The following is a 422,579-nucleotide window of genomic DNA, read 5'->3' on the forward strand; positions in this document are numbered from 1 at the left end:
AAAAAATTTAAAAAAATCTTTCCACCAAACACAAGGAGATTCCAAGCATGGCAGGGAGCAGAAGGGTGAGGGGAGGTGGTGAAACAGGTGACACAGCTCCAGCAAGGGACCATAGCTTTGACGTTTTATGCTTTGGCTTGAAATTGTGTGCAAACTTAGTAGCTTCAGGTTTAGCTGCACTTGCCCCTCTGAGGCTGGACCAGGAGTGGGAATGGCATGTGTCCTGATTGCCTCATGGGAGACATGCTCCTCGATTTGGTGGGCAAGGGTGGGGCCTCAGAGTCGGGGAGGAAGGTCTCAGAGGTCCACTTACAGCCCAGCAGCCTCTCCCCAGATGTCCCTAAACCAGACCAGTCCCTGGCAGAGTCCTCACAGGTCCTGTCCACTCCCGCTTCTCTGTGCCTGGAATGCTCTCCTCCATCCTCCTCCAGGCTGGCCCGTGTGGCTACACTGCAGGGCTCAGCACACAGCCCTCTCATTCCAGGAAGACCCCTACCACTACCTAGGCACTCAGTCCTCTCCCTTCACTGAGCTCCCAACACTTAGTTCTTGTCCATGTTAAGTGCTCCAAGGCACCTGTCATTGCTACATTTCAGTCCCTCATCATTTGTAAAGAGCAGGCTTTGGGCCAGATGGTTGCCAAGGTCTCCGCTGCTTGCTGCAAGATGTTCTGAACTCTAGTTCATAAGAACAAGGCTTATCTCCCCCAGTCAGGTCTGCCCTTAATGTGTGTAGGGCTTTTGGCAAATTTGTGTGTGTGGGACCCATGTCTATATTATCAATTTGATTTTAAAATATAATATAAAACTCTTGGCCTATATAAGGTATTGTGATTTATTGATGAAGATGTAGAATGATGGATAGAGAATAGGTACTAACATATTTGTTTATGGTCCAATCAGTGTATGTGAAGATTCTTTATAGGGTCCAAGAACTATCTTTTCCTATTGGGGTCCAGGAACCATCTCATATGTCACTCCTGGTTAATTTCTTCTCTCCCAAGATGAGAAAAAGGTGACAGCGCTGTTTTTATGCATAATGCCATGGCTCTTAGGAACCTGTCTGCATTGAAACAATGTGGATCCTCTTGCCCCTGCACTTCCATGCTGCAGTTTACTGAATGCTAGTTACATCATTCCTTGTGACCTCGTGTCTCCCATTGTGTCTCCCATGAATACTGGATTCCAACGACTCTCAAAGCGTCTTCATCTGCTTCATTGATGACGACCATAAATGCGAGTCTTACCCAATGTATAGGAGACTGAGAAGGATCATTTGTTTTCTGGTCGTAAATTGACCTTTCAGAAGGTCAGAGTGTAAAGGACAGACCCTTGAGGCCATAGATGACCGAAATGGGGTGGAGTGATGCCCTGGGTGCTCATGGAGGTTGGCACCAGGGTAAAGGATGCTTGTTCCTATCCCTGCCACTTTTGGTGCTATAAGCCAGAGGTGGCATAGATGGGCAAGACCACCACACATACCCTGGACTGATGGTAGCCCAGAGGCTTGAACTTGTCCCGAGTCTGATGTGGGAATTACTCAAAATCAGCATGTCAATCCCATTGTAGTGGCCTATTCTCTCATACTCTAGATATTGCAAAAGCAATATGGCACCAGCCAGACTGTGGGAACAACCTGCTCACTAGACCACCTTCTTGGAACCGGGGCCTAGCCACGGGACACTAGGACAGTGCTCCAAGTGAGAGTCCTAGAAGTCCTGGGGGCGTTATCTAGCCAACCCCATGCCTGAGGTAAAGGTTAGCGAGGACCCAAAGGAGAGAAATGGGGGACCGAGGACCAGGCAGGGTCCAGGGCAGGCACCTTGCACAGGTGGCCCCAACTGGTCTCAGGTACTGGAAGGGAACTTAAAAAGTTTTGAAGGGGGCACTCCACTGTAGGGACCCCTGAAAGTGTAATCAATTTGTCCTCTGGCAGACCTTTGTCTTCTTGGGAAGGACTTTGCTTTGTACTTCTTTCCATCCCTCTCTGCCTTGGCCTTCTGTGCTCAACAATTATTTGTCGGTTGGCTGAGCCAGGTAAAGGCTAGCTTGAGAGTCTCTTCCTGTAAAACATGCTATAAGGCAGGGCTTCTCAAACTTTAATGAATCCCCTGGGCATCTTGTTAAACATGCCGATTCTGATTCCGTAGGTCTGGGGCTGGACTAACACTGCATCACTAAAAGCTCTCGGGTGTGGCTGCTGCTCTGTGGACCACACTGTGAGCAGTAAAGCTCCCCCAGGGCTGGCTTTACCCGAGACTGACAACACCTGCTTTTAAAGACAGCAGTGAAGGTGGTTTGGGTGATGGAGAGAATGCTGGGTTGGGAGTCAGAGGACCTGAACCTCACTCACTTATCAGCCATGTGAGTTTGTATGAGAGTCCCCCCATTATTGGTCTGGGAAGGCTGTTACAGGAGGGGCCTGCAGCTGGACTATGTGGCCTAGACCCTTTCCCCAAAAATCTCACCTTCCCCATGGGAAGGCTGTCTCCCTCCCATTACTGCTACTTCCCCCAGGATAATAACAATTATATGATTCATGTGACAAATATTTAACAGGCACCTACTCTCTCCCAGTCACTGCTGGGAGCTGGGGATACAGATGGAAACAAGGCCAAGTCCTTGCTCCTCTGTAAGCTTTTGTTCTATGGGTACAGCGGAGAGACACTGAGCAATGTAATTATTAAGGAAAGACATATCAGGGGTGCTAAGTAGGATGCAAGACAAGGGGTAAAGGGAGTAGGGACGGGGCATTTCTGGGATTGGTCAGGGGAGGCATATTAATAGAGTGACACTGGGGTAGAGCCTGGGAGGCCAGGACAGGAGTCCGGCTGGTATCCTGGGACGAGTTGCTCAGACAGAGGGAGGGAGGAGCCTGAATATCCTGGTATGGAGGCCGGTGTGTCTGGGCAAATGGGAGAGAAGGGATCGTCAGGAGTTTACAAAGAAGCCAGTAAATGTTCTTGGGGCGCTCTTTTGTGGATGTTTACCATCAGATCTCTCTCCACAGCCTGGGGCATAGTTTTAGATGTCAATCATCCATTACCTCCTCTTCCTCTCCCTCCCATCTTCCTTCCACAAAGGACAAAATCCTGCCAGGGACCCCTTGAGGTGGGAAAATTGATGTTTTCTGCCATCATCAGAAGTGGGGACCCCAAGATCAAGAATTAAAAGGTGACCAGTTCCAGGAGTCTTCCCTGCACTGGGTGCTTTAGGGCCATTGTTTTAACCTGTCTTCACCACAGCCCTAGAGGAGGCTGATCTCCATTTTACAGATGAGGAAATTAAGGCTCAGAGAAATTGGAGCCCAAGGTCACCCCAAGAGGCAGTGATCGAGACAAGATTGGATTGGCCTGGCTCCACCCGGGCTCTTTCTGTTGCACCACATGGAGCTCTGCTTGGACACAGATTCTCTCCCTTCTAAGACTTACTCTGAGTCTCTGCAGCATAGCTGACACAGGTGTGGCTACCAGGTCTTCATGGAACCCCAGGGGAGAACAGAAAGAGCGCTTGAAAGCAACCCTAGTTTCCTACTTGGGGTTCCCTAGGCCCTCTGACCAGCTCACCTTTGTGGCCACTTTGCTTGTTCCCAAAATCTTCGCCCCTGGTCTTGTGTCAATGTGAGGACACCAGCTAGGAGTCACCACCCAGAAGCTTTCCCCAACGTCTTACAGTTTCATGATCAAGACTTACCATAGCTGCTACTCATTCTATGGGGCCTGATACCAAATCCAGACAAAGACATCACGAGAAAACTCCAGACCAATGTCCCTTATGCCTGCCTATACATGGTCTAATTCTAAATCATTGCTGCATTACATGCAGGCACTTCACATGTCACGTCTCCTTTGATCTTCCCAACAACCCCGTGAAGTTGTACTTGTTTTTCAGAGAGAAAACTAAGGCTTGGAGGCTACGTGACTTGAATGTAGTCACATAGCTAGTGAGTGGCAGAGCTAGGATTTAGACTCATTTCTAACTCCAAGCCCCGCTCCTCCTGCCACACCACCCAGCCATCTACAGAGGAAAAGAGAAACAGCTGACCCTGCAGATTTTCTTCTTCGTTCCAGTATCACCTCTGCAAGGCTACTTGCTCAGGTGACTCACCTGAGTAACCTCTCCCTGCAGGTGAGACCCTTCCCTAAGCCTGCTGGGAAGGGCACAGACCCCACTGGAAAATGACTCCTTAGCCAAAGAACACACATCAGTGAGAGTTATATGTGTGTAGGAAAAAGTTGGAGTGAGAGGGCATCCTGCCTCTGCCTGGGCAAAGCTTTTACTTCTCTGCACCTCAGTCTCCTCATCAGCAAAATGGGGGCAAAACTCCAGAACACTGACACCACCAAATGCCGGCAAAAATGAGGAGCAACAGGAAGTCTCATTCATTGTCAGTGAGAATGCAAAATAATACAGTTTCTTTGAAGGAGGGTTTGGCAGTTTCCTACAAAACTAAACACACTCACCATACAATCCACCAATTGCACTCCTTGGTATTCACCCAAAGGAGTTGGAAACTTACATCCACACAAAAGCCTACAAATGGATGTTAATAGCAGTAGGCAGTTTTATTCATATTTGCCAAAACTTGGAAGTAACTAAGATGTCCTTCAGAAGGTGAATGGATAAGTCAACGGTAGTACATCCAAACAATGGACTATTATTCAACACTAAAGAGAAATGAGCTATCAAGCCATGAAAAGATGTGGAGGAAATTAAATGCATAGTATGAAGTGAAAGAAGCCAATGTGGAAAGGTTACATACTGTAGGACTCCAACTATATAACATTCTGGAAAAGGCAAAACTATGGAGACAGTGAAAAGATCAGTGGTTGCCAGAGGTTGTGGGGAGGGAAAGATGAGTAGGCAGAGCACTGAGGATTTTTAGGGCAGTGAAACTCTTGTGTATGATACTGTAATGGTGGATACATGTCATTATACATTTGTCAAAACCCATGGAATATACAACAGCAAGAGTGAACCCTAATGGAAACAATGGACTTTGGGTCATTATGATGTGTAGGTTCATGGATTGTAACACTCTGGTAGGGAAGTTGATTGTGGGGGAGGCTGTGTCTGTATAGGGGCCGGGGTACATGGGAACTCTGTATTTTCTGCTCAATTTTGCTGTGAACTTAAAACTGATCTAAAAAATAAAACTCTGTTTTAAAAATTGGGGGCAAAATCTCCCAGGTCTCAGGCTGGGATAAACAAGCTAATGCCCATGGAAACTGTTTTAGAGGGCAAGCTGGTTTATTGCTATCAGGGATTGGTGCTATTATGTTTTTAAATCCCAGCTGTGCCAGAAATCTGCTGCGGGAGTGCAGGCCGGTCATTTCGACTTTTTGAGTCCTTAGCTACAAACCAAGACAATAATACTTGTTCTTTGTTCCCATCCCTATGACAACCTCTCAGAGAGTAAGTGGCAAGTAGTGATAATGATGATGATAGCCACCATTTATGTCTAGGCACTGTGTTAAGCACTCTATGTACATTATTTCACTTAATCCTTAAGACTGATTTTACAGATGAAGCGTGGGGTTGGGGGAAGTGGGGGGAAAGGAGGTGGGGTGGGAGACAGGCAACTTGCCTTCGTCACACAGCTGGTCAGTGGCAAAGTAGGTTCTGGAAGACTCGATGCTTGTACTTTACCTCCAGCTTTACCACTATGCCTCCCAGGCTGACCCTTAAAACCCGGGGTCGGCCCCGTTGCCCAGTCACTGAGGACTGACTTCATAATAACAAATGGTGATCATTGCAGTATTTCTATAGGACTTACTGTGAGCCAGGAAGTGCGGGGCTCAGCTGCTCTGAGTCCTTTATGGGACATTCTGCCTTCCCGAGTGGCCTTAGGCCCTCCAGCCTGCAGGTGTGTGTGTGTGTGTGTGTGTGTGTGTAATGCATGCTGTACTATGCTGTTTCTGCAAAGCTTCCTTTTGGGAGCCACCAGATCAATAGTCGAGAGAGGCCACACCTGGGCCTCCAGAGCCCTGTTTCCTGCTGCATTCACCCCAGGAGTACCTGGTGGTGCAGGCTTCTTTCCCCACCTGGAATGACTTTTTGTCCCCACAGCCAGGCCTGGAAAGGAAAGTCAGGAGCATGGAGCTAATCTACCCCTTAACCACAGAGAAGGCCTATGGAATAGGAATGGGCCATAGTGGGGGCAGGGGGCAGGCAGTCACCCAGGGAAGCAAAGCATCTAGGGCCAGGAGGCAAGTCCATTCAGCGTCCTGATTCCCAGCAGGTGTCACCCCAGGCTGGAAGGGAGGGGAGGGACCTGCATCTTTGCAGGCATCTCCTCTTGATCCCACAGGACTAGAGACCCCATTTTAAGTGGCAGCCCCTCAGAGAGGACGTTTTGTGTGGTGATCAGGAACATAAGGCTTTAGAATCAGCCAAATCTGAGTCCAAATCCTGTCTCTGCTACTCCTTGGCTGTGTGACCTTGTTTGAATGCTACCTTTGCATCTCTGGGCCCTAGTTTCCCCCTCTATCAAATAGGGATAATGACAGCAGCCACCTCATAGGGCAAAGTCTGTACCTGGCTTGGGTCAGGGACAGGCGCAGAGTAAGAACTCAGAACACATTAGCTACTTCTCCGTTGTAAAATGGGATTTCTATTAGTACCTGCCATGTTATGAAGGTTAAATGAGCAACATACATAAAAAGTGCTTAGGAAGGATCCTGGCCCAGAGAAAGTGCTGACTTACTATTAACATCTTCTTCCTTCCTACCTCTTCTCCAGTCCAGGCAGGGCACCTAGGGCCTGGGAAGGACGCTGCTTGACTTTAGGATGCAAAGTGCAAAGCTGGCATTGTTCTCAGCTGCCTGCCAACAGCGGTGGAGGAAAGATGGGGAATTCGTTAGCACAAATGAACACGTGAGTCTCCTTCTGCTCTCAGCCTGGTCTGCCTCCCTGCTGGCTGGGGACCTGGAACCACATGGCTGAGGAAGCAGCCAGGTTGGGGGAGAGGCAGATACTGCAGAACCATCAGCTAAGGCTGGGGTAACCCAGCAGAGCCCAAGCAGGTACTATTTTTAGCTGTATAGGAAGGTTCCAGAAAGGAGTGAGGCAGGCATGCAGCATGGGTGGGCCTGTTTCCTAGGGCCATAGACAAATGCTTCTCTTAGTGGTCCTCCCAGTGCATCTGACACCCAGAGTGGGGGTCATCCTGCCCCCCATACAATAAACACTTTCAGTTATAATCTTGCAATGAAAGAAATCTTTAAAATGGCTAGAAAAGAAATGCAGTGAAAATATTTTTTTGATCTTCATATATATATTCATGCCAATAAAGTTTTCAAATAAAAATACAAAAAAGGAACTAGTACTGTACTAATACTCTTTAATTATGTTAATGTGTTTTTGAAAACATGGAAAACATTACTATATTAGTCTGTCACGGTAGAAAATAATAACATTATAGTTTCTGCAAATCTGTGAATTGACCTTCTCAAATTCTTGTTCAATTGACTGTAAAGCCATATTTGTCCATCTATCTTTGCTCATAATTCATTAAAAATACTCTTTTATTAATTTTAACTTTGAAAACTTAACTTTCACATAAAGCAACAGATAAATAGGAAAAATCTTAAATATAAGGGTATAATTCTACAAATTCCATTTCACACAAAAATTCCAGAAAGTGCAATACTGTTTATATTATATCTTTCTTCAGTATTGATTACAGATTTCTTGCAGTAAAAAATTTCCAGTAAAATACCTTCACCAGAAATTTTTTTCACTCAATTTGCTAAAAACTTCTGAAGTTTTTTTCCTCCAAAAATCAGAGAAAATGGCTGAAGGATAAAGACTATTGACATGACTTGACCCATTGTTCTAGAAGATGACAGACTTGAGCAACTCAGGTTCTACTTCATTTTTACAATGACTTTGTAATCATTGATAATTTTGAATCTACTGACACACAAACTATGCCAGAAGAAGGTTTGAAAGATTTCACTATAATTAAATTGGTCAAGGCCCACTGTAAAATTGGGAGTTCTTCAAATTGACTCACATGTTGAAAACAATGTTTATTAAAGGGTAAGTAATAAAACATGCTAACTTACAATACACGCCTCATCCCCCACACACCTTAGACAATAAATATAGCAATTATTTAGTACTCAGACCATCTAATGTTCACAAGGGATATTGGCTTGTAGTTTTCTTGTAACATCTTCATCTGAATTTGGTATGAGGGTGACGCTGACTTCATAGAATGAGGTAGGAAGTGTTCCTTCCTCTTCTATTTTTCGGAAGAATTTGAGATAGATTGTTGTTGATTCTTCTTTAAATGATTAAAATTCAACAGTGAAGCCATCTGGTCCTGGGCTTTTCTTTTTTGGGAGGTTTTTCACTATTGATTCAATCTCTTAATCTCTTATAGGTCTGTTCAGATTCTTTATTTCTTCTTGAGTCAGTTTTGGTAGTTTGTGTCTTCCTAGAAATTTGTCCATTTTATTTAGGTTATCCAGGTTTTTGACATACAATTGTTCATATCCAGTTTTGTAAATCTTTTCAAAGAACCAACTTTTGGTTTCATTGATTTCTCTATTATTTTTCTATTCTCTATTTTGTTTATATGTGCTCTAATCTTTATTATTTTTTTCTGCTGGCTTTGTTTCAGTTTACTCATCTTATTCTAGTTCATAAGGTTTAAATTTAGGTTACTGATTTGAGATCTTTCTTCTTTTATAATGCAGACATTTATAGCTATAAATTGCCCTCTAAGCATGGCTTTGGCTGAATTCTAGAAGTTTTGTTATGCTGTGTTTTGTTTTCATTGTCTCAAAGAATTTTCTAATTTTGTCTTTTTTTCTTTGACCCATTGCTTGTTTAAAAGTGTGTTGTTTAATTGCCATACATTTGTGAATTTTCCAGTTGTACTTCTGTTATTGGTTTTCAGTTGTATTCCATTGTGGGCAGATACTTTGGATGATTTCAATTTTTTAATTAATTGAGACTTGTCTTATGGCCTAATACATGGTCTATCTTGGTGAATGTTCCATGTGAACTCAAGAATAACGTGTATTCTGTTGTGTGAGTGTTCTGTATATGCCTGTCAGGTCAATCTGTTCAAATCCTCTATTTTCTTACTGATCTTCTTTCTAGTTGTTCTATGCATTATTGAAAGTGGGGTATTAAAATCTCTATTATTGTGGAAGTGGTATTTCTCCCTTCAATTCTGTCTTTATATATTTTGGAACCCTGTTGTAAGGTGCATATTTATAATTGTTATATCTTCTTGATGGACTGTCCCTTTTATGAATATATAATATCCTTCTTTGTCTTCGTAACAATTTTTGACTTAAAATCTATTTTATCTTATCTTAGTACCATGTTTCCCTGAAAATAGACTGGGTCTTATATTAATTTTCCCTCCAAAAGATGCATTAGGGCTTACGTTCAGGGGACATCATCCTGAAAAATCATGCTAGGGCTTATTTTCCGGTTAGGTCTTATCTTTGGGGAAACATTGTATAGCCACCCCAGCTCTATTTTGGTTTACTATTTGCATGGAATATCTTTTTCTGTCCTTTAACTTTCAACCCATTAGTGTCTTCGGGGAGGCTTCCAGTATAAGATTGCTGGATTTAGCAAATAAAAATATAGGATGCCCAGTTAAATTTCAATTTCAAGACACAATGAGTAATTTTTAAGTATAAGCATATTCCATGCAATTTTTAAGATGTATTTATACTTAAAAAACTATTCCCTTTTATTCAAAATTACTCAAATTTAACTGGGCATCTTGAATTTTATCTGGGAACTTAATTCCAATATGAATGTAAAGATATGTACCCTGAGAACTTCTAGTCTAAGGGTGAAAATCAGGGCCTACCCTGGAGAGGCTCCTAGTTTAAGAGGGAAATACAGTCCTTGCACAGGGAGCTTACAATCTGAGGAGAAGGGGAAGGGGGAGAGGTGGCACAATCTTACCATGAAGGCAAGGGGGTTTTTCAGTCTTTTCCGGAAGGGCCTCTTCTTGGATCTCCCAAGGTTTCCCCCTACACATCTCATTGTTCACCCAGTGTCCAGCACCAAAAGTCGACTTTTTCAACCAGTGGGTAGCAGCTGGGGAGTCCCAGTCAGCCTGCTTTGGGGTCAAGGTCTGTGGGAAAACAGGACATTCAACCCTCCCCCCACTACTTGTCCACATTTATATGCACGTGCACAAACTCACAACACACACTCATGTCATGCTCACAGGCACACTTACTAGATACACATTCCCATGCATTACTATACACACAGCACACTAAACACACAGGCCCACCAAGCACACTAGCACGATAAACATGGTCTTGTACACTCAGACCCACTGCAACGTGCTCCACTCACATACACACATGGCCCTGCACACACTGGTATACTTGTTTATACTCTCTCAACCCTGTAACCAATAATCAATCACAGTCACAACAAGTCTTATATATTCTGCCTGTCCTTTCTCAGGTTCTAGATGTGTCTGTGTATGTGTGTGTGTGTGTGTGTGTGGGGGGCATTTCTGCTGTTGTCTCTAGCTGGATATCTGTCCATTGTCCACTCTCCCATCCCAGCCACATGCCTTCCTCCTTGCAGGAAGATTGAGGGAGGTTGGGCAGGCCTGGTCTCCATGACAACCAAGGATTCTCTACCCTAGAAAGAGAAGGTGCTGGGAGGCAGTGCTGGCTTTTGCCCAGGCCCTTGCTCCGAGTGGAACTGGGATGAGGGCAGTGGGGAGAGTGGGGGGAGGAAGGGATGGGATGACCATCTGGACCTGGGAGAATGGAGCTGCAGGCATGGCACAAATACTCCAAAATGGCAGATGGGCATCAGGGTGCCTGAGAGGAACTGGGAGGAGGGGGGCAGCCCAGTGTGGCATATGCAGGAAACCCCCACTCCACCCCCCACCTTATCTCCCTGAGCACTCTCAGATCAAACTGATTCTGGAAAAACCCTCTCAAAGCTCCCTTTGCTGGAACCCAACCAGTACTGAGAGGTGGAGTTGTGTTGGGGGTGTGGGAGGGGGATAAACCCTTGAAACCCTCCAGCTCTTGTATCTTGTGTGTGCCATTCCCTTGGGAATGTGAGCCTTCCTACACTCTCATTTTGGATCCTATCCCTGAGGATTTGGTGTGCCCCTGGAAATCCAGAAGAATGGGTGCTAATTTGTGCAAACCCCGCAATAGGGTGAGCAGGGCTGAGCTTGGGTTCCTTGGGGTGCCTCGGGCGGTCCGGGCTCTTCCCTTACACTGAAACCATTAGTATAAGAGCTGCTTATGCCAGGCGTCTGCCCTCCAGGTCCTGAGAGCTGGACCTGAAAGGGAGGGGTTTCGGGAGGGCAGCTAGAGAGAAATCCCAACCGGCAAAGAGTAGAGAGGAGGAAAAGAGCCTGTTTGTGGAGGACCGAGCTTTGAGCGACAAGGGGCTGCATGCTGCTCCAATCTTCCTCAAGAAAAAACTTGCAGATCAGTCTCGGGGCAGTTAGCGGACAGCCTTCAGCACCATGGAATCTGAAGCCCCATCTTCCCAAGCATCCCTCCACCAATGACTGAGCACAGCAAGTTTCAAGGGCCTTCTGGTTTCAGCCCATCGCGGGACTCTCTCGGCAGACAGTCTGGGCTCCAGAGCTCCCTGTTCGGTGGGGGTTGGTTGGGACTTTGTCAGAACTGCATCTGATCTGAGGTTCCCCCTGCCAATCGTGTTGCCTTCCTCCTTATCTTTCACAAATTTAAATCTCAACGTGCACTACTAACTCAGTCTGCTTACCAGAGGACTCACACTAACAGTTGCCAAGAAGTGGTGTGTGTGTGTGTGTGTGTGTGTGTGTGTGTGTGTGTGTGATGAGTTAGCAGAGGGTTCCTCTGAGCCCTCGAGTTCCTAAAAAGGATGTGGGCTGCCCCCCTCTGGTGGACACTCCTTGGAACTACACCTCCGAAAGGGGAGGCCTGTGGGAACATGGAAAGGTCTCATTGCCGCCTCAGCTCGACTGTTCCCTATAAGAATTTCAGGGATCACTGTACCAATGGAGAAATTGAAGGCCAGAGGGGGAAAGGATTAAACAGAGAAAAAGTCTTGGGGAACATTTTCTCACCACTAAGGCTGCTTCCTCTGCACCCCCTGTCTTATCCCTTCAGCTATTCTTAAGGGCCCCATACTATCAGCTTTGGCCTTTCTTCTACCTGAGTAGCCAATCCCATCCACGCATCCTTTCTTACTCTGGCCTTCATCCCCACACCTTAGGAGCACTGTGACTGCCTCCCCACACATCCCTTTTGATACAGGAGAGTTAGCGTGTCCCTAGGTAGACAGGGAGGTCCCTGGTGGAATAAACAAAGACAGACATATCCTAAAACTCCAGGTTTTGAAATTACTCCTTCACTCCAGGACATAATGTAACAAGGCCTTGAGGTTAATCATAAAATTCCTTTTGGCCTGACAAATGGAGCAGATCTGATAGATAAAGAGTGGGTTACTTTGCTAATTCCTTTAGGATGGGCAAGCAGAACAAACCTGGTAGATGAATTTCATTAGAAGGCGCCAGTTCCCTTCTTCAAACAAGTTCCCTTCTTCATACAGCTCCCCTTCCCCAAGCAGGCAAGGGAAGGTATAAAAGTAAGAGCTTTTGCTTCAGTCATGGGGCACCCCCATTCGGGACCCCCTACCGCTCGGGAGCTGCAACCTCTTTTCCTGCCTCTAATAAACTATCACTTTTAAAAAACTTTTTGCCTCTCCCTGGTCCATGTTTCCATTCTTTGGCTTCACGAGACAAGATCCCGGCCTGCACTCAGAAACTGCCGGCAGATCCAACATCACCTACATCACTTTGGTCCATCCACCTCTCTGCAGCCAGGTGCCCTTCCTGAAGCACAAGTCAGACCCGATACCTTTCCAGCCTAAGGCTGGCCATGGCAGCCCAGCCTGCGAGGCCCTCTGCACGGCCTCTCTGCAGGCTCATCCTCACCCTCACCCAGTTGTCACCGAGCAATGAGACCTGCAGAAGTCTCATGTTCGCCAGCCCAGCTGGGGCTGTTTCTTCCACATGGAATGAGTTTGCTGCACCCCACAGCCCACCTATCTCAGTGTCTGCCGAACACCCCTCCTTCTCTTCCCCTCTCCTTGACCATTGTGTACTGGCCTTCATCCCACATGGCAGGTGTAATCACTTCTTGTTGCTGCCTTAACAAATTACCACACACCTAGTGGCTTAACAACAATACAAGTTCATTATCTTCCAGTTCTGGAGGTCAGAAGTCCAAACTCAGGCTCACTGGGCTAACATCAAGGTGCCAGCAGGCCTGCTTCCTTCTGGAGGCCCGTGATTTAAACTACCAATTCAGGCCACCATTTGGTAAGTAAGCTTCAATCCATGCTTTCACAGAGTAAGAAAGGGCACAGGTATTTATTTTCCTATGCCACAATCACCTTTACCAAGGCATTCCAATGTGCGTTATTTTATTTCACACCACCAAGAGATTCTCCAGTTCTCAGCGGACACTGACCAGATATCCTACAAATTCAACTCAATTCTGACATTATCTGCCTGGAGATACTACAGCTCCTATAGATTAAGGGCTCAGTCCTACACGACTGCCCCTTGCCCTTCAGACACCAATTATAAGTCCCGGGTTGTCACCTGAGCAGCTAGGCCACTGGCTATAGATTGGAGGTTCCCACTACCTCCTCTTCAGGTTTGATCAATTTGCTAGACCAGCTCGCGGAACTCAGAGAAACATGTACTGACATTTACCAGTTTATTTTAAAAAGATGTAGCTTAGGAATGGACAGATGGAAGAGATGCATACTGCAAAGTAGGGAAAGGGCTCAGAGCTTCCATGCCCTCTCTGAGCGTGCCACTCTCCTCTAATTTCCGCGTGTTTACAACCCAGAAGCTCATCCTCTCATGTTGTTCGAAGATTTTTATAGAGCTTAATCTGTAGCACCCCTTCCCAGAGCTCAGTGGGTGTGTCTGAACGTTCCCACCCTCTATCACTTGGTCTTTCTGGTGACCAGCCCCATCCTGAGGCTATCCAGGGGCGTACCCTAAATCACCTCATTAGCCTACAGTCAGGTGTGCTCAAAAGGGGCTCCTAATGAACGACAAGACATTCCTAATACTCAAATTTCCAAGGATTTTAGGAGCTCTGTGCCAGAAAGCAGAACACAGACCGTATATATTTCTTTTTACACCACAGGCACTCACCAAAATTGACAAAGCACTTCCTCCCAAACACCACAAAACTCGATCAAGTAAAGCGAAGCTCATTTGACATCTTGCAGTACGAAGCATCCACCTCAACAGACTCTCAGCCGTGTCCAAATGGGGACATCAGGCAGCGGTACCCATAGGATTTGAGGGCTTGAGCTTGCTTAAAGCAGGCAGGGAGCTGGTTGGGTTTGGGGAAATGGACGGCTTGGGATTGGAGGGCACAGGGATGTGAGCATCTTGATGATTTGGTTGTCAGTAAACTGTTTAATTAGTTCAGTCTTATTCCTGGAGCAAGTAACTAAATCATTTTTCAACTTAGTCGTTTTAAACAATGTTTTAAAGTCTCTCTGGAGACCTGGGAATTATCTTAGTTTGATTTCTCACTTCACAAAGAACTTCAGCTGCATAATAAGGTCACTGCCTGGTGCCGCCCCTGCCTCCCTGCTGGGCACGCCACCCCTCCCCCCAGGGGCAGCAGGGAGTGGAGACAGCCCTCCCAGGCATGGTCCACTGCTGGGATCTTCCCCAGCTGTGAGACCTCCAGGGCTCACGGAGGCTAGCCCTCTGGGGCCCTGTGGGGCCTGGCCTCCGACCTCCCCAGGCAGGGCCACTACCCACTTCAGCCCTCAATGCTTACGATGCCAATCCCATATTTTGGGCAACCCAGCCCAGTCCTGCCAGTGGCCTAGCAGGGACTCTCAGACCCTAATGCTCTAAATCTTGTGGGCAGCTTGCTAAAATGCAGATTCCTGGGTCCTGTCCTCAGAAATACTGCTTCAGCAGAGAAGGAGTGGGGGCCAGGAATCTGCTTAAATAAGTGCTTCGAATCATTCAGATCCGGGGTGGGTTTTCTGACTATACTTTGAGAAAGATGGACCAGAACTTCTGCAATGAACACATGTGTAGAAGTTCATCAGAGGATCTTTTTTTTTTTAAGGAGGGCCCAGCTCACAGTGGCCCATGCAGGGATCGAAATGGCACCCTTAGTGTTATCAGCACCATGCTCTAACCAACTGAGCTAACCGGCCACCCCCCATCAAAGGCTTTTCATCCCCCCTGGGCAAGGGAGCCACACACTCCTCCAAAGGCTGCCAATCCTCCTGCAAGGGGCAGGGGACATTTACCCATTTATCATTTTTTCTTATGCAAATGCTCTGGGCAAAACAAAACACAGGGTAATTTCTACATTAAAGTAGTAATAAAACACACTGCCACTTTTAACTAGCAGGGATGTCACTGAATTATAATTGTCCCTTTGTCCCTCTGGTAAAGCACGGTCATATCTCATACTCATCTGCTACCCACCCCCTCCTTCTTAGCAAATAGAATGGCGTCCAGTACATCATCCATTCTCAGTAAATATTGACTGAATAAAACTGAAGGTCACACAACAGCAAAAGAAAAACATGCGCACTCCCACATGGCCTGCACAGGTCCCTACCTTATCATTACCTCATGTTATTCCTCCCAACTTCTTCTTGGGGTGAGTATACCAGGACCTGGAGGTGAGGGAACCGAGGCTCAGAGAGGGGAATTAACTTGTCCAATGTCACACAACAAGTCAAGGCAGAGCCGGGATTTGCTCTAAGATCCATCTGGCTCCTTGCAGCTCTCAGGTAGCCACTGACAGGGAGATAGGAAGGAGGCTGATGGACAGATATCCTCCTCCCCTTTTTATCTTGTAGACCACATCCTGTCTGGAGTCCAGGGGAAGGGAGTTTGCTTCCTTCTCCCCACCCCCGTCCTCCCAGCCATCCAGAGCTTCAGCAGGATCCCTGGGCCTGGCAGGCAGTGGCAGCAGGAGACAGCTTCCCAAAGAGGTTGGGTTTAGCCCAGAGATGCATTATGCGTGGGGTCCCCACTGAGCCTCACAATGTATCCCACAGAGGGTGGGGAGCCAGCCTCACCCAGCAGCTGCTCCTCATCTGCCCTCCCCAGGCCTTTGCTGGCCCCAGCTCACTGACCCGCCCCTGCAGAAGCCCCTGTGTCCACACTGCTGTCCCTACCATGCCATTCAGGGAGGTGCCCACAAGTACCTGCCTGGCTGCCCTACTTGTCAGTGGGTTAAGGCATCCCTCAATCGCCAGCATACCCCCCAAAGGTGCCCAAATGCCCACCACTGGATGTATGTTTTCAGGGCCTTCCAGAGACGTGTTGAGTATAACTGGACAGAGGTAATACATTACCTGGGAGATGTGTAATGCAACAGATACATCGATCATTCACTGCACCCCTATCCTTGCTTAACTCCTGAAACACCATGACTCAGGCCTGTGGAGTCCTGGTTAGCAGTGTAGACTCTAAGGTCAGACTGCCTGGGTTCCAGTCCTGGCTTTGCTACCCACCAGCTCCGTGACCTGAGGCACTTACTTAACCTCTCTCTGCCTCAAAGCAATCATGAAAATCATGGCACCTACCTTACAGGAGTACCTGCCAAGCACTCAGACCAGTGCCTTGACTGTAATAAGCCCTCAGAGATGATGCTCTTTTGGCTAAGATGTTGCACAACTTTTGCAAAGCTCAGCATGACCTGGGTTCCCTTCCCTGCACCGCCATTTCCCAGATGTACTGTACGACCTTGGGTAGATTACCAACCCCAGCTTCCTTTTCTGCAACGCTCCCAGGGTTTTGTTCAGAATTAAACAAAAGGAGTGTGCCAGCAAGAGCCACACCTATCTTCTGGATTTTGTTTCCAAAAGATGCAAGTCTGTTAGAGGCAGTGGTTATGCCATGAGTCCTTGAAAACAGTCTGCAGGGGACAGGTTCTGACAGGAAGGGACAAGGGGAGAAGATTTGCATGAGTCCCCTCATCACAAAGAGGGGAGAAGGGGCCCATGGGTTCCATGGGAGGGGTCAAGGCTGACTCTGCATGTGGTTTAACAGGGAATTTAGAATAAAGGGGAGTTAAGAGGGGGGTTTAGCCAGGAACTAAACCAAATGCTCTAGGCTGAGCAATGGCAGTCACAGGATTTTAGAACTGGTACACTTTTTCTGCTAGGTCTGCCAAGAGGAAGGGCCCAGGGATGGAGGGCTGCCTGAGGGAGGAGGTAAAGATCTGTTCAGGCCTTAGCAGCCACAGATTCTCTGAGTGGGGCTCCCTGGTTTCCAGATAGCCATCTCTTGAGGGTTTTGCTTGGGGTCATCGGCAGAGCTCACATGGGGTTTCTGCTCAGGATTACACCCTCCTGCTCCAAGTTCTGCAGCCGGAACCTCTGCACGGTCTTTCCAGTGCCCTGGACCTCCTCCAGCTGCTCACCCCAGCTTCCCAAACTTGACCGATGGCACCACCTAGTGGCAAAGCCCAACTCTCTATGGTATTTGACACTTCTGCCTCCTTCCCCCACTATCCCAATAGTGAGTGCCAGGTCCTTCTGCCATCTCTGCTTCGCCAGCCCGTCACTACCACGCTCACCTTCCCGCTGGACTACTGCCCGGCCTCCAACTTGGTTTCCCCACATCTTTCTTGTCCCCTATAGTCTTTTCTCCTTTCGGAAGCCAGAGTGACCTTCTAGGATTTGAATGAGATCCAACCACCCCCTGCTTCTAAGCCTCAGTGGCTTCCCATTGCTCTTAGGGAGATGCCCAAACTCCTTTCCATGGCTTGTAAGGTCCTGCATGGTCTTGCTCGTGCCCTGGCCTCCCTCCTCATCTCTGACAGCTTCTCCCTATCACCCCACGTCCCCAAATCCTCCCTGAACCACACATAAGGCACAAAAGTGCCAGGAGCTCTTTTTCTGGCCTTTGCCCAGGAGAATTCCTCTGTCCCTTTGCTGGACTCACTTCTACTAACTCTTCAAAACTCTGCTAGACATCACCTCCTCCAAGAGACCTTCATATTCCTATTAGTTTCCTGCAGCTGCTATAACAAATTATCACAACTCAGTGGTTTAAAACAACACAGATTTACTCTCTTACAGATCTGGAGGCCAGAAGTCTAAAATGGATGTTATGGGGCTAAAATTGAGGTGTTGGCAGGGCCTTATTCCTTCTTGAGAGTTAGGGGGAGAATCTGATCTTTGCCTTTTTCAGTTTCATGGCCTCTTTCTCACATCATTCTAACCTCTTGCTTCTGTCATCATCTCTCTCTCTGACCCTCCTATGAGGACCCTGTGATTACATTGGGCCCACCCAGATAATCCAGGATAATCTTCTCCTCTCAAGATCTTTAACTTAATCACATCTGTAAAGTCCCTTTTGCAACATAAGGTAATGTTCCCAGGTCCTGGGAATGCGGATGTGGACGTCTTTGGGGGCTGTTATTCAGCCAACCACACCCCTCTCTCCCCAGGGATGAGATGCCTCTCTTCCATGTTTACACAGCTCCCCAAGCTCTCTCTTTATTGGAGCACATCCACCATCACGTAACCCTTGGCTTCCTTGTTTGATGCCCCTGCTAGGCTGAGCCGCAGGGACTGGGTTGTCCTATGCACCCCTGTGTTCCCAGGGTCACAATGCCTGACAGGTAAGCAATGCTCACTGAATGTTTGTTGAATGAATGGAAAGACACTCAAAAGCCAACAGCAGGAAGCCCAGCTTTGGGGCTACCTCTGCAAAAACCACACACCCTGGTTGGGTGGCAGGCCTCCCTTTTCCCTAGGAGGCAGTAACCCAGCAAGCCACTAGGTTGAGAGAACTTCTTGAGCAAAGGTCTGGAGGCAATATCACGTATATTGTCATTGGACAAGCTATGAGGAGGAATGGGGGAGAAGGCTGGAATGAGGCAGCAAGGATCCCAACCATGTTTGGGGGCCTCTACAGTGTGCAGGAGGCAGTCTGCAGTACGTGTGTGGGGGCGTGTGGCTCCAGTCAGCTGGTGCTGAAAAGACTGGAGACTCATAGGCACACACTCTGCACACAACCTCCCTCCGATGGGGCTGTCAGGGAGGCAACAGATGAGCCTCGTTGCCCAGCAACAAGGCCCTGCCTCCCCTATTGCTCCTCTGGCCATTTCTGCCCCTTGGGAACTTTACGTTTTTCCTAGATTGCTTCAGTGTGTACTAGATGGAACCAGATTCCCTCTGTGTCCAAATACCAAGAGTAGTCATGCAGGGTCTCTGCCCTGCACCCCACAAAAGAACGCAGGATATGGTGAGACCAAAAAGGAACACCCATGGAGCCATAGGTAGGGGAGTCATACCACTATATTCTCGCTGGCGGCTGGGTTGGAGACACAGGAAGCAGGAGCCGCATGATGTACAACCTGCCGTCTGCTTCTCTGCTAACTGACCTCCTAGTGTAGTGGCTAATGGCTAACTGGTAACAGCTGATGGCCAACTAGTCACAGCTGATGGCCATCTACTACCCCAGCCAGCACCTTTCCACGTGAGGCTGAGAGCCTGGAAACTGCTCTCTGGGACTCTGTCCCCACACTAGGCTTCCCGGAGACCTCAAGGGACCATCAGAGGGAGTGAGGTGGCCAGTCAAGTCCCAATTCTCTGTGGGGGGGGGAGAGGAGGAGAGTAGAGGGGAAAGTGTTGAGGTGAAAAAGAGGCTGGGGAGGCAGAGCTGGGGAAGGTGCATGTCTTTACTCCCTCTACTCTTGGGAATAAGAGTCTTGAGTGACACTGCCTTGTACACAGCCCATGAGGGGACCTGGGGCTAAGGATCTCCAAGATGAGATGAGCACATCTAGTGCCAGGCTGCAGGGAGAACCCCTGGGGCTCACACACTGTATCTCCTAATCCCCAGGCCCCTGAGAGTAAGGAACCTGGGTGGCTTGGGCTGGCATCAGACACAACTCAGAATGAGTCTTTGAGAGCATCCTGGCTCTGTGTCTTCTGAGCTGCCTCTTTCAGGTCATGACTTAGGCTCTCCCAGCTGCACCTTATCCACCCACTGTGGCAGATAACAATTGGGGAAGGCTGAGTGGGGAACTCCGTTCAGGGTTATTTAAACAGCCTGGGTCCCTTTGCCCTTGGTCGGTCAGGAACCCTCTCTCTACCCAGACACACACCCAGCAGGCTCTGCCCACCCAACAGCCCACACCCATGGGGGTGGGTAGCCCACAAGTGGGAGGGAGACTGGAGGTGTGGGGAGAGTACAGCGTTTCCCCTTGGGAGGCATGTGGTCTGGGTTCCGGCACTGGCTCTGTCATGACTGCATGCTCTCTTTAGTCCCCAGGCAGCCTTCTGGAAAATGAGGGAGCTAGATTCTCCAGAGCCCCTTCCACCTCAGATGTATTCTGGCTCCAAAGGGACCTCCCTGCCTTCTGGAGGAAACCTTCACAAAACCTGCTGGGAGATTTGCTCTGAGACAGCACCACCTGCTGGCTATTTTAGAGAACGACGCCCATCCTTTCTCAGGGGACTCCAGAATTCCAGAACTCAGCCGTAATGGAAACAGTGGTTGCAAAATGTTCTTGTTGACCCTTACTTTGCACCAAGATCATTTCATTAAAATTTACAATAAAGTATATGAGATAGGTGCCATTGTGTTATAATTTTACAGATTATAAAACAGCTTCAGAGAGGTTCAATAACCTGCTTCGGTTGGTGAGGTTTGGAGCTGAAATTCCATGCTGCCATTCTGACTCCACAGCCCCTCACATCACTAACTAGCCCCCTGAAAGGGAGTTTTCAGAAGGAGTCCTGCGCCCAGGCTGAGTGATTTGCTAAGGCCACATGGGAAGTCATAACAAAGTTGGGAAAGAACCTAACCTAAACCACCTGTAATAGAAAGAGCATTACATCCCAGCAGGCTTCTCCAAGCTTGCTTTGGGGGCTTGAGTGAATAAGTGCATTTTCATGCTGGCTAGAAAGAAGCAGCTTCAAATCTGCATCAGGCAAGCAGGCTTCTTCCTAGAGAACCCTCAGCTTCAAGCCCACTTGGGGCTTGGCATCTCCCCTGTCCATCTCTTGGCAGACTCTACATTTTCCCAGGTCTGCAAACCGACCAAGTGCAATTTGCACCCTCCGGGAAGCAGGAAGCAAGGAGCTCACCAAGTCTGAGAGGAGCTAAGTGACTTGCTCATACTCAGCAGCAGTTTCAGGGAGGAGCTGGGACTAGAATGGAGTGACTCGGTTGCCAGCCCATTTCATCCTCCCTGTGGCCCCTTCACCCTGCCTTGCAGAAGGCCTGAGCTGGTTCAGCCAGAGGCCAGAGCAGGAGGAGGAGTGAAGGGGCTGGAAGTCCTCGCTCAAGACAGCAGGAGGGGTTTTGCTGCGTCTGCTGTGAGGATGAAGACCATTCTCAGCAATCAGACTGGACATCCCAGAAAACGTGGACATCACTGTGAAGGGACCACAGTTACTGGGAAGCGCCCCAGAGGCACCCCGCGAATGGACTTCAATTACATCCATGTAGAGCTCAGTCTCCTTGGGAGGAAAAAGAAGAGGCTCCGGGTTGACAAACGGAGGAGACATGGAAAGGAGCTGGCTCCTGTTCACATTCTCTGTAGTCACGCACCGAACGTGATCAAGGGTGTTACACCGGGCGTCCGATACAAGCTGAGGTCTGCGCGTGCTCACTTCCCCATCAGCGTCGTTCTTCAGGAGAATGGTTGCTGAAATCCGAAATTTCTTGGGTGAAAAATACATCCACAGGGTTCAGATGAGGTCAGGCGTTGCTTGTTCAGTATCTCAAGCCCAGAAAGATGAGTTAATTCTTGAAGGAAATGACACTGAACTTGTGTCAAATTCAACTGTGTTGATTCAACAAGCCTCAACAGTTAAAAACAGAAATTTTTCTCTACTTAGACAGAACTCCCTGCAGGTTCCTGGAACCCTTAGAAGTCCTTGGGGTAGCTGAGTCAGGATCCAATTTACTGAAACGCATTCCACACACCCGAATCGGTACATAGTATTGGAAAGGTGAGGAAACAGAAAAAAATGCAGTGGGATGGCAGGATCTTAAACCACATCCTGGGAGGTCTTGGAGGAAATCCCTCAATGTCTCTGAGCTGGGTTTCCTTATCTGCAAGGTGAACATGACAATTCTTTGTCTGGTCATCCCCCTGGCAGGAAATGTGAGGACGGAAAGGCCTGGAACATAATGGACAATCATCAAGAGAGCAGTAGAGCCTTGAGTCCATTTTCTGCCCAAAGACTGGAGGGTGGCAAGCACAACTCACTGCTGGCATTTTGCCCCAAATGTGTGACATGAGCTGGCAAAAGAAGGAGAGCAGAGTGGGGTGAGGTCTGGGGGTTTAGGAGATCCCATGTTGAGGAAATGAGACCTTTCTGGAGGAAACGCCAACTCTCTGGGTGGCCACTGGCTCTGACAGGCATTCTGGGCCCTGGCACAGCTGTGTGCCACTTTCCTAACCATAACCTTGGGGCTGGGGACAGGAGGCGACCTCAGCTCCTGTCAACTCCATGGGGGTGCCCCAGCCTCCCAGATAGGCCGCCTTTACCCTGGCTCTTCACCTCCACTGAATGGGATGATGGGACTTTTCCCCCCTTCAGAAAGGAACGTTTCTGCCAGGACCTAAGAAAGGGGAAGTCTTTTTGGCTCCTTCAAATGCCACACCGGCTGCTGCTCTGTTCCCCTACCTCAGTATTACCACCCGTTCTTCCTGTTCCAGGTAGGGCTCCAATGGGAGGAGGGTCTGAACGCTGAGCCTTCCCTCAGGGAGCTTCTGGGGTGGTGGAAAAGGCCACTGGGGAAGCCCCATTCTTGATCCCAACAACTTTAAAATGTGGAGAGCTGCCACACCCACACAAGAGATGTACCGTGTTTCCCCGAAAATAAGACCTAGCCAGACAATCAGCTCTAATGCGTCTTTTGGAACAAAAATTAATATAAGACCCGGTCATATTTTAATATAATATAAGACTGGGTCTTTAATATAATACAATATAATATAATATCGAGTCTTATATTAATTTTTGCTCCAAAAGACGCATTAGAGCTGATTGTCCGGCTAGGTCTTATTTCTAGGGAAACACAGTAACTCATTTCATGCATTCATTCATAGTAATGACTTTACCACTGAATGTTCTCCAGGGACCGGGATTGAATAGGATAGGAAGGCCGCAAACTTTGGAGCCAGATAAACCTGAGACCTAACATTTGTAACAGCAAATGCCTTTCCATATCAATACTACAAAAAGTGAAAATAACTGAATTAAATACCCAGATTGAAAAATTAGGGGAAAAACCATGAAGGCTCAGAGGCGGGGTTTTTATTTACTGGTGCCTTCCTCACTTACGGAGTACTCCATATATGCCAGGCATCCTAACTTTTATTTGTCATAACTCCTTCAATTCTCACAACCCCATGAAGAAGCAACTGTTAGATCCATCATTTTATAGATGCAGAAAATGAGGCACAGAACAGTTACAAAACTAGTAGGTCACTTAACCTCTCTGTGCTCATCACCTTAAGGAACGTTGCTCAGCCCCGGAAGGGTGCAGAGCCGTGAGCCCGGCACTAGAGGGAGCAAGATATCTCTATGAAGTCATTCCTGTTCTTCGAGGGTTTAGGGTTAAGTTGGGGTGTGGTGCCCTCTGCCTTGTCCATCGTGGGAGTCCAACTCAGGTGTTTTCACCCACGCAGGAGAGCTCCATGTTCTCGGCTCCCACTGCACGGACACAGTTCTGTACATGCATGTCACAGTGTCCAGGTTTTATTTACCTGGCACTCACCCCTACTTAAAGGAGGGCACGAACTCAGTCCTAAGCATCTCTGTGTCACGTGCAACTAGTACAGAGCCTAGCAGATATGAGGGGCTCTGCAATGTGCACCAACAGGTGGATTAAGTGATGCCTAGTGCCACAGGTCACTAGTCTCTCTTTCTCTCTCTCTCTCTCTCTCTCTCTCTCTCTCTCTCTCTCACACACACACACACACACACACACACACTCTGCATATTGTTACATGCTGTCACTTAGTTACTCCTCCCAGTAACCTTCTGAGGAAGGTACCATCATTTTCTCCCTTTCACAATTGGGGAAACTGAGCCGCAGAGAGAGCGCGCCACCTGCTCACGTAGAGCCAGGGTATGGACCCCACAGTCTAGTGCTCTGTTCTCAAACACTCCCCGACACAGTTGTCTGTCTACAACGGGGGCCAGAGCTTGGGGTGGGCTGGTTTGGTCACCAGGGTGGGGCCTGAGATGCCCCTTCAACAATCAGAGAAAGGGATGGGGAGCTATTCTGGGAGGAAAGCTTGTGACTTGTCCAGCAGAACATCTGTTCTGACTAGAGAGTGGGGACAGGTAAGGGCTGCAGTGGGGCCCTCACCTGGGCAGCCATTGGAGGCTGCTGGGCAGGAGACCATGAAGGCAAAGCCGGGAAGACCAGACTGGTACTCATGAGAAAGATTGGGGCAGGAGCAGACAGGAGATTTCTATAGTTGTCTTGGGGGGAGGAGTGGATGCCCTGAGCTCAGAGACAGGCATGGGAGCTGGAAAGAGGCAAAAATTCAAGAGTCCTTCCAAAGGAAGGGTCCTGGGAAGCAAACGGTAGGGTCTCTATGGGAACTCTATTGACTCTGCCGCTGGGAAGTTGGCCTCGCTGGCCTTACAGTCGCATTTTAGTCATTCCCACAAGCTCCTGGGATGATAGAGGAAGAAGTGGAAATGTGGGGGTGGGGACCCACTAGCCCCTCAGATGCTTTTAGTCTCTGTGTGTCTGCAAAGTCAGGAATCGGCTCAGACACCAAGATAAACAATTTGTTGACCTGGCACAGGCCTGAGAATGATGCTGATAGTGAGTGTGAATCAGCCCCAGGCTCTGATCCAGGAGAGACATTTCCCAGCCAGGGGACGGGAACAAGCCAGCCACTGTTCTGGAAATTTCCACTCACACTGTCCCCCTTTTAGAGGGGAGAAAGCAGCTAAGGGCTACAAAGGGGACATGACTTGGTCAATGTCATTTGGCAGTGGCAGATCCAGTGTTGGAGAACACATCGTGGGTCCCTGGGAGTGTAGTGTGGGCATCCTTGGCTCCCAATGCTGCCCCCTGCTGGAAGCCTTCCTGAGTTATCTCCTCCCTCCAACCTGATAGTTTTTGGATTTGCACTGCCTTGGTAGTTAAGAATTTCCTTTGTTCAACAATAAACTCTGACAACCCAGAAGTCTGGAACAAGGCATTTTTGTTAAATATGCCAGATAGCAGAGCATTACTCAACAAATCAATATTGACTACTGATTACCAAGTAGGCATTAGGGCTAGTTGAAAATCTCATTTCCCACCTTCAGGGCACATCGGCTATGAGCAAGAGTGTACTTCTCTGCTCTCTTTGGAAGTTAACTGAAGCCATATGACTTTCCCTGACCTATGAAATGTGAGCAGAGTATGACCTTTTGGGGAATCTTTAAGAGCTAGTGTACAATTTTGGTCATATCCTCTTGTTGCTTAGCAAACTGAAAACAGGCATTGAGATGGAACCTAGTTACCAGAGGGTAAAGGGGGATGGGGTAGTAGATGAGGGTACGTGAGATCACATATATAGTTATGGAAGGAGAACTGGGTGGTAAACACACAATGTGATATATAGATGGTGTATTACAGAACTGTACACTTGAAAACCTATGTAACTTTACTAGCCATTGTCACCTCAATAAACTTTAATTAAAAAAAAAAGAAGAGATGGAACTTCTGATGGCCTGGTTGCTGAATGACTACGATAAGTGAGGTCATCTTTCTTCTGTCCCCACTGGACATGTAGTGTGAGCCAGAAACAAACTTGTTTATGTGGGTGTTGTTGTCAGCATAGCTTACTTAGTCTTTCCTATTCTGACTGACACAGAAATTTGCTTTTGGAAGTGGGATGATGTTGAAACAAACAAACAATGAAAAGATGTGGCATTCTCTTAGAGGCTCAGGGGCAGGCAGTGAGGAGACTGATGTTGGAGGCTGGAAAGATGGTGGTCCATGCAGGGGAGGAGCAGTTGGTAAAACTATTGCCTGCGGTTCCTTGGAATGTACTCTAGGGAAAGAAGTTTGAAGACAGAAACTTAATAGTATGATTCGTTCAGTGGCTGCATTTGGGAAGGCACTACAAAAAAGTGATGAGCTCAGAAATTATGTGGTTAAGGATGGGTCGGCCTGATTCATGGATGAACGTGGTAGGATGAGATCTGGAACACTTGGGGTCTTCCAATTCTAGCCAAGAAAAGTAGGGTACTGGATTGACTGGCCTACCTGAAACAACTGAAAATATGAACTGATGGTTTTGAAGATACTGGACCCCAGTCAACAAAGAGCAGTGATCCTTGAGACACAACACATGAGACAAGTTATATGATTACCCCATTCTTCTGCTTTGAGAGAGTTTCCAGCCACAGTGCAGGGAGAAGAAACACAGGAAGATCCCAGCAGAATCTCTGAGTTGAGAAGACAGACTTGAATCTAGGGAGATCCAGGCAGCTACAATTCACAGGACACAGTCCTGGAGAAGAGAGAGCCACACAGAGCAAGAACGCCAAAGATCCATGGAGGGTCCCTCCAGGCCTTCAGCAGAGGACTGAGACACACGTGCATGTGAAGGAGCTACATGAGCCAGGGGACAAACCGTCTGACAGGATCAGAGGAAACAGTCACAGAAGCTCACACTTGGTCAGGAATAATGTTTGTTCTCCAGCCAGCTTGAACTACGTCATAATTCACAGGGCATTGGGCAAAGCACTCAAAGGGTCTTGCTTCAGTAGTGGGGAATAATTGACCCTAAATTATGTTATTTTGATGAAACTAAATCACCACTGGGACCATGATTACGGTACTGACTGGGATGGTATAGATTCCTTTGGGTGCAGCATATTATTATCTTGTGTAATGATCCAACTCTCCCATCACTTTTTCCTCTATCTAAACTATTACAAAATCTTTGTTCACATTATTTGACTATCACTTGGTATGAACTATGTGGCATGCCTCCGCCTACTTTCACTAGCCTTTAAAAATAAACTATTACCACTTGGTGCCAACACAACTCCATGCAAATGAAAATTAGGGCCCTGGAATCACATGATGGTAGTTACTTATAAAATGTTTAAATAGATCCACAATTTTCAAAGTGTTGGCCCCAGAACCCTGGAGGTTCCTGAGATCTTTCGGGGAGTCCACAAAGTCAATTCGGGGAGTCCACAAAGTCAAAACTATTTTCATAATACTAATAAGATTATTGTCCTATGATGAAATTTGCACTGAGGGTACAAAAGCAAAGGAGGGTAAAACTGCTGGTGCTTTAGCATGAATTGGGGTGTCAGCTGTACCAGTAGTCATGATTGTGTTTTTCACCACCAAGCACTTGCAGTAAAAGAAAGAAAGAAAGAAAGAAAGAAAGAAAGAAAGAAAGAAAGAAAGAAAGAAAGAAAGAAAGAAAGAAAGAAAGAAAGAAAGAGAAAGTCAGTTTGGCTTAAGAATGTCCTTGATGAAGCCATAAAAATTATTCATTTTATTAAATATTGAAACTTGAGGACATGACTTTTTAATATTCTGATTCTGTGTGACAAATGGGGAGTAAAGCAGTTCTGCTCCACACACATGAGGGTTGTCTAGAGGACAGGGATTTGTGTGACTGATTGAGTTGTGAACTAACCTAGGCTTTTTTCCATGGAACATCATTTTTACTTCAAAGATAGACTACGTATAATTATTCAGATTTGGGTATTTGGCAGACATAATTTTGAAAATGAATGAAATCAGCTTACTATTCATTTCAAGGAAAAAATAACTGACAATAATTGTGGCCAAGTATAAAATTCAAGCTTTCAAATGCAAATCAGAATTTTGGAAAACTTGTATTTGCCACTGTGATGTTGACAATTTCCTGATACATTGTGATTGGTGGTGATACGTATTATGGAATGTTATTTTTCTTTTATTGTATAATGAAATGTATTAACATTTGGAAGCTCTACATAACTCAGTGAATCAATATTTTCCAAATGACCAGTGCATGATGTTTTGGGATCACGCATAGGCAAAAGATCCACGTAAAGTGCAAGGTTGACAAAGGGATTTTGATGTAACAGTACAAAAAGTTCACTGATACGATTTCAGATTCCTCATTGCAACTAACTTGTAAGAAATCACCGCTTGTTGAGCTTTGGTGCACTGTTAAAGAGCAATAGTCACAATCATCTTTAAAAACTATTAAAATCCTCCTCCCTTTTCCAAGTACATAGCTGTGTGAAACCAGATTTTCATTAAAAAAACCTTTTAAAAACATCTTTACTGAGATATCATTGACATATAAAAATTGTATATATTTAGAGTACATAATTTGATGTTTTGATATACATATTCATTGTGAAAAGATCACCGCAATCAATCTAATTAACATAGCCATCACCTCGCAGTTACAATTGTGTGTGCGTGTGTATGTGTGTGTGTAGAGAAGCAGATTTTCTTCATGTACTTCAACCAAAACAACATATCACAATAGACTGACTGAAGAAGCAGATAGGTGAATCTAGCTGTCTTCTATTAAGTCCAACACCAAAGAGATCTCCAAAAATGTAAAATAATGCTACTCTTTTCATTAATTTTATGTGTTTCGGGAAACAGTTATTTTCATAAAAATGTATTCTGTTAATACCTAACAGGTTTATTGCTGTTATTTTTAAATGAATGAATTAATAAATATTTCAAAACTTTCTCATTTTTTCTAGTGAGGTAATTATGAATAGATACACAGTTATCAATTTATTGATTCTCAGTTCTTCACTGCCTGCTCTGCAAAAATGTTTTTTCAGAGCCCTTTAAGTATTTTTGCTTTGCCAGGTGGCACAATGCTAAGCTTTGTCAGTAGAGGGTTCTAGAGACATCACAGGAGGAAGGGGTTTTCCTTTCTGGTTCAGCGTGCTCTCTTGGCAGACCCCTGCAGCTTGGGCTTCTGTGGTTCCCAGTTCTGTTACATCGTACCTGAACTTTCCCTTTGGTCCCTGAACTGCCTCCTATGTTGTAGAAGCCTAAGAATGTTAAATAGCATAATACAATACAAATATAATGCAAACATTTGAATTTAGGCACAAAAACTGGAACATAAGAGTGTGATTGTCATCCTTGATATAGTCACCTTAAAGGATTAATAGTCTTCTAAACCATCAATGCCTCAGGACTTCAGTTAGCTCGTCTAAATGAAATGAGGACTCCCAGCCCTCTCTCTGATGAGACAGGTCTGTGGGAACCTGCAGGCTGCTGTAATGACACTAGACCCCTCCTTAGGGAACTCAGTGCCCTGCCCAGAGTGCAAGACGTCCTAATGCGTCCAGGAATTCTCTTCTTCTCTTCCACTGGGCCTAGGGAGGTTGGGAGATGACAATGAAGCTGCCTTTTTGTTGTTGTATTCATAAACTTGTGAGTTTCCTTTCTCTAGGTAAAAGACCTATTCATTTAGAGTGAACTTGAAGCCTAAGCTTTCATTAAAATAACAGATAACAAGAACCAAAGTGGGGCCAAATCAACTGGGGAGATGAGGACTCTGACCATGCAGAAGAAAAGGGAGCACTCTCCTGAGTTATGCTCGCATGGCAACCACAGACTCCAGCGGTGGATGTCAGGGCCACACCCAGGCCCTTCACAGGCACCGTCCCATGGGCACTCAGGGCCAGCCCCTCAGCATCTGAAGTCAGCACTTCCAGAGGACAATGCCTGAATCCAACGACCCATCTCTCCTCCAACTGCCATACCCCATACATTTTTACCTAATGAAAGCAAGTATTGCTTTAACAAGACTAAATTATTTTAGGGAATTAAAAATCATTGGGTAGATTAAATTGTAATGCTCTTGCCTCTGTTACCCAATGGATGGTGACTTGAAAGAGATCAGATCAATCATTGGGGAAGAAAAATAAAAGTTTATATTTCTCTGAATGTCTGAAGGTGACATAAGTAAGTTTGAGATCTGCTACTGGGTATACTTTATTGTTCCCCCTAAATAATACCCACTCTATGAATAAGACTCTCCCCTGCCCCCACACCAGACATCTGATACTCAATACATACTTATTAAATTGAAGTTACTGAACCCCAACCATGTACTCTATAGTGGGAATTGGCAAACATTTTCTGTACTGGGCCAAATAGCAGATACTTTAGGCTTTGCAGGCCACATACGTTCCCTGTATTAACTACTCAACTCTGCTGTTGTAGTGTAAAAGTAGCCATAGACAATATGTAAACATAGCTGTGTTCCAATAAAACTTTGTTTACAAAAACAAGCAGTGGGCCAGATTGGCCATGGGCTATAGTCTGCTAAGTCTGCCCCTGCTATTGCCCATTACTATTTCTGGAGACTAATGGCTTCTCTTCTTCCACTTTCCAAATCTCACATGAGTACCCCTCACAAACTAACTCTAATCCAGAACCACACTGAAGAGAATTCTGGGAAATGTTGTTTTTGGCTTTTCCAATTCAAAAGGGCGGCAGTGATGCATAGCAGGGCAACAGATAATCCAGCACACCAAGGTGTCTGAATCACAGAAGGTTCACAGGCCCTGAGACCAGAATGACACACCTCATCTTCAGAATCACCTATTGTTCTTTGGCTTAAAACAATGGATTCAGCTTGCTTAAACGAGGCAGTTGAATTCTCTTTCATATCACAGCACTCTCAATGTCAGGAACGCAGGCTCCTTCTATCTCAATGCTCCATAAGTCATGGCTTCTCTGCCAAGGTCATTTTATGGTTCAAGGTGACTGCTGGAGCCACGTCCACATTCCAGCCACAGGAAGGAGGTGGGTGGAAGAAGGATATAGCCCCTCTGTATACTTTATTGTTTCTCCTAAATAACACCCATTCTATGAATGGATTTTCTAGAACGTGTGTATGCCACTTCTGTTTACATGTCATTGGCTAGAGCTGAGTCATGAGGATAAACCTAGAGGCCAGACAGGATGAGAATTTAGTTATTATTTCAGGTGGCCATGTGCCCAGCTGAAAATCAGGTGGTCTATAACCAAGGGAAAAAGGAAGAAGAGATACTGAAAGACAAGCAGTGATTTTTGACACACCAGGGTTTCACAGTCACACCCGATAAAGACTGATGCTCTGAAACTACACCATGTTGTTACAGGCCGATTACATAGTCACACCACATTCTTACTGGCCAAAGTTCTGAAGTGCTGTGCTATTAGGTGCCGGGATTCTGAATCACATAAGATTCTCATGGGCAAGTTTCTAGAATTAGATAAGATTCCTTCAGGTCAGAATTCGAAATCCACATAAAAAAAATCTCACAAGCCAAGAGTCACAATCACAAAGTCCAATAAATCAACCTTCCCAAATCACATGAGATTCTTTTGACAAAGCATCCAGAATTATATGATATTCCTACAGAACAAGCTTTCAGACTCATGCAAGATTCATATAGGCCAAGGTATATAGAGAGCAAAATTCCAGGATTACCTTAAATTTCTTATAGCTAGGATTCCAGATTACGTAATATTTTTGTAGAATAAATTTCTGAAATAACACGGTGTTATTATATAATATTCTGATAGCCAAGATCCTAGAATCAAGCATATTTCTTTCTGGCCAAGTTTTCAGAATCACATGATGTTTTAATCAATCAAGTTACTGGAATCATGTAGGTTTATTACAGGTCAAGTTCCAGAAGCACACAAGGTTATGAAATAGCATAACATTATTATATACTAAAATTGCAAATCATATAACCTTCTTACAGGCTAATGTTTCAGAATCACTCAAAGTTTCTTTTAAGTCATTAGATCTAGAATCACGCAGCATTCCTACAGCCTGATGTTCCGTAAACCCATACAATTCTCAAAGACCAAGTTTCCAGAATCATACAGTGTTCTTAAACAACCTGAGTTATAGAATCCCAAACAATTCTTGTAGATGGCATGTCTGGTCTCTGGTTTCTAAATCTCCCACTGAGCTGGCATTGAAGTTGACTATGTCTGCTCCCAAGTTTGGATTCACAAAACATTACCCCCTCCAATGCCAATGGCAGGCACTCTTCCTCTCGCTAGTCACCTCCAACTGTTGCATAACCCCTAACAGATTTTAGAAGTATTTACATATTTGGGAGAGTAGGAGGACCACAGAGGTGGTATCATCAGTGTATGGAGGATTAATATTGTAATAACAATTAGAACAACATTTACTGAATGCATACTATGTGCATCATACTAGTTCTTGCCATGCTTCATCTCATTTAATCACTCCAGCAGCTCTGTGATTGTTACCATTATAATTATCATCAATACCTTCATTTTTTAGATGATCAAGCTCAATCTCAGAAAAGTGAAGTAACTTATTTAAGGTCATACAACTATGAAATGGTAGATTTAAAATTATAAGCCTGGCTGTTGGCTGTAGGGCTACAGGGAGATGCCTCCAGCTTTGGGGCAGAACATAAGGAAAAGACCATCCCAACCTTGAAATCAAAATTACTAAATTTCATCAGGAAAATGATAAAAGGAGCTATCTTCAGAAATAATCCTTCCTAAGAATAAGTAGACTGTGAGGAGCCAAGGAAACTTGGGGAGACATAAATCTAAATAAGATGGCCAAGGTGAAGCCTTGAGTACATTCCCACGTAACTAGGAACCAAGTAACAAGACTCACTTTGCTGGCACATGTAGAAAGAACAGATGTATTGGCAAACGGACTGTAACTGTCAGTGAGTTTTCAAAGGGTAATTTAGCAGTCTTTAATCAGCAGTGAGTAGGGAAAAAGGATGCCTGGATTGGCTGACATGGGTATTCTGGTCTATTTGGCAGATACGTTTCGAAGGTGGAAGTGAGTACATCATTCAGCAGTCATTTGTTAAGCTTCTATCATGTTCCTTGGTCTGGAGATAAAATACTCTAAAAATGTGCAAGGCAAAAATCTTTATCTTTAAGAAGTTCCATTTTAACAGGAGGAACAGGTGAATAAAGATCAAACATGAGTGCAGTTGTGGGAGGCCTGCATCGTGTGTGTGTGTGTGTGTGTGTGTGTGTTTGTGAGTGTGTGTGCGCGCGGACAGAGAGGTGAGCGGAGAAGAAGGCCTCAGAGATAGAGATGGAGATGCTGACCTGGCTCCATACGGACAAGATAGGAAATGTCCGCTAGGTAGGAACTGGCAGAAGCAGTAGGAGGCCTTCCCATCCAGAGGTCCCACCAGACACATAGGTCCCCCAGGGGAAACGACACCTATGTGAATGGAGAACCATGAGGAACTCTGCCTGCTATGGACATGGAACTCATGTTTGGAAGCTTAGGGAGCAGGGAGATTAGAGCCAGATGGGGCCTTGTTTGGATCTATTAATGGCTACAGAAAGCTATTGAATGTGAGAATCTAAGATGGGGGGGTCTGTACAAGCATGTGTGGGATGTGGTTGGAAAATGATCATAATAAGGTCCCTACCCTTTGATGACCTTCTCTAGGCTCTCATATTTTGGGTACAGATATTTCAACGGAGTATTTCACATTGCTTACCCTAACACATTATTATTATTTTAATGACTGTCATGTCAAATGTAACCTTTGAAAATGTTGAAAAGACGCTGCTTTTTGAGACAGTGCTTGGGGAGACATGGCTGCTCACCTCCCTGATCTCATCCCCTCATGGTCCCTGCCAGGAGGACCAGCTCAGGTTTGACTTCTCTCTTCTTCCCACAAAAGAGTGGCAGTTATCACTAGTCAGTGGCTACCCAGTGATCCAGCCCCACTGGCTCTAGTGCCATAGTCTATCTACTCTATTGGTAAGTCTGCTCCAGGTTCCTCATGATTAGGGTTATCTGTTTATTTATTCATGCTTTCACCAATATTTTCATATACATATTATACGCCTGTTTGATCTGCAAACTTGTTAATCCACCTCTCCTTCCCCTAACCTAGTTGAGAGTTTCTGAATTAAAATTCAGCACACAGGATTTCTACATCTGACCATGATAGACTAACAGAATTCATACTTACCTTTCCACCATAATAAACGAGAAAACTGATCAAAATATATTAAACCACTATTTTCAGACACTGGCGAACAGGCAGCATGGGAGTATGATCCATGAGAGAAGGAAAACAAATAAAATGAGCCAACTGATTCCTATGGACTTGTGTTGAGAGGCACATTCTGGACTGTGATACAGGGAGGAAATCTCAAATAGAGCACAGGGGCCTCATTGAGTTGAAGAGACAGAGATTAACTTTCAGAGATGTTGAAGTAGTTGGAAACGTGGCTGGAGTTCTAGAGAGGAGGTAACTATGCAGAGAAAGAAATCCAAAAAAATTGCATGGGGGTGCCCTTGAATTCTGAATTATAAGCAATGCACATGGAGGCTGAAAGTCCATGACTTCACCCAAAGAACAACCATTGATTTGTAAGTTGAAATTTCCCAGTGTACGTACAGGTGAGGAGATGTCTAGGCTTCAACCAACCAGAGTAAATGGTTCTCATTGATTACCCAGGACATTCAGCTCCAGACCTGCCCTAACAAAGGTATAAACAAGCCTTAAAAGGAACAAGCTAATCCTTTGGTAATTTAATCTCCTGATATAAAAATCCCAACAGTCTTTACAGGAAGACAACAAAGTACTGAATAGCATAATATTCACAATTAAATAAAAACTTAATTAAAAATTATTAGACATGCTAAGAAGCAGGATAATGTGACCGAAAACCAGAAAAAAAAATCAAGTCAATAGAAGCAGAAACAGAAATTACAGAGATGACAAAACTAGCAAACAAGATCTTTAAAACAGCTATTATAAATATACTCATGTTCAATGACTTAAAGAAAAAGATGAACATAATAATGAAAAATAGAGATACAAAAAACGTTTTTTAAAAACATGGAATTTGTAGAGGCAAAAATACAACACATGAAATTAAAAATTTACTGGATGGGGCAAGAGCAGATCAGAAGAAAACATCAGTGAATTTGAAGACATAACAATAGAAACTCTCTAAACTGAAGCATAGAAATAAAAAAGGCTGAACAATAAATAAACAGAGCCACAATGACCTATAGGACAGCAGAAAGTGGATATATATATATATATATATATATATATATATATATATATATATATATATAGTCCCAGGGGAGAAGAGCATAGACAGAAAAGTATTTAAAGACTTTTTGGGAAAAACATTTTCCAAGTTGGATGAAAAATGTAGTTTTTCAAGTTTACAGATGAAAAATAGATCCAAGAACCTCAATAAATCCCAAGCAGAGCAAACACAAAGAAAACCAGGTGAAGCACATTATGAACAATTTGTTGAAAATCAATCATGAAACTATTAAAAGCATCTTGAGAAAAAAGACACCGTGTCATAGAATAAAAGATAACACCACAGACATTTTTTTGTCACAAACTATGCACACCAAGAAAGACATCTTTGAAGTGCTGAAAGGGAAAAAAATGCTTTGAAAAACTAAAATTCTATATTCAGAAAAAATATTCTTTAGAAATGAAGACAAACTACAAACTTTTTCAGGCAAACAAAATCTGATAGATTTCATTACAGTATAAGAAAGGTTAAAGAAAATTCTTCAGGAAGGACCAAAATGATACTAGGTGGAAACTGGACCTATGGAAAGGAATAAAGAGCATCAAAAATAGTAAATGTTACGTGTGTATGTGTGTGTACATACAGTAAAATGTACCCATTTAAAGTGTACAGCTCAAAGAGTTTTAACAAATGTATACAAACCCTGCAAAAGTCTCTGTCAAGAGTCAAGTTCATCTCATCTTGGTAACTCATAAAGCCTTGTTGAATCCTCCCACGACCCAGAAAGAGGGGATGCTAATCTTTTCCAAATTTTGACAAGCTCAGCAGTAATTTGCTTCAAACCATCTGTAGTCCTTCCTGACTTGTTCAGTAATGTTTCATAGACAGCTCCTCTTTTCTTTTTAAAATGCTTCAGGATTTACTTTGAAAATAAAGGTTGTGTTTCCCCCACCCCTGGAATTTTGAATGACTTATTTCAGAAATGGCTTCAATTTACATACCTGTCATTTTAGACCATAATAGGCCCCGTTAATGATTAAATGATGTCAGTTTGCTTTATTTTGGGGTTTGAGTGAGGGTTTTACTGGATTAAGTTGTCTGTCTGAGAGGGGCAGATTTGTCTGATTTAGTTATACCCAGATGTGCCTAAATATAAGACAAAGGAGAACAAATACTCAGTAAAAGTTTTAGTGAATTTATGTTGTATTTCTCATAAATTCCTGTGGGTTTTTCTTTTGGCACCAGAATTTAATTTGTTATTCTCAGTTCCTTATAAATAAAGTCTGATGCAATAGTTAAGGGCCCGTGTCAGGCTGGGGGCCTCCACCACTGATCAGCTGCTGTCATACAACACAAATCAATGCAGCAGGCATTTCTGGAGCAACCATTGTGCACTGAGACCTTTCGTGAGCCCAGTGGAATACTCAGAAGGTCTGACTTCAGGAAGCATACAACAGAAAAGAAGCATGAATGGTGGCTAGACTTAGAGCTTGAACAACTAAATTTTAGTCAGGATTACTCTATTTCATTAGTAGTACTCATTCAAGAATTCATTTAACTTCTTTGTTGAATGAATTTCAATGAGCTTCAGTGTCATGATTTTCAAAATAGGAAAATTATCTCTATTTACTCTATAGGATTGGGTGAGGTTCAAAGAAGATAATGCTTAGGATGTCAGTTTATAAAATATAAATGCAAAAAAATTGTAAAGTTCATTTATTAAACTATGATTGGGGAGATAAGCCTAAGAGGACTCAGCAAAAAATGCATGAAAGTATTTATGATTTATTTGTTTATGCCCTTATAGGACAGCAAAGAGGGATTAGGGAAAACAATAGTTTCAATTAACTTGAAAAATCATTAAAACAAGATTTAAAAGATGAAGATGTATAGTTCCACTTCTGGCTATGATAAAGGAGCTGGTGTCAGATAAAAAATTTCATGGAGATCAACCGAAAAAGTTAGATAAAATATATTTTTGTAATTCTTTAAAGAGTTATAGGACTCCCAAGGCAGCCACTGTTCAAGGAGCCAAGATTTTGGAGGGGAAAAAAGGAAGATGTTTTATCGATCCCAACATTTGGTCATCACTTTTCCCCTTGGGACTTTTGATATAGGGTGAGAGGCAGAGAGGCCTGGTGGAGGTTTCCACAAGGAGGTGGAGAAACCAGCAGAACTTCAGGCTATCTCACAGAGCAGAGAAACCAAAAGCACAGTTCTGGGATTCCAAGACAGCCAGGACTTGAGGAGTCAAGATCCAAGAGATAATGGAGGCCCAGAGAAGCGAGCCTGGCTGTCAGCACTTTTCTCCTTAAGGCATTTTCCAATTCTTAGCTATGCAGGATAAGAAGTTAAGAAGATGAGCAAAAGGTGGCTGAAAAAATTCCATGGTTTCTGGGAGACAAAAATTTGAATTGAATATATGCCAAGGATGAAAGGAACCAAGAATTACCCAGTTCTCAGCTGGGACCACTGGAGGGCCATTGTCTGGGAGGAGAGCTCATCCAGAGGAAGACCAAGCTTACAAAGGCTGAAACCAGGCCTCAAGTCAATGATTGAAGGAGGTGGACAGACAGCCCTACTCTAGCTGCTTATCAGAGGTAAGGGGGATCCTCTACGGAAGACATCATGCAAAACCTCCACATGTTTTAATGTAAGCTCTCCAGTATTCAATAAAAAATACTAGGTGTACCAAGTCACAGGACCAAGAGATAAAAGAAACAAAAACAGACAGGAAAAACAAACACACAGATAATTTAGATATTAAGGTGATCAGACACTAATTTTAAAATAACGGTGATGAAGTTTCATAAAAAGATATAACAAGATGGAGAATTTTACTTGAGACCTGTAATCTATAAAGAAAAGAATCAAATAGAAATTCTAAAGCTGAGAAAGAAAGTAATTCATAAAACTGAGAATTCAATAGATGGCTCAATAGCAGATTGGAATGGCAGAAGAGGATTAGTTAAGTCATAGAAAATATCCAGTCCAAATTCCAAAACTGAAAACCAAACCAAAACAAAACAAAAAAATCCAAACAACAGAAAAGGGGATAAGACACATATGGGATGTGATGGAAGTTTAAATATACATTTAAATATACATATAATTGAAGAGAGAATAGAGAAGTGGTGTTTAAAGAAATAATGACCAAGAATGAGAAGACATCAAGCTAAAGATTCAAGAAGTGCTACGAAGTCCAAACAGGATAAATATGAAGAAAATCTCACTTAGGAACATTACAGTGAATCTTTGAACACTAAAGATAAAGAGAATATTCTTAAAACTGTTCAGGATAAAAAGATGTATACCTTTAAAAGCACAATAATAAGATGAAAGCCAGAAGAAAATGGATTAACACCGTGTTTCCCCGAAAATAAGATCTAACTGGACAATCAGCTCTAATGTGTCTTTTGGAGCAAAAATTAATATAAGACCCGGTCTTATTTTACTATAATATAAGACTGGGCCTATAATATAATATAATATAATATAATATAATATAATATAATATAATATAATATAATATAATATAATATAATATAATACCAGGTCTTATATTAATTTTTGCTCCAAAAGACGCATTAGAGCTGATTGTCCAGCTAGGTCTTATTTTCAGGGAAACACTGTATCTTCAGATTGCTAAAATAATAATAATAATAGTCAACCTATAAAGCAACAATAATAATAGTCAATCTAGAATTCTATACCCAGTGAAAAAAATCTTCCAAAAGTATAGGCAAGATAGTTATTTCCAGACAGACAAGAACCAAGAGAATTCAGCACCAGTAGCCCAGCACTAAAAATAACACAAAAAGTGAGTTCTTCAGGCAGAAGTAAAATGACCCTAAAAGGAAAAAAAAAAAAAAAAAAAAAAAAGACATGTAGGAAGGAATGAAGAACAACAGTAAGGGTAAATGTGTGGATGTGAGTGTGAGTAAGTCTAAATGAATATTGACTTTACAACATAATGAAATATGAAGTTTCAAATATATATAGGATTGAAATGCGTGGCAATAACCAAAAAAAAAAAAAAAAAAAAGAAAAAAAAAGAAGAAGAAGAGGAGGAGTAAATGGAGTTAAAGTGTTCCAAACTTCTAGTGTTATCTTAGAACTTACAAAAGCACTATCTTATATTAGACTCTAATAAGTCAAGTAATTGAGGGTGATGTCTAGTATAATAGTAAAAGAATGTAAAACTAATAAGCTAATGGAGTAGATGGAATAAATAATGAGAAATATTTTATTAATGCAAAAGAATGCAAGAAAAGAAAAAGGAACATAAATCAGGTAGAAAAATTAGAATACAAATAGTAAAGATAGATATAAAACCAAATGTGTCAGCCAAGGAACTATATACTCTAAATAAATGTAAAAAAAGAAAATACTGAGAAGTAAAAGACATATGGGACATAGAATATATACTTCATTTAAAAGACAAAGATTTACAGATGAGATTTTATATATATTAATATTACACATAAAAATACACATTAAAATTACAACTAAATATATATTTTTATATATATATATATATATATATATATATATATATATATATATATATATATATCTAGTTAGTTAATTTTCTGTTGCTTACAAGAGACACTTTAAATATTAAGTTGAACCACATGAAAGTGCCTATATTCAATCATTTTTGATTTACAAAAATGGTAGTTTCATATGATTCAACTGAAAATGATGGCACAGGGAAGCTTAAGGTAAAGGGATAGAAAGAATATACTATGCAAACAGCAATCAAGAAAAAGTAGAGTTTAAGGCAAGAAGAATTACTAGGATCAAAGAGAGACATTTCTTTTTTTTCTTTTTTTAAGATTTTATTGGGGGAAGGGAAACAGGACTTTATTGGGGAACAGTGTGTACTTCCAGGACTTTTTTCCAAGTCAAGTTGTTGTCCTTTCAATATTAGTTGTGGAGGGGGCTGTTCAGCTTCAAGTTGTTGTCTTTTCAGTGTTAGTTGTGGAGGGTGCAGGTCAGCTCCAGGTCCAGATGCCGTTGCTAGTTGCAGGGAGCACAGCCCACCATCCCTTGCAGGAGTAGAACCAGCAACCTTGTGGTTGAGAGGACGCACTCCAACCAACTGAGCCATCTGGGAGGCAGCTCAGCTCAAGGTGCCGTGTTCAATCTTAGTTGCAGGGGGCGCTGTCCACCATCCCTTGCAGGACTCAAGGAATCGAACTGGCAACTTTGTGGTTGAGAGCCCACTGTTCCATGTGGGAATCGAACCAGCAGCTTCTGCTTGCCTCCTTCCATGAACATATTAAAATTACAACTAAACTATAGAACAATCAAGCTGAAGAACCATCTGAAATCTGGCTGAACAGAAGTTTTATAACTAAGGATATAAAGAAGAAGCCACTTCGAGACTGGTAGGAGGAGCATAGATGCAAAACATGCTGGCCTCAAACCTCCATGTGGCAGTTGAGAATCAGAATGTATATCTCAGTCACAGAGGTTCCCCCCAAGGAGCAAGGGACCCCAGCCCCACATTGGCCTCCCCAGCCCAGAGTACTGGTGCTGGGAAGAGGAGCCCCCACAACATCTGGCTGTGAAAAACAATAGGGATTCCAACCATCCCTATTGAGGATGGAAGGCAGCAGAAAATCCAGGCATCTTCTTAAATGGTCCTCACACAGACTCTCTCATTTGCAGGTACTCACCTTCGGCTCTGGCAGAGGGACAGTAACTGGGGAGATATTGGAGACATACGGAGGACATGAAACTGAGGTGTATGGCTTCAGGCGAGAGCTGGAGAACAGTTGCCATTTTCCCTGTGTGGGGTCCTTCTCCTGTGCAGCCAGCAGAGCAGGTTGACACCATCTTTCCTGTGCTGCTCCCTGACCCCACAGGCCAAATCTGAATCTGATTGGCCTGGTGAGCTCTGCAGCTCCACTCTGCTGACTCCCTGAGACCCTGCCCCACCCAATTTACCCAACACCAGAGGAACTTTCTCAGTGAGCAGCCAGCCCCACCCACATTGCGTGCCTTCTTGGAAAACTATTGGAGTCTGTGGGGCTCAGGCAGGTGGCGACCAGCCTTGTTGTACTTTGAGACTTTTGCTGAGTAGCTCCAGGCTCAGCACTAGCACCAAACCAGAATCTACATTAACCTTGTGACCACAATTCTTCCCAATCTAGTGACTCCCTGACACCCTGCCTCACCCAACTCGCTTACCACACATGGCTTTATGGGTGACTGAATCTAAAGGGAGCCAGCAGGTGGCAGCAGATCTCTGCATGTCCTGGCATTTTGTGGAACTACCCCAGGTCTGGTACTGGTGGCAGCTACCCTCAGTTCACAGCATGGCCTCTCCCACACGCCTCCAGGGTTAGCACAGGCAGCGAACAACCACAGATCACTTTGTAGCTCCTACCAGGTAGTCCCTGGCGGGTCATAGGTAGTGGGTGACCTGGACCTGTACTGATCTCTTGCAAGAAGCCCCAGAACTAACATACTTGGAGGTTGGCTTCAGACCACGGTAGAACACTGCCCAGTTAGCCCCACAAATGGCACACCCAATGGGTGGTCTCAACAGGCACCAGAGCCCACTGGAGTGAATCCCACTCAGTGGGATAAGCCCCACACACAGCAGCCTATAAGCTGTAGATGTGGCCAAACACTACAGCCAATCAGCCTGAGGCTCAGTCCCACCCACTGATATGCCAATAGCAATCAAGGCTCAACTATAACAGGAGGGCACACAAAACCCACACAAGGGACACTCCTGCAGCACCTGGTGCAGGTGACCAGGGAGACTGTGCCACTGGGCCCTACAAGATACCTACTACATAAGGCCACTGGGCCAAGACTGGGAGACATAGCAGATCTACCTAGTACATAGAAACAGAGAAGCAGCCAAAATGAGGAAAAAAAGAAATACATCCCAAATGAAAGAACAGGAGAAAGCTCCAGAAAAAGAACTAAACAAAACAGAGGCAAGCAACCTACCAGATACAGAGTTCAAAACAATGGTTATAAGGATGCTCAAGGAATTCAGTGAGAACTTCAACAAAGAGATAGTAAGCATAAAAAAGACATAGAAAGCATAAAAAAAGAACCAGTATGAAGTGAAGAATACAAAAACTGAAATGAAGAATGAACTAGAAGGAATCACCAGCAGACTAGATGAAGCAGAGGATCAAATCAGCGATTTGGAAGAGAATGTAGCAGAAAACACCCAATCAGACTAGCAAAAAGAAAACAGAATTTTTTAAAATGAGGATAGTTTAAAAGACCCCTGGGACAACATCAAACGTAACAACATTCACATCATGGGGTATCTGAAGGAGAAGAGAGAAAGGAAGGGATTGAGAACCTATTTGAAGAAATAATGACTGAAAACTTTCCTAACCTGGCAAAGGAAATAGATATACGAGTCCAGGAAGTGTAGAGAGTCTCAAGCAAGATGAACCCAAAGAGGCCCACACCAAGACACATTATAATTAGAATGGCAAAGATTAAAGACAAAGAGAGAATCCTAAAAGCAGCAAGAGAAAGGCAACTAGTAACTTATAAGGGTGCTCCCATAAGACTTCAGCTGATTTCTCAACAGAAATTTTGCAGGCCAGAAGGGATTGGCACAAAATATTCAATGTGATGAAAAGCAAGGACTTACAACCAAGACTATTTTACCCAGCAAAGCTATCATTTAGAATCGAAGGACAGAAAAAGAGTTTCCCAGATAAGAAAAAGCAAAAGGAGTTCATCACCACCAATCCAGAATTACAAGGAACGTTAGAGGGACTGCTGTAAGATGGAAAAAAAAAAAAATCAAAATTTGAATAATGAAACCACAATAGTTACATATCTATCATCAATTACTTTCAATGTAAATGGATTAAATTCTCCAATCAAAAGACATAAGAGGGCTGAATAAATAAATACACAAAACCCTTACATATGCTGCCTACCCACTTCAGATCAAAAGACACACACAGACAGAAAGTAAAGGGAGGAAAAAAGATATCTCATGAAAATGGAAACAAACAACAAAAAAAAGCTGGGGTAGTAATACTTATTCCAGACAAAATAGACTTTAAAACAAAGGTTATAACAAGAGACAAAGAAGGACCCAGTAATCCCACTCCTGGGCATTTATCTGAAGAAACCTGAACGCTACTTCGAGAGGACATGTGCACCCACATGTTCATCACAGCATTGTTTACAATGGTCAAGATGTGGCGGCAGCCTGGGTGTCCATTGATTGATAAATAGATAAAGAAGAGGTGATACACACACACACACACACACACACACACACACACACACACACACACACACACAATGGAGCTGGACAGCCGGACGTGTTATCTAAAATCTGACTGGAGAGCAGAGGCCCCACCCAGGCTCCTTGTCCTGGACTTGAGGTCATTTCAGGGCACTGAACCAAGGGTCTGGAGAGCCAGTGTCTGAGGAGTCGAGCACATCTGTCTTACTCTGTGTCTATAAAGGCTCCTTGACCTCTCAGTGTTTACAGCTATTAGGAGAAGGCCTCTCTTTACTCCAGCCAATCCCCCAATCCCCATCAGAAAAGAGCAGGACAAATAATCAGAGGGTTAGCAGGGAGCCCCTGGGAAGCCCTAGGGTGGGGACCAGTTTGCAGTGTGTTTCCAGCTGCAGCTGAACTGCATGCCCAGATGGTCCCCATTCTAGCAGTAAGACTGCACAGGGATAAAGGGACTCGAGGCTGCTTCCTGGGAGCAAGGGCAGGATAGCTCCAAGGCAGAAGAGAGAGAAAGGGAGAAGAAAGACTGGCTAGAAAATTGGGAGGGAGTAGAAAATGGGGGTGAGAGTGGGCAAGGCAGAGGTGAGGGAATGAGGCCACGGGCAGAGAAAAGCAGAGAGGAAGCAGAAGAGAAACAGAGGAGAGAAGCCTTTTCCTAGTCACTCGCTGCCACCCATAGTCACTCGCTGCCACCCACACCATTCACATGCTGGCTGAAAAGGATTTGTGTGTTGCCAGAGTTAGTGTCTCCCATCCTAACTCAGGAAGAACTGAAGGTGGGATTTCAGGCTCAGGGCTCTCAAATGCCCAAGACTCCACTCAGTCTCGGAGACCTTTAATTCCCTACCTCGGATTAGGATTCATCCCAGGAAGCTGGAGCCTAACCCTGGCGACTCAGCTGGAATGGGAGAACCTTTACTTGTGTGTTTTTAAAAAGCCTCTGCTCTTTCAAAATAACTTGTTTTCAGTGAGGAACTTGAAAACCAGAATCACTCTCAAAGAATAAAACTGCTCCCTCCAGCCAGTGTTCTAGCTCATAGAAGCTGCTCTCTCACCCTGGGACTGTGTGCTCAGACTCCCTGTGGACTTGTGAGGACACAGGCAGTGTGAAAAATATCATTTCAAAGCCAGATGGCCAAATCGATAATAAATCACCATCACCATGTATGGTTTGGCTCGGTGGCCCTTCTGGGAAAGGGGATTCAAGGCAAAGGAATCCACCCTAATGGTTTTTCCAAAGGCCCAGTCCTGTGCTTTTGTACTTATGGCTGTTGGAGGCCCTCTTTACCTCTGCCTGGCTCTTAGCCAGGACCATCTCCTTTCTGGGCCCTCCAACTCTGGACCTGAAAACTGCTTGTGGCCTGAGAGGCCGGCCCTCAGCTGTCTGAGAGATGGATGGAGAAGACAGACCACTCAGTTAGGAGGGAGGAGGAACAGTGCTACCAGCTGCAAAACAGTACCCCAAGCCAGGACACCGCTGGCAGGGGAGGTGGCTTTCCAAGTGGAAAGCTGTAAGAAATATGTTGGAATCCGCATCCAGAGTCATGAAATATTTTTTTAATGTCCTTTTCAAACACATACTTTGAAAAAATATTTAAAGGCAGGGGAAATTAATTAAGGCCCTTTATGCTGGAATCTTCTTCCCAGAGCTCCTCTAGCAAGAAGAGTAAAAATAGAACCTGTGAGGGGTTGAAAATGCACTGCACACAAAAATCAAATTAAGAGCCCAAGTAGACATGACTGTCTGTCCAAATAGGAAGAAAGGAGCTAATTATTTCCATCTCCGTGAAGGGAAACGGTGGTAGTGTTCTCAGGGTCATTGAAAACAGCCTGAAAACTGGAAAACCCCCAGGAGGCTGGGAGGAGAGGCCTTTCCAAGGGACAGACCCCGATTATGTCCCCCACATAATCATCAGTTTTGTCCTAACTGTCACTGAAGAGGACTGAGGAAATCAGGAAGGAGAAGTGGAGAAAAGGAAGGAGTTTGGAGGGTATTTAAAAAGTTCATCCACTTATGCAACAATTTGGCCTTTTAACTATATTCTTCCACTCATTTGACCCTCAAGTACTCCCCAGGAGGAAGGCCTGGTGGGAGTTCTCATTTTCTCCAAATGAGAATGCTAGACGAGGCCAAAGTGACGCAAAGGTGTCATTGGCGGGCCACATATGGTCCAGAATGTCCGACTCCCGGCCTGGCCATGATTCAGTAAAACACAGGTGCGGTGAGTGTGGGCTTCGAAGCCAGAGAGGCCAGGGACAGAGTCTCTGTTCAGCCCCTATTGGCAAGGCACTCCCACTCTCTGAGCCTCAGTTTCCTCATCTGTAACATTTTCTCTTGGGCTCTTTGGACCTAAATAGACCCCACTTTTCAAGATTGTCATGAGGATGAAAGGAAATGAGGTGTCTACATTCTTAGCACAATGCTTGACAAACAGCAAGCACTTGACCAATCGTTGCTGTCATCTTTGTCATTGTGCTGTGATACAGAGGACAGGAGAAAGTGCTGGAGAAGGGAAGGATGAAGCAGCCATGAGAAACACTCCACACTGAGGCAGGTGGTGTCATGGCACAAGTCCTAAAATAGGAGTCAAAGATCCTGAGTCATGTGACCTTGGGTAAATCACGTAATCTTTAAATCTCAGTATTTTCATCTGTAAAATGGAATAATCAGTAATATCTTCTGTGGCTGAAACAATGCTGTGTGCTCACCATACATGTCCTCTTTCCAGTTCACAGTAGAACTACATTTCCCAGCTCCCTTGCAGTTAGATCAAGGGTCCTGTGACCAAGTTCTTCCCAGTGGAGTATAAGTGGAAGTAAGGTAAGCTATTCCAGTCCTGGGCCTTAAAAAACATCCACATGGTCCCATAGCCCTATTTTCTCCCTCTGAAGAGATGGTGATGGCATAGTTACAGGATGGAGAAGACCTGGGTTCCTGAGTCATGACACAGAGCAAAGCCACACAACCTGCACTAAACTCTGATGTAAGGGAGAAGAAAGCCTTTGCTGTGCAGTCATTGAGATTAGGGGGGTGTATTGTTGTCTCAGCATATCTAGCTTTTCCCGGCTACCTGGCCTCCCAGTAGGGAGAGGCCCTGAGGATCACATGAAATTTTGTGTATGGGGGGCTTTGTTATATGTGGATGGCTACTCTTCCAGTTTCAGGACAGAGTGTTTGGTCATAGATTCAGTACCACAAACACTTGGGTCCCACGGACATTTCTCTTGGGACTTTTAAGCTTAAATACTAACAATGACGAAAGCTGCCATTTAGTGAGCATGTACTATGTGCCAGATACTGGGTGAGGAGACTTTTCTTTTCACATACCTGTTAGTATTTTGCTTTTATTTGTGATTTGATTTAAATAAATAAAAAGGTTCACAACAGTTAATAATAAGACAGAAGTGTTTGCTAAATGGCTTCGAAACAACATGCTCTCCTGGTATATACTGATGGCGGCATCAGATAACACCACGGGGGTCCTCTTCTTCCTTCTCACTCCTTGGGCCAGTCCCAGCCAGTGCTTCACCTGCCTACTGCCCCTTTTGTATCCACGTTAGCACTAATCCTCAGGGTGACCCAGTGATGGAGGTAGAGCGGAACCACAAGCAAGGACTCGGGCCACCCGCCCAGCATGTGACTCCTCACTCTGCTCTAACTGTGTGACTCTGAACAGTTTATTTGACCTCTTCATGCCTCAGTTTCCTCATCAGCACAATGTTATGGAGATTTAAATGAGTTGTTCCATGTAAAGCACTTAGCACATAATAATTACTCCTAAAATGCTGGCCATCCTGAGCCCTTCCCTTTACAGAAGATGAGGCTCAGAGAGGTAACGTGCTTTGCCCGTAGACACATGCCTAGTAAGAAGTCAAGCCTGGACTTGAAGAGTGTGTGACTCCAAAGCTAGTGCTCATCTCTCTATATTTGCAGTAGCTTCACCAGGAGACCCCAAGAGAATAAACAGTTACCACCCTCCATCGTTGTCATCATCATCATCGTCACCACCATCCCCGACTTTGTAATAGCACTTTATAGTTTAACTGTAATTTTCAACATTCTATCTCATTTCCTTCTCACAGAAATTCTGATTCCCATTTTACAAATAAGAAAATGGAAGTTCAGATGACTTATTCAATGACTTACTCAAGATTGCTCACTCCATGGTTGGACAAATGAGACTTGAGCCCAGGACCCTTTCTCCACACATCAGTGCCACTGGGTAGCACGGTAAGCACATTGCCTTAAGCAACCACATTTTGCTTCATGGTCTGTTCTTCTCTTTCTAGGTTAGCCGCCAGCTTCTCTGAAAAGTGAGGCCAGAGGAGCCTGGCTTTGGGGGTACAGGGCAATGCCATCTCACAGCAGTGCTACCTGGCCATGTTGGAAGCAGAGTAATAGGCCATCAGGTTGCGTGGACAGCTGTGAGGGGGCAGGGCCAAGGGTTGCTGTGGCCCAGATTGCTAAGAAGGATCTGGCCAGAGCACACACTGCATAGATGCCCAGAGCAGAGGTTGTTTGGCCAAAGGGACCAAGTCTGGCGCTCTGTGCAGTGCATGGGGCAGTGAGAGCTGCTCACGGGGCCAACACAGGCACCACAGGGCTGCTCTCTGGTCCATGGCTGAGCCACACACTAACTTCTCACACTCGGCGGGACTGACCTCAACCCTGGCCACATATAGACCCCTGAAAACATACATACACTGGCTCCAAACCTCAGTCACAGGCTGACCATGAACCCAGCCACAGTTACCTTACCTAGAGATGGACTCTGAGCATGAATCATATTTGAATAGTAACCCAAACCCTCAAGGGTTGCTCCTAACTGTATGAACCAGCCACATACTGACCACAAGCTGACCCCTAACCCCAGCTCCAGGCTGAACTATTGCACTCTGGCCAGCCTAGAACAGCCAGATCTAAAGCATGTGTCATTGGTCATACAAGTATGAGAGGCAGGCGGGTCCATCCAGCACATCTGCACTTAAACCTCCATAAGGTTGTGGGGGGGAGGGGTGACAGGGTTAGCTCTATAAACACAAATGTAACCAGTATTCTCTGGAAAAACCTTGATTTGAGGAAAACACATGGTGAGATTGTCTCAGCCACGTCCTCCATGCCTGGGCAGGCCTGGAGTCCACCCTAATAGAAATCCAAACAGAAAAGAGAGCGACCTGCCTAATTTTTTTATGACGCCACTATAACATTGCTTTCAAAACTTGATAAGAACAGGACAAAAACAAAAAAGAAAAGAAAATCAGACTATTTCACTTATTGCTGGAGTTGTAATTCTTCAGAAAACATTAGCAAATTATTTTAAAAATAGCACATTATGACTAAGAAGTCTTTATCCCAGGAATGTAAGGATGATCCCGTATCAGGAAATCTATCCATGTATTTCACCACATTAATAAACTAAGGGATAAAAAAAAATCACATGATGTCTCAACAGATGCATAAAAAGTATTTAAAAGTTTATCATCTCTTAATGACAAAGATTCTTAGAGACCAAAGATAGAAGGGAATTTCTTTAACTTTAGAAAGGTTCTCTACTAAAATCCTACAGCAAATACACTTACAAAATTTTTTTCTAAATTTAGATGCATTCTTCTTATGTTGAGATACAAGACAGGGATGTCCACCATTACTGCTATTGTTCAGTACAGTACTGGAGATTCTGGTCAATGTAGTAAAATAAGAGATAGAAATGCAGATTGGAATTCATATAATTATTGTAATGGAAGAGACGAAACAATCAATTATACATAATATGATTATCTTCAAATAAAACCTAACACTTAGCAAACAAACTAATAGAACTAAAACAAATAGTTGTTCAAGATGGCTGGATACAAGATCAACCTATAAAATTCATTAGCGTTCCTCTAAAACACCAATGATCAATTAGAAGATAAGGTAGAAAATAAACTTCTATTTACAATAGCAGCAAATTTACAAATTATCTGGGGATAAACCAAGTGAAAAATTAATAAGAAATTTGTGGATCAAATTATAAAAATTTATAAAAAAGGTATAAACACCAAGCTGGATGTAAAAAGTAAATCTAAAAAAACATATAGAACACATATTAGAAGAACACCTTTCATCTGGGAGTGAGGAATGATTTCTTATGCAAGGCCCTAAATGTACAAACCTCAAAAGGGAAAAATAATGATTAGTGTTCATCAAAATTAACAATTTTTGTTCAGTAAAGAACACAGTGTATGGAGTTAAAACAAATGATAACCTGGGAGGAAACATTTTCAGTGATTAAAATGGAGTATGCATGTAGAAAGATACGTAAGGAACTGTTGCAAATCAATAAGTTAAGATAGCACAATGGCAATTGATAAATTGGCAAAAAAGAGAAGCAAGCTATTCACAGAAGAAAAATGTCAATGGCTAAGAAATATATGAAGGATATGCAAGCTCATAGCGCTCAGAGAAATGCACGTTCAGACAATTATGACATGCCCCATCACACCCATAATTTTGGCAAAAATCAAAAGTTGGATAACATCAGACATTGTTGGAGAAGTGAGGAGCAGGCGCCATACTTAGTGAATAAATGTCGTGCAGTACTCATGAGCCAACAATCCCTCCACTGGGTATACAATCCAGAGAAATGCTCTCACAGGTCCGTGAAGAAGACACGTGAGGATGTTCACCCCAGAAATGCTGGTGGCAGCAGAGCATTGGCAGAAACCTTAGTGTTCTAAGTCAGTTCTTGTTGCTGTGTATTGTGGAACCCACGTAACAGGGAGGTGCTCACACTGCTAATACACATAGCAATAAGCATAGGGTTTTGGTTTCCTTAAAGTATAATTTATTATTATTATTATTATTATTATTTTTATTTTTAAGGAGGGCGCAGCTCACAGTGGCCCATGCAGGGATCAAAGTGGCAACCTTGGTGTTACTAGCACCACGCTCTAACCAACTGAGCTAACCAGCCACCCCAGCATAGGGTTTTAAACATTTAGCAATGACAGAAAAAATGTAAGGAAGTGTGAGACTAAAGCACAATAACATTTACGTGAATTAAAAACATATACACAGAAAAGAGCCCTGTACATTTCCCCAAGATACACACATATCTAATGACATATAATACATACATTGAAGGAGGTGCCAGTGTGAGCGTGGGGAGCTAGACTAGTTTGGGGGGGTAAAAGCAAAAAATAAAACAAAACAAGACAGGGGTTGTATTGGTTTCCTATTGCTGGTAACACGTTTTGACAAATCTAGCTACTAAAAACAACACAAATTTATTCTCTTACAGCTCTGGAGGTGGGAAGTCCAAAATCAGCCTCACAGGGCTAACGTCATGATGCCAGCAGGGCTGGATTATTCTAGAAGCCCTAGGGGGAAACCTGTTTTCTTTTCTTCTAGAGACCACCTGCATTCCTTGGTTCATGGCTCCTTCCTCCACATTTTAAGCCAGCAGTGTAGTATCTTTATATCTCATTCACTGACTCTGCTTCAATCATCACATCCCTTTCTCTGACTCTGACCCTTGTGACTACATTGAGCCCACCCAGATAATCCAGGACAATCTGTCTCAAGATCCTTATCTTAAGTCCATCTGCAAAGTCTGTTTCTCCATGTAAAGTGACCTATCACAGGTTCCTGGGACTAGGGCGCAGACATCTTTGGGAGGCCATTATTCTGCCTACCACAGGGAGCAGGGGACGTTGCACGGGTAGCTGATATTGGAATCCCATGAATCAAAGAGAATATTTTTCTCAACTCTCTGTAATTCAGGTTTTATAGAAAAGTGCTTGGAAGGAGAAGTGTGGATTGTTGAGAGAGCTTATGTTGCTGGTACTGTGTCCCTTCTTGGAAGGTTTTGGTGGTTTTCCTAAAGATGTGGCATTTGAGCAGCTCTCTGAAGGACATTCAGCAGGGCCAAGAAGGTGAGAAAGAGGCAGGTCTGGAGGATGCTGGCATGGAGCCTCTTTCAGGACCTCTGTACTCCTGCAGCCCTCTGTCCCCGCTGCCGGGCTGTGGCCCCTTACCGGAAGAGCTGCCTCATTCACCTTTCATCCCCTGGTCCCCTGTGGACTTCAGCATCTGTGGGCTCTGGGTCCCATCCCCTCTCCCCTTCTTTGTTTATACCTCTCTCCTGTTCTCAACCCCTCCTCTCTATTCTGTTGGGGATGCAACATGTTCACATTATTCCCATATGAGAGACAGGAAACAAACACATTTCCTTCAATTTCTCATTCTTCACCCCATCTAAGAACTCTCTCTCCTTCCCTCTCTAGCCCGATTTCTGCAGAGTTGTCTACAAACTCAGTGCTTGCCTCCTCACTCCCCACTGCCATCTGGCTTTTGCCCCCACCTCTCATAATGAAACCACTTTTGCCAAGAGTACTAATAACCTCCTCATCAAGAAATGATATATTTCTTTTCTCACTTTCTTGGCTTTGAGACAGCATTTGACATTACTGGCCATTTCCACCTTGTCGAATCCCCTGTGTGGCTTTCATGAAACCTCTCCTGTGTGTTCTCTCCTCCCTCTCCAGCCACTGCTTCCCAGTCGTCTCTGCAGATTTCTTTCCTTTAATCATTACAGTTAGATGCTTCGCAGGGTTCTCTCTAAGGCCGTGTTTTCATTTCCCTCTGTGCATAGGCTCCCTGGGAGCCACGGTTTCCATTACTCTTTCTAGACGAAAGACTTCAGACAGGTGATGTGCCTGCATTAGTTTCCTAGGGCTGCTATAACAAAGTACCACAACTGAGTGACTTGAGAGAGCAGAAATGTATTGTCTCACAGTTCTGGAGGCTTGAAGTCCAAAATCAAAGTGTCAGCAGAGTCACACTTCCTCTGAAGGCCCTGGGGAAAATCTATCCATGCCTTTCTCTTAGCTTCTGGTGTTGCCAGCGATTCTTGGTTTGTAGAAGCATCACTGCTCTGCTCCTCCCTCAACACATGGCATCCTCCCTGAATGTCTCTGTGTCTGTATCTCTTCCCTTCTTACAAGGACATCAGTCGTAATCGATTAGGGCCCACCCTAATGACCTCACCTCTACTTGATTATAACTGCAAACGCCCTATTCCCAAATAAGGTCACATTCACAGGCACCAGGGGTTAGGACTTCAACATATCTTTTGGGGGGGACACAGTTCAACCCACAGCAGTGTCTCTGTCCCACAGCACGGCAGCACTTGTCACACTGTATTGCAATTGCTGGTCAGCCTGCCTGCTCCCCTCCCAAAATGCGAGCTCCTTGAAACCAAGGCCATAACAGTCATACTCACCATGACATCCCAGAACGGCACATAGTGCATAAAAGGATTTTGAATGGCTGAGTGCTGATGTAATGAGTAAATGGATCCCTGTACCTACTGTACCTGCTTGCTCCTTCTTGCCTTACTGGCTTTCCTGGATCTGGTTGTATCTGCCAGACTACACCCATTTAGCACCACAGAGGAGTCTTAGTTTGAAAAGAGTGGACAGCAGGGGTCACAGAGCCCCTCCTGTGACTTCAAATCAGTCCTGCCTGACGGCAACCCGGGCAGAAGGTGCACGCACAGCCCCAAATTGGCCCACCTATAAATTCACTTAGAGGCTGCAGCCAGTGCTACTGGCCCAGCCCCAATGATCCCAGCTGCACAGGCTCACCTTTCAGAGGGGAGGGGAAATGCTGCACAGACAGCACCCCAAAACAGTCATCTGATCCCTTATCTGAGATCTTCCCCATGATCAGAGGTGGGGTGGGCAGGAGGCGGTGAAGGGAAAAGTGGGGAAAAGCAAATCACATTGACCTGGTTCTCATTTAGAAACCATGAGCCACTCTCATTGTCACCTGTGAGGAGTGCAAGGTACATTCAGAACAAGGGAGAAGCCAGCTGGGCCCCACATTAACTTGCTACATGGGTTTGCAGGAGGGGATTTGGGACTCTGCCATGGCACTGCAAATGTCAGTGCAGATAACCCCTTTTGATCTAGAAGCATCACTCCCTTTAAATTACTTGGTTGGAGGTGCTGAGGGAGTGGTGTCAACTGAATTATGTACAAAGTAAAAAACAGATCACGGGGAACCTCAGATAAAAAGCACAAACTCCTACAAATAGTTGGGGCAGCAGCGTCTGACACTTAGAGTTAGGTAATCTCATCAGTTCATTTGCTCAGTGGCCTTGGGAGGTGGGAGGGTAGGAATCGTGGGAAAGAGAACGCTGGCCATGCCAGAGATCAGGGCAGAGTCTGGGCTGCACTTGCTGGGCCCTGAGCCTGGGCCCCTAGTATCTCCTGACTGGAGGCCTAGTTTGTAATAATTGGATTCTGTCCCATCCAGTAAGACCCCAGGCTTTGGAAGTCTCAGGGAGGGTAGAGAAGGCTTCAGGGAGCCTGGCTTGGGAATTCTGGGACGCAAAGTGATGGTGGTCAGGGGGCAGAGCGCCGCCATGTACAGGAGCTGGAAGGTAGGCCTTGGGGCCTGCAAATATCATTACCCCGAAGAGACGTGTCTGGCTGTCCAGAGCTTTCAAGTCTTTTGATGAAAACCAACCTGTTAACGCTTCAGGAATTTGTTGCTGGCTCTGGAGCAGCCCATTCCCCCTGCCTCCTCAGGGATGGAGTTTCCAGCAGAACCAGGCCAGATGTGGGCTGGTTGAATGAACATGAGGGGTGGTGAGAACGTGGTTCAAGGAGAGTGAGCTGGATGGGGGTTGGGGAGAAACCTCTGAGGTCTGGACAGGCTCCAGGGGCTCAGAGGAGACAACATCTACCTGAAAAAGATCAGTGAAAACCCTTTGCTGACTCTGTTTGACAGACCTTCCCTCCTTGAAGGCACTACTCAAAATCTCCCACTGCGAAACGAGACCCGTCTTCTCTTCGGACCCTCCCTGTGACCACTGTGTGGGTCACGGCTTGAGCAAACAGACAGCCCACAGCTCTGTGCCAAGTCCAGGAAACACCTGTTCAGCCCAACAAGCAGTCTCAAATCCACTTTACTCTCAAATCTACATGTGCTGGTTTGGTCAAATCCCAAACACTCCATCTGCTCAGAGCAGAATCACACTCTTCATCCTGTTCCTGCCCAAATGTCAGCCCCATTCAAGGGACTCTGGGATCCAATCCGGTTATTAAAATCTAAGTCTCTTGGTTGAGTAGCTAGTCAAATTGAAGTACTGCCGTCACCATTCACAGTTTTAACTTCTCTTTAATTCTGAATTGTACTCTTCTCCTGCCCCCCTTTCCTGACTCCAAGCCCTCCTGGGGGGCTGTGGTCACTTCCCTCCAAGATGGCCCTCATGGCCCATCTCCTGGTGTTCTCATCCTCCCTGGGTGGTCTCCATCACTTGGTGCCATGTTGGTCTGTGTGAACAATAGAATATGGAGGAAATGAGGGTGTGACACTTCCAAGATTCAGTTGTAAAAGACACTACAGCTTCTGTCTTAGAGGCCTCTCTCTCTCTCTCTCTCTCTCTCTCTCTCTCTCTCTCTCTCATCACTCACTCTGGGGGAAGACAGCTGCTGTATTACGAGCAGCTCTAAGGAACTGAGGCCTCCTTCCAACAGCCACATGAGTGAAACTGGAAGCAGGTCCCCCTGTCCCAGACAAGCATTCAGATGTCTGCAGCCCTCGCTGACAGTTTGACTGTAACCTCAGGAGAGGCCCTGAGCAGAGCCACGCAGCTAAGCTGCTCCCAGATTCCCGTCCCTTGGAAACTGTGAGACAATAAATGTTTGTTGTTTTAAGCTGCTAAACTTTGGGGTAATTTGTTATATAGCCATAGATAGCTAATAAGGGGGCTCTTGAGTGGGATGGGGAGCTCAGGCTCAGTCGCTGCCAGCAGCCAAGCAGCCAGCCGGGCAGCAGGGAGGGAGGGGAGATTTTGCTCCCGGGACTGGAGGCATAGCTGGGAGAAAAGAGCCCCGGTCTGCGCCTGCTCCTGTCTAAGTGCAGCTGCCTCTGTAAATGGAGAGCCCCAGCTGAGAGTGCCCATCCCTCCGTGGTCAAAGAACCCTTATCCCATGTTTAGCAAATGGTGGCTGTGCTGTAACTGACAGTCCCATGCTCTTGGCATTGTCCCCACTGGGGATTTCCTTTGCTAAGGTAAGGTACTAGGTTTCTGCAAATTCCGGAATGTCCAAGTGTCTGGAGCAAACCTAATGTGCACTGACAGAGTCCATGGCTGGGGACGTGGCTGCCACAGGCTGAGCAGGGCAGCTGCACAGGGCCCTGCAGGGACAGCCAGGCCAGGGAGTGAGTGGCCTGTCTTCTCAGTGAGACCAGTGAGTCAGGGAAGAAAGGAGCTGTGGCCTGGTCAATGGGCACACAAGGCTCGCCAGACCCCTGAACTTCCAGGGTGGCTCGCTCCAGCCATCACCCAGTGGGGATGAGGGTCCCAGAGGACACACTGCCTGGTGTGAAGTGACTCACATTATGGGGGAGGGACCCGAGGGGCTGTGGCCAAGCAGAGATGGGATTGCTAGCCAGAGTATCCAGCCTGTGGACAAGTCTGTCACGGCGGGGCCAATTGGCCAGCCTTCCTCCAAAGGGCAAGGGTTCCTTGACCCCAGAGGGATGGCCACTCAGCTGGGGCTCTCCATTTGCTACCATCAGACCCAAACAAGCCCAGACCTGGGGCTCTTTTCTCCCTGCCTTAGAAAACATTCCCAACCATGGCACCAAGAAGCAGGGAGGACTCTGAGCTGCTAGGCAAAAAGAAACCCAGCTCGATACTGATAACCAACCCTTACCTAGAGCTTGCATTTGCTTTATGTATATTAACTCATGTAATCCTCCTCACGAACTGGACGTAAGTGTTCTCATCCCCATTTACAGATGAGGAATATGAGGTCGAGGGTGGGCTCTCCCTAGGTCCTTCAGCTGGCAAGTGGTAGAGCCAAGGTTTGGCTCAGGCAGGCTGGCTGCAAAGCCCGTGTCCTTAACCCCCACCGAGAGGAAAGTCCCAGGAGAGATCCCCCCTCGGGTTTCCCTGCATCTAGAAGCTCAGACAATTTCACCAGTACCCTGCTCTCCTCGCCGTCTCTCCCCCGGCTCTTGGTGTTGACTTCAGTTTCCGGCCTCTACCTGAGGCTACCAGCAGCCCGAGGCGGACACGGTCCCCAGCTGTTCAAACGAAAGTCCCAGAAATGAGTCTCACTGGACACCTGGGGTCATATGCTCATGTCCCAGTCACCCTCTGTGGCCCAGGGCATCTGATGCTCTAAAAAGCCAGGGTTGGGTCAAAGGCCCCACCTGGAATCAGTACCCCAGAACCCCTTGGCCTGAGAGTCAGAAGAGAAGACATTTACCCAGAAGACAGGAGAGCAACAGCTGCACAAGCAAACACACCAAATGTGTCTGAAACAACATTAGTTACTTCCGGTGTTTTCTAATGGGGGGTGAGGGGCTGTAACAACACCACTAAAGAATGTTCAGGAAACACACACACACCTGTCTATGCCTACCTAACACAACAATTCTTTTCATTCTCGCTTATCACCCCCAGGCCTTGTCCTTACACAGATATCTTTTGAGCAAGCAGTTACAGCTGACAGTACAATTCTCCTATCCCCTGTCTCCAACAGTTAACCTGGAGCTGGCATGGCTGATTCCTCTCGTAAAACACATAAAGGAATCTTGTCACTCTGGCTTCTGACCGCAACCCTATTGTATCCAGGGTGTTTGGTTGGTTGGGTGGGTGGTTGGTTAGTTTTCTGATGTTGGAGTTTTGCCCTTGTACCTCTGTGAGAATGAGGGAGGGTTGTTTGTGGGGTGCTGGGATGGGTAAGACTGGGAGGGGCCGGTGGTAGCACTGGCCCTGACCTCCCCTCTCCCCACACCACAGACAGGCCTCGCCGGGGTCCTTGACATGGGTGGCCCTTACCCTTGGACTCACCCCATGTGAGTCCCTCACCAGTCAGTGCCTGAGCCTGCAAGTGACAGCCAGGATCATTGTTTAAGCCAAGTGGTGACAGCAGGAACAGCAAGCATAGAGCACTTTTGAGCATGCTCTCTCTATACCACGTGCTGTGCAAAGACTTTTCGCACACGCTCTTTCACTGAACTTTCATAACAACACTGTGATATAGGTACTATTGTTGTTCCTGTTTCACACATGGGGTTACATAAGTGCCCTCGTCAAAGTCACACAGGTAGAGAAGGTGGAGCCCTGATTCAAACCCACCAATCAGACCCCATGTTCACATCCACTTCGAGAGGGGAAGTGAAAGGTTAAAGTGCACAGATTCTAGACCTAAACTGTAAAGAATTAAATCCAGGCTTTACTACTTACTGGCTGTGTGACTCTGAGCAGGTTACTCAACATCTCTGTGCCTTAGCTTCCTCATCTGTAAAATGGGGTAATTGTAGTACCTGCTTCATAGGGCTCTTACAGGGTACATGATAATTACATAAAATACTTAGACTTTAGCCAGTCACAGAGTAGATCTTAGTAAATGCTAGCTACTGGTATTATACTGATGCAAATTCTTGAAAAAGAGTCAGTTTTTGACAAGGGTGCTGAGTACACAGTTCATATGGGACACTGTGCTTGGTACTGGACAGGGGTACAGAAAGGAGGGATAGACCCAAGATATGTAGGTGGGATAACAGACGTGTACCAGACATGTACCCTAAATCAAGGCAGACTATGATTTGTTCTAACATACCTTACAGATGCGTGGTCACAGACAGAGGGAAATTGTTCAATTCTGGATAGAAATCTGGAAAAGCTTCAAGGAAGTGGCGGCTTTGGACTTAGACCTTGATAGAAACCCAGAGCCAAACAGACAGATGAGGAAGAGACATTTTAAAAAGCAGCCAGGAGGTAACAAGGGTGTGGGGTCCTGGCATGTGACTGCAGAGTCAGCGCTGGGCCGAAAGGAGGCAGGGCGGTACGCATGCGCATGCGGAAGGAGGTGTGGACATGAGGGAGGACGCGTGTAGGGGCCCACGGGAACTTGGAAGTGTTGCTCACGGATGTGTAGCAGAACAGGGGTGTTTATGACAAAGCCCTACAGCCTGGGCCATGCTCCCCGCCACCCCGTCTCTATGAGTTCAGGGCCCATGGCGGTCACAGCCGGGTCCATCGCCACCTGGGTGGGCTGTGCCGCTTGGCACAGGATCACTGGTGTCCGGCTCACACAGACCCCAGGAGGGAAAGCAATCACTCCGCTCAGACTCAGTACCTCTCCCAGGGCCCAGCCCTGAACAAAGCAGTATTTACAGCTCAATGCTCTGGGGTAGGGTTACCCCGGCTGTTTATAACTTGGGATAGAGGATTTTCCTGGAAAGCAGACGCCCCTTTCTGTCCTATTTGAAAGGCATTTGGGCTTTTGGAAGGGGTCTGGGTGATGGCATTTTGCCCTTGAAAATACGGTGAAGACCAGAAACTGGAAAGAATTCTGATGAAGTCATTCCCACTTCTAGAGACCTGCTTAGGCCCTGATGGGACTCCCAGGTTTCAGAAATTTAGGAAGCCCTCAGAGAGTGGCAATTTCAGCCAGAAAGAGCCTTTTCAGGATGGGGGACCCATGGTAACCAGCACCAGGCCAGCTTGCTGGAAACAGGGAGAAGACCTCCAGGGCCTTGCCCATATGTCTGGGCTAGGTGCTCTAACTGCGGAAGGAGATGGGGCCAGTGGGCCAGCTGAGCTCTAACGTCCTGTGTTGATATTGTGCCCTCTGCTGAAACCCCTTCAGGCCAGCAAAGGGTGGGGGCACGGGGAAGAGTTTCAAGCTGCTTCCACCCTCCTTACTGAGAACCATGGCTGGCCCTTTGATGCACAGGCCCAGACTTAAGGCAATCACTCATCTCATGTCCCTATGGGCTGCCCACGAATCCAGGCCACGCAGAAAGATGGGTGATCTCTAACACCCTGGGGGCATGCCCCCAAATTGGCCCCACTTCTTCCTGCTCTGTGTGTTTGAGACACTCCACAAAACCTCTTTCCTTCCCTCAGGTGGTTCTTCCAACCCCTGCCATGGGCCTGCTCTGGGACCCAGGCAATTCCACAGTCAAATTCACAACATGGGGTCCAGGTATTATGTCTCCAGAAGGCACCCCTTCCAAGTAGAAATCACATGCCAGGAAAAGGAAGGGTGAATTAGGGACAGGGAACTGAGCAAAGGAGACAGAGCCTGGGAGGATTTGGCAAATTCAGGAAAGAGAAGGGGTTTGGAGAAACTTTTTGACCAAAGTTTAAAATCTGGCAGGATGATGAGAAGTAAAGAAGAGGGGAGTGAGAGTAAGAAAGGGAGCAGGAAGGAAGGGATGGAGAAGTTAGGGGAAAGAAGGAAAAAAAGCTAGAGGGGCTGAGAACAAGAAAGGGGGGGAAGTGAAAAGGAGGGGAGGGAATGTGGGGTGGGAGCGACGGAAGGGAGAATGAAAGGGGATGGGGAGGAAGAGACAGAAAGAACATGAGGAGGGCAGATCTTTAGGACCTGGGCCTACCCTCTGTCCTGAGTGTCCTACTGGTAGGACATAGGGGCAGCCAATGCTTCCTAGTGGGGGCTTCTCCTCCGGGTTCCTGAGCCAGAGGTGGTCCTCACCTGCTGTTTGACCTTGGGCTCCTGGGAGCTTTTTATCTCCCCCCTCTACCCACCAGTTTATGACCTGCAATTAGCCTCTCTTGCCATTCTGAGGGAAACAGGATATAAGTATTCCCAGGAAAGCTCATTAACTCTGTGGCAGACCCTTGGTTACTTATCCAATGGACACACACACACATATACATGCACGCACACACCCACACACAAGTATGTATGCACACTCACATACACTTGTAGACCTGCTGAGCCCAAAATGGTAGGCATACTATTCTGTATGGTACAGCACAGATACAGAATATTTCCATCGTTGCAGAAAGTTCTACTGAACAGCACTGCTCTAGGTTTTTGCCTGGGCCCTGATTCTGATTAGCTGTTCATATTTTCACCCGGGGTGGGTGTTGATTAACCTAAGCCTCTCTTCGTAATTCCCCATTCCTTGCCAAGGATGGGTTTAGTCTGGGCCTGTGATACAGCCCAGGCCAATGAGATATAAGGGGAATTCTCCTTGGAAGGAAGGATAGCTTCTGGAAAATCTTCCTCACTAATAAGCAGGAAACACCCCTCTCCTTCCCTGCACTCCATCCTGCTTGTGTGAATCCCCTGGAATGGCCATATCTATCCTGCCACTCACTGGTGGTGACATTGAGCCCTGAATTCACCAGCTCTAGGGTTGCTGGACTGCTGGCTATGTGATGTCATATATTTTTCTTGTGTTTTAGTTATGAGTTGTTACTTGCAGCCAAAAGCATCCTAATACACATAACAGTTTTTAGTGAAAGAATTGATTAGCTACTCCCTGAAAGCTGAGACATGTGGACTGACCCAGGCACAAGATGGGTATTTATTTACCTAGGGAGGCAAATAGTGGACTTGTGGCAAGTGAAAAACATTAACCTTGGAATGAGCAGAGCTAAGATCCAGACCTGAAACTTCTACCCTGGACAAGTCAAATACTGTCTCTGCATGGTAGGATTCTTATCTGTGATGTGGGAAGAAGGACACATCCTTCATAAAAAGGTGTGGGATCTAAGGCAGTTATGATTAATGCTGAAATTAATAATCTCTTTCTTTCCTTTGTACAGTTGATAAATCATTTTGGTTGTCTGATCTATAAAACTCTATTAGATCAGAATTCTTGCCTTCATTTCAGAGTAGAGGACACTGAGGCCCAGAATGCCTTAAGGTTTGCCCAAGGCCACAGTTGGGGAGATACAGACCTGGGATTTGTATATAACACAAATCCTAGACTCTCTACTTTGACCTGGGAGGGGCTGTGTGGCATTCATTCACCCTTTAGAGTGAGTTAGCTTCAGACTGTCCAGCTGGTGGTAGTAGCTGAAACTCAGGCCCTAGGAAAGAGGCTAAGGTTGGGGTGGGGCCCAACCCTTGAGAGGCTTGGAGACCTGGCTCCACTAAGGCAGGCAGGCAGGCGAGCTAGCCCAGGTGCTGTGCCATAATGAGGGTACATGGGCTACCTACCACATTGGGGCTGGGAGCTGGCACCTTCCAAGGTGTCTGGTGTTGGGTGGAGGTCTGGCTAAGGCCTCAGGAGACCTGGGTTCAATTCCCAACCCTGCCCTTTCTAGCTGTGTTATCATGGGCAAGTCCCTTCGCCTCTCTGAGCCTCACTTTCCCCACCTATAAAATGGAAACAAATCCTTGCCCATCCCATATTGATATCACATAGGTCCACTGTGGTGCTTTATGAACTATAAAGCATTAGAGAAATCTAAGCGATTGCTTTCTGTAGGAAAAGAACATTGAGAAAGAAGACCTATATATATTGACAGACAAAGCACAAGACCGCGTGTATGATAGGGTCTGCGTTCTGCTCTGGGGTCACTGGGGACTTGTCCCAGCACCAGGAGAAACAGCAGTTGGCCTGGAAAATGTTGACAAAGAGCCAGAGCAGGCTGAAGGGCAGCTTGTTAAAAACCAACCTGGTGAGGCTCAGCCCATTAACGAGGTGTGATCCTGAAAGTGCAAGACCTGGGTGGATTCTACACAAAGTCTGTTGGCTTTGATCCCCCTTTTCCTATAAAATGTTATTTCTGCTCTCGGCCCCTCAAATTCCTAGACGGACGATTCAGTCTGGGCTGCCCATGGAATTTGAAAAGAGTAAGTTTTCAAAAAACCACACTTGGGAACAATGGTTACCAGAAGTGTCTGGGTCTCAGAGGAAAACCAACCACCCTAGCCCCTGCTTGCAAGTGTTTCCCAAACGTCCTTCCCCCATGCCTCCACCTCACATGAGGCCTGTGTTTAATGAGGAGCTAGTTCACCCTGTGGTTCTGAGGCACAAAAATAAAACGTGACCAGATGCACCAGCTGTGTCCTAGAGATCCCCCTGGCTCCCTTCCTGGGAGAGGCCGGAGGGCTGAGGGCTGCTTTCTCCGGGCTGTCTCCCCAGAAGAGCAGTGTAGAAGCCAGGGAGCTGCCACACTCAACTTGTCTCTTAGCGACCTTTACAATTTTAACTGAAGTTTTAATTCTTGTGAAGCAATGTATGTGCTTAGTTTCCAAAAGCCGTTCATACCATACAATGTATAACAAAAACAGCAGTACCCTGATTTTGAAAATGAGGCAACCATTTTCAACACTTTTTGGAGTACCTGCATATTTCTATATAACAAGCTTATAATTCTGATTCTTTATTTTTCAGTTTTAGACAATAGCCACTAACTGTCAAAGATAACAACTTAGTTCTCTTACACCACTTTCCCAACACACACACACACACTCACATAAACATATACAAATACATATACACACTTCCCCAACTCCCATCCTTTCAATGCATAGTTATCACAGTTTTTACTTAAATCTCTATTCAGTATTGACATAATTATTGGCGCACACACAGTGTGCTGTGATTACATTTTCTTTCCTTTGACTGGCTTTTGGTTGTTGTTTTTCACCCCCTGAGAGTTAATAATGGCTTTTCCCCTTCATGTGTTGACTTTCCATTAACCTAGGATTAATTCTGACCCTAATTCTCAGTCAGAACTGTAAACGTTTCTCCAGCGAGTTCAATCCGCCTTAGTCAGCTTAGGCCCGACTCCTTCCTGAGCCACCCCTCGCCAAGCCTCTGTCCTCCTGCTCCAATCTGAACAGGTTGCTCACTGAGCCTGGGTGGCTCTGTCATCCTGGGCAACGAGAGCAACTGGGGTGAACAGGTTGGAGAAAGACCGCCTTGGTCAGCGGCCTCTGCACTGGTGGGAGCAGCGCGCGAGGCCGACGAGACAGCAGCCTACAGTGGTGTGCGCTGCTCTAATGAGTGTGTGTCCGTCTGGGAAGAGAGAGCAGTAGGAATTCATTCTAATGGTGGACATCAGACAAGGCTTCCGAGAGGAGGTGGCATGTGAGCTGGGCCTTGGGAGATTAATAAGATTTCAATATCCTAAAGAACGGAAAATCCCAAAATGACTTGGGACAGAAGAAACAGTACAAGGAAGCGAGTAGAGACCTGAAAGTGCATTGGAAGGAGTGGTCGTGTGTTGCCAGAGTAAGAAACGTGCGGAAAGGGTGTGCTGGGAATGAGGCTGGAAGGGTAGGAGCCAGCCCAGGTACGGTGCAGAGGGTGAAGGAGAAATGTGCCCACCTGGGCGCCAAGGAGTGAGTGTGCAGTAGTCACACACGAGTCTAATTTATGGCCTTGCACACTCTGACGGGGACTATGCACTTTACCCTTTGCTGAAACGGAGCCACCAAATGTCACAGTTTTGAGCAAGAGAGTGTCCCTCTGCTGTGGGACAGGACGAGCAGAAGCCAGAGAGAACTCAGCGGCTGGGAGGATCGTCGCCGGGAACTGGAGGAGACAGTCTTACTCTTTGAAATGGAATGTGCGGGAAATATGCTGTTATTTTCTTAAAGTCTGTCTTATTTACCACTGTATTCCCAGAACCGAGATACGTGCATGTACACAGCGGGTTTTGGTGAATGTTTGATGAATGAATGGATGCATCTCCCTAGGCCCATAGTTCAGCCGTTGTCCCAGGAAATGAACCCTGGGTCCCCTGCTGCACACCAACCTCTAGCCCCTTTCCCAAAGGCTGGGAATCTCCACCGTCTGTTGCCACCTCGACTGCCCCAGAGTCACTGCCTGTCCCCTTTTCTGGCTACCATCTCCTCCATAAGCTTAGGCTTTCTCAGAAGCCTCAAAAAGAGATTGTTTTAAAGCCACTTCTCTTTCCTTCCTGCAAACATTCCTGAGGAGAGGGCACCCAAAAGCTCAGCTTCGTTCTCAGAATGGGAAAAAACTCGGTGTGAAAAATAAAAACCCAAAGAAAGCTCATCCTCCTGATTCTCCCACAGAACCAAAGTAAACACAAATGAGCATCTCTGCACTTAGTTCCTGGTATGTGAGGGTGCTCCAGCCTTCCCGTTATTATTACAGCTGCTACCGAGTGCTACCCAGGGTCACTAAAGGGGCCGTCCTCGGGTGAGATGCTGTGGGACCCTCCCTCCCCAGCACGTGGACAGCAGAGCCCTGGGAACAACGCTGGTCAAGGTCACGCTCCCGGAGGCCTTGGCAAGGTCACTGCTGGCTTTGAGCTCTCTGCACACTCCACTGCCAGGCCCTGGGGAGATGGGCAGAGACGTCACCTCTGGCAAAGAGGCTCCCTTCCACATCCTCCTCTTATGAAGTAAAAGCAACCCGTGATTCGGCCTCCAGAGAAGAGGAGCATTAAAAACAACCTGAAGGGCATGAGGAAAAGAGGTCTGGGGACAGGGCTGACAGGAGTGGGGACACTGCTTTTAGAGCCAGACTAACTCCCTGCTCTCTGCAACCTACTAGTAGTTGTGTGTGAGCTTGGACAGGTTACAACCCTCCCCATGTCTCAGTTTGTTCATCTGTAAATCTCTAACTCTTGGGCAGTTGTGCGGTTTCCAGCAGACAGTGCCCATCCATAAACTGTGTTTTTATTGGTCTGCAGTGAGATACAAATAGAAACAAAGGGTAAGTGTTCAGAAACGTTTATAGTGCTTTGAAATTGCCTGACATCCAAGCAGAAGACCAGGGGACTTGGCTCACTGAACAGGGTGTAGACCAAAATATTGATCTTTATTGAACTGGAAATATGAGTACACTTAAAAAATCAAAAACAAAAAGCCCAAGTACCTGATCCTGAACCACCAATCACTGCTATGAAGAGTCTCGCTGCAAGCACTCCCCTCACCACAATCAGCACAGAGCAGCATGGGGGCTGCTGCTCTTCCCTGTCCCAGCTGCCCAGGCTGGTCTACCGCAAACTCACCCCTCTTCTTCTTAGCTCTCCTCCGTGCCAGGCACCCAGTTCGGGGCTGGACTGTCACCTTGGACTCGTGCCTTCAGCTCAGCCCTCACTTCCAACCAGTTGGCAAGTCCTGTCTCACCCACTGCCTGTGTGGCTCTCATTTCTGTCCCCTTCCCTCTGGTCCCTCTTTGTGCCACGGGGAGGAGGCTGGAGCCCACTTAACTGCATTCTCCACATTGCTACAGAAGGAGTTGTTTTAAATATATTTAAATAACCTTTTTTTTTTTGAGAATAGTTTTAGATTTACAGAAAAGTTGCAGAGTTCCTATATACCATTCACCCAGTTTCCTTTATTGTCAACATCTTAGGATATATCTGTCACAACTAAAGAACCAACACTGGCAGATTACTATTCACTCCATCCCCATGTGGGTGTCATTACTTTCTCCCTAATGTCCTTTTTCTGTTCCAGGTGCCCATTCAGGGTGACTCATTGCATTTAGGTATCATATCTCCTTAGCCGGCTCTGGTCTATGACAGTTTCTCCGCAGAGAGTATTTTAAAACAGATTTCATGAGATCTCACTCTGCAAAAACCTTCAGTGGCTCTCCATTGCCAAATTCCATGGTCTTCCATGATGCACCCTCTTCCGTCTATTGCATTTTCCAGCCATCCCAATGCCAACCAACCGGCAGCTCTGGGTGTGGCCTGGCAATCCAGATCCGAAGGCCTGAGGACTAGGAAAGTCAGTGGTGTAAGTCTCAGTCTGAGGGTACGACACCGACAGCTTAGCAGGTAGAGTGGTTTGGCAATTCTACAACGCTTTATTGTCCTGTTTTCCTTCTATGAAAATCCTTCTTAACCTTTAAGAACCAGCTGGAATAAAATCTCCTTCGCCTTTCTCATCACCCACGTGTGGCTCACTCTTTATGCCTCTATCTACCATTGATTCTGCTCAACTTCCATGTCTTTCTCCCCACTGCCTAGAACCACTCCACACACAAACAGGGTGGTTTGTATTGTAGCAGTTAAACAAGCAGTATGACCCTTTAATATAAGTGTCTTAGCCTCTCTGTGACTCAGTTCCCCTATCTGTAAACGAGGCCCAAAATTCATCTTCACAGGATTGGGGTGAGAGCTGAAGTAAACAACACATGCAGAGCCTGTCATATAGTAAATAATAAACAGTAGTTATGTTAACGTCACTATTATTCACTTGGTATCTACCCCAGCCCTAACCCCCATACAGAGGCCAGCAACCATGAATTGAATTTTAGTTAAAAGCTCTATCACTCTGCCAAGATTTCTAATGTTTATAAAAAGGACCCAGATGCACACACAGAACAATGGTGAACCCAATGGAATAAATCACAAATGGTGGAATTCCAGGCACCAGCAGAAGAGGTGTTTAGGAAGAGACATTTCTTGCCTGTGCTTCTGGAGTCACACCATCTTACTATGAAGCCTGGCCACAGAGTCCTGAAGTCCTGGTGCTGGAGAATCCTCATCCCCTCCACCACAATGCTGCTGGATCCGATTCCCATACTAACCGTGTGAGTAATTGTCTCTGGAACCAAAGCACCCAGCCAACCCAGAAATCAGCTTTGGGGACGGACACACAGGCCCCTTTTGGGCCGATATGGCAAAGCAGTGTTTCCGACCACGTAGGCATGCTGCTGTCACATTAGTCAACAGATGTCGGTAGTGAAGGAGCTCTTACACAGCGTCTTAGTGGACAGATGGGGAAACTGAGGCCCAGAGAAAAGAAGTGGTTTGTCTGCTGTCAGTCATCATTCATTCATTCACTTGTTCATTCATTCATTCAATAAACATTTGAGGAACATCTTCTCTAAACCAGATCCCATGTTGTAGGAGACAAAGTGATGAATGTGATTCCACAGGTTGAAGAAAAAAAAAGCCCAGGCTCAGTGGTGCAGGGACACCCCCAGAATATTTCCAGGCAGCTGCATGCACCACGGTGGAGGCAGGGTAACTCGCTGTGCTGTGGAATCCTCCTGAATAGCTCTGGCCAATCTGTATGGAGCCTGAAACCCCACCAAGCATCATTCATTCCAGTTCAATCTGTGTCTCTGTGAGCCTCAGATTCCTACTTTGCTCACAAGAGCAAATGAAACAGCACTTTATAAAACAGCTGGTTCTTCATGTGTCTGCCACACAAAGGATAATCAAATAAAACAATTGGGTTATGTTTGTCTTTTGTGGTTTCGTTTGTTCTGATATAAGTGGGCGCCTGGATATTAGGGAAGGAGAATAGGGGCAGGAAATAGACTCCAAATAGGGGCTCACTGAAAAGTCACTGGTGTCGTCATCCACTGAGATTTTAGGATTGTTTGTTACCACAGCATTACCTACTCTATCCTGACTCATACAGGAAGGACCCCTTTGGGAATCTGATAAAAGCTTGGACCACGGGAAAACTGCACATTCATGTAAAATTAAGAAACTTTCAACTTTAATGTCATGAGATTTTCTCAGTGTTTCTAAGATCCTCAATGCCACATGGCCTCCTCTTCTCACCCTTGAAATCTGGGGCACCTAGGTGAAAATAACAATGGGTCAGGGGTCACCATGGAGTAATACCTAGGGTTGTACAAATGAGTCAGGAGCTGGAGAGAGAGCTTGAGCCCGAGCTTGATTTTTTTGGATGTTTCTTGAGTCTGAGCTTGTTTTCCAGATGCTTTCATGAGCTTAAATTTGTTTTTTGGACACCTTTTACTGCCAGCTACTTTCTAGCCCCTCCTAATGTGACGGCATCTTGCTATCAAAGGGCTGAGGCAGAGGGGTGCTTGTTGCTATTGTGAGCAAACACTGCATAAACAACCAGCTCACATTGTCCCAGAGCATGTGACCGATGGCCTGGCAGCAGTGGAGGGAGGGGCATTTTGAGGTCCAGGAAGCCTCATCTGGGGAACACCTCCATAGGTGGGAACAGAGAGTCATTGCCAAGGCCACACACCCAGGGCAGTAGGTCACGACTGCCAGATGGAGCTTTGAACAGGAGGGGCTTCAGCACCCTTAAGAGTCCACACTGTCAGCTTGAGTCACACTTGGATCCTCTCCTGGGTCACGCATTCCCCTTTGGCTGAAAGATAAAGCTGTTCCAGGGCCAGCTGGTGAGTTCAGATGGCCACCGAGGCATGTCTCTGGCCACTCAAGGGCGTGCACTTGAGAGTGAACAGTAGGAGGTAAAAGAAGGACATGGCCTGGGGGTCAGGACACTCGGTTTAAACCCCGGCCTCACCATAGGGCTCCTGAGTGATGGGGCTAGGTCACCCTCTCTGGGCTGTCCAGGTACCGAAGGTGTTCTTTCCAGCTTGGAAGGAAGGGCCTCACTCAGAGGTTTCTGCCAGCTCAGGGTCAGGGCTGGCTTCTTAGGATTTGGCAAGTGGCCAATTGGTGGACCTGGACCATCTATCTCATCCTGTCAGATGTTCACAGCTCCGTCCCTGAGCAGAGGCACAAGAAGCCTCCATCCTTCCAGTATCTCCCCACTGGTTATTGTTATTATTATTCAATGTAGGACCAGGAGACCACTCACCTACAATTGCAAAAGCAACAAAAGACCTGAGGTTCCAGCTTTAGAACTTCACATTCTTAGGATGATTCAATGTTTCCTATTAAAATGCAGATGCCCCCAGGCAGAGGTAACTCCTGAAGCTGTTACCAGTTGTGTACACCTTAGTATTAACTGATTAATAGGCCTTCTCAAGAACCAGCTGGCAGGGAACAGATTTGGATAGAAGGGAGGAAGGAAACGGGTGCCTAGAGGATGGGAACGAATTTGTGTGGGAGCATGGTAATAATATGGGTAGTGGCAAACACTATACATGATGTATTTTGTGCCAGGCACCATTCTCCGCAATAGATATAGATATATAGACGTATTCCTTTAATTCTGATAATTGTCCCACGGCGCGTTATCATCATCACCAGTTTACAAATGAGGGAACTGAGGCACAGAAAGGCCATGTGTGCTGGCCTTTGCCCCTGCAGATTCACCCTCCACCTTTCTTCCTGCGGCTCTGTGCCTCAAGAGGCTGATCTACAGTGAGCTTCCCTCTCCCGTGTCTTCTGGCTTCTAGTGGGATTCCACCAATAGGGGCACTGGCAGGAGGAGAGGCGGTCAGAGCATTTACCTGGCCTCCTGCTGGCCACGGTTTCCTCTTCTGGCCACAGCTCCCATCCTCAACCCCTCTCCCAGGGCTACAGCTCTCACCAGTTTCCATCCCTGTCCTGGCCCCTTCTGTCCTAGAAGTAGAACACCCTCCTCTGTAGGAGTCCCTGGGCCTCCCCACCCTTTGTGATTTCCCTTAACCCTGTGCGCACCCTGTAAATAGGCCCTTCTCTGACCTCTGCTCAGTTAAACCCTGGGAGGAGCTGTCTGTGTCCTGCGGGACCCTCCTCTGCATCACTCATCTAGTCACAGGCAGAGCCAGGATTCAAACCCTGGCAGTCTGTCTGCAGGCTACCAGGAGCCTCCCGTCTATAAGGTCAGCTTCCCATGGACCTTCTGCACAACAGGGTCTGTAGCAGGGGTGTCCAAGGGCCATATGCAGTAAAATACACAAACAGCTGGGCCACTCACTCAAGGTGAAGTACATATTGCCTCACGTGGTTTATTTAAGTAAACTAAATATATTTTTGGAATTTGCTGCGGGCCAATTAAACATGGATTGTGGGCCGCAGCTGGCCTGCGGGCCGCAGTTTGGACACCCCTGGTCTGTAGGATGGAATCCCACAGGCCTCGCCCTGAACATGGTACGGCAGGGAAGCCCGGCTTAGCAGGATGCTCTCACCAGGTGAGGTTCGCAGCCACGAGACTGACTGAGGGTTTAGAACATTCCTGCCACTCATCTTGCGTGCAGTCCTGAGTGTTCTGAGTGAAATAACAGCCACAATCACCCACGCCCACTTAAATTCTCTCCCATCACCAGTAGCTGGAGCATCCGTGATTTAATCCTTGGAAGTTATGAAGCCCTGTTCTATCAGAAAAGGTGTGTGCGGATGTAGCAAGGTGGTGCAGACCCAGGGGAGAAGGAACATTACGACTAAGCAGGCCTTCAAGTCATGGGTGGGGCAGTTCTGTGAAGGTCGTCTGGTCCATCCCCTACACCTGGGTACCCTTTCCCCAACCAGCCCAAGCAGGTGGTCACCCATCTGATTCTTCAAGCTTGAAACCACCTCAAGAAGCCTCCCTGGCCAACCCAGCTGGGTCCAAAGGTTGTGTAATCTTCCTCCTCCAAACTCACAGGATAGATGGATTTTTCACCCAAAGTTCCACCCATTTTTTTTTGAATGGGAGCCCCTGTCAGAATGCAGCATCCTCTCTATAGTCCGTTGACAAAAGAATACACCCCTAAAACCTAACATAATTGTCTAAGCACCACGGAGGACACTGCTATAGCGCCCCCTGCTGTGCTTCCCACACTGAAGCACAGCAGACCATATAGAAGCCCATGGGCCTTAAGACCATTCAGTCCAGCCCCCCTCACTTGCAGAGAGGGAAACTGAGGCCTGGAAAGGGGTGAAACTTGCTCCAATTCTCCTGGCTCCCCATCCACTGGTCTCTCTCTGGCACCCAGCTGCCAGATGGGGCATTTGGCTCTGGGCAGGCAGGCTGATGATTTCCACTGGAAAGAGCCAAACGTGAGGTTGGCAGGAGGGATCGGAGTTCAGCATCCTTGCCACCACCAACATTCCAAGGTTCCTCTGTCGGAAGCTTTCTTTGGAGCCTAAAAGCTGGTAATTGGGAGAAGTCGGTGTGACTCATGTACCAAACGCTGTTTTTGTTTTTCTTCTTTCTTAAAAATCTTAACTATTGGCTATTTTTGTTTCAGGGACAGATTTGATCTCATCAGTTTCTTTCTCCTTTCCTGGGATTCTTTGCTCCGTTGCCATGGAAACGCTGGTCCCCCTCCTAAGCTGTCACGTAGGTGCTTGACAGTCAGGAAGATGACAGAGGGGCTCACAGGCCACCGCAGCAGCCACAGCCAGGGCAAGAGCGAGCTTCCACGCCCCACGCCTCACTCCCAGGCCAGCCCACGATGCCTGCCTTGCCTGCCTTGTGCTCTTGTCCTCAACTGACCCCTCGGCTCTCTAACACTTGCGACTTCTGGGGACCCAGATCTACAGCTCGTCACTCAGGTCCCACCTGGCACCTCCACAGGCCTTGTCCTGTGTCCCACCCACCAGGCCTCTCCAGGCCTCCCCCGGCCTCCCTGCTTCTGTGTCCACACCTGTGTCCATCCTCCACAGACCTATAAAAACTGTCTTTTAGTTTTTAATTTGCATCTAGTCAAAGTACCACATATACATTATTTTTCTTAAATAGAGCTAAAAATCTATGAAAAACTGTAGTCCTCTGCCCCCTACCCTTGGCTCCTCTCCTTGGTGGCACCAACTTTCAATTCTTTAAGCTCTTTTTTTCCGGTTTTGACTTTCATATTTTTAAAAAGAAATATGTATGTGTTTACACTGCTGTTTCTTGAGTTGTTTGGCCTTAGCAGAATCTCTTGGCTTCCTGTCATGGTAGTTTTGGATTTAACCCTTTTTCCTATGACTCTCCCACTTCTTTTACTTCCAGATTTCCAAAAGCACAGGGTTTAGTTAAATCAGCAAGCAGTGTTCACAGGCCCTGTTCTAGGTACCGGGATACAGAAGTAAACAAAACAGATGCTGCCCCGCCCTGTGGCATTGACACGTTCATGAAAAGCAAGCACAGGCTCTGAGTTCATGGCTGGCTAGAAAGCCATTGCCCAGCTTTCCCTGAAGATTGAGAAACAAACAAGGACTCCGTCTGGATACCAGGTGGGCCTGGGATCTAAATCGCAGCTGCCTGCTTAGCTGTGAGACGTAGGCAAAGCTATGTTACCTCTGAGCTTGTATCCCTGTTCATAGAAATGGTGTTGATAATTCCACCTCACAGTGCCATAATGAGGCTAAAGTGGAACAATCTGGAAAAGTGTGCAACACAGTGTCTGGGCCTAGGAGTGGCTCTGTTTCACAAGAGTTAGTTTCTTTCCCTTCCCCACTTTGAGGCCTCAATTTTCTCATCTTTATAACGACCAGTTCAGGCCAGGTGATCTATTATACTTGCAAAGGTTCTTCTTACACCTATAACATTTTGTGATGCCAAAAATCCAAAAAGGCAGGGCCAGTGGGAGGCTTGTATATTATTCTTTGCAGTAAATCAGCCCTTGTATGAAGTCACCTCGCCTCCCTGGCAGGCGTTTGTCAGGTTTTCCCTTTATGTGCCGAGAGGTTTGGGACCTGCCAATCCCCCGAAGCCACACTGGCTGCTTCTGAGTGTAAATGGCTTTACCATCGCTGAGCAGCTTAACCATCCCCCTGCAATCCCGCAGGGAGAAAAACAGCCCCTTCTTATGCAACCCTGTCTGGAGAGACAGACAGCAAATGAGCATGGCTAAAAATATTTCATTTTCACGTGTGTGGTGGGGGGCTGTGAGGGAGGAGCTGTGGGAAGGTGGGTCACATTCCCAAATGCTCTGGATTTTATTCTGTGATTGCTGGGAATACAAGAAATAAGAACATGAGAGTGGCAACTCTGGACACATTGAATCCATCCCCTGGTGCTTTCAGTCCTGGATTCTGAAATGTCCTCCTCCTTTTTCTTTCCTGGATCATACACCCCCCCAGACTCAAGGTGCTATCCCAGGTCTCAGAACTGGACATGTTGATGCCCCAGATTCTCTCAGCTCCCATCCTCTAGCTTCCTGGTGCTTTGTTGCTAGTGGCTAGCACCCATGACCTTCAGCACCTTGCTTTTGGACATAGAACAGCCTCACTGCAGTGAGGCTAGATGTGGCAGGAGTTAATCTCCACACTCTACCCCATAGCCAACGACTGACTAGTATGGGAGTCCCGAGGTGTAATTCATACTCAGATCTCCCCTGAGATCAGGCTGAGTGGAGGACTTCACCTGTAGCTATGCCCTGCTTGGCTTCTCTCCCAGGCGTATCCTGCTTCACCCATCCCCTTACCCGTTTTCAGTGGGAGCCCACCCTTCACCAGCCCATTGCACTTGATGGTTTGCCTCCAGGTCTGCTTCTAGGAGAACCCCACCTACGAAGCCCTTCTCCCAGGAGCCCATCCTGACTCCAGACCAGCTGCCCTTTCTGCACTTTCCTAATGAACTCTTCTCTGGTTGCCAGCAGCAAGTCTGGAAGTGCTCCCTTTCCACAGGCTCTTGTCCTTTTCTCTAGTCATTAGTGCAGTGATACTCAGAGTATGATTGCTTAGCCTGCCATGCTCCCAGGTTATCTTACACACACTGTATCTTCCTAGAGGATTCTTGGAGTGTACCTTAGCTCTGTTGCCAGACCACAAGTTCCTTGTAAGATAACAGCTATTTTCTTATATTTTGTGCAAAATGCTTTGATATGCATCAAGCCATTTGATCCTCCCAACCATACTATGTGCTCACGAAAAAATAAAAAAACAACAGCTTTTATCCTCAAGAAAGTTAAGTGGAAGTGAAGAAAAGATTGAAGCGAGAGAAACAACCAAGATGGTGCAGTAGGTAAATGCTGCATTTACCTTTTCTCACAATCACATCAAAATGACAACTAATAGACAAAACCACCATTGTTGAGAATCACCTAAAATCAAGCTGAACTGAAGCCTTTCAACTAAGGACGCGCAGAAAAAGCCACCTCCAGACTGGTAGGAAGGTCAGAGACGCGGAATGGGCTGGTCCCACGCCCATGTGTGAGCATTAAAGATCAAAGATCGGGAGGGCTATTCCAGCTTTGGGGGTCCCCCAGCCCCTAAATGAGTGAAAGATACTAGCCCCACCCCAGCCCAGGGTTCCAGTGCTGGGGAAAGAAGTTTCCATAATTTTTGGTTGTGAAAAACAGCGGAGATTGTGACTGAGTGAGACAGTGCGGCTGTACTCACAGGTGCTCCTCTTAAAGAAACTGCGCATGGACTTACCCACCAGTGGAATCACTTGCTCTGAGTTCCAGCGCTGGGGCAGCAGCTGGAAAGGAGGCAGGGACAAATAGTGGGGAATTGAGTTGTCTGGCTTGGGACAGAGGCTGGAGAGGCAGCTTTTTCCTGGACAGAGGAGCTGGCGGAAGCCACAGTTTCTTTGCTGAGACTTTTCCCTTCCTGGCATGTGAACACAAGGCGGCCACCATTTCTGAGTTTCTGCTGCTCGTCTGCCCCACCATGGTGATTTGAGACCTGGCCCCGCCCAACTTTCAGGCACACACAGGCTGCTTTCAGTGTCTTTCTCATGCAGACCGCCTGCCTTGGTTCAAGCTGCATTTTCCTAGGGTCTCTCAAAGGTTGGCAGAACCCAGACAAGCAGCATCTGGCTTGACCATGTCCTGTACCTCTGGCTGAGCAGCGCTAAGCCGGCACTAGTGGCAGCCGGCCTTGGTTCGCGGCTTGGCCTCTCAAAGTCGCTTCTAAGCACAGCACAGGCAGCAGACATCAAAATGAGCTGGAGCGTGAGTCACCTAGCCATCTCCAAGTACGACACCCAAGGGGCAAGTTGGGCAGGCACCAGAGTCCTGCAGAGGCAGATCCTGCTCTGTAGGGTCAGCCCCTGCACAGCAACCCTTCCACTGCAGTCAAGGCCAGTCCTCACAACCAGTGAGCCCAAGAGTCAGTCCCTCACATTGATGTGCAATTATCAACCAAGGCTCAAATACAAGAGGAGGGCACACACAACCCACACAAGGGACACACCTGGAGCGTGTGGCTCAGGTGACCAGAAAGACGGCGCCACTGAACCCCACAGCACACCTACTACGTAAGGCCACTCTACTAAGAACGGAAGACACAGCAGCCCTACCTAATACATAGAAACAAACACAGGGAGGCAGCCAAAATGGGGAGACAAAGAAACATGTCCCAAGTGAAAGAACAGAACAAAGCTCCAGAAAAAGAACTAATGAAATGGAGATAAGCAATTTATCAGACATAGAGTTCCAAATACTGGTTATAAGAATGCTCAATGATCTCATAAAAATAGAGATGGAAACCATGAAAAAGAACCAGTCAGAAATAAAGGATACAATAATGGAAACAAAGAATATGTTACAGGGAATCAACAGTTGATTAGATGAAGCAGAAGATCCAACCAGCGATGTAGAAGATAAGGTAGCAGAAAACACCCAACCATAACAGCAAAAAGAAAAAAGAATCCAAAAAATTTAGGAGAGTTTAAGGGGCCTCGGGGACAATATCAGGCATACCAACATTCGCATTATAGGGGTACCAGAAGGAGAAGAGAGAGAACAGGAATTGAAAACCTATTTGAAGAAACAATGACAGAAAATTTCCCTAACTTGGTGAAGGAAATGGAAGCACAGAGAGTCCCAAATAAGATGAACCCAAAGAGTCCCACCAAGACACATCATAATTAAAATGCCAAAGGTTAAATACAAAGAGAGAATCTTAAAAGCAGCAAGAGAAAAGCAGTTAGTGACATACAAAGGAGCCCCCATAAGACTGTCAGCTGATTTCTCAACAGAAACTTTGCAGGCAAGAAGGGAGTGGCAGGAAATATTCCAAGTGATGAAAAGCAACAACATACAACCAAGATTGCTCTACCCAGCAAGGCTATCATTTAGAATTGAAGGACAGATAAGGAGCTTCCCAGACAAGAAAAAGCTGAAGGAGTTCATCACCACCAAACCAGTATTACAAGGACTCTTAGAGGGACTTCTTTAAGATGGGAGGGGGGTTAAGGACAAGTGAAAGGGGAAGGGATTAAGAAGAACAAATTGGGTGTTATACAGTAGTCGTGGGGATGTAGGTTATAGCATAAGGAATATAGTCAACAATATTGTAATAACTAGGTATGGTGCCAGGTAGGTACTAGATCTATCAGCGTGATAGATGGGAATGGGGTTGGGGTCAGGGTGAAAAAGGGGAAGGCATTAATACAAATTGAGAGCTAATACAGTATGGGGAATATAATCAACAATGTTGTAAAGATCATGTAATGTACCGGATGGGCACTGGACTTATCAGGGGGATCATATCATAGACTGTGTGGATGCCTGACCAATGTGCTATACACCTGAAGAGCTGAAGGAGAATAATATTGAATGTTAACTATAACTAAATATATAGGCATATGTAGTCACGGGATGTGGAGTACAACATAGGGAAGACAGTTGCTGGTATTGTAACAGCTATATACAATGTCAGAGGGGTAGTAGCCTGGGGGTTGGGTTATCACTATATGAGGATTTTAAATGTCTAACTATTATGTTGCTTTGTACACTGAAACTGATAAAAATTCATTAAAAAAAAGATTGAAGTATTAGATGGGTAGTTTAGATGACCTTTACGGCCCCTCCAACTATGACCTTTCTGCTTTACAATTCTCTGTGACTCTACCCAAATTAATCAACTGTTTAGGGGTGGAAGAAAGAAACAAAGATTTACGTGCATCTATTTAAGTACAGATCTATTTAAATACAACACCCCAATTAGATTGTTATTGCATCTATTTGTATAATAAATAGATAAAGAAGTATATTTATCTATAGATAGATAATAAAACAGACTCAGAGTGGTCCTTTTTAAAGTGCCAGTGACAGAAACCTTGCTCAAATTAGTATAAGTAGAAAAATATACTTATTTCGGTAGCTGGTTTCAGGCATGGCTGGACCTAGAGATTCTAACAATATCAAGTTATTGCTTCTTCCACGTGGCTGGGGAAGAAGCTCCCAAGCAGTTCCTATGTCGTTCTTAGAGTCATGGTCCCAGAGGAAAAGAGAGTGCCCTTTTTGATAGCTCTTGGGGAATAAGGAGGAGGAGGAAGAGAAGAAAATGAAGGCTTAGCGGAGACTCTCATTGGCCCTGCCCGATCACAGCCTAATACCAGAACCATTCATTTTGGCTCAATTGATGAGTCCTTGAATGGCCAGACCTCAGCACTCTGCCCACACCTGGCCAGCAAGGACAGGTCAGCCCCATCCGAACCATAGGGAGCAGAGGATCAGGGCAGACCAAGGGACTGAGCCACAAATGACTTGCCAAAGGTCAAGGACTTAGTAAGTGGTAAAGTTGAGATTTGAACTCAGGTCTTGTGCCTTGATGCTGAGGTGGGTTCCTTGATACCACCGCTGTGATCCAAAGTTCTTAGCCAGTACCAGAAGCACCACCATGGTCAACATCAGCAGCCCTGAAGCTGTTAAATCCACAGAGTACCTTTAACTTTTCAAATTACGTTGACCAACACTTCCTTTCCCCCCATCCCCAGAAAACTGTGAGATGTGTAGATTAATTGTAGATTCACATGCAGTTGTTAGACAGAAAGATAATTCAGTCTTCCCCTGGGTTATCAGAATGTGTTTGTGGTGTTGATAGTTTGGAACAGTAGGCTTTATAGCTTCCCCTGAAGTTTCTTGTTCAGCTGGTAATTTATGCCCAGGGGTCATGCCCAGGCATCTGGCCCAGCTCAGCCCAGCCATCAGCGTCACCCCTACCTGCCAGACAGGTACCTAAGGAGCTGGGTGATGGCAAAGCCTGGATCATAGTGGTGTCACCTTCAGATTCTTCTCCATGGGCTTTAAAAGCAGGGCTCACACCCCCAATGATATTCCCCAGGGGGCGTGTGTTGGGGAGCTCTATGAACGTGGGGTGATGCTGGCACCACCAGGGCACCAGTTAAGAGACATCCTGCACTCCCAGCAGAGAATGCTAAGACTTGGAAGGGCCCATGTTAGAGCGTGATTCTGTGGCTTCATTAGCTCCATTGTCTATCACCTCTGGAATCACAAGTTGTGAGTAATCCATTCTGCCCCCTGAGGACACTATACTGAGAACCCTCGAGCACTGAACCAGTGGAGGTTGCTGCACCTCTCCAGAGCTTCCTCTGGAGGGGAAACTACAGCTTGGTCATATAACCCAGAGCACAAGAGAGAGGCAAGACCAATGGCGTCTCCCATGGTTACTGCCCGGCTGTATTTAGTCATTTGCTTAACAAATATTTAGTAAGTATCTACTGTGTGCGAGGCTCTGTATTAGGCACGGTTACCACCATGGACCTGCCCTGGGGGAGCTTCCTTACAGAAATGGCAGCAGTTTAAGTCTGGGCACATCTCCCTCTCAGAGTTAAGTGTCCCCGACCTTAGGCCTCCTTGGGCCTCTGCTCTTACTCCATCAAACCATCATGTATCTGTTTCATACACACTAGGCACATTGGTTCATCTGTGTCTGTGTCCACACAGCTGGAGTCAGTACGGAATGGAGCTGGGTGAGCAGAAAACCTCAGGGCAGGTAGACCAGGAGGCCATGTTCTGAAGGAGCCTGGTGAGGGAATCAGGACTGGAACTTTAGCACCAAACTTAGACACATACTCAGACTGGTGTGACTTTGGTTTCTGAGGCTCCGCAGGAAGTTGGCCACACTAAAGTGGATCTCTCTCCGCTCTACCTCCAGCAAAATGGGGGATTACAGTGGGGAAGCAGGGAGAACTTTCCTGAGGAGAGAGGGCGCGTGAAGAAAGACTGTCGATTGGTCTTTGGGAGAAGACAGTGCCAGACTGGGAGCTCTGCTCCACTGCTTACCCTTCAGCAGCCTGGGGGCCTCCCTGACCTCTGCACACTCATGACCTCGTTCTCTGTGGGTGATGACAGCTTGGGCCCAGCAGCATCTCCCGGGAGGCTAAGAGGGAAGGCTGCCCATCCAGAAAGTCCCCATCCAGTATGGATTCCAGCCCTTCCAGTCACCAAAAAGCCTCTCACTCCCCAGGCCTGAGCTCATGCCTGAGCATAAGCTGCAGGAGGGCTGGGCTGATCCTTCTTCCCACTGGGCATCTAGGACAGTGCCTGGGGCATAGTGGGGCAAGATAAATATTTATCAAAAGGATGGAGGGAAAGATTATACTGTGGAAATATAATGAGCATACATTTGTACTGTCAAAATGACACATCACTAGGCTAGTTGCTTTGGTTAAAAGGACTTCCCAACTATAAAAAAATCTGACCTCAAAAATGTGTTTTCTACTCTTCAGGAAGACAAACACCAATTCGGTGCTATTTGAAGAGCCCTCTCCTTTGTTGATGCTAGTATTACTAACTCACTGTGAAAAGTTGGATTGCAGGCTAGAAGTGGAGAGCTAGACCGGACTGAAACTATTATAGGTCTCTGCTCGGATGTCAGAAAGCAGCACGTCCTCTTCCCTCCTTTAACCTCTATGCTTCAGATGTCCCAACCAACCCACAGAAGCCTTTGTAGCTCTGACCTAATCCCCACCTCGTACTTAATCTCAGTGTAACAAAGGAAGGAGGCTGACTGTGTGTGTGTATATGTGTGAATATGTGTGTGCATGTATGTGTATGTGTGACGTCCCTGTCCCCTGTCAGATGTTCAGAATACATGTTTCAGTTGTGCCTCTGGTGAACCCTGAAGGTAGGCCCTCCACTCTGTCATATCTTTTTTGTCAGGAGAGGAGCTAGCGTACCATGTTCAATATGGAACCACATAAGGATGAGCCAAACCTACAAATTATCTGCTCAGAGGCGCCCCAACCCTGTCTAAGTTGTCTAGACCCACACTGAAAAACCTATCTCCCTGCACACCCAGCTGTGTAGCCCACTTTCCTAAATACTGTAAGTCTCACACCTCCTCCCCTTGACAATCACTTCCGTTTCTAGCTCCCCCTAGCAGCAACTACAGCTACTCCCTGTCTATAGGCCGTCAGTCTATTGTACAGGTCCTCGCTGCCCCTTGTCTGACGTAAGACCCAGTCTCATCTTGGCCCAGTACCTAATCACCTTCAGAGTCCCCCCACTTTCCTCATCCATTCTCTAGCCTTGGGCATCTCCTTTATGACCAGCACATGAGTGACCTCTATCTGTTATGCCCCAACCTCACATCTCATTGCATTTTATTCCCGTAAAGGAGAGCTCACATCACTCCCCCTACTTTTGTTTTCTTCCTTCTTTGTTCCTATGGGCTTATTTCTTTTCCACTAGAAAGTAGGCTCTATGAGGGCAGGACGTCTGTCTGTTTTGCTCACCAAAGTATCCCCAGTGCCAGGCACAAGGTAGACACTTCATAAATATTACTGAACACACATAAATGCATGGTTAAGTAACTGGCCAGTGGATTTGGAACTAGCTCAATTCATCAGCTTATGGAAACCTTAGCAGCTCCAGAAATGATTGTACTAAAGCCCAGGAAAGGAACATGGTAAGCAAGCTCCTCTCATCGAAAAACAAAAACTAAAAAAAAAACACAGAACACTTCTCTCCTCCCCACCACCAACTCCATCAAGAATTTCATCATGTTGTAGACAAATCCACTTTAGGAAGTAAGAGCAATAGAATTGCAAGGGGTCCCATTTTACTAGGTCTAGCTCAGGTTTCCTTAGAGCTGTGGTTTGCCATTTTAACCGTGCATCCTAATTCTTGGGGAGATTGTTTAAAACACCCTTCCCAGACCCTATCTCCAGAGGCTTGGTTTTAGTAGGTCTAGGATAAAGCGCAGAATCTGCATTTTTAATAATCTCCCTAGACAATTTAGAGGCAAGTGGCTCTCACGTCTCATTTTGAGAGACTGTATCTTAGAGGTATTAGATTAAATGAAAATTCAGCTGAATATAGTCAGATAGGACCTGATGCGAAGGAGGTTAAGAGGCGTTGTTTGATAAACCTAATATGGTTGCTTCACACACCCTATGAGCCACCACTGGAAAAGGACATATACGAAAGCTGAAAGGACACACAGACGCACAACCAAGAAAAAATGCACAAGCATGATGTGGAATTCTTGACAAGGCTGAAGACCAGAATAAACAGGGATGTTTCTTAATAAAAATTGATGTGAGTAATTGAGAATTTGTCCTGTGAGTATGGACGAAGCTGCTCCAGAGAGAAGTTATAGGGAGACAGATTTCAGCTGAGCATAATAAAGAACTTTATCACAGACCCACCCTGCAGTGGAATGAGCTCAATGAATTGCTTAAAAATTGGAGAAAATTGTATTTTCCATAATTTCTTTTTAGAGCAAACACTCTAGAAAGCTAGAAAGAGGAATGAAAACCAGCAGCTGGGCTTGAGAGTAGAATAAACCCCCATGGGGAAAACGTCCATTGCAAAATGTGATCACCGCTGTTAAATCACTGCTAAGGAAGGCAGGTCTGGAAACCAGTGGACTTTTATTTTCCTTCATGGTGAATGCAATGTGGGCCAGACCTGAGCTGCTACACAGAGTAATCAAGAGCTGTGCGGAGAAAGGGTGGAGGAAGAGCAGCACTGCAGCTTGGGGGGAGGGGTAAACTTGGGGAGAGCCAATCTGATGAGAGGGATGCCTGGGGGCTTTTATTGCTCTGCTGTGGAGTGTAACATATGAGCCCCGTCTCATCCTTCCTCAAAATCTTCAATGAGCTTTATGGTTTTCAGGAGCGCTCTGGGCAATTAATTTGCCTTGAAGGACATGAAAAAGTCTTGATTCCTGGTCAACAACAACCTGGGACAAAACCAAAGCTTGCTCATAGAAGACCCAAATATAAGTCTTAATGACGTCGATAGCTGTGAGTTATTATGTACTTACTGTGTGCCAAGCACTGTACTAAGTACATTAAATGCAATACTACATTTAATTTTCACCATAATCCCAGAAGGTAGAAATCATCATCTCTGTCTGTCAAGGAAGGAAACTGAGGCTCCAAAATGTTAAATGGCCTGTTTAGTGATGAAGCTGGGATTCCAACCCTGGCCTGTCTAACCTCAGAGTCGTTGTTTTTAAATACTGCTTCGCCCTGTCACTGGAATGTCCAATCTGAGGAGGGACTTATGCACGAACAGAAGTTTGAGCCATGGAATTATGCCTGCACGTAACTACATTGGATATGAACACACACACACTCTCACACACACACACACACACACACACACACACACACACACTTTCTAAGCACGCACATATCTATCTTTCCCATACTGAACCATCCACAGCCCACAGCTCTGCCATGTCTTTTTCTCTGTGCCTTGTGAGGTCTCCATCGGGAGCTCCTGGGTCATGGGAGTTTGACACCAGGAATATTCAGCATTTGCTTCTCCCATTCTACAGATATCAACTTGGCACTTGCCCTGCGCCAAGCATCATACAAGGCACTGAGAATACAGGTGTGAGCAAAAGCAGACAAGGCCCCTGCTCTCAGGGAGGAGACAGACATGAACCAAATAACCACAAAGACAAATGTGCGATGGCATCACGACTCTGCTATGATGGGGAGGTCTGTGGTGCTGTGAGGGGGGGCCCTGGAGGACTGAGACTGAGCGGGGCTGGGGAACACATGGACTGAGATCTGAGGATAGCGGGTGTCATCAGGTAACAGATGGAGAGAAGCACTCCAGGCAGAAGAAACAGCACGTATACAAGGCCCAGTGGTGGGAAAGAGTGTGGCCTTGGGGGACTGAAGGCAGACTGCTGCTGCCTGGGCAGCAATGGAGGGGAAATGAGGCCCAAGAGCAACTGGAAAGTAAGCAGGTAGACCAGGCAGAACTTTGGAGGCATGAAAGAGAGAGTTCCCGAAAGCAGGGAGGAGCTGCTGATGTGCTTTAAAGAGGGAGCACAGAGCAGTCATAACACATTTACATTTCAGACAGGAGACTCTGGCTTCCTTGTGGGAAGGAGAGGGAGGGGGCTCGCAGGGAGGCCGCCTGTCCTGATCGGAGGCGATTGCTTGATCTAGAGCCATCACCATCAGAAGATGGTGACAGATGCTAAGGTCTTTTAGGAGTGAATACTGGGCCTTCCCCAGCTCCAGAGTCCTCAGCCCCTTCTGCAGGGCTTTGGGGTCCAGGAAGGGATGGTCAACTTGTTCGCCCACCTGAGAACAAAAGAAGTCCCTGCTTTGTCCTCCTAAGAACCATCTCCTCTTGGCTTAGCCCAGGCATTTTGTTAAATGGTGGAGGAGTAGGGGAGGGTGAAGAAGGAAGGCTCTCTAATTTCTGGGCCATTTTCCCATTTTTTGTGGGAAAGTGCCCTGCAGTTATCTGATTGTCAGATTGTCTGGCAGAGACCCCAGCTGGGGCCCTTTGGGGAGAAGAAACGCATGATTCATCCAGTGGGATGAAGCCAGAAAGGTTTGCAATTGATGAAGGAGGGTAAGGGGTGAGGACTAAGAGGTATAGAGTCCTCCCGGCAAGAGAGCTCTGGAGAGCAGCGCAGCAGCAGCGAGGAGGCAAGAAGGAAGCCTGCCAGTGCCCCAGGCACACCAAACAGAAGGCAGGCTGTATGCACCACTTCCTGGAGGTAAAGCTGTTAGCCAGGGAGCCAAGAAATAATAAGATAGGTCTGATTGAGTGACTGATTCAGCAGCGGGGTTGCTCTTGGTCCAGACCCAGCTTGGAAATTACAGGCCTGGATTGTAGCTTCCCGGACAGCTACTGGAATCAGGGGCCTGCTGGTGATTGTGGTCGACGGCCACATGGCCCTGCCCCCCTTCCTGGGCCCTGGTCATCTATTGGGGGAGGAGCTCTGATTCCTGACCCAGGCTGAAGAGCTACAAGCATGAAGGCCTCCTAGCAGCGCAGATGTCAGACAGTGCTTCATCCGCTACCCACTGGAAAGAGTCTCCAGGCCTCACCTGGGGTGACAAGGCAAGGATCGTGAATTCAGTCTCTATTCAAAGTGGTTATGCAAATGCAGGTTTAGTGGGTGCCCTCATGATACAAAGGAAGACAGGAAGTGACTTTCTAATCCTAGCACTGCCATTGATTGCTACGTGGCTTTGCAAAAGCCATGTCCCGTTTCTGAGCCTCAGTTCCCCAACCTGAAAATGGAGGCGATAGTACCTGCTTTGGTTCACAAAACTGCTGTGATGGCAAAAGTTAAACACTTGGAAGGAAAACAAGGCAAGAATGTAATAACTGTGATGACATCGCGTCTGCTCTTCCCCTCGTGACAAAAGGACCCTGAGCCCTGTATTAGGGATGAGAAAGTGGGAGCGCAGGGGGGTATGTATCTGACTGAGATCCGTGGATGGTGAGCGTCGGAGCCAGCACTCCAGCCACATCGACTGACCCGAAAACCAAGGCTTCCTCCACCACCCCAGCGCTGCCTGTGGGTTCATTGGGAGCCAACTTGCGTTTAAAGAGGTTTTTTTTTAAGGAAATATTAGTCCTGAAACTCAGAACCAGAGACAACGGTTGCCATGTTCATTTTCAGGCTAAAAAGTAAGCAAGACTGCGAGGGTCAGATCATGGCAACCTCTCTGTGAACTCCAACCAAAGAAAGTATCTGGAGATTTGTCCCCCCGCAATCTTTGAAATAAGCATAACAAGGATAGAGTTAGGTGGGGGGTGTTTTGCAGAGATCACAAAGTGGCAGGATTGTTAGAGATCAGGTATTTCCCCCACCCCCACCCGACAGAACAGGAAATCGAAGCCGTAAGAGGGGGGGCCAGCACCATGTGGTCACTTGTCCAGTTAGAGGCAGAACTAGGACGAGAACTGGAGCGCTCCTTATTCTCCTTATGACGATCTTTCCAAAATAGCAGCTGCTTTGTGAAGTCAGTGCCGGTGACCGGGTGATCTCAGGAAGTGAGGGGTGGCACTTGGAAGGAGCCCTTCGGCAGGTCACAGGGGTCCTTGCCTCTGCCACGGTGCTAAGACCCTGGTAGACTGAGGTTCAAGGCCCATGCTCACCCCTGTCAGGCCCCAGCACTCCTTCCTCATCCCTCGAGACTCCCCAGCTCCATCTTTGCTCTAGCCTGGAGGGCTCCTTCCTGCCAGCTGCCACCTGCACCCACTCCGCCCTACTCCCTGTGGCTGTTTCCCCCACTGCTGCCATCCGGGCCATGTATCCACTCTTCACTCCTCTTTTAAAGGAGTCATTCTGCCTACTCCGTGAAGCTTATCTGTGTTTCTCCAGCCTTCTCTCCCTTCCCTCAATAATAATAATAAATATAGGATATTATTATATGCTCAGGCATATAACATAGGATATTATATTATTATTATTATAGTAACTAATGTTTATTGAGGTTTAGGACATGCCAGGTGCTGTGCTAAGTGATCATGTAAATCCTAGGTGCATTATCTCTTCCCAGTGGGTAGTATGTTTATCCTCATTTTGAAGGGAAGGAGGATACAGGGATCCAGAGAGCTGAAGGAACTTGTTGAAGGTTACACTGCTTGTCATGAGCGCAGAGCTGGATCTGAGGCCAGGGCTGGCTGTCTGAGGCAGGAGCCTTGCTCTACCCGTTGGGCTGCACTATGTCTGGGGATGGGGCCGGCAGCTCATTTAGTCCCCACCACCCCTCCTGGCAGCTTCTCATTGGTGTCCATATCCCGTGGTTAGTCCTATCTGACCGGCTACACTGACCTCTCCAGGGAAGTACAGGTAAATACCTGCTCATTTCACTCTCCTTGGTTCCTGGAGAAATAGGCAGAGTTGTCTCTCAGAAAAGACCATTCTTATCTCCCCTTCCAGAGAGGGACTCCATGCTGCTGAGAAACAGGCAGATGTAGGTCTGCCTGGCCCCTCCACTAGATGGTTTCCTGCATTCCTGGAAGACAAAGGTCTCTTTTCATAGTAGCAGAGTAAGTGGGCTCCTTCCATCCAGTGCTGTAAAAGTTTCCTTGGTCGACTGCCTGCAGAATTCCCTCCTTTCCTTTCCTCCCTCCTTGCCTTCCCACTCTCTGATCACCTCTGAGTATTTCCAAGGACCTCACCCCGGCTGTCTTCACTGCAGATTGACACCTTCTCAATGCGCATAGCCCAGGATCTTTCTGGACGGCACTCAGGACATGCTCAGGCCTGCTATGTAAAGGAAGTGGCATCTTTCAGCTCCCTGAGCATTTCCCCTGATGGGATGTGATCAGCTTCTCACTGCCAAATGACCACCAGGGCTGCTCTGTGACAGCCACATGAGAAGTGTTGTGGGTGCTGGTGGCCTCAAGGATGTGCTCTCCAGGAACTTAGATCAGGGCAGTAATAAGTAAAGCTACCTTCAGAGACAGTAAGACTGAGCCACATCCGAGTGGAAAGTTCTAAAGAAACAACGTGTAGGTCAGATGGGGAAGGGCCAATCACAAAAGAGTACAGAAAGATGACGTGTCCAGACCAACACGGATAGTGCCTGGAAATACAGGGAGAGGCGGACCTGGTCTATGGGCCGGCAGCATTTCCGTTCATAGAACAAATCCATTTCATTCAGTCTCTAGTCATTCGCTCATTCATCAAACACATCTTTGCCAGTCACTCCTCTAGGGTATGGGATTTGTTGGTGAATAGATGAGTTTCCACTGCATTGATCATAATTTGCAACTTTATTTTTAGCTGTGTGATTAGTTGGTTATGTCCTGCCTCCACAGTTAGGCTGTAGGCTCTGTTCTGTTCAATGCTGTATTCCTAGTGCCCACCATGGGACCTGGTTCATAGGAGCACTTGATAAATATGGGTTGGTTCAATGCAGGATCTCTGGGAGGACTGACTATTAAGTTCGTAAACTCATCCTAGAAAAAGGCTACATACGTAATTGCTGAATATCACTATGGTCACCTTTGAAGTACTCCCCTTGGGAAGCTATGCACCGACACCAGAGCCTGGTCCACCCTTCCAAGCAATTTTGGAACTCTTTTTCTGGAATGTCTATCAGAGCTGTCATTGTATTACACTCGATGTGCTGAATGTCATCAAAATGTCTTCTTTTCAATATTTCCTTTATCTTTGGGTAAAGAAAGAAGTAATTGGGGACCAGATCAGGTGAGTAGGGAGGGTGTTCCAATACAGTTATTTGTTTACTGGCTAAAAACTCCCTCACAGACAGTGCCGTGTGAGCTGGTGCATTGTCGTGATGCAAGAGCCATGAATTGTTGGTGAAAAGGTCAGGTTGTTTACATCTAACTTTTTCACGCAGCCTTTTCAGCACTTCCAAATAGTAAACTTGGTTGACTGTTTTGTCCAGTTGGTACAAATTCATAATGAATATTCCCTCTGATATCAAAAAAGTTTAGCAACATCATTTTGACTTTTGATTTGGACTGATGGAAATTTTTGGTTGTGGAGAATTGGCTGACTTCCATTGTGCACTTTGATGTTTTGTTTCAGGGTCATATTGGTACACCCACGTTTCATCACCATTGATAACACAGCCCAGAACATCGTCTTTTTTCTCCAAAAGGTCTTGGCAAAGTTTGACTCTCCTTTGCTTTTGTTCACCAGTGAGCTCCTTTGGGACCATTTTTGCACACACCTTTCTCATGCCAAGACTTTCAGTTAAGATTTTCCTAACTCTTTCTCTGTGGATGTTTACTAGGTCTGCTATGTTTCTCACAATCAGCTAATGATTTTGATGCATAATTCAATGAATTCTTGCAACGTTTTCATCAGTTCTGCTTGTTACTGGCTGCTCTGACCTCTCTTCATCAGTGACACATTCTCTCCCCTCAGAAAAACGTTTAATCCATTTGTACACTGCCTTTTTCTTCATGGCATTATCCCCATAAACTTGGACTAACATGTCCCTGATTTTACTTCCACTCTTGACAAGTTTAACAAGAAATGTAATGTTTTTTGTTGCTCTAATTCAAGCTCAGACATTCTCACAATGGCACACAACAACACACAACAACAATAATGAACGCCACTCAACAAGACACCACCACGAACACAGCTGTGAGACACTGATACAAGGTTATGAAACCTTACCGAGCTGTTTGTACAGTGTTGTCAATGTAAGCACACGGTGGCAAGTTCGCAAACTTAATTGTCAGACCTGGTATGTCATCACTGCTGAGACAAGAGATGCAAGAAATTGTATCAATAGACCATGTGGATTCCAGCCTCACTAGCAAGGCCATCTAAATGTGAGAGGGATAGTCCTCCTGTCCTCAGGAGATGAGATTCCCCATACAGCCCCCTTCAGGAAGAGAATCGGGTCACACCACATGAGTACTGAGTTCTACTTGCAAAAGAAGAATGTAGATGGCCAGCCTCACAGTCAGCCTGGGAGACCCGCTTTCCATTGGAATGTCCACACCAAGGACAGGCGCATGATCACTCCCCAGCCTGAGTCCCGTCACTTCTGAGCATCAGCACTGCTTCTACTCCTCTGCTACTTCCCCCGGCCTGGGAACCATCTGGGCAAAGAGGACTCTCGGAGGCTATCTAATCCATCTCCCTCATTTGATTATCTTTACTTATTGTGACATAAATCACACATAGAGGAGTGCACAAGAGATGGGTTTAGTTTACAGAATCATAAAAATGAACGCTGTGTACACATGCAAATTAAGAAAAGAAACAACACCAGTACATCAGCACTGTCCATCCGCATCTCCACCCCCAAAACGTACGCACTGGCGGTAATCATCACGAGAGGTAATCATGTCTTGATTTGGAGTTAACTAGTCTTTACTTTTGAAAGTAGTTTTACCACTGAACATGTATTTTAAAAATTTTTGAGTTATAATTATATACCATAAGATTTACCTTCTTAAAGTTCACAATATAGTGCTTTCGGGTATACTTACATGGTTATACAACCATCACCATCATCTAATTGAAGAACATTTTTATCACCCCCCACAAGGAAACTCCATACCTATTAGCAGTCACTCCCCATAGGTTTCTGTCTCTATGGATTTACCTATTCTGGAGGCTTCATATAAATGGAATCATACAATAAGTAATGTTTTATGACTGGCTTCTGTCACTAAGCATAATGTTTTCGAGGCTCAGCCATGGTGTAGTTCTTCATTTCTTTTTATGGCCAAATAATATTCCAGTGAATTTTGTTTATCTGTCCATCAGATGGTGATGGATACTTGTGTTGTTTCTACTTTATGGCTATTATGAATAATGAATGCTGCTATAAACATTCATCTACCAATTTTTGTGTGAACAGATGTTTTCAATTCTCTTTATATACACCTAGGAGTGGAATTTCTGGGTCATATGGTAACTCTATGTTTAATCATTTGAGGAACTGCCGAACTATCTTTCAAAGAACCTGCATCATTTTACCACCAACATTCTAGGTGTTCCAATTTCTCTGCATCCTCTCTAATACTTGTGATTGTCTGTCTTTTTCATTAGAGCCATACTGTGGGTATGACATGGTATCTCATGATGGTTTTGACTTTCATTTCCCTAATAACTAATGATGTTGAACATCTTTGCACGCACTTATTGGCCATTTGTGTGTCTTCTTTGGAGAAATGTCTATTCAAATCCTGTGCTCATTTTGTAATTGGACAATATATTTTTAAGAAATGAATTTCTACATGCAAAAGAATGAAGGTTGATCCCTGCCTCACACCATCTGCAAAAATTAACTCAAAATGGACCATGTATTTTCAAAAAGAAAACATGTATGTTTTCTTCATGGCTTTGGATTAGAAAATAACTTCTTAGATATGACACCAGAAGTCATATCTAGAGACTTAGAGTCGACAAGAGACTCTAAGTCACTTAGAGACGACAAAAGAAAAATAAACTGAACACAATCAAAAGTAAAACTTTCTGTGCTTCATAGGATACCATCAAGAAAGTGAAAAGACAACCTACACATGGGAGGAAAGTTTTGCAAATTATGTATTTGACAAAGAACTTGTATCTAGAATATATAAAGAACTATCATAATTCCATAATAAAAAGACAACCAATTAAAAATAGGCAAAGGATCTGAACCTTCTATTGATAGACATTGAATTGTTTGCAGCTTGGGGCTATTACAAAGAGTTCTGCTATGAACATTTTTTAAAGTGTTCCTCAGCGCACATGTGCAAAAATGCTTTTATGTTAGAGTGGAATTTGAGTTTTAAGCTTTGTGCATGTTCAATACTACTAGGCAATACTAAGCTGTTTTCCAAATAGTTTCATCAATATACAGTCCCACCAGCAGTGGAAGAGAGTTTCCTCGCTCCATATCTTTACCAAGACTTGGCATTGTCAGACTGTTTGCCTATCTCATGAGTGTGTAACTGTATGTCATTTTAACTTTCATTTTCCTAACTACTAATGAGGTCAAGCCTCTTTTCCTACAGCAATGAACCATTTATGTTTTTTCATCTATGATATCCCTGTTCACTTTTTTTTTTTTTTTTTTTGCCTGTTTTTCAACTGTTTGTCATTTTCTTATTGACTCATATTCTGGATGCTATTCAACCCTGTGTTAATGCTATGTGTTGCAATTAACCTTCTGCCCATTCGTGGTTTGTCTTTTTATTTTCAGTTCTTTTATTTTTCAATTGGCAATCCACTCGATTCTGTTTCAAATCTATTTATTTCTCGCTTATATTTATAACATGTTTTTTATTTCTTTATTAAATCTAGCTTTTCTGTCTGTTAATTCCAGAACGTGAAGTCATTGTGTTTCTGCTTCTGCTGTTTGATGTTTATGCTGACCTTACTTTTTGGTGCCTTATTTCCTTGTGTGTTTTGGTCCATTTTGTTTTTACTGTGAGCGGCTCATTTTCCTTGGAAGTTTATTTGTGGGAATTCTTTGAGGGATGAGCTTAAGTTTGGTTTCTCCAAAGATTATTTATATTTGTTTCTTCCGACATAGGACCACTTAAAGTTAAATTCTCCATTTGAGGTTTTTGGGCCATACTGATAGTATGAATTTGGACTGCAAACTCAAAGATTGCTTATAGTTTTAAATTTTCAGAGATTTTTTCCCCCCTCTCCATACACAATTTAAAAAAAAAGCAAAGGCTAGTTTCCTTGCTTTATTCTCTTTGCAACGTTCACTTATTCAATTACAGTGAAAATAAAGCCTTTTAGAGATGTCCTGGCTTTATTCAAAGAGATCTCCTATTAGATTTTCCACCTTTGGTGGCCCCTAGGCTTACTATTGTGTTTCCTGATTCTGTAAAACCGTAAAACAGAAGCTCAAGATCCCCACATTTTGACAGAAACCTACAATTTAAAAGAGAGCTTTGGTATCAATTTACATCCAAGGATTTCTGGTTTTACCTCATTTGTGATTCCTTCCCCTTATGCCAGCTCAGTGGTACAATTAGAAATATTTTTTTCTTCTCTATACAGCACTGTCTACTATTTCATCTGGTAGAGTCTTTCACGGTATCTAGTCTGCCATCATGCAAGAAAAAGAAGCCTCTATCACTTTGCAAAAGAGGAGACTAAGTTCTAGAGAGAAGAAGCCAGCTTATAGCCACACAGATGCTGACTGTCTCAGCAGTGATATGAGTCCACTGAGAGTATTGCTCATAGAAGGACCTCTGGGGCCAGGGCTGACCTGGCAGGTGGTTTTCCATGGCCACTGCGGGGCAGCATGGCCAGGAGAACTCTCTGATTTATGGTCAAGGAGGGTCTAGTGTCGCCCCAGCACCTTCTATCATTCCAAACCTCCTCTTCCCCTCCCATACTCATGCCGCACTGCGCATGCCATCACCTTCCACTTCACAAGAGGATGGCATGGAACACAACAGGACTACAAGGCCAGTCTAGTTAAAGGTGGAATCATGAGCTTCTTCCCAGTTATGGTCCACTTCAGAAAATGCTCTTTGCCTCTTCTCCTAGCATCCACTGGCACGTACTGGGTTTCAGCTAGCCTCTCTTGGCTCCCTGCCTCACACTCAGCCACAGTCACCTAATGTCTTGTCTCTGGCCCTCTGGTGGCCCCCTACGTATTGGCTTGGGTGCCTAGGGAGGAAATACCAGCCTTGGGGAGTTAAGAGCTACATTTAGCTCCTAAACACCTCCCTGCATTTGCTTTCCGGTCTCTGCTGAGGAAGATCAAGTAGAAGAAAACTGAGTACAGCTGAGCACTCAGACTCATTACCCTCATTGTCTCGAGAGCTCATAAATCATAACTTATTTACTGAATGCTTCCTTTACATAAGGCCTGCGCTACACTCTCCCATGCACTAATTCATCTAATTCTCAAGCCAACCCTGTTATCAACAAAAGCATCCCCTATTGGTAAGTGGTGCTGGGATTCAAACTAGGTCTATCTGATTCCAGAGATGATGCTCCAACCCCTTCATAGTACTTCATAACCTGAAGTGACCTTTTGGATAATCTAATAGAATCCTTCCCTTTTGCAAAGGAGGAAACTGAGTCTCAGAGAGGTAAAGCAATTATACCAAGGTCACACAGCTTGTCAGTGGCAGTGCCAGGCTTACATGATTTTCCTCTTGATGCCCTAGGTTTGAAAGCAGAACTTGGATGCTTTTGTTGATAACAGGCTAGGGGAGAGTCCCACAACATTGCCTCCGAAAGCCCTGACCCAGCCAGAGTCCAGACACATAGGATCAAGAGAGCCCTGTTGGAGGAGGAGGCAAATTTCCCACCTTATTCTCTGGGTCCTCTCCCAGCTGCCAACCCAGCTGTCTGCCTGCCACCTACTCCCAGGGCTGTGGGCAGGCCAGCCTGGGAAATATCCGATGCTGCTGGATTGCCCTAGCCCTGTCCAGACTTGGGAGGCCCCCTCCCAGATCTTTGAGCAACAAGCGGATTTGAAGAAAACTGCCAAGTTGGCTCTTTTCTGAAATCCTGTAGCACACTAAGCATGGAAGAAAAAATAAATCCACCAAGCCATGGCACAGTCTAATTTAAGATGAGAGCTCCATCTGAGGACAAGTCAAGTTGCCCAAATAAATGAAGTGTGCAAACCTTTGAAGACAGTCCAAGGGGCAAGCAATAACCTTTTCTTTTTCCTGGGTTTTGTTGTTTGTTACTATTATTTCATATTACTATTTTCCATAGAGGTTGGAAATCTGCAGTTGGGAATGTAAAAATACTGTTTTCCATCATGGTTAGTTGAATCCATGGATGTGAAAACTACTCATAGGAAGGGCTGACTACATTTATTGAAAAAATTCCATGCATAAGTTCAAACCTGTGTTTTGAACTGTACTTTCCTCCTGAAAGCAGTTATGTGAAGAAGCCAGTCATTGGTCCAGAGGAGCGTGTGGTGTGGACACGAGGATGCGTGTAGCATTTATATGGGACAGGGGAGAACAAGGAGGGGCTAGTTCAGGGGACAGCGGTGGCTCCATGGAGGAGGGGTCTCATGAGACACGGTGTTTAAAAACATATCCTCAGGTAGAGCTGGAGGGAACTTTCCAGACCACTTAGCCCAATACTCTTGTTCTACAAATGAAGAAACTGAGGCCCAGAGAGGGAAAGAGGAAAATCATGTAAGCCTGGCACTGCCACTGACAAGCTGTGTGACCTTGGAATAATTGCTTTACCTCTCTGAGTCTCAGTTTCCTCCTTTGCAAAAGGGAAGCATTGTATTAGATCATCCAAAAGGTCACTTCACGTTATGAAGTACAGAGATCACACCACCTGTGGGTGGTAGCTACACTTTAGGAGTCAGAAAGAGTGTCCTCATCCTCAGGGAGTTTTGGCGTACTCGAACTCACATTGCCTCATTAAAAACTCACAAATAACCAATTAATTAAGCACTACTATTCCTGTTTTACACATGCAGAAACATAGTACAACAAGGTTAAGAAACAGTCACATAAGGCCTAAAATTAAAGTTCAATAATACATACTCCCTGGATATCTGATGAAATTAGAAGGGGCCCAAATGGCCCAACAGCCAATTCTCCTTTCTACTCTGCTCTCATGGGAAAGGTTCTGTAGCTAAATAACTATTCTTCTTAGATGGGCCTGGTGCAGTTCTTGCTTATCCCTAAATAGCAGGTTACAGTTCCCTGCCAGCACGCAGAATTATTCGAACAGGTCAATCACATCTTCCTGCAGAAACCAGAAGGCACCACAGCCTCTTGATACTACAGAGCCTGCCTTCCACAACCCCCTGTTGTTCACTCTGTTCCCAAGTGAAACCCCCAGGTAGCCCTGCAAGGTGTGTGGTGTCCTCCTCCCGGCCTGGGTATAGGTGACTGATAAAATACTGTTTTCTCATCTCTCTGGTGCAGAGTGTTGTGTGTTCAATCATCCCCATCATGCTAGAGTGGTAATCTCTCCCTCAGCAATGGTGTGAAGAGGACGTGATCAAAATGGAGACTTGCCCAAGGTCACACAGCCAGCTGGGGCTTGAACCATAGCATCTGATGCCAGAGCCTACAGCCTTTACTTCTGTGCCAAATCACTCACAGGAAACATGCAATAATCACTATCCCATTAGTCTGTAAGCATCATAATAAGATCGAGGGCAGTGTCTTGTTCAGAATTGCATCCCTTGAGTCTAGCATAGCACTGAGAGCATTAAAGAACTCCAGAAAGTTTTGTTAAGTGAATAAGTAGATGAATGAATCTCACGTTTCTGAACCTCAGTTTCTTCCTCTGAATCAGTAGAATAATCTCCATTTACCTTGCTAGAGATCATTTATCAAAATGGGTAAAAATATTAGCTTTGGAACCAGATGACCTGGGTTTAAATCTAGGTTCCACCAACCATATAACCTTGGACAAGCTCCTCCACACTCTGTGACTCAGTTTTGCCATTATAATAGGACCAACTTCACCGGGCTGTCGTAAGGTCTAAACGAGTTTACATATACGAACATTCAATAATGTTAATTATTTATATTGGTTTAGGAGGTTATTGTGAAGAACGTGTTAGAATGCATGTGTAAAAGACTCTAGAGGAATTGTGGAATGAATGGTTTGTCTTTGGTGACATCCCACCGCTACTACCAACCCCTGTGGTGGACACTGCTGGTGATTTGCTCAACAATCATTCTGCTCTTTCCATCTTCTGTCCTAATAGAACCCCAATTTTGTTGAGGAATTGACCCTTCTCCTATACATGACTCAAGGGAAGATGGCCCCATTCCCAGCCAGGAACAGATTGTGACTAGTCTAGTCCATTGTGGTAATTTTATTCCCTTTGTCAGTGATTCGTATAGGAGAGGGCATGTGACCTAATCCTTCCCAATGAAAAATGAGGAGAGGTGTTCTAAATGGCTTCCTGTTTTTCCTCTGGATGAGACAATTAGAACTTCATCTTCTATCAGCCTGAGGACAATATAAAAGGGAAGAAGCCGAGGAGCAATCAGAGTCATGATGACCTCTAAGGTCCCTCCACCTCTAGACTTACTAGTGTGTAAAGGATAATATAGTCAGTTGGTCATTACTGAAGCCCACTTGGGTCCAGTTTTCTGGGGCTTGCAGTCAAAGCATCACAACTGATGTATTCTTCCTGTACTTGGCATCCTCATCCAGTTTCTAGTTCAATCAATTGTTCTCAGTCAATTTTCCTCTCAATCTCTTGTCACATTCGAGTGTAGCTATGTCTTTGTTATTTGTCCATACTTTTCTCTGTCTCTAGACTTTAAACTTTGAGAGACCGGGAAAATGTCTGCTTTGCTTACCATAATATTTCCAGAGCCTAGATCAATGCCTGGAACATAGAAGACACTCAATATTTGTTGAATAAATAAATGAACTAATCTCCTAGTCCTTGGGTTGTTAAAAGACTGGATAAAATCACCATCCCAGAAGTACTTGCTATTGAATAGGAAATTCTAGAAGGTTCATCAGGAAATTCTTGCTGAGGTGTAGGAGATATTATTAAAGGTCATCTTGAGAAAATGACATTGTCATGTTTTGTATTACATTTCCAATTTTGGCAGACTGAGTAATGTAGACAAATTTTTCCTCTAAGGACAACTCAAAAAACTGGACAAAATATTTTCCAAAAATCAGCTTAAAAGCATGGAAAAGCTATCAAGGTAGTAAAGAAAAGTACTGGACTAAGGTGTGGAAGAGGAAGGAAGCCCAGAGTGGGGAGCTTGACATTTGGGGCTCCCTGGCCCTGGAGGCATTTGCAAACCCAGAAGATGCAGCTGGGAAACAGAAACATTTGTGACAATGTTTGTGGATAGGGAAAAAAGTTGTATTTCAGGGTCTACAAAAGTGGGGATCATGGTAAACATCTAACACTTTTATACCCTAAGAGTAATGGTGAACAGTCAGTAAACCAGCCCTTACATAGATAGCAACCCAACTCCTAGACATCTGGGCACCCAAGAAAGTCTCAATCCCCAAACATTATTAACAGCATTCAAGTGATCTAACTGGCTTCAGAACCTAGCAGGAGCAAATAATCCTCTTTGGAAGATAAAATTCAAGCTCTCAATTTATTTTTACAAGCAATTTTAAAGTACAATGACCTATGCACAATCAAAGATAACCAGTCCAATGAGGAGATGCAACGTCATACGTGAGGATCATAAAAAATAATATATAGTAGAAACAAACCATAGTAACTCCAGTCGATCAGACCCAGACTTTAAAATAATGATATTTCTTGTGATCGAGGAGACAAAAGAGAAGATTTAAAATTTTAACAGAGAATTTATAAAGAACCAAGTAGAAATTCTCAAAGTTAAAAATTAAATAACCAAGATTAAGAATTTAAAGAATACGCTTGAGTCAGCTGGGGAAAGACTGAATAAATTGGAAGATAAGGCAGAAAACAATATCCAGAATGAACCATAGGAAGAAAAAAATAATTGAAAAATGCAAAGAGAGGATAAAAGGGATAAAGAGTATTGTCTTAGTCCATTCAGGCTATTAATTATATGGTATAACAAAAATATCATAGACTAGGCTTAAGCAGCAAAAATTTATTTCTCACAGTTCTGGAAGCTAAGAAGACAATATCAAGGCACCAGCAGATTTGGTGTCTGGTGAAGGCCCACTTCCTGGTTCAGAGACGGTCATCTTCTCACTATATCTTCATGTAGTGGAAGGGGTGGGAGAACTCTCTAAGATCACTAGTGCCATTCATGAGGGCGCCACAGTCGTGATATAATCACCTCCCGAAGGCCCCTTAATGTCAACACCTGGGGGTTAGGATCTCAACATATGAATTCTTTTTGGTGGGTGACACAAATATTCAATCTATATCAGATACAGTGATAAATTCTAATTAATGTTTGCTGGAGTCCCAATGGTAGAGGAGAAAGAAAATTGGACAGACACAATGTTTGAAGAGGTAATGGCTAAAACTGATGAAAGGCTTAAATTCACAGGTAAGAGAAGCCAAATTAATCTTAGGAGGATAAATAAAAATAAACCTACATCATAGTAAAACCTCTTAAAGCAAAACTGAAAAAGAAAAATTGGACAGTTTACCTTCAAAGAAGCAATGATTAAACTGACAATTGACTTCTCATCAGAACAAGAATCAGAAGACTATGGAATGATCATTTCAATGTAATGAAAGAAAAAACTAATGCCCAGAGAAAATGTCCTTCAGAAATAAAAATGAAATGATATCATTTTTATACAAATAAGAATGGAAGGAATTTGATACCAGAAAATCCAGTCCTAAAGGAAATACTAAAAGGTATTCTTCTGGTAGAAGAAAAATGATTCCCTATGGAAAGTCAAAGACGCAGGAAAAGCAACAAAAATGGTAAGTATGTGGATAAATCTAAATATTGATTGGCTGTAAGAAAATATTAAAGTCTCATGGTGTTCAAAATATAGAGAGAATTTAAATAGAAACAATTGTATGTAAATTAGGTGGGTAGCAACTGCAGTGCAAATGTTTTGAGTTCCCTCCATTTTCTGAGAGAAGATAAAAGCACTTCTTAATATAAGACTTTTATAAATCAAAGATCCATTCTGGAAACTCTAGGGAATCTTTAATGAACAGGAAATAACTGTATTACTTCCCACCTAACAGAGGGCGAATTAGAATAATTACAAATAATCTATCCCAAACAAAGCAAGAAAAGAGAAAAAAAGAAATGTAAATCAGACAGGACAAATAGAAAGAAAATATTAAGATAATAGATTTAAACTCAAATATAGCAATTAAATTAAATGTAAAAGGACTAAGTGCTCCAATTTAGAAACGGTTTAATAGATTAAATTTCAAAACAACTAAATGCTCCTTACATGAGAAAGATCTGAAACACAAAGATACAGAAAAGTTGAAAGCAAAATAATTGAAAATGATATTCCATGCAAACACTAACCAAAAGAAAGCCAGTGTTAACTATGTTCTATCAGACAAAATAGTTTTAAGGCAAAAAGCATTACTAAAGACAAAAGCATTTTATAACAATGGAAGATTCAAATCAGTAGGAAGATGCCACAATTCAAAATTTGGATACACCTGACAACTTAGCCTCAACATCTATAAAGCAAAAATAGACAGAACTACAAGAAGAGATATGTGATTCCACAATCTTCATGGAAGATTATTTTTGTATAAGCAAATAGCACTTACTATGTGCCAGGCACTTTACAAATACTTTATACATATTAGTTTATGTTATCTTCACAATAGTTACATCCGTGTGGTAGGTATTCTCAATAGGTGAGAATTCAGAAACACCAAGGTCTTAAGTAACTTGCCCAAAGTCACAGAATTAGTAAGCGTCAGGGCTGATATTTCAAACCAAGCATTCTAGCTCCAAAGTCTTACTGAAACTAGTGGGCGGCATTAACACTACTCTCTCAGTAACTGGAGAAACTCAACAAGAGTAGGAGATTTTGTTTTGTTTTTGTTGTTTTGTTTTGTTTTCTAAGAGTAGGGAGATTACTGTATGATTCTCCATTACAGTAGCTCTCCTCAGCCCAACTTTTATGGCACAATTATGTTCAGTAGTAGATTGTTGGGAGGTTGAAATGAGATCACACGTGTTTATAAACTGGAGGATGTACAAATGTTAGTTCTATTGTTTGACTCTTCCTCTTTTATGTTTATTTTTTATTTTTTGGTGATTTTATAGGTTTCTAGTATCTGCTTTTATTGTAAGCCCTAGTATAAAAAGGTAGAGTACAAAAAAATTAACAAAGTGCTATTATTGTATCACAGTTTATACAGTTGAGTATAAAAATGTTTGAGTAAATAGGACCTGAATTAAACATACTACAGGAGCACATGCTGATGGTTCCTTGGCTTTTTTTTCCCCAGCCCACCTGGTACGTAATTCAGGCTCTGGGATGTCAATTCAGGCTTGCTAAAGGATGGTGTGTATGAGACATTATGCAAGCACTGACATTTGGGTCTCCATGTCCTCGTTCATCCAATAATCATGCCTGCTCCAAACTGCCCCACTGCCCTCACAGAGCTTCGGGGAGGGTTATAGGAGACATAATTGGGAAAGCCCTTTGGGTTATATACAGGGCTAAACAAATGTCAGGCATTGTTAAGAATCTCATATGGTGCAGATAACTCAGCTAGTCTGTTTTACACCATTTCATATGTTGTTAATAATAAAAGTTAACATTTATTGAGAGCTTGCCATATGCCAGGCACTGTGCCAAACCCTTTATAGGCTGTATTTTATCTGTTCCTTACATCAATCCAAGAGGCAGACTGGTTGACGGTGCTGTGGCCAGATTCCCTGAGGTAATCTCTGGGCTGCACCACTTACCAGCTGAGTGTCTTGAGCAAGTTATGGCCCCCTTTGTGCCTCGATTTCCTATGCTATAAAATGAGAATAATGATAGCAGCAACTTCATAGAACTATTATGATCCTTCAGTGAGTTAATACATGCCGAGTGCTTAGAACTGTGTCTGGCACTTGGTAAGTGGTCAGTAGGAACTTGTTTTATCATTTTCATTTTATAGGTGGTAAAATGTTTGTAAGTGGCAAGTCACCCAGCTGATGAGGGACCAGGCTGGGGCTCTAATCCAGGTCTCTCTAGCCTAGAGCCCATGTGTTTCACTACACTCCCTACGCCCACAGCCCTATGAGCAACTTCTGGGGCCACCAGCCTTTTGCACAGCCTGTTTTGAAGCTCTGCAAAGACCAAGAAAGTTGCCGTCTCCAGTTCCCTTGCAGTAATCCTCCACGTGATGCTGAATTGTTGGCCTTTACTGAGGAGGAAGTCCTTAAGAAGACTTAAGCCCAGCAGTTGCATCCACATTTTTCTCACTAATGCTCAGAGAGAAAACAAAATGCTCACAGAAGCATTTGTTACCCAAATATCAACTAAAACGTCTACACTCCCTATACCTCTCCCCCCGTCCCCAACCACCACCACTTGGCCTCTGCCCCCAGCTGCAAATTGCTGATGTGCTTGAGGATGAGATATTTCTGAGATATGCTTGAGGATGAGAAGCAACAGCTAGAGCAGTCTGGAGACAGCCGTCCCTGGCAGAGCAGGAGGTTGGTCCTCTTTGCAGAAGTAAGCGTAGACAAGCAAAGTTTCCAAGCAAGCACCCATTGGTGGCTGCCCACAACTGGTAGGTGTTTGATCACAGAGACAAGCCCAGCTCTTCAAGCCTGTGGCAGGAGGGGAGCTAGAGAGAGGTAGCACCCTTTTCAAATTCTAGACACTGGATTTAGCGAGTCTGGCTGGAAGAGGAGATTGGTTAGTGGGCTTCAGCATGGGTCTTACTGTCACAAATGTTCTTTATGGTTTGTCTTGGGCCGAGTGCTCCTGTATCCCTCTTCTTCAACTTCCAAACTCGGGTATGCAACTTGTGATGCTCGTTTAATCTCTCAGCATGCAGACGGTCTTTCTATTCTCACTGAACGGACAGTGCTGCAGTCACTGTCAATATTCTAACATATTCTCTTGGCACTCACCATTCCTTTGAGTGCCAGACCCACAGCTTCCAACTACAAGCTGGAAAGTGTTCTCTGGCTCCTGGAGCCCTGTCAGCAATCTAAGAGTGCTGAGGAATTAGTGGGAGCAGTCCTCAACCAATGCCTGATGGGAGCTAGGGGAGAAATGCCCCTTACTATGGACTAATGTTTATGCCCCCCCCCCCAATTCATATGTTGAATCCTAACCCCTAAGGTGATGATATTAGGAGGTGGAGCCTTGGAAGGTGATCAGAACATGAATGGGATTAGTGTCCTTATGAACGAGGCCCCAAAGAGCTCCCTGGCCTTCTCCACCTTGTGAGGACACAGCTACAAGATGCTGTCTACGGACCAGGAAGCCGGCCCTCACCAGGCACCAAATCTGCCTGTGCCTTCATCTTGGGCTTCCAGCCTCCAGAACTGTGAGAAATATGTTTCTGTTGTTTATCAGCCATCCAGTCTGTGGTGTTTTTGTTATAGCAGCCTCAACCGACTAAGACATCCCCCCGAGACAATTCCAAGGTATGTTCTACAGTCTCCTGGCGCTGCCCAGTGTAATTGAGCCACAGTTACCCACAGTGGCCACCTGCTCACTACGGCTTCCTTCCCTTCTCTGTCTTACTTCCTCATTCCTTTGACAGTGCTTCCTGGGATCCCCCCTGACCCCCAAAATAAATAAATAAATAACAAAAAATAAGCACTTAAATCCTTGTATCAGGGTCTGCTTCCTGGGGAACCAGGACAGGTAGATGGTTTAGAGAGCTGAAGGAACTTGCCCCAAGTGTCATAGCTGGAAAGCGGCCGAGTCAGGATTTGAACCCTGGGAATGTGGGTGGACCATGGATAGTGCCTCCAAACCATACTGATTATACTGCCTCCAGACTTTCTCATCTCTGTCCAAACACCTGAAATGTCTGAGGATGCCAGAAATTTTGCCTTTTTACTTTCTGGCTCCAGGTACACTCTTTGAAAAAGAAAAAAAAACATCCCCTTGGGAAGTACAGTAACCTATCAGGTACTATCAGCCATTCACCCATCTCATGAGCTTTTCACCACATCACCTTCTCCCCCAAGATCCTTATACCGAGTAGGAGCTTTAACAGGGAAGAGAAAGGGATCTGAGTTTGCAGGGGGTGTGGCTCAGGGGCACTAGCCCTTGTGCAGCTGGACGGCCCCGGAGGAGCAAGCAGCTCCTCAGAAAGGCAGCCGAGAGGGTGATGAAATGAGCATGTCCTGTTTCCTGTTTAGCTGACAGCCAGTCCCAGCCCCCGGGGCTGATGTCCTCAGCCTGGAAGGACATGCAGGGATTTCTAAGCCTCACAAGTTACATAACAGTATCTAGTCCATGGTCAGTGATGGTCAGTGATGGTTGTTGGTCCTATTATTGTTCCAAGAATGCTGTGTACAAGTCAAACGTGGTTTGTTTTAGAGAGAGGTAGGAAAAGAAAAACAAGGGATGCAGGGGTAAGTCCGTTACACAGGGCTTCAAAGCGCAGGCAGGTCATGGATTTGACCCAGTGGGCAGCAAGCCTAGTGGGCATGCAGGGCTCTATGGTAAGCAGAGGAAACATGACCAGCCAAGGCCAAGGGGGGAAAGACAGCATCATTCAGAAGCTCAAGCAATGCATAATAAGAAAGCACACAATGTCTTAGGGGAGCTTGAGGGGTGTCTAAAATGTGATCCACGAAGCATTGGCGTTTCCTCCACAGATCCTCCCTGAACTGGCCAGAGCCACAGGCTTCTGTCCTACTGACTCGTTTGAACACAAACCTCCCCTCCCTCCCTGCATCTCACTCAAAACCTGCTGAAGCCTTCTCATTACCTATCCAATGAAGGCCGTTTAAAAAATCCCCCACAATTGGACCAAAATTATATTTTCACCCTTCTCTCTTAACCACCACTCCCACACCTCCCATCCAGATAAAACAATTAGGACATGCCTCCTTGGAATTTGATCTGCCCCCAGTATAAAGAAAAAGATGAAAATGTAAAAGCTTTATCTGGGCCTTTTTATAGCCAAGGAGCAACCTTCTGGGGCTCTGTGCCTGGCATTTGAGACATGGATGCAATGACTCAGAGCCCTTAGGCTTTCTCTGAAAGCGGAAGAAAGAGTCATGAGGAACCAACACTGCTCTGAGAAATGCCACCTTCACAACGCACAGGGTAATCTGCACATTGGAAGTTTACCTGGAGGAATGTTTTTCTCCCTTAACTTGGATTTGGATTGTGCTGGATCAGAAGAGTATTATTTATTGTTGGTACAAATGTGCATGCATGTACGTGACTGTGTGTCTGGCCCAATCACACCCACTAGAAGCCCACAGGGAGCGTGTATATCTGCACATCACCTCCTCTGCTGACAGAGAAAATTGAACTTGACCAGATTCTGAACAAAGAAGTGGTTCCCAAGGGGCTAATTCAGGAGCAGACACGAGACACACTCCTCCTTCCCAAATACACCAGAGGGAGCTGATCCTTGAAGGGACAGAAATTTGAAAGTTAGGTTTCCTCTTTTCTTATACTTCTGCCACCTCTGATTGCCCACCATTCCCTGGGACGGCCTGAACTCTTGCTCTTTTGCACAGACCTGTGCACGTGTGCAGCTTTCTCTACTTAGAATGCCCTTCCCCACTTCCCCTCTGAAAAACTGCTGCTTCCAAGACCTGGCTCAGATGTTACCCCCTTCCCTGATCCTCTTCTGTGCCTCCCAGACACTTGGTCACAAATGCTATGATCGCATTTCCATCATCACAGTCCTGTTCCCAGCCAGCTCCGCAAAACAATGAACCCAAGGAGTTAGAAGCATGGAATCTGGGATCAGGCAAGACCGGGTTCCAATCCTAGGTTTGCCTTTTACAAGTTCTGGGACTTTACCTCTCTGAACCTCAATTTCTTCCTCTGTAAAATGCAGACAGAAATTATACTACTGCCTAGGATTGTCATGGGGATGAAAGGAAATGACATAAAGAAAGTGTAGAGCGCAGTAAGTGGGTGGAAAGTGGGCGCTGTCATTTTGATTCTTGCTGTACATGTTTGCCTCCTTTCCTAGATTAGGAGCTTCATGGAAAGGCACGACCTGAATCTGGTGTGTCCCTCTGTCCCCAGTGGAGTGCTCAGTAGTACACTTACTGAATGGCTCAGCGTCTGGTCCCTTGACCCTGCCCATGCGCACTGTGGAATCCCTTTCTCTGCCCCATGTCTTTGTTTAATGTCATGATTGCTTCCCCGGGGGCTCACCGTAAGCCCATCCTGATGCTTGTGCACTCCATCCAGACAGACCTCGGACTCTCATGGCTTCTCCCTGCCATCTCAGCCCAGCCAGGGCCAGGATGAAAGTCCTGGACAACCCCCGGGGCTGCGCTGATGACTAAAGGAAATAATGTAGAAGTGGCATTTAGTCCATATTAAGTGCTCAGTTGAAGACAGTTCACACTGTTGTCGCTGTGACGGTTATTTCTGATGTGGCTCTTCCCGTCTGGTTCAATGTCAAGAGTTTAGCTCAGCTAAGCTTCATCAGAAATGGCCTCTCAACTAGGATGTTGACGGCTACCTCTAGATTTTTAAGGCAATTTGCTCTCTTTCACACCCTTTGACACACTTTCCTCAAAGGGATGTTTCTTTATCCATCCTGCATGTTTGTGCTGTGGCCATGCTCCTTCCTTTTGAATTCTTTATTGCAAATGCTGTACATACTTGTGGCTTGAGAAATAGAGATCAGAAAATAACTTCCTGGATTTGGCACAGGTTGTGCACAGGGCTAGATCCTAGTAGAAACCCCAGTCACTGACCCTCAGCAGCCGAACTGAGATTGGGGCTCACGTACAGCATTTAGGAGGAGGTGGCACCCTCCGGCTCCAACATTTTGGACTGTGCTTTCTACTTCGAGTCGAACATGGCTGGGGCCAACATAAGCTACTTGTGTAAACGCATTTATGTCAGGCTAATGTCCTTCACTCGGTTGGCAGGGATGAGACCAGACATGACACAGAAACCAAGGAACGCCTTCCAAGCCCCTTTGGGGGTGGCAAATGCAGTCACACCCTATCATCCACATTATTGGCCCAGAACAGTGGCACAAGTCACTCAAATAGCAGGTAACAAAAGCAATCTTGTAACTTTCTTTTCTACTTTTTTTTCTTGGCTTTGGAATTTATTATATCATTTTTGGCAGAAAATGTGCCTTCCCAGTAACTGTAAGTTTGCTTAAGTTTATCTCAAAAAAAAAAAAAGTTTGCATTTCCTGAGCATAGACCAACAGACAAGGCATAGGGCAGAGGCCAGATCTGGGGGGGGGGGGGCTTGTGGGGACAGAAAGGAGCCCAGGAGCCAGGGCACACCTCAGTGAGGACACCCCCGCCCCCCATGCTGACATGGACAGAGGCTGCTGTAGGGGCTCTGGTGGGAGTGTTGCTGCTGCTCCTTGAGTCACCATTCTGCCATTCACTCACTCTCTCTGTCCTCATCTGGGCCTGGGGGTCCTGAATCCTGTGTGTGTGCCTTGGTGTAACCTGAGAAGGTGGGGGGGGGGGAAGCCATGTGTCCTCACTTATTCTTTCAACAATTATTTGAGTGCTCACTGTGCACCCCCCCACACCCACACACAAGTCACAGGAGAGAAGCCTGCACTTGAGGAACCAGTGATAGGGCTGAGAAGAGACACAACCTCACATTTATTGGCATTGTCATTACTTATTATTTAATTATTCATTCAAATCATTTATTATGTAATGATTTTAAAACACTATTTAAATCACACAAGGCAGCCGCATATGGCTGACAAATGGATGATGCACGTTCAGTCTGGAGAAGCTCAGACAAGGGCTTTATGAAAGCTGGGATTTGAATGGAGCAGTAATAATCAGTAATAATAATAATAATACTAGGAGGTCAAGAGAAAGAACCAGCTAGTGGGAGAAAGACAGGGGATGCGGAGGGGAGGAGGTTGGAGAAGAAACTGAGGGAGAAGGTCCAGGACAGACAGAGATGGGGGGTAAGGGGACCAATCTGCCCCGATTGTCCAGGGATTGTCCCAGTTTTGACAAAGAAAGTCCAGCAACCCAGGAAACCCTTCAGACCCAAGTAAACCAGGACAGTTGGTTACCTTACGTCACAGAGGTGCAAATGCCAAGAAAGTATGGAAAGAGAAAAGTACCCTCTAAAATGAAAGCAGATCGGGCCACCTCCAGTACGTTTCTGGAAGAAGAGTGTGCTAGTCAGAAGAACCAGGCTTCTGTCATCAGTGCCCAGAAACAGCTGCGTTCCTTTGGAGGTGGTGGCCTCTCACCCACCTTTCCTTCCTCGAGAAGTCACGTACTCCCCAGAGGAGGGCTCTCAGACCCAAAGCTTGAGAGCCAGAGGAGCCGCGCACAGGACTCGCAGGCTCACCGTGCTCATGCAGTCCTGGCCGGAAACACCTGCTTCCCTCCTCCAGCTGGGGTGCGGTGACGAGTTCTGAACCTGCTGTCAGAACACCTGAATTCTAACCCCAGTTCTGCCACATGCATGCTATGGGATCTTGGGTGAGTCCCTTGCTGCTTGAAGCTTAGATTTCTCACATGGACTTAGCAACTATGGATTTCGTCTGTCGAAGGGATACTTTGTCATCCCCTTTTCCTGTTTTCCTTTAAGGAATTCCTGTCCTATAATATGTGGTGTTGATGGGGCTGTCAGTCATAATGCCCTTCTCCTCCCAACTGCTCGGGGCTGCGTTTGTGCCTCAGACTGGGCCAATTATAGCACCGTATTCTCCAGATACTGATTGACTCCGGGGTGGGCATGAATCAAATCCCGGGACTTTTCTGCTGGATCTAGGAGCGAAGGCTCTCTTTTCCCTTTAGAATAATAAAGTATAAGCTTGGGACTGCTGGCTACATCTTTCTAGCAGACAGAGAAATCCTGTCTGCTGCAGGAAAGGAATGCAGATTGAAGTAAAACTAAGAGAAGACAGAGAGAAAAAAGATGAGTCTCACGTGAGAGTCTTGATCCAGCCATACCTGCAGCAACGCAACTTTGCACTTCTTACCGTGTTTCCCAGAAAATAAGACCTAGCCAGACAATCAGCTCTAACGTGTCTTTTGGAGCAAAAATTAATATAAGACCTGGTATTATATTATATTATATTATATTATATTATATTATATTATATTATATTATATTATATTAAGACCCGGTCTTATATTATAGTAAAATAAGACCGGGTCTTATATTAATTTTTGCTCCAAAAGATGCATTAGAGCTGATTGTTCGGCTAGGTCTTATTTTCGGGGAAACATGGTAGTTACGTAAGCTGCTACATTCCCTTCTGATTTACTCAGTTTGTGTCAAGTTTCTGTTACTTGTAATTGAAAGAATCCTCACCAATACAATCAATACAATCTCTTTATCTATAAAAATGAATATAATTCCTTGCAGGACTCTTGTGAGTATTAAATAATATCATAAGTGTGAATGGGATTTCAAAATTACTAAAACACCACTTGCAGCCCTCATACGTTGCTGGTGGGAATGTAAAATGGGACAGCCACCGTGAAAACAGTCTGACAGTTCCTCAAATAATTAAACATAGAGTTACCCTATAACCCAGAAATTCTACTCTTAGGTATAGACCCAAGAGAACTGAAAACATGTTCACACAAAATCTTGTACACAAATGTTTATAGCAGCATTATTCAAAACAGCCAAAAAGTGGGAGCAATCCAATATCCATCACCTATTGAATGGATAAACTAAATTTAATATATCCATATAATTGAGTGTTACTTGAAAATAAAAATGAATGATATACTGATACATTAGATGAACCTTGAAAACAATGTACTAAGTGAAAGAAGCAAGACACAAAAGGCCATATACCCTATGATTTCATTTACATGAAATGTTCAGAATAGATAAATCCATAGAGACAGTAAGTAGATTAGTGGTTGCTATGGGCTGGGGTGAGGGAATTGGGAGTGGCTGCTAATGGTTACAGAGTTTCTTTCTGGAGTAATAAAAATATCCTGAAATTAGTGGTAATAGTTGCACAACCGTATGAGCATACCAAAAGTTGCAGAATTGCATGACAAATTTTATGGTATGTGAATGTGGTATCTCAATAAAAAATAAATACTCTATGCACATGTAAAGGAGTATTATTATTATTATTACTAATTATTACTGCTCCATTCAAATCCCAGCTTTCATAAAGCCCTTGTGTGAGCTTCTCCAGACTGAACATGGATCATCCATTTGTCACCCATATGCGGCTGCCTTGTGTGATTTAAACAGTGTTTTAAAATCATTACATAATAAATGATTTGAATGAATAATTAAATAATAAGTAATGACAATGCCAATAAATGTGAGGTTGTGTCTCTTCTCAGCCCTATCACTGGTTCCTCAAGTGCAGGCTTCTCTCCTGTGACTTGTGTGTGGGTGTGGGGGGGTGCACAGTGAGCACTCAAATAATTGTTGAAAGAATAAGTGAGGACACATGGCTTCTCTCCCCCCCCCCCCAACCTTCTCAGGTTACACCAAGGCACACACACAGGATTCAGGACCCCCAGGCCCAGATGAGGACAGAGTGAGTGAGTGAATGGCAGAATGGTGACTCAAGGAGCAGCAGCAACACTCCCACCAGAGCCCCTACAGCCAGCAGTGTGCAGTCTCAGACTATGGTCTTCAGCCCCCTACACAGCAGAGTGCCTGTGTCCCACCAGGATTCCCTGATCTTCGGGGACTTTGCATTCTTTACAGGTGCTCCAGGCACCTGGAGTTTGGGAACTTCTTGGGAGGGCACGCATTTGTGAGAGGCAGGGAAGTGGTTTGCATCTCATAGGAATGCTGTTATCAGGATGCTGTGGGTTCAAAGCACCCTGACTCAAACATGCTTAAACAATAAAGGGGACTTAACAGTCACATAATTGCAAAGCCCTCAGGGGAGCAGGCTGAGGGGATGGCTTGGTTCAGAGGCTCAATGACACCTTCCTGGCACTTGGTTTCTCCATCCAGCATCTGCCTCATCCCAAGGCCAGATCTCCCTTCCCTACCTAGACCTCTATCAATTTCTGGGCCTGCATGATTCTTTGTCCCAGCCTGGGAGGGGTGTGAGGGCAGGAGAGGGGAGGTGCAAAAGTTAATTAGTTAGTTAGTTAATTCATTCTAGGAGCTCTTTTAGAAAAGCAAAAAATGCTTACTTCCCAGAAAATCTTCTTCCTTTGTCATGTTGCCCTTTCTTAAACAAGGGCCAGGGGATGGCAATACACTAATTCACTTCTGCCTAAACCACATGCTTCCCCACCCCACACTCCCCCCACCCAAGGATGGGATCAGCTTCCCCCAAAGTCTATGGCTGAGAAGGAGATGTGAAGATACCAAAATAAAAACCAGGGTAGCTACCAAGAAAAGAGCAGTGTTGGGGAGGCAGGCGCAAGGCCTACTAACTATACTAACGCGAACCTGGGCTTTCTCAAAACCCACCTCATTCTCCGCCATCCAGCATGAATAGCACCTCCTCTGGCAAGCCCATCCAATCCCCTCCACCCTCTGTGCACCCACACACCCCTGCACTCACTCACCCACCCATCCATCCACCCACCTACTATGTTCCTGGTACAGGGGCTGAGTACTCAGTTGTGAACTAGAGTTTTCTACCCAAATGGTGTTTTCAGTCTGGACAAGGAGAGAAAAGTTAATCAAATGATTGCACTAATTAATGTGTAGTCTCTACTAAGCACAATGGAGAGAGAGACAGACAGACAGAGAAAGAGAGAGAGAGAGAGAGAGAGAGAGAGAGAGAGACAGAGAGACAGAGAGAGACAGAGAGAGACAGAGAGAGACAGAGAGAGACAGAGAGAGAGACAGAGAGAGAGAGACACAGAGAGAGAGAATGACATGTATTTGGGGATGAGACCTGGAGAGCATAGGGGGAGAGGGGAGGGAAGACCTTTTCCTGAGAAAGTGATGAAGGGCCCCTGCTACAACTTTTACCATGCTTGCAACCCTCATCTCTGCCTCAGCTCTCTCCCCTGCTGGAAAGCCCAGCCTCCACACCCATGCGTTGTAGTCCAAGGCCTGATTTTAAAGCTTGTGCAACAACTGTGCATTGAATTTAGTTGTCAGTGGTTAGCAGAACTGGGAAGGAAGGTGGCTAGACTCCAAAGCTGGCTTCACTGTTATGGTGAAAGTGGGCAGAGTCCTCCTGGAGGCTTTGGAAAGCCTCAGGTGTGAGGGCTAGGGAGAGTGGAGGTGGAGTGGGTCTGCATTTATTCCAGGGTCAGAAGAAGCACTGTGCCTTTACATTCATTCCAAGCCCTGTGAAGGGAGGCAGGGGAGTGTCTCAGAATAGACTTTTGAGGGACATCCACTCCCCTTGGCTAAGGGAGACCAGAGTCCCTGAGTTACCTTAGGAACCCCCTCTCAGCTTCGTGAAGCTCTTTCCTTTGGGAAGTGGGAATATAACTTTCCTGAACAGACTCTGAATTGGGAGGTGGTGGTGTAGAGGAAGGTGCTACACTGGCGAGGTGATTCCCAGGAGCGGGTCTCTGGGGTTTTCTCCTAAGGCAGATGTGGGGTGGGGGGAGAAGAGATCTGGAGATGGCGTAGAGGTGCCAATATACTAGTGCCTGCCCAGGTAGCAACCAGAGCCAGAGTGGTGTCCGCGCCCCTCCCCGCCTCTGGAGCCCTCCCACTTCCTCTGAACGAGCCGGCTGTCAGGGAGCCGCGCGCGGCGCGCAGTGCAAGCCCAGGCGCCGCGCCCGGGAGGCTGCCGCTCTGGCTCGCCGCCCCTCGCCGCCGCTCTGCACCGGGCATCCGCCGCTGTGCCGCGGGCCATGGACCTGCCCAGGGGCCTCCTAGTGGCCTGGGCGCTCAGCCTGTGGCCAGGTACGTGCCCCTCTTGCCTCCCCCTTGCCTCCGGAAGCCCCTCCTTGGCCCGCGAGGGCCTGGGGTCCAGCTGCCAGGAGCGGGACGCGGTGCGCCTCCCAGGGTCCAAACTTGGCTACTCTTGGGGACGTGGGTCCCCCGGGAACTGGCTGCAGCCTAGTGGCTCCGCCAAGTTCCGCAAAAGAAAGGCGCGCAGAAGCGATTTGGAGCTGGGAGTTTGGTGTGTTTGGGAAGAGTTGAAGAGGCTCGAGCTGAAAAGCGCAGAGGGCTGGCGGTCCCACTGGACTCCCTGGCTACCTCCAAGGGCATGCTGGGGTTCCCGGTCCGCCGCCCCCGAGGGCACTTGGGCATCGCTGGAGCTCCGAGGGCGCGCGGCCGGGGCTGGGAAGGGGATGGGATGCGCGGAGAGAGCGCTGCCTCGCTGCCCTCCTGCCCGGTGCGGAGGGCGCATCCTGCAGTACGGAGAGCCGGGTACCGCGGCCCCGGAGGCCTGGGGAGACCGGGGAGCCGAGAGGCGCCAGACTGCCCCCGGCCCGGGACTGAGCGAACCCCAGGGCGGTCAGCCCCAGGGCGTTGGCGAGCCGTGGCCGGCCGGGCCAAAGGGGGATGGGCGCAGCTCCGCAGCCCAGGGTCCCGGGAAACGTTACATGACACTCGGGGTAGGGACGGGGCATCGCCCCCACCCCGCGCTCGGAATTATGCAATTATCCAATAATCCAGGGAAACCGCCATCGCCGAGATGCGCGTCGCCTCCTAATGCACCCCAGGTGTCGGGGCACTGGGGGGAACTTGGGCCGACGGGGCGTGCGGCCGGGAGCAAGAGGCCAGCCCCGGGCTCTCCGCACTGGGACACCCGGCCTGGGCTTCCCCACGCAGTGCACCGCGGCCTGAACCGCCACGCGGGGGCAGCGGCCAGCAATGCAGTTCTCTGGATAGCGAAAGCTTTCGGGGCCCCTCCACAGCGTGGAGATCAGCGCCTGCCTCCGGGACTGGCTGCCAGTCCTTGCCTCCCCTTCTGCGTGTGCTCCAGGCTGGGGCTGCAGCCGGTACTGGGGGTCAGATGCGGTGGCAGCGGCGGGAGAGGCCCCCTCAGGGAGTACAGGTGGAGACTACCCTCTCCCAGCCCATGCTCATTCACCCCAGTTCTGGGGTGCACCCTTCTATAGATTAGTCTATAGCAGAACTTCTGGCAGGGGCTGTAGTTCTTGAAATGGCTTCTGGCTGGTGCGGTTTAATTTAGATCCTAGAGACACAGTTGAAAACAAACATTGTTTTAAGTTGTTGGGGGTGAGGAGAGTTGAATAGGGCAAGGGAAGGCTGTGACCAGGCCACCATACATCTAGAAACCAGCTTCAGGAGGAGATGAAGCGCGTTCTGGGTGGTTTAGTCAGGAGGGGAGACAGTTCCAGGAACTGTCTTCAAATCACTAGGAGATCCAGCCATAGGAAAAGGGAGTGCATCCCACATAGGTGGAACCACCCCACCAGACTGAGATGGAGAGGCTGCCTTAGGGGTTAGGGACAGTCCCCACCTCAGGAAACTAAGAGCAAAGTCTTTGAAATCAGACCTGGCTTCCAGTCTTGGCTCTGGTGCCCACTAGCTGTACAACCTTGGGCAGGTTATGAAATCTCTGCAACAGGTTTCTTCCTTTGTGGAATAGAGATAGAAATTCTGAGTTCATAATGCTGTCAGGATGATTAAGTCCTTAACTTTTTGGTGCACAGTAGGGCTGAAGCAATAGTTGTTAATGTTACTCACGCAGGGGTGGAGAGTGGGTAGGGAAGTAGGGTGAAGGATGGGATCTGTGACTCAGAGCTCCCTTTATATGGAGAAAACCGCCCCTGAGTTATGTCTGGTCAGTTTGGGTTTTTAAAATATGGGATTCATTAAACATATCAATCAATGTTGGAACGACATCTGCTTGCAAGGAGCTGGGGCAGGGGCCCAAGCATGTGTGCAATCTGGGCCCTGCCCAGAGCCGAGAACAAGGCAAGACCAGGGAAAGCTAAGTAGAGGCCTAGGCAGTGAACTGCACAGAGAAAGTAAGGGCTGTGGTTCAAAGCAAAGAAGGCTTCCTGGAGGTGGAGTTACCATTTGAATTAGGCCTTGAAATAGTGTGTAGAGTGTGGACAGGCCATAAAGTGGGAGTATTCATACATTAGAGTTATTTCCTGGGACTAGTTCAAGAACAAAAAGGTGAATATTTTAAAACTGCAAGGATGACTGGTCAGTCTGGACTCTGAAGATTGGCGTTGTAACTGGGGTCGCTGGGTCCACTCCCCTGGCTCTAGGCAGGATTGGTGTTGATTTCTCATCGTACATCACATGCATTCCTTGTGGGGATCACAGGAAGCTTCACTACTGGCGACGGCACAGTTTAGTCCTCATTGAGGCCATTATGAGTTGAGAGCCTCTATCTTCCGGGAGCTCCTGCTGCAGGCTGGGCAGGGTGATGGGGTAGGCCAAACTGTCACAAAAGCCAGAAGCAAAGTAGACAAGTCTGAAGACTTTTCCAGCTGACATTCAGAGAGAGCAGATCCATTGACCAGAACTTCAATACCATAGTGCATCTGTCGGAAGGGTTGATGAGGTGATGATTATTTAAAAACTCAGTCTTTACTGAGCACCTGTTATCTGCCAGGCCCCATGAAGACACACAGGGTGATTAGATACAGTGTGGGGCTGAAGGCCCTGGGGTCTCACTGCCTGGGATGGGTGTGGGCTCTATCAGTTAGAACTCTGTGCCCTTGGCAAGTTATTAAATGGCTCTTTGCCTCAGTTTTCTCACCTGCAAAATGGGGATGATAATAATAGCCCTTACAATGTTATCCAAAGATTAAGTGAGCAAATGTATAGAAAGTGCTTGGAAAGTTCCAGGCACATATTAAGCACTCAAGGAGGATAAGTTTCTTCTCCAACATCAGCAGCGGCGGCAGCGGTGTTCAAGGTACTGACCATTGAGTAAGGGACCTAAGGGTGTACAGAGATGTAACTTTCAAACTCAGGTCCATGAGAGAAGACTGGAGGAAGTGCCGGGATACTGGGGGCTCAGAGGGCACCTACACGAAATGGCATTAAATAAACCTAAACTCTCCTAGCCCCTCCCCGCAAAGACCTAACGCAAAGTCTTGATCATCATGGGCATTCAGATATTTTCTTTTGGGTTTTTTTTTTCCTTTTGCTCTTGAGGCTGTCTTGAAGCCAATACGATTTTAGTGTGAGTGCTTTGTAGTGTTGGAGAGAAGAAACATGCCCTTCCGCAGGGCTCGTGTGTGTCCTTGTGGGTGGGGGTCTTATTTAGCAGAAAAGCCTTGTAGGGAAAAAGCACAGTACTAGGCACCATGGTGTGCAAAGCCTGGAAAGATACAAGCCCTGCTCTCCAGCTTTGGAAGAGCAGGGAGCGAGATAGTTTGTCACTTTGCTGCCCCACTGCCCACCCTGCTGGGAGCTGCTCAGCCAAGCCTCTCAGCTACCATCAGCTAAGGAGCTCCTGGACTCTTCCACATCAGGCCCTGGGGGCCCTAAAGAGATTCAAGTGGAGTGTCACCCTTTTTCTGCTTACTCACCGTGCCCCCACATCTCTCCCACCATAGACCCCCCCCACCTCCAGAGATGGCATATCTATCTCCTGGCCATTCTCACTGTTCCAAGCCCATCCGCATAGAGCTGTGGACCCTCAAGAAACTCAGACCGCAGCTTATTCTCATTTTGCCCTCTTTGAACATCTTTCTCTCCCTTTCTGTAGCGGAAACTCCAGTAGCAGGGAACTTCCCTTCTGTCCTCTCCCCTCATTACTTAGGACAAAACTATGTTCTGAGCTGGCCTGACTTGGCTCTTGTATGTAGAAGGGTTTAACAAATTCAAAAAGCCCTCTCTTCTTTCCATAATACCTGATTTTAGAGACTATCTCACTATAGGATCCAAAATCTTACTTTGGGAGTCAAAATTGAGCAATGTTCTACCAAAGTTGTGAAAAGAAAGGGTCCATCATAATCTTCCCCAATCAGTGGCAGCCTCTGGCTAACTTAGGGAGGGTCAGCTAAAAACAAGCTTTAACCATGCACTAACACTTTAAAACTGGCACCTCTGCTATTCCTCACCACTTAATGCCCCCACCCCACCAGTAGCAAACCGTGGGCTACCTTCAAGGATTCATAGCCATTTGAAACTATTTTCCGCAAAACAATTGTGAGCTCCAAAGACACCCACATGCCCTCAGAATGGAGGGCTTGTATAGGGAGCTGTGACCCAGGCAGGGACCATCCCCAGCCCCCATCGTGTTAAATCCTAACTGTATGAATTCTTTTTTTTTTTTTTTTTTAACTGTATGACTTCTTAGTTGAAGCCCCAGACGTTTGTAACCAGTGAGGGGAGAAGGGGAAGAGACAGACTGGAGTTGGTCGTCTTATAAACCTAAAATAAATAAGCTCTCCAAAAATTCCCTGAAGGGTTTTCATACTGTGTACTTATGACCTGAGTCACAAGATGAATAAAATCACACCTGGAGGGAACAGTCAGTGTGGTCCAACCCCTTCCCTGCCTCTGTCTCTCAGTCCCCCTCCCCCCACACGCTTACTGCACGATAGTAATAATGAGCATGCCTGGTCTGGGAGCCCAACTGCCTGGATTCAAATGTTTTCCACGTGGATGACCCTGGATAAGCCCTCTGGGCCTCATTTTCCTCAACTGTAAAATGGGGAGATTAATGACTTCACAGGCTGATGTGTATGTTAAATGGTCTTACGTTGTTCATTCATATTAAGTGCTTAGAACAGCATCTGGCACCCAGTAAACCCTCAATTAACAGTGGCAGTTATTGCCCTTCCTGTCATTTATTATTTGGTTGCTGCCAGCCGCTGCATCAAGCGCTTTCTCACATCTCAGTTCGGCCTCTCAACAGCTGCATGAAGTCACTACTGAAATCCAGGTTACACATGAGAAGTTAAATGGCTAGTCCAAGGTCGTGATGACTGAGTAAGAGATGGTGTTGGGATTTGTCTGACCACAAACCTACTGCTGTTAATTGATGCATAATATCTCTTTAGGAACTGGGCCTGGAGGGTATTGAAAGACCAGTAAGATGCCCTTGCTGAAGGAAGTGTCTTCAGGGAAAAAGAGATCTCGGCCATCTTCACAGGGGTACCGGCCCAGGGGCGGCAGATAGACAATGGTTTTACAGTCAGGATGCTGGCTGGGTGAGAAGTGGTCCTCACGTGGTACCTCCTAACATGCAAGCCTCTTTCTTTCACTTGCCTCCCAGCTCAGGGCCAAGTGGGGTTCTACCATCTGCCGCCAGTGCCCAGTACCCTGGGCCACTCTGACACAGGACTCCCTCTCCAGATGCCCCCCCCCCCCCCCAGATCCAGGCTGGGCATGCGTCTCCTCCCTTTCTACCTCTGCTCCCATCCCCCTAATTAAAGCCTGCTCTGAGCTCCAGGCCTAGTGAATTCATTCATGCTGAAGATCGATATTCAGTGATGACATCTTCAGGTGTCCTGCCTGAAGGGATTTGCATTTTAACTGTGTTGTGCTTGACCCAAAGGAATAAAGGGCTAACAGTAGAACTTCAGGCACCAGGACCAGCCAGTAGACTAAATAATTAAGGTGGGGGGACCTGCTGGCACAGCTCAACTGTACAGCCCACTGCCATTGCTGGTCAGGTGTGTCCTACCCTGGACCTTGTGGATGATGGCAGTCTCTTCTTCTGACATAGAAGCCAGTCTGTGGCTTGGGTAACGCAGTTCTAAAGCAGGCAGAGGTTTTTCCACGTGGCATGTGGGGCGAGTTAGGCAACTTGCTATAGCAACGTGCTCTGAGATTCCAAACAGGATGACACAGAGAAGGGGTTCCTGCCTCTGCAACTGAGGCTGACAGCTTTCTTCCCCCAGTAGCATCACCCACATGGGCTAGACTGCCAGAAATCCTTACCCTGAAGATTTCCAGGGCCTGTTTCTTTGTGGAACAGGAGGACCGGACCTCAGGAAGGCCACGAAAAATATCATGAAATGAGCAAGTGGGTGCAGCTTCTGACAGTCTGCAAACAGCTCTCCCATATGTTGTTCTATCAGTCAGGATAGGCCAGATGAGGCCAGAGGCCCTGCCAAAGATGGTATGGGCTTTAGGTAGATGGGGAAACTGAGGCTCTTAAAGGTTGAGTGAGTTCCTCAAGATCCTATGGGAACTCAGGGCAGGCCTTCTAGCCAAAGATGACATTAGAAACCTAATTTGCTACACCCATCAGAGGAACTTAAGGAGAAAGCAATGCTTCAGCTAAAGGAATGGAATTCTAATGGTATGTTTTCTACAAATGTGGCAGGCAGGTAGGACAAGATCATTGAACTCGTTCTCTGTAGGTCTCCACCATCCACCCTCTCAGCCTGGCCTATGCCCAGGCCCTCAGATCACTGCCGCTTCCTCCTGCAAGGAAGAAGCTAAGAAAGCAGTGTTCACCTGCCCTCCTTCTACTGGCACCGCTCTTTCCCTGGAGCTCATAGCCCCTCATATTCAGTGATTGCTGGCAATCGAAAAGTCCCATAAATTATTTGTAGACAGAGTTCTTCTCTGAGTTTATTCACATCACTTATCTCACCACACATGTAGGACCAGCTACATAATCTGTGGGACCCAGTGCAAAATAAAAATACAGGGCTCCTTGTTTAAAAACTTATCAAGACAGCCACAGAAGAGCATTAAACCAAGCGAGGGCCCTCCTGAGTGTGGGAACCTGAGCACGACTATGAAACTGGCCCTGCTCATGTGGGTCTCCCCACAGGCCTGTAGTTTGGCAAGGAGGTACCGTGATCCCACTTTACAGATGACGAAACTGAGTCTCTTGTCCATTTGGGCAACATGTACTGGACACCCACTAAACCCAAAGCACCTCCAGGTTCTGGGGATTCCAAACAAGATAAGGCATAGCCTCCTCCAGGAACATGGCAGGGTCAGGAGGGCACGGATCGCACACAGGCTGCAGGCCTCATGCAAAGTGCTGGGCGTCCGTGGAGCAGTTCCAAAGGCACACAGCCAGGGTTGTGGGATGAGTTTTAAGTCATAGAATGCAGGAGACGCTTCTGTCTCCAATTACTGTCCCAAGATCACTTCAAGAAACCTTTTGGGGGGAACTTCAAGCATTTGACACTGGGCTCTGGTGTAGTCAGCTTGGTGGACGCAAGAAGGCAAAGCCTGAAGATGCTGTCCTTTCTTCAGCCATAGGTATTCGTGCTGCTGTGGTCCCGCTGTGCTAACACTTTTACCTCAGGGGTCCCGCCTCAGGTTCTTTTACCTGCCACCTCAGCCTCCCCTCTTGGTCTAGCACTGCAGGACTTGCAGATGGTCAGCAAACCCAGTGTCCTCAAATGATGGATGAGCAAGAGAGTGAGGGTATAAAACAAAACCTCTGCCAGGCCCCACCCCAGAAAACCTCATCACTCTCCGTGGGAGCCCAGCACTGGTATCTTTTAAAGCTCCCCAAGAATTCTAATGGGCTACCACAGCTGAGAACCAGAAATGTCATCTAAACCTAATCCCCAAACAAGCAAAGAGAAAACATTGCCCAGGGAAGGGAAACGACTTGCTCAGGGTCACACAACAATCTGTGGCAAAGCCAAGGTTTCACCCGTTCTCCTGACAGTCCTTCCAATCCTCCTCCCCAGCCTGAAACTGCACGAGATCCGTAGCCAGGCTGGGCTGAGACACAACTTGGAGTCAGAGTTTGAGGCTGAGAGCAAGGTGGACTTTGGGGGGAGGAGTTGGTAGCTGAAGGTGACCCAGTCTGTGTCCCCCTGCAAGGCCATATAAACTTTGATGACAGGGTGGCCCCAAGCCCGAGACCCAGGAAACACCAGGGACGGATTTGGCAGAGGATCCTGGTCAGAATTGCCCCCAGACAGACGGAGTGGTACAGGAGTTTGTGGGGGAAGTGGGGAGAGTCTAGCAGGGGTTAGGTGAAGCTCCTTAGGGTCAGTCCAACCCTGAGATTCGGGGTCCTGCTGAAGCTGTTCTGAGTGTTCAGGCAAAGGAAACACCTGACTCAGGATGGGGACCAACAAACGGAAGCCCAGCCTGGCTGGGGCAGGGGTGCCCCATTATGGAGACAGAAGGCTGGCCTGGGGGCAGAGGAGGAGGGCCCTGGGACCTCCCTGAGGCCCAAGCCCAAATTCAGGTGTCATTCTGCCTCTTGCCCCCCTCCATCCAGACCTTTTTCAGTAGCAGCCAAAGTGAGGCTAAAACACAAACTGGGTTGTGTAGTCAGTCCCCTGCTTAAAACCCTCGATGACTGCTAATTGCCCGTAGGTTATGTCCAGTCTCTTTCATAGAGCTAACCAGACCCTAATGGCTGGCCTTGGCATGCACTTGGGGCTCACTGTTAGCAGCACCATGGGCACAGGCCCCTGCACACCCCTGCAGCACCCAAACCAGACTGAGCGTCTCAGCTTCTCAAACACACCAGCTCTCTCTGGCCTTCACTCGGTGTTCCCTATATCCTGTTCTGCCTCCTTCTTTCTCCTGTCTGCCTCCCACTTATTCCTCAGGTCTCCATGGTGGCACTACTTCTTCCTGAAAGCCTCACCTGACCCCCTCAACCAGACCTTGGAGCCCCACTTGTGTGATCTCAAGATACCCTGTTCTTCACCCACCAGAGGGTATTACAATTGCCTGAACATCTTCCCCCACTAGACTGAGAGCAAAGGCCACATCTACTGTCAATCTGTGTCGCCAGCCCTCACAGTGCCAGACATACTATAGCAGGTGCTCAATTAATATGTGTTGAATGAGTGTAAGAACTGCCTATACAAGTAGATGGAAAGATATTTAAGGGAAAGATAGATGTCTTAAATTTCTTTGCAGATGCACGCCCAGGGGGTCCCAATGCAGTGGCCTGAATGGGTCAGGCCCTGTGCTCTGGGGGATAAAAGATCAGAGATAAGTCCTGTCCTTCCAAGACTATGGTTTAGTAGGAGAGAGAAGATCCTTGGATAAATAACTTTAATACAAGGGCAGGGGGGATAATAAAGGCTGTAAGAGAACTACAGATAAGACTCTGGGATTTGAGAGATGAAAAAGAGATTATTTGCAAATGCAGGAAGGGTAGAGAGTATATCTGGGCAAACAGCCTGATGTTTGCTCGGCAGGATCCTGAGTACAGGCTGTGGGGAACTGCAAGAAGGAACAGTGGGCTGAAGCCACTGAGAAAGGACCCAGCTAAGGCATTTGGATTTAGCAGATGGGGAGCCACTGAAGGTTTTTGAGGGAGGGTAGTTCTAATCTGTGTTTGGAGAAGAGGGGTGGTGGTGGATACGACAGAACAACTGGGAGCAGGTAGGAAAAAGAAGGGCACTGAAGTGACCCAGACCAGAGGCAGAAGTGAAGGTGGCAGCTGAGAGAGAAGTGAACCTGAGGGGAGGATGGAACAGGGCCTGGTCACCAGGGAAGGGAAGGCGTCTGGGGGCCCAAAGGGCAGTGCCACTGACCTGAGGACAAGGGGGTTGGAGGAGGGAAGTTGAGTGAGCTCTGGACGTGATGACTTTGCATGGCTGGTGGGGCAGGTGGAGGTGGCCTTCAGGCAGTGGGAAGTGTTGGCAGGAGCTTGGAAGTAAGTCCAACTCCGAATGTTTGGACTGGGAATCTGTCACATACATGTGCCTTAGTGGCCCGTGGGCCTGAGTGAGAGGCAGCGCCTGCGGCGTGGGGCCTCTCGCCCCTGCATCCCCTTTCCAGGCCCAGAAGCAGTGATTCATGCCCCAAACTTAAAGAGAACCCAAGTTCTGATGTTAAAGGCCTTTCAGAGCATATGAAATCGACGAGAGGGCCAGTCCAGACCACAAGCCAAACGTCAGCTGTGGAATGTGCTTGCTGCTGAGTGAGGCCAGCCAGGGGCAGAGGTGCAGGCAGGCTCTGCCAGAGGCCCCACTGATGGTTCTGAATGTGTCGAAATTGTCACCAAGATCGTCCCTGCTCTTTCCTCTCTTTGTGCGGGTCTGCTGGTATTCTAGCACATCTTAAAACTAGCCCCTGCCCCCACGCACTTCCAGTCTGTCAGGTCCACTGGTCCCATACCATCCGCGGTGTGAAAGCTCTGGTCTGCCATCCATTTTCCCACCTCTCAGCCTGGAGTACTAGGACCAGAAGGCAGGCAGGGCTCTGGGGGCGACAGGGGGGAGTGCTCAGAAAGGCTCCTGTGGCTGGTGACAACAGTCACCCAACAGACTCTGAATCTGCCCTTGTCCCCTTGAGGCTTTTCCACCCAGTAGCCAGAGGGATCCTGGGAATGTAGGTCCAATCATGTCATGTTCTTCCTCTGCTCCAAACCCTCTAGGACTCTCCTTCCTAGAGGTCATGTGTGATTTGGCTCTCCTTGCTTTCCTGACCTCATCCTCTGCTCCTCCCCCACTTATTCATTCTGGTCCACCCACACAGTTTCCGGAATGTTCTTCAAACACACCAGCCACCTTGGACATTGCACTTGCTGTTTCTTCTGCCTGGAACATTCTTTACCAAAGAGCCTCTCTCACGTCTTTCGGGTCTTTACTCCAACATCACCATATCATGGAGGCCTTCCTGGCAACCCGAACTAAAATTCCAACCTCTGCCTGCTTCAGTCTCACTGTGGTATTTCTCCTTATCTAGCATTATTACCTATTTATTTATTCACCTTATTTCTTGGCTATCTCCTCCAACAGAATGTAATCATGAGAGCAATGCTTCTTGTATGTTGTGTTTACTTATGTATCCCAGGGTCCAGAACGATGCCAGCCAGAGTCGGCAAGTAAGAAACAGTTGTGGAATGAAGGAATTAATCAATGAAAATCTCACCCCAGCCTGAAATACCATTCATTAATGCCCTTCGAGATTAGCCTCACCCTCTCTCCAGCCACCTTTCTTGAGATGCCAGTCCCCTAGGTGGGCCCACATTCAGTCCTGTCCTGACCCTTCTGACTTTCTTTCCAGACAAGAAGAGGCTAGTGGGCAGGGCAAAGGGAGGGCTGCCAGGGGGAGGAGGGCTCTTGAAGGGAGGCCTTGAAAGGGGCAAATTGGTTCACAGCAGGCAGCCCAGGCTGGCCCTGCTGGCCCCATTCTGTTCAGTGTTATTTACTGTGACTCAGAAACACAAGGAGACATGGGGAAGGCCTTGGTTTTATACAGTGCAAACCTAGGTATGTAATAGGACTTCCCAGGAAACAAGAGGGGTAGAACAGAAGTTTAAAATGCCTCATTTCCCACAAAGGGTAATGATTCAGATATAGCCATTTACCAAAGAATGTGGCCAGGTCATTTAGTACCACAGAAAGATTTGGTGGTTTCCAGAGAATCTAGCAGGGGCTGAACAGTAGACCCCGGGTTATGACCCAATCCCTGGGTACCGCCACACCAGATTCTGGTGGTACCGCCCTGGTGGTTTGGGAGATGACATGAAACCCATTGTAGAGGTGGAGAAACTGAGTCGGAACCCAACAAGGTTCATGTGAAGGGCAGATTCCACTCATTTGGCATTTGAATCCCAGACCTGATCCTTATTCAGTGTGTGACCTTGGGCAGGTCACTGCCTTTCTCATAATGTCTAATTGAACTTATAACGTCTACCTTGTAGGATTAGTATGAAAAATTAGAAATAATACTGATGACCACACAAAATGTCTGGCAGGGATGAGGTGCTCAAGAAATGTTAATTTATTACATTTAGCAATGGTAACACTAACGTACTCTGAGGGCTTCCGTGCATCAGGCTTTGTTCTAAGCCCTCCATTTCTTGATAATCCTGTAAGAGGGTGCAATTTCCCCCACTTTAGAGATGAAGAAACTGAGGCATATAGAAGTTAAATAACTTACCCAAGATCATCCAGGTGATAAAGTCACAGTCTGGTATTTGAACCCAGGCAGTCTGACTCCAGCGACTGCAATTCCGAGAGGTTATGTGACTTGCCCAAGGTCACACAGCTGCCACCAAATGACAGACCCAGAATCCAAACCCAGGTTTGATCACCTTGAAAGCCTGCCTTCTGCCCTGCTCTTATGTACCACCCAGACAGCTTTTGACATATCTGTGTGACACACTGACTACTTTCACTTAATCATTTTCTTTAAATCAACTTTAAATCAACTCCGTCTTCGTACTTAACCTCATCCTAAGCAATAATTGCTGTGAAATCTAAGTTTTTATTTGCTTGTCATTTTTAAACACCCATTACATAAACACATGAGGAGTCAGGTTTTCACGTTCACTCTTGTGCCACCTAAACTCTTCCCACCCATTACACCCTGGGGGACACCGGGTTATACTGTGCGGCCCTCAGGAAGGACAGGTACTCTGTCCCTACTCACCCAGGACTGAAATGTGACAGGGCTCAGGTTAGACTGAGGACTTTTTATGAGACGGACTTGTGTGTGTGTGGCATGATTTCTCAGTGGCCCGGGCTCTCTTTCCTTGGAGGTTTGATCAAGGCCTTTTCAAGGGCCAGCTCCCCCTTGGCATTCACCAGAAGCTGTCTAGAGAAGCTGGCAAATGTCCAGGCAACAGCAGTGGCCATTTTCTCTCACACTCAGCCCTCCCCACGGTGAGGCCTACGAGCACTTTCCCGCCTCCTGCTAACCAAGTCCCTTGATATTTCTGCAGTGGTTTGGCTTGGCAGCGGTCCCACTAGATTAGTCTCATTGCTAATGGGGGCTGGCCAGGGAAGAGGGGTCTGTCCACTCATGAGGGCAGAGGGGGTTTTGTGTGGAACCAGAGGCCTAGATCAAAGCTTTGCTGAGCACGAGGCTGGCCTGGAGTTGGTGGGGTGGGGTTGGGAGGAACTGTTGGGGAGATCAGCCCAAATAAGTCTGCTGCCCCCACAAAAAAGAAGAAGAGGGAAAAGGAGAAGAAGAAGGAGAAGAAGAAGAAACTCCCAGTTCTCTCCCTGCTAAGTGTCCTTATTGGGTATAAGTTAAAATAGAGAGGAAACTTATTGCTTTCTCTGGGCCCTAGCAGCTCCAGAAAGGTCTTCTCTTCCAGGAAGCCCTCCTGGACCACCAAAAAGATGGTCATATTTCTGTGGGTTTCTCTATCTTATCAGCAGCACCCCACCTCTCCATAGGGCTGCTTGGCCCCTTGGGCAGTGGACACTGTTCACTTGCTTCCCTTTTATTTTCTTGTCCTCTGTGTAGCATCTCATCATCCTGCTCTACCTCCAACACACACCCCTTTTTAGGGTCTTGACGCTGCCTCACACAGTTCACGCCAGCCGGCAACCCCTCTCTTCAGAACCTGGCTCTGCTCAGCCTGCTGAACAGTAAAAATAACTATAAACTAATTCACACAGGGGCGTTCATGGCTGATAGAATATTAGACCAGCCCCTACTGATTTTTTAGGAATGACTTCTTGAAAGCAGCCATGACTTAGCCCAAAAGGACCAATCTGGGCCAATCCTGAAGTTACAAATGTGGAAAACAAAGCTTGGGGCTGGATTACATCTCCTACTAACTGGACCCTCCAAGCCTGGGGTAATGAAAAAGCCCTGGACTGCAGATGACAACCTCTGTGTCACGTTCAGACCCTAACGCCACATTGAAGTGAGCTATATACCTCCTTAAGACTTCCATTTAATCACTTCTAAAATAAATACTTGGCCTGCATGCTTTAAAAAGCTTTTCAGGGCTATACTTCCATGCTTCTGTGAACATTTCCTGAGCCAGAACCTTGATTCTGATGATAAAGCCATATGTGACTTGAGAAAGAAGTTGACAACAGGGACTCTATTTTAAAACAACTTCATCTAGTACATGGGTGGACCCAGTGGATGATCGGCCCTTCCTCATCCTCAGGTCCACTAGGCGTCCTGGGCTTCAGGGACCTCTTGAGAGGCCTCAGTACCAAGTATCTGCCTGGGGGGGAACTTGGAACCTGAACATCCTAGGCAAGGGGTCATCCTTGGCTTTCATCCTTCCAGTGACAGAGAGCTCACCACCTCACAAGGCAAGCCAGCAAAGGCAGGTGGAGTCATGAGCCCTTGACTCTTCTAAGGACCTAAAAGTGGCAGTAGGCATTTGGGATAGTTTTGAAACCACGAGTAACCGACATATACCAAAAACCAAAGAGCTTCTGCATAATCCTCAGGGAACCACACCACTTTCACTCTCCAGTATCCTCTGCCCTCCACCAAGCCTAGCCAATAGCATCCAGCTTAACTTGGGTTCTGGTGGATCTATGTTGAGCTCTGTGCAGCCAGAGAACTCTTCACATGGGTGTGGGTGTATCCACTGTAGGGTGGGCCCTGCAGGCTTGGAAGGGAAGGGCCCCCACAATTCCTTTTTTTAGTTTGCATTCAAAGACCATGGGCCGACAGGCACATCAGCTCTGCAGGGCCTCACTGCCCTACTTCCGCTCCTCCGAGGGAAAGCCCTGCCGCAAATTGCATGTCCTGAGCCTTGTCTTGCTCTTACTTTGCCCAGCGCTCCCTGGGTTGGGGCTAATCCCGGATGCACTAGGCTCTTGATCCACATACCCAGGACAAGCAGAAAATAATCTTAGGAGTTGGAAAACCAAAACCAAACTGTCTGAGCTCTTTGAGCTGGTTAGTATGTCAGGAAAGGGAGGGACTCACTGTCCAACTCGGCTCCGTTTGAAATGGCCAGTGGCCAGGATCAGAGTGGCAGAGCTGCCACGTACAGCTGTGCAGGCTGTGCACCACATACTCCGCCAGGTGCAATGTAAACAGCACCCTCTGCAGTGGTGCAGTGTCGTGCAGGGACCCCCAGAGTCGAGGTAAAGAAAGTGGTCACAGTGTACTTAAGAGGCTTTAGTAAATCTTACACAAGGACTTACTAGATAGCACATCTAGTCCAGCATGTGCCTTTTACAGTTAAGGGAACAGGGCCCAGAAGAGGAAAAAACTGATGCTAAGTCATAAAACAAGTTAGAAGCCATGCTGGGATTAGAACCAGGGCTTCTGAAGCCAAAGTCAGAATTCTGACTTCCTCTCTAAGTATCACATTCCCTTCAACTGCTCGTTGGCAGGTTAGTGTGTGAGGTTCCCAGAGGCCAGAATGCTTCTACTAGTTTTATCCCCCCCCCTTTTAAACAAATGCATATTGAGCACCTACTGTATGCTAGATGTTGTTCTAGATGCTGACGATAAAGTAGGGAGACAGACAGATACAGTCCCTTCCAGTGGAGTGCTGGTAAATGTTTAACAACCCATTCTGGCTGTTAGGATGGGATGGGGAGAGTCCTTATTTGTAGTGTTTGCCAGTTACCCTGGTATAAACCCTCCTACCGTCGTTAATTTGAAGCCACCACATGACATCACTAAATGGGAAGATTGCACACTGTTGACTCTGTGAGCAGAGTCCAGCCCCCCACTGGTCCCTTCCTTTAAGCTCCAGTGGGAGAGGAGACAGTGTGTCAGTGAGTGAATAGCTTATAACTATCTGTAATTACCTGTAATTGTAAAAAAAAAATAAAGATGGTTTGAGGGAGACTATTGGGTTCTCCATAGCACAGCCAGGGCTGTGACATTAAAACTGGAGGTTGAGAAGGAGCCGGCTGAGCAAAGGTCTTTGGGAAGAGTGTTCCAGGCAAAGGGAATAGCAAGCACAAAGGCCTTCAGGTGGGAAGAGCTTGGTGTGTTTGAGGAGGAGGGAAAGAGGCCGTGTGGCCGGAAGTAGGCAGTGATGAAGGCCCTGGCACAGAGCAGGCAGATCCTGTAGGACCTGGTGGGCCCTAGGGAAGGGCCTGGAATCTACTCTAAATGCAGTGGGAGGACCCCAGAGGGTTTTGATCAAGAAAGTTCCAGGAAGGAATTGGCATTTTTAAAAGATGACTGGCTGCTGTGAAGAGCATGACTCGGAGCTGAGCAAAAGCAGAACCGAGGGACCACTCAGAAGGCACTTGTAAAAGTCCAGGCGCACGAGGATGAGAAGGACTCGGTCTGGGAGATGTCAGAGGAAAGGGGGAAGGATGGACACGTGTGAGAGGAACTGAAGGAGTAGAACCTGCAGGATTTTCAGGACATGAAGGAAAATCCAGAAGAATGACTCCCACACTTCTAACTTGTACGATCAGCTGGGTGGTAATGCTAAGCCCTGAGATGGGGAGACTTGGGGAGAAGCCAGTGTGAAGGGAAAACCCAGGCACCTTTTTGGTCACATGAAGTGTGAGCTGACACGAGACATCCAAGTGGAAGAGTTCGATGGGCAGCTGGGCAGTGATCGTGGGGCTCAGAGGGCAGGTCCAGGCCGAGAGGGGGTGTGAGCGGGGTACAGGCGCCGGGGCTACTTGGAGGTGAGTGGAGGAAGACGCAGCCCAAGGCTCTGCGCACTGTAGATATGGGGTCACCTCTCTTGACTCCAGTTTTCCATGTAGTTTGGGGTCTGTGCTTGGGGGAGGGGGTGAGGTTTAGTTGAAGGAAACTTCATTACAAATTAAATGAACTTACAACAGAGACACAATATCGATACTGATGTATATATTCCATGGTAGCATTTGAAAGCTTAAGGGAAAAGGTCCATTTTGACCACTTTCCCTGCCTTGAAACGGACAAATGATATGAGGCGTAAAAATAACGCGCTTCCCTAAAACTGTGAGTCTTCTTCCTGGAGGAGGTGATCCATGTTTTCTGTGAAGGCGTGAGATGGCTGTCCAAGGCTGGGAGTGAAAGCAATGGTAACGACAGCAAATTGCAGTCTGCTGTTTGCTGTTTTCAATTTTTAGGCCTGTTTTCCATGAGCTTGACATCTCCTTAACCAGCACATTGGCAAACATCTGATTTCCTTAAGAAATTAAAAGGGCAGCCTTTACTTCTTTCCATCTCCCCTCTCGGGATGCTTATGCAAGTGTCGCCCTTTCCAGCTGGCATCCCCCCTGCCCCAGCATGGTTTGGGCTCCTCCACACCCCGCAGTGATGGGGCTCTCACTGCTCCATCAGGCGGCCCAGCCCAGGTCAGCTTGTTTCTGATTTGGAGAATTCTTCCTTATATAGGGCTGCAAATGCTTTGGAGAGTTGAGGGGACGTCGTGATAAGTCACTCATTAGCAAGCATTTGTTTAGCACAAAATAGGTCACCGAGGGAGCAGATAGTTTTTTGATGAGACAAGGGGACTGACGTGGGGAGAGAGGTACGCGGGCCGGGGCCTGGGGGCTCCAAGGTCATTGGCATCCAGCATGTGGCATGAGGGAATGGCAGAGCCTGGTGGAGAGAGCAGAGGGTGAATTGACAGCACTGTGTCATCAGCTTAGGTCCTTCTTGGGGGAACATCTGGTTAATTTGATGAGTTCATCCATGCGCATTCATTCACTCATGATTTTGTTCAGTCAGCATTGTGGAGAACGTGTTGTGTTCCAGACACTGTGCAGGGTGCAGGGCTGAGGAGGGCCATAACCTACTCAGTTTGGTTCATGTAGCCTCCCTTTTGGCACCAAAGATAAGGTTAGCAGAGGGTTTGCCATGCTTCCCCCGAAGGAAGCTTCGCAGACTGAGCTATTTCTTGTCCAGCTGGGGGGCACCATCTTTGGGCCTGTGGAGGGTGTCTGATCCACGCACACCAAGGAGAGCTCTCAGCTGCCCTGCCTGTCCTCTCCCAGGCACAGCTGGCCTGGAGGGGGCCCCCCCGAAAGCGCTATTGCCTGGAAGCAGAGAGGATGAGGCCTGGGCACCAGCATCTGGGCCACAGGAGAGTCAGTCTTGGAGCCTCACTTTCCCCTCTTGTTCATGGGGGTAAAAAGCCCTAATCATCTGGTAGAATGAAATGAAATACTGTACTCAGGCACCAGGCTCATCCCTGGCACTTGCTCTGAGAGTGACAGCTGAATCCCACCAGGAGACTCAGGAAAGGAGTGGCGTTAGCACGCTGCCCCGGGACTGAGGGGAGGGGCAGATCCCTGCTCTGACTATGCTCCACCAGCTGGAAAACCTTGGTCACCGCAGGTCACCTTCCGAAGCCTCCATTTCCCATCGGTGAAAGAGGTCCCTGCGCACCCCCTGTGCGTGTGTGTTTACTTCAGGTTTGTTGAGTGCCTACTGTTTGTAACACTAGGCACCACGGGATGCAGGTGCAGGACAGGGCATGGGTCCTGTCTCCTGGACTCGCCCTTCCCTGCACCCCAGGTGGGGAGGGGTGGGTCAGGAGGCAGGGCAGTCAGGGAGGAGCACAGGACGGGGTGGGCACAAGGTAGGCAGATAGACAGGGTACGTGCCTGCGACATGCATGGGGCCCCACTGAGGGGGGGGTGCAGAGTAGGGGCCGACAGAAAAGAAGGCAGACAGACAGAGGAAACTGAGAGCAAAGGCGTGGAGGTGAGAGCAGCCGTGTTCTTTCCGTGCAGACAGTGTGTTAGAGGCCGCGACTGTGAAAGCTCTTTCCCAGTTAACACCTCTGCACACATGTGAGGGCTTCCTCGAGGCTCGGTGCTCAAGTGGAACCTAGACTTCGTTTAGTGACAGCATCCTGCCCCCTCATCACACACACAGCGAAGCTTTCTGATTCTGATGTGTTCTTTTTCACACATTTAACATTAGCAGGACATAAAAGTTCACATTTTTCAGGGGCTCTTCCTGAGGAAGGTGGACATGTGGCTATAGCTACCCATGAAACAGCCGCTGGAGCGCTCAGAGCAGCTCGCTGCCAGAGGAGCAGTGGGTGTGGGCTGGGTCGTGCTGGTTCCCAGATGAGATCATTTCCCTGAGACATTCCCAAAGAAACAAGTGGTATGCTCGTGCCTTGGGGAGGGTGATGCCTTTCCATGGAAGTCTCCACACTAATTCCCTCTCCCTTCCCTCCTCTGTCCAGACTGGGGGTGGAGCTGGTCCTTCAGACGGAAGGCACCTCCATCCCCTAAACCCTCTCCTTTCTCAGGACTTTGCCTGTCATTACCCCCTCCCGACCTGTGCTCTCTGGCTAATCCCTTGGCTTTGCATGAGTGCACACACAGGCACACGCGTGCACACACACACACCTAGTAAGCCATGTTCTGCATGAGAAGGGGGGAGCCAAGGCTAGGAGACCCCATCCAGACACAAGGTTCTATCCAACAGAGGGAAGAAAAATGAAGGACAGTGGTCAGCTGGTGAGCTCAGTGGTTGGAGGAATGTGAAACAGGACGGACTCCATGGTGTTTCTCTCAGAGGAAAGGGCCGTGGGAAATGAGCATTAGCAGAGAGGCACGAAGTCACATCCAGAAGGGCAGTCATTTTGTAAAGAAGTAAGGTGCTGGTGAGTTGTTTAGAGGAGCTAGAAAACAGGGTGGTCTTTTGCAAGAGTGAAGAGGAGGGACTGCCCCTCTCCCGAGGAGCCCGGAGTTTGGGCAGGGTCTCCTAAAGCACAGGAGGGCATCAACCTGATGGCACGAACCGGCTCAGCGCCACTGGCCCTCCCTATGCACGGCCCCCAGTTCCAGCAGGGGCAGTTCCAGCTGAATGCTGAGCCTCGGGGGCAGATGGGAAGGTGTCGCAGTTCACTTTCCTAAGTGTCTTGAAGCTGAGGGGCACTGCGTTGGACCCCAGTGCTAGAGGGGATGGCCTCAGGCCGACGAGCCAATCTGATGGACTTGCAGGGGCAGTGGCCGTCTGTTTGTTCCTCCCCTCCCAAGGGAGATGGACTTGGAAAAGAATCCAGGGAAGAAGGGCACAGAGACCCAGAGCAGCCTAACTGTAAGGGTTTTTGCGCCACCTGGCCCAGCTGCCTCATTTTCTAAAGGGGAGACTGAGGCCCAGGGAGCAGACATATCTTGTTCAAAGTTCTGCCAGTCCTAATGGCAGAACCCAGGTCTCCTGACTCCCAGTGTAGTCCTACTTGCCATAGCAGTGCTCTCTCTTAGGAGGTGGACACGATATTCCCATGTCCCTTTTTCTGAGTCCTACCACCAGTTGTCCTAACGTCAGGAGCCCATCCTCTGGCCTTGGTAATGGTCCTCCAGCCATTTCTCCCCACAAATGGGATGATTAGTCCCATTCCTAGAGGATCCTAGGGAGAGAGAAGTCTCCATAATTCCAAGCCCACATAGCCATGTACTCAAGGAATCAGTTCACACAGCCTGGGGTCCATAATTTTTTAATAAAAAGGAACCATGGTGGTGCCCACGTGCTCTAAATCTCGCTGAGGTTTTAGCACCGTGGTCCATCTGCAGGGCAGGACCAGGCTTCCTTGGAAAGGTGACCACATTGCCTCACCGAGGCCTCCGTCCCTCTGACATCTGCGCGAGCCCAGAGCTGCAGCCAGGGAAGCAAGGCCCTGGGGCCAGGTCTCCATGGTTCAAGCAAAGACAGAGGATAACGCAGAGCATTTGATGATGGTTTTCTTCAGTTTTTCCCTTTGGCTCAGAAATGCAAACTATGATCATTGCTGCCTGGAGAGTTCTCTTCCTAAATGTGTTTGGCTCTGACCAACACTAAGATGAGTTTGCATTCCTCCACATGGCCTGGCCCCCAAGTCTAAATTGTTTGCAGAGACTCGAGACAGATGCTCGCGTGCTGACAACTAGAAGCTGGCTGTGAGTTTGCCCAAGAGAACCTCTCAGACGTGTGCCGCGGCAGGGCCTTGGGTGGCAGAGAGCTGATCCCTCTCGTTTTGCAGATGGGGAAACGGAGGCCCCATCTGGAGAGGCATCATGACTCTCCATGGCCACACGGCCAAGGTAGTGACAAAGCTAAGACCAGAACCCGGATCCGTCTGCCCTGGGGCAACCTTCTCTGGCTTCACGTCCGGCTCTGATGGCATGCAGTCATGTCACCCACACCAAGTGAGGGTGGGCTCTGAAGACCAGAAGTCATGTCTTATTCAACTGGGGGTCCCAATTGCCCAGCATGAAACCTGGAACTTCATAGACACAAATAGACATGTATGGCGTTGAAGGACTATAGAGGAGGGTCACAGAGGAGTGGTGGTGAGTAAAGATGGGCATGAAGAAAAGCTTGGACAAATCCCAGCCCCTCTCCTAGCCTTAGTTCTCTCACTTATAACAACAAAGGCCGTAAACCCAATCAAGTGGTTCTCAAACTGTGCTCCAGGACACCTAGTATTCCAAGGAAGTACCTTAGGTGTCGCTGGGGGTGGTGAGCTACTCTTTGTTCCCTATCCTTAACCCCACCTCAACTTCTTGTGTCTGCTTTTCATGTATAGATTTTGTTCAAGAAGGTGGGGTTCACTGCAGAAAAACAAAGTGTAGTGAAGACCACTAGACCATTTGATCTCTAAGATCCCTGCTTGCTCTTAAAAACAAAATCCTAGTAAGTTACCCCTCCTTAATAACCTATTTGCTACGCACTGTGTTTGACCCAGTGGTTAATGTCTGGGGCGAGGAAGGGGAGTTCAACTGTGAGGAGAAAAAATGAGGTACAGGAAGGTCGTCATGCTATGGAAGCTTTGTTGCTGCACAACGCCTGCTCTGGAGCCCAGAATCGATCCTGGGGGTCTGTCCGTATGTCTGTGCTATGTGTCTGCCATTCTATCTCCTGATGAGGCAGGACAGCCCAGCTCTGAGGCTCGGTGTGTGGTCCTGACCTGCTCACTGGGCCACACTGCTCCCTGGCAGGCTAGGTCCAGGCCGAGCCCTGCCTCTCACTGGACTTCCCCATGAGCTCCTGAGAAGAGAACGATTGGGTTACTACCCCAGAAACCATGAGTCCCTACAGATCCCCAGCCTCGCTTCTCCTTTTGTCCTTGCCTAAACACTGTGTGAAATCATTCCTCCTCCTCCCTGATGATCCATCCTTTAAGCACTAGACTGTATCAGTTACCAAATGCTATAATAATGCCATGTAACAAATAATCCTCCTAAATCTGAGTGACACGCAGTAATTATTTAGTTCAGGTATCTGAGGTCAGCTGGACAGCAGCTGACCTAAGTAAGCTAAGCTCAACTGAATGACTGCTGGTCTCATTCATCTGGGGGATGGCTGATCTCAGCAGGGTTTGCTAGGGCGACTGAGCTGGGGAAGTTCTGCTCCAAAAGTCTCATCCTTTTCCTGGGATTCATGGGCTAGCCTGAGCAAATACTTCTCATATTGATGGCAGAAGTCAGTGAGCAAGGCGTCCTAAGACCTCAGCTAGGAACTGGCACACTTTCATTTCTGCCTCCTTTGGCCCAGCCCAAAGCCAAGTAGGGGTGGGGGAGCTACTCTGCCCCTTTTGTGAGAGGAGCTGCGAAGTCACATGGCAAAGGGTGTGGGTAGAGAGGGGTGAAGCATCGGGGCTAACAATGCAATCTGGAGCGGGACCCTGTTTTCATATCCCAGCTCTGCCACCTACTAGATCGACAGATGATGTGGGGCAAGTCACAGAAGCTCTGCACCTCAGTTTCTTCACTTCAGAAATAGGGAACATGTTTATAACTATCTCATAGGATTGTTGTGAGGAATAAATGAGTTAATCCATGTAACTATCTCGTACATGATGCTTAACAGTGTTGTGAGTTGATGGTAAGCGGAGCTGAATTGGCTACTTTAATTCAACACATTTTGCTGAGCACCTACTGTGTCTCAAACCCTATAGAGGGAATGAAGAGATAACTGAAACCCAGTGCTGGTCCTTACATGCTCAGAGTCTTGGGATGGGGAGAAGATGTATGGAATTCACTCTGCTTGGTGTATAGGTTTAACCTCGACACTGAACAGGTATTCACTAAACCCTTTCACTAGTAGAGGTGCAGGCGGAGAAAAGCTCACCACACAGTGCAATTTCCCTGTTGCCCAAGCGTCTACTGGCAGGGAAGGGACTGCACATTTCCTCCACTCACCAAGGTTGGGGGGATGGTTCTTCCTGCACCCTCCTGTGGGTTTCCTGGAGCGCAGAGTTACTACGTCTCCTATGAGGGCAACAGGCCCCAAAGGGCAGGATGCTGCTTCTCCCAAGTCGGAGGCTCACTGAGCTAAGACCACCTCCTCTCCAGTAGAAGCATTCTTCCCTCATCTGGCTAGAAGCTTCTCTGATGAGGTGGGACCATGTTCTCCCCCACCCCAGCTCTTCTTTCATATATCACTAGTGCTTAAGACATGGGCCTCACCAGCAATGCCCCCAAACCTGCCATTAAAACAATGCCCACCTTTGAAACAAGGGCCTCAGGGAAGAAGGAAGAGATGCCTGGTGGCAGAGCAAGAACCACCACCTTTTGCAATTTACCCAGATAGAAGGGGCAGCAAGCAGACAATGCACCTAAAGCTCAGGCATCGAAAGCTCATTCTGTCTCACTTTGGAACGTTTGGGGTTTTTTCCTTTTTTCCCCCATAGCAACAGGAGGTCCACTCTGCCATTCCTGTTTACTTAGGTCAGTTTCAGGGTCTTTTCTCTATCCCACTCCACCCACATCTGTGATTTGCTTTTAGACATGAAGATTCTTGGGGTCCAAGTAAAACTGGGAAGAGGGAGATAATACCAGAGAGTTTGGGTAATATTTCAGCCTCCTTTGTCCCCATCCCAGTTCCCATCATCCAAGGAAAATGAAAGCTTTTGCTTACACAGGTGCGTCTGTAAGAGAAAGCTGAGCCCAGAGAATGAGCGAGGCCTGGGGGCAGCAGCAAGCTGCTGAGCCGTTCACGCGTAGGCTCGCCAGAGTGGCTTCTCGCTGTCAGCTCAAGTCTGGTGCCTCGTCCAGGTCCGACTCAGGCTGGTCCTTCTGGCAGACCTGGTCTCCTGAGGTGTCATCAGTTCTCTAGGGAGTGGGATGTGAAGATGTGGGACCCAGGGTGGGGGGCGGGGGGATGAGATCACCCCAGCAAGGAGCTCAAGTGGCAGCAAAGGGTGAAGGCTGACAGAGGAGAGGAAGGCTGGATGGTGGCAGGCAGCGCCGGGCAGGACAAATGAGGCTTCAGAGTCCATCCCTGCTGCTTCCTAACTGTGTGACCTTGGCCAGTTCCCTGCCTTCTTTGTGTCTCAGTTTCCTCACCTGTAAAATGAGAATAGTAATATACTTCAACAAGTAGTTGTGAGGGTTAAATAAATTTAGAACAGTGCTTGGTACATGGCGAGTACTATGTACATGTATGCTGTCATTTTAGGCATTACCTAAATGGTACCTTATCAGAGAGCTGAGAGGTAAACTAAGGCAGGAAGAAGCCAACAAGTACTGGTTCTGAGAACAGGCTCTCCGAAGGGTGAAATCCATCAGGCCAATCTCCCCGCATCTTTCTGGCATAAGGCGAGAGTCAAAAGATAAAAAAGCCACTCCTGGATGTTGGCCTGAATAAGAGAGCAACATAGATGTGTAAACTGCTGTAATCCAAGGCAGAAAGCAACAGAAGCTGTGAGCAACCCAGAAGGACCACATTGTAGCAGAGGTGTCATCAGAGCTGGGCCTTGATGTTTGAGAAGGAAAGGAAGGCCTTCCTGGCACCGTAAACAGGATGGGCAAAGGCACTAAAGCAGCTCAGAGAACAGGGAAACCTGATTCGGTTCAATTCGGCTGATATCTATTGAGTGCCTTTAGCATGCCAGGCACCACCACAGGCTCATTACTGCATTCAGTCTTGTCAACCACCCTTCAAGGTAAGTTTTATTGTACCCATTTTATAGATGAGTAAACTGAGAACCAGAAAAGAGAAGTAAATGGCCAGTGGCCCCCGTTAGTGAATGAAGGCTAAAGGCAGGCTTCTAACAAGTCCTTCCTGAACTTAAGTGCTCCCTCTCCCTGCCTGGCCTCACCCTCAGGGAGCCTGGCAGGAGAGCAGGAGGAGACCTCCATCCAGGCAGGTTGGTTTTTTCCCTCCTTTCCCTGGCCCCACATTAGCACTAGGGATTACTGACGACCACCTTTGGGCCACCTCACTGATTCCTACCATTGCCCTTCAAGGCCGGATCGCACCTCCACAAGCTCCCTGACATCCCGCCTGCAGCTGCCCCTCTCGTCTCTAACAGCCGTGGCACTCTGGTTACAGTGCTGCATTTTCTCTTCCCGCCGTTCCCACAGGCCGCTGACCCAAGCTGGTAGGGTCTCTACTCTCTTTTTGTCCTGCTCAGCTCTCGCCGGTGTTCGGAGCTAGGCCCCAGCTCAATGCTGGATCCAGCAATGAGTAAACAGACCCCGTCTTGCCCTCACGGAGTCACCATCCTGATGGGAAGATAGGAGTAATCAAATAATCACATCCTTTGTGTATAATTACTAACTGTGATAAGAAGAGGAGGAGGCACCTGTCACCTGGTAGGGAGGTATGACAGGCGATGAGATCTTTAGGCAAGACCAGGCCTAAAAGACCAGGTTCATAAATCTCTCAGGGGTCAGGGAAGCTTCCGAGGGGAAGGGGGAAGGATGTTCCATTTGTGCTGAGATTTGAAGGTGACGAGAAGTTCATCCCAAAGGCTCAGGCAGAGGGAACAGCATGTGCAAAGTCCCCAACGTGGGAAGAAGTCAGGTACATCTGGGGAGAATAAGGGGGGCCCTGGTACCTGGACCACAGGGATCCAGAGGAAAACTCACACAAGATGAGGCTGGGAGGCTCAGAGGGTGTTGGGGCTGCATGAGATTTTGGACTTTCTCCCAAGATCCCTGAAAGATAATTAGTTATTTGGCCTCTGGGCAGGGGGTAGGGGGTGTGCCCAGTGTGGACGCTCAGCAGACCCCACTTAAGCTAGAATGGAGCTGGGTGTTGACTGTAGCTGTAGACAAGCGCTGGCCAGTGTGCCGCGCATTTGGGATTTGACGCTCCCCCTGGTGACCTGGCGGAGGCCTCCACCTTAGCCCGTGTGATGGGTTTGCGAGCCACGCGCCCCACTGATGCTCACGCTCCATGTGATTTCAGTGCCTTCTTGGGACTCACTGATGCTTTTGAAAAAGACAAATAAGATTCTGAGAAAGGGAGTAGCAGCTGATACAACTTTGGCTACCGTCCATAGGAGAGCAGCCCAGGAACTGTGGTTTTTCTCCCCGTCTGTCATCAATATCAAGGGCAGAGAAGTGGCAAGCTGCCCAACGCGGCTCCAGTGTCACTGCAACTGGCCTGTTGGTTCCCGTCAAAAACAACTTTGTTTTGCTTTGTTGGTATTTGGGGTTCATAAATCTCTGAGCGGCATACATTCCCCAAGCATGAAAGCCAAGCACCAGCAGAGGAACAGCCAGAGATCAGGGCCGAGGTTAGGGAGACAGACTTGACATCACTTTTAGGAAATCCATTCTCTGGTTGGAAGCAAATGCCAACTGGGGGAAGAAACCAGAACTTTGTAACTTAGTGCCCCAGCCCTGAGGGGTTTTGTCCTCCTCCTTGTGGCCAGACTTCACGAATCCTGCCCCCAGGAGGTCGGGGTTGGGGGCGCTGGGGGAGACAGGACTGGTCCTCCACCTGGGAGAAGGCGCACACGGCTCTGCCTTCTCTCTCACTTGCTTCTCCCACTCAAACCCAAAGCAGAGGAGGGGGCACCGAAAGGCAGGAGGGAAGCCCTTCTCTGAAAAGGAGTTTCCCTCCCTCCTGGTGGGTCCTTTGTATGAAAGGCTGATCTCCCAGGGGTAGCACATCACCAGGGCCCAAGCTACTTGATCACGGACTTGCTCTAACTTCCTCCCAGCTGAGTGATTTGGGACAATTTATTTAACCTCCTGGAGGTGTGTGTGTGTGTGTGTGTGTGTGTAAATATACACATATCTCACAGGGTTGGTGTGAGGTTTAAATAATTAACATAAAATTAATGGTTAAATACCTAGAATAGTGCCTAGAATATGTCAGTGCTCAGTAAATATTGTTTTCTTTTTCCTCTTCCTCATGGATGGAAGAAAGCATCCCAGCCAAATGTGGGTCCTGGTCTCTAACCAGTCAATCAATCAATATCTATGACTACTAACTATGAGCGAGATCTTTATTTGAGGAACTAAGGATACAGTAAGGAGAGAGCAGCATGTCATGGCACTTAGAGAATGTACGAATATTCTAGAATATCAGCCATGTGAGAATAAACAGATAGACATGCACTATGTTTGTGATCATACCATGAGGAAAACTGAAAAATAAGGGGATAAGAGTGACAGGGGACCTGGTGATGGACAAGATGGCATTGAAACAGAGACCCTAATGACCTGAGGGAGTGAGCCATGCAGACACCTGGGGGAAGAATATTCCAGGCAGAGGAACAGCCAGGGCAAAGATGCTGATGAGAGAACAGGTCTGACATGATCTGGGAACAGCAGGGGAGCAGTGTGGCTGGAGCAGAGGGATGGAGGGGAGGGCAGGAAATGAGGGGCCGACTGGGTGGGCTCATGCAAGGCGTTGCAGGGAGGAGTCTGGCTTTCACTGTGCGTCTGGGGTGGGAAACTGACTGAGATGAGGAGTGATGGGAGCTGACAGGTCTTGGCAAAATCCTTCTGGCCGTGCTTGCTCAAGAAGCACTGGTAGTGGGAAGGCCGTGAAGACACAATTTACGGCCTCCTCTTCACTGGTTCTCACCACCTCGCAGGCTCGGGAGCAGGCGTGGGTCTGCATTTCCTGACTGTCAGCGCATTCCTTCCTCTGGTGCAGAGCTGCCTCCCTCTGCTGGAGTCAGATGCAGGAAGCGGAGGACTATGAACCATGGTGGGGGACATCTCCAGGGGGCGCCAGGGAGCCACATAAAGTGTTGCCCCAGAGTCAGGCATTGTGAGTGGCCTGTGCATGTGTGTGCATGTATGTGTCCACATGTGTGCATGCACTGTGTATTTCTGTGTGTGTGCATGCATGTGGGTATGTCCGTGTGTGTCTGTGTGTGTGTGTGTGTGTGTGTGTGTGTGTGTGTGTCCATTCCTGGGACAGAGTTGGAGACGGTGAGTCCCTTGTCTGCAACTGCGCTTCTTCGTCCACTCTCTGCCCACCTCCCAGCTCTGCACAGCTGACACTGGTGTCTCTCACCTCTGTGGCATGCCCTCACTGGCCAAAGACTTCTGCTCCTTCATCCCCCTGTCCTCACCTGACCAGGCTCCCCTTCCCCAAGGCTGCCTCCAGGCTGGTAAGTCCATTCATGGCCTGGACTTTGTAAATACGGCACTAATGGTCTAACATACTCTTCTCCCACTGCCACTTAGGGCCACGACACTAAATTCATGTGGCAGATTAAGAATCACGAAGACAGGGTTGGCAGCTATACAAGCACTTGCTACCACTGTCTCCTCCTGTATCCACAGCAGGCACTGCCATTGATCACACTAGTCTTGCCCACTGAGCCCAGACTTGACCTCAGAATCTTTCTTAAATCACTGCTCCCAGAAGCACTAATAATCAATTGACAAGGGTAAGTGAGACAGCACATAGCTAACATCCCTACGGTAAGGTGTTCTAGTTTTGCCTGTGGGGACTCTAATTCTATGGCTCTTATGATGGAACTTCTGGCCACTGTATCCATTTGCTGAGTAAAAAAAAAAAGTGTGGAAGAAACCACTCGTTTCCGTACAATAAGCCTTATTCAAGTAGGTGACCCAGGACATCACCCGCGACCACTCAGACCAGGGGTCAGTGCCCAGGGGTGGACCGTAGGACGCTCGCAGTACAAGCCTCAGATTCAGAGCCCTATCCTGCAGCCTCTGGGACCTTGGGCAGGTCACTTCAGCTCTCTGACCCTTGGCTTCCCCTTTGCTGCCCCCATCACAGGGTTGTCATGGAGATCAAATGATAGCATACATGTGAACAGTCTTTGACACTTATAAAGTGCCCTACACATGGAAGGGGCAACAACAATGATAAAATTCTATTCTGCTGATTGGTTTTCCGTGATCTGAAGGCTTTGGCTTGTGGTAGGAGTCCACCCAGTAAGCCCCGTGGGTCCCACGTTTGGTAGCCCTGTTAGTAGTAACAACTGGACAGAGGCATGGCTTAGATGTGTAACAGGCCAAACATGCCCTGAAAATGGAGGGGAGCAGCTGCAAAGTAGGCATCTGAGGTCCTCCCCAGTTCTCCTGCTACTGCTGACCTGTAGTGCAGCCCTGAACACCTCTGGACCTCACTGGGGCTAAACCTCCTCTGCCAAAGGCGGATGAGGCTTACTCACTCGCCCAAGTCCTGTGAGGGTCAGTGATGGCTGAAACCCAAGCTGCTACACAGATGTGAGTTGTTACTGTTTGTGATTTGGCACAAAGATGCCAAAGGGGCAAAGCATTTGGCTCAACACCAAGGCTTTCCATGAAGTGGAAGCTGCCATGTGATTTCACCGAACAGGAAGATTGGGGGGCTAGGGTAAGAGTTACGGGGCTGTCTCTCTGCTTTGCCTCAGCTGCCCCAGCCAAGCAGTGGCCCCTGCGGAAGCCAGAGCTTTGCAGGCTGCTTCAGCAGGAGGGGGTTAGCCGCAGTGCTGGGGCCATGGCCACTAGGACCCCAGGCTTGGCGGGGAGGTTGGAAGTCAGTTCCCTGACTCTTTAGGGGACAGAGATGAGAGAAGGGAGATGGAGAGGGAGGAGGGGTGAGAGAAGGAGGAGAGAGGAGGGAAAAGAGAGAAAAATAATAGCAGAGGAGACCAGCAGAAGCTGGAAGAAGCAGAGGTGGAGAAAAGAGTGATGGAGGAAAGGAGATATTTCTTCCCCATGAGACTGGAAATTCTCTAGGGAAGGGACTGGTCTCCCCAATTCAGACTGGGTCTCCCTAAAAATAGGTTGTATGCCTCCCCTATCAGACTATGGCCCCCACAAGGCAGGGGCTGGGAATCTTCCATCAGACTGTGGACTCTGCCAAGTAGGGACTATGTCAACCACCTCATATAGGGGCTCCCCAAGATAGGGGAACATACTTCCCCACAGCCAAGACTTTCCAAGGTAGGTGACCTGCCCGTGGGGCCCCCCATACTCCTGGGACCCAGACTGACTCCTCTCCTTTCCTCTTCTCCCCACCCCAGGCTTCACAGACACTTTCAACATGGACACCAGGAAGCCCCAGGTCATCTCTGGCTCCAGGGACGCCTTCTTTGGCTACACGGTACAGCAGCACGACATCGGCGGCAAGAAGTGGTGAGTGAGAGCTGTCACCCCCACTCCCGGCCCCCCATCCTGTCCCTGAGCCAAGCGGCTGCCAGACTGGCCCTCACATGTAGACATGCCCGTTTCCAGTGACTTGACTTCTTGTCCTGGCAGGTAGAGGCTACATAGACTCGGCTTCTGACTCTGAAAACTTGAGCATTCCATTTCAGAGGCCCTCAGTCTTCTCATCTGAGAAATGGGAATAAACTTCTCCTGGTTATGTGATAGCACAGTTAGCAGGCGCCCAGGAACCCATACTAGTTAGTTATACCCTTCCATCTCCTCTCAGGGCCTCAGTGTCTCATGAGTGGGGGCAGCACCTCTGGTCTTGGCTGCTTGCAGAGCTGTGGGCGGTGTCTGAGGAGATGGATGTGAATGTGCTCACAAGTTAAAACACAGGCAATGGTGGGGCCAAGGGAAGTGAGAGCGAGACAGAGTGGTGGGAGAGGGCCAGAAAGATCCCCAGGATGCCTCTGGGATGGGGGCAACCAAGAGGAGGGGAGGATTCACCTCCGACTTTTTAAAATAACTTTATTGGATTATATTTAACGTGTCGTAAAATTCACTCATTTCAAAGTGTACAATTCAATGATTTTTTAAGTAAATTGACCAAGTTGTGCAGCCATCACTACAAATCAGACTTAGAACATTTTCATCACCCCAAGAGGACCCCCCCATGCACATGTTAATCGCCATTCTCCTCCCTCTGACTGGTTTTCAGCTGACAGAAGGTAAGGCTTTCCTTCCTTCCGAAGCTAGAAAGGGCCAGGTCTCTGTTTGGCCCTCTCAGACGCCCTTGCCAAGTTCAGGGACCACACAAACACTGGCCATTAATGTCCTGTGCTGCCCTCTTCCCAATCTGGCCTCTGCCTGCCGTCCCCAACCTCTTCTCCTTCCACTTCCTCCTCCTTCTTTGTTGTGTTCAACACTCAACGCTAGTCAGGTTGCATTCTATCAGTTTTCCCAGTTCTCCAGACCTTTGTACATGCTGTTCGCGCCTCCCTTGGTATCCTCACCTACCTTCCACGCTCACCTCACCCCAATATTCAGATCAGGCTGGTTCTCTCAGAGATGATAGATAGATAGATAGATAGATAGATAGATAGATAGATAGATAGATAGATAGATAGAAAGATAGATAGACGGTAGATATTTTTTTGTAAAGGAGTATCTTACTTGGTATCTTTCTATTGAGGTATAATTAGATATAATATGCGTAGACATCTTAACTGCACAGCTCAGTGAATTTCTGCATATGTGTTTGCCTGTGTAGTCACCTCACAGAACACGACATAGAACATTTCCAGCTCCCCAGAAAGCGCCTCTGTGCCCCTCGCCCAGTCAGTGCCCCTCCAGGTGACCACTATTCAGTCTCCTATTGCCATGGATTCGTTTTGTCTGTTTTTGAACTTTATATAGATGACATCATACAGTAGATGCTCATCTGTACCTGAGCTGTTTTACTCGGCATGCTGTCTTTGAGGTTGAACATATTGACAAATGTGTTATACTTCATGCTTCTTCACTGCTGTGTAATGTTCCATGGTAGCAATCCAACACAATGTTTATCTTCATTCTACTAGTGATGGATATTTGAATTGTTTCCATTTTGGGCTATTACCATTCTTATACATGTCTGATGGACACATGCCCTCGTTTTTACTGGGAATAGACTGCTGCTCTCTTTGGACTCTAGTTACCTGTGCTCAGTAAGAAAAGTGCTCTCATAGGGAGAGAGTTTGGGTGAATGTGGGTTTAGCTCCTCTGCTTCTCTTTTCTAAAGTATTGAGCTTTGCATTGACTGCTGTCCAGTGCCTAAAAAGTTGTTTTATATATTTTGTCTGGCTTTCATCATTGTTTATGGCTGGAATTGAAAGTCTTCTTTCATATTCTCTAACCAACTTAGATATCACTTCTGAGAAAACAATCAAACTGGATTGTAATTGCCTGTTTCATTGTCTTTCTTCCTGAGATCAGGGGTATAATCCCTGGCATTTAGTGGATGCTAATAAGAACATACTATGAAAGACGAAATTAATTATTTGAAATTCTCTCAACCAGCCTGGACATAAAATACACAGCATCCATATTCTTTACATGGTATGAAGAGTTAAAGACTAAATGGAAATGGCTTTTCCAAGATAGAATTTGTTTTGACCAATATTTGTTTATTAAGCATCTGTTAATAAATTTCACTAGACTCTGCAAAATATTGATTTGAGTAAGACATGGTTTCACTCTCCAATAACTCACAGACCAGTTGAGGAAACAACACTAATACCCTTGAAATAATTTAAAAACAATACAAGACAAAATATGACCTGGTGTTAATTATGTTCATTGTGTAAGACCACTTTCTCTGTGAAGACTTTCTGGATCCCTCTCCTTGCCTACAATGGTCTTACCTTCCCCAAACCCTCTCTCTCATGGCGCACATGAGTTTTTACCTTGTGTTGGAATTGCTTTAGCCCATGGCCCAGACTCTTCCTGATGCCTGGGTGTGGAGCTGGCTTTCATTCCTTAAGGCAGAGCTGGCATGCCTTGGTCTGCATTTCGTGGGTCAACAGTGGGGCCAGGAAATCTGTATTTTTAAAATCTCCCCAAGCGACTCTAGCAGGGAGAATGGGGCTGCTGAGGACACCACCTGCACTGAGGCGGGGGAGATGCCCCTGGGAAACCATCACTCCCCTGCCCCTGCCCCAAAGTCCAGGTCCAAGCATTGCCCCAGAGCAAGACCTACCAGCTGTCTTCCACCGCACACAACCGTGGGGTCTGGCCCCCTACTTACCAAGCTGTGAGACTCCTTGAATGTCAAGGGCACAAGACTCTGACGTAAATGGCTAGAGGAGAGGTTACACACCTGATGGGCTGCCACTTTATTTTCTTACCCCTTTCGCTTCTGCCCACTGCATGCATCCCCAAGTCAGACCTCAAGCTACACAAAGCTGACTGTACCCCAGTGCTTCGCACATCTTGAACAGTTTTCCACATGCCTGGGTTTTAGCAACAATAACAACATTACAGACACACAAAAAGGAAAAGAGAAAACAAATTCCTCCTGGGCTGAGTGTTCCCTGCCCCTGCTTCTTACGCCCTTGTGTATTTTCAGAGAAATTTAATCCACATGACTTTAATGCATGTACATTGAAATCATTAAGTCAGCTGGCTTCTAAGACCATTTGATGTCCCAGAAGCTCTGGTATAGGGTTTGCAGAGGGCTTCTCCAAGCCTTTGGTCCCCTGGAGCAGGAAGCCTCCTGGTGCTGAGATAACACAGAGCTGGGCCCCGCAAGTTCCCAATTTGTCATTGAAGCTCTCACCCCTGGAGAGAGAAGCCTCAGCTGTTGGCAAGGCGGGCCATTTCGCCTCCTCCCCTTGAGGGCATTTGGGGAGCAGAGGCCTGACAACACGTAAGGGCTCCAAAAGGGGACCCCTTTGAAACTCAGTGGGCTTTAAGAGGCCATGGTAAACTCCCAGGAGGTGCAGGTGCAGGGGCACGAGCAACTTATAAGAGAAGTACGCGTGTCCTCAATTTTACAGGCAAGGCAACTGAGGTTCCGAAAGAGAGATGACATAATTAATAAGTGTTCAAGCTCAATCTGGAGCCCAGATCTTGGTAGGCCCAAGGGGGCACAGAACGGAAGCAGCCCCAGCCCTGAGGCTGGCCGGCAACCTTAGCCCTCCACGCCGTGCCCCTCCTACTGGCTACACTGCTGGTCCCACCAGAGCCAAGGCTGTGGTATCCCCAGGGCTCAACAATAGCAGATTCACATAAACACGTGTGGGAACAACGAGTGCTGAGCCCAGCCCGGAAAAGAGGGCGTATGCTCACAGAGCCCCAATTCTGGGTGATAATTACCAAGAGAGGGCACACCAAAAGGATTGTAGGAGTTCGTGTAGGGGAGAGTGAATCGCTAACTCAGCAGGACTAGGTGGCAGAGGGAATTGGGAGAGGGTTATGAAGGAGGGGACTTCCAGATAGGTGGGATTTCCATGTGCAGAATGGAGATGGGTGAGAAGAGTATAAGATGGAGGGAATAGCATGGGCAAGAGTACAGAGGTGGAGGGGCGGCCAGATGGCTCAGCTGGTTAGAGCGCGAGCTCTCAACAACAAGGTTGCCGGTTCAATTCCCGCATGGGATGGTGGGCTGCACCCCCGGCAACTAAGATTAAAAACGGCGACTGGACTTGGAGCTGAGCTGTGCCCTCCACAACTAGATTGAAGGACAATGACTTGGAGCTGCTGGGCCCTGGAGAAAAACAGTTCCCCAATAAAATTTTTAAAAAGTGCAGAGGTAGTACTTCTACAGAGTAGAAGAAGCCACATTTAGAGAGAGGACACTGTCCCACGCATGTGGAGAAGAAGGTGCAGAAAGCAGAGCAGTTAGAAAAAAGGCTGAAAGGAGGAGGATCGTACTTTGGAGATTCTTAACTACCAGGCAACAGGATTGTCTCTGGGAGGCAATGGGGAGCCACTGGAGGTTTTAGAGCAGGAGACTGGTTCACAAGAGTTTTTAGAGCAATCAACTTGGCTACCATTCGGAGACTAGAATTGACAGAGGAAGGGGTAGTCTGGTGGGAACACTATGGAAGTCTCGGTGAAGGGAGGGTCTAAGAGGTGGGGTCTTGATGAAGGGGCCTGCTTTATGAGCGTCCATTGTCCATTCATTTATCCCTGAGAATCCATGCTAAGTCCTGAGAATTCGATGGTAAACAAAACTGTAAAGTCCCTACCCTGATGGAGCTTTTCTTCTAGTAGGACAAACATATTACTAATTTGTTCATCATCGGTCAGATGGTGAGATGTGCAATGAAGAAGCATTAGGCAGGGTAAGGGGACTTGGGAGCGGTGGGTGGGGGTGCAGGCTGCTACCTTATACAGGCCGTCAAGGAAGGCCTCACTGCTAAGGTGACGACAGTCAGAGACCCAAAGGAAAGGGAGAATGTGAAACAATCATGGATACCTGAGAAAAGAGTATTCTAGGCAGAGGGAATGGCGAGTGCAAAGGCCCTGAGATGGGAAGAAGCTTAGAATATGCAAGGGATGAGTATGGCTAGAGTAGGCTGAGCTAGGGTCAGAATAGAAGGAGGCGGAATCAGAGACGAAACAAGAGGAGCATGACTGAGGATATGTTAGCTGGGAAGATAGTGAAAAGGCAGAAAAGCAAGATCCAGCAGCAGGGGACAGAGTCTGGGACAACAGAGGAGCTAAGCGTTGGTCCCACTGGTCTGAAGTATCTGAGGATCGTCTGGGTGGTGCAGGTGGCCAGCCCACAGCAGAGGACGGTGCCCTTCAGCGAGACAGAGACTCAGGTGTGTATTGGGAGAACTATATTCTCAGAGGAGCAGTTAGGAGAGACAGAAGAGGGGCTGGGCCAGAACCCTGCGTGCCTGTGGGCGTGAGGGGAAGAGGGAGAGAGATCAGAGGTACAGTAGAGGGTGTGTGTTGAGGGGAGAATTGTGAGAAAGAGGGGGAGGAGCTGCCTGTCCCCAACCAGGGGGTGGGGTGCAGCGCACCAGTGCTTCCCCCAGAAGTGGCTGCGGGGAGCTAACAACACTGTGCAAATTTCCACGGGCCCATAGCCCTTATGATATGATGAACTACTCCTGAGCACATCCATGCACACAGAATAGTCTAGAGATCTTACAACGACTCATTGCAACATATGTAAAGCATCTGCAATTACTGCTCTAAAGCAGTGGTTCTCAAACCACTGTGGCATGCTTCAGAATTCCCTGGGAGCTTTGTTAACGTAGATTACTGGGCCCCACCTCCAGAGATTCTGATTCAGTAGGTCCGGGTGGGGCCTGAGACTTTGTTTTTCTGACAAGTTCACAGGAGGTTGTGGTCCTGCTGGTCTGAGAACCACACACAGAACCACCAGCCTAGAGATTTCTGTTCCCAGTATCTTAAGCTGGTGACTACAGGCAGACACAAAATCCCCTGAACCAGTGTAGGTGGCCCCATGTGTGGGAAAATGAGTGCATTGGGAGCCCAGAGACAGCTGAGGGTGCAGATGGAGGCGGGACTGGGAGGAGGAAGAGCAGGGTATTTTTGAGGAGATTTGCTCATATCTCATTATTATCATTGACCCAAAGCCCCTCCCATCTTTCTTAGCCCTTCCTCTGCCTCCCCCTACTTTTCAATAACTTAACTCAAAGCTTATGTGCTTAGTGCGTGGGTGCCCTGTGTAGGGACCTTGAGGCAGTGGGGAAGAAAACCCAGAAATCTGTCAGGCTTGGAAGAAACCTTCCACCAGGGTTAAGTGCAGATCCTACCGGCACCCCCGCACCACACCCACCTCCTCCCAGAGGCTGGTGTCATAAGAGAACGGGCTCAGCCTTGAAGGCAGACCAAGTTGGAATGGCCTGGCCGGACACAGGTGGAAGCCATGTCTCCCAGAAACCTCTCTGCATATGTATGTCTTCTGCTGGACACAGAGGGGCTGTCTCCTTATCCTGAAGAAGAGGTCACCACTGCTGTCATCTTCAGTGGACCCCAATTCTCAGAGGTGGGTGGCTTGGGAAGGGACAGTGTCTGGGAGCAGGTTCAGGTGGCACAGACGGACAGTAAACATGGTGGAACTAGCCTTCTGGGCTACTACACCTTCTGGGACACCGCCCCCCACCCCGCCTGAGTGGGGTCTTAGAAATTGTTCACCCCAACCCCCTTATTTTACAGACAAGGAAACTGAGGCCCAGAGATACAGACTACATGAAGGTCACACAGCAAGTCAGTGGGAGCGCCAGGACTGAAACCCAAGTGTCCAATTCCCAATCCCATGCTTCCACTTCCTATGATATTTCCACCTGGAGCTGAGTTGAAAACTGCAAAGGGTTAGTTCACCCACCAGCCAGGGTCCCCTGTCTCAAGATTACTAGATGACTGTGGAGTGGATCACCTCACAGGAAACTTCTTTTGTTCTTTAAAAAAAATAAAAAAGATTACTAGGTGATATCTACCTAACGTAAATTCTAATTTGGATAAGGCATCCTTTTATAATATCTTATGTACTGACTTTTCCAGGTAACAAGTTTGCTTGGACAAGGTTCACTAGGACCTTCTATGGCTAAACCCAGAGGCCCACTGATGGTAGAATTTGAGGTTGACTGGAAAAGTAATCATGGAGGAATCAATCCACAAAAATTGGCTCTGAACCCTAGGCTGAGGGGTGAAGCTCCTTGCAGGGCCATTCCCTCCCCTCGCAGCCCCAAGGCTTCCCAGCCTCTCATTTGAGGCGCTTTTCTGCAGTGTTACAGCAGTGTCTCGGGAAGGGGGTGGCACAGATCTTCTGCCTCAGCAGGTAAATGAAAGCCCATCACAGTGGCTTCTTACTCAGGGAAGTTCCAGGCTTCAGAACCACACAAACTTAAGTCCCCACCTCTGTGAGGTCACTTTCCAAGCTGTGGGAATTTGAGCACATCACATCCACCTACGGGACCATAGTTTCTTCATCAATAAAATGGCCATGGAGATGAGAACCCCAAGGGGTTCTTATGAGGAAGAAACAGGAGAAGGTATGCGAAGTGTCTACCTTGTACAGCTGCTGGGTCAGTTAGCTCCCGATGGCGGCCTAGCCCCAAAGAAAGGAGAGGGTGTCTGGGGAGAGGTTTTGAGGAAAAGGGCCTCGGAAACTGCTGTTGGGACAGAATGACAGATCTTATCCAATTCTGTCCCTCCTCCTCGGTGACCATAGGGTTGTGAAGCCCGGGGCAGCCTCAGGCTTTATTGCCTGAGGAACATCCCCGAGGAGCATCCTCAGCTCATTCTTTTCCTGGCTCAGGCCCCCAATGCAGGCTCCCAACACCACAGCTCATAAATGCCCTCTGCTATTTTCTCTTGGAACAAATAAAATTCGGCACCATGACTCATTCTGGTTAAAGGATAAATCACTACAGAAGCAAAGCCCAGGATAGGATGAAACCACCCAACACACGAGAGAGACGGAAAAAGAGAGAGAAAAACTGTACTCGTGGGGAAATGTTGGCCCAGGGCCCCAAGCCAAGCCACCCAGCAGACCCTGGCAGGCTGCATGGACAAAAACAGTGTGCGCTGCAGAGGGCTGGAGGAGTGGAAATCCAGACAGTGGCCCTCACAGGCAGGAGCTGGGGCACCTTCAAGCCTTCCAAAAGACAAAGCAGCATGGAGAGCGGCCAAGAAGAACCTGTCAGCCCCAGAACACCCCGAGAATGCTGAGGCAGTGCGTGCATTTAAGATAAGGCTGGCAGAAGTCTCCCAAGCTATTTGTATCTCCAAGCAATTTTTTTTCTGGAACTTGAAGTGAGGGCCCAGGTAACCTCTGACACACACACAATGGTCAACTGGAGCCGGAGGTAAGGCCAGTCCGCAGGGACATAGAAGGGTTGAGGCAGGGGGCCAACTATTAGGGGTTTGGGGTATGAAACACACAATCTCGGTAGCGGAAATATTGAAAGGAAAGTCTCCTGGTTACTAACCTCCGCGAAAGAAAATAAATTTTATTTGGGCAGTTCAAGGAAGCCAGAAGAACTTGCCAACTCAGCATCTTCTCCACCCGCCGCCCCTCCCATCCCAGCAGGCTGTGGGCTCTTCTGCTCCCCTCCCTTCTCTGACGCCAACACTGTTGGTTTTGTGACCCCAATGTCCTTCCTAAGTCCAGGAAGGAGAAGGAAGGGGAGTTCCTCACACGAGGTAGAGAATAAACTAACACTGAAATTGACTCCATCTTGAGAATAACTTTTTATTTTTTTGAACAAAAAATTGTAACTGAATCACACTTGGAGAAGTGAGCAAATCATAAGTGACATACAATATACATGTAATAATCACATCCATCTCAATAGATGCTTACTAAGTGAACACACCCATATAACTGCCACCCTGATCAAGATACAGGCTTCAGCCAGGGCTCCAGAGGCCTCCCTTGTGCACCCTCATTATCAGTATCCCCTCCAAATCTAATCACTATTCTGACCAAGATCAAAATTGGTTAGTTTTGCCTATTTTTGAACGTTATATAAATGGAATCATGAAGTATAGTTGACATACAATGTTATGTTAGTTTCAGGTGTACACAGAGATTCAACATTTATATACCTTATGATGTTATCACCACAGTAAGTCTAGTAATCATCTGTCACCATACAAAGGTATTATGATATTATTGACTATATGGAAACCATCAACAAAACAAAAAGGCAACCTACTGAATAGGAGAAGATATTCATAAATGATACATCCAACAAAGGGTAATATCCAAAACATGGTATACAAAGAACTCATACAACTCACCATTAAAAAACAATCAATTAAAAAATAGACAGAGAACCTGAATAGACATTTCTCCAAAGACGAACAGAAGGCCTACAGACATATGAAATGTTGCTCAGCATCACTAATCATCAGGGAAACGCAAATGAAAACCACAATGAGATATCACCTCACATCTGTCAGAATGTCTATTCTCAAAAAGACAAGAAATGGACGTCATAAAAATGGCAGTGTGAGGTGAGCCTCTTGAAATCTCCCCTGGAATTTACAACTAATTGAACAACTATAACTCCACAAAGGATTCCCTGCACAGCAGACAGGCAAGACGAAGAGGCCCACTATTGAAATCATATAAAGTGGGCAAATTGAATGAGCAGGGGAGGAAGAAAAGGAGAAGTGCAGAAACGGGGCTGCACAGTCATAGGATGCAGACCTAGCTCAGTGCTCCGAGCTCGCTGCATCCCGGAACTACTACAGCTATGGCAGAGTGAAGAACTCGGACTGCTAGGGTTCTGTTTATGGCCCACAGTGCTGAAGGGACAGCATATAACATGGCTGAACCCAACGCTCACGGCAGAGACCTCGGAGCAAAGACTGAGGGAAGAAGGCTGAAACGGTGGTTTAAGCCCTCACGGCCAAGCAGAGAACGGAAGCCTTAGGCACTGAGACTAGCCGCCCCCTCCCTACCCTCCCATAGCTCACCCCGCCCCCAACTGCCTGGTGCTAGAAGTGGAACAGTAGCAGTGTCAGGTCAAAAGAACAGAATATTTGCTTCTGAGAACTGTGGTCCACAGACACGGACTCGCAGCCCAACTAGTTCCAGCAAAGAAGAGGGAGCTGTGGAAGCAGGACCGGCTGTGGTGGTGGTTGCCGCCATTGCTCTGGGCCACCTCTCACAACTCACCCCGCCCCTATCCCCACCTATCTGGGCAGATCCCTGCAGGAGTAAACAGAGCTGCTTAAACACACGGGCTCTGAATCTGGTGCAGGAAGAGCTTTGGAACTTCAGAAGCTCTCCACATCCCCCCATGGAGGCAGCGCCATATGACCCAGGCAAACTGTTAACAGAGGAGAAACCCACCTTCCAGGGAATCTCCCCATTGTGTGAGAAGGTGGAATAGTGCAGAGAAAACATAACACTACAGTGTGAGAGAGAAAAAGGGGCTGCAGTCTGAGAGAAAATAAAACATTCTACCAACACGTACTGGAAAACAAAAAAAAGACCTCTTTCTATCAACCTGTTTCAGAACCCAATCCTGCAGATGTCTAGGAAGAGAAATAATAAATCATGAATTGCCATGAATAACCAAGGTAACAAGACAGCTCAGAAAGAAAATGAAAAGTCTCCAGAAAATGAACTTAAAGACATGGAAATATGTGACTTAAGTGACAGAGAATTCAAGATGGCAGTTCTTAAAAAACTCAACAAGATGCAAGAAAACACAGATAGGCAGTTTAATGAACTCAGAAACACAATCAAAGAACAAAACGAACATTTTACCAAAGGGACTGAAATTTTAAAAAAAGAACCAAATAGAACTTTTGGAGATTAAGAACTCAATAAAAGAAATGAAGAATGAAATAGCCAGCTTAGGTAGTAGAGTTGACCAGATGGAGGAAGGAATCAGTGACATCGAAGATAGAAATCTGGAAATGACATGGATGGAAGAAGAAAGAGACTTGAGACTTAAAAGAAATGAAAGAACTCTACAAGAACTTTCTGACTCCACCAGAAAGAGCAATATAAGAATAATGGGCATACCAGAAGGAGAAGAAAGAGAGAGGGGAACAGAGACTGTATTTAAACAAATAGTTGAAGAGAACTTCCCAAACTTGTGGAAAGAACTAGATCCTTGAATCCAAGAAGCAAATAGAACACCTAATTACCTCAATCCCAACAGGCCTTCTCCAAGGCACATTCTATTGAAGCTGTCAAAAATTAACGACAAAGAAAGAATCCTCAAGGCAGCCAGGGAAAAGAAGATGATAACCTACAATGGAAAGCCCATTAGATTATCATCAGATTTTTCAGCAGAAACTCTACAAGCCAGGAGGGGGTGGAATCAAATATTCAAACTATTGAAAGAAAGAAATTATGAGCCAAGAATAATATATCCATCAAAGATATCCTTTAGATTTAAAGGAGGAATAAAGACCTTTCCAGGCATACAGAAGCTGAGGGACTTTTCTAACACACGACTTGCACTACAAGAAATACTGAAGGAGGTTATTTAACCAGCATAAATAGGGATAATTTGTGACAACCAAAACATAAAAGAGGGAAGAGTAAAGGCCTGAACTGGAATATGGGAATGGAGAAAGTAAGCATGCTGAAGAAAATGGAATACTCTAAATATGAAACTTTATTTTAGATAAACTTAATGGTAACCACTCAAAAAATATCCAGAACTGAAATATATAACGTAATAAAAGAAGAAACAGAGAGAAAAATCATAGAATACCACCACACAGAAATAATAGATAACAACAAAAAAGCAAAGAAACAATGGAGACACAGTCTTACCAGAAAACTAAAGATAGAATGACAGGAAATCCTCACATATCAATAATCACCCTAAATGTAAATGGACTGAACTCACCAATAAAAAGGCACAGAGTAGCAGATTGGATCAAAAAACTAAACCCAACCATATGCTGTCTCCAAGAGACACATCTCAGCTACAAGGACAAACATAGACTCAAAGTGAAAGGGTGGAAATTGACACTCCAAGCAAATGGTATCCAGAGAAAATCAGGTGTAGCCATACTGATATCAGATGAAACAGACTTCAGGATAAAAAAGGTAACAAGAGACAAAGATGGACATTTCATAATGGTAAAGGGGACTATACAACAAGAAGACATAACAGTCATCAATATTTATGCCCCCAATCAGGGAGCACCGAAATATACCAAGCAACTACTAACAGAACTAAAGGGAGAAATTGACCAAAACACAATTATACTAGGGGACTTAAATACATCATTGACAGCTATGGATAGATCATCCAAACAGAAAATAAATAACGAAATAGCAGCCCTAAATGACACATTAGATGAAATGGACATAATTGACATTTATAGAGCACTTCATCCTAAAACATCAGACTATACATTCTTTTCTAGTGTACATGGAACATTCTCAAGGATAGACCATATATTGGGACATAAAATCAGCCTCAGCAAATTTAAGAAGATTGAAATCATACCAAGCATATTCTCTGATCACAAGGCTTTGAAATTGGATATCAACTGCAAAAAGAAAGCAGGAAAAAACACAAATACATGGAGATTAAACAACATACTTTTAAAGAATGACCGGGTCAAAGAAGAAGTTAGAGGAGAGATCAAAAGATACATAGAAACAAATGACAATGAAAATACATCCTACCAAAATTTTTGGGATGCAGCGAAAGCAGTTTTAAGAGGGAAATTTATATCATTACAGGCCTATCTCAAGAAACAAGAAAATCCCAAATAAATAACCTCATGTTACACCTTAAAGAACTAGAAAAGAAGAACAAGTAAAACCCAAGGTCAGCAGAAGAAAGGAAATAACAAAAATCAGAGCAGAACTAAATGAAATAGAGAACAAAAAGACAATAGAAAAAATTAATGTGACAAAGAGCTGGTTCTTTGAAAAGATTAATAAAATTGACAAACTCTTGGCTAGACTCACTAAGAGAAAAAGAGAAAAGATACTAATAAACAAAATCAGAAATGAAAGAAGGGAAGTTATCACAGATGCCACAGAAATACAAAGGATCATCCAAGAATACTATGAAGGATTATATGCCACCAAATTCAATAACCTAGAAGAAATGGACAAGTTCTTAGAAACATATAGCCTTCCTAGGCTGAATCATGAAGCATTGGAAAATCTAAATAAACTGATCACCAGTAAGGAAATTGAATCAGTCATCCGAAACCTTTCCAAAAGCAAAAGTCCTGGACTAGATGGCTTCACTAGTGAATTCTACCAAACCTTCAAAGAGGATCTAATACCATCCTACTCAAACTCTTCCAAAAAATTGAAGAAGAGACAATACTCCCTAACTCATTTTATGAGGCCAACATTACTCTGATACCAAAACCTGGTAAGGATAACACAAAAAAAGCAAACTACAGACCAATATCTCTGATGAATACAGATGCAAAAATCCTAAACAAAATTCTAGCAAATCGAATGCAACAATGCATTATTCATCACGACTAAGTGGGATTCATCCCAGGGGTACAGGATGGCTCAACATACAAATCCATCAATGTGATACAGCACATAAACAAAATAAAGGACAAAAATCATATGATTATATCAATTGATGCAGAAAAATCATTTGACAAGATACAACATCCATTTATGATTAAAACACTTAATAAAATAGGCATAGAAGGAAAATGACATAGAAGGAAGATGACAAACCCTCAGCTAATATCATAATTAACAGTGAAAAACTGAAGCCCTTTGCTCTACGTTCGGGAACACGACAGGGCTGTCCCCTATCACCTCTGCTTTTCAACATAGTGTTGGAAGTCCTCGCCAGAGCAATCAGGCAAGAGAAAGAAACAAAAAGGCATCCAAATTGGGAATAAAGAAGTTAAATTGTCACTCTTTGCAAATGACATGATGCTATATATAGAAAACCCTAAAGACTCCACCAAAAAACTATTAGAAACAATAAACGAATACAGTAAAGTTGCCAGCTACAAAATCAACATACAAAAGTCCATTGCATTCCTATACACTAACAATAAAATCTCAGAAAAAGAAATTTTTAAAAATTCCTTTTGCAACCGCAACAAAAAGAATAAAATACCTAGGAATAAACTTAATGAAGGATGTGAAAGACCTATATGCTGAAAACTATAAGACATTTTTAAAAGAAATTGAAGAAGACACAAAGAAATGGAAAGATATTCCGTGCTCATGGATTGGAAGAATCAACATAGTTAAAATGGCTGTGTTACTCAAAGCAATATACAGATTTAATGTAATCCCCATCAAAATCCCAATGGCATTTTTTAAAGAAATAGAACAAAAAATCATCAGATTTGTATGGAACCACAAAAGACCCCAAATAGATGAAGCAAAGAAAAAGAACAATGCTGGAAGCATCACACTCCCTGACTTGAGTGTGTACTACAGAGCAACAATAATCAAAACAGCATGGTATTGGCAGAAAAACAGACCAATGGAATAGAATTGAGAATCCAGAAATAAGCCCACATAAATATGGACGGACAGTTTTTGACAAAGAAGCCAAAAACATACAATGGAGAAAAGACAGCCTCTTCAATAAATGGTGCCGGGAGAATTGAAAAGCCACGTGAAAAAGAATGAAACTAGACTGCTATCTGTCACCATGTACCAAAAGTAATTCAAAATGGATCAAAGACCTAAGCATAAGACCTGAAACAATAAATTGCATAGAAGAAAACATAGATACTAAACTTATGGACCTTGGAATCAAAGAGCATTTTATGAATTTGACTCCAAAGGCAAGGGAAGTAAAAGCTGAAATAAATGAATGGGACTATATCCAACTTAAAAGCTTCTGCACAGCAAAAGAAAACATCAACAAAATAAAGAGGCAACCAACTGAATGGGAGAAGATTTTTGCAAACAGCGCCTCTGATAAGGGGCTAATATCCAAAATATACAAGGAACTCATACAACTCAACAACAAAAAACAAACAACCCAATTGAAAAATGGGCAGAGGACCTGAAGAGACATTTCTCCAAAGAGGACATACAAATGGCAAATAGACATATGAAAAAATGCTCAACATCACTAATCATCAGAGAAATGCAAATAAAAACCACAATGAGATATCACCTCACCCCAGTTAGAATGGCTATCATCAACAAGACAAATAGTAACAAATGTTGGAGAGGCTGTGGAGAAAAAGGAACCCTCGTACACTGTTGGTGGGAATGCAGATTGGTGCAGCCACTATGGAAGGCAGTGTGGAGGTTCCTCAAAAAATTAAGAATTTGGCCGGCCCAGTGTCTCAGGCAGTTGGAGGTCCATGCTCCTAACACCAAAGGTTGCAGGTTCAACTCCGCAAGGGATGGTGGGCTGCACCCCCTGCAACTAACAATGGCAACTGGAACTGGAGCTGAGCTGTGCCCTCCACAACTGAGATTGAAAGGACAACAACTTGAGTTGGAAAAAGTCCTGGAAGTACACACTGTTTCCCAATAAAGTCCTGTTCCCCTTCACCAATAAAATCTTTTTTTAAAAAAATAAATTAAGAATAGAATTACCATATGACCCAGCAATCCCTCTCCTGGATATCTACCAAAAAAATCTGAAAACATCTATCTGTAAAGACATATGTGTTCTAATGTTCATTGCTGCTTTATTTACGTTGGCCAAGACATGGAAACAACCAAAATGTCCTTCGATAGATGAATGGATAAAGAAGTTGTGGTATATTTACACAATGGAATACTATTTGGCGATAAGAAAAGATGAAATAGTACCATTTGTGACAACATGGATGGATCTTGAGATTATAATGCTAAGCGAAATAAGTCAGACAGAAAAAATAGAGAACCATGTGATTTCACTGATATGTGGTATATAAAACTGAAAACAACAAAAGAACAAGACAAACAAATGAAGGAAAAAAAACTCATAGACACAGACAATAGCTTAGGGGTTACCAGAGGATAAGGGGGTGGGGGGCTCTAGAAGAGAATAAATGAGGTCTAATATATGGTGATGGCAAGAGAACTGACTCTGGGTGGTGAACACACAATGTGAGATATAGATAATGTATTACAGAATTGTACACCTGAAATCTATGTAACTTTACTAACAATTGTCACCCCAATAAACTTTCATTAATAAAAAAAGATAAGAAATAACAAGTGTTGGAGAGGATGTGGAGTAAAGAGAACCCTCATGCACTGTTGGTGGGATTGTAAATTGGTACAGATAATTTACTATGAAAAACAGTATGGAGGTTCCTTAAAAAAATTAAAAGTAAAACTACCTTATGACCCAGAAATTCCACTTCTGGATATTTATATGAAGAAAATGAACACACTTATTAGAAAAGATATATACACCCCTATGTTAATGGCAGCATTGTTTACAATAGCCAAGAGATGAAAACAACCTAGAGAACGACTTTCTATACTTTCATAGGTTTGAATTTTCAAAACTGGTACTCAGTTCTTAATTGCTCCTTACCACTTTACCTGCAGTGACATACCTGACACTAGGAAAAACAAGGCTGCCCAGTAATGGCTCCTTTTCTCCAATCACCTAAGTTTCCCATACATGTCACTGACTCAGGGCAGCATGCATTTCCATTCAGTTTGGCTATAAAATGTGAAAAACAGAGTCCTTATTGACAACCGCAATGTGGAATAAATGTGCTTTAGGGTTATATACAATCAGAGAAACAAATCAATGTGCTATAAATGCTTTTTCTTACTAATCTTAACTGTGATCAATGAGTACTTAACCTACCCTTTGTTTTCTCCAAGCTTGGATAGAAAACCGCCTTCTAACTTTCTCTGACTCCTTCATGAACAATCAAGGGCTTCTCAGGATTTCAAACCCTTTCAAACGGCCTTTATTCTCTTTCAGCAACTTCACTTTTGCACAGCTGCAACACTCAGATATATGTCCAGTGGCAAACGCTTGTTATTGACTGGAGATCATCTGACAAAGTTTGTGTCATTTTCTGTTAAATTCCTACATCCTTCCCCACTTGAATCATTTCTTCCTGGTTTAGCTGTAATGAGCCGCCATGAGTCAATAATGCAGAGAGACATGCAGAGAGAGCTGTAGAAAAAGCCAATTAAGAGAAATGGAAAATGAAATGGGGAAAAGGGAAGAGGAGAGAAGATGAAATGAAGGCTAAAGGGCTAAGGGAGATTAACGGGGGGCAAGGGGGTATCTTCAGTGATTGGCGCAGGCCCACAGAAGGAGAAGGAGAGAATGGTTCGAGAAATCTAGGTGTGACCTGAGCTAAATCTCAGCGAAGTCCAAAGCTGGACATTATTGTCATAAAGGGCCTGGGGACTATGGCCCCACATGGGAGAGGTTGAGATTTCCTGTCCTTGTCTTTCTCTGCAAAGGTTGGAGGGGCACGGCTGAAGCGAAGTCAGGCAGAGGGCAGGTGGGTGGCTGATGGTGGACTGCCCTGCGACAGCAGCTGCTCTCTGCACTGTCCTCTCTGTTCCTCCCCAACCACTGAGCCATTGAGTTTGTAACCCAAGAAGGAGGACATTTCCAAAAATGTAATGACAGACTTCACCCTCCCGTGGTTCAAGTGAGTCCACAGCCTGGGTATTTCTTTATGGCTTCTCAAAATAAGAATAATGTAAAAAGAGCCTTTACTCGCAATGCAGAAGGGAGAGGAGAGAAACCAAGCTGAGCTCTGAACCAGACGGAGAGAACCTCAAAGGATTCTGCACAGCTGATGATTTCCTAGTGTAACTCAGAGCTCCCAGATGGGACACGGGCTGGCTTCTGTGTACCCTGCTCTCCTACACCCAGAAACAGGGAGACGACCAGGCAGGAGAGTGAGGCAAAAAAGTGGGTGACAGGAGCATCACTTAGCTTCTCTATTGCAGTTTCCTCGGCCTCAGAGTGGGACTGCTGTCTCTCTCACAGGGTGGTGGTGAGGCTTAAATGCATCAGTGTCAGAAGAAGCACCCAGCCCAATCCCTGACACATAATAAACCCCCAAATATTCATTCATGCCTGCATTAATTTACTTCCTTGTTTATACAAAGAGCTTTGAAGGTAGATGAACACATGACCCAGTGTTTGTAAACTATTTCTTGATTGGGCATCCTGCCCTCAATTCCCATGTGACCTGTTTTCTATTATTTCAAAGCCTGATGACCACTTGATAATATAATCCACAGGTTACTAAAGCTGGCAGAACAGAATCACCAGTGAAGCTTTTTTAAAAAAGAATACAGATCCCTCAGCCCAATTCTAAACTTACAAAATCATAATCTCTAGAGGTAGGACCTGGGATTCTCTATTTTTAAACATTCCCAGGTACGTCTAGTGCCGAGCCAGGTTCTGGCTCCACTGACCTAGTCCTTTTTCAGGGGTCTATGTGTTCCCATGGACTCATAAGTTAACTCTTTTCCAGGCTTACATTGAGAGTGACCCTCGATGCCTAAATCCAAAAGGGTGACCAATAGTAGAGATTTAGAGACCCTAGAAAGCAGATGGGGGGTAACCTGATTAGGGGACAATGCAATGCCCGTGTAGGCATCTAACCATCTGCCTATATTTTGGGCTGCTTCAGATAGAATTCTCTGGACAAGTGAGGGGAGAAGGGAGGGGATTTGGAATGTCAGGGAGATGTAGGTGAGAAGAAGGGGGATGAATGGTGAGAGCCTAGGTTGAGACTGACTCCACCACAAGCTCTGTGAAAGCAGTGACATTGTCCCTCTGGCTCCATCCCAGGCCCCGTCTTCACCATGGAAGGTGCATTAGAATAACACACATAAGCACTGGCACCATCAAACTCAGCTGTCATTCCTCCCTGTGGGCCCCAGTATCTTTTCACCTGGCTGACACCTATTCACCTTGCAAGGCTCCATCTCGGAGTCACCTGCTCCAGGAAGGCTTCCCAGATGGCTGAACAAGTGCCCTTCCACCTTGTCCCCGCCACACCTGGGCACCGCATCTCATAGCCTTGCCCTACACAGTGAAATCATCAGGTGTCGGTCTCTCAGCCCCCAGCAGACAAAGGGTATGGACTATATTTCATTCACCTTTCAGTCCACAGTACCCAGCACAGGGTAAGCGCTCACTCACTCCTTCTCTGAACGGACCTTGTCCAAGCCTCTCCTTTTACAGATGAGGAAACTGAGGCCCAGAGAGGGCAGCTGTCTCACCTAGGTCAGTTAGTCCATCTGAGAGTAGATCAGAGCTAACCGTAAATGTGTCAATAGGTCCAAGACCGAAAAAGCATGTCTGTCCTTTTGCCTCTGGGCCTTCTCCTCTTTTTCTACATCATCTGAAGCCATGTGGCTAAAGCACTGAACAGTCAGAATAACAGGTGTGCCAGTTGTGCCTCAGCTTCTACCCAGAGGGTCCTGATATCCTCTGAGCCTTGCTTTTTTCTCCAGTCAAAGAGAATTGCTCCCCTGGCTGGTTACCTGCCCTAGCTATGAGTCTGATGCAATGAGCTGATGGGTGTGTATGCTAGTCACATACAAAGTATCACCATCTAATTACTATGAACTGAAGGAAACAGGCCCCGGATGGAGAGCAGGGAATGGCAAGGCCCCTTAACAGATGAGTAGCTGTCAGTTTGGTACATACTTAAAACTATACGAGGTGTGACAAGTTCGCAAACTTGTTGCAATGCTGTTGCTAGTCTTTTTTTGATATCAGAGGGATCATTCATTATGAATTTGTACCAACTGGACAAACAGTTAACCAAGTTTACTATTTGGAAGTGCTGAAAAGGCTGCGTGAAAAAGTTAGACCTAAACTTTTCGCCAACAATTCATGGTGCTTGCATCCCGACAATGCACCAGCTCACACGGCACTGTCTGTGAGGGAGTTTTTAGCCAGTAAATAAATAACTGTTTCGGAACACCCTCCCTACTCACCTGATCTGGCCCCCAATGACTTCTTTCTTTACCCGAAGGGAATATTGAAAGAAAGACATTTTGATGACATTCAGGACATAAAGGGTAATACGACCACAGCTCTGATGGCCATTCCAAAATTGCTTTGAAGGGTGGACTAGGTGCTGTCGTCAGCGCATAGCTTCCCAAGGGGAGTACTTCGAAGGTGACCGTAGTGATATTCAGCAATGAGGTATGTAGCACTTTTTCTAGGATGTGTTTGTGAACTTAATGTCTGACCTCATACATTCCATGAGAAACATCTGCCCAAACTGATGCTGTGTTTGTTTCATTTTCAGAGGAAAGAGTTGTTATAAAATTGGGCGGGGGGGGGGGGGGATTCTGAGCATCACTTAGAAAAACAAGCAAGGGTTTATCAGACATTTTGAAAAGAAAAGGGAAAATTTTTACACTGCAGACTCAGCCTCTCCGGGGAGATACCAGACTATAGCCACCTTCCTGGGGTGAGCTGGGCAAAGAGCACCCCAAGGTTTGTAGTCCATCTATAAATGGGACACACAACAGCTTAGTGCAGCTTTGCTCCCAGCTACACCCCAAGAAGCAGAGTGAAGATTCAGCTTCTCTTTGCAAAATGAGCTGCCTGCTCCATCTGTCCATCAGTTTATTCACTCAACAAACAAGTATTGAGCCTTGACTATGTTCAAGGTACTTTGACCAACACTGATCCGTATTTAAAGATGTATCAGGTTCTTTCTCAGGTAGCTAGAGGCAAATTATCTAACAAAGAGAAAAAAGCAGACAAGAGAGTTGTAGACAGAGCATCATGGGAATTGAGGGAGAGAGCTTTCAGCTGAGAAATCAAGAAGGGCTTCCTGGAAGAAGAGGCACTTGAGGGTAGATGGAAAGAGCCCGGTCCGTGTTTGGAATGAGGAAACTGCACATGCAGATGCAGGAAGGAGAGCACCAGGTGTAGTGAGAAAAGGGCATGTGGCCCCGAGGGGGGCATTGGTTGTGAAAAGGGGAGGGGCATTACACTAAACGGCACAACCTGGCTACTCTATTCTTCACAGTCAGTGGGTCAGGTCCTCATTTTCCCTTCAAATGGGTTGAGAATGTCCTTTGTGGTCACCTTCCCTTACCTTCCCCTCTTCTATTCTAAGTACTTTTGCAACTTAGGGGAGACAATGCTGTTCGGATGTAAGCTGAGGTGGCCCAGGAGTTTCCAGGAACAAAGCAGAGGGCCAAGCTTGTGAAATCCACAGCTGTGATGCCTGTCAGCAGGATCTGTGCCTGAGGCTGCAGGCCCAGCTGCAGGGCCAGCCTGCCCAGAAACATGGCCTTCGTACACACTATTTGCATTGCTCTGCATAGCTGCATGTGCACCGAGGCAACTTATTCATTAGTCTTGATAAAAGGCTGTGCAGAAAAATTTTAAAGCACCTCAATAGCTATCGATATGAAAAGGGATGAAACAATTTAGATACCCATCAATAGGAGAATGGTTACAGAGAAAAGTGTAACACGGTGCAACCAGTATGAAGGATGAGGCAGAGCTGTGTTATCCATCCACACCTGGTCCTGTTTGGGTCAAGAAAATAAATGGAGGATCTGGTCCATGGCCCAGCATCCTGTCTTCCCACCTACAGTTCCCTCTTGGTAACTGAGGGGTCTCACGGGTGTGGACACCACACCCTGTACATCCAAGCTCTGTCCATACCCCCTCAAGCAGCCCCTCCTGGACTATCCTTGGTGATCCACCACCAGAAAGTCACATCCAGGGAACAAGCCTGTCCCAGGCTGTCTGGGCAGGAGATTCCGGCGTCCTGGGTCATCAGAGTGGGGGACTGGGGGCTCTAGGGGGCCTGTCCCCTTGACCCCTAGGAATCTCCACCCCATACCAAGGGGCACAACCAGAGAAGGGTCAGAGTGGGACTCAGGGCAGGGGCCCTGGTGACAGTCTAAACGTGACATTGATATATATTAACATAGAAATCATATAAAATAATTAAGTGGGAAAAGCACACTACAGAAGCACATATGTAGAGGGATTCCATTTTGTAAATTCCCTACATAAATGCCTAGGGAGTGTCCTGCATCCCTGCTGCTAATGGTAGTTTTCCCTAGAGGACTGGGTTGAGAAGGGGAGGGAGAGGCTTTGAACTATTACACAACAACCACGTATTACATTTACAATCTAAAGAATTTTTAAACAAGTTAGTACTTTTTGCACCCGTTAAAATAGGCATTTCTTATGTGTTTTCTTGTGGCCAAAAGAAAAAAAAACAATTTAAAAATAAAACAAAACAATCCTGGACCACGTCTATACAACACCAAGGAGGTTGCTGTGGTTTTAATCCCCAGATACAGTGAAAATTCCTGGGACGCACATACTTTTCACGTGTCCAGAGGGCCTCATATCTGCTTCCTCAGCAGGCTCCCAATCCTGCCTGCACCTCGGGGAGCTTCTAAACATAGATTCCCAGGCCCTGTTCCCAACTGGCTGAATTAGAACCTTGTGAAGTTGGGGCCCAGAAACCTGCATTTATAGCTCCCCAGGTGATTCTGATGACCAGCAAGGTCTGGGACCCACCACCCTCAAAACCCTGGGTGGTAAGTAGCCTAGACATGTTTAGTCCCATTTGGTAGATGAAAACACTGAGGCCCAGGGCAGTTAACAACCTTGTCTCAAGCTATGACATGGAGTCTATTAGTTCCTCTGATAGAGCTTGTTCTACTCTCCCAGCGGGGGGTTAACAGGTGTTGGAAGACAAAAGGGGACCTGCAGTTGGTGGTCCCAAATTGCAGGCTGTCAGATAACAGTCATCCCACTAAGCCAGGTGATCAGTTAATTCATTTAACAACTATGTTTCAGGGACCTACTCTGTGCCAGTCACTGTTCTGGTTGCTGGCGTGTCTAGAACTGCAAACCTGACCAAAAAGGTACTAGCTTCCTTGCACTCGAATATTACTGGGAAGTAAGGACAGTTAGTAAATTGAAAAGACAGCATCAGAGAGCACAAAGTGTTATGAGAAAGATAAGGCAGGGTGGTGAGACGGGCAGTAACAGGCGGTCAGGAAAAGCCTTTCTGAGGAAGTGATATTGGAGCTAAGCCCTAAATGATGACCTGGCCGTACAGCATTCCCAGCAGCCCTGGTAAAAGTGGGGACAGGCAGGTGAGCACAGCCAGGTAACATAGAGCCTCGAAGGCATAGAGAAGAAGGTGGATTTCACTGGAATGGATTTGGGGCTTTGATCCCAGCAGGCATTGCAGGTCGCCATGCCTCTGCTTCCTCCACATAAACATTTCTCACACTGCGTTAGGATGCTTCTTAAACTAGAGCACACATCAGCCTCTCCTGGAGGGCTTGTTCAAACACAGATACTGCACCCCACCTTCAGTGCTGCTGGTCTAGGGAGGGCCCAAGACGTTGCATTTCTAACCGGCTCACAGGGGAGGCTGATGCTGCTGGGCTGAGAACTACGTTAAGACCCTCTGCTGGGTTGTGACGGCCTGTTGACCTGCCCATCTCCTCTCCTAGGCTGGAGCCTCCTGAAAACAGGGATGACATTCTGGTCACCCTCATGCCCCCAGTGCTTGGTGCATTAGTTGTGATTCAATGAATGAAGGAGGGCATGGATCTTTGACAACATGAAACAAGCCCTTAGAACATAACAAGCACTATGTAAATATATTAGTCAGGGTTCTCCAGAGAAATAAAACCAATAGGATGTACATACTCCTACCCAGATGCTCCTCAATTTACGATGAGATTACATTTCAATAATCCCACCAAAAATTGAAACTATCGCAAATCAAAAATACATGTAATCCACCTCACCTAACCCAAGCATAGAGCTTAGCCTAGTTTACCATAAAGATGCTCAGAACACTTCCATTATCCTACACTTTGGCCAAAGCATCAAACACAGTGACTACATGATTTACCCTCATGCTCTGGCACCTGTCTGCGAGCTGTGGGTCCCCGCAGCACCACAGGAGAGTACCGTATCATACCACGTATCTCTAGCCTGGGAAAAGATCAAAATTCGAAGGACAGTTTCTACTGAATGCATATCGTTTTCACACCACTGCAAAAATAAAAATAGTTATTAAGTCAAACCATTGTAAGTTGGAAACCATCTGTATGCAAAGAGATTTATTATACGGAGTTGGCTCACGTGGTTATGGAGGTTGGCAGGTCCCAAGATCTACAGGGTAAGTCAGAAAGCTAGAGACCAGGAAAGCCAATTACGTAGTTCTAGTCTGAAGGCCAGCAGGCTGGAGACCGAGAAAGAGCAGATGTTTCTATTGGAGTCCAAAGGTAAGAACAAGTCAATGCCCCATTCAAGGGCAGTCCGTCAGGAAGGATTCTCTCTTTTTCAGGGAAGGTCAGCCTTTTTGTGCTGTTTAGGCTTTCAATTGATTGGGCGGGCCCATCCACTTTGGGGGGGACAGTCTGCTTTACTCAGACTTCCAATAAAATGCTCATCTCACCCCAAAACACCCCCACGTACACGCCCAGAATAAATGTTTCACCAAATATCTGGCCACCCCATGGCCCCGTCAAGATGGCACATAAAATTAACCATCACAGTATTCGTGTTTTTCTTAAATACACACAAAGGATTCCCATCTCTGATGAGGATTTTACAGAGGTGGGGAGAGTAAAGGAAGTGCTGGCAAACAGAAGGGTCCTCATTTTCTTGGCTCCCAGGCGTCCAGGCCCTGCCAGGCGTCTGAGCCCCAGTGAACCACAAGCCCCTTCAACAAGACCAGAAAGATACAGAGGTGTCGTATCTCTCCTCAGGCAGGTCCCAGGTGGACTCTCTGTCCACACCTTGTCCTCAGCAGTGCAGCCCCAGGGTCCCCCTCGCTGCGGGTTTGCTGCACTCAGCACTTCCCCCGCCCCACGTTGAACACATTAGCCACCACACTCACACTGCTGGAGATTACATTTTCCATGGAGAGAGGGAGAAAAAAAGCCTCACTGAAGGAATAGTCTCTCCTTTGTTCCCTTGAGCTCTCTGCTGCTCAAGTGGAACCCCCTCCCTGATGCCCCTATCTGATTTCAGGAAAGGAAAATGAAGCCAGGAAAGAAATGAAACAAAGGGCCTGGAATGGGTTTGAGTGGCGGACCGGTGCAGGGAGAGAGGAAGAGGAACAGGTGAAGAAGGGAATGGGATGAGGGGGAGGGGACAAGAGGCCCCTAGGTGATAAGCCCAGCTGGTCCCAGGGAGGGCAGCCCTCTCCCATCTGGACAGTGCCCAGCCCCCAGAGCTAGGCCTTCTGAACTTTCTGGTCTTTGACAATATCTGAAAGAGCACTGGCTGTGGAGTCCCAGCTCTGAAAGTGACCAATGTTACTCCTCAGCTTGTCACATCCACCTTCTGAGCCTCATATACTAACTACCATTCCTCGCTCAAACCTGTCCTGGTGGTCAAAATCAAATGTAATTCAATTGCATCAAAAGTGATTCATTAATATGAAAAGAATAAGCGGTGATAATTGGATTTCCTGGGATGTGAGGTCCAGGTCTTGCAGAGAGGAGCAAAGAAACCAGCCAGGGTGGGTATTAAACCCACGTCGTGACACCCACGTCGTGACTTTCCTCAGCAGTCCACGCTGGCCTCTGGGCTCAGGACCTCCTCCAGGGGCAGGTCCATCATTTGGAGGTTTCTTCCTTCCTTCCTTCCCCAGCATCTGATAGCCTTTTTCTGCCCATGGCCCCTGCTCACCCCATCTGTTGGTGAGCTAAGCTATTCACACCTGCTTTCCCAGACACAGCCAGTAAAAGGCCAACCTGGGCCTAGAGCCCCAGCCGCTGCCTTCAGGCTTTGCACCCTCCGTGGCTTGGGGGAGCACTGCCCGGGGAGTCAGGACACCATGCACCAGTCCCGCTCTGGCACCCTCTGCTCTGAGACCCCAGACATAGCACTTCCCTGCTCTAGGTCTCCAATGCCACGTTGGTCCTCAGAGGTTGGCCCGAGGAATCTCCACATTTCCTCCCAGCTCTGAGGGTCTGCGACACCAGTTACCAGATAACCAGAAACTTCTGGAGAGTAGGGCTGCCTATCCAAGGGGCTGTTGTAAGTGGGATACACATAGAACAAAAGGATTTCTGTCCCACAAGGCTGGGCCAGGGCACAGTTTTCTGCATTCAGTTAAATAACCAGAGATAAATAGCATACATGGAGTCTGAGAGTACACCCACCACTCATACAGCAAGTATACGCCCCACAGGGAGCATGAGCTAGGGGATGTGAATCTGTCCTCTCCCATTCGTCTCGGGTCCCACGTTCCTCTTATAACACAGTAATATATGGCATTTCTAAGGACGATTTTAATTATATGGGCTTGTTTTGTTTTGTTGCCTTGTGACACTAGTTAGTGTATTTTCAGTTATAAATACTTGAAAACTCAACTCAAATGGACTTATACAGTAAAAAGTAGTTATTACTTATATTTTGGAAAATTTGGGGCTTCAGGTGTAGTTTGATCCAGGGATTCACAGTATCATCAGGACTTCAGGTCCTCCTCTTGGTGCTTCTCTCAGCCCCACCCCTACCCTACCCAGTGCATCAGCTCATGCCTCTCGTCGTCATGAGGAGGCCTCCAGCAGTCCCAGGCCTCGCACCTAGATACTGTGGTATCCAGAGGAAAGGGATCGCTTCTGCCCTGACTCCCAAGCAGAAGTCCTGAGATTCACTCTAATTGGGGTGACTTAAGTCATTTGCCCTCCCTGACTCCATAGCTACTGCCAGGAGAGGAAAATGGCCTGCCTAAGAGATGTGCTTTGTCCCTAGTACTGGGACTAGAGCCAGGTCGCCTGGATCCCCACACAGAAATGAGGACTGTTGAGAAGATAGAAGTGGAAATCAGGGAAGCAAGCAACATTGACTTTAAGTGGAAGCTGGGTCACTCCACTCAACTTCTCTGCACGGAAAATACTCACTTTCTCAGCAACCTTTTTTCTAGGCACTGAATCTGAGGGTTCCTCTTAGGCCTGAGGCAAAGCCAAATCTCCTAAAGCTGCTGCCGTTCTAGACTGTCAGACGAAAGGTCAGAGTAGCCAGTGGGTACCTCTTTCCAAGAGCCTTCCAGACTACCTTATGCTAGTTCAGCAGGACACACGAAGACTTCTGAGTCATGAAGGAAAGTTGACACTAAAACACTGGCTACAATAGGCAGCAGGGATTAGATGCTGGTTTACATGGGAAAGCCTGGGGTAATCAGGGAGGGCTTCCTGGAGTAGGTGGGAATTTGTGCTGGGTTTTAAAGGGATGGTTTTCAGGGTGGGGTGTACATACCACAGGGGATGTGCAAGGCAGTATACTGGGACACAGAAACAAAGTGATTCAAGTTCTATTTAGGTTTATATTTTATTTGAAAAAACATGATTACGGGTATCTAGTATACAGATTGACAGTTGTACACTGGTTTAACTAACATATAAATTAAACCCATTGGAGGTACATTTTTTTCTGATAGGAGTGTGTATTTTAAAAGATTCAGAGACTAAAATTACCCTGAAGGATGGAGCAGAGGATGAACAGAAGTCAGGATGTGTCCACAGGGCCTTGTTGGAAAGGGTGTAAGGTAGGGAGCCAGAAACCTCTTCTGTTAGCCTGTGTCCCCTGGGAGCCAAGGAGCCCGACACCCGGGCAGCACACCTTGCTTTCCTCAGGTGGCCAGCTCCACCCTGAGCCTCCTCACTTGGCAAGGCCCTGCTCAAAGGGTGGCGATCAGGGAGGGGTCCTACAGGCCTGTGGCCGAAGCCTGCCACCAAGCCTCCCATCCACAGGAGCTCTGCTCCCCGAGCCTCCACAGGAAAAATGCAGGGAGCCCACAGCTGGTGAGTCACGGCACACAGCCCATGGAAAGGGCCCGATGCTCGCCACGACCTTTGGGGTTTCTCATGCCGCGCTGGTGCCCACACTAGAGGGTATAGGGTGTCCAGTCCCTGAGAGGCACAGCAGAACCTGAGGCTGCAGATGGCTATATAAGGCTAAGGCCGCAGGAGATAGCAGGGTCTGCCAGACCCCAGGAACAATTTGGCTGGTCTTGGTGGTGACGCAAACATTTTCCCTGTGCTTCGGCAGTTCTCCCCTCACGGCGAAGACTGAATCATATCCTCAAAACCTCAAGCCCAGCGGGCACACATAATGCCGAGACTCAAGAATGGCAAGGAGGGCTGACCCAGGCCCTCCCTTGACAGCAAAGAAATATTTGGGGCAACAGAGAAAGCTGTTTCAGAATTAGTTCTACCTCTGCCATAAACAAACTGTGGGACCTGAGTCAGCTCCCCTCTTGGGACCTCAGTTTCTATATCTGCAATATGGGGACAGTAAGCCCTGTCCTGCTACCTCATGCAGTGCCAGGGACCCACAGAGAGATCGGGTCTGAGAGAATGGAGATGGGACGTACGGGTGGCCCATATTCTTAGAAAAGGACAAAGCCTGGTCTGGTAGCAAATTTGCGGTCACGATGGCTTGGTGGATTTACTGACAGACTGTCGCATGTTGGCCATTACCAGGACACCAACTTCTAGGAAGCCACCAGTCTCTATGTATAGCTTACTTTCCCTTCTGTTTCTCAGTGCCTTTTGACATCTGTGACTTCCCACAGTGCCCCTGGGAGGTAGACAGTACAAAAATTGCTAACCCCATTCCACAGCCAAACAAACCAAGGTCTAGAAAGCTCAATGACTTCTCAAGGCCACACCACAAGCTGATGACTGAACTAGGATGAAGACCCAGCCCCTGGATTCTTAGCCCCAAATTCTCACCCTGTGTTGGGGGCTCCTTCAAGCAGGCTGCGCGGTCTCAAGAGTCCTACTCTATAAAATGGGAAGAGTTATGGGGAGTCACCTGGTCAGGCTGCTGGGTGTTTTCTAGAAGATACATGGGGGTAGCTTTTCTAGAAGACAGCCATGGTTTTTCTAATCTAGAAACTACTGTGTCTGATTCTCCCAGAGGCACCCTGCAAGGTATTCCTCGAAGGTACACTTTCCAGAAAGCAGGCCTCTTCAGGCAGGGGTGTCCCAGAAGGAGCATTCCACAGGAAGACTTGGAGCCGAAGCCTCATCCACTGATCTCTCTCTCTCTCTCTCTCTCTCTCTCTCTTTCAGTGGCCTCGACCACACAATCTCTTGCAGAATTAAGTCACCAAAATTCACATCGTCTAGACAAACAGATTTTATGGGTCCAATTAATTCCTGCCAGTCTGAAATAGGCATGTTTAATAAGTGATATATTTAGAATCTGTCATTATCTGGTCCCCAGGGGGAGAAACTTCAGCTCGTATTTCATAGACTCTTAATTTCAAACAGAGCTCTATTAACTCCCATTTCAGACTTCTCTTTCCTGACAGCACAGAGAGGGTGGGAGTGGGGGGGAGAAGGCACTTTCACCACAAGAAGCCACCAAAATCCTGTGTAGCCTAAACCTCCAAGCCTGTCCCCTCTCAATCCTCTTACGTCAGAAAATGAGTGATTGCTGCTTCTTTGGGCCGTGTTGCCAGGAGGTAGGAAGCTGCTGGGAGAGCATGGCTGCAGAAAGGTCACCTTGCTCCCAATGTCACCTGTCCCTGTGCTCCAAGCTCCACCACATCTATTCTGTCCCACAGAGTTTGAGACCTCTAGGGCCGTGTGAGCTGTGGCACCTCCTGCCACTGCAGCGCAGCTGTCTCTGAGACGGTTTTTGAGTCACTATTAGCACTAGGACCTGAGCAGAGGAGACACTCGCTGAGAGCTGGACTGGCCCCCAAAGCCTAGAGGGTTCCAGATGTGCCATAGGCCAGCAGTGCTGACAGAGCGGGCAGGTGGGCACTGAAGGGAAACTCTGCCTGCCTTCAGGGTTTCACTTCACATCAGCACTGGTGTTTCAGCCAAAGATGAGGCATTCAAGGGGGCTTGGGGAAGCTCTAAGGAAAAGGCCTGGGGGCTGTCCAGGCTAAGGTGTGATTCTCTCTGACCTCGAGGGAGGTGGCACTGCCAGGCTTGGCCACGTCAGGAAGGAGTTGATGCTCATTATTTTCTAGAAGCATGTAAGCAAAGTGTATTAATTTCCAGTGAGTACATAAGAAATTAGCACAAAGTAGATGGCTTACCAAAAAACATTCTCTCCCAGTTGTGGAGACCAGATGTCCAAAATCAAGGTGTTGGCAGGGCTGTGCTCCCTCTAAAGGATTAGGAGAGAATCCTTCCTTGCCTCTTCCAGCTTCCAGTGGCCACAGGCATCCTTTGGCTTTTGGCAGCATCGCTCCTAGCTCTGCTTCTGTCTTCACATGGCTTTCTCTTCTCTCTCAGTCTCTCTTTCGTGTGTCTCTTATAAGGACATTTGTCATTGGCCGTAGGGCCCACCTGGGTAATCCAGGATGACCTCATCTCAAAACACTTAATTACAACTTCCAAATAAGCTCACAAAGGCATAGGCTCAAGGCAGAAGTCCCAGATGAGTGGCTGCTCCTGGCTACTTTTAAGCCTTGCTGACTGCCTGGCCCACCGTTTGCTCAGGGGACAGCCATGACCACTGAGCAACATGCCCCACACCTGAGTCACCAGCTGAAGACTGTCACATAACATGAGAAATGCAGCGCCCTGCAGGTAGTGACAGATGGCCAGGACTATGGCTCCAAAATCATTCCTCTGCCTGAATGACCACAATTACCACCCTCCTATCATTGGACAAACTCATATTCAACTGTTAACACCCAGCTCAACATCACCTCCTCCGTGATGTCTGCCCTGCCCTCTTCTCCCAGGAACTGCCTATATTTCATCTGTTACAGGGCTCATGTGGTCTTCATTTCCATATTCACCATATCCTGGCAGGGGCCTGGAGTAGGCCACAGGCCCCTTGACTTTATGCTGAAAGCCCAGTGTCCCTCCCCCAGGGAGTCTGAGTGTCTGCATGTGGCAGCTCCTCCAGGATTCCCTCCCCCTCCTCCCAACTTCCCCTCAACACTGCCTTCCAGGTTCCAGCCTTTACCAGGAAGGAGCACCTCCTCCAGCATTTTCACTTGTCTTCTCTTACTTCCCAGGCTGGTTGTGGGCGCTCCATTGGAAACCAACGGCCACCAGAAGACGGGAGATGTATACAAGTGTCCAGTGACCCATGGGAACTGCACCAAGCTCAACCTGGGTAACTTGGGCCACTGGTCTCTTCACAATGAGGCCAGCTAGGGTCTAGGGCAGGACAGGCTCTAAAGTACATCTGTGCCCATGGTCACACTGTCTCCTCACAGCTACCCCACAGGTGACCAGCTGATACCACTGCCCCATTTTACAGACGAGGAAGCTGAGATCAGAGAGAGGAAACAACTTTCCCACAGTAACACAGCTTGTCAGGGGCCAGCCAGGATTCAAACCCAGGTCTCCAGTGTCCCAGGTCATTGCTCTTTCTGATTCGTCTCAGCTCCTTGACGCAGAGTTCTCTCTCCCAGCAAGAGAAAAATACTTCCTGTCTTCTTTCTGATTTTGAAGTAATAACAACATCTAACATTCATATATCTTATATAATGTTCACCTCATGCCAGGCACTGTTTTAAGCACTTTTAGATATTTTGCCTCATTGAACCCCCACAACAACTATATGAGTTTTAATCATTTAACAAAGGAGGGACTGACCGTATGTGGAGATGAGGGATCTGCCCGGGCTCACCCAGCTAACAAGCACCAAGGCTGAAATTCCAATCCAGACAGTCTACAGCCACCATTAGTCACTGCACAGCACTGGCCTTCTGAAATGAAGGCTTCGTTCCTCACGGAGGAGCCTTCATAGGGAGATGCTGTGAGCAGCCTCTGGCCTTCCAGGCCCTTGTAAAGACCATGTGTGTACACACAGGCACCCACTAAAGCACACATACCAGTCCTCTAAAGCACTTCTACTCTGTCTGAAAGGTCAGAGAGGGGCCAGGCCATCACTTTGCTTACGGAAGGGAGCAGAAGTTCCATCTGGGCTGAGAAGCCACGATTCCAGGTCTTGCCCTAGAGGACTGGCCATCCCCAGGGCCAGGCCCCTCAGCCTCCCCCTCTTCCAGAAGGGGAGTCTCTACCCTAGAGCAGTGGGGTGGGGCTCCCTGGGGAGGTGGGAGGAGATCAGGGGCCTGGTAGAGGGAGATGGCAGAGTTTCAAGAGATAAGCCGATAGATGAAAAGGCCTGCATCAAAGGGAAAGCCCAAAGAACTCAGATTCTCGGGGCGGCTGGCTGTCCCCTCATGTGGTGCTGGGCACTCCAGCTGTCCCATCATGTGGTGCATCAGCGCCACGGGTGGGAAGTTCAAACCCCAGCACAGCCAAGCCCCATACTTCAGTGAGGAAACAGTTTAGAGGAGGTGGGGGCCTGGCTGGGGGCTTGTGGATCCCAGTCAGCAGCACTCTGAGAGCGCAGCTTCCGAAACAGACCACGCTGGGTTTCTCCTTCCAGCTATACAACCAGCTGTAGTTTCTTTGCTGTGTGTTCATAGGGAGCTCACCTCACCTCTCTGAGCCTCTGTGTACACCTGTGTAAAATGAGGAGGGTGAACTCAATGACCCTAGGATCCATTCCAGGTCTAATATGGAATTAGTGGTCACTTTAGTGAGTGTCTAGTCTGTGCCAAGCACTCTGCTAGTTACTGGGGATACAGCAGGGAGAAAGACCCCAAGGGACCAGCTGGGAGGGGACAGTAAGTGAGAAGACAAACTAGGAAGCAGGATAATCTCAGGTAGGGCTAAACGCTGTGAGATAAACCAAAGTGCTATAATAAGAGAGGCTGAATGTAGGAGTGGGGCACGTTCTACCTCAGCAGGTGGTCAGAAAGGCCTCTCTGAGCAAAGGTCTGATGGTGAACAGGAGTCAGGTGGGGCCAGAGCATTCCAGGCAGAGCAGGAGCAGGTGCAAAGGCCCTGAGGTGGCATGAGCTCACTCTGTTTGAGGACTGACCGAATGGCTGTATGGCTGGGGCAGAGGGAGCCAGGGGCGTGATGGGAGGCGTGGGCAAGGTCTCAGGGCGCGGGCCACCGAGAGAAGCTTCTGGTCCAGGAAGGGACACAGACACATGAACCAATCATTTAATTTCCTCTGTTGCTCCAGATTCCAATGTGGACTTAATTTCCCTCCAAAGAAAGAGGAGCCCCTGCAGGCAGTGAGAGGCAGGAAGCCATCAGACCCTGGAAAACATTCCTGAACTAGGGCATAAGCTGGGTAGGAAAGTGAGTCGGGGCAGAGGAAAAGTACTGCCAGGAAGCACTTCGTCTGAGGAGTGTTTTTTCCCCACCACTAAAGAGAAAATGCTCAGCAGGAAGACCATCTGTCAGTTTATACCCACAGTGGAAAATGCAAGGCAGGGAAACCTGAGTCCTGGGTTTTCCTATGGCCTTTCCAGGCTGTGAGCCCTGCCGAGCCAGGAATGTTCTTTCCTCTCTCTGGGGAAGGCTAAGTGGATGTCAGTCGTTCACACCTCAGTGCGACAGAGTCGACAGCTGGTGCTGTCTTCCTAACACCTGGATGAAGTCAGTAGTTGTAATGAGGGGCTGCAGGGAGGGGCTGTGATTCTGGAAGGCAGGCCCTGTGTGAGGAGGGGCTTATGTCCCTGGACCGTCACACAGACCCATTGAGAAAGGAATTAGAGCAGACGTTGGTGACTGCCCCAAATCCACGAGCCACAGAAGCCGCAGAAGCAGGACTTGAACCTGAGTCTTTCTTACTCCAATGCAAGGGTCTTCCCTACCAGTTTCACTGAGGACTTCCGTCATTGAGACAGGAAGAAAAAGGGGAGGGAGAGGGGAAGGGCTGCCCCATAAATAAATGGAGGGCAGGATTCTCCAAGCTACTGAGGGGCCGAGGCTGCCAGTCAGGGCGTGGAGCTTCCTCTCCGTTTCCTGTGACCATCCCACTGCAACCACAGCCCTGCCATAAGACAGAAAAGTCAGGATGTAACCTTGGGTATCCTGGGTTCAAGTCTCCACTCTATCATTTACCAGCAATTGACTTTATAGAAATCACTAACCCTCTATGCAACTTGCTTTTCTCATCTTTAAGATGGAAATGGTGACTCCTGAGCCTCCCAGAACCGAGGGGGTCCTAGGAGAGCACATGTGCACAATACTTTGTAAATGATGAAAAATGATTTAAAAAGCAGGGTTAGTGCTATGATTGTCTCGCGGGTTTATTTGGAGGACAAAGCAGAACACAATCCCAGTCACTCGCAACACAGCCAAGAGGGGCTGGATTTCAAAAGAAGCCTGGCTACAAAGAAGGGAACCTGAGGAGAAAGATAACAAACATAGCTGCCCCACCCCCAGCCCACAGCGCAGCCAGGGGCTGTAGTCCTGTCCTCTCCGCTAATGCCCGTCCCAGGCCCTGCTGGCCTGTGCCCCGAAGGCAGGCCAACTCCTCACCCTTCCAATCACAATACTAAATGCAGACCCTGCTCCACCCTCCACTCACTCCCCTCCCCCAGCTGAGAAGACACAGATCCTGCTCCCAGCAGATGAGGAGCCGTTGGCTCCGGGCTCAACAAAATGCCCAACTCTCTTCCCCCTAAACTTTCCCCTCCACGTGCCCATATACATGTGCGCTCACACACCAACACAAGTGGGGAATTCAAGCTCACTTCCTTCCCCTCAGTGACCTGACAGAATGATTTAGCAAAACCTTAACTGATACCATTTGGTTAGTAATTCTAACCTGCCACCACACTCTCTCAGTTAATAATCCTGTTCCTCAATGTCTCTCTTAGCAGCAAGCACAGAGAGACATTCTTGGGCAAGACCTTGTTCCTCTAGCAGGCTCTTGTTTAGTTGGCTATTTGCTACCTGTGAGAAAGAATCAGTTATCATACATCAGTTTATCAGATAGGCAAAGAACGGGGCCCTGAGAGAGCAGGGCAGGGGGCTGAGAAGTTGCAATGGCAGGTTGGCTTGAAGAAACCTGTGGACGAGACACTGCGCAGAGGAAGCCAGCCTGGGTGGGGTGCCCTGGTATGTGTGGGCTGGGACACAAGGGGAATTTTGGGGCCCATGAGAGGGCTGGAGGAAGAAAAGCTCCAGACCAGGAGATGGAAGATTCTGCCATGTGCTTCCTGTGTGACTTTGGTCAGGGTGCTTGTCCTCTCTGAGACTCGTTTTCCTCATCTCACAGGAAGTTGAGAGGCAATAATTAGACCATGTCTGGGCAAGGCCTTAGTAAACCGTGAAGGGCTACACCAACGCGCGGGGGAGAATGAGGGGGTTGTGCCTGGCACCGACCCTGCCACAGGCACCTCTGTTGGCCAGCGGCAGCAGCAGACTGGGCAGAAGGCGGGCAGAAGGGGGCTGCAGGCTGAGCTTCTCCTTCCCACCCCAGGAAGGGTCACCCTATCCAACGTTTCCGAACGGAAGGACAACATGCGCCTCGGCCTGAGCCTGGCCACCAACCCCAAGGACAACAGCTTCTTGGTAAGAGCCACCCGCCCCACCCTCTCTCCAAACCCCAGCCCTCCTGCCCCATGGACTCTCTGCTTGGGGTGCTGGATGTGTCATAACATACACACTCTGCACTCTACCCACCAGGCTGCCTGTCCGCACACTCCAGAGAGCAGCCCCTCCACTAGCCTCCTGCCTGCGGTGCCCTAAATTTCGAGGGGACAATCCAGGCAGGAAAAGGGATTGAGCCCTTTTGCACACACACACCCTGAGGGTGGGAGACAGACAGCCTGCAAAGGAACAGGAATAACTAAAGATGGCCAACAGTCCTGTGGAGGCCCGTCCCTTCCTTTGGGGAGCCAAATGTCCACGGCAGAGGTTGAATCTCTGCTCCAGGTTTGATCAAAGAAACAGAACACACCCTAAGAAGACTTTGAAAGGAAATCACAATGAGTAAGCACAGATTTACTACAACCAAGGGAAAGACTACAGAGTGACGGGCCACCTGGGTTGCACAGGACTAGATAGAAGGCTTCCCGGGGAGGTTTCTGTTTTGTTTTTAAAGAAGTCACGGGCCGTAGCAATGAAGAAAGAAAAGGGGGTACTTGTGCTGAGGTGGTATAGACATTCAATCATTTGAAACAACAATTATTTTGAGCACTCCCAAGGTACTGAGCCCAGTACCAGGCCCTGGGGATTCAGCAGTCACCAGCGCTCCTGCCCATTCTGATTGGTCTGGGGAGAGACAGTAAGCAAATGTGTACTGCACACATGATGTCGGGACAGAAAGGCAGCAGTGGACTACGCGTGGAGGTCTCTGCACCCTGCCCGGCGAGCACACGCAGGCTTTACACGCAGTGGGTGCGACAGAGGGGCGCTGCCTGCTCCCTGCCGCCATGTTCCAGTGAACCACCACGGCTTTGGATGAAGCTAGGGGTTCAAAATAGGATCCTTCTGGCACTTATGATTCCTAGAAACAGCTGCAAGGGAGGATTTCAGAAAAAAATTACCCCAGAAAGCCCAATAAAATGCACCACTCATGTTGGGATGGCTTTGTGTCACTCTTTGTTCATGTCCATCAGTCCATTTCTGGTGACAGATGAGACATCTGGGGTGCGGAGAATCAGACACTAGGGCAATGAGAGAACTGGGATGCTAGAGACGAGGAGAGCGTAGTGACTCTGCCGGCAAAAGACCCGAGGTGCTCGATGTGTGGCCAGCCCACAGCCCTCCATCATCCCCAGCCACGGGCAGACAGGACCGGGGCCCTCTTCACACATGTGCCTGTCAGGGACTTCGTTGCTACTATCTCTTCTCTCTGAGGCTCCTTGTCACATTCTTACTAACTTGATTTTACCTCCTTCACAAGGTGGGATGAAGGCCCAAGGATGATGTGATACACCCTTTGGGGCCTCTGTGAGTAGGTTAAGCCCCTGATATATCAATGGAAGCTTTTGTTAACTAATTCACTCATCATCTAGCCTCTCATCCGTCTACCCCCCAGCCAATAGTCCATCCTTCCATTCTTCTGTTCATTCACCTATCCATCTACGTATCCATCTACCCCCTCATCCTCCCATCTAATCATCCATCCATTCCTTCCTACATCCATCCATCATCTTTCTGCCACCCATCCATCAATCCATCATCTATCCATCCATCAGCCAGCCAGCCAGCCAGCCAGCCATCTATCCTTCCAGCCATCATCCATCATCTACCTTTCCATTTACTATTCACCCTCTACTTCCAAAAATAATTTACAGCAACTTCAACAAAGGACACCGATAAAAGAAAACCTTTAAAATCTGAGTAAAAATAGAAAGCTAATTAAATAAAAGGATTGGAGGTGGAATAATTATTCCTCCAAACCAAGGGAAACTACAGTACAAAATTTAGTCCTGGGTTTTCCGCAGCAGGAGAAAAATGGAAGCATGGAGCTGGGCTTCCATTTTTAATGGCCCTGACTCTGAGAGGAACGCAACACCCAGTCTTTATATAAGGGGTTGACATCAATATTTTTGGTTGCAAATTTCAGAGAAAGAGCAGAGACATTCTTTTTTCTTTCCCTAGTAAGAGCCATGGGTATGTTGTCAGGACACAATCCTGGAAGTTTGCCCAATAAGGACCTTCAGGTGACCTGTTCAGATAGAGGGGCTATTGTAGTGACCTTAAAGAGTCCATTCCTATAGATGGAAACGCTTTCCCAGATCCTGTGGGTTGGGTGGGGTGGGCAGGTGGGTGAAGAAGAATCAAAATCCTTGATGATAGGATAGAGAATGGGTCCCTTGAAAATACAACAAAGAAGGACTCTAACAGTAGTTTTTCTCCATTCTATTTGAAACCAAGGGAACTGGCACATATTGCCACAAGAAATAGTTCAGTGAGACTCAAATTAGACCCTTTAAATCCTGGGGATACCAACATTCAAATAGAGGATATCAGTCGGGTCATGGAGGTTGGGGCTGGGCCTAAGGTTATTGAGCCTGGACCCTCTCTAGGGCCCCCACTGACTGGGGATCTGCTCTGTGCTTCACAGGCCTGCAGCCCCCTCTGGTCTCATGAGTGTGGGAGCTCCTACTACACCACAGGGATGTGTTCGAGAGTCAACTCCAACTTTAGATTCTCCAAGACTGTGGCCCCAGCTCTCCAAAGTAAGTGGCTTCAAAACTGCAGTTCACATCAGGTGTGGGGTTCCGATCATCGCTATCCTGCAGCTATAAAGCGGCACTGAGGCTCTACCCTGCTCTGGTTCTCTGGGTAACCTGGGAAAACTCACTTGACCTCTCTGGGCCTCTGTGGGGTCCTTGTCTTGGTCCACCCTCCCCCACAGAGTGATGGTGGAGGGCAAACCGGCTAAGGTTATGAAGACAATGCTGGCAATCAGGGAGACTCACTGCAAACCACCTTGATAAGGAAGAAGTTACTGGCAAGCTTACACTGCCCAGTTCTGGGGACATTGCTCGCTTAGACTGCAGTGTGAATGGTGCCCTTTGATGGTGTGCAACGCGCTGTCCTATAGGTGGAGGATCAAGGAAAACAGAAATATCCCTGGTAATAGTCCCATCGAACCAGTGTTCCTGGGCCTCAGGAAGCTCTGCCCAGCTTGCCCAGAGCCTCGTGGAATACTGAACCTCCCACTCACTCCCCCCTCACCAAGAAAATCTGGGAAGTAATGTTCAGCCCTTGCCTCCTTCAAGCCCAGACTGCTTGGCTCTGAGCCTTACTATTTCCTCTGGGCTAAACACCATCTCCCCAGTGGCTACTGCCCATTTTATTGAGAAGGAGGGGATTAGCACCTCTGACTCCTGCAGCCTCCTCCAAACAACAAGGCCCCATCAGGGGTGGAAAGATGGTGCTCACAGGAGGGAGGGGGAAGCATCAGTCTAGCAGGGGCTAGAAAGGGGTCTCTTAGTGTGAGGAGGAGGCATTGGTTCTATTTTCACAAAATGGCAGAGGAAAAAGCAATCCCAAGGCTCAGAAGTGGGCCCGAGATCATGAGGTGTGTACAAGGGCACTCAGCCCCCCAAGGCTACTATTTCCTCTGGCCAAGGTGTGACCGTCTCAGCCTCCAGGACTTACTGTGTTGGAGGCCTCTCCACCCAGCTGACCAGCAGCAGGGCCCTAAGAGCCTATCAGCTACAGATCCCAGGGCACCCCCCAACCCCAGGGACGTTCTAAGTCAGCAGGTCTTAGATTAGCCCCAGGGTGGGTGGGTGTGCGTGTGTGTGCGTGCGTGCGTGTGTGTGTGTTTCAGTGGAGTGTTCAACCATGTTTAGGAACCATAGACCTAAAGCAAGATTCTTCCCAAGGTATCTTTTCTTTTTTAAATTTTTCAATTACAGTTGACATTCAATATTCTATTAGTTTCAGGTATACAACATAGTGGTTAGACATTTATATAACCTACAAAGCGATCCCCCCAACAAGTCTAGTACCCTTCTGACACCACACAGATATAATATTATTATTTATATTCCCTATACTGTCCTTTACATCCCTGTGATTATTTTGAAACTGCCAATTCGTACTTTTAACCCCTTTACTGTTTTCACCCAGCCCTTCAACCCCCAATTTGTTTGTTCTCTGTATCTGTGTTTGTTTCTGTTTTGTTTGTTTATTTTGTTTTTTAGATTCCACATATAAGTGAGCTCATATGGCATTTGTCTTTTTCTGTCTGACTCATTTTACTTAGCATAATTCCCGAGGTATCTTAAAAAGAAAAATTTGAAACTGTAAAAAAAAAAAAGGGCAACAAAATGGCAGAATAGATAAACACTGTGCCTACTTCCTTCTGGGAACAAATTTCAATTACAACTAAATCATAGAACAATCAACCTGGAGAACCATCCCAAGTTTGGCTGAACAGGAGTTTTATAAGTAAGGATAAAAAGAAGCCACATTGAGACTAGTAGGAAGGGTGGAGACGCAAAACTGACTAACCCCAAACCTCAGTGTTGCACTTGAGAACTGGGAGGGATATTTCAGACACGGAGGTTCCCCCCAGAGGAGTGAGGGACCCTAGCCCCACACAAGCCTCCCCAGCCCAGAGTACTGGTGCCGGGAAGAGGAGCACCTAAAACATCTGGCTGTGAAAAACAGTAGGGGTTCTGACCATCCAGATGGGATGGAAGGCGGTAGGAACCCCAGGGATCCTCTTAAAGGACCCACATGCAGACTCACTCATGGGCACTCACCTTGGGCTCCAGCGGAGGGACAGTTCCTCAGGGAGTATTGGAGACATATGGAGAGCAGACTGAGTTGTGTTCCTTCCCACAAGGGCTGGAGGACAGTTGGCATTTTCGCTGTGAGGAGTCCGCTTCCCATGCAGTGGGCAAGCTGGCACCATCTTTCCTGTATTGAGTCCGCCCCCTACGCTTACGGCCAGATCTGAATCTGATTGGTCTGACGAGCTCCGCAGCTCCACTGCTGACTCACTGGGACCCCGCCCTACCCAACTCCCGCAACACCTGAGGCACTTTCTCCAAGAGCAGCCAGCCCCACCTGCATTGCACTGTTTCTTGGAAAACTGTCAGAGTCCAACAGAACCCAGGCGGCAGCAACTGGCCTTGGTGTGCTCTGAGATGTTTGCTGAGTAGCTTCAGGCTTAAAACTGGCACCAAATGACCACAACTCTTCCCACTCTAGTGACTCCCTGACACCCTGCCTCACCCAACTTGCATATCACAATAGGCTTTATTAGTGGCTGAACCTCAAGGGAGCTGGCAGGTGGCAACAGGCCTCATGGTGTCCTAGCATCTTGCAGAGCTACCCTAGGCCTGGTACTAGTGGCAGCCATCCTCGGTTCACAGCGTGGCCTCTCCCATGTGCCTCCAGGGTTAGCGCAGGCAGCAAAAACCCTGCAGGTTGCTTTGTAGCTCCTACCGAGTAGTCCCCAGCTGGTCACAGGCAGCAGGTGATCTGGGCCTGCACTGGAGCCCCTCCCAAGAGGGTCCCAAACAAGATAAATCCAAACAGGCCCACACCAAGACACATTATAATTAGAATGGCAAAAGTTAAAGACAAAGAGAAAATCTTGAAAGCAGCAAGAGACAGGCAACTAGTTACTTAGAAGGGAGCTTTCACAAGTTTTGTCAGCTGATTTCTCAACAGAAACTTTGCAGGCCAGAAGGGATTGGTACAAAATATTTAACGTGATAAAAAAGGAAGGTCCTACAACCAAGATTACTCTACCCAACAAAGCTATCATTTAGAATCGAAGGACAGATAAAGAACTTCCCAGACAAGAAAAAGTGAAAGGAATTCATCATCACCAAACTAGTATTACAAGGAATGTTAGAGGGATTTCTTTAAGATGGAAAAAAAGATCAAAATTATGAATAATAAATTGGCAATAGCTACATATCTGTCAACAACTACTTTTAATGTAAATAGATTAAATACTTCACTCAAAAGACATAGGATGTCTGAATGGATAAGAAAACAAGACCTGTACATATGCTGCCTACAAGAGACTCACTTCAGATTGAAAGACACACACAGAGAGTGTAAAGGGATGGAAAATGGTATTTCATGAAAATGGAAATGAAAAAAAAAAAGCTGAGGTAGCAATACTTATAACAGACAAAACAGTTTACAACAAAGGCTATAACAAGAGACAAAGAAGGACCCAGTAATCCCACTTCTGGGTATTTATCTGAAGAAACCCAAAATGCTACTTCAAGGTAACATGTGCATCCATATGTTCATTGCAGCATTGTTTACAATGGCCAGGATATGGAGGCAGCCTGGCGTCAATGGAAGAAGGGATAGATAGGAGGTGGTACATATACACAGTGGAACATTGCTCGGCCAGGGAAGGGAATGGGTTCTTGCCATCTTCAGCAGCATGGATGGACCTGGAGGGCATCGTGCTGAGTGGAGTATGTCGGACAGAGAAAGGCAGATGCAATGTGATTTCACCTATACATGAAATCTAAAGAAAAATAAACAAAAAGAAGAGAAATAAACTTATAGATGCAGAGAACATTTTGGTGGTTACTAGATGGGATGGGGGTTGGGGATGAATGAAAAAGGGGAAGGGATTAAGAAGTACAAATTGGTTGTGACACAGTAATCATGGGGGTGTGGGGTATAGCATATGAAATATAGTCAATAATATTGTAATAACTATGTATGGTGTCAGATGGGTACTAGATTTGTTAGGATATAAAAAAGGAAGGGAGTAAAAAGTACAAAATGCTAGTTATAAAATAGTTGTGGGGATACAATGTACAGCATAGCAAATACAGTCAATCGTATTGTCATAACATAGTGTGGTGTGAGATGGTTGCTGGACTTATGGTGATCACTTCTTTAGGTGTATGAATGTTGAAAAACTGTGATGTTCACATGACACTAATATAATGTATGTTAGCTATGTTTTAATAAAAAAATCTTTAAAAAAGAAAGAAAGAGAGGGAGGGAGGGAGGGAGGAAGGGAGGGAGGGAGGGAGGGAAGAAACGAAAAGAAAGAAAGAAAGAAAGAAAGAAAGAAAGAAAGAAAGAAAGAAAGAAAGAAAGAAAGAAAGAAAGAAAGAAAGAAAAGAGTGATCTTGGGAAGACTGAGGGAAGCTCAGCAGACCAATTCTCTTCATGACAAGCCTGTGAAAGTGAAAATGAAGGATGTCCTGTGATGTAATATAACATGGTCAGAAAAAATATGCCCCCAAATTCCTAATCAACCCATAATTCATTGTTGTTCCTTTTAAAACTCAGTATCTAAGTGCAATTTTAACCAAATCCATGAGATAATATAAAAACATTTTCAAAATAAGAAAAAAGAAACAAAAATAAATCAGCAATAATAAATGCATGCTTAAAACATGCTTAAAAGTCAAAGAAAACTGGTCCCTACCCCTAGATTACAAACTCTTCCTAATGAAGGAGTTTCTGTCTGTGTCACATCGGTGGCCCCATCACACGGTGCTCCAGCACATGGCAGAAGCTCAGTCCACATGTGTTGAGCTAAACCAAACTGGGAAGGACAAAGCGACCAGGCGCTGTCAGCCTGGAAGTGTTGGGCCATCCCGTACACAGTGTGCAGATGGGACAAGAATGTCACAGCTTCTCCTAAAGGACAGGTGATGCTGAGCATCTGAATCACCCAAATGCTTCTAAGATGCTCCCCAAACACAAAGTGTGTGACAGGAACCTGGGCTCAAAGCCACCACCTTCCTCTCTCTGAGGAGCACTGCCTGGAACCTATGGCACCTTCATGATGCAGAAGTTGCTAGAAGGTTCACACACAAAACCTCCTACCGTACATATTGCTGTAAAGTAGATTTCATACCAGTGTAAAAATTTTCCAGTAAAAATAAGCAAACGCCCAATATTTCAGTATGATAATAATATAGTATAGTATAGATCATGGCATATCATATCATGTCTTATTTCAAAGTAACCCCAACCATTTGCTCACAGAAATAAATTCCTTAGATTTTAAAGAAGTTTTTTTACATGTATTATGGTACCCGTGTTTCATTAAGTTTTTTGTTGGTTTTAATTTGCTATTAATATTAAAAAATATAGAGAGAAATCTTTATGCTCAGAGTGGAGATACAGGCATGAGAACTAAACCTGATGATGTCACTGCCACACTAACAAAGTGGTTTGCTTTAAGGAAATAGGATTGGCTAAGATTTCTTGAGCACTTACTTTGTGCTCAGTCCTGTAGAAGCATCATCTCATTAATTCTCATGACAATCCTCTGTTATCATTATGCCTATTTTATAGAAAAGTGATACCAGGATGTTAAGTGATTTGCCCAAGGTTAAAGCCAAGAGTCAAACAGATTCCACACTTTTAACCATGACACAAACCACCCTCCTAAAAAGGGAAACCCATTCATCCAGGCTGACAGTGGTAAACGCCAGCCTGCACATTACAGCAAAACAAATGATAACAAGGTACTGCTGTGGGCATTGCTGACTTCCTCAGAAACACTGACCCACTGGTGGTGCTCGGTCCCTGAGGAGCAGAGGGGTCAGGTGTAATTCGAGCTTCATTCAGACAGCCAGCACGGAGTGGTGGCTCAGAGCCAGAAATGCCTGGGCGCGTCATTCACGTTGCCCAAATAAATGTCCCACCCCACACGGCGCCCCAGCCCAATGCACACATGTAATTACACACATGTAACAGGTCCTTCTTCTATTGTCCTTCGGACAATCATCCGGAGAATCAGAGCCTTGCAGACACTGGCTCCTTGGGTAGCTGTGACCGTGTCTCCAATTCCCAGGGTGCCAGACCTACATGGACATTGTCATTGTCCTGGATGGCTCCAACAGCATCTACCCCTGGGTGGAGGTTCAGCACTTTCTCATCAACATCCTGAAGAAGTTTTACATCGGCCCTGGGCAGATCCAGGTGAGCGTCTCTGGGACTCTTTCCTCCTCCGAGCAGGGCCCACAGCCATGGCAGATGCTTCCTGGGGATGTGGGGAGAGCACCTCTACATGTGCTAAGAAGGTGTAGGTGAAAGGGCAGCCATCTCTGCTGGATTCATCATGGGAGAGTTTGGGGGTGGGCGCCTCACTTTGAGGGTTAAACTATCAGGAAAGAGTTTGACCTGCTACAGAGTGAGAAGGAAGGTGGGAAAGGTCGAGTAGCATTAGAACCTTGCTGAGTGAGGCACCGGGAGAATTAGCCACATTGATCTTGGAGAAAAGACCGGGGAGGAGGTCATAGCTGCCAACACATATGTGAAACACTGCCTGGCCAAAGAGGGGGTAGATTTATTCATACTGTTTGGGTGGGCGAAACAAGGACCAATGAATAGAAGTTCCAAGGTGACAGATTTCAAATCTGTCTAAGAAATTATTTTGTAACAATTAGAGCTATTAAAAAGGGAGTAGATTTGTCATGAAGCAATGAGTTCCCCACAACTGGAAAATCATCTTTTAGGGTATCATGGGTGGAAGTCCAGCATTAGAAATGCTCTTGTACTAAATAAACTCTGAGCCCATCCAACCGTAACAATCTACTGTTCTAGTCTTACTGCAGGTCTTTAGAGGGTGTCTTGTTTGTTTGTTTATTTCGAGGCTATTAATATTGTCAATATTGTATCAACCTTGGAATAAAAGAAGCTCTTCCCTTCCAAGTTTTAAGGAACCTTAGTTCCAGAGTTTGGTGAACAATGCCATGGTCCTCCTCCCGTGCTGTAGACTTCAATTCTATGCTCAACTTTTGTCTTTTTAAGCAAGAAACTTAATCTGTTGAGCCATTCTTTACATCAGTCTCCTCTCTTGATATGCACCTGCTTCTTCTCTCACCAAGCCACACATTCATTCCCAGAACTTTGCAGAACCTGCTTCCCCTCCGATGAGTGACTCTCCCTTGGGAAGGTCCTTCGGCCCCCTCACTCCTGAACAGTCACAGACAGAATGATGACTCCAGGGAGGCTCGCCACCATAGGCCTAAGTGCCAGGGGTCAAGACGTTCTGTTGCCCTCTCCTCTAACTTGCAGGTTGGAGTCGTTCAGTATGGAGAAGACGTGGTACATGAATTTCACCTCAATGACTACAGGTCTGTAAAAGATGTGGTGGAAGCTGCCAGCCACATTGAGCAGAGAGGAGGGACAGAGACCCGGACAGCATTTGGCATCGAATTTGCTCGGTAAAAAAAAAAAAAAAAAGAAAAAAGAAAAAAAAAATTTTGTGTTAAATCTCAGATACCATTCTATTTCTATACTGCTACATAACAAACCACCACAAAATTTAATACCTTGAGACAATATTTATTAATCCCTCAAAGTTCTGTAGATTGGCTGGACTCGGCAGGTCAGCTCTCTCTTGGGTTCTCTCATGTGGTTGAATCTGGTGTCAGCTGGAGGTTCTACTGGACTGGACACCCAAAATGGCACACTAATCTGACTGGTAGTGATGCCAGCTGTTGGCTGGGAACTCAGCTGGGCTGGCAACCTGACCACCCACACGTGGCCATGTGGCTTGGTTTTCTCATGATGTGGCAGCTGGACTCTGAGTGGTAGCATCTCAAGAGCAAGCTTCCCAAGAGACCCATGACCTAGCTACAGAGGTCCAAAATATAACTTCTGCAATAATCTATTGATTGAGCATGTCACTAGGGCCAACCCAGATTCAAGGGGAAGAGCTTCTGTTTCTTGATGACGGAATGTCAATGTCACATTGCAGAATAGCAGTTGGGATAAGGATTATTGTTGCAGCCAACTTTGGGAAATGTGTTCTACCACAGTTTGGGACACTAGGAACAGACCAATAAACAAAACAGATGCTATCCTGCCCTCGTGGAGCTGACATTATAGAGGCGAGGCAGATAATACATACATACATAAACAAACAAACAAACAAACAAACAAATAAATAAAGTAGTATGCTAGAAGGAGATAAAAGCTAGGGGTGGTGGGGGAGCATGGTAAAGGCAGTCAAGTAATTTTGAGAGGGCAGGTTATTCAATCAGCATTAACAGAGTCATCAGAGAAGGCTTCATGAGAGCTGACATTTGAGTGGAGACTTGGAGGACATGCGGAAGTTGGCCAGGAACGTACCAAGGGGGAGCGTTCCAGGAGAGCTGGCCACTGGGACAAAGGTGCTAAGATAGAAGCCTGGTGGCTCCAGGATCAGCCAAGAGCCCAGTGTGGGTGGAGAGGAGAAGGCAGGAGGAGGCGCTCAGAGGGATCACGGGACCAGATCACAAAGGCTCTAGCGGGCCATTGTCAGGACCTGAGAGAAATGGGAGCCATTGCACATTTCGCCCAGGAAGCAGACATGACATGACCTACTTTTCCACAAGATCACCTTGTTTTCAGATTCAAGAAATCTGTTCTGATTATAAAGCTCTAACTGATCTCCTGGAACTTATAACACGACTTACAAAGGAACAAATACAAGTCCTGTGCACAATACGAAAATCACGATTTTAAATCTGATGACTCATACCAATATTTACCCTGTTACAGATTCATACAGATATCCACATTATTCCACTGTGTAAAAATATGGTCCTGAAATTGTCTTTGGCTCTATAGATAATTTAAAAAAAAAAAAAAAACACCCTGTTTTTCCCCTACGATTTTTGCATGGAGTTTTGTTCCTGAGCCTGGCCCTCTAATGAGGTCATCAAAGTATCTAGAGTCTCCTTTGAAGGACTAGCAGAGTTCTCCTTCCACTGGGTCAGAGTTAAGCCCAAAATCTGCTCCAGTCATGTCGAGTATGCCTCTGCCCTGCTTCAGTCCACAGCTCATAAGAAGGGTTTTTTGTTTAAGTCACCATATCCAGACTATCACAGAGCTGCAGGAGAATGGCAGATGGTCTATTTCTCTTAACTGGGAGCTTCAAGATGCTCTGACCTAATTTATTCCAAGTTTTGTGAATTCCTCAACATCTAAATCATGCACGTCAGCTCAACAGCTTGCTGTGTAACAAAAGATACCTCTGGTTACCAAAGTGTTGGGGTCTGGAGACCCCTGGCATTGTGGCTTGAACCTGCGGGTCAGACCCATGAGGAATCCTTGCAGAGTCTAAGGGTAACATTTACTTTTAGATCCATATTGGAAAATTCTACCTGCTGGGCCAGACTCGGGCCAGACCATGTCTGCCCTTCTCAGAACCTCACAGAAGGTTGGCCACAGAGGCACCAAGAGCCAGTGATGGTTCAGGAGCCAGTTTTCTGTGCTTCACAGATGGGTTGCCAGCTGCAAGAGCTTTACCACAGCATTGATGGTCAGAGTGCCAGTCCCCGCCCCCATCCCACCCCCTGGCTAGATTGCCCCACAGGCAGGCCAAGCGTCTGCTCCTGGCACTGAAAACAAAAAGCGAGAAAGAGGAATATTTGTCATAGAATTTGATATTTAATAGTTCCCAAAATAGAATCAAAGTTTTCCTGGTGGGAGAAATCAGAACTTTGTCAGGCTTCATTACACGGATTTTATGGATTAATGTTGTTTGGGTGTTAAATTACTCCGACACAGCAACTTTTCAGGACTTAGGGAAGTAGTTCTCAACTCTGGTGTTTATTAGAACTTTTGAAAAGTACTGGCGTCCAAGGCCCCACCCAGAGATTCTGATTTTATGAGTCTGGATGGGGTCTGAGCATCACTTTTGTTGTTGTTTTTTTAACTCCCCAGGTGATTCTAACGTGCAGCTGAGTTTTGAACCACTAACTTAGGGCCTCCGTCTGAGCCTGAGTTGTGCCCCCCCAGGCCCACCTCACCTCCTCTGCTTAGCCAAAATAGCATGGCCAGGACCCTCGAGGGACTTTTTAAAGTCACTTTTTAAAGATAAGCAGTTACAAGATCCGTGTGAGCAGTCATGGCATCTCGATCTGCTTGTTCTGTGGTTCAAGGTCCCAACACCTCTTGGGTTGCTGGACATGGGTGGTTTGGCCCAGTCTCTGGCTGCCCCATCCCAGCCGCCCTTGTGACGTCGCCCTGTGCTCGGGTTCTAGGTCAGAGGCTTTCCAGAAGGGCGGAAGGAAAGGGGCCAAGAAGGTGATGATCGTCATCACCGACGGGGAGTCCCATGACAGCCCAGACCTCGACAGGGTGATCCAGCAGAGCGAGAAGGACAACGTGACCAGATACGCCGTGGCCGTGAGTCCTGCCCGACTGCCCTGCTCCCCGCCCCCGCCCACATGCTGCCAGCTACCTTGGAGAGGCTCTGCCATCAAACCCCTGAGGACCCTAGGGGGCATTTTCTGGGCAGTGAACAAGCTATCCAAGCCCTCAGAGGGGCCTCTTGTGGTTTAATCTGCCCCTTAAGAGCACGTGGAGAATCTGTTTTCTGCTCTGCCCGGGACTATCCACAATACTTGTGGGTTTGTTTTTTCTTTTTCTCCGTTTCTAGGGAGGTTCTGAAACCTCCAAACTAGAAACCTCCAAAGCCTTCCAACCCCTGGAACCCTATCTTAGAACGGGCCTTATCTGGCCTCTACTAGAAAGTCCTCTACTAGAAATGCAAATGGGACTTCGAGGTCTACTCCCGGCTACCAAAGCAATGGTTGCAGCCAGCCCTGGGCCCAGGGTCAGGGGCGGGGGTGTGCGGGGAGGTCCATGCGATGTCTGGTATGTCGCCCTGCCTGTTCCCTGGCAGGTCCTGGGCTACTACAACCGCAGAGGGATCAATCCAGAAGCTTTTCTAAACGAAATCAAATCCATCGCCAGTGACCCTGACGACAAGCATTTCTTCAACGTGACCGACGAGGCAGCCCTGAAAGACATCGTGGACGCCCTGGGGGACAGGATCTTCAGCTTGGAAGGTGAGCGATGCACCGAGAGGGCTCCACGCTCCTGGGTTCACACCAGGCGCCGTTCCCCGTGAAAGCCAACCCCACAGAATGGAATGGTTTAGCAGGAGTCGTCCCTTCATGATAAATGCCAACACCTGAGTGTCACTGGGCTGGACATGAGGCTGTGCACCTTACAAACAGCCCCCTACCCCACCCGGAGGTGGTGGTGCTGATTGCCTGCTGCTCTTACCACCGAGGAAACTGAAGCTCGAAGGAGCTGAGTGAATGGCCAACGCACCCACAGCTTGGGAAGGAGTTGGGGTTTGAACGAGAATCACCAGATTTAGGAAATGTAAAATACAATATGTGTGGCAGCCGTCTACTAAAAAATGATTTGTCGGTTGTCTGAAATTCAATAACTGAGCGGCCTGTATTTTATCTGGCAACCCTAGTTTGAACCCTGCTGGACTGACTCCAACGTCTGAAACACTTAACCCCTGACTCCCACTCCACCAAAAGCGTTTTTAGCAGGGTCCCTTCAGATTGCCTCCCTCCACACAACTTCAACTCCGGTTTTGACTTGCTCAGATCTCATTTGCACTGTATATTGCTAGAGAGGGCCCTTTTCACTCTGGGCTTTGCCATCTGGGAGGATTGTCAAGAGGCAGAAAGCAGCATCCCAAAGCTGAGCAGTCTGCAGCACGTTGGAAATGACAAGCTGCAGACACACACATGAAAAGAGACAAAAACGGCCCTCACAAAAGAGGCTAAAGGAATAGAAAGTATGAACCTGAGTTTTGACACTCACACTAGAACTGAAATATCTAAATCAGTGTATTTCTTCTCAAAATGGTTGACTAGAATGACAAGAACATTGGCTCCGATGACAATGTCAGAGTGGCCTCCATGGGGAGGGGCTTTCAGCACACATGGGGTCTCTTATGTAATTCTCCCTCCTGAGGGTTGATTTGAAGTTTGAGAACCATCCAGAAGCATCTGGAACCCAACCTAGTGAATAATAAGAATGAACAAAGAAGGAAATCCCATTTCTTGCCAGAAACCATTTCTTTCCACACACTTCTCTTGATCTTTCCCCTATTTTGACCATCTTATGGTATATGCACCCTGTGGTATGTTGCCCAAGGCCTTTCCAGCAGGGAGAGAGCCACTAATGATAGACCCACATGATCACCTGGAAGGTGCTTGGTGCCCCCCTCACAGGCTTCCTGCCACAGGGGGCAGACTAGACTGAGCTTAGACTCATGGTCCGGCTCACCTTCCTGAAGATGCCCCCTGAGAAATGGGTGCTGTGGCTTGAGCTGCAGGTATGTGTGGCACTAAGCAATCAGGTATGGAGTTGATGTCTTTCTGTCCCTGTGTTTCAGGCACCAACAAGAACGAAACCTCCTTTGGGCTGGAGATGTCACAGACGGGCTTCTCCTCTCACGTGGTGGAGGTACGGACGGGTTTAGAGCCACCCTGCCACACACTGAACACTGTCAGTCATCACCCTGCCTTTCCTGGGCTGGCTCTTATCCCCTTTCTCTCTTTCTTGGGGTCTCTCTGCCTCCCGTTTTCTGTGGCTACAAGAGGGAAGTCAAGGTCTTCAACTTACAGTAATGTGTCTCACCCTCCCTGTGCAGGGTGCTGATAGCAATGTTTTCCCCAGGACCAAGGGTCCTGTTCAATTCACAAAGCCTTGTGCAAAATCTAGACCAACAGGGCAAAACCAATGGCATGTGCTCTGATAGTGTCCATGCATCACCAAGGGGACCTGTGCGTTCAGGACCACAGCCCTGCATCTGTTAGGAGGGTGTTCAGACATGTCAGGTGCTGTCTGGCAGGTAGCCCATGTAGGCCCCATCTCGATGTGAATCAACATCAGGTGGCAGAGGTCCCAGGTGGGCACACAGTGTCACATGCGTCATGTTGTGTCTGGGGCTCTGTGTCGCAGGCCCAAAGCCCTCAGGCTGTCACTCACCCGCGACACACTTCACCTGGTACTGATTCGCAAGCTGAGGCCAAAACCTCCCAGGATTGCCAGAGGGGCAGAGGAGTCGATACCTGTGAAAACATTTTATAACCTGTTCAGGTATAAGCCCAGCCTGGGAGGACCACATGCAAGGGAGTGACACGTGGGGGACGCCCGGACGTGTTGGTATTAGCACGCACCCTCGTGGAGGCTCTGGTCATGCTTTAAACAGACAGCTGCCCCAGTGTGTGAGAGTGTTCTGCCCAGGCTAGTGCCATGGGAACGTACTTATGCCTCCTAATTTTCCAGAAAAGTCCTGTTAGTCCTTCCCACTTACATATCACTTTCATTATCACACTGAGTTCTCCCAGCTCCTCTATGAGATGGATAGAGCAGGTCTCCTTGTTCTCAGATGCCACATAAACAAGTCACAGAAAGGTCGAGTGAACTGCGGAAGTGCTCTAAGTGAGAGAAATATTTGTCTCATGCTTTCCCCCCCACAGCAGCAGCTGCTCCATGAGACAGTATGGAATCTAAGGGGGTTTGAGTCAGAAATTCCAAATTGGAGAGGAGGGGGACACACGCACAGCATGCAGCAGGCAGATGGGCGGAAGCCTGACTCCTGCTTAGCTTTTCCTGAGCAGCATCTGGCTGGACAATCCTGTGCCAACTTGAAAACAGTCAGATGCATGTGTAACTGCCCTAGTATCCTAACAGTCGTGTTATATGTACAGAGCACTTTACATTTTTCCAGGAATTGGACATTCCTGTGCCTCATTCCATGCTCAGAAACAGCCCCACAAAATCAGCAGATGGTAATAGTTGTCCCATATTAAGTGGTCACATCTGCAAATTTTTCCAGTGCTTTCTCCTCATGCTGGACCCCTCCCAGGAGGTGCAGAGGTGAGAGCCCATCCCATAAGAAGCTTGCAGTCCAAGAATAAGGAGCTGGCATGAGGAGAGACGAGAGCATCCCACACACAGGCTGGGCGGCGAGTCATGTGCTCCTGCAATACTAACCTCGGTCTCCGGACTCTGGACTCAGGGCTGATTAGAAAATTGAACAAAGAAATCCAATTTAGTTAAATCCAACAAGCATGTGTAAAATACAACTAGGGACCAAAAGGAACCGGAAATTCATCTTGCCACCAGAAGTCGACTTGCAAACAACTCAGAACAGCAGGCCTCACGTTTGAGAGTAGGATAAAAGGAACTATAGCTTTCCCTTAGGTAAAAGTGTACAACTGCAGGCGCCCCCCTCCATGGAGCCCTAATGCTACTCCAGGTAGTGTGTGGTCAGGGTCTTACAGAAGGAAAGGCCCAGGCTGAGGGAGGGGCTGTCAGGGAAGGATCTGGGGAGGGACTGGCTCTTGGGCAGGGTCCCGAGGACAACGATTTCTGCAGCCATGGGTGGCAGTGAGTGGGGAAGGAGAAGAAGTTTATGTCCACCACTGGGGGAAATCGGAGCACACACTTGGGCCAGCCCTTATGTTGGAGACAATGAGAGAGTGTGAATGTCCCTTGTTTCCTTTGTGCATTCTACAATCGTTTTTTGTGTGTGTTTTTTTTAGAATCTCCCTGTGTATCAGGCTCTGTACCAGGCACTGGGGACGTATAAATAGATAGAGATTAAGGTAACATTTCAGCTGACAGCACCTCACAGTCTAGTTGGGGAGAAAGACTCTTAAATAATAAGTTCTGTCTCCTTCTTCTAATACCGTGGTCTGTGTATGCCCAGGAATTGGGGAACCTGATGAGAAGGGAGGTTAAGATCAGCTTCAGTACTCGGGGCCTCTTGAGCTGAGCCCTGAAAATGGCTTAAGCAGCTCAGTGTGTCAAGCAAGATGAGTCCTTGCAAGACCAATGGGTTCTCCAGCTGCAGGGAGGAGACCAGCAGCTCAGAGTCCCCAGCTTTTTATTTAGGTCAAGGTCACGCACTGCCCTGTGCAGCTTCCTCCACATGCCCAACTCTTTTTCTATCCCCAGGCGAAGAAACCAGGTGCCTGCTTCTCCTTATCCTGTAGGTACAGACTGATTTGTCTATCACCCTGAGTCTTGTTTTCAAGTGACAAGCATCTGAAAGATTTTATCTGATAGGACTTTGAAAGAGAAGATGATTGCATTTGAATTTGAGACTCCTTAATACTTCAAGAAAAAAGAATACCTTCTAAATCTGAAGGAATGGTGCAATGATGGTGGGTTGTCTGGTGCTATGACAGGCCATCGGGTCGTATTTTAGAGCACAGAAGTTTTTCAATGCCGGCCAGTGATGCCATTGTAATTGGCCACAGCCGTCCTGTCCCTGGGAGTCCAGCTCCATAGCTCTCGGGGTCAGTCAGACCTATCTGGAGATGGGATACAGGTGGGTCCATCCTTTTAGCTTTGCCCAGATCCTGAGTCCAAGTGAGTCCATCTCGTGGATAAGCCCCAGGCTCCATCTCACCCAGCAGTGCTCCACCGACAGCCTCAAACAACTACTTCCTATAAATGTGCTAAAGGAGCCTTCAGCTACCCCCGGCCTGTTTAGTTATGTCCGAGGAATGGTCTCTCTAGTCCTGGGGGAGGGACCCAGTAGAATGTTCTCAAATGACAGAGAAAAGGCCCAGAGGCTTATCACCTGCTTTGCTACCATCTGTCCAGCAAGGAAACCATCCTTTGAGTTAGGAAGGATAAAGCAGCAAGAGGAAGGAGGGACCACAGCCCAGGGTAGGAAAAGAGACCCTAAGATATCATGTGGCCACCCAAAAGCCCAAGGCTCCAGGCCACAGAAATTGCATCCCATGCTGATGGCTGAAGGTCAGAGCCCCTGGGGAAACTGAGAGAGCTGGAGCCAACCCAGGAAACTCTAGTCTTGATTTGCAAAAAGGAGAAAGAGAATATTCTGGAAATTACCATCAAGAAGACCATTTGATCTAATTACATTTGATCCTTGGTCAAATTCTAAAACAGACTTTTAAGCCAATGGTTCCATTAGCATTTGGAAATGCATGCAAAGGTCACTAATAGCTGGAATGGCTTCTATTAATGCTGGCTGTCTACTGAGGTTGTCAAACTGAGTAATCCACAAGCTATCAGAAAGCTTGCAGAAGGGACCCATACCTCAAGGGGGCATAGGCTCTAAGAGTCTATAATCCCAATGAGCCACAGGGGAAGGTGTAGAGACAGAAGAGGGCCGTAAATAATTGATGCCCTTTGGTGATAGACGGAACCGCTGGGGAGCTTCTCCTACACAGAAGCTCAACAGAGGAATTTCACATTGACTGAGCCACACTGCAGTCCATAAATCTCCCCCCACACCAAAAGTTGACAGAAGAAAGCAGTTTTATTAAGGTGGATCTGTCTACACAAAAACCTTGGTAACCCACCCAAGACACGAGGAGCTCATTTTTCCTGTAACCTACACGTGATGATTGAACACCCTCCTCCCTCTTCAGCCTGTACCCTTGCCACAGGCCCTCCTGGGATTGCGGACTGGATAGCTAAGGTTATTGGCTATTATCTAAGGTTCTTCGTTGTTAAAGCCTGAAAGCTGTAATCTTTCCTGAGAGTTTTGTATATGAACTAGTTTTGCATATCTGATTCAATCCAAAACGAAAGAAACTAACCCATATTGGTGAAATGAGAAGTGGAGACCTAGAGACTGGGAACCCCTCCCGAGCTCCCACAGCCCTAAACTGCGGACTCTTCCCCTGCCAGGGAGGGCAGGCAGTCAGGGCTATCCGTGGGCCCCTCCCGTGTGGGCCCCTCCATGAGGCCAGGATGTGGTAGCCAAGATCTGCCAGCATGCTGTTCCAGATCGTTTGCAAGTTGGCTCCTGACGGCAGGAATCATTTCCGGGTCACTAGGGTCCTCCTAAGTCCAACCCCACGTCCTCAGGCTGTGCCCTGTGTCCAGCATCCCACCCCTGGGACTCATTCCCAGGAACTGAGCAGAGTAACCTTGCTTCCAGCAGCCCACACACTGAAGGGCTCCTCTCCGCAGAAAGGTTGAGGGCCTGTGTCTGGGGTTTTTCTGCCCAACCCCATCTAAACGTCCTGGTTCTCATCCTTCCTCAGGCTCCACTTTGAGCTTTTTGAAAACAAATTTTCTAATGCCAGCCAGCATCCGACTAGTTAAATCCAACTAATTAATCCACCCTCTTACTGATACATTTGCCTTAGAAGGGGCTCTTGGGAATAGAGTCCTGCCCCTCACACAGGTACCAGGGAGCCACGGGGGAGCCTGGGGAGGAGGATGCCACTCAGTGCCCTCTCAGTGGCCTCCCTGCACACCAGCACGCAGGACCACCTGTGACCACCTCCACCCGCCCCTGCAGTCCTGCCTCTCCAGCACCAAGAAGAATGCTGGCATCTGGCATTCTAATTCCACTACTGCCGGGCAGTAGGAAAGTACTGCCTGGCTGTGTCACCTCAAATTATTTAACCTCTCGGAACCTGTCTTTGAGTAGATAGACGTCTGAAATATATTTGAGGAATTGAATCTTGAGGCTTGGAACTGAAGTGTACATTTTGAGACTTACTAATAAATCAAGTAAGGTTTTCTTAAAATCCTTTCCTAACTCCTCTATGCCCTCATCCCCTCCCTCAGTTGGTCACCCCTTCCAGTGAGCACCAAAATAGGTTGTCCTTGCCTCCATCAGGCACTTCTCAATAGTGGCTGTAAAGACTCATCTGTAGCACCAACCTGACTGTGAAATCTGAGTCTTTGACTACTGCCTCCCGGAAGTGCTTTACGGGTGAATTACAGAATGAGAAGAACTGCTGTGTACCAAGTCCTCAGCAGTAGCTAAGCACATTGCTAAGAATTAAAAATGCTAATTATCCCAACAAAGCAACTGAGGAACCTGAGGCTCAGAGAGAGAGAAACTTGCCCAAGGTCACAAAGCTAGACGCTTTAGAGGTGGACCTGGAACTCAGGAATGTCTGTCTCCAGAGCTCATGCTCTAACCACCAAGCCAGGGATTCTCAGCCTGGCCCTATTGATGATTCAGGCTGGATGCTTCTTTACTGTGGGGCCGTCCTGTGCACAGTAGGTGTTCAGCTGCATCCCTGGTCTCCACCCACCAGATGCCATAGCAACCCCCACACAGCCCCAGAGCTGTGACAACAAAAACTGTTCCCAGGCATTGCCAAATATTGCCTGGGAAGCTAAACAACCCCCAGTTGGGAACCACTGCCCTAGACTACATTGCTTCCAGTATGGGGATGGGGCCCAACCCTGGCCGGGACGTGGATGGGCTGGAACACAGGGCCCGGGGAGATATAGTCACAAGCCCAGAGAGCATTTAGCTCAGTGGGGAAGGCAAGAGTGCTGCAGAGGCCAGGTCAGAGGGCCGCTAAGAGCTGAGCTGGCAGGATCTGATGGTGGCTGCTATGCTCAGGTGAGTGTCAGCACAGGCTGTCCTCAGGGAGAGCACAGACTCAGCCTGACCTTCTGAGGGCTGGCCACCAGTCTGCGTCCTCACACAGAGCACCAGGAAGGTCAGCTCTGTCGAGGGCCCATGTGTGCACGGCCCCCCAGGCACACCCTGGTAGTATCTGGAGGGAACCCAGGGGGCCCGGCAGGAGAGGCCATACCTCAGGGAGCTGGTGGCAGGCCTGGAGCCTGGGACTCGGCTCTTCCCTGGAAGGCCCTGCTGCTTGTTCTCCAGCTGTGCTTGCATGCCTGGCTTCCTCTGCCAAGACTTGGGCCCCACCCCTCCAGATGTTTTCCAAACTCAAAACGTCTGGGCTCCCCCAGCTGGGAAAAGATTGTGACATGGGGAAGTTTGCTCTGGTGGCCTTCGCTTGCTCTCTCAGCCAGCCGTCTCCTCGTGGTGCACCCTGTCCTCAGTGGGGCTCTCCCTGGCCCCCAACAGACCCCTCTCAGCAAAGGGCCTCCCACCAGGATCACAGGCCTGCACAACTACCCCGGCGTAACATGGCCTAAGGTGACAGCCTGTGAGCCATCACCCAGCCCAACGCTGCCAAATCCAGAAGCCCCAGTGGAATTCCCCAGCCCCACACGTGCTGAGTCAGCATGGGGACACTGCAGCATCCCAGGCACCTGGGTTGAGCCAGCCCTTCTCATACATCACAGAGGCTTCCAGTCATCTGCAAAGCCAAAAACCCATCTTCAAAGGCCTCTCCGTTAAAAGAAAAAGCCTGGTCTGAGTTTGCGAACGTGAACTTAGCAGGCAGAGGGAGGAAAGGAAGAGAGAGCGGTGAAGCCCAAACCTTGCACTCCTCCCAGGAAGAGTCTCTGACGGAAAGTCAAAAGTGAAATTCAGAGGCTCTGGGAAGCAAATGGGTATTTTCTCCTCTCAACACATCTCCCTGTTCGAAGTCCCAGCCCTGCCTCTGACTTGCTGCGTGACCTCGGGCAAGTCCCTTTCCCTCTCTGAACCTTGGGTGTTCATTGGTCAAGTACAGAAAATGAGCTGGCCTCAGGCAAATGGGTGACTGGATGAGAAAGTGTTCTGCAAAGAATGGAGCACACCCCGTGTTCGAGAACGTTAGTGGTGACTTTGTGGGCAGAGAGTCCTTGAGGCTCTGGTCCCCATCCTGGCCCCGGCAGGTTGTCTGACTCTCGCAGGCTGAGGCTCAACCAGAGCAGAGGGAAGAAAGCTAATCAGAAAGCACGATGTTGAACACAACCAAGCACATCAGGCTCTCCCAAGAGCAACTTATTTACAGTCGTGAAAACACTACCTGAACAGTCAGTTCTACCTCTAGAACATTAGGATTTTTAACCATTTGGTAAGATCAACTTTACTCTCTAAAATGACATGTTGGAAATTAAAAAATGAAGCTTGGCTTAAGGCTTACAATCTTGCCCTCTCCACTGCCACCAAGGACACTAGCACAATGACCCTGTCTGTGTGTTTAGCTCGCTCTGATTGTCCCAAGGCCAGAATCATAGTTTTCTATCAGAACCATTGCTTTGGGGGCGAGGGGAGATTGAGTGCCTTGGGCCCCGACTGGTGGGAGAATCACAAATCCAGATAATCAGCTGAGTTTAGGAATGCTCAGTGGGAGAGAGAGGTGACATCACCAGCTAGTGCTTTAACAGCCCAAAGCTGGGATATAATCCGCTGCCCCACACTTCAGCTTGTAATAACCAAAGTAACCCAGGCGGGGGTTACTGCTTCCACCTCCCTCCTCATCCGTCATTGTCCGTACTCACTTCTCTTTCCCTTCTAAGTACTTGCTGTTTGTCTTCCTGTACCCACTAGTTACATGGATTGTTTAAGGAGGTGCAGTGGTGGTGGGTAGGATACGGGGGCAGCCAGAGAGTGAATGGACCCAGACTTCGAGAAACGACCCTGGAGTCGGTAACACTTCCTCCCTGGGAGCCAGAGCTTCCTGTCTTCCTGCCCAAGAATCGCAGCATCCACTTACCCTACAGCTCTGCCCTCGGGGGTTAGTTGTCATGGATGCAGCCCTGGCTCATCTGTCCAGACTCATCTTGAGCCGCTCTGCCCCGTCTCACTCCAGAGCCATCAAACAGTGTTCACGTCCTTGAAACCAAAGGCTCTAAACTCTCTCCAGCCTCAGGGCCTTTGTACAAGTTGTCGCCATCCCCTTCAAGTGTCTAGAAGTATCACTTATTCAAAAATGCTTTTCCTGACCCGCATCTCAATCTAAATTAAACTTCACAGTGGCATTTATCACATCCTTCATCACATTTATCAGTTTGCAATTATTATACATATTTGCATATTTGTTTAGGATCTTTGAGCTCCTTGAGGGCAGGGATAATACCCCTAGCACCAAACAGGTGTCTGGCACAAAGTAGATACTCAGTGAGTTTTTACTGAAAAAAATGAAGAAGTAGGATTTATACACAGGGAAGCAACTCAGACACTGCCAAGGAATGTGGAAGGAGGCCACGTGCAGGGGCATAGCTTAAAGAAGTGTCAGAAGGGAGAAGTAATGACAAGAGATTTCCTAGAGGGGTTCTGAAGCCCAAAGGGGAATGAAGGTTTGGTCCTGGATCTGGAGTTCCTTTCTAGAATATTACTTCTTTCCTAAGATCCTATCCTTGGGATCAGCTTGACCCATTCTGTGCTAAGGATGAGTAGGGGCAAGAAGGTCCTTGGCTCATTTAAAAGCCAAGAATCCTGGCTAGAAGTTAGGCTGTCAAATAATGAATTCAGGACAAGGTACCCAGAGTGACTGGCAGATGCTTCATGGTGCAGGAGCTGGTGTGGCTTCCGGGGAGAGGCACCTGGTGGGGTACAAGCTGATGTGTGTCCCCTCTCCAATGTCAGGACGGGATTCTGCTGGGAGCTGTTGGCGCCTATGACTGGAATGGAGCTGTGCTAAAGGAGACCGCTGGTGGGAAACTCATTCCTCTCCGAGAGTCCTACCTGAAGGAATTCCCTGAGGAACTCAAGAACCACGGCGCCTACCTGGGTGAGAGCCAAGCCAGGGCGGCTGATGGGAGGTGGGCAAGGAGGGGCCTCAGGAGAGCCAGAATCCACCCACACGCGATGCAAGGGGACTGTCTGTGAGCGTTCTGTGCTGATTCAGACACAGGTGAGGGCCATCACTTCTTCAGCCTGGAGTCCACCACGCCCCTGCCGGCGTGTGATAGGCTCTCAGTACGTGGGTAGCATAAGTGACAAGCCATGCACCCATACCTGCAATGTGCTCCAGTGGATGCTTCTAGACACTCCCCCTCCTCCCAGAAGACCCTGATGGGTACAGCCAGGCTGAAGGACCCTCATAAGACCCAACAGTCTGGCTTTAACCACAGTCACCACCTTGGGTGGAGGTCCCAAGGGAGTGCCTCTCCTCCTCCTCCTCCCTCTGGGGCTCATTCAGTGAGGGCAGTGTCTGGGATCTCTGGAAGATTCCTCCCTATGTGCCCCAAGGAAGAGAAGGGTTTGGGGAAGAAGACTGGGAGACTAGGCTGTCTGCCTCCACACTGAGGGAGCTGTATGGCTCTGGCCAAGGGTCCTCTTGTCAGGCCTTCAGGGAGGCTGGTCCAGCTTTCAGGGTGGCCCTGCCTGCAGATCAAAGAGCCACATGGGAGCTGAAGCCACAGCCAACAGACCGCCACAGCAGGAAGTTCTCAGTGCTGCTTAGAGCTTTGAGAGTCAGCTCATACATGGCCCCAGGGCATTTGGCTCCCAGGCATCTCCTACCACTAACGTCCCTCCTTCTGAGAAAGCCCGAAAGCTCAGAGCCTATTGAGAACGCTTCCAGTAGTATCACTGAGGGCTCAGCTCAAAAGAAATCTCTGCTCCACACCGGAAGGCTAATCGAAACCTAACCTCACATATTTATGGTTGTGCTAAATACACAAGCACGTTAGCCACCCCCATGCGGTGTCCAGGCCTTTACTGACCTGGCCAGTCCCATTTCCCAGAACTCACCTCCAAGAGTCAAAAATGTGTCTGGATCCACAGTAGGCAACCCTACTGCACCCTGGCCCCGGCCACTGAATCCGCTCATCTGTGCATCCTGCAGCCCGCCACTCTGGAAGCAACCCATGGGACCCAAGTGACAGTGGCGCGCGCGCCCACACACACACACACACACACACACACACACACACACACACACACGGAAAACAGAGATATCCATTCCCCAGAAACAGCCCGGGAACTGCCAACAGGTTTGACACCCATCTAAACACTGGGATCCAGTACCCAAGCTCGTCTGGCAGAAAGCAGAACTCCAGGCTGTGCACATCTGCCAGGGCCCCACTTTCAAAACAGTTGCCCAAAGATGCTCCATGTTCACCTCCCAGTTGCTGGGTGGGCAACTCAAGAGTCACAGTGACCGAGCAACACCATCCTGAGAACACAGATTGGCACCTTTCCAAATAGCCCCTGGATTTCCATGTCTTCCTCTTTTGCATGGCGTATGTGTGGACTGAGAAGAACTTGGGGGCCCCCTCCTCTGAGTCTGCAAAGCTTTGGAGCTGCAGGAATCCCTGAGATCCTTACACCTGCGCAGCCAACACTAGTTTTCATAAACCACTTAGAAGGGGTTTATGGTAATGAAAAGCATACTGATTGGTCCCCAAGAAAGACAACTGGTGGGGACAATATAAAATGAAATGTGGTTAGGGTCCGCCCTTCTCCTTCCTCCTATGGGTGAAGGAGAGGACGTATACATTCCAGGTCAGCTATGCTTTCTAGTGGTCCCACCTGGCTTCCTTTATGCCCTCCAGCCAGGGGTGGGGTACAGGCCTGGGACTGACTGCTTTGCGTCACCACGTCTGCCCGGCCTGCAACCGGCACAACTGAGCTGTTCCTCAGGCCCTGGCGAGGCCTGAGAGGATGTGGGGCCAAAGACCAGCCTCTTTCCTCCTGTGGCAGGGTACACAGTCACATCGGTGGTGTCCTCCAGGCAGGGGCGGGTGTACGTGGCGGGAGCCCCCCGGTTCAACCACACCGGCAAAGCCATCCTGTTCACCATGCACAACAACCGGAGTCTCACCATCCACCAGGCCCTGCGGGGCGAGCAGGTAGCTAAGGGGGAGGCTGGGAGGAGGGCGGCAGAGGGGGCAGGACAAAGGGAAAGGCTGGGCTGGAGGGGTCTCTGGAGCACATCTCTTCCCTCTCAGTAGCACTGTCCCCAGACCCACAAATGTCCTTCCTAGTTGGGGGGCATTACTTCCTTCACACCAGCCTTGGAGCTGGACAGTCCCATCCCCAGAGAGCCAGACCCTGGTCCCTGCTGCAGCAAAGACAAGCTGGAGAATTCGCTTCTCTCCATTTCATGGACCTGATGTCTCTGGTGCATTCACCCACCTTCTGCCCCTGAATGCCAGCTTCTGTCTGGTCGTGTCTAGAATTCTGAGCTAGAGGCAGCATCTAGGCTGTGGCTTCCCAGCCTGGGCTGCCAGGGTCCCTAGGGACCCTCAAGGGGCAGGCATGTTCCTCAAGCCACCTTCATGCTGCCAGAAGTGGGAAGAGTTGTGCATCCACCCACATGAGGCCCTTTGGTTCCTGAAGATGCCAATTTCTTTCCTTTTCCTGGAATGGTAACAATTCACAATGTACATTGACCAATGCCACTGCCCTCCTGGGATGTGGTGAGCAACCAGGCTGTGCTTGCTGCTAAGAGTCTCCTGGTGGATAGTCATGAATGCAAACTGGAAAGCTATGATAAGACTCATTGGTGGTAAAAAGATCAGAAAACAAGGGTCTGATCCTAAGCCAAGGAAAATCGTGGTCCGGAGAAGCAACATAGCTTTTCCAAGGTTATGGAATGGATTCGTGGCTGGGTCAGGTTCAGAATCCAGAACTCTTGGTGGGCATTCTGCGTTATGCTACCTCGTCATCCCTGACAATCCCAAACCCAGGCCTCAGCCCCTCCTGACTGGCAGCATCCAGCATCCATGGCACCCTGGGCCTGAGCTAGGCCCTGCCAAGGTCCTTCTTATTCCCAGCTCCCCCTCAGCACTCCAGGGCCTGGAGATAGTTCTGTCTCCTGCCTTGTCTACTGCCTTTGGTCTGTCCCCATGAGGACAAGCTCCTCACTGGGTGTAACCTAAACCCCTCCAGCTGCAGGAAGCCATCATTTCACCATCCCTCTTCCGTCTCAAGGGCACTGCCCTATCACCCAGTCTCCACTCTGCCCACCCACACTCCACCCAAGGCCAGCTCTTTGGGGAATTCAAGGCTAGACCTTGAGAGCTAGAGAGAATTTGCTGATTAATTTATGACATTTTTACTGCCTGGTTCCGCCTCCAACATCCGAATGAGAAACCGCAGTGCTGAAGGCAGCTAAATTAAGTGGATTCCAAATCACGGTGACCCACATAGCTGAGGCCACATATTTAGACAAATGTCTCCCTCCCTCCCCCCTTATTTGCTCTCTGTCTGCCTCTTCATCACTTTAGGTGGGCACAGCTCTTCCCTCCCCCACCCTGTGTTTATGATTTCCTTTTTCTCTCTTCTGTATTTTTATCTTTCTCCTCAATTAAAAGCTGTTCGTGCTTGAGGATAGATTTCTTCTGTAAGCACCCAAGCCAGGAGGTGGCTGGGGTAGGGGGAGTCACAGGCCCAGTTTGGCTGTGACAAGCCTAACCTTGGACACGTGACTCAGGTTCTCTGAGCTTCTGTCCCTGCCCTGTAAAATGAGGACTACAATCTCTCCTAAGGAGCGTGAGGCTCACACACACTAGCATGCGGCTGAAAAGGGTGTCACACAGGTTTGGTCTGTGGGAAGGGCTCCTTCCCTTTCCTAAGTGACCCACTGGTCCAATGAACACTTACTGAGAAGCTGCTGTGTGCCAGGCAGGATGCCCAGGCCTGGAGGGAACCCAGCAGGTGCAGTGCCCAGCCTCACAAGGCTCCTGTGGAGGGGGCAGATCCTGGTGGGAGCAGTATGGGGCTAGGGCAGCTTTAGGAAGGGCACTCGCTGAGGGATGGAGTGGGGCAGGGCAGGGATGCTTCTAACAGCAAGTGACCTCAGGGATGGTAGACATTCAAGGGGAGGGAGGAGGGGAGACAAGAGAAAAGTATGTGCAACCCAACCAGGGCAGGGGCTTCTGAGGAAGAGAAATCACTGGTCATGACAGCAAGAGGTGTGGGAGCTGGAAGGTGAGCGCAGAGGCTGGGGAGGGAGGGAGGCAGGGCCAGCAGGGCACACGGAAGAGTTTGGGCTTTTTCCCAGAAGCAAGGGAGTGGCGTGATCAGCTGCTCCAGCCACTTTGGTCACCCAGGGCGATGGATTAGAGGGGCTAGCCTGGAGGCAGGGGACCCGTTAGTTGGTGTCTGACCCAGGGAAGAAGCAGCAGAGGAGGGAAGTAGGTGGATTGGGGCCGTGTTTGGCAAGCACCAAACAGAACTTGCTGGAAGACTTGCAAGTGAGAGAGGTAGAGGGTGGAGCCAGGGTGGACCCCCTGATACTGGGTGGATGGTGTCCTCACTGAGGTCGGGAGCACAGCACTCAGGGTGGGAGAGGAACACAGTGAGTACTCAAATGCTGAAAAGAAATCATAATTTGCCATACAAGGTGCTAATCCCAGAATTACTTGTGACTTTAAAAATTGAAGCGAGCAAATTGTCCAACAATAGGGGACTGATGAAACACATGTGACACATGCATAATTTGAAATATTATGGAATCACCAATGATTGTGTTGTAGGAAAAAATAAAATTCTCATGATCCATTGTTTTATTAAAAAGATAAACTATATATATACATAGTATGATGCCAGATTGGAAAAATAAAGCCATATACACACACACAAACAAGGCATACACTCTAGAGAAAACAGACTAGAGAAAATACCCTAAAACGTTCATGGTAATTATAGCTAGATGTTTGGACTATGGGTGACTTTCATTTTCCTCTCTAGACTTCTTTTTTTATATTGCTTGTTTTTTGCCATGATAATGTATTGATTACAAACAGAATAAATAGCAATCGATAAAATTAAACAATGGAAAGAACAAAGAGCTGAGGTGTGGGTGGATAACAGGAGGAGGAAAGAGGGGAAGGAAGGACAGACTGACTAGGCGAGTCCACTCCACGGCAGGGGTAGGGAAGAGAGGGCATGAGATGGGTAGGACCCTTCTCGTTTGTTCACCCAAAATTCTGAGCCAAAGCCTGTCCTCGGTTCCCCTGCACCCGAGAGGCAAGGCCTCTTAGCAGCCCACCCCACTGCCCTCTCCCCGTCTCTGTGCCGCAGATAGGCTCTTACTATGGGAGTGAGATCACCTCGGTGGACATTGATGGTGACGGTGTGACCGATGTCCTGCTGGTGGGCGCACCCATGTACTTCAGTGAGGGCCGAGAGCGGGGCCGGGTGTACGTCTACAACCTGAGACAGGTACTGCTGCGTGGGGGCTGGCAGCCTCCCAGGGACAACTGCCTCCTGCCTTCACTCTAGTATCCACGTGGGGAACTGTGTCACCAGAGAGACCAGCGCCCGCCTACTGCACCAGGCCAGGGTGGATGGGAACCTCCTCTGTCACTGGAGTGGGAATGCTGGGGAAGGTGCTCTAGGCCAGAGCAGATTGGGACCCCAAGGCCCTTGCCAGTCCCCCTGAGCCTCTTCCTGCCCCTGGTTTTACAGAATAGGTTTGTTTATAACGGGACACTGAAGGATTCCCACAGTTACCAGAATGCCCGATTCGGGGCCTCCATCGCCTCAGTGCAGGACCTCAATCAAGATTCCTACAACGACGTGGTGGTGGGAGCCCCTTTGGAGGACAACCATGCAGGCGTCATCTACATCTTCCATGGCTTCCGAGGCCGCCTCCTAAAGACACCAAAGCAGGTAGCGCTGCCCCTGGTCAATGGATGGAGCTGGGACACGGAGACCTAGTAGCTCATGCTCGGCCATTGGATGCAGAGTTGTCTGCTGTGTCCTCACCCGGGGAAGGAGTCTGATCTGTCCTAGCTTGACTTACCTTGTGTCAAAATTGGGAAATGGGTGCATTTATCTTCAGGACCTTCCACATCACCCCCTTGGCACCCTCTCCCTGCTTAACTTTATCTCCCCAGCAACAAAAACAAAACCCCAGGGACCTGAACTTCACCCCCTCCACATGCTCTCATGCACTTGGCCGCAAATGGAGAACTCGTACCTGGGCTCACTATTCTCTAGAAATGCTTCACACTGGAAACCTTACTCACTTCAAAAGTGACCCATCCCCAGTCCCAAACCCTCAGGGTCATCAGTTTTGCTTGTGTATGTTATTATTAGGTTGGTGCAAAAGTAATTGTGGTTTTTGCAATTATTTTTATCCTTCTAAACCACAATTACTTTTACACCAACCTAATAGTAAGATAATCTAATATACCACAGTTAGAGACACTGATGAGTTACCTGCCAGGTAGCATGTTTTTACACTTAATGGAGAACTCTTTAAGACACAGTGTTTTAGTCCAAAAGAATGACTTAATGGTAGGAATCTCAGGTGCCAGCACAGACCAGGAGAAGAGATTGCTTTGGGCTGGGGCAGCGTCCTGATGATTTCTACCCCCTCGGGTGGCCCTGCTCCACCCTGTGCTAACGGTGCCCAGTCCCAGCTTTTTCTTTCCACTCCCTAGAGAATCACTGCCTCAGAGCTGGCTCCCGGCCTCCAGTATTTTGGCTGCAGCATCCATGGGCAACTGGACCTCAACGAGGACGGACTTGTTGACCTGGCAGTGGGCGCCCTTGGCAATGCTGTGATTTTGTGGTTAGTTCCCGCTTTTCTTGACTCTTGGGCTCTCCTGAGGGTCATGATGGATACAGGGTTTAAAAGATATGCTTCAGGATCTTTGTCCCTTGTCTTTAATCACTGTCAGCCAAACTCACCCTGTTCTTATCCCACAGCGATTACAAATCTTCTCCTTATGGAATGACTATAAGTTATTTTGAAGTCGCAGTCCCTCTTCTCAGTGGCGTTCTAAGGTTTTCAAGCAATTTAGTGTCAAAAAGCCCCTCACAATTTGCCCTAAAAGTTCTGGCGACTCAGGCATTTCTTCAACTTCAGCTTGTCAAGCTATTTAAAGGGGCAGGCTGAGCATATTCTTATCTGCTGGGAGGACCACACTTCTCCCCTAGAGTGAAAGAATGTTTATGTAACATGCAGATCTCTTTCCTCCAAACCCTTCTGTGTTCTCATTCCCTTTTCCAGGGCCTCGTTTCTGTACCAACCCATCAGATACTTGCTAAAGGTCTCTCCTTAGCAGTGGTCTTCAGCTTATAAACAGACAAAAGCTTTCTGAAAGTCTATATATTTTACCATGTCACATGTTGGCTACTTTTTGAGCCAAAAAGATTTTTTTTAATAAGAACTCTTTCATATATGTTGATGAGATTTCATCCTAAACAGAAGAACTTAAAGAAAATTTGTAAAATAAAAAGGTTAGCGTTTCATCACCTTAACATTACCACTATTCACATTTTGGCATATTTCTTTCCAACATTTTTCCACTTGCATATAATGTTATATAAACGCAATCACATTTTTTTCGTACAACTTATAAAAGGCATTAAACAGAGCTATCGTGTGACTTCACAGGGAGAACAAAGGAAGAGGGGATATGCTCTTGGGCCTCAAGAATATTACGATCCCACTGGGAAATTCCTTAGTCCAGGTTTTCTAGAAAACAGCTTATACGTTAATGCTTTTGGGGAGAAGGGGGCGGGGCCTGCAATCCCAGAAGCAGAAGTGAGGGCCAAAGGAAACTAAAGCAAGAAAGGAAAGAAGATACAAGAGGTGCATTGCTGAACTAGCCGGTCTCATGAGTGCAGCTTCTTGCTCAGTCTCTGCAGAGGGGGAATAGAACCTCTGCTTCCCAAAACAGCCCATCAAGGGGAGGAAGGGGTAGCAGAGTGTCTGCGGGCTCCTCATGTCCCCTGTTTGCCACGGCCAAAGCTTCAGCTGCCCCACCCCAGGTGGTATCCCTGGCACTCCAGGCAACACTGTGGGGAAGGGTCTCTAGGAATACAGGCCTGGCTCTCTTTGAAGATGTGCTCTGCATGTGGGGGCTCTTAGGTCTTTGGTCGTGGCGGCAGCAACAGCTTGGGTGGTAAAGGTATTTGCTGTGTTGGTTCCAGCCAGAAAGCAAGACAGGTGACCAAGACCCAGGGAGGGGGTGGACGTGGCCTAGCCAGTCCTTAGGGTGACACATAAACTAAGTCCTTTACAAGAAACAAGATACAGACACACGAGAACACACATACCAAGAGCATCCGTCTCGCAGAAAGGACTGAATCAACCTCTAGCTTCTGAGGTCTACACCAAAGTGCTGCCTGAGTAGTAATGAGCTTGTGGGCTCAAGCCCTCTGGGGAGACTTTACGGTCCAACCCCATGGATCTCACATGTGACTGCCCATTAAGATCACCTGGGGAATTTGTAAAACTCTCACAGCTCAGGCTTTGCCCAGACCACTCAAAGCAGAATTTCTGGGGGAGAGGCCAGGCAGCAGTAGTTTTTAAAAACTCCTAGGTATTTCTTTACAATGGGCACCAAGTTTGAGAACCACTGATGTGAGCTGTTACATTTACACAGCAGTCCACACTATCTCACTTACCTGCTATGATTCTCACAGTTCCGCTTAGGAGAGATCATGTGACCTGCCTAAAGTCTCATAAGGAACCAACAGAGCCGAGACTCAAATCCATCTTTTTCACTTCACAGCACAAAGGAGGCAGAACACACTTATGTTAAGAAGAGCAGGGTATTAGCACAGATGATTACGCTGAAAGTCTGAAGCATCTGAATCACACTACACTTATTTATTTTTATATAAATGCATGGTTTGGAAAGGCAATACATTTCGTTCCCTACCTATGTTTGACTTAGACCAATAGAAGAGTAAGTGCATTTCCCTGGCCGCCTGGATGAGCCGTGTGGGTGAATGGGTGGGGAGTCTCTGGGACAGGGCTGGTTCCCCACTGTGGCTGCACATTGGAGTCACCTGGGGAGCTGTAATGCCTGAGCTCTTCAAAGTGTGGTCAAGGGACCAATGGCATCAGTATCATTCTAGAGCTTGCTAGAAATGTAGCATCTGTGCAGACCTATCAGATCAGGATCTGTGTTTTCATGGGTCCCCAGGAGAGATGCAGACATATGAAAATCTGAGAAGCACTGCTTTCAGACATGTTGCTGCTGATTCTGATTTAATTTGACCAGGAGTGCAACTTGGGCACCAGAATTTTTTAAGCTCTCCAGATTATTCTAATGTACATGGGGGTTGGGAACCACTGATCTAAAAGTGATGAGGAGGCAAAAGGAAGTCAGTCTGGTCTGCATCGAGGAAAACAATGAGGGGCTGCCTGGAAGAGCTAGGAGGTGGCTGAGCCCGCCCCTCATCACCTGTGCACTTTTTTGCCCAAAGCTTTGATATCCGGAGCCTTTCTCTGCCCCACCCCCACCCCTGCACCCTACCTCACCCTCCAGTAGTGGTTTTGCAGATTCCATTCCCATCTGGTTCTCCACCTTTCCCCTAGGTCGCAGCAGGGCCACCTTGCACCCTGCCCCACCCCAGCTACCTGCCCTTCTCCTCCAGGTCCCGCCCTGTGGTTCAGATCAATGCCAGCCTCCACTTTGAGCCGTCCAAGATCAACATCTTTCACAGAGATTGCAAACGGAGCGGCAGAGATGCCACCTGCCTGGCCGCCTTCCTCTGCTTCACACCCGTCTTCCTGGCACCCCATTTCCAAACAACAACAGTTGGTAAACAAGGCCCCTACCTCTTCCAGCTCCAGTCTCCCCTACAGACTTTGGAATTGTTCTGTTTCAAAACCTGGGCTTTTGAGGAAGTGGGTTTTAAGTGCCAGGTCACACCTAGAGCCTCATTTGATGACTGCTAGATGCCCATTCGCTACTCTAATTCTGAGCAACAGATTGGGGATATCACCGCAGGGCAAGATGGCAGTGAGGAGTGGAGACCAACGAGGGAAAACCTGAGGAAGAAGGAAATGGTTGGGATGCAGAGTTTAGACCAGAACAGGGAACTGCAAGCAGTGGAACAAACTGGGGTTTGGAAACCATGATGTCAACCTGGATGCAAAGGAAGAGTCAGACCCGGGAGGGGGAGCTGGGAACCAGGGGCTCAGGTATATTAAGACCCCACTAGCAGTGGTCACTGCTCAGAGTGGGTGTGAGTCTGCAGCAGGGCCATTTCCTTCTGAGAATCCATCACCTCCAGCCAAGACTGGGGTCAGATACCGGCTTATGGCAGCTCTGGGTTCAGGCAACCCCAGAAAGTGATAGCTGCAGATTCGGGACCAGGATGGTCCCATGCAGGAAATGGGGACCACAGAGAGTTTCTCAGCCAAGGAGCAGAGCCAACCAGACAAAGAGGAAACGGGTGTCTAGGGAGAAAATGAGAACAAAGGCAGGCCTGGGTGGCTGTGCCCTTCTTTCGACTTCTATCTATGAAAGGCGAAAGATGCAAGAACCTGCTCTACCCAGAGGGTTGGCTGGGATACAGGAGAAGGGACTGAACTTTTCCTGGAATTAGCAAAAGATCAGTCTAGTTGGAGGGGAGAAGGCTGCTGGCCTTCAACCCCAGCACAGTCTTAAGTTTAAGGAGCTGGTGAGAAGCTGGTGGGAGCTGGCTTCCTGCAGAGGCTCTGACCCAGACATGATGGGATCCCAGCGCCAAGGGTGAGAGCTAGGAAGGGGAATGGGAAGAAAGACATGTGTTGACTCCAGGAGGGGTTCCAACGGGCATCACATCGCCCTGACCTCCTCCCCCACCCTTCATCCTGTCTCCTCTCCTCTTCTACCACATTTACTTTTCCCTCCATTTCTTCCTCTTTGTCTTTCCCTTCGCTATCAGCCCTGTCTTCCTTTCTCCTACTTCTGCTTCTCTCTTCTCTTCAGTTCCTTCCTTTTCTTCTTTCACTTGCTCTCTGCATGGGCATTTCCCACCCTGGTAAGGGGAGAGGAGCAGCTCTTCTCTGGTCAGCCTGGAGGGCTTCCGGGAGGAGGCCGACTTTCCAGAGGCTATTTTAAAACAGAGGCAAACAGTCTTGGATAGAAATATGTCTCCACCTTCATAGTCTTGCCCTCTGCTTCCTCCAGGCATCATGTACAATGCCACCATGGACGAAAGGCGGTACACACCACGGGCCCACCTGGATGAGGGCGGAGACCGATACACCAACAGGGCTGCCCTACTCTCCTCCAGCCAGGAACACTGTGAGCAGATCAACTTCCATGTCCTGGTAAGCCTGCTGCCCAGCATCCCCTCAGCAGGGCCCAAGTTCCTACAGGAATTGGACACAGAGCTGGAGGAGGTGCTGCCATAGGAGAGGCAGAGAGCTCAACTGGTGCCAGCAGACCCCAGGAAGCCAGGCAGCGGGCAGTGTCCTAGACCATGGCCACCCCAGACTCAGGCCCCAGAGAAAAGGCCACTGGGACACACTACCTACCACCTCATTATACCATCCTCCAAAATCCCTTCTTCCCCAGCTTTCATGTGCCCACTGTTTCTTTAGCAGGGGATGAAATGTGAGCACGCAGGGCCTTGGTGGGGTCTAGCGGAGAGAACAGGACCAGCTGGCAGGGACCATGGATGGAAAGGAGGGGATAAGCAGGCATCCACTAAAAATAAAGACCAAGTAAAGCAGGCCCGTGGTGTGGACAAGCTGGGAGGAGGGACAGAGATAAACCAGCCTGGCAGAGAAGGGAAATCAGTGGGAGCCTGGTGCCCCATTTTCTGCATAAAGAAGAGGATGAGAAGTTCACCTCATCCAGAAACTCCAGGCACCCAGGCCACAGCTCAACCAGGCCACAGCAGAGCCCAGGGTGCCTTCCTGGAGGCACACGCTTCAGCTGCGGTCCCCACTGGAAACGTCCTTCAGCCCATGACAGCTCCTCTAACTGGGACTCATACCGTGGACCGACAGGACACTGCCCTCCCAGCTTAGGGAAGTGAAGTCCTCTCTCAGTGGTCCTAGCCCAGAAACAGATACCCCCTCGGCACTGAGCCCATTCTCATCTCCTCCCTCCCAGGACACCGCTGACTACGTGAAGCCAGTGACATTCTCAGTTGAGTATTCCCTGGAGGACCCTGACCATGGCCCTATGCTGGACGATGGCTGGCCCACTAGCCTCAGAGTCTCGGTACGTCCTGGCACACAGGGCACAAGTCTGGTGCATACCCTACCCACGCCCACCCTTACCTCCTCCTAGAAGCCCAGAGCTGAGTGTGACAGGTGCAAAGGCATTCTTCCCTTAGCACACCTTCCCATCTACTACCCGGTAAACCTGCAACGTGGCTCATTCCCTTCTCCCTGTGGCCTGTACTGAACAATTTCTGGAGGGTAAGGACGAGGCCTTCTTCTGTTTAAGGGTCCCCCATATCCCCAGCACAGGGTGAGCACTGAGTGGGTCACAGAACCTGATGGGGTTTTGGGTCCCAATCTCCCACCTCCCTCATTTACAGATGAAGACACGGGAATGACTGATGAGCAGACAACCCTCCCACCCGTTCCTAAGTATTCCAAAAGTAGGGGCTGTTAGCCTCATCCTTGGCTCTGGCCCCATCTGCCACCACATTTTCTAATCCCTGCTCCAGGAACGTCAGAATTTTCTGGAATCTGACACTCAGATGCTCCCTGCATCAGCCACTCCATATACATCCCAGTTATCAATTCTGTCAGAGCCGTGCTGGGAGAGCAGGGACATTTGTAAAAATGGAATATCTCATACCTGAACCCTGAGGATTTAGGAAACAACTCTGAAATATACCACAGTGCTGTTAACACCATTACCTGTGAGGTCTGGTCACTGAGAATGTCTCTGAGAATCATTATACAGAATTCAGCCAGCAAACCACAATTTCAGAATTACTCTTACTTGTTCTTACTTGTATTTCTCCAACGTAAAAGGACTTCAACAGCAATGCTTCTGAAAATCCCCTCTCTGTTCCCATTCGCCCCTACTGACTCCGCTCCCCGCTCCCTTCCCTCCCTGCCCAGCATCCCCATTCCCAAACTTTCCACAATCTGCTGTCCAACCCTTGAACTTTACACCTTTACCCTTTCCTCCTGATTCTGTGTCACAAATGCATAAGAGAGGCTGCCTTAAAATGCAGTCCAAGGGAGGGAGAGGAACGGACTGGCACAGCTGGATCCGCGTGAGGGAGACAGGAGAGGGGAAATGCTGTGTGCACTAAGCCACTGATATTTTTCCCCATCACCGTAATTACAAAGTCACGAATGAATGAGTGTGTACGTGTCAGTCATTCTACCAGCATGTGGAAGCCCATGACTCGGATTAACGTGAAGGGGGTACTCACAGCTCTGACACTTGATCTCCATGCAAGGTGGTAACAAGGGTCATAGGCCAGGTTGAAGAACTGAGAGGAAGTGTAGTCAAGCAATCAGATGATAGGGCAGGGGGACTTCCTGGAGGAGGTGGCTTTCGACTGGACCCTAAAAGATAGACAGGATTCAGATATGCAGAAATGGGGAGGATGGGATTTTACTCCAGGAAAGCTGATAGTATAACCAAGGTACAGAAGTGGGAAAAAGTAAGGTGAAGGGGTGTGTAAAGAAAAGGTGAGAAATAGAGCTGAAAAAGACAGTTTGGGGCATATTCTTGAGGGTTTTGAATAGCAGCTAAATTTCTAGAAACCTTGTTCATCTGGATTTCTAGCCCCCAGCAAATTAGAAACATTCTTGCCATCATTCTTCTCCAAATTCTCATTTAGCATTTGCGAAATGCCCAGCACTGTTCTAGTACTGTAATGTCTCACCTCTTAGGGAAAGGAGCCATTCCATATTGAGTGGAACAGTTGCTTATCACATTAAATTATTCCTTTTAATGAACTGGAGAGAAATTTTCCCGAAGGTTATTATGTAGTTTTCACACTTCTCACAGTATACTCTGCAGGAGTGGGAGGTATCTTATAGGAGATTTAAAATTACCAAGATGACAGGGGTGCTAGAATACAGTGAAGCCCCTGAGAACTACGAAAGTGTCTTGAACTATGTCCCTTCATGGAATGGCCTCGCTTTGTGTGCCTTCGTAAAACTCTGCTGTCCTCTTCCCTGGCTGCTATTGCAGTGTGCCTGCCTCTAGTCTTGACTCCTCAAGTTTATCCCTCCATGGCAGCCAGAGGGAGCCTTCAACACACAGGTCTGTTAGGACCCTCCCTGCCAAAAGCAGTCAGTGGTTCCTATCCATTGCAAGGCACAACCCCAAGGCCCTTAAGGATTGGCGTCTGCCCACCTCTCCATCTCCTCTACCCCGAGCTCAGGACTGCTCTGCCTACAGCAACACTGAACTCCCTGCCATTTCCCCGACGTGCCATGCTACTTCACGCCTTAGGACCTCTGCACAGGCTTGCTCTTCCTCCCGGACTCCCCTCCCCCTCTGGCCCATCCAGCTAACTTGGTCACCCTTCAGAATTCTGACCTACTGTTCTGCAAAGCCGTCTCTGACCATCTGCAGGCCAAAATAACTGATTCCTCTTTCTGCCTGTTTTATTCATCATACAGACTTCTAATTTTTTTTGCACATTTCACACTGTAATTATTTGTTCACACACCAATCTTCTCCATGAGCTGAGAGCAGGAGCTGTGTCTTCCTCGTCCTATAGTCCCAGCACCAAAGACCTTGCCCTCCACATAGTAGATAATCAATACATGTTCACTAGAACTGCTCTGCTGGGTAAGTGGGTATTTTGTGGGACCAGCTCAGTTAAGGACGGAGGAGGAGGGACCCAGGAGGAGTTGAGTTGTGAGTCATGTTTTAAAGAAGGGAGTGTCTATGCAAAAGCATGGGAAACAGCAGTGTGCTGTCTGTGAACAGGGAAGAAGAGATGAAGCCCCGGTCTAGTGCAGTAGAGACAGGAGCTGGTGTGCTGTGGGGGTGAGGGCTGGCCCGCCGCAAAGATGGGGATTCCAGGCTGTGGGTTCCCTATCCAGCTGCCCACCGTTGGCTCTCCCTGGCCCAGGTGCCCTTCTGGAACGGCTGCAATGAGGACGAGCAATGTGTCCCTGACCTTCTGCTGGACGCCCGCAGTGACCTGCCCACAGCCATGTGAGTTGCCTCCTCCTTGCATCCCCCCGACTCTTCTTCCTTCCCTTCTGGTGGAGCTGGGGCTCCCAGGGCCCTGGGTTAGTTCCTGCACATCCTTCTCATAGGCAGCTTGGATCAAGCACAGAACCTACAGCCTGGGTCTAGTCCACGCTCTGCTTCTAGGTCCCGTGTGACCTCAGGCGAAACTCCCCTCTCTGGGCCTCAGTTATCTACTCTGTAAAATGACTACAGTCTAATCCAACCTCTTCAAACTTTGTTTAGAAAAAGGAATCCTTCCTTTGGAGCCTATACTACAAAACAGATAAAAGGTGGAGACCAGGGACCTGGAGATCCAGGCACTGAGTCTCCAACCCTCCGATTAGGTGACCTTGAAGGTTCATTGACTGACCACTTGAGCTCCGCACTAAGGAGACTAGCCAAGGGTGCCCACAATCCCTTGGAAGAAACAAACTAGCATACAAGGAAAAATAAGGAACAATGTCGTATTTTAAATTTATGTGATAATTTTCAAATAATTTATGCTCAACTTTTACCCAACTATGAGATGATTTAGATAGAAGACATAAACACCATGACATATACAATAAATAGAAATAGCACATCCAAACCTTGTAGAAGGATGAAGAAACAAAAATTCCCATCATTTAGGCTAATAATCAGAATTGTCTCTACATTTAGCTCTGAGCTTCCTGGTAGCCAGAGCCAAAAGAGAAACATGCTGAATGGAGAGGTGATACACGAGTCGTGAGGTCTACCCCTGCATTCCCCATTCCGTCTGCCTGAGCCCTGGTGGTCTCTTTCCCGCAGGGAGTACTGCCAGAGGGTGCTGAGGAAGCCTGCTCAGGACTGCTCGGCATACACGCTGTCCTTTGACACCACAGTTTTCATCATAGAGAGCACACGTCGGCGGGTAGCAGTGGAGGCCATGCTGGAAAACAGGGGCGAGAACGCCTATAACACAGTCCTAAATATTTCACAGTCAGCAAACCTGCAGTTTGCCAGCTTGATCCACAAGGTAAGACCACGGCGACCTGCCCAGCCTGCCTCAGGCAAAGGACAGAAGCAGGAGAGGAAGGATCCAGGCAAGGGCCTGGGTACACATTACAATCACCTGGGTGCTTAAAAATGTCTGTATCTAGACTTCTCCCAGAGAGTCTAACTCAGGGGTGTCCAAACTGCGGCCTGTGATCCATTTTTTATTGGCCCGCAGCAAATTCCAAAAATATATTTAGTTTACTTAAATAAACCAGGTGAGGCAATATGTACTTCACCTCAAGTGAGTGGCCCAGCTGTTTGTGTATTTTACCGCATATGGCCCTTGGTGAAAAACATTGAAAAAAGTTTGGACACCCCTGGTCTAACTGATCTGCCTGCAGTGGGGCCTGGATCAGTGCACTTTTAAAGCTGCCCAGGTGAGGTCTGTGCAGCCAGGGCTGAGAACCACCGGTAGAAGGGCGTCTGAGCCCCCTGGGAATGGGTGGAGGAATGTCCTGCAGCCTGTGTCTTTGCCGTGTGCGCGCTTGCTGTGTCCTGCAGCCTGTGTCTTTGCCGTGTGCACCAGCGCCTACACAGCCTCTGCTACAATTTATCCTACGCTTTCTCAGAAGGGTCCTTCCACCAAGAACCAGGACAAGTTACTCCCACTTTAAAACCTCCTCTCATTCCTGTTGCTTTTACAACAAATTCCAAATGCCTTATTGTGGCTGTCCCCACCCACCACCTGCCATTTCTGCCCTTACTCCCACGCCCTTAGCCCTACCAGCCATCAGTTTCCCAGCACACCTCCTTGTTCACACCAAGGCCCTTCCCACTTCAGTCCCCTGCCTGGGACTCCTTCCCTCCTCTGCCCAACAAGCTTCTGCTCCATCTTCATAACCATTTACAATGCCTGGCACGGTGCTCAGCTCTTGGCATGCATTTCACCCCTGCAACCTCATGAGGTGGTGAGGTGGTGGTGATGGTGAAGTGGTGAGATGGTGGTGATGTGGTGGTGTGATGAGGTGGTGGTGAGGTGGTGGTGATGTGGTGAGGTGGTGGTGTGGTGGTGGTGAGATGGTGGTGAGGTGGTGATGGTGGTGAGGTGAGGTGGTGGTGAAATGGTGGTGAGGTGGTGGTGAGGTGGGAGTGAGGTGAGGTGATTGTGAAGTGGTTGTGTGATGATGGTGAGGTGAGGTGGTGGTGAGGTAAGATGGTGAGGTGAGGTGGTGGTGAGGTAAGATGGTGGTGAGGTGGGGTGAGGTGAGGTAGGGATGAGGTAAGGTGGTGGTGAGGTAGGGGTGAGGTGAGGTGGTGGTGAGGTGGGGGTGAGGTGAGGTGGTGGTGAGGTGGTGGTGATGGTGAAGTGGTGAGATGGTGGTGATGTGGTGGTGAGGTGGTGGTGAGGTGAGGTGGTGGTGAGGTGGTGGTGAGGTGGTGGTGAGGTGGTGGTGAGGTGAGGTGGTGGTGAGGTGGTGGTGAGGTGGTGGTGAGGTGGTGGTGAGGTGAGGTGGTGGTGAGGTGGTGGTGAGGTGAGGTGGTGGTGAGGTGAGGTGGTGGTGAGGTGGTGGTGAGGTGGTGGTGAAGTAATGGAGGTAGTATCCCCATATTCCAGAGGAGGAACTGAGGCACAGAGAGGGGTTAAGTGGTCTGAACAGGACCACACAGCTAGTAAATGGCCGAGCAGGATTCCTGCCCATAGCTGGCTTCTGAGCCTGCACTTCATGACAGAGCATACCGTGTTTCCCTGAAAATAAGACTAGGTCTTATATTAATTTTTGCTCCAAAAGACGCAGTAGAGCTTATGTTCAGGGGATGTCATCTGAAAAATCATGCTAGGGCTTATTTTCCAGTTAGGATGCTTTATATCATGCTCTTTGTGGTACCTTCCCAAAGACCCAAAAGGCCACACAGAGCCCTCCAGCCCAGGACAGCTCTCAGACACTGACCTGTGTGTGCTCCAAGGAAGTCACCAGAGTCTGAGTGCTGCCCTGTTGTAACCCGGGATCCCTGGAACACAAGTGCCCTGTCTTGGTCACATCTGTCCTCAGGGCTGGGCCAGGGCTGGACACATAGAAGTCCCTCAGGACATGTTTGTTGAGTGAAACTAGGACATCACTGTCATGTGTGGGTGCTGGAGCACCCCAGTTCCCATCAGACGCAGTCTCTGTCCTCATGGCTCTTAGAGTATCGATGTGGAGCCCAGGATGCAGGGCAGGACATGTGTCAGTGCTTTTCTGTACTCATCTCCACCGAGGAGCCACCCTCCAAACCGTCGTCATGTTTAGTCCCTCTGTCAGGCACAGGTCGGGGCCCCAACACCACGCCCTCCACAGCCCTAACTGAAGATGGAGAGCCCATATGATGGTCCTTCCTACTCCTCTCCTGCCCAGAGATGTTGTACCTGTCTGGATTTGGTGTGTTTAGAGGGAAATGAGCCCCAAACCTGCACCCACCTTTTCCTGCTTCCCTGGCCCAGACTTTACAAACCTGTGCCTGTTCATAATCCTAGAAGGAAGAAATCATGGACTTTTGTCTCTGTGGCACAGAAGGGCTTTTGGAACTGAGTGAAGGCAAAGAGAAGTGGGTGCCATGTTCTGTAAAGTGCTGTGTCTACATACACAGCAGATGGTGTCTAGGGCTGGTCTGCAGCCTGGCTCCTTCACAGATGCCACAAATCCTTCCCCCTCCCTGAATATGCTCACAGCTAGGAGATCAGCATGCCTCTCCCCTGCCTCCCCCAAACCCCCGCCATCCAGCCAAGGGGAACTCTAGTAGAGGAAGCACCCCTCTCCACCAAAAACAAATGTGTTAGTCTGATCACACACCCTTTGTGCACACACATGCAAAAAACCTACAAACCTACATATATATCCAAGGACACACACATGCTCTGTATGCATACAACCAGATACATGTACACTCGTGTCCCAACATGCAGACCCCCACACACAGAGCCTACACAGACATGCTTCTACAGCCACATGTGCATGTGCCCAGGCAGTGCCCCAGGGTGCAGAGCCCACGGCAGGTACGAATTACCCTCATAATGACAGCAGCCGTATGTGGAGTGATTACACGAGTCTGGGCATTGAACTAGGCCCTGCCTTTACACGCATTTATCATTTAATCCTCATAACAACTAAATGCACTAGATACTATTATCCCCATTTTACAGATGAGAAAAATGAGACCTAAGCAAATAAGTGCCAACCAGCAGCATCTAGCTAGAGCACTGTGTTGGGTCTCTTCCCTCTGGACCTGTGCTGGGGGCACACTCGTGCTAGCTCAGCAGGGCCCCAGACAAGCTGGGGAGCCTAGTGACATTTCCCTCTCAACTCTGCCAACCTTTTCTCAATGTCCAGCAGCCAGTGAGTGACCTGCTATAAAGAGTCCTGAACCAGAGAGTGGTGAAAGGGTTTGAAAGGGGCGGAGGCACAGAAAAAGGAAAGAGAAAGAAGCACTGCGCACAAGTCCGATGGCAGCAGGGGCTCTGGGGCAGCTCCTGACCAGCACCCAAAGCTTCATTTCATGGCTCAAAGAGGTCCTTTGCAATCCTTCTGATGGAAAGATGTGTGATCCATCCAAGGGCCACAAAGCCAGAGGGAGGCAGAATGGCCAGACTGGAGAGCCTGAATCCCAGCTCCGCGCCACTTTCTGAGCTAGTTACTTCCCATGTCTGGGCCTCAGTGCCCCCATCTATAAGTGGGATGATAATCCCTGCATCTCAGTTGGTACAGAGGGAGTGACAAGGCATACGCTGGAGAGCCAGCCCATTCTCTCCACAACACAGCACAGCTGAGCTCTCTCCCACCCCTGCCACCCCCGAGCCTCCAGGGCCCCCGTGGTGCTAGTGTCAGAGGACCTACCTGTAGCTTCAGCGTGGGTGGCGGGGGATGATGGTGGTCCCCCGACCTGGGTCTCATGCCCTGTCTAATTGCTACTCCAATGTCCCCACCCACCCCCAGGACGACTCCGAGGGCAGCATCGAGTGCGTGAACGAGGAGAGGAGACTCCACAAAAAAGTCTGCAATGTCAGCTACCCCTTCTTCCGGGCCAAGGCCAAGGTTGAGGCTGGGGAAAGTTCAGGGAGGGCCCAGGGTGGGTACTGGGAGGCAAGAGAAATGGAAGCAAACAGAGGGGAGGACTGGGGGGATGGAGAGTCCTGAGAATGGCTTTAAGCAGGTCAGTTTTTCCTCCCATGCAATGACCTTCCAATGACCTACGCAGCCAGCCACCAGAGAGCGGCAGCCCCAGGAGAGCACCCAGGCCCCTTCACCTCAGGGGCAGCCCTACCAGTCCCACCCATCACCCTGCTAATTATCCCACTGTCTGTTATCCTAACAAGTTTTCTCAATGTCCAGCCTCTGTCATGGTGCTGTGCGTGGGGAGAAAAATGAACACTTCTCAAGCACCTACCATGTGCTTAAAATTATAGGCTGTGTGATGGGAGAAGCAAATTTGCAGGGAAAAGGAGGTCAACTCCAGATTTTGGGGGTGTTTGCCCAACCCTCCAGGACAGTAGGTAACCACTGAAGGTTCTAGAGCAAGAGAAGACCTAACTGAGGTCAAGCTGGTTGTAAAGCAGGAATCAGAGGGGAGCTTGAGGCAGAAGCCAGCTAGAGAGCAGCAGTACATTCCCAGAAATAGGGTCTGCAAAGCTGGGGAAAGGGGAGACCTGGGGGAGGGGGATTGGAGCTCCTTGTAGAAGAATCTCCCAAGGGGGATACATGTCACGATTATAGTTTTGGGGTGAGGCTCTGACAAACCAGGAGCTCTAGAGTAAAGCCCCAGCGGGGGGCAGCACACAGGACAAGCTCCCTCCCTCACCCCTGCTGCTCCCTGAGAGAAGGGGGCCCCAGGTCTCCTGAGGAAACCCCAGGTGGGTCAGACTTGGGAAGAACACAGGGGTCTGTGCAAAGCTCCGTTCGCATTACTCCAGCACCTGGTCCTCCCTCCCCCTGCCCACTGCCAGCACGCAGGGCCCACCCAAGTGGGCAGGGGGTTGGAAGGGGTGGACCAGGGCTGGTCAGGGTAATGTCCAGACATGCAGTTCCCAGCCAGCCCAGCTCCAGTGACTTCTTCCTTGCAGGTGTCTTTCCGTCTAGACTTCGAGTTCAGCAAATCTATCTTCCTGCACCACCTGGAGATCCAGCTCACAGCCGGCAGGTCAGGGCTTTGACTGCTCCTTCCTCCCAGCTCACTTCTCCTGGGCCCTGTTCTGCTGCAAGGAACTGCCCCTCCCCAAAGTGACTCCCTCCCCATGCCCTGCCCCTTTACTGCCCCACCCTCAGAGGGCCCCTAATAAGTACCCAAGCGGGGGCCAACCTGCTGCCTGATATACTGCCACCATTTATGCTTGGGTGGTCCGGATATAAATAATGCCCTTATCTTTATATAGTATTTTATATAGCAGCTATTTAAAAACCCTACAGTTATAAAGCACTGTACATATAACACCTCAGTCAGTCGTCACAGCAGCCCCCTAAGATAGGCAAAGCAAGAGTTATTCCCCCTACCTCCTCCCAAGTTACAGGTAAGAAAAGGGAAGCTCAGAGAGGTTGAGTGAATTTCCCAATGACACACAGCATGTAACTAGTACAGCTGGGAGCTGAGCACTAGCCTATTCCTTGTCCAGGGCTCTTTCTGTCCTGGTCACCTCTCTCCCCGTTGGAAATTTTTCCATTTTTAAAAGAGCTTCCTTTATTCTGTGTAGCTCTGTCTGTCTGTCTCCCTCCCATGGAGTTTGCTATATAGGTTGACACTGGGAATCACCCTGTGTCAGTAATAAACACACTTTTCTTTTTCACAGAATTATCTCTGTGTGGGAAAGGAGGGAGGCAGGAAGGGATTCTGACAACTCTGGAGCCTTGTAAACGGCCAAAACCCTCCTGAGAACTTCTCCACACTGAGAAATAAATACCCAAGCAAACTGAACACCAACATTCCAGCGCGCGCGCACACACACACACACACACACACAAACATTCAGAGGTCACCACAGGGAGTACTGGAGATCAACACACTGGCATGCGCTGTAGTTAAGCAAATTGTACATTTTGGTGAAATTCTCAGTTGACATGAGACAGTTTGTAAGATGTATTAATATCTTAAGGCCTCCCTCACGCTCTTCCCTGCTTTTAGAAAACACAGCCCTGTTCTCACGGGAAAATGCACTGCACAGTGGTGTCTGCACAGCCGGGGTGTTTGTGAATTAGGCCTGTGCAGGATCTGTGTGAGTCAGGTATGCCCTTTCTAACGAAATCCCTATCCTGGGGTAAGGCTTCCAAAGGGAATAAAACTCAGTGTATGTCATGAGAAGAAATCGTATCTTTTTATGTCTGAAACTATTTGCCCTGGTCGTTCCTGGTGCTCAGATTGAAAGGCAGCGCATTTGACAAAACTCCCTCCAAATGGCTCTTAATTTTACTCTCCGGCCTTTTCAAGGCAGCTAAGTACCCTCAGCCAACCTGTGAGAGCTGCCGCCGCCCCAGTCAGCTCAGGAGGGATGGTTCGAGGATAAATAAACCACTCCACTGGGGATTCTTTATTGTCCTCCCCTCACTTGGGCAGAGCAGGCAGCCTTTGTCCCACATGTGTCATCTCCCTTTGGGCCCACAGCACAGGATTTGCTCCTCGGACCGATGAGGGGCTGAGAGAAGGGCTCGCAGGAAGTCAGTGGCTAAGCACATTCGATTGGTCGGTCTTCCCGGCTTCCATCCGTCTTTCCCTGCCCCACGTTAGCCCAGACGTACTGCACCTAAAAAGGCAGCAGGAAAAGTTGATGGCACTAACCAGTTCCCCTGCCGCCCTGGCCCTTCCCCTCCTGGGAGATACTTCAGGGTCCCACTCTGGCTGTGAGTCCCACAGGAGCCAGGATTCTCCTTCTCAGTCTGACTTCGGCCCCTCCTGCTGCAGTGAGCCAGTGGATGTGCTGGCTGAGCTGGGTGGAGGGAGGGCCAGCTCTGTCCTGACCGTGCCACCTTGCTCTCTTTGCAGCGACAGTGACGAGGAGGAAAACACCAAGGGAGACAACACAGCCCTCCTGCGCTTCCACCTCAAATATGAGGCCGACATCCTCTTCACCAGGTGAGCCAGGACCCCAAGGGAGGGGAGGGGATACATGGAAGGAGTGAAGCCTAAAGAGGGGCACCCTCTGGGGAGCCCTGATTGGGTTGGAGTCCCAGGGGCCAGGCCCCAGTGCTGAGGGCCTATGAGATGGAACCAAGTATGTCCCTGAGGGATCAGAGCGTACAGCCCCCTCATTCATGGTGGGGAGGTGGTGTCAAAACAGAGGAAGGAGACAGGGTCCTGGCCCCCAGGGAGCTCTCAGCAGGGACAAAGGGGGAGGGCCAGGGCAGCAGGCGGTATCCACCCCAAGTGCGGGTAATAAGTAGAGTATGATCTCTGGAGAATTTTAAAATAGTAATAAAACCTACTAAGTCCTGCTTTTCATTATCACCTTGCCCCAGCAATTCTAAACAGCGTCAGTGAGAAACTGCTCCTCCCCAGGCAGACTTCTCCTACAGCCCACAGCCCTGGGTGTGCCACTGGCCCTCAGTCTATCCTCTGAGAGCTCCCAGGCAGATGGAAACATCTGGACAGAACAGCAAACACACAGAAGGAACGTTCAGGCCTTCCCATGACCACTTCTAGAGGCTGGAACAGTACACAGTGAGCGAGTTCATGCTCAAAAAAGGCCATGCCCCTGGGCACAGAGGCTGGGGATGGTTAGTAACTGTCACTTCTGGCCCAGGCTCATTCCACACACCAGGCAGACATTGCTAATGGATGTCAGCATTGATTCCTGCTGAGCCTCAGAATCCTTCTCAACACAGTGAGTGCTCCTGATGGACAGAAGAGGAAAGCTATTTTTTGTGGTCTAGGAGGAGGCAGGCCCATGCCCACACCCTCTTTCATTCATTTATCCATCGAGCCAACACTGACTGAGCTCACAGCGGCCCTGTCCTCTGTCCCTGCAGGAGCAGCAGCCTGAGCCACTATGAGGTCAAGCCCAACAGCTCACTGGAGAGATATGATGGCATCGGGCCTCCCTTCAACTGCATTTTCAAGGTAAGTCTGGGGAACCAGGCAAAGAGTGAGGACGGGAGCTGAAGATCCCCATTTGGATCTGGACTCATTGCTAGTGCTTGGGGTCACCTGAACCCTACCACCCACTCACTGGATGACTTTAGGCAAGTCACGGCCCCTCTCTGGGCCTCTCAGTCCTCACCTGGAAAATAATAGGGCTGGACTGGGAAGATGGATCGGTGAAGATTACATGTGACTGCGTATAATTTTTAAAATCTTTTAAAAAATATTTAACATGAAAAACAGGGTCAAAATGCACTGGGGTTCTTTCTCTCCCATGAAAGTCCAGAATTGGTAGCTTCACAAAGTCATCCAGGACTGGATCTGCTGTATTTCTCTTGCACCATCCTCAACATGCAATTATCAACCTTGAGTTCACCTCACAGCCCAAGATGGCTGCAGCTCCAGCCATCACATTCTCATTCCAGGCAGCAGGAAGAAGGAAGAGCAAAGAGCGTGCCCTCCCCGCCAGGGAATTAACTCCTTGGCAGTTCCTCACACTTCCAGTTATCTCTCATTGTCCAGAACGTTGTGATTTAGCTGTAAGGGAGCCTAGAAAATGCAGCTTTTTCTCTTGGTTTCTGTCACTAAGAAAGGTGGGTAAAGGAAATCAGGAGGCGGCTTAGCAGTCTGTGCCACAGTGGGCCCTGCCCCTGAACTGCTGTGTGAGAGCCAGGGGCAGACTGACAGCTGGAAAACTGCACTTCAGATACACTGAGACCTGGATGGCTCCTCCAAGAGAGGTTTGGTAACCTGCCCAAGGCCACACAGCTCAAATGTGGTGGCCGCCGCAGGTTATATTCCTGGTCTTTCCAATTCCAATGCCCTGCTTGTAATCACTGCAGCTCTGACACCTAATGTGTCACAGGATGTGAACTATCACACACTCACTATTTACATCCTTCATCAGTTAACGATTCTCTCTCATAATAAGTTAATTGCGGTCACCATGTCCACCCCCAGGGTGGCCGCTGGTACCAGGCAACAAAATCCCCCTGAACCAAGAGGAGCTGAAAATGGAAGTGCCCCTTGCTCGCCAGCCTCATGGCCTCCCCCCACACTGATTTGTCCTCAGCTGCAGGAGCCCACCCCTTCCAGGATCCCTGCAGCCTCTGGGGTGACTTGACAGGGCCTTAAAGTTTCCACAGTGAAAATGCCAGGGGGCTCGTGGGGGCCCCTTTCCCAGGCCTGGCTGGGGGATGGCTGCCCCCAGGGGCTGTTGGCCCCTTTGGACCTTGTTCTCTCCTCCCCCTCCAACTGCTGCTGGGGCATTGACACCTCCCCCTCTCGGCCACAGATCCAAAACCTGGGCTTGTTCCCCGTCCACGGGGTCCTGATGAAGATCACTGTGCCCATCGCCACGAGGGGCGGCAACCGCCTGCTGATGCTGAGGGACTTCCGCACCGACCAGGTACGTCTGCCTGGGGGGCCCGCTGAGGGCAGGGCTGGGAGAGACAGACGTACCCCTAGGTGTGTCCCACGTCCTCGGACCCCAGCTCCTCCTCCCAGGCCCAGGCCCAGCTGGGCTTCCTCTGGAAGAGGAGGAGGAAGGAACACCCCTGGATTCTGAGTCTGTCGACACTGATTGTGAGGCTGGTGGTATGTGCTCCTTCTGTAGGTGAACACGACCTGTAATGTGTGGGGAAACAGCACCGAGTACCGACGTGCCCCGATGGAGGAAGACTTGAATCGTGCCCCACAGCTGGTGAGTGTCCCCCAAACTAAGAGCCATGGGGGACAGCGGGGGAAGAGGAGTGCTGCCTGAGTTCTAAGGGCGCTCTCTCTCTTATCCCATAGTTTGTCAATAAGAGCTTATTGAGCAAACCTATATATCATGATTCCCCGAAAATAAGCCCTAGCCAGACCATTAGCTCTAATGCGTCTTTTGGAGCAAAAATTAATATAAGACCCGGTCTTATATGATATAAAACTGGGTATAATATAATATAATATAATACCGGGTCTTATATTAATTTTTGCTCCAAAAGACACATTAGAGCTAATGGTCCGGCTAGGTCTTATTTTCAGGAAAACACGGTATGTGCCCAGCCTCAAACCAGGAGGAAACAGAATAAGGAGTAGATACTTCTTGCCCTTAGTGAGCTCACCATTCTTCAGGAGATGCAAGAGTGAGTGCCTAAAAAGGCAGGGAACAGGCCTGCGATACGTGTCAAGAGAGTGACAGCAGGAGCAGACAAACTCAAGTGAAAGAACAGGGAGGGAAAACAAAAACACTAACTTGAAAAAGATATATACACCCCTATATTCATTGCAGCATTATTTACACTAGTCAAGATATGGAAACAACTTAAGTGTCCATCGATGGATAAAGAAATTGTGGTATGCGTAGGCAATAGAATATTATTCAGGCATAAAAAAGAAGGAAATCTTGACATTTGCAACAATATGAATGGACCTTAAGGGCATTATTAAGTGAAATAAGTCAGACAGAAAAAGACAAATAGTGCATGATCTTTTTTATATGTGGAATCTTGAAAAAAAAAAAAAAAAAAGCTTATAGATGCAGAGAACAGACTGGCGATAGTACAGATAAGCAGAGGGAAGGGGAGAGAGCCAGATGGAATACCGCTGGGAGGGCCAGAACACACACAGCTTGTATGGGAGACTTTGACCATATCAGCTGGGGCCTCCCTGCCCAGAAAATGAAAGGCAGCTCAGCTTCCACCCCCACAGCACTCCCCAAGATACCTGCTAGTTTCCAGGTTTATGTTCTCCGGGCTGCCTCTGTCCCCGGATACCAATTCCTATGAGTGCTTTCATTCACTATTCCTTACCCAGACAAAAATCTTAGCTGTTTTAGTTTGATTTCCCCAAACAAGTGCCTTACGCTAAACATGTTTTGAGTGTAGTGCAATTTACTGACGACTTGGGCTTGGGTGGGGTTGAGGTGACGGCAAGAGAATGACACAAATTACTTTAACCTGGTACATTCTAATTATCAGCCTGATGATTTGTCTGGGTTTTCTATTAAGATGATATCATCTGCAAATAATAATAGCTTTAACTTTCCCATTCAATCTTTATAAATTGTCTTTTTGTCTTACTGCTCTGGCAAGGACCTCCAGGGTGATGGTAAAGAGAAATGGTGACAGTCTTGTCTTGGTCCTGATTTTAAAGAAATTATTTTTAATTTTTCATTATTAAATATAATACTTACCATAGGTGTATTTATTTATCTATTTATGTATAAATGCCCTTTATTCAGATTCAGGAAGTTCCCCAGAAGTTATCATAAACAGAAATTGGATTTCCTAAAATGCTTTTTCTGCATCTGTTGCAATAATCACCTAATTTTTTTCCTTTAGTCTGTTTGTATGGTGATGATGACATTTATAGGTTCCCTAACATTGAACTAAACTTCTCTTCCTGGAAAACACCCAATTACGCACAACTTCAAATGCAGCATCGCATATACCATCTTTACCGTGTCCCCCAGGCATCCTGTGGCAGCCCCAGCCCCTGAGTCGCCCACCTCTCTTCTTGTCCCCGTCCTGGGTCCCTTCGCCCCATGGGTCAAGCAGAGCAGCTGAGCCATCTGCTGGCCCAAGCCCCTGCTCACATTCTCAGGTCATAGTTAGGCTTCTGCCTCCCTGCTCCCCAGAGCCTGGCCGCTCACCCCGGAGACCCACCTTCTCTTTCAGAATCACAGCAACTCTGATGTAGTCTCCATCAACTGCAATGTGAGGCTGGCTCCCAACCAGGAAATCAATTTCCATCTGCTGGGAAACCTGTGGTTGCGGTCTCTAAAAGCAGTAAGTGAAGCACCTGGCTAGGTTGGTAGGAAAAAAGGAAGGGAGGTGGGTGCTGGGGAGTCTCCCACCGAGGGAGGGGCCAGCTTCTGACAAGGCCTCTGCTTGTCCAGCTCAAGTACAAGCTGATGAAAATCACGGTGAACGCAGCCTTGCAGCGGCAGTTCCACAGTCCTTTCATCTTCCGAGAGGAGGAGCCCAGCCGCCAGGTGAGGCCCCTGGAAACCCTGCAAACCTGGGCTTGAGCGGGGCCAGCTTGGGAAGGGGTTGCCACTTCCCTTACAGTTTTTCTACACGCTCTGCAGCATGCTCTGCAGCAGTTAATGTAGCATCAGAGGAGATAAAAAAGCAATACAAATAGGCCTTTGGGGGCCAAAATGGAAAGGGGGCCAGAAGCAGGCATTCTCCCTGTGCCTTGGCAGAGCCAGACTGCAGTCCCATTGGGGCAGAGGGAGGAGGGGAACCTGCATATTTTACACTAGAGCAAACTGGAACTGGAGCCCAGGCCTACCTGCCTTGGGATGGCTCATCGAGTGGTTCCAACAGCAATGAGCTGTCTTGGGCAGGTTGGCAGCCTAGAATGACCATCCCACTCCTGTCCTCCCCATCCATTCGCACCTGAAATCTAATGAAATGCACATGACCTGTGCTTTACAAGTCTGGTGTGAACTGAATTGGTGAAGGCCAAGGGATGCAATATGTCTCGGCATTGACACTCTTTTTGAATTGGGTAAAACCAGACTGTTGCAGATCAGATTGGCTTGAATCAGGGTCTAGGAAAGGGGTGGGGCTCTGCAGTGCTCTCCTGGGAAAAAGAGAAGTTAGGTCTTGAAGAAAAGCCCAGTCCTCTGCAGAGATGGGCATCTGGGGCGTGGGACACTGCTGCCCTCCACTGGCCATGTCCTCAAACTGCCAGCCTGGGCTCCAGGTGGGCGCTCCGTACCAGATGCCAATAACCCCCAGCCCCACTCCAGGAGACTCTGGAGAGCAAAACAGGCATGGGCTGGAAGCCAGACCTTAATAAAACACACAAATACCCATCATAAATGGGGGGGGGGGTGTGAGCCAGGTGGAGTGCTAGCAAGTGCAAAAGTCCAGAGGCAGCACTTGGGGGACACACCCAAGGAGCAGTTTTATTTCTTTACTCGTTCATTCAGCATTTGTTGTGTGTCCCGCCCATGACTCAGGCCCTTCAGGGGTTACACAGATGACTTAGGCAGACAAAGAAATAAGGACAACAAAGTGTGGATGCAATCTGGGGGTGAGCACAGGTGCTGGGGGTGGGAGGTGGTCAGACCAGGGAAAGCTTTCTGGAGACAGTCCACTTGAACTGACTCTTGAGAGATATGTTAGAATTTTCCAGGCAACCAAGCGAGAAGAGGAATGTTACAGGCACCCCCACGCACACACAAACTACCTCCCTTCCACACTAGTTCATCTTTTAGGTGACTTCTCCTTCCACTCCCATCCCTCCCCCCCCAAAAAAAAAAAAATCCCTCTTATACTTTCTGGTTGCCTCACTTCTCTTTCTGAAATCCAGGACCCCAAATGTAAGCCCCTGTTGGCTCCACTCTGAGTTAGGTGCCGGGGGTGGGAAGGCAGAGCAAGGTACAGCCTTTGGGGGCAGAAAACGGCCTGCTATTTGTTGAACCCCAACGATGTGCCAGGCACTGTAACAGACACTTCCTGCATTATCTGTGAGGTATGCCCCAACGCCCCCATTTTTCAGATGTGGAAACAGACTGTGTGACATCAGGCAGAAGGAGAGCAGTGACTTGCCTCAGGATGAATAGTGACTCCATGGCCAAGCCAGTACTCTGCCATGCTGGTGCAGGGGTTCAGTCAGTCAGTCTTTCAACATGTTCCCTGAGCTCCTGCACTGCTCCCCCAGACACTGTTCCAGGCACTGAGGATAAAGCAGTGAACCAAACCGAGAAAGCCCCTGCTCTCCTGGAGCTGACGTTCCAGGCAGGAAGAAAGACAGTTAACATAAACATACATATACAAGGTCAAGTGGGGATCAGGTCTGCCCCAAAACACACAGGCACGTAAGGGTGGAGACTCGGGAGGGTGCTATTTTGTACAGGGAGATTGGGGAAATCCTCTCCACTAGAGTGACATCAGACAGAGACTATGAGCCTGCTGCCCGCCCCGGGAACAGCAACGCAAAGGCCCTACAGCAGGTCTGCGCTTGGCATGTCGGAGTCCAGGTGGCTGGAGAGCTGGCGTGGAGAGTGAGGGGGACAGTAGGAGATGAGATCAGCGAGGTAAGCAGGGCCAGAGTGTGTAGGGCCTTGCAGGCCAGTGCAAGGACTTTATTGTTTACTGAGTGATATAGGAAGACATGGCGGCTCTGAGCAGAGCATAGATCTGCTTTCTTCTGGCTGCTATTCCGAGAATAGACTGTAGGGGGCAAGGCAGAAGCTGAGAGGCAGCGCAAGTCTCCACATGGGAGACCAGGGTGCTCAGACCCGGAGGTAGCCCTGGAAGTGGGAGGAGTGGCCACGTTCTGCGTGTTTCAAAGGTAAAACGGCCCTGATGGAGTTTATGTGGCTGTGACAAGTACACGGTCTGTGGCCTGAGCAACAGCAAGGAAGGACGATGCTGCCGTTTGCTTCGACGGGAATGATGTTGAAGGAACAGGTTGGAGGGAGAGGAGTGGGATCAAAAGTTTGTGTAGGGACCTGTCAGAGATGCCAGGCAGGCCAAGTAGACAGCCGGATATGAGGCTGGAGTTCAGCGGAGAGTCCGGGTCGGAAGGCAGAAACGTGAGAGTGGTCAGAGTATATATAGGTGGTTAAAGCCCTGACTCAGTGACCTTGCCCAGGGCTGCATTAGGACTTTCAGGGCCCCAGGCATTTTAGCCTTCAGGGGCCCTTCCTCCATAAAATAGTTTTTTAATTAATATTTTATGTGTTCGTGTAAAGACAAATATAACCCAGGCAAGATTGTATTCATTTTTTTCTTCTAACTTTAAAAGTTAGCTCATGTTCATGGGTCTCTAAAAGTGCCGTAGGCCCTGGGCACGGTGCCCACTTGTGCCCACTGTGTCAGTTGGCCCTGCGCTCACCAGGAACTGACTGTAGATAAAGAAGAGGTCAAAAGGCAAAACCATGGGACACGCCAACATTTAGAAATTTGGGAGATGATGAGGAAGCAGCAAAGAGGCAGAAAATGTGTCAGAGAGGAAGTGGGATCACCTGGGTCACCTACCTGTCCACTGTGTTGGGTGCCACCCATCCCTCCAGCGTTTCCCTGAGGAGGAGGATGCAGCCCTGCCCCAGGTGCCAGCTGTCTCCTGAGCTCTGGCCCTGCCCCAGGTTGCCACCCAGGCCCCAGAATGGTAATGCTGTTGACCTGGCCACCTTCCTCCCCTTGCAGATCACGTTTGAGATCTCCAAGCAAGAAGACTCACAGATCCCCATCTGGATCATAGTGGGCAGCACACTGGGGGGCCTCCTACTGCTGGCCCTGCTGGTCCTCGCACTGTGGAAGGTGAGGGCCCCCACGGGGGGGAGGGGGGAAGCAGCATCCTGCTGGTTAGCCCAGGCCTGAGGCTCCAGCCACTGGGTTCTGGGGCCAGTCCCCATGTTCTCCTCCCCATGGGAGCTGGCAGCCTCCTCCCCAGAACTTGCCAACAGGCACAGCATCCAGCCCTCACCACAGCAGGCTGATTGGCCACCAGAGGGCATCAACCTATGGCTCAGACCCTTTTGCAGGTCTCTTTGAGAACCTGATGAAAACTAGGGTTCACCTCATCACAAAAAAAGCAAGTACACACAGCCACAAAATGTCTCCAACAAAGTCAGGCTGTTAATAAAAACTCTCCAAAGACCTTCGCTGTCTCTGAGCCTCAGGTTAAGACGCTCTGGTCTCAACTGCCTCCTGTTATAGATGAGGTCAGGGAGGCCCAGAGAGGAGTGTTGACTGCGGCAGAGTCACACAGCATGACCTGTGTGCTCTGACCCAGGCTCCATTCACTCAGTTCCAGCACCCCCTCACCAGTTAAGTGGCCCATTGTGAGGCCCACAGGGAATGGTGGGGGAGGGCACTCATTGTGAACTGGGATATTCAGGACACCAGCTGAGGGAAGAAGTCTGAATAGGATTCGTGGAGGGAGAGCAGGGAGGGGAGTTAGGCCTTGTTCATTCTGCCCCTGCCTGAGACTTCTGCCTTTGCCTCCTCACAGCTCGGCTTCTTTAAAAGTGCCAAGCGCAGAAGGGAGCCCGGCCTGGACCCCACCCCCAAAGCGCTGGAGTGAGGCTCCTGAAGTGGCTGTGAGTTGATGGGGGCCAGGTGCAGGTGGTGTGCAGGCCCAGGCCCGGGGCCCCACAGAGCTGAAGCAGAGAGGATGCCAGCTCCCTTTGCACTTGACTTCACCTGAGAAACCGAGCCTGCTCCCTCTGAAGAGAACTCAAGCCAGTTTTAAGAGGGACTGCCCTACTGGGAGACCAAGACACCACCGACACAGAACCTTAGGATTGAAAGGGGCCCCTCCCACGGCACATCCCAAAGCCTCCCCCAGGCTCTGTGGGGGCATTTGCTGCCCCCACCACTAAGGTGCTAGGAAGTCCTAATCATCCCCATCCTCAGAAGAACCCAGGGAGACTGCAAATGCAGACCCACTCCGCACATTCCAGGCCTCCAGTTGCAATAGGACCCAGTGAGCCAGAAGATCTGAATTCTGGCTGTGCTCCCCTCCCCTCATGCTGCCCATGTCTCCCGAGTCACACCCACCCCTTCTCCAGGCAGGAGACAGGTCCCCAGAGCTCCCCCTGAATAACCTGAGCCGAATGGTGACAGCTGCTGGCCAGGGATGAAGACTCTGGGATGTGGAGACTGTGATGGACAGGCAGCTGGGACCCCGGATACCGGGCGCCCCCCACCCCGAGTTGGGGAGTCACCCCCGTGGGTTCACACTGACTGCCACCCACTCACCCACCCTCCACCCTTTCCCCCTCTCCCCGCATCGGCTGCCGCTCCTCCCCACCTCTAAGACGCTTTTGTTCCCAGGTACATCCGGAAGCGGTGGATGACGCAATCCCTAGGGCTCTGCATTTCCCAAGTCTTCCCTTGAAGCCTGCCCGACGCCGCGGGCTTGGCGCCAAGCTGGGCAGTAAGGATAGGAGTGAGGAGCCGTCCCTCCCCGTGTCAGCCCCTCCCTACACACAGACCACCTCCCATCCCTCCCTTCCGTCCACCACGCAGCGGAGAGGGCTGGGCTGGAGCTGCCCACGGGTCCTCTCTGGAATGCACTGAACAAGGCCTGTGCAGGAACCCGAGCCTGTGCAAACTTGGTGGCAAATATCCGCAGGACCACGGGGCAAGTGGTACCACCCATGAGGGCACCCGGAGGACAAGAGGCACACCTGGTGCCCAGTGGAGTAATTTATGCCTTAACCTTGTTTTGAGGTGGAGAGGGGGATATATCAAAAGCATCTGTCCCCCATTACATAGTGCGACCTTTACTGTCGTATTTTTAAGAAATTAAAAAAAAAATAGTTTAAAAATAACCAAGGCACTGACTTCCCTTTCTGTGGGCAGAGGTCCTAGTGAGCCCCTCTTTGAGGGAGAGATGGATGAGGAGGGGCTCCCAGCTTCCTTCCCACTCTCTGTAAGTACTGGGAGTACTTACATTTGCTCCCTGCACACCCGCTGCAAGTGGCTGTCTGGTTGGAACCGACATCTCCAGTGATGGAGCACCCCCTCCCTCCCTCCCTAGACTACCCGGTCCATCTTTGGCTAGTTTGGATGGTTGAAACCCACAAGTCACGGTAGCTTCTACCTCTTAGTTCCAGTTCTTCCTTGTCAGGCCTCCCAGCCTTCTCCAAGCTGGCATTTCAGTACTGACCTTCTTACACGCTGCCTTCCAAGTTTCTTCACCTTTACACAGAGGCCAACACAACTAGTTTGGCCTTTACACAACTAGTAGACCAAGTTGTCCCCGTTCTATTCTTGTGCCATTGTAATCCCAAGAAGCCAAAAGTAGAACCTTAGAAGTTATTTTATCTTGTTCCCCCACTGATGAGGACCCTAGAACCAGAGAAGTTGAGGTAGCCCCACGTCCCACGGCAAAATCAAGACTAATCCCAGGACAGCTCTCTTACACCAGGCTGTCATTGTCGCCCAGCCTCAGATGGGCTTAGTGAAGGAGAAGAAATTGATATAAAATAACTTTTTATAGGAATACTTTTTTCTCAAATGGTGAAATCAAAATCAGAAGGAAACGTTTTACAATCATATTTCATCTGAGTCATTACCCCCATGAATGGAGTAACCTGGATGGAGAATTGATGCACCCACACTCAAAAGTGCATTGTTTGATGTAGCACCAAGACTTCTGTCAAAAACCATCAACTCTGAGACAATAATATTTTTATGGAAACCTGACTTTTAGAGATTGGCATTCACTTTTAAAAATTTCCATGTGTAATCACACTGCAGGCCAAAAAAAAAAAGTCTGCAGGTCAGATGCAGCCCAGCTATCTTTAAGCCCTTACTGTACATTGTTGTTCTCTTCTCTTTACCAAGTCTCTTTCCAAATTATTTGTTCTGGAGTATAAACATCCAAGACTGGCCTTAAGATGCCTGGTAGGGCAAGCAGAGAAGATGCATTTTATAGGAAACAAAGCCTCATGCTAAAGCAGTTTCTCGGGCCTGGCTACATATTAGAATCACCTGGGAGCTTTAAAAGCTACCTATGCAAGGGCCCACCGAAGGGATTCAGGTTTAATTGGTTGGGCGAGGGGCCAAGGCATCATTTCGTTTCAAAGTTCCTCTGGGGCTGAGAGGTGAAGTCAACAGGCAGGTGAATATACAGGCTGGAAAACAAACAAGGGCTTAACATACACCAGTGACCTTCTGTGATGAGTAATGGGAACTGTGTTCTCATCATAACGTTCAAATTAACTCAGCTCCAGACTCGAGTTTGGAAGACTGTCTCATTCCAGCAGTCTCCAGAGTGGGATTTGCTGTGGTCTTTTGCTATTGTCTGGAAGGGGAGATAAACTGCAGTCTCTCAAGCAATTTTGGCATTTAATGGCAAACAACCCAAAATGCAACTTCAAATCAACATTAAAATTCATATTGTGGTTCACAAATGGATGTTATTAGCAATGTTCTATCTGGTAGTTAACAATGGTTATTTATGATGGAGCTAAGTGCTGAACTCAGAGTGTTAACATGAAGTGTAACCAACTTAAAAATGGTTCAGTCTTTTAAAAGCATTACTGGCCCATCCTAGACACTATTTTCAACAAGTTTTGACTTCCAGGTGGCCATGTGACACTTAAGCAAGTCTGCAGCAAAAAAGTACACAGGAGAAAAACATGCCAGGGACAAGGTCTGACTCTTGTAAACCAAATTCCCAACAGCAGATAGCTTTAGAATTTGGTGCAGATTGTGGGGATTTCTTAAGTTCTAGGCTTACTGTCTAGTAGAGGAGAAAGACCTCCAACAAGAAGTTATGAAGTGAAATGTGCAAGATGTTCTGGGTGGTTTCACTGTTGATTCTGACATGGTGAGACCCCATGTGGGATGGGGCAGGCCCTCAGAGAAGATACAGAAGCTGAGAGGAAGACCTTGGCTAGATTCAAGATGCCTCAAGCCCTGTGCTACATCCAGTGTTCTGTAGGCAAATGGACATCAATTAAGGTGTCCATCAATTCCAGCCAGCTGAGAGCTGGAAAGGAGAAACCCAGGCAAGAGTGCTACTTCTCGTTGGTGTTAGATGGTGTGGGTATGCAAGCTCGTAGGGCAAATTATGCCTCTTAACGTAGGTTATGTATCCAGAGCTGAGCTTCTCCAAGTGGGGTCCCAGAGCCACCTCATCAGAGCCCCAAAGTTCCACTAGACGTCCCAGGGTTGACTTCTATGAGGTAATTTCAAGCACATTGAGAACCAGCAATCCAGAGCTATAACATTCTGTTATTCTCTAAACTTCAATGTCAGTTTCTTACACAATGCAGCCTTTCTCAGCTGCCCTTCGGACTATCTTGGTGGCAGCTACAGCAAAATCCCCAGCAAAAAACCCCAAGGGGTGCCCTTCCAGTGCAAACAGTGGAGTTTCTAGGTTTTCTTTTTGCTAAGGAAGGTGGTATTTCTTAACAGGACAGGTATCACATGGAAAGGGCAAAGTGTTGACTTGAACACAACCGGGGGAATAACTCTGCCAGGAGACATGTGGAAGAGCTTCTGGGAGATGGAGTGGAGCTCGTCTTTCCTAGAGGTCTTTAAGAGACAAGTTGCTTCCTCATCAGTACTCAGGAGCTTTTAGTGTCAACACTCTCCCAGAATAAGACACTAGACTTGAGTCAGTCCCTCGGGCTCCAAGCCCCAAGACGCCAAACAGCCGATAATAGAAACAGCTGAATTCTGTATGCTCCTTTTCTGGTATAATGACTCACTGCAACCACACCGCACCCCAAACGAGAAGCCAGGTCTTTCCACCACTAGATGTGCCTTTGGTGACTTATTAATACAGACATGAGTAGTCAATGATCCTGTTTTCATTCAACAACACACTGGCCTTTGTGTTTACCTCCTAATGTCATGCCAGCCCTTTATTTTGAACTACTTCTTACTATTAAAAAAAAAAAATCCCCAAATTATCCTTATATGTGTATTAACATCAACTAGACTCTTCTCAAGGGGCAGTAAAGCTCAACCGACCACATTCAAATCTGCGGAGCGCTTCTGTGTCACTGTCTGTTCCTCTAGCTTTGACATCACACTGAAGCAGGACAGCACGTTCCAAAACTGAAACTGAAACAGCACAGGGGAGCTTTGCCGGTTTAGTGTGAAGAGATTGAGAAGCTGGCACCTGGGCTCCAGAACTTTTCAATAAGATACAGGCTAAAATGTACCTAGCAAACTCATGAGGCTTACAGTAGGGTATGAGCAGCAAAATATTTGTTTTGAAGGACGGGGTACCATACCTTAATGGACTCATCCTTTTTTATTAGCCTTGCGTCTTCTTTGTTCTCCCTGGTACTACATTAAAAAACAAAAAACCAAAAAAAAAAACGATGAGCAGTAACTCAAATGATGTTTTTCTGAAATGTTTCAGAAGGTAGCCCAAGTGAGAATCAAAAAGCAACATCATAAAATTTTATTTGGGAAATTCAAATTTGAGGAAAGATAGAAAATCAGATTTCAAATAGTGACATTTAGCTGGACAACACACTTATCAAGGACAGGGACCACCTTTCTTCTTTCTGTATGCACATCCCTGGAATAGTGCCTGACACAGTCATTAATAAGTGCTAATTCCCTCTGTCTGTTCCCACTGGTTGAGGCAGGAGCAAACCTCAGTCCTGCTCTTGGGATGGACTAAGCACACCAAATTTACAAAGCACAGGCAAATTAGAAAATACAATTTTGTCTAAGCTTGCCAACGAGCTTTGTGACCCACCTGAGCAGGAAGAGGAGGACAAGTAGAAGGGAGGGCACAGGTGGGAGGGGGAAGCCAGAGAAGGACTAGAAGAAAACGTGGGTAAAAAAGATTCATGATCTTGGAATGGAGACAACCTTACAATAAGCAAGACACAAAACTCAGAATCCATTTAAGAAAGATAAATTTGGCTACATAAAAATGCAAACTTCTGTTATAAATACTATGTTTAAAGTAAAAAAACAAACTACAAACTGTGACATATGACAGAGAAAATTTCCTTAAACTTCCAAAGAATTTCTAACAAGAAGAAAAAGACCACAATCCGAAAGCAAACAAAAGAATTAGAAAGTCAGTAAATATATGAAAGTGTAAATCTCACTCATAATAAATGGACACAAATCAAAACTATGAAACACTATTTTTCACCAATCACCTTGAAAAAACTAAATGCTTAGGTAATCTATGATGGAAATAAGGGTGTAGGGAGGTGGAAGGCAATTTGATAATCTCTATCAAGATTTTAAAGTCAGTAAACCAGAAGTTCCAGTGCTAGGAATGAATTTGTTCTATGAATATAGTATATTATGAAGTTCACTGAAGCATTATTTGGAATATCAATAACCTGAAAACCTAAATGTTCAACAATAAGGTCTGATTAAATAAATTTCAGGTCTACCCATAGAATTGCAATGAAGTTGTTTTTGAAAAAAAAGAAAAAAACCTATATATACCAAAATGAAAAAAATGCCGAACATATATTAAATGAAAAACAAGATGCAGAAAAATGGAGGAAAGGTAAAAGTCCATTTGTACTTTTAAAAAATATAAAGGAGAATAAATATATATATGCACAGAGAAATTCTGGGAAGCTACTCAAAAAAACTACTAATGAGGGACGGCCCGGTGGCTCAGGCGGTTAGAGCTCCGTGCTCCTAACTCCAAAGGTTGCCGGTTGGATTCCCACATGGGCCAGTGGGCTCTCAACCACAAGGTTGCCAGTTCAATTCCTCGAGTCCCGCAAGTGATGGTGGGCTCCGCCCCCTGTAACTAAGACTGAACACCGCACCTTGAGCTGAGCTGCCGCTGAACTCCCGGCGGCTCAGTTGGTTGGAATGTGTCCTCTCAACCACAAGGTTGCCAGTTTGACTCCCGCAAGGGATGGTGGGCTGCGCCCCCTGCAACTAGCAATGGCAACTGGACCTGGAGCTGAGCTGTGCCCTCCACAACTAAGACTGAAAGGACAACAACTTGACTTGGAAAAAAGTCCTGGAAGTACACACTCTTCCCCAATAAAGTTCTGTACCCCTTCCCCAATAAAATCTAAAAAAAAAAAAAAAACTACTAATGGCGACTGCCCTCTGAAGAGTTCACATGGAAAGCAGAGAGAGATGGGAAGGGAATTTCCTTTTTTTTCACTATTTGAATTTTTCTTTACTATCTGAATTTTCCCCCACGCACATGTATAACGTCAACAACTTTTTTCAAATGAATTCAACAAAAGATCATCTCAACTACGGCACACTGAACAATAAAGACACAAACTTCAAGGTAGTTTTTTTTTTCCAAACATTTACTGAACACAAACACCATTTTTTCCTTTTACACAGCAATATTGTTAGTTTCAAATTAGCTGGGCTATTAGGACTGTCAATTGCCATGAAATTAAAAATAATTCTACATGTCAAACTCAAATAGAAAATGTCATGCAATATATAAATCACTAATAGACCTCTGGTGCAGTCAGCAAGTTTACTAAGTTTATTAAAGTCACGTAAATGGTTTGACAAAAGTGCACAATAGAATGACATCACTGGTTTGTTATAAATCACAGTGAATTACTAGAATACAACCATTTAGTTCCTTTACATGGAGGACTGCAGGATGGGGTGAATATTATAAAGAATAGGCTCTTTCAACACGTTAGGCCAGTCAGATTTTACTCCTCAACTATGCACCTCTGAAAAGATTGGTTAGCAAAGCTGAGGTTTTTTTTCCCCTCATGTTTTCTCCTCTACCAATTACTAAGCAACAACAAAAAAAGCCATGCATAAATTTTACACCTGATAAAAAAACAGATACAAAACCTTGTTCACTTCATCACTTGGCAAAGCTTGCATCTTCACTCCTTCATTTTTCTGATTTGGCCATTCATCACGTGACTCATCCCTAAATGAAAAGCTGTTAATAATTTAGCAATACTCACCCCTGCACACACATCAAGATATACTCCCCATAACCATCAAATCAATGTCCCTTCCCTACACATTAACACAAATGAACACACCACGAACCTAGGACTAGAGACATTTGCTTTATAGTTTTAAAAATTAATATATCTATCACCACTATCAATGTAACATTTATTTCAGATCCCATTTGGGGGAGGGGAATGCTATACAACTCAGCCCATCTGAAGATTTGGGCAAGTCTGCCAGAAATGTATGAGAAAGCCCCACCATGTGCCATACATAATTAGGAACGTTCTATTTTCCAGAGGATATGCAGAGCAGAGCTGTGCATTTTCACAGTAGGAATGAACACACAGCTTAAAATCTTATGAACTAGTAACTTTTCATAGAGCAAAAGGCAGAGTTTAGATTTCTTTAAACCACTTTAATGTTATAGTCAGTGAGGAAAACAGAATATCATCTGTACATTGATACATCTGGCTAGCCTGAAAAGGAACATTTAAGATTTTTACAGAAAATCTACCATAAAAACAAGTCCTTTATACGTTCATCCATCTACTCACTAGTTCAGTCACTGACGGCTTCTAAACCCAGCAAACTGTAATCCAAGGTCCAGCAACTCACTCCTCACCCTGCCCCATTCCAAAAAAATAAATAAATGAAAAAATGTTTCTGCTTGAATAATCCAACATGGTCTTATTCATAAAGGAGCTGTCTCCACTGCGGTGGAGACTGGTGACAGGGTGTTTGTTGTTCCGTTCCCTTGGGATTTTCATTTGCAAAAACACTTGCCAAATGCAGTTGATACTCAGGGAGCTCCTTCCCCCAAATCATATATTTCACACAGTGCTATCACCCCTACGTTTCTCATAATTACCACTTATTAATCAATAATTAGTATCATGAAATAAAACCCTTCCCAGAAAGAAGCAAGACCAAGGCTTGTTTGTCGATTGGAAGTGCCCACAGCAAAGAATCTTAAGGCCATTAGGCTGTGGCCTACCAGAGCAATCCAGGGTAGACTGAAAAAAAACGATGTTGTGTCAGAGTTCTTATGTCAAAAATGTCCCCCTTCTTTATAATTGAGGGGATGGATTTCTTGCCTGTTCCTTGAGTGAAATAGTTACCTAAAATTAGGAATTCAATTTCACCAACTCTACAAAAAGCACAAAACCAAGCTAAATTTCACATGGTTTGCTCAGGCATTCATCCACCTGGGCTTCTAGTTCAGCCAAATTTATATGACAATTATTGAGCAAGACGAAGAAGTTTTGATTGAATTTGTAATGTTACCAAGGAAGACTTACAATCCAAAGCTTAATCCTACCAAGAAACATAAAATGACAAAAGTGGCTGGAAAATGGAGACAGCCTAGAGTTCTCAGAGAGCTGAGATACAAAACTATAATCTTTCTTACCTATTTATTCCCTTAAAAAAAAAAAAAAATTAAGCTTGGGAAGGGTTTGGCTAAACAAATTTTAAAATAATTCTATCAAAAGCAAATAAAAAACAGGCATATAGATTACTTGTTTCAAGAATGGTTTTATACAGGTGTTTCACAATATATATTTGGATTTATTTTACAAGACAGAATTAGATCCTTAGGAATATAGTGCACATGTGCTACGATGCTACAATGAAAAAAAAAAATCTCAGTTACCATTAGCAGAGTCCATAGTTTATTCCACTGTCTTCAAATTATCTCTCCCACTTTGTCAGTATTTCAATCAGCAGTTTTACTTTCTCCAATATTCAGTCCTCCCTTCTCAAAAACACTGGGTCATTAATTTTGATGTCTAAATATGTACATATAATCATTATCCTCATTTTATAAAGAAGCAATATCTAAAATAGTGCTGGTCCTGGGTAGCCAAGGGATGAAACGGTTTTTAAAACATGCAACATTAGCTGATAATTTTAAGTTTTGGTATTTAAAAATCATATACATTAATAATGAAACCAACTGAATACCAAGTATCATAGCCATTCCTCAAACTGTCAAATAAGCAGGCCTTGAAGTCTGAAAAATACAGGGTCCGATCTGAGTTGTGGAAAGGCATGATTCACTCACCTTGAGGACGCATTTTCTCTTTCAGTCCATGAGAGTTGCCAAGAGCTAGGTACAGTATTTCCTTGATTTACACCAGGAGGATCAAGGCCAGTAATTTTCAAATTAGGGCTCATTTAAATACCTCCCTTTAAACATCCTAAAAACCTTCCTTGTAAAAATCTCAGGTTAGAAAAACAGAAATATATTACCATGACAGAATTTACTATCAAAACATTCCTAACTGAAGCAAGAAGACAAACGAAGTATAACTACAGTAGCTGTAAAAGTGTCTTGCATTCATGAGGGGCAAGTTTTTAAATTTCCCCCTTCCAATCCCTCCCTTCAAAGTATTTCATTTTGTGGGGTATCTCTATTTTATTTAAGGCCCTAGGTGCTGATTTTGGCTTGGTCGTTATGTTTTATACTGATCCAACTGCAGCCTTTCCCTTATACTTCACAAAGTAATATCCATAGATAAAATGTTAATTGAAACCTTACAGGTTTTTTTTAAGTTCTAACTGATGTTGCTACATCATTATAATGTTTTTCATTAAAGAAAAAAAAGCTGTAGATCTTTACTTACAGTACCATGCACTATGAGTAGCTAAGGCATTCATTTGGCACGAGAGAAAAATACAGATATAGCTAATTTTACTTTATCATTTTTAATATGAATAAAAATAGGTGTACCCTTTACTTGAATTTCTGAAGCTTAATAGATAATCACAGAATACTCATAGTCTGACACTTAAAATGTTGCCTTAAAACAAAACAAAAGAAACATCAAATCCTGTTGAAATAAGTGACATTTTGTGACTGAAAAGTTTGCAGCTCTCAGACAGAAATACCTTTTAAAGTGGCATTCAAATTATTTTCATCATCAAAAACATTTCCTATACCACACTACTGATTTTTTCTACTTCTCATCAAAGACTAAGTAAAGAAAGTGAAAAAATTAAAAATATCCTAGTTCCTTTTCATCTGTCATACACACCATATTAGGGAAGTATAAATAATGCCCTCTGGAAAAGTAGTTTCCAAATTTTAAAAGATACCACATAGGAGGAAAGGGAGAAAGAAACAAAAATAAAATGTGTAACAATATGTGACAATTTGTTTCATAAGAAAACACATCATTCATAATTTATACATGTCTGAGCTCAGTCAAATGCAGACTGCTGCAATTTAGATAAACTACATTAAAACAGAGACTTCAAAGAATTTTAGAATTCAAAGCCTAAAGGCAAATAGTCCTTTGATATTCTTTGAAAAGTTGCTTTAAGATTATTACTTTGTATATACCACCCAGCAATAATGCAACAATTTGGACTTAACTTTAGAAATTTGTAACTATTATTAAACTGGCATATTTTTCAGATTAATCCGCAGCTATATTTTTTTAATCCTCCTGATGTTATAATGTGTTGTGTCACTCCACATAAATAATGGAAGAGTGAAAACTACCTACAGCAGTTTGGCATGTGCAGAACACCTGGGTATCCCATTACTTTTAATGTTCTGTTTTAGTTGTTTCCCTTCATGAAATCCTCAAAACTGCTGCAAGGATAACACGCTGACAAAGGCTTAACAGAAATACTTTTGTTGGCAGTATCAACTTCAAATCATAAATGTTCCTTGTTACATAAACAAAATATTTCATATTCATTCCTTAAAAAGAAAAACAGTTAAGTGACCAAATATTCAAATACCTTAGATTAGTTACACCTACAAAGTGTGGCTTTGTTTAAAGTGTATTTGAAATCAATTACTGTATGAGGCAAGAAGACCAAATACAGAACGAAGGATGGATAGGAAGAAAGGGTAATGGAAAGAAAAGTAGAATTTATGAACACATAATTCTATCGTCTGTGATTAAAGTTCTTTACTTTTTAGCACCACATTAAATGATTTTACATCTCCAGTCACTTAATGAAACCCCACAAACTCTTCAAGAGTCCTGGGGATCTGGTCTTGGTAGTTAATGTCATTAGCTCGAACTGCTCGGGCAGCCAGGCACTTGAGACTCATCTTCATCTGAGTTTTAAGTAGTATTTCAGACACCCCAGTTGTACTCTTGTCCAGCGGCGTCTTATTCTGTTTGTTTGTCATGTCAGTATGAGCGCCAGCTTCCACGAGGCTAATGATGATCGAGTGCAAGGTCAGAAAATCGCTGATGGGCCTGTTGTACTGAACAATGATATGCAGGGCGCTGTTCCCCTCGTTGTCCACAGCGTTCACCTCGGCTCCACAGTCCAGCAGGAGCTTGGTGACAAGTGCATTTGGGAAGCTGCAGACATCGTTGGTGTGGAAATCATCAACTGGAGTATTGGAGTTGACAGCGAGATGCAGCAAGGTGAAGCCTTCCCGAGTCCTGGGATCCAGGTGGATCAGGTTGTAGATCTGCTTGTTAATTCTGCACTGGTCTTCTTCACTGCACTGTGTTTTGGTGGAGATGCACACTAAATACAAAAAGGTATAGAGGTTACATTCATAATTGTCCATAGCACTGTGGACATCAGCATCTGAAATGCTTCTTACTCTGTTCATACTCTGTTCTATTTCCAAAACACTGCATCGCAAAACACATTCTATGTCTGGGGCCTTCACAGTTTCATTCAGATGTATCATCTGTGAGAAAACTTGAGCAAATCGAAGAAGATCTTTGTGGGTATTCCGGTTACCTTTCTGTCTGAGGTGCAGGGCATGAAGCCACAACTTGATACACTGTTCAAATTCCATGTTATCTGCATACACAGCTCCCCTGTAAATGATGGGATGGGAAACATCAATATTGTCGGCACCTAAAATCCGTTCCCGAACTATCAGGCCTTCCATATGAAGAGCATCTCTGTCTTGCCGAATGGATTCCAGTTCCTGAGGATTTCTACATTCAGTTCTATTCCCATACGCATGGATTGGTGGGAGAACCTCTTTCTCAAGAATGTTATCACCATCTTGAAACCTCTCCAACATGGCTAAGTATAAGTAGTGGTATGTCTTCATGATGTCATAGTTCTCACGGTCATTTGCAAAGGAGGCGCCCAAGAGTTCCAAAGCCTCAATACGACTCCTTCGGTCACAATCGGCATGTGAGAGCAACAGCTCCACGACATCGGCTTTACAGCTTTCGGCAGCTACTTTTAACGGCGTCATGCCGTGGCCGTTCACAACTATCGCAGCACGCCATTTTATCAGCTCTTTCACAATGTCTATGTGGCCAGCTTCCGCTGCAAAGTGCAGTGCGGTGGCCCCACAGTGCGCTTTAGCATTGGGGTCCGCACGCTGTTCTAAAAGGTACCTGACCACGTCAGTGTGCCCCTTATATGCTGCAATCATTAGGCAGGTGTTGTCATACTTGTTGGCAATGCTGATGTTGGCATTATTTTCAACTAAGTATTTGACAATGTCCAGTCGGCCATCAAAGCATGCTGCCCGCAGGGGGGTCGAGTTAGTCACTGTCGTATGGTTCACGTTGGCTCCATGGCTGACTAGAAGTTTAACAACTTCAAAATGTCCTGCTCCTGCCGCACACCAAAGAGCAGTGGCACCATCAATGACATACCTATTCACAGAAAGAACAAAAGTTAAGAAAATGGAGGCCACAAATCCTAAATGTAACTTTAGAGAATGTATTCATTTGCACTGACCAAAACCTCAATCTACAGAATACCATGTTTCCCCGAAAATAAGACCTAGCCGGACCATCAGCTCTAATGCGTCTTTTGGAGCAAAAATTAATATAAGACTGGGTATTATTAATTTTTACTCCAAAAGACGCATTAGAGCTGATGGTCTGGCTAGGTCTTATTTTCGGGGAAACACGGTAGTAATAAAACATTAGTTTGGGTGAAAGTAAAATCAAGTAATTTAAGTAAAGCACTTTGCATAGGACCTGTACCTAGTATAAGCTCAATATATACTAGCTATTATTAGCGATTACTGTTATTACTAAAGTACATAAACATAAAAAACATCAACTTTCTACTAGCAAAAGTAAATAAATTTCAGAAAACAGAGGAAATGTATGGTGGTTTGTAACTTCTTTACCGTCAAGCTGATGCACTGGCTCTTAAGAGTACAGCACGCTCCTCCTTCCCAGGGTTCCCCAGGTACCAGGTACCACAGTTTGTCTCAGCAAGTCGGTAATAAAGCCATCCCAGTCCCTACATTAGCACTGTGTTAGAAACTGCTTTAGGAAGGAAAGCATTTAAGCAGATCACTTCGCCCTACGATTGTCTAAGCTAATCAAATATTATACTTACTCTACTACAGTAAAAAGAATGAAATTACTGCTCCTACAACAATATGGATGGATCACATACACATAATGCTGAGCAAAAGAAGTCAACCACACATAGTACCTGTTATATTATTACATTTACATACCTATCTGTAGTGTTAGAAGTCAGGATACTAGTTACCTTTGGGGGGAGTTAGTGAATGGCAGGAAGCACAAAGGGGACTTTATTAAACAAACATGTTCTTGTGAAACATATATATATATAAAATGTGTGTGTGTATATGTGTGTATATATATATATATATATATATATATATATATATATATACACTTTTAATTTGTGCATTTCTCTCCATACTCGTATGTGATATTCCAATTTAAAAGTTTAAAAAATATATTATGTATATGTGTGTGTATTGTGGGTCTATGTGTGTTCCTCATTGGGGGAAAAATACTAGTAACAGCAGGAAACAACTAGCACTTTCTGAAAACCAAGTAGGCATCTTCTCTGACCTTCAGTCCATGGTTGGACTTTGTGGCTTCACAGTCACCACTAACTTACTGAGTGTCCAATATGTTCTAGGTTCACTACTTATATAAAACTAGCTTGCTAGGAGGTGAGTCTTTCCTACTATTTCATGTTTCCCCAACCTCAGTATCCCAACTTTTCATACTATTCCTGACCATCAGACCTAAAAGTAGATTTTTGCTGGAGATATTTAGATTTACGGTGCTAGAATGACTAAAATAAGTATACATACTTAAAAGTGTTAAGAAAAAAGTCAATTAAAAGCAATATTCACTAGAGCAATTAATTACCAAACACCTCACTGCTAAGCTTCTCACTATACAACCTTATAACACAAGCCAAATTATACCTCCCATGAAGTAAGAGTACAATTCCTCTGGGATAATATAAATATCATAGTTTAACCCCAATTAACAACACCCCCAAAAACAACACTGTCTATCATTTCTGCTGAAAATAAAAAACCCACTTTATAATAATTCAAAAGCATTTACTTCTTCAATTTCATATAATGACAAAATGTTTATAAGCAAAGCCTTCTCAGTAGGTTACCTACTGGGGAGGGTGTGGGATCTACTAGAAAGAGGCTTAAAGCTCCTGGAAACGTCCTATATCTTGATCTAGGTAGTGGCTTCACAGGTGGATATTTAGAGGGAAAAAACCTCATCAAACTGCACATTTAAGATTTGTGCATTTTACTGTATGGAAGACATACCTCCAAAATAAATAAATAAAACTGGAAGCCTTGTTAAGCTTCTTCTGAAGTTTTTATTTTTAAAATGGCATTTAACTTAATTTTTTAAACTAAAGAATGAATCAAGAAAATAAGATATTACACCCATGTTTTAGTGGTTGCAAACTGTACCTTTTGTAAACAATTCAGTTTAATTACAATTCACTTATATTTTTGTCATAATTATATATACAAAGTTCAAAAATTTTTTAATTCACTGTCAAAAAATGCCAGAGAACAGCATCAGAAAATATCAGTATAATAAATCTCATGAAAAATGTGTAAGAACTCTACATTGAAAACTATAACACATTCCTGAGAAAAATTAAAAGACCTAATAAATGGAGAAATATTGACCCGTTCATAGTTTAGAAGACTCAATAGTGTTAAGATGTCAATTCTCCCCTAAATGATCTATAGAGTCAATGCAATCTATATCAAAATCCCAGCAGAGGTGTGTGTGTGTGTGAGATGTGTCAGTGTACACACACATGCATGCACACATATGTGTAGAAACTAAGATGCTACAAAACAATTCTAAAATGCATACAGAAATGCAAAGTACTTAGAACAATGAAGATAATCTTGAGAAAAAAAAGCTGGAGGACAAACTACAGTAATTAAAATAGTGTGTCACTAGTACAAGGGTAGATGAATAGAACAAACAAACAAACAAACAAACAAACAAAAAACCTCCAGAAACAGATTCACACATATAGTTACTTGATTTATGACCGAAGCTCCACTGAAATTTAAGTAGATAGAATGGTCTTTTTTAACAAATGGTGCTAAAGCAACTAGATGTCTGTAAGGAAAAAAATTAACCTTGACTCTTATCTCACACAATACACAAAAGTTAGAGATGCAGCACAGACCTATAATATGAAAAGCAAACAATAAGAGCTTCTAAAAAATAAGACTATCTTCATGACCTCAGGATTGATGACAATTTCTTAAACAGAATGCAAAAATAGCACTAACCATAAAAGAAAACAAATTGGTTTTATTGGACTTCATTAAAGTTAAAAACTTCTATTCATCAAAAGACATTGTGAAGAAAGTGAATAGGCAACCCATTCACTAGGAGAAGACATTTGCATTAGATATATTTGACAAATCAATAAGAAAAAGGCAAACAACCCAATTAAAAAATAGGTGAAAAGACTGAACAAGTATATTTCACAAAAGGAGATATCCGAATGACCAATAAACATATGAAACGATGTTCACGATAATTACTCACCAGGGGAATGCAAATTAAAACCAGGAATTACCAATATACATCTACCAGAATAGCTAAAATTAGTAAGACTGACATGAGAACACTAAGTGTTGGCCAAGATGTGGAGCAACGCAAACTCTCATTGCAGGTAGGAATGTAACTCAGTTCAACCACTTTAGGAAAACTGTTTGGCAGTAACTATTAAAGTTAAACATACACCAACCCTATGACCCAGTTATTCCACTCCTTGGTATATACTGAAGAGAAATGAATGCAAATGCCAGAAAATCTATACAAAAATGTTTATAGCAGTTTTATTTATAATGGTCAAACACTAGAATCAACAAAATATCCATCAACGGTGTAAGCTCACATATTCATACAATGGAATCACAGCATTAAATAAATAAATAAATAGATAAATAAACGAACAAATGAACAATATTGATACATGCAACTACATGGATGAATCTCAAAGTGTTAAGCAAAAAAAGCCAGACCAAAAAAGTATACTGTTATGATTGCATTTATAGGAAGTTCAAGTATAAGCAAAACTAATTTATGGTGATGGAAAGCTGAATAAGCATTACTTCTGAGGGGAAAGAAGGGTAATTGACTAAGAAAGAGCATAAGGGAAATGCAGAATGATAAAAATGTTCTATATATTGATCTAGAAGGTGACTACATGGAAGTAAACATATTAAATGTTATCACACTGTACACTTAAGACTTAAGCACCTTAATAAATGTTATGCCTTAACTAAAAATAGGTATAATTAGAAACAAAAAAAGAGGCACAAATCAATTTAAAGAGAAACAGCTTAAATTAACACAAATAGTTAATAAGTAGTTTCAATGTGCCTAGCACTGTATTTACGTACTTAATATGCAAAATATCTCATTCAATTCTCACGATAACCTCCTCCCAATTAGAAGTAGATATTATTAACATGCCCATTTTACAGATACATAACTAAAAGTTTATATGAGATTAAAAATACAATCGTACTTCGGAAACTATAAAATGCATCAAATGTAAGGAATCATAGTCCATATCATTATTCAAACATTTGTTTCCATTTAAAAAGCATTATTTCAAACCGATTATTAATATAACCTATGCAAAAGTTAATACATTATTAATATATACTTACACTTACATAGTTACAATATTTTCTTGCCCTCTTTAAAAATATAAAATTATTATATGCCAGGAACAAACATGAACCCAAACTATCCAAAACTCAAGAAATGTTACATTACATAGGCATTCCCATACATTATCTTTAACTCTGGAAATAACAGTACAAGTAAATATGACTCCATTTTAAAGATGGAAAAAAACACAAAAAGTGATTAAAATACTTTTCTAACCTCAAATTTCCAAGAACGATGTAAGAATAAAAATTAAATTCCAAGTATATACTTCACTGGGTTTTTGTAATAGTTTAATACTTTTTCTAGTATAGCCTAATAATTTCCATTTTTCGCTATTTTCGTGAGAGGAGCCTCAAAAAAATTTCAGTTATCAATTTTCACTGAAGCAATGAAAATTCTTTAGTTTATGACAAAATATTCACAGCAGAATGTATTATAAAATGACTAGAAACATTAGCCATAGTGAATTTTTAATGTCTATATCTAAACAAAAACATTAAACAGAATAAAGGCAGTTATAAGCTTAACATCTATGACATTCCTTTGTCCACAAAATTCAGCTAAAATTATAAGTATATACTGCTTTAAACAAAACACCAAAAACATTTATAACAGAAAATAAAAATATAATAAAATTAATGCAATATTTACTTAGTGCCTGCCTACAGGAGCACTGTAAAACAATGATCTTTCTAGACTCAATCCAAAATTGCAATGCAAACACTCTATTATGTATTTCGTCTTAAAAGTCAAGAAACTATAATCTTACATTCATCTTTTTAAACAACATGTATGCATCAGATGATGGAAACATTTCACAATAAAAGATAACAGTTCTGATCACAAAACTAAGCTCAACTATTTCCTGGTTCAATTTGAAATAAAAGTATGATTCAAGCATTTGAAAGAGAAATAAAAATTCATTACATGTAAATAATCAGCACTTTATTTTAACCAAAGTCCTTAAAATAACTTATTAGATCAAATGCAGTTCCTGGAAATATACTGGCAATGACTTTCTAAATGAAGTCCAATGACGATGTGCCCCTCATGCCTTTCCTCTACCTGGACATTCATTAAAAGTCTTAGTGCTAGCTCTGACTTTAAAAGTAAGAACACTCAACAAAAAGCCTCAGAATTCCCAGAGGTCCTGTTCCCTTTCCCATCCACGTCAGCAAACCTCTTAGTACAGGGGTTCCTACAAGTTCTGCACAGAGCAGTCAGGCCCTCAGAACTCAAGGCAGCACTATATTCCACAGTCACATGACACCTCCCCTTTGTTCTGTTCCATTTCTATAACATTCTTAACATCTTTCCATTCTCCAACTAACTAAAGGTTCTACCTGCATGCCCACTCATGTAACTTGTCTTCTTGTCCACTCATCTGTGTCAGTTTTGGCCTTCATGTATTAAGCCATAACTAAAATAATATTAAATGCTACTCCTAAAAATATGAACAAGGACTCAAGTAGCATCATTTAATCTAGGTGGGTGGTTCCTTACTCCTTGAAGCTCTATTATGAATCCACTTTTGTGTCTTAAGGTGTTATGAAAGTTTTCGGGCAGAACAGACTTTAAAAATTTTTAATGGTATTTTAATGTGTCTCTCTCTCTCTCTCTCTCTCTCTCTCTCTCGTACCATATCAAACCCATAATTACTGTTACTTAGGATAAAGCTAAGGAGTGAGACTTTAAAAACCCTAATAATCTACTTCAGCATGCACAGAGAACCTGTTTGTCCCCACCTGGCCATGGGTCGCAAGTGTCAGTGGAATCGAAAGATGGAGGTGTTTCAGCTAAATACCTCAAAACCAGCGCCTAAGGGATGAGTAAGCTTCATATTGTGAACACCTCACTCAGGCTAACATTTTCACAATATCTGGAATGAATACAAAGTGAAATCGTGACATTTGCAAATAACAGTCTATCTAGTTCTGAAATGCCAAGATGACTGGGATAAACTGCAAAAATAATCTCACAGAGTGGTGTGAATGGGCAGAAAGGTGGCCATAAATTTTAATTCTTTTGTTAATTAATTGGTAAGCTCCTCAAAAGTAGAAATGTTTTGCTGTGTCTTCCACACAATATGGCACAGGGCTAGGCCCATTCTAGACATTTAATAAACAAATACTAAAATACTTTAACATAGCAGCTAATAGGCTCATAATTGTACTAATCCATAAACAAAATAGATTCAAAAAGGCTCAGACAAAATTGCGAATGATAGAAATGTTTTTGACTGCAGTCTGACCAGTCTGACTCGTGATATTTTACACAACGATCATCAAAATCTGGCCTCCACCTCTCTCCAGTCTCCCACCATCTCCTTAATTTCCCCATCTTGAATCCCTTCCTGCAATGGCCGTGAAACAGTTGTCATTCCAAGTGCACCATCTTGCTGCCCCTCTTCTTCAATTCCTACCATCCTTTAAAGATGCCTGGCACATCTTTTGTGAAACCTTCCCTGATTCCCCCAAGCAAAGCTAAGCACTTCCTTTTCCTCTGCCTCCTCAGTGGTCCAAAAGACTTCTAGAATCCTAAATGGCACAGCATCTGCAATTAATCATTGATATAGCTACTTCTCCACTCCCCACGCCAACTAGGCTGTCTTCCTCTACAGTGCAAACAGTATGTTATTCATCTCTGTATACCCAATACCTACCTTAGAGCCTGGCACACAGTAGGTGTTCAATAAATGTTTGCTCACTGAACCCCTTAATTTCACTGGCCAGTACAGATTACTAGGCAAGGAGAGCCAGTATATAGGCTCAATGCTACATTTCTAATCATTTCAGATTTTTTTAATTACCACCTCAAAATACCTTTCTCTTTGATGGTTAAGAAATATGGCAATAAGTATGGCTTTTCCAAATGCTTTAGAAAACTCTTTTCTCACCACTATTCTCCCCTTATCCAACTAGGCCTTAGCAAGCCCCTTACAGCACTGTTCCCAGCAGCTGTTTTTGCAGAGATTCATCTCTCAATGGATGCAGGTGCCTACACACTGGAATCGTGCTGGAAGTTCAGGGGTCATTCCGCTTCTTTCCTCCTCTGGGTATAGGAAAGGCTGTGGGAATGCAGGGAGCTACAGAAAGGACACAGAAGCCAGTAGGGGAAAGTAAACATGAATCAGGTTGCCATCTTTGGTCAACACGAAAAAGACCGGCTCCTTAATGTCTAAAGAGGTGGTACCAGAGATTAACCATCACCTGTGGGCTACCATTTCATTAAAATGTAATACTCTAAAACATTTTCCTCTCATATAAAACAAAGAAAAAGCCTTTATTCTTTAAACCTAAAAAAGAATCAATCAAATTTCAACAATGCCTTAGTCATCCTCAAGAAGTGATTTTTAAATCAGGTTTTAATCAAGGAGTTTTCAATCACCAAAACTAGAGATACATATTTTTATGCTTGGACCTCAAAAGAAAATGTCAGAATAGCTTATGTACTGGAACAAGTCTACAAAAGCAAATGCAATCAATGAAGCAAAATCTTTATGCCACTGTAATCTGTAAAACACTTATAATCGTTCAGCACATAAAAAGACATCAAGCCTACAAATCTAGTTCGACATCAGCATACTCAAAAATATGCACAATTAAACCCAAAGGGCAAATTTTAACTATGGTAATATGAATTTCAATCTTCCCCACAATATCACAGGATAACATGTAATTTAACAATGGCATCATCTCCTACACCCGGTCAAGTGCCATTTTTGCAGTCAACATATCTACTCCCCAGCAATGTGGAAGAGTCAGAATCATGTCTGGGGATGTCTGACTGTGTAACTAACAATCCCTCAAGAAGCTGGAACTGCTGCTGGTTCTCAGGGCCTATTTTGACATTAAGGCCCCAGCCATCCACTGAGGGCTTTATGGAACCACTCACTTGAAGGGGTAAAAACTGGTTGGCCAAGTAACTCTTCAGAAGTCTTCAATGTTAATTGCTGACCTCATTAATTTCTGATCTCGGTTACAACCTCAGTACTGATAAAGGTAACACTTGAAAAGGCAGCCACCTCCTCTATAATGCTCATCCACAGACCAAAGAATACCGATTAGACATCAAGATAGAGGGTGTGGCTATTTACCTAGAGAGGGAATAAGCTGTAGGATGAACACCAGAACCTGGGATGGAGTGTTAGCCCTGGACGATGAAGTGGGCATGAATGGGGCAGGAGGACGTACAAGGGAGAAGTGATACCTCGGTGAAGAGTGTGAGGGAGGGTAGGATTCGTGGAGTGGTAGGTTCGCGCGCGTGGGAGAGGTGTGTGGAGTAGGGATGTACCTACCCGTCGAAGCGGACGGTGCCAGTCTGCTGAGTCTGCACCCGGTAATGTTCTAACAGCAAGCGCACCACCTTGGCGTGGCCATTGCGGGCTGCGATGATGAGGGGCGTGGAGCGCTGCCCTCCCTGCTGACTGACATAGCCAAGCAGATAGCGGATGTCGCTTTCAGATCGGTTGAGAAGCAAGGCGGCCAGGGTCAGCACCTTGCCCTCGCTGGCCGCCTTGTATACATAGCCAGCCAGGCCCTCCATGGCCGCCGCCAACTCCAACACCCGTTTGGTCGCCACCGCTGCTGCTGCCTTGCGCCCCCGGAGGCCGCGTTCGCCAGCGCTTCAAACCTGGGCCCTCACAGCCCATTCAACAGGGCGCCGTCGCCGCCGCGCCCAAGCAGCTGCGCGGCCCGGGGAGGGCGGAGAGGCAGAGATGACGGACTGCCGCCCGCAGCACGCCCGCGACCCAGCGCCGGCAGGGAGGAGGGCGGTCAGGGCTGTCCCCAAGGCCCCAGGCGCGGGCCCTGGGCCGCGGGGACCTCCATGGCGGCCGCTGTCCCGGGCCTCAGGCAGGACCCCTCCTTCCTGCGGGCTGCGACAAGCGCGTGCCCGAGCTACGGGTCGCCGGTGAGGTCCCAAGAGGGCCGCGCGCGGCCCGGAGGGCGAATGATGGGCGCGTCTCACCCGACCCGGCCAGCAGGGCCTCAGGCCTGAAACTGCCTCCGCCTCTGCTCTCCGACCTCCCCGCCTGGAGGAAACCCGCAGGCCCTCACCCTCCGGAGCTCAGAAGTGCCAAGCGCTGTTGCCGGCTTCGAGCTCCACGCCTGTGGGGTTAGGCAGGGTTAGGGAGGTGGGCCGGAGCGACGCGGAACGCTCCCACAGCAGCAGCCCCCGACCTCGGGCGGGGAGGAAGGCGAGCTTCAGCCGACAGGGCCGGGGAGGGGGAGGGTGCGAGCCGGAGAGATGGTTAAGCGAGGTGTCTCTTCCAAAGCCGACCGGCTAGAAAACGAGACCTTCGTGAAGAAAGGTTCTGCTGCGCAAAACTGGCCCATCCCCAATTCGGGCCTGGATGTCCTCAATGCCCTTGACGCCTGGAGCCTCCCCCTCTCCCCACACGGCCCTGGGGGGTCCCAAGCCAGGAACAGGAACAAAATGAGGGCACTGAACCGTTACTATCGGTGGGCTTGAAGGCCCTCCCCATTTTACTATAGACGGTGCGGTGACCTCCCCCTCGCCCCCTGATTGGGGGCCCAGGGAGGGAACTTTGTGCATCAGGCAGGGGTCCGTATTTGGAAAAGGGCGGCTTCTCTGAACCCCGGAAATGTGGGATGACTTTGAGGGCCACCGAACCAGGCTCTGAAAAGAGACTGGAACCCCGGCCAGTCCTCCCTGGAGAGGGGAATTAAGTGTGTGAGAAAGGTCTGGGGAGAAGGGGAACTGCTCATGGGGAAAGGGGCAAGGTGTCCTGGGAAGGAAGGTGATGTCTGTATTCAGACACACCAGGACTACATAATCCTGAGCCTGACAGAACCTCCATTTTCTCCATACCTCACAAAGTTGTTAGGATTTGAAAAGATCATTTATCTAACGAATGCTAGAGATCTACTATGTGCCTGGCTCTGCTTGGTGCCAGGGATTCAATGATAGACCAAAAAGATACAGTGCCTTCCCTTCAGGGTCTTGTGTGGTGGGAAAACAGACACACACAAAAACAAACAAAAAAAACACGTAAACAAATGACAGACAAAATTAGTGATATTATTACCATCTGCTATGAAGCAAATGAAATGAAGTGATGGGGAGGCGGATTAATTTAGTGTGGGTTGTCAGTCAAGACCTCCATGACCAGTAACAAGAACAGAGGCTATTCTAGGCAGAGGGAATAGCTAATACAAAAGCCCTAAGGAGGGAACAGTCCTGATGATCTTAGAAGCAAAGGTTAGCGTGGCTGTAGCAGAGTGGGCCGTAGGAGACGAAGTGAGCAGGGTGCAGGCCATGTTGGGGCGTAGTAACCATGGTAAAGTAGTTAAATTCTGCTCTTAAGAGTGTGATGGGGGCATTTTAAGAGTTTTAAACAGGAGCATGACAAGATATAATTTATGTTTTTAAAAAGATCACTCTGGCTGCTGTGTAGAGAATAAACTCTACGAGGCAAGAGTACACACAGGAAAGCCATTAGGGAGAAAAGGTCTTGGACTAGGATTGTAGGAATGGAGGTGATGAAGCTCCTGGGGCAGTCACAAAAAATACAAGCTCAATATGGAAGTTACTTCCTCCCCCACTCACCTCCACCCCCACCCAAAGGATAATATTTACCATAAAGAAGAAATGCATTTATTTGGTCCCCAGGGACCAGGCTAGGCTCAACAGATGTATATAAATTATTTTATTTGAACCCCACTATTCCAATCCTAGTTAGTGAAAGCCTCACCTCACTTGCAGAGCTATTCTCTCTTCCATTCTGCAACATGACTTGACCTATTTGCGGATCCCTACACAAACATTATCCCCATCCCCTTACCATATTAAAAACAACATTGGAGCTGAAGATGTGTTTCTACTGGTAGAGTGTCTGAAATAGCTGGTGGAAAAGAGGTGGAAGCTCGTTGGTTTCATTCTAGGGCTTCAGTGTTAGAACCTCTGGTCAGGCTGACCCAGGCTTTCTGTGCTCTCTCTCCCTCTCCCTCCCCCTCTCTCTCTGCCTTCCTCTCCATCTCTCTCCCTCTCCACCCCCCTTCTCGTAGCCTTTGCCCTGTATTATTCTTTTTCCATCTCACTTTCACTTTTTGAAGAAGGTGATCTAGACACGGGCCCCTTCTTCCCTTCAGTTTTGTTTTTGGAAGGAGACCCAATTCATCCAGCTATTCATTGCTGAATAAGAGACTTCCTTCTTCGTCCTCTTGTCCTTGTTTGATAAACTAGGGCTCATCCCAGTGCTGACACCTCAATTCAGTGGTGTAACTGGGTGGGTGCTGGGGGGGCTCCTGGACCAAGGGTCATGCTAGAGAAGAACTCAGAACTTGCACTGCTTGTCCTCCTCCCCCAGATTGGAACACACTTCTGCTCCAGCAGCCCAAGGTCAGGAGCCTTGAGCTGCTCTTTTCTTCTATAGTTATCACAGTTGCCTAGTATAGGGTTATGGGATCCTTTGGTTGCTCAATAGCCATTGGCTGACTGAAGACTATTTGCTTGCCTCTATTTACCTGGACTTTGCGGTGACTTATCTGTGGCTGTACAAACCTGAGGAGACAATGTGTAAACAGGTGACTTGTCTGCACAAACCTGAGGAGACAATGTGTAAACAGGACAAGGCTGCTTTCCCAAAGGCCGAAACCCAGAAATAATTCCTTGTGCTTCTGAAATATTCCCCTTCACAGAAAGCCTCTGAGCAAATGAGCAATAGTAAAATATAACTGCAAGTAGTTATATCCTGATGGGGATTGGTTTGCTGATGACAAAAAACTTCAGCCTTCCACCTGGACCAAAGACAGAACCAACCTCCAGCTCTTTGCTTCCTAGAGATTGGGAGGTCCGGCAGAATTAGCTGTACCTTCCATGGAGCTTTCCTTTTTCCAAGCCAGGTGAGCCCAGCCTTCCAGCTCTGAGTCAGTGGAGTTTCTCAGATTTATACAAAGTGCATGCAAGATGTCATTTTGGAGCACTAGTAAAGATACTTGTTTTAGTCTTATAACCCTCTCAATACTTTAATGGAAGAGGATGACCCTTGGTGTTGAACAGATTGGGGTTGGACTCCCTTCTCCATGGGCTAGCTGTGGCCTTGGGCAAGTTCCTTAATCTGTATAAGGAGTTAATAAATACTTTCATTCCTCAGCCTAGAGATCTTCCTTGATTTTGCCCTGAGCTCTCTACCACTTTATACCTCTCACGGGATCCTTACCTCCTTCTAATATTAACTCATGTCTGTGCGGCACTTTATATAGTCTACAAAGCACTTTCTGATCCACCTATTCCAGCCCCCTCCTCCTAGGTTTCTTCTAACTGCAGAGGCACGAGCAGAGTGGCTCAGCACCCAAGCTCTGGAATCCCCTCTGCCAGCATTCCAGCTATACCACTTGCTTGCTAGCTACGTGACTGACTCAGGACAAGTTGCTTATTTAACTTCACATCTGTCTCCTTATCTGTGAAATGGGGATAATAATAGTGCATCTCCAATCTGCTTGCTGTGAGGGTTGAATAAGATACATACACACACACACACACACACACACACACACACACACACACACAGAGCAACCAATTCAGTAAGTGTTGGCTACCATTATTATCTCACTAGATCTCCCACCAACCCCTGTGGGAATAAACAAAGCAAATCAGTTCTGTCATCAGTAAAAATAAGTTTAAACCAGATAATCTCTAAGCTTTCTTCCAGCTCCAATTCTACCATGAGTCACAGTTATTTATGGGCACATCTTAGCTTTTCTAGGCTACAATAGACGGACAGTAGGCTATCCTGCCAGGCTGACAATAGTCCCTTCCTCATTCCAGGCATTGGGATGAACAAACAAGAAATTCCTGTATAGCATTTAGTACAATGCTTGGCACTAACTAAGCTCCTAATAAAACATAGTTCGTATTGTCCCATTTTACATGGGACAATGTCCCATATTGTTCCATCTCCAACATGGTTGTTAAAGAAATTGAGTATGCTTTGAGTAGGTTTATTGGGCTTCTGTGTCTGTTCGGTTCTGTGCCTACTCCCCATCCTCATTAGACATCCATCAGCTTGAGCTTAAGGCAAGTCTTAAGACTCTCACCCCTGTGCATTTATGAGGGACGGGTTAGTCAACGACGGGCAAATACTTGGGAGCCGCTTCAACACCTAAGACAGGGCTTGTATGATAAAATATAAGTACCAATGACGGGTAAGTTGAGGCAGGCGTCCTGGGATGCCTAAGACAGGCGCCGTCACCTCACCATCCTGACTGGATGGATTTTGTTCATATAAAATAAAAAAGGGGGAGATGTGGGGAGCCATGGTTACAGGAAACTCTGAGCTTTGCAGAATGGCTCAGTTTATGCTACCTGTTTCCTCCCCCTGAGGCAATTGTCTCTGCCTGCACCTGAGGGGAGCTTGAGCTTGTAAGCTGCTGAGGAATTTGGTGGGAGCGGCCCATTCCCAGACACAGAAGGCTGATGCCTATCAGGGCAATTGATAAGATAATTACTTGTGAGTTTCGGTGAATTTTGTATCCTCTATGTGAAAACTAAAGAATTTACATTTGTTATGTTAATACATACTTGCACGTGCTCAAACTGCTTATATGGGAGCAGTGAAATAAACTTAGTGTCTTCAGGATCACTGAAGTCCGCGATCGCCATCATATGTGAGAGTGTCTTTTATTCATTCCCACTCCCCCATTCGGGAACCCACCGACTCGTGACGGCTGGCCCGTCACAATTTAGTACAATGCTTGGCACTAACTAAGCTCCTAATAAAACATAGTTCGTATTGTCCCATTTTACATGGGACAATGTCCCATATTGTTCCATCTCCAACATGGTTGTTAAAGAAATAGATTCTGGAGCCACAGTGTCTGGGTTCATCCTAGTGCTGACCCCGTGAGACCTTGAGCAAGTGAATTAACCACCCTGGGTCTCAGTTTCCTCATCTGTAAGATGGACATGATTGATGATTATAGCACGTGCCTGATAGGGTTGTCGTGTAATTCAAATGAGGTAATGAGACAGGCACCTAAAACTATGCCAGTTGTATGCTTGATGTAAAGGGCCTTTTGTCATCATGTACTGATAAGGGGCCCTGGGCTCAGAGACATCAAGTGAGTCTCCAAGTAGCAGTAGAGTTGGAACCCAAATCTAACTACGTTCCTGACCGATTCCGGAGCTTCAGTCGTAAGATTAGGATATGTTGCTGCCCCAGGTGATCCATATACATTTTAACAGGAGCCTTCTCAGGAGTGGAGGAGAATGAGTTATCACCAGAGATCACTGGGGTGAGGGAAACCACAGTATGCCCTCAAATCATACCAAAGAAGTGGCTTTTTCCTCACCTGTGTCTGACCATTTGGCTTTAGCATTCTATCAGGGCCACAGTCCAGAAGCCCATAAACATAGCACCACCCATGCCTGCCCTCTAGCCTGGAATCTGCAGCAAAACCCTCATTACCCACATTGATGTAACACTGAAAGCTGGGCCTCAGCCTTTCAACACAGACCATGGTCTTGAGTCGTTTTCCATTTGTGAGACATGATTCATCCAAGGAGACAAGACCAGACAGGCACATACCAGAGGAGGGAGGGCTGGGTGGTGGAGGGAAGGGAAGAAAAACAAACAGAGGTTATTGCTGGGTGGGTCTCAGGGCTGCTGGGCTGCATCGGGAGGGGAGCAGGAGCCAGCAGAGGGAGTGAGCCTGCTGCAGGCGCTGCCCCAAACACAGCTGCCCACTGACCAATTTATCTTTCTAGTAGTCAAATTTATTGATTTACACATTAATCCAACTATGTTTCTAAAGCCCTGTTAATAACTTTTCACATTTTTGTAGCACAATATGATTTTCAAAGGACTTTCACGCAAATAACCTTAATGTTGAGTTGCTTTTTAAAATAATTTGATTCTATTATTTCAAAGCAGCACATGCTTGTTGAGGAATACTGGGAAATTTTTCAAATGTCAATTTAAAATTTTCAAATATATTATCCCACTAGCAATAACATTTTCAGTAAATTTCCAACTAGTCTTTTTTCTAAGCTCACAGACATATATGGTTCGTTAAACAAAAGTGGAGGCTTACAACAAAGAGTTTTGTATCCTTTTTTGTCACTTAGCATAAAATCATGGGCATTTTCTTTTCTTTTTTATTAGTTTCAGGTGTACAAAACTATGCACTAGACATTTACACCCCTCACTTACACACAAAGTGATACCCCCCCAATCTACTGCCCCTCTGACATCATATATAGCTGTCACGATTCCATTGACTCTATTCCCTATGCTGTACTCCACAGCCTGTGACTGTGTATAATTTTATATATATATAAAATTATAGTTGACATTCAGTATTATTCAGCTTCAGCTTCAGATGTACAGTGCAGTGGTCAGGCATCTACACCATCCATGAAGTGGTCTCCCTAATAAAACAAGTGTAATCATGGGCATTTTCTAATGTTACCAATCCTTCTACTATAATTCATAATGATTGCATTTATCAGCATAGATGTGCCACAATTTCTGTAGCTATGCCCTAATTGTTGGACATTCAAGATGTTTACATAAATGTTACTATTATAAAAAATACTCCCATGAATATCTGTTTGCTTACATTTTTGTCTCTATATCTAATTATGATCTAATAAATTTCTAGTAATAGAATTACTAGCTTGAAGGATTTGAATATTTTTGAGTACATATAGCCAAATTACTCTCCAGAAAAATTCAGAGGGTGCCAAAAAAATGTATACACATTTTAAGAAAGGAAAAAACTGTATTAAAATTGTAATACAATGAATGATGCTACCATTCATTTGATTAAAGCCATCTTTTGAGCAAACTCATACTACACATTGCTACTGTAATTCAATTCAACTTAGAAAAGTAATACACAGATAACATCTCTTAAAATATGTACATTTTATTTGGCACCCCCGATATAGTCAGTTTACACTCCCACCTGCAACCTGTGAGGATGTACCTTACACTCTCCAGTGTTTTGAGCCTGGAAGCCAGTGAGTTAGGTAACAGGCGTCTCATGTTACAGAGGAAGAAAACTGGGCACAAAGAGTTTAAGTGACTAGCTGGGGTTCCTACAACTGGAAGCCAAACTCTATTCTCCTGGGGTTGATACCACTCCCCACTCTGCCTTCCAGACAAGGTGAGTTCTGCAGAGGTTTTCCTGAGTAATGGAGTTGTATAAAAATTTATTTTTATGTCAATAAACATTTGTTGGTAAATACATTTTTGAAAATCTTCAGCTTGTTGCCATGGACCCCTTTGGCAGCCTGGTTAAGCCTACCAACCCCTTCTCAGAATAATGTATTTATATGCATATAATAAATACATAGGATTATAAAGGAAACCAGTCATATTAAAATATGAAAGCAAAATCATAATACAGTAATACATCTTGCTCCTTTGTAAATGCATTAATAACAAGGTCCAGTACTCTATGTTGGAGAGGCAGTCCACCATAGGTCCTGAATGTCCCTGCATGTTCTTACTGAGTGTGCCAGACTGCAAGACTTACCCATTGCTTGATACTGAGCAGTTTCGGTAGCTAGTCACTTAGACAAACAGACTAGCCCATTTGCTGCTTGCTCAAAAAATGCTGGACCCTTCGCCCTAAATTCCTCTCTTGTAACACACACTACTACATGTGCTCATGTCACCCGGTCCTCCATGTTGCCCTGTGGGAATGAGAGATCAGGGAAACAGCACAAATACAGTGACACTCTGGCCACTGCTTTTGCTATGGGTAAGATCCAAGAGTCTAAGACCCAAGAGTTTCGTGTCTCTGTCATTATCAATGAAACTGTGGCAAGCTGACTTGTTAGCCTGCAAGTAGGATAAAATCTCAGAGTCTTCACAGCACTGACCCTATAAATTTCAAAGTGGTGGTAAGCATACATGGTATTTTGAGAATATGCAGCAGCTGTAATGCAGACTGAAAATACCTGTAATTTTTACTGGTGACAAAGTCACCACGATTAGTTGCTTACATTCATAATTGAGGGAAATGCTAAATTTCAGTTAAAGGATTATAAAAATAAATGTCAGATGTTTTCTTATTTGAGTCCGCAGATTTTGTGAGAACTCTTGTCTACTGCCAACTCCCCAAAAGAACACCAGAAAAACCTGTTGATCAAGCAAAGTCAGTCTCCATCTGTTAGGTATTTACTGCAGTGAGGGAGAGTACTAGCTTGATAAGAGATTTGGTAATATCTCAGAAGGGAGATTTCAAGAAAGGGTATTTATAGGATTTGGGGTCTGGGCTTAAGTGGTTTTTCAAAGCAAGAAATTGATGGGGACTGGGCACAGTTTTTGACATGTAAGAGTTTAGGATTTATAGACACAGAAAAGTGAGGGTCTTAAAGAAAATCGTGAGAAAGAAACTTAGTCACAGAAACGATGTCTTTACCTATGTGAGCAGTCTGTAGTCCTGATAGGAAATCAGTCACCTGTCCTGTCCCAGGCGAGCAAACTACTTGTCCAGATAAATTCATTTCTTGAGGACATAGTTAATCTACTCATCTTCCTGGGCAAGAATTTCCTGGAACAGTTGTGTCATGTTGATATGGGTAGTCTCAGTTCTTACTCCACGAGACCAGGTTCGCCTGCGTCCCCTTTCTCACAAAAGCAGAAGCCTACTTATTTTTGCCTATTTTTGGTGTCTGTCCTTCCCATACTGTGCATTTACTCTGGGGAGGGCCTAAATCTCAAACTCCTAGGTGTGGGGTTTGTTTTTTCTCCCTATATATTTGTATTCAAAATGTATAATATACACTATTTATAATTTTTTAATTTCCTGCTTTTAGAAAAACTTAATACTGCATCATAAACATTTTCCCATCATATTATACAATCTTTATAAAAACTATTACTGAACATTGGGTTGTTGGGAATATATCCTTAGCTAGACTCCAAGAAATTGAATTACTGAAACAAAAGGTATAAACTTTTTAAGACTTTAATAAACATTACCAGTTTCTTTCCTAAATAATTTACATAACTTACACAGCTCCCAGCCATATATAATGAACCCTAGTTCACCAAACGCTCCATAACACTGGCTATTAATACTTTTAAAATATTTACTAATTTGATTAATAACTTTTATCTCATTTTTATATGGGTTTGTATCGATTCCTAAAAATGTTAGGATTTTTAATGTATTTGTTTCCTAGTTCTATTTAATTTTTGAAATTATTTGTTTTCTAACTGGAACTCAGGTTCTCAGGTGCAGAGAATTAATAAATCACACCCCTCAGGCCATAGTTGATTGTCCTCACAGGTTGGTACAACAGTGTCATGCAGCGTCTCTGGTCCCGCTCCCCACATAAGAACACAGGATATGGTGAGGCCAAAAAGGAACACCCACAGAGCCCTAGGTAGGGGATCATACCACTATATTCTCTCTGGCATCTGGGTTGTAGGTACAAAAGCAAACATCCGCCAGTACCCCAACAAGGGGTCTTCCTGCACCCCAGACTCTCTGGCGGCTGGGGGAGACACAGGAAGCAGGATCCACATGATCCGCAATCCGCCATCAGCTTCTCTGACTGCCAACCAACCAACCACCCAACCACAGCAGTTATATCAGTGGCTAATTGGCTAACTGGTTACAGCTGATGGCCAACTAGTCACAGTTGATAGCTAGCGACTACCTGAGCCAGTACCTTTCCATGTGAGGCAGAGAGCCTGGAAACTGCTCTCTGGTACTCTGTCCCCACAAATGGCTTCCTCAAAATTAGTATGTAGTTGATATGTAATAAAGTTAGAGAATGCAAATTTCTTGCGAAATAGTAGTTATCAGCCATGTGTATGTCACCTGAAGCAAGCCTTCCTTATTTTAGAAAGAACCACTTAAGTTAGGAGACAGTATAGCATATATATTATGCTAAGGAAAGAGCCATGTTCAGGCTTTAGACAGACCTGAGTTCAAATGTGAATTCTGCCACTTTGTAGCTGTGTGATGTTATAAAGATTTTTAAATTATTTTGTGCCCCTATGTATTTCCTCATCTATTAAATGGGCTTTATACTACCTACCTCGTACTGTTATGTAAAACAAGTATTATAATCCATGTAAAACATTGTACTCAATAGATATTTGGTATTTGTTTGTTTTTTTGACTAGTCCCTTTTAGTTATGTATGGTGATCAGATAATCATAACTCTGGAAAATTTAATGACTTGACAAAGTTGCCTCTCTTCTTCCCATTGTCTTAATAACCCAGGTTGCTGGGAAAATAGTCATATTTGCAGAAACTTACATACCTCCTGGAAAGAGAAAGATTAAGATCCACTTTCTTTCCTTTAAGGTCTGTGATAAATTGGAAAAAATGGCCACAAATTTTTCCCATCCCTGTACAAAAGCTCCTATGCAATGTGATTTTGCAGCTCATTCCGTCAAGAGGTGCGGTCTATTTCTCCACCCTTGGAGTCTGGTCTTGGGCATGTGACTTGCTCTGGCCAATGGCACCTTAGCAAATATGACCAAAGCAAATATAGAGGCGTGAAAAATGCTTGCACCCTGGGTGCCACTCTCTGATTGCTCTGAAATCTGGAGAATGCCAAGCCAAGAACCCAGGGCTGCCAAGTGGAGAATGAGAGCTCGCATAGAGCAGAGTTGAGTTGTACTGGAATTTGCTTTTATCAGATGAGCATCATGAAGGGAGACAAGGGAGTTCAGGGTGTATTCACGGGAGCGACTGTAATAGTGAAAAATGATATTAAAACTGGGTAAGGAGGGGAGGCAGGAAGGTAGGCAGCGAATAATCAATCAATCATAAGTCCCTCTGGGATCAGTTGTTGAACCTGAGGTGCCAAAGGGAGAGAGCTGGACAACTAGAAGGAATGGTCACCGCCTGGGATGCTTGAAATTGAGATTATGGGAACAGGACGGGCCACATAATTTATGGGACTGATGCAAAATGAAGATGCGGGGCCCCTTGTTCAAAAAGCAGGACAAAGAGTTTTCCTTTCTTCCAGTGATCTCTCTTGACTTGTCATGGTCTTTCTACTTGCTACTTAATGTCTAAGTAAAAATAAATAAATAAATAATAAATAAATAAAATTAAAAATTTTTAATTATCATGAATTTTACCATTCATCTTTGTCTTGTGCAATCCCCGCTTTTAAATGCAAATATCATAGTATTTAACACGCATGTGGAATCACCATTTGTGCATTATGACTTGTTTCCAGAGGGTGCCTTGAGCTGTCCAGAAGAGGCCAACACAAGAAAGACTGACACAGGTTGGAAGGAAGAAGAGTAGATTCCCCCACACCCCGGCCCCAAGTTCGGAGCCAGACTAGGGCGCGCTCCCGGGTGTACGTCGACACTCTGAAGGCGAGTGCAGTCGTTTTCCATCCTACCCCAACCGCGGATGCCTCTATCCTAGGTTTGCGCCAGCGCGCTCAGGCCTGCGCGCTTCTGGGTCCCGGCTGACCGCGGTGCCGCGCCTTGGCCCAGCGCAGTATGGAGAAATGAGGCCAGGTGTCTCTCCTTCCCAAGGGTCTGCCGCGCAAAACGGGGCAGACAGGCAACCCCCGAGGGTATTGCCAGCTCCGCGCTGGTCGCGCTCCGCACCTGGATCTGTTTGAGCGAGAGACCCTGCGCTGCCAGCCCAAGGAAGGGATGGCCACCTCCACACCCCGCCTTCACCCTTCCCGCAACCGCACCCAGCACTCCGCCGGGTGACAAAAAGTGGCAGGAGTCGCGGGGCGGGGCCACGGATACTGAGAGGCTCGGGCGCCCTCCCCCGGAGGCGGCGGGAGGTGGGACAGAGTTTGAGCCAAGGTTTCTAGCCCCTGGCGGAAGCTCCAGTGTCCCTAAAACTCAAATTCAAAGATACAACTAACGATGTCAAGCCAATGACAGCAGAGCATCAAACTAAATACGAGGCCCTTGTGAACATGGTGGCCCTACACCCATGAGCCCTTCTCGTAAGTAGGGATCACAAGTATTGGTGATAACATCTAGAGAGCAGTGCTGTCCGATAGAAATAAAATATGAGCCACACATGCGAGCCAAGTATGTCATTTTAAATTATCTAGTTAAAAAAAAAGATAAAAAGAAATAGGTGATATTAATTTTAACAATATATTTTATTTCACTTAACATACCTAAAATATTATTTCAACATGTTATCAATATTAACAATTATTAAGAGACATTTTACCTTTTTGTTCTACTAAGACTTCAAATCCAGTGTGTATTTTACACTTACAGCACATCTTATTCCAATTCAATTGATGTATGTGGCCAGTGGCTAATACAGTGGACAGGGCAGGTCTGGAGAATGGAAACGGAAGTGGGTGGCTGGAGTACTGTTTGTGCTATTGCCGCTTGGTGGCTTAACATTGGCTGCTAAAACAGAAATACCTACCAACACTTGTCAGTCACAATTTGGCACCAGAATTACTGTGAGTGATTTTGATAACTATTGTGTTGCTGTTTTAACACTGTCACTAAATTTAGACTCTTTATGTATTATAATAGTGTCATCCAGACAGTCATTAAACTGTGGTTCTGATGCTGAAAAACGGAGCCACAAATCAATAAACGTAGAATGGGAAGTTTGATGTGTCAATTGCCATGAGGGAGGCCAAGTAACCAACCTCATGCTCCATTTGTTAATTTAAGGAATGAACACCTTGGGAAATTCTGAGAAATAAAAATCAACATTGAAGCAGATAACACTAGGTTTGCAAAAAAACGGTTACATAACCAAGCAGAAAGAAAGACAACAAAACCTGGCCAGGTGGCTTCAAAATCTATGCCAGCGTCATGTGCACCTGAGCTGCCCTGGTTGTGCATGTAAACACTCTGAGAACACAAAGCCCTGTTTTATATATGTTTTATGGGAGAGAGTGAATGCTGCTAGAATGCAGCCATTAGATACATGTCCATTTTCACCAGTCTTTTCCGTCCAGGAGTTACTTTACTGACGGACTAGCCTGCCACGTAGTGGTGGAATAAGGGAACTACAGGCCACTTAAATTTTAATGCCTCGTGCTCCTACACATCAAAAGAATAAATACAACATAAAATAAACTCCTGTAAACCCACCATCCAACTTAAGAACTAAACCTTTACCTATTGATGCGTCTGCCTGTATACTTCTTTCCTATCTTACCCTGCCTCTTCACCAGAGGTAATACTAGCTTGAATTTTATGTTGACACCATTTCTTGACTTTTAAAAATATGTGGTTTTATCACATGTGTATGAATCTCTAAACAAAATATAATGTAGGATACTTATTTGAACTTCATAAAAGTGGTATTGTGACTTTATGTAGTTTTCCACAACTTGCCTTTTCATACATTATATTGACCAGGGTATGTGTGCAGCTGTAGTTCATTCACTGCATGAATAGCTATTTATCCATTCTCTTATCAATGGGCATTTGGTAGGAATTATTAAGCTATAATAAAAGAACTATAAGATGTATAAATAACTATAGGGCTGAGATAAAATACCAAAGGAAGACAGAGTTTGAAGGGGGACTCCCACCCCAAAGCTGAGGTTCAGACCACACTGGAGAAGATGTGGTTGCAACCCACTGGATGGCAGAGAAGTTTCCAGGTGGCTTGGGGCCTAGCCTAGAGGAAGGCTGTGGGGCAGGGGATTCTGGGAAATGTAGTTTCAGCTTCTTTGTGATCAGCAGAGGAGACTTCAGAAAACTGGAGTGGGCAGTGACAACACATAATCTTTTAGAGACCTGAGCTAAGATGGAGTCTTGAATCAAATCCCTCATGTTACCATTGGCCCAAGGGCAGGCTTCACAGTAGCAGCTGAAATGGGCATTGGCCCTTATGCCGCTCAGCCTTCCCTTTGTTTTCCAATCAGGGCTTCCTACTGCAGTATCAGATCCATGATTTTTTTGTGGGACCTTGGAGATTCCCCCTACTTCCTGCAACCAAACAATACATTAAAAGTATTTTTTTTCCAGGATCCAGTTGTTTAATAAGGAGGGAGCCCTTCAGAGAATCTAGTCCATCACACTGCCAAAAGCAGAAGATTCAGGATACTTTTTAAAAGAATGATTCTAACTCTGAACACTCCTCTAAAGTCAACAAAATAATTTTAATGCCACTGCTTGCAACAGAAAAAAACCTAAGAAATAACTGATTCACAGAGACCTTTGAGGATCTGATTGATGAAAGCTAGAAATTCCACGAAAAATAATATCCTCAAAACATGTTACATACAATTTCAGGTGGTTCAAAGACCCCCGGTGCCCATTTGTGGACCCTGTCTATGGAGAGTAAGAACGTGATCAAAGAGAAATAAGGTCATATACAAAATCTCAGTCCAGTTTTTATGAAGAGGCCAAAGCCATCAGAATTTTTCTCCCAATGCTTTTCTCGACATAAATAAAAACATTTCTAATTGTTTACTTCTCACTACATCTCGCATATTCGTTTTGTATTATATTAAACACATACTAAAGTTTTTCATGTTGTAATAAAAAAATCCAGGGCCCCTTGTGTGATTAATGTCTACAATACCTTCGTGCCTATTTCATAAAGACAGGACAGTTTCACTAATAAGTTATTTAAAAGGTTTATATTTGTAATAACTTTACTTATATGAGATTTTCGTCACTCATTTATGTCAAGACCTTAATCAAGAAGAAAATCCCAACTCAAACAATGTTCATCTGGGGAAAACAGAGTTTTATGCAAGGATCAGTGTTTTCAACTGTTTTCAGGAAAGCCGTGAGTGAAAATGGATTGTCTTATTTTATACGTGTTAAACTTGCCCCACCTCCTGGCTACCTAACAAGTTCCCCAAGAAAGGACTGGCACAGCAGAAAGACCTGGGACTCCATTCTGGCTTCAGCAGGGTCGCCTTGGGCAGGTTAGTTCACATCTCCAAGTTTCCATTTAATCATCTGTCAAGGAGCAATGACAATATCCACGAAGTGGTCAGGCAAGGACAGTAAGGTTGCAAGAAATATTGGCTCTGTGGTGCAGCTCAACAAATGCTTATTGACTGATTGGGTAACTGAGAACTGGCTCTGGTTAATCATCTAACTAGGAAAAGGGATCCAGCTTTGTCTGCTGGGTCCATTTATAATTATCACTTGCCCATTGTTCAATGAAGGATCCTATAGCCAAACAAATGAATAGTTAAAGTCAGGCAACTAGGACTTTTTGCTTTGGGTGGAAACTTAATTCCCAGACAGTCCATACATTATGTATAGACTGCCATGACCTGAGCCCAGTACAGGAAGATCACGGAAGCGCAGAGGAAGATGAGATATGGGGTAGGGGTGAATGACCCGGTTTAGAGCTTCATTCTCAAATTGCAGGGATAAGGGACCTCCAGGGCCATAGGAGTTAATTCGTCATTAGGGTGATATTGCTGGGGTTGCCTCTGCTATAGTCCAGAAGGTAATCTTTCTTGACTCCTACTGAGACACAGAACATTGGAAGTTTTTAAAATTAAAGATCACTTGACATGGTTCACTACTTTGGAAGACAGTCTGCAGTTCCTTATAGAGTTATATGTATACTTACCATGTGATCTAGCAATCCCATTTACCTGAGAGGTATTTCCCTTGAGAAATGAAACATCTGTCACACAGAGACTTGTACATGAACATTGCTAGCAGCTTTATCTAAAACCCCCAAACTGGAAACACCTCAAATGCCCTCCTACTGGTGCATGGATTAACAAATGCTGGTATATCTGGACAATAGAATTCTACTCAGTAATAAAAAGAACTGAACTCTTGATACATTCAACAACACAAACGAATTTCGAAAGCATAATATAAAGTGAAGGAACCCAGACAGAAAAAGCTAGATGATTCCATTTATATGAAATTTAAGAAAAGACAAAACTATAATGACATAAAGAAGAACAGTGGTTATCAAGGGTTGAGGGTGGTAGAAGTGATTGCAAAGGGGCAAAAGAAAAATTTTTGGAGGTGATGGAATTACAGTATTTTGTGTCATAACTGTGGTGGTAGTTATATGAGAGTATACCTTTGTCTAAACTCATTGAATGATACTTAAAATTAAATAATTTTATTACATGTAAATTATACTTCAATAAAGCTGATTTTTACAAAAACAGTGACTTGAAGCTATCATGTTTCTCTCTCAATAAACCTGAGACTAGTGAAGTTTACTTATGGTTGATCTTAGACTCAATTTTCAGGCAGTCAGCGGGCCTCAAAAGAATTCCTTCGGACCTGCTTCTGAGCCCGTGGTGGGAAAGGCTGATATAGGCTCTACAACCAGAACTTATGTGCTATTTTCTGCTTGGAGAGCCCATAGGTTCAAAACCCTAAACGGAATTCAGGGTCACTCCTCTGATGTGGGGCAGGTGGATATTGAACCATGTGGTGGGATCTGAAGGGGACCCAGGAACTTCTTCCTCAGATGACCCCACGTTGCTGCTAAACTTCCAGTCTTAGTGCCTCCTTTGGATTAAGCATTGCCTTCCCTGAGCTTCCCTCCGGGAAACACATTTCTTGCCATGAGGACAACGATCAATCGTCAAGCTTCTACCGCCTTCTCAGAGCCTCCCAATAACCTTGGATGGGGCTGTTGAGATCATCCCCATTCTATAGGTAAAGAAACCAAGACTCAGTGAGCTTGAGTGGCTTTGCTAGGATTACACAGCCCTGAATCAACCTAGCTGGGGCCAGATCCTACCTAAAGCTTTCCTCTTCAAAGCCCTCGCTTTCAGCAACATGGCTGTCCACTCAAATGAATGGCTCTCCTACTTTTAAAAGATTAGGCCTATGAAGATGCCTCCAGGAAAAGCCAAGCTTTTCTAAAAAGTAACAGCTCTGGGTCTCTGTGACACTCCAATAGATGGTTAACTTGCAAAGTCCAACCACTCAGATTTCAGAGTTGATAATTCTTAAACTGTTTTTAAAAGCAGATACTATTCATTATTTGCTATGGCCGTGGAAAAAATCTCCCTCAAGCCTGTATGGCTTGTCTGTTCAGGCCATTTGTGTAGTAGTTTCTGAAAGTGCAGGCCCCAGAGGCAGGCTGCCCTGGTTCACTATGCCACAGACAGGCCATGTGGCCTCGCGTGGATGATTCAGCCTCTCTATGCCTGAGTTTCCTTGTCTGTAAGCACGATAAAAGTAATTCCTACGCTGTTGTAAGGATTAAAGGAGATAATACACGTAAAGCCTTGAGACCAGGGCATAGCACATAGCAATTGTGTGGTCATTGTTAGTTGATAGGAGTGAAAGAAAAATACCCTGAATTCTTTTCTGGGCTTTGAACCTATAAACTCCTGAAACAGAAAACAACATGTAAATTCTGGTTTTAGAATCCTGCATCAGGCTTTCCCACCATAGGCTCAGAGGCAGGTCCTCAGGAATTCTTTTGAGGCCCACTGACCTGCCTAAAAAATGAGTCTAAGACCAGACTGAAGTAAACTTTGCTAGTGTTCACGTGAGTGTTAGGGATGAGACATTAGGACAGTGGCAGGCCCTGGGACCCTGTCAGCTTCTCCCAGCTTTCAGCAGCCAATGTGAGGGAAGGCGCTACCTGGGAGCAATTCTGCTCTGGGCTGCAATGCAGGAGGCAGGATTTGGACAAGGTTTGAATTTATAACCACATGTAGAAGACAGCGATCTCTTCCAATAAGGAGAGGGAAAAGAGAACAGAATCTCTTTCGGGACTTTTGTTACAGGTGCAAGCCCAAGGCAGTGAGCTGCTCTCTTCTCCCTCCCTTGTCTGTCTGGTGAAGAGGGAGCAGCCCTGACTGTACACCTCCTGGCCCCACTGATGGGTCCAGGGTGAACCTGCCTCAAGCTGGGCCAACTAGAATCCCCCATGGGAATTCAGAATTGGGCCCAGAAGAGTCCAGGATCATTTTGCTTATCTCTTGGAAGGAAAAGAGATAAACTTGGAAGCTGCTGGCCGTGGCCACTTGCTGCCATGCTCCCTAGGACACGTGGAAAGCCAGTCTTCAGAAAGAGAAGACAAAACAGAAACAGAGTTGGAGAGAGGTGAGTTTTGGGGTTCTCTAAGTCCCACTAGTTCTTGTCTGTACCCAAAGCCCAGCTAGCATAAGGTTACAGGGGCATCCTTAAGATGTCCCTGTAACCTTATGCTAGAAAATCCCATTTTGTCATCAACCTGTCCCCAGTTGTTTCCAGCAGTCATAACCACAAGAATCTTATTAAAAGCAACGTGAGGCGAAAGCCTCCTTCTGTCTCTTCCCCCACAGCGTGACTCCTGGGCACCCTCCCAGTTTCCTAAAGGGCGACTTCAGCATGGAGAAGGGTGTCCTACAGGTGATACCAGCTGACAGGGAAAGCCAGTCTCCATCTCCTTCTGTGTGCCCTCATGCTTCCCCCAGTCCCTTGAGGTCTGTCCTTGTGCAGCCTTCTAGCCATGCATCATCCATTTCCATGGGCAGAGGTACCTAAATCAGGCCTTTTCTCTGACATAACTAGCTTTTCCTTGTTCCATTTCCTTTGCCCTCTTGGCTCGCAGCGTGTGAGTTCAGGGGTCAGTGTGGCATGCCTCCTTGGTGGTGGCTGCAGTCTAACAGGAGCCTTCCAAGCCTTTGGGGAGCAGATCAGTGCAGGAAGATGTTTTACGAAAAGAAAAACATGTTTTAAGTTCTTCAGTTGACTTGATAGAAAGAGTGCTGGATTACATGTAAGGAGTCTGGATTCTGGTCCTGGCTTTGTTTCTAATTTGTGTGACTTTAGGATTCAGTTTCTTTAGCTGACAGAATTGGATAAAAGCAAAGGCTTTCCAGGGAGCCCTGTTGAGGTCATCATCTTAGAAACCACAGGAGAAAAAGAGATGGCACCTGGGGCCCTGTTTCTCTTCGCTCAGAGCAGACCTCCTTGTATCTGTTTTATACACTGAGCATCCTTGTAAGATGCCGTTTTAGCCCAGGTTCCCTAAGAGGCCGAGTTTGAGGCAGAAGCGTTTGCGCTAACATTTTATGAGGAAGTGCATTGCTAAAAAAGTTGAAGTGAGGAAAGTGGGGGTGAGACAGAGAAGGGGGAAGAGCACACAAGAGTGCATTACTGAGCTGGCCACCATGAGCGTCAGCTGATTCTGGGTCTTGTGGGACCTTCTTGAAAGAGGCTGTGCGAAGCTGAGGGCTGTTCATCCAGAAAGAGGAAGAGAAAATAATTTATCTGCCAACTCCTGTCTCTTGTTGGTCAAAGGTTCACCCCATGGAGTGTCCAACACTCCTGCACTTCTGAGGCCAGAATTTCAGAAGGGGTGGGGGTGCAGTTGGCTTGTGCTGGAATGAAACAAGTGGCAAGGACCTGGAAGACAGGTGTGGCTGAGAGGAGCTAAAAGGTGGTACATTAAAAAGTATCTGATACAGTTGTAATTGAAAAAGAGTAAGAACGTCTGCTAAAAAAAAGTTGAAACCACTGGGCTGGATAATCCCAAAGGACTTTTACCGTTGAAAAGTTCCTTGATGCTGTTCATTAAAATGGCAGCTCAGAGCTGAGAGCATCTGTCCTTCTGGTATGCAGGCACCATGTCTCCAGAGAGTTGCAAGCAATATCCCTGGAAATGTGTACCTCTCAGTAGCCAAGAGTTGGTGCCAACTTTGCTTAACCTCCCACCCCCCAGAGTTTCTGTGCAATGTGAGACCTAATACAGATGGTGTTTTTAAGAGTCCTGATGGGACGGGAAAGAGAAGGACTCATATCCCACTAGGCTGGGGGGACTTTTCAACTTCTTTCAGGATAGCCTGGCTCCCTGCCAGCCTGGACGCCCCTCCACTCAAGGGCCAGCTGCTGGCTCCAGACAGGACACAGATTTGTTGGTATTTAAAGGATTGGAGGATTAAATGGGCCAGAGAGGCCCCCTCCACATAGCCTCATCCTCTAATGGCTGGAAGCCCAGCGGGTGTTATTAAACCCATGATTACATCATGCGTACTTCAGGCCCCTTCCTTTGGAGCCCAGCAGGCTTGCGAAGCCAGCAGAGAATGAGAGATTGGGGTCAGCGAGAGAAGCGTCAATTCTTCTCTGGTGTATACATAGATCAATCTGCAGATGGAAGATCAGATTCACCTAAATTAAACCTAGAATCCAGTCTGAGCATTGTCATTGGCTGACCTTGGGCATACAACTTCTGCTCAGGACATTGATTTTCTCTGCTGCAAAACAGGGACATCACGGGCTCTGTTTATGGCATGGTGAGAAGCAAATGAAACAAACCTATAAAGCAAACATGCCCTTCAGTGGAGTTTGGGGGGCGCAATTGTTCTAGCGAGGGGCCTGGACAGCTACCTATGGGCACTGGGGTGTGGCCTGTGGGTTGCTGGAGCCCAGGATGAGGCTGATGGGAAATGACTAGATGCAGGCACCTTCCACAACTGAGAGAGGACAAGTGGGTTCTGATTAAAAGGAGAAGGAATAAACCTAATAGTGTCCCAAGAGGAAAGACAGGAAAGAAAATAGAATGGAAATAGGCATAGCTTAAATCCCTCACCTCACAGGGGGAACAGCGGATCTGGGGACAGACTATTGTAAACAACACACCCACCAGTGCCAGGCTCTGTGCTAAGTGCTTCCTGTGCGTTACTTCATGTCATCATCACAACCCCAGTGCAGTCGATGCCACAGCTTTCTCCTTGTCATGGGTGAGTACATTGAGGCTGAGAGGGGTTGAGCAATTTGCCCAAATGTCACAGCTAGTTAGGAGTGGTACCAGGACTGAAAGCCAGGCAATCTGCCTTTCAGACTGTTTTCGGGCTTTGCCATTTGCCTCTCTTCTCACAGGGACGCTGTCTTCCCAGGCAGCCTCTTAGATTTTGGTTGTCATCTCTATTCCCCTGACACACAAGTCTGTCTGCCCAGGTCCCAGGTCTGGCCTAAGCTTTAATGTACCAGGTCCAGCTCCTGGATCCAACAGCCTTCCTGACCCACCTCAAGATTAATGTGGCCACAGATGAGTTCTCCTTTACACGAAACCTGCTTCCCACGTCCTCACTTCCCCAGGGGAGCCTCCAGCCTCCATCCAGCTGCAGAACCTGGCCACCACCAGGACTCTTCTCTCCTCACTGCTGACATTCAAGTCACAGCCACAGTACCTCCCACACAACTCCATGTCATCACCTCTCCTTCCCAGGCAGTGTCAGTCGTCCAGACCCCTCGCTGGAACTGTGCTCCTCACGCCCCAGCTCCCAGTCTCCAGTCCTGCCTCTTCTCATCCACCCTCGCTGTAGAACAAAGGATCTAAAATGCAATAGGATGGAGCCAGGCCCTGCTATACCCTTGAACTGCTTCCCACTGTTCTCGGGATGAAGGCCCTCCTCCGCAAGGATTCCTTCCCGGGTCGGCTCCGTTGCTTTCTCCCTCACTCTGCGGCTCTCTCCCTGAAATTGTTTCTGTTCCTCCAAACTCCTGCGTCTCTCTGGATGCCAGGCCTCCTGCCTGCCTGTTCCCACTGCTTGGAACACTCTTTCCCACCGATGTGTGTGTCCTGTTGACTCCTGCTCAGACTTCATGTCAGCTCCTAGGTCCAAAGTCACAGCTAGGACGTCCATCTTCCAGAAGCCTTGTCTGACCCCACCCCCTCCGGCCTCAGCCCGCACAATACTCAGAACTTGGTCTCCACCACCACTCACCAATCTACCCCCCTCCTCCCCTGCGTGAGCCCTGCTAGAGCGGAGTGTATCCGTTCCTGCCCACACAGTGTGCTGCTCACAGCCAGGAGTTATTACATGTTCGAACGGAAGAGAGGGAAAGTGACTTTTCGAAAGCCACAAAATCCAAGACAGTGATAATGCCAGAATTGCAATCTGCGTCCCCTCCCACCCCACCCAATTTGGAAAGAATTCGCACCTCGCTACCCTCTTATCCCACCGATCATTTAATTCCTAGTGTCGAGGGCCACAGAGTTGACATAATAGGAAGCGACATCTTCCATAGTCGGAAGTTAGGACGTGAACCCCCAAGCCTTCCTGTCCCCAAGAACAAAGGAACCCCGCCTCACCTCCTGCCCAGGGGAGCATTTGGGTCAGGTTAGTCATTCCCCAGGTCCCTACCCGACCCTAGACCATTATCTCAGCTTCTGCCAGCTGAGGCAAAGCTTCCCGCCCCCCCAAATGGAGGTGACCCCAGCAAATGCCATTCCCCACAGGCCACACGCGCTGCGCACGCAGGCCTCCGCCCCGCTCCTCCCCGGGGACCGTAAGATCACCGCGTCCCTCCTTCCTCTGAGCTGGCCCCGCCTCCCTTGCTGCCTCGGTTCCTCTCTGTCCCTCCCTCCTCTGCCCTCCGTCGTCGGCCCCGCCCCCGGGCCCCGTCTCCGCCCGCGCCTCCGGCCGTGCGCTCTCCTGCCCGCCCGCCCTAGGCCGCCCCCGCGCGGGGTATTTGTCGCCGCCGCCAGGCCAGTTGAGCGCTTCTCTGACTCGGGAAAGCAAGGCGGAGGGGCCAGCTGACGGCGGGGCAGCCATGGAGGCAGCGGTGCGGAGGCGGCAGCACCCGGGAGCAGCGGGCGGCCAGGGCGCGCAGCCGGGCGCCTCCTTCCTGCAGGCCAGGTGGGAGCGCGCCGGCAAGGCGCAGCGGCACCGCGTCCCCCATCCCCACGTGACCGTTGCGATCGGCCTGGGGCAGACCTTGGTGCTGCTGGGCCGGGGTGGGCGGGATGCTGCCTGTGGGGTCCGGCTTCCCTGCGCTACCCTTACAGCTGCTCCCTCGCCTGAGCCCCGCCTCCCGTTCCGTTCTCTTCCTGGGGGCCTCATGGGCCCAGTGAAGTTCAGCGTTCCCCCACGATGGGGCCGGCTGTAGGACAGTCGCTCAGCTGGGAAGACCTCTCCAGGGGCCTTAAAAAACTCGAGGTGGGGGCTGCGGGACCAGAGGAAACACCAGGGGGCTCACTCGGGCCCCCAACGCACCCGCAAGCCCGGACGCCACCTCCCAAGTTCTTGGAGTCCCTCCAACCCTGAATAGGACTTGGATTCTGGTATTAAACAGGAGGCTCACTCCTTGCCCCCAGGAACCCAAGAATGTGAGAATGTAAATGGCAGAAACAGCAGCAGAAGTGCGGACGCCCCCCTCCAAAGAATGAGGAAGGGCTTTCCTCACACCGCCGCTGCTCCCTTCTCTCTCCGAGAGGAAGACGTTATTGGTTGTTGTAGTTGGTGCCAGGCGGGGCAGAGGAAGAGACATGGAAGCCGCCTTTTAATCTTTCCCTCCATTCTGCTTTCATCCTGTTTAGACACATCATTGCGTTCTGCAGGCATTCATTAAGCATGTCTAGTGTGCCTAGAGCTCTGCCTGGCACTAAAGGGGTGGGCAAGGTGAACCGGGAGGAGCTCGCAGTCCAGAAGGAGCTGGGAGGTCATCTTGGAGGGATTCGTGGGGGAAGTGGCACTTGAGCCTAGTCTCAAAGGACTCGGTAGGTGACAAAGGGAAGAAAGGCTGTTCCAGCGAGGAGAGTTTGGGGAAAGGCAAGAAGTGCAATGATTTCTGGGTGTATAGTGGCAGGAGGATGGAGAATAATTGTGAAGGACCTTTCATGGCAGCAGGGCTGGGACTAGAGTGCAAAATTTAAGGAGACACTTTCAGGACAGGGTACAACCCTCAGAGTGCCTACTTAAATGTTGGACCCTATGTGCCTTACTTGCCTCACCCCTAGTGCCTACTCTAAATGGCAGGGTAAGGATGCAGCCTTTCTTCTGTAGGTACAGGAGAGCCATGGAAGGTTTTTGAGCACTAGTGTGCTCAGAGGAAATTCTAGGAAGTTTGTAGTATGATTTGGGATGCAGGGAGAAGTCCGAGTCTTGATTGAAGGTAGCTCTCCTGCTACTGAGGGACATCTCTGATCAGCGTCCCTTTCAAGTTAGGAATCTGACTGCCCTGAACTGTAGTAGCCCAGTTAAAACTGTGGGTATCAGATATGGTCACCACTTTATCTCATGTGTGGGGCTTCTATGTCCAGCATCTTACTCGTTTTTGTGTGTGTGTGTTTTGTATATGGGCAAACTGAGGTCCTGAGAGGTTTCATCATTTGCTGGCAAGAACCAGGGCCTAAACCCAGGGCTTCTAACTTCTGGTTTCTGCTCTTACTACACTTGGCTGCTAAGGAGCAATGTCCCTCTTTGCTTCTGCATGAGCCCCCACCTCCCATTCCCTTCTTTTCCTGGGGGCATCCTGGGTCCAGCGAAGTTCAGTGTCCCAGTTAGGAGACCAGCTAGGATACTTCCTGGGGATGGTGTGAGGAGCTGGCTCTCTCCCGGCGTGTCTCTGCCCCAATCACTGGGTGCGTCTGGGCCCATTCTCAGTGTCATTGCTGCTCTTGACAGTAGGTAGAATCATTCTGTTACCTAGGATGCTTGAATTTCCTCTGCTGCATCTATGCTTTGCTTACATACCTCTAATAACAAGATGCTCATTACCTTTCAAGGTAATCCATTCCTGCTGTATTGACTGTGTGTGTGTGTGTGTGTGTGTGTGTGTGTGTGTGTGTGTGTGGTAAAGTAATACATGCCCATGATTAAATGGAATAGCACAGAAGGGCTTAGAGTAAAAAGCAATGGCCCCTGTTCTATCTCTTTCTGGCACCAGAGACAACATGTTAGCATCTTTTAGCTGTTTCTACCCAAGTTAAATTCACATTTCCAAATAATAACTAACACTGTATAGCAGTTTCTGTGGAGCAGGCCCTGCTCTAAGTTTTTGCACATGTTAATTCAACCACAACTCTTGAGGTAGGATCTACTATTATCCCCTGTTTTACCAATAAGAACATTGAGGTACAGGAGGTTAAGTAACTTATTCAAGATCTGGTTAGTGGCAGAGCTCTGGGATATGAACCTAGGTGGTCTCCAAAGTCTACACTCTTAAAAGCTATGCTCAACTGCTATTTTTTGGTTTATCAATTTTACCCTCTAAGCTAATGTTTACCAACTGATTATTCCCTGTTATGATTTGGCTCACTCATCTTCTTCACAAGATGGTGTTTTTATCACTATTTTTAGTTTTTGTAGCTTTAGGGAATATGCATATATCATTATTTCTTTTTTGATCAACTGTATGCAGTTTCCTTTGATTACTTTTTAAAAAGCGAATATTAGTCCCCTGCCCTAACCGTTTACCTTCATGTTGTCAAGGTTGACAATATTTACCTACTGTTTTTTAACCATAATTGGCTTCAATGTTTTATCTGTGGATTGATTCTAAACTTTGCAAATCAATATGCATATATACACTAGTTAAGCCATGTAGTTATTGTTCTCTACAGAGCCAAGTAATGTTTTAACAATTACATTTGCTATCTTATGCTGCTTTTGTTATGCCTGGAGTTTCTAATTGCTTTCTTTTTTTTCTCTTATTATTTGCCTTCACTTCCTCATTTTTTCTGTTCAAACTTTGCATTGTGTCATGGTGAAATGGGGATCTCACCGTTCCTTATATAGGACCAAAATCAGCCCTTGTATAGTCCACATTCATGGTCCCTGCTTGACTCCACCATGGCTGAGACCCCTTCCTTTCCTGCTAAGCAGTCTCACATATGCTGCTGATTGCTTTGAATATTTCACTGTTGAGCGCGCACTCCCCAACTGTTGTAGTATCAGTTGCCCCATATGGTAGACTTGTAAAGCTGTGGAGGAGAGAAAAGGTCAGCCTTGTTTTCGGTTACCTACTGTTGTACTTTCACCATTGCTTGTAGCAGTAGTTTCTGATGATTGAGACCTAGAGCTGGCATAGGCTGTGGAGTCAGCAAGTTGGCACAAGCTTGAGGTTGTTCATTCCCAGGATGGGCTGGGGGAGAGGATGCCTTCACCCTCCACGATCTGCCTCCTGTGGTCAGAGACCCAATAGAAGAAAACCAGTCAGATGCTGATCAACCTTGATTCCCAAGTTGGGCGTCTGTCCTATACCTGCCCTTGTTTTCCTGCTCAACGAAGCCAGGCTGGACTAATGACAGGGATTCCCACTGACTGAGGTGCCTCCTGAGGTGGAAGAGGAAATAGTTACTGAGCCCTAGTATTGTCACAGCTTCTAGAGACCCACCCCTAATTGCTTTTCCAGGCTTTCAAAATGCCTTTATTCCCTGTACCAAACATCTTTCTCTTTGCCCAGTTTGGAGGTTTCCGGAGCAAAACACTGAGGGCTCTTATCTTCCTCCATCCAAGTTCTTCAGGCTTGGAGGTTATCAATGTCTGCTTTTTGCGGCCTTGCCCTGATGGTCACAATAGGAAAGGGCCAGGGCGGGGCCTTCATGCCAGTCACTGGGCTCAGATCCCTGAGCAGGCCTCACAGTTTCTGAATATCTACCCAATCTGAAGGCCCAGCTAGCCCCTCCTTTCTCTTCCTCCACCATAAGCCAGGCCTCTCAACTCCATGCAGTGCCTTTCTCATTTCCACCTCCAAGCCTTTGATCCTGCTTTCCTGTCTGGTTAAACCCACCCATCCATGCTTTGAGGCGCCCTTCCTTCTGCATTTTTCATACTGCTCCAGGCTGCACTGATCCCTCTCTAACTTGATCTCCTAATATGCTGCATAGCTTGTTATAATGATCAGAAACAGACTAGCAAGTGATCAACAACACAAGTCTTAAATTCATATAGACCCAGGCTTAAATTGTATGCTATTCAGGACTCCTGGGTTGTAAGTGACAGAAAGCCCGTGTGAACTGCAGCAGCTGTGGCAAAGGGGGATGTATTCACTCTTGTAGCCAGACCACTGGCCTTTGAGATGCCTGGGACTGGGAATTTTTCTCCGCTTTTTCCTTGATTCGTTTAAGCAGGGCTACTGCTTCATTCTCACCTGGCTGTCCCTTGAAGCTGGAACCTTGGCCACAGGCAGCTCTAGGTTTCTATGCTTTGTGCCCCAGCACCAGAAAGGAAGGAGTTCTTTCCACCAACTCAAATTAGAAAAGTCCCACTTGGGCCGGCCTGGGTCACTGGCCCTCCCTGTGGGTAAGGAAACATCATTTCTTACCAGAAGCAGCAGGAGTGGGAAATAGGCTCACCAAAGGAATAGTTGCTGCAGCTCCTTACTACCGGGATGACCTTGGCTAAGCACTTATCCCCTGTAGGCCTCAGTCTTCTCATCTGTAAAACAGGAGGGTAAAAGCACTGCTTTCTGGTATTGCTATGAGGATGAGAGGAGATGGAACAGGTGATGTTTAATATAGCACACGTCAGACTCGATCAGTGATGAGGGGACACGAAGACTTAGCTGACCTGGGAAAGGCCCACTCCATCTGTCTTGCCAGCAACTGGAGGATGATGAGATCCCCCAGAAGCTTGCCTTCTGGGTCTTAGGGTTGCTCTACTAGCCCAGTGTAGACCATTCTTGAAATTGGCTGAAAAGGATCCGGGAAAGTCATGGAAGCAATAGCAGGCTTGACAGAGGAAAACCTCTGTGGTGCCTCTAAGCTAATGTTTGCCACTAAAAACAATGAGTAACTGGTAATTGGGGTTGTTTCGAATCAGCCAATAAATCACGGAACATAAACCAGATCTGAGCTGAGAACTGTGGAAAATATGAATGTGTCACACAGTCCTGTTCTTGGCACAAATGGGACAATAAAACACGCCTCAATTATCTTAGGAAGTAGTGAGTTGCTTGTCACTGGAGGTGTGCAAGTAGCGACAGGGATGCTGTGAAGAGGATTCGGACTCTGATTGGGAGGTGGGTGAATTGAGAGAAACTTAAATGTCACTGCTCTTGAGGGTCTAGATAAGAAGAAAACTCCAGCCCCTTAATGGCACGGCCAGGCTGGCAGTTAGAGGTGAAGCAATGCCTATAGTGGGACTGGTGGGACTTTGGGAAAAGCTTCCTCGGGGAGCCTTTCCGGAGGAGGTGGCATATGCACTGGCCCTTGAACTTCGGCTCATCTGTGAAGAGCAGAAGGCCAACTGCTTTGCAGGAGGAACAGCCATCCAAAGATGTGTTGTCAGATGATGTTCCACTTATGCCATAGCTCTCACATCAACTCGCCCCTGCTGGCTTCCTTCTTAAGTTTCGTTATGGATTGGTGAGCAGAGGGATACCAGCAGCCCAATTCTTCCCTCCTCATTCTTCAGGAACCAAGGTGGAGGGAGGCCCTATTCATTCTAGTCTGTAGTCTAGAAGGCAAATCTCAGTAGAGGGCTCATTGGTCCAGCTCAGGTCACATACCCATCCCACAGACCAATCACTGTGGACACAACTATGAGACAGGTTAAAAATACAAGCTCAAGCTTCATCATTTAGGTTCACATATTTAGCTATCCTGGCAAGTTACTTAATACCTTGGGCGTGTTTTTTCACCTATAAAATGGGGGTGATATTTGAACCTCAAATGGTTTCTGAGTTAAATGAGATAATATATGCAAACAGCCATAATGGTACCTGGATGTATTAAGTTCAATAAAGTTTAGCGGCTCTCCTCCATCATTGTGTTTCAGGTTTTTCAGCCGCATTTACATCCTTTGCCCCATTTGATTTTCTCATCATTTTATAGGTGAGAAAACAGTTGTTATACATGTTTGGCAGCTTCCTTCCTGAATCACAGCGAAGCTAAGGTCAGGGCAGCTGGAATCCACTCCCAGGACACCTTACCCTTGGCCGCAGGCCCAGACCCCAGTATTTCCTGCAAAATCCTTTTCCTAAAACTTAATCATGTGTTTCCTCCTGCCCCCAAATCCCCAGACATGTTTGCGGTTCACTGGGGGAGGGGGAGAGATTCCCATGGTTGGAGAGAAGAAGCGCTGACCCCTCTCGTCTGGTTCCTTCACAGGCACAGCTCTGTCAAGGCTGATGAGGCCGCGGGCACGGCTCCCTTCCACCTTGACCTCTGGTTCTACTTTACCCTGCAGAACTGGGTTCTGGACTTTGGCCGCCCAATCGCCATGGTGAGTGTAAAGCCTGGGCAGCAGGGAGGAGACAGTGTGAGTTCAGTTAGCTGAGTGACCTTAGACAAGTCACTTCCCCTTCTGGTAAGCTGTGAGAATAGGCCTGGATGCTTTCATGTCCTTTGACTCTGTGACTATGGCCAATGAGGCAACTGCCAGTAAGTGGTGGGTGGGGGAGGTGGGGCGCTGGGGGATCTGAATAGTCTTATTATGCCCTGACTCACAGGGGAATTGGTAGCTCTGAACAGTCGTACTGTGCCCTGCCTATATCCTGCATCCAGGTTTAACCAAATCACCAAGCCAGAGGGATGTGGGAAAGAAAGCAGGGCCTCCCCACCCGCCTTCCCCAAAGCCTTGGGATAGTATTTATTTCTGGAGACAAAGTGTATAGGCTAATTTTAGATATTATGTATGACACTGGACCTCAGGTAATTTTTAGTGCCATCTGGTGAAACCGTCCCCTTCCCTCTAAGGCTACTTCATGCATCAGTTACAGTGATGGCCTACATGGAGGAGAGTAATACCAGAAGAGCAGCAAAACCTCTCATGTGTACTAGATAGGCAGGTAGGTAGGTATGTAGGTAAGTAGGTAGATGACAGAATGTGAAAAAAATTGAGCGAGTTACCACCATGTACCAAGTTGTTAATTTTTGTGTGGGAGTGGTAAAAATAACAATATCCACCGCTGAAACTGACACCTGTACATGCTAGTGATAATGCAAATTAGCAAAGCAGCCCTTTTGGAAAGCGGTTTGTCAAGGTGGTAACTCGTACCTAGAATAGTGTCTGGCATAATAAGTACTCAATACACTTTTATTGAATGAATAATAACAACAGTAAGATAGAAATAGCAGTTAATATACAGTGAGTGCTTACTCTGTTCTAAGCTCTTTATATGTTTAAACTTATTTAGTTCTCACATCAACACTATTATTAATCTCAACTTTATACATGAGAAACACTTGCGAATACAGAGAGTAAGTAACTGGCTCAAGCTTACCCAGCTAGCAAGTGCAGTAGCCAGCCTCTGCACCCAGGCAGTCGGGCCCAGAGCCCCACCCCCTGCCTAGCATGTATATCCAGAACCCTGATATGTTCATCCCTCCTGACCCAGTAAGACCCCTTCCAAGAATCTGCCCTGAAGACTCAATCAGCAATAAGACAACAGACTCTCTACCCAAAGATGTTCATTGTAGCGTTGTTTACAGGAGCTAAAACTTGGAAGTGAGCTCAGTGTCCAGCAGTAGGAACTGGGTAAATCAACTTTGCTGTATCCAGTAGGGAACGTTACCTGGCCATTAAGCAGCAATTATGGATACTATAGAGCAACCTGGAATGTTTAAGGAGAAAAGCGCCTGAGGGGTGTATGCATACTGACTGATTGCAAGTCAGTAACAATCCTAATCTTGTATACATGGATCAAAGACGAAGGGATGAAGAAAAGCTTTCCTGGTAGTGTGTCAGGGAGGAGTTACGGTGGATGCTGGTTCTCCCTTCTGCAGACATTCTGTAAGGTTTACATGTTTGTTTGTTTTTTAATGTAGGAGAAAGAAAAGGGACTGAGCCAAGAGTCAGTGCACCTGGTCAGGTTTGGGTGACTATGGGCAAGTCACTGTCACCTGGGCTTGAGTTCTCTCACCTGTAAGAAGACTGTGAACTAACTGCTCTGAGCCCCCTTCCAATGTGAAGGTCCCGCACATTGGTAGATAAAGGAGCTGCCCATCAACCTGGTGCTCTGGGGAGGGGGAGAAGAGGCCAGGAGCTGGCTGGTGGCTCTGCTCACTCACTAGGACTCAGACTCAACTGGCCTAATGGGGGTTTTCTGTTGGGCAAATCATTTCCCCCATCCTGCCTATATTGCTGGATCCATTCTAACCCCAAGTGGGCTCATCGGGAGAATATATAGTTGAAAAGCTTGTGTATACACTGGGCTTTTCAAATATATACATGATTGTCCCAAACTACTAATAACTACAAAATAAAACCTTTACAGTTAGCAAAGTAATCTGTAGTAGTTGTAACGAGTCAGTTCATACCCAGGCATATAAAGAAGTGAGACGTCCCTTTCCAGGCCCACCCCTGACAGTTAGGGCACATTCTTTCACTCCTTTCTCTACTCGCACAAACGTACAGACACATCTTGCATCTTTAGCCAAAATGAGGTTTTACTTTATACCTTATTCTGTAACATGCTTGTTTTACTTTATCATGGATATCTCTTCATGCCAATACATATAAGGTGTCATATCTGTTAATGGCTACTTAACCTCTATAGTAAATATGTACCACAGTGTATTCAGCGAGTCCTGTTTGGTTGAAAAGTTGGCCTATATCTGGTATTTTGCTATCACAAAGAGTGTTTCAGCCACCATATATATCTTGCTATGGATAAAGATACAGAAATACACACATATAAGAAAGGGAAACAGAGAGACTGAGATTCCTGTATCCTAAAAGTCGTGTTTCTGCAGATTAGTTTTATCCAATGCGACATTTTCTAATTAAAAGAGAGAAAATTTTAAATTTTTGATTGAAATTTTGGGTTATTACACATATTTTCAATCAATGGATACTGGAAGTATAGTTTGGCTGTGTGTGTGTGTGTGTGAGAGAGAGAGAGAGAGAGAGAGAGAGAGAGAGAGAGAGAGAGAGTGAGAGAGTGAGAAACAGAGAGAGAGAGAGAGAGAGAGAGTGAGAAACAGAGAGAGAGAGAGAGAGAAATGTTTGACCATGAATAGGGGTTTTCACACTGACCCCAACAAGGCCAGGACTCACTGGAATAGACCAGTAGGAGTGAGGGCATTCCAGACATAAGAACTGCCCCTGGCCTGCCTCCTCTCTCAGGGAAGGTAGGAAAGGAAAAACGGAAGCTACTTTGTAGCCCTCATTTATTTCCTCCTTTATTTCCTAATGTATACTTTTGACCTGATTTGGAAGCAGCGCATCTGCTCAGTGGACAGAGCATTTTCCCACACCTGGGCCGAGTGGCCAGGAGAGCTTGTCATCATCTTAAGACCTGGAGTGCCAGATCCCTAAGGGTCCATGTAGACCACATGGGCCACATTTCTTGTGTTACAGATGGGGAAACCAAGGCCTAGAGAGGGGAAGGATTTGCCCAGGCTCAGCAAGACAGTTGTTGGCACAACTGAGTCCCAAAGGAGCCTCCAACTACCAGGCCAGTACCCAGGAACATTTATTTAGGACCCACTGGGAGAGGGCCACAGGGTCAGGCCTGGATTTGCATCTACTGTGTGCCTGGGGACAAGTCCGTTTACCTTCTCTGGGACTCAGTTTCTCTGTCCAGAAACATCTTCACCCTGGGACTGCCGAGAGGATCCTGAGAGATCACAGAAAGAATTAAAAATGTGTGAAAGAGGTGGGGGCTGACCCCCTGAGGGCCTTGGGGGGGCTGTGCCTGCTGAACCCCATTCCTCTCCTTGCTCCCCAGCTGGTGTTCCCTCTCGAATGGTTTCCGCTCAACAAGCCCAGCGTGGGGGACTACTTCCACATGGCCTACAACATCATCACGCCCTTTCTCCTGCTCAAGGTACAGCCCAGGCTCCCTGCTGTCCCTTCCAACCCTCATTCCCTCCTCCAGCCAGCAGGGAGCTAGTGCCAAGCTCTTGGAGTGCCCTGAGTCAGGCTTTGCTGCCTGAGTCTGGGACATGAAGGCTGTGATAGAGGGACACATCAGGAGCCTAGGGACCTAGGAGAGGCAGGGCTGCCTCTGGCTGGGAGGGATGGAGAAGGCCTCCCCAAGGAGAGGAGTTTGTTTTGGGTCTCAGCCTGTTGTGCCAGGGGGCAAAGTGGGAGAAGCATTCAGGAAGAAGAACCTGAAGACAAGGCCATGCTTGGGAACCATAATACATTTGGGGAGGCTGAGGCAGGAGTGGCCGGGTTGCTCCCAGAAAAGGTCAGGGACCAGCTGGGAAGGCAGATGGGGGCCAGGTGACAGAAATGGCAGCAACGGAGGGTGAACTCTACCCTCTGGCCCAGAGATCCCTGACTTTAACATGCCACCAGGAACACACAGTTAGCCAGGGCTGCCAGCTTTGCAGTTTGCCAAATAAGGGCTCTTAAAATAACTATTACTGTCTACTATCCCCATCATGTTGTTCTTAGAAAGATATTTCAAATCTCTAAAAGTTGGAAATGTATAATCTCAGAATTCAGAGGAGTCTTTTTAGTTAAATAATTTAGTTTCAGCCCCATCCCAGTCATTTTCTTCATGTTTGCTATGAACCAATCACTCAGAAATTGGATGATCTCTTCAGCAGGCCAGCCCAGCCTCCCAGGGGCACAACTGGCAGTGGGAGGGCTGAGCCTGGGGCCCCAGCACCTGTGTTGAATGCCTGGCATCACCTCCAACAGGAGGCCTGTGTGTGACCTTGGGCAATGAGCCAGACCCTCTGAGTCTGTTTCCTTTCTGGGAAAAAGGGGTGCTGTTCCCCTGGCCCTGCTGTGAGACTCTGAAGGCTGGGCTGGCCCACTCTAGGGACTCACCAGTTTGTGAGTGACTTTCCAGCTGGTGGCAGCCACCCCAGCCCAGGTGCAAGGGAGGGATGCAGAGGGCGTCTTGTGTTGTGAGGGAGGCCGGGTCATGCTGCCGGGCCTCCCTCTGACCTCAGCTCATCGAGCGGTCGCCCCGCACCCTGCCGCGCTCCGTGATCTACGTCAGCATCATCACCTTCATCATGGGCGCCAGCATCCACTTGGTGGGCGACTCAGTGAACCACCGCCTGCTCTTCAGTGGCTACCAGCACCACCTGTCTGTCCGTGAGAACCCCATCATCAAGAATCTCAAACCAGAGACGCTGGTGAGTCTGCCTCCCCCACCCCATGTAAAGGCTGCAGGCACAGCCTGTCCTGAAGGCGGAAGCGATACCCCAACCTAGCACTTTGTGTGACCCGCTGAAGGCAATAGGCTAGTGAGGACAGTGTCCCCCGCCAAGCTAGGACACTCGTGTTATTAGTAAGTGGCATATTAACTGGTTCCCACCTGGGCCCCCTGCTACTGGCAGGCAGGGAATGATAGCAGTTGGAGGCAGGCCCCAGCGTTGGGGCAGGAGGGTGGCCAGAGGGCGGCCAGAGGGCTGCGTGGGCCAGCACCCTTCTGGAGCACCCCCCTCTAACCCTGTCGCCCCTGTGTCCTCAGATCGACTCCTTCGAGCTGCTCTACTACTACGACGAGTACCTGGGCCACTCCATGTGGTGAGTGATGGGGCCAGTCTGTCTACACAGGGGCCCTGGCCCCCCGCCAGCTCTGCCACCGGCCTCGGGGGACACTGGAAAAAACTCTGGGTCTCGGGCCTCCAGGTGTCAAATGCAGTGGCTGAAATGGCGTTCTCTTCGCCAGAGCGGAGGCCGTGATCTCGGCTTGGGTGACGCGCGGGGGGCCAGCTTCCCTCCGCCTCCTTCCAGCCCGGCGGTGCCAGCGGCGGCCACTAGAGGGCAGCGAGCGGCCGTCCCGCGCTCTCCCGGTCCCTGGGAGCCTGAGGCTGGTGGGGGAGGCGCAGGCCGTTGTGCTGATAAACAACCCCCCAATGGTGATGGTGGGTGAAGACCCCCCAGTGTCAGTCCTTGGTCTTTGGGAATGGAAAAGGGGAGGAAGCTGAGGAGGGCCATCTAGACCAGGTGTGTGTGTGTGGGGGGGGTGCAGTTCGTGCCCTCCCCCTTCCTCAAAACTCTCAGGAGAGCTACCCCCACCCCTTCACCCCTCACAAAGGAGGGACTCAGACCCGGGAGATTCAAGGCCCCAGAAGGGAACAATCATCAGTTCCAAACCCCACTTTACACAGGATGAACTGGGAGGCAGTGGGAGGAGGTTTGACCATGGGTTGACAGCTAGTTAATGACAGAGCCAGCCCTGGAGCTGGGTGGCTGTAATGCAGGGTCTCTGGTCCCGCTCCCTGTACAAGAACACAGGACATGGTGAGGCCAAAAAGGAACACCCACGGAGCCATGGATGGGGGATTCATACCACTATAGTCTCGCTGGCTGCTGGGTTGGAGATACAGGAAGCAGGCTTCACACGATCTGCCGTCTGCTTCTCTGCCAACCAACCAACTCCCTTACTAGCTGCAATCTGTGCTTGCTAGTTCAGTCATGGCAGTTATAGCAGTGGTAATGGCTAACCGGTAACAGCTGAGGGCCATCTACTACCTGAGCCAGCACCTTTCCACATGAGGCCGAGAGCCCGGAAACTGCTCTCTGGGACTCTGTCCCCACAGTGGGTGAGCTCACTCGTGTCACAGGTGCCCTACACTTGTGTTTCCAGAGTCTATGTGGGGGCATGGAAAGTGGATCTGCCTGGCTCAGAGGGTCCTTTTGCCAGCTCTCCGTGACCTTTGCCAGAAGACCCTTCCTATGGAAGGCTGTGGAAAGAAGGCGGAGAGAGGCACAGAGACCTCTTCTGAGACGTGAATAGGAGGAGAGGGCGTGGGAGTGTATGGGGGGCATATGAAGGGGGTGAGGAGGGTGGTTAAGGAGACAAGATGGGATGTGAAAAAAGGGGTACGTGTGCATGTAAGAGACAGCATGCATGCGTGGGAGAAGCAGCCTGTGTGGGGGGGAGAGAGGGTGGTCCTCTCAGGTGAGGTGTGTGTGTGGGAAGAGGATGAGGCTGTGGGCGCAGTGTGAATGTAGGGGCATCACAGAGCTCTTTGGAGGCCCCCAGCAGGTGTTGTCCTCTTTTTTATTTACCTGGACCTCAGGCCTCTCCTTCCTAAGCCCTGTTGCACACACCTGTTTCCAGGCCAGTGAGGTGCTGCTGGTGTTTAGTCTGTGCCTGAGGGAGAGGCACGCCCATCACACACACATGGAGGGAGTGAGGTGGCCAGAGCAGTGTGAGACGCCCCCCCCCCACACACACACACACACTCAGCCAGCCTGTGGGCCTCCCGTTTGCATGTGCCTGGGGAGCAGGCCTCATCTTCCTGCTTCCTTCCTGTCCCATCCTGGACCCCCAACGCAGGAAAGGCTGGCAGGGACTCTGAATGCTCTCCCTCAAACCAGGTGTTTGATAAACCATGAAGTGACACTGCATGGATGGTGCAAGGAACCAGTACAAGGACTGGTGGGGAAGAGGGCAGCGCAGCTGGGCAGGCCTCGAAGGCGTTGGTTTCCCTGTTGCAGGTACTTCCCCTTCTTCCTCATCCTCTTCATGTACTTCAGCGGCTGTTTCACCCCCACCCAAGCCAAGAGCTCGATGCCGGGGGCAGCCCTGCTCCTGGTGGTGCCCAGTGGCCTGTACTACTGGTGAGTAGACATTGGACCTGCCGTGGAGAATGGGAGGAGGCACTTAGTGTGAGCCAGGCAATAAAAATGTGCTCCTGACCACAGCTATTATGTGACCCCCACGTGAAAAACCTCCCTTTTGGGGCCCCTGTCTCATGCATGGACCCTAAACACAACATGTGCCCCTAAACATGGACGCTAAACCCTTCTAGTGGTGGCCTGTCTGTTACCAGTAAGCTAGGCCTGAGTGTGGCCTCTCTCTATCCTCATGCCCCTCTACCCTGTGCCCCACCTTCCAGAACCCCAGTGCTACCTTGGGGCCAATAGAATCCATCTCCAACACAGCCCTGTAGAGCCCTGGCTCAGTGCTAGGTGTTGCCTTAGGAGCTGCAGGGAACCCTGGGAGATCTGCGACTGTGTCCCTGCCTTCAAGGAGACAATAATGACAGCTCTCATAAGCTGTAACTGCATCCCCAAACTCAGATGCCTGTAGGAACCGAGCTGGTAACAGATGCATCAAGCAGATATCAAGTGAGGCCACGGAATGGTGGGACTGCTGCAGGACAGAGCTCTCTAAAGGGGACAGCTGCATTTTCCTCTAGTCAGTTGTCGTGTGGGAATACAAGTCTAATGTGATCAGAGAAACCAGAAATCCACATTTTCAGGTCCTTTGTTATTTAAATATTGGCAACAAACTCACATTTAAAAAAGAAAACTGTGAGCTGCTCTCCAAGCTTAACCAATGCGCTGCCTGTGGCCTGTGGCTCCGAGGGGTGTGGTTCCCTGAGCCCTCTCATTGGATGAGCCCCTCTGACTGACTGGTGCCTGGGTGGAGGGAGGGATGCTGGGCAGCACGGGGCTGTCATGGCATCCGCCTCACCTCACCTACTGGCCTCTTCAGGTACCTGGTCACGGAGGGCCAGATCTTCATCCTCTTCATCTTCACCTTCTTCGCCATGCTGGCCCTCGTCCTGCACCAGAAGCGCAAGCGCCTCTTCCTGGACAGTAACGGCCTCTTCCTCTTCTACTCCTTTGCCCTCACCCTCCTGCTCGTGGCCCTCTGGGTCGCCTGGCTATGGAATGACCCTGTGCTCAGGAAGAAATACCCCGGCGTCATCTACGTCCCTGAGCCCTGGGCATTCTACACCCTCCACGTCAGCAGCCAACACTGAGTTCCTGGCTCTGTTGGGTGGGAGATGGGCTATCTGAGCAGAGGGGTGTGTGTGTATGCACTGTGTGCACGTGTGTGTGCACATGTGTGCATGCGTTTCCACCCATGTGTGTGCAACCAGTGACTGAGAACATGGGTGAGAATATGCATTGTGCACAGATGTGCGTGCGTGAGTGTGTGTACATGTGCGCATGCGTGCATCACCAGGAGACTTTTTCTGGTCAAGTTTGTTTGGTTTGGATCTTTTCAGGCTGGGGGTTAGTTTTAGGCAGTGTGTCCAGGTCAAGTTACGGGCACTGCCTTCCTGTGCACCTGACTGGAGTCGGGGCCCCTCTTACTCACACTGCTCAGGGCAGGGCTCATCCCTTCTTCCTGGGAAGTCTTCCGGGAGCCATGCAGGAGAGGCCTGGGTGGGCAGAGTCAGGAGGGGACTTGGCCACCACCTGGCCTACTCCTCAGACCCACCCTGATTACATAGGTTACATGAACCTTCTGTGTATCATGTCCCTTCTCTGGGCCTCATTTGTACTAGATGTGTCCAGAGTCCCAAAGTAGGTCAGTGGGGTGGACCAGATAACCTCTCAGAAGCGCTCTGAGGTCTTCTCTTGGGGCAGCCTGGGGGTGGACGAGTAATTCTATCCTGTCAGTGCTCTCCTACCCTGGGAGGGGTATGTGCACCCCAGACCCTCACCCTCACCTCAGGTTGCATGAGGTGTTGAGCCACCCGACCCCAAGGACCCAGAGGCCAGCCCCTTCCCCCAACCACCAGCCTGACCTTAGAGGGCTGGCTTCAGTAGCTCTCCAACCATCTCCCTCTGCCGGAGGCTCTGTCTCCCACCGCTCCCTCCAGGAGAATTGTTGCACCCTCTTCCTGTCATCCTGACTGCAGGTTTTGGAGCTGCTGCTGAAGACAGAGTTTTCAAACACTTGCACTATTCCCTGAGTCCCTTTGGGTTCAGGGAGGAGTGCTGAGGGCCTCTCCAGTTGGCCTTCTCTCAGTCTGAATCTCATGCCTTCTGCCAGGCCCCTGCTCCCAGAAAAGGGAGGCCTTGTTCCCAGCAGCATGTCCACCCCAACCCTGCACCCCCTGCCTTCTACCAGGCACTGGGGCCAGGTCTCCTCACACAGCTGCGGACACCACAGCCTCATTTTCAGCCAGCACTGGCCCCCCCACCTGTGCTCGTGGGTCTCGGGCCTGCCTTGCCTTCCCTGGGCACTGCCTCCTCTCCTGTGTTCTCAGGGAGCCCCAGGCCTCAGATTCTCTTTTCATGTTGGGGACCCTCTGCAGCCCTCTGAAGGGTCCCCCAACCCTTGGTCAGTTCCTGTCTGCTGGCAGCATCAGGTGGTGAGGTGTGAATAAAGGTGGTGTGAAGTCAAGCCTGGCTGGTGGCTGCTACTTAATTTCGGTGTGAACTGGGGAGGCAGGAGAGAAGTCCCTAGAGGAGGAGAGAGTGTGGCTGGTCTGGGCCCCAGAGTGCTGGGCAGACCCCAAAGGCCCACTCAGCCCCATCTGGCTTAGTGTGGCTGCTGCCCACTGGCCCTCCATATCACTTCGTAGGATCCCGGGGTTGGGAAGGGGGGTGGGCAACAAGAACCTCAGTCAGTCCCAGCCCTCTTCAGAGGAGTCTGGGGGCTGTGTGGCTGGGGGGCTAAGTCAGGGCATCTCCAGACCTATCCCTCAGAGATGTCACAAGGAGCCTCCCAGCTGCGCTACCAGCCCATTCCAGAGGCTGAAGCGAAGAGGGTGCCCTTTGGGGGAAGGTGGGGAGGCTGGTTTGTGGTGGGTTGGTCCTTAGTCTTGGGCAAGTCACTTCATCTTTTGGGGCCTCAGTTCTCGATCTTCAAAGGTCTCAGCCTCCACGCAGACGGTCACTGGGAGCTGACTGGGCTACTGTATCAGACAATACAGAGGGGCCACTGGCAGGAGATGGGCAGGGGCGTTCACACCATCATACACCCTGTGCCCCCACCTGCCCAGCAACCTCATGTGATTCCTACCCGACCTCAAACCCCTGTCCGAGGCCTACTCACAGGAGGACTTAATAGATATCCTATGAGCAAGCACAGGCCTGCTGTGTGGGGCCTGAAGTTTATACGATTCGGGGGGCCTTTGATAAGAAAACATCTTCTTTTAAAGTGAATAAAAAATTAGGTATGAAAGTGAATACAGTTGATACTGGAACAATATAGGGGTTAGGGATACCAACCCCACGCAAAGTCGAAAATTCATGTAGAACTTTTCAATCACCGAAAGCAACTACAGTAGGCCCTTCGTGTCCTCGGGTTTCACATCTACAGATTCAACCAACTGCGGATCCAAACAGTATTTTCAATCCGTGATTGAAAATCCACAGATGTGAGGGCCAGCTGTACTAATAGCCCACTGTTGTCCGGAAGCCTTACCAATAACATAATTAACACATATTTTATCATGCAGGGTGTCATGCAGGGTCTCTGTCCCGCTCCCCACATAAGAACGCAGGATATGGTGAGGCCAAAAAGGAACACCCACGGAGCCATAGGTAGTGGAGTCATTCCACTATATTCTCGCTGGTGGCTGGGTTGGCGACACAGGAAGCAGGAGCCACACGATCCACAATCTGCCTTCCGCTTCTCTGCCAACCAACCCCACCAACTAACTGCAGTCCATCGTGCTAACTGCAATCCGCTCTTGCTAGCTCAGCCACCATCTTCTTGCTAGCCCCCATTTGCTGCTAGCGTAGCCACGCAGTTATATTAGTGGCCAATGGCCCACTGGTTACAGCTGATGGCCAACTAGCCACAGCTGATGGCCTTCCAGTCATAGTTGATGGCCATTTACTACCTGAGTGAGCACCTTTCCACATGAGGGCAAGAGTCTGGAAACTGCTCTCCTGGCTCTGTCCCCAAAATTTATAAATATTTGTGTGTGTGTGTGTGTGTATGTGTGTGTGCACATATATAAATATATATATATATATGCTTTATTATATGATATATATATATATGCTTTATTCTTACAATAAAGTAAGCTAGAGAAAATGTTATTGAGAAAATCATAAGGAAGATAAAATACATTTACTCTATTTATCAGAAAAAATTCCAAGTGGGCCCACACTGTTCAAACCTGTGTGGTTCAAGGGTCAATGTATTTAGACTGGAAAAGAAATTGCAGCCAATTACTGGAGGCTTGGAGATTCCTTTTGATAGAGATCTCTCTGGGAAGTTTACTGGAAATGTTTCCCTACAAATACTTCTTAATTGCAACCTGGCTTCACTCCACCTGGAAAACTCTAGGCCAGTGGTTCTCAACATGTGGTCCTGGCTGGAAGCATCAGGATGGCAGAGGAATAGGCAAATCCTTGCCCCTTTCCACCTGCTGAATCAGAACCTGGTGGTGGGCCCTTCAGGTGAACAAAAGCTCACCCCAGGAGGTATGGAGGGGGCTCTGTTCTTTTCCTGATGAGTTGAAATATAACATACAACACAGTACAACACACAACCCGACGAACCCTCGTGTAGCCACCACCCTCATGCAGGTGTTTCGATCATATGAGAGACACCCCTTGGAGACACCTAAAAACCTAAGGAAGGGTGTGTCAGTGGGGATGCCTTTGGGGGGGCACACAGGCCCAAACCCCAGTATACACTAACCTAAACCCAAGGAAATGTCTTGTCTCCCCCCCATGAGCCCCTTCTAAAATGCAGGGTGATCCCAAGTGTGTGCTTTGGCCTGGCCCCTCCAGACTTCCCCAAAAGCCTCAGTCCTGTGCCCCTTGCCCTTCCAAGGCCCGACCTGACTTTCCTTCACCGCCTCTTCCTTGCAAGGCTGTTAGTAAGAAGCTCCCCTCTCCTGCCTCCTGAACCCCAGCCAGCCTCTCTTCTCAGTCCCAACAGGGAGGAGTCAGAATCCTCCAGCTGAAATTGTCTGGGCCTAGAAACAGGCGTGCAGAGATGACTCAAGACACAGTTTGGGGGAAAAGGGAAACTTTCTACATGGAGGTGGTCAGAAAAGGAGGGAGAGGAATGGACCAAAGGTGGGCGCACCCGTCCTTGTGCCTTGTACAAATTAGCCAGAGGCCCCACTTCCTCACAGCCCCTCACTGGATTCACTTGTCCCCTGGGCCCAGTGCCTTTGTGCAGGACACAACCTGTGCGGCCATACAGGCCGGTTCTGACAAAGTGGGCAGAACCCTGGAGTTGGAGCTCGACAGATATGGCAGCCACAAACTGTGGACATGGAGCTGCAGGGTGAAAACCCAGTTGTGCCCCGCTCAGCAGCTCTAGGGAATACCCCACCCTACCCTCACTTCCTGCGCGCGCGCGCGTGTGTGTGTGTGTGTGTGTGTGTGTGTGTGTGTGTGTACACACGCGGTGGGGAGTGGGGAGGAGCACAAACCACTGAGGAAATGGGGAGTCAGCAGCTTCTGCAGGAAGGAGTGGGGGCTGTGGAGGGCAGAGAAAGGAAAGGAAGAAAAGGAGGAGCTTCCTGCCCTGGAAAGTCACCTCAGAGGACGCCCACCGAGCCCCTTGGGAGCCCACTGTGGGACCTACACAGCAGAGCAGGCCCCTTCCCCATCCCCAGGGCCCCTGGAAGGAGGGAGGGGAACTGACACATTAAGGACTGGCTATGCACTGGCCACTTGATTCTCTCAACAGTCCTGTGACGAGGCCCAACAAGGAAACTGAGGCACAGAGCAGTGAAATGATGCGCGACGGTCACTCAGCAAATGGGCATGTGCAAAAGGATTGGAATCCAACCTGAGAGCACCAAAGCCTGTGTCCCTTTCTCATACTGCACCCCAAGGCTTGGGTGGTGACAGAGGCCATCACTGGGCTGTGCCATCCTGGCCGAGTTTCCTCCCTGCCCACAAGATGGTGTGTGATGACCCCTTATAAGAGCATGGAAAGTGCCTGGTACCTTGTCAGCTTTCAGCTTAGGCACAGGAGAGAGAGAGAGAGAGAGAGAGAGAGAGAGAGAGAGAGAGAGAGAGAGAGAGAGAGAAGACCCCCAGGGGCAGCCCCACCTGTACCCCTCTCTGTGTGTCACTGACCCCTTCTCTGTGTCCAGGGAGGGCTCCCAGAAAGGAACATTTGTCCATTTGCACCAGCCCATCAGCTTCCTGATGCAGGACCGAGGACAGGAGGCCCCGGGGAGCTCTGCTGCAGTCCTGTGTTCTCCAAACCCAACCTGCTGCTCTGCCCAGGCTGAGACGGGCATCAGCTGTGCAGGGAAGCTGGAATCTGACCCCTGGCGCTGGGCCTGGTCTCCATGGCAACCGCGGATTTATTACAGGGGCCTCCACCCAGCTTGGCGGACTTTCGACTTGAAGTGGGAGACAGGAAACCAAGAGGTCAATCCTGGAAGCAGTGAGCCCACCAGTGCCGCCCTAGGTCCCCCGTGATGGTAAGCAAGGGTCTGTGTCACCTGTCGGGCTGACTGGGGTGGGGAAGGGGGGTGCTTTCTTGGAGTCCCTCCCTGACTGTTTTCCTCTGTCTGCTGCAGGCCAAGTTTCTTTCCCAGGACCAAATTAATGGTAGGTTGGGTTTGCTCTTTAATCAGCAATTCACAGCAAAATATGGGTCTCATTAGGCAATTTGCTCTGCTCAGTTTCTGTTGGTGGGAAGAAGGCGGCTCTGGGCCCACCCACAGGGAAGAGGCCCTGAGCTACAGGGGAGGCTGCTGCTGGGTGGAGGTAAAAGTAAGGCTCAGAGGTAGAAACGCTGGTGTTACATTTGTCAGTGTGATTTACAAATGGGGGTGATAGGAGAGAGCTCAGTAGGTTTTCCTCCAGAACCTGAGGGGCAGTTGGATAATAGGGGAGGAAGAAAGAGAGACACCATTAACTGGCTAGGGCTGAGGGCCCAACAGAGAGGGGGCCTTTGTAATTGGCAGAGACAGAGAAAAGAGCCCAGATGTTCACGTTTGGGCAGAATGCTCAGTGGGCCTCAGTCTCCCCCTCTGTAATGGGGCGGGTCAGCTAAGGTGGTCTCTGAGGTCCTCTCTGCCTGACGTCAAGCCTAGTTTTGGTGTTGAGAGTACTTTATTCCCTGAATCCCCGACCCTGCTGTTCCCCAAGCAGCCTTCAGTTCCACACAGCATGCAGTTCTGTTTCCACAAGGCCAAGGGGAAGACGGCGGTTACCCAGAACTCAGGGGCCCAGACCTGGATTAAGGGAGACCCAGTGTAGGCCAGGTAGGGTCCTGCAGGCCCGGGCTGTGGGCTTAAGTTTACCTGGGCAGGGATTCAGAGTTATGGGTACACAGACCTTGGTCTACAAGAGTGGGTGGATGGGTTGTAGGCTCCAGGTGGGCACCACCTCAGAGACCCCTGGGCATCCTCACCCCAAGAGGAGGTCCAGAGCAGGAACTTTAAGAACACAAGCCCAGGGCAGGGCCTCCCTCACGCTGGTCTCCAGGCGAGACTGAACAGGTCTTAGGACTGGCGTGTAGCCAACTGCCTGTGTCCTCCCACCCATGGTTCTGAGGCTCACGGACCCTCCCTCGGGGGTCTCTGAAGCTCCCAGAAGGGAAAAGGGAAGCTTCCCCGTTGTATCCCAGGGCCTGACATCAAGAAAGTGGCTGCTAATGCTTAATGAATGAATGACAGCCTGGCAGCCCCACCCCCAGTCCCTGAATCTGAATTTGGGGCTGGGGTGGAGGAGCAGGGATCCTCCTAAGCTCCCAGGTGGCCTCTCTGTGCCTCCAGGGTTAAGCGTTGGGGACAGAGATGCAGATGGGTGGCCTGCTCCACTGAACTGAGACCATGGATCTCTCCACCAGGGGAGAAGGGGTTCGAAGAGAGCAGCAAGCCAGATCTAGTCCGAGCCTAGGAGAAGGCCCAGCAGTACCCTTGACATCTCTAAGAACAGGACCCGGACCTGTGGCAGAGGGCATCTTGAGAGTTCAGCAGCCTGGAGGCTGGGGGTTAGATCCGTGGTCTCAGAAGTGCCCACAACTGTAATAATAATTGTTACCACATATGAGAGCATCGTCTGCCAAGCCTTCCCAGAGGGGATTTCTGGTCCTCTCAGTAAGCCAGAGGCTGTATTATCCCCCTTCCCCACATCAGTTGTCTTTACAACGGTCCCCTAGGTGTCTGGAGGCCCTGCTAATGGCTCCTGGTCTCCCTGGACAGGGGTAGGGGCAGGAGGGCGTCCCTGTGGTTTTAGTCAGCTGTGGGCGGGGAGAAAGGCGGAAGCAGAGAAGGGGAAGGAAGGGAGGAGAAGGAGCAGGTGGAAGGGGAGTCAGGAGGAGAGGATAGAGTTGTCAGATAAAATACAAGATACTCCGTTAAATTTCAATGTCAGATAAGCAACAAATACTTTTTATTAGGTTGGTGCAAAAGTAATTGAGGTTTTTGAGATTAGTTTTAACCTTTTAAACCTCAATTACTTTTGCACCAACCTAATAGTATAAGTATATCCCCTGCAAAAATTTGGGACATACTTATACTAAAAATGTGGTCATTGTTTATTGGAAATTCACTGTAACTTGCCAGTGCGGTATTTTTATTTGCTGTATCTGGCACCCTTGGGAGGGGAGGTGGGCAAGGGAGTGGGCACAAGGAGGGGAGAGAAGAGAACGGGGAGGGAGGGGACAAAGAGGGCGTGGGGCTGAGGGCGCTCTTCTGACTCTCCCTTCTGGGCTGTGCGCAGAGTACAAGGAATGCTTCTCCCTGTATGACAAGCAGCAGCGGGGGAAGATAAAAGCCCCTGACCTCATAGTGGTGATGAGGTGCCTGGGGGCCAGCCCCACACCTGGGGAGGTGCAACAGCACCTGCGGACACACGGGATAGGTGAGTGGGCCGGGCCAGGGCTGGGGAAACAGCAGTCTGGGCTGGTGGGGGGGCCCTGAGCCCTGCAGCCGTGGTCTCAGGAGGGGCCCAACAGGTGCGTGCAGATGTTGAAGGTGTGAACAGCTCAGAGGTTTGAGGGGCAGATGGTAGTCAGAGGTCATCCGCTGGGAGCTGTGGAGGCACCTAGCCAGGTGTGCTGTGCATCACTCTGGCTTCCTTGAATCCTCACCCCCATCTCACAGAGGACCTTGAGATCTGAGCTTTCCAACAAGGTCATCACAACCCTGCGGTCAAGACAATGCGAATAGTCATCCCAATGTTGTTTTGACAATTTCCCTTTATTGAGTATTTGTCATGTGCTTAACTGAAACAACCCTATGAAGCAGGCGCTATTTTACAGGTAGAGATCAAGGTTTAGAGCCATTGGGTCACTTGCCCAAGTGCTTAAGCCAATGATGGAATTAGGATTGGGACCCAGTTCTTCTGATGTCAAAGACTGACCTGAAAGCTATGCAATACTGGCAGAAGGAAACCCACCCAAAACATTGCCAAGAGGTTCTCTCTGGTGATGGGAGTATGGATGATTTTCATTCCCTTTTCTGTTGTTCCCTATTTTTTCGACAATAGGGACTTTTATAACCAGAAACAGGTTTGTTTTTTTGAAAGAAAAAATGACAGGTGTCAGAGGCTGGGTTGGCTATTTGTATTGTATTTGTACTGGACATTAGGAAGGAAAGAGGGGCCCCGAGGGAGAGGATGGTCAGGAAAGACCAGTTGATCTGCAGCCCGTCTGGACCTGTTTCCTCATCTCTCAGACGGGCGTCCCACCATCTGCTGGGGTTACCCGAGATCTCCTCAGAGCGTGCCTGAGGCAGCACTGGGAGCCCACTGGGGCAGAGTGGGCCGGGCCTGGCGTGGCCCTCTAAAGGCTTAGAGCCTGGGGATGGGGAGCCCAGTTACTGAGATCACCTGCTTCCACCTCCAAGGGGTGGTGGTTTCCTTTGGTTTCTATCTCCTCCAAACAGGAAGTTGTGGTTAGGGGAAGTTCTGTTTTCCTGCCAGGGCCGGGGCTGAGGTCCCCAGGCATGCTTGGAGGAGGGGCATGGGCTAGGGAACCTGGGAGGGAGGCGGCAGTGAAGGGAAAGGCAAGTGACCAGCCCTGGTGGGACTGGGGCTCGAGGTGCCAGGTGTGGTCACTTGTCCACCTTTGTGCATGTGCAGTAGTGGCTGCTAAGCAGGGGATGGACACATAGATGTACTTCCCTCTAGTTCAGGGCAGGAGAGAAGCACCTGGAAGGGAGCAGAGGAGGTGGTACTCCATCCTGGTCCTGCACTGCTCTGTGAGGTGACGAGCTTCTGTCTCCTAAGTGGGCAAAATGGGATGACGAAGACCATAGTCCCTGAGGAATGTTGGGAGGATGAAATGAGGCAAATCTATGGGGGAGCTCAGCAGAAGGGGCTGCATCTTCTTTATCATGACCACGGCCGCCACCACGGCGTTTCCTGAATTAGGTTGCCGTTGAGCTGGCCACGCAGGCTTGGGCAGGAGGCATGTTAGCTTCCCTACCAAGAGCCTTTTCCTCCCCGCTCACTGCTGTGTTTGGGGATTTCCTAGACAGAAATGGAGAGCTGGATTTCTCCACTTTCCTGACCATTATGCACACGCAAATAAAACAAGAGGACCCAAAGAAAGAAATTCTTTTGGCCATGTTGATGGCGGACAAGGAGAAGAAAGGCTACATCATGGCATCTGAGCTGCGGTCAAAACTCATGAAACTGGGGGAGAAGCTCACCCACAAGGAAGGTAATGGGCTGGGTCCCTCTTTCCCCACAGCAGCAGATTAGGGAGTTGGTGGGGTGGACATCAAAGCCTGGTTCATGCCACTAGGATTGTGCAGACACTGCATTTTATGCATGCCCCAGAAGACTGCAACTAGATGTCAAGATTGGTGAGTCCTGGACTGGCATCCAGGGGAAGAGCTGGGAAGTCTGGGGCAGTCGTCAGACAGGGTGAGGGGCGGCCCGGGGAAGCCCAGCAAGGATCTACTTGGGCCTCACCCTGAGTTTATGCTTTCACTGTGGACCTTTTCAGTGCTTACGACCCCCCTGGGAGCACTAGTGCCCCCTTATACTGATGAAGAAACAGGTGGAGTGGCTTGTGAGTAGCAGAGCTGAGAGTTGCACGCAGGTCTGTCAGACACTTGTACCCGCCCCCCAACCCATCTAGGGCTCTGTCCCCTCGCCACAGCTGTCTTTTGAAGTTGCTGCTGATGCCAAGTTTACAAATTGAGATGCTACTTTGTTCCCTCTCCTCATGGCTTAGCCAGCTCTAACAGCAATTCCAGAAGGTTGTCTGGGGTGGCCTTTGCTGGGACTGCTAGTCACAGAACCCCACGAGTGTCCTTTGCCTCAGAACAGGACAAGGGGTCTAGGACCTCCGGGAAAGCCCTTTGCACGTGGTAAAGGGAGATCCCAATGCCGGGCCTGCCTGGCTAGCACCCGTCCTGCCACAGTAGCCATTTTGTCACCACCGCAGTGTATACCCACCCACCCCAGAGGCTGGGATTCCTACTTAGGACACCAGGCTCGCCGATGGTTGGGATGGGTGGGCTGGGCTAGGACACAAGTGGGTGGAGGAAAAAAGCTTCAATAGTGTCAGCCTTTGGTTAAATCGTAACAAACCGAGGAGGGGTTGCAGGTTGTGGATTGTATTAGATTTGAATCCTGGTTCCCCCTCATTCTAGGGGACCTCAGATGGGTTTCTTAACCTCTCTCACCCTCCTCAGTTTCCTCGTTGGGAAATGAGGCTACAATAGACAATCCCTCAGGTCCCTCCAAGAGCTAACATTCTATAAAGCAGTCTGCTTAGATTTTATCTGCAGTCACAAAGGCACAGAGCAACGCATTTAAAAATAGTGCTACAGAAGGCAGATTCAGCTTTCCCCCGCTTTTTCAGGCTGGCAGCTATCACCATCTCGTCTTTCATTATGGCTGTTTTAATGTGAACGAGGGAACATGGGCTCTGTTGTCCTCCCTCAAGTTCTGAGGACACTGCTCGGCCTTTTATGTACCAGGTGGAGTGTTAGCAGAGAGGGCCAGCTGGGGCCTTAATTCTTATGGTTAATGCTGTCTAAAGCAATACCACCGGCTCAAAACTCGACACATTTTTCATCCGTTTAAACAGTAAAGAAACATTTCAAAGAAGCTGGCAAATGGAGAACCATTTCCCTTCCTTTGGCTGTGGGAGACAGGAAACATGATAGCAGAAGTAGGAATCCTGGGTGATTGAAAGAAAATCTTCAATTTTGTTAAGAAGCATCCTTGGAGCAGCTGAAGAAGGCTGCCAGGGAGGCCTCCCTTCTAAGGCCTGGGACAGGATGACCTCAGCCCCCTGGTCCTTTCTGGGCTCAAGAGTGAACCACCGCGCTACCCAGCAAGCAGACCCTAAGTGTGGCCCCTTTTTTGGCCAGGAGGAGGCTCAGTGGTTGGTGCTGGATGATGCTGGACCTGTCCCCTGGGATGGTCTGAACCAAGTGGCTGGAGGACAGAAGCTTCTCCATGAAATAACATAAACTGGAGTCTCCTCAATCTTCTAAAAATACTCAGCACTACTATCAGCTTAGGCACAGTGCACAGTAATTAGGTTTTAGAGGAGGCTGGTTAAGTAGAGAATCACAGGGTATTTTCCAACTGCCCAGAATTATATGCTGGGGACATCTAAGGCCAAGGAAGTTGACACAGGGCAGTTTAAACAGTTTTTGCAAGAGTTAGGGGTTCAAAGAGCCAAAAGTAGGTTGTCCCTGAGGGGCCACTGTGCAGTGTAATCTGAAATGTCTCTTCCTGCCAACATCCGGGACAAGCTAGTATTTTGTCCGAGGAATCCAGAGAAAGAAGTAAATGAAGTGATTTTTTTTGGAGCAATGTCAGAGAACAATGGCAGTTTTGTATGCTTTCAGCTTTAGACAGCTGAATTTTTCTTATACTATCCACCCCCCACACACTTTTTAAAAAAAGAGGTGATGGTGGCAGACACCACTTGTCACCATGTCCCCTCTTGGGAGGGGGCACATCAATCTAGAAGGGAAGGCAGGCATGCCAGGGTGGCCCAGGATGCAGCTGCCAAGGGTGTCTGTTCAGTTGGGAGGTTGGGCTGTGGAAGGTAAAATCTATGCCAAAGGTGTCTAGAAATATAGGTACAGGGAAAAAAAGCATAAGGTGGCTTTAAGTGACTGAATCCTCACTGATATACCTTCCTACCCACCAGCCTGGCTCCTGCAGAAAGTCCGATGAACTCACAATTGTATCAGTGGTCTGCAGGGGTAGCGGGGTGGGTTGTCCTGCTGTGTGGTTTATTTCCTGGTCTATGGGAACAGTCAACTTGACACTCAGGGAAGACTTCTGGGGAACCCCCACCTCCAAGAACTCGATGTCCTATAACGTAATACTAAAGTTAAACTGAAAAATTAATGTGATTTATTGCAGTGGATGATCTTTTCAGGGAAGCAAATGTCGAACCAAATGGCAAAGTGAAGTACGATGAATTTATCCGCAAGATCACCATTCCTGCACGGGATTATACTGAGTGAAGGGAATGCAAGACAGCCTCCCCCGGGACTGAAAACTCAGACGGATGAATTTTTAAAAAGAAAAGTGTCCCTTTCACTCTAGGCAGATGGCAAACACAGTGGCAAGGCATTACCAGACTGTAGCAGAAGATAACTTAGCAATGAAAATAAATGACTTCAGCCATGGTTACGAGCATGTCCTTAATAAAAGATTTTTATAGATATTAATAAGTGCCATTAATCCATCCCTTAACACCATGGAAAGAGCCTATTGGTTTGGAGTTGGGCCTGGGTTTCAGTCCCGACTCTGCCATTTCCCAGCTATCTGATTTTGGGCAAATCATTCCACCCCTCGAAGCCTCAGAATCTTCCCAAAGGTAGATCCCTATTTTTTGCCTCTTGGAGCCTGTTGAGGATGGTCTGAGATACTGACTTGAAAATGTCTCTGCGAACTGTAGAATGCGGCTGTGCATTACTGAGTTACCATGGTAGTGCTTTCCTAAAAAGGGCGGCCTACCAAAAGACTATATTCTATATTTGGGTACTGGGACCATCTTCCACATTTCCAAGACAAACCCAGCACTTAGAAACAGCAGCAAGCAGAGCTCAAACAAACAAACAAACAAACAAACAAACAAAATATCTATGGCACCATTTCTTGAAGCACCACGGCGGGGGGCCACTTCCAAATTCTCGTTCCTGTGTCCACACACAGTGCCATAGCTGAGGATATTCCCCCATTAACACCGAGTCTAGGGTGAAAGCACTCATGGTAAAGCCAGGGCAGCATTAGCTAAACAGCGGGAAGTGACCCGACTTTACAGCTCACACCATAAAGAAACCAAAGACCAGATGTGACTCTTGAGGCCTTGTCGAGCTTGGGAGGCCCTTTCTGATGCTCCTGTCAGAATTGCCAGCTTTCTCCTAACTGGAAATCAGAGAGGACTGCAAGATTAGGATGGTCTGCTCAAGTGGGTCAAAGTGATCATAGCTTCAAGCCATTTCCCCCAACTAGTGGAAGGTAGAGGGGATGTAACAGGCCGCGGCCACGATACAGCAAGAACTAGGGGAAACTGTAGCAGGGGTACTAGCCCTGCTGGAAGCAATTCCAGCTCAAGCAGCTTAAGTGTTCTGGAGCCAGCAGGCGCCGGCTGGGGCTGCCTATGTGCTCAGCAAATCTGTGGACCCATTGGTAATGTCAGCACAGCCCTAAAAAGGGCTGGAGTCACACACTGGCATGCTGGGCGGTGGGGGGCAGGGAGAGCTCCAAGTGCAGAGATTTTCATCCTTATATGTATCAAAATTGGGATCCCTGAGCTGTGGCTTTGTCTAATGGTGCTTAGTTGCTAAAGCAAAAGAAAACTAAATTGAGGGAGGTGTGTCTTTTGGAAGGTTATACAAGACAAATCTGAGGGCCAGGCGCAAGGGAAACTGCAGGGCACAAAACAGTCATAGTCTTAGCACAACGATCTCACAATGCTGTGTGGCTTCAGACCAAACCCAGGTCCTGAGGAAGGAGACTCTTTCATTTCCCCAACAGTGTAACTGCCAATGGAGTAGGGAGGAATTGCTGGGAGCTGCAGAGGGTACTGTGCAGGGCAGGCAACCAACGGCCCACAGCACCGAGCAGGTGATGCTGGGATCCTCTGGTTCACACTGTGCAGGGGCAGAGCCAGCTTTTGTGGCCCCAAGGGCTCTGATTCGGCACCTTCTTTAAGAATACACAAATAAAAATAAAGGCTTCCTGGAACTGCTCCCAGGACGCTAGAAGAGGCCAGAGCAAAGGAAGGGCCCAGGTGCTTAAACTCCATCACCTCAGAGTGAATCCCCAGGGCTGGTTAGATGTTGGCACCCACAGAGAACGGCTACATTGCACTTTCAAGATCAAGGGTACCAGCCCCACATCTCTTTTTAACTCATCATGGACATTCGGAAGCAAATCCTGCACAGCCAATCTGGAACACCATGGATTACAGACAGTAGACACCTATGATTTAGATGGGATAGGGTAAGGAAGTTCTGGACTATAATAAGTGAGGGTACTTTCCCTCAAATACTTTTTGTCTTCATTACTGAGTGTCCCCAGTATGGTTTTAAAGCAACCTGCATTAATCTGATTTGCTTCACAGGAGTCTGCAGTACAGCTTGCCCAAACCACACTAAGTGGTGTGGAGTAGTCATTAGAACCTAGGGCTCATCTCCACTGACTCAGTGTCCCTAATTAAAGATGCTCAGGCTAGGATTCCAAACTCCTGTGACATGTTCTGATTTAAATCTCTACCCCACGAAAGGCTTTTACACTACTTTGTGTCTGGGTTTTATGCTCATTCCTAAAATTCCAGTCGGTTTACCCAGCACCTAGTATTGTTTACAAAAAAAGGTGACAGTGCTCTTAGCATTCAAACTGCAGATTATTAAACAGAATGAAAACTAAACAGATGCTGTGGTTCATTACACAGCTAGCCATATTTCACTGAGAAAAGGGAATGATGGCTGTGCATTCACTACTTACCTCAAAGCATGTGGCCAAAGAATTACTTGTCATGCTTTGAAATCTCTGGATGAAAGGTGCTTTGGAAGCACAAAGCATATCACTTTTCTCATAGGGATTGTCCCCTTGTATACCCAGTAGTATATTTTACAGAAGACAAATTAACTGAAGGCTTTTCTTTTATTACATCTAAAGAGCTCTACATAAACAGGTAACATTCAATAGGTAAACAATTTTTTTTTCCAATGCATGTAATAAATATTTTCACTTGGTACTTTTATACAAACCGACATTGGTCTACTATACATTTTTAAAAGCCATTTTACTGGTTTGGCATGCGGTATGGAAATTCTAAGAGAGAAAGTTTTAAGGCAATGAATCACAGATTTAAGTTCATGGAATTTATGGTAACTTTTATATCTGTATATATACATTTTCCCCTTTGTTAATTAAACAATTAACAGCAGCACATTCTGGGACCACCAGCTACTCTCCCTCCCTCTTTCTGAAATCTAAGCTTTTTTAAATTAAAAAACAATTCAACATGTATTGGTAAAACAAAATTCTTACTAAAATAATTTCAAATGTGCTTTAAAGTCCTGAAGATATTGAAGTGTTTCATGTATTTAAAACTGGAATTATTTAAAAAGTGTTCTTTCCACAGTTAGCAATTTAAAATTGGGATATATTTTCATTCAATTTTAGACATTTGACTCAAAGGAAAACCTGCCACGAAATCACATTTTTCAGAAGCTTAAGTGAATCTTTCCTAAGTCAGTAATGATATAGAATTGTGATAATGTCTAAATTAATAAAGTAGAAAAAACTTCAATGCTCAAAATAAATTAGTCAACAAGTGTGGCATGGTTAAAGTTCAGATTGTTTTAAAAAGATGTGTCCAATAATGCCCACAAAGTAACTAAAAGCCACTTCAACCCTGCTAGTCACACAGCTATTTTACCGAAGATGTGAAACGCACACAGTACTGTTCAGCGACCCAAACATATGCACACCGATGACGAAACACCAAGGAAGGGCCATGGTGGCCACTTGCCTAATCGTTATCTGTCCACAAACAGCATGTTCATGTTGGCATGGGTCTGGGAGTGAGGGCGGGCTAAGGAACAAACACATGAAATTCTATGTGCTTTTTTCTTTTTTAAACTTAGAAGACAAAGATGCAGTGCATGACTACCAATAATGACTACAGATCGTGAAAGTCTGATTGACTGATATCAGCCACGAGACCAACAGAGTGATAGCTACTACTAATGCCAACATTTCGGAAAGTCAACAACCGAAGGGAACAAACTCCTTAGAGTGGCATGAACTAAAATAAAGGGACAACTGAATGGTTAGTTTTTCCTGTGGAGACATAACCAAAGCCACTAGACAGACATTTATTTCTCCTTATTATCCATTCTTCCTTTGGGTTGGTATAATGCAGGACACTGAGGGGAAATTAACCCTCTCAAAATGGGCTCAAGAAAGTAGAGGAATGGGTTTTCAACTGGATCATTCAAAGAGTTTGTAATTCAGCATCATACAGTTATTGATCAGAATTTTGAGGCCACTAACAACGACAAAAAAAGAAAATAAAACAGAAATACAGAAAACTATTCATTTTACCTTAGGTAGTTGAATACAAATGTTTCCTACTGCAATGTGAAATAAGAAGCAACTCCCCACAATTTAAGTAATTTCTATCCCAATCCGAATTTAGACACAAATTACGATACTATTAGACAATAGCCTAAGTTAACATGGCAATGAGAGTTTTTAAAGTATTTACTCACCATAACACCAGATTCATTTAAAAACTTAACTATTTCCTGTTTTAACCGACAATGAATTTTTTTTATTACGAATTGTTTAGCCATGTATGTGTAGAATACACATGCGTAGGGGAAGACTATATAACTCACTTGTCACTCACACACACTTGTCTATAAATACATATATACACACACACATATACATATCAACACCAACTTGTTTTTCAAAATTCAAGTCAACAATTTAGTGGCAGAGAGATGCTGTAAGAAACATATTATTTTTAGATGCCACATAGTCATGTGAACCATTAATTTTATCATACAACCAAAGGTACAGCCATCTTGAATTCTACCTGTATTAAAGTAGGTCATTTTGTTACCACTGCAAGGTTTAAAACGACAATCTTATACACAAAGGTGGTCCTTCATCAACTCTGAGAACATTAACAGCTGTTGATACAAAAATCCAGTCTGGAAAACTGGCAATTATCATGCCCTTCTTTATCTTTTCTTTTAAACCTGCTAAACCTCTTAATCAGCTAAAAAATATTTTCCATACCTTCAGTTATTACCTGAAGAATGTAATATCTCCTCTGAAGAGGATTTTGGAACACAAGTAGAACCACTTTTCCTTCACTTCAACCCTCACTCATCTCCTGAAAAACAGTTTTCAATATATTTACATGTTCCATCATTAGTAAGAATAGATCAGACTGACCCATGAATTCTAAAGAAAATTGACTTTCCTATGTCATGCTTGTCTTTAAAAGGTGAAGAAAAAAATAAAACAAACAATAGCTAAGAAAATAAGTACACTCAAAACCAGAGTAAAATGACTAAGGATCAAGCCCATTTTGAATTTTGACTGTTTATCAGACAGATTTATAGATTGACATGTGTAGTACATTGTGTTTGCTGAAGAGAATTTAAATTTACTTTTAAGATTACTGACTTTTTTTTTCTTTTTTGAGGTGATGTAACTATACCTCTGTCAGCTGCACAAGACACCCAACAGAGCTTTCTAAGCTAGTTTTACCTCCTACTTTGGTATGAAGATCTTACATAAAACTTATTACCCTGTGGCCAAAAAAGCAGGTGTTCACAGACTTGGTTTAAATACATAATACTGGCAATCCAAATTTAGAATAAAGAACTAGACTAAAGTGTATTATTCACAGGTCTGCTAAGCCTACTCCTTACCCAGACAGCTTTACTCCAATCTCTAAAAAATATATGGGGTATGTTTTTAGGGGTATCTAGCAAATAAGAGAGAATACGTGATGGAGAACATGCAATTGGGATAGTCAATAAAGATGCTCATATGTGAGTTCAAGACCTTCAAAGCACTTTGAAAGAAGCAGGCAACTGATTTATCAACTGAATGCAAACTCGGGAGAAGAAGGAACAGTAACGACAGAAAAATACACAGACATACACACTGAACACACACACCCACGAGCTATGTCCTGAAAATACACAGGGAATGCAGTGGGACAGATGAGATTTATAATTTAAGGCTGGATAAAATATGCACACACACAAACAGAATCCAAGTCAGTCATTTTTAGAAAATGGAAATTAAAACTATCCCCGCAGCCCCCTCCCCACAACAAAGAAAAGCCCACAATTTAAAACTTCATACATGCAATTCCTTTTCTGTTATTGCAAATAAAATAATGCCATTGAAGTAAAATAAAACCAAAACCATAGAACAAATGACGAAAAAAATCTTCAGAATCCAGAAAAATTGAACTGAAGGTGGTTTGTGGGTACTTGTTTTTTTTCTTTTCTTTTCTTTTCTTTTTTTTTTTTCTTTTTTCTTTTTTACAAGTGTTTTATCAGACAGGCAGTCTTAGATTTATATACAAAAGTAAAACTGAAAATATAGTTTTGTTCTCTGTACATTTCTTTTAATTTTTTCCCTAAAAAAAAGGAAAAAAACACGCTTGTGTACTTTTCTAAACAGAATAAGGTAAAACATAGCACAAAGTTCTCTTCTTTCTGCCACGTTCATTTAATCTGGGGTGGGGATGGGAGCAGCAGGGTCAAGGCCATCAGTCCAATGAAATAATGTCTGGTATGATGCCAAAGATGGACGCCGTGTCCGTGCTGCTCCTGTTGGTGACGGTGTGGCTATGGCTCTCCCTTAGGCTGTTGGAGGACACAAGGCTGCTGTTACTGCCACTACTGCTTCCGTTGGTGGTTGGCAGAGAAGTACTGCCTCCTGCACTTAACTGATCGAGAAACATCTGTGAGGAGGTATACGGAAAAAATCGAGACGAGTGTAAGAGGTCTTGATCATCTGACACTGCTGCTGCTGCAGCGGCAAGGAGGGAGGTGTTATAGTGCTGGGGAGGGTAAGAAAGACAAAACAAGTGTTAATTAAGCTTATCAATGAATAAGCTTTCTTCTCAGCAGAACAAAGTCCTAACTTTAATATAATTCTGAGGATCTGGTGTTTCTAAAATATTTAATAAAATGTTTTGCAAAATTAAATCGCCTTATGAAATGATCGCATCATTGATCCTGAGAGACATTTTTGTATCTGAAACTAGGAGAAAAAAAACAAAATAAAATTTTTATTATTTTTTATTTTAACTTGGATTGCAAGCAATTCTCATAATTCTATTTTCAAAGGGGCGTATCCTCAGATATGGCAGGAAAGAGGACAGTCTGCCCTCTTTCTCTTATGGGGCTACTTGGCCAATAAATTTATCAGTCAATATGATTCACTGCCCTCTTTATAAATCAGTACTGGAAGCTTAACAAGTAGATACTGTTCTTACTGTATACTCAGGCACAGCTGACAAAAGGATATTTATTTCAATTCTTTTTTTTTTTTTAATTTTATTGGGGAATATTGGGAACAGTGTGTTTCTCCAGGGCCCATCAGCTCCAAGTTGTTGTCCTTCAATCTAGTTGAGGGCGCAGCTCACTGGCCCATGTGGGAATTGAACCAGCAACCCTGTTGTTCAGAGCTGGCGCTCTAACCAACTGAGCCATCTGGCCGCCCCTATTTACTTAAATTCTTAACCATAACAATAGTAATGGGTATGACTACTCTGAATTTTCTATGAAGTTTATTTCTTTCTGTTGGCTCTACATTATAGTTGTAAATTTTTTAATATACAATTAAAATAACAGCAATTTTTTTCATATACGTACCTGATTGTCTCCTGATAAGAAAGGAAAGAAATCTAATCCTGTGGGACAAAAAAATTATTTCAGTTTTGATTAAAAAAAAAAAAAACCCTCCCAAAAGCCCCAATACTTCAAAATTAAATGTAAATCTTAAATCTAATTCTAATTCATTTACAACTTTATTGAAACATGAAGAGTTGAGCAGAATGTTTTATATCCTTTCCTTCTTTAGATTACTAAGGCTGAATGAAGGCCAAGTTTAGCAATGATTTGCCCTTCCTGTGACTCCACTTGTGGGACTTGGGCCTTGTTAGATCTAATACTGACCCCTTAAACAGACATAGCACTTTTCACCAAATGCTCTCATTAACTCCTCTTAAGTAACCTTTCAATCTATTCTAATTTACTCCTCACAAGCATCTCATGAGGTTTGTAATTATTTTTGCCTCATTTTGTGGATGAGAAAGTGTGAAGTTGAAAGAAGTTAACCAAATTGTAGCACAGAGTTTCTTTTCTCTTTCTCAAATTTGCTCACTTGCCACTATCTGTACCAGGTCCTAATTCAGAGACTCTCCAGTGGCACGAGGGAGGAAGAGATGGGAGGGGGTGCCCGACTGCTGGAGGGGTGGCTATTATGGAAGGACCAGCTCTGATCCCTGGCTGCCAGGGAGTCACTGCAGGCCCGCTCCTCCCAATGTGCGTTCTTGTCCATATTGCCTAATGTGTAATGCAATGAAGAGCAAGTAAAGCAACATGAATAAAATACCTCGTTAGGGCCGCTAAACTTGGGGAAAAGTACAAGCAGATATAAATAAAAATATGAAAACAACACAAATACTTTGGGGATCCATCCACTGTCTACACTAGAACAGATTATAACATGAGGACCTGCAAAATGTATGGCACTGTGGTTCTTGATAGTGAGACTTGGCAGTGGACTAAGTGAAAAATAGGGCTGCACTGTCCAACAGAGTGGCCACTAACCACATGATTTGGCGATGTCAAGTTACTAATGTTACATAAAATGAGAAATTCAGTTCTTTAGTCACATTAGCCACATTCCGAATGCTTAATAACCGTAAGTGGCTAGTGGCTACTACATTGGTCAGTATAGATGACAACATTTCCCTGATTGCAGAAGGTTCTATTCAACAGAGCTGAAACAGGGTTTTCATTACAATCACTAAGAATCCACTCAACTATCTCAGCTCCTAAGAATCCTTGCCAGTGGCCTGGGTATTTCTTTTTTTTTGCTGGGGATGGATGGAAGGAAACTTCCACTTTTGTGCTTTTGTATTACATTTTCTATAATGAACATACATGGCTTTTTGTAATAAAAAAATGTTCTTAGATTATATGGCTAATATAAAAATTATTAAATTACAAAGATATTATGAGAACAATGAATAATTCTTTTTGATAATGTAAATCATTATTATGAACTCAAAATGCATTGTACAAATGAGTATACTGACATTTCAAACTACTTTAAAAAAGAAGAGTAAGCGTCACTGGAACAAAAATTAAAACTTTCCATTGTCTCAATTCAGCATTATCTAAAAGATAATAACATAGTTACCCACAATGTCTGTTGCATTATCACTGAGTACAGAGAACAAAAAATAATTTTCATAAATATCAAAATTCAAATCAATATATAAGAAGTCATCCAAAATCAACTTGTAGACTACTTTGAAGTTCACAAAACCTGAAGATCATTGCACTAGTTTTACCACTGGCGGTAAAACACTGGCTATTGATGAAGGTACAAATAAGAAACTGGATCAGTATTTATTTATGATCACAGTATATATTCCTCCCAGTTCCCTAGGTCCAAGCCTGTTTTCCCAATCTTCCAATTCTTCCTTAGACTCACCCAGAAGACTATATAAATCAAAGGCATTCATAATGCTATGTAACAATATAGGAAAAGCGGTGACTCACCTTGTAAGTCATAAGGCATGGGTGTCATGTGGAAAGGATGCCTATAGTCTTGGATGAGGGATGTGTTAATGTAGCTTGTGTCTACAGCAGGGAGGCTTGGGGTGCGGGACACTGGAGATGCTTGATGTGGAAGACTTAATATGCTAGAAGAAAAGGTGTGCATAATTTTCATGAGTCAGTTGAACTTTTAACAAAAAAGGTGTAGCATTTCACAATGAGTCCTAGCTTTTGTGCTAGAAATAAAAACTAAAAACAAAAGAGAAGAAAAGCAATATATAATTTAGACTACCACAATTACTGTAGTTCCTTGGTGTCTGCAAGGGATTGGCCCCAGGAACCCCCATGGATACCAAAATCCACGGAGGCTTAAGTCCCTTAGTCGGCCCTACATGTCTGTGGGTTCCACATTCGTGAATTCAACCCACCGCAGACCGTGGATGCAGAACCTGCAGATATGAAGAGCTGACTGTATTAGGAAATAATTGTGTACTTAATAGCACTTTGCAGAAGCTATAGGGAGAAATGGATGGATGCAATGGTATCCAACATTCATAAATTGTACGCTGTCTTAGGATCACCATCACCTACACTTTTAGAAAGCAGGAAGGCATGGCTAAGCCATTTCAGTGGGACATGAGTGAAAAGTATCTACAGCAGACGAGATTCTGAAAACTTTTAAAAATAAGCACTGGAGTGTCAGCTAGTAAAAAGTATACGTTAAGTCCTTGCAAAGAAAATAAGACTGGGGGAATGGAGCAATCAGAGCAGTGAGGAGTTAGTGAGGAGTTAGCAGTTGGCCCCAAGACTTATAAGCTTTGAGAACAAAAACTAGGTGCTGTTTATCTTGGTATATGCAATGCCCAGCAGTCACCAGCACACTATTTACATAAATGGCTTGTTGAATGAACAAAAATGGCAAGACAAGGAAAAGAGATGCTCCAAAATGAACAGGTGTGGAGTTTTTAAAGGGAGAACAGCATAACTGGAAAAAGAAATAAAAGGGGGAGTGGATTCTGGAATAGAATGAAATGTTTAAGTAGCTGAATAGTCAAATCTTGTTTTCATTACCAGAAATTAGGCAAAAAGCAAAAAAGAGGGAAAAAGAAATGATTTTGAAAAGAAAAAGAATTCTAATAGTCCTGAGTGCAAACATAAGGAACATATGCTACCCTAACCATTAGGAAGCTAATATGTATATAAATTATAGAAAATAAAGGGCGAGGGTGAGGCATAAAGAGGCTGTCTTTTGCTTTTAAAACTTCATGTGAAGTACCTGGGGTGTGGCGGTACAATTTCAATGGCACAGAGTATTTCAAAAGATGCTAAGATTGGATTTCCAGGAATGGAGTTTTAGCTATGACCATCTACCACATTTTATGAATGGGATATGAAGCATAAAATACACTCTCATCTGCTTCATAAAAATGTTTCATCTAATGGAAACAATTAAACCTCTTACATCTATAAAAAGCACTATTTTCCATTAGCTGTCTCTGACAATGCCTGAGGGATTACAAGAGAGAAGAAAGCAGTTGAAATGCTAGTCTTTGAAAACATCTTGGTATACCAAACAGCAAAGGAAATTTCTGGGTGAATACTAAGCTCTCAGTAGCTGAAGACAGCAAAGTGTTTTACATTTATTAATATTTGCCTCTTTCTAATCCCTGCTTAGATCTTTTTCTTTCAATTTTTGTGACAACATTCAGAAACGCATTTCCACCTTTACAATACACAATAACAAATACAATATGCTGGATTTAGGCTTCTATTTATTGGCTAGTCATTACTGTAAAAGGGCCACTAGTATTGAATATGGTGTTATTCTTCTAAAGATGTCATAAACTTTCAGTTGCTTGTTTTATCTGAAAATAAGAGAAAGATCTGGCATTTGCAAATACTATGTCTGGGTTCAATTACGCACTGGGAAGCTTAGAAAGTAGTTAATGCATCTAATGTCATTTTCCAAATACAATAAACACAGCTATTTTTGGAGAAATAGCCAAGTAAATATCCAAAGAAATAATCAGATTTCTAAACATTCAAAAAAGTTTACTTTAAGGAAAAATGTGTATTCAGACAGTAAAATTACTGCAAAGTTTATATACATATTACTATTATATATAATATGACTACTATTAATATTCTGATGAATAGGATTAACACACATAATGATGCATTTAATCCATAAAGTATTTATACATCTAGAGATGTAAGAAATATCTTTTAATGTTGCAACTATGGCATTCAAAGAAATAATATGATAATATGCATTTGGTCATACTATGGCTTGATATTAGATATAAAATATCTTACAATCAAAATTTTATAGATATTTGTTCTAACTATGCCAGCTTCTCGTAATTTGATTTTTCTTTTTCTCCCACTCAGATTTATAACATAGGTTGATGTAATAACAAGGTCAGGCTTCCTGGGTAATAGCCATTAAGGCAGGCTTTCATCAGAGGCAAATGTTTATAAAGCAGGATTTAAAGTAGAATTGAACTGATTCTAGAATCATTTTGTTTTGAATAATGATACTGCTTTTAATGTCTTTATTTTTGTCTCTGTATGCTGAGATAAGCTATTCTAGAGTGAAAATACCAACCTGTGTAATGTGTTTGACTGTATTTCTGAAAGAATCAAAGTCCTCTAAAGAATGAGGAACTACATTTATTACGATTTATGTTCTTTTACTGTTGCAACTTTATCTTTCAAGTAACTACAGATATATTCAAATAGAAGATCTTTTTATTTCATCAACCAATATCACACCTGAAAATAATTTGATTCCAAGCACAGAAATGTCTGCTCTTGTTCTGGTATTAACTTGCCCCCCTGAATCTTGAAATCTGTAACAATGCCTTCTGTGGACTTCTCTCACACTCGAAATTTCTCCAAGTGCTACTGTTTGCAGGAAGGAGTTTTTCTGAATAGCTCCCATTCGGTTACAACTGGCCAGGTAATTCTCCTGATACAGACCTTACAAGGGGCACATCTATTTCTAGCCTTTAGTACACTACAATTGTGCCTCAGCAAAATATGAAGGCTTTTTGCTGAGAATCCCCAATGTGTTTCATGAGAGGAATGGTCTGTTTAAGAGTACAACTAGGGCTAGCTACTTGTTTTATCATCTTCTACAAAATATTAAACTCTTAAGGTCGGACAGTACTTACTCATCTTATTATCTATCACCCACGTTTGGCACAGGGTGTTTTACATAAAATAGGTAACAGTGTTTCATGAACTGAGCTGAAGCATAACCAAGGTACATTATTATGAAAGTAACGGGAAATGAGTCTGCAAAATAGAAGTCATGTATATTGTAAGAAGTCTTAGACTTCTTTCATTGCCTGCTTTACACAATCCAAGGCAGGTTTAAAACATTTATCTGATCTTCCTCTGCTTTCTACTTGAAATACTTGGGGTTATTTTTACAGCATATGTTTTCCAGTTTGTGTTCTAAATCCTAGGAGCAGCATTAGGATCACTTGGGAACTTACCAGAAATACAAATTTTCTCAGTTCTATTCCTGAATTAGACATGGGGTGGATATGGGAGCAATGTGTTCTCTAATAAGGCCTCCAGGTTATTCTGATATACATCAGACTTTGAGAACCAGTGTCTTACAACAATCCTTTGATATAATAAACACTATATTCAAGTGACCCCTTTAATCCATTATCCCGACTCCTCAAGAATAATCACATACCAGAGGAAAATTCAACTTACTCTTCAATTGATAAATTTTACAATTAGGCAAAATCATTTCATTTGGTAGATCTTTTAATCAAGTTTGCAAAATTAACTTTCATAATGACTTTTTTTTTTAAGGTCTCAGCACTTACCCTTTATTATTTAGTGGTGATGTGGGAGATAAGGAAGGACAGGTCCTCTTGGCAGATGGCTCTTCCTCCTCTTCATCAGATGAACTGTCTCCGGTTAGGTCAATCACCTCGACTTTCTTATTTTTATTTGACGATTGGTGGTGAGAAGCCACTTGATGCTCCAGTGTGGAGCTCAAGCATCCTGTGTGGGAATGATTAAAACACAAGGCAAAAAAGACCTATGACACCTCTCTCTTTTTTTCAGTGTGCTTATGGATTAATTTATCAGTTATAGTTTAGACTAACAATATTGCTGGTGTCAGAGAGTAGAAAACCAACAGTGGCTCTGTTCCCCTAAGCTTAAACCTATTATTTATTATTGGTTGTTAAAGGATTTATTTGAAAAACAATTCTGAATTACGGCAAACAATCAAAATATATGTCCACTTCAGAGTAAAAGCAGTTTGAGGGCAAAGACTATATATTATACATGTTTACCTGTACAGTACCTGATATACTTAAGAAATTTTATGGTAACATTTAAAAAAAGTCATAGCCTCTTTCCAGCAAAAATATATTAAAAGCCAGGAAAAAAAGGTAAATGAAAGAACGTTCACAAATCTGCACCAAATCTGTTAAACATTTAAAAGGATACCATTTCAAAAGCATGACTTTACAGAGACTTATTAGATTATGTTACTTTGAAATCTTATACCACAAAAATTTAAAAACTGGCAAAAATGTGAGTTTAAAAGGAGTTTCACTACTTCTAAACATTCAATCAATAATTTAATAAGAGTTACGGAGCAATCCATAAACGGCTGAGTGTTTTCTATAAAATCTGGGCATTTTAATATTGAAAACCAAGGTTTTACAACAAGCAGGAAGACTGCCCCCCTCTTTTAGAAAACTAACACTTACCGTCAACTCCATTGTAAGAGGCAGGAACTTCCTGTACTTCCTTTTTTGATCTCATAGGTGCCCAAGAGCCGTCCTCCTTAAACTGTATTTCATCACAGTCTGTACAGTACTTTAGGATTTCCATAAACAAGCTATAAAAAACAGTTTGTCCTTTGAATATCATATTCTACATGGAGATAGATTAGAATTATTACTGTTCAAAAAACATTCAGACCTATGTTTTGTACAAGTATAAATGAGAAAGAAGAAAGTAGATTAGACAAGTAACATTTGTTCTCAAAATTTAGGGCTAAATAGGAAAATAGTTACTTAAAGTATGGTACCTTTTATGCAAGAAAATATTACGTAACCATGAAAAATGAGGTTTCCAAAGATTTTTTAAAAAATAAAACTTTGTGTACATGGTAATAAACAGCAGTTATCTCTGAGTGGTGACATTATAGATATTTTTATTTTTTATACTTTTTAAATATAATCCAAATTGCTTACAATAAGCATATCTTATTTGATAAACTGAAGCAATACATATAAAATATGTATTGAATGTTAATTTTCCTTGATAAATATCATGCAGATATTAAAAAAAGATTTGCAAAAAAATGTGTAAAATTAATGGTTAAATTCTTAAGTTTTAATGTTAAATTAAAACAAAGTATAAAAATATTAATACTGTACAATCACAATTATGTGAAAACAACACAAAAGCTTTTAATTTTCCTATGTCTTCCAACTGTTCTTCAAATTTGCATGTGTGCACACGCACGCCTGTGTATGTATGTGTTTGTGTGTGTGTGTGTCTGTGTGGAGGGCTTTTATAAGAAAGAAAAGTCCCAATTGATAGGGGATCTAAAGTAATATATAGTGTTGGTATAATATTATTCAATTCAGATTTATTAGTAATCATTGTTATCTCTGAAAAATTAAACATAAAACATTTAAGTTACGTTTCCTTTTTCCAGCATGATTGGTCTAACATCTTTTAAGGTCTGGGTTACCCTTGTATTGCTAAATGTATTCCATTTCTTATGTTGTACCTTCAGGTGCCTATGTTTTCTCAAATACTATAGATAAGTTGCTTTAAGTGTTTTGCTAGGGAGTACAGGAAATATCAAGAAGATCCTTCTTTTCACAATTTCTCTTTGTTCAGGCAAAAAAGGTGGGGAAAATGAGGCTAGAGAACACGGGAAAATTTAGAGGAACATTCCAAGATGTCTGGTAGATAAAACATGAGTGTTAAAAAAATAGATTGTTGTGATGTTGTAGGTGGACAAGGAAGACAAAGACAAGTGTTGCAGAGGAAATAGAAAAACAAAGTTAAGTCACCATTCATTCAATGTGTTTATCAGCTTTAGGAGCCCTACAGCAGAGAATAGGTACAAATGACCATGACTGAAGCACGAGAAAAATCTCAAAAGACAGGCTAACTTCTATTAAAACACCCAATTTTTGGCAAGCTTAATTAACCAGTTTCATAATTCTTTCATTCTTTCTCAAATACGGTCTACATGCCTACAGATAGATGGACTCATGTTAGGAGAAGGCGTAAGCATACCCTGCTTAGAACTATTGGTGCTTTAAATGGTAAAGGTCAGTGAAGCATGCATTTCCAAAACAAGAGGACACCAAGTTACAAGAGGAACAACAAGAGGAAAAATGTCACAATATTACTTACTTTGAACAATACTGATTTCTAAAATCATGAAATCCTAACATATGACTCAGAAAACACTACCTGTAGAATTTTTATCCCATACCTGATGGAAAACAAACCCAAATAATGTCATTCATTTCAAGGTGCAAGGAAAATCTTTCCAGTGACATACCCATCAATAATGAGGTGTTCGTACGGAGCCTTCTTATCACAGACAGGACAAACCCATGTTGGTTTTTTCTCATTCATCTGAATATAAAGAGTTGCATCAAAACACTGCAGATGAGAGCATGTAAGGGCCCGACATGGAATTGTCAGACGCATTTTGCCAAGCTTTAAAAGAGGGAGATAAAAGTAAATTAAATTAGACAACTGTTATTCAAAAGTTAGGTTTTGATAAAAATTTCCTGAAGCACAATGTGTATGTGTTCTGATTTAAAACATATTGTGTTTACTTTTCATCAATATGGAAGAACATTAACCATCTTTTCTGGGAAACATTTACAGGTTAAAAAATTACAGTATTTCTGTAAATATTAGACATGGTGACTATGGAAAGTCTATAGTAAGGGTTGTTTACCCTCACTCGACAGCTCACAGATTGGCTTTTAGGAGGAAGGGCCACAAACTCCTTGAAATAAGCAAAACTTTGGAAGTCAAGTGTGTGCATTTTTCCAGAGTGCTTACACCAAATTCTTTGAGTAGTCTCTGATCCAAAACAATTAAGAACCATTTAACTAGGGATTTGGGAAAGGTGAAGAGAATGTTTTATCACATATTACAGTATACAGACACAATGACATTTACTATCAACCTGACAGCTGAATGAGAGCAGTTTCCAGGTCACAATGTTTGGCTTAATTGCCAGATGGCAGCTCTGAGAAGGAAACCAAGTGTGCGCACTCTCTGCACTTCCTCCCTCACTGGGCACCATGACAGGTGATTCAGCAAACACTCCTGGACCTCTAGCACCTCTAGCATGGTATGAGACTTTATCTTCTTGTCCTGCAAATGTTGCTTAAGCTGACATAGCTGAGTCTGTCCTATGAACAGTAACATCTGCTTTATCTGGTCCCTGAGCTTTGGCCCAAGGCAGAGGAGGTGCCCACAGAGCTGCTATATCACGACCCACTTCTCTGGAGAACACCAGTGCAGCTGGACTACCCCGGTGGAGTCCCCGGAGGCCACAAAGGCCCTATAGAGGTATAACTTGTTTTAGTGCATTTCATTTTACTGTGCTTCACAGATGTTGTCTTTTACAAATTGAAGACAAGACCCTCCACCAGCAAAAAGATTACAACTTGCTTTACTGCAGTGGTTTGAAACCAAACACACAATATCGCTGAGGTATGCCTGTAGTCTACAAGTTATCTACTTTCAATAGCCACATTATTTGCTAAATACCAGGAAAAGATTTTCCACATATTTGCTGGCTTAGAAAATACAAAGGCTTGAAAAAGACATGAGTTACATGAGGGAAAAAAAGAGGAAAAAGATTCTTGGCTTAGAAGAATTTCAGGGAAATGAGCAATTTCCTAGTCTACCAAGGAAATTAACTGTCATTTGGGGCCCTAAATTATTGTTCTGATACCAATGATTTACTATGCCTCTAGGAAAGGCCCTTAACCTTTCCGGGCCTTTTTTTCTATCTCTAAAGTAACACTGTTTCCTCCTTACTTCAACAGGATGTGGGGATGAAGAACAGAAAGGACACAGAACGTGCTATAACTTTATGAGAAGGGAGTAATGCCAGTTTACAGAATGAGATTATGGACAGGAGGGACACAGAAAACTGGTAGCTCCCTTCTCTCTGTGTTCCCACTCTTCCCTGCATGTGAGTACACAATTTATTTATGTGTGTCTCCTCCTGCTTACGAGGAGCACATTGGACTCATCTCCCTACCCCTGGCACTTGGAAGTATGTATCTTCCAGACAGCAAGAAGGTGGTCTGGGGTACTGATAAGGCTTTGGCAGTGTGGGGTGAGCAGGCTGAGGAGGCACCATTCATGGAGTGTGCACAGGCTGTAGGCAGCACTTTACCAGGCAGCCCTCAGTAAGAGTTCTGGAGTGAGACTACCTCGTTTGAATGCTGGCCCCACTACCACTTATGGTGGGAATCCTGAATGTTATTTAGTGTCTCTGAGCCTCAGTTTCATAAAATGTGGAAAAAATTAGCATCTACATCATAAGATTGTGGAGTTAAAATTGTTTATTGTATAGTACTTGAAACATAGTAAGCACTCAATATATGTACCCATTATTAAAGTACAGAAACATATTTGCTTCAAGTCATTTTGTAAGCTAGTAGGAAACGCACCCAAACCTCAGCTCAATCACTCTTCCATTCTAGCTATGATCACACAATAGTTAACAATCTCATTACTCCCTTTCTATACTTCTATTCAATTTTTATGATTTGATTTACATAAGCACCTGTGAAGAGGCAAAAAAGAACAAACTAGCACTTGTAACAGAAAAAGCATCTATATACCATTAGCCAAGGCACACTTCATTAGTCTGGAGACATTTTCCAAATAACAATCTGGTTGGCGATGCTAAATTAAAATTTTATATCCTAAATCAGACTTTAACTTACCTGTGAAGTGCAAATTCCTACTGAGTAGGTATTTTTCCCTAATGACTTAATACTAAGTAGAGAAATAAGGGACTCAGAATCCTAGACAGTCATAGTAGACAAGGTTCATGTACTGCTTAACTAGTAGGCTACTTCTGATAGTTTATGAAGACAATGGATAAGAAGATAAGTTCTTCATCTCACATACCTTCATCCCTATAATCCCCAGCTGTCAGTTCATCCTTCTGATGAGAGAGCAACTCTCAAGCCTTTACGAGCAGCCACACTGACAAGTTTACTTACAGTGTTTAAGGAACATTGCTACATGAATGGGCCCAGGAAGGACATTCATAAATAAGTATAGGAAAGAAAAAGTTCACTTTCAAATGCATGGTTTATTAGCTGTCGGACAAATGCCTTGCTTCAAAGAATCACAAATAATCATATGATAATCCTCCTCATGTTCCTGAATTTTAAAAACAATCACTAAATTCTAAATACTTATCTGCAAATGGTCACTGATTTCTCTAACATGTATGAGCAGAGAAGCTAAGCTCTGAACATCTTCATCTTGTAACTACAAATTCCCCTTTTTCTTTTATAAGATATGGTGTATATGTGCATCATTTGCAAACAAACACTGAAGACAACTCCCAAATGAATCTGTTAACGCCAGTCACGTTACTGTAACATAATGGTGCTATATTAGTAACTGATGCTGGGCAAAGTACCCAAGCCACACATAAGTTTAAACCAGTTTATATCAAAAGGACCTTCAAAAGCCAATAAAATATGTATATTTTCCTTGTAAAAAGAAATAGTGTGATATTAAGAATAATTTCACAACTCTTTCTTCTTCATCATCGTCATCAGAATTTCATAAATAAATTTCCAAGGAGTTTACTTTTTTTCTTCTATCAACTCTAAGTCATTTGTATTTGAGTTTACAGGTCTTAAGAGTATCTCACAAAGCAGGTTCTGACACATTCTTCCAGCTCTATTTTTAATAAATCAGAACTAAAAACTTCCCAAAGAGCAAAAACATTTTTAATTATTTTCATTGCCTTTAGCTAAATGGCACATAAACAACAGAAACTCATTAATTTTGAGCTGTGTATATCAAAACAAGGGCAATTCAAATGCACAGTCAGACATCATATTTACATATTTCAAAGGAAACAAATCTTTTTTATTATTCTATAAATTTGATATATAGATGAGTTGTCATTACTAAGTTTTACTTTTTAGAGTAAAAACATACCTAAAATATATTGCCTTACTGTTCCAGAATAATTGTAAAAGGGATTGTCCTGTTAGCCAAACAGAAATCCATAAAATCATTATAATTATATATATATAGTTTTTTGTATAATCTAAATTTTGAAAGCAGATGTCAATTTAAAATGAACTGCTAAAACTGTTGAAACTAGAAAGGGAGGAACCGGGAAATATAGAAAGGCAAATTAAAAGATGGCCCACTAAATTAAGAGGTGCAAGGAGCAAAATGTGATTAACATTTTCTAATAATATAGAGATCATCTGAACTATAAAATTCAAAACTAGTTCTACAAATAAAAATGTCAAGATTTATACTGTAGAGCTTAAATATATGAATAAACATTTCATCTACATACTAAATGACAACATATGTATATTAGCACAACTATAAACACTTACAATGAGATTACAGAAAAAAAGAACTTCTTCCAGTGATTTAAATGGAAGATGAAGCTTATGCACTTTTCTAAATTTCTCATGTTCTCTGAACTGGTTGGTGTTTTATAATGGAACGGGGTGGCAAGGAATTATAAATCAGGATTTGGGGGAAAGAGGATAGGATAAGTATATATATATTTTTTTCCCTTTAAATCTTTGTTTTCTTCCCACTCTCCATTTACCTAGTCTGTGAACCATCTTTCTAAATGTTGAAAAATACCAGATTCCTTTACACTATAGGCTGCTATAACATTTACCTGGTTACTTAGGAATTGACCCCACACACCCCCAGCTGGTATTTATTATTGTGGTTAAAAACACATAAATTTACCACTTTAACCATTTTTAAGTGTCCAGCTCAGTAGTGCTAAGTATATTCACAGTGTTTTGCAAGATCTTCAGAACTTTTTCATCTTGCAACACTGAAACTCTATACCATTAAACACTAAACACTAACGTTTGCTAATATAGAGAGCACCTGAGCTACCCAGTCCTTGGTAACCACCTTTCTACTCTCTGTTTCTATGAGTTTTGACTACTTCAGATACTTCCTATGAATGGAATCACAGCCGTCATGTTTTTGTGGCTGGTTTATTCTGCTTATCATAATGTTCCTGAGGTTCATCTATGTTGTAACATATGACAGATTTCCTTCCTTTTTAATGCTGCATGATATTCCCTTGTATGTATATAGCACATTTTCTTTATCCATTCATCTCTCGATGGACAGCTGGGTTGCTTCCACATCTTGGCTATTATGAATAATGTTGTGATAAACATGGGCGTGCAACTTATCTCTTTGAGATCCTGCTTTGAATTCTGTTGGACATATACCTACAAGAGGGAACTTCTAGGTCATATGGTAGTTCTAGTTTTAATTTTTTGAGACATCACCATACTGTTTTCCATAATGGCTGCAGCATTTTACTTTCCCACCAACAACACACGAGGGTTCCAGCGTCTCCACTTCCTTGCCACACTTGCTATCTTCTGTTCTTTTGATAGTGGCCATCCTGAGGGATGTGTAGTGATACCTCATGTGGTTTTGATTTGCACTTCCTTAATGATTAGTGATGTTGAACATCTTTTTGTGTGCTTGTTGGCCATGTGTACATCTTCTTTGGAGAAATGTCTGTTCAAGTCCTTTGCCCATTTTTTAATGAGGTGTTTTTGTTGTTGAGCTGTGGAAGTTACTTTTATCTTCTGGATATTAATCCCTTATCAGATATGATTTGCAATTACTTTCTCCTATATCATAGGTTGTCTTTTCACTCTGCTGATTATTTCCTTTGACATACAGAAAAATTTTAAGTTTGGTATAGTCCCATTGTTTATTTTTGCTTTTATTGCCTGTCTTTTGGTATCACAGCCAAGAAATCACTGCCAAATTCAATTGAAGCTTTTTTCCTATGTTTTTTCTAGGAATTTAATGTCTTACGTTGTAAGTCTTTAATCCATTTTGAGTTAATTTTTGCATATAATGTAAAATAAGGGTACAACTTCATTATTTTGCACATAAACATACAGTTTTCCTCAAGCCATTTGTTGAACAGACTGTCTTTTCCCCACTGTGTAGTCTTGGCACTCTTGTTGAAAGTCATTTGGACATACATACAAGAGTTTGTTTCTAGGCTCTCTATTCTGTTCAGTTAATGGGTCCATATTATCTATCTTTACATCAGTACCACATCTTAATTACTGTTGCTTTGTAGTATGTTTTAAAATCAGGGAGTGTGAGGCCTCAAACTTTGTTCTCATTAAAAGATTGTTTTGGCTATTTGGCAGTCCCTTGAGATTCCATAGGCATTTTAAGACTTTTTTCCCTCCTATTTTTGCAAAAGAATGCCATTGGGATTTTGATAAAGTTTGCACTGAATCTGTAGATCACTCTGGGTAGTAAGGACATTTTAACAATATTAAGTCCTCTAGTCCATGGGTACAGGATGTCTTTCGATTTATTTGTATTTTCTTTGAAAATTTTTTAGTAACGTTTTGTAGTTTTCAATGTACAAGTCTTTCATCTCCTTGGTTAAATTTATTTCTAAATATTTTATCCTTTTTGATGCTAAAGTAAATGGGATTGTTTTCTTAATTTTTTTTTCAAATTGGTCATTGTTAATGTATAGATATGCAACTAATTTCTGACTGTTGATTTGTATCCTGCAACTTTGCTGAATTTGTTTATTAGTGCTAACAATTTTTGTGGACTCTGTAGGACTTTCTACATGAAAAGATCATGTCATCTGTGAACAGAGATCATCTTACTTCTTCCTTTCCAATCTGTATTTTCTTTTCTGGTCTAACTGTTCTGGCTAGAATTTCCAATACTATGTTGAAATGTAGTGGTGAGAGTAGGTTTCCTTGCCTTAATCATAATCTTAAAGGAAGAACTTTCAGTCTTTCCATGTTTAGTATGATGTTTGCTATGGGCTTTTCATATGTGGCTTTTATTATATTGAGGAAGCTTCCTTCTACTCTAGTTTGTTGAGTGTTTTTATCAGAAAAGGTTGTTGAATTTTATCAAATGCTTTTTCCACATCAATTGAGATGATCATATGGTTTTTGTCCTTGATTTTGTTAATGTGGTATATTACTTTGATTGATTTGTATTTACTAAACCATCTTTTCATTTCAGCTATAAATCCCTCTAGGTCATGGTGCATAATTCTTTTAGTGTGCTGGTGAATTCAGTTTGCTAGCATTTTGTTTAGAGTTTTTGCATCAATATTCATCGGGATGTTGGTATGCATTTTCCCCCCCCTTGATTGTCTCCGTTTGGTTTTGGGATTGGGTAATACTGGCTTCATAGAATGAGTTTGGCAACATTCCTTCCTCTTGAATTCTTTGGAAGAGTGGAAAGAATTGGTGTTGATTCTTCTTTAAATTTAAATGTTTGGTATAATCCCCCAGTAATGCCGTGGGGTGCTGGGCTTTTCTTTGTTGGGAGGTTTTTGACAGATGCTTCAATCTCCTCACTAGTTACAGGATTGCTCAGATTTCTTATTTCTTTATGATTCAGTCTAGGAATTTATCCATTTCTTCTAAGTTATCCCATTTATTCCATATAATTGTTGATAGTAGTCTCTTATAATCCTTTTTATTTCTGTGATGTCAGTTGTAATGTCTCCTCTTCCATTTCTAATTTGTCTTCCCTCTTTTTTTCTTAGTCTAGTTAAGGGTTTGTCAATTTTGTTGATCTTTAAAAAAAAAAAATCAATGCTTGGTCTCATTGATTTTTTCCCTGTTGTTTTTCTATTCCTATTTCATTTATCTCTGCTCTAATCTCTATTATTTCCTTCCTTCTGCTGATTTTGGGTTTAGTTTATTTTTCTTTGCCTAGTTTCTTGAGGTGTAAAGTTAGGAAGTTGATTTGAGATATTTCTTCTTTTTTAATGTAAGCATTTGGTACTACAAACTTTTCTCTTCCTACTGCTTTTGCTGTATCCCGTAAGTTTTGGTATACTGGGATTTTGTTTCCATTTATCTCCAGATATTTTCTAAATTCTCTTGTGATTTCTTCTTTAACCCCTTGGTTGTTTAAGAGTGTGTTAATTTCCGCATATTTTGGATTTTCCTGTTTTCCTTGTGCTATTGATTTCTAGTTTCATTCCACTGTGGTCAGAGAAGATACTTTGTATGCTTTTAATCTTATATTTGTTAAGACTTGTTTTGTGGCCTAATGTGGGGTTTATCTTGGGTAATGTTCCAAGTGCACTTGAGAAGAATGTGCAATATGCTGTTGCTGGGTGGAATATTTTATGTAAGTTTGTTAGGTCCAATTGGTCTATAGTGTTGTTTAGGTCTCCTGCTTCTTTAATGACCTTCTGTCTGGTTGGTATATCCATAACTAAATAGGGTGTCCAAGTCTTCTACTATTGCTGTGTTACTGTCTATTTCTCCCTTCAGTTCGGTTGATGATTATTATCATATATTTGGGAAACAATTTTTTTTTTTTTTTAAAAAGATTTAATTGGGGAAGGGGAACAGGACTTTATTGGGGAACAGTGTGTACTTCCAGGACTTTTTTCCAAGTCGTTGTCCTTTTAGTCTTACTTGTGGAGGACGTAGCTCAGCTCCAGATTCAGTTGCTGTTGCTAGTTGTAGGGGGCGCAGCCCACCATCCATTGCGAGACTCAAGGAATTGAACTGGCAACCTTGTGGTTGAGAGCCTACTGGCCCATGTGGGAATCGAACCGGCAGCCTTCGGAGTTAGGAGCATGGAGCTCTAACCGCCTGAGCCACCAGGCTGGCCCCCGGGAAAGAATTTTTAATAATAATATGAAGCCTGGAGTAAGAATATTTTCCCTATAGTAAGGGATAAAAAGATAGAAGGATATATACAAAATGATAGGATTTGGTGGTTTTTATTAACTTCAATGTATTTCTTCTATAATTTACAGAAGTTTAATAATGAACAGGAGTTCCTATAGTAATTATAAAACAAAAAATTTTTTTAAAAGAGTTATGTACAGTACAGTGTTATAAATAAATGCATGTGCTAATGACTTTTTCATATTGTGTTTGAGGTTTTATAAATTACAAAAGACTAAGATGTAGAACAAATAACATTTAATTTCTGTTTCTTCATCTTAGATTAGTAGTATTTCAATATTGAAAGGTTTCAATATCAGCCCTGCCTGAATAATCCAGGCAAATCAGAAAACAGCTGCGTCCTCTCAATCTTCATACTTTCTCTCCAATTTAGGTATGATTAATTTGATTAATTATACATGAAAGACAATCAAAATGTCAAAGTAATTTATCTTTTCCACCTATTTTTCTATAAAAGTCACATCAACTACCACTCCTACCATTAGTGAACCTAGCATCAAGCTAGTTAAAAAATAAACCTTAACAACACATTTTTTTGGGAAACTTTTTCACAAGTTTAATTATTTGGCATGTCTTGGGCCTTATATTTATTTTGTACAAATAATTGATTTTGACCTCATTTTCAGGTTTAGAAACATATCTAGGTTATTTTTATATGCATAACCAATTCCATTATTCAGGCTAAATAGAATAGTTTTTAACTGGTAGAGTCTTATAATGTAGTCATTGTTGGCAAAATGGTTAAATGGGTAATCATGGCCAGATTTTTATTCAGAAGGATACTATTTTTTAAAAATGAAATTTTTATAAATACACTGAGAAAATAAACATTCCTTATTTGGAGATTTTACATTTGAGTCTGAGAGAGTCATTAATCACAAGCAATATTTAAATATATATTACTAAGAGTAGATAATTTTTATGGACTTAATAAATTTGTTCAGATTCCAAATCCTATGACTAAACAATAATAATGACTTTCCACGTTTCATAAACTGTAACAAAGGTAGGCATATTTCAAAAGTAAACTACAGTTCTCAAATACTAAAAATACTTAACAAAAAGAAAATATGTATGTTAAATCTTCTAGAAAGCAATATTAGTTAACACTTACTGGACATAGTAGAGAAACCCTTAGGCTGGTTGTAGCTATCTCACTGTCTGGATCCGCAGTCAATTTCTCTTTAACTGATTCATTGAAGAGAATACAAACAAACAAATAGAACAAGTTTATGAAAGATACATCACTAATGCAACATAAGAAAAAGAACAGGGAACTTAAAATGAGACACCTTAAAAAAAAAAGGAACTAAAAAATAATCTGCTCAATTATTTTCCAATCAACTGAATGGAAAGATAAAAACAATATATAGTTTATAATTTCTACAATATACAAAGGAAGGAAAACAACTGTGTATCTGCAGCCTGACTACATTTCCTGTAAGTTTCCTGTTTCTCACCCATGGAGCAAAAACTGCATTGCAGTAACATAAAGGAAACTTCTATAGCAGGTTGACATATTCAACTGATGGCAGACCCTTTTTCTTTTATAGCTCTTTCTTTTAAACTATGGACAATATTATTTTAAAATAAATTAATAAATACCACCTATAAAACTAATATTTACAAATTTCCCCAAAGCTCAGAAATAACAAAATATTACAAAGCACAGTAATTTAAATTTCAAATTACGAAAAGAACAAAGTTCAACAGCTTTTTTACCACATAATTATTTGAGTTGTACATTTATTTATCCATAAACTAATTGTTACCTTAGGTAGGTCAGTACTTCTCTGAGCTTAATTTTATTTCTAGTAAAATAAAAACCCATACTAGATAATCTCTTAAGTCTTTTCAGTTCAAAATTCTTATGGTTCTTAATAGAGAAGATACTAGTAATTTTCTTTTAAGGCTATTCTGTTATTATTCATCAGTCTAATGTAACAAGGACTTTTATACTTCTCATCTGGAAACCTGAGGCATCTGTTACTTAGAACTTCAACATAGACGTGACACTGGAAAAGCCTAATAATTTTAGAACTGTTCCACAATACCTTTAAAGTCTTTATGTGTAAGGGGGGGCCCTAGTGGAGTGGCTGTGTACATACATAACCAATCGTAGAATTTTAGAGCTGTAGCACAACTAACTGTGACCAAATAGTTAACATATAATAAAGAAAATGGGGAGAGGAAAAAATACTCACATAAGGAAGATGATTTCAGAGTAGTTGTCTGTTGTGCTGATAACCATTTATGAGAATTAGGAATCCTGCTTTTATTAAACATGCTCATCATACAGTCTGGATTATTTGAGATGGTCCAAATCATAAAATATTCTATCCAACTGTCTCCATAAATTAGTGGATCTCAATTAAGATGTACATCAGAAAGACCCATAGAGCTTTCTAACTTTAATTGCCCACTGAATCAGAATGGGGAATAGAGACACTAACGGGTAGTTTCTAAAAAGCTGCAGATGTGATTCTGATGCCAGACTCATAAGGCATTTCATGGCCTGGAAATTCCAAATTTTCAAAGTCTATATAATTTATAGGCTGCCTCTCACACCTGAAAAGGCATAAAATCTCTGGGTTTTAGTTTGGGAAACATAGTTGTCACATCACTTAGGCTAATTAGTATCATATGTAAATTGTAAAAGTATGCCTTTGCCATTATAGACCCGATCTTAGTCAACCCTTTCTTAAAGAGATACATTTAATAAAGATTATCTTTGTAAAGGTAACAAATAATTGCCATACAAAATAAACGTGCAAATAGAATTCTAATATTATCAACCATTCTGAATGCCTTCACCAACCATCCCTCTAGCACCCACCATATACACAGCAACAGGAACAGTAACTGACTTAGGGGTTTTGTCTATTTAAATTGCCATTTAATGAAGCAAGACGATAGATCATAATATCAGTCTTATGCAAAACAAAGTTCAGTGTTTAGTACTTCTAAAAGAAATTGAAAACCGCAGAGGCAACCTGAGGTAGTGGTTAAGAAAACAGGCTCTAAAGCTAGTCTAGGTTAGAATTCAGCCTTAGTCAAGTCTTTTAACTTCTGTATACCTCAGTTTCACCATCTCGTAAATGGGAATAATAATAGTACCTCACGGCACTGTTTTATGGATTGAATGATTTAACATACATAAAATTCTTTTAAATAACCTAACGTCATTCTTGATAAAAACTAGGTGTTGTTACTTAAAACAAAATGTGATTTGTATATTTACTTTCAGAGGTGGGAGAATTTTCTGCTATTATTTTCAAATCATCTTCTCAATTTCTATTTTTTTAAAAAGCTTTTCCCTTCTGCCTTTGCCATTATAGACTCAATCTGAGTTAATCTTTTCATGTAAAGATGATTTTAAAGATATTGGTAGGATCTTGATTGGATTACATGGAACCTATTACATCATTTGGGAGAGGACTATTATCTCTTCAATAACAATGAGCGTTCTGATCCATTAACGTGGTGTATCTCTCCATTATTCATGTTTTATTTTAATTTCAGCAATGTTTTATAGTTTTCAGCATACAAATCTTGCACATATTTTGTGCAATGTATTCCTGAATATTTTATTATTTCTGGATTTTTCAGTAAATTCTTGTTTTTTGAATTCCAATTTCCAACTGTGCACTACTACCTTGTATATTCGACCTTGCTAAATTCACGTCTTTAATTCTAGCAGCATTTGTGGCTTAAGAATTTTTTCTACATAGACACTGAGGTCATCTTTAACTAAAGACAATAATCATTTATTCATTTCTAATCTGTATGCTTCTTTCTTATTGCTTTATTGTGCTGGCTAGGATCTTGAGGGCAATGCTGAACAGAGATGTATTAAGATCAGATATTCTTGCCTTGTTCCCAATTTTAGAGGTAAAGCATTCAAGTTTTTCACCATAAACCATGACATTAGCTAAAGGCTTTTTATAAATACCCTTTATTACACTGAAGCAGTTCCCTTCTCTTTAAATTTTGCTTAGAGTTTTACCATGAATGGATATTGAACTTGACCAAATGCTTTTTCTGCACTATGGAGATGATCATATGATCTTTCTTTTTTAGTTTATTGAAAAAGTGAATTATACTGATTGATTTTCGAATGTTGTATCAACCTATATTCCTGGAATAAACTCGATTTGATCACTATGTATTACCTTTATATATACTTAGAATTGTTTGACTTAGTCAAAACAATTCTGAAAAAGAAAAACAAAGTGGGAAGATTAATTGCAAGACTTACTGTAAGCTACAGTAATCAGGACTGTAGTACTGGCATAAGGACAGACATTACAGGTCAATGGGAAATAGCAGAATCAATCCAGAAACGGAATCATACATGTACGGTCAACTGGTTTTTGATAAAGGTGCCAAGGTAATTAAATGAAGGAAAAGATATTCTTTTCAACAGATGTTGGAACAATTGAGTATCTATATGGAGAGAAATGAACCTCTAACCTTACCATGCATCATATAAAAATATTAACTTAAAAAGCACAAACTATAAAAAGAAAGAAATGGAGAAAAGGTTTGAACAGACATTTCATCAAAGAAGTTATAAGGATGGCAAATTAGCACATGAACATATGTTTAACATCATTAGTCATTAGGAAAATGCAAATCAAAACCATGAGATGCCACTACACACTGACCAGAATGGCTAAAATCAAAGTAGTCTGATAATACCAAGCGCTAGTGAGGATGAGGGACAACTCACAATCTCATGTATTATTGGTGGGAATGCAAAAATGGTATATGCACTTTGTAAGAAACTGCCAATCTGTTTTGCATACACTTATTATGTGACCCAGCAACTCCAATCCTAAATATTTACCCAAAAGAAATGAAAACGTATGTCTATAAAACTGGGATATCCATATACAAAATGTTTTAGCAGCTTTATTTATGACAGCGCAAAACTGGAAACAATCTAAACATTCACCAACTGATAAATGGATGTACCGATTATTGTACAGATAAGTGGAATAATACTCGGCAATAAAGTGTAACAAACTACATGGATGAACCTCAAGAAGTATTATACTAAGTGAAAGAAGCCAGACACAAAAGGGTACAATATTTGACATTCTGGAAAAGACAAAAACTACAGACAGAAATCACATCAATGGTTACAGGAAATGGAGGTAAAGGGATGAGATGGACTAAGGGCCACAGGGGAACTTTCTGGGATAAAGGATGTTCTGTATTTTGATTGTGGCAGTGGTTCATGATTGCATACACCTGTCAAATTCATCACACCGCACACTTCAAAAAGGTGATTTTTTACTACTTGTAAGCTATACTTCAATAAATATAACTAAAAGACAGAAGAGGGGGAAAAACCCACTATGTTAAATTTAATCACAAGAAAGTGTGGAGGAAAAATAAAGTACTTATCCTTTGTGGACAAGGGAGCAAAACAAATAAAAACAAGATATAATATTCATCCTGCTGCATCAACCAAAACGTGGTAAGTCTCTGGGAGGTAAAGTTTTCTTGTGTCATTGTGAATTGCAGTGGTAACAGTATTTTATTACCTATAATAAAGTTACAGCTAGCCACACTTAAAATTCATCTTTTAAAAATTCTTGTCACAAGCTATGAGAGCTAGCCACTAACATGTGACTATATTTAAATTTAAATTAAATACAATTTAAAATTCAGTTCCTCAGTTGGACTAGCCGCCTTGCAAGTGCTCGATAAGCACATGTTGCTGGTGGCGACCATATGGGACAGTACAAATGTAGGAGATTTCCAGAGTCACAGACTGTTCTGTTAAACAGTGCTGTTCTGGGTTTGGTTTTTAAAAATAATTTATGTCCTTCCTACTTAGTATCAGATTATTTTACATTCAGCCTTTTAGAATTTTAAGGTTAGAAACAATTGAACATATTTAGTCCAATACTTCCATTTTAAAGGCAAGGAAAGTGAGGAACAGAGACCTGATTTTCGCTTCGGATCTCTTTTCATAGTTAACTTCAACAAAAACCTGAGGTTCTACTATGTGCCAGACATTGTGCTAAGCCACTAGGAATTCCAAGAAAAATGTGATTCAATTTCTGCCCAAAGGAACTCATAGTCCAGCAGGGAGTAAAGACACTAGTGGTGGAGGTATGCTCAGGAAGCCAGCTGAAAGTCAAATCACGTATTCTGGGGGCTCCACGACGCCTTGTAGAAAACGTGAACCTTGAAGGATAACTGGAGTGAGGCAAAGGAAGCACCATGGAAGTTGAGGCACAGAAAACAGTACTGGCAAACACTGATGAAAAGAAAAGAATTCAGTATTTTTGGAATATAAACTATGAGAAGAAGATTACACTGGAAAGTAATAAGCAGGTGCCACATCATGGAAAGCTGCACATGTCATGCTTAACGAAGTTGGAGTTTTTATTCCACTGGTGTTGAGAAGACATGAATTGCAAATGAATAATAAATTGGATCTGTACTGATCACTTAGGTTACTCCAAAAGAGAGATGAACGGGGACCAATAAAGTTTTATAAAATAAAGGCAGGATATGAGAGCTTAACCAACGACAGTGATGGTAGAGAGACAGAAAAGACAAATTGAGAAATATTTTAAGGTGTAAGTTTGCTAGTATGTGGTGAGTTCAGTGTTAAATACTTGAATTTGAGGAACTAGTAGAATGTTTTGGTGGCGGCAGTTGTAATTATACATATCATTATTTCAAATTCAGGGGAAGGTCTGTGGTGAAGATATGTATTTGGGAGTTAGTGCTAGTTTAAACCACAAGAGTGGATGTGACTATCTCTATGGAAAGTACGCACAAAAGTGGACCAAGGATGAGACCACAGGGAAAACAAACATTTAGGATGCTTCCCTTAACAGACCCCAATAAAGGCAAGTGATTGAGATGTAGTAGTCCAAGAAGAGAATTTCAAAGAGAACGTGGTTAGTATGAAACACAGCAAAAATATTCAAGATGAAAACTGAAAAGATAAACTTTAAATTTGGCAATCAGATTGTTGCTTTGTAACACCTGTGAAAACACTTTCAGTGGAACAATGGAAGTTGAAATATCACAGTTGGTTGCAGTGAGTAGAAAGAGCAAGTGTAGACTACTGTTTCAAGAAACGAGGATGAGAACAATAGGAGGAACATAGAGCTCTATCTAGAGAGTAACTTGTTTTTATATTAATATTTTTGAAAGGATGAAAAGGACAGGAGCCTGTAGAGGAAGTGAAAATACAGGACAGAGATAAATGAGGGAACCACAATTCTGTTTCTGAGCATCTGCTCCTGGATGTCTCATGGACACTCCAATACCCCAAGTCTAAGAATGGTCTCTGATCTTTCCCCTGAAACTTGACCATCTCAAGACTGTTTTCCATTTCAGTAAATGGCACTACCATGTAACCTGGTGCCTATGAATCCTGGGACTCCTCCTTGATCTCTCCTTTTTCTTTACTCCCCACATATAATCCATCACCATTTCTACCCTTCAACATTTCTCAACTTGTCAACTTCTTTTCCCATCATCGTTACCTTAGTTCAAGATAACATCATCTCTCATCTGTACGATAGGTTCCTAACTGGCCTCACTGCATCAGCCTCAGCCCCCTTCAATTTAGTCATCAAAGAGATCTTTTTATTCCCAAATCTGATCATGTTACTTTGCTTCAAAATCCTTTTAGGGTTTTCTATCATCTATCTTTCAATCACCTATATGAACTCACGCCATGGCCATCTCTCTGGTCACTTCTCCTTTGTTCTTTCCACTCCAGCTCCACTGGCCCTGTCTCTTGGCACATCCCTCTCCCATCTTGGGGCTTGACTCCTCCTCTTCCTTATAATCTTGTCCTAAATACCACAGCACCAGAGAGGACTATATTCTCCTATTGTTACCTCCACAGTTCGCTTTCTTCTTTAAGGCACATATCCCAACTGTAACTCATTAATGACTTGTGTAATTGTTTGTCTTTCCCACCAGACTGCAAACTTCTGGGGGATACAGAGACCATGTGTGTCTTGTTTAATGCTATATTCTCCTGTGTCTGGAACACAACAGACTCTTAATATAATTTCTTGAATGAGAAAAATAAATGAATAGGAGGTTAACTTTGAGCAGGAAAAGGGACATTTCCTCCTGAGACTGAAGAGAATAAAGGATGGGTATAGGTGCAGATAAATTAAGGAAGAAATGGGCAGTTTAGAGAATTCACATCTTATAGCTCCAATTTTCTTGCATTGGCAATGTGATGAGAGAGGAGGAATAGTGTTAAAGTATGGCCAAGTTTTAAAGCGAATGATGAAAGGAAGAGAGAAAAAACAAGAACTTGACCAAGAATTAGTAAGACTGTTTCTATGATAGTTGTGAGGGGACAACTCCAAACAAAGGTGAAAACCACAATACAAAAACCTACTAAATCAAATGAATCAGAGGATGGATTTCTCTGTGAAAAGTCTAAATACTACTGACTTTATTCTTTCTTTCAAGAACATAATACTACCTGATTTGACTACTAAAACTTTGTCAGTAGTATTTATTGATAAGATTAAGAGTGACTCATTTATAAGCAACTTGATTCTTCAGAAATACCTGAGAAACTGGCCAACATTTTCTTCTGTCAAGTTGTTTTACATAATCTTTTAATTACCTTTTAATTACACAATTAATTTGTTAGGAAAGTTATTTCTTTACAGATAGCATCATGGGAAACAATCTGTTTGTTCTTCAGTCAATTACAACGAAATGTCTTATCGGTAGGATCCAAATTAATGTTTTGTTGATTCCCCAAGCCAATAAATAAGATATAAACTGCCTCAAAAATCCTACCCAATCTACAAGTACTCTTCACCTCCAGCATTGCATCAGAGATGAAATAAACAGCTTTTGAATTAAGTTTTTGTTGCTTAATAGTGGCTAACAGTGGTTACTTCCAGAAAATACAGTCATTCTAGGCTCACCTTCCACTCTCCCTCCAGATGGTGCTACAGCTACAAGTGAAGAGTCAACAACTTGAGCAGACAGCTTGCCTTATTATTATTATTATTATTACTATTTATAATAGCTTCATCTGTCTTATTTCCTGATATTACCTTTTCCACACAGGCTCATGTTATTCTTAATGCTTTGTGACTAGATGACATTCTGGCACTACGTGGCAAATACAGATTTTCAGTAGCATGATCAGGAATAGACTTCAGCAAGCGTATGCAAAAAGTTAATCTCTTACACGCTCCTTCAAAATAGATGTCTGTTCCTTCTCTTCTTTCAGGATTCCCCACTATCTCCTTGTCCCTGACAAATGGTGCTTCCACTCCCCTAGACCCCAAGCCAGAGCTGTCAATCTAGCTCTCCACTCTCTGTCAAGGCATTAGACAAAAATGTGCTCCTCTTGATTCAGGATTATTTGCCTTTTTAAAACATTTTAAGTAATTTATTTTTAAATTACTGTTGACACAATATTTTATTAGTTTCAGGTGTACAAAACAACATAGGGATTAGACATTTATATATCTCACAAAGTGATAACCCCAATAAGTCTATTACCCAACTGACACTGTACATAGTTATTACCATATTATTGACTATATTCCCACAGTATGGGAAATATTTGCCTTTTTAAAGAAAGAGTCCTTTTAATACAGAAAAATCCTTCAATGAAGTATTGAGGATATACTGATATTCAGAGGTAGTGGGATCTTTTACTCCGGCATAGAAACGGGTTAAAAAAAGAGATAAAAGCTATGCCACAAAGAGAAATGAGAGGAAAGCTGGCCTTACGACTTTAGTTCTTCCCACCAATATTCCTGACTAAAATGTGATAGTGGACTTCATTAATCAAATCACATTAAGAATCCTTAAAGGGTAGCTATCCAACTCCTGTCTGCACAAGTTTTGTTTCAAAAGCACCCAATCCTATTCCCAAATCCATCCATGAAAAAATCTATCTTTCAAAGAAGAGAATAAAGGACAACCTTAGTTCACCTCTTTGGAAAGGCAGCCAAACGCTGATCTTAACCCCAAAAACTGAGGCCAGAGCAGTCAATTTGCAGACCTTACTACATCTCAAATTCAACGTGACAAAATGAACCATCTAGTTATTTATACCTATGAACCCAGACTTCAGAAGGTTTCAGAAATCATGTGGTACAAACCTCTTGTTCCAGAAAAGGAATGTAAGACTCAAAGGAATAGAGTGACTTGTCCAAGGCCACATAATTAACAGCAGAACCTATTTCATTACTATTTCTACCACGCCACTGACTCTTTTTTTACTTTGTTAATGCAGAGATGTAGTCACCACATATCTATGCACATTTTTCCTAGATAAACCTTAAGTGTAAAATAATTCTTGTGAAATATATACAAAGATTTCCTTCCTATCACCTAGGCTTCCTTGAACACTTATTTATCTTATGAAATTTTAATAAAATATTCTTCCATGTTCATGTATTCACTTTACAAAGTTAATTTTAAGATCAGTTAAAATACAGAGTATAAAACATAGGTCATGAAAAAGATTAAATTACGCAAGTCTTGATTTACTCTAGCTCACAAAACAAGGTTTTCAGTGTTTTTAAATCCTCTATGACAAGCTCTAGTGAAAAAACCCTAAAAATTCTTGAGAAAATACTACTCTAACCTTTTACCAAAGTAGTTCAGCTGCACAAATGAAATAAGTTTGTCATACGTACTTAAAGCTCTAGAATGATCCGGATTCCTTATTCCCTTTGCTCGTAACCTCTGAAGAAGAACTGTTGAGGACAACTGTTTTACAAGATATACTGCCATGGAATAGTTCTGGAAAAAAAAAAGATGTAGAAAACAAACAACATATGTAAGTAAATAGTACATCTATTTTAATCCCATAGCAATAGGGAAAGAAAACTAACACTTGTTAAAACACCTACTGCGTGCCAAGCACTATCTTAGGTGTTTTCATGAATAGATTTATTTACTCCTAACCAAAAAGCTGTTGAGGGAGTCATAAACCTACTTTTATGGATGAGGAAAGTGAAGTGTAGAGAAGTAAAAGAACTTGTCCTAATTTTCCAACTTTCAAGCAATAAAGCCCGGTCTGCCATGCTTCTGTATTACCTGACTACCTATGCTAGAAGCTAATCAATTTAAAGCACTCATAGAAAAGCATACTCTTACAACTAAATATAAACCAAGGCCAATAAGATGTCACAGTCACCATAAACCATATTTAGTAGGTAATAGATATATGTAAAATAGTAGCTATTAAAAAATTATAAATTAGATTGGCTTCCTAACCTACACTATTTAATCTCTCTCTATGCCTTTAATCAGTTCTTGAAAAGACCCTACTTGGGCCATTATCACAACAAGGAAAGGAAATATTAAAGATTTTCAAAGAGAAGCTGCTAGTTTGGCAAATGAATAGATGAATATCCATGACCAGCAGAGGGACTACCCAGAGACAGTAGAAGGAAAGGGAGACAAAGAAAATAAACAAGCCAAGCCAGAGTGAAGGGAACGTGATTTGGTAAGAAGAAGAAAAGAGAGCTGAGGGTTATGACGGGTCAGAGAGGCCTAAACGAGAAGGCCCACTGTCCATTTGGTGTGGGGATCAAGAGGAAGATCAAGAGGTTTGGAAAGAAGCAAAAGGAAAAATAAGTACTGCCATCTTCTATCTTACTGCGACACAGTTTTGAAAACACTCAACATATACTATCTACTTCATTTAATCCCCAGAAGGCCTATAAGATAGGTAAAATATGTATTTTTCTAAGTGAAAGGTTGATGAAACGGAGGCACAAAATGATACGTATGTAATCTGCTCATGATCACGAGTCGGCGTGGTAACAAAGCTGGCACTAGAAACCAAGAGGAAACAGGGATGTCAGGACAATGACTTAATGGCCAAAGCCAGTGTAGTTCTTCACAGTTCTTGCTTTCACACACGGTTTGCTTTGACCCTCCTACCCTAGTTCAACTTACATTTCAATTTTGTTACTTTCTGTTTTAAAAATGCATCCCCTTCTTTTGGCAACAGAATACCCTACAATAACCTCTGAAAGGTCAATTTTTTCATTTAGAGTTCAGAAACAGATCTGTGTTCGCATGGTACACATTTTCTGAGGGGAAAAAATGAAGTGTCAAAGCTAATTTACTTTCATTAATAAATTTAACAATTTATTCATGAAGAACAAGTAACCTTAAAACTTGCCTACATTTTAGAGCATACAGCATACAAATCTAGTATAAAGCTAAAAACCTTCTTTTCGGGGGAAAAAAACACCTTATTCACCTTTATTATTTATTTGATTCATGTTTCAAGTGTGATAGAAACTAGAGAAATGCTAATTAACACGGTGAAATTATATACTAACAGCTTGAATGTTCAGAACTAGGAATTACCCTAAAGCTTTTATATAATTTTAAAGACAGATCAAGTAGAAACCACAACTCCAAGTTCAGTGAAAAGGTATGTTCACTCCAGTTGAAACATGTAACTCCCCCCCCAAAAAAAAACAGCAGCAAAAAGAACGTCAAGTATTAACAAATGCCATTTGTACTGATAATACGAAATTAAATCTTACATCACATGAAAGAGAAGCAGTAGCAAGAAACTCCAAAACTTAACAGAAGTATTGTATTGTATCTCTTTTAGGTAGATGATATTATATTGTTCCCACTAGCCCTTCAAAGTACTACCTAACTCCAACAATTGATATTGCATTACACTGATGCTTTTGTCAAATGCTTCTTTGAATGTCTTCAAAACTAAGTTCATAGGACATTTTCTCCATGATTAAGATACAATCTACTTGTTAAGTGCCCTACACAACAGTATCTAACTAACTTCTCTACAATGAGTGTTTAATAAATCTGAATGCAGTTGACTACCTGAGGTAGGATAAGAAGTTACAACATCGTTCACCTCACCTATTTCCTTCAAGCACTGTACTGGTTCTTCTCTTTCACATTATTTTTTCTTTTTTTAATTGAGATATAATTGACATATAACATTAAGTTTAAGATATACAATGTGTTGATTTTATACATTTGTATATTGCAATATGATTACCATAATAGCTTTAGTTAATACTAGTTCTTCCATTTACTTCCTTTGAAGACATATTTCTAACAATTCTCAGTGGCAACTAACAATACAAATTAATCCCCCAAACAATAAGAGATCCTACACGAATTATTCAGAGTATCTTCACAAGTTGAATTAAAACTAATGATTGAAAAACAACCTAATAAATCATCTTTTGGGTTTTGAAAGAGAATAATTTTCTTTCAATGTTCCACTTCAAAAAGGTTTCCAACTTATAGATAAGGGTCTACGCAAAGATCTGACCTTACCTGGTAGACCTTCAAATCACTGAAGATACTGTCTTTTTTCTGAGGTATGGAAAACTTCCCCTGGGAAGAGTATCTCCCCCTCCTCTAGAGCTATGTATCAGGAACCACATTTCCCTCCCTCCCCACAGTTTCAGATTTGTTCATAGTTCATTGTAAACAGCCTGGTGTTTAATCACACTTCCCTGATAGGCTATACTTTTCAAAGACAAAAACCGAACATTTTCAACACCCTCTTCAAAAACGGGAACCCCAACGTACACTAGAAGTGAAACATTAAGAAAAAGGATTCAGAAAACCTAACGATGACGTTAATTAGGCAAAGGAAACAAATATAACCTTGATAGATGTCAAAAAGGATTTTGATAACATTCAATCCATTTCTCACAAAGATACCCAGTAAAAGAGGAATACAGGAATTCATCATTGATATAATTGAGTTTTATCAAAAATTAACAGTCATGACAATACTTAATGTGGTAACACCAGTAGTATTCTCATGAACACAACGAGCAAGTCAAGTATGTCCACTAGCACATTGTTTTAAAGGTTCTAGCCAGCACAACAGAAGACGAGTAAGAAATTATGGCGTAAGTATTAGGATTATCATTACTTGTATAATGATACATGTCAAACTCTAAACTGCCTATCTGGAAATACCAAGAAAGAAACCAACTAAAGAGCTGTTGGAACCAACACATGAATTTAGGTATTAAGTAAAATACTCAATAATAACTGGCTTTTAAATAAATCAACAAGAAATAAGTTCTTTAGAAAATATAATAGAAAAAAGATCTATCTATAATAACAGTAATAATAAACAACATAGGAAATAAAAATCATAGATTTATAAGAAGAAACCTATTAAGTTACTAAGGAATGTAACAGAATTTGAATAAGTGGAGAAATACATAGTTCCTGAAAACGGGACATTAAATATTGTAAATTAATTCTCATTAATATACAAATTTAAAGTAATCTCATTCAAATTCCCAGAAAGATTTGGGGGAGTTATGCAGGGGAACACGTCTCACTCTCTGTAATTATTTTTCCAACGTGTCCATTCTCCTCGTAGCTCCTATTTATCCCCTCACTCTCAGCAGACTTACCTCACTTTCCATCTCACAGATAAGTCATCAGATCAGAACTTACTCATCTCTCCACAAACATATACACTTATCCAGTCCTTTTATTCTTCCATTAAATAAAGAAGTTGTCCCTCCCAGCTATCCCGCGTTATATGCAGTTCACTATTGTTTAGCCTTTCTTTCTCTTGTATACTTAACCTCTTCTTCTGAAGAAGAAACCTGCCACCATCTTTAACACATATTAAAGACTCTCCCATTAAAAGAAACAAATAACTCGCACACTTCCCTCCAGCTCACCCAACCTCTTTCCAAAGCCACACTCCTCTAACTCACTATCTCTGCTGCCTCACCTCCACCTGGTCACCCCCTGGCTTCTCCTCCCACCATCCACCAAAACAGTTCATGCTAAAGTCACCTTCGTGTTCCTAATCCAAAGGGGATTTTTTAGACTTCAACATACTTGAATTCTCAACATCTGTTCACTATTACTTATCATTTCCTTCCTTTTGGAAACTCTTCCCTTGGCTTCTCATACTCACCCTCCATGCTGCCCTACCTCTCTGGCATTATTTCCCATGTCCTCTGCAGGCCTGTTCTCTTCTACCCAGCAGTAAAGTTATAGTTCCTCAAGAATAAGTCTTAAGCACTGTCCTCTTCCTACTTAATACATTCCCCCCTAAGTAATGTCACCCTTGCTTGTGTGGCCCCAATAACCACCAACAATATGCAGACAACCCACATTTCTTTTTTCCAGCACAAACTTATTCTCTGAGCCTATATGCCCAATTGCCTATTCAGAATGTCTCAAAGCCATTTCCAATGCAAAAGCTTCAAAAATGAACTCATGATTTCCTCCATCTATCTAGTCCTCCAACACTCCCTCCCCCAAAGCAGAAAAAAAACAAAACACACCACAACTTAGTCCTTTTTCAGTGTCTCTTCTATCTCGGTAATATTTTCATTTACCTTGTTACTCAAGTCAGACACCAGGGAGTCACCTGTGACATCCCACTTCTCTTAGCGCCACATCTAATCTATCACCGAGTACTACAGATCCACCTGCTTCCTTCCTTCCTCACCCTCACGACTCTAGGCCAATGGACTCTCTCTCTTACTGACATTTTAGCAATCGCTTGCTCCTAAGAGGTGACCTCTCTGCATAATTCTGGTCTCCATTCAAGCTATTTACCACTCTGAAGAGTGACCTTTTCTAAACAGAACTAGGGCCCTGGAAACTTTCTGCTTAAAAAGAGAACATCTTTAATATGAACATTCCCTCAAAGGTCCTGCATAGTCGGGCCCTTTCTTACCTCTCCCGCCTCATCTTGTACATTGCTCTTCCCCATTCTCAGCTCCCTGCTACACTGGCTCTCTTTCAGTTCCTTGAAAAGAGCTATGCTCACCCATCCAGGGGTTGTGCAGGTTGTTTCCTTCTACCCTTCTCTCAGCGTTTGGCTCAGTCACCACCATGTTTCCCTGAAAATAAGAGCTAGCCTTAATAAGACAATCAGCTCTAATAAATAAGATAATCAGCTCTAATGCGTCTTTTGGAGCAAAAATTAATATAAGACCGGGTGTTATGCTCATGTCATGTCATGTCATGTCATGCCATGACATGTATACCCGGTCTTACAGTAAAATAAGACCGGGTCTTGTATCAATTTTTGCCCCAAGACGTATTAGAGCTGATTTTCCTGTTAGGTCTTATTTTCGGGGAAAGAATGTACTTCATCAGGGAAGCCCTGCCTCATCTCTCTCTAGTTCAAAGTGCTCTTTAACATACTCTGAAATCGTCACACACATCTCTCCTTTATAGTACTTATGATAAGTAAGTTCACTTTTTTCCATGTGATCATCTGGCCTCTGGATCTCAGGCTCCAAAAAAGAATTTTTTTGCTTGCTATGGTACTACCAGGTATCAGTATAGTGCAAGGCATACAGTAAGCATTCAATAAATTTCAAATGAATTAGTAAATAGATAAGAGCTATCAAAAAACTGTAATAATCAAAAACATTCTGAAACTGTCCCCCTTCCAAAAAGCCAGACTAAGAAATAATATTTTAAAAGTTCAGAAATACACCAGGATAAATAAAAATCAAATATATAATAATGGTGGCTTCTCAATCAGCATTTAATGGTATTAGAACAACTGGCTATTTAAAAAATGAAAGTACATTTTTATTTTATACTGCACATAAATTTATGCTGGTTACATATTTAGTAAAACAAGAAACCTCAAAAGTCTAGAAGAAAATATAAACAATATTTATGTAATCTTGGAAAGAGCAGATAGATTGAACATTGATGCAGACTGAGGGGGAAAGACTATAAAGGAAAAAACTGGTTAAAGATTTGGCTCTGTAATAAATCTTCTACACGTTAAATAACCACATAAATAATAAAAGGCAAACAAACTGGAAACAAATATTTGCAACAAGTGAAGGAGAGTGAAGTCTTAATATAGTAAGAACTCATAAATCAGTAAGAATAAGAAAAACATGATAGAGAAATAGATGAATGAGCATGATTTTAAAATGTAAATAAACACAAACAAAATATGTTAAATCTCAGCAATAATAAAAGGAGTACTAATTAAAGCAATGTGGAGCCATTATCTATTAAAAGTGGTCAAGATTTTAAAGTAGATAAAGCTGTTGACAGCGTATGAGTCAACAGGCACATGAATAAACACTGTAAGTCAGATAATAAATTTGTACAACATCTTTTGATAAGGCAATCTGTCAATGTATACAATATTTCTTAAAATTCTGTAAGCTCTCTGACTCAGCAATTCACAGGGAATTTAAGGAAATTATCATGTGCAAAACTATAGCTACTAGGATGGTCTTCAAAATGTTCTTTGAAATAGCAATGAATGAATCAATCAATGAATCAATCAATCAATTAAATAAGTGCTCACCAATAGGGAATAGGCTCAATTGTGGCATACTCATACTGTAATATGATGTAGCCATTTAAAATCATGTAGATGAACATGTAATGACATAGGAAGACATTTATGACAAATTGGTGATTGAAAGGATCAGGTTATAAAACACTGGATACTTTATGATCCCATTTTTTAAATGGGAACATGTGGAAAATTCACTGTAAGACAAAAATAAATCCCTTTTGTAACTCATTTTACACTATCATTTACCTATAAGCTCAGGTATCCATGGAGATTAACCCTTCCTACAAGAAAAACGTGGTAGAAACAAAAATTTACTTACTCTTCCAATTTCTGCAGTCCAAGAAACAACAATGGTGTTTGGTACTGTTGTGGACAATCGGACAAGTGAGGTGATATTAATTGGTCGGCTGGGTCGCTTTGGTTCCACACCATTTTTAGTAGGTGGAAGATAACCCTAAGGATGAAATATGATTTGTTTACTTATTATTTCCACAATCATTTCAATTCCATTTAAAAAAAACACCCTACAAACTATGTACTTATAAAATATGAATGTTTCCATTAAAAAGTAGAGAAGCAAACATTTACAAGAGTTTCTTCCTGTGTGTTTCTCTAAACCCTACAGTTTCATTATAGCAAGCCCGAGAAAAATACTGGTGATAGAACTTAAAAATCTCTAAAATGTAAGAATCAGGATGAATTCATAAAGAGCTCAGATAAGTATATAAGGAATATTTGAAAGTCGACCGGTAACAGCCCCAACTCTCACCCTCTGCCTAAGGCACAGAACGCTTCAAATCTCTATTCTACCGCAGGCTTCCAGATTCACATGAATACAGTTGAGGTTTTGCTGAAACAAATTTCTTCTCCCCCAAATCCAGTATAACACTAAGGCTTCCACGCCAACTCCAAGTCCCAGACTTTGTCACCACAGCTAGTGTCACAGCTGTTAATTGCATATAGTTAGTACAAGTGTTTCACTCAGTCACATGAATATATATCCAAAATAAGATGATTTCTTAATGAATAACTACGATTAACAACAGCTGTGATGACTTATTTGATAGCAACGTTGGCAATGCATTTAAAAAACAGCTTTTAGGACTTACTGGAAGGCTGCAAGGCTTTGTATTCACTTTCACACAAAGATTGGGTGGGAAGTGATCTTCTTGTGGACAACTGGTTTCAGATAAACAAAACCTAAACAATAAGAACAAGTTTAATTTCCTTTATTAAAGGATGACCTCATTAATATTTTTGTTCATTAGCTAATCTAAAAGATGGCCAAACTTAACAAAAAACTATTAGAACTAGACATTTTCTACGATGAATAAGCATATTTAAACATGCTAAAATAAATAACTGTCAGTGTAGTTTCAGTGATGACAACTATCCACCTGTAGTTGGCTTCATAACGTGTCCAATCATTTGTTGAAGCATGTTCTGGGGGGTGGGCAGGCTCTGTCATTGAATAAATTTAAGTAATTCTGAATCAACAAATGAAACTGTTTCCTTAACATAGAACTTCTCAGAGCTAAGCTAACATACACTGCAACTTTTTAAGAGGGAGGGATAATATACAGTATTTCCCAAACTTATTTGCCTATGAAATATTTTTTTGGTTTTCAGCCAAATGCTGTAAGTCTATCCCCCAGACCAAGTTCTGTCCAATAGACAAGGTACTCCATTATTCCCTGAGATCTGAAGATCTGAATAATAATATTACTTGTATTATATTCGCATGTATTGAGAACACTATTTTAGAAACTCATGAAAACATTTATTTCTGAATTAAATGCATAATCTTTTGGGACACCCAAGGATAGCTACATAATTTGTAAATTCTCACTCTGTTCACTCTTATATAGATCAAGAAATAAATTATTAATTTGCTATTTATGACATCTGCTCTTAATTACTTCCTTATTCCCAATATACAGCTGAGTTCCTTCTACCTTTAAGAACGTTCACATGGAAATGTAATGGCTCTGTGCGATGTCAGAGGGATAGTGGATGGGGGGAGAGGGGGTTCACACAGTGTGAGGGTTATATATAAATGATAAACGTCTAAGTATTGCTTTGTCTTGTGCACCTGAAACTAATAAAATTTAAAACAATTTGAAAAAAGAAAACAATGTGTATACATTAATTAAAAAATAATTTATTTCTTGAAAAAAAAAAAGAACGTTCACAGCACCTTTGACTTATATGTTAAGAAGAACCCTGTCTCTGAACTGTGAAATATTCATGGATAGTCAGTCATTGAGTAAAAAGAACAGCACAATATGGTTTATATGAGAGAGAGAGAGAGAGAGAGAAATGTTAACATAAAAGATTTCTTAGAAAAAATGAGCTAAGAAAAGAAATTGAATAAAAGGTAACTATGAATCCATGTTGGAAATGTTTCCATTTGTCTTTGCAAAACTATCAAGAAATATTTCATATGAAATATAAATTTGAGAGCATTTAAACTAATGCTTTAAAATACAGGGAAAGCAAATTAGACTATTTTGGTTTTGTTAGTTAGCCCGTGAGACACTGTAGATTTAACCTTAGTACTAGTTCCTTATCTACAGTAGCTTGCTACTCATGCAGATAAGGCCTTTGCTTTCATAAAACTTGGTACTTCTAAAGAGCTGACCACTCTGGTATTTAAACATATCATTAGCTGGAGCTTCTCAAACAACTGAGGGCAACCAAAATGAAGAGGTGTGGTTAGATGTATGTATGGTACATGACTTGATATGTTAAATCTCAAGTGGATAAAAATTAGGATATTTCATAACAGGAGAAGATTTTCCCTCACCCAAACATCTAAACCCAATACTTTCAATATACTTAAATGAAAATCAAGGTGGATTTTTAAAAATCTTTCAAGAAATATTAACTTTTAAACTTGGATATGTACTGTAGTGAACACTGTACCTTAACTGGACCTGCACTGTGAAGTCACATTTGGTCCCAGAAATATCCCTAGAAAAGACACAATAAGAACTACTATTATTTTTAAAATATGCACATAAAAGCTGATACAAAGATACTCTTGTTACTACAGAAAGTTTTTCAAATTATCAGAGATATAATTGTTTTTAAGGTAACTAACACTACAATAGTACTTTTAATAGTAATATTTGCATGACACTAATACTCACCCAATACACTGTTTTTTAAAAAATTACTTAATAAAGACGATGCTGGTTTTAACGGCCAACTACAAGTTACATTTGAAGACAACTTACATTGAACTACTGATTTGCTGTACTTGTTGTGGTGTCAAGGCAAATGCAAAACACGTTTCTCGAAAGCGCTGGCTGTTGTCTGATGCTAAAGGGAAAAAAAGAATTATACTTTTAATTACCTTCAAATTCATCAATAGAGAACACAACATTGATAGCTAGCTAGCTAGCTAGATAGACAGACAGACAGATGATAGACTGACAGATAACCAAACAATCACATCTTGGGGAATTATCACATGTCTTTAATTAACTGGGACGTATTCTAGAGTATAGAAAACAAGGCAATTAAAACACTGAAAAATAAGTGCCAGTTGCAATATAAAAGAAACAGGCACAAAAATGGCTAATTCCAGAAGATATAGATCAGGATTTAGATTCAGAAAAAACATAATCAAACACTAATAAAAAATCAGCTAATCATATAAATGCTTGCATCTAAAAAGCACACATAAAAAAACATGCTGATATTAATTTTACTTAAAATAGAACATAAACCCATTTAAAGATACAGTACATGGTTTCTGAGCTAAGTAACAAATATACGCATCTTGAGATCTGCACAGGTGAGATGACATTTAGTATTTAAGGCAAATTAAGAATTTTATCATCACTTGTCTAACTACACCACGCAAGTTTTATCCAATAAGTATCGTATATAATTTCTCCTCTGCTTAGATGACTTCAGAATTTGCCTGTGGACACTACCTCAAAGATAGAAAGTTACATGTAGGAAGGAAGGGAATAAAGAGAAAATGGGAGAAAGGGAAGGGAGGCAGGGTGAAGAAAAGAACAAGAGCGCAGGCAGGCACGCAGAGGTAGGTTAGTTAGTGCAGAGCAGGGATTCCTACAGTACGCTGCTGTGAGCAACACCAGTTCTATCAGCTTTTAATACGCGTTATATACATGAAAAAAATCATGGTCAATATCCCTCTTGCTCCCAGCAATTCCACTTCTGGGTATTCATCTAAAGAAATCCAAAACACTAATTCAAAAAGATATACATATGCATTCCTACATTCACTGCAGCCTTATTTACAATAGCCAAGATATAGAAGCAACCTAAGTGTCCATCAACAGACAAATGAATAAAAAAAAGATGTGGTATATATACATACAATGGAATGTTACTCGGCCAAAAATAAAAGAATGTAATCTTATCATTTGCAACAACATGGATGGACGTAGAGAGTATTATGCTAAATGAAATAAGTCAGAGAAAGACAAATACCATATGATTTCACTTATATGTGAAATCTAAAGAACAAAATAAATGAACAAATAAAAGAGAAACAGATTCATAGATACAGAGAACAAACTGATGGTTGCCAGATGGGAGGGGGGCAAAGGGGTTGGGTGAAAAAGGTAAAGGGATCAAGAAGTACAAATTGGCAGTTATACAACAGTCACGGTGATGTGAAGTACAGCATAGGGAGTATAGTCAATGATATGGTAATAACTATGTATAGTGCCGGGTGGGTCTAGACTTATGGGGGGATCACTTCGTAAAATATATAAATGTCTAACCACTATGCTGTGAACACCTGAAACTAATATAAAATAATACTGAATGTCAACTGCAATAAATAAAAAAAAATAGGGGTGGCCGGTTAGCTCAGTTGGTTAAGAACATGGTGCTAATAACACTGCGGTTGCCAGTTCGATCCCTGCATGGACCACTGTGAGCTGTGCCCGCCTAAATAAATAAATAAAAATAAATATCCCTCTTGTTCACTAATGTTTCCTCAGTGCTTGGCACAAAGAAGCACTGAATGACTGTTGAATGAGCAAAAGAATATGAAAACCAAGAAACACCAGATTAAACCATTTAAACTGTACTTTTCCAGGGTGGTTTTCTAGAACAAAAGGATCCCTAGAAGTTAATACCAAAGAATTCCTGGCCTGTAGGCTACTTAAACCTGTGAAGAAACAATAACTGAACTTGGTCTTCTCTTGCTTAAACTGGGTTTGATCCTACTTCCAAGTAACACTTCCGCTACAATTACCACCAAACTACAGTATGTCATGCTGAAAGAGCTGTACAAGTGTATCACTCTGAGAAAAAAAATGGAAAAGAGCACCGTTGCTTTCATCTCAATATAGGAGTATCTTTTAAAGGCTAGATTTGTGTTTCTGCTTTCTATGATATGGGAAGGATTTAAAGAATCTATCCCCAAGAAATAGTTACTAACTAGAAAGTTATCTTAATTATGAAGTATCAACCTGACAAATGGCCAATAATCAAGGACCAGAATGTAGAAAAGCAGACAGTTTCCTCAGGACAGTTTCCTCCGTGAGGCAATGCAAGTAAGTAACTCCTTTGCTTCTTAAGGAATATTTCTCTCTCCATAAATACTAAACTTAGTCCAGTAGGCTTAGCCTAATTTAGATTTCTGGCTCCATTGTAAAACAGTGCTAAAGTAAGTTCCAAGCAGAAAAATTCATATTATTCTCTAGGCAAAATTTCAGATTCATATTAGAATATATGAATACTGTAACTTTTGGAGACACACGCAGATTTAGACAGAGAAGATATGACTAAAATAGCAAGGCTGTTTCTTGTGCCATACAGAATCAGGCTTATTACTTTATAATAACCACTCTTTACAACCTCTTTTATATATAGGTTATAATGCTCATAAAGTTATTATTTATCTGCAAAAGCATCATTTTATACTACATGATTTTCAGGCTTAATTTCTACTATGAACGCCAGTGACGAATTTATAGTTTAGGTCTTGAATAACAGACTATCTAAAAACTTTTCTAACAGTGAATTAAGCTATCATTACCCTTTTAAGAAAAATTCAGGCCAAATATAATCATAGAACATTCATACTGAAAAAAGAGTCTTAGAAATCATCTAAAACAATCACCTCCGATGTTGGGGGTATGCATCTCTGTGAGTACACAAGACAATCCATAGGGATACAGGAAAAAATTATTTGCCTGTAAAAAAGGAGCTTTAAAAAGTTGAGATTTTTACATAAAATCTGAAATCTAAATTATAAAAGTATCTAAAATTTTATATAAAATCTTAACTTTTTTAACTTGTTTTTTTGTTTTATAACGTTTGTTTATATATATTACATAGCTATATATATATAGTTAAATAATTTAGCATTTCACATATATATGATTCATATATATATGATTCATATATATATGAAATGCTAAATTATTTTGCGGAGAGGTGCATGTGACCAAGTAACTTTGTAGACCGTTGATCTAGGGCTCAACCTTCCTTTCCTTTCAATCCCTCCAATCATACTTGGAACACTTTTAGAGATGGAAAGAGCGGCCATTACCTTTTCAGGCAGAAGATGGCTGGTAATGAACAGTTTAACTGTAAGAAAGCTTACAGCCCTATAGAGAGCAGCAAAGTTTAGTGGAAAGAGATGAGATCACACAGACCTAGATTCCAAACTGGTTTTGCCACATATTTGCCTTATGACCTCAGGTACTGATCCTCTGAGTCTGTTTCCTTCAATATATAAACATAAACACACACATACACACAAATCCTAATAGGGTTATTTCGAAGAATGTAAGTGAGGTGAGGTATTTAAAAAAACCAACAATTTCCTTCCCTGTCCCCTTTCCTCCTTACACCCTTATACTGAATCAAAATACATAATGCTGTAACTGCTACCCACTGGTCACGTAGCATATCCAGCGACAGCCATTCTTCAAATATTTTAGACAGTATTAATGTGCTTCTCTCTCTCTATTGACTCTACCCACTGTATCTCAGGCGAGATTTCAGAATTACTCACCATCCTGATCTTTCTCCTATGGACACACCCTGGGTGGTCACACCCTTAAAGTGACAGCCGCACTGAACACTCTGTCACAGCGTTTATTGTTTGTTCGAAATATTTGTGGCCCCTTTGTATTGGCCTCTATGTCCCCACGGGAGGATTATAACTCCAGTGCCACTGCCATTAGCCTTGGCAAATGAAAAATGAGAAGAGTACGACCTCCATGCAGACCTTTACAACAGCTATCTTTCGGATTAACCATCTTTCTTTCCAGTCTGCTTTGATTCTAGAGTGAAGAAAACACAGAGCAGACCCACAGCCATAACATAAGTGAGAAGTAAATCTCAGTTGTTTGCCATTGAGATTTGGTTGCTTGATACATAATTCTGGATATGATGTGACTACAACAGTATTTTTTAATCAAAACTACCATCTAATAGTTAATCCACACAACAATCATGAAGAAAAGGTATCCTCTCCTTTTTCAGATTTAGAAATTGAGGTTCAAGTAGTTATGTAACTGTCAAGGCCTCGTACTAGGTAAGCAGAACCAGAATTGGACCTCAGGCCTACACATCTCCAAAGCCCATGCTCTTCTCATAACATAGGTCTATTAGCTCCCCTGACCTAGGTAGGTGCTGTACTTCTATTAATGTAGCCTCGCATTATACTGGATCACAGAAAATCGAAAAAGAATTACCCACTATCCCCTCATCATAACTACTTATCATTTTTACACATTTCCTTCCAGTCATTTTTATATCAAATTGTATGTACAATTTGAAAGCTTGCTTTGTAAAAAATTACCCTTATCACAATTAAGTGTTTCAATTACAATCTCTATTACCATATTTTAATTATTGTATTGTATTCTATCTATAGGGTATATTAAAATTTTAATTATTCCCTTGAAAAGTCCTTTACATTGTTTCTAATTTTTCATTATTTGAAACAACTCTAACATCTTTGGGTTTATATGTGTGTTTTTTGGAATGGGGCAGGGCTACTTACAATTTTCTTGGGGTCAATTCCCAGATGTGGAATTTCTGGGTCAAAAAGTATGGAGATTTTTACAAATCTTGACACATCATGAAACTTATTTTCAAATGGTTGTAACACTTTATATAATACCATTAGCAATATATGCATCTACTAATTGCACCCTACTCTGGCCTGTATGGGAGTTGTTGTTAATTTAATGGGTGGATCCTGGTAACGCCTTAGTAGTTTATCTGCATTAAGAAATTTCCCGTTTTTTGTTTAATGTCCTTTTCAGTTAATTGTTCTATCTTGTCCTACACCCATTTTTATATTTGTATAAGTGTTTCATATATATTAACCCTTGGAAATTTGCTAAAAATATTTTCCCAGCTGCTACATTTTTTCATTTTTGCTACATTTTTGGGTGATATAAAAGTTAACTTTTTACATAGTCTAATCTATCAACCATCTTTGTAAATTCTAGTTGTTCCCCTTCTCAGGTTCAATCAATACACAATTCACTTTTTTGGTTTTGTTTTGTTTTTGTTTGTTTTTCCTGTTGTTTCTATGTAATTATTAAGTCATCCGGAACTTATTTTAGTATGTGATATTTTTAAAAATCTAAATTTCTGCTATTACAAATTGCTTACAGCTATACTAACACATTGTTTGTTAAATAATCCTTCCCTTCCCTATTGATGGATGTATGTGCTTCCTTTATCATATATTAGATCCTTCCATCCATCATGTTCTGTGTCTGGGCTATTTTCCCACTGGCCTTTTTATCCTGGTGCTGGAACTCTATTTTTTCATTCTTAGAGCTTCATTATGTTTTAATATCTTACAGTTAGGTTTCTCTCCATCCATTCTTCTTTTTTCAGAACTTTTAACATTGACTCAAACATTTATTCATCTAGATGAACTTCTGAATTCTTTTGCTACGATTTTTAAAGCCCAATGGTATTTTGAGTACAATTATAGCAAACCTATGAATTATTACGAGCTGACATCTTTATATCTTTAATCTTCCCATCTTAGAGTACTGTACCTGTGTCCATTCATTCCTATTGTCAAGGTTTTGTCATTTTCATCATATAGATTAGTTATACATTTCCCATTAAGACTATTCTTATGCCAAATATTAATCAATTAAATGACTGAATAAATATTCATATAATGGAATACACTACAACCAAAAAAAAATAGAGAAAAATCAGTTACACCAAAAGCTAGTTTCTTTTTGAAGATCAATAAAATTGGTAAACCTCTAGTAAGACTAAGAAAAGACACAAATGACCAATATCAGGAATAAGAGGAGACATCACTATAGAGTCTACTGATAATTAAAAGCAAATAAGAGAATAAATATTATGAATACCTGTATACCAAAATTTTTGACAACTCAGAGAAAACAAATTTCTTAAAAAAACAAAAACTACCAAAGTGTACTCAAGAAGAAATAAGATAACCTGAATAGTCCTATATCTAGTAAAGAAATTTAATTTGTAGTTAAAATGTTTCCAGAAAGAAAACTCTAGGCCCAGATATCTTCTCAGGGGAAGTCTACCAAATATTTAAGAAAAAACAAATACCAATTCTACAAAAATTGTTTTAAAAACTGAAGTATTCCATCAAACATATAAGAAAGAATATAAATTCTAGACAAACTCTTCCAAAAATAAATCTAAATGGAGGGAATACTCAACTCATTCTATGAATTCAGTATTACTCCAGTACCAAAAAACAAGACAAAAACATTTTAAGAAAAGAAAATTACCAACCATTACCTCTCATGAACATAAACAAAAGTATTTGTAACAAAACTTTAGCAAATTAGATCCAACTATATAAAGGATAATACACCATAACCGAGGGAGGTTTATCGCAGGAATGCAGAGTTGCTTCAACATTCAAGTCACCAGGTAACAAACTAAAAAAGAACCACACTGTCATTTCAACGTGTAGAAAATACACAACAAAAATTTAATATCCATTCCTGATTTTAAAAAGTACTCTCAGCAAACCAGGAATAGAAGTGAACTTCCTCAACCCAATAATGGATTGCTATGAAAAACTTTCAGCCAACACTGTACTTAAAGGTGAAAGACTAAATGCTTTCCCTAAAAAATAAGAACATGGTAATGACAGCCACTCTCATCACTTCTATACAAGAATGTACTGGACATTCTCACCAGTTCAACAAGGCAAGAAAAAGAAAAAGCATTAGGATTAGAAAACAAGTAAAACTCTATCCACAGACAATACGATCTATGTAGAATATCTAATAGAATATACAAAAAGCTATTATAAAAAGCGAATTTACCAAGGTAAAGATGACATACAAAAATCAGAAATTGAAATTTAAAAAACACAATAGCGTCCCCTCAAAATGAAATACTTAGGGATAAATCTGACAAAAGAGGTGCAAGGCTTATACACTGAAAAATGCTACACTACTCAGAGAAATTAAGAACCCAAATAAACGAAGAGATATACAGTATTCATGGATCAAAATAGTCAACGCTGTGAAGACACCAGCTGTTTCCAAACTGATCTTCAGGTTCAATGTAATCCAATCAAAATCCTAGCGAGGGGCCGGGCCGATGGCTTAGGAGGTTGGAGCTCCGTGCTCCTAAAGCCGAAGGCTGCCGGTTTGGTTCCCACATGGGCCAGTGGGCTCTTGGGTTGCCCGTTCCACCTCCTGCAGCTGAGATTGAACACGGCACCAAGAGCTGAGCTGCCGCTGAGCTCCCGGATGGCTCAGTTGGTTGGAGCGTGTCCTCTCAACCACAAGGTTGCCGGTTGGACTCAACTCCCGCAAGGGATGGTGGGCTGTGCCCCCTGTAACTAATGGTGACGACTGGACCTGGAGCTGAACTGCATCCTCCACAACTACGATTGAAAGGACAACTTGACTTGTAAAAAATCCTGGAAGTACACACTGTTCCCCTTCCCCAATAAAATCTTAAAAAAAAAAAAAAAAAATCCTAGCGAGGTTTTTTTTGGGGGTGGGGGGCGATTAGAAATAGACAGGGTGCTTCTAAAAGTCACGTGAAAATGCAAAGAACCTAGAAGAGTCAAAACAACTTTGAAAAAGAACAAAGCTGTAGGGCTAACACTAGTTGATTTCAAGACTTACAATAAAGCTACAGTAAATAAGACACCAACAAGACAGACTATCTTGATATTACAGATAGAAATGTTGGTGTCGAGATAGAAAAACAGCTCTATGGAACAGAACAGAACGTCTTGAAATATGCCCACACATACACGAATAACTGATTTTTCACAAAGGTGCAAAGGTAATTTAGTTGAAAAGAACAGTCTTTTCTTTCTTCTTTGTTTTTTTATTAAGGTAACATTGGTTTATAACATTATATATATTTCAAGTGAAGTCTTTTCAATGAACGGTGCTGGAACAACTGGATACCTATATGAAAGACAAACAAAAAAGAGCTTCGAATCATATACTACATCATACACAAAAATTAACTCAAAATAGTTCATAAGTGATATCATAGAAAGTGGTAGAAGAGGAAGCTCCAGGAGTTAGTCCTACCTCCAAAACTACAATTAAGCTAGAAAAAAACAATCAGAATCAATGATTTCAGAACTCTGGGACCTGATCAGACACAGCAAGCAAAGGAGGGCCTGATGAAGAGAGACTGCTGAAATTTGTTAAGAGAGCTGTGTGAGTGACCTAGCAAACCATTCCCCAGTCCTTAGCCTCACCGTGCCCGAGTTCCTAGAGGGGCTGGCTGTGCCAGTATGGACAGTAAGGATTTGTCCTCCAAAATTTGGGGGCTGTGCATTTTGTTTGGAGTGGTGGTGCCCTGAGGGACCACAGCAACTATTTCCCTTTGTTTCAAGATTGCCTTCAGCAGCTTCCCCAACAGCAGCTATCAAAAGATTTAAAAAGGAATACACACTTTTTTTTGGATCCAGAAGTTTGGGGAAATCGGTCAAGTCAAAGGCTGACTGAAGAGACACTGGAAGAGAAACTTCACAGACCACACACAAGGAATAGATACTGAAAAAAGGTGTGGAAAAGTCATTGTACAAATGGATACCTGCAACCTTCAACAATTAATAAAAGCAATTGAGGAGACTCTTATTTCCACAGTTAGCAGAGTAAAATACTCAAATCAGCCAGTTCTCAACAAAAAATTGTAAGGAGAGACATACAGACCAATGGAACACATGTGAGAGCCCAAAAATAAACCCTCACATCTACAGTCAATTGATTTTTGACAGGCATGGTAAGACCATTCTATTCAGAAAGCAGAGTCCCTTCAACAAACGATACTAGAAAAACTGGATATCCACAAGCAAAAGAATGAAGTTAGACCCTTACCTTATATCATATACAAAAGTTAACTCAGTATGGATCAAAAAACTAATTTAAGAGCTAAAATATAAAAATCTTAGAAGGAAATAATCTTCATGACATTGGATTTTGCAATGGTTTCTTCAAAATGACACCAAAGGCACAGGCAAAAGAAATAATAGGTAAACGAGACTTTACTAAAATTAAAAACGTCTGTGCCAAAAAGGACACGAACTAAAAAGAGGAAAAAGACAACTCACAGAACGGAAGAAAACACCTGAAATCATATGATAAGGGTTTAATGTCTAGAATATATAAAGAACTCCTACAACTCAACAGCAAAAAGACAAACAACCCAACTTAAAAACAGGCAAAGCTGAATAGATATCTCCCTAAAGAATAGACACAAAAGGCCAACAAGCACATTAAAGATGATCAACATTATTAGTCTTTCCAGAAACGCAAATCAGAATCATATACCACATACCCAAAACCAGATACCACTTCACATGGACTAGAATGGCTATAATTAAAAACAAAACAAAATAACAAGTGTTAGTGAAGATATGGAGAAATTGGAACGCCTTCTCATATCTTGATGGTGGGAATATTAAAAAATGGTGCGGATGGCGTGGAAAACAATTTGGCATTTCCCCAAAAAGTTAAACACAGAATTATAAGACCCAGCCATTCCACTCCTATGTACCTACCTCCCCCAAAGAATTGAAAGCAGGAACTCAAGTAGGTACTTGTATGCCAATGTTCGCAGCAACTTTATTCACAATAGTCAAACGGTGGAAAAACCCAACTGCCCATCAATATATGAATAGATACACAAAATGTATATCCATACAATGGAATATATTTGTCAGCCATAAAAAGGAATTAAGTTCTGATATGTGCTGCAACATGGATAAACCTTGAAAACATTATGTTAATGAAATTAGACAGACAGAAAAGGGCAAATATTATACAATTCCACTCACACGAAATTTCTACAATAGGCAAATTCACAGAGACACAGAGTAGTGTAGGGGTTACTAGGGGCCGGGGGGCAGCAGGAATGGGGAGTTATTGCTCAATGAATACAAAGTTATTGTTTGGGATTAACTTTTCAGAAATAGTAAACTGTTTAGAAATAGTGGTAATGGTTGCACCATATTGTGAATGCAATTAACACACTGAATTAGACACTTAAAATGATAAAATGGCAAATTTTGTTTATATTACATATAACTACAATAAAAAGATTAATAAAGGTAAAACCTAAAACTATAAAACTTTTAGAAGAACACATAAAAAATATCTTTGTGACACTGGGTTACTCAAAGATTTCTTAAGATATGATACCAAAAGTACAATCCATTTTTTAAATGGATAAATTGGACTTCAACAAAATTAAGAACTTATGCTCTTGGAAATATACTGTTAAAAGAATGAAAAGAAGCCACAGACTGGGAGAAAATATTTACAAATCACATATCCATTAAAGGACTTGTAGCCAGAATATATAAAGAACTCTTACAAGTCACTAACAAAAAAGCAAACAACCTAACAATATTTAAAATGGACAACAGAGCTGAACAGGTACCTCACCAAAGAACGTAAATACATGGATGGCCAGAAAGCACATTAAAAGATGTTCCACATCCTTAGTCTGGGTTATGCAAATTAAATCCACAATGAGATACATATCTTTTAGAATGTCTAAACATTTTAAAGCAACAGTGTCAAGTGCTGACAAGGATGGAGAGCAGCTGGAAAGCTCATAGACTGGTAGTAGGAATGTAAAATGGCTTAACACTGGCAAAAACATTTTAGCAGTTGCTTAAAAGTTATAACTGCATCTATAATGTGATGCACTTATTCCATTTCTAAATAATTTACCCAAGAAAACCATAAGCATATAACCATACAAAGGTTTGGGCCCAAACTGTCACAGCAACTTTGTTTTCAAAAGTCCCAAACTGAAAACAACCCAAATGTCTATCAATAGGTGAATGAATCAATAGTGTTATATCTTATACAATGAAATGCTACTCAGCAGTAAGAAGAAATGAACTTCTGATATACACAACATAAATCTTATAATCTTGAGAAACTAGATCTCCCTCCACCCTCAAAGAGTATACACTCCATGATTCCATATATAAAATTTTAGAAAATGCAGACTAATCTATATTGACAGAAAGCACATTCAATCTAGGGACTGAGTGGGAATGGAAAGTGTAGCAGGGAGGGATTACCAACAGGATGAGGAAACTTTGGGGAGTGATCCAGATGTTCATTATCTTGATCGTGGTACTGAGGTCCCATCATCAAAATGTATTATTTGTACACTCTAAACATGTGCAGTTTATGGTATGTCAAGGATATTTCGATAAAGATGTTTAAAAAAATAGCTGACTAAAGCAAAATGGAAAAAAAAAAAGGCAGAGGGGGCGGGTGGATGAACAACAGTAGGCTGGGGAACTGGTACCAAAATTTAAGGCTCAAGTCAAGGAAGAAATAGCTAAAAATTCATAAAGAAAAGAAGAGGGCAATGGTATCCTTGATACCAAGGGAAGAGAGAATTTCATAGCAAGTGTGGACAGTGTTAAATGCTCAGAAGTCAGTTAAGATAAGAATTGAGAACTGGATTTAACAACAAGCAAGTCACAGCCGATCTTAGCTGGACCTGTTTCAGTGGCACGGCAGGAGCAAAATCCAGACTGTGATGAGTTCAGGTATGAATAGTTTATTAAGTCACTGATTTTAATACTTAAATATGAGATCTTTGTTTTCCTACCTGCAATAAGAAATTATACTAATATCTCAGATTTCTGAATTACCATACGATTTTGTATCACTGTAACCAATCTTGAAGGTATCCAAAGTTCTATAATGTACAGTAATTTGAAATTTTTGCTAAGATAGGAGGAATTTGAATATTGGCTGTTTTGGGGACGTAGGAGAATGTCCCTCAGGCAGAACCTCAGCCTCTCAATAGGACCTGAATTGTTGTATACTTGTCAGTGTCTCTCACTGAGGATCCAAAGAGAAGTCACATTTTCTGCTCCAATTTAGAGAAAAGATAAAATGTTCTAGTGGTGTTCACAATTAAGGATACTTACAAAGATCATGGGGGATAATCTCCTGTGAATATTAAGGGCTTGTTTTGCTCATGGGAGGACATTTTCAACCATCCCCTCATAAGTATTAATTACTAATGTTTCCTTTGTAAGAAAGAAAAGCATTGCCCATAATAGTCAGGATATAATTATAATTAAAAATCATAATATGCAGAGAGAAAGATACAGTTTTAGAAATCTTTTTTTACATATTGTTCCAGAGAGATGAACTAGACTAACAAGAGAAAGAGGAATCATGTTACAATTTACATAAATTCAAAACATTGGAAGGTAAAACCTAGATACATAAAATAAACAGTTATTGAGATTCTGATGATAGAAATACTGAGCTAATCTAAGTGGCTGTACTTTCAACTGCTCTAAAAATATTCGCTATTCCACCTCACCAGCAGAAAGAAAAGCTAAAAATAGTCATCTTTCTGTTATAGAATATTTCTTGCTGTCTTAGAGAAAGTGAAGCTAAAGTACCTATCTATAAATGTCAGCTTTAAAAACTTTAATGAGCTCTCTGGTTTATTCACACAAACAAACAAAAACCTGGACAACTATGGAATTTTTTAAAACACAGCTGAAATGATATAGTTTGATCAATTAGACTACTAAAAACCAGTCAGACAGAAGGCAACAGAAAATTTGTTTTCTTCAATAAAATTTGAATTATCAGCATATTCACAGCACCTAACAACTTTATCTGTAAAATTGGGAAGTTTTTTTAAGCAAACAATATTTAATGACTTGAGAATAGTCATAAAACAGTAAGGGGAAAAGGGGCAAGATATAAACTTGAAATATACAGCATAAGCACATTTATATATGCATTAAAAGATCAATAAGAGGCAACAAAAAACTGATTTCCTTGTAACTTTTAAAATTCTTCACATTGAGCATGTACTGCTTTTATATTATAATAAGTCTTTGTTTCATGTATCTTATAAAAAACCAATGTAATATCACACACACATTAAATATACAGCTGTGATGTTCTATTGCTAGATTTTAAGAATTTTCATGCTGGCAAATATTTCATAGAACTTGGCTACAGTTTTTGAGGTACAACAAGTTATACATGAATGTTTCCACTCATACAGAATAAAAATTACCAACACCAAGAAACAGGAAACAATTGTCACATGAAATATTAGACTGTAGCTCTATAAAACCATTTGATTTCATTTTATCACAACTTAATTGCAGGTCATTTAATAAACTCATTTTCAGTAAACTTGCCTATTGCTTTTTGTCATCTTTCTCCTCTGGAGTTTAACTACCTGTCCTATTTACTTTGTCTTTATATTATTTCTGTTTACTGAATAATTAGCTGATATCCTGACAGACTTAATCGAATATAGACTCCTTGGCAACTCTAAAGCTAAAAATATGGTAAATATTTTATCTGGCCCATCTATTCTCTCACAGCTGGCAGGCTATCAGGCTATTTTGAGTCCAGTGGGGTTAAGAAACAGGACCGGGTCAAACCAAGCCAGCCATCTATGAACCATGTCAGATGATCAATGTTTAAATGCAAAAATAGAAAAAGGAAGCAGACTATAATTGGGAAGTTAGTTTTCTCTCTCTCTCTCCTGCAAAAATGTCTTTTCATTTTCATTTTTTGTGGTTGGTAATACAACTACTTCAAGTTAGAAAAAAATGTAAAATTCTGCTACTTAATGATAGCAGCTAAACAAAATTTTGGTATTTATTCTCCAGGCATTTTCCTATACATACATACATACATATATACAGACAGACAGACAGACAGACAGGCATACATCATGAGTGTAATATACTCTTGCTTCCCACAAAAATTGCATTGAATATTTTTCTGACTTAAAAACATACAATAAAAATCTTTCCAGGTCAATAAACATATCTTTGTCACCATTTTAAGTGGCTACAGCGCGTTCTATTATATAGATATGCTACAATTTAAGCAATCTCCTGTTGCTGGACATTTAGGTTATTTTCAAATTTTCCTTCTAGAACCGATGCCTTAATGAATCTTTTCCTCCATCCCTGGGTGTGTGGGTGTGGGTGTGTATTTTTGTATGATCTTTACTTCCTTAGGACATCCTCTTAGAAAAGGAATGGGTGGGTCAAAAGATATACATATTTTTAAAGCTTTTATACAAGTTGCCAAATTGTTTCCAGAATGTTGTTCACTTGCATAGCTAAGTGGTATATGAGAGTTCTAGATTTCCTTGCCAACGCTGGACAATAGATAAAAAACATCGTCTTACATTTGCATTTCTCTGGCTACTTTATAAACCGACTACTTTTCATACCCTTATTGGCTTTGTGTTGTGAATCACTTTTTTCTTTTGATGCTTCAAAATTGACAAGTGACTACCGCTTTTTAGTGACAATTTCTACCTAAATAACAGCACTTTCTTTGGTATGGGGTAGGTGAACACCTACCTGGAAAAGGTTCACAAGAGAAAGGAAGGAAAGAAATCAGAAACAGTGAATCAGCACACCCCTGGCAAGAAATTCTGTGGTGAATATAAAGAAAATGGAGGTATAACTGGAGGGAAATTAGGAGAAAAGTAGTTTGCTAAAATGAGAAAGTTAACATAAAGCTGTATATGTATTAATGGAAAATATCTATTAAAGACGCAAAAAAAAAAATGATGACGTAGGAGAGAGCGAGCAAAGAATTACTAAGCAATGTCCTTGAATAAGCAGATGAATAGGATCTGATGCACGAGTGTAAGGATTGGCTTTAGCCCAGAGACCAAAGAGTTCATCCCGAGTCACGAAGAGAACGAATATAGCGTATTGTCAGAGATGTAAGTCGATGGGTATAAAGAACTTTTGACAGTGGGAACTTTTAGAAGTTAACTTTTGATTGGTACCACTTTCTTGGTGAAGAAGAAATAAGAAGCAAAGTCATTACCAAAGAGAGTGAAAGAATAGTTGTCCGTGAGGGAATAGTGTGTCCAGTGAGAATAAGATGTGCAATGGTCCTTTAGCAAAGTGAGTGGGAATGAACCCGGGTGACACTATCTGATGGCTCGGGAGGGTTAAGCTCACACACAAATCTCCCACAGCCTTTCATGTATTAAAGATATATAATAAGGTCATATATTGTAAGTATTTTCCCTTGGTTTAGTTCTTTTGCCATTTAATGTAATAAAGTTTTTTGAGTCCTCACAATGAAATCGTATTGTTTTCCTTCCTTAGGGAAAATTCCTTCCTCACCAATATTATTTATGCACTTTGATGATTATTTAGGCATTTATATAAATGAAATCTGTATTTCCTGATAGTTTCATTTTAAGCATTGAAATCTTTAAACAATTTTTATATTATTCTGATAAGTTACAAGGGAGGAATCTTATTTTATCATGGTTAATTAGGTAATCCTGAACAATTTAATACTCAATTCATGCCACTAATTAGAAATTTCACTTTTATGTTATTTTCAAATGAAGTATTTCTACTTCATTAACTGCTTATTCAGGCACCAAAAGTCCACAGTTTCAATTACTATACCTTTGCCATATATTGTATATTTTATGTGTTCTGGCATACACCCTTTTTCAGAATTCCTCTGTCTATCTTCATTTTTTCTTCTAGATTATACTGGACATTTTCGTTATGGTACACACCACATCCAAATTCCCCTCTAGTTGAACCTTTCCAGCCCACACCTCCTATCAGGTTTAGGCTGTTTTCAACACTGAACAGCCATTAATAAGGCCAGGGGCATAATTTCCCCAAGGGTGGCCTATCCACTGACTTCTGGGCAACCATTAAGTGACTAGGCCTGAAGGGATCCATCCATTAGAAACACATTAACTAAAATCAATTCAAACTAGCTTCTTCCAGGATCTGGAGTGTGGAACACAGAGTATCTTCAAGAGCTCTTCGTAGCCAGAGACAAACAAAATAGATGCTTAGAAAGACACAGAGGTGCCACAGAGGGAGAGAATGCACATAACCAGAGAGAGTATGGAATCATAGCTTTCTGATTCTGGTCTTAATTTCCATGTATTCTTACAATAAACTTTTCTTAGATGAGCTGAGGTATTACTCTTCCTTACAATGAAAAAAGCCTACAACACAAGAATTTTAGAATTTGATAAAGCTCTCCTACTCTTCCCTTCACTTCCCTCTCCATTTAATTGGGTTTTTAATTACAACTACACTAAATTTATTGCAAACAGACATCTTTCAAAGGACTATGTCTTTCTATATATTAAAGTTTTGGGGGTCTGTAAATATTTATTTTCTATAAATAAGTCTTAACGAGTATTCTTTTGTATTTTTTTGTTATTGTTACACGAGATTTTTCTTCAATTTTCTAACTAATTCTTAGCAAACATACCAATATTTCTCAGAGTGCGTCCATGAGAAAATACCTTGAGATGATCTAAAGGAAAAAGGATTCCATGCTCAAAGAATTTTGGGAAGTTGTTGCACAAACCATCTCTTATTCAGAGATTCATAGAGCACATCATCGTATTTAAAACCCTAAGAAATTCTGCAGTAACAAAACTTATTTAAGTACCCTAACTTAATGGGACACGGTCGGAGAACACCTATTGGGATCCCACAGAACCAGTACCCAAGGATCACCTTTTGTAAAACAGTGGTCTATAAGCTAGCAGACATTTCTCGTATACTTATTCAGTAGTTTCTATTCCCCCAATAGACATTGTTGTTTCTGGCTTTATTTCCAGTCTCAGAATGGAACATATGACCAAAGTCTAGGCTGAAAAGTACACTGCATTCCCCCATCAGGATTGATTGGTCAAGGGCTGGACATGGCATTTAAAGTAGTTCAATCATAGTGAATGTCAGGACTTTTCTTGGAAATGTCGGGACAAAGACTTTTCCTCTTTTCGGCTAGATTTTAATCTGGAAGGATTCCAGGAACTGCCGGGAACTACATAATGCCTAAAAACTGGGACCAACATCAAGGAAGCAGAGCCATAAAATAGAGAACATAAACAAATTTGTTACACAAACATGCATTCAACAAATATTTACTGAGCATCTAGTATGTATAAGATATTATTCTAGGTGCTTGGGATAGTCAATGAATAAGAGATCAAAACCTCTGCCCTTATGGCACTTATATTCTAACGGGAAAACAAAGATAATAAACAATATCATAATAAATAATGTTAGAAAGTGATAAACATTATAGAAAAAATAGGGCAGGGTAATGGGGACTCGAAAGAATGAGACAGAACTTTAAACGGGCTAGTCTGGGTAAGTCTCATAAAAAATATTAATATCTTGAGTTAAAGGAATTAAAGGAGATAGCCATGTGACTATCTGTGGGAAGGACATTCCAGGTAAAGCAAATACCCATGCCAAGGCCCTAAGAGCATACAGTGTATTTGAGGAACAGCAAGAAAGCCAGTGTGGTTACCGCCAAGTTAAGAAAGAGAATACTGGTAGATGATGGTATCAGACAGGTAATGAAGAGTGGGCTAGATCATAAGAATTTTGGATTTTACTGTGAGTCACCTGGAAGGCCATTTGAATTTTAAACAGAGAAGTAACATAATTAGCTTACTATTAAAAGAATCACTCTGGCTGCTAAATTGAGAATATTGTAGAAGGGGGCAAAGATAGAAGCAGAGATAAATGTAATACTCCAGGTGAGAAATAATGGTGGCTCAGGTCAGAGTAACAACTGTGAAGGTTATGAGAAGTGGTCAGATTCTGGATATACTTTAAAGGTAGAGCCAATAGGATTTCCTAATTAATTGGATTGGGACATAATAAAAGAGAAAAATCCAGGATAACTAAAGATTTTAGCCTGACCAACTAGAAAAATGAAGAGATGCTTAAGCCAAGAGAAGACTGTGGGTAGACTTTGTTTTGGAAGAAAGAACAATCTTCACTTCTGGATATATTAAGTTTGAGATGCACATCTGAATGGTGATTTTATATAGGCAGTTGGATGAGACCCTGGAACTCATGAGTGAGGTCTTAGCTGCAGATAAAAATTTAGGGGCATCAATGTTTAATTACTATGTAAAGCCTTGAGACTGGATAAAATCACCAAGGAAGTACAGACAGAAAAGAGGCCTGGGAGATGAAGAGGAATAAGCAAAGAAGTGTAAGAAGAAATGACCAGTGAGATGGAAGGACAATCATCGAGAGAGAGAGAGAGACAGAGAGAGAGAGAGAGAGAGAGACAGAGAGAGACAGAGAGAGAGAGAGAGAGAGAAGTGCCCTGGACGTGACACAAGCAGGAGAGCCTGATTATTAACCGTGTCAAATGCTAACAGGTCGGGTAAGCTGGCGACTGAGCAGGAACCACTGGCTCCAGCATCACAGATCTTCTTGACACGGGAGGTTTCAGTGCAGTGAACGGAGCAAAAGACTGACTGGAGGGCACTTACAGGAGAATGGAAGGTGAGGAATGGGAGACAGAGACTACGTAAGACTTGCTCATGGAATTTCACCACAATGTGGAGCAAAGCAATGCGGTAGCAGCTGGCAGGGAAGTCGGGGATGAGGGGTCAGAAAAAGGATCTTGGTAATAATGCCCATTGTGCTGCTCAGCGTCAAGCCCTTCGTTCTTCGCTTATATAAACTAATGGATTAGCTTTTATGTTTATGCCAGTTTCAGGTGGATTTTCTATCATTTGCAGTAAAAAGAATACTGATTTTTTCAACATTAACTTTTAATTAGCTCTCATGCTGAAGCCTTAGTTCTAACCAGTTCCTCAGAGTTAGTTTTCTAGTTTCCTTGTACAAGAGCTGTAGTATAAAAACAGCTGGAAGTTTTTGCTATACTACAACTCTAGACTGGAAAGGTTATTTTAAATGTTTCACTACCTAACTAGCAGTACAGAATACAACAAAATAACTGTACACTTAGTTTTTCCTTAACTCTGTATTTTCTGTAGCTGTAAGTATAAACATTATGCATTTACCATCGATTTTTTTTGTTTACAAATGTTGGCCACTTTATCTTTCATCATACATTACTACCAGTTGTATAACTGCATTTTGTTTGGTATCATTTAATAGCCATTTTCAAATCCATTCTACACTGTCCCTTCTTTCTTGAATCAAGTATCAGGGTAAAATATTAAAATTTGAGTAGCTGCTTAAAATCATGAACCCAGAGAAGGCTCCAAAGACTATAATTATCTAGTGTAAATATTAGGCATTTAATAACATTTGCCCGTAACTAATTTTATATTTACAATAGACAAACTAGACATTCCAGGCATTTGAGTAAATACTGAGTTATACTTCTAAGATACACTGGTTAAGAGAACTCAACCTTACAAACTAGTATGTTTACACTCCCCCAGGAAGAAATGGAATTTCCTTCTGATAAGGATTAAGAGGATTTATGAGGTGACTGAAGGTGGTGGCAAGTGAGCCCATGCCCACGTAGACTGCTATGAACAGTGTGATCAGAGAGAATAGCTGGATTTAATGGATAATCTTTGACAAACACCTAAGTTACAAATAAGCAAACATGTACAAATAGCTACTACTATCCTGGACTCCCAACCCTAAGTAGAGAACCTATAGGTTCAAAAGTAGAAATGTTATGACTATCAAGATTAATTTCATGGACCTGAACCAGAAGAATGCACAAACAGATGTGGGCTCAGATTTAGCTCATTGCTCAAAACCATCTTTCATCTATGGTGCCAAATAACCATTAATAATGACAGACATTCTGTTGGACTACAGTCCTCAGGTGAGAAGAGTATAGTTCCCTTAGCCAGTCTGTTCCTCTCTGTACCTTTCCTAACAAGAGCAATCTCGCCACACTGAGTATGATGCTAGTCTTTTAAAGAGCCAGTGATGATTTTTTCACACAACACGCCCCATGCATATAAGCCAACTTCCTCTGTGTTCAGCCAATGAAACAGCAACCTGACTCAATACTGGAGGAAAGCTTACTGTGTTGTATTATCTATTTAATATGGTACACTATTGTGATGGACAATTTCAGGAATTTTCAGCAGTCAGGCTAATATATTGACTTTCAGAACCAACTCCCTTCACTCACTGCATAGATAAGATTATTTTCTTCTATTTTATAGATAGTATCAGAAGGAAAATGGAGGCGTTTTGTGGGGATTAATAAGAGGTACATCTGCAGGCCTGGGGAAAAGGCCACATGAGGAACTAAAGACATTAGATGCCAAAGAAAGGGGCCAGCGGTGGGAGAAGCATGGATAGACAAATGGGAAGATGCCAAAGACAACTTCCCAGTGAAATTTAGCCTGGGCCAGTTTTGCACACAGGTAAAAGAATATTTTCTTTCTGCTCCTAAAGTTCACTTTCCTGCATCACAAAACCCTCCATTCAAAGAATCTAGAAAGTCTAGAAGCAAAAGTTACTTTATGAACAGAGAGACAGGTGTTTAACCATCATTTTCAGCCTTGATAGGAAAGGAAGGGGAGTACAAATAGTTGAGTAGTTCTAACATATACACTCTCATTTCTCTTTGTCCAACTCAGGTGAAAATGAATATACTCTATGTCTTACACACATATTCATGAATGCAAATGCATGTATACACAAACTATAGAGTACACAAAAATCAACTGGACAAGGAAATATCACCTTTCACTGATTAAGTATCTAAATGGTAGTTTGCCATATGGAAAAAGAAGTACACTCTGTAACGACCCTCAGTTGAAGAACTGAATTAGACTGGTAATTATCATTTTTAAATGATAAAATGTTAAAGTGTGAGGCGATTTCATAGATATATTAAAAAAGTAGTGCTTATCCTCCAGTTTTACAGAAAGTCTAATTTACGTAAGGCAATAAGATACGAGTATATAACAAACTACTAACATTGCTAACTGTAATTTCATTTGATATAATATTAAAGCACATTTCAAAAGTTACATTAAAAGCTTACAGGGGCAAAACGAGAGGTAAAATGCTACACTGGAGAGCAAAGTAAAAGTAAGCTGCAGGTAAAAGCTCCAGCCTTTTTATTCCGGTCACACTAAGTGTCATTCTCCTCCAAATATTCTTCTGATTTAGCAAATCTAGATCTTAAGATGAGGTGAGAATTAATATATGGCCTGATTTTTCTTTATCTAAAAGTAACCATGAGATGAATTCTAGAGACACTTCAACCCTAAGTAAAAACATAAGTTACAGTATCAAGGCTATCGGTTCAACAATAGTGTAGCTACTAAAGAGGAAGTTAATTCACATCCTGAGTGAATTTGAAAATCTGAATTTCCTAATCTGCTAGATGGATAAAACTGCAATTTGACATTTTAAATATTGTTATATTATACCTCCACTCTCCTAGTTGAGCTTTAACTAAATTCTCAATGTATTCATCAGACTTTCTTATCCCTACCCCACCCACCTTGAGTTGAATGATTGCTTCTTAAAAGCTTTTGGATTCTACTCACTAGAGTCTTCTCAAAACATCCTGAAGTGCTAAAGATGAATGTCCATTTCTCCATTTGACAGCAATTCTTTCATAACCATAATTATTAATCTGTTTAGATTTTTGACCCTCAACATGCAATGAGGGTAACTGCTTCCTCTGTCAATGACTCTTATGAAAACATTACTTATTAATATAAATTTTGAGGAACTAGCCGTCAACACTTTCCTGATAAAATAAATCAATGAATAAATTAATCAGGGGGAAAGAGAGGCAAGACACATTGATTACACTGAAAAGTTATTGATGTTGGTAGGAATATTTAGGTTTAAAAGTGTTTGGTAAATTTTAAATAGTAACTATTAGATTGGTGCAAAAGTAATTGTGGTTTAAAAGGTTAAAAAAAGACTGCAAAAACCGCAATTACTTTTGCACCAACCTAATACTTGTTGAATAAAAATAGAAGGGAGAATTCCCAAACCACTAGAAAATGAAAGGGAAACAAAGAAAGCATAATTAATCTCACTGAGGTCAGGAAAGAAAAATAAATGACAAAAGAAAAAGATGGCAGAACAAAGACCAAATATAACAGTGATTACATAAAAAGGAGAATAAATTACATTTCTAGACTGAGTATTTTAAAAGAAAGCTACGTGGTTGCTATTTATAAGAGAGAAACCTGCCACAATGAGATACCACTTCACATCCACTGGGTTGGCTATAATAAAAAAGACATACAATAACAAATGTGGAGAAAGGGGAACACTCATACATTACTGATGAGAATGAAAATGGTGCAGCTCCTGTGGAAAACAGGCTGGCAGTTCCTCAAATGTTAAATACCGAGTTACCATATGACCCAGCAATTCCACTCCTATGTATATACCCAACATAAACAAAAACATATATCCATGCAAAACCCTGTACACAAATGTCATAGTATTATTCATAGTAGCCCAAAAGTATAAACAACCCAAATACGTATCAATTGATGAATGGATAAATAAAATGTGCATATCCATACATGGATGAACCTTGAAAACATGTTAAGTGATAGAAGCCAGTCACAAAAGGTCACATATTGTATGACACAACTTATATGAAATGTCCAGAAGAGGCGACTCCATAGAGACAGAAACTACATTAGTAGTTCTAGCAGCTGGAGAAGGTAGGAATGGGAGTGATTGATAATGGGTACAGGGTCTCTTTCTGGGCTGATGAAAATGTTCTAAAATTGATAATGGTGATGGTTGCACAACTCCATGAATATACTAAAACCAGTGAGTTGTATACTCTAAAAGAGTGAATTTTATGGTATATGAATTATATCTCAATAAAGCTATTATTTAAAACACAAAGGACACTCTTTAAAAATGCCATAAAAGGTTGAAAAAATAAAGAACAAATTTTCTATCAGGCAAATGCTAACAAAAAAGAAGCTTAAAAACAACAACAACAACAACAAGGGAGACTTCAAGGGAAAGTCAGAAAACAGGAAAGGAAATCAGTTTATCTTGAGGCATTCCCGGTAACATTGAAAACAAAGAAAGGATGTTCATTCTCACCACTATTACTCAATACTGTACTGGAATCCCAACGACTGCAATGAAACAAGGTTACGTAAATGAAAAGCATATAGACAGTAAAAGAAGAAATAAAACTGTCCCGATGTGTTGCAGATGACATAGCAGCCTATTTAGAAAATCCCAAGTTTTACAAAAAACTTCCTAGAACTAAGAAGTGAGTTCACTGAGGTCACAAAATACAAAATCAACAACAAAAATCAATTATACATCTACACACTAGCATTGAACACATGAAAATCAAAATTTAAAATACAATACATCTGTAATCATTCAAAAAATAAAATATTTAGGTATATGGCTCCAATAAACAAGTGCAGGACTTGTATACTGAAAACTACAAAATGCTGAACAAAATCAAAGATCTAAATACCTGGAGAGACATACCATACATATTCACATATTAGAAGACTCAATATACAAAACTGTTAATTATCCCTAAATTGATATGCAGATTTAATGCAATTCCTATCAAAATTCCAGTAAGATTTTTCTTTTTTGTAGACATTAGACAAGATAATTCCAAAATTTGTGTGGAAAGGCAAAGGAACTAGAATAGCAAAAAAACCTTTTAAACAAAAGAATAAAGTTAGAGAAACTATTCTACCCAATTTTATGACTTCTTATATAGCTATAGTAATCAAGATTATGTGATATAGGTAGGAGACAGACACACAGATCAGTGGTACAAAACAAAGGACCTAGAAATAGACCCACAAAAGTATGGACAAATGGTTTTTGACAAAGGTACAAAAGCAATTCAATGGAGGAAGGATAAAACAACGGGTACTGAACAATCAGACATCCATAAATGAACCTCAACCTAAAACTCATTTTATATTAAAAAAATAACAAGAAATGGGCCATAAATTTAAATGTAAAACATAAAAATATAAAACTTTTAAAAAAGCATAGGAGAAAAATCTTTCAGATCTAGGGTTAGGCAAAAAATTCTTATTCTTAGAGCACAATCTATTTCAAAAGCACAATCTATTATATAAAAAAAGTTTTAATTTGTCTTTGCATAAGACTCTACTAAGAGGATAAAAAATTGCAATGTAGGAGAAAATATTTGCAAACAACAAATTCAATAAAGGACTAGTATCTAAAATATACAAAGAATTTTGAAAACTCAATAGTAAAAATAACAAACACTCCAATTAGAAAATGGACAAAAGATTAAATTTCACTGAAGATGATATCCAGATGGAAAATAAGCAAATTAAAAGATGTTCAACATCATTTAGCCATTAAAACAACGAGATATTACTACAAATCTATCAGTTGACTAAAATAAAATGTAGTAATAACACCAAATGCTGGCCAATGATGCAGAATAACTGGACCACTGATACATGGCTGGTAGGAATGTAAAATGGCATAGTCATGGTGGAAAAATAATTTCGCAGTTCCTTTTAAAACTGAAAATGAACTTACTATATGACCCAGCAATTGAACTCTTGGGCATTTATCCCAGAGAAATGAAAACTTGTTTCCACACAGAAACTTGTACATGAATGGTCATAGCAACTTCACTCGTAATAGCCAAACACTGAAAACTATTCAAATGTCCTTCAGTGGGTACAATGGTTAAACAAATGGTAGTACATACCATACAATGGAATACTTTCCAGCAATAAAGAAGAACAAACTACTGATATACACAACTTGGATGAACCTCAAAGAAATTATGCTAGTGAAAAAAGCCAATCTTCAAAGCATGCTAACTTTTATATAACACTGGTGAAATAACATAATTGAGAGCAAGAGAACTGATTAGTGGTTGCCAGGAACGAGGGATAGGAAAAGAGGGTGAGTGAGGCTATGAAAAGGTAGCAAGTTCGTCAATGGTAGTCAAGTTAAATACCTTGATTGTGGTGGTGGTTACATGAAGCTACAGATGTGATAAAATTGCAGAGCTACACACACACAAATAAGTGCATAAATAACTGGTAACATTCAAATAATTTCTGTGAATTGTACCAAAGTCTATTTCCTAGTTTTGGTATTTCCTATAGTTAGGAAAGATGCTAACAATGGGGGAGACTAGGTGAAGAGTACACAGGTCATGCCTTCCTGTATACTTCTTTGTAACTTCCTATAAATCTGTAATTATTTCAAAATCAAAAGTTTAAAAACAAGAAGCAAGCTACGGGCTGGAAGAAAATATTTGCAAGCAACATATCTGACTAAGGACTAGTATCTAGAATGTAGAAAGCAATTCTCAATATTTGACAGTGAAAAAAAAAACAACGTAATTTAAAAATGTGAAAGATGTGCACAGGCATTTCGCCAAGGCGACAGAGATGGCCAATAAGCACATGAAAAGACATTCAACAGCATCAGCCATCAGGGAAATGTAAATTAAGAACACAAGGAGATATCCGTACATATCTATTTAAACACCTAAAATAAAAAATTGAAAACAAATATGCTGGCAAGAATTCAGAAAACCTGGATCTCTCAGACACTGCCAATGGAAATACAAAATGATACAGACACTTGGAAAATAGTTTGGTATTGCCTCAAGAAACTAAACATTTATATGACTCAGCAATCTCACTCCTGGGTATGTATCCAGAAAAAAGGAAACTTATGTCCACACAAACACCTGTACATAAATGCTTATAATAACGTTATTTGTGATAGACAAAAGAGCCAAAATACACTTCAATAGGTAAAAAGACAGAGAAAGTGTGACACAGCCATATCATGAAATACTACTTAGCAATAAAAAGAAATGGATGGCAAATTCCAACACCAATCATAAAGTCAAAAGATATCACACTTGAAAAAATAGTTGAAATTTAAATCACAAAGTGCTAAATTCCTTAATTCTACAAATCAGAAGGAAAAGCCCAATAATTCAGTTTTTAAATGGGCACAGTTCATGAACGGTTCAAAGAAAAATAAACACAATCATCTTAAACATACAAAACAAATGTCATCTTAAACATATAAAACAAACTCTCACACTTAAGGGAAATGCAAGTTAAAACTATAATGATCTATAAATATTCATCTATTAATTTGAAATGATCAAAAAGTTTAATAACACACAGTATTGCTGAAGGCATAGGGAATAAAACACTCTGTATAGCCAGTAGGATTATAAATTAGCACAAATCTTCTCTGGAGAGAAATTTGGGAACATCTATCAAAATTTTAAATGCACATTCTACTTCTAGAAATTTACCTTATAAAATATTGGATATATTTAGACATGTGTCTAGTGATACATATCATAGAACATTATCAGTAGTGCTGTTTTCAATAGCAGGAAAGTACCTAAATGTCAACCAATAGGAGAATATTTAATAAAGCGCAGTCCAATCAATTGCATACTAAGTAGATGCTAAAAAAAGAATGAGACAGAAGTTTGTGTGTACAGAGAACTCTCTGGAAAGACAAAAAAGGAACTGAAAGCAACACCTGTGGGAGAGATAAAGGTAGAAAAAGAACTTCCTTTCCATTATAAACCCTTTTGCAACTTGATCTTTTCAGCAAACGAAATAAATGTACTGCTTACTCAAAAATTTTTAAGATAACCAAAAATTAAATACAATAATTCCATGTTAGTGGAGAAATATACAAACAGATCAGCAAAACAGAATAAGGTCAAAAAAAGTTCATCCAAAAAAAGATTGAGAAATAAGAGCCTTACTCTCAGATAAACAAAAGTAAAATCCAAAATTGATGTTTAAAAACCCACAAATGTCAGAAATAGAAAATGTAGGGGACTTTTAATTTATTAATCTTGGAGACAGGATGAGGTCATCAAAACTCAGACAAAATCCAAAAGCCACTCTTTAATAGATGAAAAGCAATCAATGCACTAGACCATATTAATAAAGAGAAAAAAAACACAGTATCATCTCAATAGATGGAGAAAAAGCATTTAATTAAATTCTAAAACACTTTCATGATTTAAAAAAATTCTACAAAAAGGTATGAAAAAAATCCACAGCTAACATCATACTCAATGGCAAAAGACTAGATGCTTTCCCTCTAAAGAATGTCCCCCCTCTTCAAGGTCAACAGCACATGAAAAGGATTATATACAACATGACCAAGTAGGGTTTATTTGTGGAATGCAAGGATGGTTAAAAATATGAAAATTAATCAATGTAATAATACACCACATTAACAGAATGAAAAGAAAAAAAACCACATGATCACCCAATTAATACAGAAAAGGCATTAGACAAATTCAACATCCTTTCATGATAAAAAACACTCAGTAAATTAGGCCTGGAAGGAAATTATCTCAACATACTAAAGGCCATATATGAAAAACCCACCGCTAACATCATACTCAATGGTAAAAGACTAAAAGCTTTTCCTCTAAGATCAGGAACAAGGCAACTTTCTATTCAACATCATGCTAGATTCTAGCTAGAGCAATCAGTTAAGAAAAAGAAATAAGACATCTTAATTCGAAAGGATGTAAAATTATCTCTGTTCACAGATCACATGACTTATATGTAGAAAACCCTATTAAAAATATATTAGAAGAAATTCAGGGAAGTTGCAGGATACAAAATCAATACACAAAAGTCAGTTACATTTCTATACACTAACAATGACAAATCTGAAAAGGAAATTAAGAAAACAGTCTCATTTTCTGTAACATCAAAAAGGATGAAATACTTAGGAATACTTAACGAAAGAGGCAAAAGACTTATTTGCTGAAAATTACACAGCATTGCTGAAAGAAATTAACACAAATAAATGGAAACACATCTAGTGCTCATTGATTAGAAGATTTAATATTGTTAAAATGTCCATATTAACCAAAGTGATCTACAGATTCAATGCAATCCCTAACAAAATCTCACTATCACTTTCTGCAAAAATTTTAAAAAATCATCTTAAAATTCATATGGAATTTCAAGGCACTTGGAGGAGCCAAAACAAGCTTGAAAAAGAACAAAGTCAGAGGCCTGTTTCCTAATGTCAAAACACATAACAAAAGCTATAGTAATCAAAACAGGGTGGTATTTGCATAAAGACAGAGATATAGACCAATGGAACAGAGAAGAGCCCAGAAATAAACCCTCACATATAAGGTCAAATAATCTTTGACCAGGGTGCCAAGACCACACAATGAGGAAAGAACAGTTGTTTGAACAAATGGCAGGGAAAACAAGTTATCCACATACAAAACAGTGAAGCTGGACCCTTCCCTTAGAGCATGTACAAAAACTGATTAAAGACTTGAAACTATAAAACTTCCATAAGAAAACATAGGGTAGATGCATCATGATACTGGATTTGGCAATGATTTCTTAGATATGACATCAACAGCACAGGTAACCAAAGCAAAAATAGACACTTGTGACTAAACCAAATTAAAACATTTCTATGCATCAAAGGAAACTGAGTGAAACCTACCAAATGACAGAAAATATTTGGAAATCATGTATCTAATCAGGGGTTAACATTCAGAATAAAGAACTCCTATAATTCAACAATGAAAAATAACACAAAAATAGGCAAAGGATTTGAAGAGACATTTCACAAAGAAGACATACAAATGGCCCACAAGCACATAAATAGATGCTCAGCATCACAAATCGCTAGAGAAATGCAAGTCAGTACCACAATGAGATATGACACCTCAGCCCCATTAGGATGGCCACTATCGAAACACCAGAAAGTAAGTGGTGTGAGGCTGCAGAGAAGCTGGAACCCCTGTGCACTGTTAGTGGGAATGTAAAATGGTGTAGACGCTTTGCAAACAACAGTATAGTGGTTCCTCAAAAAATTAAGAATAAAATTACCACATGACCCAGCACTCCCACTTTTGGATATATATCCAAACGAACTGAAAGCAGGATCTCACAATAGCTGGGAAATGTAAAAATCCTAAAAGTCTATCTATAGATGAATGGTTAACCAAATGTGGTATATACATATAATGGAATATCAACTAGCCTTAGGAAAAAATGAAATCCTGTCTCAGGCTACAATATGGATAAACCTTGAGGGCACTGTGTTAAGAGAAACGAGCCAGGCACAAAATAAGTACTGTATGATTCCACTTACATGACATACCTAAAATAGTGAAATTGTTAGAAACAGAAAGTGCAATGGTGGTTACCAGGGGTTGGGGCTGAGGGATGGGGATGAAGAAATAAGGAGTTATTTAATTGTTAAGTTTCGGTTTTACAAGATAAAAAAGTTCTAGGTTGTTTGCGCAACAATGTCAATATACTTAACACTATTGAACTGTACACTTACAAATGATTTAGAGGGTAAATTTTTTTTTTACACAATTTAAAACTTTAAGTAAGGAAATTAGACACATCCCATTAAATATAATTATATATTCCCCCCAAAAAGAATGAAGCACTGATGCATGCTATAACATGACTGAATCCTGAAAACATTATGCTAAGTGAAAAAAGCCAGTTACAAAAGGCCATATATTATATGATTCCATTTCTATAACATCCAGAATAGGCAAGTCCATAGAAACAGAAAGATAACTAGTAGTTTTTAGGGGTTGGGGGGAGGGGGGAATGGGAGTGATGCTAATCAGTACAGTGTTTCCTTTTGGGATGATGAAAATATGTGAATTAAATATGTAGTGGTGATGGATACACGACTCCATGAATATACTAAAAAAACCACTGAACTGTACACTTCAACAGGATGAATTTTAAAGTATGTGAATTACAGCTCAATGAAGCTGTTGTTTTAAAAAATCCAAATGTAAACGAACAGATTTGACAACTTAATTGTTTTCCACTTCTGTGCAATGAAAGATATAATAAATTACATAGTAAGATGAGTGACAGGCGAAGATAAAACATTTACAACATATAATAGAGGGTTGGCTATTATGCATCACATACAAAGCACGAAGAAGAAACAAAACAGACTAAAAATGAGCAAAGAATATGAACAAGCAATTCAACGACTACAAATGGTTAATAAGCATAAAAATGTTCAACTTCAGCAGCAAGCAAACGTATGTAAATGAAAATAAGACATTTTCATTTTATCAGTTTATAAAAGTTTTAAATTTTTGATAAAACTGTGGTTAATAGGCACTCTCATAAAAATGTTGGTAGGAGTGTAAACTTTGTTGGGGGGGGGATGCAATTTAATAGCAAATTAGAAGTATGCACATCCTCTGACCAAGCAAAAATACTTTGGATTTAAAGAAATAGATAAGTACAAAAATATATATATTTTTAAGGATGCTCACTGGTATAGTAGCAAAAAATAGAAACAACCTATATGTTCATGGAAAGGAGAAAATTTAAGTTTATGATCATACTGTGATACATTCTGCAGGAGTTCAAAGAAATGAAGTGATCTGCGTGGGAAGGTGTGCATAATACTCTACAATGTAAATACAATTCAGAAGATCTGGGGTGTGGAAAATCTCTATTTTTAATAAGCACCCTCAGTAATTCTGATTTGACTACTCCACAAGACAAAAATGTTAAATTCATCTGGGAAATACAGTCTCTTCGATTTTTATCTCTAGGTTATGACCTTTTAGTTTATTTTGCCTTGTGTTTTCTAAGACGAACTAATGTATGTTTGACTCCTCCACTAGATCATGAACTCCTTGAGTATCTTACTCTTTCCCAGCAACTAGAATGGTGCTTGGCACAAAAGGGCACTTTATATATATTAGGTGAATGAACTTTTAGAATATAAAAACCAAGTTATTTTTATATTTATTTGTTTAAAAAGTCACAAATCTCTTGGGAGGAAGGAATAAGGAAGATTCTACTTCCATGACCATGGGTATTTACGTAAAAATGAAAACATGCTTTATTAAGATTTTTGTTCATTTGCAATGTTTTACAGTGGCTTGATCCATATGGAAAGGATAAAAATCAGCAAACAAGGGAACAAATGAAGGAAGAAAATAACCAATAAGTGATGAATCCTCTATAAACCCATTTCATGTTTCTCTTTTATTCAAGTGATTTTAGAAGAACTTCAAAATTTTACTTAATTTTTTCCCTTGTTTTTGAGGAGACTTATAATCTTCACCTTATTTTTAAGGTCTCTCTACATCTTAGAAAGTACTATAAATTATTTTCTTTAAGGCAAAAATGGTTTTGCTTCCCCCAAATATTAGAAAATCATCAGGGAAATTTTGACATTAACTACATATATATGTCATTTCAACAGAATGAATCTTAGCAAAAACCTGAAATCTAGACTAGACTGAAAAAAACTGAGTTTTTCTTTAAAATATTTAAGTATTGTTTTGTGAAAGGTCTATAATTTTAACATAACACACTTTTTTTAAACCTAGAGACTAACATCTAGAAGTAACACATCAGAATTCTTCATATGTACTGTGAATCTCACACAGGTCTAGACTGATCTGTTGAAATAAAACTCTTTATTTACAGTATGTACTGGTAAAGATTATCATGTAAAATTAAAATCTCAAACCCTCTTTCAATATATGTATGGAATACAAAAGACCTTTGCAGTTTTCTATAAAGTAAATTTCAATACAGTCATCCCATTTGTAGATCCAATAAATTCTACTGAAAATATTCAAGATTTTTCTAAATAAAAATGAGAGCAAACAATGTTATAAATTGCTAAACTATTTTAAAGAAGCAAACAATGTTATAAATAGCTAAATAAACTACTTTAAAGAATGATTTTTAAATCTCCTTATTTATTTTTGATATCTTGTTATATAATAGCACTGGCTTTGGAAGCAAACTTACTTGGGTTTAAAACCCTGACCCCTTCACTTAAGTTTTGTGAATTACTTTCTTCAGGTCTCAGCTACCTCTTTCATAACCTTTAGGCTATTTACAATTACATTTTTTAAATTTCAAAGTTTAGAGGTTTAAATGAGATATCATCTATAAAGCGCCTAACTTACTGCTTGTCAGAACAGATGCCCAATAATTTTTAGTTATGCTTCCTATTCTTTCCCCAATTCATGTATTAGACTTCATGGTAATCACTTTTAACTGAGCCTTAAACTATTCCACATAGTACATAGATCACAGGTTAATTATTCTTCTGTTAATATTGGATATTTAGGTTCTTTCTCATTTTTATACCAGACATAATGTTGCAATGAATGTTCTTAGGCTTTGGGTTTCCAAAGGTGCCATAAATCAAAAGGTATTTCTAAGCTCTTGCTACCTATTGCCAAACTGTTCTTTCAAAGAGCTCTACTGTATTGGTACCAGCAGTAAACATACACTTTAATATGTCATCAATATTGAATAGAAATATATATTATTTAAATCTAATAGTTAAGACAAGATTTAACACCTCATTGTCTTACTTTGAATTTTCTTTCAGAACTAGTAAAAGTATCTTTTTACATTTCCTAGTTGCATTTCCCCTTTAGTAACTTACCTAGTTATACATTTTGCCTAATCGTGTCTTAGTACTCTCCCCCATACTGATTTGTGAGTCCTTTCGTTTAGTCTTATGTTTGATTCAAGTATTTTTCTATTTGAAATACTGTTATATGTGTATACATGCCACTGAGTCTACATGGACTCCTGGTGACCCTGTGAATGTGTCACGTCCACAATGTCCTGTCAACAGCCCTGCTCTGCTCCTGTGGACTCATGCCTAGCGCTTCTTTTACGGAGTCAATCCGTCTCATATTTGGTCTTCCTCTTTCCCTGCTACCTTCTGTTTCTCCCATTATTGTCTTTTCCAAAGAACCCTGCCTTCTCATGATGTGCCCGAAGTCAGACAGCTTCAGTTTTGTCATTTTTCCTCTACAATATTTCAGGCTTAATTTGCTCTAGGCCCCACTTGTTCATCTTTTCTTGCAGTCCAAGCTATCTGTAGAACCCTCCTCCAACGTCAGATGTCAAATGAATCAAGTTTTTTCCTAGCAGCCTTCTTCACTGTACAACTTTACTTTTATACTTGGGATTTTTTTTTTTAATGATGTGGAAAAAAAAACCTAATGCATAGAAATTTGACATATTTACGTAATCTACTGTATCCATCATTTCCTTTATGATTTCTTAAATTATATATAAATTGCTAACTTTATATTTAAACTTCACATGGGGAGGTGGTGAAAAGCACAAAATGCTTTGAGTATTTATATTATACATAAGTGATCTTCCCGTCTAATCTACATCTTATATAATAAAATCATTAATTTTAAAATTAAAATAAACTTTAAGAGCAGAAATAAAACATTCAAAAATATAGCTCCAAAATAAACATTGAAACAAAATTCCACGCACTGCAGAGAACACGGAGAGCTGATAAATTGAATTTGTTTTTTCAAAAGCAACTCAGCCTTTTTATTTTTACCTACCGTAAAGTGATTTAATTCTAATACTATATTCAACATCCAGCTACTTTGGCACTGCAATAGCCCCATCTTTGGCATATCTAAAGCTTATTTACATTTTAGCTTTAATAATTTATCGGCAGCAGTACCAAAGAATTAGAATGACTAATCTTCGCACAAAACTATTGGGTCACCTGCAAGTACTGCCAGCACTTAATAGTATGGCTCAAAAAAGAGAAAGGCTTAAAATATTCTTCCAATTACGCAGATATCTACCAAGAAAATTTCTTAAAGGAAAGCAATGGATTGCAAAAACTGAGTTCTCCCTTTGTTCCACCATCCTACCTGCCCCATGATTACCACAACCAAATCCTGCAGCTGGCTGGTCTGCAATTAGCATGGTGACTCAATTTTGATGCGGAGACTGGGCCAACGTGATGTAGAGCTTACTGGCAAATTCTGAAATGCTGTATTTCAAGCACTATATATACTACAGACTTGATCTTTAAATTCCATCCCAGTAATATTTTATATGTTGGATTTCTTTGTTAAACTGTACTTACTTGCTTCTGAACCTAAATGGATGGCTCATTAATCTCACAATTAAATTTTTTAAATTTCATATGTACAAGTGTACAGAGGGGTTTTTTACTGATTCTGATTGTCAAGATTCCTTTCCAACCAAAATGTCTTATCATTCTTAGTTCTCAAGATAATAAGAATAAAGACATCCATTATTAAAAACACACTAGATTACTTTGTAAGGAATCTCTATATAAATAGTAATAAAATTATTAAATTCACCAGATAAAAAGAATATTATCTACAAAGAAATGTATATCTTAGATTTTGTTTTGAAGTTAGAAACCAGTGCTGCCAAATTAGAAAGAAAAGTTTCTAGGGAAGAAACCCACCTACAGAAAAAATTAGTGCTTTTGACTTCCCAAAATTAAAGTACAGAAGAGCACAGCTTGTGTTGAATTGTTAGAAGGCAAATTTTCTAAAAGTAGAGTAGAGTGAATCATAAAACCTTTGAATGCCCTTACCAATATTCATCAGAGCCTGCGTCCTTGAATTTGCATCACCTGATCTCTAAGCACTAGCTATTAGGCATGTGGAGGAAGGCAAATTCAATTATAAAAAATGAGAGAAGGAAACTGTGAAATATAATCCAATGCTAAAGGAGCCCTTGGCAGAAAACACTGGGAACCAATGTTATTAAGATGTAGCAGAAACCCTACACATACTGCACAAAACAAGATGGATCATTTTAACTATTTAGGAGCGCTGAAGCATCTGCACTTTTTTTCCGTAAGGCAAAACCCAAGTTTATATATAAATTTATGTTTATATATATAAATTTCAAACCTTTCCTATAAATTATTCATACATCTCCCAAGCCTAAAATAATTGTAATTCTCTTCATAGAAATACTCTAAAAAGGAAAGTGATCAACCTAACTTTCTAAATTACTGAGACTATAAACCCAGTACACCTAGGTTGTTGGTTGGTTTTCCCTAGAAGTATCGCTATATTGTTCCACATCAAGTTAGAACTACCTGTGGGCCAGCCAGTGGCTCAGGCAGTTGGAGCTCCGTGCTCCTAACACCAAAGGCTACCGGTTCGATTCCCACATGGGCCAGTGCCAGATGGCTCAGTTGGTTGGAGTGCGGGCTCTCAATCACAAGGTTGCTGGTTTGACTCCTCAAGTCCCGCAAGGGATGGTGGGCTGTGCCCCCTGCAACTAACAAAGGCAACTGGACCTGGAGCTGAGCTGCGCCCTCCACAACTAAGACTGAAAGGACAACAATTTGACTTGGAAAAGTCCCGGAAGTACATTCTGTTCCCTAATAAAGTCCTGTTTCCCTTCCCCAATAAAAAAATAAAATAAAATAAAAAAGAACTACTCGTAACAGAGCTCAGGAATCCAAATACTATAAATAACTCAGGCAACAGATATTCATGGTGTTTTATGGAAAAGATTGTTTGAGAAACATTAAACTTAAATAGAAGCCACATTCCAAGACTTAAAAAAGAGAAAGATAAAATAAGTGACTTGTTTAATTACAAATTGAAGAATGGCACCCATATGATCACTTAAAGTATATTTCAGTGCTTCAGATTCTTCAGTCTGTAGCATCCAAATACTTCCCAAAAAATATTAGGACACATTTAGAATTAGGAGGAACAAGGAGAGATCACCTTCACACATACTAATAATTTTTAATTTGTTATGATAATTTTTAGTAAAAAAAAATTAACAGATGCCTATGAATTGTTTCATTTTATCTTTGTTATTTACTGTCACTGTCCTCAATGAAAAAAGGATTAAAGTACAATGACTATATTCTAAAAGACTATAAACATAAAACTGTACAATAAAAATTTAACTTGCTTACTTCCCTACTTCTTCCAATCCTTCCCGCCATTACAACTCTCCCAAAGGGGTGACAGGGAGCTAAAAGTAAATTTCTTAAAAGAAAAAAACCACAACCATAAAAATTATGATCCATATTGTTCCTCCAGAGAAAAAAACCATTTAAATTATTCTCAAGCAAGACAACACATAAACTTCTAATTCCATTGTCTTTGGAGAGTTAAGAATGGCGCAAAAGAAAATCAGTACAAGCCCTCTTAGCTGACCTCCTCTTAACTGGATTAACTGGTGTTCTCCACTGCCTCTTGTATAAACCATCCTAACGGATGCTCTAGCAAGCTGACTGCTTGTGCCAGCAGGCAACTCTCAGTGCTTTTGTGCACTTCTGCTCACACCACTTGATGTGCTTACAAAGAACAACAGGTGTTTATTCTCAAACTTGGTTATGCCAGTTGCACTTGTAATTACAAAATCAATGAACCAGAAGTACAAAGGAAAAGTTTTTATGAAAATTAAGTTGAATGCTCTGCAAAGACACAATAAAAGCAAGTTGCTTTAAAAAAAATACAACGGAATTAGGTGAGTGGCATAAGTATAAAAGATTTTTTACCCCAGTTGTAACACATTCTGGACTCAAGTTACTTCACAAGTCTTTAAATTCTCTCTCTGCTTGACAATCTAAAATTGGGAATTCAGCAGTCTCAAAAGAAAGTCCTTCACCCACATCAAAATATTGGCAAGTAAAGATAGATTAATATGGTTTAGAGATGTGTAACTTATTACGTATTGTTTTAATCACTCATTACTTTTATCAATTAACTATTGCTTCCAATTGGGATAAGAGGGGATACTGTATCCTTCAGTAATCCACTAGAGGAACACTGACTTTAGAACATTAGAAGTAACACTCAACATCAACAATTATTATTCCTCATACCAGTCTATGAGAACTATCTAATCCATGGACACATGATGTGAACTTATTCAGAGGTACTAGCTAAGATCTTTAAAAATCTGAAAAGTAAGATATCTCTTGAGAAGGTATAATTTGGTTTAAATTTGATATAAAGCAAACTTTGAGATAACTCACCAAACTTTCACATGACTACTCCAAATGAACGCAAAGCTGTTCTCTACATGTTAGACTAAAATAATTAAATTAGTAACAAATATAAAGCTGAGTATTAATGGATCTGTTTATTCAATTCTGAATCAAGTACTGCATCCTAAAGAATTACTTTTTCAGTCACTACGAAAATATTTTGCTTTTGCCATTATGCTCTAACTCGAGTCTACTTAAACAATAAATGTAAATAATATTCTAAACAACGATTCTAAATAAAATAATATTAAAGAAGGGAAATATCTTTCCTCTCAAAGGACATTACAAAACATTTTAATCCAAGATTATTTGTCCTTTATCTTTTTTAATTATGTAAATTCTATAGCTCATCAACACCAGTAGTGGTACACTATGTAAATAAGATTTAAAATGAAGTACACTCTACACGTGGTACTCAATATACCAAAAAAGATTAAAATTTTTCTGTGCCCCTTTATTTATATGGATCAATAATACATGTGGCTAATCCTGCTGGGTTGTCAGTATTTGAGATTCTCCTCTTCATTAAAACAAAAGCAGAAACACACACACACACACACACACACACACACACACACAGATGACTAACTAGAAGAACACAACAGAAATATTTTTTCTCTCTAAAGTATCGTCTATGGAGTCTACATTAAACATGTGGTATCTTTGTAATTAGGGAAATTTTTTTTAAATGAGAGTATATTAAATATCCAAGTCATCAATTACTCAGAATGGGGGTGGGAACAATAAAGGGAAGGATACCCCTTTTCTCCCTACTCTATTTCCCATCCCTATTATAAGTCATTGTTTATGATATGAGGTATGCCTCCATTGTGTTTGGATGATAAAATGGTTAACATTCATTGAATTAAAGTGAAAGACTACTGTATTTAAATGAATTGGAGAAGTAATAAATGTTTACTGAACAACTGCCATGTAAGAGGCTCACAGCTAGCCATTATAGGAATACACAGGTGAATACAGCAGAGCTCCTACATTTTGAGGAACGAGCAACAAAATGTATGAGCATGCAGGAAGGCGAAATCGACTCTGGATGGGGAAGGAATATACAGGTATTAGTGGGGAATCTTGGAAAGATTAATGGAAAAGGTTTTAAAAAGCATTTGAAACAGGCCTCACAGAACAAACAGGATTTTAATACCAACAGGCAAAAATATACAACAAATCAAGCATTTTACAACAACCTTTATTTCATCTCCCAATTCTTCTAGTTAACTATGGACAATGAAAAGAATTCTCTTTAATATATGGTTCCAAAATGAATAAAGATCTTAAAATTACTTACTGTTAAAGAAATAAAATGATTTTAAGAATGGATAAGGATTATCTAATAAAATAGGGAATCACAGAAAAATTATTTTGATTTTTTAGAAACATGAACCACACATAAAAATATTCAGCTTACATCAGAACATAAAATCTATTTAAATCTAGTGTTTAAAGCCAAAAAGGGGAAAAAATGAAAAATTAAATTTACTGTCACATTCTGGACTCAAGTGATAATTGTGATGAACTATACAGGAAAAACTGAACTCTTAAGAGCTTGTAATGATTTTAAATGTATGCATGTTTTAGAAAGAAAGAGGATGCTGGAAGCCATTTAATATTTTTAGAAAATATTGTTTGCTAGATTCAAAACAAACAATCTACTGGCAAAACTAATCCGTTAGAAAACTGAATACTGTGATGAAGTAGTCACTTCTATTAATAAAATACAGAGATAGTCTTTTAATAATATTCAAGAATCTTATAGGTTCTTTATTGTTTTTTATAAAGCAGAGAGGACTTTAAAATACATTCATCCTAAACTCTAAAGATAACTCAGAATCTTCTTTCAGTAACTTTTTCAGATTCATTGAGCATTCTCCTACCCCAAATATTTACTGAATCACTGACCTTCCATAAATTGTTTTCTGGTAAGACCTTTTTATACATAACCATAATGTTTGCTTTATTTTCATTCTATAATAACAATGAGAAATTAGAAATCTATTTACATGCCACCAAGCAATTATATACCACCTATTCACGTTTATGTGTGCCACAAACAATGGATTTATTTATGAAAACTGGTATTAGATCAAATTATACTTTAAATATATAGTCAATTTTTATTACTTGTGGTAGTTGTATTGTATAAAGTCACCACAAACGATGAATTAGTGAATAATGAACCACTGCTTCTAGAGGAAATATAGGGTTAGGTTCCGGTAAGCATCTGGCCGCAACATTTTCATCAATTGATCAATACATAACCTTGTTTTATGTGTGTTTCTGTTTAAAGACACCTTATTTAATATATATTGATGATTTGTTACCATCGATCTCATAGCCAACAGCCTAATCAAAACTGATATAACACATGTATTTTCTCCATAAAGCACATCACAGCCTTCTGGAACTCATGAACACTAGACCGAACTCCAGCATTATGCTTGGGGGCCTTTTGAAACTGTGAAAACACCAGAAAGCACAAAAACGTGGCATTAAATAGAATGCAAAGAGGACACTTGTTTAAAGTAGCAAGAAAACAAGAAGGCAAAAGTCAAGACCTTGCTCAATCACAGGTGGGAAAATGGGAGTTGTCAGCTGACAAACTTTTCATTGCTTTGCGCATGTATTTAAATGACCGTGAAATTGTTGTATTGATTTTGGAATTACAAATAAATTTGAGATGGCAGATATTCAGAAATACAGAATGTGCAAATAATGAGGACTGACAATACAAAGAAAGCCCAATTAAATATGTCTCATGGGAAATATTTTAGTACTTCAAGCCGTCAATTTTGTAAGTGCAAGGGTTTACTTATTGGATATCAAGAATGGGCAAAACTTTATGACACTGTTTTTAAATTGTCACACTAAAACACTGCACTGAAGCATTCTATAAATTTTCAGATGAAGAGTAAACATGGAAAATTATTTAAAATTTATTGCCTATTCTTTAACACGTTGTGTACGGATCACGAGAATCTTCGTTTTTTTCTGAGCCATGAGTTAAGGACGGATAACGAGAATTCTCGTTTTACTGTTGACTCTTTTTACTTTGCATATTTTATTGAATTATTTGTAGAATAATTATTTATAGAATAATTTATAGAATAATTTATTTGTAGAATCTATTATTTATAGAAAAATAATAAATGACATAGAAGCATTTACGCTTTAAAGAGAAGAGTGCATTTTAAAGTAGTTTCCTTTAAAAACCTGCCGGAACAGAGGGGTATGAGGGATTTAAACCCCGCCGTACGCAACGTGTTAAAAAACAATCATTAGGGGCCGGCCCGGTGGCTCAGGCGGTTAGAGCTCCGTGCTTCTAACTCCAAAGGTTGCCGATTCAATTCCCACATGGGCCAGTGGGCTCCCAACCACAAGGTTGCCAGTTCAATTCCTCGAGTCCCGCAAGGGATGGTGGGCACTGCCCCCTGCAACTAAGATTGAACACGGCACCTTGAGCTGAGCTGCCTCCCGGATGGCTCAGATGTTGGTTGGAGCGCGGGCTCTCAACCACAAGGTTGCCAGTTCAATTCCTCGACTCCCGGAAGGGATGGTGGGCAGCGCCCCCTGCAACTAAAATTGAACATGGCACCTTGAGCTGAGCTGCCGCTGAGCTCCCGGATGGCTCAGTTGGTTGGAGTATGTCCTCTCAACCACAAGGTTGCCGGTTCGACTCCCGCAAGGGATGGTGGGCTGTGCCCCCTGCAACTAGCAACAGCAACTGGACCTGGAGCTGAGCTGCGCCCTCCACAACTAAGACTGAAAGAACAACAACTTGAAGCTGAACAGAACCCTCCACAACTAAGATTGAAAAGGACAACAACTTGACTTGGAGAAAAGTCCTGAAAGTGCACATTGTTCCCCAATAAAGTCCTGTTCCCCTTCCCCAATAAAATCTTTAAAAAAAAAACAAACAAAAAAACAATCATTAGGGGAAAATACTATAGAAAGATATCAAAAACTCTGCAGCTTTAACACCATAATTTCTTATGAACTATCTGCTTCTAATATCTTTTTAGGGATAAATCAGCTGTTTACCCATTACTATTACACATTAAAAGGGTCATTTGGATAGATGTATTAAAGCAACAAGATGTAAGATATAAATTATGATATATTAAGTTAAGTTACAAAGGCATGAAAAGACAATTCGTGTAGACATTAGAAATAAACATATAGTCAAGCAAAAATACCTTAGTAAAAAACTTTAAATTTTTTTCAATTTAAATTTAATTTAAAATATTACCCAACATAACCATAATGTGTGTCCAATCTGCATTTCTACTCTTCATAACAAAATTTAGATACATATATAACAACATCTATTCACACTGGTACTTGAAATTCATATTAGTGAAAATGAAAACAACAAGATATATTAATTAACACTAAGAAAATTTGAGAGCTGGGAATCAAATCAAATAAAAGCCACAAACATTTTTTCCTTTTAAATCTCAGATGATGTTCACTGCAGCATGTTTTCTGCAGAAAACTAGAAAATTTTGTCTTTTAATACAGGACTTATCTAAATCACGCAATAATATACAGTCTAACAAGAAATGAGCTAGAATATACATATACATACTGACATGTGTACACATAACACACCATATATAAATGTGTGTGTATGTGTATGTATACAGCCTTCAATTAAAAGTGTGTGTATCTATCTATCTATCTATCTATCTATCTATCTATCTATCTATATCAGACAAGGAGAGATGCCTATAATGTATGAGTAAGGGGAAAAGCCAAGCCACAGAACACATGTATAATATGATACATACATACTAAGTTGCTAATGAGGAAGGAACTTTGGCACTTTCATTTTTTATAATGAGCATGTTTCGTAAGTATACAGTGGGTTCTCAACAAGTGTTAAGTTTTCTTGTTATGGTTATTTTAAAAATAAAATAATGTAAAATAAAATTCATGTTGTTTGAAAATGACTCCTATGCCACTGAATATCCAAAGTATACCTTTTTTTTAAACTGTGCTTCAAATAAATAAAACAGTTATTTAAAAAAAGAAAATGACTCCTATAACCTTAATTTATTCAGGTAAATTCTGCAAAAACAAACATTTACCAGTTCAAAGAATTTTAGTAAATGGTCTCAAAATTCAACATTCAACAATCCCCCAAACTGAAATGTTTAATTATTTGTAACAGGGGTAGGCAAACTATTTTTTGTAAGGGCCAAACAGTAAATATTTTAGATTTTGCAGACATATGTGGTCTCTGTTGCATATTCTTGGGTTTTTTTTTGTTTTTTTTTCTCTTTTAACAACCCTTTAGAAATATTTCTTTTAAAAATTCTTAGCACAAAAAACACGACACAGGCTAGATTTGCATTGCTGGCCATAGTTTGCCAACCACTGATTTATAACAACAAACCAGCACCTGGAATTCTTAGATTTTAAATAAATTACACCAAAGGCATCAGAGATCACAATAGGTCAGTTTTATTCTTCATTAAATAAGGTTGCACTATAGCAATTAAAATCACAAGTTGAATAGCACATGAAATTCTATGAATACGCTAGACATTAATCAAATGATGGGAAAACACAGTAAATGAAATTTCAAATATTCGTATTATATAACCATGATCATGTGTGCACCTATAAAGCACACATATCCACTTTAAAAAATCAGCTGAAATTGAAATACCACAGATCAAAGTTCAAATCTCCTTTTATAATAATAAAACCATTGACTCATTTAAATAATCAAAACTAGTTAGTCATTTGTTTCAGACATAATCAACACTTAGAAATTAAGAACTGAATTCAGAGACTGGTAATAATTACTGGGTTTTAATTTTTTAATTTGTAAGTTATCATAAAATATTAACCAATAATTTAAAATATTAAAGTATAAAAGTTTATATTCTTGGAAACTTTTTAATATTTACTGGGTGAGCAACCATCACTGGAAACTTGACTATACTTTTTGTCTAAAAGATAGCTGCTTTCATATATCTGATTCTGTCTAAAATTGAAAGATTATTATCATCTGGATGCTATTACCAAATGTAAATTTCATTATGAACAACAAACTGGTTCAAGTACTCTAAAATGAAAATGTATCCCCGCAAAGTAACCAAAGAACCATTATAGAATAATCTTACCTAGACTGGTGGGTTTTATCAGTTCATCCAGTAAATCATAAAATGGTAATTTTTGAAGTTTTATATCCGGATGGACTGGGTGAAGAGCTGACGTAAGATGTGGGAGTTCCAGTTCATGTTTAGGTCCCAGAAGAGAAACAGGGAGTAACGATGAGGATGCAGGGTGACCATCGTAAGTGAGCTGTGGAATGGTAGATGGAGACAAAGCTGCTGGCATAGGACCTGAATGTACGTTGGGGATGGACAAGTCCGCGGGCGTCATGATTTTCTGCGGGAACCTCCGCCTATAGAGTTCTTTAATTTTCATTTGTACAGCAGGACTGCAGCCAGCCTTTAGCAAATGCAGGGCTTTTGTGAGAAGTTCGTGTTTGCGTCCGTGCTTGTTTCTCCCAGCGTAGCCCAACAGTACTTGAAGTTCAGAAACTCTAAGGCTCATAACCATTTGCTTAGAGACAAAACAAAATGTAAAACATTAGTATTCCGACAATATACTTTATAATATTAAATAGTACTTTATTATAATCCTTATTGTTTGCTTAAAGGACAATTCATTTACAGTCAATTGTAGTTCTTTTAAACTTAAAGTTTAATCATTTAACGTAAGTAATCAAAGAAAATTAATATTCCTAAATTCACGGACTTCTCCCCAGGGTGATGAAAGATGTAAGATAACCACATCTCACCTCATTCCACTGTTTTGATGAAATTGTCAGGTATTTATCAAGCACTTACTTGAGTCTCCAGGAGAATGCTGGGTGCTATATGTGGATGGCAAAAGATAATAAGCCCTCAAAAACATTTGTTTTCTTGGGGTAAAAGTATGTAAGTATATATGAAACACATAAACAGCCCACCTCAAATACCAGATGTATGTAGAATATAAATAACATATTATCAAGTATTACATTCTATACTAACTCTGGAATTTGTTGTACTTAAACTATACCTTTTTTAACCCATTATATGCCAGATACATTCTATACATTCACATGAGTTGTCACCAAATCTTTACAACTCCACAAAGTGTTATCCTTGCTTTACATATGTAGAAACTATTAGGTTGGTGCAAAAATAATTGCAGTTTAAAAGGTTAAATTGCAAAAACTGCAATTACTTTTGCACCAACCTAATAGTTAAGTTAAATAATTTACCTAAGGCCACAGAGCTGCTACTAAGTAGCAGTCAGAATTCAAACCCAGATATGTATGATTCTGAAGCCCTGGCTCTTTCCTTCCACGAAAGCATAAGGAAAAAGACGGAGCTGGAAACATATTACTGGGAAAGCCAGGCTAAGAGTGTAGGAATTCAATCCACATGCCATAAAGTACGTAAGGCTATAGTAAAGAAATCTACTTAACTTTGTTTCACCCTGTGTTCCCAAACTTATTGGGTCACTGTTTCGCCTTTTTACGCAACTATTAAGAGACTACCAATAGGCAATGTCCATCTATAGCAATCTTCTCATTTTAAAGTGGAGGAAAATGGAATCCATAGAGAAGAAATGGCTTACCAAGATCATACATCTACTAACAGCAGAATCCTGACTTACCACCAGTGATGAGGGGAGGTGTTAGAATAGAAGACACATGTAAGCTTACCATTTGCTATTTCCCCAACTGTTTTCTCCCCTCACCTCATACCAAATACCAATACACAAAAGCTAAATTGCCTTCCCTAATTCCCCACCACTCCCTGAGATGACAACCTCCCCCAGCCAATCTTCTAGAAGTTCTTTACAGATTGCAAAACAATTAAAGGAAAAAATAAAATAGTGAGGGGGGAAAAGGTATATAACGAGCTTTATAGGCAATAAAGCTGGTTAATCAAAGAAATACGAGCCCTTCTAATTCTCTGGCCTGGAAAATGCTTTATTTCCTCAAAGTGCAGCTTTTGCCCATTATGCCTTTCCTCACTACTTTTACTGACCATTTTTCCTATCTTTATTTTAGCATTTATCTTGCTGTATTATAATTTTTCTGTTTATACAAGTGATTCCATGACCAGACTGAGGTCCTCTAGGGCACAAGGTCATGTTGCGCTCAGCATCTAACACTAGGGCCTGACAATGGCAGACACTCTTCAATGACTGGAGAGAGAGACAGACAGAGACAGAGAGACAGAGACAAACAAATAAGAAAGGCACACCAGAAGAAGAAAAAGTGGGAGTGGAATCTAGAATGATAAGTTATACAAATAAATGTAACATAAATGCAAATGAAATCCCAAAACCTTATGTTCTGTAGAAGGACTTTTTCCTCTTCATTGGTCTTCTCTTTTTAGTAGGGCATTTCCATCATCAGTTTTCTGAGAATGGGGCATGAAGTATACTTTTTATTCCTTACACTGTGTAAAAATATCTTCACTTACCCATATTTAATAACTGAAATTGACTCAGTAGATAATTCTAGACAGAAACACACGTTCTGTCCAAATTTTGAAGGCCTTTCCTATTGTCTTCTGGGTTGCAGTGTTGCTGTTAAGAAGCCTGGCACCATTCTGAGCCTCGATTTTTCATGGTCACTTTTATATTCCCTGCAGGAAGCTTATAGAAGCTTCTCTTTATGTGCTCTGAAATTCTATAATGTGTCTTGGGAATGAGTTGGTTTTTTTGTCGTTGTTTTTGCTTTTCAATGGTTTGAAGTGATAATTGCTGAGTCTTTTAAAATTCAGATATATGTCCTTCAGTTCTGGGAAGTTTTCTTAAAATAAGCTTCCTTAGACTTTTTTCTGTTCTCTTTCTCCGGTGCCTATTACAGATGCTCCTTGATTTACCTCCCAATAAGCCCATCATAAACTGAAAATATTCTAAGTCGAATATGCATTTAATATGCCTAATCTGCTGGCCATCACAGCCTAGCCTACCTTAAACATACTCAGAACACAACATCCAAAAAAGGCTGGCAACACAGTGCCCTGTAGAGTGTCGACTATTTGACCTGGTGGCCACAGGCCTGACTGGGAGCTGTAGCTCAAGCCGCCACCCGGGATCAGGAGAAAGCACTTTAACTGCGTGTCACCAGCCTGAGAAAAGATCAATGTGTACACCTTTGGCACCATCATAAGTTGAAAAATCATAAGTCAAACCATGCTAAGTCAGGAACCATCTGTATTTAGACACTGGTCTTCCTAGATTGATTCTCTAAATTTCCTTTACTCTATTTTCTTTATCCTCTTGCATTTTATATCTCTTGTCTTTCAGCTCTATTTTCTGGGAGATCTCAACTTTATCTTCTAACTCTTCTATTAAAATTTTAATTTCCATGAGCTCTTTTCTGTTTGCTGCATATTTCTTTTTTTTCTCTTTCCCCTACATCTTGTTCTTATTTTTCCATGAATGCAGTAACTTCTTTTCTCTTTGAGGATATAAATAAATTGGGTGTTTGACATCGTTGTTGTTTTCTTCTGCTCCTTGCACTGTCTCTGTAACCCTGAGTTCTTTTTCGCTGTTTGCTTTGGTCTCTGCCTTTCATGCTTGACATTTTCCTCAAATTAGAGAAAATCCTTGGCTGTACATTTATATCTAAGATACTGAAAAAATGATTAGAAGATTTGTGTGAGTGAGCAGACCAGGGTACTTCATTCTAGAATAATCAGGCAAGAACCTGGCTATTTTGAGGATTCCTTCTGTCTGGTCACTTTTTTTATTTAATAATTGTTTTTTTTTAATTGGGGAATATTGGGGAACAGTGTGTTTCTCCAGGGCCCATCAGCTCCAAGTCGTTGTCCTTCAATCTAGTTGTGGAGGGCACAGCTCAGCTCTAAATCCAGTCGCTGTTTTCAATCTTAGTTGTAGGGGGCGCAGCCCACCATCCCATGCGGGAATTGAACTGGCAACCTTGTTGTGAGCTTGCGCTCTAACCAACTGAGCCATCCGGCCGCCTGTCTGGTCACTTTTGATAGAGAAGAATCCTCCGATCTCCTTCTCTGGCAGTATAAGGTTGGCTTCCAGTGTTCTCACGGCAGAGTAGGGGAATATGGGGCCAGGAAGGGGAAGAGCTCACAATTCAGTAAGATACTTAATCTCTTTTCCAGCTATGTCAAATTTTACAAACACACACACACACGAGAACACTATTCTAACTACAGAGGCAGAAACCACATTCTGAGAAAGATAAATATGTGAACAAGTCAATATTCAAGCAATATCAATAAGTATTGCAGACGGAGCTTTTTGCGATTAAATAGAAAGTGCCAGTTTTATTGTCTCATTAGCTATGACCGCACATCATTAAAGGTCATATCTAAGTTGTGAATGAGAATTAGGTACTTCCTGTTACACAACATAATTATTCTCATTCACACATCCCGCTGCCATAGTTTAAAAGATTAGTCATAAGTAGACTCTATATTCTTAATCTTTTTCTGGTATCAATTTATAATCAATTGTAAACCAAATTAATTTAAAGATAAACAAAACAGGCCTTTAAAAATGTCATAATATTTCATTTATACTTTTTCTATCCACAAAGAAATCATAAAAAATTCTGTAATTGCATTCAGTACAATGTGTACTATAGTACAACAAAAATATCTTAGTCATAATTTTCAAAGTCAGATTCTTCATTCAGTGAAACTGACTTCTGGATCATTTCTAATCCTCTGCATTTGAAACAGTTAATAAGCAGCTGTTAGATTAGCAATTTGTCAACAATGCCCCAGTTCAACCAAAACACCTAGTTGGCCAGTTTCTACTAAAGCAGCAAATCAGGCTGGTTATATACTTCTCCATAATCTTGTTCCACCCAATTTCTTCTTTTATTTTTTTCTCAATATGACTGAAAAATGACCTGTAGTTCCTACTCCTCTAGCTGGTCATCTTCCTCCTCTCCTATTCTAGTCCATCCTATTGGCTGCATTTAGCTCCCACATAATGACACAACACAGAGATCCCATTCTCCCTCAAGCAGAGTATAAACCTAACACTCTCTTGAAATGGTGCACCATGGCTTCAATTTTTGATAGATAACTTAAATATCATCCCCATTTATGTACTATCACATCTGATGAAACATATGGGTATAGCCTTCAAAAAGCTCCTTCTAGATAATTTGAGTGCTAAAATTAACAAACCCAACTAACTTTCTAAAATTTGGATAAAATGTTTTTTCTAATAAAGTTTACCCTTAACTTAAAAATTTAGAGTTCAAATTCTAATACATTGCCAAATTTCTTGCACAGAGGTAGAAAACTATGACTTTTATTTATGGAAAAAGCTGCTCTGCAAACAGATGTTCAATAAATGTTTTATGGACCATTGCATAGGTCCTAAATGAATATGCAGAAAGATGGAACATAGGAACAAACAATTAACAGAGATATACGCTAGTCTTCAGAGACGACACATACAATTATATTAATTAAACACTCAAAAGTTACTATGTGCTAGGCACATGTACAATACATTAGCATACATAAAATTTGGATTTTAGTACTGACAGCCATTAATTTACTAAATAACAATCTTTCAGGGTCTGTTTTCTTACTTCAAAAAATGAGAGATTAAGTAAAGATTCTCAACAGTTCCTTAAAATTTTTAAATTCTATAATGCTATTAACTCTATTGAAAATGAAATCTTTCTTCTTATTTTTCTACTCTTCTGTAAAATACAAACAATCCAAATAATGAAATCTTTCTAGATTAGCAATGTTTTCAATCAAAAATTTAAGTGTCATTTACTTGGGCTGATAGAGTACAAATAATGATAAACTTAATATATGTTAAATGCTTACAATATGCCAATTACATACTAATTATGGTAAACATGATTATCTTATTTAAACCTCACATGAACCCCAGAAACAGATTATTATTATTCCCATTGTATGGATTTAAAAAAAAAAGCAAAACTGACCTATGGATAAGAAAACCCATAGGTCATTTTTCACATAAAATCTAGAATTAAAAAATAATGAGCAGGGCTTTAAGAAATTTTAACTCTATCAAATTATAAAAGATTGAGCATTCTTTCCCAAATCCCCCAACTAAAAACAAACAAAACATTACATTTGCAATTAAGGATACCATCTCATCTAATTTAAGTGTCAGACAAGACAAGAAGCAATGAAAGAAATAGTATACTAGAGAAAGAAACTTACAAGGAGAAAGAGACAAATAATAAAACAAAAAGTGTGAGGAAAAATGCATTGTGTAACTAAACATTCCTTAAATCATAGCCCAAATCTGAGTCCCAAAAAAATATTTAAGGAAAAGCATAGAGAGAAAAGCGTCAAGAGAACTATTTCAGAGTAACAGGTGTACCTACTCAAGGTTAGAGCTAGCAAGTAGCGGAGCTCAGACTCAAAAGTCAGAGTCCACGCAATGCTGCAGAGTACTGACCATGACGGACACTACTACTAGATAATTTGAAATTTTTTTTTGGAAATAGGAGAATCATAGGATCATAACATAAAATAGAACTTTATAAATTATGTCCAACTCTCTATCTGTAACCTCAATTCATGGTTTCCCAGCCTTTGCTTAAACACTTCTAAGAATTCACAATCTAATTTTATAGCAGTCTACATTACTGAAAAGTCTATGAATCGAAATTTTCCCTTAATTTCTACCCAATGATTCTAAAAGTTTGTCCTGGTTGGTATAGCACAGAGTCTATTTTTCAAATGTGTTAAGAAGGCTCTTTTCCTTCAATGCTCTGCATTCTAGACCCTTCCCACCATGATCACTGTCCTCTGAGCATTCTCCCATCCATCCTACTCAAAGTGAATGGAAATAATCCAGATAGTGGTCTGACTAATCCTGCATAGAGCAGTATTACTACCTCTCTTATTATGAACCCACTATTTCTATCTATGTAACTAATAAGGCATTCCCATTTTAGGGTGATTGGTTTATTTTATTTGGGCAAGGGGAAGGATGTGGTATTATGCTTTTGTTTCAGCACGGAGAGGAAGTATGATCCACACATTGTTGTTCATAATAACCTTAAAGTTAACTAAAACCTCTATTCAATCTTTTTACACATGCACTGCTATTAAGTTAAACCTCCTCATCCTCTAATATAATTATTTTTAATTTAAAAGTAGAACTTTATATTTAGTGCTGTTAAACCTTTTTAGTTTTCATTCATCATTCATTCCAGCCTTTCATAACTCTTTTGAAGAACTGCACCCTACATCTTCTATTGCAGCACTTGTCACACAGTGTAAATTGTTGATTTTCTAGTCTATGTCCTCCCCCTGGACTGTGAGTGTTTGAAGGACAAGCGCTTATCTCTATATCACTTATGCTAAGTATAGTACATGACACCTACTAAATGCCCAAGAGATGACGATGACAAACTAACTCCCCTTGATTCTGTCATCTAACATAGTCATTTTTCCCAGTTTTGTGCCATCTATAAAATCTGAGAATTCTGCCAATTTTGTCATTCTTAAAACTTGGGGGCCGGCCCGGTGGCTCAGGCGGTTGGAGCTCCGTGCTCCTAACACTGAAGGCTGCCGGTTCGATTCCCACATGGGCCATTGCCAGATGGCTCAGTTGGTTGGAGCGCGTCCTTCTCAACCACAAGGTTGCCAGTTCGACTCCCGCAAGGGATGGTGGGCTTTGCTCCCTGCAACTAGCAACGGCAACTGGACCTGGAGCTGAGCTGCGCCCTCCACAACTAATACTGAAAAGACAACAACTTGACTTGGAAAAAGTCGTGGAAGTACATACTGTTCCCCAATAAAGTCCTGTTCCCCTTCCCCAATAAAAACTTTAAAAAAAAAAAAAAAACGGGCTATAACAGGGTCAATACTATACAGCCCTGTGGAACACGGTAAGCGATTTCCCTCCAGGTAACAATAAAATTTAAGGTTACAAATAAGATTATTCAATTACTTAGGATTCGGATAACTATTTTTCCCCAGGATTCCCCAATCTTAAGATAGTCAATAAACACTGTACAGGGTGCACAAGAAAAATAATTAAAGTTATCACATTTCAGTCTTGATTTGAGGATTTCAGAGAAAAACAAGTTTAGAAAAAGATGTACACGAATGTTCTAAAAAGTCCTAGGAATGATTCCTCACAAACTACAGAGAAATATTAAAAAGACAAAAAGAGGCTGCAGGAGAAAGTTCTTGAAGTCTTGCAATGACAGCTTGCCTAAGTATTCTTTTAAATCCCATCAGAAATCTATTAATGAAATACTCCTTCCTTTTCTACACAAAACAGAACACTTTCACCCAATTATTCGACTAGTTATAAATAAGAGAAACAACTTCACAACAAAAATGTCCTTTATTCTACATAAAGTAAAATTTTTAAACTACTACAAAACTTACACAGATCATAATCTTCAGGACAGATCGTTATGATTAATATTTACATGCAAAGTTTTTATAGTAGTGAAAGCAAGTTTAAGAATATATGCATATTCTCTTTGGAAAAATTCAATTAATGTACATAAAAATATATTTCAAAGTGAGGACCATGAAAACATACTAATACTCTTCCTGAAATTTATGGAGGAGGGAAGATGAGCTACTCACAAACCTCTGATACTCTAACAGCATCCATTTTAACATATGCAGAATACTAACAAACAAACAAAAAAAGCAATGCCAAAATTACTGACAAGAAAGGACTCATTTTTTAAAGCAGGGAAATAGGAAAAAAAATGTTTAACTATTATGTGTAAAGGACAATTTATAAACTAGCCAACAAAAGAAAGAAATTACTATGGTTATGCTAAAAGAGTAGTTTAGCTTTTGTTGCCATTAGAAAGTGAAATATAAGCTTATCATAATCATTTAAAAAGAACAATAAGTAGAAACCTACGCTTAATGCCTTTTCTTAAATATATAACTAATCAAATTCCACGGCATTTCTCCAAATACTCAAAGCATCCAATGTTCTTTAAGGTAGAAATTCAATTCTTTATTTCCTAAATCTAGAAGGCATACTTTTCCATTTGAGGATCAAAACATAAAGACAGACTCTGTAACAGAGGAGAAATAATATCTATCACTGCATCCTAAGTCTAAAATGCTAAAAAGAAACAAATGCAAGCATATTGCCTAGTTTGGAAGAAATAACACCGAAAATGCCTTTAAAAATCTGTTCAACAAATTAGTATTCAATTCTCAAAGTTCCTCTAATAACAAAAATGCAGTATTTTTCAGGAAAATGTAATTGAAGTTATATTTTTTAAACTTCAAATTTTACCTATTTTAATACAGTTAGCTGCCTAGATAACACCAAACTCCCAAAATAAAACTTACAACTAAGATGCAATCTGACTGCACTTCACATTAAAGAGCTCCAATTTAAATGATCGGATACTCTAAATCAGCATTTCCCAAACTAGGTTCACAGTGTTAATAGATACTCAGAGAAATAGGGTTCTGTGGCAAAACAAGTTCAGGAAATTCAAAATTCTTTAATTCGCCACCAGGCCCTCCCTTCTCAAATCATATTAACACACTTAAAGATCCAAGAAGTCCAGCAGAAAGAAATATGTTAATTTTACATCTAATATTTTGCAAATTTACTTGGCCACAAAACCCTTCTCTATTATTATCATTGTTTAATCTATCATCATCTCATTTCTTAGCACTTCATAAAAGAAGAATTCTGGAAAAAACTCCAAGATCTTCAAGTTTTCCAGGGGTTCCATTTTATGCCTGTTGTTCTGACAAAATTGTTAAAAGCACCTCCTTCCACTCTTACGTGTCCCAATTTGGATGATAAATTAACAAAACACATGCTGTGAAACATGTGAACTACCTTTACCAAATGTCAAATGAACACGGCCATGTTACTGCTACAGTTAAAATGTTATGTAGATGATTAATCTTCATCTGTTTTCCCAAACTTCTGAAAGAATTTTTCACTAGCAATACTATATATATTTTCAAAATACTCTGAACTACTGAATTCTTGCTGACTAAACTCACGAACGAAACAGATGTAGATAGCGAAAAGTATCTGTAATTGCATAATTTAAAAGAGCCCATTAAAGAGCCCATTGTAAGGAAAGGACAACTCTTAAACCCATTCAAGTAGTCCACAAAAGATGTTTCAAGTTAAAACATATTTTAAAAAATTATTCCAGGCCTTAATTGTGAGAGTGCCCCCAAATTCTTGCCATTTTTCACTTACCCCAATCTTCCTGGGTGACCTGATCCATCTCATGACTTCAAAATGTCATTTCTAAGTTAATGATTCCCAAATCTTTATTTCCAGCCGTGCCTTTGTCTCCTGAATTACAAATGCACTTGTCCCAGAAGTTTGCAACATATCCAAACCAACACATCAAATTTCTCTCAACCCCCCAAAAAAAAATCTCACATCTTCCATCTACCTAACCAGTTTTCAGAGACAGAAACTCCTACCCCACTTTCTCCTTCACTCCCACCGAGCCATGTCACTCCTCCTGCCTGACAATGTCTCAGTCCCCACCCCCACCACCATCGTGCAGTCTCTCGTGGCCTCTTCCCCACATCTGCAAGACTCAACTACCTGTTCTCCTTGTCACCAGTATTAGCCCACCCAAGTCATTCTCCATACTAGTGAGCTTTCGAAAATACCGTGTTTCCCCGAAAATAAGATCTAACCGGACCATCAGCTCTAATGCGTCTTTTGGAGCAAAAATTAATATAAGACCCGGTCTTATTTTACTTATGTGCTCCCCAGTTTAACCCAAGCCCTTATGCTATATGTTAGAGAGGCCCTGTTTCCTTGTTTTCTACCAAACTATAAGTTCTGTCTATACAGACTGTCTTATTCACTATCAATGAATCTGAGTAATGATGGTATGGCTTCTCTTTTAAGTGTTATGAACCATACTGGTAGGGCAAACCTAGCAGGAATTATACATATTCTCTCCCACAAATAAAGACATTATATAATTCAGCCCAGTGCCAGCTCAGCATGTTACCAGTATCCAAACAATAATTTACTTAGCTTGGACAGCTAAATTACAGAATTTTATTCTTAATCCTACAAAGAATAGAAAGTTACAAAAACTTTTCAAATTGCAGGAAATGTAGGGATGGATAAGAGGCTGACATAAAAAAAGTCAATCTCACTGAAGAATAAATAAATTGGAAAGGGAAATTAAGACGAGATGAATTTAAAGGTTGCTGGTTAATTGCAATATGAAACTATGGGAGTCTGAAATAATGAGGGTGGTAGTTCAGAGAGACGTAACATTAAGAAAGATTTAACAAGATTTGGATGTGGACAAAGTTCGTAGTTCAAATGGTTCAGAAATAGGGAAGCCTTCCTTAAGCGCCCAAACTAAATGAAGTCTCCTTGTTATATGTGCTTACAGAATTTTGTCCTTTTCCTTTATAGAACTTAAACACAGTTTCAGACTCACAATTTCAATGTGAAACGTTCTGCTAATAATCTGTTCTCAACTTTCCAGAATCTGCATCACTCTCTTATGTAGATCTCTACAGATGGATCTACTGGGTGTTCCATAAACATACTGTAATGTTTTCTTTCCTCATTACCTTTGTTCATGCTGTTCCCTCTGCTTGACATAACCTCCCTGGAATCACTATCAAAAGTCTTCTCTCTTAAGAGCCAGTTTGAAATCAGAGTAACCAGAAGTGACTATTTTTTTTCTCTTAGGAATACTTTTATTTACATGGTTATTCCTTTTATAATGCTTTCTATTATACTTGCTCTAAACATTTCTCTCCTCCACAAGAATGATGCATACTCCTCGAGGTCAGCTAAGGGGCAGCGGGAACAGAAGTTGTGAATGTTGTGAATAGAAGGGAATTCCAAGCACAAAGAACAGTAGGAGATAAAGTACCAGAGAACTCAATGGAAATAAGTCTAAGAGATGTCCACGCCCTCTCCCAAAGAATTCTTATACTGGGTTCTACCTACAGAGGTCTTTCGTCCTAATCCTCACAAGACTTATTGGTGATACTATTTCTAGAAAACCAATGTCCAAAAGAAATATAATGTAAGCTGCAAATGCGAGCCACACACGTAATGTCAAATTTTCTACTAGCTACATTTTTTAAATAAGTTAACAATATATTTTACTTAACCAAATCTATTCAAAATATTACCATTCCAACATATAATCAATATTAAACAATTGTTGAGATACTTTCCATTTTTTTAATACTCTGTCTTTGAAATCCAGCGTATATTTTAAACTTACAGCAAATCTCAATTCCAACTAGCCACATGTCAAAAGCTCAATACCTACATCTAATTAGTGGCTACAGTATTGAACAGTGCAGACTTGAAAAATATTCCTGTCATTCACTGAAGGTTTTAGCACCTGCTTCAATTACCCAGGCTCCAATCCCATACCCTGGGCTGTATTTCTTAACTCCTTATTACTCTCCATCCTCAGCCACTTACTTCCATGGCCACATTTTGGACCTTTCCAGCAGAACCTGCACCATCTCCAAAATCACTAATTCATACACTCTATTCTCCAACTACCACCTCCTATTTTTACTTGCATAAGAACCTCTACTGCAACAATTCAACTTCACAGACAGCTCTAATTCATTGATGCTATCACTAGCCATCAGGCCCCTCAGGTTCAGCTTAGTAAGATTCCATGGTACATCATTAAACATTCCTTTGCAAAATTCCCTTCCCCTTCTATGCCTGGCACACTCAAATGGTTCTAACTTTACAACTCTGGACAGAGAAGAATGAATGCACACAGGCAAACAGATGTTACTACAAATCCATAATCATTCATCTCAATGAGCACAGGCATCCCACTGGATTTTCCAATAAGCCAGCAATTCCCACAATTATTATTTCAGATCTTTTCCTTGCTTCCTCCAAAAACTACCTTTAGAAAGCGTGCATAAAACAAATGACTATTCAACTTTCTTTAACAATGCATTCAATACTATAATTTGATATTCAAAAAAAAGTCCAAAATAAAAAAAAACAGCATTTTTTGCTAATCATAAAAACATGTGCTCTTTAAAACTATTCAGATACAGATGGGTGAAGAGAACCAAACTATTTTTCATATACCTATCAGAATACTAGAATGTAAGTTTCACAAGGGCATAGACTCAATCTATTTCATTCCCAACTGACTACTGTGTATCTAACAGTATCTAGTACATAAATCAGTCCTAATTTTGGAATGACTAAGAACACCGCTTTAAACAATTGTGATATGAAAAGCCAAACATGAAATAGGCAAACGGGGAAGCGAGTGGATGTTTTCAAGATTTAGCCCAGAATATATATAGCCCAGTAAAGGAATAATTCTTTTTACTTTACATAAAACTTTTTTAAATGTATCAAACAAAATAATGGAGAAAAATATATAAAGTGTAACAGATTTTAATGGTTTATGCTTCCACCAAAAAGCTAGACTTTTGTCTTAACTCTGATTCTACTTCTTGGATTACAGCAGGGACACATGTGTGTATAAATCTAAGCACTTTTCAAGACTTAAGCAACTGTGGATCACTGAGGTAATTAACGTAAGTCCCTTCTTATTCCCCAAACATCATTAAGCATAATTGCTAGATTCTGTGGGCATGTAGATTTGCCATAGTTATGCATATTTTCAAAATGAGGTCTCCAAAACTTTCCTCTCCACCTCCACCTACAAATTCCTCCTCTTCAAAGAATACTATATGAAATTTGGTGATTTATAAGACAATGATATAATTAAATGGTTTAATTAGAAGTAATGGCATTAAAACAACCTTACAAGTAAATAATATACAAACCTAGTATTTCACTACCAGTTTTGATTTTTCAAGTAACATATCAATAGCAGTTACCTGGGAAGAAGTGGGGAAGAGAGAGGAGGAGGGTGCACAAAAACAGGCCTCAAAGTTTTGAGATACTCTATTAAGTTTGGTGTTTGTTTTATTAGTCTTCTATAAGTTACACATTCTTCTACAAAGTTATACAGATTATATTGTATATACTATACATTTATTTTTTTAAAGCAACCTAGCTTTGTCTCAGAACACAATTTATATTATCACTCAATATAAATCTTACTTCAACATTGGCAACTACTTAAGAATGGTTATCATATATTAATATAGTTTGTATTATGAGCTTCACAGAAAGTTTACAATGTCCACCAGTTACATATGAACTGACCAAACACAAATATCTACCACATTCCCTCCCTAAAAGGAAACAAAAAGACAGTAAAGGGAGAAAGTTAATTCACAAGGACAAAGAGCAAAAGACAGACTGATTGATTAAAAGAAAAAAGGTAAAGGCAGAGGTCCAGTCCTCAAACAAAACAGAGAAAATGAAAGGGGGAAAATTACTAAGTTACTAAAGGATTAATACAGGGAAATTTCCAAGAAATGAAGGATATGTGTCTCTAGACTGGGCCACCAATCAAGTACCTTAGCATAGTGACCGAAAAATATCCACATTAATGCATTTCATCATGAAGATTGAGCACACCATGAATATAGATTCCTAAATCCTCCAGACAGGTCACATGCAAAGGTTCAAAAACTGAGATGCACCCCTGAAGCTGAAGCTGAATAATACTGAATGTCAACTATAATTGAATATATATATAGTCACGGGATGTGGAGTACAGCATAGGAAGTAGAGTCAATGGAATTGTAACAGCTATGCCAGAAGGGTAGTACATTGGGGGCGGGGGGTTATCATTTTGAGAGGGGTGTAAATGTCTATTACATTGTTTTGTACACCTGAAACTAATAAAAAAAAGGATCTGAAATGTACCCTGTACAATGTGGAAATCATCTTCAGTTTGTTACAAAAAAGCAAGAGTAAAGAAAATGTCTATACTAACTGTTCAAAATTATATCATATTTCAAACTGTCTAGAGTTTCACTCAAGAGATAAAATGACTAGAAAAATTTTCTGAAAGTTAAGATTTGTCAAAAACTGAGTAACTTTGAGTAAGACCATTATTAAAGTTCAATGTTGACTCTATTTAAACTTATTTTACTCCTAAGACTTTCTGGTTACTTTAATTTAGCTCGGCAAAATAACTAACCTAAAAATGAACACTTTAAAACCATGGGGCGGGGATGGGGTACAGAGGGCAGGTAGCTGGACAGGAAAGACACAGGAATCTCAGAACAAGAGACTTTATATAAGTTTTTCAAAAGAATGAGTTATGGTAACTAATTTTTAGCAATCTAAAACATTCATATGTGGATGAGAAAAAACAGTTAATTTTCTTAAATAATTCAGGAATGTAGAGATTCAAAGTTAAGCAAAAATTATACAAATCAACATAATTATGATGAAAGATAGTATCTATCTGTCTGTCTACCAGATTGGATTGCTTTCCATCAGGAATTGTGGTTTAATTATCTTTGTATACTGACGACTAGCACAGTACCAGACACAGTATACACTCAAATATTTACTGAATAAATAAGTGCATGAGAAGGCCTAACTATATAGAAATTAAAACAAGTTCTCTCTCTCTCTTTTATTTTTAAGGAGGGCGCAGCTCATAGTGGCCCAAGGGGGGATCGAACGGGCAACCTTGGTGTTATTAGCACCATGCTCCAACTGAGCTAACTGGTCACCCCAAAACAAGTTCCCTTTAATACCACATTTTTAATGAGCTAAGACTACAGCTCATAAAGGAAAAATACTAAAGAATCAAATAATTTTTAAATCAAATGAAAAATTTATTTCATATTCATAAGGTATTATTTACTTCTTCAATCAAATACCCTAAATGCACAGCTAATTACTAAGAGTTTGAGTTGAACTATTTGCACTTCACATAGATATCACTTTTTCCCTTGGTTAACTTTATCTGTAAAATCATCTTGGATGGAGGACAAACCCTCTGAATTCCAACAGCACTCACAGCACGCTCACCACCACCTCCCTCCTTTCCCCTCCCCCCCATACAGACACAAATATAATCATCCTCAGACTCCGTTCCTTCAAATGAATTATGCAGTTAGGATGACAAATGTTTATACAACAAAAGAAGGGCCACTTTTACTAAAGTTACAAATAAAACTGAAATATTTGCAAAACAAAATGTTCATTACCATCCTCCACATTCAATACAATCACCTGTTAAGATCAGCAGATTCAGAAAACTAATAACTCAGTGGAGTATGAAGTATTTACCTACAATCAAGTATGTTCTAAACAATCATCAACCAAACTATAGGTAGCAAAGTTGAACCTACTGAATAGAACAATCTATTCAATACTTATAAGCACATTTTGTTTACATGCAGATGCTGCTGCTAATTACAAATGCATCTTCTCTAACATTCTATTAGGCATAGCAGAGTTGCCACTTGGAAAAACTTTTTTTAAATAGTTGCCACATATACCAAGAAGTAACTTTTTAAAAATAGTCTGGAATTAAGGGTTATTAATTTTCACTGTTCATCCTTCCTATTAGTCTGAACTATTCCTGGGATTACTACCTAAATTCAGGAGTGAAAACTAATGGCTATCTTAAATTTATGTTCTCTTCCCTAATTAGGATTCAATTAGACACAAAATATCATACTTTTTTAAAAAAGATCTTTCACCTTTAAGATGTTACTTTACTTTGAAATCACATATTAGAATAACTTTTGCAACAAAAAATCTTCCTTTCCCAGTCTTACTTTGACACTCTAAGGAAAGAGGCTTGAGGAATACAGAGGCTGAAGTTTTTCAAATACAACTCTAAGGAAAGGTAGAAAGAAACTGAAAAGCATTCAGTCTTATAATTGCTAGATCCTGTAATTTCTATATCCTACATTAATTCCACAAGAGGGAAAGAAAGAAAACAAAATAGGTCCAATGCAAATCAATCAACTTAGATATTTGGTAAGAGCTAATAAGATCTGAAGAGGAAATCATTGGCCAAAATTAGGTTAGGGGGCATCTGTACGGAGTTTTCATTTATCCAAGCTATTTCCATCTCCTACCTCAGAAAAAACGGCAATCAAGGATTGAAGCATAACAGTGAGAAAATAAAAAGTTATACCATTCCCACACCGTTACTAATTTAAAGTATTTGGAGCACATTCATTGAATGCAATGCAAGCCATTACTGCTTAGTGTTTTCTATAAAGATACAATTAAGCAGTTTCTGCTTAGCAAACTTGCCTTGTAAATGGATCACTATTATCTATAAGCAAACTATTTTTTCTTTTAAATTATAAGAAATATCATGGGTGAAAAAGTGAAAAAGATATTCCTATTTTAAAATAGACTCCTGTACTATGAATCTTGTAAAAAGAGTGTTCAGTTCTCAACAGTGTTCAGGTTCTCGGACTCTTTTATAGTCTTGAAAATGGAGTAACTACCCAAAAAAACGTTGATTAAATCTGTTCATATTTACTGCATTAGAAATTAAAACAGAAATTTTTTAAACATTTAGTATCACTTAAAAAGTCATTATTTGTTAGCATAAATCATGTATTAAATTTTTTAAAATTGTATTCCAAAACAACCAAAAATTTAGTGAGAAGACTGTCAGTGTTTTACATTTTTGCAAATCTCTTAAATGCCTGACTTAATAAAGAGAGCCTGATTCTCATATCCGCTTTTACATTCAATCTGCTACATTAGGTTGTTTTGACTAAAGTACTATATGAAGAAAATTCAGACTCCCGCAGATATGCAGCTGGAAAAAGATTAAGTATTTCAATAGCCTTTTCACACAACTGTGGATATTCTTTGATCCCTCACCAAAACTAAACAGTGGCAGTTTCTTAAAGGGTGTTACAATATGGAATCTAAAACCCTATCTATGAACATTTCCTACTCTGATATATTGAAATCCATTGGTCTATCTTCCATTTCAAATGGCTCTTTTTCACCCATGCATAATTTTGTAACACTAAGCATTGGTTATTTAGAAAATACTGGTTCACTGAGTTACATGGTTCTTTCAAATGTTGACACTTGCACTACACAACTTCAATATATCACAGTCATAACTACCACTGATTGTATTTTTTTAAAAACGTCAAGTACTGAGAAACTGTCAAGCTCACAGTAGCAAATATAAGTCTTCAAAATTCTATTTTGGCTTGAATTTTATCATTAGCAACAAAAATAGTCAGTTGTTTTTCTTGCAGTGACAGGATCACTTTGTTTACTTTTGAGAAAATGTCTGCTGAATACCCAAGTCTAAATAATCACACTTCGTCAGTATTGAGTTCTTTCATGTAAAAATGTTCATGAAAAAAGTGGGGGTTTCAGTTTGCAACCCAAAACAAATGCACAAACGCTTCTCCTCAAGACGACTGTTCTTCAGCATTTAGAAGGGCTTTCCTCATACTTTCCATTTCATCATACACAATAGTATTAAAAAGACATGTACTCAAGGGTCAAGATTTAATAAAATTAAAACTTTTACTGCTTCATAAAGGACATTCTTAAGTGAATCTGGCTGGTGTTTTTTTTTGACTGAGCATGCCTAGTGGTGAATAGTGCAGTGACTACCAGTACGACGCGCTGCCACTGCCGTAACTCATGCTGATGTGCCAGCAGTTTTTCCCCTCACTGCACCATCAGTGCAAATGTCAACCTAGGGGAAAAGCAAATCATGTCCTGGTATTATGCTGAAAGCAGTTTTGACAGACCCTCTGAAATGGTTTTGGGGATTAACAGGGGTCCACAGACCAAACTTTGTAACAGCTGGATTAGAGGAAAGAAATTGAGAAGACAGTCATAACTCAATGGCTGATGGCCTAGAGGAGGGATTGTGGAGAACTACATGGGAGGCATGAAAACAGGAAGGGACTATAGACCCCTAGGGTTATTAGCACATTTCCAAACAGAGGCTTTGGTTCTCTTAAGCAATGATGTACCCAGCATATCTACCCAGTAGCTGATCTTTTTGTTTTTAAACTTTTCATTTTAAAACTGTTTTAGATTTACAGACATTGAGAGTTCCCTTATACGCCACACGCAGTTTCCCCATTATTAGCATTGCATCCATGTTACACACGATGAACCAATATTAACACATTATTATTAAAGTCTACTTTATTCAGATTTCCTTAGTGTTCATCTAACATCTTTTTTTTTCTGTTCCAAGATCCCATCCAAGGTACCACATTGCACTTAGTGGTCATGTCTCCTTAGGCTCCTCTGTGCTGTGACAGTTCTGATCATTTTTCAACACTCCTCTCCTCCATGTGACAAAATTCTTTTCACTAATAATAACTAAATAAAACAAATATGGCCAGGAAAAAAAGGCAGTCAGTAAAAACTTTCTTTTATTGAACTTCATATATACAATGTCAAATAAAAATGGTATTCCATTTAAAAAGCAGCTAGTTCAGTGCACATTTCCAACAAGTGCACAAGTTCTTTTCCTTGAGTTAACCACTGGATTTGGTATGCAGTGAAGTGCTTTACAGGTACTTTTCATTTCATCACACAAAATACATTTTTAAATGTATTCAAGGAATGAGACATAATAAAATTATTAAGTTGTATTGTTTCATCAAGGACAATAAGTGTAACTGGCATTTATATTTTAATTTCAAGTGCAAGGTGATGTACTAAACTTGTACAGTTTAGTGCCACTGCCTTAATTCCTGCTAAAGCAACAGCAATTTTACCCACTGTTTAGTTTGCAAGTGCAAATAATGCCTTATTATTATTAGGAAAATAGCTTTGACCTGGAGGACCCCTCAGAAAGAGTCTGGAGAACCACCATGGAACTGGGAAATAGACTTTGAGAGCCACTGTAATAGATGATGAATTACTTGTATGATAACAAAAGATAATTTTTAGTAAATATTCCATTATAACAAGAGTGCTTAAATACACACATACTTGGTGATATACTCAAACCACTGGTAGCCTGGTACCACACATACTGTTAGAATTTAAACAGATAGCGAATGACAGAGTATGATAGATACTTCTTGAATAAATAACAATTACCAAGTACCCATCATAAGCTAGAATCTGAGCTAGGTGCCTCTACATTGCCTTTCTTGGGTAACTTACAGAAGCCCATAGACCAGAATGATGATTTTTAAAGTGAGAAAAATATTTATCCTGAAATCTTTCAGATCTTTTTTTTTTTTTAAGGTTAGACCTACATGACTACAAGAAAAAGTCTTAAAATTCACCAAAGCACAAGACTGCATGTTAAATTCTATTTTAAGCACTATGCCATGCATGAAGCTAAAAACAGACATGCTCACATTCAGAAACCCAAAAACAAAATGAACTGCTTTGGGGGCGGCTGGTTGGCTCAGTTGGTTAGAGTGCATTGCTCCTAACACCAAGGTTGCCGGTTCGATTCCCATATGGGCCACTGAGCTGTGCCCTCCACAACTAGACTGAAAACAATGACTTGATCTGGAGCTGATAGGTCCTGGAAAAAACACACTGTTCCCCAATATTCCCCAATAAAAAATTTAAAAAAAAATGAACTGCTTTGGCTATGTCTTGTCAAAACCCCATAAGACCCTACATTCCATTTTTCCTTAAGCATTACCTGTTATAGTTTTCATTTCTTTTTTTGAGTGGAACCCCAAAATTAATACTATAGAGGTTACATTAAATATGGCAATTATTTTTTAAAAGAACAGTGCAGCAAAACCATCAAAATAAGTCAAGAATTTTTAGACCTATACATTGATAAGTTCAAGAGGTAAACCTATGTAAACATACATATGAAATATTTACTGCTAAGAATAATGAGCCTATCTCATTTTGGAACATGTCATGAAAAGATCTTCAATATGTGTTAAGTGAAAAAGGCAAGTCAAAGGATACTATATATAGTATGATCCCATTTACGTTTTTAGAAAATATATTTATGTACATGTACATTCATTTAGTAAATACTGAGTTCCTTCTATGTGCCTAGTTTGTTCTGCATCTAGATACATACGCATACAATAAATTACAAATATTATAGACACACATAATTAAATGCCCACAAAGAAAAATGAATAGCTCAGACACAAAAGGCTATATATATGATTCCATTTATATGAAACTTCCAAAACAGGCAAATCTACAGACAGAAAGTAGATTAGCGGTTGCCTAAGGATGAGGTGAGTTGGGGGCAATAGGGGTGATAGCTGAAGAGTGCACGATTTCTTTCGGAGGTAAGAAAAATATTCTAAAATTGGTTGTGGTGATGGTTGCACAACTTGTGAATATATTAAAAACCATTTAATTGTGCACTTTAAATGGATGAACTGCATAGTATGTAAATTATATTTCAATAAAGCTGTTATGCTGTCCCCACCAAAAAAAAAAAGGATACTAAAATAGTTGCAGGAGGAGAGGGGTGAAGATAATGAAGGCTGTTAAAATTTCACACTATTTTACTGCCATATCATTGCAATGAAAACTGTATTTATTATTTATATAAGGTAAAGAAATGTAAATAAACCTAAAACAGTCTTTCATAAATTATTGCGGATTTAATGTTGCTCAGGTTCCTCTAAGAAGTAGCCATAAAAAAAATAAATTGTGAAGATATGACCCTATCTCAGAACATTTACAATTTAGACTGACGAACAGATGTGTGCATCAGGCCCCTCACTAACAGAAATCTGGAACATAATTTGTTCATTTGACAAATCTTAAGTACCTATTGTGTCCACAGGGAAGGGATGGGGGAGAATGGAGTGGTGTACAAAGCAGAACACTAGTCAATAAAAAGAAGCAACCTAACAGCTCTGGCTTCAAGTTAAGGACTTTTGCAATATAATGGAGGTGACAACACAAACACACACACACACACACACACACACACACACACACACAGAGGGGCCTGGGGTCAGACTACAGAAAATCTTGAGTACCAAACCAAGAGTTAAAACTTTATCCTGTTTTCAATGGAAAGCCATTGGAGTGACAGGATGAAAGCAGTGCTGGGGAAAATTAACCTGGCACCCAAAGGGAGGAAATTGAAAGCAGAGAACAGTAGGAAAGGTAAGAAAGAGATGAAGTTTTAAAAAATAGGAATATATGCAACAGTCCTCTGAGGTTAGTGATATTTCAAAGTTACTACGTAGTAATGTTCAGAGTTTATGTTTGTTTTGTTTGCTCGATCTAAGGTGAAGCAGAAAATTTTAAAAGGTGGTTTCTTCACTTTGATGAATTTTAGAAATGCATGGCAAAAATGTTTACCAGAAAATTCTGAGGGAGGAAGGACTGGGGGAGTTATCTTTTCATGGGATACCAATGAAGCCAAGGGTTGAGGGAATCAAAAGCAATGGGAGTTCCACACTTTTTAACATGGAAGGGGAATTATAATAACAAATATTTTGTAGTTCGAGGAGCACAACGTGTATGGCAATTAGCACTGCTGATAAATTTGATAGTAAAGGATAACTAAGTACCTTTAAATTTCTCTATCACCTATTTAAAAAAAATTCTAATGATACAATTTATTACATAAATGCAGGTTTAGGTGGGGACCAAATATGACATATCCAATTTATAGTATGATCAATTTCACACCTTTAATTTTACCAACTGTCCCTTCTATAATGCAATATTTTTCAGATGTTGCACGAATAATATTCTTGACTCAATTCACATATGCATTTATTAATTGATTTAACCTATAAAGTTTCCTTTTTAAAACAGAAAAATGTTTTCATTGCCTACATAACATCCTTTCTGTAACAGTCTCCTGGAAGCAATGCTACTTACCAATCTAATACTATGACAACACTTCTCTGTGAGATTAAAATAACAAGTAAGGCAAATTTTCATTTCCACTTTCTCTATATTAATGTTTAGCAGAGCTGTTTTTTAATGCCAGTTAAAAACAGATGAGCATCTAAACAAGGTACATAATCTTGCAATATTTGATTGTGATATAATTTCCATAATCAAACACTTGAAATAAATTATACATGCTATTTCATAATCTATTTCATATTTATCAAATGTTCTGACTCAGAAGCAATGTTTACTTACATTTTATAAAATCTATCTCTGTCATAAAATAATAATACTGACAGGTTTATGAAAACAAACAATAAAGGTATAGACGATATCAAGAATTACTTGATATCAAATCAGGAATCACTTATTTCACTCACACTCCATCTAACCAAAATACCACTGCATTGCTTCCTAAAATACCAAAAGGTCTGTCATATTAATATATTTAGTTAGAATTAAATATTTGAAAACTTTTATATCAGGCTGTTGTCAAGACATTGTTTAAAATAGCAAAAAAAGTGGAAATAATCTTAATTGTCCAATGATAAGGGACTAGCGGAATAAAATATAATGTTACCTTTGAAATGATCGTATAGACCTATGTTTACTAACCTGGAAAGAGCCATGAAAATAGATTACAAATGAAGACTAGTGTGATCTCTTTTTGTGATGAATATACAAACCCATATGTTCACAGAGAGAAAGTCTAAATGGATAGAAACCCAGATGTTAACCATGATATTTCTAAGTGCTGAGATTACAGGTGCTGTTTATTTTTCTACATACTTTTCAGTATTTTGAAATTTTTCCCAAGCAAAATGATATTTGCAAGAATTAATGTCTATGATCCCAACAAACTCCGAAATCTTCCTTGTAAAAAAATCCAAGTTATATTAGCAACAATATCACTAGAATTCTTAGTGAGTAAGGCGCTGGAAAAGGATCCAGAACTAACAGGGCACCGCTAAGGCAGCCTATACAGTACCACAGGACTTTGAAATCACAAGACCTGGGGTGAAGTTCCTGCCACCTTTATTTGCATGACCTTGTGCTAGTCGCTTACCCTTTCTGGGCTCTCTTCAGAGATAAAAGGGAGATTTACCTGCCTTTCCTACCTCAAAAAACTGTTGGAAAGATCAAATGAGACAATATGATACATTATGAACTGCGAAGTACTATATATAAGATAGTATTCAAATAGTTAAAGGGGGGGGGCACTTAATACCAGAGCAGAATACTTCAGAAAACACAACAACTAATTCTATGAAATAATGAAACAGATTTTGTTTATTTTTAAAAGCTATATCTCATTGTAAACTCCCAGTTTTTCAGGAACTTAGATACTTCTTCCCAGTTCCAACCACAACAACTACTTAATATTTTTATCCCTACCTACCAGCAAGAAAGGGTACGAATTATACTAAACGCAAAAGCCTCAGCAACAGCATGTTGATGGAGTTCACCAGAAGACACCCAAGGTTAATCAGCTATGGACTCACGACTAAGCACTACAGCAATCAACAGGGATTACACGAGCCTCTGAAGAGAAAGACAATACAATCACCCAGGAAAAGGCACTATTTCAAAACAATTATATGAAATCCTTAAAAACTAAAGTGTTTTATCAACTGTTTTAAAATGTTCATAAAAATGGTGACTTAAAACAAAAGCCCTCTAAAGGCGGCACTTGACAAAAGCAAGTTACGGAGATTCAAATGAAACCCATGAATAAATTGTCATATTTATTTGCTTCTATCTGAAATAAAAGCAGACAAATTATACCCCAAAGATCACAACTGAGTGGCTATTTCTTGAAAATAAAGAGGCAGAATATGACAACAGAATTTACTGGTATGCTTATTGATACTTTTAAAAGTATGGTTTTAAAAGTATGGTTTCTCTTCCTATTGAATTCCATTATTTACTCCACTAAAACGATGAACAACTTCCTTCCCACTGTTCCTCCCATTAGCTAAAATGGCAATATAACTTGATATGAGTTGTAATTCAAACAACATTTGTAATGGGGGAAAAAAGTATTTTAAGAGGATCTACCTGAAACTGTCAGATTATTAACTTCCAAGATCATCAGGCCATCACACCCTCCTGCTTTTAAGTTCCTAAAGGTAATAAAATGCTCACTCTACATTCTCACAAATGTCATTTATGGGTAGTCCCCTAATGAAAAATTAAACCTTTCATAAACAAATGTGCACAGAGAACTCATTTTGATGTGTGATTCACAATCCAATTTTTATTGACAATATCTTTAAGTGTTGCAGCTTGCACTATTCCTACAGAAGATACAGATCTATCCACTTTTCCCATCTGATCTTTGCAGATTTGTTATAGATTTAAAAGGAACTCACTAAAATGGACCATAAGGAAAATAATTATGAATACAATCCACAGTGAAATGAAACGTAGGTTGTGAATTAAGGTAACAAAAGTCACTGCATTTATTCAAAGCCTTCTAGTTGGAAATCCATTGGAAGTACTGTATTTTCATCTGAAACTTTGAAAAATCTGGGTTTTTCTTAACTCGTACTCTGACTTCTCCTGTCTTATTAACTGTGTTTCCCTGAAAATAAGACCTAGCCGGACAATCAGCTCTAATGAGTCTTTTGGAGCAAAAATTAATACAAGACCCGGTATTATATTTATTATGTTATATTATATTATAAAGACTCGATCTAATAGTAAAACAAGACTGGGTCTTATATTAATTTTTGCTCCAAAAGACGCATTAGAGCTGATTGTCCGGCTAGGTCTTATTTTCGGGGAAACACGGTAGGAATAAATGCTATTCACCTCCAAAAACCATTAATAAAAAACCATCAGAAAATATAATTTCCAAAAAGAGTATCTTCCAAAGCTTACTGTACAGAAAATTATATACACACATTCTAAAATAACTATGGTAGGCGTTCTTAAGATCATCTCACCCTACAAAAATAAGAATAGCAAATCTATCCACAATCAAGTAGTAACAAAAATTTTAATACAGCTCACTAGCTAAGCAATTTATCACAGCTCCTCAAAGAATTGGGCACATGCAATGACAGACCAGGACGTCAAAACAGTTATATAATTTGAAAAAACTGTACAACGGGAACATAAAAGTAGAAAACAACTCCTCTGGAAAAACTCAAGTAGATTTTGGAGAGAGCAAAAAAGGAGAACAATTTTAGAAAAATGTTTCCCCCAACTGTTTAGCGTTTATCTGATACAGGCTCATTTCTGTAAAGAGAAACTTTACCTAACAAGACTCACACCAGGGATCTGATCTATCCCCAAAGGCAGTTTCTTAAAATGAGAAAGAACAAAGGAGGAAATCTCCCAGCATGTGCTTTCCATACCAGTTTCTGTGGACAGCATCAAGAATGACAACATAGCCAGCACAAGCTTTTCAGCTTTACTGTGTGGTCCATGTATACCAGAATTGATTAGCTACAATTCGAAAGGATTTCTACAAAATAAATATTAGCAGGCAAAGATCACACAGTGACTCTTTTTAAGAGTAAAACTATAGAAAACATGTATCTTAAAGTTGTGTACTCTTTATTTCAAGAGTTAATTACCTCCAAATATTCTAATTCCTGAGGCTTTTTCATTTCAGCCAATAGTTTGAAAATGGGAAAAAACGAAAACTAACCATTCTAAATCTGCTCTCGCTCAAATTAATTTGTAATTAGCAGTAAATGAAAAAAGAATAGCAGCCAAAGATAATGCCTTAATATACAAATTTTGGAACGTTAACATAAATGTTCACATTGGGGGAAACGATCTTTCAGCGAAGCTCTCCACAGAAAAACTCTGCAGAAACAAGCCTGGTGTTTGGTTGCTCTAGAAGTTGTCGTTACATTATAACGGAGAAAATTGTTTAAATGATTTTTATTAATTATAAAAAGAGGACCCCTCAAAGATTTACAACTGTATATCCCAATCTCCACTGATAGAGATGTCAGTTCTCTGGGTCAGGGTATAACCAGCTGCTTGGTTCACACACAAGGAAGCCACAGAGAAGGAAGATCGCGTTCAGATCCTTGAAATAATACGCGTTAGTTAAAAACTGCTTGCTACTAAACCAAAATTATTCAAGCGGAGCCCCATTTGTCACAATCCAATCATAAGGGTTCCACCCCCCTCCCCCAACTGCTTGTGTAGTGGTATACTTGCTTCGGTAAAGAAGCCATCATCAGGTAAAGAAGATTGGGGTGGGAGAAAGAGCGGGGAAAAGGGGGGCACCCTTTCATCCAATTTCGCGAGGCGTGAGTAATTGGTACAGTTGAGAGGAACGGAGGAACGTTCTATTTATTGGGGGTTGAAGTAGGATGAGGGAAGAATTTCGTTCAAATCAATATGGCCAGCAAGATGTCCCTACAAACAAAAGGCAACGGGGGGATATAAACACGAACCATTCACCTCCATCAGCTATAGCATCGCCATCATGGTGTGTGCAGAGACCCCCAAAGGCCCCTCTCACCCTCCACACCAGCCAAAGGAAGAGAGGATAAAGAAGAGAGAGGTACTTCCCACCACCCACTACTGCTTCCAAATAGGGGATTTCTCCCCCGGGTTGCCCAAAATCAGAGAGAGAGTAACGTCCCGCCCAGGCAGACTCCCCCGCTATCCCTCAACTGAACCCCAACACCGGCCCGGAGCTCACTAAACTTTACTGGAGCTTCTCCCCACATCCCCACCCCATCGCCCCAGGATCGCGCTGCCCACCAGCGGGCCACCTCGGGCGCCTCCTGACAGGCGGGCAGCTGGGGAAAGCCAAGTCCCGGGCGGGGGCGGCAGGGAGCAATGGAGGGGCGGGGCGGCCGGAGCCAAGTTCCCGGGGGTCTGAGGAAGAGCGCCTGACAGGAGCCCGGGAGTGCAAAGGAGGAAGAGGAAGCGGCGGCGGGGAGCTTTCCCAATCCCCCCCACATGTACACCCTGTCCTAGCCCCCGCTCCCCATGGGGGGCGGGGAGGCTGACTGGACGCGGAGGAAGCCGAGCCCCAGCGGTAGCCGCAGCCCCCACCTCCCGACTCCGGATCTCTTCCCTCGCCACCCCCACCAGAGGCGCCCACAACAATAACACGCCGGGGACGACCCGTCAGCGCCCCCGAGGCACCCGGGGCCCGCGGCCCGCCGCTGCCGGGCTCCCTCAGCTGAGGCCTGGTGCGCCGCTCCTCCCTACAACTCCAGACCCGGGTGGAGTCAGGCTCAAGCGGCCCCCCAGGGTCGGACCCATCCCCCCTGGCACCAGCGGCGCCGTCTCCGCGGCCAAATATTAGAAGTGAATTCGAGCTGCGCTTTACCTTTAGTTCCGCACTGTCCGCCATCTTGCGTCTGTCAGCGCAAGCGCATTGAACCTCGCCAGGGGCCGTCGCTAGACCCGCCCATCTAGCCAGCCTGGCCCCGCCTCGGCCCGTCCCCTCTCGCCCCTCCACCTCCCCGGCCCGCCCCCGGTCTCCTCCTCGCTTCTGGAGTTCAGAGCCCCGCCCCTGGCACGTACAGCTGCGAAACGGACACGTACTATTTAAATAATGGCGCCAAGCAGGGAGATTTGACAGTTACTCCCCCCTCGGCTTCCCCAACCCCCATTCTAGCCTGGCCAGCGCCTCCAAGAGAAAGGCCGTAACCAGAGGGCTGCTGGCCTGAGCCCCGCCCCTCCGCAGCCTGAGGATCCCTTCAGCAAAGCTTCGATGGCTACTGTCACATGAAACAATAATGTCCCCCTCCCCCAATCAGCAAGTCCTTTCCAGCACCTGCTACCTACGAGACTACGTGTAGACTAAAAATTACAATCCCTTACATTTAAAGATCACTCGGTGAAGGCATTTCCAGGTTTATTAGCTCAGATCCTCACGACAATCCAGTAAGGTAGGCAGGGAAGAGTTTACAATTCCCGTGATACATATTCAGAAATGAGAGCTCAGAGAAGAAAAGTGACCTGCCCAAGCAAGCACTTAACTGGGGTGGCCTAAGACAAAATTCTGAAGATGTTAATTCATTAACTTCTTTGTGTCAGCAAGTCCTTAATTAGTGACCATGTTCCGGCCCAGTTTCTAAAGTCTATATATACATTGGGAAATTAAATACAACAGAGTCCCTGCCCCCCTGTAGTTTTCAAATCAGGGAACAGACAACCAATAAAGATACAATTACGACTGGTGATGAGTACCAGAAAAGAGTAAATGGTCCAGTGAGAGGAAAAGGGGTCGGGAGGAGCTGTATTTAATCCTGAAAGGGCTTCCCCCACTAAATTAACATTTAAGTAGACATGATGAAAGAATATTTCACACCTTTTCCTCTCTACTGAAAACTTCCTATACCTCCTCCCCAACCCTCACTTTTTGCTGCTCAACTTTGCCTCACATCTCAGCAAAAAAAGAAAGAAAAAAACTCCCTTATCTTTTCACCATAGAAACTACTCTTATAGGCATTGGTAACATTTGGGTTACCATGAATGAAGTGTTCCTGTGCCTGTGAAGGCCAGTCCATCCACCAGTGACCTGGATTCCTTTCACTCCCACATTCCTAAAGATTTTATTCCTCCAATTACCTCACCCTCCAGCATCATTATTTCCCCCCTCTCTGTTAGATTACTCCTATCAGTATATAAACATACTGAAGTACCTCCCATCTAAAACAAACCTCTCGACTCCAAAGTTGCCTCCAGAACTGCCCTATTTCTCTGCTCTCTTCACTGCATAAATTCTCAGAAAAGTTTTTCAAGCTCTCTTTACTGTGCTGTTTCCACTTCCTCACTTCACATTCACTCCTCAGCCTACTCTGATCCAGTTTTGACTTCCCTCAAGATCACTTATCTAGATTACTAATGATCTCCATGTTTCCAAAGCCAACAGCCAATTCTCTATTCTTATCTAAATTGACCTCTCAGCAGAATTGCAAACAAGTGACAAGTTTCTTTTTTGTTTATTTATTTTTATTTTTATTATTTATATATTTATTTAATTAGTTTCAGGTATGCAAAACAATGTAATAATTAGACATTTACACCCTCACAAAGTGATAAGAATGAAATTTTACCATTTGCAACGATATGCATGGACCTAGAGAACATTTTACTAAGTGAAATAAATCAGAAGGAGAAAGACAAATACCACATGATTTCACTTACATGTGGAATCTAAAGAATAGACTAAACAAGCAAACTAAGCTTTCTTTCTTTTGAAACACCTTTTCCCCTGAACTTCCCTCAATATCTCACCATCGAGATTTTCCTGTTACCTCAATGGGACTTCTTTCCAAAATCCTTTGATTTCTTCCCTTTGGCTTAATCTTTAAATGGTAAGATTAAGATTAATCTTTAAATGTTAAGGCTGTGTTCCAGGGCTCAGTCCTTCTTTTCTCTATTTTACTCTCCCCAGGTGATGTCATCCAACTCCTTGACTTTAAGTCTATAAACTAATGATTTTCAAATTGCTGTCCAGCCCAGACCTCGCCAACAAAACCCAGATTCACAAATCCAACTAGCTACTTAATATATCTACTTCATGACTCACAGTCATCTCAAACTCATGTCAAAGACAGCCTTGATTTTATCCCCAACCCTGCTTCTTTCCCAGTATTCTCAGTTGATGGCACCATCATTCACCCAGTTGTTCAAACCAAAAATCTGGAAATCATCCTTGGTTCCTCTCTTTCATTCACTTCTCACATCCAATCCATTAGCCAGTCCAGATGACTGTGCCTCTAAAATACATTCCAAGCCTTTCCACTTCACTGGATCTCCACTATCACCACCTACTCCAAACTGCCATAATTGCACAAATGAACTGCTGGGAAGGCTACTCAAATGACGGGACCACATTAAGATTTCTGTGGCCTTAGGCCCTTTTGCCTTCTAGAGATTGTGGCATAATAAAAAATCTAATCAACTTTGTTCCTGGTTCCAGACACAGAACTCCTAAAACACTTGAAATTTCCTGGTAGGATCATCTTTTGTTATTCATAATTAGTCCCTTTCCAACACACCTAAGTGTATGCTGATGAGGTGACTAAGAGTGGGTCTCCTATCCTGTTTCCCCAAAAATAAGAACTAGCCAGACAATCAGTTCTAATGCATCTTTTGGAGCAAAAATTAATATAAGACCTGGTATTATATTGTATTGTATTATATTATGTTATACTATACTATACTATACTATACTATACTATACTATACTATACTATATTATACTATATAAGACCCGGTCTTATATTATAGTAAAATAAGACCAGGTCTTACATTAATTTTTGCTCCAAAAGATGCATTAGAGCTGATTGTCTGGCTAGGTCTTATTTTCGGGGAAACATGGTAGGTCACTTCTGGATGGGAGTTGTCACTAGAAAGACCAAACACATGATTAGAGGGAGGGTAGTGAATATGTGGAAGCACTGGGAGTTAGGGCGCCAGGAGAGAGCATGGAAGCTCTGTATCTCCTCCCCCAATACCTCACCCAATGCATCTCTTCCATTGGCTGTTCCTGAGTTATTTCCTTAATAATAAACCGGTAAATGTTAAGTAAAGTGTTTTCCTG

General features: G+C 43.9%; 5 protein-coding genes across 6 annotated transcripts; 3 read left to right on the forward strand and 2 right to left on the reverse strand.

The window, feature by feature from the left end:
* The first annotated feature begins 110,201 nt into the window (after nt 1–110,201).
* On the forward strand, nt 110,202–232,921 carry ITGA11 (integrin subunit alpha 11). 2 transcript variants are annotated; one of them, XM_074327510.1, is made up of 31 exons: nt 110,202–110,373; nt 140,111–140,222; nt 171,108–171,208; nt 175,394–175,485; nt 177,989–178,103; nt 184,187–184,314; nt 185,413–185,561; nt 188,370–188,514; nt 189,014–189,179; nt 190,535–190,605; nt 199,373–199,517; nt 201,434–201,582; nt 204,761–204,901; nt 205,148–205,351; nt 206,128–206,258; nt 209,081–209,247; nt 210,604–210,746; nt 211,537–211,647; nt 214,487–214,572; nt 215,380–215,587; nt 219,516–219,614; nt 220,640–220,716; nt 222,547–222,636; nt 223,530–223,620; nt 224,936–225,049; nt 225,257–225,343; nt 227,301–227,411; nt 227,522–227,617; nt 230,790–230,903; nt 231,598–231,685; nt 232,422–232,921. In XM_074327510.1, the coding sequence occupies exons 1-30, from the start codon at nt 110,322–110,324 to the stop codon at nt 231,667–231,669; spliced, it is 3,567 nt and encodes a 1,188-aa protein (XP_074183611.1). In that variant the 5' UTR covers nt 110,202–110,321; the 3' UTR covers nt 231,670–231,685; nt 232,422–232,921. The 2 variants fall into 2 exon arrangements, with proteins under 2 accessions (XP_074183611.1, XP_019581188.2); XM_019725629.2 differs by having other exon boundaries at nt 231,598–232,921.
* A 5,430-nt stretch (nt 232,922–238,351) lies between these two features.
* Nucleotides 238,352–254,195, reverse strand: FEM1B (fem-1 homolog B). Its single transcript, XM_019725628.2, has 2 exons — nt 253,221–254,195; nt 238,352–244,603 (listed from the first exon to the last, which is right to left on the reverse strand). Exons 1-2 carry the CDS (start codon nt 253,466–253,468, stop codon nt 242,968–242,970), a joined length of 1,884 nt encoding a protein of 627 aa, XP_019581187.1. The 5' UTR covers nt 253,469–254,195; the 3' UTR covers nt 238,352–242,967.
* A 21,984-nt stretch (nt 254,196–276,179) lies between these two features.
* Nucleotides 276,180–292,511, forward strand: CLN6 (CLN6 transmembrane ER protein). Its single transcript, XM_019725627.2, has 7 exons — nt 276,180–276,418; nt 282,613–282,727; nt 286,176–286,274; nt 287,356–287,544; nt 287,883–287,938; nt 289,862–289,984; nt 290,865–292,511. The coding sequence occupies exons 1-7, from the start codon at nt 276,333–276,335 to the stop codon at nt 291,133–291,135; spliced, it is 939 nt and encodes a 312-aa protein (XP_019581186.2). The 5' UTR covers nt 276,180–276,332; the 3' UTR covers nt 291,136–292,511.
* Nucleotides 292,512–296,196: 3,685 nt separating this feature from the next.
* CALML4 (calmodulin like 4) lies at nt 296,197–303,701 on the forward strand. Its single transcript, XM_019725626.2, is given in 5 exon segments — nt 296,197–296,520; nt 296,620–296,650; nt 298,772–298,912; nt 300,528–300,716; nt 303,395–303,701. Coding segments are annotated over 5 exon segments (600 nt in total). The 5' UTR covers nt 296,197–296,385; the 3' UTR covers nt 303,499–303,701.
* A 2,428-nt stretch (nt 303,702–306,129) lies between these two features.
* On the reverse strand, nt 306,130–419,449 carry PIAS1 (protein inhibitor of activated STAT 1). Its single transcript, XM_074327512.1, has 14 exons — nt 419,352–419,449; nt 391,438–391,882; nt 348,408–348,492; nt 348,094–348,141; nt 346,278–346,368; nt 345,488–345,622; nt 338,525–338,630; nt 328,963–329,036; nt 319,397–319,557; nt 317,574–317,704; nt 316,674–316,854; nt 312,829–312,971; nt 310,909–310,946; nt 306,130–310,091 (listed from the first exon to the last, which is right to left on the reverse strand). Exons 1-14 carry the CDS (start codon nt 419,373–419,375, stop codon nt 309,798–309,800), a joined length of 1,956 nt encoding a protein of 651 aa, XP_074183613.1. The 5' UTR covers nt 419,376–419,449; the 3' UTR covers nt 306,130–309,797.
* Between the last annotated feature and the right edge of the window lie 3,130 nt (nt 419,450–422,579).

Source organism: Rhinolophus sinicus, linkage group LG03, assembly GCF_036562045.2.
Source record: "Rhinolophus sinicus isolate RSC01 linkage group LG03, ASM3656204v1, whole genome shotgun sequence".
Taxonomy (NCBI): domain Eukaryota; kingdom Metazoa; phylum Chordata; class Mammalia; order Chiroptera; family Rhinolophidae; genus Rhinolophus; species Rhinolophus sinicus.

What these genes read in the sequence shown, in the direction of transcription:
- FEM1B (XM_019725628.2), bottom strand. Translation starts at nt 253,468, where the DNA reads ATGGAGGGCCTGGCTGGCTATGTATACAAGGCGGCCAGCGAGGGCAAG. An exon ending in GGCACCGTCCGCTTCGACGG is followed by an intron (nt 244,604 to 253,220) that starts GTAGGTACATCC and finishes TTCTGTGAATAG; the next exon opens with GTATGTCATTGATGGTGCCA.
- ITGA11 (XM_019725629.2), top strand. Translation starts at nt 110,322, where the DNA reads ATGGACCTGCCCAGGGGCCTCCTAGTGGCCTGGGCGCTCAGCCTGTGG. An exon ending in GGCGCTCAGCCTGTGGCCAG is followed by an intron (nt 110,374 to 140,110) that starts GTACGTGCCCCT and finishes TCCCCACCCCAG; the next exon opens with GCTTCACAGACACTTTCAAC. An exon ending in TGGTCCTCGCACTGTGGAAG is followed by an intron (nt 230,904 to 231,597) that starts GTGAGGGCCCCC and finishes GCCTCCTCACAG; the next exon opens with CTCGGCTTCTTTAAAAGTGC.
- PIAS1 (XM_074327512.1), bottom strand. Translation starts at nt 419,375, where the DNA reads ATGGCGGACAGTGCGGAACTAAAG. An exon ending in GGGTTTCTCTACTATGTCCA is followed by an intron (nt 319,558 to 328,962) that starts GTAAGTGTTAAC and finishes CCTCTTTTAAAG; the next exon opens with CTTGGCAAAATGCGTCTGAC. An exon ending in TCTTATCAGGAGACAATCAG is followed by an intron (nt 310,092 to 310,908) that starts GTACGTATATGA and finishes TACCCTCCCCAG; the next exon opens with CACTATAACACCTCCCTCCT.
- CLN6 (XM_019725627.2), top strand. Translation starts at nt 276,333, where the DNA reads ATGGAGGCAGCGGTGCGGAGGCGGCAGCACCCGGGAGCAGCGGGCGGC. An exon ending in ATCTCAAACCAGAGACGCTG is followed by an intron (nt 287,545 to 287,882) that starts GTGAGTCTGCCT and finishes CTGTGTCCTCAG; the next exon opens with ATCGACTCCTTCGAGCTGCT. An exon ending in TACCTGGGCCACTCCATGTG is followed by an intron (nt 287,939 to 289,861) that starts GTGAGTGATGGG and finishes TCCCTGTTGCAG; the next exon opens with GTACTTCCCCTTCTTCCTCA.